Here is a 576,716-nt window from a genome sequence, read left to right on the forward strand (position 1 = left end):
CTCTGCCTTTGACTCAGGTCATGGTCCCAGGGTCCTGGGATCGAGCCCCGCATCGGGCTCCCTGCTCAGCCTGCTTCTCCCTCTCCCACTCCCCCTGCTTGTGTTCCCTCTCGCTGTGTCTCTCTCTGTCAAATAAATAAAATCTTAAAAAAAAAAAAAAAGAAACTGTTCAGTTTTCTAAAGAAACCAAGAAAATCTTTTGTAATTCAGATGGTTGATTTTAACAATTAGCCTTTAAAATAGACACATATAAAAAAGAGAAGGAAATGGGGTTTGTGCTAAGATGTATTAAAACTTGTAATAAAGTAACTGATACACTGTGCTAGTACATTAATGGTCATATTTATACTATTTATTTACTATATATCTATTTTATATCAGTATATAATATAGATATATACATTATCTTTATAATCAGTTATTCCATATACGGCTATAATTAAGACAGCAATGGAAAGACAGATCAACAGCACATGATAGAATCCAGAACAAAAATCCAGATTTATATGGATACCTATTTGATGAAGTGGACATTACAAGTCTGTGGGGGGAAGATGGGGAAATCACTTATTACATTTGCTATGTGGTGAGCTAGGGAGAGTGAACCAGTCCCAAGATGGAGAAATCTGGGGCAGGTGGTGGCCCAAAGTGGTACTTTGCTAACGAGTTTCCAGGTAACACAGATGCTGTGGATCCGAACCACAGCTGGGGCACACTGGCCTGGACAGACTGCACCCCCATAGTTCCCGGTCAACCTGTAAATTCCATAGAGAGGTGCGGGGGGAGGAAGGTGAGCTGTGCTGGGTGGTTTGGGGTTGGGGTGACTGCTGGGAGCTCTCCACAGTGTTGGCAGTTCCTTGGCAGCTTCCCTTTTTTAAAAAAATTTTATTTTATTATGTAATGTTAATCATCATACATTACATCATTCGTTTTTGATGCAGTGTTCCATGATTCATTGTTTGTGCATAACACCCAGTGCTCCATGCAGAATGTGCCCTCTTTAATACCCACCACCAGGCTAACCTGTCCTCCCACCCCCCTCCCCTCTAGAACCCTCAGTTTGTTTCTCAGAGTCCATCGTCTCTCATGGTTCGTCTCCCCCTCCGATTTCCCCCCTTCATTCTTCCCTTCCTACTATCTTGTTGTTGTTGTTGTTTTCCTAAAAGAGCTCAGCAACTGCCTCAAGAATGTGTGCAGCAGGATTCGGGCCCGGGCTTGGAATGCACATCTGTGAGGCACCGATCCTACTATGGGGCCGGAAGACCTGGATTTCTCCTCCACCACCTGTGGGACCAATGCAGTCCGTCAGGGGCACCACAGCCTACCAAGGACTTTCTTCTGATAACTGGGTTTTCAAACTCAGTTATGTTCCTGCTCCTGTAAAAAAAATGGCAAGGCTGATTTATTTTCCTGTGAGGTTTATATTTTCGAAGGATCATGTCCACGTCCCAACTGGCTTCCTCGGCTCCCCAGATTAAATGTTCCTCATTGTTCAGCGTGTGGTATGGTGTTAAACATGTCGCCTTGTTTTTTATTAGCAATTCTCAACTGTCCGACTTCTCTAGCCTTCCAAGATGCTCCTTCCTCAGCATAGTTCCAGTGAATTCCTCCAGCGCCCGTCTTTGCCCAACGTCCTGCTCAGCGACAGGAAATGCCCCCAATTCACCCAGTTCTTTCACTTACTCATCTGAATGAGGATTCTTCCCCAAATCCAGGTTCTTCTGCAGCATTCCCAAATGGATTCCTGGTAGAGATTTTAAACTCTGAGGGAGAGGTTAGTGAGAAGCCAGGAACTGAAAAATCAAAGCCATTCCTTTTAAGCTTCATTGTCTCTGGATTATTTGAGGTCTGACAATCAGCCTCTTATCACAGTATATTATTAAATCTAAAATGGAAATGACCACTCTTGGTAAAATGCCCCTTCATGTCACCCGAACTTGGTGCTGCTCACGACAAAGCTGGGAATGGCCTCCATGCTTGTCCATCACCTCACCTGTCTTTGCTTCCACAGACTCATGCTCTTCAGAAACGCACCCCACCGTCACATAAATCAGGTGACAAAGAAGTGAAAAGAAGAAATTTGCTGCCAGAAAATTAAGAAGACAGATGCAATCGATTTAATCTCTTTTCCCCCCTAACTCAGATACTGTTTCTATTTGGTTCCCTTCTAATGTCATTTACCCTGATCCCCAGTTTCAGGACATAACTGGTAGAGGAAAGTACAGATTCTTCTGTATGTCAAAGGCCCTGTGAAGGTTGCCTTGATGGATCATCACACAAGAAGTGATGGGGTCCTTCCTGGCTGAGACTGGCCCCCCGAGGTCTGGGGCAGGTCACACACCACAGTGGGCATTTGATAAACACGGTGATAGGAGGGAATGTGCTCTGCCTGGCATGTCTGAACCTATTCAGTGCAGACTCTGAGACTTTCTTCTCCACAGTTCCCGGAGGATACATCTGGTGATGCCAAACTGGTGGGCAGCAGGGAAGGAATCCCAACTATTAGGGCTGGTCTCAGGCCCATCCACACCAGCTCTTGGAGACTCTGTGCTTTTGGCCTGGTGATCAGCTTTCATAAATCAACTCACTCCACCTCTCTTTGCTTTACGATCTCTTCCGTGGCTTGTCAATAAAGTTCTGTAGCTTTACGTTCTTAATAATTGGCCCCAAAGCACAGGCTGTAAATCTGTCTACCACAACCTGCTTTTTAAACAGGAAATTTCAGACCTCAGCTTGCTGAATTTCTCATCCAAGCGTTTGAAGGTATTTCTCCCTTCTTTTCGTACAAATGCAAGGGAAGCTGCTGACGCCCCATTTTCCAGGAGGCAACATTCCTGCTCCCCAGGGGCAGTGTTCCCAAAAGTCTTGCATTCTTCCCTGGATTTCTTGTGAAGTCACTGCTTTTGGTTTCCAAGCCTTCATTTCTCCATGCTAGCTCTATGGATTTTTCTCTTTCCTCACCACTTCTAACATTTCCTGGCTGCCTGTGCAAATCTCATTACGTTCCTGGTCAGTCGATGGCCTCTGTGCCTTGCCCCTCTTCACCCCCCACTCTCAGGATAACCGGCTACCTCCAGGCCACAGCAGGGCCCCAGCAGTCTTCACTCCAGAAATTTCATCCCCTGAATATTCTTTCAAACCCTTCACCTTGTCCCCGAAGCCTTTGTTGAACATCCTCTCTTTCTCTCTCTCTCTTGCCAGGGCTGCTTAGGGTGCAGGTGAGGGTGCTCCTGATGCTGTCCTGTGTCCCCTTTCTCGAGAGGCAGGTAAGAGTGTGAGGGCTCCAGGCAGAGGTACCAGACTCATCGGTGGCTGGCTTGGTCCTCACGAGACTGGTCATATCACCCCCTGGGGAAAGCCATGACTTCACGGCTTCAGTGTTTCCACTCACCAGGACTTTCCACTTCTGTTCCAATGTTGGATTGTTTAAGTCTTCAAAAATTTAATAGAAATGCACATTACCCATCCTTGTGGGTGTTTCACAGGGGTTTTTAGAAAGGCACAAAAGGACTATACTCTAATTAGATTTTTCTTAGTCAAAACCGAACTTTTTTCTCAGCCACATTTAACACTTGATTCCTCAGTGATGGGAAATGCCTCGTTAGTCCAGGAATTGTAATGTGGAGAAGCAAAGGCTCTGCAGTCTCTTGGTGCTGGTCTCTTCCATGACTAATGTCTCATTGTGTGGTGATTTTCTTAACAGTGGCAACGTGTGTCTCTTGTAGGGCTGGACTGCTCTGAGCGCACTGCTTGGGAGCAGGAGTGGCGGGAAAGTGAGGTAAGAGCATGGCCCGATCTCAGGGGAGGGCGCCTGAAGCTCCGCTCTCTGCCACAGCTCACAGCCTTTCCAGAAACAGGAAGATGGAAACCTTAGCACATGCTTCTCTTCTTTAAAAAAACAACAACTCAACTCTGATCTGTTCCCTGAGCGAGGTTCCGGGGAAATGGGACAGGAATAACCTGACAGTAGAGAGTAGAGTGAGGAAAATTCAGTAGAGGGAAGTGTTAAAATACAGTCCAACAGTGGTCAGGGAAGTCTTCAGGGAGTTGGGGGCTTTGTGAGTTAAGTCTTGTGAGAAGAGAGAAGGAGTGGTAAGAACAAAACTGTGGAAGTAAGAAGGGATGGGGCAGTGCTTTTCAACAGTCCGTCAGGCTAAAATCACCTCAGATGTCTGTTTATAATGCAAGCCCCCGGGTCGTACCCCCAGAGATGGGATTAGAAGTTCTGCCGTGATCTCAGGAATTGGGAAACTTAATAATCCTCAGGAGCCCTAGTTGAGATGGCACTCAGGCTACAAACATCATGGAAACCATGGCAGGCAGTTTCAGGTCGAGTACCTCAGTTTGGTTTAAATTTTCCATGTAGAGCAGGATTTGTACACCAAATACCCACAGGAGTTAGACTGGGACAGGTAGTGAGAGGAGTTAATAGGATATAAAGCCAAATGTAAAAACTCTCTCTTACTGTTCTTCAAGTGACAGCAACCACATCACCCCAGCAATGACTGGCCTGCAGGAATATGCACCCAAGGCACCAGAGATTTCCATTTTCAAGAGAAGCCTGAAACTTGGGCTTTATATAAATCCTCTTCCAATTATTAAAGGATGGATTAAAACGCCACGAGCACCCAGCAATTCCACGATGGCCGCTGGTTGGCAAGATCAGAGGGGCAGAATAAAATCTTATCGTATTTGGACTTGAATGATGGATGACAACTGTATTTATTCTAGTAGACAATGAAAAGCAGTCAAAGGTTTTGGAGTAGAGTAGGGATGTGAACAAGAGTGCTTTAAGAAAATCCACATGGCTATTGAGTATCCTTGGGATGGAGCGGAGATGTGGCCTCAGTGAGGAGAGTAGTGTGGAGTTTCTTCCAACTGGGCAAAGGGAATAGAGAAGAAAGGGGGCTGTGAAAGATGCTGGGGAGTAAGAGGTCAGGAGATATGATTAGCTATGGGAAGAGGAGGGGGAAAGGAATCATCCAGAGTCCTTTACGTCTAAATGTGTGCTACCTGTAACCGTCCTTTCTCTTTAATATATACTTATGTTTCAGCTTCTCTCATTCTGCAAAAATATCATTTAGGTTGTGCTCTGGTAAGTGTCTGCTTAGTACATAAATTTAGAGTCATTTCTTTAGGGGAAAGAAAAAAAAGCACAGACAAAATATTTTATAGTATCTATAATAAATGCAAAGAAATCAATACAAACAAAACTTGGCTTTAGCAAACTGTACATACATAAATATCTCTTTTTTTACTGTAACATTCAACTTTTTTTTCACATAAAGCCTTCCATGATTGTATTTATTACATCCAGTTTTACTTTATACCTTTACAAAAAGTGCCTTTTAGATTTACAGCTTGTGCTTCTAAAGCAAAGGTTAGAACATCATGCCCCAAAGGAAAGCAAGGTAAAAAGAAAGGTGCCATATAAGCTCTTAAAAACTGTATGTTACGAGGTTCTAAAATCTCCTCAGCACTGGTTGGTTGGTAGATTGTTCGATGCCAACATGGCACTCAGGGAGAGTCCTTTACTGAATGGATGGAGCAGCACCGTGGGAGAGCTGCTCAGACAGTCTACTGAAGTCCTCGGGTATGCACAGAATGAGCCAACGGCCCAGAATTCATGCGTCCAGAGAACGTTGGAGGTCCTTAATCTCATTAGTGCTGAGGCTCAGAGTTTCAAACAAAATTTCTTCCCAACCTATTGTCTGTCTGCTCTCCTCCTGTCATTGTTTACCATCCACCTCCGAAGGCATGATTTGCACACACGGGATACGGAGGAGAGCTAAAGCTGCCACGCTGAGGGCATTCGCCAAGATTCAGGTCCTGTTTTCGCTAGTTTGGGGTCGCTTTTGGCCAGCTCCTCCTTGTGCTACCAGCACGCTGCAGATGGCATCTGCTTGGTTCAGAGCGGAGGAGGGCCATTTGTGTATCTGAGCATGGGGTGGAATGATCGGGCAAAGTTGTTGGAGAGGGCACAACTATAGTCTTCCTCTGACATTGGTACAAGGCAGGCGAGCCCGATGAGGAGTAGCAGGAGAAGCTGGAGTGGAAGAGCCGCTCGGAGGACTCTGAATAAGAAGGCTCGGCCGGACCGAGCTGGCCGAGGCTCAGAAAGGGAGGAATCGGAGCCACCTTTTATGGACCTGAGAGGAGAATCAACATAAATAACTCAAATATCTCAAATGCTGGATGGATGCTGCTTTTTGCTTTCTCACCTTCCAGGAAGCCAAAGGACCATGCCCAACCCAGCCCAACCCAACCCAACCCAGCAATTAGCTGGCAGCCTTCTGCAGTATGCCAAGGTGATCTCCCCACCACCACATCAAGAATTTTTTTGGACACTTCACTGATGAAAAATAAACATTTAGTCAGTCAACTAACGGCAACGAATTGGGTTCAAATCCCATCCCTTAATTTGGTAAAACATTTTCCATCAACAAAGATAACCGCTCTCCACACATCCTACCAGCATAGATTAAGTAGATCCAGGATAATTAAAATGTGGATGTTTGATGCAGGACATTTTTAGTTTAAGAGTATCAGTAGCACCATTAGGCAAAATTAGTTGCTGTCAGAATTATGCAAAGTATCCCATCTTGCCATCCTGGATGTGCCAAAATCTATGCAGCAAGGTTAAGAACAGCGGCAGCCATCTTGCAGAGACTCACGAAGTTTAAATAATCTTAGAGTATACCCTGGTTTCATCTTGCACTGAATCAGCATCTGACCCAGACCCAAGTGGGTTTTAAAGCTGTATGTACAAGGGTGGTGGCAGAGTAAGCCTACAGAACACTTGTGTGGGACGGCGTAGATTCTAGGCCGATCCTATCTATCGCTAGCTCTGTGACTTTGGGAAACACACCTTTCCTGAGAGCAGATTATCTTCTTGAAGGTTCCTTCTAGACTCAAAGTTCCAAGTTTTCCTATCTGCTTCCATTTTCCCATCTACTTATAAATAGTGCATTAGAGATTAAGTATGAATTTCAGCACTCATAAGAAAGACTGCAAAATTCTGAAAATGGAAGTAAGTCCTGGGTAAGGTGCACTATTTTCTCTTTGTGGGCATCCATTAATGTCTTATTTGGTTACCAGTAGGAAAGTTGTAGAAGGAAATGTTATTTACAAGAGGCATTTTGTACACACGCACACACACACGCACACAAAACAGTGCAGGAACAAAAAGAATGTATGTACCAATGAGAGGCATTTCCCCATACCTACAATGAATTCCCTAATGGTTATAGTATCACTAAGGGTAAGGACACTGAATGTGAGGCCACTGGAGAAATAGGAAGGTGTAAGAACTATATTGGTTCCTCTGTCCATTTTTCTCATAAAAAATATTATGTTTCCAGCTATCCTACTAGCCATTAATTTCTGAAAACAGATTACATTCATATCAGTGAGGGATACGGGCTAGCACCAAAGAAAATAAATGTTAAGATAAAAAACAGACGTAAACCCCTTAAAAAGGAACAGAGGGAGTACTCAAAGCTTTTTTATTACACTGTCAAAGACAAATGTGAGACAAGCGGACTAGCCCTGCAGAAGCTCCAAACAGCCATGTACCACTGCGTTTCTAGTACATTTCTTGCAGTGTCATAAAAAAAACCAAATCATTGGCTCAAACTGGGACTGTATTCTTGTCCGAAGCCTACGACTAACATCTGTGTAACCTTGAACAACTCACTTCACCTCTGAGTGCCAACTGCTTCAAACCCTCCAAATTAGATTAGATGGTCTTCCGACTCGAAAGTTCCGTATTTTATATATTTTAAGTCTTCTACTAGTTGGTCAGTACAGTCAACCAACTGAGAGGCCATAAGAGTTTAATCACCATCTAGTGGTCAAACTGATTAACTGCCCTTACGCTAAGGCCAGTGAGTTATTCCTCATGAACTGAATAGGAAAGGCTGTATTTTTTGTGAAAAGAGCATAAATGAGGTATGCCACATAACTATCAGTGGAAGGAGAAAACAGAAACTCCTCAAGCTACCAAATTATAAAATATTCAGGTTGAAATAAAGCCTTAGAGAATATATAATCCATCTTCTAACTTTATACATAAGTGGCTAAGGAGAGTTAACTTTTACTCTTCTAATTGCTGGGCAACACCCTAAGCATTTATCTTATTCTCTCACTTAATCCCCATGATAGTCTCTGTGTGTTCATTATCTTCACTTTATAGATGATGAAAAAGGAGACTCTGAGAGAAAAAGTAGCTAGCTCAAGGTTATACAGTTAGCAAGCGGCAGAATTAAGATTTCAACCCTGAGATTTTTAGGTCCCAGAACTTGGACCCTAGGGATAGGGTCAACCACTTGCCCCAAATCGTACAATTAAATGAAGAGCTCTAGCAGGGAGTCAGGGTTCCCAAGTCCCGCCCTACCACGCTCTCTGCAACATTCTGTTGTTTGATGACACGAATGGAGGTTGTCCAGGCCATACTTATGTACCTCACATGTAGAAGCAAAGAAAACAATACTCGTATCCTAAAATATTTGGAGGTGAGTGGTTTCCTTGTGTCTGAAATAAATGCCTCTAATTGTAAAGCCTTACAGTATTATACACATCAAGTCAGTATTACGGACATGAGGGCATTTTGTTTTGAGGCAATTGTACAATCGTGGGCAAGTAATTTAGTCTCTCTTGTCTTCAGTTTTCTCATTTGCAAAGACAAGGGGTGCATTAATACCCTCAAATCGATTTGGCTCTAACAGTTTATGAATTCAATGGTTTGCCTTAAAGTGTCTTGAGAAGAATGGGATAGCTACCCATGAACTCTGGATTGAATTTTCCTTCAATATATCTTTCCTTTGACCTGAAAATATGCCGTGGGAAACAACACTCACTACCTGTCACTGGATGAGTTATAACAGGAGCACCAAAGACAGCTCCACATTTCCTCATTATTCAATATTTAAATAAAATGAAGGCAATTTCTAAAAGTCTTCTTCTTTAGAAGACATTTAAGGACACTATGGGCAAGTTTATGCATTCACTTAATAATACAATGTGACTGACAGAGATGAATAGCCCTTGTTTGTCAATTATTATCTTCTTTGAGCGAGTAAGCCAAAGATCAAGATCAAAACAGGGGCTGCACTTTGACAAGCCCACTCCTGAGAAAAACTAGAAAGGTCACCATCTTTGGAATATGGGCTCATGTGTTATAGAGTCTGTTGAAGGACATGGCACAGTGAACAGCATCAGAGCATTTCTTATTAAAATTTAATTAGCATGTGCCTTCTAATGTTGAAGAATGCTAACCTAGGGAGAAGTAATGGGTTGAGATATGGACAGAGAGAACACACAGTGCTTAGTGGGCTTCCATGCAGTTGACTGCTCTTGGAAATGTCCACTGTATCTACTGAGAAAAATGCCACCCCCTTGGGGCAATTATCAGGGTTTCAGCATGCCCAAAATTGCCTCTTCTTAGGATGAACCTGTACTTGAGCTTCTAGTACCAACAGGATAATGGTGCAGGGGGGAAAAGGGTACTTTTAATATTTATCTGTTGACCTAAGAGCACCTGTTTCAAGAGTCTTGGGAAAGTTGACAAGGGAAAGAACAAAGACTACTCATTAACTAGTCACTCATCACTCTTCAATGGCCTTATTACATAAATAGACATGAGCTGAGATTGTCTTTCTAGAGGAAAAACGAAATGTGTGAACTTATCCAAGGAACTTAATTGATGGAGCTATTTCAGATCATTCTGTCCAGCAAAAATGTGCTTTATTCTCTCCAAGTAAATATTTAGTTTATCATTTTTCTCACTCCCCTCACCCATTCAAATTTCTGGGTAAATAACTGCCCAGGAGTTGTTTCATCTCTTTCCCCAAATACATATAGTTGTGGGAGAAGGAACATGGCAGGGGAGGAAGCAAGAGTACATAACAACACACCACACAAAAGAAAGTCTGACCCAGGGTTGTAAAAAGCCTGAATAGCATGCACAAAGTATGACTCATCTCAAAAATTTTACATAATCTAGGAGAATAAAACGAATTACTTCTGGGCACAAATTATTTAAAGGCACATGAAAAGAAACTTTCAATTCGTTTTGTTACTTGTTAGCTAACACCGGCAGTGTGGTAACAGGAATTTATTGTGAGAAAATATCTAGGTTGCGTACCATCTTGTTGCCTGCTCTGGTGCGGATGGTCTTTGTTCCCTGCATGTGTGGTTCAGAAGACAAATTTCCAGAATCAATTTAGGATTTCAGTCTCCTTTTTCAAAAAATGAACTGGCTGGTCCTAAGCAGTGTCAGGCAGGCTATGGGAGCCCAAGCCCTAAAACTGTTGTGCAAAGGAGCAGCCCCCCCACCGCTCCGGCAGAGGGAAGTGATTTACAAACTAGGATCCAGAGTCAGGTAAACCTGGTTCAAATCTTTAATCTTTGTGCTTCTAATCTTCAGTGTCCTTGTCTGTGAACTTGGGAATACAGCCATGCCATGGGGATGTGGTAAGAGTTAAACGAGGTGGCAGATACACAATGCTTAGCATAGCGCTTAAGGCACATTAAGTGCTAAATAAATGTCACAATTTATCATTATTGTCTTATCATCATTGTTAATGCAAAGGTGTGCTAATTCATACCATTAGGGACTGGTTGTATGCAGCCTTGTCTCCCAGGAGAATAGTTCTGATTTATTAGTAGTGCTTTCAAAGATGTGATACATTTGCCAAAGTGGCTGACTTGTTCCTGGGAAACACTGGGAATGCATACTTCAAAACATTATAAAAGAAACATACTGGTGCCTTACCCTATAGCTGCTCTCAGCCTTGGTGGCCAGCCTGTCCTAGAAGTATACCCCATAGGCTGAAGCTCTCTAAATGCTATGGATAAGGAGATTCCCCAGGGAGGAGCCTAACAGAAAAGACTTGAAAAAAAATTCCATAAGAAACTGAACAGTGTTTAGAGTGAAGTGTTCACAGTTTTCCCCCTCCCTTCCATTTATTGTTCCACTTTAGTTCTCTCTGTAGAAGGTGCCAGAGACCAAAGGTGTCCAAGGAAATTTTGCATGTTAGAATTTTTAAAATTTCTTTTAGAATTTTTGGTTAAGTTTTAGAATGAAGTCATTGCTTCACTGTATCCAGACTACAGAGCAATTATTCCTTTGCCTTGCTGGAAACTGGAGTAAAATCTCATTTGTCAACTTCAAATAATCCACAGTAGAGTTGAAAAGACTTGTTGGTGATTGAGTCAGACGATTTTAAGTCAAAAATAGAAAAAAAAGTCCAGCTGGACCATCATAAACAGGGCTTCTTAAACCTCTTTAATCTAAAAACTGATGAATAATCATTATGAATGTATGCACAGATATTTTTTAAATGTTTATAATTTTTAAGGAGTCTTGAGGAGCTCCTTGTAATTGATTTAGGGCATCTGTACATTCTGACACATGGCAGGAACGATACGGTAGTAATTTTGCAAGCCCAGTGCCTACACATAGTAGGTATACAGTAAATATTGGCATCAATCGGTATGTAGGCATAGAATATTACATAAGAGGACATAGAACTGTGGCTATAAAACCAACCTGAAATCATATATAGCAGATAAGCAACTGTATTATTAACATCAGACCTTAAACAACAAAATAATATAAGAACCCCCTTCCTTCAAACGGATACCCTGTTTCTTCCAACTCAGCCTCTTTCCTCTCTTAGAAAGAATATGTGTCTAAAATTTTCCATTGTAGATCGCTGGGGTCAACATTCTAAATCGTTTGTGCTTTCAAATTTGCTGGACCAGTGCAAGATCAAACACAAGGTACACTCAAGTCTCAATGTAAAGGAACACCGTGACAGCCTGGATTATGAGTGAAGTTAATTCTTTCCCAGCAGACTCCGCATTCCATTGTCGGGGTTGGGTCCACCCCAAACAGAGGTGCCAAGAAGTTAAGAAGTCCAAGAATGTTCAACCACAACCTGTCTGCCAAGGTGTTTGATGAAGTTTGCCATTCAGGTGTCGCTCATTTGTATTCCAGACCCTGTACGTAACAAAGTAAACACCGTGCTGTATGCTCAGAAAGATGTTAATGAACAGCGCTGGACAGAGCAGAGCTGAAAGGCGCCTGTGAATGTGGCTGTCCCAGCTGCAAAGCCCCCGTAGGAGACATGTTGAAGCACTTGCTGCCCTAAGAAACGATGCCTTGGGCATTTTCAGAAGACCCCGTGCGACTGAAAGAGTTGGGGTTGCAGATTGATGTGGTATTTGGGAACCAAAGGGTGGTTGCTATTGGTGTTGCATAATAATGTAAGAGCCTTTCCCCTTCTCATCACCGTCAGTTATGTCGACCAAAGAATTGATCTCTGGTATCCTAATAGGGCTGCTATGGGGACAGTCCCCATCTCTGTTCATGGCATATTGGCAATTTGTGGGGAGAAGATGGACAAAACAATGATCTGTCTATAGTAGATGACTGGCTTTTCTTGTAGGGGACTAAGAGAACCTCAGAGCACCTGTGGAAGTCCATCCTTCTCTTCAAAAATCCTTGTGAGTTTTTCTCCATTCATATTTCATTACTGGTTTATTATGGACAAAAAGCCCCCACAAAATTGTCAAACCAAACCAAAGGGAAAGGAAAAAAAAAAAAAGCACAGTAAAGGGAGGCTTAAAACCAAAAGCACATCAAAGTACGTTCTGCATTGCTTCAGCTGAGTAGGAATGACCAAATCAAATATCCAGTCCCTTCAGCATGCAGCTGGAAAGTGAAAACTATTACTCAGGGGTTGTTTACAGCTCTACACTTCCTTACCCCTCACCCTCCTTTCAGGAATTTAGATTCCAGCTCAGTGGGGATAAGTTTCCAGAGGGGCAAACTACTATAACAGTGAACTGCTTGGGATTGGAATGAAAAAATCAGTTCTAGGGACAGTATTTTCATTTTTTAAAAAGTTGTCTGGGGAAACATGAACTGATTAGTGAAAAGGCAGGGAAGCACAGACATCACACCAACAACGAAGAAGGCAAAGCACCGCTAACTGCAGAAACAAGGGATTGTGGGAAGCCAGGCGTAAAGCACGGAGTGGCAGCTGTGAGTGGGCTCTCTGGACATCCCCGGGCAGGGGCACTGACTGCCCTTGTTTCTAGCATGAGAGAGTTTGCCAAGTGTCAGGAAGGTGAGTGACTGAGTGTGCTGGCAGAAGAGAAGTTTTAGGATAAGCAAAAGAGAGAAGGTGCTTATAAATTTTAAATAATACCAAATTAGGACTTGCCATTTTGAGAATTCAAAACCCACAATCTGGATAAAACATGAAAATAAAATAAAAAGCTGGGGATGTTAGTATATTTTATTCAGATTTGTGGGTTCTGTGAGTGGTAAAATAATTCATTGATCTATTACCTGTCTTATTGTAAAATCTAGAAATAAAGAGGATGATGAAAGTCTGCCATGAATCAAATGGAGGCTGAGCCATCTACTGCGCTGAATCTTTAAGTGCACACAGAATACGATGTGATGAAAAGTACCAGATGGCCTATGTCTAGTTAGATATAATTCTGGTGGGATCCAAATATTTTGTGCTCTAAGCTTTACTTATACTTTGCCCTTAGAAAAGTCTCTTCCAATTTATTAGGAAAAGGGTGTGCGGATGAAACAAGTAATTTCTCAACTACCCTGAGGCAGACCAGATAGAGGCCTACCTAAATCATGGACAATTTTCATCATCCTCTTGGAGTTCTAGAACAGTGTGGAAACCAGGAGAATAAGGTACCTGCTATGTGGACTGCTGACAGAGGGTCCAGGCTGTGAGAGACTACATTTGCCTCGTGGCTGTTTGCAATGAACAGGGGTAAAGAAAGAAGAATGTTCAGTCCCGGCAAATAAAGACAAGCTACTGAAAAAAATCAAACTAAAAGTGCGGCAAAGGAAAAATACATAAAATGAAATGATCAGTACCCATGAATTCAGGAAACTGGCTTTTCTTCTGTTGAAGAAGTGAAATAAATTCACATCTCTATCATTGGTCACCGAGGAAACAGGAACTGGTTCGGGAGTTCCCACCACAGTGGGTATATTTTACCCCATTTTTCATGGTAGAAACACAGGTGACTACAGCAGCCGAGAATTTACTTACAATAAATATGAAGGTCAGCATGCCTTATATTTTTGTCTTCTAGAACACTGAAACAGTATTGAAATTCTTGGTAGATAAATAGATAACAACGGCAATATGAGCTTTTTTCTTTGTAGAATGATGAGGACCCAACGGGTTAAGTCAGGGTTAGACTTTGACTCGAAAAGCCAGTATTCCTTCACATTCTTAAACTAGGATCTATAGGAAACTAGTGAATGTAGTAAAAAACAATCCTAAATAAGATAATAACATTTATCAGCATAGAACTTAAATGTTCATAACAAAAAAAGTGCAAACAAAATCAATACTTCTAAAAACTAAGGAAAATGGGGTGTAATAAAAATGAATATAATCATAAAGCCGGACAAACAAAAACAAGCTTCTAATTACACAGAGAAATCAAAGTATAGAGGGTAGCAGGGGCCAGATTCGTCCTTCCGGTCTCACAGAATACCAGTGAGGCAGCCTCCCAAAGGCTCCGTGGCTGAGTCCTCTTGAGCTGTTGCCTCTTTTGGGCAGCACAGCCATCAGAAACCTTCAGAACCACCTTCAGGGGTTTCTTCGCTTGAGAGTTCAACAGAACCCCCACTTGTCTCATACATTCAGCGGTCTCATAAGACACTCACAGTTTTGTCTGCTCTGGCTGAGGCGCCCCTTTACACAGAACCTACTTTTTTAGGTGAACTATGATGGTAGTGGTTTGAAGGGAGGAACCACCCAAGAAACAAGGGAACACCATTCTAGCGATGGCCCTTGGAGCAAGAGAAATAACTTGTCTCCCTGTACCAACCACACATTGAGCCCTCCTTCTTTTGAAAAACAGAATGTTCTTTTCCATGCCTGAGTGCATGTGGGGAGGGCATGCCGCAGGGCTGAGGAAACAACACTTCACTGTGTTACTGTGTGACCACCGTCCTCTGTAGGGGGACTCCTGCTTTCCCCAGGGGGAGCCTGTGGACCCTGAGGTAGGTATAGATACTGTTGCTCCCCAGCGTCCCCTCCCATGGGCCAACTGAAAAGGACCAGTGGAAAGTTACCGTTCTTTGTCTGTTGGGGGTGCTTCTTCCGGACGTAGGACTCACAGATCCCGAGGTGTCCAGTTCATCAGCAGAAGACCAGGAAGACAAATCCTACATAGGAAATAGATTCTTTTAATGACTCCATGTCCCAAAGCTGTGATGACTTGGTAATCCACAATGCATTTACCAGCCCATCCCCACCCATCCTCCATAAAAAACCAAACCATTCCTTGGGAAAAATAGAATCAGACAACTCTAAGAACAGAACCTAATTCTTCTAGTGTATTAGGCATTTTCTGGTTGTATGTTTGGTCCTGCTGGAAAATATAGGTATAGTTTTGTTATTAAAGGGTCAGCAGTAACGACTGAAGGAGGTTTTTTTGATGTAATAGAATCAAAAGCAGTGTCCTATTATAAAAGTTTATGAGTCCCTTTTTTTATTTTGAGACAGGACTCATAAGAGCAGTGATTGAGAGCGGGCACTTTATCCTGACAAGTACTATGTTCAAAGTCCTTCTAAAAATGGATAAAGATGATGCTTCTTTGGTTTCCTGTAAGAAATGCTAACAATGGTGTCTGCTTAGAGCTTACCTGCTGACTGCTTGACATGTCTAATAGCTTCTCCAGCTCCTTGATGTGATGACTGACCTCCTTCAAGAGAAGTCTGAGCCGATTTCCAATCACATGGACTTTTTCTTTGGCTTCTAAACAGTCTGTGCCTTCAGCATTCACCAGGAGTTGGCAAGACATGTCTTGCAGTGAGGCCACTCTGAGTTGGGATTCCAATAGCTCATGCCTTATTTGCTATGTGTGTGATAAGAAATGCTTTACTAAGAATTTTTGATAATTGGGGAAAATTCCAAAAAGGCAGAATGACATCAGTTTAACTTAGTGGACAATTAAACCTGAGTATCTGAATGCTGTGCTCACAAAGGGAAGAATGAAGCAGCCCCTGGCATTCAGGAATCAGGGGTCTGGGTTTTAACCCTGCCTCTGCCAAAAACAGTTTATAAGGCCCCTGAACCTTTCTGATCTCAAGTTTTCTCATTTCAGAAAATGATAATACCTTTTCTTGCCTGGTCCATAGTACGTATATTGGAAGGTTCAAATTGGTGAATATACGTGAATGTGCTTAAAATATCAAGTATTATGCAAAAGAGACGTAAGATATTCTTTTATACAGAAAGTGAAACATTAACATATAAATATAGCAAAACTCACATATGTCTAAGGATATACTCTGATCTTTGTCCAAGGATTTTTTGAAGGATATAGTAGTGATTCATTATTTACAACTAATGTCTGAGGTCAAAAGTCAGTAAAAATGCCATTGCATAGTTATTCCTTCCTGGTTTCTAAGACGTTCATGGTACTGAATTAAAAGCTACCAATTCTGTTGGTTAGGTTAATAAGCATTAAATGTTGAGAAATGACATTTTAAAAATACAGAAAGCTACAAAATGCAAATCATTTTCTCCTAATGGAACTCAAATATACTGCTTTATCTTCTATAAAATCCCTTAAGTACACTGTACATTATATTGTCCAAAGTCCTTTACATAAGAATCTACGCAGAGATTCTGCAAATTTCCATTTGAATTCAGTGCTAGAAAAAGTTTCTTTCTCCTTGAGAACTGGCATGTTTTCTTTTTCTCATATAATGAAAATAACTTTTCACATTTCCCTTTTGTCTTCGTTTTCACAAAATTTGGTGACAAGGTTACTGTTAAATCTGATACACTTAATTTCTTCTTCTTCTTTTTTTAAGGTTTTATTTATTTATTTGAAAGAGAGAGAGTGAGTGAGAGAGAGCATGAGCAGGACAAGGGGGAGAAGCAGACTCCCCTGTTGAGCAGGGAGCCTGACATGAGGCTTGATCCCAGGACCCTGGGATCATGACCTGAGCCAAAGGCAGTTGCTGAACTGACTAAGCCACTCAGGCACCCCCCCACTTAATTTCTTCTAAGAAGTCTTAATGGTCCCTCTATTTTAATAGTTTCAATGTCCATAAAAATAAAATTTAAGCAACTCAATATACTCTTACTTTATACATAGATGTAACAAATACAGTTTAAATTAAAAATAAGTGCAATTGCCAAAGATCTGCTTTAGTAAAAACAACCTAATTAAAACGAAGAACTAATTAAGATCTCTACAACTGAGCAATGACTTTAGAGCCAGATTCTAAAGCTAGTAGACGTCATCTTCTATAAGCATGTTTGCCTCACAAAAATCAGAAACTATAACAAATAAAAAAGAGTAAATTAGAGACCAGCATGCAAAAGGTAAAAAAAAAAAAAAAATCGCCTCCATTCTTTTTCTGTAAATGAAATTGATGAGTGCTATGAATAGGCAGGCCGTCAGAGCTCACGCATCTTACCATAAGCTGTTTGTGATGGTCCTGAAGTGTCTCTGCATCCTGGTTAGAATCAATAGGGACAATTTCATTTTTCCTTCTGTCGATGTTCTCCAGCATAAGAAGCAAACCATGACTCATTTCATGGAAATCCTATGAAGAAAAAAAATGGAGTATAAAATCATCGTGAATAATATATTCTTCTTTCCCTCACAGCTTAAATTTCCACTCTTTACAATTGTTACCACTAGCAGAGGTACGTTGGATTTAAGGTCTTATGCACAACTCCTTTCTGAGAAAGGCACTGGTGCTGTGGCAATTTTCTGAGCTCACGTTCTCTCCAAAAGCATCTAGTTTGTTATTTGAGGGAGAATTTAGACATAAGGAAAAACTGGCATCAAATACTTAATTTCTAGGGTTACTATACAGTTTGGAAGAAAGCAACTCTTCTCCCCTCTCTTCCCTGTATTCAAAGCTTCCCATCTTGTAAGGCCTTAATCCGATCCCTATATCCTTCATTCATCCATTTGTTCATTCATTTATTCAACACATAGTTACTGAAAATCTCTTACGCACAGGGAGGGCTAGGAGGGGGTGCAGGGGTGAGACAACAGCTTGCATACCTGCTTTCAAGGTATTCTTGGGGCACATGCAAACCTGGGAAGCAGGTTTACACTGTGCTCAGAATACAATCTGCTCCTCATCAGGACCTACAAGACCCTGCATGATCTGGTTGCTAAGCATCTCCGTGATCTTTCTTATCCCTGCCTCTCTGACTACATTCTGATCCCACTGGCCTCTTTTCTGAGCTTAAAGACACTAAGCCCTTTCCTGTTTCTGGGACATCCCATTGGCTCTGTCTGGCAATATTCCTCCAGTGTCAGCTCAAAGATTCATAGAAATTCCCTGACCTCTATTCCAAAGTGGCTTTTCTCAGTTACTCTTATCATCCACACTTGTAAGCATCTTAGTTAAGCAATTACTTGCATTTTTTAATGTATTTATTTGTGTGAGAGAGAGAGCACAAGCAGGAGGAACGGCAAGCAGAGGGAGGAGCAGGCTCCCCTCTGAGCAAGGAGCCCAATGCGGAGCTCGATCCCAGGACCCCAGGATCATGACCTGAGCTGAAGGCAGACGCCCAACTGACTGAGCCACCCAGGTGTCCCAGCAATTACTTGCATTTTTACTGTTTTTCTTCCCCAACAAAAGTAGAGGCTTTGTTGTATCCTGACTGCTCTACATAATATCTATCAGAGAGTGGGCACTCATCAAATAATTGTGGTCAAATGGATGAGTAAATATTTGTAATGCTCACTTTCATGTTCAGGAAATGTCTGCCAACATGCTCAGTAAATATCTGTTGAATGAATGAATGAGTTGGGGCTGAGATAAACTTGTGGGAATAGTCCAGTTAGCTGGATAAAAGACGGGGTCCAGATGTACAGATTCTCCAGCATAATGAATAGTTTGGGCACAATGTTATCTCATTCAAATCCTGGCTTTGGGGCGCGATTGCATCCCTCGAAGTGACCTTAATAAATCAAGTCCCAGACTCAGCTACACTGGAAATGTCTGACTCCCACAAACCTGACACTGCATCAGTGCATCCTGGAGCAGGCCCCGCCACTCTTCCAGCAGTGAGCACACACGGTCCCAGCGCCCGTTCATCTGGGACAAGCGATCTTGCAGATCTTGGCTTTTCTCACTGCCAGGCTGGGTGAACTCAGAGCTGCACAGGTTGATGGAAAGGATGATGGCTTTCCGGTGGTCCACAGCTTTCTGGAGCTCCTACAAAGAAAAAGGAGAACAACCAAAGAAAGAAAATAATAATAAAAACATTTAGAGCATAGTTTAAGATCTTAGGAAATGCTTCACCCAAATTAAAAGATCCATTCAGTAAAACTGGCCTTAACCGAATGGCTAGATAAAAGACAGTGATGCACACCACTGAGGGCCACACTGCAGTTAAAGGAAATGGATTTGATGTACACCTGACAACTCGAATAGGTTTTAAAATATGGTGTAGAGTGAAAGAGTCAGAAACAGAACAATGTGTATAACATGAGAGCATTTATGTGATTTAAAAGGCACGTGCACACATACAAATCCACATTTTTTATGCATATATGAATGAATACTCATTCAGTATTTAAGAATGGTTGCCACGGGTTTCAGGAATGGAAATTAGAAAACAGTGGTGGAATAGGATAAATAAAATTAAGAGGAACTTTGCAGGAAGCGCTGATGACCCTGTGCACCCAACTAAGGAGTCTGATGAACTCAACCCAAGCACAGGAGTTCAACAACAATAAAACAAAACAAACCCAGATGGGCAGCAGGAGATGTTCTAGTGTAAGAATCTCATCACTAGACCAATGGGACTTAAAGTTGTGTGCAGAAGAATGAAATGGGAAACTTGCTAAGAAGGCAGATTCCCAGGCCTCAGCCTCTAGCTGTTTGGACTCGGGAGGCACAGAGAGTTAGTGGCCCACAAGGGGAGAACCCTGCCAATGTCATAGGCCACATTCTTGTGATGGTGAAGAGAATGGATTGGGTATTTCAACAGCTAACCAATTCACATTGATTTCACAAAAAACTAGGTAACTTGATTTTTGCTTTATGCATTTCCCACAAATCTAGGACTATTCCAACAACTTGTGCAGCACATGATTATGCACTAATGATTCAATATTTGGGTACTGTTTAAACATCCCCAGATTAGTTTAGGGTCAGTGATCCTGCAAATCACATCTACCCACGCTACATTTTCTTCTAAGTTCTCAACATTTCTGTTATGTTTCCAGCTTGTCTTAATTTTTCACTTTCCAACAGATTCTTAAAATGCAGTAATATAGATTTGACCACAGAGATATTATAAGATCAAGAGATACTGTGGAAAGATACAGACTTATATTCAGGAAACAGACAGGAAGGACTGGGGAAGGCACACAAGAGGGTGGCTTTTTCTTATCACACAGGCTGAATTTCAAGGTCTCCTTTTCCCACCCTAATCTCACTTAGGTCTCAGACTCCGGCCAACATTTGCTTTATCAACTTTTTAAGGAGTTTGGTCATCATACACACTGCCTTACATTTTCCCAGAGAGGAAATAAAATAATTTAGGTACGTTAGAGAAAAAAGCATTTTATAATCCAGATAATATAAATTGCATCTCCCATCTGATGCCTCATCCAGAAATTGATGGGGCTAGTGCAGAAGTTATTCTATAAGAAGAAATCTGAGCAACAGTGGGGAAGACTCATTTCTCTGCAAATTTAAAACAAGCAACAAACAAAACAAGCCACCAAAACATCACCCCAAAATAAATAACATACACAAAACCCGAGACACAAATGCAGCACACTTAACCCTTGAGCCCGGAGAGCCTAGGTAGCTCCATTCTGAGGAAGAGCACATCTTGATGTTCTCCAAACAAAAAGAAAGGACTGAAGGAGCTATTAAAAACAAACTGGGCTCTCAATCCAGAGTATGCTTACAAAAGTCTCCACAGAGTAATGCATTTCAAGAACTGTGCTAAGGAGGAGTGTTAAGACCTGGAGATGGAGTTAGAGGACATTATCCTGTGCAGACGGACACCCATCCAGGCCAAAATCAAGTGCACATGCCAGGTGTTTTACCATAATTACTCCACAGTTTTATTTTGTTGTATTTATTACACTGCATATTGCTTCTTTTACTACTATAATCTATTTCAGATGTTCTGCTCTTTCCAGAATGTCAAACAATTCCACTACGTCTCTACAAAGTCAGAGAGACACAATCTTGGAGAGGAAACCTCTCTAGCTCTAGATACAGACTTGCAGGAGCTTGGTCATTTCTGCATTTCCCTTAAAAGAGGGTAAACAGGTCCCAGAGGTCCCTGGATGTTTCATGAACTTTTAATATTAGTCATTCCTTAAGAACTAAGTCATTAAATCATACATGATTATTTATACGGGGGCTGGTTCTATGACGTGGTCCATCTTTCTGCCCTTCCAAACCTGTTCTATAAATACTGATTTGGGACGGTTGGGCATTCGTGTTCATTTCTGTTGACAACTTCCCTGCAGCTGGGTGAAAATGGACCAGCTAGAGCTAGTGGTTTCGTCGGGCCAGGCAGTCCACGGGGCAGTTCTCTGTCTGGCCCCCGTGGGAAAGGCTGAGGGCAGCTACCTTGAGCTTTTTTATTTGGAGCTCGATAGCCTGGATGTCAGTGCTGAGCTCCAGGCGCCGCAGCTGCTCCAGCCCCTGTTCCGTCTCCCCCAGCCACGTCCAGATGTTGTTCAGGTCCGCGCGGAACTGCTGCCACTTCTGGAGGTTCTGTTTCATTCTCAGCTCCTTGCTCAGGGCCTGGGCCTGGATGAGTTCCCACCGGTCAATCACACCTGCAGGACCCAACACACACAGATGAGCGAGCTGCGTTTCTCCACGCAGGGTGTTTGGGAAATGCTTCAAAGATACATCGGTGGCTATGTATAAATAACAACAGAAAGAAAAGTAATTCTAGCAGGCGCTTCTGTTATTGTCAGCTGTAAAAACAAAACAAAAACCCAAACAAAACAGTATAATGGCTGTGTTTATCCTATCCGCATTTTTAATGATAATGGGGCAAAAAATCCCACAAAAACTACATAGGATTTAATACCATAAAGAGCTTTATGAAGTAATAAGCAGTAAAGTGCATGAAGATGATATTCAATTGGTTTCTTTTTGCAACAGAACTTGGAGAGCACATATAGAAAATGCCAGATGAGGGGCACCTGGGTGGCTCTGTCGGTTAAGCGCTGACTCTTGGTTTCAGCTCAGGTCATGATCTCAGCGTTGTGAGATCGAGCCCCGCGTTGGGCTCCACGCTCAGTGTGGAGTCTGCTTGAGATTCTCTCTCCCTCTTCCTCCGCCCCTTCCCCCCTACTCACACTCTTTCTCTCTCTCTCTCAAATAAATAAAGCTTTAAAAATAAAACAAAATAAAATAAAATAAAATAAAATAAAATAAAATAAAATGCCAGACAAGAGATGTTAGAGAGAGGGGCACCTGGGCGGCTCAGTCAGTTAAGCATCTGCCTTCGGCTCAGGTCATGATCCCAGGGTCCTGGGATCAAGCTCCGCATCAGGCTCCCTGCTCGGTGGGAAGCCTGCTTCTCCCTCTCCCACTGCCTTCCACTCTGCCTACTTGTGCTCTCTCTCTATCTCTCTGTCAAATAAATAAATAAAATCTTTAAAAAAAAATGTTAGAGAGAGTGCATTAAAATAAACGGGATGTGTTCCCTACCCTCCTCTGTCAGGAGATCATCGTAACATGGAGAAAAGCTCTCAGGGGAGAATCGTGTAGAGTGAGATGAGCAGCACAGGGTAACACAGGGGCAACAAGGGGCTTCAGGATCTTCTATTTCCCTCTTTCCTGACCTGAGCACCACTCACTCACCAGCTGTTTGGGTTTCCGTTGTATTCAGGTTAACAAAGCCGGGGAAATTCTCTTCTTCCTCCTTCAGTTTGTGTTCTAGTCTCTTCACCGAGTCTATACTTCCGCTGCACTCACTCAGCAATTTCATCTGTTGAGACACAGAAAACAGGCCCTGTCACAGAATTCTCAGATTCTCACAAGTGCAAGAGTTTCTGGGGGAGAAGATCCTTCTAGTTCCTTAAAAAGGACAGTGGCTGTGTTTTACTGCTCTGTGGAAGAAAAAAAATCTGCTAAAAACAAAAAAATCAAGTTCAAAAACACGTTCCTGCAACACAGGACACATTCATAGACATGCAGAACAGTGCCTTGAAGATATGCTTCGCATACTGGGTTTTGCATGAGAATCCCTCAGAATTTCTTTTACATCTCTGTCTGTTTTAGACTAAAAACCGATCTGGGATTTAAAACTCAGAGCCCTCAGCTGGCAATACAATATATAATTTTTGGCAACTTGCTTCTTCTTTCTTAAACTGAAATGTGGGAACAATAATATTACCACAAATCTCAAAGGAACATTTTTTTTGCATTAAATAATTAAAATACTTAAAAGCAGAAAGTACTATTAAAGCCAGCTGTTTCATAAGAAAATTTAAGCAATGTTTAATAGGTGTTAAGGGAATAAATTCTAACATCAAAGGAAAACATTCCAACTCCAAGTTTAATGTCATGCACAGCATTCAAAGAACTCTTGCTCTACTAACCATAAAGTTACGTCTCAAAGCCTTTAACAAATCACACTGCTATGACGTTTGACTGTTTTTGACTGAGACAGAGTACAATCTCAGTGATGTCAGCATGGTCACCATGAAATCTTATTATATTTAAAAAAAAATAAGTTTCACTATAACAGAAGTTGGTATAACGGGCCAAACTAAACAGGAAATAAACTCATGATTGATTGATTACTCTTCTGTAATTGTGAGGACATTAATATCAGCATATATAAACTACAACAATTCTCTTCTCTGGTTTCAAAAATCAGTACATTGTCATTAGACTTAGGGAAATTAATTTTTCTTTCCTTTTACTAGGCAGTCTTTTGGGTGTGAAAAGAAAGTATGAGCCATGGAAGAGATTTACTTTTAAATTCTCTTTCTTAAGTATGTGTAGGAAAATGGGCAGTTCTCCAGGAAAAATTATTTGGTCAGTAACTTGAGCAGAGCAAATAAACTCAGTATATACTTTATTAGGTAGGAATTTTGAAAACAGAAGTTAGTAATATATACAATCTTTGGCCATCTTTTCTTCAAATCCCTCTTGTTAGTCAGATTTGTTTTCTCCAGAATGAGCATACTGATAACAGAGGATAAAAATATTCCTAAAGCCAGTAAGTGAATCAATAAACCCCAGAAAAGGGGTTGTTGCATGCTTAGTATATTCCATGTTAGTAATCTATCAGCTAAATCTGCTGGCCCCAAAATTATTAGCTGAGTTTGGAAAATGCCTAATCACTTTTGAGAGCCAAAGCACTTTGTTGCTTTCAATTAAATGGATCTCACGGAGTTCTCCATGTAAAGGAACAGGTTGGTCACTGCAGTAGGTCAGTGCATCTGAGCATGGGCCCGTTTTACTCAAAAGGTAGCCTGCTAGCGTGGCTTCGTTTTGTACACCCGAGCCCATGAGCTCAAGGACAGCGTGGTGCTTCGATAGCTCAGAGAGCCCTGGGCCGCAGACAGACTGTTCTTTGTCACACAGTTATGATTCCCAGGTGCCTGCTGGCATCACAAGGGTCAGGATACTCACATAGCCTCTGTAGCTGGAGTCTAGCTCCGGTCCCGTGGGAGTTTTGCTGCGGATAATATTTTCAGTTTGCTGCATCTGAAAACGGCTCTCATCCAAGGCTCTGTCCAGTTGTCGGATCTGCGACTCGAAGGCACTGGGAGCTCCTACAGTGTCAACCACAAGAATCTTTAACACGCTTGACATTCAAGGAGAAGTTTGAGAAATTACTTCGGCTAAGGTGGTACAGAAAGGGCCTATGTGTGCGTCATTACAAAGCAAATTTAGTACTAATGTGCTGGTGAGTTAGAAGTTCAAGGACCAGACCAATCAATGAATGTGGTTGGCTCAGAGTCCTAGCAGGCCAGATACTGCAAAAGGGCTCTGCAGGGGGCTCTAACAGACTGTGTGTCTGCTCTGCTTCCAGCTGATTCCCTGAAAAACTACATATTGTAAGCTGTGGGAGGCCTCTCCAAAAGCCTAGGGTGGTGCCTTTTGCTCCCTCCAAACCAAGATGCAGCTATTTCTCATATTCCCTCTGCAGGCACTTATTAAGCAGAAAAAGATATAACCCTCTGTTTTCCTTCTGCATCTCAATAGAAGCTAGTGCTCATAGAAGACAGTCACCCTGGGGCTGCATCATTTGCTTAAGGTATGACTTCAAGTTAACCAAGAGACTAGTTCAGGTTACATATGGGTAGAGACACCAAACTACCAAAGGCTTGCTTTTGTTTAAAACCCAAACCAAAACCAGGAGAAAGCTAAGATTTTAGCATTTGCATCTAAGCGTTCTCTTAGAGCCTGGAACTTCTGGCTCATCGCCTTTCAAAGTGTGATGTGTGTGTGTGCAAAATGTGTGTGTGCGTGCGTGTGTTATGATTTTTGAACTGAACAAGAACATTGATTGTCAGAGTGAAGCTAACGCAGGGTGAAAGCAGAACATATATTAGTAAGCTTTATTAATTTTTTTTGAAAAAAGGCCTTCTAAATACACCTGGAAAGAGGTCTCTCACTGGGTATCACTGAGGAAGTCACCATTTCAGCAATGCTACTTTGCTTCAAAAACTAAGTGTAGGGCGCCTGGGTGGCTCAGTTGGTTGGGCGACTGCCTTCGGCTCAGGTCATGATCCTGGAGTCCCGGGATCGAGTTCCGCATCGGGCTCCCTGCTCGGCAGGGAGTCTGCTTCTCCCTCTGCCCCTCCCCGCTCTCATGTGCTCTCTCTCTCTCTCAAATAAATAAATAAAAATCTTTAAAAAAACTAAGTGTAAACTTACACCTTTGCAATTCACTATTGCATCATTGTGTTCAAACCCTATTCTCTCCACCTTCCCCCAAAATGCTCAGCTATGCTGACCTATAGTTTATCTAGTGCAACATTAAACAAAACTGGTTCCATTTTCCTTTCTTTATTTTATGGGGTAAGACTTATTAAGGTCAATTACGATTTTTTTTAGAGCCAGATATCTGGTCTCACCCCTGATCTTATATGTGGCCCTTGAGATCAGGAGGATGAATGATGGGCCTGAGGTCACGTTTGCAGGCCGGGAGCCCTGAGCCCCGACCGCCGAGGCACAGGTAAGTCTACGAGTCCTGGAAGTCACGAAATCAGTACGGCCACCCTCAAGCAGGGCACAGATGCTGAAGACTAGCACTTCCATCTCCCATTTTCATCATAGGTCTATACCTAATGAGACTCATTCCCATTTAACAAGCTGAGAAGTCGTTTCACTGAACTTGATTACTAAAATCTTACTCTTGGTGTTGATCAACAGAATGGGGTTTTGTTTGTTTCTACTGCAGCAGTAAGAGAAAGAGGTGGTTCCTTAACATGCTGGGTGCCACAGAGCTGTGAGAGGGACAACAGATGTGCCCAGAGAGGAAGCTTGTTACAGGTCAGGCGGAGGAGGATTGCTTTGGCTTTTTGTGCCTACCAGAGGTATTTCTGATTGCACTTTCTGTGAGTTTTACATAGGCCTCAGGACTTTCGGGGATCATTACATCTGCAAAAAGAGCACAGTCTAAGTTGACAGCTAGATTCCTTGTGGCGGGAATTAACTTTCCTGGGGAAAAAAGGTTAGTCGCTCTAGACAGGCAGAGGAATATACAGAGGAGTGTGAGCGTGCTCACCAAAGGTTTCCTGAAATAAACCATCAGAGCTCACACTGAGAATGTTTTATGAGCCAAGCACCGTTCTAAGCACTCATTTATCTTTGAAGAAACCCTACAGGGTGCATGGAAGTCTTATTCCCATTTTATTGATAAGAAAGCTGAGATCCAGAGGAATTAAATGACCTATCCAAGTTTCAACAGGTAGTAATTGGCAGAACTGAGATTTCAATCCAGACAGATTCTAGAGCAGCAGATTTCTGTCCAGTAGAAATGAAGGGAGCTACACATGTCATTTTAATGGTTCTAAGAGCCACATTAAGAAAAGTAACAAGAAACAGATGAAAATAATTTTAGTGCTTTACTTTGCTAAACCAATATATCTGAATTATGATGTGTAATCACCATAAATATTATTACTATTTTACATCCTTTCTTTGTGCTAAGTCTTCAAAACTTGTGAATTCACATAAGTACATTTGACACAGCAAAGCTCGATTTTGCAAGGTCACATTTCAGGGCTCAATATGTTCAGTCACATGTGGCTGATGGCTACATACCGGAGAGCACTGCTATAGATAAGAAATGCCTATTAGGCCTACTGTAAAAACAAAATAGAAATGAGGGAAATCATTTTCTTTTTAGATAGTGTCATACCCTTGGGAATCCAAATGGGAACCATCAGAGACAAGCAGAGACGGCCTTCTGGAGAATGTGTGAGACACATTTATAAGTGCTGTGAATTGGCCTCTGATTTTTTCTTCCATTTTTACTCACCTTCCTACAATGTTCCTCTTTCTCTGTCCACCCCTTCACTATATGTGTTTCTTACGGTTTTGTCTTTCCTGTTTTGCTTTATACATTTTTCCCGGGTGATTTCCTCTCTTCCTTCAGGGACAATTACCATGTATATGTGGATAGCCACCTAATCTGCATTTCTAGTTCTAGAACTTCAGACCCATGCAACTACTGCTGGGTATTCCATTTATATATTCTATAGTATCTCGAATTCAGGGTGTACACAACTGAATCATTACCTCCCCCCTTCTTGCTGCCCTGCCCCCTGGCCCACAGACACCCACAACACTCTCTCCCTCTTGTGGTCCTCAGGGCCTCAGTCTACCTGTACCTTTCACCAAGATACCCAAGTCTGAAAGTCAGCTCAATCCCAGTTCAATCAACCATCACTTAAGGAGGAGACTTGTCATGATTTGTCACTTCTCTTCCATTCTCTCCATCCCCAGTGTTGTTCCTTAGTTCAGGCCACCATCATCTCTCCATCCTTGATCATAAAATGTTTCCATCTGAGCTTTTCTCCAATGGATCCCTTCCATATAGTATTGAGACAGGTTCTGTTGAAAGTATGTATCTGATCATGTCAACTCCTGCTTAGAGATCTGCTGTGGTGCCCTTCAGGAGAGAATACCCTTCCACGGCAAGTAGGCTGCTATTTGACCAGGTCCTGGTTTGCCTTTCCACCTCCTCTTTGTCCACTCTGTGTCTCTCAGTCTACAGCCTTGTCATTCTGGATGAACTTCGGGTGACCAAAAGCTCTGTGGCTGATCATAAAGCTGGGTGGGCACCCTCTCCTCTCTTCCTCTGAACTTCACTGTGTCTATCTAACTGACTGCCATTTATCCTTTGGGTCTCAGCTCAAGAGTCTTCTCCCTAACGCCTTTCCTCAAAGCTCTGGTTAGTCAACCCTTGGCTGTGTTTCTGTACCACCCTGTGTACATTACATTGTAGCACCAACGTTTCACAGAGCTGTTGCTTATCTGTCTGTGTTCCACACTAGAGTGTAAGCTCTTTGAGAACAAAAGGAACCATGTGTTCCTAATACTTATACAGTGCTTGTCACATAGTAAGAATGTAAGTGTATGTGGGATAAACCAATGGTCATGCCAATTTTTGATTTGATAATCACATTAATACCCAATTATTCTATTATGTGCAATTTATTCTAATGGAGAAAGGAAGAAGAGGAGTCTGCTTAGTTTACACATTTCAAATACAATATTCAGTCCTTTTTATTTTCTTTCAATTTGGCCTATTGGAAGAGCTCTTTCCTACCTGATAAGCCAACAGCTCCTCTGAGGTAGAAATCTTTATCATCCTGACCCTCTTCATCCTCAGAGGGCAGAGCTCTGGACACAGCAGACTCCAGGTCACGACTGAGGTCATAGTCATGGTCCCACTCCAGGGGGATGGAGTCCACACTGGCAGGGGTGTCTCGTCCGGACCGCTCGCTCCGCAGGGGCTGGGCGAGTGAGAGGGAGGGGTTGGAGGAAGGCTGGGGGGAAAGCACGCCGTCCACAGAGGTGTCACGCCAGTGGAGGTCCGAGAGAGCTGCAGAGTCATCCAGCTCCAGCTCCCGGTCAGAGAGGTCATGCTCATCATCTGGGAGCTAGAAATGTAGTCAAGCCAACTCCATCACCGCAGTGGTCAGATGATGCCCTTACCACTTCTTGTTCTGCCTCTCACCAAATCTCAGTGTTCGAGCTTATCTGGGCCATATTCCTACCTCAGTGGGGGTAATTTATAACTTCCTATCATCAAATAAGTAGGGATCCTCTGACCACTTTTAAAAATGTCTTATAATCTACCAAAGCTCCAGTTTTTATCACTGGTGAATGGAAAGAATATTAAAACATACTTCAAATAATTAAGATAAAATAAGGTAATATAAATAAAGACAGCCTAGTAGCGTGCCTGCAATACAATAGTTACACAATGGCACATTTCAGGAACAAAAGGGGGTTACGAATGAAACTTTACCTGGTCCTCTTTTACCTTATATCCCAGATGCAAAATATATTTTATCAAAGAATATTCCAAACATCCTAATAACATTTTGTGATGTGATTATGGTAGCAATTAGGAAAGTGGAAGAGAAAAAAAAAAATTCAACTAAACAAATTCATCAATTGAGCAACTATTTGCTCACTTTCATCTCCTTATTTCTTCTAGAAGCGTCTTTATCTTCCATAGAAGATATGTGCCAGTATTCTCTGAGGTTTTTACATATATATTAAACTTGTTTCATACCCGAAGCAATCCTGTCTACAAGGGAGGTAGTAGTATTAAACCAGTTGAGGACACCAAGGCAAGAGACGTGAAGTAACATGCCCAAGGTTATGTAGCCAACACATGTCAGAGCTCAGATTGGAACCCACTGTCCAATGCTACCTAACCCCGTGTAACTAATTCTCTTTAGACTTAGTAACAATGAAAAAAAAAAAAAAAAAACCCAACAGATCACATACAGGCAGGCGAATCAGTTTCTTATGGTATCTTTCCACGCGCCCGAAGACCTCCTGACAGTAACGCCGGAGTTCATCCAGCTCTTCCTCGATGACGGCTGCATCCAACGGCTCACTCTTTTCTATAAGCTGTTCTCCTTGGGCAATTATCTGCTCAATCTTATTGTGGTTTAGTGAAATTTCCTGCTGGAAGGCCTGGGGAACACAAATCTTGTGTAAGTTTTTTATTGTTCACAGTGACATGAAATAATTACAAGATATATATTTAGAAAAACCAGGCAGGGGATATTGAATTTACCATACACAGTGACAAGCCAAGAAGCTATTACTTTCTAAAGTCAAATATAAAAATTTTAAATCAGAACAGGAATCAGAAATGGAGTCGTCAGAATTCCATGACCAGAAAGGCGCCTTTGGCTAATGAAATTTACTGCCACAGACGGTGTGGGTAGAGAATCACAGGAAAAAACATTTTAACCCATCACAAAGTTGATAGCACTCATTATCCCTAATGAAAAGCAATGGTAAGCAATATAGTGCCACTGAAATAAATTTAACATTTTAGAGAGTTAATTAAATATTTTAATTTTAGATCTTCTGATCATACGTCAAACATGACTAAGAGAAACCATCCAAATGATAATGTCACAAATTCTTCTCAGATGATTCTTTTATCGGTTCAGGACATAATCAGAAAAGATTATAATTATCTGAACAACAAGGAATTTGGGGGGGTTATTTAGACTCATTCTACAAAGTTGAAAAGAGTTAAGCTAGTGGGGACAGATTTCAGGGACAAATTTTAATTCAATATAAGAATAAACTCTGTAAAAGCTGAAATTACCCACTAAGGAAAAGGCTGCTGGGAGAAGGGAGCATGGTGGTGAGCTCTGCGACCCTGCCAGAGTCTAAAAAGAGTCAACTACCACTTGGTAGAAATTTCTTGTTGAAGGTTTTAAATATTGGTTTGTCTGTGAAATGACTCAGAGGAGTCAGTGGGGAAGGGGTGGGGCTATCAGGGCTCGCTACTTTCCGATTTTTTCATCCTGAGAATCTATGAGAATCTATGATTTTTGTCATCCTGAGAATTTATTCTTGCATAATACTCAAGTTGTTAAAACACTCTTCCTTTTAGGGACTCCTTATATCTAATGCGTATCACTATTTAAATTTTTAATTAGCCACTGCATTGGAACTGCACGGTGAAACATATCAAATATGCTTAAAAATTAACTTGGCATCTAAGGATGTGGGATATGTGGAATGAAATCCCAACATGAGCAAGTTGGAACATGGAAGTCAAATGAACTATTTGAAGGTGCTAGAAACAAAGCAGGAAAAAAAAAAAACAACCAGCCAAAAAACAAGATTCCTAACACCCTGGCAATGCAGTTAATAATTAAAAGTATATAGACTAATGAATGGTAGTTATCTCTGGGTAATGTTCTTTATTTCATTTTTAATACATTTTGTATTTTCTGAATTTTTTTTAATCGAGAACTAACTTTTTCAAATGAGTTCTTTACTTTGTTCTTTACAAAAGGATCTACAAATCCCTTCCTCTTCGCCTCTTCTTCGCAATTTGAAAAATCACTACCATCTTACCTTGAGTTGCTTTATTTTAGCTTGAACATCGCACTCAGAAAAATGCTCAATATTAGTGAGCTGTAGATCCATCTCTGTCAGCCACACCAGAATGCTGTCCCGAGCAGTCTCAAATTCCTCACGCTGGCCAATGAAATGCTGGATGTGAAAAGAAAATGATAAAAAACTAAAATCCACATGCACATATGGAGATGACACTGCCAATTCCAACGTTCTTCTGGAAAGTCACTTTCTCAACAAACAATGAGAACTCTGTAATCCTTTACCATATAAATTACCCTATAAACCACACTTGCTATCCCAATCTTATAAAAATCACTGAGATTATGTCTGAATATGTTCGCATGGCCCAATCCTGTCCTCTGGGTCTCTAAGTGACAGAGGAGGCATAATAAAGACCTTGAGTCTGCGCAAGATGGAGGTGACACGCTTTTGTAGGTTGTCCCATCTCTGGTTGCCGTCGTGAACCATCTGCTTTAGGCTACAGGCGGAATCGGTGCGGTTCTCTCTGGCCAGGCGACGGTACTGCTTGTTGATCAGTTCCAGCTGGGTGAGGCTCTCGTGCACCTGTCGCTGGAAAGCCTAAGACCGCAGAGAAGCATGTCAGTGAGGGGATCGGTGAAGGGCTCTCAGCAAGGGCACTGGCCTCATCCTACAGTGAGAGGGAAAGGACAATTTCTAAGGAGGGTTTATTTCCCCTTATTAAACCAGAGTAATGGGATCAGTGGGGCTAAAGGACAGGGCATAGATCAAACAAAAATATGAGAGAAATTGGTAAATAGGAATAACTATATATATATATATATATATACACAAATACATATACATGTATAATATACACATGTTCCTATGTTATAGTTTTCAAAATACTGAACAGTCCAAAAAAAATTTCCCATGAAACAAACTGATTACACAAATATTTATGTGTGCTGAAATGTGAGTCTGAAAGGTTCAGAAATTTCTGATGTCAATACTGAGAAAAGAACTATCTGTGAAAGATGTAACCTCCTAAAAATCCAGAAACTTCTTTAATTCTGAGGTCCATTAAAATAATTAAACCCCCTTTTTGCAGAAGTTGTCTAAATGCAAGCTATTATTAACTTTTAAGAAAAGCAGTTTAGTAAAATACAAGTAACCTTAAATAGAGGAAAGTTTGGAACACACACGGTTTCTTTTTTGTTGTTCCCATGAATTACTCAGTTTTTACAAAACATTTTAGAGCTGATGCACCAGCTTACATGGTAGTGTCTATTTATTTATTTTTTTTCTTTTGCAATCTTTTATTTCTACCATGTTCTATCAATCGTATTCCATTCTTGGCCCAGGTCACATACTTTGGGCAAATTTCATAACTATACCATCACTTTTAATGATGAATAGTTTTTAAATGATTAAAACATAGTCCAATTCACTTGTATCTATTTATTTTTAAGGTTACCCTATGTACACTTTCGAGTTTCTGAAATAAAATACTCTTCTTTCTCTCTGCAATATAGCATAGTTCTACCGTAAGAATCAATTAGCCAAAATAAAATGAAGTTTTTTTCAAACTCATGTATATGATTTATGACTGACATTGATCCTGACATTGGACAGAAAACTGTACTATCAAGTGATCTGTACTCATCTAAATCACAAAATTCCGCTTCCTTTGGTCCAATCCACTGTTTACTTGCTACCACATCTGTGCCTCTGATACGGCTTTCCTTCTGAGAGTTGCTTTCAGAGACTTTGTCTTAGTAAGTCTAATCTCCTATTCTATAAGACAATTTAAATTACTCCCCAGAAAATGAAGCAATAAGAAAAGTTCAGCTTTGCCATTACTGGGAGTCACAGAATGCGTTCTCCCACTGGAATGATGGTAGGTACCCCGGGGCAGGTACCCAGATCCATCCCAAATTTTCATGCATTTGAACAGGAAAAGACTGTCCTCAAACAACATTTGGTGTTTTTTTTTTTTTTTAATTTATTTGTTTCTTAAGAAAGAACATTAATTATTATAGAAGCTAACCACATGGCTAACTTTTGCCATAAAATCTGAGAGTCTAAAATAGCACCAAAAAGGACCGTGCATAATCTGCTTTGTAGTATAAGCCAATTATAGAAGGTTTAATCTTTATGAAGCAGAGCGTAGTGAGATGGAGTACATGAATACCTCCCTGGCACTGGTTCATGCCGGGAGGACCTGAACTCTACTGTACAGCCCACTGTGGCTTTTCACGAGAAATTTTCTATGGGAAAACATTTTAGATATGAAATTATTTTCCTGGAATTTGGTGGCAGAGTTATGCATAAATCCATATTTGGACATCAGAATAACTCTTATTTACTTTACATAGCATTTGAGCATTTTTATAAATTGCTGTAGTTGCTCATCTAGGACTCCTTGATTTTAAATCCCACAAGCACAAAAACCAACCTTTGTATTTACTCTAATAGGGCTTCAGTAAATGCCACGTAAACTGACATTACAAGGTAAAAATAAATTCAGTTGGATTTGGTTGGAAATTTAATCTTATCTTTAAGCATCTCAGGGATCTCGGGCAGAATTCGCAACCAAGAATGATTTTTGTAAGATGCATGCATCGGGACTTTGCTGTCAATATCTACAGGCACATATCTGCCTGTCAGGGGGAACTGATGGAAAAAGAAACTTCAAATGAAAACATGGTGAACTTTAGGCTATGTCAGGTCCTCCGTGAAAATGAGTGGCTGTTAGGGTTGTATCATCCTGCGGGGACAGAGCGGACTCAGGATCGCACAAGCAGGCCAGACACTGGAGTCGGTGCAGCTATTTTTTGTCTCTGTAACTGAAAAGTCTTGGCGACTCAAGAATGGCACTGCTTTTCGTTATTAATTAGAAGTGGCTTATGATTAAAGTGTTATTTAATTCTGGAGCCAACTCTACTTTATCAATGATGTAAAAATACATATGCCTATTCTCTAATTAGATACAGATCAAGAATATATATTTGGAAGAGAGATTTTGATAGTATGAAACATCATATTTTCATCTTAGATAGTTGATGATAAAGAATTATGAAGTTAAAAAGAATGCCAACATTTTTTCGGGAATCATGATTTATGCTTTGTAAGAGAATTTCTTGCCAATATGACTTTATTTGTAATTCTTGAGAATCTTAACGTAAAAACCTCTTTCCTCCCGCTTCTTTGCCTACCTGTGGGGCAGTAATAAAGATGACCACAAAGTCACCACCCAACTGTTTCAACAAATACTATGCAAGTGAACAGTCACTTTATGTCTTGAGACACATTAACTGGCTATGCTCATATATGGCGCATTAAGGATCAAATATTTGGAATTATAAGTCACCTCAAATTTCTTTAGTTCTTCCTTGGCAACTGTATAGAGCACCCCGGAAGAGCTTGGGAAGGCAGCTGTCCTTTCTGAAATCTTGAGCCAATCTTCAAAACGAGAATAATCATCCAGAAACTTCTGCCACAACCGCCACGTCTCTTCAATTCTGAGACAGAAAATGAAAAAAGAAAAAAAAAAAAAAAAAAAAAAAGCAGGATCCGATTGTTTGAGACTGTTTATGCTCCAGAACCCTGATGCCTGCAACGGGATTAAGAGTGCCCAAACAAGCAACTCTTGTGCCAAACAATCCGGGTGCTGTCAGCCAAGTGTGAGCACAGAGATGAAGAGACAACTGTCTGGGCTAAAATGAAACAGCTGTGAGTTCTGGGGGTTTTGTTTGTTTGTTTGTTTGCTTTTGGTTTTTGGAATAAGTCAAATTGTGTATTACAAGCACAACTGTTCTGTAACGTGAACTGTTCTGTACACGTGGGAGGGAGCTCAGAAGCGCAACGCCGGGTTTGGGGGGCACACTCATGCCACACTCATGTGCCACTGAAATAGAACGAAGGTCTCAAGATGCATGGAAGTCCAACGTCAAATTCACCCTCATCAAAATTAACCTATCACAGGAAGACAAATATTAACCTTTCAAGAGTTCTCCAAACACTACAAAGGATTGTATGCTGTAAATAGTTATGATTATTTTCTAACCCATCACTATTTTTTATGTCTTGAATTTCAAAGGGTTTTTCTAAACAAGGATAAGGTCTTTGTTTTATTATTTCATTTTAAATAAAATAATATTACTTTTCACTCTGCTAGTTCTATAACAATATACTTATTCAGCAAGGGCATATTTTTATTTTTCTGAATTATATTTAAACTGTTAGGTCAGGTATAATTCTTTTATACATTACAGTATATTATATTTGTTTTTTTTTATTTTTTTTTATCTTTTTTTAAAAAATATTTTATTTATTTATTTGACAGAGAGAGAGAGACAGTGAGAGAGGGAACACAAGCAGGAGGAGAGGGAGAGGGAGAAGCAGGCTTCCCGCCGAGCAGGGAGCCTGATGCGGGGCTCGATCCCAGGACCCTGGGATCATGACCTGAGCCGAAGGCAGACGCTTAACAACTGAGCCACCCAGGTGCCCCCACATTACAGTATATTATATTTGTATACAGTATATTTATATATAGTAGACCCCCCCCCCATCTGTGAGGGATCTGTTCCAAGATTCCCAGTAGATGCCTGAAACTGTGGACAGTACTGAACCCGTATATATACTATGTTTTATCCTAGACATGGGTATGATAAAGTTTAATTTATAAATTAAGCACAGTAAGAGATTAACAACAATAACCAATAATAAAATAGAATTATAATAGTATACTGTAATAAAACTTATATGAATGTGGTCTCTCTCAAAATATCTTACTGTACTGCATTCACCATTCTTTTAAAAATGTTTTTATTTAAAAAAATTTTTTTAAAGATTTTATTTATTTGAGAGAGAGAGAGAGAGAGAGCACAAGCAGGGGGAGTGGCAGGCAGAGGGAGAGAGAGAAGCAGACTCCCCACGGAGCAGGGAGCCCGACGACAGGCCGTGGAACTCCATCCCAGGACCCTGCGATCGTGACCTGAGCCCAAGGCTGACGCTTACCTGACTGAGCCCCCCGGGCGTCCCTGCATTCGCCTTTCTTGTGATGATGTGAGATGATCAAATGCCTATGTGATGGATGATACTACATGAATGATGTAGGTGTGTGACTAGTGTTGGGCCACTATGGTGGGGGCGGCGGGGAGCTACCGTATGACCTTTATGCTTATTTATTTTCCCAACTAAATGTGGATGGCAAGTTTGGGACACCAGAGCTCCTTTTGCACCCTGCAACCAAAAGGAAACAGTAAACAGTGGATGCCCTGGGTAGTAGCTGTTGCTGTTGTGTTTTGTTTTTTCTCTCTCTCTTTTGGGTCCTTCCTCTTTCCCAGCTCTTTGAACCTCGCTGCTTACTTGAGCCTCCTTTCCATGGACATGGCGCAGATGTTTCTCCACCGCCGGTCCAGGTTCCGCGTCGCCTGCTGGATGGAGTCACACTCCGCATCTGTGGCGCAGGCGTCGCAGTCATGCAGCAGGACCTCACACAGGTTGAGGACGGAGGCCACGCCCGTGCTGTGTTTCTCGATGTCTCTCTGAAGCTCCTGTGGGGAATGAGACCTGCTTTATTCAAATACTTGGATGCAGATGAGAGAAACTGCAACAGGCTTCGCTGACTAAGAAATGGTGAGGCAAACCCTTGACAAGTATCTCCTTTCCTTGAATGCATGAGGTTTCTTCAGCGTTGCTATGAAATATGGCAAGCTCAAAAACGGGAGAAGATGAAGCTAGAGATATTTTGGCTATGTGAGCTATGCCAAAATATAAATGGAACAAATGAAATACACTACATTAATTACATTAAGAGTAAAATTAGCTTTTGTAGTGGTTGAAGAATAAATCTTGCCCCAGACTCTACTCTATAGATACATCACTTCCATTTCGATCCACTGATCAATCAGTCAGTCAAAGGAATACATGTGCTCTTGTTAATAGCTGGCACTTAAGAACTGGGATTTCATTTCCAAAGTTCTGCAAACTGCTTAAACAGTTAGTTCTGCCATCATTAAAAAGTACCAGGGTTTAAAAGACCTAGGTTCTCTATCATATATGACATCATAACATCAACAGCTTCCCCAGTGACCAATTTTAAAGGTATGACAGAAATAGAGAGATGATGATGATAAATAAGGCACTGGATTCCCCCAGTATCACACCATGTAGAGTCTTCATATTAACTGCATAAAATGTAAATGCAAAATGTACGTTATTTTTTCTATTGAGCTTTTAACTCAATTTGTTCAAGGAATTTCATTATTAAGAGAGGCTACTGGTATTTTTTTTGCCCTATTCATCAAGGTCCTTAATGTATTTTCCTTGTCTTTAAAACAATTCTTGGATGTGCCTAGCTTTTCTCTTGTTCTAAAGATAATTCCTCAACTTACTCAAATAGCTGAAATTTATATTTTTGTGTGTGTGTTCTTCCTCCTATTTTTCTCTTTAACACCATGTTTCAATGTCTTCCATGCAAACATCAGCTTATTGTCAAATGCAATAAGTATCTTTGATTAATATTTGGAGATTTTATGAAATAGACAAAAGAAGATAGATTCTATAAAAAATATTTCTATTTCACTAAACAGTCCTTTCATATCTCTTGTGTAACCTCTTTCAGTTATGTGGAACTTATCATAAGAACTGCTGGTCTAAAAAATACAAAATTGAACTCAATATTTGCTCAAAGATGAAGACAGAGACATCTGTGAATGAGATCATTAGGTAAATTCTAGGTCTTAAAGTGCCTTTTGTACAAGGATATACATTTGGAAGTAGTGTTAGGTACATGAACATAATCAATGCATTTTAAAAAGTTATAGCATTTTGATTTAATTTTCCCCAAGTACTCAAAAGGTTTTCTTCCAGCTTTATTGAGATATAATTGACATATAACAACACTGCATAAATTTAAGATGAACAATGTGATGATCTGATGTCTGAATATATTGTGAAATGATTACCACAATAAGTTTAACATCACCTCACATAGTTACAATATGCATGTGTGTGTGTGTGCGCGTGTGTGTGTGTGTGTGTTGAGATCTACTCTCTTAGCAACTTCCAAATATGCAACACAGGATCGTTAACTATAGTCACCATGCTGAACATTACATTTCTAGAACATGTTCACCTTATAACCGGAAGTTTATAGCCTTTCACCACCTTCATCCATTTCCCTCACCATCACCCCCATCTCTGGCAACCACTCATCTACTGTTTCTATGAGTTCAGTTTTTTTTTTTTTAGAGCCCACATATAAGTGAGATTGTACAACATTTGTCTTTGTCTGTCTGACTTATTTCACTTAGCATAATGACTTTAAGATTCATCCATTTTGTTGGAAATGGCAGTATTTCCTTTCTTATGGCTGAATAATATTCCATTGTGTATATATACCACATTTTCCTTATCCTTTTATCTATTGATGGATACTTAGGTTGTTTCCATGTATTCACTGTTGTAAATAATGCTTCAGTGAACGTGGGGGGTGGAGATACCTCTTCAAGATAGTAATTTCATTTCTTTCTGAAACCTACCCAGAAGTGGAATTCCTAGATAATACGGTATTTCTATTTTTAATTTTTTGAGAAACATCCATAATGTTTTCCATAGTGATGATACAAATTTACATTCTCACCAATAGTGCATGAGGGTTCTGCTTTCTCTACATCCTTGCCAGTATTTGTTATCTTTTGTCTTTTTTGGTAATAGCCATTCTAACACGTGTGAGGTCATATCTCATTGTGGTTTTGATTTGCATTTCCATCATGATTAGTAATGTTGAGCATCTTTTCATGTACCTATTGGCAATTTTAATATCTCCTTTGGAAAAAATGTCTACTCAGGTCTCTTTCCCATTCTTTAAATTGGATTATTTGGGGTTTTTTGCTATCGAGTGGTAGGAGTTACTTATATATTTTGGATATTAACCCTATCAGATTTGTGGTTTGCAAATATTTTCTCCCATTCCAGAGGTTGCCTTTTCATTTCATTAATCATTACTTTTGCTTTGCAGAAGCTTTTTAGTTTCATTTAATCCAACTTGTTTATTTTTGGTTTTGGTGGTTGTACTTTTGGTGTTATGTCTAAAAAATCATCACCAAGATCAATGTCAACAAGCTTTTTCCCTACGTTTTCTTCTAGGAGTTTTATGGTTTCAGGTCTTATATTTAAGCCTTTAATACATTATTTTGAGTTAATTTTTGTTAAGTGTTGTAAAATAGGGGACCAGTTTCACTCTTTTGCATGTGAATGTCCAGTGTTTCCAACATCATTTTTTGAAGAGACTATCCTCTTCCCAGTGGGTATTCTTGGCTCCCCTGTCAAATATTAGTTGACCATATATGCATGGGTGTATTTCTGGGCTCTCATTCTGTTCCACTGGTCTATGTGTCTGTTTTTATGCCAGCATCATACAGTTTTGATCACTACAGCTTTGTATCATAGTTTGAAATCAAGAAGTGTGATAACTCCAGCTTTGTTCTTTCTCAGGATTGCTTCAGCTATCTGGGGTCTTTTGTGGTTCCATACAAATTTTAGAATTGTTTTTCTATATCTGTAAAAAGTGCAATTGGAATCTTGATAGGGATTGTATTCAATCTATGGATAGCTTTGGTTGTATGCTCATTTTAACAATATTAATTCTTCTAATCTATAAATGTGGGCTATCATTCCATTTGTGTCTTCTTCAATGTCTTTCATCCGAGTCTTATAGTTTTCAGTGTAGAGATCTTTTAGCTCCTTGGTTAAATTTATTCCTAAGTATTTTGTTGTTTTTGATGTTATTCTAAAGGAATTGTTTGGTTTTTTTTTTCAGATAGTTCATTGTTAGTGTATAGAAATGCAACTGGTTTTTGTATGTTAATATTTTTGTCCTGCAACTTTACTGAATTTATAAGTTCTAACAGTTTTTTGGTGGAATCTTTAGGATTTTCTATAGGTAAGATTATGTCATCTACAAACAAAGAATTTTATATCATCCTTTCTGATTTAGATGCCCTTTATTTTTTTTTCTTGCCTGATTACTCTCTAGTAGGATTTTGAATATTATGCTGAATAGGCCTGGTGAGAGTGGGCATCCCTGTCTTGTTTTAAATCTTAGAGGAGAAGCTTTCAGCCTTTCACCATTGAGTATGATGTCATATAGCCTTTATTATGTTGAGGTACATTTCTTTTATATACCCACTTGGTTGAGAGTTTTTATCCTTTGAATTTTGTGAAATGTTTTTTTCTGTATCTATTGAGATATTATTTTTATATTTCATTCTAGTAATGTAATATATCATATTTATTTTTATATGCATATGTTGAATCATTCTTGCATGCCAGGGATGAATCCAACTAAATCATGGTGTATGATCCTTTTAATGTGCTGTTGAATTTGGTTTGCTAGTACTCTATTGAGAATTTTTACATCTATATTTATCATGAGTATTGGCCTATAGTTTTCTCCTCTTGTGGTGTCCTTACCTGGCTTTAGTATTTCTTGCCTTATAAAATGAGTTTGAGAGTGTTTCCTTCTCCTCAATTTTTTAGAGGAGTGAGAACTGGCTTTAAATGTTTGGTAGATTTCACCTGTGAAACCATCTGGTGCTGGACTTTTCTTTGTTGGGAGGGTTTCGATTACTGATTCGGCCTCTTTACTCATTATTGGTCTGTTCATATTTTCTACTTCTTCCAAATTCAGTCTTGGTAGGTTGCATGTTTCTAGACGTTTATCCATTTCTTCATAGTATGTTATTATGATCCTTTGTATTTCTTGTAATGTCTCCACTTTCATTTATAATTTTTATTTATTTGGGTTCTCTCTTTTTTTTAAGATTTATTTATTTGAGAGAGAGAGAGAGTAAGCACATACATGAGTGGGAGGGGCAGAGGGAGAGGGAGAGAAAATCTCAAGCAGACTCCTTGCTGAGCACAGAGCTTGACACAGGGCTTGATCTCATAAACCTGAGATCATGACCTGAGCCGAAATCAAGAGTCAGATGCCTAACTGACTGAGCCATCCAGGTGCCCTTCTTTGTTTTTCTTGGTTAGTCTAGCTAAAGGTTTGTCAATTTTGTTTATCATTTCAAAGAACCAGCTCAGTGCTGTTAATCTTTTATATTGTTTTCCTATTCTCTATTTCATTTATTTCTGCTCTAATCTTTATTATTTCCTTTCTTCTGTCAGTTTTGGGTTTAGTTTGTTCTTCTTTCCTAGTTTTTTGAGAGGTGAAAAATTATGTTGTTTATTTGAGATTCTTTTTCTTCATGTATGCATTTATCACTCTAAGTTTCCCTCTTAGAACTGCTTTTGCTGCACCCCTTAAGTTTTGGTATGTTGTGTTTCTTTTTTTTTTTGTTTGTCTCAAAATATTTTTTATTTTCTGTTTGTTTTCTTCTTTGCTCAGGAGTGTTGTTTAATTTCATGTATTTGTGAATTTTCTAGCTTTCTTCCTGTTAACTGATTTCTAGTTTCACATCATTATGATCGGAAAAGATCCTTGATATAATTTATATTTTCTTGAATTTGTTGAGACTTGTTTTGTGGCCTAACATATAACCTATCCTGGAAAATGCTCCATGATCTGAGGTAGGGGGTGGAGTGCCACTGACCAGGCTCTGCAATCAGCTCTGGTTGGGTGAGGTCCCAGGCTATGCTCCCTGACAGGGCAGTGCCACTGGCTGGACTCTGTGATTGGGTAGGGCTAAGGTTGAGCTCTGCAACCACTTCTGGTTAGGTTGGAGAGTAGGCTGTGATCTTAGACTAGATGGTGCTACTGGCTGAACTCTGTGTTCAGGTAGTGCCACGCGCAGGGCTTTGCAGTCGGACTCGGTCTCAGGCTGGCTCTTTGATTGTGCAGGGCTGCGGGCTGTGCCCTGGAACTGGGTGAGGTGATAGTCTGGGCTTTGCCATCAGGTGGGCTGCTGGCTGTGCTACCTTACTGGGCAAGGTCACTGGCTAGGCTCTCTGATAAGGAGGGACCTCCAGCTGTATCCGAAAGGGTGTAGAACTAGAGACTATGCTCCATGGTTGAGCTGGGTCACAGTCCAGGCTTTCTTGTCATGTGGAATCACAGGCTATGCTTGGTGATTGGTTGGGGTCACTGTCTGAATAAGGTTGAAGGCTGTGTTCTGCAATCAGACAAGGCCATAGGCTGGATTCTATTGCTAAGTGGGTTTGTCATCTGGGCTCCATGGCTAGCTAAGGTTGTAGGCTGGGTTCTGTGGCTGGGCGAGGCTGTAGGTTGAGCTCTGAGCTTGTCCAGGGTCACTATCCAGACTCTCTGATTATGTAGGGCCAGAGGCTATGCTCAGCAGTTGGGTAGGGCTGCTGGCTTGGCCCCTTGCTCGAGCAGGGCTGTTGGATGGTTCCGTGGTTGCTTGGGTTCTCTAGCCAGGCCTCCTGGTGGGAAAGGATGAAGGCTATGCTCAGCTGTTGGAATTGGCTAGGAATTGGCTTCCCTGCCCAGGTCAGATGGTAGAAAGGGCTCCAAGGTCAGTATGGCCCATTGTATGGGGACCAAAATCAGGCAGAACTGCCAAGTGAACTCCCAGGTCAGATAGGGCCAGTGGCTGGGCTCTGCTGATGGGCAGAGATGCAGGCTGGGATCTCTGCTTGGGTGCAGCTGCAAACAGGAATACGATTTGCTGGTAGCGGTAAGCCTCAGCCCCCTTCTCCCTCACTAAATGCTCCCCAGTAATCAAGCATCAGAAGTTCCCTTAGTGGTTCCCATGAGTTGAGACCCAAGTGGGCCTCCTGGGAAGGATGGGGAAGCCGGGGGAGCCAGATACCTATACTGGCCAAGTGGTGCCCTCTTGGTGCAGCTCCGTGCCAGCCAGGAAGGATAATGCAGTCAGAGTGTGACTACACCTCTTACCCTTTTAATGTGGTCCTTCCTGGTCTCTGGGGTCCAGGCTGGTGCTTCATCCTTACCCTTTGGTTTGGGGAGTTTTACAATGGTGCCTTGTCTATAGATGGTTGCTTGTTGGTCTTTCTGGGAGGGGGACTTAAGTCAGAAATAACCTATATGGCCATCTTGATGATGTGATTCCTCCACATACTTTTGGATCTACCCCAGAGCAGATATTCACAGCCAGGGTATAAAAACCAGAACTGTAACTGATGGATTGCTGGAGGCTCAGTACAGACAATTGAGTTAAAAATTCCAGAGGATCCAGTCATTGGAGGGGGCTGCACAATTTTGTGAAATTTACCTCCAGGAGCTCAGCCAGGTTCCCACAGTAAATATCAGAGAAAAGACCCCTTGTACATCTGCTCAAAAGTTTTTGTTAAATAAGCCTGAGGGGGGGTTATAATTATGGGTAAGTACTCTATTACAGATAAAGAGTTTAGTCTCAGCTTTAACCTCCATCAGTAATGGTCCTGAATTGACACATAGGGTCTCTGAATTTATACTTCTTCATTTATAACACAGAGAAATTTGACAAGATGTCCTCTGAAGCCATCTCAAGTCTATGTATATTTCTGCCCAATTAAGTACGTACATTGGCAAGAGAAACATACAGAAACTCCAGGGAGGGGAATAGAAGAAAATGTATTTCTTATGAGTTTAATCTTTTTTTAAATATTTAAGAGAATTTTCCCCTTTGGAGACAGATTACTATTTATCTGTTTTTTACAACATGGATCCCAAATGCTATAATTTTTACAGCATCATGGTTAAACATTTGCCACAAAGGAAACTGTGGTGAATATGATAGGATTGAAATAAAATTTACTAAGCACCCACTTTGTGCTAGGTGCTGTGCTAAGTGTTTTTCACATTAATTTTTATAATAACACTGTGAGCCATGTACTCTGATTATCAGCATTCTATATACACAAGGGTTAAAATAGTTCATTATTCAGGTCATGCAGAAAAGTGGCGAAGCTCAGATTTGAACCCAGGGAGTCCTTACTTTTAACCACTGGTATACAGTTGTTGTTTTTTTCAACTTTAACTTAAAATTGAATTAAAAGGCAGAATGAACAAATATTAATACATTAACAAGTCAAAAATTACTGCTAAGCTTCCCTTTTCACTCCTGATTCTCATTTTCCAGAAGTAACCATTTCCATCTCTTGTAGCTCTGTCTTTGGTTTTAACTTCTGTATTTCTAAGTGGCATGTTTATGTTGCTAGTTCTTGATTTTTAAATTTTAGACATTATCTATGCTTCTACAGTAGACACGGAATAAACTTCTACCTGACTCAATGTGGCTCCAGTTACTGTTTCAGCACATCTTATAGCTGAAGAGATTATGATTGTTTGCATGATTTTGGTCATTTAATATGGTTACTTAATATTTTTTGTATCTAAGCAACAAACTATCTATGGTTATATTTCTTTTCTTATATAACTTTTTGTGTTATATGGAATCAGTAGCTCTCTCCCTCTCTTTAAAACATGACTATTCCTAGCTTCTATCCTTTCTCTATGGAGTTAATAAACTCCTTCCAGTATGGTTAAGGTAATCAAGGTAATCAAGTAATCAGGTAATCTGGTAATCAAGTTCGACTGTCTTATTCCTTGGAGACATCCCTCCCAGAGCACCCAACTCCCTACTCCAATCTGAACAGTGATGCTCCAGGCTGCGGGCAGCTGGTATCTGGGACAGTCCCTCACCATCCATCCTGGGCATTGGCTTCTCTCTCTTGTGTTGAATATTACTTTTCTTCTCATTTTAGTATATGCAATCTATCTTTCATAAGCTTCCTGAGAATGTATGCACTAGGAAGTAAGTATTTTATATATTAAATGGCAGGTATAGTGTCATAAATTATAAATAATCTTCCCAGCTTTTTGATGGCATTGTGTCATTATCTTTTAGCTTTCATCCTTATTTTGGAGAAACCAGACTTTTCCATCTTGGAAACCTTCAAGATCTTCTCTTTGTCTCCCGTGTTCTGTAATTTTATAATGGCTTTGCTTTGTTTTTAATTTTCCTGGGCATTCGTAGGACTTGTGCTCTAGAAGTACAATTGACCCATGAACAAAGTGGGGTTTGGGATCGCCAACCCTGCACACAGTTGAAAATCTACATATAACATTTGACTCCCCCAAAACTTAACTACTAATAGCCAAGTGCTGACCAGAAGAAGCCTTACCAAAAACATAAATAATCCAATAACAAATAATTTGTAGGGTATATGTATTATGTACTCTATTCTTACAATAAAGCAAGCTAGAGAAAAGAAAATAATAAGGAAGGGAAAATAATCTACAGTACTGCATATTTTGTTGCATAAAAAGTCCACAAATAAGTGGACCCACACAGTTCAAACCTATATTGTTCAAGGGTCAACTTTACACATTTTTCAGCTTGTTTTTACATTACGACATTGATAATTTCTTACTCTCTATTTTCTTTATTTTTTGTGGGGGACTTTAATGGAATAACTGAATTGGATTTTAAAACTCTTCCATGAATTCTGGCTGTGATATAAGGCTGGCTAGTGACATGGTGGGAGCTGGGGCAATGGGGTGGGAGTCATACTATCTGGTACAGAGCATTTCTTTTTTTTTTTAATTCTTTTTTTTTTTAACATATAATGTATTATTTGTTTCAGGGGTACAGGTCTGTGATTCACCAGTCTTACACAATTCACAGTGCTCCCCAATGTCCATCACCAAGCCACTCCATCCCTCCCACTCCCCTCCAGTCCAGCAACCCTCAGTGTCTTGTTTCATTTTTCCCTCCCAGAGCATTTCATTTAATCTATTTTTCATATAGTGGCTTCAGTCTCAATGGTACCCTGTAGCCCCAAACCCAAAGTCCCTCTGGGTTTGCCTCCTCCAGAGAGTAAGCCTTGGGTATTCCGCTGGAGTGAATGAGGCAGAGTGGTCTGGCTAGCTTGGATTAGAGGGAATCTGCCAGTCAAACCACTCCTTCTTCAGACTTTCAAGAAATCTTCCATTTTAACGCCCTGCAGATCTACTCTTTCCACTCCTGGAGCCTTCTTGGAATTCTGTGGCATGAATCAGATTTCTATCCTCCATTCTGCAAACACCAGTAACTATTCATCTATCCACTTCTGCCTTCCAAAATTCTGATGGCTGTCTGTCATCTCTATCATCTTCTTTCCTGGTCTCTTTGCCATTGTGGGTTTTGACCTTTTTTCCCCTTTCCTATAATTTTATTGGGGTTTAGAAGTAGGTCAGGCAAATGATAAATTTGCCATACTTAATTAGATACTGTTTTGATTGTCTTACATTTGCCAAATTACAGTACTATTAGGATTTTAACTGTTTTTAAACACTTCTCACTGGTAGACATCATTACCATGTTCTCCAGGAGTATTCAGGGAACTGGAGGCCAACTATAACCCCAACAGCTCAATTATCAGAATTTCAAACATGAGAGAATCCATCACAGGGCTTTAACCTTACAAAAATGGAAAAATGTCCTGCTAACAATTTTTTTTAAAGAAGAAATGCTTTTGAAATAATCCCAATATCTAAAAACTGTATTTTAATATCTATTTGCATTGGTTTAAATAGTTCATAAAATAAAGTAAGTATATAAACTATTTCATAAGATTTCATAAATAGGTCTGTTTATATTTTGTAGTATTTTTAAGTTAAGCAACTTGGCTATCATGGCCTAAATGCAATGGAAGTAACAAAAGTGTGGACAGAATCTTCAAGGATAATCTAAGGGCATGGAGTAGCAATACTTTTTATGGGGGTTTTATGGCATTTACTAGTAACCATTGGAGTCTGCTAAGGTTAGTAAAAATAAGGAAGGGGAATAGGAGGTAAAAAAAAAAAATCCTTTCTGTATGTGTTTTTCATGGTCACCCTTCTTTTGCTTTTTTTCGGTAGTGTATTGTATGCCGGTGTGATGTGCTATCTTTGCTACACAAATGAAGGTAAAATTACAGTGTGTGGTCTGAAGATCATGCAACACTTCTCCCAAAACAAAATGTTTTAGACTCTAAAAACTCTAAGAATACACTGTAATCTTTCTTCAAACACTATATGCAGGGGGAAAAAAGGTCTCTTTTCTACGTATGTAGTAGTGGGCTCATGACCCACAAAGAAATAAATAAAATGTCAGCTCTGTTATAGACACATTACTGAGGCTCAAGCAGCTTAGGATGTCTTCTTGGTGGACCAACGACATTAACCCCATGACAGCATATCTTCTAGACTCAACTCCTTAGTGACATAGGACCTGTTTGCCCCAAAGACCTGCCCTGCCCAAGCCTCCCCTTTCTCAGCAATCTTATGTCTAGCTTCCTCCTGATTTTCCATCTCAATTCACCATCTCACATCTGCTTCTGTATCCTGACCAGGATGTTCAAGAGCCTACTTACTTCCTTTAGTTGTTTTAAGTTTTACCTGCTGCTCCGTGAGCTTCTTCTGTATTTCATCTGAGTCACAGGAATCATAGACTATGGGCTTGGCGAGCTCTGACTCAATGTGAGCCAGCCAAGTCCTCAGGCTGCTCATGTTCTTATCCAGCTGCTGTACGGCAACCAGGGTCTCCTTCAGCTTCTTTACCCTGTGGGCAGAGGAAAGACTTCACTCAAGTTCCCTTGTGGGCAAAAGTGAGCACTGGGTCTAAAGCCAAGTTGCCTAGAGCCAAAGTCCTGCCTAGCTCAGCCACTTCGTAGCTGTGTGATTTGGGGCAATTGTACACCCTTCCTGTGTCTCTGTTTCCTCATCTATAACATAAAAGTAAAGGAAGAGTATCTGGGATTTGAATGCATTGAATAATGCAGGGTCCATGGGAAACATTCAATAAATATCAGCTATGATGATGCTCAACATAGTCATAATGATATAACAGAGACAGAAACCTCATGGTATCATAAAAATTATTTCCACACATTATGTAATTTAGACTCATATGAAGAATACCTGGGAAGAAAAAAAATGTACATTTCCAATGGATTGTCACCAAACAGATTATGAATTCACAGTTCTGATTACTCCAGCCCTGATGGGATGTATTTCAGCATCCTTGTGGCAGAAACTCAGTTAAAAGAAGAAAGCACCCTTAAGATGAACTATCAGTGAGTGATCATATGCATTTCATGCCAGACTACATTAAAGGTAACTAAGGATCCGTTGGATTGCCAATGGCAGAGGGCAGGTACAAGGCTGACCGCCAGCCAGTCTTCACCTGCAAAGCCTAGTTCAGTGCAGTATTTTTTGTTACACAGCATGTTTTTTTAGAAAAAATGTTTTCCCATTCTTTTCAGGAAGGAGTAAAAACCAAATTGCTTAAGATTGCCACTTATCTAACAATCATGTGTGGACATCCTATGTGTCGGATGCTGGGAAGACAAAAATAAATAAAACTTGATTACTTTCCTAACGAAATGTACAGTCTGACTGGAAATCTGGACATGTATACAATAAAATATAATACAGTGTGGTTAAGAACTAAACTAAAGAAATGAACCAAGTCCCTGTCTAATAAAAAGGAGTGAACAATTCTGTCTGGCCACTTCTAGTAATTATTCACTCATCCATTCCCCATTTGCTCATGTCTATGTTCCTTCTACAAACATCTATGATGTTAGGTAGACATAGCACTAGGAGACAGAAATACAGTGAGGAGTGAAGTTTCATCCCTGTCACTAAGGAGCTTAGACTTTGCTGAAAGAGGGGAAATGAAGAAGTAACATTAGAGCTGCATCTTGAAAGGTGGATACAAGCCAAGCTAAACATTTCTGGCCTAGAAAACAGAGAAGAAAAGCAGAGATTTTTGAAGGCACCGTGTCATAATGTCAGGGGGCCTAGGGGTGGGGAGGGTGGGGAAGAGAATCAGAAAAGAGTTGCGGTTGTGCTGAGGCGAGACGGATGGACAGGCTGGAGTTAGATTATATAGGTTCTGCAGTGACATGACGATGGCGTTGTGTGCAGTTTAAAGATAAATAGGAACTTTGCCAAGATGTGTCAGCCAAGGAATGATAGGATCAGGTCTGATTTTGAGTAAGTCTGAAGTGAGGTTCATGTGGAAGTCCATTCAGGTATAAGAATACCTATATTTGAATAACATTTTCTGTTCATAAAGACACTCTTAGGTGCATTTACCTTATACTGTTTTGAAAAAAAAATGTGTGTTTAAAAAATTACGTTCATACTCCACAATATATTCTATTAATAGGAAACCGAAAACATGTGTTGCTCTTTGTTTATCATGACTCATAATTCCATTCAAGGTGAGACTTCTCTAATTAGCTTTGTAAGTACATATCGTACCCTGCCCCCAGGGCAGTTCAAGGTGTTGGCCTTGAACAATAATTCCAAGAACACTTAAATACAACCTACTCGCATTTTCCTCATATGTAAGACAAAACTCACTTGAGGATCAGTCAGTGAATAGTTTTAGAACGGCTATGGGGTGCAAAGCTGTGGGTGCACATTTTATCAATGACCATGGCATGGGCTTGGAATTTGATGTGGCCCTGGCCCTCCTGCTTTAGTGGCCCAGGCTGAAAGGACAGTCTACCATTAATAAGCACACGGGAATAGGACTACAGAATAGTTCATTGCACTGAGATGTCTGTCCTGGTTTTACCTCTGTAAAAAAGTCCTTTTGGGAACCTCTCCCACTTGACCAGCTTCCTATCTTCAGATCTGGTAGGATCTGAATGCTGCTGACGCTTTGGGATGGGGTTTTATAGCAACCTCATAATATCATCAGGGTTTGGTGTGGAGTGAGAGATTGGCAGAATACTTCATTCAGTGCTTGCTTTCTTCCTGCTTTCCCTTATTTTAACTCCCTAGTATTATTTATGCACAGGTTCCTCTGCCCATGTTAAATTCCTTGGGAAACTGGAACTGTGAATTTCTACTTTTGGTTTTCCCCTTCCCCTGCAGTGTGACCCTCAGCACTTGGCACAAAGTTGGGCACGACTTAAATGCCTGATAAACATAAATAATTAGTATTCTAAATAAAATACTTTTATTTAGTAAGGATACTTTATTTAATTTAGTTGATATTAAATGTATACTTAAATTTTTCCCCTAAGTCCAACATTTGCAAATGGTCTGTCAAGTACTAAAATTTATTCATTTTCTTGGTCCAAAATTCAGTTACAAAAATGATCAATCAGAGGGGGAGACGAACTATGAGAGACGATGGATCCTGAAAAACAAACTGAGGGTTCTAGAGGGGAGGGGGGTGGGAGGAAGGGTTAGCCTGGTGATGGGTAATAAAGAGGGCACGTTCTGCATGGAGCACTGGGTGTTATGCACAAACAATGAATCATGGAACACTGCATCAAAAACTAATGATGTAACGTATGGTGATTAACATAACAATAAAAATAAAAAAATGATCAAAAGAGCTAAGGCACAAAAGAATGTGAGTAAACACTGTTCCACTAGATATTGTCTACACTAGTCAAATAATTTACAAGATTAGTAATCTTGTATAATATTGAATGGGTTTCAATAGCCAGCAGTGAGTGTGTAGTATGTCAAGGGCATCGTGACATGGAAATGCTTGTTCATATAGTCCACTAGGGACAAGTTCCTCTTTCAAATGAATGTGTAAACCTCAGTAAAGTCAATGGGGGTGAACATTTAAAGTGGTTTTCCTTTCTCATTTTTTAAAACATGTATTTGAGTACAAATAGCAAAATGCATTGTGTGTGCGTGTGTTGGGGGGGAGCAGATGTGAGCTGAGGGGAAATGGGTAGTAAAGCCCCAGACATCTTCCTTGAACTTATGAAAGTTGATATTTGCAGGACAGAGAGCATTCCCTTTTTTTTTTCTTTTTTAAGAGAAATGTCCCATATTTTTTCCATTATTTCTTTAAAGGAAATCCTTGGGTAAAGTGTCACAATGTTTTTATTTATCTATCATTTTAAGAAGTTCGAGCAACATTCTTTTTGGTAGCATCCAGGATTATAATTCAAAATGGATGTTTGCAGATGTCACAAGTCTGGGTAAGTTTAGCAAATCTTGTGCATCTGTAAGTTCCTGTAGCTGATGGGTCTTCTCACAGTTCAGTGTGCCTCATGGGACTTCACCTTCCTGAGAAGGAGTCTACTACTAAATCCAGCTGCATGAATAGCTATATATACACAAAAACACTGCATGTATATATTTATCGCTACTTTTCCTTCAAACTAATTTAGTAAATCCATAAACCAAAACAAAAAAAATCACATTCTAAATATAATAGAACCAAAAGTACCATTAGTAAATCCTATTCACCAGTAGGAATTTATTTGGGGGAATGTTCTGGTACAAGAATAATATTTTTAAAAATGAAGTTAAAATTCCTAATATAATGTTGTTCTCACTAAAAAAAAAAACCATGAAATAAACATTTGCATAATCCACAAAATTACTATTTTAGGCATAAATTTTTACATTTTGCACATGTTTTAAAACCTTTATGCTAGTCAGTAACCAAAATGTACTGACAAACCTAAACAGAAACAACTTTTTCTCATACACAAAACCCTCCAGGCCCCCGCTCTATGGGCAGATTTTTATTTAATAAAGGGAAAGCTTTCCGCTACAAAGCTGCGAACTGGCTAAGGCTGAATTTCAGTTTCATCAGGAGCCCATCCTTTAAATAGCAGATGATGGACAAACTGGATCTTCTTACTGGGTCTCTTTCCTGTGTCTCAGGCTCTCTACTGTAGCATTCCCCTTGTATGACACATACAGTCCAGGGACAACTGGAATACCAAGCCATAACCAAGTCCATCAACCTTTCCCTCCAGCTCCACATGCCCAGTAGGGGGACAAGAAAACCAACCGACAAAGAACTCTTGGGAGTCCATGGCCAACGAGCTCCTAACACCAAATCATCTCTACTAACACTGGCAAAAACAATCACAGATTAAAGATCCAGCATCTATCCTATGAAGCCCATGTAACATGAAAGCTATGCACAATGGAAGAAACTCAAGGAGATGCCTGCCTTGTGACATCGCAGTTACATTCTGGGAGATCTGCATCCATACAGCCGTCCTCTGCCATCCTCAGGGCACACAGATCTTCTGCCACCACCATGAAGCTTCCAACTTGCAAGTTAGGTCTGCAGAGCAAAAGGCTAAATCCTGCGTGGAGATGAAAGTTTCCCCTTGTCTGCGTATGGAAGTATGAAAATGCTCACTCTAAACAAATGTTGGTAGGTCTCTGCCTGATAATATGACACTGAGCAGTGACAAGTGGTCATGTTTCTAAATAAAACCTACATTCATTAACATGTGCCAAGCCTGATCTCCTGGAATGTAGGCCACGAGTGTAAGAAGGGGAAAAGGCTCAGTGTAATCTGCAAGGAGGGGGAGGCTTTCTAAAGAAAGAAGGGTATAAAAAATAAGGCTGGCTGCAGACACTGACGCTCTGGAAGGACGGGCAACTCTTCTTGTGGGCTGTTTGTTGAGTTGAAAAGGATTTTTGAAAAAAGATAAATCACCCAAGTGCAAACAAAACCTCCACAAGTACAGCAAGTTGTGGTAGCAAAAAAGAGCAACTTTTTTTTCCTTCTGGTTGAAATGCCAGCTGAATGGTGTAAGTAGGAGTTTTAGGGGTTGTTTGGGAAGATGGGATGGAAAAGATATTCTGTAGAAAAGTGGTTGGTCTTCACTTTTGAAAAGACTATTTAAACAAGAAAAGTAATTGAAGAAATATTATTCTTCCCTTCCATATTCAAAACCTTTTGTCCTTTTAAAAATAATGATGCAAAGTGACAAAAGTAACATGTTCATTTTAAGATAATATAATAAGGTATCTGTTCATTTGCTTGGTGGGATTCAGATAACTTTCTTTTGTGAATTTCAAGAGTTTCAAATTTTCTGTACTGAATCTATGTTAATTTCACAATTCAAGCTTTTAAAGAAAATAAGCTCTCAAATTATTAATTACTGGTAATTTAATAAAATGTGACGAATGCTGGCTGCTTTAAATCCTTTTTGGATCAAGGTATTCATACACACAAATAGGTTACAAACAAACAAACAAACAAATAAATAATGAACGTTTGCTAAATTCTTTTTAAAAGCCCTATATGATGAGCTGCAAAATAAAACAAAGCATTTGGGTCTGGTTGTGTGAGAAAATTGCTTTTAAGACAGAAACATATTTTCTTTTTAAAAGCAACAATTTTATTTTATGTAAGAAATATACTCCAGAAAACTTAGTTATAAATAAAATTATTTTTCAAATCCTGCTATTTTAAAGATACCCTATTGTGAATTCTTTATAAAATAATCACTTCTCTAATGTATTATTTTTAACAATCAGGAAGATACGCATATAAGCTTTAGTTAAAGGAATATATTGGTCATGATTCCATAACAGTAGGTAAATTTATTTTTTCTTGATTATGACTAACACTTCTGAAAACCCGAGATCTTTGAAACCTTGTACTGCCATTATTTTCCTAGTTCAATTCCTTTTTACTTTATTTAGTTTTCCTCATGGGTTCAAATTTTTTTCACATGCTCATTATCATTAGGACAATATATTTACTGCAGCAAATTAAACATAAAGCAAGTTACTGTAAGGTCAAAAAATGGTAGCAATATCAATGTCCATCACTAGGGAAGATACTGGATAAATCATGTAAATTAAAACTATGGAATACTCTGTAGCTCCCTAAAAGAACAAGATTTCCATATGTGGCATTTTATGGTTATACATGGTCCTTCCTCCTGCATTGTCTCTTTGGAGCTATGGCAGTTATTTTAATGACTATTTTGAAAATGAGGACGCTAGGGCTCAGAAAGGTTATGCAGTCAGCCCTAGGTCACACAGCCTGAACACGATGGACTAAACTCAGGACTCTTGATTTGTTCTGTGCTGTTTCTGTGCTTGCTGAATTGCATCAGTACATTCCTGATCCTGGCCAGAGTTTTCCAAATTGACCCCCATGAGGTAATGCCAGCCATAAACTCCAAGAATCAAGTTTTCTTCTTGCTCTAGCGTGGGTGGAACCCCTGTTAGACTGAAACGCCGTCTAAGGGCAGCTGCCCCAACTTCACAAAGCCTCCCTTGAGCTGCACATGCGATTTATCTATACAGCCTCGAAGCTCCCTCTGGGCTGAGAACTGTCATGTGCTGAGTGCTCTGCTAAGTGGTTCACGGGTACTATCTCACTTAGTCCTCCTAACAACTTTTTACACTTGTGGTAACTGAGGTATTGAGAAGGTAAGGAACTTGCCTAACATCACAGTGTGGGTAAAGCAGCGCAACGTGATGATTCAGGCAGGTGAGGCCTTAAGCGCATGCTTGGCTTTATTCTTGTCTGTACGTGCGGCACTTTGCATCCTATGTCTTAGATTGGAGAAATGCAATGAATACTGGAGTGACCATTATGTGCAAAGAGCTATGCTGGGTGCAACGAACACTGGAGTGACCATTATGTGCAAAGAGCTATGCTGGGTTCCGGCTTCACTACGGATATGCTTACAGTGTAAGCAGAGAGATGAAATTGTAAACAACTAATCACACAAGATACTTATTACGGCAGAGGGAAATTCTATGAAGGAGAGGGCAGAAAGCCTGCTGAGAAGGTAAGAAGAATCTCACCTAATCCAAAGAAAAGGAAGAACATGAAGAGCAATTAGGAGCGGGCCAGGCTGGATAGGGGCAGGAAAGTGAGCAGGCAGGTGTGATGGAAGGAGGAAGAGCTGAGGTGAGTCGTGTGTATACTTGCTCTGTACCTTACTCGGTTAGGCACCATTTTCTCTTTCATCTTTTACATTCTCTAGGTCTGGGGTCAGCAAACTATGGCTGGCCACCTGTTTTGATAATAAAATGTTATTGGAACCCAGCTGCAGTTTTCTGTTTCCTTACTGATAGATCTATGGCTGCTTTTGCAATATGGCAGAGGGGTTTCAGCAGGGACCATGTGGCCCACAAAGCTGAAAATATTAACTAGAGAGTCTTGTGCAAAAAGTTTGCCAATCTCTGCCCTGTAGCAACATCCATAGTACTTCATACACAGGAGACATTCAGTAATTTTTTTTTTAAATTATATGTTTTTACTCTACTTCTATATGGTGTTTAAGGGAATTATAATAAATACACAGTTGAAAAGCAAGCAGCCACAAAGGACCACATATTGTATGATTCCATGTATATGTCCAGAATAGGTAAATCTGGGCTGGCCTGGGGCCAGTGGAAGGAGAGAGGGTGGAGGGGAAAAAGATGACTAAGGCTTTTATTTGGGGGTGATGACAATGTTTTAAAATTGATTGTGGTGATGGATACACAGGTCTGTCAATATGCTAAAAATTACTAAATTGTATACTTGTAATAGATGAGTTGCATGGTATGTGAATTATACCTCAATAAAGCTGTTACTGAAAAAAAAGTCCCAAATAACTAAAATGTACTTTTGTTTTGGTGATGGGGATTTAGGTTTGGTAGAGGGAAGAGGAATATTCTTATGTTAGAGAGTACAGTTAATTAAAAAAAACAAAACAAAACACATCATTACGACAGAGCACACAACTTGAGTGTGACCTTCCTAGATACCCAAATGGGAAATGTTCAATAAAACACTGTCTGTTATAAAAAGCACTGAATGGGGCTCCTGGGTGGCTCAGTTGGTTAAGCATCTGCCTTTGGCTCAGGTCATGATCCTGGGGTCCTGGGATCGAGTGCCAGATTGGGCTTTCTGCTGGGCTTCCCCCTCTCCCTCTGCCTGCAGCTCCCCCTGCTTGTGCTCTCTCTCTCTGTCAAATAAATAAAATCTTAAAAAAAAAAAAAAAAGCATTGAACAACTAATGCTAAATGACAGAGTTCCTGTTACCCTCTAAAAAAACTCTAAAAAGCTCTAAAAAAACTACTATGTGGGGGTTTTTCATAGGGTTCACAGACAAAATGAGAGCCAGAATCCTAGCAGACAGTTCTATAGAAATTAAAGTACACCAATGACTGTTTCTTATGTTGACTCTTAAGGAAAAGCCAAGGGCTCAGACATGCTTTGGCCAATTGTCTTGGGCAGTATTGACCAACAGAACTTTCTGGGATGAAGAAAATGTTCTGTATCCGCAGTGCTCAATAGAGTAGCTATTATCCTCATATGGTTATTAAGCCTGGAAATGTGACTAGCAAAACTGACTGTAATTAAAATTAAACTGTAATTTAATTGCATCCCATTTCAGTTAATTTAAATAGCCACAGGTAGCTAATGACTACTATATTAAACTGAGCAGGTCTAGAAAGTATGGACAGGATACTAGAGCATTATCCAATGAGACCTAATAATAACTAAGCAAATTTTGTTGCCCTAAAAAGCTGACAATTCTTAGTGACAATTTAAAAAGTCAATGCAAAACACATTTATTTTGTACTCAGAATGGTCTAAGCTAATCCACTAGTGATAGGAAGTTGGCTCAAAGTTATGCATTCTATTTGTATGCAATAGGTTTATTATCAGTAAATCTTCTTTCTTTCTTTTCTTTTTCCTGTTTCTGTTAGCTGGGAAACTGTTCACCCGAAGATATGATCTTCAAAAATAACCTCTCCATTCCCACAAGAGCACCAAAACAACACAGAAATATCAAAAGGCACAACTAAGTTGTGTTCTGCCTTAATAAATCAGTGTGACAAAAAGTTGGAAGAGGGAAGAGTGGTGAATGGGACTGACCCATAGAAACTTGATATTTGAGCTGGCAGCTCAGAGTTGAATATGGGTGTGGGGGACTGTCATCTAGTGTGTGTACTCTCAAAGTTCTGATAAACAAGGGAATGGAAAATAAATGTGATGGCTGAGTGTCATTTAGGAGGGGCTTCAAAGAGACTATGAATCCAGTGTGGCATTAAGCTCTAGAACAAATAAATGGTCAACATGTCATCTAGTATACTTTGGAATGAGGCAATGAGAAACAGACAACACATCTATAAAAATCTACATCTGTGTATGATGAGACTCTACTAAAGTAGAAACATATGAGTGTTTTAGTGACTGTAGTGCAAAGTATGCATATCCAAAAATATTTAATTGATTCAAACTTTACGAATGTGTCTTTGGAAAATTAAACAACATCTAGAAAATCCTGACTTGAACAACAGAAAAGTTATAAATAAACATGACTTCAAGGAGAAAGCACCTAACTCATTTGATGAAACGTTGGCTAATGTGGGCATACACTTAAGCTAGCTTCTTATGAATAAACTATATTAAACTCAATTTAAAACATCTTTGACACAGTGTATCCCCCATATTCCATACCACTGAGCCACTAAAGATTAGAAAAAAAAACATTAACTAGTTTAGTTGGATTACATGGCAATGCAAGCCAAACCATGAGTCATAATTTAACCAAAAAAAAAAAAATCCAAGGATGTTTACCAATTGGGCGGCTTCCCTAAGAAGGGTATTTATAGCACAAAGAGCTTCAATTTATCCTTCTGAAATAAGATTCGGTTATCACAGACTGAGAAGTGAGGCTAAACATAGCAGTGGGGTTCTAAAACCTACATATGCGGGAATACTTGGAGTAGTTGAGCTGAACCATACGTTACCATCGCTTTGTAGTACATTTACCCGGGCATTTAGCTTCACACTTTACTTGATTTCTTTGCATGTCTAGATGCCCACCATGAACTCCTCAAGGAAAGGGGCCTCTTTGTAGCCACAAAATATCTCAGAGCTTCTGTGAGCACTTTACAAAGGACTGGGAAATTAGATTGTTGAAATAATTACAGAACCTAATTTTCTTTTAACTGCATTCTTTAGAATAGGGATGAGGAGGTCATAAACTTGGCAGACAGGAGAATGTAGTGCTCCAGAGCATGGGTTTTAGAGTCACAGAGTGCAGGCTCTGCCACTCAGCATGTGTGTAACCATGGGCAAGCCTGAGCTTCAGCCTCTGCATCTGGAAAATGGGTATAATAATAATGCCCACCTCAAAGGGTGTTGTGAACAACACAGGTGAAGATGCATATGAAGCCTGTGGCATGGTCACTGGCACAAACCAAGGGTTCAATAAATGTCAGCTATCACAGTGCCTTTGCTAAACATTTAAAAAATTGGTAGACATTTATTGCATTTTTTGTTTCATTATTGCTAAATAAATTATAATCTCATCTTCTTCCTAAATCAGCTCCTCTTTGAAACTCCCTTAGAGAAAACAGAATATGCTAGACATTATCAAAATCAACACATGGAACTGCCATGAGCATATGCAATTTTTGTGGGCACATGCTATTCAAAGGGCACTATTTCACGTCCACGTTTGTGCAGCACAGCTAAGGGAAAGAACTCAGATTTTAAAAAGTATATTGTCAGTTAGCTCCAAATGGCTGTGAATCAGAAGCATTTGTAACATTCTAACTCTCCTAACTGCCACACAAAAGAATGTCCATTCAGTTATTCAAGTATTCATTCATTCACTCACTCAAATATTTATTGAGCCCCAAACTGCATTCAGGCACTGTTCTTGGTGCTCATGATATATGGTAGATAGAACACCCAATGACACCTGCCCTTGTGGAGCCTACATTCCAACATGAAGCCAAGTTCACCTAAAATAAAGCATTTACTTCGTCATTCCCTTTATATAAAATAACATAGTGTCTCATTCATTATATCAGACTTTTATATTACTAATAAAGACCCTTATATATTTTTATATACTTTTTTCTCTCTTTACTTTTGTCTCTTTTCTTCAACCTGCCCTTCTGCAACAGAAACTGAATATAATATCCCTCTCAAATACAAGGCAGATACTTATAGTTATTAAAGCTAAAAACAAAATTGCAATAATGCAGCAGATTATTTTTACAACTATGCTGAGTGGCAATAATTAGCTTTATTCCCACACTCCGCTAGCCAGAAATATAGTAAGAATGTGATTTTATATATATACTTTTTTTTTTTTTTTTTGCTACTGCAGACAAAAATGCCCTACATGGATACTAGTCAGCAGTTTTACTTCCTTCCTCATAGAAGGCTGAATACCCATGAAGCCCTGAAACAAAGAATTCTCTTTTGGGAATAGGTTTTGTTTGAATATGACTTTCTCTCTTTCAGCTAAATGCAAACACCACTGGATTTATTAAATAAGAAGGAGCTTTCAAAGTTAATGAAAGTGACATTTATGAGAAAAGCATAAACTAAAATGATGGGATAAAGAACATAGAGAAAGATTCATTGGATTGTCTTTAGCTGCAATGGAAGGTGGAGCCAAAGCTTTAAAATTCTGCACACGTGTCCTATTGAACAGGATCCTTTTTACCTGGCTGCAGTGAGATCCAGAAGATGCTGCCACCGGTCGTTGACCTTCCCAAGCTTGTACTCAATCTCAGAGGCTTTGCTTTCATGGCTGGCTCGAGCAAGTCGTTCTCCCATTTGCTGGAGCTGTATTTTGTTCTCTTGGGCAACAGCAATCTCCTCTTGATAATCCTGCATAATAAATAGCAATCACAGAGATCAGAAATCATATTTTTAATGCATTCAGCCTGGCTCCACTAGAAACATGATAATTACCATTTTCTATTGCTTGGAATAGTTTCGGCCATGAGGAATGCTGTGTGCTTATCAGTCCATGTACACAAGAATTAGGGGTACCTACTATTTTCAGGATGTGCATAGACTCTAGATTGAATTTTCATAAAGATTTTCTTAAAGAGAACTGAGATATTTTTATTTACTTAAAATGGGCATTAAAAAATCATTAACAGTGTATACATAGATATAAAGACAAAACTTGAAGGATTTTAATGCTGGGAAATTATACCTTATTGTTATAATCACCAACCTGGGTGTTATATTCAGAATCAATCCTCATACAAATAGTTGCTAAGAGGCTTAGAAGTTGTGTGTATGTGCGTGTGTGTGCGTGTGTGCACAATTATATATGTGCAACTGACATATATGTGTATTTATATGTAAATGTATATAGGTGTTTTTGTCAATTATTTGTGCAGAATGCTTTAAAAATGAATACCTTCATTTTAACGAGCTACCCTCTATACAATGTCAATATTTTACAACACATAAATCAATGGCAAATTAACTCGCAAGAATAATAACCATTAGTCTTAGGGGATTAATGGGTCTCAAACGTTTTTCATTTACCCAGTTGCAGTACTCACTCCTCTTAAAGATTGTTTTGGATAAGGAAGTACTGGCTGCATATGCATGAGAAAGGCCACTGAATGGCATGGTTTAAGTGGATGAATGGACATCTCCTATTTTCCCCAACCCGCACCGCCTGACCAATGATCCTCTTACTCCTGCCACAGTGACAAAAGCCAATCTTTAGAATCCCCTTTTCTTCATTTTTGGGCTAAACGCCTGTCATGCAGCAAATACTGTCTCAACAAAATAATACACAAAGACAGGTTAGAGGGTCATGGATATTTTAACCCTCTCCCGCTCTAAAGTTAGTGTGGCAACAGGGCTATCCTCTCAAGTAAGTTATCAAAGCAAGAAGGTCCCTCAAAAATGAGAGAAGCCAGTGCAGGTCTATTTGTTCTCAGTGCTGAGTGCTCTCTTTAGGTCCAGCAACCCCACCCTATCTACTCTCCATTTTATGTTACTTCAACACAGTGGAATTCAATGACCAATATACCAGATGCACTGACCCCAAACAGGCAAGCTCATAAAGACTTCTTTTGAAATCTCATTTTATATACAGAATAGTATAGCTAATATTTTAAAGATTGTCTGACATTGTGCCAAATAGTGTAATAAAATTATGTGAAAAACTAAAGTTTTTCTACATTTTAAATTGTGATTGTATATTGTCCAAGAGACAGCTTTTTCCACACCCCCCAAAATATGCATCTTAAATTTCATGAAGAAAATCAATGATTTCTTAACCAAAATTTATTCTATAGCAAGCTTACTATAATACCTATAGTCCCTTAATCATGTCCTGTAGAGCATTCTCTGATATATGGAAACTATCAAAGTCCAAAGCTATTGGCAGATGTTAAAATGAAATCTGTATTACCTTAGTTCACATTTTAAAGGTTTACAATATCAAATATACAAATGCTTATTGCTAGAATGTGACATTTTAAGTGGAAGCTTTAAAGCTATTAATATCGCATGCTTACACTGGAGTTTTTTCCCTTTATGTGCATGCATGGATAAAGATAGTTTTTCCTAATAATTATTTGTATTTATTTTAGAATGAATGAGGCTATAATTCATTTATTCAGTATTCGGTAATAACTGAGTACTTATGAGAAGACAGGCATTGCTCTGGGTGCAAGAGATACAGCAATGAACAAAATAGGCAAAGACACTTCGGGCAAAGCTGACAATCCAGTGGGGCTCCCACTGTAGACAGATAACAAACAAGTAAATAGGGAAAGTATGCTGTGAACCAGACAGTGATATGTGTTAACAAGAAACATAAACTAAAATAAAATAAAAATGATTAATTGTTCAAAAACCATGTGGAAGCACCACTGATACCATCAAAAATATTTATTTTTTATTTTTTATTTTATTTTTTTATTATGTTATGTTAACCACCTTAAATTACATCATTAGTTTTTATAAAGATTTTTTTTTTTAAAGATTTTATTTATTTATTTGATAGAGTGAGAGAGCACAAGCAGGGGGAACAGTAGAGGGAGAGGGAGAAGCAGGCTCCCCGCCAAGCAGGGAGCCCGATGCGGGGCTCGATCCCAGGACCCTGGAATCATGACCTGAGCCGAAGGCAGACGCTTAACCATCTGAGCCACCCAGGCGCCCCAAGATTTTATTTATTTATTTGTCAGAGAAAAAGAGAGAGAGAGAGAACCCAAGCAAGGGAGTGGCAGGCAGAGGGAAAGGCAGGTTCCCTGCTGAGCAAGGAGCCTGATGCCGAACTCCATCTGAGGACCCCAGGATCATGACCTGAGCCTAAGGCAGACACTTAACCGACTGAGCCACGTTTTCATTCTTCTGTCTATGCATTCTGTTTTACAGAGATAATGTCAGTTTAATTAATCCTAAGAATTTTTTCTTTTAGTCCCTCTCTAGTGATTTTACCTCTTTAAAAACAAAAACAAAAACAAAACACAAAAGAAAACTAATACACATAAATGATTCCTTCTGAACAGGTAGCTAAAACTGAAAAATATTGAACATTTATCTATCAGCAGATAATTTACTTCTGCATATCCATATATATTGTATGTAAAGAGGGCCTTTCCATACAAGTTTATTTCACATTAAAAAGATAAAACATTTAAGATATAGTACTCCTTTTACAGGAAAGTAATTTAATAATAAGTAAAGCCATCTTTTATACCTGTTAAAAGTGTGCCTAAGTGTTATGAAGAGTAAAAACATATATAGCCACGCATCCTGTACCTTCTTGAGCTTCTCTATCATTTCTTCAATGAGGATGTCTCCATTTTGAGAAACTTTGCTTTCCATCTGGGTCAACCATTCACAAAGCTCCTTGTTCTTTTCACTGAAGACTGCCCATTCATTCAATCTCTCACTTACTTGCTGCCGCCTTAAGGAGAGCTGAGAAGTTTAAATGGGAGAACACATAAAAGGATAATCAGAGCAGAACTTGCACCCTGAGGAAAAAAGCCAATAAACTGAGTTGGGTGGACTGGAATAAGTAATAGTTGTGCAACTCTTTAGGTCACTGTTCCTTGAGGTACAGTCCCAGGTGGGATCTAGGAAGGTTTCACAACAAGGACCTGCTATGAAATGCCAGTGGGAGGCATCCAACCCTCTACTTCCCTCCTGAAGAGCTGCATGCACATTCATTTATTCAAGGTTCTGAACAATCCAGCCTCACACTGCAATTGGTTCTGTGTAGATTTCTACAGCATCATTGGATGTACTTTTCCTAAAAGAGAAGGGAGAAATAGGAAAGAGGAAGGGATAGAGAAAGAAGGAAAAAGGGAGAAAGGAAAGAAAGAAAAATAAGGAAGAAAAGTGAAAAGGGAGAATGACCTGAATCGTAGGCATCTGCAGAGTGAAGCAGAGGGACACAATGCTAAGAGGTCAGAAGACGGATCCCTGTGATTCAGCTCTATACCAATTCTTTTATTTTGGGCAAGTTCTCTTACTTGCCTGCCTGCTTTCTTTTTAATTTATTTACCTTTGTGTCTTTTTCATTTCCTTCTTCCTTGTGCATAATGGCTTTATTGAGACATAATTCACATACCATACAATTTCGCTTAGCATAAAGTTTTCAAAGTTATTTATGTTGTAGCATGTGTCCGTACTTGATTCCTTTTAACTGTTGAATATATTCTATCACAGGGATAGACAATTTTTATTTACCAACTCATCTGTGGATGGATGTTTTGGTTGTTTCCACATGTGGCTATTATGAATAATGCTGCTATTGTGTGTGGAGACACATGTTTAGTTGCCTTTGGGGTATATACCTACGAGTAGAATTGCCAGGTTACATGGTGGCGCTACAGAGCGTCTGCACCAATATACATTCCCACCAGCAGTAGGATTCTCCTTTCTCCACATCCTCACCAACATTTGCTATTACCTGTATTTTTGATTTTGGTCATCCTAGTGGATGTGAAGTAGTATCTCACTGTGGTTTTGATTCGCATTTTTCCGATGGCTAATGATGCTGAGAATCTTTTCATGTTTCTTGGCCATCTGTATATCTTCTTTGGGGAGCTATCTGGTCAAATCCTTTGCCCATTTTTGAACTGGGCTTTTTTTTTTTTTTTTTTTTTTTTTTTAGCACTGAGTTGTAATAGTTCTTTATGCATTAGAGACACAAGGGGCCTGGTTCTTATCTCTTAGTCTAGAGCGATCCCTTCCAGTATTTTAAAATTGTATGACTTCATAATACTCTTGTTTTTGCAGTGCTGGTTGAGATACTAAGGGATATTTTTAGTTGAGCTAAGCTACATGTTAGCAAAATATAATGTGATTTGAGTGGCAAGAAGATGATCCTTTTTTATAGATGTTCTACACACTCTTGTTGATAATGCTAGACATTCCACCAGTCATCTCATCGCATTAAGCACCTACCTCTCAATTTTCTTTTTTCCCACTAACATTTTATTATGAAAAACATTAGACATACAGAAAAATTGAAAGAATTGTAATGGTAAGCACCCATAATATACTCACTAGACTCTAAAATTGTGAACATTTTGCTCCATTTTGCTTTAATACATATATTCCTTTATCCATCAATCCATTTTACTTTGTGATGCACTTCAAACCAATTTCCTTTTAAAAATCAAAATGAAAATATTTCTAAGGTACTATACACTTCCTAGTTAGCAATTCTGCCTAGGGTTGGCTCTGTTAATGATTGGGTAAATATTAGTCAAGGTCCCACACAACCCAAAATGTCTATGATTCTACATCTAAGAATACACCTGGTAATTAGGCTTTGAGACCAGGTTCCCTATGCTGGGGCTAGCCCTAGTCATACTGAGCTGCTTAGATAGTGGGCCCTATAGCCTAACACAGTTTCTGAAATGTCACCATTACAAATGCATTCTTTTGAATTAATTATGATCTTTTAAAATAAAAATTTCTCTGGGTAGGGTGACACTGATGAATCCATTAACTATTTCCCCATTAGTACAAGTCAGCTTATCATTAAGTTTTCTTTGAGGCAGAAAAATACAGAAGACCCCAAAAGCAGTGAATTTACTTGGGGTCGATACTGGTAGGAATAGGCAAGGCTAAGAAAACATAGGTTAAAAAGTTTTAGAGACAAAGTTCAACTACAATAAGCTATACCAAGACCGTGCCGCAGCTAAGAGCATGATCCTTCCAGCACCCCCTTTCCTCTCAAACTCCGATAGCCCAGTGTATTCAGATCTTCTGCAGAATGCTAAGATTTGGAATTTTCTGGTGGATATGACTTTTTCCCTCTCATTCACACAGCATCCGAGTCAAGAGTGTGGCTGGTCATTAAAATTCTGGTTCAATTGATGTCCAAACTGAAACTATATTTTCATAATTGGGACCTCCCAAAGCAACTGTTTTTTAAGACAAGAGTAAAAGCCCCCCCCCCTTCAGATTTAAGATTAACAGGTCTTGCTATGTATAGCTCCTCCTTTCCTCTTCCCCCAAATCTTGGCCATGAGCAAGGATGAATTCTAGGGCTTTCCCCTACAACATCTGCAGGGAAGATGACCACATAATAGAAAAATACTACCTATTTCTTTGAGAGGTAGGTTTTATTATACCCATTCCAGAGAGACGAAGAGAAGTTAGACAAATTCGAGGCATTTGTTTGTAGTCAGTACGAGACAGAACCAGCAAAGCATGAGTCTTTGATACAGGCTGTGATATAACATTATGATCAAATATCCAGAGGCAGCTGAGATTCGAAAATAGTCTATCACTTACTAATGATATGACCAGGGCAGGGTTACTCATCTTCTCTATGCCTTACTTCCTTCATTTGTAAATGAATTTTTCATCTGTTCCAAATCTCATTAAGCAAATGTTTACTGTTTGCAGTAAACAAGTGTCTACTATGTGCCAAGCCCTGACATATGTCCTGGAAGAGTAGGCTCGTAATAGAATACAAACAAGAGTATTTAAGGGTATACAAGGGTATACTTATATTGAAAAAAATTTAAGGAAGTAACGAGTACATACTAAAGGTTTAACAAAAGCTGGCCATTAACAGACGACGACGACTACTACAGGGCATCATTTGAGTTTTTAATATTTTTTCCCCCTTGACACTCAGGTAGTCAACACCTCCACTGAGTAGCTTGAATATGTGTCTCTGGTGCTTATCACACAGCACGAAAGTGTTGCTTTCATTTGCTCACTGTAAAGCAACAGCTGAAAGAAGAAACAGGTAGACCACAAGCGCTGGTTACAAAGCAGCACCAAAAGCTTCTCGAGAGATGTCAATTCATAATGGAGACGGCGTTTTCCTTTCGGTTTGTAAAACTGACATTTAGGCTATATGATAAGCGAACATTACCCTCTCTCTTTGGGGTTAGCTGAAACCCTTGAATTATTTATCAGCTTAGCACATATTTAGGTTTTTCTCAAGGTCACAAACACTCTGCATTGCCAATAGCTGGCAAGTACCGGCTGAAACCTCGAGTGTGAGGCAGCTGAACAGGAAATACATCCTTTTCGACTTCAAATATTTTTACCATGACAATTTGAAAAACACCAAGCAATTACAATGATGATATATTTATATCTCAACTAGAATTACACACAGATCTACAAACCCAAACGGGGATAAAAATGGATAAAAGCTCTGGCCGTGGGCAGACAAAACAAACCATTTGGGGAGTCTATTTGTGAATGGTATACTCTCCTATGTTAACTCTCCTCTGAAACATTTACTTACAGCATGTCTTCCTCATTCTCCTTGGTAGTCCCAATGACTCCTGCCTTCTCATCCGCTGATTCGATCCGACTACGAAGAGACAACTTGCTCTCTAACCGTGGATAACGCCAGGTTTAACTAAAGTTTTTAGCTTTTAAAATGAGACCATAGGCTCAAGCTCATTTCCTTTTGTGGTTTCATACTTGACAGAGGTACTCCGGAAACACTAGCTCAAGGACTAGTAACTAATTTATATTCCTACTTGCAGTTATATCCTAGCACCTTTGGTATGACTACCCATGACTAAAATCTCACTGGATTCAATAGTTTTTTAGATTGAAGTAATGTGAGATCAGTATGCTTTAGCTTCATGCCTTAAGACATTCAAGTTAGAAAGTTTCTAGAAACACTCTGTATTCACTGTACTTCCTCTTTTTTTTACTTAAGTCTTAGTCCACTCACAGGTGCAAGGTACTAATCTCTTCACGGCATATCATATGATCAACAGCAGCCTTCAAAATGTATTTCCAAACACACTGTTGCCTAGATATATCTAAGTCTGGTGAGCAATTTTAAACATAGACACTTTTGTCCCCTTTTTTCTTTTTCCAGCTTTATTGAGATATAACTGACATATAACATGGTGTAAGTTTAAGGTGTACAGTGTGGTGATTTGATACGCATATCTACTATGAAATGATAACCACAAGATTAGTTAACACATCCATCATATCACATAATTACTATTTCTATGTGTAACATGAGAGCAATTAAGATATTAGCCATAAGAAAAGAATGAAATCTTGCCATGTGTAACAACATGGATGGACCTAGAGGGTATGATGCTAAGTGAAATAAGTCAGTCAGAGAAAGACAAATACCATATAATTTCACTCATATGTGGAATTTAAGAAACAAAACAAATGAGCAAAAAAAAAGAGATAAGCAAAAAAAAAAAAAAAAAAGACTCTTACATATAGAGAACAAACTGGTGGTTGCCAGAGGGGAGGGAGGTGGGGAGAAGAATGAATTGGTGAAGGGTATTAAGGGTATACTTATATTGATGACCACTGAGTAATGTAATAAATCACTCTATTGTATATCTGAAACTAACATAACATTGTATGTTCATGATATTGGAATTTAAAAAATAAAACTTTAAATAAATTAATTAAAAAAAATCAAATACTGACTCTCTTAGTGACTTTCAAATATATAATACAGTCTTGTTAACTATAGTCACCATGCTATACATTAGATCCCCAGAACTAATTCATTTTATAACTAGAAGTTTGTGTCCTTTCTACTTCATGGCATTTTTACACAGTACCAGTTTTCCTAAATCAAAAAATATTGTATAATCATAATCTTCTTAACTTCCAAAATATTCAAAGACCTTATCATTATTTTACATTTAAAGGAACATAAGTATAATGACATAAAACAAATGACTTAAAGTCTTCTTTTAATTATTAACAGGCACTGGAGATAAAAAGAAATGGTCTTCATTCTCAAGGGCCTCATAGTCTTGAAATAAAGTCAAAATATTAAAAAAAAAAAAAAAGACGAAGAAGAAGAAGAGAGAAAAAAATGTACTGTCAAATGATGGCACAAGCCAAAAGGGAAATGGGTGTTCAAAGGAATAGGAAAATACTGAGGTCTGAGCATCTCAAACAATGACATCACAGGGGCTGTGGCATTTGAAAAAGATGGGTTAAAATCAGACGGAATAGTCAGTCTAGGCAGGAAGAGTGGTCTGAGCAAGGTTTTGGGGTAGGGCAGTTCCTGGCAGGTTTGGGAAGGGAATGGAAGCCATTATCTAAAGTGTTATCTCTCTGAGAGCTTTGAAGACATCAATTAGCCAGAGAAATAGGTATAGTATAATTAATTTCACAGAATATGCTGAGAAGTATTGAGTCAGCAAGTAGTGCCAGATTTTTCTCAATTTTAAGAAAGACAAATGAATAAGGCTCATAAAAGTAACTGAAGATTGCTGTGATCATTTTCCATTATTTGTACACACCAAGTTATCTTGCACTTATATGATATGCCATGATAAAGTCCTTGCATTAGAAAATTATATGATAATTTACTGGATAGTTATGTATTGATTTTGGGTTGAATACTTCAGAGAAGAATAAAGTATTGTGATTAGCACTATCACGCTCAATGTGAGTTTCTCATTGTGTTCACTAAGAATATGAAGCTCCGTGAAAAATGGCTCAATTAATTTTGAACTCAAATCACTAGCATAAACTGTTTATAAAAATCATCTCTTACACCCCTCCCTTTTAAAAGTATAGATTCATAGAAAATTGTTCACACACTTAGGAAGTGTGTTCCAGAGTTTCCCTTTGGCTCATGGCCTGAGAAATATCTTGGTTTTAATCTAAACATAGAGAGAAATTCACCTAACGACAAACTTCTTGTTGATGTCAAATGAATCAGGAGGCTATGAGCCTCTTAAACTCTGGTTAATGTTTCCTGAAGCATGAAAATAAGCATCTCTAAAGTCAGAGAAAGTGGGGAGGATGTAAGAAAAGAGATCTCTAGGATGGCACAGCTGGCCTGAAACTGGGGAGGCACAAAGAGACCCCTACTCAGAAGCCCCTTTCTCATTCTTGTAACACTTGCTTCTCCCCGCCTGGGTCGGTCCTCTGTCTACTCCACTCCTGTGCCTTTACTCAAGCTGCAACCTCGTCCAACCCGTCCGCTTACTCCCTCCACACCAATCTGTCTCTTCAGCTCCCCTTCTCAGCGCTCAGCTCAAGATTTATCCACCGCAACAAGTGTGTCCTTTATTTCCTGCAATGCACACTGCTATACATTGTTTTAACTTGTTTATACCAGTTGCCTTCTTCACTGTACAGGTTCTTCTGGACTGATTTTAGTCTCAGCTCTGTTATAAACTCGATGGTAGGAACATCTACTATAGCTTGTGAAATTCACAACTAATTGACTGATTCATTGAACAAATACGGACCACAGGCTATTATGTGCCAAGGAGAGCAGTCGGTTTCAGCATGGGGCACTGCTGACGCACTCCCAGCTTCCTGGAGGGGATGGTCTCCAGGCCCTCAGTCAGAACCTGTTCTTCTCTTGTGGGCCTTTAATCTATGTTGTTCTTCTTTGCCTTTGATGCCTTCTCATTGTTTTCTACCAATCTCTTCCTTTCATTTCAAAATCAAAATCCAATCTGGGATCTCAATTTTATAGTATAATGCACAAAGAAGGTACTTAATAAATGAATCACATATGACTAAAAATGCCAAACCATGAATTACTAGGAAACTACGATGGTAAATCAACAGCCACAACATTTCCAAATACAAAGCCATTTCCACAGTATTAGCTAAAAATGCAAATAAAACAAAGGTTTTTCACATGTTTAAAGTAAGAAAAAGACCACCTGTACCTACGAAGATCACATCCATGAACCAAAAAACTGTTTTTCCTCTTACAATATTATGCCAGTCAGTGAAAGGGACAGCAAGAGAATCCAGCTGAGATGCATCTCAAATATAATGTTAAGATATAATTTTCTTAATCTGAAATAGTCTCACAAAACCCAGAGTTCTTCCTCTGTGTATACTCTGAGTTACAGGCTAGGTCCAAACATGGGTCAAGCCATTTGACATTCCAAGTCATCTTCCAGTTTTCCACCTTTCTGAGCTAATGCTCCATGCAGAGTTTGTCTTACCTGGTGGCACAGTTCTTCCCACTGCCTCTGCAGAAGCTCCATGCGTTCGTTCAGGATGGAAATATCATCAGCGCTAATGTAGGCACAGAGGGTGTCCTTCAAGAGTGTCAGCTGAGCCAAGTCATCTGTCCAGCTCCCAGCTGCATTTTCCAGTTCCTAGATTAAAAAAACAAAAACGTGAATACCCCCCATGAATATCTATCATCAACAATTTCTGAAGTGTGCTAGGAATCCCCTCTTGATACAATAATTTTTCCATCCATTCTATTTGAACATCTCACTTGGTCTACTTTATTTGCTCTGGTGTTGTCTGGTCATTTGCCAAGTTCTTCTGATAAAACCCCAGGTTGTGGGGCACCTGGGTGGCTCAGTCGGTTAAGGGTCTGCCTTGGGCTCAGGTCATGATCTTAGGGTCCTGAGATGAAGACCCGCATCAGGCTCCCTGCTCAGCGGGGAGCCTGCTTCTCCCTCTCCCTCTGCCACTCCCCCTGACCCACTGTGCTCACTCTCCTTGCATGTGTGCTCTCTCTCTCAAATAAATAAATTAAAAAAAAATAAAACAACCCAGGTTGCTTGACATATCTTCCTATGATCTCTTTACCATTTAACTGATCATTTTGGCTCACCTTATCTTTCTTTTTTTTTTTTAAGATTTTATTTATTTATTTGAGATAGAGAGAGCATGCACAAGCAGGGAGAGGGGCAGAGGGAGAAGCAGGTCCCCCGCTGAGCAGGCAGCCGGATGCTGGGCAGTCCCAGGACCCTGGGATCATGACCTGAGCCGAAGGCAGATGCTTAACTGACTGAACCACCCAGGCGCCTCTTGGCTCATCTTTTCTAAGTTGAAATTTCATCACTGCCTGATCTTCTTTACTTTTAAACTGATTTCATAAACTGCTAATCCAGCCTTTACTTTTGTCCTGAGTTAATGATCACGTTAATAAAATATTTTCAAAAAACCAAACTCCTGGGGTCACGTTCATCCTCAAACACTATGAGTTTACATTCTATGATATAGACTTAATAACGTAATCACTGAAAAGATCCATTGCTGTTATTACTCAGTTGAAAATAATGGATTGAATTCATTTCCTGTAGGAACACAGATTTCTTCAGGTTACTGAAGAAAATATTATGTACTCTGTCCTTTTGGGAAATGATTTAAGAAAAAACCCCATAAAACAATATTTGGATGGGTTGACATTGGTTTTTGCAAAGCTTTTAACCGATGACCAGTTTTGCAATTTGTATGAGTCTTGCTTTTTGCCAGCTGTTGATGCTTTTAGATTCCAGCTAATTTTGTGTATAAATAGAGTATTTCACATGGCTTTTTCTCCTCTCTTTTTGTCTCTTCACACAGGAGACAAGTTTCCGAAGGCAAAGGCAATTAACGGTACTGTCTGAGGCTAACTTCTCAGGCAATTTAGGCAAACAAGGTTTTAGTCTGAATTTTCCAGGTAATTGCTTTGTTTTGCTGCTAAGGGTGGTTTGGGTTAGAAGAGCAGAGAGCTGGACCAAAATGCATCCTTTTAATCTCCAAACTTAATAGCCGGGTATGTTTGTAACTGTTGTATTTTGGGAGATGAGGTCCCATGGTAACAGTATTTGGCTGAAAGACCAAACCATCCAGGTGGAGTAAATACGCAGTATTTCTGCTTATAATCGTAGACATGTTAAGCTGTCATACCAATGTAAATATTTCCCCCTTTTAATGCCCATTTCTAGCCCCTAACTCAAATATCAGATATAATCCATGGTGTAAGGATTATAAAAGAAACAACACCACCACAAAAACTAACTGTTTCAGACTCACAGGCTCCATTAGATGAGTCCCTGTTGTAAAAATACAGCCTCTGGATTCAGGCAGCCTTGATATTTACAAACTCGGAAATGTTATTAAACTTCTAGAAGCCTCAGTTTTCACATCTGTAAAAGGGAAATAATAGACTGTCCTCATGAGCTTGTGTTTATGTCAACTGAGATAACGCTGTGTAGTCACTGCCACATAAGAGTGGCCCAATAAATGCCCATTTCTGTTTATCACAGTTTTCTTTAATCACTTGTTAGAAATTTAACATCACAGATTTAAAACAAACTTTTTAATCTTTGCATGCTTCTGAATTTACATCTCAAGATAATATTTTCCTCATTTGCCATCCATGATGTAATGTATATTACCTTTTATTTTTCCTAAATCTGCCTCTTTTTTATTTTAAGATTTTATTTATTTATTTGACAGAGAGAGAGCGCGAGCACAAGCAGTGGGAGTGGGAGGGGGAGAAGCAGACTCCCCACTGAGCAGGAAGCCTGATGTGGGACTCGACCCCAGGACCCTGGGATCATGACCTGAGCCGAAGGCAGACGCTTAACTTGACTGAGCCACCCAGGTGCCCCATAAATCTGTCTCTTTCGAGTTTCAAAGGATATCCTTAAATTTTGATACTGAGGAAAAATTCTTAAATCCAGGCTTTTTGTGATTTCAAGACTTCTTTAAAAAATGATTTTTTCTTTAATGCTTATGACTTCTTAGCCAGTGTGAAGCAGAGAACTTCTGATTAAAATCCAAATCATTTAAGTATGTGTGAAGTTTTTTTTTAAAAAGATTTATTTATTTATTTTAGAAAGAAAGAGAGAGAGTTGGGGAGGGACAGAGGGAGAGAATCTTCAAGCAGACTCTCGGCTGAGCATTGAGCGTGGGGCCTGACCTCACAACTTACGAGATCATGACGTGGGCAGAAAACCAAGAGTCAGAGGTTTCACTGATTAAGCCACCCAGGCGCCCCAGTATCTGTGAAGTTTTACAGCATTACTCTAGGGCAGTGATTTGCAAATGACTGGGAAACACAAGGACATGTATTATTTGGGGGAGGAAAAGCATTTGTAAAGGTAGTTTTGACTAGATCTGCATCTTGCTCAGCAGAGAATTGTTATCCAAATACTTCACTTGACTATATAGGTATGAATGGAACATATCCTACAGCCACTAAATCACACTGGTCTCAGCAAACTCATAATGCAGGAAGCGGTCTGTATTAGCTCCTGATTTGCTTCCAACTGCGATTTGAGGTGTTGATCGTGATCTTTAAGCAGTCAGGGCCCTGAGTACCTGAATGACTGTGTGTCTCCATGCAGTAACTGAGATCAGCTATTTACAGTTTCTGTTTTCCTTACAGAAGAGTGTGGAGGACAGGGTGTTCCCCTAAGGGCCACTGTCTGCAGAATTTCCAGGCTCCGAGGCTCGCTCTCCTTTCTGTGAACTAGACTATTCTGCTAGAACAACTCTCCAGTGTAGATGCTTTAAAAAGATTGTGTTTATTGCTTTTGACCCAGCTTTTAAATATCTTTTAATGCTGTGTTTATATTTCTCAAGATAATCCATAAACTAGTCTATAATTTCATCAACTGCAATAAATCAACAACCAAGTCTCACCAAAGTTGTCTGCCCTAATGCAATATCCAGGAACTTGCATCTACATGTTCACAGATGGAGCAGATTGACTGAATTATGCTTTCAGAGGCAATATGACAGCAGAAGCACAGAGGTAAGTGATGGCTAAAAGCTCAATCCAGTCATTTACCTTGCAACGCATTTGTTCTGCATGCAGCTCTTCATGGTGATCTGGGAGAGGTTGAGAAAGCTTCTTTTTGAACGTTCGTAGTTTCTCCAGAGAATCAGCTATTCCATTCTCACATTTTTCCCAGTCCTATAATGGGAGAAGAAAGAAATTTCATGGCTTTTTTTTTTTTTTTTGTAGGAAACTGGAACAAAAGAAAAGCACTCTTCTTAATCCAAGAGAAACAATTAAAGATTCACTGGGGAGTCCACATCCATTTGTAGGCAGCATCAGAAGAGTTGATTGAGTTCTACACTTACGTATGTGACGTTAAGCAGGTAATATGCTATGCCTCAGTTTTCCCTATGAAAATGGGCATAACACAAACTCTATAACTGTTGGAGGGCTGGAGGAAGCAATCGTGTGAACACATCAAATACAAGGCCCAGAATATGATGGGTACTCAAAAATGTTATCTGCATCTGGATCAATCTGCAGAGGTAAGAGGTAATCGCACTATTCTGCCTCTTTCCTAACTCCACCCATAAGGTGTCTACATGACCCCAAACGCTTTATAAGAGATAAAAAAGAGGCTATGGAATCTCTTTCAGGCTGAAGCATAAAAATAATATAACCCTGACTCTGATTCAATTCATTATATGAACAGTATGTGGTACATACATTTGATTTGTTACAGAAGTAGAACCACAAGTACCAAAGGTTGGCACTGGGTGGGCTTCATCTTGAAAGTGCTGAAACGTGTATCACAAAGGGTTGAGTATATAACACATAAAAGCTGAAACAATCAATAAATGGAAGCAGAGAGATGAGGCAAAATTTTAAAAATATACATCCAGTATGTCAAATATAATGAGTGCTCTGGAGAAGAATACAGCAAGTTAAGTGGTAGAGAGTGTGGTGGTAGAGACCAGCAGATCTCTACAGAGTGACAGAGAAAACATACATTATGTGGTTGTTTTGGACGATTATACACCAAACTCGTAGCAGTGGTCACCCCTGGGGAAGATTACAGGATTTGGTGGTGGTATAGGGGAAATTTCATTTTTCACTCTACATACTTTAATTATTACCTGAATTTTTTTTATCAGATGCATGTATTTTTTTTTAATTAAAAGAAAAAAAATGATAGGATCCATAATGGAGACTTGATTCTTTATAGCATTAGAGCTACAAATTAATTCCTGTCTAATGTCTCAGAGACAATTCAAATTAAATTCACCTAAACAAATCTCCTTAATTTTGCCTATGACCTCCCATTCATTCCCCCCCCGCCCCACCTTCCTGGTGACCCTTCTCAGTGGCCACTCCCCACAACTAAAATTACTGGGTTCCAAAGAAAGACAACTAGAATTGCTTTTAGTAATAAACCTGGTGCCAAATCATGCCACCTTTCCCTTCACATTATCTCTTCCATTGTCACCAGTTTTTTCTTGTCTGGGCTCTTTCTGTGTTCTTTCCTGATGCTTTATTTTTAGCACAGCAACCCACAGGTGCTATGACCAAAACTGTCTTCTGTTAGAAGTGCTGACTAAAGTGCCTCCCTACTCAAAAGGTCTTTTGGTTTCTAACTGAACTGAGAATTTGGCCCAAGATTGTCATTTCTCTTTTAAATTCCTTCAGGGAACTTCCTAGGGTGCATAACCACATTCCCTCTTTCCATTTACCAGAAAAAACACAAACTGTCTGTCTTGGTCAGATTTGTACCCATTCCCCTTTGTTAAAGTATCTCTGTGTTCCCAGGCTACAAGTATTTCATCAGTGCTAAGCAAAGTGAGATCCTCTTACTAAACTGAACAGCGTTCTCAATGAAATCATCACACACTCTGAAACCTATCAACATGCCATCAGTGAATGTTCATTGATCTAAAAGAGAAAAGGCCGGTTTCTTATTTTCTATAACAAAATTAAGAGGCCATAGTGAAGCAGGTGAACATGAAGGCCACAGAATTAGAATCAGTGTATTTTGACATATTTACTCAGAGCATTAAATCAAGGGCTAAAATTAGATAAGCATTATAGCAATGATGTGAAGATACACTAAAATAAAGAAAAATGACATTAACATTAGAATTTAGCTTCATGAATTCCTTCTTAGGCAAATGGGTCCTAGTGTATGATTTAAAATAAAATAAACTTTAACAAGAGAAGAATAAGGATTCCCCTTTCCAAGGGTGGCTTAGATTCCAAAGCTATAATCCAGTCTTTTTATCACATGAATTACAAGGAAATAACAAAATGTCATGGTCTGCAAACATCTATCAAAGTGGATGTTTTACACACCAACAAACAGACTGGCAAGAAAAGCAAATGCAGTGACTCAGCCATTTCGCCTAATTAAAGTCTTGGGAATGAGTCCAAAAATCACATCACAAATAAAGAAAAATATATGATTAAAATGATCTCTACAGAATGAGTTACAACATTTTTAATCCTTTCCTGAAAGCAAAAAAAGAAGAAAAAAAGAATCAGACATATTGTATTACTGATGAATTGTGCTGTGTGCAAATAATAGTTCTTTAACAAATGTTCAGTGGCATTTTTGATTGATTGTTTCCCACACAGAAGGTAATATATTATTAAATAAAATTCAACAGAATAAACCCAAAGGGTGTGCATACTTGAAGCATTATAAAAGCAAAATGTGTTCCATTACCTTTAGTTACTATCTGTGATCCACAAACGTGGCAAGCCAAGTTTAATAGACAACTTTGTTGAAGTGTTGGTGATTATCAACATATATAAAACTTTCCTATTTAGCTCTGTTCACTCTTGAATATGAAAATAATATCAACAGTGATAATGACCATCACTTATTGCATGCTCAGTGTGTGCCACATGTTTACTTTCATTATTTCATTAAATCCTCACAATACCGTCTGAAGGAGGGGTAATCATGCCTACTCCAGAGAGGAGGAAACTGAGCCTCAGATAGGTTGAGTTAATCAGGTTAAGTTGGTTTATTATGGTTTTAACTTGGCTATATCTGGCTCCAGAAACCATGCCCTGTACCCAATGCCTTCCAATTATGTATTGCGTATGGTTACAGAAAGTGAGGGAGAAAGTATCTTGTGGGGGGTCTGGATAAATCTACCTCTCCCTAAACTTGCGGTGTGATTAGTATGCTCTCTGTATCCAACAAAAGGCTTAATATACCTCCTGAATTTTATCTCATAGCAACGTGCTTGGATAAACTAAGATGAAATCAAGAGTGTCCTCTTGGATAGGTTTTTCCCTGCTGTAAAATAAGAGATATCAATCTTAAAAACCACTTTAGAGTCTTAGATCAGGGAGTGGAATCTACTCTTTGCATTCCTGTTTGGATTTATAAAATCATCACAGGGCTCTTGGCTCAGCACCGACCATTAATCAGAATTCGTCACTTGGACAGTCTTATTAGACTTAAAACTACTCAGCTGGGGGATTTTTCTGAAAGACAAACTGCTGAAAATTGGGAAACTTCTCCAGGTCATGCAAGACAGGACAAAGTCTTAAATGAGACACAGGGCAGGGGATCAAAATACTGTAGGGTATGACTTAACGATCTTTGCTTTGTCTGGAAAGCTAACAACAGGAGGGCGCAGCAGGACCACTTACGTGGCTTCTGAAACTGCATTACATCTACAGGAGCAAAGAGCTGAACTTACTTTCAGCAAGAAGGCCAGCTTTGTCTTCTGCTCCTCCAGACGCACGCTGGCTGATTTCCACTTGTCCTGGATTTCCGCGAGCTCGGCCTGCAGGGCGGCCTCAGCCCCACTGTCGGCTGAGAGGAGGAGCTGTTTGCCCGCCTCCACCGTGAGGATGTAGCTGCCTTGTTGACGCAGGCCCACTTTTTCTTTGAACTGAAAGGAACCGTAGCTTTTTACTTTCTCATTCTTTTCTTCACCAGGTCCCTATTGCAAGTGTGTTTAAGCGACCCTACAGTCTTTCATACATTGCATGCCCTCTTTATCCAACATTTATGGAGCTAGTACTTGGGCGTGAATGAAGCACTGTAAAAATGAATGAGAGTTCAACAGGGGAGGCTTAATTTCTGTCCCCAAGTTAAATACAATCACAGTGCAATACAGAAACTGCTCGAGGAGATTGATGCACAGGGAACACACTGTTACATGTCTCATTTGTCTTAAGTTTTATTAGGATCTTTTAATTTCTTCCACCAAAAAAGGTTTGTGATGCTCGGTTCATACAGATAACCCACTTCCAAGAAAGACCCGTGCTCAGATATCTAACCCACATGGATGCAAGACAGGCTTCCTCAAAGGGAAAAGGCTTCATGAGTCTTGGAAGACATATGAATACAGTCAGATGAAGAAGGACCTAGTGTGATGAAGGCCAGGAGTCAGGGAGAAGAATCCTTCCATGCAGACAAATGAAGATGGGCAAATTTACTATATGAGATCAGTAGGATGAATTCAGGACCTCGGTGTAGTTTTCAGGGACTGGAATACAGTAGACAGGTGAAAGAGTGGCAGAAGATGATACAAGATCACACCTTGCACAGGTATTTTTTTAACAGTGAAAGTGACTGAGATTCACAGGAGAATATTAAGCAGGGAAGTGATGTGTTTGGATTAAAACACTCTGCAGCAGGGTAGAAAATGGAATGGAAAAGGGCATATATTGGATACACTGAAATAGGTTAGAAAGCTAGTGTCTCTGTAGGTAAGAAATCAAGAGCTCCTCATCTAAGGTAGTGGCAGTGGGGATGGAAACTGGGAGTGTGTTAGAAATGGGGAGGGAGAGAACAAGAATATAGCTCTAGAGTTACTCTAAAATTCCTAACTGACAGACCAGATAGCTGGTAATGACATTTCCTCGAATAGGGGACATGGGACAAGGGACTGCCAGAGAATGGCTCATCCAGATATTACAGGCTCCGTGGGAACCCATGGAGTATACCATGTCTATGATGCATATATATATATATATATATATATATATATATATATATATACATATAAATATATGCATATAAATATAAAGGCAGTTGAATACATAAGTTGAAAGCTCAGGAGGTAGATGTAACTGGAAGATAACACGTTGGCCCTTCTGTACTAGTAGGAGGCAGACGAAGCCATGGGGGGATGAGGTCTCCCAGGAGAAAGGAAGCAGCAAACAATGACCTCTAAAGCAAGAGGAGACATGAAATACTGGGGATGACTGATCGGAGTACTAGGAGGGAGCCACCTAAGGGGCTGGAGGCCCAGGTTCCCAGGCAGATGGAAGGAAGGGGCCAAACCAGGAATGGACCAAGAGCTCAGACAGGACCAAGACTTTTATCTTTTCTGGAATACGCAAGTTACACGTTTAAATTGCTCATGGTTATAATCAATGCAAAGTGCTCCATTCCTGGCCATTGCCTTTCCCTTCATGCTGAAGGTTAGTGAGCTGCTGGGAGGCACTGGTGTGGGCCGTGGACGGGGTCTGTGAGCGGCTGGGCCCGACCAGACTATCATTAAATACGGACTTTGTAATGCAATCAGATTCTAAGTTCCTGTTGATACTTTGGAACAATATTTGTCCTCATTCCAGTGTCACTCCAGGAAGCTGGTGAAGAACTGAGGCAAGGGTAAGGTGTATAGCGGAAATGTAGAAGAGGTTCAAAAAGCCTGTGTTTTGCACCTTACCTGCACTTCATCAAAGAGGGTCCTTGCCTGTTGCAGTGGTATTGGGACACTTCCGAGAGCACTCACGGGAAGATAGGACACTTCAACCAACCATTTACGAAGCTTCTCTGCCATCTCCCTGTATCGCTGCCACTGGCGAATCTGGCTGTCGATGATGCCCCTCCTCTGCTGGGCCCTGCGAATTACTCCCTGCCACTGATTGCTGAGAAGTGTCAATTTCAGGTTGAATTCATCCCTGGTGCAGAAATAATTACACAGGGAGGAAACACTGTTACCCTGGATACATTTACATGTAAGTCATGTATACACACAATGTATATACACCCGATGACCCTAAAGAGCCCTGAGAAGTGATTTAGGGCAGAGGTTTTCAAATATCATGCCATGATCTTTTATCAGGTCTATTTCAAGTAATTTTTAAAATTAATAACTATTGGTTTCTGCGAACAGTGAGTATTTTCATGTCTCAGCACAGGTTAAAGGCCTATCTGTAAGGTCACTAATTATTCCCTGCCTGAATGCACAAGTGGGGAGAGAGCATAGGGTAGCAGATGCAGTGGGAAGGGGCCCAAACAGTGTGTGCAGCAGGTGACAGCATCTTGTGAGTGCTACAGCGAGAGGGAGAAAATGAGGACCAGGGAGCCTGGATGGCTCAGTCAGTTAAGTGTCTGCCTTCAGCTCAAGTCAGGATCCCAGGGTTCTGGGATTAAGCCCTGTGTTGGGTTCCCTGCTCAGTGGGGAGTCTGCTTCTCCCTCTGCCCTCTCCCCCTGCCTGTGCTCTCTCTGTGTCAAATAAATAAATAAAATTAAAAAAAAATAAATAAAATATTTTTAAAAAAAGAAAATGAGAACCAAACTTTTTTATAAACCTCCGTCTTCAGCCAGAATTATAAGCCACTTTGGATGAACAACACTGGGTTATTTCAGCTAGAATCATAAGCCACTTAAATAAAACCATGTTATTTATTTATTTATTTAAAAGCCATGTTATTTAAAAAAAATTTTTTTTAAGATTTTTATTTACTTATTTGAGAGAGAGAGATCACGAGTTGGGGGGGGGTGGCATGGAGGAGCAGAGGGAGATGGAGAAGCTCCATATTCCCTCACAATAAACAGCCCTAATCTTTAGTGAATTATTCCACATATTAATCTAAACCGTTCCTTTTACATTTTAAACCCACTTCATTTTGTTCTTTGAAAAATGAAAACTATGCAGTCATCACTGTCTGCTTGAAGGTTGTCCACATCCTTAGAGAGAGTAAATTTTACTTAAGTGTTCTCAGTTTCAGGCTAAATAATCTCAGGTCTTTTAGTCTGTCCTTTCTACCTCTGTGTTTTCTACCTTTAAAAAAAAATGTTGGTAGTTTCTTAGGAAGTTTTCCTTAACATTCAATCTGTAGCTCTGGAACTGGTTTGTCCAGTATCAAAGAGAATGAGTTTCTTTGTAAATTGGGGTGTTATTCACATTTTAATATTAAAGTATAACATACATTGTTTTTTCTCTGTTGCGTTAGTTTTGCTTTTCTTCCCCAGATACGCTATTCTCTCCTCTTGAGACTGAGCTGAACTTCTTCTTGGGGACTCCTATACTGTTGACATGTCCTCTCATCTAGGCCCACTCTGAACCTTGGTTTTGTAACCAAACGTGTTACTGGTGCTTCTGTTTTTGAAAGGAAATTCTGGTGTTAACAATCTAACTGCAGTAGAATTAAATGTGATGAATTAGGCTCATGAAGCTCCCCCAGAAGTTACAAGCATCGATCATCTCTGAAGGCATTTCACTCCAGGACTTGAGAATGTCCTACAACAGGGAAAGTGCCCCGCACACTGCTTTTCCATCAGGCCACTAGCCAAGGTCTCTTTGAGCCCTCGCCCTCACTTTCTGTAGAGCCCAACTGTCCTGAGCCACCTGCCAGCTCGCGGGAGTACTTAACACATGACACGGTTCTCATGGCTGAACTTGAACCCTAAAACACAAAACTTATAAACAAACTTTTAAAACACAATACATTTGTAATCTGGGGCCTTCATGCTCTGATCGGAATATTTTTCTTCTCTTGCCATTTTCAGAAGCATCCTCAGTCCAAACCTCCCATTTTCCTCTCTTCGGTGTTTCTCCTTAACTGTTAACATTTACAATTTAATAGATGTTAGCTTGTACGGGAATTTTAAATTTTGTTTAAAAATTTACTGGCTTAAACTTTTATAATACTTTTATAGAGTTGACCGAGGGAGGATAAAGCAAAGAAAAAGTTAATTGCATTTGAATTTGTTTTATTTTGAGGGCCTTAAATTCTCAGTAAAGCTCACGTTTAAGTTTGGCTTACTTTGGAATAGAATAAATACAGTATCACATTTTGTCGTTCCAAGCTTAACCATGAAAATCTTTCATGTTACCTCCAAAGAAATATCCTCTTAAAACTGAAATTGCTTCAAAACGTTAAAAAAAAACCTCTTAACGAAAACAGTGATTTATATTCTTTTTTTTTTTTTTTTGGAAAAAAAATACTAAGTTAATTATAATCACAGTTACTGGTCCTTAATATGGGAAAGATGTTCTTATGTAAATGTGTAAGTATCAATGAGGTTTATACTCCAAATATCACTACATAAGGTAGATGGGATAGACTAGATATTGTTTCTAGGAAATGTAAATGTAGCACGAAATCGGCAATTCACATACAGGAAGTCAAAAGAGGAGTTAGATTTTACCTCTTCGTTTTTAATAAAGAGGTAATCTGCTAAGTAAATGAAGAGGAAGCAGGATTTCAATGTGTCAGAGTGTCATCTGACTTAAGGTGGCAAACCATTTTCAAGCCTGGAATTACCATGGTGTGGGAAAGTTGGCTGGCTGGTCCTCACTAAAAACCAGATACACAATTCTGTGGCTAGTTGAGTGACCTTGGTCACATCAGTTGGCATTTCTGGGCCTCCAGTTTTCATCTATAAGTAAGAGAGATGATCTAGTGGTCTCTGTGCTCCTTTGAGGAATAGCATTTCTGTAACTGTATGAGAGGAGTAGAAGCATCTGTTTACAAACCATTGATACATCATTAATACAGGTTGTTCTGATCTATTCATTAATTCCAGTCTCCTGCAGAGGTCTGGAGAAGGTTGGCTAGGTGATTTCCAATTACTCTATGTCCTTCATGTAATATAATAACAGTTCTTTAAAAAGATTCAATACTCAGCAGTTTCAGAGATTCAGACAAGCCTTTCCTCCAATTACTGAGGCTCCATTGCAGTGCAATTGCCTGAGGAAGATTAGACATATGCCCTCTAATCTGCTCATTAAAAAGAAAATGATTAATTTACTGAAACCTTTCTTCATAATAATATATCAAAGATCCTACCTGTCATCAACTTGACCTTGTTCTAGAAGACGCTGCCCATCAATAATGATCGAGTGCAAAATCTGCTGGCGACTGAACATCTCTGCTTGAAACAACTATTATTTGAAAAAACATAAAAACATACTTTCAGAGTTCCCAATTTTAGTGACCAGTTTTCTAGCAACTTCCCCCCAATTCTGGTTTTAGCAAGGCTTTTTGAAAAATATTTCCAGTCGTATCAGGATATGTGTGAAATCCTGAAGTATATCCAGAATGTATTTTTCAACAATCAATTAAGATATACTTAAAGATAAAGTTTAGTTTTTGCTTACAAAAACTAAGTGACTAAAAGTAGAATTATGTTTCTCTTCTTTCAAAATCACCTAATAACACTGGTTAACATATAATTTGTATTCTTGTTTATTTTCAGGTAGAGAATAGCTTAAGACCTTTCAGAAAGTTGAAAAAGATTTAAGAAACCCCACATTTTTCTTTTCTTTTTTATCCAAACTCACTGTTTTTTAATCTAATTTGGTTGATAAAATGATTTCATTACAAACAAATTCAACAAAAAGTTTTTCAAATTATTTCTGCTACGTTTTAAACAGTTTTATTGAGATATAATTCAGATACCTTACAATTCACCTATATAGGGTGTATAATTTATTGACTTTTAGTATAGTTATAGACATGTGCAACTATCACCACAATTGATTTTAGACCAAAAAGAACTCCACACTCAGCAATCCCTCTCCATTTCTTCCCAATCCATGAGCACCAGATAACCACTAACCTATTTTCTGTCTCTACAGATTTGCCTACTCTGGACATTTCATGTAAATGGAATCATGCAATGTACTGTCTTTTGTGACTGGTTTCTTTCCACTTAGCATAATGTTTCCAGCGTTGATCCATGTGCAGGATGCATCATCTCCACATTCCTTTTTACTGCTGAGTAGTATTCCACTATACAGATAACACCAATTTTATTTATTCGTTCATCAGCTGATGGATATTTAGGGTTGTTCCCATTTTGGGCTATTATAAATAACACTGCTATGAACAATATTCTTGCACAAGTTTCTGTGGACAAATATTTTAATTTCTCTTGTGTATAAAGCTAAGAGTGGAACTACCAGGTCATATGGTAACTCTGTTTAATATTTTGGGAACTGCCCAACTGTTTTCCAAAGCAGCTTCACCATTTTACATTTCCACCAGCAATGTATGAGGATTTCAATTCCTATATACCCTCATCAATACTTGCTGTCTTTTTCACTATAGCCATCATAGTAGGTATAAAGTGGTATCTCAACGTAGTTTTGATTCATTGTCTTTAATTCCATCTTCAGTCAACTTGATAAAACTGGACTTAAAAATACCTTATACATAAAGCCTCTATTTTTAAAATTTAAGCAAAATGCTTTAAAATTAGTTTCATTCTACGTTCCTTTAAGCTTTTCTCTGCTTTTAGGTAAATCCTATTTCTCCATTTGTGTGTATTTCAGAAACATGTGGGCCAATGTGGTTATAACAGTGAACAGCAAAACTGAGACAAACAGCAAATTAATTAATTTGCTTTTTGTATCTAGTTCTCTCTTTGGTGCTTCTTAAGAAATAATTATAACGCCATTTGATCAAGAGGTACTCTTGGAGATATTTGATAACTTGATTTCCAAGTATAAAATATGGGTATTTTTTTATAGAACACTCAATTTTCATTATCAAAGACTTGTGATCAAAGCATAATCTCTCAAGCAACTAGCCTTGGCAATATTAACGTAGTATGTAACTCAATTTGAAAATTGTCTAACTTTCTGCATGCCTTCCACACACACCCCTGGTTCCCCCCAACACCCTCCATAAGGAGACTTTTACCACAGTTCTGGCAGTATACATTGCAGGATATTGAAGCCTGCCACATTTTTAAAACCAACTATGGAAGCAAAGAACTGGACCACATTCAAGCTTAAGAAAGAAGGCAGAACAATGCCTACATGTGAGCAGACTCCGCCCAAGATGCGGTGCCTGAACTCCTCCACATGGCATTGTACAGCCTTTTCCAAACACTGAAAACTGTTTTACTCCCCCAAAACCTACCAGCATAACTTACCTCATGGGCTCTCTGCTGCTCCATAAGATGCTGACAGTTGCCTGAAATCTCGACTGCTAACTTTTGTTCCGTTTGAACCAGGAATTCCATCCACGTTTCACATTTTTCCAAGAAAGTCTGGTGTTGCAGCAAAAATGACTGCAACTTACTGACAAAACAAAGGAAAAAGAATAATGATTATGTTGTTGTTTGTTAGTTCTTATACTGTCAGCATATAAAACCAGATTAAATAAATATCCTCTCCCTCCAGTTCTAATTTGACCACCACAAAGCTTTCAATGTTAGGTAGTACATTTTTTAAAAAAGAATAAAAGTTTAAAATGGTAGGTTTTCAAAATGATAAAATTATGTATGCACCTTTAATATATTCTTATGAAAAAGAGGTTTTTTTTTCTTTTTTGTTAAAACAGTATTTCGTACATCAAGCATGGGAAACCATTTCACAATCTGAGTTCGCCACTTCTAGTTCAAATTTTTTGAGTATCACCAGAAAGACTTGGAATTTATAAATATGCACAAACCATGCACTTATATCACCCAAACATCTCTTGGTTACTCTACCTGAATCTTTCTGTGGTCTGAGAGGAGATCAGAGACCAGTGTCGGTTCAGGTTCTGCATCCTTTTGATTTCTTTATCATTCAGCGGTAGCCTATATCCAAGCTCATTCAGACGGTCTAGGTCAGGCGCCATGCTGCTGAATTTTAGCATCTGCCCCTGGAAGGAAGATTTAAAAGCCAGTTTAGCACTATGGTCAGAAAAGGCAGAGTTCTTTCAAACTGCACAGTGACCTTCTGATTTCAGGAGGAAGTCGTCTTTGGTCTCCCCTGCATTTCTAGGCCACTGACTTGTCATCTCCAGAGCTGCAAATAAAGAAGAGCTGTGTCTCCTAACCCATTCCCCTGCTGTTACTCCCACTGCCACAGCTCCTCACTGGCTTCCACTGAACATTTAGCAGTTTCCGTGAATTACTTACTTGCTGATGGATGAAAATTATGCTGATGACTGAAAAGGCTTATTTCCTACCCTTTATATTCCATTTGTCTATGCTAATCTGCTCCTTTATTATCTAATACCAGTAAGAATATTTATAATGGTAATCATTGTAATAGTAATAGCTAACGTTTCTTGAGCACTTATTATAATGAACCAAATAGTAGTATAAGAGCTTTACAGGTAATAACTCATTTTATTTGCAAAACAATCCCCTAAGGTAAGTACCATGACTATTCCGACTTTATGAAGAGAAAAAAGAGGCTCAGAAATGGTAAGTGAATTGTTTATGGCCACCCAGCTAGTAAGTGGTAGAGCTGGGTAAACAAGGGCCATTGAGTGCTTGCTAGATGAATGTGATCCCTTTCGAGCTTTGATGTCACCACATATTATCCTAGCAGCTTCAGTTTTAGGTCCTTGGCCCCAATCCCAAAGTGGTGAGACTCAGCTGACAAAGCTTTCAGAGTTCCTCCTTCCCTTTAAACACAGGACAAAGCTGTCTCTTCTGGTTTTCCTGTGGGTATTGTAACTCCATCTGGGAAACTGGCTATAGGAAGAGAAAAATGGCAGGACACCTTTGGCTGTGTGTGTTTTTTCTCTGCATGCTCTGAAATAGGCTCATTACCATAAAGACAGAATAAATTTTTCCAACTTTGAAGTCAAAAGCATAACAACAGCCTTGGCGGATGGCAGAATTTTCATGGATAGATACCAGCCGTGAGCAAAACTGACAGGCAGTGGTCCTTCTCATGGGGCTTCCAGACAGTGAGATACTATTCCAGCAGTACCATTCCACAATAGCAGTCACCTAATCACATGAACGTAATTAAATGGTATGTAAAAAATTCTGAAGAAAAAAAAATAGCATGCTATGAAAGTGTGTCACGGGCAGCCTGACCATGAACAAAAGGGGAAGGTTTCTTAAGAGAGTGACACTGAGGGCGCCTGGGTGGCTCAGTTGGTTAAGCGACTGCCTTCGGCTCGGGTCATGATCCTGGAGTCCCGGGATCGAGTCCCGCATCGGGCTCCCTGCTCGGCAGGGAGACTGCTTCTCCCTCTGACCCTCCTCCCTCTCATGCTCTCTGTCTCTCATTCTCTCTCTCGCAAATAAATAAAAAATTAAAGAAAAAAAAAGAGAGTGACACTGAATAAAATGAACAAAAGTTCATTCCTTTTGGTAGCAAGGGAGTTGGTGGGGACAAAAAATGAATTCCAGAAAGAGGTGACATTATACGAACAGATGCTAGGAAAGCACTCTGATGGACACTGAGATGAACAGTGGTGAAGATAAGACCCTTAGGAAGATGGAAGCCAGGTCCACTGGGCATGAGAATCCACACTGGGCTTCACCCTGACAGCACCCTGAGGAACCTGTGAAGGGTCTGAAGCAGAGGAATAATATGATGAAACTGGCATGTCTATTGCTATCATTTTATTTACTGAATGTGTAAAATAGTTAATAAGTAAGTAAAACCCTTTTTTTTTTTTAAAGATTTATTTATTTATTTATTTGACAGATAGAGAGCACAAGTAGGCAGAGAGGCCGGCAGAGGGAGAGGGAGAAGCAGACTCCCCACTGAGCCGGGAGCCCGACGCAGGGCTCGATCCCAGGACTCCAGGATCATGACCTGAGCTGAAGGCAGCCGCTTAACCGACTGAGCCACCCAGGCGCCCCGTAAGTAAAACCCTTTAAAAGCAAAAGATCATTCTGGCAGCTGTGGGTTGGAGGGGTTGGGGTGGATGCACAGAGGGCCAGGGAGGCTGTTGCCGGGGTCCGAGACATAGGCGGCTTGCCTAGGAGTGGATGAGGGTAGAGAGGGAGATGGGAGGCTCAAGGGCTCCAAAGGAGGAGGTGACCCACTGGGCAGGGGAAGGGACGAGAGGTGGAAAGAAGGAGCGAGCTGGAATCCTAGGACTGCCCCTGGCCGGCTCCCATCCGGGGTGTGAAATCAGTGTGTGCACATTGCAGCAAAACAGAGCTGGCAAGGGTTTCTTTGGAAGTTCAAAATAAAAAGCAGGCTTGTGTCAGGAGTTGTGAGTGTTCCTTAAGATTTTGAGGACAAATGCTACCACATTTAGGCCTGGGACTGGAATGTACTTACCTTAAGTTCTTCCATCCTTTCCTGGATGGTTGAAAGGTCAGACGAGTGGCTAGGGTCCTGCCCTTGTAATATTTCTTCAGCTTCTACTACCCAGGCTTCCAACGCTTCCAAGGTCTTGGTAAAGGTTTCATAGTCAAGAACTCCAGCCTTTTTTTTTTTTCCCCACAAAAGAAAATAGGTATTTAGATATCTAATGAAAGGGCAATTGGATATTGAAATTATTTTTCATATTCTTGTGTCAAATTGCCATCCTCGAGATGCCATAACTAAAGAAACAAGGCTATGTGATTTAACCTTTCTTCTCTTTATTCATGTAATTTTTTGAAAACTTAGAATTACTCCTAGATACCATGTATTAATTGACCAATTAAAGTCATTTTTAAAATATACTACCAAACAGAAAAAGATTCTGATTCTTGGCAAAAACTTGTTCTATAAACATGAATGTCAACACTAAAGCCATTTGGTACTTATTAGTCAAATGTATTTTACTCAGTACCTACCACAGAAGGAAGCATTGCTTTAGGGGCAAAATCACATTGCAAAGAATAGTGTAAGACTCCCACCTTCCCTTGTCCTCATTGGAACTTCCAAGTTCATTTACTTTTTAATTCCTTGGTCTTGAAAGAGGTGTTGTCTCAATGATGAAAAAATTTTCTTTTCCTGTGTTTAGGCTCAGATGTTATAGAAAGCCAATTTATAACACCTACCGAATATGAGCTCTGTAACATACCTGTAACATAGTCTGCTGCTTGCAGAGAGCCTGCTCTAGGGCACATAGGTGCTGACTCAAAGACAGCTGATCAGATTGAATGGCTGATGCTGCCGAAGCATCCACTTGTTGCTTGAGCTGCTCTCCCAGCTCATGGAGAACAAAAAGGGAATCCTTCACTGTCCCCAGTCCTTTGAGGAGATCCTATAGATGATGAAAATACGCCTATTATGAAACACCATGGTAAGTGTACTCCTTAAACTGATAATCAGCAAAGGACCACACATCTGGGAACACTCAATTCTTACTTACCAAATTATTATGCTAAATAACCTTCACCTGCAGAAAAATCATGAATTAAATCTGATTTTCAAAAATGGATGTGTGTTAACATTTTTAGAGATACATGTACTATTCTTATAATAAAAGCCACATAGGTTCATTGTAGGACATTGGGGGAAATGCGGAGAAACATACATAAGAAGAAACATTATCTATACAAGCAGAGCCAATAACCGGAAATATTTGGGCAGGTTTTTCCTATCCTTTCATGTAGTTCATATCAAATAAAAAACATAATGCTACATTTTACCTTTTCTTGCTTAATATTATACACAAGGGATGAGTTTGTCAACAGCATCTTTCATACACATGGCTGCATTAGAGTGATTACAGCAGATCCTCCTATCTCAGTGGAGCCTAGAACTCCAGCAATGGCCCTGGTGAGCAGGGACTGAAGCAGACTGTATCTCCATTCTTTTCCATGGCTTCTCTGCCCTTCACATTTTGTGGGACACTCTTAAATGCTCCAAATTAAGCCAATGGAAATTCCCTGTTTCTGGTTTCCATCTACCACTAAGAGATGATAAATGACTGGTTCTTCTACTTGTTGCTGGTGCTTCACCAGAGATGGTGGAAAGAATAGAGCCTGCTAGCAAAAATTAGCAATTCTATTCCTTTTCTTCATTCTGTTTACACTTCCATTTTCAAAGCCTAATTATGTTTAGTAAAGGTTTTATCCCAATATAATTGAAGAGTGTATGATATTTTAATCATTATATGTAGGATTAAAAAGTTTACAATAATACAAAAATGGGAGATAGCTGTGAAAATTTGTTACTTATTCTTCTGTGTTGGGATCAGCCAAGATATCCATCTTGACATATGTATAAATTCACCATTTAATAAACTTAACTAATTTGTTTTTGCTGTCTTTCAAAAAAAAAAAAAAAAAGAACAGAGCCTGCTATACCTAGACAGTGACTCCTAGGAGAGGGAGAAAAACAAAAGGCAGCTTTGACCTTGACATAGACCTTAAGACAAATTCAGAGAAATAATTTGGAGCATTACCCCCTAAAATAGGTGTGTATATATTAACTCAGGAGGATTGAAAATTAAAAATGACAAATTCTGTAAGGATAAACTATGTGGAAGGAGGAGAGAAAAGCATTATGTTATCTTTATCCCAAGTATTAAACTTTAGCTCCAAAGTGATTATTCAATATTCATGTGAAGGCATTAGAATAAGTTGAAATTTATGTGCTTTTTTATAACTTGCCTAATTCTAATAAACTGATTTGGGAAAGTTTACAAGAAGATCTTTGAAACAAGTTCATTAAAATAAAGACAAATAAGGACAAATAGTAAGAAGCATGTAATGGGTGAAACAAGAGAACTGTTTCTGAAAACCTAAAGTAGGTTACTGGCAACTTCAGTGAAAAAAAGAAATATTAAAAAGCTATTAAAAAAGAGGTATACCAGTAAATCAGGAGAGAAAGACTTCTTTCTACTATTAAATTCTTAAAAGAAATAATTATGTTGATGCTTACATAAGAAATAATGGACCTAACTAGATAATACCTTTCACGGTGGATTTTTAGAAGATAAAACATTATTCTCCATACCCTCTTATTTCTTAATAGTGACAAATGTGTAAAAACAACCTAAATCTTCACAAGGATGGTACTCCATTAGGAAAAAATGGGAAAACAACTCATTTATAAAAAAGAAACAGTGGAAGGGACCTCTTAAATCTAATACATGTGCAACGGTGTCCTGAAAACCTAACAGGCTCTTTGATACTTAAAACAGTTTTTGGATAGCTGTCCCACATACCGAGACCTACCAAAAGCTTACACATATCAGCACTAGCCTTGCTAAACTTGAGATGGCTAAGACTGGCACGGTGGGAAAACACCAGCGTTCCCAAACATACATTGCAATCTTGAATCCATGTCGCAACTTCGTCATCAGCAATGTCCTTGTTAGTGGCTGCCTTCAGGAGCTCGTTGGTTCGATCCCCCTGCTGCTGCACCGTAGAAGCACACTGTTTGGAGTAGTCCTTGTATCTCTGCCAAAGTTGAAGCAGGGCTTTGCTGGAGTACAGCTGCTCAGCAATCTCTTCCAACAAGTTATTCCATCTGGAAACAATAGCAAACACTCATGGGCAGATTAACACCTCTTACCAAATGCTGCTATTTGCTCTTTTAGTTTTCAGGATCCTGTTTCATGTGAATATGGGAATAATTCAGAGATGCCTCATTTCTATTTGACATAATTTTACCAGGTAATATTCCCCACTTGGAGTTCAAGGGCACAGAGAAGAAATGAGGTCAATTTTGGGGTATACAGCAATTTTAATCTCTAAGTCTCTTCACTACATTTAGTTACCTTAAATTCATTTGTGAAAATTGAAACATTAGTAGAATAGAACCTGTAGAGCTCAAATTCAAAATGCCAGCAAGTTTTAATTGCATTATTATTTGTAATAAGGCTGTGATATAAATAATGCGTAACAGTGTAAAATTAGCATGCAACATACCTCATATTGACATCTTTTAACGTGTTGGTAAGAGTTTCTGTCACAGGTGGGTGACACTCTTTTAACAGTTGGTTGGTGACAGAGCCAAACCTCTGTAAGTTCTTTTCCTGTTTTTCCAGATCATCTTGAAGATTCTGCCCCCAAATTAAAACAAAACAAAACAACACCACAGATGACATGATGGGATGTAAATTCTAATAATCAAGTTTAAAAGTAATTTATAGCTGTTTCCACAAATATGTACATAAAAATATGTAAACCATGACTTTGTTCTGATGCTTTGCAGATTTTCTTTAGGTAATCATTTCTTCTTTTATAATTTTGTTCTTATGGGTGTGAAAAGGGATTCCTAACAACTAGACATTCTTCCAGTGGCATCTGGAATTCTGCTGGGAAAGCTCACGTGACTGTCCTTGTCCTCATCTAGTAGGAAGCTACGGCGGTGATTTGCATGCAATCTGTCACACTGGTTCTCTTCGCTATTCAAAGTCAAAACCCAGGTCTCCGTTTTATTACATATCTAGAGTTGTTCTAACAGAAACTCCGGATGATCAGACCTTAAGAAGTCGTGGCTTTTCTGAGTACCACTTATAAGTTCTATCTCTGGATGTTCTTCCTTGCAAAGAATACTTGTTAGACAGGCTACAGACAGGGCACAGTCTTCTACCAAAGACAAGCGAAGGATCCTGAAGAAAGACACTTCCCTGCAAATACTGCTGGAGTACTAGACTCAGTTCTTAGTACAACTCTATAGGGGATGCAGGCTACAAAAACCCAGTTCTGTTTAACACCAATATCTGATTGCCATCGAATCAAAATCCTTTCATATCTTAAGACAGCATGTGCTGGTGTTAAACACAGAATGGGCTAGGTTAAAAAGTACTTCTAATTGCCTCAAAGGTATAAAATCTGTTTGCAAACTTCCTATTCTCAAAGCAAGTTTTAATGATTCTCAGTATCTACAACAACTATTTAAAGTTTAAAGAAATTATGTATATATACATTTTATCCTTCCTCCCCCCCCCACCCCACCCCCAAGAAAAGGCATTCCCTGATCAGATAGTCTGTGTCTGAGGTCAGCAACATATAAACTTTCATTGCCAAGCCAGGGAAATGGACTTGTGTCAGGAGGGTACATGCTGGGCTCTTGCTGGCATCCCATCCCTTGAGGGCCTATCCTGCCCATCTCATATCCCAGTCTGCATGAGTCAGCCAGGGAGAAACAGCGGCCACAGGTAAGAGTGCCAATCGGTGCGTGATGCGCAGGGGAGTGAGGGCAGCAGCTGACTTGAAGGCGGGGGCCTGAGGTAGGAAACGGTGCTCTGCAGATTCAAACAGCAGTGAGGTCATCCTACATGACTACAGTGATGATGGGCACTCAGGACACCAAGCAGTAAGCGCTAGAAAAAGAGGCTTATGTGTATGCATCGGACAGACTACTGATACTATGCTGAACGAAAAGAAAACAACTTGATAGTTTACAGGTTTACCATTTTGTCTATCTTTCTCTTTGTTTTCTTTTTACTCCCTGAGAATATGTTTGGAGAAGCAGAATAAAGAGAGAAAGGGAAGACATAAAGGCAGCAACAATGGATCAAGGAGGTCGGTTTGGATGTAAAATCATTTTATAAAATGCATTCATATGGGTATTTATATAATAGAATTTTTAAAATCAGTAAGTTATATACCAACTAATCCAGACATTTGGTATCCACAGGCAAGTTTAAGTTACAAATAAAGCAGGTAGGATTGATTTCAAATATTTAAAAATAATTAAATGCAAACAATATACAGCAATATTCCAGGATGCTGTTCATGTTTGCTTTTTTTTATTTTCTCAAATTAAAATATTAAAGATGGGTTATATGCATCCCTTACCTGAAGATTGTCTACCTGAACTTGTACAGCTTCTAAAGAGCCAGTCAGCAGACGGAAGCGGGACAGAGAGTATCTGGCCTCCATAAGGTAGCTGTTTATCTCATCAAAGGCCACCTTGTGATTGTTCCACTGGTCAAACACGGACTTCAACAGTATCTTTAATTGCCCAACCTTTGAAAGAGACAGATGCTTCTTATAACTGCATAATATTTAAAATGATTGAATACATATTGAATTGATGGAAACAATATTAAGATTTAAGAACTTCATCAGGGTTTCAGGCATTATAAATAAACTAAAAATAAAAGATTTGAAAAGAAAGACATAGCAACATTGAAATGTATGTCTTTTTTTTTCATTAATTTTCAGATTTGTATTTAAATTCCAGTTAGTTAACATACAGTTTAATATTAGTTTTAGATGTAGTATTTAGTGATTCATTACTTACATACAAACACCCAGTGCCCATTACAAGTGCCCTCCTTAAATACCTATCACTCATTTAACCCATCCCTCCACCTACCTCCCCTCTAATATGGTTAATGTAAGGTTTGATAAATAATTTAGAAGAAAGGATGTAGTTTCATTATGCAATGCAACTTTTTAAAAAATTTTTACTTTACTTTATTTTATTATGTTAATCACCATACATTACATCATTAGTTTTTGATGTAGTGTTCCATGAGTATGATCTCAGGTGATTTTCATAACCTCTTTGTGCCTCGGTTTTTTTTTTTTTTTATCTATAAGATGGGGATAATAATTATAACCACCTCATAAGGTTGTTATAAGGATTAAAGGAGTTAATGCATTTAAAACAATAAATAGCCTATTTCTTCCTTGTATAATTTTTGCTTGCTCTTCATGAGAAGGTGTTTCTGTGAATGAACCACTTAATTATATAGTAAATTACTTCCAATATTTGTGATGATTTTATAAAAACACATAAAATTAAATAAAAGACATTTAAAACTAGGTTAAAGATAAGGTAGGGACAGACTAGAAGGCTGCACCAGGAGAGGTACATAGACTGTAAGAAGCTGTTTGTTATACACCATGGGTCCCAGTCACTTAACCTGTTTGTGCTTTAGCTCCCATCTCTGCAAAGTGTAGATGATAACTACTCGCACAGGTGTGTGCAGGGCAGTATTTGTTGTTACACATATTTATTATTGGAGAATTCAGCACTCTATTAGGCACAGATTTATCAAATGTCTTCACAGACCTTACATATTAGTGAGAGAAATTTAAACAAACAAGTAGGCTGTATCCTCTGTTAGAAGTTGATAAATAATCTTGATAAAAGCAAAGCAGAGGAGAGATTCAGGGAATGGGGGGTAGGGAGGTGGAAGCTATCATTTAAAACAAAGTGAACAGGAAAGCCCTCACTGAGATGGTGCACTTGAACAACGAGTTTGGGGAAAGGGAATAACCCATGCGGATACGTCCAGGAGGGTGTTCCAGGTGGAGGGAGGAGCCAATGCAAAGCCCCTGAGTGTGGAACATGCCAGTGGAGTTCAAGAATAAGGAGAGACCAGAAGCAAAATGAACCTGTGGGAGAGCAGCAGAAGACAGGTCAGAGAGACCATGGGAGGCCAGGTCCTGGGGGTCTTGGGGCCCTCACCAGGTTTTGGCCTCATTTTGAATTTGACAAGAAGCTATTGGGAGGTTTTGTGCAGATGACTGGTGTGATCTGGCTTCCATTTAACAGGACCTGTCTAGTATGGAGGCCACTGAAATAATCAAGGCCAGCAATGATATTGCCTTAGACCTAGGTGTAGGCTAGGGAGATGGGGGGAAGGGTTGGATGCTAGATTTGTGCTGAAAAGAAGGCTGACATGATTCCTGATGGACCAGACGTGGGGGATAAAAGAAAGGACTCCACATCTTCTACCTATGCAACCGGGCAGAGCAGTCATTAACTCAGATGGCAGAAAGTGTGGGTTCATGGGGGAAGAACAGGGGTTGGTTTGGGCATGGAGGTTTGAGATGTCTACTGGTCACGCAAGAGGAGCTGTCTATAAATTGAATTTCTCTCTCTGTCTCTGTCTGTGTCTACAGTTTAGGAGAGAAATCCAGGCTAGGGATATACATTTGAGAACTGTCTGTACCTAGATAGTATCTACGGACATGGGAATGGATGGGATTATTAAAAGAGTAATGTTCATAATAATGTTTATTATAGGAAATATCCAAAGCTAGATTTTATTAAAAAAGAGGTTAATAGGTGCGCCTCAGTGGCTCAGTTGGTTAAGCATCTGACTTGGTTTTGGCTCAGGTCATGATCTTCCAGGTTGGGAGATGGAGACCTGTGTTGGGCTCCACACTCAGTGGGGGGTCTGCTTCCCATTTGCTTCTCTCCCTGTGCACGCATGTGCTCTCTCTCTCTCACACACACAAATAAATAAAAATCTTAAATAAAATAAAATAAAGAGGTTAATGAAGTAGACTTAATACAAAGAGATAACGTAGAGATTCTGTAACTATTTACTCAGTTATTTTAGGAAAACCAAAATGCTATGACATGTTTGGAGTCAGGTCTCCACAAGCAATCTTACCATGTGGTCTAAATTTGCCCAGGTTTGGTTGAGCTCCCGCAGCGTGCTCATGACAACACTAGAGACTTCTTCGTTCTTGTTCTGAATCAAAGCAAGTCCATTCTGCTCAATTTTTTCTACCTCTTTTTCTTTTGCTCTAATCAAATCTTCTAGATCCTAAAAGATTAAAAGCAGTCATTTTAAATTGTTCCATTATGGAAGTCTGTGGTCACTGAGCCATTACAGCCTCATACTCCCCAAGTTTAAGTAAAATTTGATTACCTAAAAGTTAAAGACATGGCAACATGTAATTTTTTTCAAGAAGTTAGAAGAAAAGAAATATATGTGGCAAATGGTAACATGATTTATATACTTATGTTGGAAAAGTTACATAGTCCTAGGCCATAGGATGAAATGCAATAGGATGGTATTCTTGGTATCTGAGTTTAGGTACATTTCTGCTACTATTAAGCTATGCCACTTTAAGTTAGAAACTTCCACTGGGTCTGTTTCTTCAGACAGAAATCAGAATCTCCTTTAGCCTTTTTCCCTGATTCTATGTGATTCTGAAAGGTTATAGGCTTTTTTTTTTTCCATGAATCAAATCCTTATTTTCTTTGGGATATGCATTTATAACGGTCAGTATGAAATCTTCAAAAAAGAAAACACAATGACGCAACATTCTGGAGATCATTCTTAACCATACATTATAATCCTAGTTTATATTTTAATGCCATTGGAAACTTTAGAAAGCTCAGTATGGCAGGCTGAGACTGCTATCAACATTTTATGGATAAGTGGGAGATCAAGTCATACAACCTGTCTTGGATCACAGAGCTGGTGAGGCTGGGAGATGGGATTAGAGCCCAAGCCTTCTGAGCCTACTGACTCCCAGCACAGTGTTGGGAGGCGAGTCTCCAGATGTGACTTGTGGAGAGGACATAAATCCCAGGTTCAGGTGATGTGAGAAGCCATATATTAAGGCATGGGTACAGGCTTATATTCAGAAGTATATCTCCAGAACTAGAGATGTAGATATGTAGGCCTTGGAGGTTAAAGTGAAGGAAATTCCCAAATAATATATATGAAATGTCTTTTAAGCTGTTAAAAACCTGGCAAATGTAGGATAGTATTAGTCTATTCAGTTATTTGGTAATCAGCCATGAGTCAGTACTGATTTATTTTTCTCTCAATTATCATGAAGCTATTTTCTTCTTGATGTATTAATTAGAAATTCATATACTTAGTAGCCTGAGGAAATCATTCTTGTTTTTAATATTGTGCTTTCATTTCCATTTCATAATTCTGTCAATATTTTGACAGCTTTGATAATTAACCAGAGAATGAATATAGTGATTACTAGGGTTATAGGTCCTTTATACAGTATGGAAAACATCATTAATTTTACTATTTAAGGGTTTCTCTCTCTACTTCTTTAAAAGGGTAACCATAAACAATCCTTTCCATATGTCTTTAATATGATTCTAAAAATCCAGCCATTAGAATTAAATTTATCCTATTTATTCACAGATGTTAACTTTTTTAAGGAACAATATTAAATGAATGATCCACTGCTTAAAAACACATCTCTAAAATGGCCTGCATGCTTATGTTGGCATAAGAGCAAAACCCAGGAAGGAAACAAGACTGAATTATGTATTTTGTACAAAATGAATGTGTTTTCCTTTCCTTTCAATAATAATTAAAAGATGATTCTGTTACTGATCAATGAAGGAAAAAGCCAAACCTAACATTTTTTTGCTACAATAAATCATTCTTAACTTGAATTAATTCATAAATATTATTTTTTATGTTGGTTTAAATTAATAAATCACCTCTGAAAGTGTGGGAAAATATTCAAGATGTTTTAAACAAAATAAAGCTTAAATCCAGTCACCGATTTAAGTCTGCTGGCTTGAATTTCACACTTTGGTCCAGAGGAACAATTTCTCAAAAATGACAATAAATTTTTATCAAGGTTTGTGTTACTGCCAAACAGAACCTGCCATTAAGCTGTTGTGATTTTTTATGTGATGCCCCAAAATAACTGTGTGGGTTACTTTCATTCTGTTCTTTGTTAAAAAAAAAAATGACTACATTTGAAATCACTAGTTGGGACTGTGTGTGAAGTTCTTTAAACCACATTTCAGGCTTTTCCTCCTGACACTGCCTGGTGTGACCTTCTGCAAGACTAAAATTTGGGTCTGGAAGAGAGTAAAACTTGGCCAAGCTTCCACTACATTTTCTGATAGTAAATCTCTGTTAAATAGAAGACATGGTCATGAAAAGAAACAAAATGGAAAATGGCAGAAAAAATGTACATGAAAGGGAAGAAAAAAATAGTGATAAAAAATAGGAGAGAAAGTAGAAAAAAGGAAAAGTTAATGTATTATTTCAGTTTTAATAGTAAAGTTTATCACAAGGACATCACAAAGAAGCACTAATCTTACTAACCCTAACACTTAAATGATCTTTTAACTTTAATGGAAACATTTTAATTTAAGAGTTTAAGAGGTCTGACTTCTCATCCCTCAAAGTAAAATTGTGAAATTCTGGATTTTTTTGCACATTTTGATATACAAAATTGACGGCCAAAATTAGAAATACTACTGACCCCTGGAAAACTGGAAATGCAGTGAGACTAGTTGATGCATAATTTTGGTCTTTAGTCTTTTATACACCCATCTTCTGATGTGAAGTATTTTTTTTTAATTTCAAAGTATCTCTCTATATGATGGTTTTCTTTGCCACTTTTATGCACTCTGGAAATTACAATCCATTAGCTTGTCAGCCCAGCACAAGGGCATCTGCTCTTCCTTTTCTGAATGGAAAAGCTTTAACTGAGAGCTTAAATATATTTCTCTTTATATGTGTCCCCAGAAAAAAATGCTAGTTGGAAGGAAGATCATTATGAAAGGCCTTTGTTTTTGGCGTCTACAATATGAAAGCAAGATTCGGGGAAGGGAGTGTTTCTGTAGAACTATTTCACAGTTGAGTCTTCAACTGGTCTTTGGAAACACTACAGAGAACCATCACAGCTAATCTGTACATTAAAAATTATTGAATTATTTTAAAATTTTATTACAGCACTACCTGTAATAACTCACATTTCTTTTGTATGAACAAGAACACCTGAGCAAATGTTAAGTGTTCTGAAGTCACTGGAAGACATGGAGCGTGTGCTCACTCCACTTGAACCAGAGATTCTTATCACTAACAGTAGAACAAGCAGATGCTGTTGAATGCTTCCCGCGGGACGTGAGAGAAAGTTCTACTGTCACTTGTGAAGCACTCTGCTCCTTAGAGCTGAAAACAGAATTCAATCAAGTCTCTAGTGCTAATTTCCCTTTGCAGGAGATACAGAGGAGAGAAGACCAAGGTCAGTCACATCTTAAAGGAAGTCCACAGGCTAATCCTGAACCTGGGGCCAATCTACAGGTTCTGTGACAAGTTAATTGTATTAAAAAAAATATTAAAGAAGCTTAAGAGATCTGATAACAAATGTAGCATGTGGACATTGTTGTACCCTTATGTGAACAGATTAACTGAAAAAAAAAAGGACATTTTAAAGAAAATTGAGGAAACAGTATTATGAGTTTAGCATGGAATAATATTAAGGGATTATTGTTAAAATTTTTGTGGTGATAATGATGTTATGGTTATATAAGAAAATGTCAATTTCTTAGAGATGTGTATTGTAGTGGGCAGGAATAAAATGACATGATGTCTGGGGTGCACTAGAAAATATTTAAGAAAAGAAATAATTCAGGCAAATATGTCAAAATCTTAATAATTATTAAATCTGATGATCCATATAGAGGGGTTAGCAGCATTCTCTCTACTTACAAGTATGTCTCAAAATTCTCATAATTTCAAATTATTTTAAATAGGTGAAAGAACATAATAGTTAAAAAAAAAAATCTCTGTAAGCTCACATAATCTGAGAAATTCATTACCGAACAAAACTGTTTTCGGTATTTAACTCTCAACTCCCAGGGCCTGAGAATTATGCCACGAAACTATGACATATGCCTGCCAGCCACCTGGACAAATTACCTGACAGTCTTTCATTGCGTTCTGAACTGAAGCCTGATCTCCAATGCGATGTTGCTGCTTTAGTCTGTTTTCCTGGGTTTCATACCAAGTTTTCAGACTTTGTACATTATTTTCATATTCTGACCAAGATTCCAATAAGCCTTCCAACAGCTGGATCTGAAAAAAACATAATGAAATGAAATGTGCAATTTTATTTTAAACTCAAGACACTATTTCCTCCAATTACTCAAGCCACTATTCCCTCTAAATTAAGAATTCTTCAAATACAGTTTATTATATATATGATTAAAAAATGAATCTTACCAAGTGTGAATCAGTGGCTAGTATTGATAAGAAAGTAAAGAAGTCAACTTAAAAGAAAGGCGAAAGAAGTTAAGAGGCATCTTTTAAAAAAGTAAAACAACACATAATAGGTGAAAAGTAGAGGATGTATAAGAGAAAATAATGAACAAGAATAAAGAATGTTTAGAGCAATGGGATTCAGTGGTGTCCCCTGCAGAAACATTTGCATGCTGTGTGTAGCTATATTACTTGTGAAATGAGTTTTCTTTATAGAGTGTGCCTGTTCTTGGCATTTTCGTGTAAATATGGACAGCAGAGGCCACTTGGCTTACCTTCTCAGTCACTAGACCCTGCAGGATTTGCCAACTTTTATTCATGGCTCCAAGTTGCTCAGCAAAATCAGTCTTATCACTGCGTTTACTTTCCACATCCTGACTACTGATTTGTAGCACAGACTGATTCACAAAATCAACTGTCAACTGTTTACAGTTAATATCTATCTTAAAACCCTGAAAAGTGAAGGGAGAACATAAGAAAACAAGGTTATGCATATAAATATCTTATATTTTATCAGGAATTGGAAAGCCTCAAGTAGGCTTAAGATTAATTTTATCATTTCTATGATTTAGTCCAAATGGCACAATCTGTGCGTATTTATATAACGCATTATTATCAGAAGTGGAATATATATATGACCATCCTAAATTTATAAATTTTGAATTTATAAAAATATTGAATTTGAATTTATAAGAATTTTAAAATTTTGAATTTATTAATATGTTGAACAGAAATACAGGTATATATCTAAGGTAGAGGATGTAGAATCGGATAAATTATATAATCTCACTATAACATATTTATAAATTATAGCATTTTTTTCTTTAGAATTATATATATTTTTTTTAGTTTCAGATGTAGTGTTCAATAATTCATCAGTTGTGTATAACACCCAGTGCTCATCATATCATGTGCCCTCCTTAATGCCCATCACCCAGTTACCCCATTCCCCACCCACCTCCCCTTCAGCAGCCTTCAGTTTGTTTCCTAGAGTTAAGAGTCTCTCATGGTTTGTTTTTATGATTTTTTTAAATGACACAAAATCATATTCAAAATTATTCCTAATACCAGACAACTTTACTATGTCTACAACTAGGGAGGCAGTCTTCTTACCCTTGTACCCCTATCTGGTCACCATGTATGAAACACACACTCTAAACTCTGACGTGCATAATTTGAGTTTCCGAGCTCTTTTGAATAAAACAGTCCTAAATATGAAAAGTTAAAAGAAAAAAAATGTTCCATTACCTTATATTTCTGAAGGTATTCATGAATTGCCTTGTAACCTATTGAATTTTTTATATTCTCTTCATCCTTTTGAATAACATTTTCCATGAGAGAAATCCAAGTCATCACTTCAGAAATGGCAGGGCGGGAAGGCAGCTTATCCATTTGGAGCTGTTCAATAAGAAAAAGAGCAAGACACAAGTGTTAAAACTCAAACTAAAATTCTGCCGACCTAACCCTAAAAACCCTACATTAATACTTATTAGTGTACAAACAGAGATAACAATTCCTGATGACATCTTTGGATCTTAACCTCATTAGAAGCTTGGAATTAAACATTAGGCAAACACTGAACAATAATAGTCATCTTATGTTCACTTGACATCCAATACTATAAACATTATATAAACATTAACTAATTAATCAAAATACCAGTAAGAAGAAAATATTATTCTTATTTTATAGCTAGATTTATGACTTAAAAAAACTTAGCTACAAAACAGTCAACAGATGTATTTTATTAATTATCTTGTAAAAATTTCTGTGTATTATGACTGAAGAATGTTAAAGGAAGAAAGAAAAATACCACACTACAAACTATCATTTTCTAGATTTTTGGCACTCTAATATTTATTCCTAAGAGCATGGCCAATTTCCTTACTCTTTAACTAAAATATACTTAGAATTCTGAATCTTGCTTGATCTAGCATACATTTTTGTAGGTATTTATTACAATGACTTGGAGAAACAAAAGCAATCATTTAAAATATTTATGGACTTCTATGTGGTGCAGGAAGATACAGAGATGAATGTGAGATGTTTCCTGCCACCTAGAAATGTGTAGCTGCTGATTAGGAGGGTAAGAGACATTCAACATAGCTATCATACCTGGTAGAGTAATGAATACCAAAGAGAGATAAACATATATTGTCTGAGATCCAGGGAAGGGAGGTATATTTCTAGATAAGGGAAGTACTTACGTTTATTGAATGCCAGCTGTTCTATTGTAGGTGAGATTATAGGTCTTTTATACATATTGTGATTGAATCCTCAGAACTACTCACTTTATGAGGGAAGTGTAGTGACCCACATTTTACTCATGAGAAAACAAAGAGTTTAAACAAGGCCAGATGAATGTTCTACTACACACACACACACACACACACACAGAGTAAAGAAGTCCTTGGAAGCTATGACATTTGTAGGTATGGCTTTGTAGACAGTTCACTTTCAGTATGAAAGAGAGAAAAGGCAAGATGTCCATGACAGAACTGATTTAAATTTGTAAGTAAAAGCAGATTAGCATTCTTTCCATTTAATACTGCTTAAATCAACTATTATGATTTAAGCCTCTGATTATTTCTATACCTGGTGGAGCTTCTCCTGTACAGTTGGAATATTTGTCAGCAGGTCAGTCCACTGGCTATCAACGTGTGACAGCTCTGAACGTAGGGCAGCTGTGTCCACTTTCTTTAATCGAAGAAGCTGATTTCCAGTGCTCAGAACAGATGATTTCAGGGAAGATTTTGCATCCACTTCTTTGGAAAACTCCTAAAAGAAATAGCAATGTTCAAACTGGGATTAAATAGTTCAACCTTTAATTTAAGGAAAGAGAACCATTTACTACATAAACAAATTTTCTTTACATCTTGAAGGGGAGTTATGGTAAGCACTCCAGAGGAAAACAAAAGCACACCATTGCCTTGAATGAAAGCCAACAACGTAGCCATTCCTTGAAAATTGCTTTAATGAGGCAATGTTGAAGCCTATGATTTTGCATAATTATTGACCACACATAGTTAACATTGACAAATTCTCTATAGCTTGGCTTATTAAGTATAGAAAATTAAATCAAATGCTTTAGATTCTTAGGCTCACCAGGAAAGCATTTAGATGATCACGGACCATTTCCAGTTCTTGTGGGACTGTCACAGATTGTTGAGTCCAAAATTCTAGCCTGTCTTTTGCAGATTGTAACCAGTGAATAAGTTCTGCAGATTCACTTTGATATCTGTAATCATATTAATGAGCCTATTAAGTAAACATCCAATATATCTCTTCTGCTAACCCATGTTATTCAGCAATGCCAATTTTAAAACAAGAGACACAACAGGTTTGGGAGAATAATGTCTTGCATTCACACTCTCAATTTCCCTTCAAATTTATACTGTAAGCAGGTTTCAGCTTTCCCATTTCTAAGCTGAATGTAAATATACATATATATTAAATGTATGTATATACACATTTGTGTATATATATATAAAATATATATATTATATATAAGCTGAATGTATACACACACACACACATACACACACACACAAACACACCTTTCCCCTACTCCTTCACATTGAGGCTATTTAGAAAATATTAAAGTTCTTAGAAATAAAGGTGGCATAATTGAGTCTATTTAGAAAATATTAAAAGTTCTTAGAAATAAAGTTGGCATAGAAATAGAGTATTTCATCATGTAAAAATCAATTTCCACTTTTCTTGAATACTTGCTATTGCCCTTGAGAAACTACTTTCTCAGACATACTTTCATTCTATCTCTCCTTCTAAGGTTTTACTTTGACCATCCAGTTACAGTCAATAGGCAAGAGAGGATCAAAGGTCCAAGATAAAGTGCATTAGGCACTTGCTACCCTGCCCACTTCTAAATACATGTTTATACAATTATATAAGAATCCAATTGGAGGGGCGTCTGGGTGGCTCAGTCAATAAGCGTCTGCCTTCGGCTCAGGTCATGATCCCAGCATCCTGGGATCAAGCCCCGCATTGCATCAGGCTCCCTGCTCAGTGGGAAGCCTGCTTCTCCCTCTCCCACTCCCCCTGCTTGTGTTCCGTCTCTCGCTCTGTCTCTCTCTGTCAAATAAATAAATAAAATCTTAAAAAAAAAAGAAGAATCCAATTGGGGGTTTTGTTTTTGCCTTTATTTTCCAAAATATGAAATAAGTGCCTAGAGGGATCATCTTTTTCAAGTCCCATACCCACTAGCCTTATAAGGACTCTTTAGCACTAATCTAAAATGATGTATAATAGTCATTGTATTACCTGGTCCAGTGCTTCAGTACTGTTTCCAATCTGTGAAGCTCCTTAGACACTTTGTTGGTATTATTTAACCAGTGTTCTCCAAGTTGATTTAGCTGGCTTTCTAGATCTGAGCAGCTAATGGATATGAGCAGTCGTTTCCCATCATCTAATACCTGATATAATTTGGGCTGGTATTCATTAAGGCTGGATTTCAAATGCTAAAATTGATTGGAAATACTGTGTTAAAAGTTTGGACGATGCAATTTTTCTCTTTAAGAATTATAGTTTCTCTGGTGCCCATAATGTTCCCACTCCCTGTTAGTTAGACTTCAACTATTTGCACCCAAGTAAGATGTGAAAATTTGAGATGGCTCATCCATATCTGAGTATAGATGTTCTTCTTCTTTTTTCTTTCTTTCTTTTTTTTTTTTTTTTGTAATAACTTCAGGTACATTTAAAACTACCAAGCTGTAAGAATAGCATGACACCAGCATAATAACACCACAGAAAATGTTTGGTAGAGGTTGAATTTTCAAAGGGCTCTCTTGTTAAAAAAAAAAGAAAAAAGATCTTTCTTATGTTCTATTATAAAGCAAACACTTAAAATCTATCTGCTTTCAACAATATCAATAGCTTAAAATAAAAATAAAAATACTTAATAAAATATTTGACTGCAAGTTTGTTTAGATTCCGTTAAAACCATGGAAAAGTTTCAAAAGAAAATGTGGCAACTTTTCACACCAAGATGCCATTGGACACTGACCTGGTAGAGTGTTATCCGGTCGATGAGCCTATCCTCACTCTCCTCCACCAGCCCCACACTCGGGATGCTACTTTCCACCGCCTCCAGCTGTCTGCTGAGCTCCTGGTGGTCTTTGTCCAGATGAGACCACGTCTAGAAACACAGTATCAATCTGTGAGCTAATGAATCCTCATTCAGGAATAGCGATCCTTTTTTGTGTGCAAAATATACACTCAACAGATTCTCTTAAGGTTATGTTGGAGATGTTTGTGTTGGGGGTTTGCTCTAGGAAGCAAAAGATGGCTTTGAAGAAAGTAATCAGATGGTCACCCTGAAAAGCATTGTGAATGGGCTTTGGCATCTTCAACCAACCCGCTGTATGAATATGGGCAAGTTAACTAAACTTCTCTGAACCTCATTTATAATATTAAAAAAACAGGGATAATAATAACTCTCTTGCCCATCATGGAATGATTGTACCCAGGGCACCTGGAACACAGTAGGCATCTGATATGCATGGTTTCATTGGTTACCACAGTGATGATGCATGTATGATTTAAGCAAAAGGGAAGAGCATGTTTACTTCGTGTAGTAAAGTGAAGTAAATATATTACATTCACAAATAAAGAAAAGCTACCACAGACATTTTAGAAATATAAATATACAGTGCAGACATTCTACTAAGGAGAAATCCCACACCAGTCACTCCTAAAGTCTGATCTTTACTTTAGTTGAAACTGGAAAATCTTTTTAAAAATCATTTGAAGTCTTTTTCAATCACATAAAGCAAGGGTCAGCAGTTTTTTAGTCTGACTGTCAAGACCCCAAATATCATTGCCCCAACTAAAGTCGGCATGTAGGGAATCTAGCTGACTCAAGGTATGGCAGAGCCTTTAATACAAGGGGGACAAGGCAGAACACGATGCTGAGTCGGAGGGAGTTCCAAAGTTCCACGAGGTGAATGGCAAGGGTAAATACGTCTTGCCTTAACGCTGTGTTCTGCAGTTGAGTTCGCTGTAGGGAAGGGATTACATCAACAGTCTCACCTCTAGAATGTACTCCAACTCCACGCCCCTCTTGTGAGCCCGTTTTAGTACAGCGGAAGCCTGCGCCATCAGTTCTGTGTGGAATTGCGTTTCCTGTAGGACTGCAAAGCTGATTATCTTTCTGAAGAGTGTTTCAGTCAAGATCATATGAGATTCCAGGCCCTGAAAGTATTCCTGCAAGTTTTCAGGTAGAGAGAGGTCAGCAATTCATACATATACCACCTTACAACAAAAGCTGCTTCAGACGTGAAAGCTGAGGGAACTCAGTATACGAGCAACATCTTTCTGTCCCTGCTGACCCCCACCTCATGTAGACACTCACAGCTTCCTGTAGAGATGGGGGGTCCTCTTGACCCTCCACTCAAGTGCACCTACACATGCTGTGCTGCAGATACTCCGTCCCCCCAAACAGAGCCCTTCAGATGAGACCAGCTGCAAATTAAATCCCTGACAATCTGAGAGACGCTCACCAACTCCACCACACAGACTGGTCTTCCTCATCCCGGGACACATTAGCTCCCAGCCCCTGTCTTCGGTCTCTGCCTTTACTCTATACGTCCCAAGATGTCCTCACTCTACACATTAACAACTTTCCTTCCTCTGTGTTTGGGCTTGAGCTCTACTTTTCCAAATTCCCAGAGCATTCGTTGTGCTCCAATACTCATTGCCAAGCATAGCTTGACATGTACCGATTGGTATTATACAGTTTTAAATTTCCCTTGTATTATACCTACATACAACAGAATGATAGGCCTTGGGCCGTCCTACAAATGTGTTTTGAAATGTTACATTTTATGTGTAAAAGGACCCAGAGAGGGGAGACAGGGCTTATCCCACTTCCTGTTCCCTCCACTGTGGGTAGAGCTGAAGACCTGCAAACTGATAACAGTATTTAGTGCATACTATATGCTGAAACTCTACCAACACTCTACTGACCAACTTGGTTAATCCTTATAACACCTCTATGAGAGAGGGTAGTTTTATTTCCCATTTGGTGGATGAGGACACTGAACTGCCCAGTCTACAGAACATGCAATGCTCAAGGTCACTGCAGAGGTCTCCCTCAGAAAATAGTCTGGTCAATAGAAGCCAGAATCTTCATTTTTAACTGACAATTATTATATCAGAGAATCTTAAAGTTGGAAGAGAATTTGGAGATTTGGAGGTCATTTAGCCCAACACTCACCAAAAACTGATACTCCTTTTACAACCCAATCTTCCCCTAATGGCCTTGGACAGTCTTCCCATGGCCAGGAGAGTTGTCTGCTCAATAGCAGTATTCCTTTTAGAGTTCTTTACCTATTGGGCCTACGTCTCTGTTATTTATACTCATTGATCCTACCTTCCTCTCTGGAATAACTCAGGATGATATTTTATTGCTGTTGTCAAAGATTTGAAGAAAACCAGCTGTGAACTTTAAAGCAATGTTTTCAAAGCCAAATGATAAGGCTTTAATAAATCACAAAGTTTTGGACAAAAATCTCTGGGAAAAATAGCAAGAAGTACAATTCCAAAAAAAAAAATTCGCCTTTATAAGCCACCACAGAACTACATAATGGTAGAATGTTAACTATCTATAATCCAGTGGGATTTTCCAAGTTTCCACGTATGACATTCCTACAGTCTGAGAATTTGGATTTCTGGACTGGCAAAACTATTCTTTCTGTAGTCATTCCCAAAATGCAAGAGTTATTTGTGTGTATTTTGTTCTTTTACTAAGGAGTAGTGTCTAACTTGAGTTTGGCTATGGCACATGCTGATAGGGCAGTCTCAGGCCTACCAAGTTTGATAACGTAGTAAAAGGACTCACTGTCCCCAGGAACAAACTCCTGAGGCCCACAGCAACCAGAGGAGTGTAGGCCAGAAGAGCTGAGCGGTGCACGTAAGAGATAGATACCCAATCCCACAGCTGAGTAGGTAGCTCTGCTTTCCCAGGGCACAGTGAGGAGCATTTGGCCAGGACAAGGGAAGGCAGAGAGAATACTTAGGGATACATGAATAAATGGGCATAAAAGACACAAGGACAAATCAAAAGAGAGTTAAGAAGGAAACTGGGCACTTTGAAAAAAGTCAAGTTTCCCATTGGTTGCAGTAAAAGAAGGGGAAAAGCCTGGCTAATACTAATGAGGAAGTGATAATTAAAATTATTGGGAATGATGGTATTTTTTTTTAATTAAGTAAGCTCCATGCACAGCATGGAGCCCAACACGGGGCTTGAACTCATGACTCTGAGATCAAGAACTGAGCCAAGATCAAGAGTCGGACACTTAACTGACTGAGCCACCCAGGTGCCTCTGTATTCTTTTTTAACTCACAAAATTATAGGAACGTATCCTCTGTAATTTTTCTGTGCTATTTAATGTCCATGGGTTTGAATATACATTTGTTGACCATTTTAAAGAGTAATTTATTTAAGGAGGAATTCATAAAAGATTAATAATAGGTTTTACTAGGTAGATAAATATCAGTGAGTGAGAATATGCTTTCGCAACTACATTCTTTCTCTCCCTCTCTCACTCTCTTTACCTTATGTTTGTCAAGTAGTTGTTGAATGTCCTCTTTGGAGGACACAATGATTTTCTGGTCGCCTGCCATCTTGTCCTGTCCAGTCTCTAGCAGGTCAGCCAGATCGTGTAGGGCCCTTTCATACTGACCCTTGAGTGCAAGATTCTGGTTCAGCCCACTCCGCCGGGAGCCAATGGTCATCATCAGTTCATCATACATGTCCTACAAAACAGAGATGGTGATACTCACTCTCAATTCATGTGTTGACTCTTCTCTGAAAAGCAAACTACCTACCAAGTCCATGACCCAACCAGGAACACTCCTTCAGGTATCTGACCTGTGGTGATACTCTCTATGCAGAGCACTGCCTGTCTTTCTCATGAGTCACTTTGAAAACTTCCTTCAAAAAAAGATAAGCTAAATATTTACAGATTCCAAAGGATATGCAAAAATATTGGCTAGAGATGATGTGAGGTAGGTTTGACACCTCTCCTCTCAGGGTATCAACAGTTTATGGTAGAATGTGGGGTTAAAATGTTGAAAAGTTTTCGTGTGGCTGAGGGAAGTGTAAGTATAAATTCTAATTTTCTAATGTAATTCTAATTTTTATAATGTTCTTAACATTTATATAATTTTAGAGTAATTGAATAAAGTATCTTTCAGATTTTATCTGCTAAATAATGATCAGATTTTGGACTATTCCCTAAAGAAAGACCTAGAGAAACAGAGGAGTTTAATGTGAGTGGAATGCTTTAAGACTTAAAAAGGCAATGTTTTTGCCAAATGTGGTGGAGTAAATAAATAACTATTTAAACTGGAAAGACATTTTAGGAGATGATGATACACCAAACACAAAATTTATTTAAACCATATGGACCTGATTAATGTATCATATTAAGGTTGAGCGAGCCAAAATGGCTCAATCTGGAAAAGTTCAACTTTAATGCCCATTTACAACTATGATGTTTGACTCTTCCACCTGACATTTAAGCACTGTTGGAAAACTGTCTAAGTGCAAACTGGGGGCATTGGGCTCATGACATTGTGAAATGTTAGATAATGGAATGAGACAGTTAAAATAAAAATGTTCTTTTTAAAATAAGAGCTATTTTATTTTCTCAAAAGGAAGAACTTGTGACCCTGTGCTGGAGTTATGCTATTAATCCCTCAATGGTTCTCTGTAATGCAGAGAAAACTTAATGTGTGTGTCAATGTACACAATTCTTTATTAATGTAACTTAACTGTGTTGCTTATCAACTGCTAAATTTTGCTGGTCTAATATCCCAGTTCCTTCCTACCACCCCCATATTGGATTTTTGCCCAGCAGCCTGATCTAAGAAAGCAAATTAACCCCAAATTATTTCCTACTCCTGAAGGATGCTGGGAAATCTGTTTAGATTTCACCTACCTTCTAGTTTATTTTTTTCTGTTGGCCTGGTATTGAAACTGTCTCTCTTCCATTCAGACATGTATGAAAGATTAACTATAGTTTTGAACACTGGAGAAAAATACTTTCTAAAAAGTATTAGCTTGAGCATTTTTTCTTTAAAATAGTTTTTTGAGGTACACTACAATGCAGGGTAGACAGCCATCTTTTAACTTCTCTAGGGAGGAGTGATAATTATTATATTTTCTAGAGTAGAAAATAACATGCCTCAACTAAAGGCATATATACCACAATGCCTAACCACTGGAATAATAATAAAGTAAATGTCAGAAAAAAAAATCTTAGATGTTTGAGAATACAATTTATTTTATCACATTAAAGCTGGTAAAAGTTTCAGAAAATTTTCTAGGTGTTGCTTGGGTTAAAGATTAGGACCTAAATGGCATGAACTGTATAGAGAAAAACCAAGAAAATAGAGAAAATAATTTTTTCTTGACTTCTAGTTAGGACGTATCATTGAAGCTAAATGCTGCTGGTAGAAAACCGTACCTGAAGTTTGGACAGTTCCTGCATGGAAGGCTGCTCAATCTGCAACTTGTCCCCACGCTTTTTTAATTCAATGATTCCTGCATCCAATTCCTTTAGCCCATCTTCAGCCTCTTGTATTGCCTATGTAAGATTTACGGTATTTTATTAAAACTCCCATAAACAATTTCCCACCCAAAATGTGATTATTGTGTCTATTTGGTCTTCTCTCCACATTAAACATTTTCAATACCTACAAAAGGAGTCATTTTAATACAGCATAAAAACCATGACCACCTAGTATATAGAAAAGAGAAGGAGGCCCTTTATTATACCACAGTCAGCTACCTCACAGGTAAGGAAGTAGGAGGGACTTCACGTGGAGGGTTGAACAATGGCTTCCTTAACCAAATATGGGAATTCATAAATAGCAACACTTGAAAAAGAAGCATGACTTAGGACATGGTTAGAAAAGGTATTGACCTAAGATTTTCTAGGGGAACATGTTTTGGTTTCCTGAGCTGCATTTCAAGCATCCTTGGAGAGAGATTCAGTGAGACAAGAGGCAAATATGTCACAGCATGGTCAGAGAAAGCTCACGCTTTGTTGAGTAGAAAAGCAAGCGATCAACAACTATTAAAGGGGCTGCTGGCCCTAAGTCTCATCTTCCCCGTGTGAGTTCTGTAGAAGTAGAACAAGCTCTCACCCTGGCCTTCAAGGAGCCTGAAGTCTGGTTAGGAAGCCAGAGTAAACAGAGCAAAACAGAACAAGGGTGAATCCAATCAGGTTCTCAACTTGATGCAATCCATCCCCATTAGAGGAGACTGGAGAAGAGAGACAGCAGTGGATTCTGGAGTAGTCTAAGTAGACTTTTGGAAGAAACACAACCTCAGTTGCCCTGAAGGATGAAAAGAACATGAGCTCCAGATGGCGGATGAAACACATGTGTCTTATTTTCTCCTTCCTGAATCACTGCTACAACCACAGGAAATATTCTGTTTGCTTGTTTTTTGGTTCCCCCCCCACCCATAAATCTATAAGGACAAAGAAACAGGAAAGAAGGCAATACCAACACGATTTTGAAAGCTGGAATTCAGAAGGATATGGAATAACTGACTTAAGAAATCTGAGAAAGCTGAATCCTATGCTCACAGGAGATCTGTATCACCAAACTTACAGCAACAGGAGTCTCTGGCTTTCTGGGTGAGTGGGATGGGACTCCAAATAAGGACAGTTGGTAAAAAGCGGCTTAAAGAGCAGTGAAATTTCCAGAGCCTCTTTACCACTCCATGTCACCCTTTTCCTTCTCTAGGAAAGATGGGGAGTTTATTTTCTAGAGAAGGTAAAACAATCTCTGGACTGACGGGCACCAGAAATAGTTGCAGGTTTGAGTACTTGACTAGAAACAGGGGATATGTGACTGAATGCCCACAGAATGCTAAATGGGGAACCCCCACACCTTCTAAGGTATTGCAGCCTGACCTCTAGTCTCCAGACAGGAGAGGAGAGAAAATGTAGAAAGACCAATAGAAAAATCTAAAAACTGGACACAAGGATTCTCCAACAAATAGCCCACACAGCCCATCACTCAGTAAATCTCAAAATCATCAAGTCACATCCATACACAAAGTTCCGACTCAGCTGTTTAGTTCTCCGTCCTAAATGTGAACAGACAACAAAAGAATTTCCATAATCTCAGAAAAGCCACTAACACGAAAGATGGAGACTGAAACAAACAACTAAAAGCAGGCTGAAGAGAAACAGGCTATATGAGAAAAATAAAACTGGCCAAAAAATCATTAACACATCCAGAGAGATTAAAAAGAACAGAATACTACAAAAAAAGGATCATTCAGTGACCCAAAATGAGCTCAGGGAAAATGAAACACATGAGAGCAGAAATACAAAACTCAGTAGGAAAGTGGAGAGTTGAAATCGAGGAAGTCTTCCAAAAAATAAAGCAGACTGTCTCTTAATAAAAGAATTAGAAGACTGGACCAGAATATCCAACATCTGCCTAAAAAGAGTTCCAAAAAGAGAGAGAGATAAAATGGAGGAATGAAAAATTTTAAATCATTAGACAATTTTTCAAAATGGAAAGAGGAGAGCTGCCAAATCAAAAAAACAGCCTACTGAACTTCCAGCCCAGTGGATAAAACTGACCCTTCCCCAGGTGTGTCACTGTGAAAGTTCAGACCACTGGGACATCTGTGGGAATTAGAATGATTTTAGATTCCTCAAGCCAACACCAGAAGCTAGAAAACAACGAAGTGCCTCAAAACTCTATAGAAAACTGATTTTCAGCCAAGAATTTTATAATGAGCCAAGTTATCAATAAAATGTGAACACAGTATAAGAACTTTTTCAGATGGGCAAAATATTAAAAAATATATCTAGCATGCATCCTTTCTTAGTAAGGATATGTACTAACAAAACAAGGAAGCAATATAATAAAGACAGACTTGAGACTCAGAAAAGAGAAGACCCAATAGAGAGAGATGTGATGAAAATTCTCAGAATAGTGGTAAAGGGAGATCCCTGGAAGTCAGCTGTGCACCAGGCTTGTGGGGGCAAGTCTGTTCTAGATCAGAATGACATGGCTCAAAAGATGAATATATTGAGAGGTATCATCCTCGTGCCTCCTGCTATTATTACCTTTTTAACCCAAGGAGGGTAAGGTTGGAATTAGCACTTTTTTTTTTTTTTTTTTTTTTTGGTGCTTTCCATTTATACAAAGAAATAGTCTATTTTTATCTGGGGGATTCACTTTAGTGATACTGGTCAATAATTAGTAAAAATGTTACTTGTGATCATACACATCCTATATGTCACATTAGAAATTCAAGGCAAACCATCACTATAGCTGCTGAAATCTCTTTTGGAATCAGGTATGTTAAAAGCCAAAAATAAAAAAGTAAAAATAAAGAAAAATTCCTTTCAAGTAGAAGATACGACATAGAAGACAGCTTTTTAATTTGGGGGAAATGAGGGATTGGTTTTAAAAAGCAGATGAAATTTTGGTCAAGAAAAATAAACACATATAAGTTTGCAGATTATTTTAGGTGATCTCACAGATGGATGGATAGACAGATAGATCTAGATTTCTATCTAGAGAAATATTTCAGGGGATTTCTATCACAGGTGATTTTCTAGTCTACTCATAGAACCCTTAGAGGTCTACTAAAATTGGGTTAGGAAATCCTATTAAAACACATACTTTTCATAATTACTTAGCTTGGGCAACAGGAGATATTATGTGTAACATTCTTCTCATTTTTTCTTTCCTGTTTTCAGTGACATCACTTGATTTAGAATTCTCATTCCTTCTCCTCAGTGCAGCTACGTGAAGCCTCCTACTTCCTGACCTGGCACGGTCATGTCCACTATCTGGAAAGAGGGCCTGGCACTGATACTCATTCTCACCTTCAAACCTCCCCAGTGACTCTGCACGGCCAGTGGTCTCCAAGGTGAGTGCAAGGACCCGAGTATATGAGATGATTTGTGAGGACGAAACACTACATCTTTCCTTTATGTTCAACCAAATTCTTCTGAATTTTCATTTGTGTATATGCTTTATAACACAGCGCGTGTTTATGATTCACATACTTGTGGTGTGTGCTTATTTTTAAACTAATGAGGTATGCCATCAATAAAGTTTAGAGACCACTGGTTTGTAAAATAAAGTCCAAATTTTTCTGACATTCAAAAGGGCCTACAAGTTGCCTCAAATGTACTCATCCAAACTTACTTCCCCTCCATTGTTTTCATTCATCATAAATTCAGCATTTAGCTGAATAAGGATAACCTGCTTTTCTAAGATATATTTGTAGATGTATTTCCTGTATTATCTAAGGATAACTTGCTTTTCTCTGGAAGTGCTCTGAACTGTCTGCCATTTATGCCTTTGTTCATGTCGTCCTCTTGACTTGGATATCTTTCTTCCCAGTCTCTGTGTGTCCAAACTTCTCAGTCCGGTTCCAATTTTCCTTTACAAAATTTCCCCGGATCCTACCTCTGCTGGAGGCAGTCGGCCCCTCTTCTGAACGTCCATAGTGCTTTATCTGTATTGCCCAGGACAGTCTGACTGTCCTATGTCACTGAGGCTCCTGTCTAACCTCAGTGTTAGGTGGCAAACTTCTTCAGGTCATCATCTGCCACTGACACCGTTACCTATCTCCTATTTCCTAGTTCCGTACAGTAAGAAGTGACAGATTCCATGTCACCTGGCCCATCACTCACACCTGGCACTTAAAGACAAAACGTATGACAAGCAAAAATGCTACATAGTAAGCCATTAATCTTCTGTAGAATATCTGAAATCTCCTACCAAATCAGATCTACTCTATGTATGCCTTTGCTCTTCTGGAAAAAGGTGGCCATAAATACCTCCATTTGCTCTGCCACAGGCTGTTCAAATGCATTTGCCAGCTTCTGCAGAATGATGTATTTGTTGTCAGCCAGTGACGTACACAGCACCCTCAGATCATTCTAAAGAGGAAAGCAATCGGATGACTTAATACATGTAACAGGGAATTCAAAATGGTTGTAAATATAACACACATTCTTAGAAATAATACATTGGTGTAGGAATTTAATGTCCAGAAGAAACAATACTGTCCTGGGGGAAGGAGAAAGGAAGTGGTGACAATTTAAGTGTTAAAATTGACTTTTGAAGAATTTGTTACACAAAGCATTTCCAACACAAGACAAATGGTTACGAAGCATACAAATAAAAAGCAAATACTAATCACCCTAATCTTCTGGATATATTTGAAATACATATGCACATTTAAACACTGCAGTGGAAATATTACACTAATGACTTCTAATTAGTGAAACAACCTATAGCTGCTACCCTTATTTGGGGAAAAATATGATTCTTTTATTTTATTTCAAGTTATTTTATATTTTTTACTTTACAGATAAGTCCAAACTTTATTTAAAACTACATCTTAAATTTAATGAAAAAATGTGATTCTTAAGAAGAATATAATTCCTTTTTTCCTCCCTCCCCTCATTCCCTCTCTCTCACACTTCTTTTTGTCCTATTTTCAGAGAATTTGCCCAAGCTTATAAAAAGCCACGCAGAAGTGTAGAAAATAAATTTTATCCATGATGACGAAAGACATATGAAGAGACAACACAAAAAGACCTTAGCAAAACCTTTGTTCAGAAAGATTACTCACTTAAAAGTCCAAATATATTTATATTAAGTTATATTCATCCAAAAAGAAGTCAACTATCAGAATTTTGGTCCTCAGTTCTACAGGAAATAATTAACTGGAGCAAAATTTGAATGATATAATTCTAGTTTTTCCTTCTAAAATGTCAGCAAACATATGATGGGCTAGTTGTTCAGCAGAGGCTGAAGTTTGACTCATCACATCCTCTTTGTTAGGGGCTGATGATATATATACAAGGACACTTCTTCAAGATGCAAAAATCTGTCTACAAGGAGAAGAATAATCACACCAAGGAATAAAAAAACATCTTCAGGATGTGTGCCAGCCTTATAACACAAAATGCAAGGCTAGAAAACAAAACAGTGAGTAGATTATGCAGTAAAATAAAAAAAAGGAAAAAGAAAAAAAAATTGCACATGAACATTAGAGAAAAGCATACGATCCAAAGAGGCAATAACTGTCACTAACCAAAATCCAAACCAGTCTGCAAGCCTCGTTGTGGATTCACTAGGAAATTGTTCTAACAGTCTTGGAAAAACGATGCCAGAAGCTTTTTTGCTTATGAATTATAGCAATGTTTGTATTATTCAACTGTGCTCAGAGTGAGGCCACGTGGGCCATTAGAACGATGACATATTTATCTGTTTGAATGCCTAGAAAAAGATGTTTCCCATTCATTTGAACAGATTCAAAAGAAAAAGTCTCTATTAGAGACATATATTTAGAACAACATTAATTCAGTTATTCTAAATGAGTAGATAAGTCTAAATAATACATCATGGGTTAGAAATGAAGATTATGGGGACGCCTGGCTGGCTCAGTTGGAAAAGCATGTGACTCCTGATCTCAGGGTCATGAGTTTGAGCCCCACGTTGGGTATAGAGATTACTTAAATAAACTAAAAAAAGAAAGAAAGAAAAAAGAAATGAAGATTACAGATATATTTCCTGTTCATCATCTTTATATTTTTAACAACATTTTCTTTCTTAATTATCTTCTACTCAAGGTAATAGAAAATAGAGTTCACATTTCTGGAGGCCTCACTAATTATTGGAAGGATCCAGCCAAGAAGACACTAAAGCCAAGAATATGATTGATTTAAAAATTAGTAAGAGACCTTAAGAGGTGTTATTAACCATATGGGAGTTGGTACTTTTTAAAAACTTTTTAAAAAAGATTTTATATATTTATTTGAGAGACAGAATAAGAGAGAGGACACTCATGTGCGCAAGCACGAATGGGGGAGGGGCAGAGGGAGAGGGACAAGCAGATTCCCCACTGAGCAGGGAGCCTGAAGTGGGTCTTGATTCCAGGATCCTGAGATAATGACCTGAGCTGAAGTCAGACATTTAATGGACTGAGCCACCCAGACACCCCATGAATATTGGTATTTTCTTAAAAACAAAAATCCAAAGGCTATAACTGTTTTTTGTTACTACACATGTGACACAGCAGGATAATTAAGGCGTCTCTATATTACACACATATCAGAAATTGCAAGTTTTATCGTAGGGTCACTGGCATTGCTTATAGGACATAACAAGGCAGGATTCTTGCTTTCTGAGAAACAGGTACATAAAAGGTTTCAAGTTTTCAAATCATCTGTGCTGGCTCACTCATTTAATAAAGAATTCTTTCATTTTTTTCAGTTTTTAAAGAACTTAAAATACTCAATTATAAAAATGTCCAGTAAATGTATTTGGGGTTAAGTCTATAGGTAAAAGCCTTTTTAATAGAATAATCAATGATTAACTTGTTGTGATTCCATGGAGATAATATACACTTACATAATATCAACACGTTCTTCCACATTGTCCATTGGGTATAGGGTAATGTTAACAGTCTGGCAAAAGCTAATACTCAAAAGTTAAATGGAAAACAAAGGCATGCCATCCCATTAACTACTGAGCACTGAGAGCATACCAGGTGCTTGGTGCAAAGTAAAATAAAATGGTTTGTGACTTGACCTTCAATTATATGAACACTGGAACTATTTCTTTCAATTAAATTGGAACACAAACATTTTGAAATGTCAGTTGTTGTTCGTGAGCTGGCCAACAAGTAGAAACTTGTTGGCAGAAGAAAAATAGAGAAGATGATTTAAAGAGAATTTCATGATTGTATGTTCTTCTCTTGGCCTCTACAGAAAATCAGTTCCAGAGTCTTCATGCTTAGTTCATATTTTACTCTGACTGGCTATAATTACTAATAAAAATTTTGAAGTACCAAGACACTAGCATGGTAAATGCAACATGTAAAGGGGAACGGGCTTGCAAGTGATACACACATTTGTACTTTTAACCCCCCTCATTCATGGCTGATAGACCGACCAGAATGCTGTTAAAACTCAGTGCATTATTTTATGCAGGGTGCATTTTAGAGTAATGAAAGAAGTTTCCATAAATTGCACAACAGTTTTGCTGATTTTAGACAGATACTGTATCTATGGACATGCAATCAGATCTTGCATCCGAAACAGTATACCCAAATAAGCAGCCCCAGTTTTTCTGATTCCAAGTGAAATGTGCTTTCCCCTCTATGAACTATACAACATAACCACACAAATGCAAATATCTGGTCCAGATCATTCCTTGAAGCCAGAGTCTTGCATACCCAAGTGTCTACTGTGACTATTCACCTGAGTACCTTAATTCTACAGCATATCTTTGTCCAGCCAGTGACTCAGCCATGCCCATCGGTCAATGGCACCGCTCTGCACCAGTCCTGTCAGCCTGAGTCCCTGGACTTCCTCAGCAGTGCCCTTTTCTCTCATTCCCCATATCTAAACCACACCCAAATGTGCTCCTGTTGATTCTGCTTTCAAAATACATCTTGAAGAGGTCTACTATTCTCCATCTCCCCTGTTAGCACCCTAATGGTATAAAATATAAAAATATTCTTTGAGTCAAATCCTGGCTCTGGTTCTTGATGGTTGAATAATCTTAGAGGAGTAATTTAACCTTTATATTGGTTTCAGATTCTATATGTGTTATAATGAATACTGCTATTAATAGTAACAACAGTAACAAAACTTACTGAGCACTTACTATGTTTCAGACACTGTTCAAACTGTTTTACACATTTTAACTAATTTTATCCTCACAAAACCCCAGGAGACCATAGGATGGGTGTTACTTAATGGTTGAGGACACTGAGCCTTAGAGAAGCAGCTAAGAGTATATAGCAGTAGGGGACAAAGCCAGAATTTGAACCCAGGAGGGTTGGTTTTAGAGACTGCTCTTAATTTTTGCTCTTCCGACTTTGCAAAATGAGTATCAGAGGTATGTCGTGAAGATTAAAGACAATAATATAGGTGAAAATCCTTTGTGAATAAAAAAATGATACACAAATTGTTCTCATAATTTTACTTTGTAGTTTTAAGAGTACAAATTACTGAAAGGCAATGATGATTTCTCCCTCTAGATGAATACCTAGAAAATTCCATGTTTCTTGGCTGATGCTACATTTGACATTTTAACAGTATTTTTTACAAATCAAAATTTTATATCAAACTCTTGGCCCTAATTACATCTATTTTATAAATCTTATACGCTTGTTAAAAATAAAACTCAATTAGGAGTTCCTGGATGGCTCAGTTGGTTAAGTGTCTGACTCTTGATTTCAGCTCAGGTCATGATCTCAGGTCATGAGATTGAGACCCCCATCAGGCTCTGTGCTGGGCATGGAGCCTGCTTAAGATTCTCTCTCTCCGTCCTCCTCTGCCCCTCCCCCCATCTCTCTCTCTCTCTCCTCTCTCTAAATCAAATAAATAAATAAATAAATAAATAAATAAATAAATAAATAAATCTCAATTAAACCTGAAGTATTCCCAAAAGATGCTTTTTACTAGGAATGGAAATCAACTCAAAGTTTATCAGTGGCTTTTGCATTTGATGAAGTTTATAGTCAAAGGAAAAGTTTCATAAGCAGACAATTATTCAGCTGGCAACAGAACTCTAGTCTAGGGCTTAAACACAATAAATCCGAGGAGTTAAGATTGAGAAGTAATGCCGTAAATTTTTTTTAAAGATTTTATTTATTTATTTTATTTTTTTATTTATTTATAGAGAGAGAGTGAATGGGGGGGGCAGGGGGAGAGAGAGAATCCCAAGCAGACTCTGTGCTGAGTATGGAGCCTGAAGTGGGGCTCGATCTCATGACCCTGAGATCATGACCTGAGCCGAAATCAAGAGCCAGACGCTTAACCAATTGAGCCACCCAGGCACCCCAATCATGTACATTTTTAATGCAGGCAGAAGTAGGCCATAGTTACTTTCAGTGGCCCCTGGGCATTGGAGTCTAGGGTTCTGTACTGTGGCACTTCCTGCATATTTCTTTGGTCATATGTTTTAAATTCCATTTGTCAATTGAAAATTATAATTATAGCATATGATTTATTGGTTGAATTTAAAGTTCTATTCAGCCCTTTGTTTGCTTGGTTGGTTTTCTCAACCCTCCATTTCTAGACCATAAACCTCTTAGTTTCCTCATCCTAGGGTTCTATTCCCTTCTTTTTCTGTAATGTTCTTGCTCTTCATTGTACATTTGAAAAAAAAAATAGGTCTATGTCATACCTCAATCAGACATCCTGCTTATTACTGAATATAGCTAGAGAATGGTCAACCATCTCTTGATGATGTCTTACCTGGAAATTTAGTATTTGCTGAAGTCTTTCCTTCATCTGATGACAGCGTTGATTTACTACTGAGTCTAGCAAGGACAACCTGCCCAAAAGACAACCCAAAGTGTCTTCAATGACATCTCGGTTATCACCATTCTCTGGAAATGCTTGGGAAAATAAGTTCCTGTTCTTATCCATTTCTTCAGACATTTCCTTAATATCTTTGGCAAGAGTCTAGGGTTCATAAAAGGGAAAGCACATTTCAATGCTTAGATCTTTGAATCTATATACACATCAAGTCATTTCCTCAGAGAAAGTCCACCATATCTCTCTTCATATTCAGTGTTAACTATATCTAAGGCAAGTTGACCCACTTCCACTTCTATAAATATTAGGCAAGTTGCTGCTGGAGAGATTTTTCTCAGACATTTTACATCATTAGCTAATTATAATATGTATCTGGTGAAAGGTAAGATTTGTAAAGGGCTATCTAGAAACTCATACACTAATTTTTAGCCTGTGTTTCATAGGTAGAAAATCTGCAACACACAAGCTTCTACAAAGATTCCTCCATTTTTTTCTTCCTCCTACATACACAAGATAGAGAATAAAAATGCAAAGCATGAGTATCTCTGGGAGCTTTTTATTTTAGACAGCTCTCTTTTGTATTATGCAGCTTAGAAATATACCTAATTTGTTCTTTATCAGAACTGTTTTATATTTGACCTTCCTTATATATTAATTATCCAACACCAAAATTTCAAGTGCTTTGTAATATCACATACTCAACAGCCACCATCTGCCAAACTTACCTCCTGGTTGAAGAGGCAAGCTTCTGTTTCTTCTGGTAAAAGTGCTGTGGCAACAAATAAACGTTCTTCAACATCATCCAACCATGTAGAGGTAGCTGAGACCCCATCATATAACTTCTGTTCCAAGTGAATGTTCTGCCTCTTTGTACCCCCACCCTAAGAAAAAAGGGGGGGACATAGAATTAATTATAGCACTTTGAGGAATCAAAGAAAAATACCAGGATGAGATGTCAGGGTCCAGTGGCTCTGCCTTTCAGGACTAATCACTAGTGTTGGGTCTCGACCCTTCATGCCCAGAGGTAGAACAACTGCATGGAGACCAAGATCCATGAGCAAGCCAAAAGTGCAGCCCTACCTGGGATGAAACCTCCTCAAAGGCCTGGTTCAATCCGTCTAGCAAAGATGTCACTGTAGATTTGTCTTGGGTCTGCCCATCCCCTTTGTATAGTGGTACACCAGACAGGAGACGATTCGGCCTGCTGTAGAGCTGTAGGCAAACAGGGGCACTTATTTAAGAGCATATGTACTATGTTCAGGTTTCATCATTTAGAATTGCACCCTGAAGCAGATGCTGGAAAAACTATCCTTATAAAACCTCTTTTGGAGAAATATGACCTCTTTGACATACCATATCTGCTAAACATAATGACCAAATTCAGTAATGGTAATGTTTTCACTGATGGACTTAAAAAAAAAATGGTGGGAAAAATGCCTGAAATCTATCACAGCCTTCCTCTCAACTTGTCTTCTTGGTTTTAGGCTACCCATGATGAAATCATCCATCTTAGATACCGGATCTAGACTGATCCCTATGCTTTCTTCATTTACTCAACCTCCCCTACACTCTTGTAGGCACATACAGTGCCTGATAAGGCCCATGATATTGCTTAGCCCTTAAACTTTTGAATGATGTTTCCAATCAAACTCAGTTCCTATAATTTATAGAATGTCTCATTCTCACCTTGTCTTTCAGGCTGATTATTTATTATCCTCTAAACATGCCTGACTCATTTCCCACCATAGCTAGAACACCCACCACACAGCACCTCTTTAAAATCCACTTCCTTAAATTCCACACCTACTACAATGGCTTTCTACTTTTTTAAATTTCTGCTGCTTTTTAAATTCCTGCTTATAGAGCCTAACATGGTTGCCTAATTTCTTAGTAATGTATAAAATATTTCCTTGGTTGGGTTACAGGTTCCCAGGAGTAGGAGCCATTCACATGGCTCCTCATCCTCAGGCTAGGTGACCTAGTGAACTTTAGGCCAAAAAAAGTGCCTGTTTTTATACTTGAGATAGTTAATGGATCCAGTATATAAAACTGTCAGTAAGGTAGTATGAAAAAGGAGGGACTCTGGAGTTGGACAGACCTGCGTCCAAATCCCAGCTCTGCCTCTTCTTAGTCACAAGACCCTGAGAAATCATCTGATCTCTCCAAGCCTTAGTTTATAGATCTACAAAGTAGAGAAATGTCACTCTCACCACAGTGTTGTTAGAAATAACACCTAGAACACAAAATATGTTCACTAAATGATCATCCCCTTTCTTCTTGGAAGCTCTCATGGCCAAATTGCTTCTTCCTCACCTTTTCTCTCACCTCTTCACACCAAAGAGAAGAAAACCACCTTGGAGGCACTTTGTACAGATGACCAGTGATTATGGAAAGAAAGCACTCAAATGCAAAAAAAGGCCATGAAATAAAGAACATTCAATGCTTTCCATTTCCAGTTCCAAAGGGCAATGAGATATGGACCTGAACCTAAACTTTAACAACAGTCCAGGGGTCATGGGGGAACGTCAGTGGCAGCAGGCAGGGCTCTTGTGGTAGGCTCACATAGAGGATGTCAGGGTGATAGCACAGCGCTGACAGAAAACATAGCTCTCTGAGACAAGAGTGGGTCATGGATGAGACACCCAGGAAGTCTCAATGCTGGATGAACCATGCAGATGCTTTAGGCTGGATGGACAACAGGTAGAATCCAGGGATGGGCATTTAATGAATAAAGAATAGTAAGTAAACATGAATATTACTAGAAATGCTTTGGATTATCTGACTTAGGATAGTCAGAGAAGACTGCAGTCCCTTTTTTAGGACTGTAAATATCCCTTATAGTCAAAGGAATGGGGAATACTAGAACATGAAGGTAAGCTAGTGGTCAAGTCCAGGAGATCTGCATCAGAAATCAAGCATTCAGGCTAGGAGTCTGAGAAATGTTTGATCAGGGATGTGAAGAAGGATTAATTCAAACAGACAGAAGGTCCATGAGAAAGCTTTAAGGCACCACTTGCCAGGGTGGAAGAGGATTCTGGGATAATGACCTCCAAGAATGGAGTGCTCTATGCTGCCCAGGGCCACTGCTGGTGACTATTCATGTGGACAGTGACAAAGAAGGCTCTGGTCAGAGCAGGAGAGGAGTGAGATAGGGTGGCGTGACACAAGAGTCTGTAAAAAGAGACAGACAGGCATGACTCCGGAGCACTGATGCGTGGTTCCCCCACAGATAAGGGAACACATTGTGACCTTCAGACTGTCTCCTTTTCAGGTAGTCCTGGCAAGCTGTATCTGCTTATAGTGCCTGCTTTGTCAGTTCCTACCTTTCCCTCCTCATATACACTCCAGTTACTGATAGTCTTTCACTTCTGGGTTCAGCCTCTTCCAGCCCTGAAACTAGTCCTAGTCAGATCAGTGAGAACAGCAGCTTCCTCAGATCCACAGTAAAGGACCTAGACTTTAATCTGATAATATGACTGTCACAGAATGGCCCAGATGAGCACTGTGGGCCCAGGTCCCAGGACTAGGCTTCTATCTTCAAAATCCAGCTGGGCCACAGGTGTGGTAAATATCGCCGGCCTGCTTGGGCTCCCACCTCATGCACTAGCACTCTACGGGGTCGATTCCTCTGACTCGCTAATGTTCTCTGGCTTCTGCTTACAGTGAACTCATAGTTATCTACCTGGAACCTTCTGTTGCTATATTCAATTCCACTGGATTTGGCTTGCTTTGTGGAAACAGGTCCATTCTCACACAGTACTTGCCCATCTAGGGAACAAGCCTATAGATGGGCCAGTAACCATTCTAGCTGACCATTGGCTTCTCCTTCCTTTTAGATCCACTGAGGTCCCAACATGTTTCTCATTAAGATCTTCTGAAACTATTAAATACTGGAAATAGCAATGGAAAGTAAGATAACTTGACAATTTACTTCCAGAAAGTAACCAAATCTGTTGCGTTTCTCTTGTCCTAGATGTGTATATTCTTTACTTGTAACCTTAATTTTCGAGGTTGTGAAAAAAAAGGGGGCCGCTAATTTAATGGTTTATGCTAATGAGTCATCAGTTATTAATCATCTCTGAGGAAAAGAGTATCTAGAAATCAAATAAATTTGCACATATAAATATATAAATATTAAGGGAAACATGAAATGTGCTTGTTAAGAAACATGTAAGACGAATAACTTCTTTCATGTCTTATTTTAGAATTGATAATGAAATTATAGATTACTGCACAGTTATATTCCATTAGCATAAATTATACATCTTTTATATTAGTTAATATATAAAATCAAAATGTTTGGATACCACTTGCTCTTGTTCCTGTTCCAGAACATTCTGTAGTAGCTTCTGCTTGGTACTAAATTCTTGATGTAGGCTTTCCCATTTCATTCTCATCTGGTCTTCAGCAGCTGATTTCTCCCCTTCCATCCCCAACTCCTGGGATAACACATCAGGTTTTTCGCTATTAGAAGAATAAATAATCTAAGTTTACAATGTGTGCAAAAAGGTGTTAAGTTCTAGATAACTTATTGTATGTACTAGATCTGGCCTCTAAAATTGGAACTGGATTATTTTAGTCATTAGCTGACACTTTAGAACTATCAATTGAAATAGAAAATTTGAGACTAACCATAAACAAATATATTCTTAACATATTCTATAACTGAACTATGAGCACAATAATAATTTAACAATTCGTTGAAGATATCTCAGTATTAAAGATACAAAATAATTGTTACATTTAGAATCGGAAAGTGTACAATTAGACTAGTGTCCTTAGACAAACAGCCCACAGAGTAATTAAAAAACCCTAAAAATGCCACTTAGTCTATTGAGAGCTTTTATCCTGAGTCCAAAGAAAACGCTACAGACAAGGTTTCAGGACATGGGACAGAAGTACAGAGGGTGGAAGGCACGGAGTATCATCCTTGTTAATGCAGCAGGTGGCATCAAAGACCATGGCTTCACAGGTGAGACAGATCTGGGTTGGCATCTCCTCTCCAGCATATTAGATTTGTGACTTGGGGTACTTTGCTTCAATTCTCTGATCCTCAATTATCTCATCTTCACGATGAAGATAGTATCTATCTTGCAGAAGTGCAAGAATTTAGAGAAGAGAGCCACAATGCCTAGAACCCTACCAGGAACATAATAGCCACTTGATAAATGGGGCTAACGATAAGAGTCTGGGGGACCCAAGTTCTAATAGATCCTAGTTTGTCGGGAGTTTTAAAGACCTAACTAGAGGGGCGCCTGAGTGGTTCAGTCGGTTAAGAGTCTGCCTTCAGCTCAGGTCATGATCTCATGGGTCCTGGGGTGGAGCCCTGGCACGTAGGGCTCCCTATTCAGTGGGGAGTCTGCCTCTCCCTCTCCCTCTGCCACCCCCTCCCGCCACTGCCCTGTTTGTGCTTTCTCAAATAAATAAAATCTTAAAAAAAAAAAAAAGACCTAACTAGAACTATGTCATCTGAAAGACATACTATATTGTAATGAATATTTCAACAGAACTTTTGCTTAAGTGAAAAAAAAAAAATAACAAGTTCATTGGCAGGATAATACTATACACTACCCTGAAGTCTATTCTTCTCAGAAGTATTGAATACAATAGTTTCTTTAGGTACGTCTGTTGAAGTAAGCTGTTAAAAATTATCTATAAGGCTATAATGCAGGATATTCTACTTCTAGGATACAACTTAGAGAATCTCCCCAACCTGCACACTTAGAGACACATAAGAAGAATGTCAACAATGCTAGTAATAGCAAAAAAAAGAAGTGGGAGCAAGGTAAATGCCCATCGATAAAAAAATGGGTGAACAAGTTACTGTCACAAGATAAAATACAATTAGGCAGTTAAAATGAAAGAACTAGATCTATATGTATCAACATGGATTGGTTTTAAAAAGTAATATTGAGTGAAAAAGTGCTAAAATCATGTTGGGATCTCTAATTTTGTTTGTCAAGTCTCTGGAGTTCTCTGTGTGTTTTTAAAAAGATCTTTTTAAGTAAAAAAAGTTTTAAAGTTCTTATGAAATTAAATTTATTGTGATGTCCTTTGTAATGGTGGACTGTAGTACATCATTTTTAATTCATTTATGTTTGCATAACAATTTAGTATAAAACTAGGTGATAAACTTAATCACTGACACATATGAAACGTCAGCAGCAAATTAGTCTTAAATGAGAACAAAACCTTTTGTTTCCCATGAAAAATATTCTTTCCCTTTAATGCTTATATCAGTTAATGTCCAACTGAGTTTCTTTATCTATCCTTCAACCCTTCTATACATCACATGGTACTTATTCTTTATATATTAAATTTGTACCCTTGAAGCAAATCAGGCCCCTCCCGCAGGGGTTTTCTTACACAAACTACTTCATATTTGATAGTCCTAGAAATCAGCTAACAAGTTAAAATCTGAATACGAGGTTTTTTTCCCCTAACAATGTTACTCTGTTCTTTTAAAAATATATATATATTCTTTTGGCTTCTAGATATTGCTTATTTTATGCTCTTTGTTTGGCTTATTTATGCAGATGCTGGAAAGGCATGGCTGAACTGTAATCAAACAGACTTACAGGTGGCTTTTCTAAAGTTTTTGTATAAAAATTTAAAAATTTGTGAAATGTAAAGCATTCTTTAAAGTGACTCGTGTGTAGAAAGGCAGTATTGCACTGAGAATTTCTCTTTAAAATATTTTTTGTATTTGGGCGCCTGGGTGGCTCAGTCAGTTAAGCGTCTGCCTTCAGCTCAGGTCATGATCCCAGGGTCCTGGGATCGAGTCCCGCATCGGGCTCCCTGCTCGGCGGGGAGCCTGCTTCTCCCTCTGCCTGCCGCTCCCCCTGCTTATGCGCTCTCTGTGTCAAATAAATAAATATTTAAAAAAAATATTTTTTGTATTTGAAACACCAAATGGGTTTGTCTTTCATCTGGGTCCTTTCCAAAGCTAAAGGCCAAGGAAAGAAAAATATCATGGCAAGAAAGTTGCAGAAGATTCCTACTGCCGCTTTTTGTGACTACTCATATGATGCGGAGGCAATGTGTGAATGGGTTCTTTGTAAAAATAGAGTTTGGCAAAAATATTCAGAAAATTGTGAAGGATGAATAAATATTTTAGAAGAACTGGAGGCAGAAAATGAAAAGCGAAGGCAGGTCTTGACTCAGAGTCGGCGTGGAAGGAACAGCGTTTCTCATGTTGCATTTTTTATACTGGCAGGCATTTACACCTTTTCTATTATTTGGTATTATAAATAATATTTCAAAAGTCATCTCCATAGCATGTATTTCCTCCTTTGGTTATTTCCTCCAATAAATGTTCAGAATTGACAACACTCAGTGGAGTTGAAGCTATTTGCCATATCATGGTTGCTGAAGGATACTACTAAATCAAATCTTTACAATGCATGAGCACATAGGTTTCACTGAAACTCTTTTTTTTTTTTTTTTTAATGTTTTGGATTTTAAAGTTTTCCTACATATCCTCTCGGTTGCATCCACTGCTTTCATAATCGTTCTGAGATGGAGGTGGTCGATTATCGCTGTAATCCTAGAGATGAGCAAACTGAGGCTCAGGGCTGAGTTCCTTTTCCATGGTGACTGGTGTAGGAATGGAGTAAAACCCAGACCTGACTCAAAATACAGGGATACTTCAACCCTGATATGGTTCCTTTTCTGTCCTGCCTTTTAAGTCAGAATCTCCAACTTGAAAATTCTCTAACTTCTTTCACTTTTATTTTAACACTACTCCGCTGTGTACAAGGCTTTCAGTCTCCATTCCAAACCAGTTCTTGAAACTCAATGACTTTACATGTAGAAATTATAGACAGACATCATCAAGAAAAATTAAGACATTTAGTGGGCACATGCATTTATTTTTCCGAGTGATGTTAGGGGTAGATGAGCTCATTTTGCAGGGAAAATGCTTTGCAGTTAGATATAATCACAGAAACACAGAGGAATGTGTTTAGAATGCATTTCTTATTTGATTCTAAAAAATTAACTAACAAGCATTTCTTTGGACGGATATGCTCAGCATACCGGAAAAAGGGCAAACAAGTCAGCCATCAGCCATCATAATTACTAGCTATATTTGTGCTGCACAACAAATGTTCAAAATGCAAGTAAATTTAATATCATAAAGTGAAAACAAAATGATTAAGTTCTTGCAGATGTTTAAAATAAAATTTTGAGTGAGATGTTTGTATTTCTTCAAATCTGGGCAAGTTGGGAGAAAGTGTTTTGAAACGTACCCAGCACCACCAGAGGTCTCTGCAGCTGAGTGCTGGGTGAGAATTTCCTCTCCACGACTGGCTACTGACCGCAGGAGGCTCTTCTGCTCGGCTAATTCCTGTTCCAACTCCTGCTCACGGAAAAGCAGAAATGAAAACATGTGTTACTTTGTGATGATTGTGTACAATCATAGTTTTATGTTTAGAAAATTCTCAGAGAACTCCTGTAGTAAGTTTCTAAGTTCGGATGTTGCATAAAAGGTGTGGTTTAGGTAAATGCACAATCATGTCTCCACAGTACTCTATACCTTTCTTTGGCTTTTATAAAAGATATCTCTGAAAAATCTTGGGAAAAAAATTAATGGAAAAAAAATTCTGCTGGGAAATGGTGCCCTCAAGTGGTACACAGTGCACTTTCACTTTTCAAAATACTGCCTGTTCCAGCTGAGATAAGCTCTCCTGAATTCCCCACTTGCTTCATAAATTGGACAATCAACAGATTTGGTTTTACTTTTTCACTCTTTGTGAAAAATGTATTTTCTGTTTGAGAAAGTGAAATATTTTAATATGCCCCATTTCTAAAGCTAAGGTATCAATGAGAAATCATTCATCAAAGCTCATTTGTTTCACTAGGCGATAATTTTTAATCCTATCTTGTGATGGTATCGACTTAAAAGTGAAAAACAAATTGCATTTTTAAAAAGTTTTTTTAAAAACATGTAACTCAGGCTTTTTACCAATTCTCAAAGGCCTTCCTGAGGTTATTTATTCTCTAAAATAGGCTCCAATTGGGGCAAATCTGGAAATAGAGTAGGTAACCTTCATAAGGCAGATTATAATTGAGTCATGCTATTTGTAAACCTGAACACCAGCTTTTCTTAAAGAATGGACTTTAAAATGACCAATCATTCCAGGGGTCGTAAGAAAGTACACTGAAGCAGTTAGCCAGGTCTTATTTCTGTCCAAAAAGAAGATAAAGGGGCACTCTGTATTTAGTACAGAAGTCACTTGTCCACCTAAAACATGTCTCTCAAGGTGTTTGTGTGGCAGGTCTGCAGGCTGCGGAGAGGTCAGAAATGCTTTACTTTTTGTTGTTGGAGGCTGCTCTGTCGCTGGTGGGTCCACATGGTCCGTGCTTGGGCCAGCCAGTCCTGGACCCCAGGGCTCTGGCTGGAAGTTAGGTCGGCATGGCTCTCCTCCTTCTCTTGCGCGGTGCCCTGCTTTTAAGGAGGCAGAAATCAAGAGTCATACCATCCACAGAAAATCCTTAACCAAATGGAGTGAAGGCAACTTTGGTGTGGTCAGTATAATGATACCAAAATAGATCCATTTGGACATGAAACCAGACTGGAAAAAAAAAAAAGGGTAACACAAAACCCATCGAATTTATGGTATTTGCAGAAAGGAGAACAATAAATAGATGATTATACTCAAATAGTTGAGGGGGAAACTGTCTACTTAGAGGCTAGGCTTTTTTAGCTGACTGATGTGGTCACCAGATATTCCAGAACTTTTTCCATGAGAATATAACTCTAGATCTCACTTCCCCTACTATCACCATCCAGACCAGACCCCACTGTCATCTGTTGCCACTGCTGGTGTGGATAATGTTTGGCTAAAGGAGAAAGACAAAAGAAATTACTCCTTACCTAGGCAGGGGTTTATCCATCCTGCTTGATTATTCTCTTTTTTTTTTTTTTTTAAGATTTTATTTATTTGCGAGAGAGACAATGAGAGACAGAGAGCATGAGAGGGAGGAGGGTCAGAGGGAGAAGCAGACTCCCTGCTGAGCAGGGAGTCTGATGTGGAACTCGATCCCGGGACTCCAGGATCATGACCTGAGCAGAAGGCAGTCGCTTAACCAACTGAACCACCCAGGCGCCCCCTTGCTTGATTATTCTGATGGAATTTGAAAGGCCCTCTGATATTGCATATCAGAACAGAATTAGTCCAGAATGAGAGCCCTTCTACTCATATGTATATATATGTCAAAAAGGTAAATAATACAATCTTAAGATAACTCATTCACTAAATAGTTATTAAATAAGCACGCACTATGTGTCAGCCACTGTTCTAGGCATATTCTTCCAAGAAGCCAGACAGGGGCCCTGCTGGGAAGACAGACAATGAACAAACAAGATAAGCTGAGATAAGAGCTATAAAGAACGTAAAACTAGATAATGGGATAGAAAATGAAGGGAAGGGACGCCTGGGTGGCTCAGTCAGTTAAGCGTCTGCCTTCAGCTCAGGTCATGATCCCAGGGTCCTGGGATCGAGTCCCGCATCGGGCTCCCTGCTCCGCGGGGAGCCTGCTTCTCCCTCTGCCTCTGCCTCTCTCTCTCTCTCTCTCTCTCTCGCTATCTCTCATGAATAAATAAATAAAATCTTTAAAAAAAAAAAAAAAGAAAATGAAGGGGAAGGTTTCCTAGGTTGGTCAGGGAAAGCCTCTTGAGAAAACTGCACTGAGCACTGAATGATGAGAAACCACCGGCCTGGCAGATGTAGGTGGAAGGCACTCCAGGCAGAGGCAACAGCTGGAGCAAAGACCGTGAGGGGAGAGAACTTGGGCTTCTCAGAGGATGCAGCAGCGAAGCCATGGGGGCAGAGAAGAGGGACAGTTTACAGGGAGCTTCCACAGAGGAGGGGGTCTTGCTCCCTACCCCCACGGCTGCTACTCCCCAGTCCTTTGGTTCTTCATTGCCAAATCTGACCATGGAATGGGATCCAGCCGCTCCAGGTCATCCAGCCTGATTGCCCACAAAGACCCTTCTCTTCCTCTTACTTTCAGATTTTTACATTAACTATTCAGGGAAATAAATGGGGTCTATTTACCCATCTGTCTTATTCATTAGAGTCTCACGATTAAATTGCAAAATGTCTGAGATAATGTGGAGATCATGAACTTTGCCACGTTGGTAGCAGTACTTGAAGTACAGCGAACCGAAAGAAACCATGAAACCTAGAGGTAATATACATAATCCTCTCCCAGACTTGGAACCGCCTTCGCTCACAGGTAATTTCCTTTCCTTCAAGATGATCCAGCTTCCCGGAAAGAGAATAAGGCTTATATAGAACAATGAGGACTCCACTGGTCTAAAGTGTGCCATTTGCATTTCACAGGACCCTCCCAATGGGTGACTAGCGATACCCAGTTCAGTATATTCCCCACTCCTCCAGGAATGCTGCTTACAGATAAGCAGTGATTTTCCTGAGGGTGAGAGGTAAGGGGTGAGTGGGCACTCTTCAGCACTGCAGCCCCATACATTTCTGCGTGAACCAGATTCTCTCCATCTGAGAATGCACCATCTACCGAACATAAACTCTGAAATATCGTGGCTCTTCTGGTAAGGATGAGACAGCAGGTCAAAAGGGACCTGCAGAGAATGACGCTAAGGAAGTCAGTGTACAAGGTTGAAAGTTGTCCCCAGTGAGAGCTGCACCAGCTGACAAAACGGTGGCCATGGCCATGACCTGCTGCTTCTTACGGGATCTGGTCACTTCCCCTCTGCTTTGCTCTTCAGTAAAGGTTTGTTTTCAGAGCCCAGCCTAGAGACTCATGTGGTGACTTCTCAGGGGCACTACCTCACCCTTCTATGCAGGTCACTATTGTTCCATTGAGAGCTTTCCCGTCCCCCCCCGCAATTTCTCACACCAAATTTGTGCTTGGAAAAATAACAATGGAAATGTTAGATCTTAAGAACAGCTTAACTTTTACACACACAGACACATATTCAGAATCTAAGACTTAAAATCTAAAGGGAGTCATATTTCACTAATTGAATCCACAGCTTTAGAGAAACAAAAATTAAGTAGCATCAAAAGCAGATGTTTAGTATGTATTTTCTATGTGGTTAGGTTCCAGTTTTCAGCTAGTAAATTTTTCTTTGACTGATTTAGTCATTTTGAAACATAAGACTTGGACCACAGGAAACAAATAATGATTAAGACTCCAGTTCAAGTTTCATTCCCTTTCCCCTGGGGATGAGAAGGTACTGATTGAAGGAATAGAATGATGGTAATTACATTCTAGTAGATCTGATAATTGTTTTCTCTCCTACCTAGGAAACAAAGTATGGTAGCTTTGGTCCCCAGAGTTCCCCAAGGGTGGGGCTACATAAGCTGTTTATTTTGGAAATACTAGAATAGTAACCACTTTTGCCAGGAACATTCTTTGGAAGATTAGTGAGGATTGGAAATGCTAAATATTAAATAAAACATTTCTTTATAAAGCATTTCATTATTTATATAGGGCAAACTCTGCTCCTTCAAAGGATGATAATGTGTGAAAATGACCTAAACCTTTTATGAGGAAAGATACCATGTAATTCAAGAGATAGTATTACGTGCCCATATGTCTGTGTCCCTTCACAAAGACGAGGAATCTCTTGGGGTGGGGGGTGGGAGATTAAAGGGATTGGTTATTCTTTGATACATACAGAAGTCCAGTTAGTTAAAAAAGATGGCCGTGATAGATAATGACCATTTTGTAGGCAAGCAGCACTGAGAAATGGTGTGCTTACGGCCATACAAGACTTAGGAAGGGGCTCCAGCTCTCCTGAATCATGCAAACCCCAAGTGAAGGATACAACCTCACTGACATTCTACATTCAATGGAAGATTTTTTTCCTCAATGTTAGTTAATTTCATATCAACTCTGAATTTTTTTACATGAAGGCAAATGACCCTTTTTATGGTAATAATAATGTAAACAGGGCTCCTTTTATTCATACAGTTGGAAAAATAATCTCTTCAAATAACTCTAATTATAAAAAAAGAAAACCAATAGTTTATATGCTGGAAACTCATTAGACGAAAGATGAGGGAATTTATAGATATTTTAAAAATAAACAAGGATCAATTTAAATTCAGTGAAACGCTACCACGTTTTCCAGTCTTTACAATTTTTACAACAGTATCCTCAGGAAATCCTTCCACTTGTAGGCAGGGTCAGGATTTTACTCAATTTGAAGAATCCCTGTGGCCATGGACAGGATCTGCTGGGTGTGAGCCCCACAAGCTATTGAAGAGCTCAGCCCAGCCATCTCTGACCCAATCTCAAACCTAACCTTCCAGCATGTCAGGAGTTCCTTTCCCCCCAAAGCATGTGGTTTGCAAAAAGCTGGTGGTTGTTTTTATTATAGTCACTGCTATTTGAGCACTTCCTGTGAGCATTACTTGCATTAAGATCCTCAGGATTTTTAAAAGTTGAATACTATTAATATCCCTGTTTTACAGATGACAAAACTGATTATTTGACCTCAAGTTCCAGGAGCTTGCCCCAGGTCACCTAGTTAATGACTTGTGGTACACCAGAATGGGGAGACTTTAGGATAGCAGTTGGAAAGTGAAGGTCCAAGAACCTAGTCTGACCTCTGTTTGGCACACAAATTATTTTAAGGTTTAAAATCAAATGGCAATGTTTTAAAATTGGGAGATTATTAGACATAAATCCAAATGTCTCTTCTCTGGAAGATCTAGCAATAGTGCCTGTAAATTCTTGTATGACAATAGTTGGAGCTGAGGAACAGCTGCTTGACGTAAGACCAGCTTGCCAAGGTCCTGACTGGGCCTGCTTCACTCATTGATATGCCCATACCAGGCCCTGAGGCCTTGGAATTTGTGCCTTCATCCCTTCACCCCCACCCCTCAAACCTCCTTTTAATCCTGACATGTGCCCCCTGTGTATTAGGTTGCCCCCTCCCTTCCTACCTGCCCTAAGGGGTAGGGCAAGTACAGCTTTCATTTTTTAAAATTATTATGATGTTCAATTAGCCAACATATAAGTACATCATTAGTTTCTGATGTAGTGTTCAACAATTGCAGCTTTCTAAATAACTATTCCAGATGTGAAACCTTAAAGTCTTTCCCTTTGATTTGGTTTCTTTAGAGACAAGGTTCATTCACATATCACCATTAGGGAAAAAAAAAAAAAAAGCACGATATATTAGGTTGATAATACTTTTTTTAATAAAACCAAGTAAATTACTGTGAACTTTTATAGTTAGAAAATCCTCATTTTGTTAAATTTTAATATTTTTATTTTTGTAACTAAAATTTTAAAAGTTTATATTCCCTACTCCCTAATTTTAATATTTTTAACACTCTTCTTTTTGCTTTAATTCATAAAGTCAGATTGCATGTACATTTTAAAATATGTAAATTTAAAGTAAAAAGCAATATTTTGTCTTTATTTGCATTTATTTAACCAATAGTAAATTAAAATACCTTTTCACATGTTCACTGGCCATTTGTATGTCTCTTCATTTGAATTATCTCTTCATCTGTTGTCCATATTTCTATTTAGGTGATCTTTTCATATTGATTTACAAAAGATTTGTGGAAATTAAGGGAATTAGTTCTCTGTCATGTGAATTATATAGTTTCTTTCCTATTTGTCCGTCTTTTCCTTTGGTTACTATGTTTTTGGTCATATAGAACTATTTCATTGTTGTGTAGTAGTTTTAAGGAAACTAAAATTCTGTGTGGGGGCATACCGGCAAAGATCCTTCCCATCCTAAGATTTTTTTTAAATACCCATATTTCCAGAAATTTTTAGGTTTAAATTTTTGTATTTAAATATTTGGTCCATCTGTGATGCTTTTTTTTTTTTCTGTAAAGGATGGGATAGGAAATCTAGTTTATCATATTTCAAGTGGTTTGCCTATTACTTTATTATTATTTTATCCACTGATTTGAAATGCTACCTTAACCATTAATCAATTTCCCTTAAATACTGGGGTATCTTTCTGGAATATTTATTCTGTAAATTTTTTTGTTCATCCATTTATTGTGCCAATGCCAAACTATTCTAATTACTGTAATACTGTATTTTAATATATGGTAAGATTAAATTAGCCCCTCATAACTCTTCACTTTCAGAAGATTATGGTTAATTTCACATTTATTTTATTCCAGGTAAACCTGGAATCATTTTGTCACATTTTATATCACTGTGTTACATTCCAAATAACAAACTTACATGTTAGTAAAGACAAAAATGTCATCTTTAAAATGTTGTATTCCTATCTAAGAATAAAGTTTATCTGCCCATTTTTTCACATTTTTTTCTACTCAGGTTTTAAAATGTTATTTGTTGAGATTCCAAATATTTCATATCTTGTTGATATTACAGGTGGAAAATTATTATTATTTCTCTAAGTTGTTTTCTCTTTGTACATGGCAAAGTTATGGATTCTCCTTTTTTTTTTTTTAAGATTCATTTATTTGGGAGAGAGAGAGGCAGCAGAGAGAAGGGGGAGAGAAAGAATCCTCAAATGGACTCCCTGCTGAGTGTGGAGCCCAACATGGAGCTCGATCCCAGGACCCTGAGATCATGACCTGAGCTGAAATCAAGAGTCGGATGCTTAACCAACTGAGCCACCCAGGTGCCCCTGGATTCTCCACTTTATTTTTTTTTTAATAAGCCAGTCATCTTACTAAATTCTTCCATTGCTTCTAATAGTTTTCTGTTGATCAGGTTTGATGTTCCAGACCACATGAATTACACAATTAGCAAAAAGAACTGAAAATATGTAGTTTAGTCTGAAAAGAATTGTCATTACACTGAGTAAACAGAAGCAATCAGAGTGTATGTTCATCAAGTTTTCACCACAGTATTGGTATCCTGTCCCCTGCCAGCATCTGACTCAGACAAGAGGTTTCCCTGGTACTGGAGTTCTCAGACCACACCCCACCCTTTTGGCCCTATCTTCTCCCTCCTACACATTTTTCGTCAGGTTCTTTTTCATCATTCTTTCTTCTACCGAGTTATTTCCATCCACATGTAGGCACGCCATTACTCTTCTAATCTTAAAATGTTTCTTAAAGCTTATCATTTCTCTGCCCCTCTTCATAGGGATATCCTCGGTCACTTGTGCTCTCCTCTCCAACCTGTCCGCTCGTCCTCACTTTCATTTCAGAGTTGTCTTGGCTTTCTCTACTCAACTGGAATGGCTGCTGTTGACTTCACCAAAGACCCACACGTCATGCAATTCAGTGGTCAGCTCCCAGTCCTCATCCTGCCCCACTTACCTGCAAGTAGCTTCCAGGAACCAAACTCTCTATCTTCCTCTCACCTCCCTGGTTTCTCCCTTTTACTCTCTTTTGTGGGCTCCTCCTCCACATCTTCCAAACCCAGAGCACTGGAGTGGTCCAGCACTTGATTCCATGACCTTGGTCTTCATCTCTCCTCAATCCTTTGGAATCTTCTCAAGCCTCATGCCTTAAGGACCATCTAGAGGCTGATGACTCCAGTCTAGGTCTCTCTCCTGAATTCCAGCCACTATGGGACACTGAATAGGCATTTCAAACTTCACTTGTCCGAAATTAAACTGTTGACCTAACTACTATTTCTGCCCCCACATCTGTTCCTCAGATAGTTTTCACCTTCACAATTATCCAGAATCTAGGAAGTTCTTGTCACCTCAACCTCCATATTATGTCTTCTAACTGGTGCCTGAGCTTCCACCCTGGTCCCCTATAGTGGATAAAGGCTGATCTTGTCACTCCTCTATTCCCAATACTCCGGGGTCTTCTTATTTCTCTCAGGGTAAAAACCAAAGTGGGTACGATGCCTATAAGATCCATTGTACCATGTCCCATGTTACCTGTACCTGGTTCCATTTGACATCACTCTGTCCTTGCTCACTCCACTCTAGCCACAGTGGCCTTCTTGAACAGACCAGGTGGGATGACCCCACCTGGGGGCCTTTGCACTTGCTTTCGCCTTTGTGTAGAACTCTCTCCTTCATATCTGCATGGTTCACTCCTTCAAATGTAACCTTAGGGAGCCTTCGTTGGTCACCCTGTTTAGGACTGCAAATCCACCTAGATTGCCTTTCCCCATCTACCCACCTTATGGTATCTCACCTGTGCCTCTTATCATCTCCTAACTTAATATATAATAATGTGTTTTAATTTTGTTTATTGTTTGTTTCCCCCAACCATAATCCTTTGAAGTCAGGAATGTATAAACACAGGCCTATAGATACAAATATAGTTATTTTCTACGCTCCTTCACTCAGTTATATAAAATAGCAGCTGACTCATAGTTGCTTCTCAATAAATGTTCACTTAATTGTTGTATAGGATAATAATAGTAATTTCTAATTTTTACAGATTAAAAAGAGCAAAATTAAAATACTAGACAGTATCAGAATGAAAGATGCATGAGGAGAAGTCTGGGTAAAAGTGTTCTAAGATTCTTACATTGACCTCGAAGAAGATTAAGAAATAAACTTAGAATTTACTAGGTATGAGTGCTAAAGAGTAGATATTGGGTAGAAAAAGCATTCAACCACTTAAAAATAAAGGTTAAAAAGGAGAAAAAAAGAATAGAAAGAGGAGAACAAAAATAAAAAACAAAAAGTAAGATAACAGAAGTCTACACCGATCAGTAATCCCAGTAAACTTAAATGGACTAACCCTGTCCTTTCAAAGTCAGAGATTTTCTGATTAGATAACTGTTTAAAACAAAGTACAGCCAAATGTTTTTTTAAAGAAGCAAATCTAAAACAAAAGGACACAGAAAGGGTGAAATCAAAGGAAAGTTAAAGGATACACCAGGCAAATATTAGCCCCCCAAAACTCCAGTGACATAAAACAGAAATCATTATTTGGGAACATTAAGATCACCACGTTAGAGTAAAATGGCTCCATTCACCTAGAATATATGACAATATAAGGTATGAACCCTAAATTAAAAAGTCTGAGTATATCTGAAAAATAGAATGTAGGGGAATAAAAGAAAAATATTAAAATGTTATAGAATATCTTAATCTATGTTTAAATACTTTTTAAAATATTCTATTTGCTGAATGTAGGTATTTGTTTTCATTTTCTTTTCTTTTCCTACACCTCAGACTTCAGGTCTACGGATTCAAACAGTCCTTACAAAACTTATTTGAAAATCAGTGCCGAAGTGTGTGTAAAGCAGATCCAGGCGTTAAGTATGCGTCATTCCCCAACTATTCCTTTAGGGATCCAAGGCACAGAAAAGGCCCGGAACAATGCAAGAGGATTGAGCACGGCTGGAGCACTGGCTTGCTGCGCGTGACTGGAGCCCTCACCTGGATGTTGAGCTGTTTGTCATGCAGTGCTCTCTGCAGCTCCAGGAGGCTCCCCTTGAGGGTTCGCAGCTTTACGGCCAGCAGCTCAGCCTCCTCCTTGGTGTGAGCCTTGCCCTCCAGCAGCAGGTTTTCGTTGTGGACTGAGAGTTCTGATAAGGCCACCACCTTCTGCTCTATTTCCACCAGCATGTTCTGGAGCAACAGAAATGAGGATGAAAATTCACACATCTTGCTGGCTTCGGCAAAGATCCTTTCTCATGTCGAAATACAACACTTCCTTAGTCTTTCACCAAAAGAATATGCCTTTGGGTTTTTTCCTACTTTTCTGACAGACCTGAAGAGTAGTTATAGATTTTTAAAAATTCCTTGAGCTTCCTAATTTTTCTCTTCTTAAGATTAGATATTGTATAATGGAAAACATGTTGGAAAAGCACACGGAAAGCATATTTCATATAGCCAATGGATAAGGAGAAAAGACCATGCCTTTGTATTATCCCATTATTGTGACTGTTTTATCATTTTAGTGTTAGATTGTGATGCTTATGACTAATAATAGTAAAGATGTCATATGATCAACCCTTTCTTGTCAATTTAAAGATGATTTTCTCTTTCAAGACATTGCTTTTTTTTGATTACTGCTCTTATTTCTTGATTTTAATTTTTTTGTTTTTTATATAATGTACTTTTAACCTTACATTTCTAAAAGTTTTCATAAGAATTTTACTTTCACTTTCTGTGACAACTCTCTAGAGCTGCCTTTTCTTTTCAAATAGAGGCTAAGTTTAGAGAAGGAGCAAACTAGTCTCCCTTCTTCAAGGTAAGATTTAAAACAAAAACTAAAAAAGACCAAGATAAAAACATCAAAGCTAAACAAGTAACAATCATTTTATTTTTTGCAGAAATCATTCTGTTCTTATATTCTTTAACTCTGAACTTTTTAAAATGTACTATCTAATTTATATTTAATCAAGTAATCAAGTATTTTACTAATGAGAAAAGATATTTTAAATCAGAAAAACTGTCATCAACTAGTAAGAATATATGTTGGAACCAAAAAATTAGAACTAAATGGAAGCATGAAATGTTTAATGAAATGGAGCTTAATGGATGATTTCCTGAAGACTGTTTTTTGAGAAACTAATATAATTATGTGCCGGACAGACTCCTCCATTAGGCACAGCTGACACAGTGCTGAGAGCTCATAATACTTTTAGAGGCCCAATAAAAATCTTAATTTTAATTTCTTCTAAAATCAGAAGGAAAAAAATGAATATAATAGTGAGTATGTATTAATAAATCTACCCTGGATCATATTAGTCTTTGTACCAAAGCAGTTATAAAATAAAAATATAATTTTTAGTATTTTTATAGAGGAAGAAGCCCATAGAAGCAAGGTGCCCAGGGCCCCAAAATTCATAATGAGACCCTAGTAATAGCCACACTCCTAAATTACATGACTGGCTTAAATACTACATTTGAATTGACCGAGGAACTGCTATATACTTGTGTGATTCCATATGCTTCTAGTTTCTAAAAATGTTGTCAAAATACCATTTCAATACTTCATAAAAACCCTGAAATATATTATCTGAATTGTGGAATTTATGCATAGCTACAAAAATAGAGACATCCAAAAGGGATAGGTGGGAGTAATGGTAAAACATAATTTTGGAATGCTAGTTAGTACATGTGCTAATTTTAAGCACTAGCAGGGAACGTAAAAAATAGACATATCTTTCCAGCAAGGAAACTTTAGGAAAGATGATATAAAAAACAGAAAACATTCACACGTGGTTCTCTATTCTCTCCCATCCAGGCAGAGAACAACAATGCTTTGAATACACATAGATAAGCAGCCTAGAGAATTTAAAAATCCAAGTTATAATGATCAATATCACAATAAGCCTCAAATCATAAAAGGAATGATCAAAATAGCATACTATATATTAAGAAAAAAGATAGTGTTCATTCATTAATGGTTTTTGCATATTTCCTGATTCCAAATAGGAGACATATAAAGTTACACATACTGATACTTAACCCTGCAGATTAGTAAGTCTTTCTAGATACTTGCTAGTTTGTTAAATGAAAGAGCTTCTAGATATACTTCACCCACATGTGAAGTCTATTATGTTGATAATCATTGAAATTCAGTGACTGGTACATGGGACATTATCTAGTCTCTATACTTATACATGTGTTTGCAATTTTCCATAGTGAAGATATAAAAAATATTACAATAAAAACCTTAATATAATTAGTCCTTACATTAATTCCAAGAGACCTCACATCAGAGGAAGTATTTTTCTGCTCCAAAAGACAACCTTCTGTGTTCAGGCTGTCTGCCTATAACTGACAGTTTTTCCAAGTTGTCCAAACAATATATCAGAATTAGAACCAAAATTGCAACAGAGTACCTAGAGACACCTCCTGCTGTGTTTATCCACACAGTTTATCCACAGTCTGATTCACTGATACTAATTCTTTTCATTGGGTTTGTAGTTCTTACTAGCCACTAAATAGAGATACCATAAGTGTTTTTGGTATTTATGGTCTTTAAAAAATGTCCTTTAGGAAGCTGAAGATTTTCTAAAGAGTAGATACTAGTGGTAAATTTTTTCAAAAGACTAAGTCCAATTTCGGATATCATTTAATCTTTTATAAGGTATTGTTTTTCTACTCTCTAACCATATAGAATATACAGATTGTGAAAAATCATATATCCGTACCAAGTCTTTTTACTATTATGTTTTCTGTAGTTAAACAATGTACTTCATGATGTTGACATATTCCCATATTCCTTCAAGACCATTTTTGTACCTGGCAGTCCACCAGCTGGGCCTCCATGTCCATAGGCTCTTTGGCTGTACCCAGTGCGGTGTCCAGAGTAGCCTTAGTGCTCAAGAGCCAGTGGTCCAGCTCGTCAGCTTCACAGCGATACCTCTGCAGAGCCTGTTCCTGTCTCTGTTCCTCAAGCTGATCATTTAACTTCTCCTAATGAATTAAATAGAATGTAACATAGATCACCATGAGGTCAAGTCATTAGGATTCAACACAACAGATCCAGGTTCTTAGTCCTGGTTGTGCATCAGAATCACCTGTGAAACTTAAAAAAAAATTAAAAATTAAAAATTAAAAATTAAAAAAAATACCTATGCTTAAGCCACAACCTGGAGTGATAAATGAGTTTCTGGAAGTGAGTCTCAAGATTGGTATTTGTTCAATGCTTCTCTGATGATTCTAAGGTGAACCCAGAGTTTAAGCTTCTTGCATACTATGGCTATGGCACTAGGCAGATAATATAAATAATGGAAACTGACCAAGGATTAGAACAAAACAATGGTGGAAGACAGTAAATGGCAATAGATGCTTTACCTCAATGTCTGGGAAGGTGTAAGCAGTGGTGGGGACAGAGTACCACCATGCAGTTTCAGGCAAGTGATTCCCTGCAGGAAGGGGGGGTTCAGTGGTATGAGTTTCTTGGGTGAAGGCAGAAATTCAAATTTTTTGGTTACCTCTCTGGGTTTTCTCAATGATGGTAAATAATTCATATTAAAAAAAAAAAATCCAAGCCAATCACTTCATTTTAAAACTCCTCAAGGATTTCATAGCATGATTAGGGACAGTAGTAATGAATTAAAAAATTAATTCTTAAGACAAGTACTGTAAATACCTTATTTTAAAAATTATTTCATTAAAAACTTATTATTGTTATTTTTAAATTTCTGGGCTCACATTAGAATCACCAGAGAAGCTTGTTGAAAATAGATATTAAATAAAGCTGACACATTGATTTTAAGCGTCTCCTAAACAACAAATAAATGAATATATGATTTGACTAATCTTATAATAGGTAAAGCTGGAAAGAGCCTACACACAATAACAGGTCCATGTTCAACTGAATTATAGCATAACCAGCAGCTACATAAATAATCTTAAGTTCATATAATAAGAAATGTGTTGAGAACTGATCATGTGCCAGAGAAGCTGCTTGACCCTGGAGACACCAGGAGAGAGATACTCTAAAGGTCCTTAAGAGGTTTCCAGTCTCATCAAATTTATAGGAGCAACATATGAACATTACATATGTTTAGGGCCAGGAATTATAACAAAACAAAGAAAAAGCAAAATAACTCATTTAGTAACCCATGTTATCATCACTAAAATTTATCTATTAAATAATGTTAAAGTTAAGTAACATGAGAACCAGAATTACAAAACTATTTTCATGAACTAATGTGCTCAAACTGGCTAAGGGTGACTAAGGATTTATTCTTCAGAGTATTAGTAATACTGGTCATAAAATGCTCTTATTTAAATTTTTTTTTTTTTTTTTTTAAGATTTTATTTGCGAGAGAGAGAATGAAAGACAGAGAGCATGAGAGGGAGGAGGGTCAGAGGGAGAAGCAGACTCCCCACTGAGCAGGGAGCCCGATGCGGGACTCGATCCCGGGACTCCAGGATCATGACCTGAGCCGAAGGCAGTTGCTTAACCAACTGAGCCACCCAGGCGCCCCAAAATGCTCTTATTTAAACAGAGCAAACCATTATGCAAACCTTTCACAATTATTCTTCACAAGGCTCACGTCTACCAAGTTTTGCTTTCCACATTCTCAATTTTTCATGCTGAAATGAGCCAGGAAGTGGTGAAAAGACGCATTCATGGCTACACAGTGACTCAGTGCTCTATTCACGAGACCCTCCTTGAGACACACACAATACCAGCTTCTTCTGAGTGGGAAACTATAAAAATGTAGATCACGTAAATAACCCGCATGCTTGTCAACACAAGTTGGAGAGTGAAGGTAGATGTGAGGGGCACCTTCAGAGTTACTTGTTACCTCTAAAAGTTGCCGCTTCCCTGAGGCCTTCATCTTGATGGTGGACATTCGCTCGGCTAAGACGGTGAGCGTGGACTGCAAGGCCAGCTGTTCGGCGGGGTCGGACTCGGGAGACTCGGACACCAGCTCCTCCGCAAGAGACGACTGGAGCTCACTGATCTCATCTTGAAGCATGAGAATCTCATCCATCAATGCCTGTGGAGAAGACTGTGGAATCACACTCCTGTATGTATTTTTTTGGCCTGAGGAATCACATCCCTAGCTGAGTCTCACATTGAGATTAGTGAAGATTCTTCACGGGCAAGTCATTTAACCAGCAAACAGGGGTCCCACTAACCTAAGTTCTGAAATGAAAGTACCAGAATGAATGCCAGGACATTTCCGACTTCAAAACCATTTGTGTCCCTAATGTAAATGAATTTGAACAAGTTAATTAATCCTTCTGACTTTCAATTAGGCTCATCTGCAGTCCAAGAAGAGGGGGCATGCTCAGTCTGAGTCTACGATTCTATGTTGAAAACAGAATTCACTACTTTCTTCCTCAACATGATTTTTCCCACTCCAAATTTCCCCAAGTCTGACACAGCACTACACTTTAACCCAAAGCTTACATGACACAAGACCAGGGAGATCCGTCACCTGTTTCTATGTCGTCACCCTCTCCTCATTGTCTCCTGTCCATTGCTGAGGTTTCAAATGCTTTCTAATGCTGAACACTCACAGGGGTGTATCCCTTACCCAGACAACTCTCCTAAATTTTAGGCTTTATATTCAACGTACACATTTCCCGGGTATTTCCAGTGCAATACATACAAAGCTTGCTTCCTCCTCTGTCTTCATCTCAGTGAAAGGTGACACTCTCTCATTGTTCAAGCTCAGGACCTAGGAGTCACTCTTCACACCTCCTCTCCACTCGCCACATCCAATCAACACCAATTCCTCCACGACGTATCCTGTAGGTCTCCTCTGCCCCACCCCAAGTCACAGCCAGCTCTCTTACTGAATTGCTCTAATGGTCTACTGGTCAGCTCTCCTGCTTACGGGCTTACCTGGCCTCTCCAGTCCAATCTGCACAAAGCAATCCCAGTGAACTTTTAAAAAGGTAATCAGATCCTCTCATTCCCCTGCTTTAAAATACTTAGTGGCTTATTGCCTGTAAAATAAGAGCCAGACTCCTTGCCCTACTTGTATGTCTCACCACTTCCCGCCCTGCTACCATCCATACTTCCTGCTCGCGACATTCCCGCCTTCTGTACTCACTCTAGGACCTTCAGCTCTTTCAGGCAAATAGCAGGCTGATTTCTTTATTCACATCCATCACAACTACATACATGGTTTTTATTTCCCAGGTTTTGGTATGTTATGACTTGCTCCTTGACTGGAATCTTGACGGGAGAAATTCTTATTTAGGATTTGAGTGGTGTGTTAGAAAAAACAGGTCTTTTGGCTAAGACCAAGTGTAGAAAAAACAGGTGCTACCACATGAGGGGCCGCCAGGCTTCATCTTTACTAATATTTCATAGTTTCTCATGTACCCAGACTTGCATAGTTCACAGCTCTGCCATAGGACTGTGGGCTTCAGTGTAAGCCCAGGGCCTCCTCGGAGTGGGCTCTCAACGAATATTAGAAAACAAAACAACAAAAACACCTTCTCTTCTCCTAATATCAAGTGTCATCATACTCAATTGATTTTTAAAATATTTATATTGAAGTTATTCTATACATCTAGAGAAGTGCGTGACTCTTAAGTGTATAGGTCCATAAATTTTCACAAACTGCATATACCCATGTCCTGCCACTCAGATCAAGAAACAGAACAAGGACGCCACAAGCCCTTTTGACCTCCTCCCTGTTACCACCTCCCTCCTTCCCAAAGATCACCACAGTGTTACCTGTAAACATCACAGATTACTTTTGCCTATTTTTGAGCTTCATAAAAATGAAATCATGCCTGAGGTACAGCTCTGTGTCTGGCTTCTTTCCTTCCCTGTCATGATGATGAAAGTTGCTCACGTTGCATGTAGAAAGAGATGGTTATTTTCATTGCTGTATGGTACTCCACTGTCACCTGGTTTGTGGATCTTTTCCAGTTAAGTCTTTCTAGTGGGTTCATGGTACTATCTCACTGTAGTTTTAATTTGCATTTCCCTGATGACTAATGAGATTGAGCACTTTTTCCTATGCTTCTTGGCCATCTGGATATCCTCTTTTGGGACTGCCTGCTAAAAATCTTTTGTCCCCTGGAGTCTTTCCTTTTCTTATTGATGTGTAAAGTTGTTTCTATATTTTGGATAGGAGTGTCTGTGTTCCTTTTGGTTCTGTGTATTGCAAATATCTGCTCCCACTTTGTGATATGGTTGTCCCTTAATAGGAATGACTTCCCTCCTGCTGCCTTTTGATAAAATGAAGTTCTTAATTTTATTATAGTCTAATATATCAGCATTTTCCTTCACTGGGAAAGTTAGGGTTAGGTTTGGTGTCTTATTTAAGAGATCTTTGCCTACCCAAGCTCATGAATGTATTTCCCCATGTCATCTTACAGAAGAAGATACTTTAAATAAAGTATGGCCCACGAAATAGTATCAGTCTGCAAAATGCTTGTTACCAATTCATGACAAGACTGAGATACTGTAGGTGTCAAGAAACTTTTAAAGCAATGTGACATTGATATGTCCAAGCAGTATCTTATTTTATTTTGCTAAAATACTGGTCTGATGGGTCAGAAATTTCAAAAATTAATTACTACAGATAGTTTGAGAAGTTCTATTTCAAAATTTTTTTTTTTTTTTTTTTTTTTTTAACCTTCACATTTAGATCTACAATACACCCAAACTTAATTTTTGTGTCCCGGGTAGGCAGGGGTCAATTTTTTTTTTTAAATATGGATATCCAATTGACCCTGCATGACTTATTGAAAATACTATTTTTCAGCCATTGTTTTGCAGTATAATATTTGACATAAACCATATGTCTTTGTAGATGTCTGTGTCCTTATGGCTTCTAATTCTGTTCCATTGACCCAGTTGGGCTATCTGTGCCAATACCACACTATCATAATTACTATTGCTTTGTAAGTCGCTCTCTGGTAGGATACATCCTTCAGCCTTATTCATCTTCTTTGCAGTTGTCTTGGCTATTTTTGACCCTTTTCATTTTCAATATATATTTTTATACATTTGCAAAATATTTTAATTTTTTAAAAGATTTTATTTATTTGAGAGAGAGAGAGCAAGTGAGAGTGAGCAGGAGAGCCAGAGGGAGAAGCAGACTGCCTGCTCATCAGGGAGCCCAATACGAGGCTGATCCCAGAACCCCGGGATCATGACTTGAGCCAAAGGCAGACACTTAACCAACTGAGCCACCCAGGTGCCCCTTGCAAAATATTTTAGAATTAGCTTGTCAATCTCCACCAAAGAACTTGCTGGGATGCTTTAATGAGACTGCAATGAATTTAAAGACTGATCTTGTTTGTTATACATTCAAAATGCTTTTTCTCCAATAAATTATTTTCCACTAATTCATAACCATTTTTTCTATTGTCAAATACCTAAAATTCATATTATTTGGTCTCTTTTAAAGGCTTCTCCATAACTAGACTGACCCCATTACGTCTTTTTTTTTTTTTGCACCGATCCTCTGTACGAGCAAGGAGAGCCCCTCACTATCTTATACCATGCTCACTCCCATTCTCTACTCTGTGCCTTCACATGTGTTTATGTTTATACCGCCTCCTACCCATTCCTGTTGCCACTACAAATTTTTAAGATCTGTGCTTCCCAAAAGACCTGATAGAATTTCCTTTTATCTACTTCCCATCACTGTAACCCACAATCCCATTACTTTTTTTGTACAATGTGTTGGTAATTCACCCAAAAAGCACATTTTTAAATCATATATTAATGAGAAAGTGTGTTTTTTTCAGCTGTGCACATAGTAGGTGCTCAACGCATCTAGCTGACTTAATTCTAACTCATGATAGATAAAAGAGGTATCTGAATCAGGAAAAGAAAAAGCCACCTCCTTGAACCTCAGTGGAGTTGACCAAGCCAGTGTGCAGTGAGGTCACCAGCTTCTGTTTCAGGCTCACGATGTTCTAAAACAGCTCTCTGAAGGTTCTGGAGTAAGGAGTAAGGGATTCAGGAATCCTGGAACTGTTGGTTTTCAGGGTCAAGCCTCCCTATTCACGCTTCAGTTTACTCTCAAGGGACAGTGGATGTTTTTGGAAGGTAGCTATGGTTTTAAACTTTGAGATCAAGCAGCCAAGCTTACCGGAGATGGGGTTTTCTCCTGAGGTAAAATGGTTTGAAATCAGATAGAGGCGGTGGTCGAATGACACTGTGAAAGTATTAAATGGCATTGACTGCACACATTAAAGTGGTTAATTTTACGTGATTTGAGTATTTAAACAAAAAGATCCAGCAGTCAAATATGTCTTCACCCTGTAACTCTGTCTCCCCTGGTGACCAGCTCTTCCCTTACAACATCCGACTTAAGACGAAGAGAAGGAGAAGAAACGCACATCCTTGGGTTTCTGACTTGTTTTTACAAGGATATGTGCATGATGCTTCTGTGGTTTAGAGAAGTACCTTGGGCTTCTCTAAAATGATTCACCTCTGGGGAGAACATGAAGTTCATGTTTGGTTTAACACCAAAGGTAAACGTGAACTTTACTGTGACTTTCAGAACTATCAACATTAGCACAGCTCGTTTCAAACTTGGAGTTGTCATGTATATTGAAAAAGCAAAAACAAAAACAAAATTACCTCAGAGCCCTGCTTCCTACCTGTCACAGAGCTTAATGTGGCAAAGACAGCACATACCCACAAAGCATGAACTGCCCATGACCACGAAGGTCCCTATCAAAGAAGGCTTATCACTTAGAACAGCCACAAGTCAGCTTATGAACAGCATTGATGCCTGCATTAATGACAAGCTAAGATCTACCATACAATTTAGAGAAGATAACAGGAAAGGCACAGCACTCCACCCAAATTCAGTAGATTTAGACAAATGTTTAGAGGAAAATGTAGGGATCAGGATAGCTCTTTAAAGAAACATTAATACTTCCGAGAGAGTGTTGGGAAAGAAATAACAATTTAAGTGTTTCTATTAATTTTTGGAAAATATAAAAAGCATACCGGACTTCCTCACCCACATTCAGCTGGAACTTAGAAATAGTAATTCTACAACAGTTCTTGGAATTTTTAACATGCCATTCCAGAAGCTAAGAACCAATTTAGACTTTGTGATACCATTAGCTTTTCACGTGGGCAGCTCTGTCCCAGAATTTGTAGAACATAGGTACAGACGGCAAAAGTAGGTCAGATGGAGAATTTTAGATTTGTGATCATATGAAAAATATTACATTATTTATATTTTCTTTGCCTCTCATTAGAGCATTAATGTAATTGTTAAGTTCAGATGATGGATAATCATCATGGCATTAGCTCTATCTCCTCACTGCTAAAATTGTTCGCATTACCACTCCCAATTTAGAAAGATACAGAAAGTCAAGTAGTTGGCTTAATTACAAGAAAAGTCACAGATTCATTTCTAATATTTAATACTTCGCATTAACATGCAATTTTGAGTTTTCTCCATTAAGTCCCTTGAAGAAAATAATAATTCTGCTCTACATTGTTCATGCACGTCAGGTAATGGTGACTGGGAGCTAACCTGCATTTTCAGTTAAGATCTCTGGAATGTCAGGGCAGACTACCAGGATCCTATTCTCATGCAGTTCCTAGATCCTGGGGGGACCCAGTGAAGGATCTTGGTGAGATGTGGTCAGTCACCTGGCACACTAGAATGATGGGCCTTGAACAAAGGCAGAGATGACCCTGAGAGTAGAGAGAGTAGAACTATGTAAACTCTCCCAGGAACCCCTGCTTCTGATAATCTGAGCCTGTGACACTCGAATTCACTCTAATGTAGCCTTTGGATAATGTATGCCAAATTCCCTTTGAATGTTTAGAGGAAACTGTAATCAAGTGGAGGTGAGTGGTCCTCCCCCTCCAGGCAGACGGGGCTGGGCGGGCAGAGGAGCAGAGAGAACCCCGGGGAGCACACTGGTGTGACACAGACAACACCTCAGATGACAGTGAGGGGGTGGCAGCTGACAACATGAAAACTGGAGTGACAGTTTAAGAGGATGGTGGCACTCGGAAGAAAATTGCATTGTAAATCGTCACCCAAGTCCCTGATTGTCCTCATGTTTGGTCTGGTCCAGGTAAACAAATACTGACTTTAATCTTCTATTTTTATAGCACCCTGCCCAAACCAGACTGTTTGGTCTGGTCCAGGTAAACAAATACTGACTTTAATCTTCTATTTTTATAGCACCCTGCCCAAACCAGACTGACTATGGATGACTTTGGGACAGCAGAAAGCCCCGTAGAAGGCAGTTTTACCAAAATAGGGCCTAAAAATGGGTGCTACACTTTGGTCTCTATTTTAAGAAGTCACAAGAGTGTCAAAAACCTGAAACCACTGTTTCTCAATATGTTGTCTCTAGATGAAATGTTCTCATTTTTGTGTTATACTGTAAGGTCTTATACTGTAAAAGAATGAAATTTTATCTTAGGCTATACATATCAACAACCAGTGTATTCCAAGATTATCCTGGGTTCCAAAAACAAAGTACAGAGTTTCACTCTTAAAGCTGATAAATGTCCCAGTACTTGACAGATACACATATCATATCATGCTTTTATAGCACTTAGTTTGCATCTAAAATACCTTTCTTTTCCTCTGCCTTTTATAGGGTCATTACATGCTCCTTTTTTCTGCTTGGGGTCAGGTAATATTTCCCCCATCAGTGTGACTGCATATTTAGGTGAACACCTCAGTACCCTTGGCTCCCAGTTATACCTGATTGTGCATTAATAGCACACTTGATCATACTGCTGAAGCATTAACTAGATTTTGATATATGCACTTTCTCAGCATGCATTTTAAATTGATGCATTTTTAACACTTTTCTGAGTTAGGTTAATGTAATCATCTCTGTTTCTCATGTAAAGCTAAAGTTTTGCCTAGTTTATATAACTTTTTAAAAATTGATTCAAGTCAGGGACAACTCTAAGAGTATAACTTTGAACCCCTATTCTTCAACGGCTTCTTTGTCCACTAAGCCTGAGAACTATTCTCTAGTGATAATGGGAAGCTGCTAGGCACACACTGGCTAAATTTCTTCAAAACAACAATAGCCAGAGAAGGGGGATGCGGTGTACATTTTATTCCTACAACAACAGTTCACAACAACAATAAAATAACGTGGCAACTAGTAGGAAATGCACTCTGTGTGATAAAAGTAAAAAAGCAATACCAATGCATGCAGCTTTCTTTAAGTTCAAGGTCTGAATTTCTATCTTCCTCTCTTAGATCCCTCCCTGAAGCAGTGGTGGAAACAACCACCATTTGGAATCTTGTTTACTCTGTAAGAACTGATATTAAAAAAAAAAGTCAGTCTGCTCTCCCAAACACATGCTTGGCCGCCTGGCTGGCTGATCAATCAGTCACAAGAGTGCACCTACTTAATCCTGCAGGAAACTGAAGTCATTGCTATTTTTACCTGATGTTCAGCCATCTGGCTTTCTGGACTCCTGCCGTGCTCCAGACTCTCACTGAGTTTCATCTCAATGGCCTCCATCTTTGTGGAGATGGACTGGAGGGAGTCCTGGTACTTCTGCTGGCGTTCCAAAGCCTCATAGAGAGTTCGCTGCTTTTCACTGATCTGCAGAAGAACAGGATATTACCAAATGTTTCCTAGCCCCTTATCTTCTAGATTACAACATTTCTTTCCTCATATGACATTCTTACCTCTGTGGCCCAACACAGGGTATTCAACAGTGTACCGAGTGTGTAAACTCTCTGCATGTGTTTCATAAGACAATCGCTAAGGTAATCTGTGTCTGGTCAACTTAAACAATTCCACGTTTCAGAGACTTACCACATTCTTTAAAGTTTCCCAAGAACGCTGCAGATCATCCAGTTTAGCAGTAGCAGATGGCTCCAGCCCTGGTTCATAGAACTCCTGAGATGGCAATGTGCTGGGGTGGATTCTCGAGGCATCGGTCTGCAACCTCTCGGGAGATAGTGCTTGGTAATAAGCAATGTCCTGTGGGTACAAAGCCCAGTGTTGGATTCAAGAGGAAGACAAAGTAAACATGCTCTGGGTACTGTCTGTCATGTGGAGGAAAGGTTCAGGACTCACCTATGTCTCAGGGGGCTAGAAATTATAGAAGTTAGTATAATTCTTGTGACAAGAAGAATTTAAAGATCATATCAAAGCACATTACAGTTGCTTTTGAATTTTGGCTTCTATTAAAAAACGAATGAATTTACCAATATTTCAAGTTGCCAAAACTCATTCTTAGTTTATATTCAGTAAAATGGAAATACAAAGGATTTGAATGGTACACATGTTTAAAGCTTGATTAACTAGTAGGGCAAAAAAAGAGAATCTGAAGTATCTATTTCCTAACATGTTTAATGCATTGATTAAAGTTCTACATAATTTTAAAAAGGACTTTATTTATTTATTATTTTTTAAAATTTATTTTTATTTAAATTCAGTATATAAGACTGATGAATCACTGATCTCTACCTCTGAAACCAATAATACATTATATGTTAATTGAATTTAAAAAGTACTTGATTTAAATAAAATTAAATCTATAAGTCGTTTTTAAGATATAGCCAGATCTTCAGTATTTGTGAGTTCATTATTCACAGAAATTAATTAAAATATTTTAATATTAAATAAAGGAAAATGTAATAACTTAGAAGTTAAAACTACTCTAAGTAACAAATAATAAAAGGGATTCCTTCTAATCAATTCCTGGAAGTACAGTAGAAATAAAGTGAACGATGAAAAATAAAACTTTTGAATATTTTATTAGTTTCTTGGGATATAAGTAACATTACATATTTTATAGTATTCATAATGGAATCTATCCTATCAAGACATGTAATTCATGTGTTTTCAATTGTTTCTATGCTTATTTATGCATATTAATAGAAATTGAATTGGGGAGTAATGTTTATATTCTGGGAATTTCTATTATAAAGTTCACTAGTTTTACAATTATACTATTGAAGATAATTATGTATATGAATTTAAAATACCTCAGTTTTATGGATAATAATGTCTTGAAGAAGGTCCCAGCCACTGGGGAAACCAAAGTAATAGCAGGAAGGGGCCTGGCATTTGGCAGGATTGTGTAGTAGGAGGAGTTCAGACAGGAGTCTGACACCTGAGGAGTCAGGACAACTGAGATTCCAGTGGAAATTCTCCTCGTAAGTAGCTCTATAATTGGAGAAAGTCACTCACATCTCACGCATTGGTTCCCTAATCTGTACAGCACTGGGGAGTTCTGAGGATTAAACGAAGTCATATGTTTGAGTGGCCATGAGGCCTTCTACCTATTTTGTTTTTGTTGAGACTTCCAGATAAGTCCCCAACCTTAACTGAAGGAATGTGGAGACTGGTTCCTCTTCATTTGTCATCCTGTCACCACCCTGAGCAGATTACCTTGCAATTCTCAAGTCTTTGCTTGGCTCATTCCCATTCATGCTCCCCTACTTTCACCCCACTTCAGTCCTCCACACCCTTGAACATGACAGCCTGTCATCATTGACTTGGTTCACCCCATGTGCACTTGGGGCTATGTCTAAAGTTACTTAAACCCTTCTCTTGCCAACACCTTTGCTCCTTCTCCCCTTAAACTCTGCTTTACCAACATCTGGAAAATCCCAAGTAGGACTCGATCCAATTTTACTTTCCAGAGTGCATGTATACACACACACACACACACACACACACTCCACACACACGCACAAACAGCTGAAACCACTGAGGAGATACTCCTGAAACTTCTCAGATTTCTAAAAATCTGTCTATTCTCAGACTCACCTTTATCTTACACTTGCCAGTCTCCTTGCTTAAGGATAACCCTCCCACCTACTCCCAGAACCCCATCCACCTTCACTTTTTCAAGGACCTTGGTCCATTAATACCCTCCTCTTCTCCTTGTTGACTCTTCCCCAGCATATAAATAGAGTCAAATCTTTTCAGTCTAAAAACATCTTTTTTTTGGTATTTTTCTTATAGGGTATCACATAATAGAAAAGTCCACAAATCATAACATGATGGGTCATCACACATGAACACACAGTCACGATCACCCTTTCTTCCTTTTCTCCCTTTCACTTGATAATCCAGCTTCTGCAAATAGTAGTTTACATTTGATAATGTTCACTTTCTCATCCTCACTCCACTTCTAAATACCCAGCCGAGTTTCAACCCTAATGACTCTTTTACTATGAAACAAAATGATTGTTTTCAGCCCTTCTTCTGCCCCTTTTAGAAGCATTCAACACTTCTGCCCGTCCCCTTCTGGAAACACTTTCCCTTGAATCTGTTTTCCTTCTAGCTCTAGTCATTCAAGCTTTTTGTGTAGTTTGTTTCTTCCCCTCACTCTTAAATTTTGGTTATTTATAAGCTCCACACTCACATACTCATTTGTACATTTATATCCCTCATGCTCTTCAAACCAGCATTTCCCAAAAAAATAAAATAAAATAAATCCAGATGAGAACTGAATTTAGGAAAAAAAATAACATTCTATCCACCTTTCAATAAATGGAACTTCAACTCACCAAAGCTCTGAGCTTGGGATTTATCCTCTATTTCTTCTCTCCCTTCCCATCCACTGCTTATTTAGGATGAGTTCTATCAACACATATCCTTGCCACAGCACTGGTTTAAGTTCTAGTTAGAGCAACAGCTTCCTAATTCCCAGGCTACAAATTGGCAGCCTGCAGGCTACCTTTGGCTTGCATACATTTCGCCTGGCTTATGCAGTGTATGAAATTGTTGAAAATTTCATCGAAGTAGGGAGCCTTTATAAGAATCCAGATTCACAGCTCCTTTTGCAAACCAGAAGGTACATAAGCCTGGACTCTGTGTCCACATGGCTCCAGTAATTCTAACAGAGGAGAAGCTGCCTGGTGTATGAACAGAGGTGCTGCTCAGGTCCTCTTCACCCCCGAGCCTGTTTCTCTCACGAACATCACCAGTCCTGGTCCAGGCATCAGAGTGTGCAACTTCTGTCCCTCACTAGCTTCTCTGGTTCTGAATCTGTCCATCTCTATTCTATTGTCCACACTGATCCAGGATGAGTTATTCTAAAACCTACTTCTATACATAGCTTCTAGTTAAATTCTCCCTGTGGTTAACTATTAGCGTCTGGATGAAATTCAGTTTTTTTGTGTGTGGCATTCAAGGTCCTGTCCTTCATGATGTTTCCTTCACCCCTCTCAGTTTCTTTTGTCCCCCTCTCCCTCCTCCTCCAAATCTGGTTCTCTAATTATACTGATACTATTTGCAGTTGTCCGATGGGTCATCCTCCTTCCAGCCAGCACACCTTCTATACATCCTTCTCGTTGTCTGAAAAACTTCACGTCACTCTAGTGCATACCAGCTGCCTAACTTGTTCTCCTTTCCTAAAGCTCTGGCTGCCATCTTTGACCCCCCTGAACTCCCGGGTCAGGTGCTTATTCCAGACCACCCTCACCATGCAGTTTTCCCACTGTCATGGCACCTGTCCCCTTCTGTTGTGATTACTTGCCTGCTCTCATCCAGACTGTGAGCTCTCTTAAGACCGGAGTGAGCTTATTGTCTTTGACTCTGAGCCTGAGTCTTTTGTCTTTGACTCTGAGCATGTCATAGGGTGTCTGGCAAATAACAGGCAGGCATATATATGTGTCCCTAGTGAATTGTACATGTAAAAACACTTTTATAAACTTTATCATTTTATATACACAGAAGGTAATACTATTACTGTCCACAAAGAAAAGCAAAAAATTGCTTTAAATGTAAAAATTCTAAATTAAATACTCTATTATAAATAAAGAAGCCCCTCAAAAGAGTCAGAAAAAAACAACTGTGTTATTTTTTTAAAAAATTCTTTTTTTCTGGTTCTTTGTCGTGTGTGTGTGTGTGTGTGTGAGAGAGAGAGAGAGAGAGAAAGAGAGAGAGAGAGATTGTGGGTGTGTATGTGTTTTGCTCAGGCCGATTAAACAGAACTGACAATTCCTGGTTTCTTAAAAGCATTTGAAAATATGGCACCTTTTGTAGATGAATAATTTGTATCTATTTGAGGACTACATAGATTCAATAAAATAGAACCATCAGTTCCATAACTACTAAGCAGAGGCAATAACTGGCATAATGAGGGATCATCCTTAGACATGGGTCTCTTGTTGCTTTGTGCCTAAGTTATGAGAGTTATTATCCAGTAGATTCCTGAGGAAATACATTTGGAAAACTATCGCTACTATTTCATTAACACTGTCCAGGTTAAAGAGTACTTTCAGGCTTCACATCACATTGAATTTTCAAAATTTTGTGAACTGAGGAGCACTGCTTCTCATTACAGCTGAGGCTGCTAAGGGACTTTGCAGGCTCTTTCAGCTTACCGCAGAAAGGCTGGGACCCGTTCTGAGCCTTTAACCCGGGGCCTGGCACTCTCCCTGGTACAGGATTGCGCTTTTCAAACTTTGCCTTCTGTTGACTCTACCGAGGAGCCCGACTCTTGCTTTGCTTCTGCAGCAAATCTGGGGGCTGCCTGGTGCTTTCCACTCTCCAGTAAGCTATACCGTTCCACATCTTAGCTAAGAGCTACTGTGAGAGGCAGAACACACTGACTGTGGGGTGGGGGGTGGGGTGGGGAATCAGTTATATAATGAAGATCTACTTACAGAAGCAGCAAGCCCAAAACCTTTTTTTTAACAGCTGCAATTTTATAAAGCAGTTATATTTGGCCGCCCCTTGAAACAGTTGTGCACATTCTGTACAGTATTTTGAGTCTGAAAAGTGGAACTTAGGGGGATTCTAAATGTCCTCCTCGCTTCCAGAGATAGCTTGTTGGCCATGTTGGAGTATTTGTTCATTTTCCTCTGACTTATATTACTGTATGAGAAGAATACCATGTGGCCATAATGATAGGGTTGATCTGTTTCAACAACACCAAACAGAACACATTTGCTTTTTAACAGCCTCCTCTGAGTAAAGCTGTCTGACATAAAGACAGTTTTTGCTCACCTGCAGTATCATATAAAAGTATACTAACAATATGATTTAATTGATGCTTTCCTTTGATGGGGGGGGTGCCAAAATAGATTTAAAACAAAAATCTCACTCATAATTTTAGGATTTGATTGAGTTTGACAGCTAAAGTAACCATAATAAAAACATTTGCATATTTTATCATTCATCAGGCTTTTTCACATGTACACTGAAAGACACTTTACAAGAAGTATCACTGAGACTGATAATCTTAGAAAAGGGCTATTCTTCCCACAGTGTTCATCTCAAGGCCAGTGTTTACTGTTCAATTTGAAAAATTTAAGAACATTAAACATATAGGGTAATTTTTTCCTATACAATAAACAGCTGACTATAGCCATATTTCTCTGATTCTAATAACATCTGTGACTACAGGGAAGAACACAACATCAAAGAATGAGTAATATGTATTTTAAAATCAGAATTTGAAGAACAGTTTCCCCCAGAGTGCCCTGAACTTCTCCTTTTTTTGTTTTTCATTTCCTCTCAACACTTTTGTTATTATTCAGTCCACATCCATCTTTATTTCTAGATTATAAGGTCTTTGAGGGCAGGGGCAGTGTTGTCTTCTCCTTTATTACCTACCTGTGACCCAGCACAAGATTTCATGCCATGCAGGTGCTCAGAATGTGTCTGATGAATGCATAAATTGATAACTTCTTAGAGCTATAAACATTTTTACCAAGAGAATTGTTTTATCTAAAATTTTCAACAATTTTATTTTCCTCCTTTGGGGGAGGAGGGTTTTTTTTTTTAATCACAGAAATACTATTTCAAATGCTTCTGCTTTAAAATAGAAATAATTGTAATTGATTTGTAATATAGCTTATAGAACATTTGCTCCGTTTAATGCTTCTTTCTTAATAATAAATCCCAACTCCTTTGAACACTTACATAATTTCAGTCATGTAATTAAACTTTTTAAAAGCTATTTTGGCTAAAGGAAAAAAAAAAGGTATTACTTAATGTACATTAAAAAGTTTTGGCTATTGTAAAAGCATATTTTTTATTTCCATCCAGTATTTTTCATGAAAACTCTGACATATTTAATTCAGTACAATCTAAATTTAGCAGAATACACGCTAGACAGTACCACATAACAACAAGGTATTACCTCCACTTTATAGGAAATAAAATTTAAGATTATTGATTATTAAGATTATTAAGATAAGCAAAAAACACAAGTCTACTTAGGCATTCCAATATATACACTGGCAGACAACCCTTAAATTGGTTGACAGTAAATAAAGAAAAAGTATAATATGGTGAGCAGAAGCTTTTCATCTTCAGAATCTGAGCTGGTAAGTGGCAAAACCATGTTTAATGAATGTTAAAATACAAAGAGATCATATTATTTTACAATGGTGACACAAACATTTCATTTTCTGTTAGGATGCAGTACTCCATTACAGATAGCTGTTAGAGACTAAATGCCTTAAAACAGGGCTTTCTCCATCTATAATTTCTGTGACCTGGTTTTTGCTCATCTCACTGCTAGCAGCCCAGAAGAAGAGCGGATGTGCTGAGCCGAGAGTGGCATCATGTGACAATCACGGTTTGTGCAACTTCACACCTAATGGTGTGTCCCTCAAAGTCCAAGGTTCACACCCACAGTCTATTAAGAACAGAGAATGGAGTCCTGCAACCATCCAAAGATCATAGCTAGAGGAATTCCAAATGGCTGGTACCTGGTTAACTGAAGCATCTGTATTAGCCACAGGTGAAGGGGAACGACACGCAGGTGGAGAAGAAATTTCACTGCTGGTTCCCTCCTCCCCAGACTCCTCAGTGACAGGTGACAGCAAAGTGTGACAGCGACCTGCAGTCATCTATCACATAAAATGTAGCCCAAAGGACATGAACATCAGTTAGCTCTGTTAACAAAAGACCTGGTCTGGCACAGGTCAGAACACAAGTAATAATACAGCAAAGGTGAGAGATACAGAGACCCAAATGTACATACAAATTCTGTGTTAGTATTTAAAAGTTTTGTCCTCAAGTGAGTATGACTCTAGGGACCATTTGTAAAACAAACAGGGAAAGGGGGTGCATATCACAATCAAGACTTTTGCTGTTGATTATTTTAGTTTCCTTTCCTTGATGTCTGTCTGTGTCTTTATAGACAAGTAGAAAAATTATGAATCATACAAGGGAGGGAAGGGTCTACAAAAGAAAACGGGTCTTCCATGGACATCTCAAATTCCAAATACTCTAGGGAGATAAATGCACCCAAAGTGATATTTTTTCAAAAGAGTCCAGCTATGGTTACACACCACCTGAGGCACAGCTCCTATGTGTGGAAAATACACAGCACTTTACAGTTACCAAAATAAGCGATGCATTCTAGATACAAAGTGATAGGTAAGTGATGTGGCAGAACAGAAATTAACGGAACTTATTTATTTTAATCCAAAGCTAAACTTTGGATTTTTCTGTTTTCTTATTTTCCTAATAGGACCTTTTCTTCTATATTTTATTAAACATCTGTAGAACAGAATACGCAAACATATCTAGTCACCCAGTGTTTTAGCTTGGAAAACATACACAAAAAATATGTGTAGCCTGATTCTCCTAACCCTCAGAAAACTAGAAAACTGTGCAAAGGACATTTTTTTTTTTTTTGAAGGTCAGAGCCTCTCAGTATTATTGCTAAGTTATAAACAAATGCAGGGCCAACCTTCGACATACTAAATAATTCAGCCACCTCAAGCAAATAGCTTCATTTTAACTGTCACTGTTTACAGTACGAAAAACTGGCCTTGGCCCCAATGTCGTCCGAGGGTTAAGGAGACTGCTCCTCAGGTCGAGTCGCGAAGAGGGAACCTGGAGCCCCTAGCCAGGGTCCCGACAGGAGGGAGCGCCCTATAGCACAGCAGCAAACCCGCCTTCGCCCTTGCTTACCATGACCACAGAGGGGTGGGCCGAGGTCGCGGGGAGGAGCTCCCTGTCCAGGTCCTCCGTCCCCTCCGCGAGCCCCTCCGCCTCGGTCACCGTCAGCAGCATGGTGGCGTGCTTGGCTTTCATCGTCAGCATCTTGCACTTGGAGTTCAAAGAGGCGATCTGCTCCTGGTAGCCCTTGATTTTCTGAGCCAGCTCCTGGGGAAACATTTCCCCCCACCGTGTGTCAGAGCAGCATCAGAAGGAAACACAGCTAGCGGCGTTCATCTTCCTCCAGCGCCGGCCAATGAAAGCGCAGGGCTGCGCCAGGCGCGGCCGCGGCCGCGAGGCAGGATGTGGACGTGCGAGCGGAGGAGCCAGCCTCCCGGCCGCGCACCCACAGCCCGACCGCCGCGCGGCGGGGCTGGAAGAGCGGCTGCGCGGCGCGGGCCAGACCCGGTGCCCTGCGCCCGCGGGAGTCGGAGCCCGGGGGAGGCTCCGTGTGCAATCAGGCGCTTAGGTGACGGGAAGCCCTGGCAACTTTCTTTAAAATGCCTAGAGAATCCGAAACTGCCAGATGGTTCATGCCGTGGAAATTAGGTCATGTGATGACTAAAACTACAGAAACATGCAACGCTCAGCTCTTACCCCACGGAATCTATCAAATAGAGCAGTCCTCTGTTACCGACCGCGTCGCAAAAGTAACCTGCATGTCAGTTCCTGGGACCCACGGAGTTGTTTTTTTGTAGATGAGCTAAATATTACATGTGAAACCCTAATTTTTTACGCATCTTATTCCCACAATAAAGTTTCGTACATTCATCAAATCCTCCCTCCTGGACTCCATCATGCCTCACATGTTTCTGATGTTTCCAAACTAGAGCTTTGCAGTCCAGTTCAAATTTAATGGCTTTTAACTTCATTTGGTGTTGAAAAAATGTTTTAAGAGATAGAGGTGTTAAAGCTTTTACCAAGAGCTTACTGAAAATATACTCTGGACAGCACGTAGCTCTCAAAAATCTAAAAAATTAAATAAAAATAATCTAAAGTGGTAATTCTAAAATATTAAATTTATATTTTCTTACTTAAAAGATGTATACATGTTTAACAAAAATGAAGATGTCTATTCCAAAACATGAATCCTTAAAAGTACCAAACCATTACTTTTTTCTGTTCCTTTTATTTGGCTCTGTTGCCTGAAAAGCTGTCATTCAGCGTTCGCATGTAACATATTTTGTGACAAAAACATTAAATGTCAACGTGTTTAAAACAATGTTATGTATATGCCTATATACACACAGGCATATATACATTCTATGCCTGTCTGTATGTATGTATACACATACTATCATTTTAAACACAGTGACATTCAAACTAGAGCTTTGAACTTGGAAGTTCAGAAACAAAGTGGATCAACAAACTGGTATATATATATAATGTGTGTGTATGTATATATGTGTATGTGTAGATATATACACACAGACACACGTATATATCATTTTGTTTCTCCCCTCCCCGCCAAAACTGACTAAATGAAAGGAAAAACAACCCATCAAAACTCAGCCAGTAGCCTGTCTTCTTGACTTCTTCTATAGCACAATAATTTCTTTTTTTTTTTAAAGATTTTATTTATTTATTTGAGACAGAGAGAATGAGAGAGACAGAGAGCACATGAGAGGGGGGAGGGTCAGAGGGAGAAGCAGGCTCCCTGCCGAGCAGGGAGCCCGATGCGGGACTCGATCCAGGGACTCCAGGATCATGACCTGAGCCGAAGGCAGTCGCTTAACCAACTGAGCCACCCAGGCGCCCTATAGCACAATAATTTCTAAAGCAAGAATTTAAAAAGTAGAAATCATCACTTCTTTAACTTTTAGAGCTGCAGGTACTTAATTAAACCTAATAGGGTTTTGTTGTTTTTTTTAAAATAGTGATTAAACAGCTACTTACTACATCTGACCTAGTGCCCAATACATGGTTACTCTATTTTAATTAGCATGCACATAGAGAAGACATCTACCAACTCAGTGGACTTCTTGAATTCTGTGTTTTCATAGGACAAATCGCTATGCTTTCTTACAATGGCTTGCCCCATTGGGGTAGATTTGAAGAATCTTTGTGAAATAGCATTAGTTTTAGTCCCTCCCCTTTCCTGCCTACATGGATGGCTGTGTCCCCTCCTGCTACACCCTGCAAAGGTGTGGGCCGTGCTGACAGCACACACCACCCATCTCCTAAACTGGAGTTCTCAACTTTATTGTGTATAAAACTCATTTGGGCTGTTCATTAACAATGAAATTCTGGTCTCCACAAAGGATTTTGATTTACTAGGCATTTTATACTTATCCCAAATGACTCCCTTGGAGAAATAGCTCTTTAGAACTTTCTTCTGTAAGACTAAAACCTGTCTATATCATAATAACTTTGTGGGTTGGTGATTAAATCTGCTAAATTAAAATGGAGCCCCACTGGCTTAACGTAGTCCCTATTCTCAGGAAGCATATGTATTTTTAATTTTTACTGGATATTTCTGAAAATGATTACACAGGATGAGCATAAAGAGGTGGGAATTTCAGATACAGTGGCTGTTCTAAGTAGAGTGGCTACCCCTCTGTGGGCAGTCTCCCGCACTCTGGAGAAGGCCTTGTGTGTAAGGTAAAAAGCAAAGAGCCTGAGTATTCTCTCCTATGATTTAAAAGTGGCAGGATAATTTTTTCAACTTAAATGCAGCATTTAAAAAATTACAGAAAAAAATGTGAATTCCTTAGAAATGGATAAATCATCAATTATTTTTATGAGTTAAAGTTATCCTTCTAGATACTAGATTCACCTCAAAATTGAAATTCCATTAAAAGCCGGCTGAAGGGGCGCCTGGGTGGCTCAGTTGGTTAAGCGACTGCCTTCGGCTCAGGTCATGATCCTGGAGTCCCGGGATCGAGTCTCGCATCGGGCTCCCTGCTCGGCAGGGAGTCTGCTTCTCCCTCTGACCCTCCTCCCTCTCATGCTCTCTGTCTCTCATTCTCTCTCTCTCAAATAAATAAATAAAATCTTTAAAAAAAAAAAAAAAAAAAGCCGGCTGAAAATACAGGAAAAAGCAGCCTTCCACATTCTTATGGTAAATCAGGCTTTCTCCACTGAGCACGTCCCTTCCTGTGTTTGTTTTATATGCACAATGAGTCTCACACAGGACTATGCCATTGTGATTATGAACATGTATTCTAAATCACATGGCAAAACTTACAAATGTCTACACTCATGTTTAGAACTGGAAAGAGAAAATGTGACAAAATGAATGCATCCCTGAACAGGAGCCTGGAGGACAGTCTACAGATGACTGTGCTCAGAGCCAACTCTGGGACCCTGGGCAAGTCATTTATTTTCCTGGACCATCATTCTTCTCTTCTGTGCAATAAGGTAGCCCAAAGAGTTTCTGCTGCAGGGGAAAAAATCATGGAATTGGAAGCAACAGATATACTGGCTTAGAATCTGGTTTCTATCAGTTACTAGATTTGGGAGCTTGGGAAGTCACAAAAATCAGTTTCTGTTTTCTTATCGGTATAATGGAGATGATTAAAAAAAAAAATCCTTACCTCACAGTGGTGTTATAAAAGATAAGAACTTTGGAAACTGTTAAAAAAACTAAAAAAACTGTAGTAATTATAATTATTGTTATTTTAGACAAGATTTTAAAAATATACACTTTCTGTACTATGAGAGAAAAGTTGTTACAACAAAATTCTGGATCTTATAAAATGACATTAAAAATAGTTTCAGAATTAATTTGTAATATATAGCCTAATGTATGAATTGTATAAACAGTAGTTTCAAATATTTGCATAACATATTCTCACTTAACCAATGGCATCAGAATATCAATAGTTAACATAGATGATATGTACAGTGTAGAAGTAAATGTAGGTGGGATGTTTGTTTACATCATTTTGTAAATCGTATATAAATGTAAGTACTGATGCACTGGACATGTCAAGAAATTAAAGAACTGCATTTGGAGAGATATTTCATAGTGAGATATTTCATCCTTCAAAGGCAACAATTAAATCTTCTGAGAAACTCACTATGATACTTGGCTTGGAAAAATGGTTTGTTGCTCTTATGACAGCAAAGTTAAAACAGAGCAGATGAAGAATAAACTAAATATCCACCCTTGGCACAGAGAAATAAGACACCCTTCCCTGCCCTGTTGCTTACCCCAATTCATGATGCTTTGAGCCAGTCCCCAAGGGAAAAAGTAAATGTGAGCCATATAGGAATTGACAGGTCAGAAGAAATTCACTGGTAGGTATCAATGGGCCAAGACACTTAAGGTCTATGATCTCTGAGACGAAGTCTGCACAAGGAGTGTTCAAGTCCTAAGTTTATAATGAAGTTATAAATTCAAAAAAGAAGGCATATTTGAAAATGGGGAAGATGCTAACAGACACAATCTGGAAATCAGCAAAACAACATGGACCATACTCTGATTTTGGTGGAAGCAACTGAAATAACCTATATTTGAAAGAGCAAATGATTTTTTTAATATGAAATGTTTCTTCTTTTTGAAGAGAGTGATCAAAGCAGCAAGGCTTTGAGCATTGCTGTTTCTAGCAGGCTTTGAATACCCAGTGGACTATGTTTTGGTGTAATTAACTGTGAGAATTTTGGGTGCAGGAGACAATTGGTGGATCTCAGGTGAGATATGTCATCAGCAACATGTAAAGAGGTTTTGGCTTTAAGGGGAAAACTCAGGCTCCTGGGTCTTGGAAAGGATCAGCAAATACAGTGCTCAAAATGCAAAGACAGTCAGAGAGGATCCCCAAGAACTGAGCGCACTGTGTACGGGACAGGGAAAACTTTTCTCTGTGATTCACTAGAAACCAATGACACGTTCTCAGCAAGTGCCTGTGTTCCTGTCTCACCTCATGCCGAGAAATCTGGGCCTGCAGCTCCTGGATGTTACTGGTGGCCACAGGTTTGTCCTCAATTTCTCTGTGAGCTCCTTCTATCAGCTCCTGGAGGTGTTGCATTTCTTGCTCATACTGTTCATACTGCACCACAGCCTCCTTTGAAAGGGGAAAAAAAAAACAACACACAATTATCTTTCTGTATCAATAACTATGGGAATCATTCTGTGCTGCTGTATGTAGCGTTAACTGGTATTTACCTGTGTGTCTAGGGAATAAAGAAATGATGGGCAAAATCCCTGGCTGATTCAAGTCCTCAAGTTTATGCAGATATTTCAAAGACTTCTCTCTAAAATAGTTTGCTAAGATTATCAACTGACTCAAAATAGCTAAGTGGCTAGATCCTCTCTCTTCTCCCTATTCATGTTGTCCTGAAAATGGCAATGTTATGGCCAGAACAACGTTGTGGTGGGAAGCAGTACGAAAAACATGATTGCTTCATTTTTCCATCTAAGAAATACTAAATATATATATGTAAGGCACTTGTCTAAATGCTGGGGTGGAAGACAAAAAAAAAATGAAGTAAGCATGATTTCTATCCTCAGGAATTTACTATGTAACAAATTACAAGATAATTCAAGGAGCAAAACTAGTTGACCAAGTTGACCATTAGCTATTTAATGAGCAGATATGTATGAAATTTTTGGATAAAGCAGGTAAAGTATTAGTGGAAAGGAGATATGAGGTGGAGAGTGTCATTCCTTCCTAGTAAATGATTTTTCTCTTCTTAGCTAAAGAGATTAAGAGTTACACGTGGATGTACTTTTCAGGCAAGGAAATGCATTTGGTGCATCAGTAAGCTGAAATATGAAAAAAAAATTCTGTAACATATACTAGCAGTAAAGGCATTTTACAAGGCTTTAGAGGATTCTCAGATGGATAAAAAGAGATAAAAATATATGACTGAAGACAAAATTAACCTTTATAAGTTGTTCTTTACTAAAATATATTGCTCAAAGATAGTGTTCACCAAAGGATATTTTTTATAGAGCTTTCCCCAGGCTTTTGTGGGTGATCCAAATGATAGCATTTCATCTCCTTATTTTATATAAGCACAACAATCTGTCAAATTTAACACTCTGGATGTGTTTTGATGGCTGAGCCCACACAAGGCTAAGAAAAGAAGCCCATGACTCATTAGCCGTTGCTCGCCGGCGCAGGGACGGGAGGCTCCTGCGGCAGGTATAGGAGCACATGCCTGCATGAGGTTGCACTGCTGGATGGCCGTGTGCTGTAATCGGCTCGCCTCCTCCTGCAGGTGCAGAGCGGCGTGGCAGAGCGGCAAGCTGGTGACCACCTCCTCGGGGATCCGGAGTGTGCTCTGGCAGATCTGCACAGCGTGGACCTTTGGCTTGAGTGACTCCATCTCAGACAACAAGTGCTGAAAGTGCAAGTTCACATTTTACATTTTGTAATGCATGGGAAGATCGTATATTTTAATAGCTTATTTCATAGGCCAGAGACGTTTACTAAATTACAGCTCTGTCACGTGTCATAAACATTTCCCAAGGAATTTTTTTTAATGTATAGAGTACTAAGACTGTAACTGAGTTTAAAAATCATTTTTCCTCACTATCTTCCTTTTTTTTTTTTTTTAAATATAGCTCCCTGACTCATTTCCTCTGAATTATTTTTGCTTACCAGTCGATGAGAAAGTTGCTCCTTGAGACTAAGACGTCCGACTTCTGGAGAAGTCAAGGTTGTCTGGGCTTGCTCCAAAGCAACTTGTAAGTTTTTTAGCTCGGTTTCAAATTTTTTCATATCCTACAGAGTAAAAGCAATATGAATGTCAGTATATAAGCACTTGAAGTTCAAAGTCATAGAAGAGTAACATCGCAGTCAAGAAGGCATTATCAGAGCTGAGTACTACATCTCCACTATAAAACCACCATTTTTTTAAAATGATAGACTTTCCAATTTGAATTACTATTATTATTATTATTATTATTATTATTATTGTTATATTTTACCTTGGCAGCATCTTGGAGATTCTGCAAACGAATTTTGATCATCTGTCGCAGCTCCTCAGACTCCCGTCCCAGTTCTGCCACTTGCTGAGACATTTTTTCTGTGCAGTACACGCTAGCGAGGTACTGTAATTTCTCAATCATTGCTTCCAGATTGCTGTGAATTTCTTCAGATTCTTCTAGCATGGTCTAGAGAGAATTATCAATATTCATGACATTGACAGGTAGGCAGAGATAGACGTATAGGTACTCAATCTGCTGTGGTATTAGACCATCAGACTAGAAGAGAGGGAGATGTTATCCACAGTTCTCATGCTCACTGTGGAGGTTCTGTGTGTCTTATTGTGTTTAACCTTCACACCCCTGTGCCTACTCCCCACCCACTCTTATCCCCATTTCACAGAAAAAGAAATCAAAGTTTAGGAACTGTCAACGGTTTGCCGAGGCCATGTGTTATTAAGTGTTGGATCTTAAGGCTCATGCTCTATCTACTGCCCCAAACTGCTCCCTGGTGAGGGTCAGGACGTGAGTATCCCAGGAGCGTCGATGCTCTGACAACTTGGGCATCTTTGTCAGGTTGCTGAGCCTACTTTTTTCTCATATTTAAACTCAAGAGATGCCTTTCAGCTCTAATTTTCTAAGATCTGAGATGCTTATTGATCTAAGAAATGAAAATAACACAAGGGCATTACAAACAAAAACCTTTGAACACTTGGTTTTGGTGAGACAAAGAGGGTAGCAGCAACTTGAGATACCAAGAAGAATAAAACACAGCCCTCGTCATTCAGGGTAGTATCATCTAGTGGGACTAATAATACAAATGGATTGCTAACCACATAATACACATTATATGAGTAGAGTTAAAGAGTAGAAAGGTTAAAGATGACAGAAATGAGATGTGCTCCTACTTGCAGGAAGATTGGGAGAAGGAAGAGCATAAGTAAAGGAACAGAGGTGAGTGAGCACAAAATGTGCAGTTACTGGGATATGTGATGTACAAAGAGGAGAAATGGGAGCTGGGACATTATTCTTAGGCAGTAGATCTTTATTTTTTTTAAAATAAAGTACAGGTTTTTTTTTCCTCATGAGGAATGCTATATATATATGCATTATATTAAAGCTTAGAAAATATTGAAAATATAAAGAAGAAAATAAAATACTCCACAATATGTCAGAGATAACTTTAAATAGGAGATAACTACTGTTACATTTGGGTATATTTTAAGGTAATTGAGACCATAATATATGTACAATATTCCATCTTTCTTTTCCACCTGACTTTAGAACACATGCATTCTCTCTGTGTACTGTTTTTGGCTAAACATGGGCAGCCTGAACTAAGGCAGGTAAGGAAGAACTCCTCAAAAGAGTGTCTACAGGCTGAGTTCTCTCCTGAGCTTCCGAGAGACGCACAGACAGGCGGTACCCTATCCCGTGTCTGTGAGGCACTCAACTCACCCACTGCCCAAGTCAAAACACCTGGGAGTTGTCCATGGCTCCTCCCTCTCTTTCACCCATATCTAAGAGTCTCCAGAGTCCAGAATTCTAGCTCAGTGATAGCCCTTGATTCTGTCTTCTCTCAACCTCCAAAGAGGGACCCTGTCACTCTTTGTCATAACACTGAAGCCAACTTCCATGCTGTCTTACCTTCATCAGTCTATTTTCCACAGGCTGCTAAATCATCTTTCTTAAAATACAAGCCTGAATTTGTCGCTTACCTGAAGAATATCTGTCAAAGGCTTCCGAGGGACTGTAGGGTAAAGCCCAAGTTCTTAACAGGGCTTTTGATCTTTTCTCTTTTCCCTCTATTCTTACCTCTTAAGCTTCTTTCCAGCTCTCCTGCACACCTCCTCCCCATAGTGCCCCCTCCACTGCACCAGAGCACCCCTCACTCTTACTACTGGGATTTCGACATGCATTTTTGTCTAAAATGCATTTCACACAAGTAGGCAGCCTGTCATTCAGGACTCAGGCGGGACTTACTTTTTCCTAAGAAGGCCTCTTTTAACTTCCCCTAGACCCCAGGCAATGTGGGTGGAGCATGCTCCTATGGGCTCCCTCAGCACTTTGATCCCTCATTTCCAGCACTTATCACACTGTTTGTAACTGTCTAGATCTGTCTTGTGCCTCTTTTATCAACTCCCTGGGGCAAGAACAGGGAATATTCTTTGTATTTTAAATTGCTAGCTTTGGAAAGAAAGCATTCTATAAATGTTTGTTGAATAAATAAATGAGTGCAGGACCTACTTAAAAAAAAAAAAAGCCTTGATGGTCATTTTAAAGACTACATTTATACTCTATTATATCCAAAATGTCATTGAGAAAAGTGACTTGACATTTTCTTTAAAGTTCCACTATAGGGGTATCTAGGTGCCTCAGTCATGATCTCAGAGTCCTAGGTCTTCAGTCACCTCTGCCTTTGGCTTAGGTCATGATCTCAGGGTCCTACGAATGAGCCCCATGTTGGACTCCCTGCTCAGTGGGGAGACTGCTTCTCCCTCTCCCTCTGCCCCTCCCCTCTGCTCCTGCTCACTCTCTCTCTCAAATAAATAAATAAAATCTTAAAAAAGAAATTCCACTATAGTGGGGCACCTGGGTGGCTCAGTCGGTTAAGCATCTGACCCTGGGTTTCAGCTCAATTCATAATCTCAGGGTCATGAGATCAAGCCCTGTGTCAGGCTCCATGCTCAGCATGGAGTCCCCTTGAGATACTTTCCCCCTTTCTCCCTCCCCCTCTACTCACCCCCCCAAGCTCCCCACCCTGGCTCACACTCTCTTTCTCTCTCTCAAATAAATAAATAAAATCTTTAAAAAACAAAATTCCAGTATAGTTATTAATACCACATATTTTCTACATTTTGGATTATGGAGTAGTAACATTTTGATGATCATGATACATTTTGCCAATTGTTTTTCAAAAAGTTTTTAACAAGTAACCTTCAGAGTTGAGAGTTCTCACTTCTTTAAATATGAACCTCAAATAACTTTTTTTAAAGATTTTATTTGACAGAGAAAGACACGGCGAGAGAGGGAACACAAGCAGGGGGAGTGGGAAAGGGAGAAGCAGGCTTCCCACGGAGTAGGGAGCCCCATGCGGGGCTCAATCCCAGGACCCTGGGATCATGACCTGAGCCAAAGGCAGGTGCTTAACAACTGAGCCACCCAGGCGCCCCACCAAATACCTTCTAAATGGTGTTAATTTGATAGAGTGTTCTCTCTCTTTAAATTTTCGTTTCTAGATTTTTAATGAGGTTGAATATTTTTTTCACTGTTTACAACCAATTGTAACTTAAGTCTTGTCTTGAGTGGTATAAGAATGATTCCAGAAGGGTATGCAAGATTGATTAGAAAAGAACGATTATGTACATAGGGAAATTAGCATTTGTTAAAGCATTCCAAGAAGGAGAAAATGGGGCTTTGACCTAGAACCCTGTCCATAGGAATGGAAAAGCAAATGATTTAAAAGATATGAGTATACATAAATCAGAATAAAAGAGAGAGAATCTAAAATACTTCAGGATATCCATGTAACTAAGTAAAAATCATTCTGTATTGTATTGTAAGCTAACTGGGCTACTAGATATTTGTACTAATTCAAGCTAAAGATAATAAAAGGATGAAATAATTTCCTGGATGATATAACCAGAAGAAAACTTCCGGAAATGAAGTAATGCAGCCACCATGTGATATGAACTCTTTGCTCCTTTCCAGCTGACCCCTACTTCCTCTGGAAAGCCAGACAACCAAGACTAGGCTAAATGCTCGGGAGGCACCCACGTGGCACGTGGTGTGCTTGATATTTGCACATATGTTAAACCATTTGATCCTCCTAATAATTCTGCAATATAAATATATTAACATCTCCATCTTATTGATGAGAAAACGGAATTCAGAGAGGCAAAATAGTTTGCTCCAAATCACACAGCCCTAAATAACAGAGCTTGGTTTTCCCATCAGTCTGAGTCTGGAGCCTATAATCTTTCCACATGTCACATCTCTTCCTGGGGAAGAATTTCCGACCATATCCCCGCATGTGATTGTTTCAAAGAAGCCGCAAAAAAAGAGAGACCTGTATCTGGCTGATTATTTGGGGTCTTGGAGAAAGAAAAGTCTAGGGGAGATAGAGGATATTTATTTATTTATACAGTCTAATGAAATCTTATGGGTAGCCACTTTCTTACAAACCTTTGGACAAGTCATTAGGGCTACCTTAGCTTTCTTTTTATCTGGCACCTACAATAATTCTACATCATGGTCCTTTAAATTTTCTGTCAGTCTAGCCAGTTAAATCAAATTGCTCTCTAAGTTACTCTTTGAAAACGTTTTTTCCCAAAGTTACCTGATGTAAAATGTATTGTTCTCGAAGTTGGTGTGCCGAATTCCATGTAATCTTTCCATGTACCAACACTTTAGCTTTCTCAATCCACTTCAAAATGAATTCAAGCATTTCATTGTATTCTTCTAAATGTGATGCTGCCTGAAAAATCATTACCATTCAGATAGCAATTGTAAACTCTGCTTCATGAGCTAGAAATCAGTCTTCTATTTCTCTTCAGATACAATAATCCTAGGGGATCTGTGACATCTAAAGGTATCATAAACAATCATTTCCTTGTTGAAAACCTGTCAAGGACGTCCGAGTGACTTTAGGATAAAGTCCAAGTCCTTAATATGCTTGAATAACTGTCTTTTAAAAATATTTTCTATTCTCATTTCTTAGTCATCTGTCTAGTACCTCTCTACCCCTCCTCCCATACTCCACCCTCACTGAATAAGGAGGTTTTGGTACTATAATTCATTAGTTGCCAAATCATGATTTAGTTTGTCCCTGATTACACAAAAAACACATCATCAATTTATAAAGGTGAATCTACAGTCAACAATTATGATGGATGTGTGACCTGAACCTATTAAGTAAAAGGTAAATGCAAGCATGTATATATGTATATATATATATACATATATATATCTTATGTCTTACATCTTTAAATATATATATTTTTTACTTTATATATATATAACTTTAAGATATTTGAATTCACTCCATACTGATTTTGTAAAACATGTTACTGGATGAGTATTCATTTCACAAAATACTTCTCCAGTTGACAAAATATTCATTCCAAAAGTCCATTTATATGACCATGTTTGTCAATGAACTTATAATATGGTTTGATATAAAATAAAGGCAAGTTTAGATGTAAATTTTAGGAACACAGGTGTGGTATGAAATAAGCTACCCTTAAACTACCCTCATCATTGTCAATATTATCTTTTGATTTACTTCCAAAAGAAAAACAAACACTGAATTTCTGCCTTAGAAGATTTTGATGCCTGGCCTGGAAGACATACCTGACCGAGCTTGGAGAGCCGATTTTCAGCCTGCCTAATGGTCTGCTGGTGGAGTTCAGTCAGTTTTCCTATCTTCTTGGCCAGTGGTTTACCCAGTTGGCCATTCTGTTCTGCGAATTTCAGTACTGCTGCATCTAGTTCTATTAATTTTAAATGACAGCCATCTAATTCCTCTCCTAGCACCTAAATGGAAGCCAAAACAAAAGAGCATTAGACTATAGAAAGTAAATTTCTCCAGATTTTCCAAGATCAAGGGTGATATTTTAAATGACTTTTGTAAATGCCAAATATTATAAAGAATAATTCTACTCTGATCAGGTCATTTCTGTTTCTTTGGTTAGAAAGGCAGAGCAGACAGGATGTTTTGTAACCCTGGTGTTCATTTCCTGTGAGGCTGAGTGAGAAGGTTAATGTTATCCTTCTGCCCCACCCAAAAAGGATTCATCACTTAACTCATCAGCAGAGCGAGAACACAGATTTAACCACCAAGACCATCCTTCATTTTGGAATTTTTATACTTATATTCCCAAATCATTATCTGGTCCTTTGACACTCTTCCCTCTTACACACATATGTAGGTACATTTATTAATACACTCCATTGTAATGATGAAGTAAGTGATCTATGCTGTTATGTTTATAAAATGTCTTACTGCCTGCCTTTGCTAATCAAGAAAGCTTTTTTCCCCCGCTCTATATCCCCAAAATAACTCCAAAAAATAGTTAATTCATTCAGTAGCACTCTTAGGTTTCCACTTCTCCTTCCTTACCTTTTGGTCATTTTTAGCTTGAGCTAAATTATCTGTCTTTGTTCTCAGCTTACTCAGAATAGTTGTGAGATCTTTGGCTATCTTCTGAATTTGCCGGCTGAATTCCTGGCTCATGGTCTTGCTCTGTTCAACTTCTCTTACTTTGTCCTGGATCTAAATAATCAATGAGAACAGCAAAACCAACCATGATTAAAACCGCATAAGTGCTAATGAAAACCTCCATCTTAAGATGTTGACAAGAGATGCTTGAGGTGGTTAACACCACTCTGGCGTTGATGGACTTAGTCAGGCCAGCCACGTGCCGTTACTAGCTCTCACGGCTTTCCAGGAAGCTTTGCTTCCCACCACCTTCATACCTCCACTGTCCCTTTCTGCTGCTGTTTCAGCAAAGAAACAAGCAATGCATGTACAGTGATCTATGCATCAAATGTTTATAGAATACTCATTACAAATAATAGTATGTATATAGCTGAGTTTGAATCCTAGGTTCTCCATTTACCAAATTCAGAACACAAATTCCTTTAAGCCTTTTTCTCCATAAAATGGAAAATACTTCCAGATCATTGGAAGCATCTGGATTTGTTTCCAAGCACCTTTTTTATAAGTTAGCTGTTGGTGATCTGTTAACTCCTCTTCCAACTTCCCAAGTACATCCTGATAATATATCAAAAAAGTGTTAAGCACAGCCAATAAAAAGAAAGGTAAAAAAAAAATACAGTTAATGTTTATAAGTTTCAAATGGCTTTGGTTTGATTTGAAAACAGTGATATTATTGCTTATAATAAAATGCTTAAGAGAAAACGATAAAGAAATATTTTCTTTATATAAGTGAAAAGCACTTTAGAGGAAACATGCCATTAAAAGAACACTTTTTTGGGGTGCCTGGGTGGCTCAGTTGGTTGAGCGTCCAACTCTTCATTTCAGCTCAGGTCATGATCTCAGAGTTGTGAGATGGAGCCCTGTGTGGACTCCTCGCTCAGCGGGGAGTCTGTTTGAGATTCTCTCTCTCTCCCTGTGTTCCTCCCCACCGCTCACACTTGCTCACTCTCTCTCTCACATAAATAAATATCTTAAAAAAAAATACTTCTTTGGCCTTCATTATTTTGAGTTGAGTGCCAACGTAAATGAGATGCATGAGAATAACTCTAATATAGAGAAATTTATCCAGAGAAAAAGAAAAATTAAATTTGAACTTTTTTTTAAGATCTGAACTTTTTTTTAGGATCTCAACTTTTCCCAGTAGACCTTCCAATGTCTAAGAAGAAAAACCAAATCGGCCAATTAAACACTTAAAATAGAAAATAACATTTTAGTTTAGGTCAATATCATGAGGTAGTAGCATTGGATTTTGTTGAAATTTTTAAAACACTTTGTATTATTCATTGGAGGGTCCAAAAATGCAGTGTACTTGTATGAATTTTATAATTGCTACAATGTGACACTACTTTCCATTTCATGCAGCACTTTAGAATTAGTGGTATATCTTCTCTTTGTCCCCCATAGACTGCTTTCAACTTAACTGTGCTTTAGCATTATGTCAGCAAGGAGGTCTTAAAACACTATTATGTTTCCATACAGATACTACCAAAGCTATTTACACTATATGAAAGCATGTCCTCTTTTTGGGACTTAAGATAGAAATCTCCCTCTGATCTCAGTACTATGAATGATTATGTATCTCTTTGTTTAAAAAAAAAAGATTTGTTTTAAAATTTATAGACATGGATTGGATTATGTCACATCTTTCTTTGGTCATTTGAAAGCTAGAGTTTATTTGAAGGGCTTTCTTCTAGCAACATTATAGGACCCACCAACGTGCATTTTGGGTAATAACTTCCTCCCTGGCTTTACCTTATTTTTTTACTTTGATTTTCCCTTTTTTCAAATATCTTCACCTACTGAACTTACATTTTGCTGAACTGAAATAACAGCTAGAAGAGTACCTGGCAGGTCCTGAGTACTCAAAAAATTTTTGTTGAATACATGAAATATAGCTTTTAAAAAATTTTAAGTCATCTATTTTAGAAAAAGGTGAAGTAGGTACGTTATTTTTAATTGCATAACATTATTGTTCATATCTGTGATCATCTGATATGTTTCTTGCCTACAAATAAGACCTCTAATTTAGTATTGTTGTTTTATACTGATATGTTTTTAACTGTTTCCATGAAGACAGGATTGTGAAAATCAAGAACTGTCAAACAAGAGTACTGAGCCTCTGAAAGAATGGAAAGGCATACTTTGTGCCCCTAGGTTTACCTGATCATGGATAGTTCCCAGGTCTAGTGCCACCTCAGCTAACTGAAGGGACAGTTCAGAAGGTAAGATGGAGTAAAGACCCAGGTACTTATTCTTCTGCTCTTCAGTCATTTTCTCAATGTTCTGTCGGTGATTTGTGACTTCTGTTAGGAGAATCTAAAAAAAATGATCAAAATTAGAAGCTTCTGGGAGCCTGATAAGGAAATTCATTTTTATGGGTACAGAGACAAGACTATGTATTGTTTATCAATATATGAAGTGTGGACTTAGAGAAACATCTTAAAAAAAAAAAAACCTCAAGCCTTTCCTTAGTCTCTGGGGAGAAGCATGCCCCCTTTATACAGAACAAAAGGAAGTCCCTCGAAATAATACTCAAAGCCTTTTATATGTTACATTTCTGAAAAATTTTAATTCAATACTCACCAAATATAAACAAACATATCTCATTAAAATCAGGACAACATTTTAAAATGATGGGTATAGGGAATAAGAAGAGTTTGGTACCTGAAGTTCTTCAAGTTGAGCATCTATTTCTATTGTTGGATTCCCCAAATATTCCTTTGTTTCCTGAACCCAAGATTTCACCGAATTGATTTGAGTCTCCACAACTTCTCGCTCCTTTAGCTCTTGCTTTACCACCTTTCCGTTACTCTTCACTTTGTCCTGCATGCTTCAGAAACATTAAAGGGAGAAACCAGAAGAGGATTTGAAATGAAAGGAAGTCCCTAATCAATGATATAATATTATCAAAAACAGACATTAAAAAAAACTAAAGCCTCATATCCTTTTTTGCAAATAAAGACACTTCCCCAAATTCTGAGATAATGTTCAGTAACACTTAAGCCAAGTACAACAGAAGAATATATGTCATATGAAGTCAATGATTTATCCCTGGAAAACTGAGAGTTGACACACTCCCAAGCCACTGAATTGCAATGAATTTTCCTATCTTAAACAATTGGAGATTGTTTATTTATTTCCTCTTTGGAAATCTACTCAAATGGTGCAGAATCATCAGCACTTAAAAGTAATGTGTAATTGGAATGTTTGTGGCTATTAGAAGCCAGTCTCTAAACAAAGTATCAAGCTTTGGAAATTTGGCAGTTAATAATGTTCAACATCCAAAGTATAAGTTTTTATTTGAATTGACAAAAGTTTGGTAAAAAAGTTTAAATAAGTGAAGTCAGATTATCCCTTATTCATCTATAAGTAGAAGAGGGGAATATAGGCTATGGATGAGTAATATTAGCTAATACAGGGTAAAATCATCTATTGACATTTTTTCCTCTGGCTCAACAAGTGATTCAGGCTGGTTACACATCAGGATTAACTTTCTCTTTCCACTAAGTTCACTATCAGTAAATAGCTATCATTTATCTGGACTTTGATATTACCCTTGTTCTGATCTCCCTGTCTTCCAGTTTAGCCAATGAATTATCAAGCTTTATCAAAATGAAGTTTTCAATAGCTCTCACCTGTTCACCTTTCAAGCTTCATTTCTCAGGAATTGCCCTGTCGCCCAACCGCTCCTTGAAAGTAACATGCTCACATCCAAGCTTTCTTACATTGTATTCCCCTGTTGGCTAACCTCTCCTCCCACTTCACTGCCTAGCTCAAGCCTGCCCAGACTTCAGCATAAGCACCCCTCCTGAAGGGAAGCCTTCCTTGATTCCTCTCCTAGAGGTGCTGCATATGCCCTTACCACTCTTTCCATGCTCTGCTGAAATGCTTCCGTAGTTGTCGGAACATGTAAACCTCATGAAGGTAGAGACTGAATTCTGTATGGCTCATCACTGTATTTCTAAATACTACTAGGATGTATTTTTCAGATAAATACTTGAAGAGTTAAGAAAAATGAAAAGCAGGGATGAAGCGAACAGTTCCCCACGTTTTTAAGGTGGCATGATGGGAGAATCCCCAGACTCTAATACTACGCTTATCCCTCTGGGTCATGGCCAAGTTTAGTAACAGAGACTGAAAGCAAGTGTATGCTTACTTCAGGCACCTATCTTGCATTGCCATGATTTCCTGGACAATAGATGGCTCTTCTCCAGGGGACGGCGTGGCTCCATCCTGGAGCATGCTCAGTGCTTGTTGCTGCAGCAGACCTAAGGCCAGCTGCTGCTGGTCCAGCTCCAGAACGAGTGTGTCATGATAGTCAAGAAGAGTGAAGAGTTCTGCTTTTGAGGCTTTCTCTGCAGAACTGTCTGGTAATTTATCTTGCAGCTGATCAATCATTTCCCTGGCTTTTGTAACCTGAGGACAAATGTATATACTGTGAAGATCAAAAATAAACTGAAAAGGGGCGCCTGGGTGGCTCAGTTGGTTAAAGCGACTGCCTTCGGCTCAGGTCATGATCCTGGAGTCCCGGGATCGAGTCCCGCATCGGGCTCCCTGCTCGGCGGGGAGTCTGCCTCTCCCTCTGACCCCCCCCCCCATGTGCTCTCTCTCATTCTCTCTCTCTCAAATAAATAAATAAAATCTTTTAAAAAATAAAATAAAATAAACTGAAAAGACAGAGCAATTCCAATAAATGCCACATTTGACCCAAAGGCACTGAGGCACGTTAAAGATGATGGCATAAACTCTAAATTTCAGGGACTAGACATGAACAATCTCCTTAAAATGAAAGGGAAGATTTCGGGGTTTTAAGATTTAATCTCAAAATAATAGGGCCATCAGAGACTGCATAACATAGAAAAGGTTGTTTTTTTTTTTTAAATAAACAGATAAAAGAAAAACTCTTTCCAATATTTATGTTAACATGAATGTGTGCCTTTGAGTCATTAAGGAAGATATGGTTTAAAATACTGAAGCCTACTTAAAAGATAAAAGAAATTAAACATAGGATTTTGGAAATTCCCATTCATTTTCATGACAAAGAAAGTATTTTATACTTTTTCAGGGCCAGGTAAGAAATTTTTTTTTATTTTTTTAAAAGTTTTTTTTATAAGGAGTTTTTTTTTTTTAAGATTTTATTTATTTATTTGAGAGAGAGAGAGTGAGAGAGAGAGAGAGCACAAGAGGGAGGAGCGGGAGAGGGAGAAGCAGACTCCCCACCGAGCAGGGAGCCCGGTGCGGGACTCGATCCCGGGATTCCAGGATCATGACCTGAGCCGAAGGCAGTCGCTTAACCAACTGAGCCACCCAGGCGCCCAAGAAATTTTTTTTTAAAGATTTATTTTTTTATTGGAGAGACAGAGAAAGTGTTTGTGTGTGTGCGAGTGGGGGGAGGAGCAGAAGAAGAGAATCTCAAGCAGACTCCCCATTGAGCAGGGACCCCCCCCTTCCCTCCACACTTGGGGCTCAGTCTCAGGACCCATGAGATCATGACCTCAGCTGAAACCAAGAGTCAGGTGCTTAAATGACTGAGCTACCCAGGTGCCCCAATTTTTTTTAAGATTTACTTATTTATTTTAGAGAGAGACAGAGAGAGAGAGGGGGGTAAGAAAATTTTATTAAGAGCCTAGCAAATGGGGCAAAGTGGGCTTGTATTCCTTTCAAAATTTAATTGCTTGGTTTTCTCATTAAAATAATCAGACCCTGGGGAGCTTCCTGATTTTGGCTCAGGTCATGATCTCAGGGTTGTGGGATTAAGCCCTGAGTCAGGCTCTATGCTCAGCGGGGAGTCTGCTTGGGATTCTTTCTCTCCCTCTCCCTCTATCCCTCCCCGCCCCCCCCCCCGTTCTTGCTTGCTCTCTCTTTCTCTAAAAGTAAATAAATAAATCTTAAAAAAAAATAATCAGACCCTGATTTAGGATTAAATTGCACATTAAATTGCACATTGCATTTCATAATTTGGCTTTCATGTCACTGAAACAGAGACTTAAAAAAGAAAGGCTTATTGCTTTTCAGAAAGCCAATTTCAAAAAAGAAACAAAATAGCGTTTTTCAAAATACATGGTCATCAGCAAGGAAACAGTTCTTTGAGCCCATCAGTCGTGGAAATTACCTTAGTGTTAAGGCTTTTCCACTCATCTACTGCATCTTCCAGTATCTTCTCCTGGTCCTGAGCCACAGCACCGAGACGTGTCCAGCGCTGCCGGACAGTAGTCATCGACCTGCTTAGGGCTGCTTTGCTTGCGTCATTTCCAATTTTTTCCAGTTGTGAAGTTTTATCCTCAAGGGCCACAACTTTCTCATGGAAAGAATTAACTACTGACACTAAAGACTGAGATAGGGAGAAGATAAAAGAGGTTATGAGGAGAGACTAATTTTTCAGAAGTTCTACGGATTTCAGTAAAGCTCAAAATGACCTGCAAAAGGAAATGTTCCTACATATTTTTATTTTCCTCTGGTAACTCTTACTTTTACACTTAACTTTTAATTGACTTAGGCGTGAATGTTTTAAAGAGGTAAGGTAAATTTATGTCTTTATTGAAAATTTATTTATTAAAATATTTTATTAAGAAGAAAAGTTCATTTGCGACTTGAGATAACATTCTCCCAATTTCAAAAGGCAGCAACAATATAAGGCACTGAATTTGATATTTAAATATGTTACATTCCACCTTATATTGCTGTGTTATATGAGTGAGACTCAGTTATGAATATCTGAATATTATTTGAATTTATTGAAGTTATTATCAGGAAGTATTTACTGAAATTTATTGTCATATCTTTTTTATTATGTTATGTTAATCATACATTACATCATTAGTTTTTGATGTAGTGTTCCATGATTCATTGTTTGCATATAACACCCAGTGCTCCATTCAGTATGTGCCCTCTTTAATTTATTGTCATATCTTATCAGAAGCAAATTTCTCTGGTCTTTTTGTGAAACTAGCTGCACATTTCAACAGGAATCCTAAAAAGGTGATAGCATTTAATTAAGTTCACACTGCTATGAAATGTGACTAAATGTATCCTTTTCACATTTAATATCCTTTTCATATTTAAATGCATCCAGGTGTAAATGAAGATTTATTGACCTGTTTCTGGAACTCTCAGATGACAAAGACCCATTACAATTACAATGAAAGGATATTTAAAACATCAACCAAAACTAACCTTGTGTTCTGACAGTCTTTCTTCTGCTTCATGACTGGAAGAAGTTTTCGATAAAGAAAACTCAGACAATTTCTTTTCTGCATCATTCATCAGTGCGATAACCTCTTCCCTTGCTTTTTGATAATCCTGCCATTGAGCAGCACATCTTGAAAAAGTCAGACAAAAGACAATAAGCAACATAAAATCACACATTTCTATGGAGAGCTCTGGTGGAATATGTCTAATGATACTTAAGAGAGAAGAATGAATTTACATGCTAATGTACATCATTGGCATATTCCTCTTTTCCATGTGAAAATTCATTTCACTGGAATATAAAGACTAAAACAACTCTAATACCTCTGCAAGAGATCTAACTGGGCATGGGAGTCCTGTATTATCCTCTGGCTCTTCTCTTCCAGGGAAGCCATTTTCTGTGCTAGGTCCTCTTTTCCAGTTGGCTTGAGGAGTGGGTCCAAGCTGGCTACCAGGCCTTGGAGCTCTTCCAGATTGCTGTGGAACTGATCTTCTGTACTAAAAAATTCCATGTGGCTTTTGAGATTTTCCTCTGCATGCTCCACGTCTAGACCATTGCCTGCCAGTTGTAACATTTCATGAGCATCCTCAAGCCAGTCGTTAGCTGCTTGAGATACTTGATAGTACCTTTGACATTGACTATATATTTGAGTTAAGGCAGCCTGAAAAACAGTAATGGCAAACACAATCAACTCTCAATTGCAATGTATTTACTGGAAATAGTTTAATTTTTTTCCACTTCTTTTCCAGTCCTCAGTCATGTGGGTATATGCTATAAGTGAATTGATAAGTTGGTGGAATTTTTTTAGGCACAATTCACCATTACTTTTTTCCTTCTCCTATTTGTGTTATGATTTTATTATGGCAGTTAAAATAAATAAACATGGACACAAGTAAAATAGAAATTTTTTGGTGGTATCTTGACTACTTCTGAAGCTTTGTTCTCTCCCTTTTAAAAATAAATATATAATGCTTTGCAATATATGAGAGGCTGAATATTTACCAAAGTGAAATAATGTCTCAGTTGGTTGGAAGTATAATGCCAGTGGGAATGCAAACTGGTAAAGCCACTATGGAAAGGAGTATGGAAGTTCTTAAAGAAATTAAAAATAGAACCACCATAGAATCTAGCAATCCCACTTTGAAATTAAAAATAGAACCAGCACAGAATCTAGCAATCCCACTTCTGGGTATTTACCCAAAAGATAAATGAAATCATCTTGAAAAGATATCTGTACTCCTATGTTATAGCAGCATTTTTCACTAGCCAAGGTATGGAAACAACCTAAGTGTTCATCCACAGATGAATGGTTAAAGAAAATGTAGTATACAAAAATAAATTCAAAATGGATTAAATGTGATACCTAAAACATTAAAGTCCTAGAAAAAAAGATAGGCAGTAATTTCTTTGACATTGGTCTTAGCTACATTTTTCTAGATGTCTCCTCAGGCAAAGGAAACAAAAACAAAAATGAACTACTGGAACTGCACCAAAATGAAAATCTTTTGCAGAACAAAGGAAACCATCAATGAAACAAAAAGGTAACCTACTGAATGGAAGATATTCACAAATGATATATCCAATTGGGGGTTAATATCTGAAATATATAAAAAGAACTTATACAACTCAATACCAAAACCCCCACAAATAATCCAATTAAAATGGGCGGAGGATCTGAATAGACATTTTTCCAAAGAACACATACAGATGGCAAATACACACATGAAAAGATGCTCAACATCACTCTTCATCTGGGCAATAAAAATCAAAACCACAATGAGATATCATCTTACACCTGTCAGAATGAAGAGCATCAAAATGCAAGAAATAACAAGTGTTGGTGAGGATGCAGAGAAAAAGGAACCTTCATGCCCTGTTGGTGGGAATGTAAACTGGTGCAGCCACTGTGGAAAACAGTATGGAGGCTCCTCAACAAGTTAAAAAATAGAAATACCATATGATCCAGTAATTCCATTACTGGGTAATTACCCAGAGAAAATGAAAACATATTCAAAGGATATATGCACCCCTATGTTTAAAGAAGCATTATTTGCAATAGCCAAGATATGGAAGCAACCCAAGTGTCCATCGAAAGATGAATGGATAAGGAAGCTGTGGTATATATACACAATGGAATACTACCCAGCCATAAGAACAAAGGCGATCTTGCCATTTGTGACAACATGGATGGAGCTAGAGGGTATTATGCTAGGTGACAGAAGTCAGACAAAGACAAACCATATGATTTCACTTATATGTAGAATATAAAAACAGAACAAGCAAATAAAAAGCAGAAATAGACCCATAAATACAGAGAACAAACTGATGGTGGCCAGAGGAGAGGTGGGTGAGGGGGATGGGCAAATGAGTGAAGGGAAGTGGGAGGCAAAAACTTCGAGTTATGGAAGGAATAAGTCACAGGAATGAAAGGTACAGCTTAGGGACTATAGTCAGTGGTATTGTAATAGTGTTGTATGTTGACAAATGGTAGCTACACTTACGGTGAGCACAGCATGACATATGACTCGTCAAATCATTATGTCACATACCTGAAACTAATGTAATGTGTATCAACCATACTTCAATTAGAGAAAAAAAGAAAAGAAACTATGGTATATTATGAATATTATTCAGCCTTAAAAAAGAAGGAAGTCCTGTCATTTGAGAAAACATGGTTGAACCTGGAAGATATGATGCTAAGCAAAATAAGCCAGACACAGAGAGACAAATACCACAAGGTCTCACTTAATATATGGAATCTAAAGAAAAAAAAGTTGAAATCATAGAAATTAAACAGACTAGTGGTTCATAGGGGGGCTAGGGGGAGATTGGTAAAATGGTACAATTTTTAGTTTTAAGTTGAATAAAGTCTGAGGATCTAATGTGTAACATGGTGACTATAATTGATAACACTGTATTGTATAATTGAAATTTGCAAAGACATTAGAAATTAAATTTTAGGTTCTCACCTAAACAAAAAATGTGAGGTGATGGATGTATTAATTCACTCAATGGGGGAAATCTTTTCACAGTGTTTACATATATCAAACCATTACATTGTACGCTTTAAATATCTTAGAATTTTATCTGTCAGTTAACCCTCAATAAAGATGGGTGTGGGAGGAAGGAAGTATAACAACACCAAACTTCCAAACTGGCATTCACCAGACTAAACAGCAATTTGTGGAAGTGAACTAGTAGTCCATAAGTTTTGAATAGAGACTAAAACAGAAAAGTTTAAGAATGGGAAGCTGACCCCATAAAGTGAAATCCATCCACATCCAGAAGGAAAGGAAAGACTGTAACTGGCCAGCAGTGACTGGACAAGACAAGCCATTATTGTGCAATCAGACGCAGAAAGTACGTGCAAGACTAGCACTTAATAAGGGAAGAATGTGGATGGCCAAGCAAAGAATCAGTGGTAGAGAGAGTGATGCCCCTGGAACCACAACCTTCAATTACTGAAACCAAGACAATCAATAAGACAATCAATCACAAGATGGAAGAAGTAGGGACAACTTAACAGATTCAAGATTTTCGTTCAAAAATAAAAAAATCAGCAGAAGCAAGCTAACAGGACAGATGTTTCTCAGGAATGAAAATTCCAGGTAACTTCTGTCCTGATTCTTCATTCTAGGTTAAATACTTTATGGCTACAGGGAAATTAAAAAAAAAAAATTTAACAGTGACCTTGAATCAACCTGAAAAGGTAGAAGTATACTAACTAGACTATAGTTTAAGAAGTCAGAACTTTAGCTGATGAAGTTTCTCAAGATTTTTCCCAAATATTAAGATTATCGGTGTGAGGTGGCAAGTGGGAACCCCCTGGGAGCCTGTGGGGTTGAAAAAAAAACAAATATTAAGATTTTAAAAAGATTTATTATTTAGTGTTAACCTTATTCTATGCGGAAAAAAAAAGTTAAGTGATAGCTAAGACTCATTGGGGGCTACTTCTGTCTCCATCAGGCCCTATACTGAGAATATAAATCTAAGAAGGAAATATTAGTATCCTTCCTCCACAGAGCAGAGGCTGAGATTTAAGGGATGTGAATCATTTTCCCAATATCAAATAACTAAGATTAAAACCCAGGTGTGCCTTACTCCAAAGCTTTAGCTGCCATGTTATCCTAAGGAAAACTCTTTTACTTAAATGGCTGGTTCAACCAGGATAGAACTGGGGACTGAGGACAGATGTGGAAAAAAAGAGCCAAAGGATAAGTAAGTAAACTTCTGGGCGCTATTATATCTCTTATTTTCGAACACATAGAACTTGCAAGCCTCAGAACAAGCTGCAGTTAGGTTGTCAAACTGGGAAGTTCTGTGCACACTCTCATTTCTTTGTTATCCCCAAGTCAAGTCGTGAACGAATCTTTTAGTCTTGCTTCTGCTGTGCTGTGGGGGAGCAAGAGAAGATGAGGAAAGGATGAAGAGAAGGGGCAACTGATGAGAGGTCCCACAGGAAGTGTGGCTCAACATCAGGTCAGGACTGCATCTTGTCCACAATGCCTCCTTCGGAGGCTCTTCATCTAGCGCTAATCTTAGAAACGCCAGGCTTCAGATTGTTTAAAAAGGCATCACTGATTATTCTCTGCTAGTTAATTTATTTTAGTATTAATGTACTCATGAGTGGTATTGATTATATTAGTGCTATCATGTATTATTTCTCCTAGAGGTGAGAGAGAACTGAGGTATCACGGTGTTATAACTAAGGACAAGTCGAAACGTGGAATACATGAGATTAATACCATGCATGTAAGCGATAAAGATACTAAAGATGATTCTATGTAGTATCAAAAAAGAAATATAAGGGTGCCTGGGTGGCTCAGTCAGTTAAGCATTCGACTCTTGATTTCCACTCAGGTCATGATCTCAGGGTCATGAGGTTGAGCCCCCAGTCAGGCTCTGCGCTGGGCATGGAATCTTTTTGAGATTCTCTCCCTCCCTCTCCCCCCTGCCCTTCCCCCTGTCTCTCTCTGTTTCTAAAAAAAGAAAAGAAAAGAAAAGAAATATTGAATGAAGCAATTCTAACCAAAAACAAAAACTAAGGAATTTCTCACAACTGTTTTACAAATAAGCAGAGCGGAAAAAAGAAAAGAGAAGCTCTAGCATACCAACCTGTCTGGTGCGTAAAGCTTCCTGAACATCTCCATCCAGCTTTGAGAGCTCAGCAAGAGTGTGCTGTAAATCGGCAGAAATCAGCTCTTTGGCTTTCGTGAATTTCTCCTTCTCCTTGTTACTCAGGGCATTCATTATTCTCAGGCTGGACTGTACCTCTTCCTGATGAATTTGGATCTTTCTGATCTCCTCCTGGATGTCCTGTAGGCTCAGGTCCAGGCACACCAGCCCACTTAGCTCCGCCTTCACACTCCTCAGCCAGTCCAGGGAGCGGCTCAGCTCTGTCTGGAAGTCTATACTCTGCACCATGCGGCTCTCACACTCTGTCACTGTCGTGCCAATGGCAGAAGTCAACAGTTTTAACTCCTCTTGCCAGGACTGGATCTGTTGCTTGGCTTTCTCATAAGCCAAGGGATCAAGGTGTGGAACCAGATCTTCAAGATGCACGGTCACTTGTTTTAGTACAATTCCTGAATCCTGAAGACTTCCTGCCAGAGAGTGATACATTTTGAGCTTCTCCTCTGCAGGAAGGGTCTCCTCATTCACTTTGGACTGCTCTGTTTTCACAGCCTCTAGTTGTTTTTCTAGCTGGTGGCACATCTTTTCATGCTCTTGATAAGCACTGGTGGTATCTTCTAGTAAGCTAACCCTTTGTTCTGTTTGTCGCTTCAGCCTGTGGTACAAGGTGACAAGTTGCAGCATCTTGTCTGGCTGCCAAGGCTGACCTGTGCTTCTAAAACTTTCTTTCTTCTGGTTCAGTTCATCCACTGCTTCCCCGAGGCCTGCCACCTCTCCCAAAAGGGCTCTGCAACCTTCCTGAAGAGATAGAGCCTCTTCAACTCTCAGGTCAGCGGGGACTTTGCTCATCTTTAAGAACTGGTCTTCAAGTTCACTCAGAGACTGGACTGTCAATTCGATCAAGGAAGCATACTCTTTCCGAGTAAGAATTGCTTCTTGGACTTTATAGAACTTGTCTTTAGCCAACGCAACAATTACATTAAATTGCAGGGGCAGAGCATTTAGCTTCTCATTGAGGTAGGAATGATCGACTTCATTCAGCGATGGCAATATGGCCTGCCCAGTTCTCTGTAGTGTAAGCAGGAGATTCTCATATTCTGGAGATTGTTCAAGAATGTGTTGGTATTTGGCCAGTTGTGTATGAAGCTCAGGACTCTCATTCATTAGGTTGATTTCAGGAAACGTAATAATATCTGCTTGTTTTAGCCAATGACAAGCCTTATCAAAATCTTCCTTAAAATGTTTCCTAGAAACTAAATTTTTCTCTAGTTCTTGTAGCCGATGGCTACACTTTTGTAAAACGGTGTCATAGATGCTCTGCAATTCCTGAAGCTTACCTAGTACTTCACTCTTTTCCTGCTCTGTGGCTCCTTTCATTAATTCACGACCCTGAGCCCAAAGTCCAGTGACTTCATTCTGGTAAGTCTTGAGGCTGGCTTGCGCACTCTTACATGTCTTAACTTGTTTGCTCACATCATCGGGTAACAGGCAAATGTGCTCACGGAACATTATCTTTCGCTCATGTTGCTGAATTTGGCTGGTTGCCTGGAATACCGCCATGAGGAACTGGGCTTTCTCCGACAAGGCCTTGTTTAAGTACTTTCGTCTCTGGCCCACTAAGTCGCTGAGACAATTCACATGTCTCTGTGCATCAGAGAGTGCCTTCTGGATTATCTGCCGCTCATTTAGGCCAAGATCGGCCATCACCCTGTCAGCATCCTTTATGAGTGATTTCAGGAGCATCTGTTTGGCCTCCAGTTCACTGCAAATGGCGAGGTGATCCATAAGGAGGTTCTGAGCCATATCTGGTGGGGGGCTCTGCTTCAGGGCCTCAGCAATGTTGGGCTGTTGTTCTTCTGCCCACTCCATCAGCTCCTGAAACCTGGACTGCACCACATTTAACTCCTCCAGGTTGGTGACTGACACCTGGATTTTCCTTTTAAAAAGGTCCTCGAGCTGAAACCAACGTTGTTCAAGGTGACTTGTCTGTTCTTTGACTAATTCTTTGTCATCTAAATTCAGATGTTCTATCATTTTTTGCTTTTGATCTTTCAGATCCTCAATAGCCTGCTTTCTCTCCTGCAGAGCTAGGGCTAACTTTTTCAAAGCTTCTAGATGCACAGCTGTACTCTCTGCATCAGATCTATAAATATATTGAAAGATATACAAATAAATTAGCTTTGATTAATATCTATGTATGTTCATACCATGTTAAATTACACTTCAACATTTTTTAAAAGTGGATGGTCTTAGCTTAAGGTAGCTCAATTCATGGTTTACTAAAGAGGTTCTATGATTATTATGGACCCATATATTTCTGTATCAGAAGTTGAACCAAAACAAGTTGCCTTGATACTTCTCTGTGCTTCTTCTTCTGGCTAACGCTGCCTTCCCATCACATCTGACATGAACTTTTAGCTTCCTCCTCTGGCTCTTATCAATTGAGCAGGATCTGCATATTAACAACATTCCTGGATGATTTGTGTAAACGCTAAATATTGACAAGCACTGATCTACTGCATTCTTAAAGAAATTCAAAAGTCATTCACGAGCTATGTGCTCTCCTACGAGAAGCTCCAATAGACAATATAGCACTAGTTTAATCTGTAAGATACAACCAATGACTTTAACAGCCACGCATCTGTGTACTGAGATATTTTTTGCTTATCAATAGAAATCTTTAAAAATAAGTGTGAAATGCAAAGAATTCTCAACCCTTTGACGATAAAACACGCATGAGAAAAAGGAATCTTGTAAGTCTCTTTCAATTATAAAATGATCAGTTCTGAAGGAGGAAGAATAGGGTTGGGAGGCAGTATGATGAGATCTGTTTAAGCCTTATTAGGTCTAAGGTGTCTGTGGGTCAACCAGATGGAGATGCCTATTATAAACTCAAAATACGGGTTTTTGCTGATATTTACTGGATTCATCCCAAAGACTAGTAGATTGTTGAGCATCAAAGAAAAGTAAACAAATCAGAAAATAGTGCATCTCCTTTCAAAAACACCACTATAATTTAACTACATCTAGAATAATGTTTTCAGTTTTAATTTTTACAAATTAATAAATCTAGGCAGAAGAAGTATAGATTTTAACAATTATAGTGATCAGAAGTATAGAAAAAGATTTCCATATGATGACCTGGTATATGTGGCAGAAAAGGAAATCCTTTTCAAACAACAAGCTAAGAGGGCTTCAGTTGCTACAAAATCACAAACGACACACATTAATTGAATTCAAATTGTTCACTAATTTCTAGAATTCCACAAGTACAAGACAATTTGACTGAATTATACAGAATGTACTACTTTACAGAATTGCCAAGAAACCTACAGAATACATAGATTCAAGAAGGATTCATTTCATGAATTGATAGATGATCGTCCCATAACTATAATTAAACAAAACTAGAAATACTCTTGGGATATTCTTTGAAGTTACAGTGTAACAGTCTTTGGAATATCCCTTAAGGTCATAGGGGAAAATGTTTTCAAACATTTTCCTCCTACTCACTGGTTAAATTAATACTGAGCAAGAAAAATCATGACTCTGTAGCCATATGACAACATTAGATTCTTAATAATATTTTATCAGTATTTATAATGATAGATAATAGATACTTAAAATCTAAGACATTTTTGATTTTTCTAAAAGTTAGGAAATTTCTGGCTTAGCATTTTGGTGAGCCACTGGAGAATTGCTGTTACCTGGCTAAGTTATCCCATTCTGTAGTAAATTTTTCTAAGAACACTTCAACAACATTCATACAGTCATGGTAATCTCTTGTTCTCTGAAGATCTTCTTCCCTTTGCAAGCACAGATTGTTAGACTGAAGACACAGATCTAACCACTGGTCATTTAAGTGACTTATTTCCTTGTGTTCAGGAGACTCCTGCTTCTTGGTTAACTTATTCACCCTTTCTGTAATAGCAGCCACTGATGCCTGTTTGCACTGTAGCTTCTTAACAAAATCCTGAAGGACAACAACAACAACAACAAAATGAATGATGTGTAATAACCACCCCCCATCCAATAAATACAGAGGGAGACATAGATATAATACTTCCAAACGCTTCAAGTATCTGAAGAATGTATAATGAGTGGGTCATGAGGGACAAAGAGAAAGTCTAAAAATCATACCTATTTATGAATACAAATTTTCAAGTATATAAGAATCAAAGGATAACTGGTATTTTCCTTTACTATGTTACTTTGAAAAGTATAAAGAAAACTGATAAATGTGAAACAATACTATAGTCATTAAGAAAAAAAAAAGGTAATATTTTTATCTTAAAGTGCAGTCCTGGTTTTCTAAAAATTTTTAGAGTTCATTGCTTTTGAGAAAAAAAATCTAATTTAGCTCCATTCTTCTTTCTGCATATGCAAACAATATTCCAGTAGAAAATATAAATGCTCACAATCATGACAAAAATAAATCTTAAATTTTGTTAAAAATCTGGTACAACTTCCAATCAAGTTAATATACTTTAAGTAATTTTCTATTACATTTAAGCTGTATATAAATATATAATATAAATTCTATTTCTATTACACTTAAAATTAATTATATATATATTTTTTAAAGATTTTATTTATTTACTTGACACAGAGAGAGAGACAATGAGAGCAGGAACACAAGCAGGGGGAGTGGGAGAGGGAGAAGCAGGCTTCCCACCGAGCAGGGAGTTCGATGCGGGGCTCGATCCCAGGACTCCAGGATCATGACCTGAGTCGAAGGCAGACGCCCAATGACTGAGCCACCCAGGCACCCCATAAAATTAATTATATATTAATACATACTTTATAGGTTAGATAGATTTAATTAACCGATACATTTACAGTCCTACAGCTTTAGCAATATTGTGATGAAAAGCTAGTAAATAATAAAGCTTCATGTTTGTTTAGTGGCAGCATCTTCTGGCTCTATTGACTAAACCACAACTGCTTTGTACAGAAACAAGCTACAGAGGGAATGTCCTTCGATCCAAATAGCTAATTAGAGCTCCAAGAAAATATCTGAATATTTACTTTCTCATCTTTCCTTTCCTGGCACCAAATGAAGGTTGTTCTGAGTCTATCTCATTCCTTAAGTAGCTATACTAATGTTGAAGGATTGGCTGCCACATACCAGTCAGAGTCTCCTTTATCTCCCCTGGAGACCCATTAATTCCTACCTTCACTTGGGAAACCATGTTCTGTGCAATGTTGAGCTCCAGTTCTGAGTGTCTTCTCTTCATATTCTGTAGTTGCTGATCAGCATCCTGGAGGTAAATCCAAAGCTCAGCCTTCATGTGCTTGATCTCTCCCCAGCCCTGAGTTAAATTCTGTGCCTGGGCAAGTCTTTGTTCAATCTTAAGAGAACACAGAGGCAAAATTTAGCAGCAATAGACAGAAACATTGAGGTTTAGTGAACCAAACATGTAATCCTTTAGGCTGTCCATGTACACAGGCCAACATACATGTACATGTATGTGCATGTATATGCAAACATCACACACACACACACTGTAATAAAGCCAAAATGAATTCTTTATTTGCTTGAAGAAAAGCAGATTTTCTTTTTCTTTTTATATTTATATTTTCTAAAGACTTTAAGTGTCGAAGACTTATGCCATGTGATTTCAATTAGTTGTGAAGCTCTAGAAGTTTTAACAATTTTTTAGGCCAGAACTGCCTTAGTGGTTTTTTATATCGGGCATTTTAGGAGACACATCTGCTTGACTGTCTCATGAATTTGGTCTTGGGGTTAACTAGAAAAGACTTATATTGTTCACTATTGTGCATTTGTTGGTAATTACAAAACACCAAGTAATGAATGCTTTGGATATATTTTTAGATCAGCTTCACTGGTTTTCAAAATCAGGTAATTTATTTCAATAAATAACTTCTTTAAAAATACATATGAACTACATCATCTTTCACAGGGATTTAAAGAGAGATTTGCTTTGATAATATAAAAGTAAGAAAAAAACGACATTATTTTAATATCTACATTATTATTTAACTATTTAACTTCTTCAATACTTTTTTCCTTTTTATCCTTTTACTATTTCTGTGAATATTCAATCAATTAAATATCAAAAGCAAGTCTTCTTTTTTTTTTTTTTTAAACCTAAACGTATTGCCTTGACAAAATTTAAGGCAGTGCTGGGGAACACTTGGCTTCTATGTTGCCATCTACTGTGGGTGAGTAATGCGAACTCCTCACAGCATTTTCCCACGGAGCCCAGACACAGCTTCAGAATCCTTCTCAACACCACACTCAGTCACTGCCCATGGATTAGGAGGGTCTTGACGGATGGCATGCTTTCTGCCATCCCTAATATAAAGCAAGAATCAGGAACCATTTTTAATTAAGTATTACCTAAAGAAAAAGTTGGAAAAAAAAAAGTACAAAAATGTGAGTGGAAAAATCAGAAAAGAGGGGGAGAGAATGGTAATTAAGGAGAAAAGAGGAGAGGAAAGAGGCACTAATGATTGGCTGTCCAATGGAACGAAAAGTTCCAATTCTATGGCATCAGTACCAGTGTGCTTACTTTCCGTGACTTAGTTGAAACTCAAATATCCATTTATTATAATAGCTGTAGGAGCATCACAGAAAGAATAATCCAAGGAGATATTTTCTTTCGCATCTAACATCAGGCAAGAGGATAAACAGACAAATCCAATGTGATTTTTTAACTTTTTACCATTTGCTCTGTTTGTTGAATGTCTTTTGCTGTGGTTTTCACTGAAGAGTTTGACAAGTCACACATGGAGCAGAGGAGATCTAAGTAAGTCCTTGCCTGTTCCTGCAAAGCTCTGAAGTGTTTGAACTGGAAAAAAAAAAACCAAACTTGTCAGAGTGAAAGAGAAACATGCTATATTTAGACAGCAAATATTTGTACCATTTGTAGTATTTTGTTGACATTTCAAAAATAACCTTGCTATGCTCAATATTTTCACCCTTGTTACAAATGACACATAGTGGTGACTTGCAGGAAGGCATTCCTGGCAGGGATCCATTTGTCCAGCAGCTGCTTCTCAATGTAATTAGTCTGTACGGTCTAGGAAGGGGAACACCCAAGAAACTTCTACAGTCTTTCCAGATTCTCTGCTCTCATTCTAGCTTATTTTCCATTTCAGAGAAAGGATCAGTAGCCTACCCTGGCCTGCTTCTTCACATGTTTTTGCATATTCTGGAGACAGAAAGTAAAAGGTCATTGTGCATTTGTAGACTTCAATAGAGTTTGGTAAAAATACAGATGGCTGGGCTTTTTTTCTCTGCAGAAAGTTCATATAGTGCTCTTCCCTTTTCATAACCCCAAGAAAGGCTGATATAGGTGGATCTTCATACACAGAAACACAGAGAGGTGTGTTTCTATGAAGATACTCAGAGTGTATGCAAGCTCTATGTTAGATACTGGGTAGAAAGAAGTACCCCAAACAAAACCCTTGTTTCCATGGAGCTTGCATTCTTATGAGAGAGACAGATAATATATAAACAAATAAACAAACATGCAATGCAACGTTTGGTAGTGATAAACACCACGTAGCAGAATAAAGGAAAGTGAGTATGATGAAAGGCACTGTTACTTTGGGAAGAATGTACCTCCAAGACCTCTCTGAGGAACAGAACTGAATTCAGGGAAGGAGCAAATCATGCCATGGGGTGATGAAGGGGACAGCAGGTGCAAAGCCCTGAGGCTGGAGCAGAGTGACCCAGTAGGAACAAAGATCAAAGAGGTGGGGGGGGGCAAACCATGGAAGACCTTATAGGGTAGTTGACCGTACATCCAAATTTGTTGGGTTTATGCCTCTATGCCTTTTTAACCTTAGAACTATTGACATTTGAAGCCAAGTAAACCTTAGCTGGAGGGGCTGTCCTGATCATTGCTGGGTGCTTAGCAGTTTCCCTGGCTGATACCAACAGCATCCCCACCACTCCCAGGGGTGACAAACAAAACTGTCTTCAGACATTGCCAAGTGTCCCATGGGGAACACAAACCACCCCTCCTTTCTGTTTACAAATCATGTACATTGTGGTATAACATTTGAATTTCTTCAGAACTTTCAGAAGTAAGTATACTTAGAATCATCACTTTACATACGGAACCACCGAGACTCAGAGAAATTAAGTGACATACCCATGGTCACCCTGCTGAGTAGTTACTAGAGTTGATGTCTTGGTCACAGTGCCCATGCTCTTTCTATTCCACCAGGCTGACCATCAGTATCAGGTTCATCTTCCTAGCTAGAACATGAACTTGACTAGAATCAAGCTCCGACCTTATGTATACTTTTATGCACTCAGGAGCCAGCACACAATTTGGCACATAAGTACTTAATATAATTGTGCTGAACGAATGAATCACAACCTAACATAAACTTTCGGGAGTCTACTACCTGCTTCATGGCTTCTGCCCTGCTAAGAGGTGGATGCTGGCTTGGCTTTAGATCCGGCTGGACTGCAGAGAGCCAGGCCTGGCATTGCTGCAGAGTGTCCTGTCGGCTAACATGCTTCTGAAGTTCATGTTCCAAACTCTGGTACACCTGAGATAAAACAATCATGCTGTGGTTATGAGAATGTTCAAAAAATATCTGCTGATCTCTATAAAGATCACTGGATGCCAATGAAACACACGGACAAGTCCATGAATGTTCCCTACAGGACTCCCCAGTACCATATACATATCTAAGGAGTTTGCATAAGTTCCAAAATGTTGCAAAGCTCAGTGGCCATCTTCATTTTATAATTTCTCAACCCACACATTGTAATATAATACCCTGGCTGGGGGAAGAGAATGTAGGCGGGGTTAATGTAACCGTAGAAATGTGTTAGAATACAAGACATCTTTGAAGTAAATTGTCAAACATAAATCAGAGGTTTTGCAGTCCCCACCTTCCCCATGGTATAATAACTGCACTTTTTGTTGAAGCTAGAAACTAAACATAAAGATAAAATACCGTATCATGAAAAGGTAACTGATATTTCTCTAACTGAAATGCTTCTGCTTTAAGAATATGGTCAAATTGGAACTAAACTACCACATAAGGAAAGGGATAGTTGGATGCCCTCATTTCATTTTAGAAGCTTTGCTCCAGGACAACAATGATCTAGAATAATCCAAACATTTTCTAGTATGTCTATTCAATTAACTAATCCTCAACCAGCCAACCAATTTCCATTTTATTCATAGACATATTGAGAAACTGTATGTGTCTCCTTGAAATCAAGGTGAAATATTATCTATAATGTTTTTCTGAGCAAACTATTCTATTTAAAAAAAGAAGAAGGAAAAAAGAAGGAAATTAAGTTAGCCTGGCTTTTTATTAAGACAAGTGAAACAATAATTGAATTCTGCTTTTCTCTGTTATCTATTAAACTCATCATCTTCATCCGATACTGGCACTGTCTCTTATTTATTCTTATTGTAGCAGAACTAAAAAGAAAAAAGGTGTTTTGTTCTCTTTACTATTTTTACACACTCTGATTATGTTCTTAGAGTTTCATTTGCTTTTTAAAATTTTATTTTTAAGCTACGTGTTTGTCTTTTGAATATTTACCAATTTTTTTTTTTCAATTTGTGAAATCCTTAATGTGTACTTGCTAACAGTCAGTGTTGAAAATAATCTCTGCTGGAGAAGGGCACTAAGCAGCTCACCAGAAATCTCCATGCTGTTTTATTTCGCCTCACTCCCTTTTCCCGTCCATGTCCTCATCTGCAATTATCTGTTAGATTTACTTTGTCCCTCTTTCTTCTTAACTTTTTTTCCTTTTTTTAAAATTTAAATTCAATTAATTAACATATAGTATATTATTGGTTTCAGAGGTAGACGTCAGTGATTCATCAGTCTTATGCAACACCCAGTGCTCATCACATGTGCCCTCCTTAATGCCCATCACCCAGTTACCCCATCCCCCACCCCCCTTCCCCTGTTCTTTTTTCTTAACTTTTTGAACGTGAATTTTTCAAGTCTGGGAAGTCAGCTAATGTCACCCAGCATTTTTTTTTTTTTTCCAATCATGATGAAGACAGAGCATTCTTCCTATGTCACATGTGTATCTCCAGTTCTTACTGGCTAGCCCAGACAAAAATACATGGACTTTTTGCAAAGCCACTTAAGAATTCTAAAATAATAAAAAAACAATTCACTTATTTTACCTAATTTTTGTTAGAGGAGTGATTCTTATTCATCTTAGACTTATTTCTGTAACATTAAGAATTCCATTTTAATGGAAGTACACCCATTAAATTATAACTAAAATTTGGTACTAACTCCATCCAATTTCTATATGAACTCATAAAAATACTGAATTGGAGTAGAACCTAGGCAGCATAGAGTTAGACAGAAAATAATTATTGTGAAAATTACAGAATAAGTTTACTTTGGTGTTGGAGAATAAATGGCAAATTAGAAGTACTGATAGTGTGCAAATAAAAGCAAAACAAAATTTTTAAAAATTTTCATAATCAATCTATGAAATAAAGGGATTGGGTAAAACTGAGTATCTGAAACTCACCACTTCATCATATCAATCAAATGTATGATAGTTCTGTGTCCACACGGAGACTATGAAACCTATCCTCTTATTTCCTGTCTGGACATGCAACAAAACTAACCTAGAAACTGAAGATCAAAGCTATTTTTAAAAACCTCTAGATTGTACAGACTTTCTCCTTAATTCATCATCATTCTAGAATGTTCCAGGCATACTCACCCTCTGAGCTGTACTGCAGATAGCCGAGTAACTATCTTTTGTGCCCTGCAGATGAGCATGCACATTTTGTTTTAGTTTTGCTTGAAGGTGGTCTGCACACTGGCTGATCAAATTGTCGCCTTTAATTTTAAGGTTGTTCAAGCGGTCTTCAAAACCAGCAATTTCTTCCATCATTGCCTGCAAAAATGAAAGAAATACAGAGTTCTCATAATTCCATTTTCAGTTTTTAAATGACCAATTTATCAAAGTTTAAAATCAATAATTTCACTATTTAATGATGTTTTTGAATGAGTTTTGCAATCTGTCTTAGTTACCATACTAACAAACAAACAAACAAAATGTATGTTTTCAGGGATACTCTAATGGGAAGGGTTAATGAGTTTAATGGAATAAGATATATAGGGATGATGCAGGAACTACTAAGACTAGAGTGAATTCATGGCTGATCTCAGTTATAGTTACAGAGATATATGTTCCATGGCATTATTATCAGCAAAAAGGATGTTCATACATTTTTCAGCTCTATAAATTATAATTCTGATATAATTTATACCTAAAATAATCTAATTACTATTTAATCTAATTTAATAATATCTATCTAATAATACAATATCTGGTTGATATAATAATTTAGTATCTAATTAGTAATTTGTTTATATCATATCTAACTTACATTGAATAGTATTTATACTAATAAAAATAATATTTACCATGCACCATTTATTAAGCACCTGGTATAGTCCAGGAACTATATACATCCTGATAAATGTATATTATTATCCTCATTTTACAGATAAGGAGACTGAAGGACAGAGAGGTTATATAATGTGCTCCAGGTCATACAGCTGGTAAATAGCAGAGCCCCAGCCTCTGGACCTGGGGCTGTCTGACTCCAGCTTGTCACACCACTATCCCCACATGTGTTCTCTAGTGAGCACTCTTCATAGACCACTTAGAGCAGGGTATCAACTTTTTCAAATCAGGCTTTAATTTCCTTAATGCTAGTCAATACTATTGACCAAGTGGTACATTCCAACACAAGGATTTCCTGGGTGGATACATCAATACATTTAAGAGAAACTCTAGTGGTCCCTCAGCAGCCCAGAGTCCACCACTTTTTTTGTGATGGTGCTGGTTTAATTGTTATCATATATCCACCATAATGAAAAGAACCATTTGTCTTTGAGCTGTTATAGAACCACTACATCATGAGATGACTGAGGGTATTTCCTCAGTGCCTAACAGAATATATTTCTATTTTTATTCGTATTTGCTAAATAAAATTTCCTCCTACATTATAAGGAACCCTAAAGCCTAGAGAGGTTAACTGGCTTTCCTAAGACACACTAGATCGTCACCACATCATGACTACAATTTAGTTTCCCGTTAAGGTCACCAAAATTGCTCCATAAAATTGTATTTATCCGAGAACTCTTTCCATAAAATTGTGACCATATGACATCTGTCATCTGGCACATATAATTACTACAAATATATATTAATAAAGATAAGGACACTGTGTATTAGTATCATACTTCGTGGCTTACAAAATGCTTTCATGTACATCATCACTTGTGATGACCAAAATAGCTGTATGGGGTGGCATCATTCCTGCAGAACAGCAAAAGGAGGAGACTCAGAGAGGTTAAGTTCCCTGAGCTGGGAACAACAGAGTCTGGCTAGAATCCAGCCTTTCTGATTACTATTCCTGTATCCTATCTTTGGCTACACTCTTCTAAAATAAAGAGAATCTCTTCCTCTGATGAATTACTTCATAAATATTAAATTCTGTGGGGAAAAAAAAGCTATTAGCTGGGAAAAATGCCACAATGTGTTCAGAAGTTGAAAGCCAAGATTTAACTGTTGTTGCTTCACAGAAATAGGGACATTCAACTGTTCTCAGTTACCAGATGTTCTTGAGACTCAGAACTGATTCCTTAAGTACGGTTGTTATGATCCAGAGATGGGCTCCCTCTCCCTCTCTCTCTCTCTCTCTCTCTCTCTCTCTCACACACACACACACATACACACACACACAGAGCATAGCTGCTAAAGCCACCCTGCATTCTTCAGCTCTTCAGCGATGAGGCGTACCTTGTGGTGGGCCAGTTGCTGAGTAATTGTCTCGAGACTGCTTGTCTCCATGAGGTCGGGCACCACCAACCTGCCTGACATCTGCAGCAGCCACTTTTCTACTTCTTGGAGGTCACTGTTATAATCTTCGTGATCTTTGACTTTTGCCTCGAGGCTGCAGACATGCTCCTGTGAAGCCAAGTGCCCATTAGAGATGAATTTCAAGCCACAAATATACTCAGAACTGCTTTATATTTTTAAAAACCCCATGCAACTCATAGGGTAGATACAGCTACCTATTTCAAAAAATTACTAGGAACAGAAAAAACATAAAGAATCATCATACCGTTTAAAATGACCATCTAAAAAAAAAAAAAAAAAATGACCATCTAAATAAAAGGAAAAAGACTGATTCATACCAGCCCTGGCAGATAAAAAAAAAAAAAAGGCAAGACCCCATTCTGGCAAATAAGCACATTTTTATTGAATTTCTGGTCTCTCCTTACCTTTCCTGCACCGCAGAGGTCCTTGTAATCACTCTGAAGTTTATCTACTTCATCCTTTAAAGTGACGTCCTGCACGAGCTCCAGGAGAGCCTCACCTTTCTCTCTCACTGATCTTACCGAGGGCTCATGGGACAGCACCATTTGTTGAAGTGACTTGACGTATGAAGAGGAAAAAAAAAAAAGAGACAGCTCACCTACACGATCAAGTTGAATATATACAAATGTCTGTGCCACGTGTGAGACGATCTACCTCAGATGAAGATCTGATGCATATTTTATAAATCGATAAATGTAAAACATTAAAGAATAATTTTTATGGCTAATAAAGTTTTAAAATACAGAGTAAGAGTAACACATCAAATAGCCCCTCACATGTGGAGAAGGATGAATGGAAAAGAATTACCTTTGGCTAAATTTAACCTAGTTCATATTTCTGACTTGCACCTCATTTCTTCCACTGGAGGGTAACAGAAAACTCAACACAAAAGGGAGTGAGGTGTTATCATTTGATTTTGAGTTCATGAAGTTAACTGCAGCTCGAACTGGATGTGAAGTTAGAGAGACAGATTCCAGCTGCAACATTGCTGTGATAGGCCAAAAGTGCTATTTAAATATATTAAGAACGCAGTGGGGAGAGAAAAAAGGGAAAAGCAGTTGTGGTCTTACGTGGCACCTTCAAAGACATACTGTTACCCTTGGCAAACAAACAAACAAACAAAAACAAGGATAGGAATAGACTATTGGCTAGAGGAGGAAAAAGCTTCCAACAGGAAAAGCTCCAAGGTAAGCCATCACACTGTAGTTCTTAAAAAAATATTGCTAACTTGGGTCAAATTTAGAACACAAATTATTCCATATATAAGCCTCAAAAAATTCTTTCATAGATTTGAGCAGGTGAAATATCTCTCTCTACATATCCTATATAGTCATATCCATATCACCATTTATTCTTTCAAAAATTAATTTCTAAGATGTTTAGCCACAGTTGGTTAATTAGAATTTATTTTCTTACAAATATGCTATCTCATTTTCAATTCGCCATAGATCAGCTTATAGTCATTGGGTACAAAAAAATGAAGGAAAGACTGTATGAAAGAGAGATAAAATGTATAGGTGTGGGGTGCCTGGGTGGCTCAGTTGGTTAAGCGACTGCCTTCGGCTCAGGTCATGATCCTGGAGTCCCGGGATCGAGTCCCGCATCGGGCTCCCTGCTCGGCAGGGAGTCTGCTTCTCTCTCTGAACTTCCCTCCTCTCATGCTCTCTATCTCATTCTCTCTCTCAAATAATAATAATAAAAAAAATGTATAGGTGTGAGATCCTGATGCCAGGAAGACTTATCTGGAGTAGCCCTATACCTGAATCAGACGTCAGAATAGATCTCCATTTATTGATACAATCTTTGAATATCAGGCAAATATGACTCCTGAATGGAAAAATAAGTCTGATGTAGCATACCTAGATAAATCTACATCACTCACAGTGGAATGGACATGTTAAGGATATTTTCTAGCACCCATTAAGGGTGACATGCACCAGGAATCACATTCCTCCCATTTGGTTCCTGTGTGCAGGACCTTCCCAAGCATTTGTCAGTGAGTAACGACACACTACCTTATATTTAGATAATTGAGCTTTTTTCTCATATAATTCCATTTTGGGTTCTTCAGGAGTGTGTAGGATTTCTTGATATTCTGATATCCACTGAGTTAGTGCTTTGTATTTATCCGAGAACTCCTTTGCTAAAAGAAGGCCTTTCTCCAGAGTCATGTGCTCTTTCCGGACAATACTGGTCAGTTCCTTCAACTGCTCCACGTGCTCCTGGATCTCTTTCCTTAATGTCTCTGCCTCGCTGTCCTCCAAGTATCTGAGAGCCCTGTCTCCTTTCTCTCGGGCTGATTTCAGCAAACTATGGCCTTTGTCCATGTCTTTTAGCAAACTCTGAGGAAGAGAGTGAGCAGGAAGCAAATATAGAGTTAGTATTTCTCTCCTTTTAAAGAAAAGGCTTTCAAGTAGCCATTCTCGAATTTCCCCTTAAGATATGTTTTTGAAGTTTTATGAAGAGGTGATCTGCCAGGAATCAGAATCTTCCTTTTTTAACTCAATATAGGTTTTAACAAGTCTTGATCACTATATCATTTCCAAAGCAGAGACTTAAAAAAGAACGTGATGTTCTTCTCATCCTTAGTAGGACTCCTAAAGATCTGAGTAATAACTCTTTTGTTAATACGTGGTCCCGTGAATTAGAGATAATTTTTTTCTCTTAATATTTAAGTGTCAAGCTGGAATTCAGACATAAGCAACCAAGTCTAAGTCATTCAGATGACATGACATCACAAATAACTGAAAGCCAGCTTTTAGCCTTACAGAGATTATAACTCAATATTTGGAGTGAAGCGTGAGCCACGGACCATCACTCATCCCGGGGCAGGGATGAACACTCTTGCTCCCAATGCCTGCATGAGGGAATGGAGCAGCAGTGTGGAATGACCAAGGCTGGGAGACAAGTCCAATGTTTGCACACCTACCTCCAACATCTTCATTTTTTTCCCCATCATCACTTTATCTACCCGGTCAATTTTGGTGGCCACATTCTTGAAGTTTTTATGAGTAGAGCTGTACCAATCAGAATAGGAACTTAGGGATAATTCTGATTCCTCCAAACTCTGGATCTCTTCCTCCAGGAATTTTATTTGTTCCTTTAAAAGGAAAAACAGAATTGGACAGTAAATTACAGACCTATAGCAATGCCTTTCTTGATAAATGTGTGTCTTCACCAGAAGTTAATGCAAGGGAGGACATTTTTGCTTGTGAAATTTGCTGGCCTGAAGCGAGCAGCTGGTGGCCCACTCACCAGCACTTGGAGAAGAAGGGCCTGGTATCTGGAAGTCAGCTGGGTGGCCTGGCAGCCCATTCGGCTGCTCACATGGTTCTCATCCAGCATCTCCTGCACTCTGGCGCCCACTTCCTCAACTTCATCTTTGTATGCGGTGACCTCTTCGTGCCACTTCTGAAATGACATAAACGTGGCAGAAACAGGATCAATCTTAGGCATTATTGCATTAGACAAATATATAATATCTTCTTAATAGGAAATGATTTTAGTGTATGTTCAGAATATATTTATTCAGAGATATAATTTTGAAAATGTACCATATATAACCTTCATGAAAAATTGTATTATAACAACATGCTAAAAACTGGGTACTTCTTATTTGGGCACTTTTCTGTATATATTACACTGCTTTTTCTCTCTCTCAAATAAATAAATAAAATCTTAAAAAAAAAAGAAATTCCAAAGGAAAAGCATTATTTTGATCATGACTACTAAATTTGCATAAAAGTTAGATAAAACTAATTATCAAGTATTATTTCAATGCACTACATTAGAGCAATTTCATATCAGAACCATAAACTTAAATGATTTCAATACTATCATTCATGTATCTTTACAAAACAAGGTAATAGGGTATGGGAAGAAAATACAAAATATTTCATTGAATTATATTTTATTAAAGATTAATTTAAGATTCTATTCAATAATTGCTGTCAAAGAATATTCTATATAGTAATTCTTCGTTGCAAGCAGAAAGAGATTTTGCAAAATTTAAATCTTGGACGAAAAGTTACTAAATATTTTAATGAAACAAACTATGTGAGGTCACTGCTGCTTTGACAAAGATGAAGAATTTACAGGAGTTGTACCTTCATCTGATGTAATTGTATCTCCTTGGCTGCCCGGCTAGACTGACGTCCTGTCCTGACACTCACTTTGTTCTCCAGTGTTTTGAGCCACTCATCTACTTGCTGGTACTTTTGTTCCATGAGCCTCAGTTTGTTGACTACATTATTGAACTGAGTCCGGGTCTCAGACAGTCTCTGCTGGTAAGCCTGCCAGTCCTGCCGGAGGGATTCTAAAGCCCGGTCCTCGGTCTGGGGGATGCCCGATGGTATCACTTCTTCTCTGGTGTGTAGCACTGAATTCAACAGGGCCTGCCCCTCTGCACAGAGCACCTGTAGCTCCTGCAGGGGAGAGGGGAAAGGTATGGCTGTCATACCTCATTCATATTTTACACCTGCTCAAGTTATCATATCTCACCCAAGTCAACTGTGCCAGCTTGAACTTCACATTAGAAAACAATTATTTTTTTCTGTCTTACACAAAAAACAGGTATCTAACACCGAACATTGTTTCCCGAGTCAGGGGAAAGACTCAGAAATACTTCCAGTAAAATAATCATAACGCACACCTAACACAAATGTACACACACACATACCCCATCTTAGAAACAGTTCTTGAAATTTGACTTTTCAGCTTACAGGCAAAAACACTTGTGATTAAAGGGGTTTTGCTTAAAAGAATAACCTAGGTTTGTCATGACTCAAACTACTCAGAGAGTCTCAGGCTTCTTGTTTTGACATTGAATGGGATCAGTGTTATACCTGAGGCTCAGAAAGGAACCATGGACCCTTGTTTTTGCTAAGAGGGATCCTTTGCCAAAGCTGTTCTAGGGGATGTGATGGTCAAGAAAAGTTGGCCCTGGAGAGTACAGGGCATACAAATCGGGAAGCCTGATCATCACACCTGCCCACTAGGGGCTCCCAGGTGCAAATACCTTTTCTTCTACCAAAGCATAAGCCCCAAAGATTTACCCTGTGAATGTGGTATGAATCAAGTCTTGAAGAACATAAACTATTTTTATAGAAAGGAAAACTGTTACATCCTTAAGGATGTTGGCAAAACAATGTTATATACTTGTTTTTCCAATGTTTAAAGAATTCATAGTGTTACTTGATCTGATCATCTAAAGTTGAAAGGAACCAAGTCAAGTCTCACCAAGAATGTTAAAAATACCAACATATTCAGTTAAAATATGGTATCGTTTTTAAAAAAATCTTCAATATCAGTTCAAGCCATTTGAAATTGCTGATATCTGACAATTTCTTTAATCTATAAAAATAGCGATCTCTTATGGTTCAAACTAATGGATACGTTTTTCCTCAGCTATGTCACTCAAAGAATGCTGTAATGTGAATGTTTTGTAAATGGGAAAGAACAAGATATGTGGTACAATATGAATCAAAATGTCCACAAACAGAAATTTTATTCCAAAATTCTTAGTTTTTTTTAAAGTTAAGTACAATATTAATACAATATCTTCTCTTAATTCAGAGTTGGCAAACTCTTTTTATAAAAACCACATTAGTAAACATTTTAGGCTTTGAGGGCCATACAATCTCTGCTGCAACTATTTAACTCTGTCATTGCAGCACTGAAGTACCCAGAGATGATACATAAGTGAATGGGTATGGCTGTGATTCAATGAAACTTTATTGAAAATGTAAGCATTGTGGCCATAAGCTGTAGCTTACTGGTCCTCGCTCTAATTTATTAATCTTCCCAATATATCACTCTTTCCATATTTTATAACAGTTTTCTCTCTTATCTGAGTCATCACTGTATTAGGTAAATTCTTACATATCGCATGGTTCAACTATTTATTCTGAAGGAAAAATATGGCTCAATATTTTTAAAATCTATATGTTCTATGACCCAGATTAGGCCTTCAGCTTACACAAAATAATTTGTGAACATGCTCCACATAACTGGCCGATCCCCATACCACTATGCATACTGTAGGACCTTAGGAGGCCAAAGAAGCTCTGCTGGGTGGTCGCAATATCACAATTCCCTACCACCTTTCCACCACTAGCATCTTCCCTTCTTTTTAAGATTTGTGGTGCCTCAAAATAAGACAATGTAAGAACTAAGGCATGGCGAAATGAGAGGTGGGTATCAGTTTGGGCCACACGGCTACTGACTGAAGGGAAACATTTTCTTCTGACCAGAACAAGAGAAACATCTGCTGGCGACGAGTAACTTTTTGGCCCAGCTCCCACACAGAAGGCAAGAGAGCTGGTATCTGCTTGCCAAGAGTTTGAAGTGAAGTGCTGAGAGGGGTTATTTAGCAAAAACAAAGCCAACTCTAGTAAAATAAATTACAACAGCTACACGTGGCAGACTGGAGTACCTATTATTTTGAAACAGAATGGATTAGATCCTTACATAAGCTAATGAAATTAGGACCCTTTTAATTTCTACTTCATATATATTTCATGAATGGAGCATAATTTAAATTAGATTTTTCCCCCATTTTATTTAGTCCTTCCTCATGACAACTCTGTATAGGAAACTGAATGACAGAGGTTCTCTCTTGCCCAAAGTCATCCAGTGTCAGGTCCCACCAAGCATTAGAGTCCAAACTTCCTCATCCCAAACTTGTGCTCCTGCCATTATACATTCCCCAATACCCACATTTCTGAAATAGCCAGAAATTTTATATGCTGGTTATAACCATTCCAGTCCTTGTTTTTTCTGCTTTGTGCAAGCTCTAGGCACATCCTGCCCAATCTCGAACCAATCCTAATCAGGGCTGATACTCTGTCAGTAGCTTCCAATGCACAGCTGGTGACATGGAGTTGTCTCATTGGCCTTTCTCCATTCTCTTCTGTGTGTGCCTGGTGGTCTCTTCTAAGGGCACCTCCTAACCCCTCCCTATCTCTCTAGGTAAGATTGAGAGGCTCTCTTTGATGTTCCCATAAGATCTGTTCAACTAGTGTATTCCTTATCACATTATTCAAAATGATCTGCCTAGAGATCTGCATTTCTTACTAAATGGCAAGTTCCTTGAAGGCAAGAATAATATTTTAATCATTTTTATGTGCAGTAGCTAGACAAGTGTCTGCACAACATTAGGTCTTCAATAAATGCTTAATGAGTAAATGAGTGAATGGGTTAGGACCACTACCCACTAGGTCTGTCATCTTGCCCCGCATGCCGGAACTTTTTCTAGCCCCTCTAATTCCTTCCCCAGCAGTGTGGGAGCTCTTGGTTGAAACTAGATGGTGTCATCAGTTTGACTTTGAGGAATGTCATGTTCTATTGATTCCTGCTGCTAAGTTCCACTTCCAATTTATCCTTTAGGGAAAAACAGGCAGGTGGGCCAGTCAAAACCATAAATTAGACCATTAGCCATTGTTGTCAGTGGCCACCTTAGTAGCTGAACAAATTTCTCAAGTCCCAGTCTTGTTCTATCTAAATTGTCCAGCAAAGATCTCAACTAGCATGTACTACTGAGATCCCAGAACATTGTGAATCAGGATCTCCCTTAATAACTATAAGCTCTCATATGATTCAAGATCATATTAACTCCCCATTGCTTAAAATAATAATTGCATGTTCAGAATGAAAATTCCTTTAAGATGAAGTAGACTTTACCTGAAGATCCCGCAATGTTGTCTCATGAGTGTGAGCATCACCTTCAAGAACTGAATGCTGGTCAAGCTTTTCTTGTTCTTGCCCCAGCCAAACTTCAAATGCCTTTAGGTCTCTCTGATACTCTTGGTGCAGGCGAACTAGTTTTTCAGACTTGGTTACTGCTTCCTATTATCAGCATTTAAGATGATTAAGATAGGAAAATATTACTACACACAGTGTTGATGTATATAAGAACTTACTTTTGGAATTTTAGGAAAACATGATTATTAAATCACTGGAGTATGATTTCCTAGAAGAATAAAGCTTTAAGATTTAGGTAAAAAATATAAAAACATAGTATCAGGATGAAAAGAGGCCTTGAAGATTATTTTGTTGAATTAACTACCTGATCTCTGAATTCCTTATGAAATGTAACATGGATATGCCAAAATATGAATTAACTTTACTTGTCATAAGAACACACTTTTACTAATGAAGAAAACCGAAATTCTTATATTGTGCTGTAAGTGAGGACTGGGACTCACTGTGGATTTAATTTTCCATGTACTTTGTCTAATAAAGTAGAATATGCTTGGAAGTTATTTTTAGTTTCTTTGTGAGGCCTAAATGAAGAATGATAAGTATTATTTGTGATTATTTACTGCTTTAGAAAACTCTCATCACCAGACATATTAAAACATTTATGAACTTTCATTATGAAGCTGTCCAATTTTTTTTCTTAAGTTGGTTAATTTCTGGGAATTTTTATTCAGAATTATTTTCCTTCAGTAACTTTCATGTCCTAACAGTATTTGAAGGTTTTTGTTTGGGTTTGCCACTGTTTATAGTATTAAAATTCATTTGTTCTGTGCTTTCACAAATCATCATTCCTGCAAATAAATGAGTCTAAATAAGCATGGGTTTAACCCCTCCTATTTCAGGGAGTCTTCAGGGAATATGGTTAGCCATACCTTGGCCCTCTCTTTGATTGCTCTGTATCGTTCCTGAAGATCCTGGAATTCTAATTGGGTGACATAGTGTTCTGTCATGCCAGCCCCTTTGAGTTCAATGGTCTCCAGCAAACTGCTGTAACTCAGCACTTCTTCACTTAGTAACTAGAGAACATTTAAAAGAAAATAAAGGAGTTACCACGTATACCATTCTATCACTAATACTGCTAAAATTAAGATATTTTAACTGTGTAGTTGACAAGTGATCTTAGATTATCTATCTATAGATAAGTTGATCAAGAGACCCATCTATATCTATCTATCTATCTATCTATCTATCTATCTATCTATCTATCTATCATCTATCATCTATCTATAAAGTATGTGTGTGTATTTGATATCTGGCTCAGAACTTTGTCTGAGATACTGATTCCAAATAACTTTGATATCTCAAACTTAATTTGTCCAAAATGGGCTCCCGATCTTTACTCCACTCCCATTCCTCCCCAGCCCCCACCAAACCCCAAATCCCCTTCTCCTTCAGGCTTTTTTCAAGCGGTAAATGCCACCACATGCCACCCAGATGGCCATCTTAGAACACTGGAAGTCACCCTTTCTCCCTGCTCTCTGTCATTCCAGCCACAATGAAATCCTGTGTCCTGACACTTGTCCTCGTGTGTCCTGCAAACTCCCTAGCCCATGCTGCTACTCTCTCTTATTGGACTTCTGCAATATCCTGCCAGGCAGATTCCCTGCCACCAATTCTTGCTCTTTTCCTTTTCCCCACTCCACACAGCAGCCTGAGTAAAAAAAGATTTTAAAACTGTAAATGGAATCCTGTCACTCCCTGGCTCAAAGCATCGGCTGTCTTCCCCAGGCTGTCAGGATAGAGGGGAAATCCTCAGGCTAGGCCACATGGCGATGCATGGCCAGGGTCCTGCTCCTCTGCCAGCTCACCTGTTTATTCTCTATTCCAGCAACACGTGGCCTTTCTCTTAGTTCCCTTCTTGGGCCAGACTCTCTCCCTCCTCAGGACCTGAGGACATGCTCATTATTCCATCTGGACTGCTCTTTTCTCACCTCCTCCCCAGATTAATTTCTCTGCATGACATTCCTTTTAGCATGGTCTACAAGTCTGCTGTTTTAGAGAGGACTTTTCTGTCCCTCCCTCAACCCCAAGCAATCTGCAATAGCTCTGTGCACATTACTCTTTCACAGCTTTCTTTCTTCATTGCACTTATCCCCAGTTATAATTATTTATTTATTCATGCACTCAGAAGAGTATTTGTGTCTCCACCAGAATACAGCTCTTCTCTGTTTTATTTACCTAGAATTGAGCACGAAGCCTGCATGTAGCAAGATCTTAATCAATATTTATTGAATAGATGAATAATTTAATTAATTAGGCAATAAATCATTATCAAATATTACAAGATAGATAATTATGATTATGTTAATTTTCAGATGCATAAATGAGACCCTAAAATGTTAAGTAATTTGGCATAGGTCCCACAAGGCAATTTAGTCATTCAAATAACTTTTATTCAGCATTTGCTCTGTGTCAGACAGAGAGCCAAATGGTGGGATATTAAAAAAAAAAAATTAAGCACCTTTATCTACTAAGGGAGAGAGAGATGTGAGCATATACTCTATATAATCAATAAAGAGATATGAACAACAGAGAACAGAAGAACTAAGTAAGCTTAGGGTAGTGGTGGTATCATAGCAAAAAGACTTCTGTCAATTCAGAAAGTGAGTGGAAGGTTGCTGGTTGCAGAGGCAGAGTTAGATCATTACTGTAGAGGCATGGAATCTTTGTTCCATCTAAAGTGGCATTTTCAGGAAGCAGTGAGAAATACAGTAAGGCTGAAGCATGGGTGGAAGAGGGGTGGGAGAGTGAAGGAAATGAGGGTGACAAAGGAAATTGTTAAAATTCTTACAAACTAGATGAGGAAGACTGGTTGGATACCATAGACAATGGGACAATGGGGCCCTGAAGCAGGAAAGTGAGACATTCACCTTTATATGAAGAGAACAGTAGATGGAGACAAGAGACAAAATGAGCAGGTAGGAGTCTGTTGCAAATTAGGAAAAGAAGGATGGATTATAGTCAGGAGACATTTCTGAAATAAAATCAGCTGGACCTAATGCCTAATTCGAAGTGGGGATGAGAAAGAAGGAGCTGGGGATAATGAAGTTTCTAATTTAGGATATTCAGCATGGGGTGACACAAATGAACTGAGATTGAGATTATCAGAATTTGAAGGAATTGGGGGTAGAAGTAATAAGTACTGCTTAGGATGTGATAAGGTTGAGGTAGAACAGGTCATCCAGTAAATATGCCCCCAGGAGTAAGGATATAAATCAAAGGTCTCCAAAATTTTATGTTTGATTACTACTATGAACAAAAGGATTCAAGAACATATCCTCAATATCTATCTATCTATCTATCTATCTATCTATCTATCTATCTATCATCTATCAACTTATTTAAAAACATATATGTAGCACTATACTAATATAAGCATGAAAATGTACAAAAGTAAAGTACAAAAGATGTGATAAAAAGAAAGCATTTTTACTTCCTAATGATGAGTAGGCTAAAGATAATAAAAGATATTTCAAGTTGCCAAATTTTATATGTATCATAGAACATGTATCATAGAACATCTATGAAGTTTTCCTGGAAAAGGAGATTTTCACTCACTAATAAAATTGTCACAAACAAAAGTCTGGTTTAAGGAGCCACTAGAAATTATAGTAAAAGCCCACAATACAGTTTATCTATGTATACAGCCCTAGCGCACAGGTAGTCATATTTTCACTAACTTAGGCATTCTGAAGAAGCCTGCCAGAGGACAAACGGAATCTGAAATCCAGCTCCCACCTTGGCTTTTCCCAGGGCTGTTGTTTTCTCCCGCAGTTCCGCGTACTGCCTTTCAGATTCATTTAGGCTGGCTTCCACACTGTCCATCCAACTGGAAAACTGTCGAACATCATCCTGATAACTTGTCCACTTAGAAAGAGCTCCTTCGAGTTGACTGAAAGGTATGAGGAAGGGCAATAATCTACATCATTGAGAAGCCATATAAGTCCAATCTGTCCAATCTCTCTTATGGATCTGCTCTGTCCACTCCGCCAGCAGGGAGCCCACAGATTGGACAGGGGCCAGGTGGGGGGTGGGCCGGGATGGCCAGGGCTCATCAAATCTGAGTCTGGGTCCCTGGCAAGCATAACCCCAGGGAGCAAGGGATGGTGAAGTCCAGGCTGACAGGTGGAATAGTGGGACTGGACATAAAACTTAGAATCAATAAGCAGGTCAACTGAGACCCTGGGGGAGGCTTGAGGGCAAAACTGGGAGAGATCCACTGTGTGAGGCTTTTTAAGCCAAGACCCTCTGGAGGAAGAGAATCAACACTTAACTCCACCAAGTTGAGCAGGACATCCGGAGGAGAGCAAAAAGGAATTAATAAAAGAAGGAAGGAAGAACCAAGCAAGAACAAGCACAGTAACTAACTTGCAGGAGATTTAAAAATCAGAAAATCACAATGGAAAAATAGGGTAATGTTTTCTGAACTGGTCTAACCCTCTACTTCTCTTCCAGATAAATTAAGCATTCCTTCTCTCAATATGAATGTTATGTTTTTGACTCCATTAATCATGTGTGCCTAATTTCACTACCATACTTTGGGCTGTTTTGCAGCAGATGCTCTGTGCTCCACCCTTATTCACCCTCCAACCATTCCACTGCAGCACCCTGCCAACTGCCAGCCGCATGCCTCCTGGCCTGAGGGCATTCTCTGGTCCCTGGTGCCCGCTCAGCTTGAGCGCAACACAGGCGAGAAGTGCCAGGGATTGCTGCCCTCCCTGGGAGCAGTCCTCCACTGCCCTTCTGACTCATGGGAGTTTGTTTACAAACATTCTAGTTCTCCAGGCCTCGGTGGGTAACTCTGAGACACGTGTTCTTTGCTGGCTCCCAGCACTGCCCAGCCAGATTAAGTTCCAGCTGTCTGCTATGGTAACCTACTTGAGAACAGTCCCTTGATAAGCTGCCCTTCCTTCCTCATCTCTCTCCCCCAGCCCCTACTGCTGTTTTCCTGGGGTTACCTCCCAAGTAAACTACTTGGTTTAAATAGTATATTTTTATGTGATAAAACCTTTATTTATCTTTTGAGTTTTTAAGCAATGAACACTAACAAAAAGAAACATGGAATTATATTAAAACAAAGGCATGGTATGGCAGGCCAACCTAAATGCAAGATTGTACCTGTAAGTTTATTTTGTTCTAATTTAAAAAAAAAAGAAGAGGAAGGGAGGGAGGAAGGAAGGAAGGAAGGAAGGAAGGAAGGAAGGAAGGAAGGAGAGGAGAGGAGCAGAGGAGAGGAGCAGAGGAGAGGAGGGGAGGAGAGGAGAGGAGAGGAAAGGAAAGGAAAGGAAAGGAAAGAAGGGAAGAAAACTCCAGGAACAGTCTGTTACCATGCTGTTATAAAGATCTTTTGGTAATGGCTTGGCAGGAGTTGGCTTTAGTTTCACTAACCTTTTACAGCGAATTGCTGCAGACAAAAGGGAAGCCCACATATCCTTCACACTCTGCAGCTGCTGCTGGATAGCAGGAATGCCTTCCGGAGAGGTATTCTGCAGAACAGACTCCCCTCTGGTCACTATCATTTTCATCTGGATCTCTTTTTCCTGTTTCACTGATAATAGAGCCTATAAGAGCAAATACAGAAGTCCTTTGTCATTTGCATGTTTAGCATTTCTGTCTTTAAATGTTTCAGAGCTCCTGAAGATGGTAGGATGATAGATGACTGCACTGAGCCATGAATCTCTCAGGCTGACTTCATGGCAGGTAACCAATCCCCAGTGACCTGCTGGTCTCCCAAGTGGCCTCGGCTTCTTATGTCTTAATTCTTCTCTGAATAATCCCTTCTTTCCACTGAAATTTTATTTTACTGGTTTTCTTTTTGCTTTGTTTTGTTTTTTTGTCTGCTCATCAATTTTTTTTTTTTTATTAGTTTCAGGGGTAGAATTTAGTGATTCATCAGTTCAATACAACACCCAGTGCTCAACACAGCAACTGGCTTTCGATAAGAGAAAAATCGAGTACAATAGAATTCATGCATTTTCAAAGGTCACAGGATGAAGAGCTTTATAATGTTAAGGTCTCCAGCACAACAAGCCTAAAGAAATAGATCAACTGATATGTATTAATCTATACATTTCAAGGTCTTCACAGGCAACTCTTCTTTTTCTATATAAGAAGGAAGTTTGAATTCAAAGTTATAAAACTGGCATTACCACTTAGAAGGCAAAGTTTCATCGTCCTCCCTAATCCGGGCGCTGCCAACCTCTACAGATCCAGTTCCAATCTCGCATTGCCTTCACATCGTGCTGCGGCAAGAAGGAACTGCTAGCCATTTCTCCCACACCGTGCTTTTTTGTTTTCTTTGGCTTTTGCTTCCGCTGGTACCGTTCTCAAATCTCAGTTTGGGTATGAAGCTTTCTGAGAAAGCTCTTCCGAACCCTGACCAAGTCCCTCCCGCACGTCCCGCGCTTCCTTCCGTGTATCTGCAGGACCACAAGCACATCCCCTCTCCGCTATCACTGTCTTTCCGTGTCAGCCTCCGACCTCAGACAATGAAATCCTGGAGGACAACAACCACATTTTATTCATTTTTGAATCCTTGAAATCAAGACAGAGGGCCAATCTGCTGTAAGACACCCAGCATATGACTCTCAGGAGAATGACTGCAGAATAGTTGTTTTATCACAAATGTGAAATAGAACTAATGTGCTGGGATGGGAGAAGACCTGACTGAAGAATACAGGCAGACAAGTGAGTTTGACCAAGATGGGAAATGTCTTGCTCTAAAGAAGTTTCATCGACATATTTTCTAAGAATAAATGTGTCTATGATGTAATTTGAAACTCGCCTCTTAACTATATCAAACAAGTAACCATATTTGGTTGCAATTTTAGCTTAATTTTTGTAAATTATTTATGAGTGGACATGTCTGGAGTCGAATGAGTCAGGGATGCTCTGCAAACAGGGTCACACCCATAGAGTGGTCTCGGAGTTGTTGTGGAAAGAGTGTGACATAATCACACCAGACAGAGACTTGAGAATTTTGAGAAAAACAAACTCTGTAAATTAGAGACATTTCTCTATAAAATGCACACCTCAAGCTTAAGCATCCTGCTGTCCAGCACACTTTTGTCGGATGTTGGGTGGCAGTAGGAGTCCAGCATGTGCACCGCGTCGGTCAGCCAGTCTTGGAGCTCTTTAATCCCGAGGGAGAACTGATTGTGTTCTGCAACAATTCTATCCAATCTTGACACTTTCTCCTGGAAATGACGGAAATAGTTTTCCAGCTATCCATGCCACCCTACAGCCTACAGATGCTCAAACTGTAAAGCCAACCACTGGTTTCAAATAACAGCAATCAGGCATAGGTTCCTGCGCTGCACAAATATGATGCAAGTCTGTACTGATCAGAGATGTGGGAAGTATCTTTGGAATAACTGGGTCAAAAGCAGAACAATCACAAGGATAATTTACTGCTCCCCACTTCAGCCACTACTCTTTTTATGAAAACTGTGATATTCTTTTGGAATCAGCAAAACTTCTTCCTAATGCCTTACGCGGGAGATGAATCAGAGTAGTTTCTACCTTTCCCATACCACATTTGGCTCAACTGATACCATGACCATATGACCTACCTTGTGGCCAGTTCTAAAAGACAACTATCTGAGGTTTTGTAATCACCCTAAACTTCAAAAATTGGGACCATAGATATGACTTATTTATTAATTAAAGGTTATAGCCGCCACACTGAAGATTTTATGACTATGTTTACAGCTCTTAAAGCATTCAAAACTCTACTGATTTTTGGGCGCCTGGGTGGCTCAGTCGTTGGGCGTCTGCCTTTGGCTCAGGTCATGATCCCAGGGTCCTGGGATCGAGCCCCGCATCGGGCTCCCTACTCTGCGGGAAGCCTGCTTCTCCCTCTCCCACTCCCCCTGCTTGTGTTCCTGCTCTTGCTATGTCTCTCTCTGTCAAAAAAATAAATAAAATAAAATAAAATCTAAAAAAAAAAAAAATTCTACTGATTTTTGACTTCTAAATAAATACAAAGGAATAGAAAGACGTCCTTAATTCTCTCTAATTTCAGATTTATGCCAGATTTTCTAAAGACAATAAAGAAGTAACTTATTTATAGGGAAAAATGGGTATAAAAATAGACTATTTACTGCAAGACCTATAGTAGCATAACCGTCTCAAAGATGCTTTATTGAGGACCCAAATTAGCAGACCAGAAGTAAGTCCACACTAAAATAGGTGACGCATATTACAGCAGGTTCCCTGTATTCTAAGATCCGAAATGCCGAAGAGAAATACAGGGAACAAACGTTCAAGCCACATAAAGCTCAAGGTAGACCTGCCCCACGAAGTTCAAGATGAGCCCGCATTACACCTGCTGAATGTGCTGAATTAGGTCATAGGGATATACCATTTACTTTTTTCTAAGCTGTTGGAAAAGATATCTAATCAGTTATATGAATCATTGCTGATTTTGAGCTCTACTCTAGAATCCAAAATGAAACTCTCAATCAACACATCCTTGACAACTATGATTTAAAAAATTATCCCAAACTCATTATATGCAATCCACTAAAATTTAAACTGCTTTGAATTCACGTTTTTCTAAAATCACTTATCTGAGATTGTTTAGACCCCAAACTCTGCATTTGGCCTTCTGTTTACACTTTGAGTCTTCAAGGTGAAAGCACTGGGGAACATACCATTTCAGTACTGAAGAGACTATTCTGTGCAATAATAGAGATGGGAAGTCTCTTCAGTCTTTGAAATCTCCCTGAGTTTCTTTTCAGATAACCACGCTAAGGTGACACAGCGCACATGCATGACTCAGACTGCACGGCTGGGAAGGACACTTACACACCTTATTTCTGACCCCGCACACACCCTCGCACAACCCTACTGAGACTCCAGATCTGTGGCCTCAGTACCCACACACACACACACACACACACACACAGAGCACATGGCGCGTGTTACCTTCGTTAAATTGCTCAGAGCTAGACACTGAGAAGACAGCTGCGATACTCTGTGCATAAAGCTCTTGCTGGCAGCCTGTCCTTCCCACAGCTGCTGAGCTTTCTCTCTTAGCCTGTTGAGCTGAGGCTCGTAGCAGTTTATTTCCTCAAGGACAGACTGAAAAGCACAAGCAAGTTACTATTAAGAGGCTGTGGATAAGCACATCGCTGACAAAGCTTTGGCCCAAAGAATGCAGAAATAAACATGGCGAGCAGTGGGTGTGCCCTGAAGGCTTTGTTATTTCCAGGCTACACACGGTTTAGACTACAGGACGGAAACAGATCGCACCTCAAAGGAAAGCCAGAAAACATAAAATCTGTCAGAAATTGGGAAGGGGTACGCTCCATCTCCAGACACCGTCACATAGCTCCAGGGTCCACCTGAATGCAAGGTGGTGCAGAGGATAGGGGTAAAGACGTGGCTGCATTACCTGGAGGGTCTCATTACCTGGAGCTTTTGTTGTTCCCTCCTCTTTGCAGGAAGATCATATAGGCGATTGCTGCTTTCCTGCACCAACTTCTCAGTTTTACTCAGCCAGTCCTGGACAGGCTCAGCACTTACTTCAAAGTCCTTCATTTGGATCTTTAGATTCTATGAGGTTTTAGATCGTGTTAGGATAAAAAAAATTGTAATAGCAAGTCCAAAGTCCATCATTTGGCATTGAAAGCCCACCACAGTCTGGCCCCTTGCCCTTCTCCCCTCTTTCCTTGTTCCCAGTGTATAGAACATTCTATATTTCACCCTACCACTGGTATAATTTTTGAACATCCTTTCAGAGCTTTTTAGGCTCAAGTTTTTCAAAAAGGAGTTTTTGCCTCGTTATCCAGCCCACACCAGAGTTCACACCCACTTCTCAACCTCTGTCACATTTGTTGTTTATACAAGTCACTATGCACTTTATCACAGACTGGGTTGGATTGTGAGTTTTTATCTCATGCAGGCATGCCTGGTCTCCACAACTAGCTTACAAGCTCCGTGAGGGGAGGGCCTGGCACACACCATTGGTACCTTGTAGAAATATAAATAAATATTAACAAACATTTGGTCAATTTTGATTGATGATGGGATAAGAAATAGCAATATGGTTTATATGCTTATTATGTATTTAATAAGCAATTTGTTTATTCTAATTTATAAAGATACCAAAAAAAAAAAAACCTAATAGTGTTCTGTGTTTATTACATAAGAAGCTGTGACTACTTTCATAGATACTTTGTAGGTATTAATAGCTGTAAAGTGTATTTGATAAAGTTTTATATGGTGCCATTTAACTTTAGCAAAGGTGTCTATATCCACTCTTACTTACAAAAATGCTAGACTGAAGTGAATTTGAAATTTATGTTACCCTGTGAACATACTAAAGGCTTTTAAACTTAAATTCAAACTTAAATTTAAATCAGAGCTTTAGGTAGTATTGTCAAAGAGATAATCCATAAAGGTTAGCTGAAAAATCTAAGTGGCAAGGGCTGCAGGAGCCTGTGGAAGAGCGGCTCAGGGTTCCATTGGTACCTGATCTGGACTGTCTACAATGTGGGAGAGTCACACCTGCCATGGTCACCTCTTAGGGACACAGGTAGCTGTAGAAGTGCTTTGGAAAACTAAAGCACTTCACAAACTTAGCTTCTCCTTCTTCCCCATGCCCCTCATTGAATTAGCTACCAAATCGTGTTGTGTTTTACCTTAGGGATAAATTCTCTATCCATTATCATTTCCTTAATCCAGGCCTTCATCTCTCTCATCTGGACCATTATGAGAAGCTTTCTCTAGTCTTGCAGCTTCCCCATTCTTGTCTACACTGTGGTCAGAGTTGACACTCCAGTAAGTTTATCTCCAGCTTGAAGACCAGTAGGTTCCTCACTCAGTCTTTTTCAACTAGGATTTTGAAAGAGAATTAAGCCCTAGTGTCCTAAAGCATCCATTCTATGTAATGAATTAACCTCTCTCCTATGCATCTAAAATGGTATGGGTTATGCTACATCCTTGGGAAAATTGAGAACATAAATAGTGTTCAGGGGTTCAGATTAAAAAAAACCTTGATAAGAGTCAAGATCAAATTGCTTAGTGCGCAAGACATTTCCTATCCTGCCCTAATCTTCATTTCCAATCTTATCTTTGTTGTTCCTCCCACAAAACCCCACGTGGATGTTAAACTTCTCAAAGTCCCCCATTGTTGACACTCACAACAATCTGGCCCTGTACATCCAGTTCCTTCTGCCTGAAATGCAGGTCAGCCTTGGCAAATTCAAAGAATATTTAGCCTTCAAATTTCAGTTAAAATGTCACCTTTCTGGTAATTTTCCTTGATTTCTCCAAATGGAGTTACTTGCATCGTTCTTTGAGTGACTACCATAACCTGACTCTATCTATATTATATTGTAATCGTTTCTTTATGTACTTATTTCCCTCTCTAGAAAGTAAACTCCCTGAGGAAAGGGAAGAGACTAAACCTTTTGTATTCCTAACATAGTGGCTAGCACATATTGTTTTCTATTTTATTTCTAATAGAAATGAAGGAAAGAGGGAAGGTAGGAAGGGAGGGAGGGAGGGAGAAAAAAGGGAAGGAAGATAAGGAAGGCAGAAAGCAAATTATTCCTCACCTACCCATTTACTCCTGGACATCTCTTGGACTAGGTAATCATGCAATCAATGCTAGATGTACCATCTTCAACAGTAAATGCTTCAGAGCTCAGGCAACATTATACTAATGATTTCTGTAAGGTTTTGAGTAAATTTCTAGGCACTGCACAATGGTTATCACTCTCTATTAAATGGAAGATGCCTGCCTTGAAAGAATAGCTACCATTACAGAGAAGAATTACAATAGTCTTGGTCTAGGGAAGAATTGAGGAAACACACATTTTCTCTTTCCAGATATTAATTCTCTATTATTATTCTTTTCCATCTTGCATTAATTATGATCATAATCAAATAAATGATCTGTTCTGCAGGAAGTGTTGGTTGAAAGGGAAATAATTACTCTCCATGCCACTAAATTTTCCTCTAAGAGAAGACCTGAGACACAAAACAGGTGATCTCACAAGAAAAAAAAAACAAAACAAAACAGTTGCATCATGGCAGTAATTATGATTATAATAAATTCAACTTATATTGTCTCTAGATAAAAGAAATTTGCATAATCATTGGCTCTTTGCATACTTAACTCCTAAAAACCTACTGCTTGATATCTGCATTAGTTATAATATACCTTATCATCCATAGCATTTTGAAGTCTTACATGGATATTTCTGTTCATTCTCCTAGAACGACTTCCAAACTTGAGGAATTTCAAATGAATGATTGAGTGATACTGTTTAAAAGTAAAAACCAATTATTTCTGGTGGGACAGTGCAAGCCTATGATGACAGCCCCTACCAGGCAAGAAGCTCTCGAATTCCTCAGTGAGGTTCCTACTTCAAAAATCAAGCTGTTTCTTAGAGTTGTCCAGTTATTCATTAATATCCAGAGAGGGATGACCAATGCCCAGAGAGGGCAACCATGTTTGGATATATTGAAAGTGTAGTTTTAACTGACAACAATGACTACAACAACAAACTACAGAGAATGTGTCCATCTGCCTGGCTATATTATACCTCTAGGGCAGATTCCTTCTGGTGGAGATTTGAATGAAAATTTTTCCAATCTTCTTTTGCAGTTGCAACTTTGGCCTGGATGCCATCAGCTTTCTCTTTGGTCAACAGAGTACTCAAAAGTTCTCCTTTAGACAGCATCATGTTTAGCTTGTGCTGTCCATTTTCACTTTCTGACAAAAATTCCTACAAAGAAAAAGGCCAAGATTAGGTATAATAAAATGCTCTATGCTTTAAAATACATTGATTATCTACTTATTTCTTGACACAATCAAAGAGAAGAAAGAAACCATTTTTATCGCATATATTAAATGACTAAGACTCTTTTACCCCTCTAGACATTGGGAATAATAATCTTATGTACCTGATATGGTTATTGTGAAAATTAAATGAGAAAATCTGCTTAGGGTGCTCAGGAACAACGCTTGTCATATATAAGGACTTTTATTAGTTCCTACATCCCTATTAATATATAAAAATAGCATGCTTTTGGGCAAATGGACTAGTTTCTCTTCATATACACAATTAATTGTTGTTTCAAGCAGGGATTTATTTGAAATCTGAGTTTCTTAAGCATGAATTTAATATGCTTATAAAAAGATTTAGAGGCACCTTTTTAATCCACTTAAGTGCTGTTATTAGCATTAATTGTTGGCACTCTTACCTGTATTTTCTGAAGACTTGTTGAAACTTCACTAATATTTTGAGGTATATCAAAACATTTGGCAGTAGTGATTTTTGCATTAACCAACCACTGCTGGAAATCCTTGAAGGCTCTTCGAAATCGTTGCTGTAAAATCTGTTCTCTATTCTGACAGCCCTTGGATGCTTGCAAACAAAGACTAACACCAGGATTTGAAATGTTTAAGGGAAGGAAAAAAATGATAAGATAGATTGAAATAAAGTTTGATAGAATCAACAGTTCTTAAAGTATGCAGTCACATTTAGCAAGGTAGTTAATGATTAATTTATCATGCCTTAATAAACACACTTCTGGCTGCTTATTTGTACAAAAATCTTTTGCATACCAATAAGGTTCATGCTCACCAATTATATTCTTTAATCAAGCCAGAAACTTTCCCACTGTATGTACTGAGGTCTCTGGAAAATCGACAAAGTTCATTCAGCTGAGACTTAAGATCCTCTATTTTAGGCTCTGCTTTTTGTAGGGCATCCAGTATCTCCTATTAGGAAATAACAAGACAGAGGAGCAAGCACTTAAACTGGGTAGTTTCCACAGCCTCACACTATACATGCATAAATCATATTATAAATTACTAGTGAGGGAAGAACCAACGTAATAGATTCAGTAAATAAATGCATCCTGTTTTCAGGAGTCTTCATGGCAAATAATAGCACTTGGCTTACTTGCATCTTTTTCTAGGATGGATAGGCACTCTGGCATCAAATGTCACCAAGTAACCAAATGATCATGCGGTCAAATAAGTCGAAGTAGGACAAGAAAAAGGAAAGAGAAAATAACCTAAATTGCTTAATAACAGTTTGACTAGGCCATTGGAAGATAGCAATATTGTTTAAAGGTAAAGAGAAATCATTTCCAAGCAAAGAAATACTTATTTTGGATTAATATATATACATTATATATATATATATAATGTATATATATATAATGTATATATATATATATGTAGAGAGAGAGAGTAGTATATGTAGTATATATAGTTAACTTTCACACTAAAAATGGCTTATAGCCCACAAGTCTGATTTAACTAGTAATCCGTTCATTTCATAGTTTTATTCACACAGTCATCCGATATTTGCTAAATGTCTGCTATGTGCCAAGCATTTTTCTGAACTCTAGGACTCCCCACAATGACTGAAGATATGAATCCTGTACTTGAAAAGCACACAATTTAACAGATGAGAGAGACACATGAATAATCACAATACTGTGAATATCTAACCCAACATAAGGTCTTGAGACTTGACAAGTACATCTCTAAAATCAAGGCCATGATCCCCTGAGTTACACATGGTGCTCTTGTGGGATTGTCCCAAGGAGCAAATGAGATCACAAATATCAAGTGTTTTGCATAATACCTGGCACACTGATAAATGCCGAACTAGTAAAAACAGCAGGTAAACAATGCCCAAATATTTAAGCAGGACTGTATAAATAATGATATCGCCATGGGAAAAAAAAATTAATTGAAGAGAGCCAAGAAGATGAGTGACGACTCAGATGGCTGTTGGTGTTACTATTCTTGTTCTCAGATTTTTATCTAGACATGGCCTAGATTTGTAGGAAAACCACACCTCTCAACAAGGCAGGTCTGTGTTGCATTCCTCATCCTAGTAAATGGCTCCACCGTCCTCCCACTGATCTAAATCAGAAAACTAAGCCACATCTTGGCCTTGCCAAGAGACAAGAGACAACGAGGTGCAGTCTGTTCCAGTGACTTTCCCTCTGCACTGACTCAGTCTCCTTTTGCACATCTGTCATTTCTTTCTGGAATGGCACAATGTCCTCTCAATTTGAAACCTGTTCTCCAGTTTCTCTCCTGTGTTTTCTTGTTCCTCGCTAATTTTGGATCCTGGGACTGTTCCTCCACCTCACCTATCTGGTCAGTTTGTAACAGACTTCCAGACTCAGCTCAAATAACAACTCCTCTAAGGACTCTGCCTTCCTTTGCACCTCTTGATGGGGGCCTCTCACTTGAGGACACCACCTCGTCAGTTCATCACAATCAATCATCCCTATTGGCTCTGAACTCACTGGCCTTTCCACCTAGGACTGGGATTCTGAGAGAGGTGTGGTGTTCTCTTGGTTTTAAAATTATTTATTTATCCTAGTATCTGGGCTAGAGGAGGCTAAGATATTTTTATTTATAAAATTCATAATAACTAGAAAGTTTCTCTCTGAAACTCCAAACGCTAAACTAGTAGCTACTATTTTATACTACATTGTATCTTTTATTTAAGCAAGAATTTAGAACTGTAGAAACTTAACCATATACCAAAAGTATAAAAGCAAACAAACAAAAAACAAAACAAAACAAAACACCTGAGATTCAGAGTAGTCACTTATAAAATAGATGATATCAAAAGAAAAAAGCTTCGGACCAAAATTTTACGCTAAACAAATTTCCATAACTTCATCACAAATTAAAGCATTTTAGTAGAGTCTTTCATTATATAAACATCAGGTTAAATATTTCTGTTTCAGTTAAGTACTAGAATGCATTTTTTCCCTTAGAGGTTATAAAGGTTAAGAAATTGGCTAAATTTCAAACACTAATAACCCAATAGGTATTAAGAGATGAATTTTGTAAACACAGCAAACACAATTTTTTGCAACATGACTTTATATATAGATGATGATCCATTTTTATATTTTGAAATATTTCTTGGTTATCATCACTTAATTGCAAAAGAGGAAGTAAACACTTGTGAAGGTTTGTGACTATTATGATTGTCAACAATGAGAAGCCCTCCCCAACAGCAAAACAATGCTGTAAGAATCCTAACAAATTCATTATTTTGTAAACCTTTTCTTATGTATTCATTGTAATGGAAGTATTATCTCCACTTAAACATTTTTAAAATTTTTTTACCAACTTTGATTGAGATATAATTGACATATGACATTGTAACAAGTTTTAAGTATACTAAGGTGTGCTAATTTGATACATTTATATATTGCAAGATGATTACCTCCCCCCCGGCATTAGTTAACACCTCTATCCCATCCATAATTACCATTTCTTTCTTATACCAATAGTAAAAATAAGAGGAACGCTGAGCATTGAGAGGTAATGTACTATTGTCATCAAAAGCATGAGATCTGGAGCCAAACCTGGAAGTAGATCTAAGCAGAGGATTGTCATCTTTGAATTGTCAGTAAAACTGAAAACCAATATTTACTTTTTCATTATCACATGAATGTTTTATAGGTCTCACGTACAATTTTGACTAATAGTATCTATGCAAAGAATAATGATAGATCAGAATAGTAATATAATTTAAATACCACCAAATCTTTCTTTTTAAAACTGTCACTCATATTAATGGTAGGGAAAGGAAAATAGATATTTAAAAATTATAACTGATTTTTTTTCTATCAGAGTGACTAATTCTGACCACATGGAACAATTACCAACTTCCTTGTCTCCCTTTTACTGAATTGCTTTCTACACTTTATTCTGGTGCTTAAATCTAAAAGATGAGACAGGCATCAGGAAAAAAAATAATGAGTTAGAAACATTATAAATAAAATAGCCTAAAGAGATAATAATAAAGTTTTATTTCATGGTGTGCTATATTTGTTTGAAATACTTGATTTAAAACAAGACAATGCTGGGAATACTACATGACTTTCTTACTGGCTGAAGCTATTTTGAAATGATTATAACATAAATAGAAACAGAGAAGTTTACTTCACTGAAACTTCCTTTTAAGGACATCCATGGTTCCGAGTGTTATAAAACTGCAAATAACAACAGTGTTTTGAAGATACCATTTAACAGTAAAAGGAAGGATTTCAAGCTTCTGTTCTTTCTTCACGATCCTTTCTATGCTTTGTTACATTCATGTTCTGAGAGAGATGCCATTAGTTAAAAAAAAAAAAAAAAGAGGTCGGAAGACAACCCGTGAGCATGACACAGGAGTTATGTTGACGGGTTAATTCAAGCACAGCTGTTAAAACCACCCCTAGGAGAGCTAATCAGGGTGAAAACTAATAGTTGTGCTTTAGGAGATTACCAAATGCTTCTTTTAAGATATAACTTCAGTCATTTAATTGTTGGAAATAGTTCACTGGCAGAAACCCAGCTATGACTCTCCGTCTATTTATGCCTCTACCCACAGGCTAGTTTTCAGGCTGAATGGCTGAATAGAATATTACAGACTCTTACACCATAAGAATGAAAGTAAAATGTCTGCACGAATAATCCGTGTTTCCTCCAGTAAATCATAACTCCTTCTCCCCACATCTTTAGTTTTACAGTAGTTTGACTTAGGAGAAAAGGAAACAAATCAAATTTGAAAATTTAGTTAGGTAAATACTTATTTCTTTTTAAGTCTGAATGGTGCATGTTTTAAGTTAGCAAGGATTTTTTTTTTTTTTTTCAGCAACAGTGAGAACCAAACAAAATTGTTAGCATAACCACCAACAGAAAACAGGGAGCCAACTTACTTGTCCTTTCTGCCAACATTCCACCATCTCCTTATCGGTGTTCTTGCCTTCCAGGAGGGCTAACTGCTGGGCCCAAGTTGTCAGAAGGGCACTGAACTGATCCAGCGCCTGCTCCAGATGAGCCACCTGGCCCGAGAACTCCTGCTCCGAAAGGGCCATTTGGCTAACCAGGTTCTCCAAGCTGGTCTGCGTTTGGAGGACACCGTCTTCCCACTGCTTCCAGGCAGCTCGCAGGGCCTGCATCTCCGTGTCCATGAGCTCACACCCACTGGCACTTGTGTTCTGTTTCACTGCTGGAGCCAGCGACTCCACTCTGCCTCGGCGGCTTGCCCCGATCTCTCTGGAATCCATCAGCTCCTGTAATGGAATATCGTCATGGCAACCAAGGAGGCTGTGAGTCACTTGGGCTGCAAGTTTACCAATGTGTGCAGAGGGGGACCCTGTCCTGCGAGGAAGTTTTGGCAAGTGTACCACAAGGACCGGAATCAACTCATCCACCCACCCCTGAGTCGGAAGAGCAGAGGGTTATCACCGCGAGCGCTGAGGTTTGCGGCAAAATGAGCTGCGGAATCCTGCAACCTCCTGGAACAGACTAGACGGGGACCCTGAAATCAGGCATTGTTTGAATATGTGAAATTGTTTTGATAGTGATATAAACATTCGCCTGTGGTGTGTTTCTCCTATAATTATGCAAATCTATGTTTCTCCCTAAGTTGATAGACGAGTGACCAAGGACTGCGGCACAACTGTGCTCTGCTCAGCGTCTGTGCTCCATTTCATTTTCTTCCAGAAGATGGTGGCTTAAGACGGTTTCAGGCTATGAGGAATCAGGCCGAGCCATCACAACCAAAGAATGAGCCCTACTCAATTTCAAACACTTCAGTACCTTAAATAAACATTTTTATAGTAATTAAAACAAATAAACCACAGACCTACTTAGTCAAAAGTTCAAAGTAACTTTTAGACTGGGTTTATTTATTGCTATTATTTTTACTTTTAAGAAACTCACCAGAAATTTAATAATTTAGGTATAACTTTTGGGCTCAAAGCACACAAATACCCTGAAGGATAAGATAAAATTCAAATATGCATTACAAATTAGGTAAAATAGTGGCATCTCTTTCTGAGAACAGATTCTTCTGCTGAAGTTTCTCTCACTGAATTCATCTGGTGTTTATATATTTACATATCTATTGCTCAAGTTAGGATTTTGTTAGTATTAATAAAAATTATGACTTCTGTCCTGGATTAAATAGAAGGAAAAGATGATTATTAGGGAAAAACTTCCAAGATGAAAATCAGTTACAGATTAATGAGTTACAAAAAATAGGAATGTTAAGTATGAAGCATATTGTGTTAAACATAATCTGTCTTAACTAACCTACAAATATAGTTCATATTTCACTAGATTCGCTTGAAATAAATATAGCTTCTCATAATTATATATAAGAGCCACATTTTAGTATAGATCATTTAAAAGTATTTAGTTATATTGTAGTCCAAGGGGCAATCACATGAATCTTACACACAGTTAGCATTTAATATACACACACATCCTTTCCTCAGCAGCAGGATTCTAAAAACCTGCCTTGTTTATCAGTGTATATAGTAAGTAGTTATTTGGTGAAAAAATATATATATAGCATTTTAAAAAGAGCTATGTCTAATCATTGGATTTAAATGCTTATAATTTGCCTTTATGACTAATTTCAAATTTGGAGTTAAGAGGGTATCAATAGTCAAAACACAGTTTCCCAAAATACTCTCTAAAGCATTATCTCAGTTTTCTTTGGCATGAAAATGGGACATTTCAATATTTGCAAGCACTAATTCCACTCACTCATCCAGATTTTGAATAAGAATGTCATCATTTTTAAAAAAGATTTTATTTATTTGAGAGAGAGAGAGAGAAAGAGTGTGTATGTGCACACGGGGTGAGGACTGGAGGGGCACAGGGAGAAGGAGAGAGAATCTCCAGCAGAGCCCACACTGAGCACAGAGCCCGATGTGAAGCTCAATCCCAGGACCAATGAGACCATGACCTGAGCCGAAACCAAGCGTCGGATGCTTAACCGACTGAGTCATCAAGGCACCCCAAGAATGTCATCATTTTAAAGTTTTTTTGAAACGACTTGAATACATATTTCCTTGTTTTGGATTTAACTATTTAAAAATATCATATGCACACACACACTCTTATGCACACACATATTTGGCTTTGAAGTTGCCTATTCTTGGTGGTTACTCTTGGGAGTGGTGAGGGATGAACTGAAAGACAGAGGAGGTACTTATTTACTTCCTCCAAGATTCCTCCTCACCCACGCACCAGCCTCCAGTAAAGCCTGACATGGACTTCACTTTCTCCTTCCCAAATTCCAATTTCTTCCTGCAACCTCCTTCTCCTACATTTCCCATATTTTTGGAAGTATTTTATAAAGTGTTTTAAAAAAAAGAGCATAAAATCTAGACCATCACTCTTGACTTTTCCCACACTGTCATTCCACAGCCAATTAAATCGCTCATTTTCCAAATCTATTGAATTTTCTTATTGAGTGGCCTCCGTGTGTCAAGCATAATGCTAAATGTTTTATGTTCATGACCTAATTTAGTCCTCAAAACCACTTGGTGAAGCAGGTACTATTGTTATTAATTTACCAATTAAGAGGTTGAAGCTTGAGGACATCAACTGACTTGCCCAACACAGCTAGAAAAGCAGTAGAGGGACAATACAGCATCAGGATCTGATTCTAGAGCCTAAGCTCTAAAAGTATTGTGAGCTGTCATTACATTTAATGTATTATTTTATAAACATCAGTTTGTGCATCATTGTTCCCAACTTTACTGCAAGTTCCTTGAAGGAATGCACAACCCTGGCTGAATAAATGGATAAATGGATAGATGAATAAAATATTAGTGAGAAATGTATCAAAGAAGTATTTTAAAGAATCACACAGATAATAAGAACTTCAAAAGGTGCTTTATCTCTTTTAAAACCTACATGGTCATTATAAGATTTAAATAATACTTTCTAAGCATGTAAAAATAAATGTAGTTATTACTGGTATCATCAACTAGTATTTTTAGGACTTTTATATTCTGATGTCCAGGGATCAGAACACGGTATGAATCTTAAAGTCCTGACCACAGTTACGCTATTTATTCCCAACATTTCCTCATCTACTACTAAATCACTTAGGATTTCATTATTGCTTAATTTTTAGATTAAAATCCTTTATTTTCATGGGGGAAATTATTGTAATTTAATATTCAAATAACTAGAAATATACTTGTTCTAGCTCTCTCAGATATGTGAATTTCTATTTTTTAAGTTGCCCTTGTGAGGAGTAAACTAGGTGATAATTTTAATGTCTTTTAAAGCACTGCTTTCCATTACGTTCTTGTACCGTTGGCTATTAAAGCAGAATAAAACATCTACCATGACATTTCCAAGTTATTGCTCAAATACATTTAACTAAGTTATGTTATAAATTTCCTATCACTGCGCTGGAAAATAGTGTCTGGTTCCATCAGCCCATCAAGCTAGCATATATTTTGTAGTCTCCCTGACTATGGCCATAAGCACATTTGCATGTGGAAGTATACACAGACGATGTCCCATTTTGCTCACAAATGTCAAGTGTTTGAATTCCTTTTTTCCCCTTGCTTATGTTTATAATTTGTGAGGTGCAAGGTAATAAACATCAACAAATAGAAAATAGGGAACATTTTAAGTAACAACCTTATCCACGGAATCTTCATCACAGGTATGTCATACTTAAGAACCAATGAAACAGTGAAGTTATAATATCTGTGTACTTTCTGACCTTGATTTTAGACAATTTCTTCTGGGTGGCTGATGAGTCTCCAGACACATCTGACCACCGGTGGAGTTCTTCCTTCGCTGAGTGGAGCCAATCCGTGAATTCCTGGACTGCATCTAAATACATGAGGTGATCTTTCACAATCTCTTCCACTTTCCTCATCTTTTCCTGGTAGACAAAGAAAAGGTTACTTTAACACGCATTACTGAGAATATGAAATCAGATAAAACAGCAGGTTTCTTAATGATTTCAGAAGACTTCATTCCTATTATTGAACTTTCTGTTTAAATCTTAACATGAAAACATCAAATCTTAATTAGACTGCACATAAGGAAGCAATGATTCTCCTTTAAATTTACTTTAGTGTAGGTTAGAACAAAAATCTATGCTGAATGAATGTTTACTAACATCCCTCACTAATAATCCACTTAATAATAATTACTATAATAACTATTCTTATTATTCAGGCAACAATACAGTGTATTACTGTATTATTACAGTGTAATTACTATGTACAGTATTCTGCTCAGCACTTTAAGTGCATTTTCTCATTTACTCCTCGCAACATCCCTGTGATGTAGATACTATTATTATCACTATATTGTAGGAAAGGGCATTTACAGAAGTTACAGAGGTTAAGTAACATGCCCAAAGCCAGACATACAAAAGAGGGACAAAGCCAGAATTCAAATTTAGGTCTTTTTGACTCTAGAGTCATAGAGCTTAACAATTATCAAAATACAAATTAAGATAAACTAATACATAAGTTTAAAATTATGGTATTAATAACACAAAAGGGCGCCTGGGTGGCTCAGTTGGTTAAGCGACTGCCTTCGGCTCAGGCCATGATCCTGGAGTCCCAGGATCGAGTCCCGCATCGGGCTCCCTGCTCGGCGGGGAGTCTGCTTCTCCCTCTGACCCTCCTCCCTCTCATGCTCTCTGTCTCTCATTCTCTCTGTCTCAAGTGAATAGATAAAATCTTAAAAAAAAAAAAAAAATAACACAAAGAGAGTTCCTAAAAGGAAAACAAAGAAAAAGACATTGTCACAAATACACAAAAGAAAAATCATGGGGGAAAGTAAAGATTCAGAGAGGGAACTAAAAACAATTTTGATATTATATAAAGGAGCCTATATCTGGAGAATAAGAATAGGAAAAGGCAGTTTATACTGTGGTGAGAAATGCATGAAATACATTGTACATGATTGAAATCTGGAAGTAAATAGACTTGTATTTAATACAACAAATACAAATAGCAACAAAAGAAAAAGAAGTACAAATACTGACATTTGAGGCTCAATCTTACAAAGAAAAGAAGTGGACTGACCAACATCCTAGATGGAGAAAGATAAAAAACAAAGAATAAAAAATAATTCCAAGACTGCAGAAAGAGAAGGATTCATGGGCATCCATAGGCAAGTATGGTCTTGTAATAACTATTCACTAAACGTACAAATACTTTAAGAGCAGCCAGGTCCCCTATAATATAACCCACAGTATATATATTTTTTATTTATTAGAGAGCCAGAGAGAGGGAGTGGTGGACAGAGAGGGAGAGAGAAAATCTTAAGTAGGCTCCACACCCAGTGCGGAGCCCAACGTGGGGCTCCATCTCACAACGCTGAGATCATGACCTGAGCCAAATATCAAGAGTCAGATGCTTAACCGACTGAGACACCCAGGCGCTCTGAGCCTGTAGTATATTCTTTACCTGAACCTTGAAGTTTTTTTCTTCAATATAAAACACTAACCTTGGAAACGGTGATTATATCATTAAACTGTGTTTTCAGTTCCTCTTGAGCTGTTTCCTTGAAAGATTCATCCTCTGTCTTCTGGTAGAGCTCCCTGGATTTTGAGGTGAGACTCTGCAGGGCTCTGGCATGATCTTCTGCCTCAGATAAGATGGACTGGAAGTGGTCCAGAAGGGAAAACTTCTCCTTCAGACCCGGCTGCAGTTGCAAGGGATGCTCTACTTTTTGATCCGCTGATTCCATCCACTGCTCCAACTGGTTTTTCCACTCTAGATAGTCATTCCATTTGCTAATCACAGACTCCAAAGTGCTAGAATTAATGTGACATATTACAAAAATAAGTTATCTTGACATCTCAACTGAAACCAAGTATGAGGGCACTGCATCCATGTAAGCTGTTTGATTGAATGCTATCCTGTGATGAAAACATTGCTTTTAAGTGCAGGGAGAAACACTACCTCTCTGACCCACAACAGTTTCTTCAAATGAAAATAAATCTATGTTGAATTTGAAGTAAGATGTTATAGTCATAGAGGCATCTAGAGGTTTGTCTTCCAAATGCCAATTGATCTAAATAAACAGAAACAGTTATGAGTTTTGTTGTTAAAACATCAGCACTGGGGCACTAATTAAATTTTATTTAATATATATCATTCTTATTTTTCTTGGACACCGTTTACCTTATTCAAATTAGCTGATAACTATTTATTAACTAGCATTCAAAATTTAAGGTATTCTTTCTAAGTAAATAATACCATTAGATTGATTTTCACTTTAAGGATATATATGCACAGTGTTTAGTGCTTCTGAGTTGAACGTGTGAAGGAACAAAGGCTTAATGTATTTATAATATAAGAAACATAGTCACATTAAGTCATATAAGTAATAGTCAAGTAAACAGCTCTCTAGATTGTCAAATAAAAGGCTCTCCAGGCTAGCATCTTCAAAAACTATTCTAAACTCACCCTCAGTGACCATTCCGAGCGTCCCGTGCATATGATCCTATGGTCCTGGAGTTAAAGTACTTACAGCATCTCCTCAAATTGTTCCTTTTGCATCAATAGAAACCTCAACATAAGTGCTTTAAAGTGCAAGAATTTTACAGAAAGTACAAATCAATCTCGCCTCTCCAGAAGCAACTCCAGGCCCTGCATCATCCTACAGTCCCACAGTATCTTAGTAGCACAATCTGAGTCAGTGTTTTAGAATGCACACTACCCTAGCCTCTGAGCACTTAGAGAGGAAAAACTGTTTTGATTCGTTATTTTCGCTCAATAATTGGAGCACTGCTACTGCCCAGCACGTGGTTGTCAAATTTAATTTCTTGCTGAAAAGGAAGAATCAAGGATTTGAGTCTGCTTCTTGTATTTAACGTTTTATTCCGACATCCGAAAACTATTCACCCACATTGTTATTCACTTTTCGGGAGCTGGCCCGTTGCCAAGCATTGGGAGGCTTAGTTCATGCTCCAGCAGTCCACTCTATCAGAACCATGGGATCTGATTTTTTTTTTTCTTTGCTGGCCATTATGAGTTATTACTGAGATTTAAAGTCCTGCTGACTTTGGGAGTCACCACTTATGTTCCATATTCAAAGGAAACAAAACAAAACAAAGCTTCCAAAATTTTAGTCATAACCATGCTTCACTGTTTACATTGGAGTGGGTAATTGCAGTGTTGCTTTGTTTAGTTTTGTGATGAACTTTAATCTTTTCTTTATCTATTTATTATGCTATTCATTTATTTATTATTAAGCACACACTTCTTCAGTGACCTAACACTCTATATTGCTTTCAGAATATGGCTTCTGGAAGGTAATTTAGTATAATTCTGACTGCAGGTCATTTGTCCAACCAGCTGGCCAGATTATTTGTGGATACTTGGAAAAGAGAGGAAGGTGGAAATCTCCCACTCATAAATGTCACAGCAACACCACCACCTGGTGTAACACTCAGTATCTTCCCTAATTACTCATCAGCGGCTGGTACAGGGCTTCTCAACAGGGGCACTAGGAAATCCTGGGCGGGCTAACTGTTGGCTGTGTGAGAATGTCTCCACGCACTGCAGGATGTAAGCTCTCCTGGCCATGTCACTAAATGCCAGGCATGCACCCATCACTATGACAATCAAAAACCCTACACACATTTCCACAGCCCCATTGTGGGTGACATGACTTCTGGTTGAGAAAAAGATTCATACTTAAGCTCAATAGTTGCTAATAAATTAATTTCCTGATGTTCCTCTAAAAAGGGAAAAGTTATTAAAGACTTGCTTTGATGAATTGAAAGGAGGTATCTGACTGTGCCCATGCTGTGTATAAGATGCCATGAGAAATATTATGGGAGATGAAAATATTACACACACCCACACACACACATACACAAAACAAGCAAACAAACAAAACTATCTTTGCCATTACAGAAAATACAATCTAGGCAAAGACAAGCAAGCATACAACTAGCTAAAATAATATGCTTGGTAACTCTACTGCAGGATACTTTCAGCACTATTTCATCATTTTACTAAGCCACTGGGTTTTACTTAGGCAAATAAACACTGAAAATAGGCTCCGTACCTCTGAGCACGGACAGAGGAGCTCATGATGTCAGCCCACACGTCTTTAAGGGTCTGTAGCTGAGTCTGAATCACCTTCTGACCTTGTTTGTTGCTACTTCTCAAGGCCTGTTCCCCTTTGCCAATGGCCATATTCAACTTAACTTCTCCTTCACCTTTCATCAGGAGAATATCCTATGAAGGAACAGTGAATACAGGTCAGTAGGAATATCAGAACCTTCTCATATTTTCAGGAACTGTTATGTTTCCCATGAGAATCAGGTAGGGAATACCTTACTCACTTTATTCTTATTTATTTTTTTAAAGATTTTATTTATTTATTTGAGAGAGAGCAAGCGAGCAAGCATGAGTGGAGGGGGAGGGGCAGAGGGAGAGAGAGAAGCAGACTCCCTGCTGAGCAGGGAGTCCAACGTGGGGCTTGATCCCGGGACTCTGCTCCCAGAACCCTGAGATCATGACCTGAGCCGAAGGCAGACGCTTTAACCAATTGAGCCACCCAGGCACTCCTGCCTTACTCACTTTAAAATGAAAACACAACAACAACAACAATAAAATGAAAACACAATAACAAACCTGTTGCACCCTCTTGCAATATGATACTTTATTAACTCCAATTTAAATTCTTGGAAAACTCGGGGCCACTAACCTAGAAACTGTACATTTATTGAATGTTGGTTTCAAAGTAAAAATAAATTATTTTGAAAATGAAGGCACACTTGTCAAAAACCTACCAGTCTCCTACCATCACTGCATGGCTAATTTCTATCTTCCCAGGTCCCCTTCACTGACTGCAGTCTGGGCTGGTGGCCTCCCTGTGTTTGCAGGACACCCTTGTTTGCTTCAATCATGACCCCTGACTACATGGGGTACTGCAAGTTACAATTTACAGGTTAGTCTCTCCCGCTGGACTGTAAACACCTAGGAAGCCAGCACTAATTTTCATCTCTGTTTTCCTAACAACTTGCATAGTGCTTGGAGTAGAGTAAATATTCCACAACTTCTGCTGAATACTTACTAAGTGACATTAAAAATTATTTTAAAGCTATTGAGACAAAAATGTTTCTTTACAAAGGAGAAACATATCCCTTTTTGCCAACATCATCCTTTCCTCCAATCCCTTATCCTCCATATCCCTTCTGCCAACATCATCTTTTCTCCACTGGGCCCTCAGATCTTCATTTAGAGGCTCACAGAACAATTGGGACCCAACTCAAACATCTGTGAATCTAAGCAAACTGATCTTCACAAGTTGTCAGTGTCTGGCTGGTGCTTTGCCTACCTGTATTTGTAACAGCCGCTTTTCCAAGGCGTCTTTGCTTCCCACGGTGCTCTCTGCAGCGGTCAGTCTGTCTTGAATGCCTTTCACCCAGGACCACATGCTCTGCAGGGCTTCCTCCAAGGCCTCGTGCTCCTGCAGGGCCACCTGGCAGCTCCGCAGTCTCTCTTTGGTCATTCTGAGTAAGTTCTGGTAGTTCGTGAGGAGCTGGGAGCACAGGCGTCCTTCTTTCCCAGCACCGTGGCCTTCTTCACTGAGAAGCTGCCCTCTCTGGGAAAGCTTATCCAGAGATTCTCTAAAGAAAACAGAAAAAAAAAACCCCTGAATTCTGACTTTCTGGAGCGCAGCAGAGTGACGGGTGATAGTTGATCCTGGAGAAGTCGCCAGACAAGAGCTCAGAGCTGCGTGCCTTTGAAATGAAGATGCTGGGGACTTGCACAGGGCTGGCTCTGCATTCTCTACGACTTCTCTGGATGCAGTCCATATACATCAGGGAATTTCACTCCGTCTGTGCTGTGCCTAGATCCTGGCCCCTGTATTATGAGGAATTCACTTCAGAAAATGGCCCAGGACTGCTTCTCCAGCCTCATCTCTAACATCTCTGTTCCGACTAAATGCTCTAATCCTGAAATGTTCCCAAACCTTCTGCTTTTTGGTGTATACATGGGGATTCCTCCTTTGTGAAAACCCGTCGACTCTCCTCTGCTTTCTTCTAGTTGGCCCTTCAAAGCCCAGTGCAGGCATCACCTCCCTAGGCAGTATGGCACTGTCCCCGAGAGGGAGGAGAGTACAGGGCTCCTCCCCTGTGTGCCCTCTGCCCCTGTCTTCCTCTATCACCTCAAAGACCCTGTCTGTCTCAGTCCATAGGCTTTCACCTTCTAGAAGTCAGGGGCTTCTAGAATTCATCTCATATCCCAGGACCCAACACAAAAGATAAACTGCAAAACAAAACAAAACAAAACAAAAACCGTTTCTATCAAAAGGCCATTATGTGAGTGCTGATGGGTTTCTTTGTATCTTGGGTACTTGGCTCATCTCAGTTGGAGTTATGTTAATTAGGTGCAGGACAAGTGTAGTCATATGTGGTTGGGTTGGCTTCATCTTGTTTTACAGAGTTCTGAACTCTGATCAGCTTGTCTATCAGGAACTCCCCCAAGATACCAGAAGGGAGAGTGCAGATGTGTGAACATGAGCTCTTGTGAGTACTAGAAAAAGAATACAAACTTTATCTCCTACAAGGTCTGTGATGTTTTTTGGATCAGCTACCAAGGACACAGCATCCTGTGGCTCTCTAGGAGATGTATTATTTATATGATATTGCATCCACTCTAAATTACATTTCTTATAATCTGGTAAGGCAAGAAGTTGGCTTAAGCAACTATGTGAGTTAAATTCAGGACAATGTATATCACTTGTTACTACAAAAAGAATTGCTTAATGGGTGATAAAAGTTCAATAATTCTCAAATCTGGGGTACTTTAAAAAAGGGCATCCCCCTAAGATTTTGAGTACTTGAAATATTATGATGAAAGTCCAGAGTGCTAGGAGGATCAAGTGGCCAGCAAGTGACAAGTCAGGTGACTCAGCTGGAGAAGCTGGGTGAGCAGCAGAGTGCATTAAGATTGTCTGGGGAAGTAACCGATTACACAGAGCCTAGCAGCAAGCATACTTAAGGACTCTTAGCATCTGATCCTGGAATATCAGAGAGTTACAGCTCAAGAAGAATATATGAAGCCATTTTAGAAGTTTGGAATAAAGAGAGAAACAGGTCTGACCATGTTACATTGTATCTAGACCTGATTTAAAAAGCAAATAAAATGCAGTGTAATTTTCAAAAAGTTAAAATGATACTGTTATCCCATTAATTCAGCAAATATTTTCTTTTTCTGGCACTATATCAGACATTGTGACTATAACAATGATAAAGACCTAAAGATCCCTGGCCTTGAGAAACTCCCTGTCCAGGGTTGGCATGTATAGAGTCAACAAGAGTTTACCCCATGGGAAGAGCTCACAGAGACGGGACTGAAGCATTCCAGGGAATAATAGTCATCAAACTTGCACACCAATAAGAACTGTCATTATGGGTCATGTTTGTGTATTTGTTTACATGTTTGTTTTTTAAGGCAAGGAATACTAGGCATATTTGACCCAAAAGAAGACTCAGCAGAAACAAGGAATGAATATGATCAGAATTAGACTTGAATTGATCAGTGTTGCTGATTTGTCCGATCAAGCAGGCTAGGTGCTGGCTTCTGCTGCTTCACAGATGGGTGTATCTGCTCTTTAAGAGGATAGATCAGAAGTTTGGGTCAAGCTGTACCCTAAGTATCAACAAAGCGATTGATAATGCCAGTTGGATTATGAATTTAGGGAGCAAAGCCCTGAAGCTGGTGGAGTTAAAAGCACAGTCCAGAGAACTTTGCCTGGGCCAGGAGCCAGAAATATTTGCTCAGTCGGGAAACAACGAAGAGACAAATACTGTAGTGGAGAAGAGGAACCTCCAGGAAGTCAGACTTAATGACCATACCTTTTGCTTTACTAAGAATATTGTGAGGATGGGGGTGGATTGGAAATGGAACTAGATGCTGAAGTGTGTGAAGAATATATGGAAATGGGTTCTATAGCATTATTTCTGTAAGTGAAGAGTACCTTTATAAGGACCCTCTATCCTTCTAATAATCTCTGAGAAGAAAGTATGGTATTATTTAGCAGCATAATGCTTACAGGCTAATATCAAGAAATATAGGAAATGAGTGGCCTGTCCAATTTGTTGAGCAAAGGGAGGTGGATGCAGATAGCTCCTCAGTTCCATCCCTATGTTCTCTCTAGAACACCACTCTGCCATAGAGAGCACTGCACAATCATCTATATTCTAGACATTGAGGGACAGAAACATATACAACCACCACTAATTAACCAACCAACCAACCGATTAACAACCAAACCAAATAACCAACCAACCAGACAAACAACACTTGTTAGTCGGGAAAGGACCTATTCCATTTTAGCACCATACCTTGCAGCCAATAGTTCTCCTAGAAACATTTCAACTTTATGGACTTCATTCTTCTTCTCAGGAATGTGCTGCTTACTCTCTCCTAAGTTTTCTGTACTTAACCTTTCATCCATTTCATGGATCCATAAGTTCAGTTTTCTATGCTGATCCTCAAAGCTACAGAAAAGAAAATACTTTGTAGAAATTCTTCTGCACTCATTACAATAAATAAATTATAATATCTGAGGTCACAATGTCTATGGCAATTAAAATCTCATGAATTTCCAAGTATGGAAGAAAACCCAAAAATAAGTCCATCCAAATTATCACTTATTTCAGTAACAAAATGAAAAATCATGGAAATTTCTCTTGAGATCCTACCTTGCTGCAATGATTTCCTGATAATCAGCTGGTAATTATCAGCAAGATTACATTCCCACGTCAATGTACACTTAACTTTGTGTCTTACTGCAGGGACTCTGAATTGGAGCCGATGGATTAAGTAGGGTAGTGGAAGCCCGGGAAAGGAAGGGAAAGTCATCTCTGAGCCTTTGTATCTCACAGAGATTTGAATATGACACAAGAGCACAAGGACTCTAAGTTTTGAAAACAACATTAAGTTCTCTAAGAAACCTGTACAAGAGTAAAGTAAATTACTCTGTGACCAGAAAGGCATTTTGATTATATGACATTCTTCCCCCTCCTTTTTTTCCTTCTAATTTTATATTCACCCCTGTTGACATAGCTTCCTGATTGGAATCTTCATTCATAGAAATTTGGCAAGTGTTTTTTTGCCATCACTCCAACCCAACAGAAGTGGAAGCAAAGAAAAGACATGGATAATCTAAAACCTGGGTGTCAAAGCTCTCAGATTTTAGTTAATCAAATAGACAAAAATACATGCATGTATGCCATTTATAATAACTACTGAATATGGGGCGCCTGGGTGGCTCAGTTGGTTGAGCGACTGCCTTCAGCTCAGGTCATGATCCTGGAGTCCCGGGATCGAGTCCCGCATCGGGCTCCCTGCTCAGCGGGGAGTCTGCTTCTCCCTCTGACCCTCCCCTCTCTCATGTGCTCTCTCTCTCTCTCATTCTCTCTCTCAAATAAATAAATAAAATCTTTAAAAAAAAAATAACTACTGAATATAATTCCTTACTTTTACTATATAGAAAATAAAACCAAACAGTCCCATCAGAGTTCAAGCAATTAATTCTTGTCCTAGTACGAACCTGTACTTTCAAATATTATTTGTTTATTCGCAGCGGCTCTTTTCTCAAAGTCTTTGAGACTGTGTGATGAAGTCCACACTTATCAAAACAACCTACCTTCCAAGTTCTAAAGCACAGTCTTGAAGAGCCTGCTTATCTTTAAGGCATTGTTTCAGAAATGCTTGAAATTCTTCATTAGCCTTTGTAATTTGTTCCTGAATGCTGCTGACAATTTGTTTAGACACATGTGCATATAAAGTTTGTCCTTCTTGAGTCACAGCATCAAGCTTGCTCTGCCCATCACTGATGGAGTCCAGAATGTTCTGTTTCAAGAAATAAAGGTAATATAAAATATTTGCTATTATTCAGGGGCCCTGGAGCATGGGAGCACTGATTGTAATTCTAAGTTGAGATAGTAGAGCAAAAGAAGAAAAACAGAACCCAGAGCCCAAAGGCAGAAAGTCTTTAATAAGGCCAGAATGAGAATGTACAACTAGACAGACTCAAGGCTTATAATCGAGAATGGTGCCAGCCAGTCACTGGAACCACTGAGGACTAAACTGTGAAAAAGGCCAGCCTATAAAGAGGGTGTTCTCTCCCCATTCTCACTGTCCCAGCCCAGCCAGGCTCTACTTCTTCACACGTTCCTGTGATGCCCTCTAACTGTTTAGCCGCCTGCACCCCTCCCCCTCCTCTGATCCACCCTGCACACAAAGTCCTCCCTTCAGGTCCCTTCTTTTCTAGGTGTGCACCTCTTCCTTGAAAGATCACAATCATGAGTGGTTTCAGCAGAGAAAAAGAACCGCAGAACTGCTGAGCTAGACCTGCTTCTCCTCTGAGCTCCAGGGTGGCGTCTGCGATGGTCACTCAGACTTTTCTTTGTGGAGTTAGTTCCACTGCATCTCAAGATTAAAGGGGACAATTCCACATTTAAATTCACCAGGCCTCCTGGAAAATCAACTTCCTTTATCATGATGATCTTCCTACTCTGACTTTTCATGAGTTATCTACATAACTGTCCTCACTGATTAGGCTACAAAAATCCTCATGTTCCACATTCATTTAAAAAAATATCTTTACTTATTTTATTTTATCTTATTTTATTTTTTAAGATTTTATTTATTTATTTGTCAGGCAGAGGGAGAAGCAGGCTCCCCACTGAGCAAGGAGCCTGATGCAGGACTCAATCCCAGGACCCCAGGGTCATGACCCTGTGCAAAGGCAGTTGCTTAACCAACTGAGCTACCCAGGTGTCCCTAAAAAAAGTTTTTAAATAATACTTAACTCAGTGCTTTGTTAGATGAGCTACTTGAAAATCTTGTCAATCACTTTGAACTCTACTTCACAATGGCTTTTTCATTCCTGAATTCATATATTTTTCATAGTCCGTAAAATCTGTAAAACTTGTATTATCTACTGCTTTTCGTATGCCCTAGCTCCAAATTTGGACTGCAGGTTATTAAAAAACACAAATCATGTCTTCTTTTTAAAACTCTTCCACGATATGAGGCACCAGGGTAGCTGAGTCGGTTGAGTGTCTGACTTCGGCTCAGGTCATGATCGCGGGGTCCTGGGATCAAGCCCTGCGTCCAACTCTCTGCTCAGCAGGGAGTCTGCTTCTCCATCTGCCTCTGCTCCTCCCCTGCTCATGCTCTCTTTCTTACTCTCTCAAATAAATAAAAAAAAATCTTAAAAACAAAACAAAATAAAAAAACCTCCTCCACAATAGTGATATGAAATAGAAGGAATTATGTTTTTACTGCTAGAAAAATTAAAACTAGGTTTAGTTTTGAATGAATTCCAAAGAATGGTCAATAGGCTAAAAGAGAGAACGGAATCTAGAAATTCTGTAGCTCTGATTTATTTTCTCAGCTTACTTTTCCATATTGCCTATCTCCTTATGACTCAAGAAATCTAATTCTGTTAGAGAAGAAGAAAAGTTTGAATAAAATAAGAAGATCTGTGGAGAGAGATGATTTAGGTCTGATCTCAAGGCATGGGAGGGCAGCTGGTAGGAGAAGAAGAAGCACTGTCAGCTTTCATACCTGAAGATCATGGAGCTTTGCCTCTAGAACTTTGCTGTCGCCAGTTCGATCAGATGATTCTTTTGCTGCTGCCTTTATCCCAGAAAACCACTCTTGGAATTCCTGCATAGACTCTTTTGAAAGTAATAAAAATGAGAAATACATCCAAAACACTGAATGAGCCTGTAGGATTACCACAATGAATTCATTCTGGCCTTCAGCTCACTGCATCTTGCCTTATAAAATATTTCAGAAATAAAATAATATAGAATATACTACAGCATAACTGTTCATGGCAGGACTGAGAAATTATCGCAGGGAAAAGACCAAAAAGAAATTTGTATTCCTGAAATATCTGATTTCCCACCGTCTTTCTTCCTCTTGGTAAAGAAAGATAATTGTCTGAATATGGAAGACAGCGAAGGGAGAAAGGCTCTAGCCATTTTTATGGCAAAGGAAGGAGCCATCTCCTCTTTCTGCCAAGCTGACTTAGTGAGTCATTCCGCATCGTCATCAGTGCAGGGACACACCTGTGTGGGAAGCTGAGTCGGGGACATGTGACTGGCGATCTCCTGAACTATATGGCTGCTACTGTTTCATGGCCTCTCCTAATTTCCAAGTTTACTGTGTTACTTCATCATAGCCATGGAAGTCATTTTCCACACAAATGAGCTACATGTAGAAAATCCAGATGAAATCTGGAATCCTCGAAATGGTGGATTCCTATTTTCTTGGGCAGAAAGAGGAAGAACTCAGCTTATGGCGAGAGCCCAAGCACAGCACTTCCACTGCTCAAATCTCGACACACAAATGGATTTAAAATTATCTTCTTCTGGAAGCCATGGAAGTCATTTTCCACACAAATGAGCTACATGTAGAAAATCCAGATGAAATCTGGAATCCTCGAAATGGTGGATTCCTATTTTCTTGGGCAGAAAGAGGAAGAACTCAGCTTATGGCGAGAGCCCAAGCACAGCACTTCCACTGCTCAAATCTCGACACACAAATGGATTTAAAATTATCCACAAATGGATTTAAAATTATCTACCTTCCAGAAGACAACTATTGCTGTCAGTTTCTAGGCAGCCTTTGGTTTGGATGCTTTCTGGTAAACAAATGATTCATGCTAAGCCCTGCCAGAGCTCACCATTGAAGTGCTTCTCCAGAGAATCCTGAAGGCTGGCCTGTGTTTTTGAGCACAGCTGGGTCACAGCTTCGTGGTTCTTTATGAGCCCCGTCAGAGCGCTGCCCAGGCCCTCCAACTCAACAGAATGGTACTTGCGGCACAGACTGTTGAGATTTTCTTGGGTGGAGCTGATGTTGCTTTGCTGACTTTGAAGTTCCTTTTGCATTTCCTACAGAATGAAAGAATGCCATGGAGGATAGTCATCACATTAAAGGGAAACACCATACTCCACTATGGCACTTTTTAGAAACTGATGCTGCTGAAACCCGCTCGGTAATGTATGCACTGATGTGGGATTTTTTTTTTTTTTTTTTTAGTGGTTGTAATAGATCTTCTGACTCTTGCACAATTTTGCCCAGTTCTCCTTGGGACCAACTGCAAAGAGCTGTTGAAAGGTACTAGGATTTGGGTTACAGTCTAGGAATCCAAGCAAATTGAGTAGGTTTCTCAGGGATTCCAGCCCATGACCTTGGGTTTAGTTGGTTGACTAGAAACTATTAATGGAGTCACCACCTAAGTTCACATTCTTTGATGGGCTCATAGGGCTTTGTTTCAGGGTCACAGGCCACACCAAAAGCACCAGTAGTTATTTTTAAAATACATGTCCTTCATCTTAAGTACAGTAAGAAAATATGCTAAAGAGAACAGATACATATGTTGAACAGTCAACTCACAAGCTTTACAGACAGTTGATCAGGAACATTATCTCTATGGATAGATGACATGGAAGTAGAATGTTGTCTCTCAACTATTTTTTAAAATATATTCTTCCCTAGATAAAAGCAGTTATACCAACCAATAAAAATAATTAAGAAATGAAAAACTATTTGGCATCCAAATTTGAAAATTCATGGAAATTCAAACAGGTCTTCTATAGGCTCTACCCATTTACTAAAAAATATATTAACAAGCATAGCTTATGAGCAGGTCCTACAGTAATGCAAGCTTTCTATTTTTAGATTATTTGTCTTCAATTCCTACCACCTGAATTCATTCCTCCAACTACAACTTACTTTGCTATGTCCAATATCATGAATTAGTTGACCGGGTATTAATATAGGTAATTGAGAGCAAAAGTTATATTTTTATTCCAGTCACCACAAAACAGGAAACCAATATTACCATTGGAAGTATATAAGCTTAATGATAGGTGATTACCTACCTTTACTTTTTTCAGCCCTTCCCACGTCCCAGTCTGGGCACAATTCTTCAATGATTCTTCTACTTTTGTCAGCCAGCTCATTATGTCACTAATAAATTTCTCCACCTGTGTACTCTGAGCAGTGAAATCTTTCAAGGTTCCTTTTGCTTCTTCAGTAATTTCTTTGGCATGCTCCAGTTTCTGCCTTAGGTCTGCTTCTATAAACTAAACATAATGTAAGATTTCATTAAAATCTATGAAGACCAGAACACTCATTCTGTAGGAATTCTGTTCATGTGCAGCTTCATGGTAAAAAACACATAAGCCTAACCAGGGATGCTAATTCAACTTTTCTAAGAAGGGAAATCAGTGGGTACAAGTGGTTAAATATTGTAAGTGATGGGAAAGTGGAAACAGTAAGGATTACAGTTGACATTGGACGTTAGAGTGGCAGTTCTGACTGAGGGTCCAAGGAATACGTAAGTTCATATTTCAGAAGCAGAGCTCAACCTACACAGAGTTACTAAGTTGGTGACCAAAACCCTGCTCTTACTTCTTCCTGGGAAACACTCACACATTTTATGCCCTGCTGTAACCACTACTTTGAACAAACAGCACTGATGGATTTTATCATAAAGCAATTTTATTTTTGTCTCCCACTTTAAAGTATTCAGTGAGGCTACTTCTTCTCTCCTCCCAAATGATTTGTTTTGGGAGGGCTCCTGACTTCTCTGGGCCTAGAGATAATAAAAGGACTTACAAAATCACAGTAAATTACAAAATGGTTTCAACTCCACAATTAAAACATCCAGGCCCATTTAATAATCAAAGCTTTGAACTTAAAGGCTTTTTCTTATCCCCAGCTCAGACCTGCTACAAACAGGAAGCCCATCTGAAGGAAAGGGCCAGGTGCCTCTTGGTCTTTCTTCACTTTCTTTCTTTTTTTTTTTTTTAAAGATTTTATTTATTTATCTGAGAGAATGGGAGACAGAGAGCATGAGAGGGGAAGGGTCAGAGGTAACCAACTGAGCCACCCAGGCGCCCTCTTCACTTTATTTCTATTCCCCCACATTCTACAGCTTCTGACCCCTATAGGCTTGGACGAAATTTTTGATGCCTACTGTGCTCCTAGGTGGGGTGACGTTTTGCATTCTCTCCTGTCACAGACCTTAGTCTGTGGGGTTTTCTGAGATTCCCCTCAGCTGGGACCTCCCATTGACATTGTCTGCATACAAGTTATGCTCTCCTGTTTCTCCTTCAACAGGGGTGACGTTTTGCATTCTCTCCTGTCAAGGCCTTAGTCTGTGGGGTTTTCTGAGATTCCCCTCAGCTGGGACCTCCCATTGACATTGTCTGCATACGAGTTATGGTCTCCTGTTTCTCCTTCAACAGCCTGTGGGCAGCTCTAGATAACCTGAGATATCCACATACTGATGCTTTCTCCTTGCCTTTCCTCTGATGATTCACTTCTGGGCCAGGGGTCACACTCTGGTATTCCCAACAGATAATTCTAAGACGCACGCCACTCAAAACAATCACTTCTCCTTTGGCAAATACATCAATAGCTAGCCCGCCCAACTTTCACTCATGAAGTCTCTCAGGGGAGTTAGAAAGGAGACTCCAGGGTCCACCAACTGCAGGGGCACATGTCACTCTCTCCAGATGGTACCACTGAAACTCTTCTCCTTACTTTGAGGTAAGGAACAGGTGTCCCGACACCTCTCTGTTGAATAAGTGTGTGGGGGGGAGGGGAGGGGAGAAAACGGAGAACAGCAGTAGCTCTCTCCCAACCCTGCCTCCATCTTAACTCTGCAAAAGTCCACCTGTTGCCCATTTATATCCTTGACACAGGCGACATGCATAAGCACTCCTTTTTAGTTTTCTATATTAGCACCCTTTGCCTCTTCTTGCTTCGGGTGAAATTCTAACATTCTGGTATATGTATATCATCCACTGAGGATACTAAGTGACAGATACACAGTCTCAGGTCAGAGCAAACGTGTAATCAAGCAAGATAGATGGGTTAGCAAGAAGCAATAAGTAAAGGACAAAGACACAACAGGAAGAAGGAAAACGTAGAGAAAATCCATGAGGGCAGCAACAAATGCACAGGTTAAAGCAAGGCAGCAGAACATGTAGCCTGGAGCCTGCTGGCTGCCGAAAGAGCCCTGACCCGTCCCCACTGGTTGCTCCCAGAGCTCCCTCACTGACGTTGTCCGGGCTTGCCGGTCGGATCCAGTCTAGCCTGCCTGCCCCCTGTGGGTCTGTGCCATCCACAAGTCCCAAAAGGAGGTTTGCAATGGCGATCTCACACACCCAATCACTGAGTAAATGAATTAGAAAAATATCAGTATTCCTAAGTGTGGTTTCTGTTCTGGTCCAAACACAAAATGGTCCATGAGGCAAGCTGGATGATACTACTTCCAAAATTTAGTAAGGAAAAGGGGAACTAATCTTATTATAATACTTGTATTAGAAATATGCTATTAATACTAACACAAGGAAACCTAAAGATGTTAATGTTTTAACCCCCCTATATGGTAAGATCCACATGTTTGCTTGAAATTATGATGATGATAACAATGAGAACATATATATGTATTATTTATAATATATAAAATTTATTTATTGTTACTATATATCAATTATATTAGAGATAGAGTCTAGTATATAGTAGTTATTACAAACCTGATTGAGTACTTACCTGAAGGTCTGGTGGTGTTTCTGGATTTTTAGTTAATTCTTTAAGATCATTAACTTTGCAATGAAGTTCTTCCAATCTCAAGGCTTTGTTTTTAACTTCAGACTGCCAAAATAAAAGACAAAGAGAAAAGGCATAACTTGTGCAAACACTGACATATTACATTTGGCACTTAATAATTCCAAGAGTTCACCCAACTTCAAGCTAGGGTTTAAAAAAAAAAAAATCTCTGATTTTCTGAGGACTCATTATTTATGCATGTGGAAAAATGTCATCATTAACTTTCACATCGAATGTAAGGGAATATGCAGAACTTTCTTCCCACCTTCCTTTATTGGGAAAAAAAAAAAAAAAAAGCTCCTGGAAAAAATTAAACACTAACTAGAAAAGTCTTGAGTCAGTGGGGATTTTCAGTAACCATCATTTATTCATTAGCATTAATATCACTGGCTACCATGGCAGCATTAAACTTTTGAGGAAGCATTTCAAAGCAAATACACATTAGGAATGCCTAGTTACTATAGCCCATATGTAATATATCAGAAATGTTTCAAATAAAAATTTTAAATATTTTTATTTTAAACAAATACCTTTTTTATTTTTTGCCATTTGTTTGTTTATTTATTTATTTCACCAACACTCACACAAAACAAAGAAAAATAGGCAAAGAATCATTACTGAACAAATGAGATGCTTGTAAACTTCACTGTTTATTTGGGGCCACAAAGGACCATTTGATAAAGTATCCCTCTCAACTTAAATACAGCATTTTGGTGCTTTGTGGACACTAACAAACCTCCTGATGCCTTCATTCCAGAAGGTAATTTACTTACCCAGTGAGACATGATGAACTAACTGTTAGGCCCCCTGGCTTTCTCCAGGAGCAGGCTGAACAACTAAAGAATCACACCTACCCACTTACACACTTTATTTTTGAATTGCAACAGTGATGCACAATTAGGCTCTGGGCCGAATCCGGTCTGCTAATTTTATTGGTTGCACACCACACAGCCGGTAACATAAAGAAACCCGGGCGCCTGGGTGGCTCAGATGGTTAAGCGTCTGCCTTCGGCTCAGGTCATGATCTCAGGGTCCTGGGATCGAGTCCCGCATCGGGCTCCCTGCTCGGCAGGGAGTCTGCTTCTCCCTCTGACCCTCCTCCCTCTCATGCTCTCTGTCTCTCATTCTCTCTCTCTCTCAAATAAATAAATAAAATCTTGAAGGGCGCCTGGGTGGCTCAGTTGGTTAAGCGTCTGCCTTCGGCTCAGGTCATGATCTCAGGGTCCTGGGATCGAGTCCCGCATCGGGTTCCCTGCTCAGTGCAGAGCCTGCTTCTCCCTCTCCCACTCCCTCTGCTTGTGTTCCTGCTCTTGCTATCTCTCTCTCTGTCAAATAAATAAATAAAATCTTAAAAAAAAAAAAAAAGAAACCCACCTCTGTGAGTGACTGAACCTGGACATGACTGATGCCCACTGGCTTCCTGGATCCCAAAGGTCAATAGTTGGAGGACAGTGTGTGCCGATTAAACGATCGGCTCTCCAAAAAAAAAAAAAAAAAAAAGACCCTGACTTGTAGTATTTACCACCGTTTTGAGCTACACCATGATGTCACTGCACACGGGGTAGAAAGCGCTGACTGCACTACAACACAGCGTCTACGTTTCCACCATGCAGATCGAATAGACACCAACAACTCAAGAGCCTAGATACTAGTTGTATGTAGAGCAGAAATTAAAAGGGGTAAGTTTTAAGTATTTATTAGCTTAATTTTTAATACAATTTAATTGTAAATTTATTTACAATTTAATTTTCAATAATGGCTCTGTTTAACACTGGCTTGCAAACTTCTTTAAAATTTAGTAATTGACTTTTGAGAGCGGGTATGAGCCCTATTCCAGCGGGCACCACTGTTTTGAGCTGTAATGTTAATTTAACGTCAAAGAGAAATTAAGAGTCTGCAGTATCCCTCTCCTGATTGCATTTTCAGTCTGGCTAATTTCCTCTACTTCGGTTTGCCCTTAGCAATAGGCGTTTGATTTAAAAATCTCTAGAAAGTTCTTTGGGTTGAAAGCTAGAAAACTTAGGGATACAGTTGATTCACCTACATTTTTTCGCACTGCAGTCATTCATCATCAATCTGTCGTGTTCCATTTGTGTGCTGGGCACAGTACTAAGCACCCAGGCATGCAATGGCGACTAATCTCTGCCCTTGTGGAGAGTAGTGATTATATGCTTTACGAAATAAGTTATCTCTTGTCGCTGTTTCCTCTTACCATGCTTCATTTTTCATCCTAGCCTAAGTATGACTGCACATTTTACATACATACTGTAATATAAATAAAGTAAATGCCACAAGGGTAGGGACTATGTCTGTTTTACTGTTTGTTCTCAGTGTCTAAAACAGTGCCTGACATATTTTAGGTGCTTATTAAGAATTTCATGAGTGGGGGTGCCTGGGTGGCTCAGTCATTAAACGTCTGCCTTCGGCTCAGGTCATGATCCCAGGGTCCTGGGATCGAGCCCCGCATCGGGCTCCCTGCTCGGCGGGAAGCCTGCTTCTCTCTCTCCCACTCCCCCTGCTTGTGTTCCCTCTCTCGCTGTGTCTCTCTCTGTCAAATAAATTTAAAAAAAAAATCCTTAAAAAAAAAAGAATTCCATGAGTGAATAAATAAATGAATGCAAGAAATGGAAATAAAAAGTTTAAAATAAAATGGTGACTAGAACTTTAAAAGGCCACTTTCTAGGGAAGCCTGTCATACTCCAGTCTCCCATTGTCTCCCATTTCTGAAGAGGAAGTGGAAGAACCTAGCACTTAGGGTAAGTGTTCAGCGCATGGTAAGTACTTAGTAAACATCCTGTTTGAATGAGAAAAAAATTCCTCTAAATATTACTAAATTATAAACACCTTCAATTTGGTTTTCCAGTAGGAAGGTGTGATAGTCTCAGATGAATGGAAAAATGGGGAAAAATAGATTTAATGGGCTTCTACTTTTCTAATATTTTAAGTACGGAGCCCCAACTAAGAAGTGATAAAAATGGGGGGAGGGGAGAGTCTTATCCACTTCCTATTCAACTCTCAGGTAAATAGCAAAAGATAGTTAAGACTTTTGTAATATTCATATGTGTCTCTGAAAGATAGACCTTTAAAAAAAGGACACAACTTTCTCATATTCTGGTCAATGAGCTCATAAGATCACAAAGGTAGATGTAGTCGATTTACCTCAAACTCTTTAAGGAATTCTTCTGCTCTGAGGCTGTTATTCAGGTTGCTGATGCTTTCGGTCAACAGTGGAACAGAACTATTGGACCATCCATCGATCTCATCTTTACTTGAAAGTACATCAGCCCAAATGGTCAGGCTTATCCTCAGCCTATCCATGTTTTCCTCAATTTTCTCTGATATCTGGAATGGAAAACAGAAGCCATATCATTATTAGTCTGAGGCTTTAAGATGTTCCTTGACCCACCGAAGTACTAATAATGTTGATGCTGACTTAATCAAAAAATTACATTCTCACAGACAAACAAAGTTTTACAAAAGTTATTATAAGGGAATTAGTGCACTTGACTCAAACAAATGCTAACCATTACATAAATTGTTTCTGTCATTGGGAGAGTTGACTGAATTTCTGAGACATTCAATTTTCATTTGTAAATTGGGAAACTAAGAACAGGTCTATTGGAGTCAACTATAACATACTCTTGGGCTGAGTTCTACAGGATAGTGGTCCATCAAGGGCAGTATTGTGTTTATTTTTGAAAGTAACACAATAAGCACTTTGATTTGTAATGCTGAAACATAAAAATGGACATTAATTAGACTTGAGCATATTTATAGAATAAATAAATACATAGGACATCAGCCAACTTTGTAGGTTTAAAGGAAAGCATTATTGTTTAATAGTCTTCCTGTAATAAGAATGTTCTTTTAAAAGTGGAGGCAGGGAAGGTTTTCTGCAGTCCCCAAATTATATGATTACAGTACACAATTATCAATGTCTAACTTTAGTAATTCAGCTTATGTAATTTAATCTACAGTAATGCACTGTAGGTTAATAGAAGGGCAACAGAATCGCTGGATTTTTGAGCTAGAAACGATATAAATATGTATGGGTTGAGATATAGAGTTCCAGAGAGATCGAGTGACTTGTTCTTCTGTCTCATAGCTATTAAATGACAGAGCAAGAACTAAAACCCAAGGATGTAAACTACAAGTCTGATGTTTTTCAATGCAAAATTATAGTCTTATAACTCTAAATTATTATACATTATCATTTAATATTCTATAAAATATTTATAAATTATTCTTCAATTTTTATCCATAATCCCAGAGTTTTGGGGAAAAAAACATTTAGAGTTATAAATTTGTTATAATTGAAGCTACCAAGTGAAATTCTAGAAAATCTGTCACTAAGTTTCGTTTCGTTTTGCGTTGTTTTAAGAGGAAGGCGGAAGAACAGAGGGAGAGGAAGAGAGAATCTTAAGCAGGCTCCACCAAACCCAGCACGGAGCCCAACCCTCGGCTTGATCACACAACCTGAGATCATGACCTGAGCAGAAATCAGGAGTCTGATGCTTAACTGACTCAGCCACCCAGGCGCCCCCAAAAATCTGCCACTAAATTTTAACAAAATAAAGCAAATAACCTTTTTTTAAAGATTTTATTTATTTATTTGAGAGAGAGAGAATGAGAGAGAGCACATGAGAGGGGGGAGGGCCAGAGGGAGAAGCAGACTCCCTGCCGAGCAGGGAGCCCGATGCGGGACTCGATCCAGGGACTCCAGGATCATGACCTGAGCCGAAGGCAGTCGCTTAACCAACTGAGCCACCCAGGCGCCCAGCAAATAACTTTTTTTTTTAACTAATTCTAAACTTTATGTGAATACTGTTTTTTTTTTTCCAAATATCATTTTGCATGTTAGCATTAAAAGTTAAAAATGAGGGGTGCCTGGTTGGCTCAGTCGGTTAAGCATCTGCCTTTGGCTCAGTTCATGATCTCGGGGTCCTGGGATCGAGCCCCGCATCAGGCTCCCTGCTCAATGGGGAACCTGCTTCTCCCTCTCCCTCTGCACCCCCCCACTCATGCTCGCGCTCTTCTCTCTCTCAAATAAATAAAATCTTTTTAAAAAATAAAAGTTAAAAATGGAATTCACATCCCTGAATAATCCTTTGCCAAAAAATAATGATTGACAAATATGAATATTTAAACTGTTTATACAATCCAGGTGATTATCTTACATCCAGCCATCTGTCCACAGTGCTCTCCATGTCTGTTTTCACCAAGATGAAATCACTACTGTGAATTTTTTTCAGCTCAGATAACAATTGTTTTCCATTACTGGTAAAGTTATCCAATTCTTTCTGTTTATTACACATTTCATTCTTGACAGTTTCATGCTGTGGACATAAATGTTTCCTTAATTAATAAAATAATCAGTGATAAGTCAGGCATTCAAAACCATTTGCCTCTAAGAAATTTAATTCATGGTTGACCTTATGCAGAAACCAGTGATATTAATTAACTATTCATTTTTTGTATTGCTAGAATCCTAGGATATTAGTATTCCTTAAAAAAAGGCTGAGTTTGTTGGCATGAATTTTCTACATCTATATGTACTGACAAGAATTGTACAGAGAATTCATTATATGTGAAAATCAGATCTACTGAGTAGTCTACTAAAATAAATACATTTTGAATTATTACCTTGGATAAAGCCCATTTAAGATCCTCCTGATCTTTTATAGTAGTTCTTGTTGCAATCACATTGCTGGCATTTTCTAGGACTTTAGATACAGCCAACTTGAAGTTCTGATATTCCCTCATTAAGTCAATAAGTCCACAGCATTGACCCTGGCTATAGTAGTTAAAGAAAAGGTATTATTTATTATCATGTATGAAAGGAAAGGGTTCCCTATGATCAGTCTTGATATGTAACCACATAAATGTATTCATAGATGGATGCTGGATTCAAGAGGGAGCCATATTTCTACCTATTGAGGTCAAGAGTGCTGGTCAAACCAACTTAACTCTAATGTTCAAATTGTTCTTCATGAGTAAAGAATGCACACAGCCATTAAAACAAAATCTGTGACCTCAACGACAAGAAAAAATATATGTTCTTGACAACTAAAACTTATGTAGATGCCAACAAATTTTTGCTTTTCAATTTTTTCATTATTTAATTACATCATAATGATGTGTATTAAGGGGAAGCAAAACAAACAAACCAAACGAAACAAAAAAACACTGCTCAATAAGTAAAATACATATGAGGATCTTTTTTCCCATTTCAATGACACAAATTTTCACTGAATATGAATCCCCTGAAAACTGTCAAAATAAGAAGATGGTTTCGGTTTATAAGCGTAAAATGCTTCTGAGCAAGCAATTCTACATGTAGGAATTTTTCCAAAGAAAAAGATGTGCACTAAGATTTAGGTAAAATTATATTCTTTACACCAATGTTTATAATAGGAGAAAAAAATAGAAATAACCCAAATGTTAAAAATAGGCTAATAATTGAATAAACTCTGATACCTTCTCATAATTGAATACTGTACAATCTCTAACAAATCACAATTTAGGAGAATGTTCAATAACATGGGGTAAAATTTTACAACATGGTTAAATTTTTAAAAGCTTACATTAATAATCTACAATGTGCAATAAAAACTTATGTACACACAAAAAAAATTGAATGTGAATGTTTATAGATGCTTTTTTTTAATTGTCATCTGAACTGGAAAGAACTCGAATATCCATCAACTGGTGAATGAATAAACTGTGGTATGCCTATCAAATGGAATATTATTTGACTATAAAAAAGAATGGACTTTATCAATACACAGAACAATGTCCATTGTGCTGAGTATAAGAAGTTATTTACCCAAGTGCAGTAAAAACTTATGTACACACAAAAAACTGAACATGAATGTTTATAGATACTTTATTTATAATTGTCCAAACTGGAAAGAATCCATTTGTATGTGATTCTGAAAAGACAATACTACAGAGACGGAAAACCGATTGAAGGTTGCCAGGGACTGGGGGTAGGGGAGGGGCTGACTACAATGAGACATTGGGGGATTTTTTTCTTGTGGTGGAATGATTATGTGAGATTTGATAGTTTAAGAGTTACTCATACAGGTGTGTGTATTCATAAACTGTATGTGTGTTAAACTCATACATTTTAAGAACATACACTAAACAGGATGAATTTTATTATGTAAATCATACCTTAATTACAAATAAGTACAACAAAACAAAACATCAGAGGTTAAGACTCTCATGGTAGCACTTTATAACTGCCAACAGCTCCTGCTTTCAAGCACTGAATTTCACCTGTCATTGCCATCTCAACAACTTCCTTAATAAAATTCTGTACGACTAAATTTCTAATGGTACTAAAGAGACAGAATACATAAAGTGGCAAAAGGTATTCAAATCTTGATCACACCGATGCAAATCAACAGACAACAGCCCAACGCTACAAAATAGAAAGTTGAAAAAAAAATCAAGAGGTTTTTTTACTTACTTTTCATGAATTAGTCTTTTGGTATCATCCCAGGTAACCTCTAAGCGGTTTACCTCCCTATCGACTTCAGATGCAAAGGCTACATCTTTCTGAGCAATTTGTTTAGCTTTGTCTTTCAACCAACATAGTTCGTGTTCATGAGAATTCAATTCGTCTTCCAACTGATTAAAGGCTCTCAATCTGTAAATTAAAATGTTATTTTATTATTTTTACCAAAGGTAAGGACTAATATTTCTTCTCCATAAAGCACACCTACAGATATCTAGAAAAACTTAACACAGCAATTGAATTAATGTATATCAACTGTGAAAGACACTTTAAAAATTAACTTTGCAGAACTACAGACTGTACCTTGGGAAACATTTAAAATCATTTTCACCATTCATCTTCAACTTTCCATTAAGTTTGTATTCTTTTTCTATTTTCCTTTCATGATATAAGATTTTTTTTTTAAGATTTTATTTATTTGCGAGAGAGAGAATGAGAGAGAGAGAGCATGAGAGGAGGAGGGTAAGAGGGAGAAGCAGACTCCCTGCTGAGCAGGGAGCCCGATGTGGGACTCGATCCTGGGACTCCAGGATCATGACCTGAGCTGAAGGCAGTCACTTAACCAACTGAGCCACCCAGGCGCCCCATGATATAAGATTTTTAAGACTAGGGGGGCTGAGCTTGTACGCAAAGCAGGTGAGTATGTACTAAAAGGTCTTCAGTAAAAAGTCCTTCTGTGCCCTGAGGTCCAATTCATGTAAAATAATAATATTTAAGGGTACAGTTGTTTCATTTAAAATAAAAATAACTTTATTTTTTGTCCCTAATATACTAATATTTGAGTACTTGTCAAAAGTGGTCATATAGAGGCAGCCAAGGACTCATGCATTCTTGCGTTTGGTAAGATCATGCATGGTCATGTCCATGCATGATTCCATTTAATTCCAAAACAAAGTGGTTAGGAGCACACATTATCATTTCATCTGCACCTTACAAGAAGACAGGTGATTTGCCCAAAGTCGCACAGTGAAGCATAAGTATGGGGGGACTTCAATAAATCCATCAATTCAAAGCAACATTTTCCATAACCTCTCTGTGGCTTTAGTGAGTTCGGTGTTAGGGGTATTGATGTGGCTCTTGAGCCCAACCTGGGCCGCCTTCCCCAGCAATTTTAGGATCTCCTGCCTGCTTGGCTTACTCAGGCCAGCAAAGCTGTTTGCTCCTTTGCCATGTTTGCCTCCTCTTTTTGTCTTTACTCTGGAGGCTATTTTTCCTCCTCAAATCTTACTCCTTTTTGTTAGTTTACTGTTAAATTCGTCGGCCTAGGGCTCACAAGACATGTATGTAACCTCAAGAGCCATTATTATCTAACTGTAAGCCTTTGCTAAATGCTTGATTCCAATTAAAAGGAAGCAAATCACAATGATCTTGGCATGGTCAACACAATTCTTATCAATTATGGACACTTTGGTATGAGCACATTTCAGCTGCTTCTTTGCCCCCTGAAAAAATGGAAGACAAACATCCCTGAGAACGTAAGTGGGGAGAAAGTTCTATTAAGGAGGAAAAACAAGATTGAGAAGGTTATAGTGTTAGAGGAAAAAATTGCTTCCAAATGTACTGCAGGAAAATACCCCTGACCCCTTAGGTTCTCTATTAAACTCAGCTGACAAAAACCTCAACTTTGCTTAACCCCACTTGTCTGCCTTTTCCACACCTCTAAGCCAACAGTTAAAGATAGTTGTTGAAAACTACTCTGGCAAGCTGATTGGTTTCACTTTAGGTGAAGGAATACGAATCTCAAATGGCAGCTTTATCACCTTATCAAGCTCCAGAGATAACCATTTCCACTTCCTCTCTACAACAGAACCATTTTATGCCATTTTCTCTCTGCCAATATCCTGTCACTCACTCTTATCTGATGAGCTTGCTCCAGTCTTTCTGAGGGGCTGGCAGCCACCGGGCAGGAATGCCTTCATATTTTCCCCACTGGGACTACAAAGCTACTTGGATCACTCCCTCTCGCCTCCACTTTCCATTCTCACTAGAGAAGATGAGGCCCTTCTCCTAACAGCTAAACATAGCTTAAAAAAAAAAAAGATAATATGATCTATATTGTCTGTTATAATTAAGATCTTAGCGGGGCTTATATAGCCAGAGCCCCTGGGAAAATCCTTAAGGAAACCAAAGAAATTTTAGTACTTCTTAAGTGTCAAATTAGTCATTAATTTTATCCTCAAAATATTAAAAGGAGTTGCTAAATATGACACCGTTAAAGCATTGCAGTTAATTCTAGAACAAATAAAAAATAAACTCCACAACTGGCTCCAGCCATTTCTTTATACCTCTGCTGAAGAGCTTGGTGGGTCAGCTCCTTCAGTCTCTCTTTGTCTGTCCTTTCTTCGATGTCCTCAATGCTTTTCAGCAACTCCTCTTTCTGGTCTTGGAATGCTTTCTTCAATACTGCCAGGGCATCTGCCTCACTCTGCTTTGTACCCAGAAGGTTCTGGATTCTCTCTAATTCAGAACAGAGGTGATCAGCTGTCGTTCTGCAGGAAGTCCTTTGCTCAGAACTTCCACTTTTAAGATGGTATTGAGCTTTGGCGAGAAGGCTGTCAAGACTGATGGCTGCAGATTCCAATGTTTTAGCGTCTTGAATTGCATGATTTAGGTCCTTTTTTAATAAATCAGTCTGTTTCCTATTCATACTGTCAGTTGCTTCCACTGTGTGCCTCAGCCGGTTGAGAACCCCTGATAGCGAGGCGTGGCTCTGTAGGAATTCAGCCAACTGGGACAGGGCAATCTGCCGCCTTTCCACGACCTGGCTGGCCTCCTCCAACAGCTGGAAACAGTCCTCTGCCTTGCCCTGGAGGAGGTGGAGGCTCTCAGCTTGACCCAGAGCACCCAGCTTCACTAAGTGGTCCTGTAGACTCTGTAGTTCTTCGTTTTTGCTCTCCACTTCTGCTGCGTGGTCCTGGAAGGGAAGAGCGAGTTACTGAGTCCTCGGGTACGCTGTGGCTAATGACAGAGACAGTCACAATCCGTGACGTCAAGATCCATTTTCAATGCGATGGATGCTGTAGGACTTAAGGGTCATCTATGGTGAATCTTTAAGAAATGTTCTTAAAATTTCGTTTTCTCATCTATATGTTTCACATAAAACAACTCTGATTTGGAATGAATTCATTGCATGGAAAAGAGTATCTTCATGAATAGAAATCGTAAAAGGAAATTTCATATAAATACATACATGTATAATTCAGAAGATTTAAAATACATATGTATACATAGTTAAAATCTATAGTTCTAATATAAATATATATCTAGTATATATCTAGTTGATATATATATATCATCAAAAAGCAAATCACAGGCCCAAATTATGGTAGGTCATGTCACCAAACTGGTCTCAAACCTAGCCTAATTGCAGTTTCAGACTCCTCCAGAAATAGTGTTAACTTGTCAGTCAGGAATTTTCTGGTCAGTACCGATAAGGCAATCTGTCACATGGGCCCTCTCCTCCCCGCCCTCCCTAACCCAAGGAAGATGAGGTAATCTATAAGATAAGACCAGACCCCCTGTTCTTACCCCTAAGGGAAAGTGGCCTTGCCTAAAATGATCCTTTCTTTTGCTAATAACTTAATTGCCCCACTCTCCTTCCTATGAAAACCTTCTATTCTGTACAACCCCTCTGAGCTCCTTTCTATTTGCTAGATGAGATACTGCCTGATTCACAAATGGCTTCATAAAGCCAATTAGATCTTCAAATTTACTCAGTTAAATTTTTGTTTTTAACAATACTGTATATTTATATGTATATATATATAATAACAATACTATATATATTATATATTACTATATATAAAAGATATTGAGGTTTGAAAGATTTTAAATATATATGCAATGAAGTTAATTCTAACAGCGCTTATAGGGAGGGAGCATAGGAATAGATGGGCATTAACCTGTCTTCAGAGGCAGTAGGTGAGGCCAATGAAAACATAGGTTTTAGCTGCCTCCTTTAAAGAAACAAAGATGAACTCATTGAGATTGTTGTATAGGAAATCTGACTTGCTCACAATAAATCATGTTTGAAATCTCTTAGAGCAATTGCTAACAATCTCAGCATGGTTCCCATTAAAGAGAAATTATCACCTATCTTAATCTTGACCACAATGGCCTTAATATTCCCCTCAGCTTGACTATTAAACTTCAGAAAGAAGCTTTGAGCATTTACTTTAGAAAATTTACAAATTCATTCTCTGCTCTTTTGAGATACAAATCTTTTTAAAAGCTTCTGTGCAGTTACACCCCAAGAATGTTTCTCAAGGACAGGGGGTCATCCTTTTGAAACCAACACTGAGTTAACAAATGCTTGACTGTTTTACCCTAAAAAAACTCTGGTTGATCTGACTGATTTATGAGCTTGTTATGTAGAGGTTGAGTGAGCACCAATAAGCTAAGACTAGAGAAAGCTGGGAAGAATCCTTGCAGTTGTGCACAAGGGACCAAAAGTGAAAAAGAGTAACTGTGACGACACACCCCGTGATCTCCCCCAGCTCATCATGCTTACACTGCCATTTAATGAACATGTGTCCCATGACAAGACACAATTCCTGAATGCAAATGCTCAGAAAGGAGGACATTTCCTTTTTCCCCTATGTCCAATCGGCATATTCCATTCAACCTACATACCCATGACATCCTAACTCCTTATCCTTAAATGCACCCAACCCCAACCCTTTTGGGAGACAGATTTGAATCAGCCTCTTATGTCTTTGCTTGGCAATACAGCTTACCCCTCTGCAAAAGACCAGTGTTACGTTATTTGGTTTTCTGTTGCACGAGGGCAAGCAAACTCTTTTCAGTGTGGTAACACTTTTGAAATATAATCATGAAGAAGATAGCACCACCATCTCCCTGTCTCTTTCGAGAGTAGGAGCCTAACTTCAGCGGGCATCCTGTTCCAAGTTGTAAAACTACTTGAAGTCATAAAGATATGAGAAAGTACTATTCCTTTCCGTAAAAACAATTAGCAAACCTGGTACAGAGTGAGCACTCCATAAATACTAAATGTTTTATCATTAAATATTGTCATAAGTTTATTACATAGCTTATCTCCAACTACTCCAATACTTGATTTAAGCGGTTTTTTAAATGCTAGGTTAGATATTATGCATAATTTATAAATAAGGAAAATAAATCATGAATTTTAAATACTTTTGAGCTAAACAGTAATTTAGTAAAAGTGTATCATTAAGGCATTGGAATTTGGTATTAGTTTTCAGCATTGAAACAAAACAAACCAGGAAGCTTAAAAATGAACATCCTCATCACTTTACCCTAGAAATCATTTACTCCATTTTGAAGAAATAGTGTCTTAACAGAGTTGTCTAGTTTATCTGAAGTGGTTTTATCTGCTTAATTTATCTGTATAACACATTGCTAGGACCCATATACTCAATTATTAAAACATTTGCATATGAATGCAAGTTTAAACTGGTGTGGAATGGTTGGGTTAAAAAATGCTTTTCTTTATAATTCAAGAGCTCTCTTTTATGAATAAATTCTTCTTTGATCTTAAAAGTATGCACTTTACCTTGTGCCGAGTAAATGCTGCTTGATGGTCTGTTATGCTTATTTCAGAAGTAGTTTGTAATTCACTGAGAAACAGCTTAATCCAGACAGAAAAGGAAAGCAGCAGTTCATCAAATTGCTGGTGTTCAGCGACCACAGACTGAAGAAAAGCAATCCTATGTAGAGAAAGGTGTTAACTTTAAAGTGTCCCACAAATGAACAGGAAAAGTTAATGATACATTGTTGCAATAAGTTTAACTGAGAGCAAAAGTGATGTTGTCATACATGGACACACCAAAATTTTTGATGTTTTCTACTTCTCAAACCCTTTATTCACAGTTTTCCACATCTCAGTTAACGTTAACCACTGTCCCCGAGGTGGTCCTACGAGCCATTCTTCATGCCCTCGGTTCTTTACCACCACATCTAATCTGTACATACCCCCCCCCCACACACACACGCACACAGTATATTCTGTGCTCTCCTCTCCATTTCCACAAGCCTACCTGGGTCTAAATTGCTTCATCTCTTGCCTGGCCTCCTCAGTGGCCTCCTTCCTGCCACTCTCTCTCCACAGTTCACTCTTTAGGTAACAGAGAGACCACTGTGTCTCTACAGTTCACTCTCTAGGTAACAGCCAGGAATGATTTTAATGTAATCAGAACAGTGTCTGCCAGGCTTAACACAGAGGCAATTTCCTTTTGCACATAGGAAGGCAAACTCCAAAAATCCTTACTGTGGCCGATAAGGGACCCCACATAATCAACTTCTCTGTTCCACACGCCACTGCCTCAGTTGAGAAATACCACGGGAGGCAAAATTTTAATTACCATTTTTCTCCTGTACACAAATAGCTTGGGCAAAAATAATACAAACATAAGCAACCCTACCCTCTTCAAAATTTTTCAATTAGTTTGATCATTTTCCCTAACTGTGAGACAAAAATTTTGGACTGAGGTTCATCAGAAATGCTGATTTTTGAGCACTTGAGGTTTTTTTTAATTTTAAATTTTAAAATTTTATTTTTAATTCCAGTATAGTTAACATACAGTGTTAAGTTAGTTTCAGGTGTACCATATAGCAATTCAACAACTCCGTCCATTATCCAGTGCTCAACACAATAAGTGTACTCTTAATCCTTTTCCTCTATTTCACCCCTCCCCCCACCCACCTCCTCTCTGGTAACCATCTGTTTGTTCTCTATAGTTAAGAGTCTATTTTTTGGTTTGTTTGTCTCTTTTTTTCTTTGCTCGTTTGTTTCGTTTCTTAAATTCCACATATGAGTGAAATCACGGTATTTGTCTTTCCCTGACTTATTTTGCTTAGCATTATACTCTCTAGATTCATTTATTTGTTGCAAATGGCAAGATTTCATTCTTTTTTATGGCTGAGTAATATTCCACTATGTGTGTGTATATGTGTGACACACACACAGTGGGAAAAAATATATATATATATATATACCACTTCTTCTTTATCTGTTCATCTATTGATGGACATTTGGGCTGCTCCCATAATTTGGCTATTGTAAATAATGCTGCAGTAAACATAGGTGTGCATATATCTTTTCAAATTCGTGTTTTCACATTCTTTGGGTAAATACCCAGTAGTGGAATTACTAGATCATATAATAATTCTATTTTTAATTTTTTGAGGAACCTGCATATTGTTATCCACATTGGCTGCACCAGTTTGCATTCCTACTAATAGTGTAAGAGGGTTCCCCTTTCTCCACATCCTGGCCAACACCTGTTGTTTCCTGTGTTGTTGATTTTAGCCATTCTGACAGCTGTGAGATGACATCTCATTGCATCGTGGTTTTGGTTTACGTTTCCCTGATGATGAGAGATGTTGAGCATCTTTTCATGTGTCTGCTGGCCATCCATATGTGTTCTTTGGAGAAATGTCTGCCCATTTTTAAATTGGATTATTTGTTTTTTGGGTGATGGAGTGTATAAGTTCTTTATATATTTTGAATACTAACCCCCTTTTTTATGGAATACTAACCCTTTATTTGGTATGCCATTTGCAAACATCTTCTCCGATTCAGTGGGTTGTCTTTCAGTTTTGTTGATTATTTCCTTTGCTGGAGCACTTTTATTTTTTAAATGACAAAGTAATTTCTTTCCCTTCTATACTCATCTGAATAGCTCAATTAAGTAAAAGCAAATAAAACTCTGCTTTCTTAATTTATATGCTCAATATTTAAAAAATGAATGATAAAAAAATTTTTTTTAGAAACCAACCTTTTGCTAATTATCTGTGGCAAATCTCTCCATCTCTCATCCAAGTGTTCCAAATGTACTTTCATCATTTTCACATCATCTTCGGAGGCCACTGAGAATAGTGATTCCTTCAATTGCAAAAGGTTGCTATAGATTGAGGCCTGGGATACAACTTCATTTTGCAGTGCCTAAGAGAAACAGAATACATTCTAGATCTTTTTTTTTTTTTTTAAAGATTTTATTTATTTATTTGAGAGAGAGAGAATGAGAGAGAGCACGAGAGTGGGGAGGGTCAGAGGGAGAAGCAGACTCCCCACCAGGCAAGGAGACCGATGCGGGACTCGATCCAGGGACTCCAGGATCATGACCTGAGCCGAAGGCAGTCGCTTAACCAACTGAGCCACCCAGGCGCCCGAATACATTCTAGATCTTATCTCAGCATGATTGACTAGGAAGGACCATGGGACACAGGTGGTTGCTGTCCAAAGGCTTTGCATTCTTGCAACACAGATTTCATTGGGACCAGGCTTAAAGAGAGTTTTTATTACTGATTTTATTATTGATTTAGAATGGATCTGCTTAACCTTTAATGAAACATTTAAAATACTACTGAAACCTGAATTAGTTTTCCAGAATCTGAGTTCTATTAAGTTAGGCAATTTTAAAAGCTGTAGAATTCCTTTCAAGATGAACAAACCGTGTAGGTAAAGAGAATCAAAGAAGAGCTATTGTTAAAGAGAAACAATGCATATCTAACAATAATAGAGATGCAATTCTGGGTACCAGAAATGTGGTCTCCTTCTTCATTTAGAGACTATATTAGGCCAAACTTGGGAACTTAAGAGTTCTTCACTTTGTTCTCATGCAACAGAATGACTTATTTTTAATCAGGCAATGAACTGTAAGGTGCTGTGAGTGATGCATAAAAGTTGTGGTTCCTATCTAATAAGAGATAAGAGGTAAATACATATAGACAGCTAACAACATAACATGGTATTAAATGGGATGATAGTGTAGCATGGCACATAGTAGATGCTTGTCAGGATGCTTTCTCCCCCTCCTTAATGAGGCCACATGTGTGATATAAGCAAAGATGCTGAAGGTTTCCAAGGAAGGGTCACACAGCCAATGGACGGCAGGAAGGGCCACAAGGCAGAACAGGGACTTAAGCCAAGCAGGACAAAACACACAAAGCTGGAATATGGGGATGGACAAGGAATGTTCAGAACCCAGTGGGAGGTAGCTTGGCAGACACTGTGCCCGGATGTGGATGTCGCAGAGGCTTCAGCCTCCTCCTGGTCCCCTAACCTGTATCACACTTACTCTCTGTGTAGGGATGTGTAGGAATACTTTTATATGGCCAGATATCTTTGTGTCCTTTTTCAGAAAAGGAGCTGTGACTTCCCCTCTTAGAACACTTCACAGCATATTTATAAAAAGATAAGAACTTTTTCCCTCAGTGTGGACTGAGGATGGCTCTTTATCCTCAGGGCAGGAAACAGTCACTGTTTCTGAGGAGCAACTTTTTGGGAGATTAATGTAGAATGTCAGTGTGCAATAGACTAGAAAGTTGTTGAGAACCAAGACTGTGGGAAACCCTCAAAGTCAAAGAAGGAGGAAGTTTGAACTTGAACTTGCCTGTATTGATTGAAGTTCACTCTCCACTTTGACTCTGTCTGCAGAAATATCCATTTCTGGGGAACTGGCTATTGCTTCACACCGCTCTAACCAGGTTAAAAAGGTTGATAATTCTTTCTCTAGCCTAAAGAAAGCAGAGGTGAGGGAAAAATTTATCAAAATTATCATGCCAGAAAATGAAATGCTTCCAAAGTTGGAGGTCCAACACTAACCATTATGAATAATACAATGTTGGCTATCTTATTCCTAGATGTGAAGGTAAAAAGAACATTCCTTTCACGTTCATACCTGTATTTGTACCTGTGTTTATATCTATGTCATATGAAAGATACATACACATCCTCTCCACTTTAGAGATCTTCATCTTCTGACAAAGACCAACAAGATCTTCCCATGCTAGACACATGAGTTGATGATGCGCTTTACATCTGGGATGATTATTTCCCAACAGCTGGTCCAGAATTTCCTACTTAAGAGTGGCAGTTGAAATCCACGCTGCCAACTCGGGAAGGAAGGCATCTCACCTCTGCCAGTGGGCCAGCAGGTTCTCCAGCACAGTCTGCCTCTCCTTGGCCCGAGTCTGCGTCTCCTCGTACCTCACCTGCAAGGCCGCTGCCTCCTGAATGGAGGGGCCTCTGTTAGCGACCTTCTGGGCACTGGCTGAGGTGGTGGCCACCGCACTGCACAGCACCTCCAGGGCCTGGCAGAGATCCTACCCGGAGGCAAAAGGTGCGCAAAGAAAGCACAGCATCAAGAAATGGGGCCGACGGTTTTCTTTGAGACCCATTATCACTAAAAGTTTTCCCTCAGTCCATGATCTGCAGTGAGACATAGCCAAAGTGAGGACAGTTCCTTCATGAATGCAGAAATCAAAAACGAAAATGGGGGGCGCCTGGGTGGCTCAGTTGGTTGAGCGACTGCCTTTGGCTCAGGTCATGATCCTGGAGTCCCTGGATCGAGTCCCGCATCGGGCTCCCCGCTCAGCGGGGAATCTGCTTCTCCCTCTGACCCTCCCCCCTCTCATGTTCTCTCTCTCATTCTCTCTCTCTCTCTCAAATAAAAAAATAAAATCTTAAAAAAAAAAAAAACGAAAATGGAAAGGCTCTTCCCCAAATAAGAATTTATTGCCGCATATCTGAATAATTTCAACTCTCCCTTCATGATTCAGATAATTTGTGAAAATTATTATTCCTTTAATACCAAATATGTATTTTTTAAAAAAACTCCACTTAATTTACAAGACCTATATGTAACATGTATGTAATATCTATAAAAAAAATATGGGGAGTGTTATGGCTGGCATAGCTGCTATCAGGAATCAGTGATAATAATAATAATAATAATAATAATAATAATAGTGCCTCAGAATGTGGCAGGTACTATGTTACGTGCATTACATATAGTAACTCATTTGATCTTCATAAGACTCTTAAGAGTTATGTTCTTTCATTATCCTCATTTTAGAGATCACACAATCAAGACAGAGAAAAATAATTTGCTTTACGAAACCTAAATACTAGATAAAATAGTACTCAATTATTAACTTAGTAAACTATTAAAATAATTCCATGAAATTCAGTTTTCCTACTTTTCCTCAAGTTTTGGGTATTTAAAAACATAACCTAAGTAGCACAAAAATGCATTTTTTAAAAGATTTTATTTATTTATTTGAGACGGAGAGAAAGAGCACAAGCAGGGGGGAGGGGCAGAGGGAAAAGCAGACTCCCCACAGCCCACTGAGCAGGGAGCCTAACACAGGGCTCGATCCCAGGACCCTGAGATCGTGACCTGAGACAAAGGCAGACGATTAACCGAAGGAGCCACCCAGGCTCCCACATTCTTGTGGGAGTGTAAGTATTCAAATGATATAAATTCCACTCCCCTTTCCAGATGTGCCTTTGTCAACTCTTTGCTTTCTATCACGGCAGCCCCCTCCCTCGGCACACATGCACATATATATATATAGGGGTAACAGATATTTTTTTTATTAACACATTTCTTTTTAGTTTTTCTCTGTGCCTGATTCTCCCTCTTTGCTCCTTTCCCTAAATCACATCAAAGGCATCCACTGCTCTGCGAACATCCCACAGTAGTCACCAGTTCAGGCAGCAGACCAAAAAAGCTAGTCATTGGTAAAAGGTTAGTGAGGACATATTCTTTGTACATCTGACTGTTGTGGGTTAAAAAAAATCTAAAATCTGCCATGCACATGTATGTTTTTATGCACATTTAATTTTTTATAATGCTCACAAGAAGTAACAGAATTTACTAAAGCTAACATCAGAAAACGTCACACATCCTAAGTATGAGAAAGAAATACTGTAAATGAATACTCCTTTAATAGGCACTTTTAATAAAAACTTATTTGCACACTTGTATTTAGTGTGTTATGTGAACATGTTTGATCTATGTCATTCCTCAAGTAACATAAAAATCCTTTTAATTTTAACCATCATAAAAATATTTACTATGTTTTCTAGCAGGAATTATCAAATTCCTCTTACCATATGTTCTTGGAGAACTTTGTATGTTTCTGTGGCTGAAGAACATCTTTTAATTGGATCAGCAAGTTTATCTTCAAACTCAGACACAGACTTCTGGATCTAAAACATTAGTGAAATATAAAGATAATGGTGGGAAAAATGTACATCAAGGCAGAAAAAGTTACCGAGGAAGCAGCATGCTTATCTTTTTGGATAACTTTCAATAAAATGATTAAAACATACATATTTTAAAAAATCTAAAATCAATGTGTCCTATTATTTGAAAGGAATAGATAAGCCTTAATGCCTATCTGAGCACAATGTATAATGACATTTTTATATTCCCTCAAAAAAGGTATCATGAATAATTAAGAACTAAGTCATCACTGACAACTTGGTAAATGATTAGCAAATTGTGTCTTTCCTTAGTCCACTATTTCTGGACTCCTTATTGCATTTCATTATAAATGCAATAGGAAATAATAACTTTCACATGCATGGACCCATCCTTACCTTTCTAAGAGTCTCTTCAAACTTTTGCTGCTGAGATAAATGTCCCAGGATTTTTCCTTCCAAACACTGTGCATGCTCTCTGAGTTCTTCCCAGTACCTTCTTATTTGTGTCAGCTTGGCTTTGATTCGAGCAGATTCTCCAGTGGTGACAAACTGAGCGAAAGACTGAGCTTCTTCTTCTAATTCTGTAATGCTGCCGATCTTGCTTTCTATTTCCTGAATTGCGACCTAATATTTAAAATAAGAAAAATGACAATGTAGGCTGAGCAAGCTTGTCTTCCTGAAATAATAGATTATCTGCACCGAGAGAAAATCAGGAGGGGGTCTTCTTAGCTGAAATTTCAACATACTTGGACCATTAGAGAGCGGCTATGAACAAACACCATATGTTTCCTGACCTTATTTGGGGAGGAGAGATATGCAGACAATGGAAAATACGAAGTGATGGTGGTCGTGCTAGGAGCATAGAAAATAAAGAGAAAGAGCTACCCCTGTTGCAGAGAAGCAAGCAGGGAGATGTCCCTGTATTTCATATTTTTCATTTTTGTATTTCATGTTTTACCAAACAAGAAGTATCTCTAAAGGTTAAGAGAATTCCCTGCTTATCCTATGAGTCACACACACCTTTTACCAGCTGATCTGGGAAGCAATGTGCCCCAGTAACTCATAGAAATGTTAATGCGGACATTCATTTAATTTTTCTCAAATGTAGCTGAGTATTTCATATTTACCAAACTAAAAGCTTTTCGGATTCCACTCTAACCTCAAACTAGTCGTTTCAAATTTATTGTCTTTACGCCAGTGTTTTCCAAATTTGGAATATGTTAAGATCACCTGGTCCCCATCCTCAGGGACTCGGGCTCAGCAGGTCTAAGGTGAGGCCAAAACTTTGCATTTCTAACAAATACCCAGGTGATGTTGGTCCAGCTGATGCTGCTTTGAACCACTGCTTTACTCATTAGCTGGGGGCTTACAGTGAAAAACCTACAAACTATCATTTCCTTTTGGAGCAGGATGACGCTTTATATATTAGTCAACACATGGAAAGTACTGAAAGACACTAAGAATGTGTGTGGGGAGAAGGAGGCATGTCTGTCATAAACACAGAGGCTTATTTATGCATAAGAGAATGAAAATGATTTCTCTGAGAAAAAGAGCCAAATCTTCTAATCAAATAAAGCCAAAAATTCAGACAAGTCTCAGTTTTGAATAATTTAAATGGAGAATACTGTTACCGCAGGAAAAAAAAAATGTGTGACTTATGTCTACATGAGACTACCTAGTCAGAAATAACTTCTGTCTAGATGAGACAATCTGAAATAATTGAGGTTAGTGCCAGGAGTCCATCACTTATTTATTTTTATTTTTCATATGCATGACTACAGTGGTAAATCTAATAGATATTTGTTATTTGAACATGAATACAACCTTTCTTTTTTGTTTTTCAAGATGATCTTTTTTTAGAAAAATTACTCATAAATTCAACAAATATATACTTGGTGTCTGCTATGTGCCAAAATTGTTCTAGGTGCTTGCAAAACCTCAGTGAAGCAATCTTAAATAAGACAAAATTTCTTAGTTTTTAGAGTAATTAATACATGTTACCAACAAATTCATAAATGCAAACTACGTAATCATATTGTTGGATTCTAATCCAAAAAGGGAAGATGGAAGATGAACCCAGTGTATGTTCTTATCATTTGTAAATTATCAATTAAGAATAAGAAAATCAGTCAATTTGGAGTAGTATGTAATGAAGAATAAAAGTGGGCTTATCGATAAATGTCTTCACGACAAGGCGAATACTTCATTAATTTTAATCCTAAGGTTGTTTTAAAGTGAAACTCTATGACAAGTGGTACCTTATTTCTAATATTTCCTATAATGTGGTCTTCTGTGTGGAAACAGAACATGAACCTATTAGCCTAAATGTCACAGTACTAGTGTATTCCACACCATCTCTGCTTATTTCTAACAAAAACTTTTTTCCTACTATTCATATTCATTAAATACATTTTAGATGTTTCAAAATACTACATTGGAATATTAAAATGTATTTCTAGTCTAATGGCATGGAAATCTACAATTGAATGTTTATATATTTAAAAATTAATTGTGTAATCATTTTGTTTCCCTAAGAGTAAAGAGGCGATGACAGTTGATTACTGATATATTTCAGAAGTCCTGGAATTGCATTAAGGTTTAAACAATAATAAAAATGAATTATAGCAAGAATAAACACATTAAAAAGTGTGTGCCAAAATTTTTTGAAAGAAAATTTTTGATAAAGCTATTTAAATGTGCTATTCTTTGTTTACTTAGGATGTAGTGAAATGATCAAATGACAACTTTTAAAAACAGTTTGAGATTAAACATATATCATGAATATTCCTTAGTGGGTTGACATCTATTTTCCCTAGTATACCACACAAGACATAAGCAGACTCCATATACCAGATTCCATGTATCCTTGATTGCAAAAGATGTAGGATAAACCAAGATAATCTGCACAGCAATGTAATCATAGCTAAGAGACAAAGCACCCTTCCACTGTGCACATGGTAATGACTTGTTCTGAGCAATAATGTGAAATACCTTGGCATTTATTTTACTATTTTTAATTGAATGAAATTAAATTAATTTCAGAGGGTTTTCCCATTCAAAAAAAAAATGAGATTAGATAGAAAAAGTGGCTGCATTTTGAAAGTGTGTTGTGTAAAAACTATAAATGAAAGAGAATTCATTTCTTTCAGTCCATTTTTTCTTAAACTATTTGAATGAAGTGAACAATGACAGTCTATGCACATAGTCATTTTAGAGTTGGGAGAGCTAAAGTATCAGAGCATCTCAGTCTGTGCCCAAAGGTCATCCTAAATGAAAGCATTTAAGCAGCAGTCTGATGTCTTCACCTAAAGAAATTAATTGCTCCTCCCTGTGGTTTGTGAGGGTAAATGCCACTAATACTTGAGCCAGACGTTTGAGTAACACTTATAAAGTACAATTGTAGGTGATGAATACATTTCGTGTTGTATAGATGAATCAACAGAACACTCCAATGGGGTTAATTCAAAATCAAGGAAAAGAATAATGTAACCATAAAAACATTTTAATGATATTGCACACAATACTGACTTTGAATGCATAAGTCAGAAAATATTAATACATAATTCCAACTATAAAGTATTGCCCGATATCAATCAAGACCTCTCAGCTCAGCATTTTGTGTGAATTGAATTTTAATAGAGTCACATAGCAATGAAAGATTTATCATGGGGCCAACTAGCATTTGATGAAATGTAAGAAAGGAGTTCTTAAAAGCTAGACATGGATTATAAATGTAACGTGTGAGCAGGTCACCTTAATCTGGTGGATTTGCATGTCCATGGCAGATGACGAAGTTTCCAAGGCATTGAGTTCTTTTTCTTTCTCAGTTATCCAGACGGACAGGGTCTCAAAATTATTGCCAAAATGATCCCACTTGTTTTTCACCATTTCCATGGTTTTAATACTAAAATTAACCAAATTAAGTAAATAAAATGCAGTATTTTAATAGAAAACAACAATACATTTTCCTTTAAATCACCAGATGAAAAGATAGCAAAGGCATTTGTGACCATGTCAAAATTGAAACTATTGGAACAGGAAAAAATGCACATTTGATCTGAGTAGTTAGTCCTCGAGTCTTCCTATCTATCTCCTCTGAGAATGAGCATTTAACGAGGTAGTATCTACACTATGTTATGAATGGAACCGTGCTTCGAACAAAATATAGCTGGGTCCAAAGGGGTTTGAATCCAGGTATAATCTAGGTAAACTCTGCATGTGACCAGTAGCTGCCAGGACTTTTAATAAGCTGCCCACATAGATTCCAGTACACAGAGTCTTTCAGCAGTCTTGCTTTTGTGGACAAGGTCCTTTTGCTCTCAGAGCAGAGATACTGCAGGGATGCTCTATACTCAAAGATCTTTATAAAATGCACCTTTATGAGTCAAGAGAGAGCTTGTAGTCTGAATCCCATGCTGCTTTACAGGAACTGTTTCTATCATTAGAGTTAATCCTGCAATTTATAATCTATAACGATTTCAGCTATTCTTCAATATTGGTCCAGTCTTGATTCCAAAAGAGTCTTATACATCTTGTACATGAGCACCCTAACTGCTTTTAGAAAATTGGGCTTCATTTGTTATAAATCTAGTAAACAAAATTTCAACTATAGATGTCCAATTTGTATGTGTATATAACCATGTGATTATGGCTTTCATTTAGAAAAAGACTAAGAAACTAACAGTATATCATTGAACTGATACGTCCTTGGGTTAAAAAAAAAAATGAAAGAATTTCCCTGTTTACCAAAAGGCACTTGAAGACATCAAGAAGAAAGCAATGGCATCATTGAATGTCGGATTAATATTGCAGTCTCAAAGGTATACCCTGGATGTGCCTAATGCTCTCATCGGTACAGGTAATGCAAGCTAAGTTATATTGCAAGTTTTCAAATGAAATAGATTCAAATGGATATTTCTAATAAAAGTAGCTTCTTTTCTAATAAACTCTGTTTCATTATTTCCATAACTTGATGGATAATATTTAATATAAAGTTCTCAAAGGTTTAAGTCATAATTTCCTTTAAATTATTTAACAAATTTTAAAGTTTAGGCAAATGTACAATGTTAATTTCAAGGCGTTACTAACATTAAAAACAAATTTTACATTTTAAAATCCACCTTAGAAATTATGTCCTATAGCTTAAGAATAATATGTGTTGGTGATTTGCCAGTAAAGAATCTTTAATAAAAATGTGAAGCCATATTATGTTGAGGAACATTGGCCCTATCTTCATATATCTATCCTCTCCAAATTTCTTTTTGTGTTTGTTTTGCACATAATAGCATACCATAGGCCAAACTATTTTTTCTTTCTTTTTAGATAAACAAATATTAAATGTTGAAAAGTAAAATAAATTTTTGAAGTTAATTTTTGGAAACAGTATATCAATCAGTGACAACTCGAATATTGAGGCACTATAATAAACAAGCTCTGAGAGCTTCTTGGAGATGGAGACACTTGGTCTATGTCACACATATTTAGGCCCAGCATCTACACAACCAAAATATCTCTTCTTCCCTCTAACTGGTGACAGCAGAACAATACAGTAAAAAAATTATTTTAAATATTGGTTCTTTTTTGAGATTGTATGAAGGCCACAGAATTTAATAGATATGGCTTTCTCATGAACATAGTTTACAATGCAAAAACCACATCCCTTATATTTTTCTGCTCTGTTATATAAACAATGGTTTCTGTCTTGGTGATACTTTCTTTTGAACTGTGAGTTGCTTCCTCAAAACATGCTGAAATACACAGACACTTTGAGATTTTAAAGGAATGTTTTGAATACAATATACAGGAAAACTGTATGAAACTTTATCTCAGAGAAGAAAGTTTAGGACTTGTCAAGCACATACTCTTCTTCAAGTGTGTCTTCTAATTTTTTGACTTGCTCTTTGATTGACTTGGCCTGCTGCTGAAGCAGCTGCTTATTCTTGGGACCAAGTGGTATCTCAGAAGCTTCCTTCACAAGATTTTCAGCCTGGACTGCAATACCTTCTGTTCGTTTAGAAAACTCCTAGAAAAAGAGATTATAATTGTTAGGAAGGCATCTTTTATTAAATTCTGCCCTCAAATAAACTGCATATACTTACTTGCAGAGTCTCTACTAGAATAGATGGGTGGCTAGATATATTCATACATGCATGAATTTTAGTATATAATAGTCTCGGTAATAAGACAGACTTATTTTCATCATGATCAGAATAAATACCTCACCAGATTATTTTCATTTTATATACACAGTCAGATATCTACCTTCATAGTTACCCAGCAATTCTCACAAAAATCTTTTTCCTTTGTTTCCCGGTTTGGGTTTATTGCTTAGAATTCTGAGCTGCATTATAATAATTTAACTTATCCACAAATATGTTAGGCCCCATCCGGGTAGTGATTAATAGTGACTGATTTTTTTTTTTCAAACATAGATATTAAGAGATTTCTAGGCCAATTAATATGAATATTTTTATTTAATTGAAGAATATTTTAGTCAATACAGTGTATCACTGATATTTACCTATAAAGAAACATATTGTTAACTAGTTCCCTGAAAAGAGAGATAATCTGATCTTAATGCTGTTAAATCTTATTCACTATATACCTATACTACATGAAAAGAAGATAGGTTTTTAACCAGTCAAACCTGGACTAGAACTCTAGATTTGCTAATTACTAGTTGTGTGACTTTGGTGACTTATTTTTCTGACTTTCATATAAAATGCAGATAGTAATGCTTTTCTTGTAAGGTTGTAGTTAGCATCTCATTAGCAATTTCATTTTTAAGTGCCTGGCACTCTAGCAGGTACCTATTATTGCTTTTTTTACGTCTCTCACATAAAATTGAGGACAAAACGGTTCATAAAATTCACACACTGATTTTCATTAATAGTGAACTACTTCAATTCAAAAATGAATTTAATATGGGTGATGCACTGGTAAATTTTAGCTGTTACCTGAATTTTGTCAGGTAAATGTATTGAAAACTGAATTTAAAAAGCTAACTCCAGAGATAATCTTGTGTTAAAAAAAATAGCTTAGTGTCTCATTTTTTCTCATGTAAGAGACACTCATGGGAGGTTTAAATTTTGATCAGAACTCCACTCTCCAAAATAGGTAGTGAAGAAATCCGAAGTAAATATTTTCAAAGGTAAGACTTCTAACAGCCACCTCTTCCCACAGAGTATCTCCCAGAATTATTACATTATGCCATGTAAGATAGTTACTACATAATACTATTGTATCTTCATGTTTGAAAGACTTAACGTCCTCATAGAAATATCAACATTACTTCAGAGAAGTACCCAGTAATTTGGTAGAATAAAAATGGGTAGGTACAGCTTCCTTTTCATGATAGATTTATAATATCCTAAAAATCGGTATTTGCCAATGTCACATTAAATTCTGTGGTTATAAGCATCCACTGTTGCTGGGATGAACTTAATGTCATGGTGGATTCATTTGTGAAGACTGAATCACAACATAATCTCTCAGAACCCCATGAACAGAATCAGAAGTGTAAAATAGTATTTTTCCCCCTAGTGTTTCCCAGAGCTCAGAAAAATCATGGAGAAAGTGGAGTTATGTCTGAAAATGCTTATATATGTTCACTCTAAGAGCCTTCCGTAAGAGCTAGGTATGGGGAAAGCGCAATGCAGAGGAATTCAAAGGACAGAATGATGTTGATAAAAACCAAATTGAAGCAAAATAGAATCATGTTATAAGGGGCGCCAGGGTGGCTCAGTCAGTTGGGCGGCTCAGCTCAAGTCAAGCCCTGCGTCTGACTCCTTGCTCAGCAGGGAGCCTGCTTCTCCTTCTCCCTCTGCCTGCTGCTCTCCCTGCTTGTGCTCTCTCTCACCATCTTTCTCTCTGTGTCAAATAAATGAATAATGTCTTTAAAAAAAAAAAAGAAGACTGTTATAAGGCTTTATCTCTAAGTCCAGCAAAGAAGTAGAGAACAATTATTCTAGATTACATGTGCTTGTGCAACAACATACAGAAACAGTAAAGTAGCTCAGTTTTTCAATGAAAAATCTAGTGCCTAAAGGTGTGTGCTCTGGGCTCAGACCTCTTAGGTTTGAATCCCAACCTCACCAGCTAGTAATCCTGAGATATTGGATAAAATCATTAAAAAAAACTTTGTACCTTATATTTCCTCCTTTATATAATAGGATTCATAATGACACCTATTTCTTAGGATTGTTTTGGAGATTAAAGAAGATGATAAACATCAAGTGGTTAGAGCAGTATATATGTTAGCTCACATTATTAAACCAATCCCAAAGTGTGCAAGATTATTAGCTAAGGAAAATTTTAATAGACTAAAAAGGTTACATTTGCTTCATCTACCGCTGATAAACAAATTCAAAGGGATCAGAACCACAAGGTATCAGAAACACTGGATGGAACCTGGGTGGAACACCCAGATGATAATTAACCCAATAAATCTGTTTGTATTTATAAAAGACACCTGATATATTTTTAATATATAAAATAATTAAAATTAAAATTAAAAACAATGTTTTATTTAAATGGCTGATGAAAATCATACAGAATTGAAAAATTCTGTGACTTTATAAGACTTCAAATTCTTCAGTGAGTTAATACTAGGAGAGATAATACAAAATTGGCAGTATGAGAGACACAGAAGGCTGTTACTGGTAAGAAAAAAGCAGCACAGAGGTTTACTTGCTGAAGGTTACTAACCGATGGATATGAGTCTTTCTTATTCATTGGCCAACATATATGAGTCTTTCTTATTCATTGGCCAACATATTTCTGTATTAACTCAGTCATTTCTATAAACCCAAAACATGTGCAAAAGGAACCAAAAGAACTTGTACAACTCTCTAAATGCTTCAATGTTTTGGTCTGCTCTAACTGCCTAAGGTGTTTGGGCTTATAGGCTTGGGCTAATGAAGCACACCTACTAAATATTATCTGTTAGATGTCCCACTGGAGCCTCAACCTCAATTTCTTCCAAACTGAGTCTGTCTTCTTCCTCAACTGACAGGCACTCCTTCAAGTTCCTGTCTCACTCCCATTGCATCTGTCAGGCTCAGAACCTTGGATATCTTCCTTTCCTTTACTCTCTATCTCTTGCATCTGTTCCCACTGCCATCCCCATTGCCCTAATTCATGTCCATATTAATACACACATGCAATAACTTTCTAATTGGATCCCATGACACTGGTCTTTCACCCTTTCAATTTTCTACACTGCTTAAAAATGTATCTCTCTAGGGGCACCTGGGTGGTTCAGTTGGTTGAATGGCGACTCTTAATTTTGGCTCAGGTCATGATCTTAGTTAGGGTCCTGGGATGGAGCCCCGAGTCGGGCTCCATGCTCAGCGGGGAGTCTGCTAGAGGATTCTCTCTCTCTCTCCCTGTCCCTCTGCCCTTCCCCCTGCTTGCACATGCACTCTCTCTCTCTCCCTCAAATATATAAATAAATAAATCTTTTTTAAAAAAATGCATCTCCCTAAAGTACAGCTCTGATCATGTGATTCTTTTTCTTAAAAACTTTTAAGGGTTCCATGTTGCCTAGACCTTCCAGTGTCTTTGTAATATGGCCCAACTTTCCTTTACAACTGTACTTCCATTTTTCTGCCTTAAAACAGAATCTCCATACACTCTCATATTTCATGCCATTTCCCATTATAGGAATGCTCATGTTTTGTCCCATACCCTGCTTTTCTATGTCTTACCTGCCCTTCAAGATTCAGTTAAAAATATTACTGCCTTCAGAAAGATTTTTTTTAATGTATTCATCTATGAGGAAACTAACCACTTCCCACTTTAATAAAAAATTTTTCTTGGTTCTTGATGTTTAAATCTTATTTATTTCATTCCCCCGAGCAACTTGACCAGTGTGTTGAAGAGTGGGTGCTCAATAAACAAAGAGTATTGATTAAATGAATAATTATAATAATTAATGATAATAGGGATGGAAACACAGTTTTGCTTCTGAATAATGAGTACCAAGGGAGTGTATGGTCATACTGATATACCTTTGTCTGTTCCAATTCTGAAGACAAACTTTCCAAACTGCTAAAACTCAAGAAGCGCTCATGACTGGAACCTGTTTGAAAAAGGTATCTGACCACTGTCTCTTTGTTTGTTTCAAATCGCTCCCACTTTCTTAATGTGACCTAAATTTGAAAAAAAATAAACATGTCATGAATTATCAACATGTGTCAAAAATATTGTTCACATTTCCACTCATTTGTTAGGCTGTCAACCTCCAGTTAACTCTGTTCACATTTCACATAGTTATGCTGAACAAAGATGATCCTAATGTCTCCTGTTAGAATTTCACTCCGTGTTTCAATTCATCTACAAAAAAGAGGATGTGTAGACTAGCACTCTGAGTGTTCTATCAGCTGTAAAGTCCTATGAATGTAAAGATATTACTTAAAATGTGGATAAGGGATAAAGGAAAAAAGAGCCTCCCAGTCTCTTTCAAAAAAAGAAAAAAGAAAAGGGAGAAAGAGAAAGAAGGGGAGTGGGTAGTGAGCAGGTGGCAAGAATTCAAAAACTTTTTAAAAGTGTCAAGATCACAATAAAGCATAAACGTGTGGCTGCTGGACTTCCCAGAAAAGTGAAATGAGCCAGTGTTAATTCCTGGATTCAAACAAGTGTGGATTAAAATTCTGGCTTTATCACTGATCACTGCTCTGTGACTCTGGGTAAAGTCCTCCAACTATTTCTTGTGAAGCTTCCACACTGGCAAAATGTGCTAATTATAGTATCTATCTCCTAAGGTTAAGTGATGATTAAAAGAGATAACTCATGTCAATACTTAACACAATGCTGGAGTGTTAGAGGTGGGAACCAACGTTTGCTCCCATTGGGAGATGTAAGCTGTGACCTGGAGGTTAACAGGGCCCTAGACTTCTAGTCTCCCACCTGGATGCGGCGTTCCTGCTTCTCCCTGCTGCGCTCCATGCTGTCCAGGGTGCTCTCCAGCTTCCGCAGCTCCTCCCGGACTTGGCCGGGCAGCCCACCTTCGCCCTGCTGAGCCTGCGCTATATTTTGCTGCACATCTCTCTTCTTTGCCGAAATCCTCTTTGTTTTTTGCTGGACAACAGATGGGTGTAAATGTTACTCTCTGAGCGGCTAAGCAGGACAGAAACACCTGCAGTCTAAAAGAGGGACAGAAAGGTACAACCTCACTGCAGCGTGGGCCCAAACTGTCTTTTAACAGTTAACGTGAATGGGGGCGCCTGGGTGGCTCAGTCGGTTAAGCATCTGCCTTCGGCTCAGGTCATGATCTCAGGGTCCTGGGGTCGAGTCCCCCGTTGGGCTCCTTGCTCAGTGGGCAGTGGGAAGTCTGCTTGTCCCTCTCTCTCTCTCCCCTTCTCCCCACCCCTGCTCGCGCGCTCTCTCTCACTCAAATGAATAAATAAATAAAATCTTTTAAAAAAGTTAATGTGTTAGCAGTTAAAATGGCAGTAGGGACTCTATGTTGGTCAAAATGGGCATTATTTATAAATATTTTATGTTTTTAATGGTAAACAACATAATTAATTTGATATTGGTGTTCTAACTGCATGTAAATTTAGACATTTAGCATTTTGTGTAATATTCCAGAAGGAATTTGACAGAAATATTTATTTGACATGATTCTCCTTCAAGAATTATTTCTGCATAAAAACATGAAGCCCTAACTCTAAATTTTTTTTATCATTTATGCTGTAAAAATGCTGATACTAAGAGATTTAATTCCTGGGTATATTCAGAATGATAAACCTGCTGAGATATATGGGGAAAGTTATGTTTTAAAATAAACTTTTTATCTTGAAGTATAATGTATAAACAATGGTAGACAAATCTCAGGTGTATACCATATGAATTTTCACAAAGTAAACACAGACATATAACCAAGTACCTGGTCCAAGAACTGTGAAGAGCTTTAAAATATTAATGTAAATATCTGTAATTACATATTTCTCTGACTTAGATAAACCCAAACACAACTTTTACAATGATTGAGAATAAGGTAATACCAAGCATTAATTTTTTGGACCCATAGTCTTTTTATAATTATTAAATAAATCTGTAAAGCCTAGAGGCTGTTCTTTTACATACACTTTTAATGCCACTTCCATGTTTATATATTATTATATATAAAATTAGCTAGCATTTTGTTGTACATTATGTTAGCTAGACTTCTGTCGTTAAAATATTTGATTTGAAATCATACTTCTACTTATATGGAGTTTGGCAAATAAGTAAGTTGGTTAAAATTGTTTATTATAATACATGTACCAAAATTTCTTTATTTCTAGTTCTAATCCTTCATAAGAGCATACTATCCTGGAAAGTCTGGGACTTCATGTAAGTTATAATTTTCCAAACTGAGATGTATTCGAAGTTGTAAATTGAAGAGCAGGATTTTAACATAATGACAAAGAACAGCGATCTCAAATATGGAGCATTGTATCTCTGCGCGTTCTTCCTCTGTGACGAAAAGGACAAATGAGCTAGTTTGATGAAGGTTTTCATAGCTAAATCCACTTTTTCTCCATAATATTCCTTGAACCTTTTGATAGCATCAAATTACTCAGGCTGAGAATTTATCTTACAGGCTCTTCTGAAATAGCTAATATTTAGCAGAGAGCAGAGGTCACCTGGACTCCTCCCTGCATCCCTCCCTCCCTTTGTCCTTACTCTTGGACATACAGTTGTCTTTACTTCTCTGGCTCTGCCAGTGACTAACGAACTTTGCATAAGTACCCTGGGGAAAGGGCATCCTACCTGGTGATGAAGAAGTAACTGTTCTGCTTCAAACAAATTTTCAGTGTCCAGGATCTTCTCAGCCTGCTCCTGGACTTCTTTAGAGCCAGAAATTAACTCCTCAAGGGAACTTTTCACTATTTCTTTGTACTGGACACAGTCCCCGAAGTTGCTTAACATCTTTTCAACCTAGATTTTCATGAAAAAAGTATAACTCATATGATGCTCAGGTAATCGTAAATATTCTAAGAATATGTGTAGAGTCCATCTCAGGAACTTGAAATATATACACAGATCTCTTTTATTTTTTCTCATATTTTTGAGGTTTATTTAGTTATTATTAAACGGCATAGCCATTTATGGGAATCGCAAGCCTCATGCTCTATGCCCACTCAACCTGGCAGTCAAAGCAAGATAATGAAAATGGGTATACTGTATATTTTATTTCCTGGATCCCTTTAATGACAGTCCCATGACTAAAATTTAATCATAAATTATAAAAATGCAGTGTAATAAAGCTGAGTCCACCCTGTTCAAAGTAAGTAAGGAAAAAAATTGTGGAGGGGAAAAAATGAAAAGAATAAAGAGTATTTGTTAAAAATGCACTTTCAATATTTTTACATAAAACACAATATAATTGCTAATTTTTGGTTAGCAATTATATTGTGGTTCTTTAGTGAATTCTTTTCCCTGAATTTTCTATCTCATTTCTGCTTCCTCTAGTCCAGGGTCACCAGCATCTTTTGTTTTCAAAGTCTATTGCTCTCCATCTTCACTAAGATCATCATTTTCACACTGCACGTCATTTGTGTTCCATGGAAGCCTTTCAGTTTCTCCTATTCTTACTCCATCTTTTTCTTTGACCCTCTTCTCTGAGTTTGTCCCAGGTGACATGAGTGTGCTATTCTCCAAACAGCAAGAAGACCCTATGAAAACCACAAACTCCAGATCTCCGTAAATCACAGCTTTTGTTGAAAGAAGTGACTCATCATTACATACTGCCAGTCTATCCACAGCCTCTTTTTCTTATAGTGGACAATTGCACACACTTTGTGTTCAACATTAATTTAAATATTAAATGGATTATAATCAAAGGATGGACTGAATGTGTCAAATCCATCTTTTAATATAAATCCTTACATGAACAAAATGAATGTTTTTCCTTCCTCTTTCTTTGGTTTTACTAATGATTGAGTAGCATACAGGGGTATGAATACAAACTACGAAGTTTAAGTAGATAGGGCTCAGGTCCTGAGCTCACGGTGGTGAGATCAACCTTGATTCAGGCTCTGAGCTCAGCGGAAAGTCTGCTTGAGATCCTCTCTCTCCCTTTGCCCCTCCCCCGGTTGTGCTCTCTCTCTAAAAAAAAAAAAAAAAAAATAGAGTGAGGATTTATTGAAAACAAAAATTTTATGTTCCTTATAAAGAGACATATAAAAATAATATTCCTAGTTATCTTATGTTATTGGTGCAATTGTAAATGGATAGATTCCTTGATTTCTCTTCCTGCCGCTTCCTTATTGGTCTATATAAACGTAATAGATTTCTCTACCTTGATTTTGTATCCTGCAATGTTACTGAGTCACTATATTGTACTCCTGAAACTAATATTACACTGTATGTTAACTAACTCAAATTCAAATAAAAACTTAAAAAACTATAAAACTAAAAAAATAAGGTAGATAGGTGGGCAAAGAATTAATGTCTGTATTTGTTAGGGGTAGATTTTTGCTACAAGTCCCATGGGCAGTGGTATGAGAGTACTTGGAAGATAAAGTAGATAAATGGCCTTGGGAAAGTGTTAGGGAGACTAATAATTTCTAATTTTAAAGGCTGACAAAGTGTTTTAAGTGTGTGTGTGTGTGCGTGTGTGTGGAACAAAATATAAACTCATCTATCAATGTGACTAAAACTATTTGTTAAGTCTTAGATCAGAGATCACCTGCATGTACATTTACTTTTTAAAACTGTAATCCTTACTTTTCTCCTTACCTTCTTGATCAAAAAAAGAGTAGAGAAGAATGACGTAAGAATTTTACTTGAAGTATGGTAGTGGCTATGCTACCTGGACTATTGCTGTGAAAGATGCATATCAAAGGATTGAAATAACTCATGTTCCAAAATTTGATTAATCCTATCACTATTTTCATTTTGTCAAAATTGTTAAGAAAAATTATACATAATATCAAAATTCATACATAAAACTAAAGTCACATGCAGTTTAGAGTATTTTTGGTGTATGTAAATTCACAGCTAGAGTCTTAAGTGGATCTACATGCATTCAAAATATAAAAGGTTAATTGACCAAACTGTTAGTTTAGGGACATCTCCAGAGAATTCCAAATCTTCAGAATCAGGGAACTTTAAATAATCTAGATGATCATTTTTCCATGCAAGTTCATAAATGATTTCAAGAAATAATGGTAGCTATCTATTCAACTTTCCATTCTTATGTTATCTTCCCATGCACAGACTCTTTAGACATGCATGACAACCTGGTCGGTAAATGTGTCACCAAGGGTAGAAGGGGCATACTAGAAATGAAGTAAATAGGTTTGTGTATTTTAATCCATAGAGGAATATAAACACTGAAATATATATCAAGAAGTTTAAAATGAGTAAGTCTTTCAAAAAATAGATTTTACTGTCTGCTAACATTGAATATTTTATTATTACCCACTATTGGTTATTGAGCATTCACTCTCAGGCACTATACTAAGTGCTTTACATATATTATTGCATTTTGGGGGTAAGTTTTTCTAGCTCTGTTTTGTAAGTAAGAAAATCAAAACCCAGAAATGTTAAGTGACAAGCTCAAGATTATATAGGAAGTGGGCTATCAGAGTTAAAATGTAACTCTGGGTTCATTTGACTCTATAATATACCTTCAACTGACCATGAAACAATGCTTTTAGTAAGAGTAAAAAGTGTGGATCTGGTAAGCTTTGTACTTTAAATATAGGTTGTTATTCTGAACTAACATATCCAAGAATGGCACAGACCATAACTCAAACATCTTCCCCACCAATCTTCATATGAATAAGTATCTTCACTATTGTGTTTGAACTATACTTTCTTTATATAATTACTTCTTAAATCACAACCAAAAGAAAAAGAACCCTCCAGATTCCTCACCCAAAACTATCTATTTAGAGTGTGAGTAAATGGTATACCTCTGATAACAAAGCTACAAGAGCCTTGAAAGAACTAGATAATTTTGCCAGCTCATCTCCTTGCTTTTGGGCTTCATTCTCAGAAGAAACTTCAATTAAAATTTTAAGCCTGGATTTCAGCCAGTTGAGCGTCTCGCCTTTTGTGGTAACACCATTTCTGATCTCCTGGAATGAAGAGAATACATTGTGAATCAAGAACAGACTCAGACTAAGAAAGTTCATACGGTGGAGGTAGGAGAATATTCATTCACCGGTAGAGTGCCTGCTTATTTTACTTTTTGTTCACATCTTTAACAAAAGTCCACAGGTGCTAGAAAAAAATATTTCCCCAATGCCAATACCTGATATGTAAAATCAATACTCTCTATATCAAAAAGCTAACTAGATGGTTAGTTCATAATTAGATGGTTAGATATTTACAGATAGTCCCTTGATCACAAATAAAGGTGCCTCTAAAAGTCCTGTAGAAGAAAATGGGATACCAAAATTGGGAACTATAACACATTTTCTTTTCTTTTTTTTTAAAGATTTTATTTATTTATTTGACAGAGAGATAGCCAGACCAGGAACACAAGCAGGGGGAGTGCGAGAGGGAGAAGCGGGCTTTCTGCTGAGCAGGGAGCCCCTTGTGGGCCTCGATCCCAGGACCCTGGGATCATGACCTGAGCCGAAGGCAGACGCTTAACGACTGAGCCACCCAGGCACCCCACATTTTATTTTCTGTTAGCTGGAAGGAACATGGTATTTTTAGAAAAAAAGGTTGAAAGAGTCATTTTTTTAGTGAGCGGATTTCTTTTTTTTGAGGCATTTAGTTGTTGAATATTATTATGGATGCCCTAAAAATTGATCTTAACTCTATTAACTTATATTTTATGTCTCATTTTTGTTAGCTTTTGGAAGTCAATAACCCACATAGTAAGATGTGCAAACAGGAGCACAACTCTAAGCCAGGAAGGGAGGGTATACTGACCCAGACAATGCCAGAAAGATTCCGGGGCCTCAGCCCTTGCAAGGGCTGGGAACTGTGGGAATGCTGACTGGGGCAACCTCTTCCTCCTACACAGCTCTGGGAAGCACAAGGAAACCATGCAGCTGCCACAGAGGATCTTATAGGGTAAATTCACACCCACCGGTTCCAGAACCAAGTGATCTCTTCATTTTAAGATATGCATTTTATTTTTGTAATGTAACAGCAACAAAGAGCAAATATAAATATCCTTCTATAGGTATAGCATGATATTATTGAGCATCTCTAGTATTTAATGGGATTATAAATTTTTTTTTTTAAAGATTTTATTTATTTATTTGAGAGAGAGAATGAGAGAGAGAGAGCACATGAGAGGGGGGAGGGTCAGAGGGAGAAGCAGACTCCCCGCTGAGCAGGGAGCCCGATGTGGGACTCGATCCCGGGACTCCAGGATCGTGACCTGAGCCGAAGGCAGTCGCTTAACCAACTGAGCCACCCAGGCGCCCCTAATGGGATTATAAATTTAAGAGAAAAACATAAAACTCAGAGGATAGGAATAGAAAGGAAATATATTCTCATTCACAGGAACTACGTGACTTGCAAGAGCTCAAATGCTCAAAGATAAGGATTTTCGCAATGGCGTGTGTCTACAAAACAGAGCAGAGCCACACTAAGAAGGAGAGGGTTGCTGTGTGTCATTCACAGAATGTGAACTGGGTTAGGGCTTGAGGTTCAGCCTAGTCATCTGGCTAGGTGTGCCCATGCTCCCAGAGCTAATCAATCCAGATTGAATGTGACATATAAATGAGACTTAAAGACCTTTCCCAATTCTGTGATCTGGCTTTTGAATGGCTGAAAATGTATAAAAACCTACAGTGTTCTTGTTTTCCATGACAATTCTTAAATCTCTGCTGTGTTGTAGGCCCATGCATGCAATTTTCCTCTCAGGATTTTCCATTAGCTAAAGATCTATGAGAGGTACCACTAAGCATGACTAAATCTCAAAGCTAACAATGATTCAATAGGGAAAATCATCCCCTATTCTTCTTCACAGTAACATGAGGAGACTTATTCTTAAGACAGTTTTTCAGTAATTTAATTTTTTTACAGAAAGAAAAGAATACATCAGTTAGTCGGTCTACCATTAATTTTTTTATTAATGAAAAATATGGACCAGAACTAACCTCTACAGCACATTTAATCTCTCCATGGCTGGCAGTATCGAAGGGTTCACTCTTAAACCCTCTCAACTGTGTCTCCTTTGCAGATATCCAAGATGAGAACTCAGAAATTCTGAAATAACACAAGTATTTTCTTATTAAGGGGAGAAAATATCCCAGTGGTTAAAATACATTTTCTATTTTGAATTTATTCATGGACATCTAGCAATCAACTGATTAGCAAGTCAATTAACAAATTTTCTGGGAACTGTTCCTTTAACATGAAGCTCAGGACAGGGGTGGCTGCCTCTGAGCTGTCACTTGGAGGAAAGAGAAAGCAGAGCAGACGGAGCTCAGCTAAGGAAAAAGGTGCGTTCCCAGGGCCTGAGCACCTGGAAATATGGAAGGCACCACCTGAGGTCTGGCCTCATCTATCTCCACCGGATTGAGACAGAAACCCAGAGGGAGAAGTCTCCCTCCGGGGATATGAGGAAATCAGGGAGAAAGGAACTGCCAAATGTGCTTCCAAAAGGCAACATCTGGGTCCCTTGGAAATTAAGTGCTTCACCTTGTTTCTGACTGAAACCCATTCTTTTTATTAAATGAAGCATTTTTATATTAAGAGCATGGGTAAGATCATACAATCTGATTTTCTTTATTGCTTCAGAGGAAACACACGTCACTTCTTGTCGTGCAGTGATCTCTGAATTAACAGTATTAGGACAGACAGTGTCCATCTCTGGAAGCAGTTCCACAACTACCTGCTAGTGTAGTCCTTCCACTTGTCTGGGTCTTCCACAAGCTTCATGTAGGTGGTATCAATGGTAGCTCTGAGCTCTTTGAGAGTCGCGTGACAGGTTTCAGGTGTGTTCCTTATTGGGTCCCGGACTGGGAGCTTCAGACACAGTTCTTCAATAAGCTGTAACCTTTTCTCACAAAGATGATGAGGACCCTTGTCACTGAAGAAAATCTAATGAACAATAAACATTGATATAATCCTTGTGAAAATCCATACAATACTTCCATATTTTCATAGAAGTTTCCCATTTAGTCTACTACTATATAGTAATTAAGCTATTTAGGGTTTTTGGACCCAAACCAAAGTATCAGGTATATATCTTTCAGGTAAAAATGTGACTTTGCATGCCTGCACTTGGGGTGTGAGAGACGTACCCTGTGCTCTTTAATGATCTTTTCACTGCCTTCCTGGGGCACCAGCTTGGTCTCTCGATCCAGCTCAGTTCTGCATTCTTCTACAGAAGCTAAGAATCTATTCTTCTCCACATCAATCTTCAGATGAAGCAAATGATATGGGGCTTCTCCTTGAAGATCCTACATTCCATAGGAAGATTCAAAAAAATATGATACCATTCCAGATTATATACATTTTTAATTGGAGTGGCAAAAACCATAAAATATTCCCTTTGGGGCCAATGTGATTTAATCACTATTGTCTGCACCTGGATGCTGTTCTTTGTACTTTTCCAAGTAGTGGGGCCACAATGAATTCTTTCAGCCTGCAGGGTCAGATTTTTCACAGTAATTATTCTATTTAATTTTTACTATAGCTCCACACAGTATTAATATTCCTATTTCACAAATTAGACCACTGAGGCTCAGGGGTAAGTAGAAAAGCTAGATTTGAATCTAAACTTAAATGATGCACTGATTCCACATACCCTCTCCCCGGCATATGTCCCATTTAATTTTGTCAATGACCCTGGGAGGTAGGAAGAACATATTTATACTCACTACGCAAAGGGCAAAGAGAAAACTTTATTAGTAAAGAGGCCAGATCAAATGGCCCATGCCTTTGACCACCTGCCTTGTCCTTTTTCCTTAGCGCATTCCTTGAGAAAACAAGCCAGCAGCATGCAAACATGAGATGTTTTATGTTCTTTTTTGATATATAATCATAAGCTACATCATTACCTTCAGTCCTATAATTTATTAATTTTAGCCAGCTTGTATCCTATGGCATTTAAAAGGTTACTTTTAAAATAAAATACTACGGTAACAGATGAGAAAATGATTTGGGGCTATGGAAAGACTAGAACAGATTATATCCTAGAGAGCTTAATGAGAGTTTGTGTGTATATATAAAATAAATACAGCTTTCCATTAGAATCTCTATTCCATAATACATTTATGATATGTTAAGCTTTAAAGACAACTTCAAAAGCTTGGGTTTCTTCAAGAATCTTTTTCTAGTTTTTATATTTAGCAAATAAAATATGTCCTTAACTGTGTTCTTCCTATGCTTGGGGATGATTTTTTTAGCCTATGTTACTGAGATGAAAAAAAAAAAAAATCGAGAGAATAACAAAAGCTGATGGAGAGTATTTTAGCTGCCTACCTTCCAGATCCCGTGACTTCTTCACATAATACACATGAAGTTCGCCACTCGCTATTACCTTGTCATAGCACTCGTTAACCTGCTGCTGGAGCAGGCTTCCTCCAGCCTGGCTTGAGCAAGACAGCCCTGGGCGGGTCTTCATGGTACCGCAGCTGCCCCCCTGGCATGCGGATTCTAGAGTCGGCTTCCTTGTGACATGCCCAGTGTGGGGCACTCAAGTTAGACCAGCCAAATGAATCCCTACACCCCCATTCGAGGGCTGTCCTGCTGTCTCTCTTCCAGGTGCTGGTATTTCCCCCTCCCACCCACTCCCAGATCTCTGCTTCTTCTTTAAAATCCTAAGACAAAAACTAGTTACTTGATTCACTCCTTTCCACTCTCCGAGTGGGCCCACTTCTCTCTTCCAAAGCTTTCATAAGCATTAACTATACTTTTGGGGACTTATTACATATTATACTTTCATTACCTGCAACTAATTCTCTCTCCTACTGGGCTCTAAAGCCTTTGGAGAAATGGACTGTGCTTTGTTCATCCCTGCGTCCTTAACCAATAAGTGTTTGTATTTATATTTTTTAGACCATAACAATCTAAACCAGATGGTAAAATCCTTGAAAACAGCAAAATGTTAGTATGCCTAATGTAATTTACTTAGATGAGAAGAGCTTACTAAATGTTACCGAATTAAATGCCCTTGTCATTCCTACCCCCAAAAATACTCAGGAAAAGAAAAAGAGCACTCTTAAGTAATATGATAAAATCAACACTACTAAAAAATAAGAAAAACAAAATCATATCATATTTGATCGTTTTATTCGTTTGGTTTTTTTAAATGGGAGAAGTACCTGTGGTGATTTTCCATGAATTTCTCTTACAATCGAACCTTAACACCCTCATGCTCTCTCCCATCATTCGTGGCACCTACTTATGTGTGTGTTCCCATTATGTCCTGACTCACCTTCCACTGTTTATGGAGCTTTCTAACGGCTTCCTGCAGGCCCTGCTGTTCCTGCTCAGGGAGAATGTCGGTGAGCTCGTCGCAAGCTTTCAGGAAAGCATTGAGCACTCTCTGATCCAGCTGACTGAAGAACTCCTGGCACGGAGAGGAGGAAGTGGTTAAGAGTGTCGGGAAGAATAAAAGGCAGCATCAGACACTCTACAGTTAAGCAGTCACGCGTCTACACGAGTCCCTCAGCCAGCTGCTGCCCTCTTCAAACCTTCCTGGCAACTACTCTTTTTTTTTTTTTTCAGGAATGAACTATAATTATCTACAGTTATGAGTCAGAAGCCACCACATCTGAAATTCAACTAGTGCTTTTCATTTTTTAGGAAAAAAAAAAATCTTTTCAGCTTTCAAATTTGGTAGACTATTCCGGAAGGCCAAGGGGCCTAAAAACTTGATTCCATAGTAATAGAGTTTTCACTCCTCTTCGGTGAAGTCAGAAGAGCAGAACAGAAGCTAGCGTTTAGTCTCACAATTCCTCATACCCTACTGTAATGGGTTTCAGGCCCTGCTGATTCATTATGAGCCGTTTCTACATTCAGACAAGTACGCACATGGCCCCACAAGCTATGGACAGAACGGTGCTCCCCACTACCTGCCCAAATTTATATGTTGAATCCCTAACCCCCAATGTGATGATATTTGGAGCTGAAGCCATTGGGGTAATTAGGTTAAATGAGGTCACGAGGGTGGGTCCCTCATGATGGAATTAGTGCCCTTGTAACAGGAGACATCAAAGATCTTGCTCCCTATGTATCTCTGCCTTATGAGAACACAGTGACAAGGTGACCATCCACAAGCCAGGAAGAGAGTCCTCACCAAACCCAACCATGCTAGTACTCTGATCTCAGACCTATAGTCTCCAGAACTGTGAGAAAATAAATGCCTGTTGCTGAAGCCAACCAACCTGTGTATATTTTTATGGCCGCCCAAACAGACCCAAACAGCACATGTGCACCTATATACATGACCAAGTCTCACACAGACTCAGGAGGATATATGCAGACATACTTTAAAACAACAGTGGTTCAAAACAGAAAGGGCCACACTGCAGCAAAAGTATCAACTGAAGGAGATGTTGAGTGGTCACAGACGTCAACCTTAAGTTCAGTCAGCTACATCACAAATATATTGCAGGGGCACCTGGGTGGCTCAGTTGGTTAAGTGACTGCCTTCGGCTCAGGTCATGATCCTGGAGTCCCGGGATCGAGTCCCGCATGGGGCTCCCTGCTCAGCGGGGAGTCTGACTCTCCCCCTCTCATGCTCTCTCTATCACGAGTTCAAGATTTTCATGGAATAAAGATCACACAGTACTCGGAAAAAAAAAAAATATATTGCAGTCATCATCTGATAGTGTGGTTTATATCAATATCCACTGAAATTTCAGGAAACATGACTCAAAATACATGATCTCAGAGGCCCCATCATCTCCATACAGCATTTAAGAGACTATCAACATTTTCAATACCTATATGATTTAAATGAGTATGATTAACAGGAAGATGACTTCACAATAGGACAAGTTGTGGATCAGCTACCAAACTTCAAGTGACATGGTATTCACACTTCGATATGGCGGATTCATGAAATGAGCACAAAGACTTAGCCATCCACCTCAAATTATCTCTTAAAAAGAATATGTTGGTTATGTAAGAATTTCTCAGCTAAATAATTCAGGAGAGCCTCATTATATATCTAATAACTCTACTACTTCAGGGGCTTAAGAATGGCCAATTATAATGCAGCTCATCAATTGCTCCTGAAGTTTTTTTTGCTGCTGCCATTTTTGGGGTCTAATAACCTAAAATGTTTCTTCTGCCTTCCTAACTCACCTCTTCTTCCCCCCGCCTCAAAAACTTAGTATTAGGACAGAATGTTCTTTTTATTTTTCACTCAAGACCACTTGTCTGTGTCCTCAGGTCAAGTGCGGCATGAGGGACAAACTCACGGTATGTCTCTTCAGGAGGTCTTCCGGGTTTCCCTTTTCCTCCAGGCCCTCCTGAGCAATCCGCAGCACCTTCTCTAACTCTGCTCGAGACTCCTCAAATTTTTTCATCAAGCGACTATTGGTTTCCACATGTTTCTTCCAGTCTCCAATTTTCTTCACCATATTCTTGATTTAAAAAATAATGCCAATGTGAGGCTGCTGTCTCATTATCGAAAGCATCATTTTGTTAAAGAGTACTGTTTCTTTAAAAAAGAACACTCAGAAGGAATACGTTTCATTATGATGGGAGTAATCAACTTCTTCTGGCATTAATGAGTATTAGAAAAAGAAGTAAAATGACTGGTTCCAAACCTCAGTAGGCAAGGCATTTAGCCTCATTTAGCCATGAGACTTACATGTCCTCATTCTTTGTATTTTCCTTGGCTTAGGCTTCTATAGCAGGGAGAAAGCTTACCTGGAAAGCACCATGGACATCTGCAATCTGTCTGTGCAGCTTTGTCTGATCGAAATGCTTTAACAAACTGCTCAAGGTCACGAACTTTTGAACATTTTGACTGCCTTTCTCAATTTGTGTCATGGTTTTCTTACAGCTTTCTTGACAAGCTGACAGTTCCTACAGGGAAAGGAAGCCCACAACAATAGTATTTAAAAGGGTGAGAAAGAGAAGGAAAGAGAATACCATTACAAAACAATAAGAACAACATTATATGGCTTTGAGGCTTTTAGTCAGCTGTAAGTAAAATCAAAAGTACAGAGAAGTGTTTCTTTTCATTGAGAAGAGCTCAGTTTTAAGCAATCACTGGTCCGTGTTTTTTTATATAAGGCATTTAAATGTCACATTGAGTTTTTTGAGATTTTTTAAAATTTCATGCCTGCATTATTAACATTAAGAAAATGAAAGGCCATCAAAATTGTTATTTGCCTGCAATGTGTCCAACTCACAGGCCTATGATTTATTGAGAGAACAATCCCAAAATCAATCAACATGTTAGGTTTTAATCTGACTAAATAAATACTAATGCACATACTTTACTGAAAGAGTGCAGCAAATTATATATTATTTGTGTATGCCAAAATGTACAATATTTGAATTCCTAAGGTTCATAAGCTGTCAACCTCATTAACAAAATGGTGGACCTCAGATACTAACCACAAAAGGCAGCAGACTGGTTGGTGTGGGAGGACTTGCAGTCACACATTTGCAGGATGAGAAACCATGGTGACCCAGGCCCTTCCACCTCTGCTTAGTAACCTAGCATCATAGTGATTTCTGCAATTGACAGCAGAATTATCCAGCCCAGCCCAAGGCCAACAGTCATTTTTTGACCTGAAGCTGCACTATTTGCATTTCGACACCCTCAACAGCTTGGAAAAGTATTTCAAACTGCTCATTTGGATACCAGTTTTGGTAATCTAGAGGCAAATATTAAGACCAAGGCTTTGTTTGTTTGTTTTGAAAAAACGAAGTAAGGACATATTTTTCCTTTTGAAGATTTAGGACATAAAAAGTAATATATGTTAGAAAGATATTATTAAATATTATTAATATTATTATTACTAAGATATCAAATGTTATTTTAATTGTGGAAGGATTCTTTGATGGCAATTTATAGCAATTTGAGAATACGAGAAATGGCACTGTAACTCAAAGTGAAAGACAATCTTTATCCAATATGATGAAAACCCACTGGAATAGGGTTTGGTGGTATAATCATTGTGGTTTTACTATCAGTAATAGTAAAAAAATAATAATAATTGCTACCAGTTATAGAGTACATACTATGTGCCACTATGTGCTAGTTACATTATGGAATATATAATGTAATCTCCACAATAAGCTCTCAACTTATGTATTATCATTATCTGCATTTTAAGGTGAGGAAATAAAAGCTAATCAAATCTTTGTAATTTGTTATATCAGATCTAAGATCTGAATACCTGTCTGACTCACTTCAGATACTCTCTGTTCTTTCTGCTAAGTGATGCTACCTTCCTTCCAAGAATCTGTTTCAGCGAATGCAGTGGTAAACCATTTGCCCATTAAGTTTCACACTCCTCTGATGGATAGGGTCATTTATAATAAACTACCTAAATAAGTCAATTAGCTGCAAGGGTGGGAAGCTGTTCTGCATAGAGATCTGCTTATAAAAACTGAAACCAAAAAAATGATTATCACTCCAAACACATTTCCAGAATTTTATGATTGTATAATCAGACTTAATCTTAGAGGCAAAGAAAAGATCTCATAAGACAGTTTACAGACACTGGATAGAAACAGAATGCAACTATTTGCTTTTATATATCTAAATATCTAAAATTTGAAATTTATTTATAAAAATGTTATCTCTATATAAATTTAGATAGATAAAATTTTCATTTTATCGTTAGTGGACAGGGGTTTCGTCTTTGGACAGATGTATATTTTTGTTTTGAGATGCCAGTGCTGTTCTATTTTTTTTTTAAGATTTTATTTATTTATTTATTTATTTAAGAGAGAGAGGGAGAGCGAGAAGCAGACTCCCTGCTGCACAGGGAGCCTAATGTTGCTGGGCTCAGTGACAGGACATTGGGATCATGACCTGAGCCAAAGGCAGACACTTAACGACTGAGCCACCCAGGCACCCCTGGATGCCAACGCTATTCTAGAAAAATGTTTCCTGTCCTAACCGAATTTCTACCACTATAAGCACCACCTCCGTCTTACTACACATGCTTTAAAATAACTATGTCTCCTCAAAAGGACTTCTCCTTACCTGTTGTTTCTGTTTAAAAAGAGCACTAGATTGTGCCTCATGCTCAAGAACTGTTAAAATTTCATTGATTTTCCCAAGTGAGTCATAAAAGAGTGTCATCTGCTTTTCTAATTCTTCCAATGGTATCAACAGCTGTCGAGACTCATAAAGGAGTGGTGAGTGACATTCTTTGACCTTTAAAAATACAAAGACAAAAATTCTATTAAAGGCCACTAATTACCACAAACTCAGGGCACTGTTCACAGTTCTTGGGAACATTTTCTTCAGTGATATTGTCATCTGGTGCTTGCAGATCTTCAACGACATTTATTTATTTATTTATTTATTTATTTATTTATTTATTTATTTAAGATTTTTTCATTTATTTGCGAGAGAGAGAATGAGAGACAGAGAGCATGAGAGGGAGGAGGGTCAGAGGGAGAAGCAGACTCCCCGCCGAGCAGGGAGCCCGATGCGGGACTCGATCCCGGGACTCCAGGATCATGACCTGAGCCGAAGGCAGTCACTTAACCAACTGAGCCAGCCAGGCGCCCCGACCTTTATTTAATGATATTTCCTATGTATTGTTAAATTTTGATAAAAGAAACAATACTACTGAGACAAATAAATGCAACAGAGTTTTCCCATGAAGATTCATCTAAACTGTCCATCTGGATAGCATTTTCCCATCTAAACAATGTTGCTGGTGAGCCAAATGGCATCAAATTCCACCTCAGAAACTATGCAGCTCATCTTCACTTTGGCCTCAAAATCTGACCTGAGATAGTTGTGAATTACATTATCCAGACTAACCTTCCAACTTTATTTTCAAGGTCTCTAGTACTTGGACCCTTAACTCTAGACAAACCTGTAACTTTGCTGACTCATTCTTCCCAGACAGGCCTTATTCTTCCCTATCTCCCCCAGCTCTATGCTTCTCTACTCTCTGCCCATCATCTTACTCATCCCAAGTGCACGAGTCAGGTACCAATTTATTTACAAAAGTCCCCACGCCAGGGGATATCTCCCCAGTCTGAATTGACCCAGCCCTCATTTGTCACTTGTCTTTAAAAAAAAATGCTGTTACTTTATACACTTGTATTCTTTATCTTAATGCTGAGGCCATACACTCCTGGGGATTAAGAGATCCATAAAGTTTCTGCCTTATCACCTTTATGCTAGAATCCAGTACCAGGTCATTCTCTAGGAACTTCCTGTCCCCATTCATTTTACTTAGAATTGCTCCCCAAATATTATTTGTACTTCTGGGAACCAAGGAAAGGAAATTGAGTCCTTGTTAGTTGACCATTCTCTTTTTTCTTAAATTATAAATATTCTCATGCTGTCAGATACCCTGCCTGAAGGATGAACTCCCCAAAAGAAAGCTACTGATCTACTGCAAGAAGGCTCTGCTAAAATGATGCTGAACAAAATGAAGAGAATCTGCTAATATGCATAAAAATCAAGTATGCTTTAGAAATCTTTCCTGGATACAGTTGAAAACTTAACAGAGATGCTACAACTAAAGTAGTAGTTTTAAAAAGCTGAACAACTTAGATGCGTTTTCGGGTGGAATTTGCTTTCTCAGAGGTTGCCCCAAATCATTAAACTTGGCCTAAGCTAAGATATGCAAGCCCAAGATATGGCTCTAAAAGCTTGGTTATCAATTCAACAACATTGACCTCGAATTGTGCCCAATCTCTATAAATAATCTTAACTTGAATATTAAAATAAAAATAATTAGAAATTAACATTCTAATTTATACCAGTTTGGCAATGAAGTTTTCTTTTTTCTTTTCAAGACCATGATTCTTCCTATTTTCACCTATCTCATTTATTCCTCTTTTCACTACTTTTCCACTACTGATTTCATGTAGGTTATTCTCTTTCTGCTTTTTCCCTCCTAAATAACAGGTTTCTCTGCTTTCTTTTCCTCTGTTTCTCAAGTCTTCATTACAAAATTTTCCTCTTCATTTATATAGTCACTCCTTTCCTGTATCAGAAATTAATTACCCAATCACAAACAACACCATCTTCATAAAATTCAACTTCAGATAGATAAAAAACTCCAGTGGAACTTCCAAAGTTCTTAAGGAAGTCCCTCAACAGAATAGAAAAGTCTTGATGTCCACGGAGTTCCCTGTACACAAGGGTAGAAATGTATAGATCTTAAGTCTAAGGTGAGCTCCACGAGCTGAAGAGGGCAGAATTCTCCACTGCTGCATGGCTATGTAAGCAGAAAATAGCATAAATAATCTTAGAGCAGAGGGATGTCAAATAAAACTCAATAAAAGGGCATTTGGGAATTCTTTCTCATTTAAATATCTGATCTCTTCCTCCTCCTTCCCCTTCCTTTTCTCCCCCCACCTTTGTTTTATCACATTTAACTGACCCCTTATTCCTCCAGAAGAGACCTATCTTTCTAATAAAGCTCCTAGTATTTCTAAATTAACAGAGGTAATACTTGACATCAGATCCATACTTTCAGTTTTAAAACTCATGACAAAGTTATTAAATGACAGAGTTACTAAATCAAGAATCCCAGGAAAAAGCAAAAGCATCTCTTAACAAGTGAAGAGTTTGCTCATGGGTGTGACTGAGGAGGCGTAAAGCATGTTGAAGTCAGTGTTGGTCCCGCACAGTTGTCATGCATTAAAGTATTTTCCCACCTTGGTCAGCTGTTCTTTGAGCCTAGACATGGTTACAAACATTTCATTAGCTTCTTCTTGGGAGCTCTCTTTGGTAATGAGGTGTGCAGTCTTTGTAATCATCTTGTATTGAGCATCCATTACAGGTACCCTCTGCTCAATGTCCTGCATGTATCATTGAAACAGCTAAATTAACACATGGTACATTTCCTTTCAATTTCAGGATTCCACAGAAGGTTGGACAAAAATCAGTATGTACTGTATAAAATCCTATACCTCTAATAAATTTTTGGAGATTCCAGTTATTGCTTTCCTTTTTTGCTAATATATTATATATTTGTAATATCACATGAATAGATAAAAGCTTTCCTTTAGAAGTAAACATAAATCCTTAAATTAACATACAGACAAGCTGAAGTAATCTGTACACTTTCAAAATACATGTGTTAATGCAGTATGCAATCATTATATCAAGTAAATGCATGTTAATTTGGGGCAATTCCTCTGACCTTAACAATGATACAACTTACTTTTTCTTAAGAAAAGTAACACACTGTCATAGTAGAAAATTTATAAATCAGAGATAATAAGAAAAAAAATTAAATTACTTACAGTCTTCTCACACAGTGATAACCTGGGCCAACATCTCATCACTACATCATTAATGTTTTCCCCTGTGCATTCTTACACCCATTTTTTTATATTTACAAAAAAAGGATACTATTTTTTGCTTTTCTCACTTAATAGTATATGAGAAAAGATTTCCATGTCATTAAATATTCTTTTACTACTTCATTTTTGAGAGCTGCAAGGTATTCAAAATATGTGAAGAGCACAATTCATTTAGTCAATACTTTATAGGAGAGGCATTTATGTAGAGGTGTTATCTGTAGATGTTTCCTGTTTTCTCCTAGTCCTTTGTAATTTGGTTGTAGAAAAAAATCTCTAAATTAAAAAAACTATTTTGAAGTTACTATATGATCAAAACATATCCTTAAAAAATCCAAATAGATTTTTTATTTAAATGCATTTTTTTTTTCAATTTTGAAGTGCTAATCAGGATATGCACACATCTCAAAATGGTGCCAAGAGACATAGGAAAACCTTGCAATGATCTGGGTTAACTTCAGTGATCTTCCTTTTCACAACAGAATAGGTTTTCACTTTCTTGTCCAGAAACTACCCCCTCACCTCCAAGTCTTGAATTAATAACTTGACATTAAGAAAAGAGACTTCTAAAGGTTCAGAAAGTTTCTTATGGGCTTCATTTGCAAAATCAGACAGGACAGTAACACAGTCTGTGTACTCCTTCTTCATTCTGTCCATTTCATCAGCCCGAGCATACTGTTAAGAAAAGGGAGGAGCACAACATGGAAAATTATTAAGTCAAATCTCTGGGAGCCTGTAACTTTGACATTGACATACTCTCTAGAATTGTTATATGGTAAGAAAGATGCTAATTTCTGACTCTTATTTTAGATACATTTGAAGTAAGTCCAATTACTGTGAAAGGAAAAAAGGAACTAGCATAGAAGCAAAGAATTATGATTTCAAACATGAATCGTCCCATATTTGTAGGCTCCATATGTCAATATAATCCTTAATCAAACTATACATTTCCATAATGTTCCTCTATTATAAATGGGAAAGAATAAAGGACCAAAAATAAACATAACAGTTCTAAATACATCTATACTCTGCCTAAATAAGCCCATGCTACAACAATAAACAGTCTCTAAACAGACTTTACAACACATGCATGTTCTAAGCATATAGAGATTGAAAGACATACTTGCTTGACTTCCATGAACAACTCCCTCCATCGCCCATTGAGCAATAGTAATTGCTGTTTAAGATCTCGGGAAACCATCTCATCACATGTTTCAATTAGAAAATTGCCCGCATCATTCATGGCAGCATGCTGCTGTATCCAGTGAGGCAAATTTCGGAAAAAATCCTAAAAAATAAACAGTGCACACTACTGTAAACCACAGACCAAAAATTAATAAATGATATGGAAGTAACCAAACTATGAGAAGTATCTTTGTTCTAAATTTGTACAAATTTTAAGGTAAATATTCGCTCTCCTTCCAGATGCAATTTTCAGTAAAGAGGTTCAAAAATAGGAACTAGAAATGCTGAGTGTCTTTTTATAAGAACAGCTTATATCTTTTACCATATATTTTGCTGAAGACAAAACAAAACATGATGGCCATTTTCTGTTATTCCTATTTTACAAATTAAAAACTGAATTTCTGTAAGTGTAAGGGACTTGTACATAGTAAATACCAGTGCCAGAGTCATATCAAAAGTGTGGCATTTTAGAGTAATGTATAGTTTTGTTTAAAAATTATAAACAAACTTTTGACCTATCATTTTTTATTTTAAAGTCTGAATATAGTACATGAAGATAATTAACCATCATGGATACAAATCATTGAAGGAAAATTTTTAAAAATTACATATCTGGGCCAAGAAGACTTAATACAATAACATCATTTCTTATTTGTTTAAGGTTACTCACTTGGCAACGAAGCAGTTTTCTGCTGATTTCAAGTTAATATATGTGTACATACATATACGCACACACCACGGTAAAAACCAAGGATACCAAAGATAATTCAAAATCTATTTTATAAGCCATATGTGGGAGGACTTCTCATATAAATAGATGAGAACACTTCTGTTTCTGGTGGTTACAGTCCCTCGGATGAAATTAACACATATGACATCTACTAGGGCACTGCCAGTCTAATCAGAAAAGCCAAAATCTGTATGGGTATACAGTTCTTGTCATCCTCAGCTACACAAGAATAATTAATCTATGTGAGATATAGAGTGGTGAACATTTAAAAATTATGCATCTACTTGCATAACTCAATAATAGAAGAGCCAATCTTGGATAGCAAGCACTTAATTCTAATGTATGTACTATACTTCTTAATGGGAGCCTGGCATTTTAATATCTTTTACATATAAATTGATTTTTCATGGGAAAATATCAGATTCCCATTAAGAAGTACATATACAGAAATCAATTCATTTTATGTGATATTTTAATGTAAGTGACATTAAAGTAAAATAGTACCTCTTAAACCCACACATACACACCTGTAATTGGAGGAAAAATATCACTCTTGCCCACTCATGCCATTCTTAACCCTTAACTGAGGGCTGATAAAATCCAAAAAGGAATATCCAAAGAGACAAAAATGTGGTGACCCAGATGTCCAACTGGTGTGTGTCATTATGCAGAATCAATATTAAGTTATCCTCTCTGAAATGAGGAAATCCACAGAGGTCAGGGCCCTTCACGTACAGACCTAATGGTGAGTATAGGGACCTCTGCGGCCCCCTGAGTTTGGCTGTCCTTCATAGGTTCCTGCTTTTCTGAATGCAAAAGCCAGACACTGAACTGATCAGAGAGGGAATTGTTTTAACATAACTTCGATAAAGCAGTGTATTTCTTGGCCTAAAATAATTTACTAACCCGAGAGCACAACTCTTCAGGCAAAGTCAAGAATCTTGAGTCCCATTTGCAAATATATAACATTCCCTAGAGAACTATGCTGTGTCTCATTGCTAAGTTCGTGTGTACTCCTTTCCTTTGGAAAGAGCAATCTTACCTTTTTGGCATGCTCTGACTGATTTAGCATTTTCTCTGCATCCTCTAACCAGGCCTGAAGACTGGCCACAGTATTGCCATATCGATCCCAGTTAGCGATTACTTCTTCCAGCATGCTCCGCACGCTCCTAACTTCTACTGAGAGGTTCCTCCACTGGGCAGTGGTTTCGTTCATGAATTTCATCACATTCTCGGCTTCTTCCACTAAAACAGATACAACAAATTATAATTCTTACTTTATATTTTAAATCCACCAAGCCTTTTCTCTATGGTCTATACACTGGTGTGCAATTATAATTCTTCTTTAAAGATTTTTTTAAAGATTTTATTTATTTATTTGACAGAGAGAGACACAGCGAGAGAGGAACACAAGCAGAGGGGGTGGGAGAGAGAGAAGCAGGCTCCTCGTTGAGCAGGGAGCCCGATGCGGGACTGGATCATGACCTGAGCCGAAGGCAGCCACTTAACTGACTGAGCCACTCAGGCGCCCCTATAATTCTTCTCTAGATTATAAAGTTAAAAGATGAAATGTTAGAATTTCATTCACTAATGCTGGGTATATTGTACCATATTCACAGGTATTTATAAAGATTAAAGATAATATTTTTAAATTGATAAACGGGATGCAATAAAGCACATATGAATTTTTTTTGCATTTTATATACACTCAAATAGATGGTCACATATCTAGTATCAATCACAAATACTATAGTTCATTTTCAGCAAATATGACAGACATATTTCCAAAATGAAGCAAACATATTTTACAACTTGTGTCTTCACACTAACTTAAGTTTTCATTTACTTGATAGTAATATTCAAGTTACTTTTTTTCATTTAATCCTCAGAATTGAAAATAGGTTAGAAAATTGCAATTTAGAGAAGGAATGCTTTTTTTTTTTTTGCCCCTTCTCAGAAGATCACACACATAGACATGCGCGCACACACACAGTATGATTATATAGGTCAGACAGGCATTGCACAAAGTCAAGGGGACTGAAGCCAATATGTGCATTCCAGGCCCATGGCAGGGTCACAGAAAGATTCTGCAAGAAAAAAAAAGAGCTGATCACGGAAATCTGCAGGTTCTAAACCATACTGCATTCAACAGTTTAGCCAATTCTATCATGTGTTTTACCTGAACCGTCAGCTTGGATGTACATCTCTGCTGTCTGTTTCAAGATTTGGTATGTCACTTCATACTGTTCAAAGAACTTGGTATTTTCTATAAAAGACTAGAAAGGGGGAGTGGTTAGAAGACGGCAAACACTAGGCATAGGTAGAAATACCAAAGTCCATTTCTTCAAGAGAGATATACCGGTATTTTGCCCAAATTTACCAACCTCACTCTTATAAAATATAGCAAATTAATTCAACTGTTATAAAATAACCTGGCTATTCCGAGAATATAAATTGATTCCACACTCACTTTTAATTCTAACTCAGCACTATTGAGAAAGTATTCTATTTCTTCTCCACGCAAGGGTTTGTTTTTAGAAGAGACTGAAGTCTCTCCAGACAACCTGGGGCTAACATTTAGAAAGCACTAAATTTGGAAGAACATTTTCATGTCCAACTGTGTTTGAGCTGTGGGTTTGCTGCTCTTTGAACATTAATTCTGGTGAATGATGGCTCTGAGGAACTTGGATTATAAATAAATGGCACAGTGCACTTTCCTTAAAATAAAAAGTACAAAAAATGTTTAAAAGTAGAAAAATTTTAAATAATCACATATCCCACCCACAAGTGTAAAAATTACAGATAAGACATGTCTATAGCTGTATGTAATTTACATACAGAACAGAGCCACCATCAGCAAATGGGCACTATAAAATTTAGAACACACAAGAAATCCTTAGGTAAATTTTATTGTTAACTCCAGGAAATATGAAATAACTCTTGTTTCAAAGATTAGTCCTGCTATGGTAAAGGGAAAAAGAAAAAAGAAAAATGCAATCATAGTTACCAATGTATCACCAAAGGCTCTTTAGTTTCTTTTAATAGTACAATTAGTTCCTATGATAACCTGATAAAATACTTGATAAGTGTCTCTACTATAAAATGCAAAATTAGCCTTTAGAAACCAGCTGAAGTCCAGTGTGATATGCTGATGAATACTTAATATGGAGATGCAAAATGTTTGAGTGCAGATATAAAACTTCATAATTTCATAGACATCCCTCAATTTTACTGATAAATTTTTATTATATTTCAAGATAACACTAAAAAACATTCCATGTATAATACATTTCATAGCATTTTATGTTTATAAAGCATTTTACCTATATGTAAATTATTCTTCAGGAATATAGTGACTAGGGAAAGCTGCGAGTTACCTGGAATGAAGGGTTCCATTAGGAACACTTATTTCAATAATTTAATAGGCTGTATTATTTTGGTAAGTAAAACAATTAATTGGTTAAATAATTATTTAGCCTTATGTTCTACTCCCTTAACTTCCCTGTTCCCCAACTAGGGAAAGAGTAATTTACTGTAATTTAAATTTGGAATAATTTAACCAAGTGAGCATATCATAATTTGATCAAAAAAGGAAAGTTACACCTAATGTGCAAGACACTGTAGACAACTGAAGAGATAAATATATTTGGCAATGTTTAAAAAATAGTCTCCATTTATTTTGGAACAAATTTCAAGAAGCTAAAGGGGAAAACAATTGTTCTAAGTGTGAGAGGAAAGGGAAATAGTGGCTGTATTGGACAGAAAGACTTCATTTAATATGCTTTTGCTAGAATTGTTTACAAATTAATTACAAATGAACAAGAGAGAAAAGTTTATTTCCAGTTTCATTTCCAAGGGGGAAAACAGGATACTTTAAGAATATTATAAATGTTGTAGGAATTCATTAAAGTATTTTTGAGCCTTCCTATTAGGAAGACTAGGCAATTAATTTTTGAAGGAAGATACCTTATTTGTTATTTTACCTTTTAACTGTTTCATTTATTTTGACACTTTTTTCTTTCTGAATACAGAGTAAATCCATTTCATAGCATGAATTATTTTATCTATTAATATCACTTTACTAGGAGGAGTGCTAAATCTCCTTTTTACCATGAGCTAACTAGTCTCTCAGAAGGGTGCAAAAGAAAATGCAAATGAATATTTAAAATAATGATAGGATTAATTTATTTCTTTAAAAGTAAGACTTACAGGGCACCTGGGTGGCTCAGTTAAGCCTCTGCCTTCAGCTCAGGTCATGATCCCAGAGTCCTGGGATGGGCTCCCCTTCGGGCTCCCTGCTCAGCAGGGAGTCTGCTTCTCCCTCTCCCATTGCCCCTCCCCTCTGCTCCAGCTCTCTCTCTCTCTCAAATACATAAAATCTTTAAAATAAAGAACTACATAATTATAAAAAAAATAAAAATAAGGCTTAAATTTGGATATCAAGTTCAACAAGTCAGCCATGTTATAGTTAATGGCACTTCAAGAAAAATAAGATATCTCTTTATCCCACTAAATCCAAAGTATTAGTGGAAGATACTAAACTTCTCTCACAAGATAAATATAGAGATAAATAAATTTCATTCATCGATTTCACTTGAATCGTGCTAAGCCAGGTAATTTAAGATTTAAAAAATCATCTTTGAGAAGAGGTTTTATCAGAATTGTCTATATTAATAAAATAATTACAAATAATAAAATAAACGTTCACATTACTTATGCTGCATTCACATAGGCCACAATTCCAAGAGCTCTTCTATGGAAAAGAATGAATTATCCTATTTCTTCCATAGTAAAACTGAAGCATGTGTTAACAAAACATGGTCATATCAAGAACAATGCTGACAGCAAAAACCAAACCAATTATCTCCTGATTTATACTACAGTATGTAATTTCTTATGAATAGCATGTGGCCTAGGTTTAATTAACAAGCATTTGTGAAGTATTTTCCAAGAATTTCTTAAGCACGTAGCAGGGGCAGACCTGAGCACCCAGTACAAGAGGTAAGTAGGAAGCACATTTTCTGATTCTCTAACCCTTTAAAAAATGGTGGGTTTTTTTTGCATATGAGTAAGATTGAATTGAGAATTCAAACTAAGGAAAAGATAATTATGGAACTTTTACATCCTGCATATTACTTTGGTTATTAGATGATGTGGAGCAGCATATGGCTCATTACAATAAATTTTTTTAGAAACCAAGGAAAGGATTGGATTTAAGAACCTGATTGTATTACTTTATTTGGAAGTCTTCACTCTTTGAAACAGTCTGTTCTAAAGAAAATTATTTTCTCACTAATTCCAAAGGGATGAGAGAAGCTAAAGGGGGCATGAGATAAAAGGAAAGCAATATGTGTCCTTCTTTCTTCCTTACAAAAGTCCCTATAATTGTATCATCATCATCATCATCATCATCATCACTAAAAATCTGGGAAAGACTAAGTCTCCTAGAAATTAAGTTATTTATGAAGTCACATGGGCTGTAAGTAGCTGAACCATAATTCCACATATTTCCATGTGACTGGTGGCCAGACTGTAATAATCTCCCCTACTTTGCCCCGCTCTGCCACAATACCCCAAACAGAAATTAGTTCTGTCACTGTCACTATCAGCATGTAAGTGTAAAATATTGTCAAATATGAACTAACATCAAATGGAACTAATATTTACGTGTGCTACATTCCTTAGTTCACTAAGCTACAGGAGATCATTTTAATTATTTGGTCTTTTAAGTTAAAAAAAAAAAAAACGTTCACAGCCAATTTGGTTAGATAGACAAGTTCAGTACCTAAGCTTTTGGTTCAGAATGATGTGACTTCAAATCCTGACTCTACTTCCTACCAACTGTGCCACCCAGAACGTGAGGGCTGAGCGCTGAAAGGCTCTGTTTCCTCAGTGAAACCATGTGAAAATGCCCAGCCAATAGGGTTGTCATTGGGATGCAAGATGACAACACGTAAAACACTGGGCTCGTGGGGAACACTCAATATCCCACAGTTATTAAAACTATTAAACAAAAAATATTGTAAAACCCTTTACAGAAAAGAAGTGTTAGCAATAAATAGGTGTGTTTCACCACGGAATAAAAATATTAAGAAATGTTCACTTTAATGTGCTACATTTGTAGTGAAATTAGCAAGTTTACCAATAATTTTAAGTTATGAAGCAGTGAACTTCTCTTTACTTTATGGAGAAAGCAGAAGTACTGTTTTTTTTATTAACATTAATTTTTTAAGATTAATAAACAACTCTCTATTTACATATTCTTTATTTGAGAAGTTCAAAGAGAATTACTAACATCCTTGTATTAGAACATTAACCTGGTGGAACACTCCCATTAGGCATTTCAATCTGATTGGCTGTCCTTAAATAGCGAGAACAAAGACAGATCCTGCATAATTACCTGCTGAGTTCATTGTGTATCATTTGACATGACTAAACCCCAAAATATAAATGCATATCTGTATTTAATACTTAAAAGACTAAAGTAATTGCTTGAACTTAAAAAATAAGATTTTTCATTACTTTCCAAAATAATTCAAAATGAGTAAGGGAACACATCATAACAGATTTCATATTTTTTGACACATATTTCCAAGACAATTGTAGTAACCCTAAAGAAAGATTTTACTGTAAATGTATTTTTTCCCCAAATGATCCTGTTTATTCATCACTTTAAAATGTAAAACTTTAAAAATGTAATTAAAATATAGCAAAATATATTCTGGTTCTAGAATGCTTCAGTAAAGATATGGTTTCAATAAACATTCAGTCACACCAGTTACAAAGCTACTCTGACTAATCAGGTTAGAAATGGGCTTGGATTTTAAAATTACTAATTTCTTATTTAGAATTTGTGATTAAACACAAATGGAGTGGTACAGGACTGAGATGCCTTATGGACAGAAACTTTGAGAGCAAATTTGTATTGCTAATAAATTTGTGGGGGGATTTGTTTAACTAACAGAAATAAACTACCTTTAAGAAATAATTCTCTAATTACATGTAAATAGAAAATGCTAGTTACAGAACAACCTAATTTCTTCATTAATGCAGGGCTACTACTCTATGTAGATATAGAATTATTTATACTGATAGCCCAAAATATAAGATAATCTATAAAAATTAAATTGTTACAGAGATTCATAGACAAAAATTTTACTTTTCCTGGATGCACATGAGAAGCAATGAAACTCAGAGACATGCTGGACCTATAGTCCCCATATGAATAACTGAAAATGATTGATTTTTAGAGACAGGAGCATAATCTTTAAGTATGTTAACTCAGTTTCAATGGTGAGCTCACAATCAAAATCATGGGTATGCAATGCAAAAACTTTTCTTTAAGCAATAAAGCCAGTCAATGATTCAGTATGATTAATGGAGCAAAATCTTTCATCTTACCGAAGAATATAGATGAATATTTCAGATTATTGCAAAGAGCTAACTTATATCAAACCCACTTAACACACTGGTATCTTCATGCTTAAATTCAAGATAAAAATAATAGCATCAAATAAACTGGTAGGTACTAAGTGCTAAACCCATGTGTCCTCTGATTTCTTTCTCAAAGCACCGGGGAGACTTACAATGTAGTTTTGCAGAAGCATCTCCACTGACTCTCTCCTCCCATACTTGATGATCCAAGATTTCAGCTTTGACTCTGCAAGAACCAGCAGTGAGAGCAGACGGTACTTTAATTCTAGAAATTCCATTTTCATTAAGTGTAGCTCTGATGTGGAGGAAACAAAATGAAACCTAGAAAAAGAACACGGAGAATTTACAGAATGTAACTAATAGTAACAGAACGGTGCTTACTTAACCTGTTACGCGTCAGTGCTAAATATAATAGCAGGCACAAGGTCTTCTAAACTCTGGCTGATCAATCACTATCAGGAGATCTGATTCCTTCTCTAGCTCTGGATTTAAAGGCAAATCATGATTGATTGAAGTATTTAATATAGTTCTTTCCCCTGCCAAGACAACTCTCATCTGTTTCTTTTATAAGCTGTTTTTGCAATATTACATAATGTTCCTCACAGTACTGAATAAAAATACAGTCTCTGAAGAAACCATTTCTGTGATTTCCAGGCTGTGGGTATATTCAGGTTTACTCTTTTCAAACAATAATACATTAGAATGTTGGCATTCTTAGCATATGTTATGGGAGCTCAATTTTTATGTACCAAATGAAAGCATCTCTGCAAAAAAAAAAAAAATCATTTCATTGAAAAGAAAAGAAATGGAAAAAACACCCACCAAGCATTTAAAAAAAGATACTTCGTTTATAATCAGCCATTCTCTTACCTCTCGGCCATGTCCTCTAATTGATCAGGTGGCACTGGGATCCCGTTAACAGACCTGGTCCGGTAGATTTCATGGAATGCTCTTTTGTGGGCATCTGTGTTTTGAAGCAGATCCTAAGATACAATTTAAAAAAATAAAAAATGGGAAAACATGTTCACAGGAGGCTAAGAAGCAAAATTTTCAGCCTGTACCGATGAGTCAATGTCCTCAACAATTTGATCATGCTGCTACATCCATATGCGACTTGGTGCCTCTCACAGGCTTTTACCTTGTACAGGAGCCCTGGTGCTTGTCTATAAGGCCTGTGCTGGAGCTGTATCTAATAATTATGGCATCTTTTAAACACACATGACACTTGCACGGCAATGCATTCAGACATTTTAAAGGCACATGGTCCAAAGGAAAATATAGTTACTGCTATAAACAATGATTTGTTAGAATTTTTCTCCTTCCTTGATTTTGAATATATTGGTGTTTAGAAGCTGTAAACTAAGCACAGCTGGTTTAACCCTTTAATGGTAATACACACACACACACACACGTATATATTACACTCTTGTTATTTTACTTTGAATACATGTAGACTACTACAAAGTGATACCTGCTCACCATTTAAGCCAGTTATATTACAATATTATGAAAATACTCTTATGGTTAGAAGATTTCAAACAAGCACAGGGAATGTCCCATAGGTATCAGAGTGGAAAGATCAAATGTGATGTTTATGAATATTCTTTGTAGGCTGTATAGAACTACACAAATTTTAATAACTTATCTAGATTTGTTTTCTGAATTTTTCACTGTCAATAGACTTACTTGTATAAAGACTTACAGGTATGTCACAATCCCTAGCCAATTTCTCACACAGAAGCGAAGAAAAATGAAACATGGTTCATGCCATATTCTCTAGAGTTTAATTTGTTTCCCAATAGCACAATAAATACCCAATAGTTTGTCACTCACTGAAAAGCAAGACCCATTAGCCCACCAGAATGATACATTAAGATTAACACTGTTAGCTCACACTGAGATTTAGTGGGTTTTTTTTTTTAAAGATTTATTTATTTGACAGAGAGATACACAGCGAGAGAGGGAACACAAGCAGGGGGAGTGGGAGAGGGAGAAGCAGGTTTCCCTCTGAGCAGGGAGCCCGATAAGGGGCTCGATCCCAGGACCCCGGGATCATGACCTGAGCCGAAGGCAGATGCTTAACGACTGAGCCACCCAGGCGCCCTGATTTAGTGGATTAATTGGAGAAAATAGAAGCAAAAAACAGCGTAAAACCGTAAGAGAAACACTTGATGGAAGGGGGAAAAAATGAAGGCTCTCATATATAAATTAAAATGTTAAGGTCATACTAAGGTCATATGTGCTTGCTCACATAAAGACATATGTGTTTGTGACTTTTAACTTGAGGGAAATTAATTTTTACACTGTAGAAAAATCTAGGGCCAAACTACTTCTATCCTTGTATATTTTGCTATTATCACCTATTGATCTGCACAGGTAACTGCACAGATTTCACAGGTCACTCATGCCCAGAGGGAGGCCACTATGTACAGGAGCTGATCACAGGGGACAGAAGACCAACCTAAAGTAGCTAAGGACTATGAGTATTTTAGTCACCCCTTGCCTCCTTTATAACATCTAGACACATTTTTGTGGCTTATGATCTTATCTGAGACTCCCCCCCAGGTGAGCGCAGGGCAAATTTACAGCCATCACCACACACAGCTCCAATTTATTATATGACTATAAGTTAATATATGAGTAGGGGTCTGTGACTACACTCATATGTCCCGTCATTTTCTAAAAAGTTTTCCTTATTATAGTCAGTATCTAGTTAACTGAAAGAATCTTGAGAAGATATCAAAACAAAAACATTTTCAAAAATATGATAAAGGGACTACAGCTGGTGTGATGTCACTGGGATCTCTGAAAAGCCATCGTACTAAAACCCAGCTAGATGCTGAGCACAGCATGTGACTTTAATTCACTGGTGGGCTCACAGGAAGTAAGGGAAATCTTTTAGGTCTCCAACTCTGGTTAAAATATGACCCCAAAACTGGATCATAGACCTGTGAGCAAAAACAAATGGACAAAGCTGATCGAGGCAAATATCTATACCGTTGCTGTAGGAGTTTAAGTCTTGGAACTTGGAGAAGGTGGGAACAGTGAAATTCAGAATCCTAATGAGCCAGAACCCTAAGTACTAACAAAAGTTAACTGGTAGGAATGTAACAATATTGGACAAAAGAGATTTGAGAATAAAAGTCATTACATGTAATTAATTGCTTAAGGATGAAACTTTCAATTTGCTAGTAGCTATCTTAATTCTGAACTTGAACATATCTAGTAAAGCCTTTTACACAGAGTAAACTTTACATATCTAGTAAAGTTTTTACATAGAGTAAAAACTAATAGCACTCTAGGGAGAAACTGACAAAACCACATGGCTGTGGGAGCTATCAATGCCCCTCTCAGTGACTGAGATGGAGCAAAGGAGAAACTGGGCTAGCAGGTGGTAGAGGGAGGAGGAGAAGCAAGGGGAAAGGGCTTCAGATCTGTGGACCTCTATAAGAATTTGGGATTGCTTATTTTGAATAGGTGGGAGCCACTGGGAAGTTCTGAGAGGGCTGAAATGAACTGACTTGCATTTTACAAGCACTGCTGTGGCCACGTTACTGAAAATGCCCTATCCTTGATGCACTGCTTCCCTTAGCTTCTAAAACAACACAGGAGCTGGATTCCCTCCCACCTCACTGATTGCTCTTTCTCATACTCTTCTGCTGGTTCATTTTCTACTCTTTGATTTCTTGATATTAGATTCCCTTAGGGCTCAGTTCTTAACAGGTTTTTTTCTGTCTATACTTCCTTAATTTCTTTAGTCTCAGAGCTTCCAACATCCTTCTATATACCAATGATTTTGAATATTTATCTCCAGCCTATATATATTTATCTCCAGCCTGTGTCCTGAGCTCCTGTCTCTTATCTCTTACTGCCTACACCACATGTCCGCTTCGACGTGAAAAAGTCTCATACTTATCATGCCCCAAACTGAATTCCTGATCTTTCCCCAAACCTGCTTCACTGTCTCTCCATCTCAACTGATGGAAACCCCATTCTTCCAACTGCTTAGTTGAAAAAACACAGTGTCATGTATCACTCTCCTTTTCTTTCACAATCAATATCTAATGCCAAAAATTGCTCTGCCTTGAAAATATTCAGAATCTGACCATTTCTCACCATCTCTACAATTACCATCCTGGTCAAGCCACCCTATGTGGATTATTGAGACTGGTTCCCTGGCTTCTACCCTCTATTACTAACCCAGTCTCTATTCTCACATAACGGACAGAGTGATACCATCATTCCTCTGGTAAAAAAGTAGGTGGGAAAAGACAGTTATAATTTGACAGTGAAAATCAACGGTGCCAAAAGCACAATTAAGGAAAGTACGGAGGCGCAAAGAAACAATACTGGGGAAAAATAGGGGCTTAGCTACAGGCATGGAAAAGATTGCCAAAGAATATTTTAAAATATTTTGAACAATTTAAATATTTGAACAATAATTTTGAAAACTTAGTCAAATGGACAATGTCCCAGGAAGTATGAATCTGCCTACTGACCCAATTAAAATTCTGAAAGCCTGAATATTTCTAATCATTTTTAGGGGCTGGGAATACAACAGAAAGAAAACAGACAATAATTCTTTTCCTTATGGAGTTGGTACTACCGTACAGGAAATCAAGCAGTAAATGAGATACATAATGAAAATAGCAGTTGAGATGCAGATAAATGCCAAAGGAAAAAATCAAACAGGAAAAAGGGAAAGGGAGTTGTAATTTCAAAGGGGTGGCCAAGAAAGTATTGACTAAGAGGTGACTTTTCAGTAAAGGCCCAAAGGAAATGAGGAAGAACATACTGAGACTAATCAATGGGAGAATGTTTCAGGCCAAGGACAGAGAACATTCCAGAACAATGGCAAGGGCAAAGGGGTTGACATGGGAATGTGCTTGCCTGTTTGATATCATCTTTTCAGTGAGGTTTCACTGACAACCCTAGTTAAAATTGCACCACCCCTAATACTCTCCGGCCTTTGACTTTCTAACCTAATATATAATTTATTTTATTTATTACCTAGTTACATTTATTATTTCTTATCTACCTCTTCCCATTAGAAGGCAAATTACATGCTGTAGGAATTTTTTCCTACACTGAGTGTCTGTTTTTCTTATGAGTGCATCACAAATGCCTAGAACATCACTTTGCACATAGAGAGTATGCAGTGAATATTTGTGGAAAGACCAGGAAAGATTAGAAAGCATAGCCAGAGGAGTAGAAAGAAAATGAGAAAACCAAATGAAGAAAGTAGCTCAAGGATGAGGAAATAACTATGTGAAATGCTTTTGATAGGCAAGGTAGGATGCGGACTGAGAACTGACCACTGAGTGAGGAAGAAGGAGGACTCTTAGGAACCTGACATGAACAGCATGGCAAGAGCAGCTCAGCTGGAATGGGTTCTCAAAAGAATTGGAGAAGAGCATTCTGGAACCAAAATGAGCACAGATAACTTTCAAGGAGCTTCACTGAAAAAGGAAGGAGGGAAAATGGACAGTAGCGAGAGGGGAGGGGAGGGTTAAGAAAGACAGGTTTTATTTTTAAAATTTTATTTGTTCTTTTTAAAGGAGTCTTTAAGAGGAGATGATTAACAGCATATACTTTATGTGGGTGGGCAAAAATCCAGCAGAGAGGGGGGAAAAAAAAAGGCAAGAACTACAGGAACTGTTTCCCGGAGAAGAGCAGGGAGGATGGGATCTCATACACACGTGGAGGAGCTGGTCCCAGGTTGGAGCACAGATGGTTCATCCCTAGTAACAGAAGTGAAGACTGAGTGTTCAGGCACAGATGCATGTAGGTGGGTTGATGTGGTCGTGGGAGCTTGCGGAAATTCTTTTTTGATTGCTTCTATTTTCTCAGAGAAATAGGAAGCAGTGTCATCAGCTGAGAGTAAGGATATGGGAGGAGGTGTGGAGGATTTGAAGAGACAAGGTATGGCATAGTTGTCCCCAAAATAAAGAGGCGATGGAGATGAGGCGAAAGGAAACGCCTTTGGAGTGCCAGGCAGCACTGGGGACCCAGCTGGGTTAGTCATCGTGCCTGGGGGTGTGTTTCTCTGCAACCACACTCAGCTGCATATGCGTGGGCGGGGACCAGGCAGAAAGTGGACTCTAACCGGAGCTGTGTTTTAACCAGCCCCACAGGGCAAAGGAAACTGGGTCAAGACAATTAATGTGTGTACAAGTGGTGACCTTTACTGATTCAGCATTGAATTTAAGTAGAAGGCCAAGGGAAAGGATGACATGAAGAGGGTGAGAGGCAGTAAAATCATGGATTATAGGGCACAGAGTTCATGCAATTTGGAGTTAGGGCAGAATTGGTTGGACAGTGAGATAGGTGCTTGAAAAAGAGGTTGTGGAGGGGTTTCAGTTACTGGTGATGACAAGTTCTAGACTATGCCTCTGCCTTGAAAGGCTAGAATAGGGTGTAGGATGGAATCCCTGGAAGACAGGAGATCAAGAAACCAACAGGCCAGGTTATTGGCAGGATTATCTATGGGTTACTGAAGTTATTAAGAATTATGGCATGCATTGTCATGCAGGAAATAAAATCTTCAAAACAGGAGAGGAAGTGATCTAGGTAGGGTTGATAACTACAATAAGGATGGGGAGTAGGTGGTACAGTTTGATGGCTATTTTCATGATTCCTTACGACTGAAAGCCTTACTTGGCTAAAGCAATACTACTAATAAAATTTAGTAAGTTTAATTACTCTACATGTGTTACATGCAATAGCTTTGTGGGCATGGTTTAAGTTTAGTGTTTAAAACAATCTGGATTAGGGATGCCTGGGTGGCTTAGCCAGTTAAGCATCTGCCTTCGGCTCAGGTCATGATCCCAAGGTCCTGGGATCCAGTCCTGCATGGGGCTCCCTGCTCAGCGGGAAGCCTGCTTCTCCCTCTGCCTGCCGCTCCCCCTGCTTGTGCTCTCTCGCTCTCTGACAAATAAATAAATAAAATCTTTTAAAAATATAAATAAATAAAACAATCTGGATTATCAGCTATGTGACCTTGGGCAAGGCACTCAACCTCTCTCTGCCTAAAGTTTATTCATTTGCAAAATAAGGATAATAATACCTGTTCTCACATCCTACATGTCAAGTGCTTAGCAAAACTACGTACTTAAGACAGAAATATGGTTAAATACTCAATTATAGTTAGCTATGACTCTATTTGTTACCTTCCTAGATAACTAAGCATAAGAGTATCTGGAAAATAGAAAAGGTAGTAAAGGTGTATCTTGCTTTTCAGAATAATATGACCCTACATACATGCAATTAAAAAAATAACTTTGGTAGAACCATTTATAAAATAACCTCTTTGCAAAAAAAATATTTTAAAAATTATCTGAATTGAGTTTTCAAACACTGATTATGTATTAAGTAATGAAGAATTGTCCTGTGGTATATTAAAAAAAAAAAGGCGTGAGTAATGCATAAAGCCAAAAATTCTAGATCTTGAGAGCATATCTAAGTTTTCATGGCAAAAGCCATCATTACTTATAGACTGGGATAGGAAGATAATGTTCTAAAATATTCTTGCTTAGGTGTTGATGAGTCCTATATTGTGTTCTTTTCAATGTATATATTGCATTTCCAAGTGAGCCCAATATACCAGCACAAAGTAGTGATACCAAAGTGATGGGCTGATTTTTCTGCTATTGAAGGGGTCCAGACTTTTACTTATCTCAACAATGATTCAAATTTCTCCCATCATCAAAACTGACCTTTTTATAGGCACCTAACAAATACATTTTAAATGAGTGAGAATTGATTTTATAACTGACAATGACATTGTTATATGACTCTACTACTTTAAGTGCCTGTGACCAGACCTAGTGCAAGTTCCTCCCTCAGTAAAAAGATCATTCTGGAGATCTGTTGAACCTAGTCTTTGCCCTTACCTGCCTCTGCTTACTTGCTGTTGCCTCTTCACTACATTCCCCAGCTTGCTCTTTAGTCCTTTCTGATTTTTAGTCTCAGATAAGCATCTCCTCCAACTCTTCCCACTCCCCTTTTCTCTACTCCATTTCATTTCTGGTTTTTATGGTTGTTTATTGCACTTTGGCAAAGGGATGGTTCTTGCTGCATACTTGGTGGTTGGCACAGGGTTTCTCGCTCAAGGGAGCCAGAAGGGTCATGAGGAGCCTGGAGTCATATAATCACTGAGAGACAGCACGTGCGCATCCAACTTAAAACTCATTCCTTAGCAGCGGTTGCTGCAGCCTAGAGTGTGCAGCGAATTAACATTTCTGCTAAATCTTATCACCTAGTAAACAGCACAGCTAATGTTGTAGGGCATTTTCTCTAAGGTGGAGCATTCAAATCAGACTTAAGTATGTTATTCCAACAACAAACCCATGTTGTGTCTCAAACTTATAGATTGGAAGCACCTTCACCAGTTTCCCTGGTGCATAAAGCTGGCACACAGTAGGTCCTCAGTGTATATTTGCTGAATTAACACATTTAACCCACAATCGATACACACTCTACATTTGATTTTAAAGCCTAAGGTGACTTCTTTTGTACGAAATATTCATGTCAGTTAAACATCATTTCAGTTGTTACACGATGTGTTACATAGTATTTATGATGAGTTGCTAATATTTAAAGTGGTATCATTTGTGTAACACTGTTTCAGCATTTCCCCCTATTTTTATTTTTATTTATTTATTTTTAAAGATTTTATTTATTTATTTGAGAGAGAGAATGAGAGAGAGAGAGCACATGAGAGGGGGGAGGGTCAGAGGGAGAAGCAGGCTCCCCGCCGAGCAGGGAGCCCGATGCGGGACTCGATCCCGGGACTCCAGGATCATGACCTGAGCCGAAGGCAGTCGCTTAACCCACTGAGCCACCCAGGCGCCCAAGATTTTATTTATTTATTTGAGAGAGAGAATGAGATAGAGCATGAGAGGGGGGAGGGTCAGAGGGAGAAGCAGACTCCCCGCCGAGCAGGGAGCCCGATGCGGGACTCGATCCTGGGACTCCAGGATCATGACCTGAGCCGAAGGGAGTCGCTTAACCAACTGAGCCACCCAGGCGCCCTCCCCCTATTTTTAATATCCTGGGAATCTCAACATGGACATAGCCTAGGCTTTTCTGATGCTAAGAAGCCTTTACCCTGTTCAGTTCCAGAAAAACTCTTGCGATCTGATCTCTCATCTTCCATCTTCATAGACAGAACAGACTAGCAGGCCTGGATTTTATGTGTGTGTATCTCCACCCATGGAACAGATCCCAGATGGTGTTCTTGCCTGAGAAGCAGATTCTAAGGAGTTTTCTGTGTATTTTGTGCATGTTGGTGGTGGTGGGAAAGGGAGAGGCTAAGAGATAATCAGCAAAACTTCAAGTGTCTGGAGGTACTGATTATAACTGAAGAAGGGCCGAGCATAAACACAGGAAGGGCCCTGGCTAATTGTGTAGGCACATGGAATCTTCTTGTGTCCCTCTTGTTTGGCGCTTGAGTCTGGGTTGAGTCAGTTGAGTTGAGAGGGCCAGGAGCTGAAACTGCGTTGAACCTCTACATTTCCAGTTCTAAAAATAAGGTCCCAGAGGGGCGTGAGACAAAACCGGTCATGAATTTGCTTTATAATCTGGTCTAGAATATATAACAGTCTATTTCCCTGAAGCAGTGTTAAAAATGTTAATATTTCGGCAGAAAATATATATGAGCTATAAATTGCCCATACGTGGTCATCTCTGCTTGTCTGTTTTCCACATATATAGTAATCCCCACCGTGACACAGTAAATGCGGTACACAAATTCAATTGCACAAAATGCAGGATTGAGTTTAATGTGATGTTGATGAAAAACAGCATTTTTGGTTAGGTCTGTACTATCACAAAACACAGAGAGGAAGGATGTTAGAATTTATACTAAGCACAACTGACTTTGCAGTAAGCTGAAAAATTAATAAATAACTGAAAAGTCATCAAGGTCTAATCCCACCCCTTCCTAAAATCACCACTCTCCCTCAACACCTGCCCCGTCACAGCACAGGACATAAGACCTTGGCAACTTGGCTTGCCTTCCTTTGAGAATGGAGACAGGACTGAGGTCTGAAGCCAATGGCCAATCACATTATTATATAAATGTGTATGGTCTGTGGGCTTACCTTTTGAAAAATAACATATAGCAAGAGCAATAACAAAGATAACCACAGATGAAAAAATACTACGGAGCTATTGGAAAATACCTCAGAAAATAAATCTACTGGGACCGTCAGTCACAGGCATGGGTGAGTGTAGTGTGACATGTCTGAAACGGTATGAGTGATGCCTGAGGGACCCATGTCCGTGGAAGGTCTAAACAGCCACATCCCCAGACCGCACTGGGACTGTCATGCCAGAAGATTTCCCCACCAGGATTTTTACCTTGTGTTGCTCGCGTTTCCGTTGTATTGTGTTGGCCGTTTCCTCATGGACCTGCTGAATGGTAATTTCCTCTCTCAGGGCCACCTCTGCTCTGTATAACCAGGCACCTATGGTGCCCAGAGGTGCAGGGAGAGATTTATCAAGCTGTATATGCCAATCAAAGAGCTGGAATACGAAAGTAGAAAAACATAATTATCTTTAATACAGAAGACAATTCCTAAAACTCCCCCAAATGATTTCTAAAAGCCTACATAAGGATTTAAGTTAATAATTTCAGGTTAACTTAATAAATATCAAGGAAGAAAATATCTGTGTTCTGAATTTGATACTTTGAGAATGAGGAGGAAATTATAGTTACAAGCAAATTTTGAGGAGACTTAAAACACACCTTAGACATGGAAGGACATTATTGAGAGCTTAAACAGTTTTCTTCTTATAGGAAGAGCATAAAGCCCCCTCTGATTTTCAATTTCAGGGCTTTTGCTGAAAGGGAAGGGACTGGGTTTGCTAAGATGCTCAACATCCAGATGTTATACAATAGCTGATGTGTATCCTTTAAAACCTCCCACATGAGAACAGGTCCAGAAAAATCAGGGTCATCCAGTCATCTCCAGAGGAAGTACAATATTCAGGATTCTTTCTATGATAGTACAATTTCTAACTATTTCTTCATTTCTACCACTTTATCCAATTCTTAAGCAGTGTTTCCTGACTTATTGGAACATCAGGTGGGATAGGTTGAGGTGCTTGGAACTAACCTATTCTCTGGTAGAGTTTGTGGGGAAAAGATTAGATTATAAAAATGAAGATAATACGGTTAAGGTCAAGGCAAATATTCCCATTAGTGACAGAAGTTTCAGAGGCTTTGAAATCTTGGCCTTTAAGTTTGCTGAGTATTAATATGAAAGTTACTGTGCAGTTTTCTTTCAGGTTCATGAAGGACCTAAGATTTGCTGAAATTAAAGACTGTTAAAAATGAATGTGAATATAGGAGGATGACCAACTGTTGATGAAACCTGGTTATAAACTTTAGAGAAATTGCTGAGGCTCCATTCTTGGATGAGTCATGTCTTCTAAATGATCCAGAATTGAGCCTTTCAGGATTTCAATCCATCATCTACTCAACAGGGAAACTACGTATAGGGCAGGCAAAAGCAGAAGAGTTGTTAAGCCAAGTACTTCCACTAACTTAAAGGAAAACTCCCACAGGTAAGCCTTTCCTTCCTCAGAAAAGAGGCTGTAGGACCAGATGAAAACTCACTGTGTAGAAAAACATGATGGAAAATGTTCTTGACTAAATGATGTCAATGTTAATGAAATTAATCATGGGAGAACTTACCCTGGAGGACACTCTGTCCCAGGATTGTTTTACCAACGCTTGGTCAAGTGACAGTTTACCGTTTCTATGTACTGGTTGTATTAAATGTTCAATCTGTTTCCTTTTTATTTCATATTGAACTCTGAAGTGCTTGAATGACTAAAAAAGGAAAAAGAGCAACAACATGGAAATGAGTCAAAAACAGCAAACGCGGGCGCCTGGGTGGCTCAGATGGTTGAGCGTCTGCCTTTGGCTCAGGTCATGATCCCAGGGTCCTGCGATCGAGTCCCGCATCGGGCTCCCTGCTCCTTGGGAGCCTGCTTCTCCCTCTGCCTCTCTCTCTGTCTCTCATGAATAAATAAATAAAAAAAAAATCTAAAAAAAACAAAAAACAAAAAAAACCCAGCAAACGCAAAGGAAACCACATTTCCTAAATAACAATCCTTTATATTGGGAAAACGCTCAATATATGTTGTTGGTAATAATGATGACAGTCCCATGATACTGAAAGCAACTACCGTTCTTCAAGCCCTGATGATGAGCTTGGTCCCTTGCTAACTGCTCTCTACACTTCATTCCTCTGGCTTTCTCCATAACCCTACAACATCGATGTGACCTATTTTTATTACAATAGGAAGCCCAGAGGTAACTTGGCAAGAACAAGTAGTAGAGGCAGGACTAAAACCTAAGATTTCTCATTTCTAGTTAAATAATCTATGTCCCAGTCCATGCTCTCAAGAAATATATAGTCAATACTAATACAAACCTATGCTAATCATCAAAATAGTTGCTTTACTTCAAAATACTAGATAATTTAGGTTAGAAATTATATATATCTAAATAATACTGATTTAAAGATATCTAAATTTGTGTTTAAGTAAGTCGGGTAAAGAGGTTTACTTAAGGGACCTCAATTATATAATACTTTGCTTTAACTTTATGGCATTAAAATATTAATTATTGTATCATTTCTTTTATCATTGTATGTTCTAACATAAATTTGTAATATGTAGACTTAACCCTAAGTCTAATACTAACCTTAAAAATTAGTGATTTTAATTAAAGTTCTACATTTTATATTAAATTAACACATCCTAAAATAAGACTCCAAGTCCAAATTGAATTGAAAATACCACTAAAATGTGCAATTACGTTAAAGAACACGAGAATGTCCCTACAAACACATCTGAAAGAATTTGTCAAACAAACATGTAAGTTCACATGAAGACCACTGGGGGGAGATGGTGAGTAAATATTTTACCACAACTTTTATCTTCCATTGCCTCTAACTTAACGTAATTTAAAAATACCAAAACATAAATTTGACCTTCAATTTTGTTCCATAGAATTCTATGCATGAAAAAAAAAACAGAAAAATGAACTATTGACTGATAGGTAGAAACAGAAAATGCTGATTATGTAAGAAACACACAGATGAGGAAAATGTTTCCTATGTTCAGATTTCAGATGGTCCCTAAATTTTTTTTAAGAGACAGCTGATTATCTTTGGCCTGAAAGGAGTGTTTGTGTTTCATACTTTTCTAATCCTTTGTCTTCCCTTTATACAATAACATTTGTACAACAGGTAACTTCATAATTTGGACTTGATTTTTTTATAATTTATGCCCAAACTAAAACTCACCAATGGTCTAATAAGTATATTCACTCTGTTCTTGTATTTCTATTCTCAATTTACTGGCTTAATCATTTTTTTTTAATGAAGCTCATCCAGAAAATTATATTTTTGAGAAAAAAAATATTACATTGAGTTTCAAAGCAAATAACATATAACATGTTCAACAAATATAATATTGATGGCACCATTCATCTAAATTCAGGCACACTTTATAGATATTGTTACATAAAATCCACACACTAATGCCAACAGATAAATCCTTTATCATCTGCCATGTTGAGTGTCCTATCATTGCCCCCTTTTATGTAGCAAAACTGACTAAATTATAATGTAGACCAGGACATATTATAGTTTGGCCACTAAAATGCAATGCTATTTTAAATAGGAGGAAAACGTCAATGCTGCATATAATAAATCACAATTTAATGGGAAAACCTGTTATAAGATTTTATGTCTGAGAAGTGAAAATTGAAAGCCGAAATCCAAGTAACAGCAGGATAAGGAAACTGGGGGAACTAGCAGAAACAACCTTGGTGACCTCAATTTGAGAACAACAGTGTCGAACCGGACAGGTCGCAATAGAAACTGATCCCATTAATGAGCCCACTCCAAATAGTCATGTCGCAAGCCTTTGTTAGATGTGGCTTATTCTATAGTAGTTTTCTCTTTGGCACTGAAGTCATTTTTTAGTGGAATTTTTTGTTATGTGACAACTATAAGATCATGAGCTGTAGAAAAAGAATGACTAGATGTTTGTCCTTGGGGTCATCTATAAGACTCTGAGTTCCAGATAAGTCATGAAGCCTCGGAGCTCAACATACAGGATGGACACACACAATTGAAAACTACTAATTCCACCTCTCGGTATATATACCCAAAGGAAATAAACAAGATACTGAAGAGGTATCTGCACTCCCTTGTTGACTGCAGCATTGTTCACAATAGCCAAGATATGGAAACAACCTAAGTGCCCATTAATGGATGAATGATAAAGGAGATGTGATAGAGAGATCTATAAATATAGTGATAAAGAAGGACATCCTGCTATTTGTGACAACACAGATGGACCTTGAGGACATTATGCTAAGTGAGATAAGGCAGACAGAAAAAGACAAATACTATATGACACCACTTTTATGTGAAAAAAGCCAAATTCATAAAAACAAAGAAAATGGTGGTTACCAAGGGATGGGAGGTGAAGGCGGGGAGATATGAAAGATGTTATTTAAGTGTACGAACTTGCAACGAGAAGTAAATGAGTCCTAGAGTGAATATAGATAATAATATTGTATTATATTCATCAAACTTGCTAAAAGACTAGAATTTAATCATCCCAACCATAAAAAAGAAATACTTATGCAATGTGATAGAGGTGCTAATTATCTCTATAATGGCAATCATATTACAATATATAAATGTCTTGAATTTTTTAAAACTACCTATTTACACAGAAATACAATTATTAAATTACATGCAAACTTAAGATAACACATATTATTTCTTTAAAGATTTTTCTCATTAATATCATTTGAAAGATAAACATAGATTAAATGATATATATTACTATTACTCATAAAAAGGATTTTAAGAAACTGAAATCTTTTTTCATACATTACCTGATATTTATCTTGCAAATTTGATCCTGTCATCTGTGCCCTTGTCAAATCTCTTTCAAATTGTTCTATCCAAACTTTTGTTTCCTTCAAAATTAGCCTGTCTTCTCTCTAGAAACCAGAAGATATTACAATTTTATTAGTAACTATGCATTGACTTAATTGCTGATTAATAACTGGTTGATTCTAGAATGCACTGAATATTTAATAAGTTCCAATTGTCTCTGAAAAACTTCTCTCTCTCCTCTCCCTCACCTCTTTTGGAGAGTAAGAGAAAAGTTAATTCTAGAAAAATAGCTTAATTATCTTGCTAAATACTGAAATGACCTACCTCCATTTTTTTTCTCAAGAAACAGTAATTTAATTAAGAAAATGTGCTCAAGAGGAAATATCCTAAATACAAAAGTACTCAGAAAGAACAATGGCTGGAATAGGACTGAAAACATAGGCCGGGGGGTGCTTCTTAACCCAAGGTCATTTGTACCCCAGAGGACCATTCTGGATGAGAAAAATTTTGACTGAATCCAAGGAGTTACAGTCACAGTAACACTGTGGGCTAGTATTATTTAAAAATGCTATTCAGTATTATAAGCTCCACGATGACAGAAAATATTTTGTTCAATATGGTATTACTAGACCCTGGTAACACAGCACCTATAAATATTTACCAAAATATTTCCTGAATGAATGCATCCAGGTACCACTCACATTATCAAACATGAAAAAAAAAGAGATTTATATCATTGTTTCCACAAATAATAACAAGCCATTCTAGCATTGATTTAGTGAAAAGTATCTTAATTTTTCACAAAATTTCTTATCTGTTAAGAATGTCAAAGTAACCAAAAACACATTTAACATGGTTCTTGGCACTTACAAATAGCTTCCGGCTACAGCATCTCACTTGACCACAGCCCTGTGACACAGATGAAGTGACTGATGACAAGTTAAGTGGCAGAGGAGACAGAGTGCTGGCCATGGAGGCGGGCAAGACTGGTTCCAAATTCTGGTTCTGACAAGTATCAGCTCTGTGACTTTGGACACATTTTTTTTTTCCCCCTCCTCTCTACTGCTGTGCCTTCATCTGAGTCGACCTCACACACCACTTCCCCAGTTTGGGGGAAAATTCAGGATGACCTGTGCAGCACACCTAGCATCGAGGCTGTCACGATACATGCCTTCTCCTTCTTTCCACTCTTGCAAAAGCAATCCTATCCTGCCTGAGAACATCTTCCCCTGGATAACACCTTCTTCAGAAACCAGCTCAGACACAACCTCTCTAGAAGGCTTTTTCTGACCCAGAAGTCTCGTTGGTGGTCCCTCTTCTGTGCCAGTGGTTCTCACACAGGAGTGTGCATTAGAATCACCTGGAGGGCTTCTGAAAACAAATTGCTGGGCACCACCTTCAGTCTTCCTTGGCTCAGGATGTCTAGGGTAGCGGACGAGAATTTGTATTTCTAAGAAGCTTCCAGGTGAATCTAACGTTGCTGGTCTAGGGACCACATTTTGAGAACACTTCTCTGATCCTGTAACAACCTGAGCTCAAATATTCGCTGAAAAAGCACTATTTTGTATTGTCCACTTAATTGTCTCTTCCCTTCCACCCATAGTACAAGCACCTTATGTCTCTTATTTTTCTCTAGCCTAACACAGTGTCTGGCACCCAGTCTCACTCAATATATAATGGTAGAATAAATGATTGGTAATATAGGTAAGTAGAGCAAGAAATGGAACAGGAGTCCGAAACTCCAAAGCTTTAGCCTTTCCTAAGATGGCTCCTCTGAATGAACAGATAAACGTGACCAAGGCACATGGTTTATTGGTTGACCATCATGCCCATAAAAGCACCAATGGCACATTCTTACGAGCTCAGAAGAACTAAATGCTCTTGGTTTACCTCCAAGGTATCAGAAGCCAATGTGACTACTAAATGGGGGGAAGATCATCGAAGTGAGCATAGGACCTCACTATGAGCCTCCAAGGACCTGCTTCTCACCAGTTGAAATTATTTCACAAAGTCATCTGAGAGAAAGAATTATGTTCTTAAAATAACCTCATTAGAGTTCATCTAGTAAATGACTTTTCTATTGGTGGGGCAGTGTCAGGCAAATTGCAATAAGGTAAGAAGCATGTAGCTATTTACACACTCAACATTCTCCTTTTAAGAGGAGGTATTGTCCAAACAGTATTTAGATTCCTGGAGCCCATTTAGTCTAGTGGCTTTTCTTCAACTGTTAACTTTTATATGCATTCAAAGACCTGGGGGTTTATTTGCCTATAAAACACCACCTAAATTCCAGGCAGTTAAATGGCCAGTATTCTCATGACTTTTTCTTTCTCTCTATTTCATTCAAACATACACACAGGCATCGTTATATGTTCTGTAGTAGGTTTATGTGCACATCAACTCATGATTCATGGAGCATGAAATAAAAATTAATTTAATATTTGATATAAAATTAGTTACTTCTAATTGTTATTACAGTGTTGGCATGAAGTCTACTTTGTTGATAGATCCTTAACCTCAAGCCTAGATGGAACATAAAGAAAGACGGAAAAAGTATGGGACAACTTGAAATTGGGAAAGAACTCATAATCATTAATTCCACAAGTATATCTGAGCACTTACCATGTCGTGAACTTTACTAAATAAACTATATGACCAAATACTGAGCAGAAGAGATGTGATAAAACTCAGGAGACTAGCTAAATGAATACTTAGCTTTTTTCAAATAATAATTTCCTGCTTAATATGTTAACATATAAAAATAAATCTTTAGCTTTGTTTATTTCTCATGTCACATACAAAGAAACCATAGTTATATTTTTCCTTTTATTAGTGCTATTAAGTGTTATTAAAAAGAAATTGATGCTATCTTATAATTAAAGATTAGTCCATGTGAGTGGCTTAGACTATAACTAATATTCAATAACACTTACATGTTATTTATTCTATTAGGAAGGAAAAGGAAATAACAAAATTAATGCATTAAAAGAAATGTGTATATAAAGACATATACATGCAAAGGAATGGCTATAAGCTATGGAACGTAGGATGTTTGAAAGAGGTCACTGATTCAAGATTATTTAAATCTTACCTTAAAATTTTGGATAGAATTTGCAAAAGATGGAAAACCTGGAAGTATTTCCTAACAATATGAAAAGATAATATATAGAAAAATAATATAAATCAGGGACAAAACTTATACAGGAAACAAGAAAAAAAACAATGGAGAGGCATCTGTCCATAAATAAATAGATGATAATTTTATGGGCATAATTACTTTAAGAGATTTTCATAACTTTTGAAGGCATCAAAATGTTCAAATCCAATAAAGCAATGTAGTATTCTAGCATGTGATGTTTTGTTTTAATTTTTGGCAATATTTACATTTTACAAATATTTATAGCTTGAAATATTAACCATTTTAAATGGTGAACTATGTAGAGAAGAGGTATATTCATTCATTTCTTTTCTCTTAAATACACTCATAAGATGCATCTCTGTACCCCTATACCAATTAAGATGGCGCTGTGCTTCTCAAAGCAGTCCGTAGTAGTTGTTGCAATGGGAGAAGGAATGAGTGAACAAACAACTGAAAGTTTAATAGCTCACAGAGATGAACTAATAGGCGTATTTTATTTATTTATGATTGAGTGCTAATTATTCAAGAACACCTTTAGGGAAAAACTTGATCAGCTTTATTGGTTGGAGTAAGAAAGCATAGCAATGTCTATTTCCAATGAGAAAATCAGATTTAAAAATCCTATCTATAAAGTATCTAATTTAAATAAACTCATAAAGAGGATACAGCATTCAAATTCACCGAAAAATGGAAGCCTGGGAGACACGGTGATGCCAAGCTTTTTAAAAGTGAATTAAAGGAACTATTTCCTAAGACTTGATTAGACAAATACTAAGTATTTTGAGGTGATGGCATCAATAGCCCTAATGTGTATAATCTATAAAGTCTTAAAGTTTCACCAGATAAAATTAGGTGGCCATATAGCTGCACTAAGCAAATGAAAAATATATAAAATACATAAAATTCCTTTTTCTTATTGAAAATATTCATTTTAGATGCATATGCCCTCCATTACAAATGCCACACTAAAAAGGGGTATTTTAGATGCATATGCCCTCCATTACAAATACCAGCTTATAATATATTTTCCTCAAAATTAATTTTTGAAATAACCCTGAAGAAATCATATGTACTCTCTTTTCAGGAAGGGATAGAGGGAACTTTTTTTAAAAAATCAGAATTTATTTTCTAGATAATGAAATTAATTAATCTCTTAATAATAAAGCCTCTGTAGTAAAGCCTATTAACAAGCTTATGTCAGGAATGTGTGTCTTTCAAATCTCGAGGAGTTTTGGCATTCGATTCTTGCTCATGAGTATTAACAAAAGCACCTTCTTTTGTTTCTCAGACACTGCCAATCACAAGAGTTTACTCATCTGGGGAGACGATTAATGTCAGAGAAATTAAAACAGTACAAACTCAGAAACTTGATCAGAAATAAATCCAATTGGGTAACAGAAGGACTTTTGATATGAAAATCAGATGAAAGCTGACTTTCTCTAAGCTGTATGGGGTAAGTCTAATATGCTTTCTAAGAGAGTTTCTTATTCACACAGCAACATCTACATCCAATTATATTCTCAAAACCCAGAAAACCCTGAATGACACTGAAGCACATGCATCTGTCTATGCTAGGATTTGTACAGAAAGTCTGGTTTTGTCTCCTGCAGTGCTTCTTAGAAACATTTACTTTGCTAACTATGGGTAAGTTACTCTGGTGATCAACATTTGCGCCTGAATCCTGTCAAGGAACAAAACAGCTTTCCTGAAATGATAGTTTTAAAAAAAACGAACATAGTTCTATCAAATGCCAAATTAACTTCATCCAAGCAACCCAGGAAACACCAGTTACCATTGTTTTGCTTACTTTTTTATGAAGTCACAGATTTCTATTAGTGCAATACCTTCACCTATTTGAAAATCTGGGGTTATGAGCCCGTGGCCTTTTCCTTTTTTAGACCTGTTTCTAAATCTGTTTGGAAACCATACCAAGTTTTTTGTTGTTTTTCTTGTTTCTCTTCATTATACTCTCAAACTGCTTTGAAAACTCTAGTTGAGACCTGACCAATGAAGTCAGATGGTTTTTTAACACATCTTGAAAATTCCATTTATTTCTCTCTCTCTCTCATTTTGCCTTATAATTAATTTTAAATTCAGTAGTAAATCCACTTTATAATTAAAAAATAATAATAATACTTAAAAAAATTAGAAGAATGGTAATATCCATTGTTAAAGTCTGGGAAAATAGGGGCGCCTGGGTGGCTCAGTCTTAAGTGTCTGTCTTTGGTCAGGTCATGATCTCAGGGTCCTGGGATCGAGCCCCACATTGGGCTCTCTGCTCAACGGGAAGCCTGCTTCTCCCTCTGCCACTGCCCCTGCTTGTGTTCCCTCTCTTGCCATGTCTCTCTATGTCAAATAAATAAATAAATAAATAAATAAAATCTTAAAAAAAATTAAAGTCTGGGAAAATAGGCATTCTGGTGTGCTGGCTGGAGTGTAAAATGGGACAAACTTTCTACAGGAAAATTAAAAAAAATTTTCAAAAAGCATTAAAAATCTATATGCACTTTAGCCTAGAAATTCCAATTTGAAGAAAGAATCATAAAACAATGTTTTATTACAGAATTGTTCATAGAAGCACTTTTTATAATGGCAAAAATTCAGAAATTTTCAACAATTAAGACTGGATAAATTATTGTATATCTATATGATGTCCTGGAAAGAATGGTATAGGAATGTTTTTATGTTAACAGAAAAAAAAAAAAGATGAAATTGTATGTGTACTATAATTCTGTTTTTGTTAAAATATTATATGTGTCTACATACATATAGACAAATGTTGGAAACATACACCAACATATTAATTTTTTTCTAGGATAGGGTCCCTCTAAAAGATCAAGTACAGATCATTTTCTTTTTCCTTTTTTTCACTTTTTCTCTTTTGTGACAATGAACATATGTCACGGGGCAGTATGAAAAACATAAATGTTATTTAAACTATTGAGAGGCTGAAAAAAACCTAATCACAGTGAATATCAGGGCTTTTACAAGTTTGCCTTACTTCCATATGTTTGTTGTGAGTAGTGCCTTATATAATAAATCTGAAAGTCAAAAATAGATTTTCTCAGATTGAACAGAATATGGGGACTCAAGCTCTAAAGGCACAAATGACATGATGAATATGAAATTACTTCAATCCTCAAATTACTAAATGAATCTCCCAACATGTCTATCTTTCCTCAGTTTTAATTCATCAGTGTTATATGTCCAGCCTTTATCATTAATAATGCTTTCTCTCACATATCCAACATACACATCAGAAAAATCTTTCCCTGTAATCTCCTCCCCAGTTGGTGATACCTATTCTTTACTCAGTTGCTCCCTTTTTGAAATGCATTCCAAAAATAAAATAAAATAAAATAAAATAAAATAAAATAAAATAAAGCATTCAAATTTAATTTTTAGAAAGCACCATGCTTAAACATCTAAGTCACTACCACTAAGTGAGCTATCAGTGCTTGAAGAAAAAAATACTTACATCATTCTCTTGCCCATCAGTGCCTGTATTGTGGATGTCAGGGTAATGGTTCAGAAACTGGGCTACATAGGTCATAACAGACTTCTCATCTGGTTTATCCACATCAACATCTGGAACAACCAAAACCAAATATGAACAGTTTAATTAGCCTTCTTTATATTTTAATAACACAAACTTTGAAATCTAGCTAATATACCAAAAGACACTGTCCTCAATGCAAAAGAATAGAATTAATATTTCAAGATGGTGAGGGAGGGCAAACCAATTTAGTTTGGATGATACATGATGGGAATGTTACGACGCAGAAAGACGACACATTTTAACTACGAACCTTTAGGAAAGTAATACATGTTTCATTTAAATAATATCAACAGTAATTCACCAGAAATCTGAGACACTTTATGGTTATTCAGACATTCTTTGTTGTTAATAAAACATAAATACTATGTAAATTTCAGAACTGGGGTGAGCGGGTAGTAAAAAATGCTTACAGGTGTGGCACAGAATGACGTGCCCATAGAGCTTGTATACTGTATCTGGACAAATATAGGTAAGTTCCCTCTTGCCCCACAAGTTTTATTTTAGAAAAGAGGGAGATGCCTTATGTTCAATTCCTTGGATAGCCTCTCCCTTGTGCATGATTCTCTCTAAATTACTACACTTTGAACAGTCAAGTACTCTGAGGGAAACACAGAGCCTGAAAAGATATTTTTAAGTGTATAGATGCTTACTAATAAAACCAATAAAAATCAAGCAAAGATGTTTATACAAATTTAATCATTATAGAAATATAAGGGGTAAGACTGCAACATACAAAGAGTTGAATGTTTTAAATCACCTTTTAACTATCCCTTTTAAAGGCAATGAAAATGTGATTACATTTGGAGTTTACAGATATCTAACAAAACAAACAAAAGCCATGGAAACCAAAATATAAACTGCCCTAATATTTTGTAATGTGCCTTGTGATTTGAGATATAATTTCTACAGACTATCAATGCAGGATTGAAAAAGTGCTACAGCTCAAAAGACTTCAAAGGAAACAGTGATCATGTATTCTGGAATGCACTGGATGACTCAAAGGTGATTGTAGAAATGACAAGATCACTGATGTGGAAGATGCACGTGAAGAACAAGTAAAACTTTCATGAGATGTGAAAGTGGAAAAAAACATTTAACATAATTTAATACAGTAATACAGCATTTAAATATATGTGTAACTAAATCATAAACTAATTGTTGTAATACATATTGATCTATTTAATCTGTATTCCTAAAAGTTTATACATCCTGGTTTGCTAAATAACTTTTTTAAAATTTCTTTTTTAAAATTTATTTATTTTTATATTTTTAATTTTTTTAATTAAAAAAGTTTAAGATCAGTAACTTTTTGAGGGGGGAGTTCATACTAGGAAAACAAAATATCACCTTATATCTGGGCTAGCCTTGCATCTGGGCAACCTCAGTTCTATCATCAAAGGGAACACTAAGCTTCTCTAGTCTAGTGGATATGAAAGAATCATTTATACTCTCTTGCTGTCCTACTCTAAAAAAAATTGAGGGCTGGGATGTGTGTGTGGCTTTCTCCTTGAGCTGAACATTATTGACTTGTGTGTGTGTGTGTATGTGTGTGTACACAGAAATAAGGTGGAAAGCCCTTGGCTATCCTGGTGAATCTGTGGGGACCCCCAGCAGGATCCTAAAGTGACAAGAGATCTCCATTCTGCTCTCATCTCAGGAAAGCCAACCAGGGACTTGTAGGTATCTGTAACTTACTCCTGGAGGCACAAGTGTCTCCATTTAAACACTATTTTAGAGTTAGACATGCTCATTCTGAAATTTCATCTTTAAAAAGAACTTGCTTTCATTGTATTTACTTTGCTTTTTTTTTTTTATTGCAGGGGGAGGGGCAGAGGGAAAGGGAGAGAGAGAGAATCTTAACCAGGTTCCACACATAGCATGGAGCCTGACGTGGAGCTTGATCTCATGACCCTGGGATCATGACCTGAGCTGAAATCAAGAATTGGACGCTTAACCAACTGAGTCACCCAGGCACCCCTCTATTTACTCTTTTGCATTCATTAATAGAAATATCCATAACTGCCAACCCAAATAAGAAACTGCTGTGACATTTGGAAAATTCACTTTTTAAAAAAGATTTATTTATTTATTTGAGAGAGAGAGAGAAGGCGGAGGGGCAGAGGAGGAGGGAGAGGGAAAGAAGCAGACTCCCCGCTGAGTGCAAAGCTGGAAGCAGGGCTCAATCCCAGGATCCTGAGATCAAGACCTGAGCCAAAATCAAGTGTCAGATGCTTAGCCAATTGAGCTACCCAGACGCCCCTGGAAAATTCACTTTTAATCCTTTTATGTCAATATAACAAACAATTTATTCAGTTTACTAAAGTTTATTAAAGGCATCAAAATTATCTTTTGCAGGATTGAAAGAGCTTAATCCACTTCTATAATGTCTTAAAATTCACAGCCTTACCAAAAAGGTGCCAGACAACTTTAATGAAAAACAGTAGTCGACCATTTGTGTGGTTTTCCCAACTGATACTGGAACACTGGATGGTTATCAACATTGCTAAGTTTCTAGTGACTGACATTTTAAAGATATGATCTCCGATTATTAATGATCTCTTACTTCTTCCGATTCTTTGTTATATAAACAGAATAATTCTTTCATCCTGGACATTCCTCCTCCCCTTAATATGCACACTTCTAAAGCTGTCATTCCACCCTTACTATATGGAGTTACTACTCTTGGCTGACACCACCCACGTCAAAGTGCTGTTTGGAGCAACAGAACTATATTTTGCTCCCATATCTAGTGAATATTTTTCCAAAAGAAAATCAGTGCAGGAAGGTACTATTTCTTCCTGTTTTTCTAAAGTTTTCTGGCCTCTGATAATGTTTCGGAAATCATCTGTAATCTCTGCCTTTAAGACATAGAAACTTACTGATTTGAAGTATTGTGCAAGAACCAACAATTACTCCATTTACCTTCAGGATCCAGTAGTCTTGGGATTCCTAGTTCTGTTTCAGCAATAGTGAAAGCCTCCTCCAGGTTTTCCCGGTTAGGTCTCCCTTTCACTCTCTCCAAGTCCACTAGTTCTGGTCGAATGGCATGGATGATGGAATGGAAGGCGACTCCACTTCTCCAGCTCCGCCCAAAGTCTTTTACTTCTATTCCCGTCTGCCTTAATGTGATAAAAAAAATAAAATAAAATAATGTCACATTCTGAATAGATAACATGCACTGTCCTCAAGGACTAATGCAAAATCCAGTCCTCAGCAATGACTCATGTGCAGTTATAGCAGTTAGCTGCTTGAAAAAATTAGGCAAAATAAAATTTTTAGAGGGTAACAAGATAAGCGGGAGAAGTTTTGGTTCCATACTTAAGAATCTTCTATATTAGACTTTTCAGTAATTGAGATATTCAATGTAAAGCACATTTTTAAAGGAAATTAATATAGAGAAAACATATCTGGCAAAATAAAAAGAGAAAATTATAAAAACACCAAAATTGATAGTAATTCATCAGTGTATATTTTTGAAGAAGTATCTAGCACATTTCCAATGACAATGATAAACAACGGTGTGTTGTACGTGCAGAGGTATTAACATACTAAGATAATATGGCTGAATTATATCAAATGCTTTGGAATGAACAAATGCAAATGGATGTGATCATATCTCTAAATCAGTCACACAGGAGCCTACACACCACATAAGTTCCGACAAGTTTCCACTTACCCCACTGATCAAACTATTTGATCAAATTGTTTTTTAAACTCTTGTTTTTGGAATTGCCTTGAGAGCAATGCCCTTGGTGGCAAATCTTTGTTCTTTTGTGGCGGACAGAATTAATTCAAAGCCAGTTACGATAATTAAGAATTCACTCAAGTTGGCAGTAATAGTTTGTTGTTGAAAATAAAAGTGATACAAGCTCACAATGAATTTTTTTTGACATGTAATTTATCAACTATATATAATGGCAGCTCTAAAAGGAAGTTGCAACGATGTCTTTGAACAACATCCCTTGGTTAAGTGTAGAGCCTTTGAAGGTGATCAATTAGGTGACATTCAATGGATGAATATCTTGGTAGTCTCCTTTTAAAGAAATTAGTCTCATTATAGTTCTTTCTAAATGAAGCAGAGGTAATATCACTCAATTCTCTTTTTTATTATATTCTCAAGATTTCCATGAACCATAAGGTATATTTGACTGATACATTGATTAATATACAAAGTTGGTAAGTGCCCTTAAATTTTATCTCTGCAAACTTAAGAGTCACTTTAAATCCTTTTCTACCAATGTACATTCAGCTTGCATAAATTGCCCAGTGCTGAAAATAGCATCATTGGATCTCATCACTGGCTTCATAAATACATATTTTCAAAACAATTTTGTAAGATGCCAGTAATTATAAAGTAATCCTGTATCTCCTCTTAGTTCTTTCAGAGTTTCTGTTTCTGGTAGTATGCATGTAATATTTTCAGCCAATGCCTGACACACGGGCAAATACCCACACAGGTGGAACAGTTCAGTGTGCTCTTGTTAACTCCTCAATTCGCACATTTACCCCGGCTTCATCTTACCTTTACACCTACATTTTCCTTTTGCTCACATTTCCTCATTTGAAAATGTTTTTGTATTCACAGACACCTCAAATTATTTTTTAACACAATAAGGTGGGTGCAAATAAACAATTAGCTAGCAAATATTCATCGTGTATTAGATATTTTCTGATTTTCCTCAACTTGTTTATTGTTTCAGATATTTTGCAATAATATAGAAAATATTTCCCTAAATATTACTACGTTGGAATAATTTTTCAAGTTTTAGTACATTTTCTTTTTCTGTATTTGTTGAACACACACACAGACACACATATACACACACATGCACACCTATAATGTTTCATATTACATCAAAGCAGTAGGTGATATTCCCAAAAAGTTTTAGTTTAGTCCAAACCTCTCATTTAAGAATCTCGGATACAAAATCTAGGAAAACTTAGATATGTCACTTAAAGAAGTGATACAAACTTAAAGAAACTTGGACACATCACTTAAAGAAGTGATGAAGTATATCCAGTTTATAGGCATTTCTGACCTCTAATACATATTTACTTCAAGTCATTTTGAATAGACCTGGGTACACAAATTTTCATTTGTTTTGTTATCTTATTAATTTTTGTCTTAAAGCACAATTGTTCTTCCTAGACATCTCAAAATGAAGTATGCAAATATCAGATATGCTACAATTTAATTCTTTCATGTCTGAGAGTATATAGTGATAGGAGATAAAGTTGGTAAAAAAAATAGAGAAGGCTTAATTATGTTGCATTACTGAGTTTTTATTTACTTCTCACATATTTTGAAATTTTATATGAAAACAGTGAATATATTCTGATAATATGTCTGGTGTTTACTGGATGTTTTGTCCTTTCTTGTCATGGTCAGTCTTGTGAGACTGATAAACATTCAGACCACAGAGTCTCACAGATTATTATTTTAAAAACATGTCATATACTGAAATGGGTACAGATTCTGAAGTCTTTTATCCATAAAAAGTAAAAAGTTTCTTTTTTTAATTATGTTATGTTAATCACCATACATTACATCATTAGTTTTTGATGTAGTGTTCCATTATTCATTGTTTGTGCATAACACCCAGTGCTCCATGCAGAACGTGCCCTCTTTAATACCCATCACCAGGCTAGCCCATCCTCCCACCCCCTCCCCTCTAGAACCCTCAGTTTGTTTTTCAGAGTCCATCGTCTCTCATGATTCGTCTCCCCCTCCGATTCCCCCCCTTCATTCTTCCCCTCCTGCTATCTTCTTCTTCTTTTTTTTTCTTAACATATATTGCATTATTTGTTTCAGAGGTACAGATCTGAGATTCCACAGTCTTGCACAATTCATAGCGCTCACCATAGCACATACTCTCCCCAATGTCTATCACCCAGCCACCCCATCCCTCCCACATTTGCAATGACGTGGATGGAACTGGAGGGTATTATGCTGAGCGAAATAAGTCAATGAGAGAAAGACATGTGTCATATGATCTCACTGATATGAAGAATTCCTAATCTCAGGAAACAAACTGAGGGTTGCTGGAGTGGTGGGGGGTGGGAAGTAAAAAGTTTCTTAAAAAATACATAGTGGGATAGTATTTTTAAAAAAGCAGGTTTTAGAAAAATTATCAACAATTTGGTAGGTATAATGGAATCGTGTGTTCATCACAGAATTTTTATGTTAGAGAACAGTCATCTCCCCAAATCTCTATACTTGATGCAGCTCTAAAGTAAATGGATCTCACTGATATGTTGATGGGTGGAAAAGCCTTGGATCCATAAACCTGGACATTTATACAGATAAGGAAAATACAACTTCCACTGATGTTACACATATATAAGTTGCAGGAATGACTTTTAGTTATCATTAGACCCTTGCACATCTTTGAAAGCTAACACACCATATATAAAACAAAACCAATGCAGAAAAACTCTAATAGCATTAAATTTGAGTTTACTTTAAGCTACTGTAATATTAAGTGGAAACCAATTTATTTTTGGTTAATTTAATGCTTTGTAGAGCAATGGGAGAGTACCACATTGATATTATCATGAAGTTTTATTAAATAGTATCATGACAAATGTCCTAGCATGTGGTCACCTGTCTCTTCCTACTAGCACATTTCTTCTCCCTGCCCAATTAAGCTGCAAAAGAGATTAGTAATTGCCACTATCGATGGAATGCAAACAGTATACCCGCAATGTGGTCAGGCTTTTACCATTTTACTTCTACTACAGATTCTAAAAAGCCACAAAGCTTTGCTTTCAGAAATATTTTTGACTACAAGTTGAATCATAAAAATATACCCTAAATTAGAAAACCACCAACACACTTTAAAAGTTAAACAAAATGATGTAAAATAGTAACACTAATTACATCTTCTCTATGTTTAATTTTTCTGTCTTTATTTTTGCTCTTCAAACACTTTAAAAATAGAACTAAAAAAAAAAATAGAACTCCCTACATTTAGTGCCTCAATATTTTATAATGATAAGTACTTGTTTAAAACTATTTTCCAGAAGTAGGGAATAAGATTCAGATTAGATTTAGGCATGCAAAAACAAAACAGAAAGTGAGTTAATTTGACATGTCATTTAGGAAATCATACAAAAGCACAACTTCTTCATGAAGAGATCTTACCACTGACCACATCTGACCACAAAACACTGGTATGCTCAATTTTTTGAAATTGCTGAAAATGCTATTGAAATTGCTATGAAAAGATACTCATTGAGAGTAGTAATTTTCTATCTAGCATTATCACATGAATGTACACACATGTAAATTTATTATGCCCAGAAGCAAATCCACAATCTATAAAACTGAAGTTGACAAAGGAACCTACATTCCAGATAAAAGAGGAGACCCAAGGAAAAAGAACTTTAAAATAAAATTGTTAGAAAGTTTTGGGAAACAAAAACAAATATAATTATTTCAGAATGTGGACCTTAGCTCACGTTATTATTAAACAGAACTCAACAGTTTTATAAAGAGATAATCACATTTAAACCTCTAATTTATTTGTGTAAAGATTATTTAATAAAAGCAGGAAGTCCAAACAATGACCTAAACAGAATTACTCCTCAGATTACCAATCAAAGAGTGTGTTAAAAATAAATTAATTGGGCCCCAATCACATGATTAATGAAGGAATTAGGTTGATTACAGCATTTTCCTAGAGTATTAGTGATGATTTCTTTTTATATTTTAATTCAAGGAAAGAATGGAACAGCCTGAAGCAAAGCCCTTCATTCAAATGTCTCTTCAAATTTCGCAATATTGGCAGGTGCACTCAGTAATAAATTGGTAACTCAAATTATTCAAGGGCTTCAGATTTAAACAGATTCTTGGTACTTACTTGGCTACTGTGTACTGAACCCACTTTAATAAAGCCTTCTTAGCATTTCCTTGGAGCTTGGTGGCCACTTTCCGTTTACTTGGGGGGCTGGCGGTCTCAGCGCTAACCATGCTGTCCACAGAGGATGTGCTGCCTGACAAAGACTGCAGCTGTGGCAGGTTGCTGGTCAACTCCTCAATCTGTTCATGAGTTAACAGGTGGCAAAAACATAAGAATTATCTTGTTCTTCTTTCCTTGGATGTTTTATTTTCCCAACTAAAAGTGATTTAAATTCACACCCTTAACACCATTGACAAGGTAAGTTCTTAAGGCATGATTGACATTGTACTCTTCTTCCGACTTCCCACTGCATCTAAAACTACCTCGTACACAGTAATAAACACTTGTTAAACACATGAATGAATGAATAAAATAAAACCTAATGGTTATCCAAACTCATAGAGCGTACAACACCAAAAGGGAACCCTAATGTAAACTACAGACTTTGATAATGATGGGTCAATATAGGTTCATGAAGTGTATCACTTCAGTGGAGGATGTTGGTTATGGGAGAAGCTACACATGGTGTGTGGATACAGGGTATATGGGAAATCTCTGTACTTTTTGTTCAGTTTGGCTGTGAACTTAAAACTGCTCTAAAAAATAAAGACTTAAAAAAACCCCTAAGTGTCTGCCTTGGGCTCAGGTCATGATCTCGGGTTCCTGGGATCAAGCCCCATGTCTGGCTCCCCGCTCAGTGGGGAGTCTGCTTCTCCCTCTCCCTCTGCCCCTCATCCCTGCCTGTCCTCTCTCTCTCAAGTAAATAAATAAAATCTTCAAAAAATAAAAAAAAAAAAACCTAATGGCTAGAACAATTATTCTAGATGGAATGGCAAGTTCATTTCTTCCCTTAATGTCTAATGGAAACATAAAGCTGGTCCCTTCCAGAGAACAAAAAAAATTTCCTGAACTCTTTCTACACCAATATCTCATGTCCGATGTGCCCTGCTCACTTTTCAGATGGAGCACCTCTGTCACAGTTCTTTGGAGGAGTACCATACATAACATCTTCGCAGGGAAGAAGGGGAAATTTTTCTGCTAACAAAAAACAATACACATGGGAAAATCAAATTTCTGCTCACTTGAGAATCAACCCCAAAGGTAGGGCAAATGAGAGTACTATTAAAATTTCTATCACTACCTCCATCCATGACATTATATCAACTGAAAAGGGAGCTATAGTACAATACCTGGAAATACAGAATAATGGTCCACACCAATCCAAGAACTATTGAAGGTCGGCCATCAGCTATATCAGTGGAGTTAATGTTGACTAATTTAATCTGTTTAAAAAGAAAAACTGTAGTAGTGATGTACTAGAAGATTATAGACCACCGAATTATGCAATAATTAGCACTTTATTAGACATCAGTTGGACAATTTGGTCATGCCTATGTAGTGATACACAAGAGTAAGTCGGGTGAGCCATCAAAACAAACAAGCACATGGTTTCAGTGGAAATTTCAGGAGCATTCATTAGGGGCACCCAATAAAAACAACTATAGAATGAATTTCCAAAAATTGTTTAAAGTTGAAAAAATATGACATCATGCAAGGAATTACCAACAAAACACCACACAGAAAAAAAAAAGGTTATTTTTTTTACATTCAGAAGTTGAATGGAGCTTAAAAGAAACTGTGATGAGTAGTTTAAGAAAATGCACTCACTCTTAAGTTTGTTACCAAATAGCATGAAACTTATGTTCTCTTTTTACCTATAAAAGTCAGGAGTTAAAAATTCTAAAATTTGTACTAACCGGTGATCCTCTGTACATGGACTGACATGAAAAACAAAGGGAGAAGATGATATACATACATAAATAATTTTTAAAAATCAGAGTTATTTGTTCAAAGAGAATAAAAATGTAGGTAGTAAATTTAGAGCAAGATTTGGGGAATACATTGTAAAGACAAAGGAAAGCCAAGAAATAATAAAGTAGAAGAGGCCATTAGGGTTTAGTTCCTGACTTTTAAGCATTCAGGATAGATGTTAACTTGTCTGTAGTTGTCTCTAATTATTTATTTTAATGCCTTCCCAACTATTAAAAATGTTATTTCCTAAGTCCCAGCAAAACGGATGTATGGTAAGTCTATCTCAGCCATTCTCAGAACAATTAACAACTGCTCACCATCCTTTCAATAATCCCTAAACAAATTAGAAAAAAAAAAATAAAGTACTCCTTAGATTTATAGCTCAATAATTCTCAGACAAGATTTAATAAGATGTGTTATTAATAATAAAGTTCAGAAGTTTGTAAATGGTTTACTTTTAAAAAATTATCAGATGCAAAATCATTCCACAAATACTTTACTCTGGAGTAATTAGTTTAAATTTACTAGTAGAGTAAAAGCACAAAAATCACTGTAAATAATTTGAGATATACCTATGGGATTTTGTCTCACTGGTGAAATTCATTCATCAGGTTTAGAGACAGGAAAAAAAATATTGACAACTTCCATAGATTACAAGCTTCTATTTCTTTTAAACCTAGCACAGCATGAGACAAATAATACATGTTTGTGGAAAATAAAAGATCACATTTTTTAACCTTTTATGACAGAACCTACTGCAATGTCCATAATCATTTTGATTACTCTGGTTTACAGCTTCTCCAGAATTTTCTCCACATCCATTTTAGTATCCATAGGGCACAGATATATAATACATGCTAATAACCAGAAGATTAATGCATTCCATGAAGGGCAGATTATTTATCTTTCCTTATATATCATTCTTTTTAAAAATTATAAGTTGAATTTTCTACCTCAATCCAGCTCCAAATGCACTATGAAGTTAACATACTGAATTTATGATAGAACCTAAAGATATTTTGCTCAACTTCTGAAGAAAAAATGCTTTTCATAATTATTTTTTCTCTTAAAAACTGTGTGTTCCATAATGGGCTTATGGAGCCTACTCTTACTGGGCTTATGAACTTATCCTATTAAATTCTTAATAGCCTAGGAGTGTGAGATGGACAATAGAGACATTCAAAGAGAATGAAGAATTCCCAGAAACCAGAAGGAGAATGGGATCACATTGATTGACCTCACCTTTGACCTGCTGACCTTGGGGGTGCAGCTCAAGAATCTGCCTTAACAAAATCTCTAGGTTTTGTTGATTCTGATGCATGCCAATGTTTGAGAATCCTGTACCAGACAATTGTATGTGGCCCAGGTAATCTGGGGAAGTTTGATTTTGCAAGCCAGAAGCCCATATGGACTGATCTGTGTTTCCTCCAAATTCACATGTTGAGGCCCTAACCCCAGTGTGACCGTATTCAGAGACAGGGCTTTTAAGCAGGTCATTAAAGTTAAGTGAGGTAATAAGAGTGGGCCCTAATCCAATAGGACTGAGGTCCTTATGAGAAGAGAAGGAGACACCAGAGCTCTTTCTCTCTCTCCACACCCACACAGAGGAAAGGCCACCTGAGGACACAGTGAGTAAGTGTCTGCCTGCAAGCAGGAAGAGACAAAGAAACCAACTCTGCTGGTACCTTGATCTTAAACCTCCAGCCTCCACAACTGTGAAAAAAGAAATTTCTGTTATTTAAGCCATCCAGTCTGTGGTAGGGCTATACGGACCACAGCAAACTAATACAAGGCCCACAGGTATTTCCAAAAAATATTCCAATTATTTGGGAATAAATTTTGAAAAAAATTCAATTAAAACTCCAGATTCCTAGCTTTTCTTGATAAATTGAAAACCTAACGAATGGATGCATTGCCAATTTATGCTAGTTGCTTTCTACAATGAAGTGTCGAGTGAGTCATTCTAACCAGTGATACAGGTAGCCAACTACCTGCATTATTTAATAAATAACTTAAATAAATAATTAGATTTTAATAAAAATCCAGATTGCTGACTTCTCTTATTTAACTGGAAAATCTGGGATCCCTGTGCTTGCATTTCACTGAGGCAACTATAACTGGAACTGAATGTTCGTTTCCATCTTCCAGACGGCACAAAACTTGCTCAGTTCTCCCGTTTCCATAATTAGCCTCTAACTCACTTCATCTTTAAGATCACCTATCTGACTTTATAGGAACCTAAATTTATGTCGCTTGTCTACACTAAGGGAAGTTTTAGGAAAGGTGGTCAGTGGTTGGCTCCTTGCATTACTGTTTAGAATGACCTACCTGATACCTCACTGGAGAAAGAAACGGTGGAAATGGAAGAGATCTACTCATTAGAATCACATTTACGTGGTTCCTATCAGAATACTAATGTATGCTTTTTTCAGTTTCCCTGTAAACAAGTGGAAAACAAACACAATGGTAGGGTTTTCTCCAGTAAAATTTGAGGAGTGCCCTTATTATTCCTTAAATCAAGCTAGAATCCAAGGACTAAACTGATTTTCTATTATCTAAAGAAAAAAATCTACATGGAGGGCAAATTAGGTCCAAAGGTCAAAACAAATTCCTGAAAATATGTTTGAGATATAAGTTCTTAAATTATAAAAATAAAATAAAATAAATAGTAAGGTGGGCACTAAAGAGCCTTAAAACAAACTCATTCCTCCCCACAGTCAAATTTTATTACTTAGGTTTGTTCTGTGAAAATGATCTTGTGTAAAACAAGTCTTCTGTGCAAAGAAAACTCTTTGGTCCTCTTTGCAAACAATGCCTTTATAGGTTAAGTCCTTAAATTTTTCCCAAGACATTAACAAGAGGAATTTTGTTTTTATATTCTAGCCAATGAAGGACAGCTCAGAACAAAGTAGGACACTATAATTATATAGGTAAAATGGGAGACTCAATGACTTGGAAAGATATAAATATCTTGTTCAACATGGCTTTTTTAGCTTTCTATGAAAAACTCACGGAGGAAGCTGGAAGAAGAGAAACACTCCATTAATAGTGATATTAGTGATCTGGAAACAATGTCCAATATTCTGTAAGAAGCTAATATTGTTTTTCTACACCATCTTAATGTCCAGAATCTCTCTTTGGCACAGAGTCTGCACAAATGACTGGACTTTATATTGTTTCATCGTACTACCAACTGATCAAAATATAAATTATTCAGTGAACAGAATCAAGTATTTTTGTGTTTTCTAGAGTTCCTGTCATATGGAAAGTATTCAAATATGCATTTGGGTAGTAAATAAATGAATTTAGTGATATAGATTTTGAAGGAAATAGTTGAATCATTCTATTTTCAAGTAATATCTAGAGATCCATTTATAGGGCTGGTTTTGGTACTGCCAAACACAGACACCTAAATTCCCACAAGTTGGGAAAAGGCTAAATCTAAACCAGTTGGTGCAACTGGTTTGGAAGGAAACATGGCAATACCTAACAAAACCACATATACACTTACTTTTTAGATAATCTCAGAAATTTACCCCAAAAATACCCTTCTAATAGTGTGAAAGTATAGTGGACAGCCATTAATTGCATCATTGTGTTTGATAAATACTAGAAACAACCTAAATGCCTCATTCATAAGTGATTGAATAAACTCTGGCACATCACATAATGAATGCAGCTGTAAAAATGAATGAGGAAGATCTCCATGAACCGATCTGAAAGATTTCCATGATATATTGTTAAATGAGAAAAGCAAAGTGCAGAAATGTATTATAGGATGTTACCTTCATATATAAAAAAAAAGAGGGTGTATGAAAATACATCTGCTCATTTATGCAAAAGAAATGTTGTAAGAATAAATTAGAAGCTGGTTCCCTAAGATGAGATAGGGAATGGAAGGAAGAAAGATGAGAATGGAATAGTAAGGATAATGAGGGGGTGCCTTCTCTAAGCATAACTTTTACTCTTGGAATCATAATAATGTCTCATTCCCCAAAATAAAAATAATAAGAATAAGAATAAGAATCATAGTCAACTAGGATGTATGTGTGTGTGAGGGGGTATTACTCAAAACTGAATATACCTTGATTACCAAACTCTATTACAAAAGACTATCATAAAACTGAAGGGAGAGAAAAAGAATAAAAGTAACCTAAGTAAATTTGGAAAATAGTCTTTTAACTGAATGCTGTAATACTAAAGACCAAAAGACTTATACATACACACTGTTCTCCAGTGAGTAAATCTGTTTCTCACAGGGGTCTGGTGAGCAATTCTTAAACAATTTTACGTCTATACTAAGATTAAAAAAATAGGTGAATACATTGTAGATGAAAGCCAGGTTTCTCACTGTCAGAGAAAATAGAAACAAGCATGGGAGGCTATTAACAAACCTTGTGGTATTGGACTGGAATCAGAAGTATCAGTTTAAACTAATGGTTTACACACACACACACACACACACACACACAGAGAAAGGAGGCAGGGGGTGGAGAGAGACAACATATATGCATATACCTGGGTTAGTAAACACTCATATCTTCTAGATCTGTTAAGAGGGCCTAGGGGCAATGAAACTTCATTAGCAATGAGCACACCCAGCACCCAAACATTGCTCACTAATAAAAGGACCAAAGCCTGCTTAGGGAAGTGGTTGATTCCAGAACTGGGGCAGGGAAAATATGTAGTTCTGGAAAATGAGGAAATGCCTGAAAAAGGATGGGGCCATATTAAAAGAGTACAGGAGCCAGCCTAAAGGAACTCTCAATGGCCAAAGCTGGAACAATTTGAGTATTATTATTATTATTATTGGATTATAATTATAGAATAAAATAAGTTCATGCCAAAATAAATAATTGAATAAATAAATAAATGGTGGGAGGGAGAAAGGACAACCTTTACTTACAGAACACTTTCAATTAATCATGTGAAAGGACTGAAACACAAAATTACCATTAGGCAGACATCACAGAAATAATTACTGAAGAAGGCAATCAATGCTAAAATCAGTAAGCAAAATTTGCAAAAAGTAGAGTATTAGCATAATCTCAGTTATCTATCTCCCCTAAGTTATTTCTCAGTTATAAAGGAAAAAAATAGTAACTTTACCATAAAAAAAAAAAAAAGAAAACCACAGCAGAAAGCCTTGCCAAGTGATTGAGGTTAACATCACCAGCAATAAGACTCATCAATCCTGTATCTTCTCAGGTGCCCTGAGAAGAATGCAACATCACTTCCTTGGAATTCTTGCCACAAATGTATAACCTCAATCTAATCTTGAGGAAACATCAAACAAACCCAAATTGAGAGACATTCTGCAAAATAACTGACCAGCAGCTATTATCAAGGTCACGAAGGACAAGGAAGACAAGGTCATAGAGTGGAAGAGACCAAGGAGCCACAATTAAATGCAAGGTGTGTTACTGGATTGGATCCTGGGGAGAAGTAAGACATTAGTGGAAAAATGGATGAAATGAGACAAGTGTCTATGCTTTAATGCATTGTATCACACCAATTTAGAAGTCCTTCTTTAATAATTGTGCCATATATATATATATATATGTATACATATATATACAGGTACTATGTATGTAAGTTCTTCACATTAGAGGAAGGTGCCCTAAGTATAGACAGGAAATCTCTCTGCCATTTTTTTGCCACTTTCCTGTAAATCTAGAATTATTTTACAATAATATTGACTCTCTCGCTGTATAATTTACATGCAGTGTTTTTACTGCACAGTCAACTTGAAAAACATCAGTATGCTCACACCTTCTTGTTTAAAAAGGTGTTTTGTTATTAACATAGCATAATAAAAAAATGTAAAAAAAAAAAAGGTGTTTTGTTTTGTCTCTCTCTTACCTTCCTTCCTTCAAGGAACTTGAGTGCTGTGCCAATATTAGCTACAGCATGGATTCGCTTCATACGGCGTCCTTGTTCACATGGCTATAAACAGGAAGGAATAGGAATAAACAAAAATGCACACATTAAAAAGGTAATTATAAAATGAATTTAAATGGATTAAAAATATACTTGAAGAATATTCAAGAACAATGCCTAGATACTCATTCCTTCAAATGATGCTTTTCATGTTAATGTGGTCCTGGATCATAATGACATGCACAAAATTTAAACAATCATTTCCAAGGTTTATTTATAATTTCAGAGTAATTTCATTTTATGTAATTCAGAATCTCAAAGGGCTCAATATAAATAAATAAGAAAGGTTAAATTGGAAATTGTCCTTGTATGTCTCAGTTTTTTTATCCACTAAGTAAGAATGCTGAGATTCATTTTGAAATTTCTTCTAGCTTCAAGGTCTTATAATTCTATGGCTGAATGAGTGGGCACTTAAACAGAAGTAGGACTCTTATGTCAAAATATTTACTTTTTCTAGAATCATCTAGCTTGGCAATTAAATGCCTATCAAGATTTCTGTACTCTGTTAGTCAAGTACACTGGTAAAATTATACTGATACAGAATGATATACGTCTTTAATACCCAACTGAATTATAACAAAGGTTCTTTTAAGCTTCTATTAAATAGCTTAATTCAGGAGGATATATAAAGATGGCCAATTATATCTGGAAACCAAGGCTCAAGTCAATGACTCCCACATCTGAATGCTAATCCAGTTTATTTAGCTCATGCATACACCTGTATATTCCAAATTAGCTTTTCATACGTGTTTTGTTTGATTTCCCCCAAAGCAGAACCCGAGACAAGGTCTTGGGTGCATGCAGTTTATTGGGGAGGTGACTCCAGGTAGTAAGAGCGAGGAGATGCATGGAGAATGAGACAGGGAAGAAGGAAAAGCATTATTGAGGGTTTCTGCTGTGAGCAACTAGGCCTCAATCCTGCTGGGGACCCACACACTCTATAGATATGTGTAAATTATGTCACAGAATTGTCCCTCCTACAAATGGCAGACTGGAGCATTTATTCATGTACTCCCATCTCCATTGGTTGAGGGTCCTTAGGGACCACTAACCCTTCCACACTTCAGGGCTACCTTGAGCAACTTGTGCTTTGATAAAAGCCATGAGGATGGAATCCTGCAGACATGTTAATAGGATTTGAGGCTAGATGCTGCTACAGTCTATGGGCAATGTCCCACACTCTCTGAACTCTCACTCGCTGAAGAGGGAGGCGAGCTGAGATGGCACAGGGGTGCTGAGAGCATCCACTACAATATGAATCCTATTAAGATAAATGATCTACACAAAATCATTATCAGTTTGTAATTTTCCAACAAGCAAACTCTTTTACAAAAGCCATTTTGAGGACTCTGCACAAAATTACTGGAAATTTATGTTTAGGCAAAAACACTTAAAAAAATTACCCAAGCAATAATGATTGTGTAGCTTTTGTCAAGAAGCAGTAAATAAAGAAAAAATGAGTACTCCCAATTTTGGACTCTGTGTCTAACATGTTATACATTTTGAAGATTATTTGCTGAGTACCTCTTTGTAATTATGGCAAACAGCATTTATAAGTAGTTTATCCTCGCAAACTACTTACTTCTCTACTCCTCTGAAATAACAAAACATAACCCAGAAAAACAAAATGTAGATCTTCCTCAACTTACATTGGGGTTATATCCTGATAAACTCATTTTAAGTCAGAAATACTGCAAATCAAAAATGCATTTAATACACCCAACCCTACCGAACGTCACAGCTTCACCTAGCTCACCTTAAATGTGCTCAGACCACTTACATTAGCCTACAGTTGGGCAAACTCATCTCATACAAAGCCTATCTTATAATGGAGTGCTTAATATTTCATGTAATTTATTCAATACTGTACTTAACGTGAAAAACGGAATGTCTGTGTGGGTACAGAATGGTTGTAAGTGTATCAGTTCTTTACCCTCGTGATCACGTGGCTCATTAGGAGCTGTGGCTATCACTGCCCAGCCTCACGAGAGGACCATCCTGTGTGTCGTTAGCCCAGGAAAAGATTCAAATTCAAAATTTCAAGTATGGTTTTTACTAAATGTATATTGCTTTCACATCATCATGAAGTCAAAAAGTCATGAAGTCGAACCACTGTAAGTTGGGGACTGTCTATACTTTATTATTGAGTAACGTAGAAAAATACATTCTGTAGTTCACTGTCAATGTGTTTTTTTTTTCACTCTGCTGGTTGCACTGCACCTAAAAACAAGCTGTCCCTGTGACAAATGACTGACGATGGAGGATGTCCACAAGTGCATGGAGGACATCCACAAGTGCATGAAGAATGTCACGCTGATTTCCAACTTAATTTTCAACAGACAACTACATAAGTAATGCACGGTTACGGACCAACCATCCTTTCCAAATGGAAAGCAAACACTATAAACTGAGGTGTGTTAATCTGCAAGTCATCTTCCTGGACACCACACAGAGGCAGTAGTTAAACATGACAGATTACTGATGAAGTTTTTCACTCTGCCTTCCAAGGTAGCTACTACTATATATAATGTTTCAGATCCACTAAAGGTGTGAGGACAGAGAAAGGGAATGTATTCTCTGCTCCCAGAAGTGACTGATAGGCCAGTGTTTCCAGTGTATTACCAACTACAAAAAGAGAACTTTATCTTATAGGGACAGCACCTTTTACACTCCCAACTCCACAACCCCCAAATTCCAAAGGGGAACAATTTGACAAGTCTGGTCACAGAAAAAGTCCTTACCAGTTTCTGCCCAGACAGGACCTCCAGAAGAGCAAGCAGCTTAACACCGTCTTTCATGTCTTCAAAAAGATCATCTATCACCAGTGGTGGTTTCCGCTAGAAGATAAAAAATTAATAAGTGCAAAAAAAATGCTTCTCTCTCTCTCTCTGCCATACCTTTGCTACTCACTGTGGTGAAATCTGTACGAATAATTTCTAAATACCTAAATTCTTTATTTTGGATATGATTGGCAATTACCAATTATTGGAGAAAAACAACCCTTTGGAGAGAAACTTACTCAAAAACCTCAGGAGACTTAATGCTTGGGCTTTCATATACATACCAGCTTCTTTCTAGAAAGGAATTTTTGCCAAGAGTCAAAGAGATGGTATGGGGTAAGAGAAGGAAAAGAGGTCACTATCAACATAAAAGATGAGACAGTGACGCAGGGCCTAAACGAGGAAGAGGAGGTGCCCCAGATAAACTGTACCAACCTCCCAACTTCACTGTGGGTGAGCACGTTACCACGGCTTACCTAAGCCCATTCTGGCCGCAGTAATCTCCTTAGCTCAGGGGCCAGCTGTGGGAGCACAACTAAGGTTGCAGACCGACTCTCCTGTGAGTTAGCTGGCCAGGTCCTGTTTCTTGCCTGACAAATCTAGTTCAGCTTCTCTCAGAATGTGGCGCTGAACTCAGAGGATCGTTAAGTGCAAGATTACAGACTGATCAGTGCAAATCCATCACCACTACTGGAAAAATAAGTCAAAGCCCATTTTCAATTCATGGAGGGTCTTTTATTTTTTTATAAAAATCACTAAAATACCTAATATACTGGGCTTTGTCAAGCCTTGAATTCAGGTCTATCTTTGCTCAGAAGAAAGGAAACAGGTGATGATGCTAATGTTCATGGTCAGCGGAGGATTGGTGTCCTCAGATTTCTCACAGAAAGAACTTTTCCATTTATTACCTAGGTTCAAGCACTATAGTTTCCTGGTTCTCACTGAATCATGTTAAAAGCGTAAGTTATATTTCTGACTATATCCAATTGTCTTTCTTTCTAAAAAAGAAAAAAGAAAGGAAAAGTTCTATGTAGAGATATTTAATCACCAAATGTTTTATTGAAATGAGACGTTTTTCTCTACCCACTAATAGGGAGCATTTATATTTCTCTTATAACTGCATGAATTACAGTCTCTGAATGGCACAATTCTATTTTTAAATGCATTTTCTCTCTTTATAAAATGAACAGCTGAATACATTTTGTTCTCGTACTATGAAATACATGTTCAAAAATAAGAGTTTTCATTTTCAGGCATTCTCTTTTATATTCCACTATTTACACTGCTTATAATTAATATAGCAAAAAATGTAATAATGACTTTATATTCTATGCATATAAATAAAATTATTAGTGAGCTACAATGAAAACTATTCAGTGTGATAAGAATCAAAATTATTGTATTAGTTATATGTAATCATTAAAAATATGGCCTGTTTATCATGCAAAATATCCATTTGTATCCTAAGAATATAAATGCAGTATAACAATGAGGAAAAAGTTAATAAATATGTGATATATTCAGTGAACAAACGCAAATGAATTTTTTCTTATACTGTGTTAACCTGAAAATATATAAAGAAAATGAAACTAAGCAGGGAATTTTCTTGAAATGATAAAAATTCCAAGAAATTTGACACAAAAAACCAAGTCACATCCATTCATCCATTCAGCCTTTGTTTTTGTTTTTTTTTAAAGATTTATTTATTTATTTATTTGAGAGAGATTGTGCATGCAAGACAGAGAGAGAGTAGGGAGTAGTAGGAGTAGGGGCAGAGGGAGAGGGGGAGGGAGAGAGTCTCAAGTTGACTCCACATTGAGCCTGGGTCTCCATCTCACAACCCTGAGATCATGACCTGAGCCAAAACCAAGAGTTGGATGCTCAACCAACTGAGCCACCCAAGCACCGCCCCCCCCCATCTGCCTTTGAACACAAATTCATCTCTGCCACTTTGAAGACCATTTTCTTGTGACCCCACTTCTGCCTCTGATGTTTCTCCTATCGAATCTACTGGTGCCCCACAGTCTTCCTTCCCCTCCAGCTGCTTCTGCACATGCCTGTGGACACAGCCACCAGGTCAGCAGTGACCACTGAGCAACTCAGCTCATCAGCCTCTCTGTGTTGACTGCTGGTACCAACCTCTCTTTGATCTGTTCTTCCCCAAACCTCTTTAATCAGCCTGCCTGGTTCACAAGCCTCTTTTCCTTCTTTCTCTCCTTTCTTTCTGACAGTGGTCATCACCAAGATCAATCCTGACTCCTCTGCTCGTCACAAAATTTTGTTTGGATAGAATGACTCCTGAATCCTCTGTCCAGGTAAATGACAGGTACTCAATATATATTTTTGGCTGAATGACTGACTGAATAAATGAATAAATGTAATTTTCTAAAAAAAAAGAGTTTGGGGGCACCTGGGTTGCTAAGTCATTAAGCGTCTGCCTTCAGCTCAGGTTATGATCCCAGGGTCTTGGGATCGAGCCCCATGTGGGGCTCCCTGCTCAGTGGGAAGCCTGCTTCTCCCTCTTTCACTCCCCCAGCTTGTGTTCCCTCTCTTGCTGTCAAATAAATAAATAAAATCTTTAAAATAAATAAATAAAATGATTTTTGTAGCCCTTATGCCCATATTAATGGCTCTTAAAATATGGTACATATATAATGGGTAAAGAAAAATGTTCTCCAGTTTCCAGGCAATCAGACTGCAACACAACACAGAATATCTTGTTTCTGAGTGTCTTATTCACAGTAAGAACCCATTAAGTATTTGTTGAAGAAATGACTGAAGTTTCCAGTCTGCATGATAAAGAAGGGTAGATGGTTTTTATTACAAGAACAGATACCTAGACTACCCTCACTTTCCTCTCTCTGCTTGGTAAATTCCCGCTCAATTTTCATGACTCAGCTCAGACTTAATCTTTTTCAGTTTTCCAACTAGAATTAAGTCACTTCTTTTGCCCTAAATACGTTGTTCAGATCAGAATGATCATGTTGCATTACAGTTAGTTATTTACAAATCTGTGTCCCCAGGAATTCAGATCATGGGGCAGCTTCCTGAAGATAAGGAAGTTGGATATATCATTATATACCTAATACAAGGCACAGTGCTTAATACTAGTTGGCAATAATCATGTAAATGGTGAGTGAATCACACTCAACAGAGATATGTGATGCTTATTTGCAAATATCTTTGGGAATCTTAGAGATACACACAAATAAGATCATGATGCAGAATTTCTCTTTTTATAGGAAATACTAGTTGCTTCTGGAAATTTTTCCACCAGTGTCTTCCTGCACAAAGTAAAGAGATGTAGACTGATGGCTATTACCAGTCTAAATAGAAATTGGGAGAAAATATTTCTCCTTACAATAAAAATGTTTAAAAAATGTTTTTATCAATTTAATTTGTAATGCACAAGTATCATATTTTCAACACACTGAATTATAGGACCAAGCATTATGTAATCAATTCTTTACTTAACTAGTAAAAGAGGTGGAATAATAAACTTCTGGCCAGCTGTACTGTAAAGAGCTGGCAAAAATGAATACTAGAGAATGATCTTCATATTTCTATAAACTCTATCCAATTAGATATAATGTAAACATTGTTCAAAATTAACAAAACACATCAAAAATTACATCAGAATAAAAACATTGTAGTCATTATTGGACAAGTTTTGCTCTTCCATTTTGCATAAAGAATTGTTTACATATAGCAAATGATCAACTAGAGGAGATCTTTATTATTGTGACTATATCAGTTATTTTTTGGAAATGTGTTTTAATAAAAAACCTTTCAGATAAAACGTCTTTCCTGTCACATATATAAATACGGCACCAATCTGATTACTCTGGCAGGATTCAGGTCATGATACTGGCCGCCAAAAGAAAGAGTTAGGAAAGAAAGTAACTAATTGGAGCCTGACTTAATGGAAAAACAAAGATAATGTGGTTTTGTTCCTATTCCCTACAAATTTTCAGTTTTAAGCATTAGGCAGGACTCTATCAGGCACTTTTCAAAACCACAATTATCATTTTTTACTATTTTTTTTAAAGATTTTATTCATTTATTTGACAGAGAGAGAGAGAACAAGTAGGCAGAGAGGCAGGCAGAGGGAGAGGGAGAAGCAGGCTTCCCGCCGAGCAGGGAGCCCGATGCGGGGCTCGATCCCAGGACCCCGGGATCATGACCTGAGCCGAAGGCAGCGGCTTAACCGACTGAGCCACCCAGGTGCTCCATTTTTTACTATTATTAAGGTAAAATTGTGATAAGCTCTTTTTTTGGTGCAGTATTTTTTAAAATTATATTCTCCTTAGCCTTGACAGTCACATTTAGATTTCTAGAGTGGAACCAAAATATATTCATGCTGAATCTGAGGTTGTTCGAAGAACAGAACTTCCCAATTGGGTCAGTGGGAGAGGGAGATAAAGATGGGAGAGAGAACGGAGGAAGGAGTACTTCACTTCTGTGGCTACTCCTTTCTCTCAGCTCTCCTCAAACGAGGTTTAAACCTAAAATTCTAGCTCTAAGAGGACTGCCTGGGTCTAAAAGTCCCTGGAAACACAGGGAAGTTGCACATGCCTCTGTGCCTGGTTATACCCTTGGGAGTTCACTCATGACTGAAACAGACTTTACAGAGCTTTTTTCACTCTTTCTTCTCCTCCTCCTTTATTTTTGCTATTCAGCTCCTTTAATGACACATAATGAGATTCAAAGTCCATCCTTGATCTTTACGGAACGTAGAAGTACAAGTATCTTTGACATAATTTTTCCTGACCATTTCCTCTATTGGGGGGAAACAACATCTTTTCTAACATTGTGTGTGTGTGAATATCTTGTATCACTTGACTAATCTATAAGCATCAGCACATATTTAAGCCTTATCTACCATCTATTTTCATATTTTTATCCATGAAAGGATGGCCATGTTTGCTCTGCCACATGTTGATTTTATGCCCCTAGAAACAATTATGCTGCTTAGAGGAAAAGGAATAAGAGAATAATTTTGATGAAAACAGATATCAGATATAACTATTTGGCATGAAATAAAAATTTAAGTAATTCTCACATTTAAAAATTACATATGAAATGAAAAATGTTGATGCATAAAGTAAATATGACAAAATAGTCACATTATAGACTACATATGTGAATTCCAATATTTACTAGATGATTCCATGGCTTAGATATTTACACCTTCTAATTCAGCAGGTGTTTTAATAGGAATGAAATGAGGAAAAAAGAAGAAGGTAGGAAAGAATCAATAATGTATTGTTGAACATCTCAGTGTGTCAAGCACTATGCTGAGGGCTTGTATACATATTATCTCATGTAATATTCATAACCACTACCTATGGGAGTACCACTTCCTATTTCAAAGCAAGGAATCTGAATCTCAGGGAGGTTCAACCACTGGCCTAGATCACAACCCTTGTAAGTGATTAGATTTGAGCCCAGGTTTATTATACTTTGAGCCACCTGTTAGATCGGAAGTTTAGTATAAAAAATACAGGTATTAACATAAATGTTTCCTGAATAATACATAAACCCATATATGTGATTTTTGTTTAATATCAATATGAAAAGTATTAACTAATCAGCTGAAGTGCCTGCCATTCTACTAGAAACAAAAAATTTATTAACAAAAAGCCACTTCTATATATGAATGGATATAAAAGAAAGACTAAATAGTAATAATAGAAATATTATGTATATAAATACATACTGGCATAAGACAACAGTTGGCCTAATTCACACCATTTCCCCTAGTGGTCATGTTTGTGTGACAGCCCTATCTTTTGTTACATGAGTGACCTGAGCTGCACCCATCACATTCTCTGCTTGGATCCAGAAGTTAGCTGGAGTCAAGTTGTCACATGGCAATGACCTAAATACAGTTGTCACCGGGTCCTGCTGTTGAGGCCCCAGGAACTACTTGCCTCAGTCTTTCTCAAGATTGGGTCTGTCAGAATGTCCAGGCTCCTCAAGACCATCCTCAGCTTTATGATGCACTAGAAGAACCCACAGGACTCAGAAGTGCTATTTTACTCATGATTACAATTTATTACAGTGAACGGACACATTAATATCAGCAAAGGGACAAAGCTCAAAAAGCCGGGTCCAGGAGAAACCATGTATGAGTTTCCAGGGATGAATGATCTTCCAGTAGAAGTACATACAGACATGCCTAATTTTTCCCAGAATGATGTGTGATGATATGTGTGAAGTGTCAGCAACCAGAAAAGCATGCTCCATGAGTTTTGCTCCACAGAGTTTTTATTTGGACTCTGTAACTTAGGCATGCAGTGCTTACATAACTGACCTCAGCTACTCGGACTCCAGCCCTTCCCCTGTCCCAGCTCCCCAGAAAAAACAGATGGGTGTTCACCATGAAACACACTGTTAAATTAATCTCATCAAAGTAGTAGTACAGCATGGCCCAAGGTCTAGGCATATAAAACTCTCCTATCAGGCAGAATATTCCAAGTGCTCAGAGGTTATCTCCCAGGAGCGGGTTAAGGACCATTCCTAAAGATAGGTCTTTATTTGCAATGTATGGAGTTTGAGCAACCCAAGCCTGCTGAGCTAATCTTTTCCTGCCCAGTCAGAATGTATCTTCTCAATAGATTTCACTTCTTAGTTAAATAATTTAAGATCATTTCATTTACTTGTAACAAAATAAAGCACAACAGACATGTGGGTCTATTTTGTTATTACTTTGTAAACACTATCTGAATGTAACAATTTACAGTTCAGTGCCCTTCCACTCCTACTCCATGATAAGATCCACATAAGTGACCAAAAATAAATTTATGCTTTACTGGTGAGAGTGCATTTTCAGGGAGACCTAATTGTATTTGATGTGAAAAGATGTTTTATAGACTTTTGACCAATTGATATCAGTAAATGATGAAGATAGACACAGCTGAATATTGTTGATAAACAAACATACATTCATACATGCATAAATGAATAGAGCCATTTCACCTGGACCACTGTATGCCTATATCCAAAAATAACAAAAATGGAGATAGACTAAAAATATTTTTACCATTTTTAACTTTGCATTAAGAGGACAATCCTATGCACATCAATTGAGGTGAAAGAAGCATTGAGTATTATATTGCAGTCAGAAATGTAGAAGAGCACAAATCTACCTTGAAACATTACTAGCATATCATTACTTCATCAACAGATATACCTACACATCTGCTGGAATCTTAGGGTCCCTTAGCCTCAAGTATCACACAGCTATCAAGGAGATTTACAGCATGAAGGTTTTAGTCTTGAGCAAATAAAAAGGCAAAATCTCCCATTTCATGCCAGGACCAACCCAGGTCTTCATTTATTATCATGACTTTTAATCTCAGAACAGTTGAATAGTGTTTTACTGAACACTTTTCGCCTTGGGGAAAGAGCTCTCAAAACATTTTATGACACACAAAAAAGCTAGAACATTTTACTTTGAAATACTAAATACATATCCTATGGTTTAAAATTTGTGATTGCTGGATACCCACTGATACCAATAAAACGGAAGTAGAAAAGGCCTAAAATAAAAGCACATGGTACAGATTACTCTTTACTCCAATTGAGACACATGCACACTGTTGAGCACCGTCAGGCTTACTGAAAATTACACATAATCATGGTGTAAAATATTCTCAAAATGGCTTTCTGCACAGGCTGTAGAGGGATCCCAAGGTAAAGGCAGGTTCTCAAGGTGTATCCTGTGCACCCCTGAAACCTCTGTATACAGAATGACCCATCACTTCTAGAGCCAGATAAACCACTACCTCTGGTTTCCATGTTTCAGGTAGGAACAATTTCACAGGCTGAAGGGGAAAAATCCCATCTCAGGACCAGTCTATAGTGTTCACATTCTTTGATGGTTATCTTATGGGTGGAAACAGCAAGCCAAACAACAGGAACAGAGAGGAGAGTGGGAAGGGAAGAGGAGTTGACCAGCAAAGGTGGAGTGAGTTACCTCCCTGAAGATTGGCTAAGAGCCCACCACACTAAAATATCTAAAAATGCCAAAGTACCCTTGGACCAGAGCAGCAAAATCATGATTATCAGTACTGGTGGGAACCACATAAAACTGACACAATATCTAAAAGTTTTGCCATTTTGTTCAGAAAATCTAATTAGATGTTCCCAATATCTCCAGAAACAATGTGAAGTAATTACAATTTTATGTGTAATCTGTTTCTCTTTCATTGCCTTCATAAAAACACTATTGTGATTATTTTCCACCTCTACTTGTCAAAGGTGAGAAGACAGTTCCCATTCTTTTTTATTTCCTATGACAGCATAATCATTTCCACTTCCTTAATTACTTAAATTCCAAATACATATCCCAAAGGCAATGACTACTGTTTCAGCCCAACTTTAAATCTGCTTGGAAAACTCTGCTCTTAACAATTTTCATGTGTAATAAAATTATTTTCAGTACATAGCATAAAAGAATCACTCTCCCCAAGTTATTTGTTTTATTCAGTACGAAGTTGGGGCTATCCGTTACTCTTAACCTTTGTTCATAAACCATATCTGCTCCACCAACAAATCTTGGTGGCTTTATCTTTAAAACTCATCCAGAATCCAACCACTTTTCACCACCTCTGCTGCTTACTGCCTTGGTATAAGCCACCAGTCTCTTGCCTGGATGACTTCAACAGCCTCCTAACTTAAATCCCTCCTTGTGGCCTAACCCCTCTTCAGTCTCTTCTCAACAAAACAGCTTATTTGCTCTCTTTCCTGTCCATTTCCCCCATTAGGATACAAGCACCATAATGCAGGGATTATTTCTTCTGTTTTGTTCACTGCCACATTCTCAGTACCTAGAACATTGCCAAGTAGATAAACAGCATGTTAAAATATTTAATGAGGGGCTCCCGGGTGGCTCAGTAGGTTGAGCGTCCGTCCAGCTCCTGGTTTTGGCTCAGGTTATATCTCAGAATCCTGAGATACAGCCCTGCGTCAGGCTCTGAGCTCAGTGTGGAAGTCCCTTTCCTTCTGCTCCTCCCCCTGCACACATACCCACTCTTACTCTCTCTAAAATCAATAAATATTGGGGTATCTGGGTGGCTCAGCTAGGTTTAAGCATCTACCTTCAGCTCAGGTCATGATCCCAGGGTCTTGGGATTGAGCCCGCCATTGGGCTCCCTGCTCAGTGTGAAGTCTGCTTCTCCCTCTCCTTCTGTGCTCTCACTCTTGCTCTCTTTCAAGTAAATAAAAAAAAAAATCTTTTAAAATAAATTAAAAGTAAATAAATGAATAAAAATCTAAGTGAGAAAAATATTTAATGAGTATATGTATGAATAAATAAAGCATATTTCTAAAAGGAACACTGACAAATATTATCAAAATGTTTATTAACCTGCATAAACTTTGCTAGATCTATATCTATGTTATCAATGAATTAATAATTCTATTAATAAATTAATAAAGGTTATTCTTTGTGAAATGATTTTCCTTTGTAATCTTTTAGTTACATATTTGGAAATAATGAGTTTATCAATATGCTTAGGATTACCAAACTAAAGTGGTTTTAGAAAATAACAGAAGAATGATTTGGGGGTGAATTATTACATTTTCCTTTTCCTCTTTGCTTTTTTTTGTCCTCATCTTAGTTCATTAATGGTCCCACTAAAGTGTGTACAAGGAAACAGATGGGAGTAAAATGCATTCATGAAAGAGCTTCTATATTATCTTTTAGCACTGTTGATGGGGAAGACATCTGAAGAAGGGCGTAGCCACAAAAGAGATACTTTATGACTCTGAAGATGTCAGAGTAATCATTAGCATAGATTATTAAAAGAAAGCATGGAAAATAAAAACTGTCCCTGTCAAAGAGTGTATGAATCTAACGTGGTATTAAAACAAAATGTTTAATGGAATGTATTATGGGTTCTTCTCCCCTTCTCCTTCAAGATGTGGAAATTTTAAACCCCTGTACTTCAAATGTAATCTTATTTGGAAACAGGATCTTTGGAGAGGTAATCAAGTTAAAATAAAGTCATCAGGGTGGGTCTTTATCCAATATGACTAGTATCCTTATATAAAGGGGAAATTTGGACATAGGACACAGACAGAACAGAGGCAGGATCTGCACTAATACGGCTGCAAGCCAAGGACTGTCAGGTACTTCAGGCCACCACAAGAAGCTAGGAAGAGGCAAGGATGGATTCTACCCAGGGTGTCAGAGGGAGCATGGCTGTCTAGCCATGAGGACCTTGATATAATAAATTACCCATCTTAAGCTGTCCAGTATGTGGTACTTTGTTATGGTAGCTTTGGCAAATGAATACAGAATCTAAATAATGTTTTATAATACCTTTCAAAAATTCTTCTAAAAAGTGAGAAGATGCTCATAGCATGCCTGAGGTCATCCAAAAGACAATATTTAAAATGTTTAGTGCCTATCCTTAATAGCCCCAAAGATCTAAGTCTGGCAGATGGAGAAAGGACTGTTTTTTGCATATTGAAAGAGCAGCTCCATTTATAGGAACACTAAACGATGACTATTTGAGACCTATTTGTTTTTCCCTAAGGACTTAGTGTTAAACCATATATTTATTTCACAGCAAATACCATAAAGATTGAATCAAGGGAATTTAAATGCAAATATAACACTGTATTCCATTTGATGAAATGAGAGAAAATGTAAAATTACAAAATTTTGAAACCAGTGATAATGTCAAGATTACTTACACTATCTTTTTCTAATTAAAAATCTAACTTCTGGAGCGCATGGATGGCTCAGTCGGTTAAGCAGCTGCCTTCGGCTCAGGTCATGATCCCAGGGTCCTGGGATTGAGCCCCACAGCAGGCTCCCTGCTCCATGCGGAGTCTGCCTTTCCCTCTCCCTCTGCCCCTCCCCCACTTTTGCTCATGTGCATGCGTGGTCTCTCTCTCAAATAAATAAATAAAATCTTAAAAAAAAAATCTAAGTTCTTGTGAAAATTTTTTGAAAAACACATCTTTAAGTTGTTCTCTTTGGGGACCATGGTGGCACCATACAATTATCATAGTCTATATATCTTACATGAAGTTCAGGAATTTGCTAAGATAAATAAATTTTAAAATGTGAAAGAACTAACATCTTTATAACTGTCAACTTTTAAAATATTTATCCCAACATAAATTCTTTACTCAAAAATGAAGACTATTCTGTCAGATCTAAAAAATAACAGCAATTAGGTAGGAATTCCCTCAAATTCAAGTCCAACTCATCTCTGCCTTCCTCTTTCACTCCATCCCAAATTTAGGCACATCCAAACTCACCCTTCCTATTTCCTCTGGTCTCAGAGAAGGAGAGGTGTCTCTCCTTTGGTACAAATCTACATGTTCCACCTGTGCTCTTGATTTTCTCTCCCACCTTGCCTCCTTGAGAGTCTGTATCTTTGAAACAACTTTCTTTCCCTTCTTTTGCAGTCTCTTCCCCTCTACTAGTTCTTGATCATTCCTTTCAATAGACACACACTTAAAACTACCCTTTATTAAAAACAGCTCCCACCAGATCCTATGTTCTGTTTTAGCTAATACTCTATCTCATGAACATGTAAGTACATTCAGTGTCCTAACATCCTTACCTCTCATTTACTCACCAGTTTGCTAGAGTCTGATTTCTGTTATAACGTGGCTACTTCCTATGGTGGTCAATGATTTCCTAACTGCCAAATCAAATGGGTTTATCTCTGAGTAATTTCTCAGTCCAAAACTAGACTACTAGCTTTTCTCCAAGCCTGTTGTATTCTCTACCTTTGTGAATGATCACAATCATTTGCTCACGTGAGAAACCTAGATGTCATTCTTGACTCCTTTTTCTCCAAGAGTCTGATTAATTAGTCTATTCCTACGTATCTTCCAATGTGTCTACTTTTCTCCTACTCTACCTCTAGTGTTACTTGTTCCTGTTCTAATTTATGACACAGAGAGATACAGAGAGAGACAGAGATTTTTTAGGGCCAGGGTGATCATTTAATTCCTTGCCTAAGATTCTTTAATGCCTCCTACTGCCCATACCACAGTATAAGTCCTCTTACTGACTGGCCTTTGACCCATGTTACCAACCCACTCCTGGATCCCTATTTTCAGGTATTCTGAACTTCCATTTCCTTTATTTATTTATTTATTTATTTATTTATTTATTTATTTATTTATTTATTTATTTATTAAAGATTTTATTTATTTATTTGAGAGAGAGAGAGAGCACATGAGAGGGGGGAGGGCCAGAGGGAGAAGCAGACTCCCCGCTGAGCAGGGAGCCCGATGCAGGACTTGATCCAGAGACTCCAGGATCATGACCTGAGCTGAAGGCAGTCGCTTAACCAACTGAGCCACCCAGGCGCCCTCCATTTCCTTTAATGTACCATATTTTTTTTCTCATCTCTCAACTTTTAAAAACATTGGTTCCTTCAGGTACCAAATCCCACAGGCATTGCTTAGGCTCTAACTTAAATGTTTCTTTCTCTGAAAGCCTATTTGGATGACTTCCTTCAGATTTCCCCTGTGGTTGGTTGTGCTTGTCATGTGCTCCCTGACACCCCGTACTTCCCCTCTCACAGCATCTACCACAACACCCTGCTGTAATTGTTTCTTCTGTGAGACTATCAGTTCCAGGATGGCATAGACAATGGGTCTATTCACTACTGTGTCCACAACCCCTAGCACATAATAGGTCCTTAAAAAGTATTTGCCGCATAAATATCCAAAGAAACAAATGGAGCATGAGAGTATATAACACAGTGGTTAATACCCAAACTTAAGAAGCCTGGGGTTGAAATCTGGGTTTTCATCTACTTGTTATGTGACCTTGAATTTATTAACTCTAAGCTTCAGGATCATAATCTGTAAAATGGTGAAAATAATACTTATATTTGATTCTTGTAGTGAAGATAAAATAAAAGACAAAGTTGCTGAGGCAGAGTAATTGGCACATGGTAAAAGTTCAATAAATGCAATTTAAAAATATTTTTAGCAATGAGTGATGAGAAGCTAGAACTGAATCAGGACCTAACTTTGAAAAAACATTACTTGAAATCAATATGGGGCTAATTAAAAAACAAATACCTTCTTTCATTAATAGGGCAAACAGAAAAGAAAGATTCAGGTATCTTCCTGAAAAGAAAATGAGAGAGTCCATGTCTGATGAAACCCCATTCCTGAAAGGAATTATCAGGTATATAAAATAAATGTAACCCACTAATTTTTGTTAAAGTTACATTACATTATATTGACAATTTGTGATTTGTAATGTTTTACATAATTACAGAAGCATAAAGCCTTCAATTTGAAAACAAAGAAGACATCAAAAAAACCCTGCTAATTATATCCACAAGTTTAGAAAATCTACATCTGTGTACTAAAAATGGCATAAAACACATATACACAGAAGATTCTTGGGTTTTTTCCTTGCTTCAGTACCATTTTTGTTTTAAGAAAAGTTTTTTTTTGTTTTGTTTTGTTTTTGTTTTTTTAAAACAGATTGCTTTCTTATTTGCACCCTATCTCTTCCCACGGCTTTCATAATATTTATAAAGAATTGTTATAATAGAATGGAATGCCATCAATAAAAGAGCTTATTATTTTCTTTAATTAGAAGTAAATAGTTTATTAATTTGCAACTGAGCAAAGCAGCCAAGAACAAAATTAAAATTTTCCCATTAAAAACCCTCCCCAAATTCATCTCCATGAAAAATCATTTAAACATCTCCTAACGCACCCAAGATTGAATGATCTTAGGAGAGAACAATCTATTTTTCTACTTCTCAATTCAACATTCCAGCCCTTCAAACCTGACAGAACCTAGCATTAAAGCGATTTCTAGATATACTCAATTTCCAAAGAAAATTTTGAGAAAATAGATACAAATTTTCTTCTAAATAATGAGTCTTTTAAATTGTCCTTTAAAATAAAAGTTTTATCCTCTTAATTTTCTTAAAAATTTTAAAGAAGGCACTGTAGTAGTAAGATATTATCACGGAATTTAGGATGAAATGGTTTACCATTCCAGTTTAAATCCACAAACATTCCCATGACTACCCTGCAAAAGCTCTCAGACAACTGAGATCCTGCCAAATATTTACAACTTATATTCTAGAAAAGTTGAAACTCTTATTTTTTTTTCCTGCCAACTTAGCACTTTTCTCCTTTCTTGTTAGAGAAAAAATAACTTGGCACATTATGTAGCATAAGAAATAAGTGAATTAAGATTAATATCTTGGTTACTAGCATAAAAAATATTTTCGACATGGGTCATTTTCTTACCATTATTGGTAGATGTCAACAGAAAATTATATGGGAAAAAGAAGACAACCAAGGAATAAAATGCATTTTAACTATTTTAAGTGGTTTGGTTCTGAGATTATCTGAACGATTCCAAAGCACAGAGCTATGTACTACAAGGATTACCAGACAATGAAACGAAATCCCCATGCCAGGACTGAGTTTTCATCATTATATTATAAGTTTGGAAGAAATTCTCATGTGCTTTAAGCCAGACCTCAGAATGAACTTTGGGCCAGTTATGGACTGAATGTTTATGTGTCCCCCAAGTCCATATTGTAGTCTTAACCCTCCAGTGTGATAGTATTTGTAAGTGGGGCCTTTGGGAAGTAATTAGATGTATATGAGGTCATGAGGTGATGCCCCCATGATGGGTCTAGTGTCCTTACGAGAAGAGGAAGAGAGACAGAGTTCTCTTTCTCTCTCTCTGCCATGTGAGGACCCAGCCAGGAAGAGGACTCTTACCAGGAATCGAATCTGTCAGCACCTTGATCACCTTGATCTTGGGACTTCTCAGGCTTTCAGAACTATGAGGAGTAAATGTTTGTTCTCTAAGTCCCTGGTCTACAGTATTTTGTTATAACAGCCTAAGCTGACTAACACAGGGTCTAAATTTGTTGAGTATTTGTTGGACAAAATAAACAAGAAAACATACAAACAACACATCAAACCAGACTCAGTCTGATCCAAGAAATTATAGGGTACCCAATCCTTTCAAAGCTGACAGCAATTATGTCTCCATCTTGGGGGTAGACTAGCTCTTAGTTATAGGATAAACCACTGCCTTGGTTATTTAATAAGCAAGAAGAAAGAGGGAAAGTTGGTTTCAAAAAGTTCTGGGGGATTAAAAAAAAAAAGCATGTTGAGACAGGTCAAATTGCTTATTTGTGGGTAATTTTTTCTACTGAGAAATGTTTTTATCCTGAGTACTTAGGATTTCCCTGTGACTGAAAGCCTGGGTGTTGCTGATAAGTGACTGGGAGCCAAGGACCAAAAATTCATGAAGCTGCTTTCATAAAAGACTTAGTAAAACCTTGGGCCTAACATACATCTCTGTGAAGCTTAGCTGACTATGGGTGTACATGCTCACCTGCGTGCATGTGTGTACACATGCCTGCCTATTGCCCATGTCCATAAGGTGCTAGACTGATGGGACCAAGCACACTCGAGCATTACAGAATGGCTTTGGAAACAGGCCTTCCAATGGAGGCAGTTGGAAAAGTGACACAATGTCCTGATCCAGAGGCCAGATCAAAGATATGAGGTTGACCTTTTTTTTCTGTTGCAAGTGAAATATTATCATTCTCACCTCAGAAGTAAGTGAGCACATTGCAATGGTGTGGGAAGTGTGTGTTGCCATTTCAGTTTGGGTGTGCCTGTAAAGGTGACCTCAGTGAAACTGTGAAGCCCTGGATGTGCAGGTTGCATGTGATTTTGTAGGGGTAGGATACAGACAGAAAGAGATGGACAAAGATGGAATGGGGAAATTAAGATAGAGACAGAAAGGGGGTTGGGTGGAGGTATAACGGAGTAGGAGATGGGATGGGAGAAACAGAGATAGTACAGGAATAGGAAAGAGGTAGGAGGAAGAATGAGAAAGATAGGGCTAGAAATGAAAACTCAAAATAGGGATGAAGGTGGGCAAAGGATGGGAAGAGAGAGAGGAACGAGTAGGGAATCATGTGATTAGCTGCTGAGACAAATGCAGACAAACATTGACTGTATAGCGATCCTAAAACTCTGCCACTAGGTAGGGCCATGGCTCAGATTTGATTTTTAAAATGTCTTCCAAATATAAGTGAGTCAGAAAAGGAAAAATATTCTCAAATGAATTTGAGGGTTTTAGCTATGTTTGGCAAGATACTACAATGTCAGTATAAATAAGTTCAGGAGAGCAAGTATAGGTATCATTGTTCTGCTTCAGTTTTTGGTTTTCAAGATGACCCAAGAAAAAGAAATCAAAATACAGAGGAGAAAACAAACAAACAAAAATCTCCATCAAATTAAGGTTATAATGGAGCAGTTGTGGAGGTAATAAGTTTCTGGGTATTTTCAAAATGATACCCTTGATGCAAAAATGTGTGAAGTAGGGAAAACATATGGACTTTAGATTCATTTCTGGATTAAAATTTCAGCAGCTCCCCTTACCAGACATATGAAGCTGTGTGCTACAAAATAACCCGTGTAAAACACTTGGCACAGTACCAGAAATTAATCATTTTTCCCCATGTGATATCCTTACTATTCTAACAAAATAAGAAAGGATAAAGACTCTTTGCTGCCCTTGCTGTATTAAAATGCACCTCTGTGTAGTACTCAGCACTGTGCTCAGAGCTATTAAGATTTATAAAAAATTACAAGAATCAGCATAGGCCTTAAAGACTTTACGTGGTTGTTGGGAAGCTGAGATATACAGTACAAAACAATTTCAGCCATGGTAAACTTCTCCACCTATGCTACAGGTTCTAGAGAAGTGCTAAGATTTTGGATTCTACTTTACTAGACCAGGAAAACCAGAGCAGACAGGGACTCGAAGAGGGGTACAGGGGCAAACGCAACCATGCTTAGAGCACCTGCTGGGGGGCAGGCTCACTGTTTCCCGTGTGGTCAGAAATGACTTCGTGAGTGAGGGGCTAGCACTACACATTAAAGGTAGGACTTAGATATTTAGATGGGAAATTACAGGAGTGAGTTTATAAAGCAGGACTAGAAAAGAGAACAGGAAAGGATGCACATTGGTAGAGCCTATTCCAGTAATCAGTTGTTACATAAATATGTAAAGTATCTTGGAGCAATGATAAAACAAAGATAAAAACATTTTTGAAAATCAAAAGTCTTTCACGTACTGTATGCCATGGCTTACATTCAGATTTTCCCTTCTTTTTAAGTATTCAGCACATAGATGTGTGTATCCCAATAACTCCACTTTAAAAACTTTCACAAAGATATTGACTCCTATTTTTAAAAATCTGAAAAAATTAATTATAAGTTATTTTTTCCAATCAGATTAGAAAACACAGTTAAACTCAGAGTGTTAATAGTGTAAGGAAATGGGCATTCACACAAACTCTTGGTATATATTAAAATTATAAACATGCATATCTGTTGACTATCAACCTACTTCTAGAAATTTATTCTAAGTAGAAATACGCCCAAGGACTTTCAATGTAGTATTTTATATAATATTAAACAACTGGAAATGACTTAAATGACCATCAATAAGCTACTGGCTAATTTATGATTCATAATATATAAGTAATTATATTTATAATAAAATACTATTCAGCCATTAAAATTATTATGTACCTCTGTATCTATTAACATGGAAATATATACTGAGTGAAACAGAGGCATACACAACCATTTTTGTGAAATTGTGTGTGTCTGTGTGTAGAAAAATGGTGATCAGCATGTTAGTGATGGTTATATCAGTATCGTGAGATTTATGGTGATTTCTACTTTCTTTACACTGTATAAGAGGTTTATCATTAATATTACTTACAATTAGCACGTAATCTTTTTAACAATATGAAAAAACAATAACTATTTTCATTTTGGAAAAAAAATAATCTTCCCCAACTAATGACAATTCTGTAGCAAAGTAATGGCCAACTGGCACCAGCCAAGACAAGAGAAAATGAGCCCCCACCAGGGGCATTTACTGCCTTTTCACAGGGCAGATACTGGGGACAACCACCGTGTGAGAGAATTCCCTTTTCATCAAGGGGCTTTTGGAAAGAGATTATAGGAGAGATAGTCCCAGTTTATCCTGTGTCTAGATGCATCGTTTAATCTTCTGTCTTTACTGGACTGTGAGCTTCTCAAGGCCTGGGAAAGTGTCTTACCAATATTTTTGTGTCTCCAAAGCCTAGCTTAGACACGCAGTAAGCAGTTAATTTGTACAATGGGACTGTAATAAATCGCCATGCTTTGTTTGCTCCTGTACTATAAAAGAGGCTTTGGGGAAGTCCCTGATCAAAAACTGCTCATAGGGTTATATCTGGTTATGTCCTATCGTCTATATTTATTTTTACGAATGCAATGTTTTTTAGTTCACATATTTTTTCATCTGCATATATATGAGACTAATTTTATTGTAATATTGCCATACTGGGATTTGTTTTCTAGTAGCATTTATGTTCAAAATCATTACAATGTACAAATACACAGTTACCCGATAACAACCTAATGTCGGTGTGGATAATCTCAGAATGATTAGTCTTTTTAGTGTCCTGCCACCATGGTTACTTTGCTATCGAAGCACCTAAGAGGGGAGTCCAGACACTGCCATGATCTACTCAGACTAAATTCTTTGCTCAAGACAGACCACTCCTTGCTTCTTTCTTTTCCAAATAGTAACAAGTGCATAAAAAAAAAAAAAAATTAAGCACAAAGTCTCCTTTCCATATGACATACACCTTAGTACATTAGAAATAACTGAACAAACTATTTCGATCAGAATTCACAGAATTGACATGAAGTAACTGCTCTTGATTCTAGCTATCCATTCATTTCTTCTCAGAGACAATGTTAGCAAATGTCACAGATAAGGAGTTAAACTGATAGAACTGCCAATATCATTGATTAGTCTTAGTGACAAGCGTGCCAGCCGTGTTCCTTTATTACACTTGGCATTTAATGATTTATTGGCTCCAAATAAGTAAACATAGAACTCTAGGTAGTTTGCTTTACCTTGGCCAGATGAGAGTTGATCCATTTTGTGAAAGTACGTTTTTGTACTATCTCTTGCTCATCTAGAAGAAAAAAAATGAATGAATCTAGTTAGATAACACAGTATAACATGAAGTTGTATCCTAAAAGACATTGGGTTACAAAGTCTAGAAGTAATCATAATATTATTTTACCTTCTAACCCATTTTGCCAATTGTTGTCTTGAAGGAAGTGTCAGTACAACTCCAATTTGACTACTCCTTTAAACATTCTCAGCAAATGCTTCCAAATTTTCAATATGTTAGCCCTATGTTTACCTTCATTCACTTATTGAAAGCTCACTATACAATTATACCTCAGTAAAGCTGTTTGGAAAAAGTTCACTGAGACCAACTAAGTGCCAAGTTTTATGTTAGGTGCAGAGATAGACAGAAAACAACAGGGCAATGTCTCCGCCATGGAAAATCTAGAAGGAGAGACAGACAACAAGGGCATATGCATAGTAGAGAATTACACGGTAATGTAATAAGACAGAGCTGCGTATGTGAGGCATTACAGGGACTTCACCCAGATTGAATGACCTCCAAAGATCCCACCACCTCTTTTTTTTTTAAATATTTTATTTATTTACTTATTTGACAGACAGAGAGCACAAGCAGGGGGAGCAGCAGAGGAAGAGGGAGAAGCAGGCTATTTTTAGACCTTTCATGATATGAATGGCCTGTTATATTGAGGATTAGATGACAACTAAATGTAGAGGAAAAAAAACATAATTTATTGGAAATTATAGAAAGTAAGTTTTAAAATGCTAAAATGACATGCTTTGGTTACAAATTTTAAAAATATTACTCCATTTTGTATGTTTTTTGACCAAGGAAAGATATAAAGGAAAAAATGAAGAATAATTTATTGTATCAAAAATGTGATCATTTTGGCAAATAAATGCTAAGTGAAACAATTAGCACAAAAGCAGCTTATTGTCACCTATAATATATAAATTCTGTGCTCTAACATAATATGACTCATAATGTTTTTTTGTTTGTTTGTTTGTTTTTGTTTTTAAAGATTTTATTTATTTGAGACAGAGAGAATGAGAGAGAGAGAGCACATGAGAGGGTCAGAGGCAGAAGCAGGCTCCCTGCCGAGCAGGGAGCCCGATGCGGGACTCATCCAGAGACTCCAGGATCATGACCTGAGCCAAAGGCAGTCGCTTAACCAACTGAGCCACCCAGGCGCCCATGACTCATAATGTTTTAAAGTCTTCATATTTGCAGTATGGGAAGTGATAATGCAAATTTACCTTCTGGTTCCAAATGCTTTTAATTATTTCTAGTAGTGTTGTTTCCCCAGCAAATCAAAGTAATTATTGATTGTTCGGTTTGAAATGACTCAGCAAGCAAATACTCTGGATGAATCTACATGTATGTAATAATCCCTTCATCAAAATTATTAATGTCTTCTTTCCCTACAGAAATATTCCTGGCAAAGTCAGAGTACTGTTTATTCTTTTTTTTTAAGATTTTATTTATTTATTTGAAAGAGAGAGTGCAAGAGAGATCAGGAGCAGAGGGAGGGGCAAAGGGAAAGGGAGAAGCAGACTCCTTGCTGAGCAGGGAGCCTGATACAGGGCTTGATCCCAGGACCCTAAGATCATGACCTGAGCCTAAGGCAGACGCTTAATTGACTGAGCCACCCAGGCGCCCAGGGTACCATTTATTCTTCTGAACCATTTTTTTTTTTTTAATTCTAGTATAATTAACATACAGTGTTATATTAGTTTCACGGATACCCAGGCACGGATATTTCTATCTCTATGTCTCTATACAGATCCTATTATATTTTAATTAAACCAATTATTATATATCATCATATGTAATATATACTTACTAACTCATTTAATTCTTGTAGCAAATCTTCAAGCAAGAAATATTATAATGCCATTTCACAAATAAGAAAACCAAGGCATGTGGAAGTTAAGCATTTTTTCCAAAGCCACCCAGTGGTAGACCCAAGTGTTCACCTCTACAAGTCAGGTTCTTACACCATTTTACTACTGCCCAAGGAGAGCTCAGAAATCATTATATTAGTCATATCAAATATTAATCATATTAACATGATAAATTCATAGTTAAATCACCCTGAATTTGACCTTAAAATCTTTAGGTTCTATAAATAAAGTCATGTAGCAGCAGAATAATCTTAACTAATCAAGCTAGATTTGATGAAATTCAGAACTTCTATAATATATAAAATCCAATTCTAATTTTAAAATAGACTATGGGGGGGGCTCCTGGGTGGCTCAGTCATTAAGCGTCTGCCTTTGGCTCAGGTCATGGTCCCAGGGTCCTGAGATCGAGCCCCGCATTGGGCTCCCTGCTTGGCAGGAAGCCTGCTTCTCCCTCTCCCACTCCCCCTGCTTGTGTTCCTGCTCTTGCTATCTCTCTCTCTGTCAAATAAATAAATAAAATCTTTAAGAAAAAAATAAAAAATAAATAAAATAGACTATAGGTACAGCTAGAGTATATATAAAATCTTAAACTCAATTTGAGATTATGCACAATTTTATTCATGTTGCAAGATATAAATGTTTTAAAATCTTAAATTAGCATAGTATTGTCATAAATGTAGGTAATAATCTATTGATATTACTTCCTGATTTTAAGTTGTTATATTTTTACTACTCCCACCTTTAATGAAACAATACTGCTATTATAACAGTTTCCTCTGATGATAAATCTCTGAGTTTATATTTAGACTTTGGCTAAAGGGCCTTTTTTTAAAAGTTCAAATTATGCGGTTTTTTTGTAGCATTCATTATATATGTATCTAAGTTTCAAATTCTCTACATGTTTCCTTTTATATTATGGCTGCAAAAGCAGAGTTTATTAGGTCCTAGGAGTCTACTTTTTATATCATCAGACACAGCCAACTGAATTCTAAGTAAATATTTTCTGATTTTACTTACTATTTTCCCCAAATAAAGAAAAATTCCTAAAACCTATCAGCAAATATTCATTTTTTTGATACAAAAATCTAAATAATTTAGCCCAGGATTTGGTAATTAAATCTGATACCAATAGCATAAAATGTTTCAGTCATGGAAGTAATATAAAACATGCGATAAATGTCTACCACATTGCATTAAAACAACATTATGAACAACAGCACTGCTTTATAAAGCTGTTGATGAAGAGCTGACCTAATCTACATGATATAGGTTTATAGTTCTTGTGAATATGTAGTTATATTTGAGAAAGCATTAAGTATATTTAACTGTTAATCTTAGAGTGATTTTTCTATCTTACACTTTTCAGAACAACAACATGGTCTTACCAAGTGTCCACATGTATGTATGCTAAATATTTCCACTAAAATTGTAAAAAGAGTAATTCATTAAGACATTTAGCTGAACATATATGTTAGTTGTAAACACAGAGAAGTTTGTCTATGTCATACACGTAAACTTAGGTCTCCAGTTCTAGGACTCACAGAGAATAAGAAGTTAATCCTGTTTATAAATCTTAATCCCTAATTTCTATTAATGCAAACTAAAATCCACCTAGTTCTTAAGCCAGTCAGTTGGAGGTCATCCTTGGGTCTTTACTTATCCTCCTCCCCCACAACAAATTCATAAGGAATTGTTGTTGGTTTTATTTCCCAAATATCTCATCTCAATCAAGATCAATCTAGTGAAGACACCATCATCTTTTGGATGCCTGTTCATTTCCACCACTAGAATCTCAGTTTTAGATGAGGCGTGGACCACATCTGACTTACCATCACTGTTTTATTCATTATTGCTTAGTAGATGCTTAATAAGGAAATGAATGGATGCATTTGCTAAGGAAGTGCTAGAGACTAAAAAACAGGCCCTGCACTAAGGAACTGATAATAAATGGAAGAGACAAGTATGTAAATAATAGCTCAAAGCACTGTGTCAGCTACTGTAATGGAGGAACATGTAAAACGTTGAGGGAATATAAATACAGGAGCAAGTAATTCTCTTATAGGGAAATGGAACAGGCTGGAAGATTCAGAGAAGCTAAAAAAGGAGGTGCCATTACATCAAACATCAGCAAATAAATAGAAATTCTCAGGTAGACAAATTTTTAGGAGAAAGAGGCAGTCTTTTAAAAGCATGGCATGATATATTAAAGTGACAGTAAAAATCTGTTTCGGCTGAATTATAAAGTAGAGAGGGTTTAAGAAGGCTTAACAAGGAAGTAAGCCTAGAAAACAGGTAACAATCAGGTTATTAAAGTCTTTGAATAGCATGCCATGGAGTTTGGTCTCTATCTATGGACAATAGGGAGCCACCAACAATTTTGGACAGGACAAAGACATGATCATATGAGACCTGAGACACAGAAATATATATTCCAATGGTGCTGTAGAGGCTTAATTGAAGGGAGAAGAGGCTGGGAGCAGGGAGGATATTTGGGTATATACTAGCAGAACACATGTTAAAGGTAGGGATGAATTCTGTTCCCAGGATGTGCTAAGAGGGACATGAGATGGCTGCACAGTGCATGAGATGCATGAGGTGCATGAGACGGCTGCACGGTAACTATCAGAAGTAGACCGACAGGAGTTAGGGGTGTTTTCTAGATGTTTATCATAGGTAACTGCATAATGATGTCACTAACCAAGGAAGGAAAGAGAAGCAGCAGGCTCCAGATGCATTGCAAATGTATCATGAAACGTCTGGGTAAGATGGCAGCATCAGCACAAAGGAGAGGTGAGAATTCAGAAGCTAGATTGGGAGGTGGGTGCTCCACAGATAAGAACCTGTAGTAGGCTGCAATTTAAGGCCAGGTTTTTTTTTTTGTTTTTTTTTTTTTTAAGATTTTATTTATTTATTTGCGAGAGAGAGAATGAGAGAGAGCACATGAGAGGGGGGAGGGTCAGAGGGAGAAGCAGACTCCCTGCTGAGCAGAGAGCCCGATGCGGGACTCGATCCCGGGACTCCAGGATCATGACCTGAGCCGAAGGCAGTCGCTTAACCAACTGAGCCACCCAGGCGCCCCAAAGGCCAGGTTTTGATCCAGGTATTACTGGGCAAAGGCAGCTCAAACTCTCCTCTTCTCTAAACTTGAATCTTTATTTCTTTCTAAAGGCCAGACTGTACGAGGGGAAAAAAAAAGAAAACTAGTTATGGAAATCAAGTTCTTCACCCTCGAGGTCCCCATCACTGGTTCCGTTTCAAAGGCAGTTGGTCCAATAGACCCAAGAGTTGGAAGCCGTTAGGCCTTAAGAAAGGTGCTATACACAAACAATGAATCATGGAACACTACATCAAAAACTAATGATGTAATGTATGGTTTGACATAATAATAAAAAAAAAATTAATTTTTAAAAAAGGGTCTATACAGGAAGCCTATTGTACAAGCATGGTCCCGGGTAATGTTGTTATAAGAAACAATCCCAAAATCCAAGGCACTATCCCTCTCTAGAAATGAGTGAAAGATGAAGGGAGCTGGCTCTGACATTCAATTTCTTTATTTCTTTGTCCTGTTATATATTTTTAAGGTATTTTGCCATTTCAGGATAAGATCGTGACACATGCAGAAATGAAGTCCAATTTAGCAACAGTGATTAAATTTGACCATTAACAAACGGTCACACCTGACTATAATCAACAGTTTTCCTCCTAATGAGTCATAGTAACAGTGACTTGCTGATTTTGCACAACTGTTGTTTATCCCAAGTGACTTACACATAAACAAAGAGGCCACAGTAAAAAGTGGCCTGGGTTATTTGGAGCCTTTGCAATCAATCATGAAAATTTTGCTGCCTACGAACATGTTAATTATATTTTCATTTTACCATATATAATATGTAAAACTGTGAAAGAGCGTCCTATGGTCATTAGCTTTTAAATAGTAACTTAAATTAAAATAAATTAAAATATATGCAATGTCCTTCTAACAGATGGTGAATTTTTTGTTTGTTTTAAAGATTTTATTTATTTGAGAGAGAGTGCGAGCACAAGCGGGGGTGGGAGGGGCAGAGGGAGAGGGACAAGCCAACTCCCCACTGAGCAGGGAGCCTTACTCAGGGCTTGATCTTCAGGGCTCAATCCCAGGACCCCAGAATCATGACCTGAGCCAAAGGCAGACACGTAACCAACTGAGCCACCCAGGTGCCGCCTAACAGATGGTGTTTTTAAAAATACTAACAATAATTGAAGTTAAACTATTTCAATATATTTAACAAATCTTCTGTAAGAACTTATTTCTGAGATAAAGCATTTCATAAATGGGTATGCACATAAAGATGTCTATTTTTATCAGAGTCATGAACAATCATAAAGAACAAAGTACTGAATTCCTGGATGTATCCATCCTTAATTGATATCATGTTAATATAAAAATACCAACAATAAAGACTGTTTAAATAAGTATATATAATTGTTAAGTCTGAAATTGCTATCTTTTACAAAAATGTTATTGTATCATATATTAATACACTGGAGGCTTACAATAGGTTAACTTTTTTGTTTTCTGCAGATTATCATTTTATTCTTTAGGTACTTTAATGACAATGATGGCTTAAATAAAAGTCTTACAGATTTTAGTTACCTGAAATATAGATGCCAATTTAAAACAAAAATTTTAAATCATAATTTCCTAGCTATATTTAATAAAGTTTTTTTATTATTTCTGATGCAGATGAATTCACCTCAGTAAAAAGTTAGAAAGAGGGGCGCCTGGGTGGCTCAGTTGGTTAAGCGACTGCCTTCAGGTCAGGCTACAAAGGAAAAGACAACAAAAACATAGGATGACAATGTAATCATTATTAACTAAATAAGAGCCACAATGAGATGGCCTCAATCAAATTATTGGTTTGGGGATCAGAATTACATGGTCTCAATTGTAGTACACTAACTTTGTCATACATGGATAGGGATTACGATATGTTGACTATGTCAACATGTGAAATAGAGTTTATAATTACCCAGTGTTTAGATTTGTAAGTTAAACATATAAATGAAAAAAAATTTTACAAAACCAAGCTGTGGCTGATTACAAAATATGTACACAAATTCCTCTTATCCTGATCATGATGCCCTTTGCAATCTGATTTTGCTGTGCCTGCTATCAACACCTAGAGTGGATTTCCCCACCCCTTGAATCTAGACTGGTCTTGAGACTTGCTTTGACCAATAATGTGGCTGACATGATTTTATATGACTTCTGAGGCTGGGCCTTGAAAAGCCTGAGGCTCCATTTTGGCTCTTAGAACTCTACCCTGAGACCACACACAAGGAAGCTCATCTAGCATCCTAGAGGGAAAAAGTCACGTTGAAGAGAACTGAGGCAGGTGACAGCCAGCACCAATTACCAGACATCCAAGTCAGTGGACCTACTAGTCCTGCTGATCCTCCAGCTGAATGCATCCATGTAAATGAGCTCAGGCGCAGCCAGCAGAGGAAACACCCAACCCACCCACAGCCCATAATGTGTTACTGCTTTAAGCCACTAAGTTTTGGTGGTGGTTTAGCAAAGACTAAGTGAAAGAGAAACTGCTACTGGGAAGATAGTGCTGCTTTAGCAAAAATCTAAAACATGTGGTGCTGGCCTTGGGACCAAGTGGGAAGGAGGCTGGAAGGACACAAAGAGACTGTTGGTAGAGACTGAAAGGACAGCGGTGCACTGCTCTCGGAGATCAGGAGAGCCACATATATTTTATGTATTATATATTCTGTCATCTGCAGTAACTTGAACTTGTACATCTGGCTAGAGAGGTTTCCCTGCAGAAAGCTGAAAGCATCAACTGCCTTCTTATGAGGTATTGGAAGAGAAGAAATGAACCAAGGAAGGCAATTTTTAATTTTTCATTTGTGTTGGATTAGAAAATTGTTATTCCCAGTCTTTCCTGGAAAAATATTTGCAAGGTAAAAAAGTAGCTTCAGCGTAACAATAAATCAAGAGTGTGACTATAAGACCCTTTTTTAAGAACTCAGAAAGATTAAAGGCAGTGCCTACTTGACCTTCTCAACTAGACAAACCAGCTTCTAAGAATCTTAAGGGCACTGCCCACAGCAGCCTTACCTGTGGTCCAAAAGTTTTTTAAAATTTTGGATTTGAGGAGCTCTTGGGTGGCTCAGTCAGTTAAGCACTGGACTCTTGATTTTGGCTCAGGTCATGATCTCAGGGCCATGAGATTGAGCCCAGCATTGGGCTCTGCATTCAGTGGGGAGTCTACTGGAGATTCTCTCCCTCTCTTTCTGCCCCTTCCCCTGCTCGTGCACACACACTCTCTCTCAAATAAATACATAAACAAATCTTTTAAAAAAATGAATTTTGGATTTGAGTGGCACAGAATGAACTCCAAGCGGATTTTTACGAAGTCTAACTAAAGATCTGTTAGACTTTATTTATTTGAGAGAGAGAGAGAGAAAGAGTGCAAGAGGAGGGAGGGAGAGGGACAAGCAGGCTCCATGCTAAGCACAGGATGGAATTTGGGGCTCCATCTCACAACCCTGAGATCATGATCTGAGCTGAAATCAAGAGTTGAATGCTCAACCAACTGAGTGACCCAGGCGCCCCAAGTCAACAAATCTATTAAGCAAAAACACCACTACCTTGCACTAAAGGGACAGGACAGTTGAAAATGAAGACAAGACTTGGGAATCACAACTTTATATGACTAGTAAGAAGGCTGAGAAGACTATCAGCCATAACACGAGCCACTTCTTATCAAAAAGACAGGGAATATCACTGGCCCCCAGATTAAAGGGACTAGCCACATGTGCCAGCTGGATTTCAGAACTATTTCAGACCATGACTGTATCTCTTTTCCATCCTTTGAACAGAGGCATCTAGTTCAATGGCCCTGGTCCCTGTCTCATCATTGCATATTGGATGAATAGGGTGTAGTCACTTCTCTTTTTAGTTTATAGGCCTGAGGGTTGAGAAGAATTATACCCGAGGAGCCTCATTTGTATATGGACCAAATGCAGATCACATGACACTGGATTTGGAGCTTGTTGACATCATTGGATGAGATTTTCAGTGTCTTGAGAGGAGGTGAATATATTTTGAAGTAGAAAGAATATAAATAATAGCGACCAGAGGACAGATTTTAAATTATGGCCACAAAATTCTCTGGTCCCAATATGCATCCTCTTTTGCAATGTGACTTTATTCTTTCTCTCATCAAAGGATAGAATTGATTTCCCCTCTCCTTGAATCTGATCTTGTATTATCCTTGCTTTGATCAATAACACAGCAGAAATGACTTTATGCCATCTGATTCTAGGCCTTAAGAAGTCCTGTACTTTCTGTATTGGCTATCTCGGATTTCTGTCTTAAAACCACCATATAAGGAAAGCAGTCTATATGGGAGGACAAGAGTCCATGTGGAGAAGAGCTGAGATGCCCTATCGTATAGCCAGAGCCAACTGCCAGACACATGGGTGAGGTCATTTTGGACCTACTTCAGCCAACCCTGCAGATAAACTCATCCCAGATGAAGCCAGAAAATCGAGGCCTAAAGATTCAAGATTGATGCATCTCTTACCTCTTCTCTCTCACACCCCTATACATACATGATCACAAATTCCTCATGGCAAGAAAGCACTTCCCCATCATTATATCCCTAGAGACCAAATCACTACATGGCACACTGTCTTACACATATGTCCTTAGGAAACCATCCATATTTAACTGTGGATTAGTGAACTAACCCACAGATCATGAAAAATGATGAATTATAATTATTTTAAGTTTGAAGTGGTTTGTTAAAGTGATAGCTAACTAAAACAAAGGCATTTACTTGTATGTTAGACACACAAGTAATCTTCCTTTTCCTCCCCCGTCACTCTGTCATCTACAATAGGTTTCTCAGTTTGCTTGGTTGGATCTACTTCCTGGGCCTTTGATGTTCTGATCAGATGAGTAAAGGAGAAAAGAGTGGCAAGGAACAAGGACACCCAAAGTTATTCTCCATACATTTAAGTGTAGATTAACTGAGGAGGACAGAGGAAAAGAGGAGAGGAGAAGATCAATAGCTATCCGAGGAGTGGGCTTGAGGAAAAAGAGTAAAGAGAATTTTGAGGGAGTTTTGCCTCTATTGAGTGCTCTGATCATCGCTTCATTTTTTTATTTATTTATTTTTTTTTAAGCAAATGTCAGTAAAGACATATTGCTCTTAAGATTTTTGGAACTGGAACTGCATTTTTTTTTATGTGAAACCAATGACCAGATTTAAAAAGCTTTGTTTCATTAAAGTTACTTTTGTAACCAAATTCACTTGCTGATTATTTGAGTCATTTATTTAATGAATACCATTGCACCTCTCCTATGAGCTGACACCCTACTCTGACCTGCTGTGGACGTGATCTGAGAGGATGGTGTGGCTCCTTACACTCCAGTAGGGAGAACAGGAATCATAAAGAAACGCCACAGCCCAGGTTCTGTGCTTGCAGCACAAAGAAAAATGACATGGAATATGTGAGTGGATTAAAAAAAAAAAAAGACCGCAGTTACGAAATTAAAGGCAATTTGAACAGTAGAAAAAGTGAAAGCCAACCCCTACCATTTGCTTGCATAGGAGCTACGTGAAAAATGCTGCTTCTACATCTAATTTTTTTTAAATAAAGTCACATGATAAATAAAAAGTGAGAACAGCTGATCTCCTTGAAGGATTACTTCCAATTAATTGGCACAGAAACCTTTAGAATAAAGTTTCAAGCTGGTGCTGGATGAACTTGCCACATGTAGTGCCCTAATTGTAAAAAGTGGCACATCTCCTGATTTTGCAAGAAAACTACCACAACTTTGAAATCTTTTCTTGTTGTGAGTGCTTAGCAATACGAGTGCAGCAGAAGAAAAGTAGGTATTAGAAAATGTCGTAAAATACCATCTTCATACAACCATTTTAACACTAAATTGTACTTCAACACCAGTATTTCAATCAGTCAAAATACAGTGTTTTATTTTGGGTAGGGAGAGGGAGCGGAGAGTAGTTGATCACAGTGTTCACATATTTTATATTTGATATTTAGACTAAGCTTTAAAAAAAATAGTTCTTGGGCGCCTGGGTGGCTCCGTTGGTTAAGCGACTGCCTTCGGCTCAGGTCATGATCCTGGAGTCCCGGGATCCAGTCCCGCATCGGGCTCCCTGCTCGGCGGGGAGTCTGCTTCTCCCTCTGACCCTCCCCCTCTCATGCTCTCTCTCTCTCTCATTCTCTCTCTCAAATAAATAAATAAAATCTTTTTAAAAAAATAGTTCTTTTAGGGATGCCTGGGTTGCTAAGCGTCTGTCTTTGGCTAAGCGTCTGTCTTTGGGTCAGGTCATGATCCCAGGGTCCTGAGATCGAGTCCCAGTCTGGGATCATAGTCCCGCATCAGGCTCCTTGCTCAGCAGGGAGCCTGCTTCTCCCTCTGCGTGCTGCTCCCCCTGCTTGTGCTCTCTCTCTCTGACAAATAAATAAAAACAAAAACAAAATAAACATATAGTTCTTTCAAATAAATATGACTTTTTTTTAGCTAGGACCTTCAGAGTTCAGTTGTTTTGTTTTTTTCTCACTAAATTACTACCCTTTGTCTTAAGCAGGTTTAGGATTACAATCCCACATTTGGGGATAATGTATTTTAAATTACTGCTAATATTATTTCTTCTTCTCAACCTGTGATCTAAATTTTCTTTTTCTCCATTATTTTTATCAATATCTGAACACAAAATACAATAATTTGACACAGTTTTACTTCTATTTTATACTCCATGTCCTCTTCAGAAGTAAAGAGAGCTACAGTTCTAAGAGTGAAATTCCTGAATTTGAAATGGAGGCAAAATAATAAAAGTTGAAAGCAGTAAAAGTGAAAAATAAGATCAAATCACAAAGTTTGAGGAGGAGATGCCAGAAATTCCAATCTCAAACATAGTCAGCCCTGGATCATAATGTTCAGTTAGCCACTTGGAAAACCTGCATTCAGTGTGCAATCACAAACAAAGCACCCGATGGGGTATGTAGTTTTTGGTTGCTTCAGGACTGGAGTGACAGCAGTGACTTTTGTTGTCAAAGAAAATCCGCTGGATCACAGAACCTGTGACCACTGTTCCAGAGGCAGAGGCTCCACATGAGACAACAGCTGGTGAGTGTCACAAAGGAACTTCTGCACACGGTCAAGCTTATTTGTAGAGTAATGTATTATTTTAAGTTTTTAAAATAATAATAACAGCTATCATCTATTTAGAAAGTATCATGTGGCAGGCATAATGCTATGTACATTCATTATACATATTGTCTAATTTAAACTTGGCAACAACCCTGAGAGGATATTTCCCCCCACCTGGATTTTACCTGTAAAAGAGGGCTATCAAGGTTCATTGACTTGCTTCAGGTGCACAGACACTCAGTGGCAAAGCATAGTTCTGTGTCTCTCCAAAGCCTGTGGCTTCAGTCACTTCACTCTACTTGCATGAACAAATTGCCCATTAGGGTTTCCGGAATACTTTTATTTATATCATCGGATTGTTACAAAACCCTAGAGATAGTCAACAGTGATACTATGTCCAACTCACAGATGAAACAACCACATCACATAAATAGTCTCAGCAAATGAGTGTCAAAGCCAAACTAGTAAGTCTGACTCCTTGTCACCCTGCAGCATATCAGCAACTAATTTGCTAGAATTTAGCCAATAGATAGAGCACCTCCAAGCTAGGTCATGTTTGTTCCACCATCTTCTTGAGCTACAAGCTGTAAGAGCTTCTTCTCCCCAGTGATACCTTGACCTGCTGTCTTCAGTTCTCCAACTTTCCCATCTCTTTATTCTCTACCTCTCTATTTGTATCTACCTTAGTATTATCATGTGTCACAGGTCAGGACAACAGGGAAACCAACTCTAGAAGAAATTTTGTCAGCAGGAGGTTCTTCGGGCATGTGCTCTCAGAAACAGTATTTTTAAGGGTGTGAGGGAAGCAGCATTGGGCAGAGAAAGACATTGAACTGAAACGCAGTTATGTCTCTGAAGCTGGGATCTCTTCAAGAGAGGTCCTAAATTGAGGCAAGGGGCCAGGACTTTGTAGCCAGGCACTGACCACTCACTGGATATAGGCTGCCCTGGGGAGGGGTATAACTAGGATGAAGCAGATCCCTTGGGCTGAGGACATATCCTGGGGAGGGGCTCAGCTGTGAGCCTCTGGCAGGCAACACTCTGGGTGGCTGGGGGAATGAGAGCCCCAGGACTGAAGGACAGGACTTGCGCTGTACCCCATAGATTGAGCTACATCCTCCACAAAGAGGATAGTGCAAAGAAAGGGGCAGGGTCACAACTCTGATGAGATAGTCAATTACACAGGTTCTCCAAATCATCCAGATGATTTAGTCCTACCAGTTTGAATGCTTTCTCACTACTTCATATACTTTCTCAATCCAACCAACCAAGCTTTGTTCTGCCTTTTTGCCCTCTGGGCCTTCCTACCTGAGGTACCTTTCTACTTCTCCAACCAGATAACTCCAGGAACCACTGGCTAGTCCTCCCCTCTGTCTGGCCTCCATATTACCATCCATCCTGTCAGATTCTTTCCCCTGTAGGTGATGATGCTCTTCCAGTTCCTAAACATCAGCAGCCAGGAGCCTATACAAATAAGAAACAGAGTGTCCAACTCTGGCCTATAGGCAGAACCTGGGGCCAAAATGTGTTATCTTTCACCAATGTTCTAAGAAAATGTTTTAACTTGCACGTTTTGGGGTGAGACTTAACATTTCCCAGTTTTATTCAATTTTCTTAGACTAGTTGCTTCTCGGATTGCCTGAAGGTAACTGAGTTTAAGACATCTAGAAAAAAGGAAGACTTGCCTTCCATATATGCACAGGTCAGAAGTGAGGTAAAGGGGCAATATGATGAGAAATCTTAGGAAGAGGTAACAAATAGAATAAAGACTCTCCCAATTTAAAAAGAAGCTATTGTAAGTATTAATATAACTATTTTAATTATATCCTTAGAGAAAGAATACATAATATATAAACTATACAAATTATATCATATATAATAATGTATAATATAATATGTAATATATTATATTAATATATATTATATTAATTATAAAATATTATATTATATGGTTGTTATATGGCTTTTTTAATTATATCCTTGAGAAAAGTAGAAGAGGTTTTCTGTTCACTTTCTCCACCCCACCTCCCAGTATTTTAAATTAGTATAAATGTAAGTAAGTACATTATTTCAACTAAATTATTTCATGGAAACTCAGAACAATCAGGACTAGTTAAACATTACTTGTAATTATATAAAGATTTAAATCAAGGAAACACATACAGTTTGATAAATGTATATAAACATAAAATTAGTGTTTTCATATATAATCAAACACCAGATTCTAAATATCAATCAGCTATAAGAATGCATGGTACCTTTTATATAAAACTTTGGAAATCACCAGAGTCTAGGTCAAGAACAAACTTGTTGCTATCAGGATATTCCATGTAGCCAAACATTAGCATAAGACTTGCTATTGTATCTACATTTGTTTCTTGGTAAGAAAAATGTCTCAGCTACCTAATTATGTTTGGAGGTCTCATCACTGAAAAAAAAGTTGTCGTGACCCCAGAGGCAAACTAGAATGAATCTGGGTACCATCTTCTATCTAAACATTGTGGTAAGGTGGTGAAATTCTGAGTCATCCTCACATTTTATAAAGGTCTGAAAACAAGATAAGATGAAATAATTTCATTATATTCAGATGAAGATATGAAATAAGTATATGTAGTTTAAAAATTAGAATTTAAAAACAATAATACTGGAAGTGAAAAGAAAATTAAGTCATTAACAGACTGTGACAAATTTTTGACCAGAGATTCGGGTTATAAGAGTATTTTTGTTCATTAGTTTGAGGAGATACTCAATTCTGTCATAAATGGCAGACACTGATGCTTTGATGTCTTAAGTTTCAGAAACCTCTTCTTTAGAACATATAAATATCAATCATCTAAATTCCTACACTAAAATTTGGCTTCTATCTTATCTTAGCATACCTAGTAAACTTTAACTCTTCAAGCTTACACTGTAAATACTGGTTTTAGGTTTTCCAGAATCATGAACACAGACCAGAACTATTCATTTCACTTCCATTAGTGTTCAATTCAGATAAAATAGGAAGAAATAAATTTCAACTTAGAGCTGTTTTAAAATCTGTTTTGTACAATCTCAATGTTTTTGTACCAGGGATTCAGACTGGACTTATTTTAAAAGAAAAAGTACACACCCTCATTGTGCACGCACACACACACAGATACACACACAGACAATAACAACAAAAGTACCTTTTATCGCACCAGGAGTCTTGAAGTTTGTTTTTTTCATATCCAACCTATTATAGTTACTTTTAGAATTTGTCCTAATTCAATCAGTATCCAAATCAAACACAGGTTTCACCAAGGGAACTTCCAACTCGGCTAGCAGCATTTTCTCTAAAGTATCCCTATAGCAACACCTCTATAAAAGCGTATTATTCTCTCATTCTTTAGCCTTACCCCCTGCTTACTGACCAAATGCACCACTCTCCAATGCCAGCATTTCTGCAAAGACAGTTTTTCTATTGATTTATAAAAAGTGCTTCAGATGCATTTTCAGGAGAAAAAATAACACCTTTTTCTGTCTATACTTAGGAATTCAGGCATTTTTACTATGTTAAAGTCTTAAATACTTATAAGGGTTTTTTTTTTTTTGGTTGAAAAGAAATCACTCAAATTATTAAAAGTCCCAAATTATAACCTTAGATGTATACATAAAGTTTTTAGAATTTGGGAGAAAGAAATTAAATGAATCTTTGTAAACAAATATTACAATGACATTTAATTTCTCATATTTATTTTTATACAAGAGAAAATCTTATTTCTTAATTTTCTTATTTTCTTACTTAATTTCTTAATTTTCTCTTATTTTTAGTTTATTTTTTGAACTTGCTGGAATTTTATCCAAATATCTAATATTGTGACACATCAAATTAAAAATTGTAATTACCACATTAGAGATATACATTTTAATTATAGCAAGTTACCAAGAGAATCATATATATATACGTGTGTGTGTGTGTCTGTATAAGTAATATTAGATTTTTTACATTTTTAAATACATAAAATATCAGTTAAAGAAAAAGTCATACAAAAGAAAAACAAATATAGGTACAAGAATACACAAAGAGTATTTTTTTCCCTTTAAATTTTTTTATTGTTATGTTAATCACCATACATTACATCATTAGTTTTTGATGTAGTGTTCCATTATTCACTGTTTGTGCATAACACGCAGTGCTCCATGCAGAATGTGCCCTCCTTAATACCCATCACCAGGCTAACCCATCCCCCCACCCCCTTCCCCTCTAGAACCCTCAGTTTGTTTTTCAGAGTCCATCGTCTCTCATGGTTCATCTCCCCCTCCAGTTCCCCCTCTTCATTCTTCCCCTCCTATCTTCTTTTTTTTTTTTTCTTAACATATATTGCATTATTTGTTTCAGAGGTACAGATCTGTGATTCAATAGTCTTGCACAATTCATAGCGCTCACTATAGCACATACCCTCCCCAATGTCTATCACCCAGCCACCCCATCCCTCCCACACCACCCCCACTCCAGCAACCCTCAGTTTGTTTCCTGAGATTAAGAATTCCTCATATCAGTGAGGTCATATGATACATGTCTTTCTCTGATTGACTTATTTCACTCAGCATAACACCCTCCAGTTCCATCCACATCGTTGCAAATGGCAAGATCTCATTCCTTTTGATGGCTGTATAATATTCCATTGTATATATATACCACATCTTCTTTATCCATTCATCTGTTGATGGACATCTTGGCTCTTTCCACAGTTTGGCTATTGTGGACATTGCTGCTATAAACATTGGGGTGCATGTACCCCTTCGGATCCCTACATTTGTATCCACAAAGAGTATTTTTAAAGTTCCATGTTATGCTTCCTAAAACAACTTAAGACTAGATGCCCAAGTGAAACATGCTTACAGATTTGTGGGTCTCTCCAGCCTAGAATACAATAATTTTTTGACCTGGGATTTCAGGGTAAAATAGAAATCAGTTGTAGCCATATTCCTGCTTGTTAAAATGACACCATAACAAAATTAGTAATGGAATTGTTTTTATTTCTCTGTTCCATGTAGAGTAAGGGATGTTTATTGTGATACCAGATTTGATTATAAAGTGTGTTTCTAAAGAATGTTAGCTATTACCATGATTTACAGAAAACAACAACAACAACAAAACTACTGTTTAGGAGAGGCAGAAATGGAATGATTAATTTCCTCAGAAGTAAATGTTTGGCTCTGGGAATGCAACAGACCTAACTTGGGATCCCCAGCATTAGCATTTACTATGAGACCTTAAAAAGGTGACTCAGCCATTTTATGGTTCAGTTGACTGATTTGTAAAAAGGAGATGCAAATAACACAATCCCCACAAAATCACTGTAAAGGTTAAATTAGGTATCTTACATAAATGTTTTGTCCAAAGCTTACCACAAAGTATTTATTCATCAATAAATGTTGGTTTCTGTTATATTTGTTTTTGCTCATTAATTTAAATATGGTAACAATTTGTGTAAAGCAAAAAGAACTGACTGTTGCTTTCTTTGATTTTATTATTAGAATATGCATTTAACAAAGATAGGAATATTAAGAAATTTCTATAAGCCAGGAGAAACTTGGTATTTATTTACATGTTTTATCTTCACCTCCTTCCAAATACTAATAGTCAGAACTTCATGTGAGGTATTAAGACATTCCAGCATAGGTTTACTGAACAAATCTGAGCCATTAGGTTTAATTTATCTTTGGGGCTACTGACTAAGTTATTTAACTACTAGGAATAAAGTAATCCTACAGCCTTGAGATTAGGGTTTACCACTCCTCCTGTAAGGGTTTTTCCTGCAAGATGGCAAATGTTGCAATGAAAAGTCAGTGGAAGGTGTGGACTTAACAATATACTTTGTATTTATTGGCACTGTTTGTTGTTGTTGTTATTTAAATCATTTACTGGGTGGGGAGGATTTCCCGTCCCTCCCAATCCCAAAATATTCAACACTGAATTTTCACCCTTATTATTCTTGAAATTCTCACTTGCATTCATTCAAGACCAAAAGAGTCAAAGGTTACTAAAGTTATCACTTCAGATTTTCCACTTATTCAGATAATTCCCTTGCTGAAAGAAAGAAATTTTAAAAGCCACCTCTAAAAAAGAGCATTATTTCTAAGACACAGGGAAGAAAAGAAGACAGAATAATTTACAATGGAGTTACAAATAGGATGTCTTATTTTTTCAAATTTCTCATTTCAGCCTTATCTCTATTTGCTAAGTAGCTATTAATCGCTAAAGGCAAGTAAATGTGGGGATGACAAGTTAAAAGGGTTTGTAGTCCTCCAGGAGAACCAAATTTCTTTCTTTTTTTTTTTTTTTTTAAAGATTTTATTTATTTATTTGACAGAGAGAGACACAGCGAGAGAGGGAACACAAGCAGGGGGAGTGGGAGGGGGAGAAGCAGGCTTCCCACCGAGCAGGGAGCCCGATGTGGGACTCGATCCCAGGACCCTGGGATCATGACCTGAGCCGAAGGCAGACGCTTAACGACTGAGCCACCCAGGCGCCCCAGGAGAACCAAATTTCTTAACTGGCTTTAAGAAAGATTTACTGCACACAAATTATGTGCAAGGTACAGATTGGGTATATTGATGATTTCGGGGGTGCGGTAAAAGTGGGCAAGGGGTAAAAAAGAAGATACAGATCCTAAGCCTAGCCTCTTTGTAAACTTAGTCCCTTCACATCCCTGAAGAGTATTTTTTTTCCTTGCAACAATACAGCACTATGTGTGTTTCAGGGGAAGAAGCAAATATAATAGCCTCAGTTTGATTTTATTGCTCCCCAAATTTGAGCCTATGGTGCATGTGGGAACCCAGAGTGAAGCGTCTCATCTTGTTGAGATAAGAGAGAAAGGCCAACAAGGAAGGACTTGGGCAAGAAGATGTTGGCTAGTTTGCCAATAACATGTTCTCTCTTCTCAAGCCAGAGCAAGGAAACAGCATGACCTTCCCTTTTATTTTCAGTTTTGTCAATGGCAATATTGTTTCTTTTCAGGAAGAGACAATAATACCAACATAAAGGAAAAAATCTGGCTTAAAAAATGCAACAACAAAGAAGTGTGATTGGAAGGAGGTGCAAGGGGAGCACAGGAAGATGCAAGAGCAGTAAAATGTCTATTTAGAGGCAATTTTAGTCCAATCCACCACCTTTCAAATTATACTAAAAGCATGGTTAAAATAGCACTTTTGTCAGTAAATCTCAAATTCATTGTACTCTAGGATAAGGCTTAGTGGAATTACCAAGAGTGTGGCTGCCAAATGGACATCAGGCAGGAAGAGAAACCACAGGTTCACTTTCAGCAAGGTGTCTTTACAGGATTACTCCACGTAGAGCTTGGCCTAACTCAAATATTAATTTCACAAACAACTGCAGTTATAAGAGTGACTCTCACTATTTAAGGATATGATTTCAGGGGTAGAAAAACAATCCACACACTCAGATTTCTGGTGGCCTGTAAAATAGCCTTTGGTTTCCTACATATTATTTTAAACATTAACCAAATCATGCTAACACTCAACGATAAAACATTTTCCTTCCTCACAATAATATAAAATTGTATATTCTTTTGTTTTCCTAACCTCCTTAACTCATATTTTTCTTTAATTTTTAATTTCTTTAAATTTTCTTTAAAAAGGTCTTTATCAGTGGATTGTTCTGCAAGCCTATAGTGAAGTGTGTGTGTATATATACATATATATAAATATTTATATATATATAAAATAGATTATTCTGATGCTTCTATTAAATTATTTGTCTCCATTTTTTGGAGACATTGACTCCTTATACCATTCTCTGAAACAAGGGCAATGGAGAAGAATAAAATACTATTTTTTCTTCTGTCACAATACCTTTAGTCTGAAACTCTCTAGCTGTCCCAATGACAAAGAATTATTATAAGAGTAACTTTGAATTTGTAGATTTTTCTGAAAAATCCAAGAAAATAGTGATCTTTATTAAGTTGCCCAAAACAGTTTCTTACATGCTTTCTTTTTTTTTTTTTTAAAGATTTTATTTATTTATTTGAGACAGAGAGAATGAGAGACAGAGAGCATGAGAGGGAGGAGGGTCAGAGGGAGAAGCAGACTCCCTGCCGAGCAGGGAGCCCGATGCGGGACTCGATCCAGGGACTCCAGGATCATGACCTGAGCCGAAGGCAGTCGCTTAACCAACTGAGCCACCCAGGCGCCCTCTTACATGCTTTCTTAAAAAAAAAAATGAGAGAGGTCTGACTCCTTTATGAAGATAATCTTAGTCATATAAAAGAAATATAACAATGAGGGGGGCAGATATTCAAATACAACAAAATATTCAAATACAATGAATATTTGTACCCTACCCTACCAAATATTCAAATGCAACAAAAGGCTAAGTGAGTTGAAGCAGTGTGATAACAGATAAGGAACAAACCAAGAATGGAATGGAAAACATAGTTCAGAAAGAGACCCCAGTCTATGCAAACAAAAATGAGAAAGAAGGGCACATGGGTAGCTCAGTAGGTTAAACCTCTGACTCTTGGTTTGGGCTCAGGTCATGATCTCAGGGTCCTGGGATTAAGACCTGCGTGAGATGGGGCGCCTGGGTGGCTCAGTCCTTAAGCGTCTGCCTTCGGCCCAGGTCATGGTTCCAGGGTCCTGGGATTGAGCCCTGCATCGGGCTCCCTGCTCAGCGGGAAGCCTGCTTCTCCCTCTCCCACTCCCCCTGCTTGTGTTCCTGCTCTTGCTCTCTCTCTCTGTCAAATAAATAAATAAAATCTTAAAAAAAAAAAATGAGAAAGATTATCTGGTGAATGGTTTAGGCAAAACTAGAAGGCAAATTAAGATAGAAAAATCAATTTAAAGCCTCACTTCACACCAAAATAAATTCCAAATGGTTTAAGGAATTAAAGTAACTATAACAAGTACTTGAAAATAAGGTAAATATCTATGTTTACTGAATGAAGAAGGACAATCAAGGCCTAAAAGTAACAGAAGAGGAATAGATTTCATTGCATAAAAATAAAAAGTACACACCCAGCAAATTTTAAACATAATTAAAGACAAAGAGTATACAGATAAAATATTTGCCAAAAATATAATAGAGTTAAAATTTTAAATAAAATCAATGAGGAAAATCTTAAGATATATTACATTGTTAAACAAATGAATGACAAGCAACTCACAAAATGGGCTTTTAAAATATGTGAAATAAGTTTTGAAATTATTTCAATCAAAAATGGATATTAAAATTAGATAAGCATAAAATCCAGGGGTATTTTTTTTTCTTTTGAAAGAGAGAGAGGGTGGAAAAGGGCAGAGAAGGAGAGAGAGAATCTTTTTTTTTTTTAATGTTTTTTATTTATTTATTCATGAGAGTCAGAGAGAGACAGAGAGAGGCAGAAGCAGAGGGAGAAGCAGGCTCCCCGCCTAGCAGGGAGCCCGATGCGGGACTCAATCCCAGGACCCTGGGATCATGACCTGAGCCGAAGGCAGACTTTTAACCATCTGAGCCACCCAGGCGCCCCGGAGAGAGAGAATCTTAAGCAGGCCCCATGCCCAGCACAGAACCTGACATGGGACTCAATCCCAGGACCCTGAGATCATGACCTGAGTTGGATGCTTAACTGACTGAGCCACCCAGGTGTCCTAATCCAGGGGTAATTTAAAAAAAAGAGAGAGAGAGAGAGAAAGATATTCTGAGCCACAAAAAGCTCTTATTTTTAATTATTATAATGAAGACTAACAACATGGGTAGATTAGCTATTTATTTCCCATAACCTCAATAGTATGGTAGATCAATGGTTCTCAAAGTGTCCGGATCAGCATCACCAGGGAACTTATTAGAAACGTAAATTCCCCATGCCCAACCCAGACCCACAGAATCAGATCAGTAATCTGTTTTAACAAGACAGGTGATTCTCAGGCACAATCAAGTGTGGGGATCACTGTGTGGATCATAAACTGTATAAAATGCTGTAGCATACTGGTAAACAGCCTGCATCCAAAATGCCTGGTTTAACTTCCAGCTCCACCTCTTGGGCAAATTACTCAGAGACTCTGTCTTTCAGTTGCCTCATCTGTAAAATAGAGGTAATAATGACATACACCACACAAGGCTGTTAGGAAGACAACTTGAGTTAATATCCGGAAAGCACACAAAATAGTGTGTAGTATATAGTTTAGTCCTGTTGTTAAATAGAAATAAAAAAAGCAAATAATTTTCTATTTAAAAGTTGTTTTTAAATAATCAATAATTATACTATTAAAAATGACAAGTCAATTTGCATATCTGTGATGGGAAACTAGGTAAGTAGGCAGCTTTGTGGTGATGAGATGAATCGGAGAGAGAAAGAAAAAAAGAAAGAAAAAAGAATATACACTTTGGCTGCATCCAAAATAATTTCAAGTACCCTGACAATTGAGAGACACATATAAGTAATTCAGGGATCTTTGTGGAGATAACCTTGAAAGTGTGAATTCTTATGTTGTCTAAAACAATTTGGGAATTTAAAACTTCTCTCTTTGTTGGTAAAGATGTGTTTGATCTTCTATGCTAATAAAGTGGCTATAGAAACACGGCTTGAGGCCATACTTTGATATAATAAATAACCCTTTATTAATTTACAAGTGATCCAAATATGATCTTAGCCTATCATGAAGATGTAATCTCAGTGGTTTTGGTCTATTAATAGTTACTTTTCTGGGGCGCCTGGGTGGCTAAGTCGTTAAGCGTCTGCCTTTGGCTCAGGTCACGATCTCAGGGTCCTGGGATGAGCCCCGCAGGGGGCTCCCTGCTCAGCAGGAAGCCTGCTTCTCCCTCTCCCACTCCCCCGCTTGTGTTCCTGCTCTCGCTAACTCTCTCTCTCTGTCAAATAAATAAATAAAATCTTTAAAAAAAAATACTTTTCTGATTTACAGTTTAATACTGACATAATTTAAAAACAAAAAGTGCAAGTCTAGTAATTATTTCAGTGTTGTCTAGACCCTGTCTGACAACTCCACTGAATTCTTCAATTATTTAGTTGTTAATAATAACTAAATCATCATGAAGTCACAGCAAAATAAATGAAAAACACAATCTTATATTTTCTATTTTTAAACATTCTTGCTCAAGACTAAGTAAGATAATACAAAACTTAAAAAGTATTAACACTTACCCTATATCATGTAGATACTTGATTGTCCAAAACATTATAATATCTTTTGTTATATTTTCTAAAATCTTTTGAATATCTGCCTATAAAACGTTTGCTCTATCACATTCCAAATATGTGCTCTTCCATCTTTGTATAATTTTCAGCTTCTTTCATGTGAACAGAATAACGAGGGAGTTCCCTGTGCCTTTGGGATTAGGTAGATGGGGAATTCACTGAGGCCCACAAAAAACAGAGGTTGTTGAAGAAAAAAGAGGTCAACTTAAACCTTCTGGTGAGGCCCAGCCTTGTCATCATTAGGGACATGACTCACTGAGGCCATCCTGAATCTTTAGTCTCTCTTCACAGTACAAGGAACAGTGCTGGGTTTCTCCTATCCTTTACCCTTAACAGATACAGGATGGGTCTGTTCCCACCATGAAGTCAGACTCACTGTCTAGTAACTGTTCCCACAATCTGAGGCAATTGACATGATGGGATTCGTTTCCCCCTACAAATTCACAAAGTGCTACTAGGAAGGTTCAGACCCTAGGAAGATGGCAAGAAATTTTCTTTGTTGCCTACATCACTGGCAAGGGAAAAACCAAACTCCTACCCACAGCAGGATGGAGATTGTTAATAGGTGAGCATCTGCCCAAGACACTGTCCCCTCACCTGGCCCCAATCTGGAGGGATTTGAATGATGTCCCTCTGCCCAGTCTCAAGAAGGGATAGACATGGGGTGATTCATCCCTTTGGTTGAAAAACTAGAAGGTAAGGGACTGGAGTCAGAAATCAGACTGTCTCTTTAATCCGATTCTTAATCTGGTCTTTTTGACCCAGGTAAGAATACAGAGATCTTTTTCAATCAACAATTTATCTCAGTGACTTAGTTTCAATAAATTTAACCAGTAAACTTTACTTTATAATGTGTTCACTTCTGAGATTCCTCTTAACACCATGTAATGGCAATGCTGTTTTGAGGCTTTGTTTTGTTTTTGCTTTTGTCTTGAGAATGCTTAAGCACAGGCAACAAAGTATCCATGACTCAACTTGCTCTTTTAAACAACAGCCTTGTCAATGAGTTCTAAGTGAGAACTGGCACTTCTGTTGAATCTGAGTATTCAGAAAAAGAAAATCAAGAGAAGAAAGAACAACGTTTAGAAACAAAAAAGGTCCAAGAGATTCCTTAAAAAATGGAGCACGTGTGTGTACACACTCAGGTTAGAACTGTGTAAGTACAGTCCTTTGGAGGCATTTCATAACAGGTGCAGGATGAAGGGGAGAGTACATATAACATACATATAAAGAATATATATATACTTTTTTACCCCAACCAAAAAAAAGGGGGGGGGGTGGAAGAGAAGAGCATACATGTTAACTTTTTATGAAAAACAGTGCAATTTAACTTGTTTGCAAATCTGTGACTGTAAGTACCCACAAGGAGGGAAGAAGGGAAACTGGTCGTGGAAACAAAACCGTCTAATTATAGCTATATTTGTATTGGACCATTACTATGACAGAAGGGGCATTTTCTTTGGTAGAAAGAATATCAGCATTTTATTTTCTCAAATAATTTAGAGTAACATGTGGCTCAACTTTTAAATTGCTTCCTGCTCACTTGCTATGTGCAACTAAGTTGTTATTTTTAATGTTTTTTTTTTTTTTAAAGATTTTTATTTATTTATTTGTCAGAGAGAGAGAGCACAAGCAGGGGGAGCAGGAGAGGGAGAGGGAGAAGCAGGCTCCTCACTGAGCAGGGAGCCCGATGTGGGGCTCAATCCCAGGACCCTGGGATCGTGACCTGAGCCGAAGGCAGACGCTTAACGACTGAGCCCCCCAGGCGTCCCTTTAATGGGTTTTTAAAAAATGTCATGCTAGTTCGTGCATCATCACAAATTTTCACGATGCCCTTGAGAAGAGATTGTCATGTTTGTAGGTGCACTGACAAAATTCTTTCCTGTCACTTTCTGAATAAGGCAGTGATGGGGAGCGCAGCTTCAAAGCCACAATCTTGGACTGGCCTTTTGCCTTAAGCATTTTAGAAAGTGAGCAGAAATCGATATTTTTAAAAATAAAATGTCTACATCTTAAAGACATTCTTTTTTTTTTTTAAGATTTTATTTATTTATTTGACAGAGAAAGACACAGTGAGAGAGGGAACACAAACGGGGAGTGGGAGAGGGAGAAGCAGACTCCCTGCCGAGCAGGGAGCCCCATGCGGGACTCGATCCAGGGACTCCAGGATCATAACCTGAGCCGAAGGCAGTCGCTCAACCAACTGAGCCACCCAGGCGCCCAAGATTTTATTTATTTATTTGAGAGAGAGAATGAGAGAGAGCGAGCATGAGCGGGAGGAGGGTCAGAGGGAGAAGCAGACTCCCCGCCGAGCAGGGAGCCCGATGCAGGACTCGATCCAGGGACTCCGGGATCATGACCTGAGCCGAAGGCAGTCACTTAACCAACTGAGCCACCCAGGCGCCCCTTAAAGATATTCTTTAATGTCTGGGTGATATTTCTCTTGTCATTATATAATACTTAGCATTTTACAGTCATGGCTATGACAACCAAGGTAATTTTTATACGATCTGCATAAACTGAAGTTTCTACAAACTAAGTATTTTCATATTTTGCCAATTCTGTCAATTAATATTCAATTCTTCTCACCCCCGTTAAAAGTAGGGTCCATTAATTATACACCTTCAAAATGCACAACAATCTAGTTAGCTTTTAGAACAATTCACTTGAGCTGTAGATGTCTTGCTTTTGTAAAACTCCTCATTTCATATGCCTTATGGAGAAATTATTCAGAGTGGAAGGGCTTCAAAACAAATAAACAGAATAAGGGAATTCATAGGACAGCAGAGTTCTAGAATTAGAGCACTTTGTACAGGATAGGAAACCTGTAGTTTCGATCTGTGACCTGCCCAGTGTCATAAAACCAGTTAGCCACAGAAAGTCAGAAATAATGCTTATTGCTGTCAGATGCCCAAAAGCTCTTTTTTCTGTAATTCTAAAGATTAGCTACAGAAAAAGTCTTTCCCTAAGGGCGACTCACTTGCTGCTGGGGATGAGGAGCCACTTAGAAGGGGAGGGAACAGAAGTAAAGAAAATTAAGTCATGTAATGCCAAAAAACTATGAAATAAAATGGATCCCATGAATTTTGTTCATTGGTGTTTTCATGTGTGTTGGTGTGTTTCCCTGGTCATTTGGCTTACTAGCGTAGGCAGGGAAAGCACCCCAGAATAAAAAATATCTCAGCCACTAATGAATTCTGAAGCAGGGAGTTGCTTTTGGTCTGACGAACATTTCAGGAATGTAAACACCTACTGGGAAGGGTAGGTCTTTTTGTCATTCACACCTCACTGTCAGCTGCTCTAAATAGAGGACATCTTGCTGAATAGCCTCAGGCAATGAAAATTAAGAAGTGAAGAAAGAGAAAGGAATACTTTTCTAAGGGTGAGGCACTTAGAGGTGGTAGAGGTCCCAATAGAAAAAAGCTGGAAATATATGTTAAGGAAAAAAAAAAAGAAGAAGAAGAAGGTAGCGGGAGGGGAAGAATGAAGTGGGGGAAATCGGAGGGGTGGACGAACCATGAGAGACGATGGACTCTGAAAAACAAACTGAGGGTTCTGGGGGGGGGGATGGGTTGGCCTGGTGGTGGGTATTGAGGAAGGCACGTTCTGCATGGAGCAGTGGGTGTTATGCACAAACAATGAATCATGGAACACTTCATCTAGAACTAATGATGTAATGTATGGGGATTAACATAAGAATAAAAAATAAATAAATTAAAAAGAAAAAAGCTGGAGAAAAAGGTTGAAAAAGTAGACTGAATTCCATTGCTCACAACTCTCTTTCCCTTGGATGGCCCGAAATGGTCATTCTCCAATTTTGAACATGGGAACAAATGTTCAAGAAACTTAGAAAACTCATCCTCAGGAAATGCTAAGCATATAACCTTGGGACACTCACACGTTATAACTTCTCTATGAATTTGCTCAAGATTTCCCATATAAAAGTCCACTACCTGGGCACTCTTCATATATATGTTTGAAAATCAGCTCAATCACTTTTTAAAAAACTGATTATCAAACTAATTGTGATAATAGCTTCAACGTATCCCAGAATAACACTTATCTCAGAAGGCAAACTTCTATGACAAAGAAACAGAATGGGTTCATTTTCAAATACAGCACACTATCACTGAAGCTCTGTTTCACCTTTTGGAACCACAGAATATATTTTGAAAAGAAAAGAAAAAATTAGCGACATTCATCCAAGCTCTGAGTCATCTCTTTACCAGTTACAGCTTCTCAAAAACAAATGACAAGACAAGACCCAGGCATGCAAGAATCTCGTAATTCCAACCTGTGAAAATGGACACTGATAACATTTTGTAATTACAACTTGAACCTCAGAACAGGGGTGAGAATGAAGAAGAGAGACAAAACCTACGATGTGGAGATATGTACACATGTATATTTGCAGACGACTCTTGGAGAGCTAAGAAATGTGCCTACACCTTTGTATAGCAAAGGCACCCTGCACGCTCAATTCTGCATGGGTATCTCTTTGTTTTTATAACTGTCCTTCCTTTTCTGACTGCTAATTGCTTGAACTGGACAAAAAAGAGTTGGATGCCCTTCATCTTCCCTCACTCTCACTGCTGTCAGGACTCTCTTCTGGTCTTGGTTAGTTGATTTAGCTTGAACAGTCTGATCATTGGTCCAAATCTCCTCTCATTAATTGAACTAAATGAAGCTTTGAGGGCAGAGAAGGGGAAGAATCTGACAGGTGAAGAGTAGACACTGTAGTTTCAGAGCCACAAAGTTGTTTCTTGGGTGGCATATGCTGGACATCACCTGAAGGTATGTTCTTTAACTATGTTCACAAACAATTATTTAAGGTATCTGAGGTAATCAAAGTGACTTGTACCAATGCATAAGCCAACTTCTGGTTTTATCAGAAACACAAATGCTTTCAGTTTCCTCGAGTGGACACCATTCAGTGCATTACTCTGGGATCCACTTGGTCAAGTCCTTAGAGGAGAGGGCTTTGAACTTCAGTTCACTTTGGGCTGGTTTTTGTTTGTTCTGTTGTTTTGTTTTGTTTTGTTTCCCTATGGCTTTAGGTTCTTTTAAGCCACTATGTAAGTACTTCGAGAGAATAACCCTTGGAATCATGCTCTTCTAAGAAAAACAAATATAAGTGAACGTATCAAAACCTTAAATGTAAGAGTTCCAACACCTGAGGCATCAATTATATCCTTGAAAAACACCTGGTAGTATATCCAGTTGACGAGGTTATTTCTGGCCCCATGGTACAAGATTGTAGTCTTCAATTTGGGAATGTAATAAATGTCCTGAAGCACTATTTCAAGAAGACCCACTTGATAAAGTTTTTCCTCATGAAATACTATTTTGAGCAAAACAACTTTAAAAGAAGCTTTTCTTGATGCTTTGGTCTGAATTACATCTCTTTATAGATTTTTATTGTCAAATGCTATTCATGGACAATGGCATCAGAATATGGTGCTTGTTAGAGGTATAGATTCCTGGGTTCTGCATCAGATCTTCCGAATGAGGATCTCAGACAAGCCTTTAGAGGTCTTCTTTGGACACACTCCTCATAAAAACCGGTGCTCCAGGTCCTTAAAATATCTGTATAATAATGTAATTATGTTAATTACCGATAACATTCACGACGGCAGTGACACTGCACTTCAATATAGCTCAGTAATCATCTAAGACGTCTTTTTGTTTTCAGAGTGTGGTATCCTGAGAATAAACATGATTTTTGGAGTCAGAATTACCTAAGCTTGCCACCACTTACTAGCTAGTTCCCAAACTGAACAAGTGTTTTAACTTATCTGAGCATCCGTTTCCTCTAGTCTAAAATGGAGAAACTAACAACTATGTCACAGGGCTGCTGAGAAGTTAAACGGGCAACGTATGTACAAAACAGAGCACAGTGCACGGAACATAACAGGCACTTAATCTATGGTAAATTTTATTATTATTATTGTTGTTATTATTATTATCTTCCATTTTAGCAACTTGATGTGCATATAATCTCTTTAAAAATGTTCAGTATAAACAAAGTTTCTCTTGTAATTCTTAAGCATTATCAGCAATGTTCCGGGAAACAACTATTACATAATCTGCCCAATAAGACAAAGTGGACCTTGACTAATCAGCAAACATGCCTGTGCATGTCTTTCTGGTAGCCATTCAGTCAGCTATTAAATTGCTCCTGCTGAGGTTTCTCTTCTTTTCTTTTTCACAGGTACCAAGCCATCTTTGCTTACTAATGTTAAATCTAATCCGCATTAGCTGTTTGCCTCAGGCAGTTACTGCTGTGTATTCACATTCTATAGCTATAGGATATATCCAAAATAAAGACTGTTATGCATAAGCAGATTCTCAAGTGGTCCAGAGCAAGCAAAATATTACCGTGCTACAGCTCACAAGTACAGACTGGGGATAACTGATTAGGAGGCATATATGGCAGAAATACTACCACATATTTAGTCTTGATTTTTGAGTCCTGCTATGCCAACTCTGCAACACTCTCATATACAGTGTTATTTTTCTGTTTCAATAAATCAGTGTCTGAGAGTACATTATACTCTAGGTTCTTGATGACTAATCATTTGCAACTTGGTGTGTTCATTTCTCTAAACGTAGTCCTTTTTCCATCAAAATAACTTCTGAAGTACACATTACTAGATATTAAGTATTATTTTAAATTTGTCAGAGGTAACTAAAGAAGCATTACTATGAAATGGTGACTCACCCCAAAAGACACAGATATTTCCAAGTGAGACAATGACACATAGACCAAAAGGCTTTCAAAACCTTGGCAAGAGACTTTGGGTCACAGCAGGTGTAAGAATAAATAGCCAGATTCTTGACCTTCCTATTAAAATTCGCTACAGGAAGTACAGAAATTATTTTACATTCTTCCAAATCTGGCTGTCAAAAATCAGTGGAAAAATCCAGCTTTTTCTCTGTGCTTTCCAAATCTAATCTCGTTTAGTCCTATTAGATTAAAGAAGAGTAAATAACACTCAAAGCAAGCAGAGGAAATGGAGATACAATTTAACTTAATGACTGAACATTAACAAAAGATCTATGGAAAACAGATCGCAAGCCAAAGCAAAAATGCTTTATCATTTTATGCAAGAAGGGTTTTTAAAAAAGATATGGAGGAATACATAAAACACCAGCTTTCCAATGTCAGACAATAATAATTGTTCCTACATTAAAAAGGGATATTCTTGTCTTTTCTTTAAATTAAATCAAGCTACTCACAACAAAAATAAAACCTGTTGTAAATGGCTCAGTAATAGAAGGAATTTTATTAGGAGCTACAATTAATGTAGGGTCTTAGCGAAGTTACCCAGCTAAGCTAGAGCCCATGCTTGCAGGCAGAAATATGGACACACTGATGTATACTTTGCAAGAGGCTGTGTATCCTGCTGCTGGTAAAAAAAATTCACTAAGAGCCTTGAAAAAAACTGAATCTAAAACTGACATAGTTGTGATATTTTAAATAAAAAACATTTTCTAACACTGAAATGTTTCTAATCATTATGGTAATTTTTCATACCAGATTTGGAGTAAAGAGCTATAGTTACTGGTTTCACATCTCCCCATTATTACAGACTGGAGTAGCGTTTTTTGGTTTTTTTTTTTAGCTTTGCAAGCAATATGGCAATAAAATAATTTACTTATTTATTACATTGTACCTTACCTACTTATGAGAAGATTTACTGCATCTAATAGACCTCACTCAGAAAGTAAACACCAGAAACAAACAGTTCCTGCAACAAGCCCCATATCTTTACTTCCTGAATTTCCCTGCCCTGTGTATACTATAAAGTGACACAGTGTTTGTGTGGGCGTGGGTGTGTGTCTGTGTGTGTCTGTGTATTTGTAAAGTGTCATTCTTTCTATTAAATATACAAATCTAGATAGCAGAAACAGTTTTTTCCTATCATCAGCCCCAAAACAATAGCAAACTAATTTTCTTGTGTTAAACTCACGAGATGTAAAATTTCATATTCTTTAATTCTAATATTCTGATTTTGATTCCAAGGTTCCCAACTTTGGAGGCTTGCAGACTAGTTAACCCTGTGACAGTGATAGCCTTGCTTTCCTGCTAATTTTAATAATTAAGAATTTTGACCTCTAAGTACTATGCATATATCTCTCCCATGAATTCATCTAAAATTTTACATCACTGTTACTTCTCTGTTTATTTCATTAACATTTTTTAGCAGTAAGAGCCACATTTTATTTCCAGTTTATCCACCTAAAAATCTATTAATTCTTTGGTAACACATATTAATTTAATACTCTAATTTGTTTCAGAAGAGATTTGACTTCATACGCCTATAACCAAGCAATGTAAATCTACAGTTATAATAATACTTTACCAGCTGCTTTTCACTAAATAGACTCCATTGATTTAAATTTTGTAACATCGGGAGGTTTACTTTTTTTAATCATATTGTGGAGGATTGCATTTTCTGAAAAAGACAATAATACCATTCTGGTCCTACATGCTCTTTCAGAACCTTGCTACCTGTTCCATGAGGGGATAGAGACTGTTTTCTGTTCTCTTGAAACTGGGTGGGCCTTGGGCACTATGGTGATCAGTAAGATGTGTCAGAGTGATGCTGGGTGACTTCTGAGGCTAGGTCATACAGGCAAAAATGCTTTTGCTTTGCTCTCTTTCGGGTCACTTGCCCTGGGAACCCAGCCACTATGTTTAGAGGACAACCAAGCCACACAGAGAAGCCACATGCAGGTGCTCCAGCTAAAAGCCTCAGCCAAGAGCCTGCATCAGCTGCCACATGTGGTAAGAGAGTTTTGGGATGATTCCAGCCCCCAGCAGGCCAGTGTTCGAGCTGAGGACCCAGACACGATGGAGCAGAGATAAGCAGTTACAGAGACATGGCTAACCAGAACACATGTGCACTTAGACTTGAGCATGCACACAAGGTCTATTTGACACTTAAAGTGGAGCATCCACCAACATCTTGTAACATTGCTTTTCTCTTGGCTTTTTAAACAATTTCTTACTTTCTCCATTGACCGTTTTTCTCCACTTGGTAAACTCTAGTAAAATCTACCTTTGCAGAGCTAGTCAATGAAAGTTTTTAAAAAGTTTTCCTAGGAGGCCTCAGGAACCACTGATGGGTGAACTGATGTGTGCAAAGAATTGCTCTCCACATGGTACTGGCAACTAGTTGAATTCCTGGCCAACCGGAGTATGCTCAACCATGTATGGCCTTGGTGGGCTAATATTTTCCTGTGCATAGGTGTGAGGTGAGGCCTGCAGGGAAAGGGACAGGGAAGAGCTCAAGACTGCTCTGTCAGCTGCAAAGGCAACTAGAACCTGAAACTGTATGACTTACCTGTTTTCTAAGAAAGAGGCCAGATCTATATAGGTGCTTCTGGGCCTGCAAAGTATGGTGTCATTCCACAAATATTCACTAAGTGCCCACCGTGTCCTAAGAGTGTTCAGCAGGGACTTCCGGGCAGGGAAATGACCATGTAAATCCAGTTCCCTTCAGCAGAGGTAGGCCTCTCTCCTGCACCAATTCTCAACTTGAAGTCACTGCTGACTGTTATCATGCCTCCCACCCCCAGGCCTCTCCCATTCCAGTTTTAATTTAAACACCTCTTAACTCTTCCTTGATGGTTCTTAAAGGGTACACAGCACTCCACCGGTCTAAGAATCATGTGGGCCCTTGTTGATATCGCAGACCTGTGGACCGCTCCAGACTCACTGAATCAGAATCACTACTGGTAGGCCCGGGCTTGGCATTTTTTTTTTTTTTTTAAAGATTTTATTTATTTATTTGACAGAGAGAGACACAGAACAGGAACACAAGCAGGGGGAATGGGAGAGGGAGAAGCAGGCTTCCCGCTGAGCAGGGAGCCCGATGCGGGGCTCGATCCCAGGACCCTGGGATCATGACCTGAGCCGAAGGCAGATGCTTAATGACTGAGCCACGCAGGCGCCCCCGGGCTTGGTATTTTTGTAAATACTCCCGGCTGATTCTTCTGCACCTGTCTGGCCTCCCCTGACTCCAGTCTCTCTGCCACTTGATTCATACTACTCACTAACACTAGATTAATTTTTCAGAGCATAACTCGGATAACATCATTCCCTTGCCACCTTAAAATGGGTTACCACTGCCTAGCAGGGTTCTTATTCCAGATCCCAGGACTCAAAACTTTTTCCAGTCTGGCCTCAACCTACTTTCTAGTCATGTCACCAATAACCCACATAGTGAGTTGTACTGCACTGCAGCTTACTTCTACCAAACTGTACCCTCTGCACAATTCATAAACTCAGCCTGGGCTCCTCTTGCCAGCTGCCTCTGCCCCATCTTTATCAGGTTGGCCTTGCCACCTTGGATACCTTCAGCTCTCCTATTGCTTCTGGTAAAAATTCTCCTCCTCCTTAGCACCTAGTTCAAAAGCAAGCTCTCCCAAGATATCATCATACCTGAAAGTTCTCCTTCCCTCCTCTCAAAATTAGTAGCACCTTGTCTTAAACACTTCCAAAGTAGTTCTCCTACTATATAGAGTAGTACTAAGTAGTACGTCTTTCCTTGTAGTAATAATGTCAATTTTCTTCCCCTTTCATGCCCTAAAAGTGTTTAAGGATGTGTGCGTGTGAGCGTGTGTGTGACACATACACATGGAGTTAACTTTAAAAAGAAAGAGCAAGGGGCACCTGGGTGGCTCCCTTGGTCAAGCAACTGCCTTCGGCTCAGGTCATGATCCTGGAATCCCAGGCTCAAGTCCCCCATCGGGCTCCCTGCTCAGCAGGAAGTATGCGTTTCCCTCTGACCCTCCCCCCTCTCTTGCTCTCTATCATTCTCTCTCTCTCTCAAATAAATAAATAAAAATCTTAAAAAAAAAGAAAAAGAAAAAGAAAGAGCAAATGTATAATTTATGGTGGCAGTCCTGGACAGCTGCAAATATAAAGTAATCTCAGCAGGAAATTCAGAAACAAAGCATGTTATATCACCTTGTGATAATTGATTCTACTAGTGTCTAGTTTCAAAGGGCTTTTGAAATGTAAATGGCTATCTTAATTCACAAATGACATAGCACAAAATATAATTTAGGGTTGCAATCACTCTAATAGGAAACTGGCTTTTATTTACTAATTTCTAGAAAATATACTTCTATTTTTCGCAAAATAAATGACTCATTATTTATTTATTAACAGCCTCAAACACAAAATCTGTACTTTCCTTTTAGCACAATTGTGTTACATCATTTCTTGCATTCAGTCAATATTTTAAATTGTGTTTTAATCAAATTATTATATGCAGCATTTGTTTGTTTATAAATATGGATAAAATCATAGAGTGCCATTATAACTAAATAAATGCTTTTATTAGAGAGCTTTTGAGGTGTTACAAATCTTATCATACATTTTGTAATTATTTTATTGATAAAGAAAAATAAATAAGCTGCTCTCTAATAATATATTTACCAAACTAAAACTTATTTTTCACTAAAAGGGAATATGTGAAAATATGTTATTAATTATCTTGACTCAGATTCTAAATAATGACCCCCATTAAAGACTGCTGCAAGCCAGGACTTCTGGAACACACTGGCCTCAAAGCGCACATCCTAAAATCAAAGAATCTCAGAGGGAAGGACCTACAGCGCCTATCACAATCAACATTCTCTTTCTCACACCTCCAACCCATAGTTGTACACTTTGCGTGACATCTCCATTACTAGTTTAGTGGCCTTGAGTAGGTTACCTCACTGCTATCAGTCTCCATGTCCTCATTTCTTTTTTTTTTTTTTTAAAGATTTATTTGAGAGAGAGAGAGACTGAGAGAGAGAGCACATGAGAGGGGGGAGGGTCAGAGGGAGAAGCAGACTCCCTGTTGAGCAGGGAGTGCGATGCGGGACTCGATCCCGGGACTCCAGGATCATGACCTGAGCTGAAGGCAGTCGCTTAACCAACTGAGCCACCCAGGCACCCTCCATGTCCTCATTTCTAAAATGGGGATCATAATAGTGTCTACCAGCTACCTAAGGATATTGTGAGGATTTTAGGAGATAATAAGAAATCTATAAATGTTATCTATTTTATTACAACAATCCCAACATGTGTTAAAGTCTTTATCAAAAAAAAAAAAAATGGAGAAACAGGGAACTTCCTACCTCCAGAAGCTGGGAAATGGGCTGTATGTGTTTTTGCAGGTTTCAGGAACTCTCTTACCTCAAATCCCTGCTGCCTGCCTCCAACCCCATGAAAATTTCTAAGTAGAACCTTTCGGTCCATAATTTGTGATTTATGCCCTCCTTAAAGAGGATGATGGTTACAGAAATCTGCACGCCTCTTGGAGGAGAACATTTGGCTTTACTGGCCATTTGTTCCTCTGCATGATTGAATTTATTAGGTGTTTTCCTGAGAGAGCAGATGTGGGTGGATTAGACAGTGCATGAGCCCTGAGGCAGAGCAGAAAGAAACAGGTATGGATCGGAGGTAGGGAGTTGTCAAAAACACATTTCCACTACTCAAAATTGCCTCAAAAATAAACATTCCACACAATGAAGGAGAAAAACAGAAAACATACCCTCCCCCCGGGGGGGGGGGGGCGGGGAAGCAGTGAGGAAAAAATATACATAGTATCTTATCTTTTTCAATAATTAAATTCTAAAGCAAGGCAAACAAAACCCAAGAATTTTCCAGTCCAGCACTAGATAACTTAATAGGTTGAACCACATGAATTTTGTAGGTCAAAAGCAATCACATGAAGGCAATTTCATAGACTGACATACTTAGCTTGTGTTAGCCACCTCATATGAAAATCTTACCTTTCAGCCTAGAATCAACTTAGGGAGGTGAGGTGCGTGCACTGAGAGATAGGTGAGTGTTAAGACCAACTGAGGGAAGAGCAGGCTTTGGACTCCCACCTCAATTCTTCTCAAATTTGCTCCAGGGTCAGAGGAAGATGCAGAATACTGTACCATCTGGATAAATGTCTTTTCTCTTTTTTCCAACCACTGCCTGTTCAATGGATATAGCTGAATTTACTTATGTCCACGTAATGCAATTGGCAACACTTATTGAACACACTGCTTATGAGTTCTGGGCACTTGATGTGGATAAACATTTAATCCTCACAACAAATCAAGAAATCTATCTTTTTCATAACATCCAATGTTATATGTGGCCAAACAAAGGTGCAAAGAGGTTAAGCAACTCCTCCAAAGTTGTGTAACTATGTAGCAGAGGAGACAGTCATACTCCAGCAGGATGGCCACAGAGCCTGTATTCTTAACCATGACCCTGCCCCACCCCCATAATACTGGGGAGGGAAGGCAGGAGGAAAAGTATGGAAGCATGGCTTGCAAATTCTGAGGAAATACAGAACTTCCGAAACAAAACAATAATGATATATTGGTATATTAGATCCATGTTACTTATTTTATTTTCCTATTAAGCTTCTCTCACTCACTAAAAACTAATCTTCAAAGATTGACATAAAGTGTCCATCTAAGTATGCTTCCTATTTTCCTCTATTTATTTATTAAATACTTTGTACTTAGTTAAAACCTTTCCTTGGGACTGGAGTAGAATACCTACAGTAGTCCCCCTGCCCCTTATCCAAGGGAGATATATTCCAAGATCCCCAGTGGATGACTGGATATATATATATATATATATATATATATATATATATATATATATCCAAACCTTCTATTTTTTTCCTATGCACACATACCTACAATAAAGTTTAATTTATAAATTAGGCTCATTAAGAGATTAATAATTAATAACAAAATAGAAGTATATAATATTATAATAAAAGTTAACAATATATTATGATAAAAGTTACATGAGTGTGGTCCCTCTCTCTCACTGAAAATATCTTATTGTACTATATTCAGTCTTCTGACAATGTGAGATGACAAAATGGCCTTCATGATAGATGAAGTGAAGTGAATGTCACACGCACTGTGATAAAGCTTTAGGCTATTATTGAGCCTCTGACACTTTATCAGGAGGTAGATCATCTGCTCTGGACTGTGGCTGACTACGGGTAACTGTTGAAAGCAAAGCTGTGGATAAGGGGAGACTACTGTATTTGTGTATTTTTGTCAACCAGTGGGATACTATTTATGATTCCCTCTGGTTCCTCCTGGGGTATAAACAAAAATGTAATATAACCATATAAGAATTCATGAAGCTTTCAAAAAATAAACACATTATGTTAGTATAGATGTATGGCTCTGGCTAGCTAGACCATTCCCACAACCAGCCAACCAACCAAATAAACAAAACACTTTGTTTTAGCCCTATGATGCAAAATGATTTCATCTCAAACACTGAGTTAGTATTATCAATGATGTGTAGCCAAGGATAAGACTTTCAGACTGTAACCATGCAATCACACCTTTAAGTAACTGCTATGGCCTAAGCCTAAGATTTTGAAATAGAAAGTTACCTGAAGTGGATAAAAAGTAGCTTTACTTATTCCGTGACAAGTAAAAACTCAGCATCTATCTTTGTACCAAATTAAAGGTCAAAAATTCATCTAAAAATAACTACATAATAGTCCCATTGGAATAGAAAAAGAAATTCCTGTGCTAAAGAATTCCTACAATACTTCCTGTAAGCTTAGAAATTTTGAAAGACCTCTGTATAGGAGCTGTATGAGCAAAACCCAGGAGCAGCTTGGCTGTAAGCAGTACCCAGGAAACAGTCAGGGGTTCATCTGTAAAACAGTCCAGGAACCTTGGAAATGTAGCTTCAAAATGATGAAATATAGCTGTCTCAGATAACATTCTACACATCATTACAGAAAATCACAACACAGATAAATATCTGCCAATAAACGTGCTTTTGACAATGGTGAACCAAGATAGGTCAGTCGTCAAGCCTTGAAAAGGAGTATGAACATGAAACAAAGACAAGATGCTACTATTCCAGTGAGTCTCAAAATTAAAATCACATTTTTAGAAAAATCAGGAATAGTGAACAATGAGAAAAAATGAATTATAAGCAGAAACCTAAATTAAGAAAACTGCACTTGGCATAGATTGTTTAAACTTACTCGGTAAGGATAAAAATCAGCCTGAAACAAACAACAAAAACATTCCCAGACACTCAATAGAGAGATAGTTGCCTTTTGTGCAGCTTTTCTCCAAGAAAACAGAGACGGATAAAAGGTACGTGGGAATGCCAACATAAGAAAGCGTTGATCTGATTACTTTCTTAGTGGAAAGTATAAATCTAAAATACCACAACTAGCTGTTAGGTAACATGCTAGATTTCACCACTAGAGGACAAGGCAGACCAGGGCTCATTAGAGTTTTTTACAGCACATATTAGAGTATTCGGTCTGATTTACAAAACAAAACAGTAGTAGCACAGTAAAACTGTATAATGGCCACAGAATGTATAATTTACATACAGAAGTATGATTTAAATAAAAACACCCTATTAAAAATGTCATGTAAAAAATGCACATGTGTTGTAGAACAATATATAGAGGAAAATTACAAGGAAAAGCAATTACTTATACTATCTACTCAGAGGCTATAAAGCTGTATCTTCCAGACACTTTCTCTATGTGAATCTGTGTGATGGATTTCTATGCATTTATGTACAGGAAAGCATTACTACTGCCTAAAGGTTATGAACATAAGCTCTGAAGCCAGACTGCCTGGCTTTGAATCCAGGCTCTGGCATTCACTAGCTCTGTGATCTTTGGCAAAGTACTAAACTCTACGCATCAATATACTCATTGGCTAAACTGGGGACATAATAATAAAAGCTTTAAGGTTGTTGTGAGGTTTAAATAAGATAATCCATGTAAAGCACTTCAATAGTGCCTGACACAGGTTTAATAAATATAGCAAGCAAGGAGAGAGAGAAAGAAGAAAAATGAGGCCACAGATAGGATCATATTATATCTAACTTTTTCTACTTAATTTATCTTGATGTCATAGCTTCTTGGTTATCCTTACATTTTTACTATAAGGTTTAATATAATGAGTTAATATTACATATGCTCACACACTCTTACATATGCAGAGACTGCTTCTAGGATGAAGTATATATATCCTTCCACATCTTCACATTATACTGTATATAAATCTTCTTCACTTTTCTAAATAGATGCACAAGACTTCAATATATGGATGCATTTTACTATTTGCGAAACTTAGGATGTTTCTAGGTTTAAATATATATATATATGTATGTATTTACCAAAATGCTGCAATCAGTAGATCCATGGGATAAAATCCTACAAACAAAACAGTTGACTGGACATTTATATGCATCTTTACTTGGAGGAATGTTGCCTAAATGCAGATGTTTTCTTATGTCCTTTGCTCATTTTCTACTGTTTGCTTTTCTTTTTCTTACTGATTCATAAAGATCTTTGTCTATTACAAAATTATATAGCTGTGCAATATGTGTGACAGATATTTTTCCCTAATTTTTCGTTTGCTTTTTGTTTAGTTATGCATTTTGTTGTGCAGATATTTTTACATACTCAAATGTACAAACCAATTCCTTTTCGATTCTGGGTTTTTGACAAGCTAAGAAAGGATTTCCCCACTATCAGATTATAAAAGAGAAAAAATAACCTCTATAATTTCTTTTAATTCTGTGGTTTCGTGTTTTAAAATTTGCATTAAGCCATGTAAAATCACTAATAATCAAGTGGTGTTAGCCTACAAAAAGTCAACTTCAAACAAACATATTCTTGGTCCAGTTGAAAGTGAATGTGTGTGTTGTGTATGTGTGTGTATTTGTGAGAGGGACAGAGTGAAGGAGGGAGGGAGGGAGAGGAAGAGAGGGGAAGAAGGGGGAGAGAGAGAGAGAATGTGTAATCATGCATGTGTGAGATGTGAAGACATGCAGTAATAAGTCAGCGGGTTCCCTCCTGGTTCCCATGGTCATCCAATTGTCTCCAAGTGATTTAATGAATATCCATCTCTCACATCTATGGGACTATTTTGGACTGCATTTTCTGCTCTAAGGATGGATCTGTCTAAATTACTGTGGTTGTTAAATATGTTCTAATGTTTTATAGAATCAATGTTCTCTCATAACTCTTCTGCAGATTTCTTTTCCTGTGTATTACATGATGCATATTTTTCTAAATGAACATAATCATTTTGGTTAATCCAAATTTAAAAAAATCTTGCTAATATCTTGCTTGGGAGTGCAATATTAGTTTAATTTAAGGAGATGACATCTTTACAGTGAGTTTTTCTAAGAAAGCATATGGCTTCCAATTTAATGAAATCCTCTTTTGTATATTCCTCAAAAGGGTGTTCAAATTTTTCTTTATATAATTCTTCCACATTTGATATCTGCTACTTCTGTTTTTAACAATTTTTCAAATGATTCTTGTGTTTTCCAGTCATGCATTCATATTAATGTAACTAATAATGTTTGTCATACCACTTCAAGTCTTTATATTTTTTATTCTTATCTGATTACATTGGCTGGTGTGTGACTATTAGCTTCAGTGGAAACGTTTCTAAAACTTATTAAGCCTGATGATGGCTAAATGCACACTAAGAAGATATTTTAACAGAGAATTAAGTGTAAAGTTCCTATAACTTACTTTGCATTTGGATGACTATATGGTTTTTCTCCTTTGAGTTATTATATTGAGAACATTCATAAACATTTATAAAAGAAACCCCATTTGGTAGTATATTATTATTTTAATAAATTGCTACATTTTATTCATTCAAGATCAAAGAGAATAAACATACCTCTGTTTCTTTCTTCAGCCCCAATTCTCTGATGGGCTTCAGTGAGGAAACAGGTCTGTATAAACCTATCTACCTTGGCTTGCTATGGCCTCGGTCACGGAATCTTTGTAAAGGGTCGTTTCAGGACGGTGATGCTTACTTTTAGAGAGGCCTGTGCCCTTGATGTGGTGACCTCAGGCTCTCCAGGGGGACCTAAGCCACAACAGACCAGGCATGGACATTCACGCCAAGGGGGCTGCTCTTCTCGGCCTGTGCTAGGGCCCCTGCCTCTCCTCCACGCCAGTTGGTGGTGTGTGGAGGATACGGCTGCAGACTGGCCCTACCTCGCCCCAAGGGCCAAGGCCTCCTGGGTGGGCCAGTGGGGGGTCTCTGAGGCAGCGCTCTCACTGGCCTGTCGGCTGTGTCCAGGGTCGGTCCTCCCAATGGCCCCACGCCCCGGCTGCTCCCGAGAGAAGTAAAAACCGAGGGGCCCCACCTCTGCCTGAGCTGTGGAGAAGTGTGCACCCATTCTCAGGGTCCTTCACTTGAGCTGATCCAAATGTCACTATTATCTGTCAGATATTTGGGGGGAGGTTAGATTATGACTGTTTTCACGTTTACTAGAGTTGATTTTTTTCTCACCATTTTTCCATTCTTTTTTTACTATTTTTGATAAATCTCAGGGAGGGCGCCTGGGTGGTTCAGTCGGTTAAGCGTCTGCCTTCGGCTCAGGTCATGATCCCAGCGTCCTGGGATCGAGTCCCACATGGGGCTCTCTGCTCCGCAGGAAGCCTGCTTCTCCCTCTCCCACTCCCCTTGCTTGTGTTCCTGCTCTCCCTATCTCTCTCTCTCTGTCAAATAAATAAATAAATAAATAATCTTAATTTTAAAAAAAAGATAAATCTCAGGGAGACATATAAAATAAAAATATCCTTTCTCCCAATCTTTTACCATAACTCCTACACCATTACTCTGATGGCTGTCCATTGTTCCACTGTATGACTATAGTTAATTGTCCAACAAGTCTCCTACTAGTAGATATTTAGGTTGCTCCCAATTTTCACTGTGATAAATATCACTGAAAAGAAGAAACTTTTAAAAAGACGAGATTGGAGAAAATCCAATTCAATCACACAAAATAATGAGTAGCAGAAAAGTAGAGGATGCCTGTAGAATAATGAAAAAGGTGTGCTACTTTTATGGGGTGAGTTGCTCAGGCAGAAAGGAGTATAAAGGGAACTTAATCTCTTTAGCAAGTTCCTCTTATTTAATGTCTTCTCTTTTTCTTTCCCACATCCTCTCTCAGACACAATCTCTTGTGGCAATACTGTTGTGGGAGGTTAGAACACCTCTGTCACTCAATGTGTAAGATGCTAAGATACTAGGGTTGTCATTAGTAATGTGTTTTAGGTCAGACTTATTGTCTGGAGGAAATTCCTTTTATGACATGGAATTCAACTAGCATAAATTATGATTATGAAGATAGTACATCAATATAAAGTCAGGTGGATAGGCACTCTGAACAAAAGAGGCAAACTCCTACCTTGGGCTTGTATATGCTGTTTTGTTTAGGAATAATAATACCAAAATTTTATTGGCCACCTGTCTTAGACATAGATGTAACAATATTTTTAAAATGTTTCATTTTTATCCTTTATTTGAAGAACCTATAGACTTAAACAGTGCAGCTGGTTCTCAAGACTTTTCAATACAGACCACCCATTTACTTCGTCAGATGCAGATTCCTCAAATTAGACTGAGCGCTAAGGCAGACAGTACGGACTAAAATAAGATCAATGTTGGGGCGCCTGGGTGGCTCAGTTGTTAAGCGTCTGCCTTTGGCTCAGGTCGTGATCTCAGGGTCCTGGGATAGAGCCCCGCGTGGGGCTCCCTGCTAGCGGGAAGCCTGCTTCTCCCTCTCCCACTCCCCCTGCTTGTGTTCCTTCTCTCGCTGTGTCTCTCTCTGTCAAATAAATAAATAAAATCTTTAAAAAATAAAATAAAATAAAATAAGATCAGTGGCAACAAGAACCACAGAAACTTTTAAAAAAATGTAATTGAGGCTTTGTGCTAGGCAGTAAGGACAAAGAAGTTTATTATATAATCTATGCCTAGGAGAGTCTTACGCTGTCCTATATTAAATAGGTCATTTACATACAGTTGACAATTCACAGTGTATAAAATAGTCTAAGATTGAAATGATCAGGATATAGTACCACATAGAAAGGCAAGAACTATTCTACAGGTTCTTTTGTTGGGCTTGTTTTATGGCTTCATTCCTGAATAGATCAAATTGGACAGCCAATGAGAGCTCTGACCAGGGTTTGACTTGGTTCTAAGACAAGCAAGGTCAAGGTTAAACTGGGAGAAGGAAAACAAATCCTCCCAGAGGGCCAACCTGCCCCTACATTATGGATACTAGAGATTGGGGAGGAGGGGAATTGGTTATATCAGACTTATCAAAGGAGCTCTTTTGGAATACACATGCCTAGGCTTTTTCCCCTTGCAGCTCAAGGAGGGACAAGAGGAGACATGCACACACATTTTATAGAAGCTTCCTAGGTGACTTTTCCCCCTCCTTATTCTGCATCCACATGGGCCTGGGGGAACGACTGTCCTGGAAAGACTCACCCAGCTTGGTCCTTGGGAGGGCACCCAGAGCTAACAGCACTTTCTGAGACAGCCCCTTACCCTTCTACACCTACATAGGAGGAGAGTTGCTTGGCTAGTAGATTGCAAAGGCAAAACTGGGAAAAGCCCAGAGTTTCATTTTTATTTTTTTTTTATTTTTTTTTTTAGATTTTATTTATTTATTTGAGAGAGAGAGAATGAGAGAGCGAGCGAGTACATGAGAGGGGGGAGGGTCAGAGGGAGAAGCAGACCCCCTGCCAAGCAGGGAGCCCGATGCGGGACTCGATCCCGGGACTCCAGGATCATGACCTGAGCCAAAGGCAGTCGCTTAACCAGCTGAGCCACCCAGGCGCCCTCATTTTTATTTTTTTTTAAAGATTTTATTTATTATCTATGAGAGAGAGAGAGTAGGGAGGAGCACAGGGGAAGGTAGGAACAGACTCCAACCTAAGCGCAGAGCCCAGCACAGGGCTCCAGGTGGGGCTCAGTCCCAAGACCCTAAAATCATGACCTGAGCCTAAGCCAAGAGTCAGTGACTTAACCAAGTCACCCAGTTGCCCAAAAAGCCCAGAGATTTAAATGCTTGTATTTCAATTCTTCCTTTTAAAAGAAATCATAAGTATTTGTTAGGCATTTGCTAGCATGGGATTATTGAAGAAATATGTAATAAAGAGATATACTATTAATAGTTTTGGTTATCTAGGAAAAGCTACTAGTAATCTCAGAAAACCATTTCTTATTAGGAAACAACATAAATCTAGTTTAATTTTTTATTTTTTATGGGCCTTAAATAAAAACCCATTAATGTGAAAAAATTTCATCCTTTTACCAGAAAATCAATCACAAAAATGAGTTTGGGTAATAAATGGATCTAAACAGAAAGAGGTACATGGCATAAATTACAATCTAAAAGGTACAAAAATAGAACCAAATGGGGGCTTTTCATCTAAGTCTATAGTCAGCATTTTATCCATCAATTTATATCACTATTAATGTCTGGCAGCTTTGAGTCAAGCAAGAATCATGAGGGACATCAGGGGGACAGCAAAGGACCAGTATGACAACCAAGTGTGAGCTTTTTTAACTAAACATGGAATATGAACTCAAAATGAAATAAAGGATTTAGCAAATCTTAGCTGAATCAATTATTTTTTCTTATACACAGTCTTTCATATTTCACCAGTTTGTTTATTTGTTGGTTTCAAACTATAGTCTCAATATATAAAAGCATACTTCACTCAATAGGAGAATTAGAACTAATTTCCTCTAAAATTTCACTTATATCTTATTACCAATAACTTTATAAATTGTGTTCATCTTATGAAATAATCATCTGAAGATATAACAATATCTCAACCTTCAAAAAAGCTTTTAAGGTAAGTAATTGATGGAGCAAATCCATCAATTCCAAATAGGTCATATTCCGAATAAGTTGCAGCATATTACCTATTCTTATATGTTAAACGGTTTTTGCACTGTGTCAAAAATGCAAAAACAATTAATTATTCTTAAAATAATTACAAGGGGTGCCTGGGTGGTGCAGTTGGTTAAGTGACCGACTCTTGGTTTCTGCTCCAGTCGTGATCTCAGGGCCGTGAGATCAAGCCCCGAGTGGGGCTCCACGCTCTGCATGGAGTTTGCTTGGGATTCTCTCTCCTTCTCCCTCTGCCTCTCCTCCCCGTCATTGTGCTCGTACTTTTTCTCAAATAAATAGATCTTTAAGAAAAATCATTACAGGGCGCCTGGGTGGCTCAGTTGGTTAAGCGACTGCCTTCGGCTCAGGTCATGATCCTGGAGTCCCTGGATCGAGTCCCGCATCGGGCTCCCTGCTCAGCAGGGAGTCTGCTTCTCCCTCTGACCCTCCCCCCTCTCATGTGCTCTCTCTCATTCTCTCTCTCAAATAAATAAATAAAATCTTTAAAAAAAAAAAAGAAAAATCATTACAAATGTAATTTCTCTTAACTACCAAAACAAAACCAAACCTCCCCCTAAAATGAGCCTCCTATGTGTAGCAAAATTATTACTTTTCTTAAAAAATAAGTCCTGAATGGCTCCCTGTTGCCAGGTACAAAATAATAGTCATACTTCTGTCAATATGCTCCTGGCTTTCCTCACTTGTCTCCCATTGATCTCTCCCATATGTATCCTTTCCTCCAGTTAAACTAAATCACAAGCTGTCCTCTGACTTATCTTAGGGTTTCCTACCTCCACCCCATTGTTTATGCTGTTCACTAGATGTATAATAACACTTGCCTGTGGCCAATCTTACTCACTTATCCTTTAAAATTCATCTGACATTTAACTTTTTCATGGAGAATGTCAGGATCGTCCACTTGATCATGTCCTCCTAATCGCCATACATAGATCTAGAGACCAGAGAATTTATTAGTGCCTCTCTGTAAGATCACCCATCAAATTTCACTTTAGGTAATTATTTGTGTATTTATATTATCTTTTCTACAGAACTATTAACTTCTTAGGGTAAGGGATTGAGTTTTCCCCATTTTAGCATCTCCTAAACAGCCTCAAATAGTACCAGACAAGAGAAGATACTCAATAGAAGAATATAACTAAGTATTTTACAAAATAAAACATCTGAAGAGTATAGTACAATGAAAATCATACTATAATGAAAAGTATAATATAATGAAATGTGTTAAGAAATGATATATCTTAAAGAACTACAGAGCGAGGATAACATCCAAGGTGCTCCCAGCCTGTGATTTGAGTAGGTTGACAAGTACCCACGTCATGCCTAAAAGAAACCTCTGGGGTCAGACAGATTTTGGGTTTAATGTCAAAGGGGCCACTTGCAAGCAATGTGACTTTGGACAATTTATTTAGAATTTTGGGGCCTGTATTTTCTCATTTACTAAACAGGGATAGACACGTCTGCTTACAGTGTTGTGAAAATTGTATAAGATCACTAAGCAGAGCATCTAGATGGGACTCCACAGAGATATCCTTTAATCAGTCAGGTCAGGAGAAGACAATAATGACTGCTCTTTCATACCAAACTCATCGCTGACAAGCACCCACCCACCTTCTCATTAACTTCTTTTTACCAATATTTTAGATCAGGAAATTACTCATTCTTTTCCCATTTTGCTCAATTCCTATTCGCTTGAATTCTGGAGAGGCATAAGCGGCTGAATAAGGGAGTCATTTTTAGGAGCTGAAGTCACAAAAGAAATCTGCCCGCAATACTGTTTTATGTGGGACATGGGCCACTAGAAAGGAATTGCTGTCAGATTGGTAAAGGGATGTGAAACCATATCATACAAGGAGTGGATGGGGGGATGGAAGCATTGGCCTGGAAAAAAGAAATACCAAGGAGACCAGGGTCACCTCATGTGCAGTAGGAGCCAGACAAGGTTTGTGTGGCCTAATGGGATAAAACGAGGACACCCAAATGCAGTTACAAGAAGACGTTTCTGTTGGGGAGACATGAAGAAGTTGGTTTTGACTGTTTAGTCTCTCCTGAGATGGAATGCATTGCCTCACTGACAGAGGTGTTGCCCTAAGAAGAGGTCAGACTATCCTGTCTTTAGGATTTATTCTGAACTTGATATCCAATAAATCTATGAAATCTTCAAGAAACTTTTGTGTGTGTGTTTGGGATTCAAGTTATAGCAAACTGAGTCATTATTTTAAATTATTGAATTGTGTATTAAATTTATTCTAAAAATAACTAAAATTAGCCCATTAAGTAAATACCTCCCACGACATGATGTCATGTCTCCTTCCAGCTACCATCAATTTCCCTACTCTCTTTAATGAAAAACATCCCAAGGAATTTCTACTACACCAACTCACATTTCCTTACTTCCCAGTCTCTCTTAAACCCTACTACAGTCAGACTTTCATCCCCACTAGTATCTACATGCAACATTCTTGTCAGTGCCACACCTACATCTTACCAAATCCTAAGCTTAATTCACAGGTATCATATTACATGACCTCTCAGCACACTAATGTTGCTAGTTATGTCCTCATGCTTGAAACTCTACTGACATTGGTTCCAAGCCATCTCTCCTCCTGTTTTGTTTTGTTTTCCTTATCCTCCTTCCTAGTTTCCATTGTTGTCTCCTCTCCTTTTGTTGAACTACAAATACTGGTGAGGACCAAGTAAGCAATGATCACTTCTTTCTCTGCTGACAGTTTTCCTTCAGGAGATCTCACCCAGATAAATGTCATCTTTATGCCCCTGAATCACAAACATCTATCCCCAGTCTTGAATTCTCCCCTGAACTCCAGCCTGTTTGATGAAACAGCTTTCTCAACATCGCCACTGGATATCTTATAACATTTCAACATGAACATTTCTAAAGTACAACAGTTAATTCCATGCCTCATCCTCCAGATATATTGGCAAAATTTGTTCCACAAAGCTTTATATTTGTTGTTTACATAGCCTGGAATGTCCTACCCCATTTCAAGGACTCATCCTTCTTGTTCAGGTCTCTGAACAAATGTTAACTCTTACACAAGCCTTTGCTGATAACCTTATCTCAAGTAGTACTGTAGAAGTTTATTAAATGGTTAGTGAATGAATAAATGAGCAATCATGGATCTCTTTTTATCATAATACTTAAAAATGCTGCTACAAGCTATTTCAAACTGCCTTGCCAGAAACTATATATTCTTTCCTGACTTTGGAATCACTAGAACAGAAATCTGTTAACAGAGCTGTTATAGAAAAATGTACTTGGCTCTGCATCTGCAGAGTGGGAACTCTGGAAATTTTATAAAGGGGATGTGATAGCAGCCGCTAACCCAAAGTTCAGGCTTTGACAAAGCATGAAACTTCAAGGTTATAATTGCCTCACCTATAAGATGCTGCTCTCGGGTCGATGATCTCTACAGTCCTATCTAGTTCTGAAATTCTATGCTTTTATGCTTCAAATACTTTATATCCCAAGTAATTAACTGGGGACTTTGCCTTACATATATACATTGGAATGAGATGAGAGGCTGAGCTGGCTGGTCTAATCAATGGCCAACAGAAGAACAGAAGTAAAGAGCTGAGGCTGATCCAACAGGCTCCAGTATCGTGCTTCTCTTCCAAGTACACCTGGAGCAAAAGGAGATCTTGAAAAAAAAAAAAAAAAAGTCCCTTCTGATCTGTGTTCCTTGGCTGGATCTTCCATAGAGAAGAATTAATTGTTGATTATTTACAATAGCCACAATAAGGTAAGAATAACTTAAGTATCCATAAACAGATAAATGGATAATGAAAATGTGGTATATATATATATATATTATGGAATATTATTCAGCCATAAAAAAGGACGAAATTGCCATTTGCAACAGCATAGATGGAACTTGAGGGTATTTTGCTAAGTGAAATAAGTCAGACAAAGAAAGACAAACACCATAAGATTTCACTTACATGTGAAATCTAACCCCCCCCCCCCAAAAAAAAACCACACTCGTAGATACAGAGAACAGACTGATTGTTGCCAGAGGCAGGGTTTGGGAGGTGAGCAAAATAGGTAAGGGAGTCAAAAGGTACCCTGTCAGTTATAAAATAAATAAGTCCAGGGAATATGATGGACAGCATGGTGACTACAGTTAATAACAATGTATTGCATATTTGAAAGATCTTAAAATTTCTCATCACGAGAAAAAAATTCTGTAATTCTGTATGGGGACAGATACTAAGCTTATTGTGGTGATCATTTCACAATATATAAAAATATCAAATCCCATTATGTTGTATGCCTGAAACTGATATAATGTATGTCAATTATATCTCAATAAAAAATAAAAATAGAGAATTGTTGATATATACCTAAAGGACAACCTTGTGCAGAAATATTTTTCCATTATTTTCTTATTTTAAAAATGTTATAGTTTAGGGCGCCTGGGTGGCTCAGTCGTTAAGCTTCTGCCTTCGGCTCAGGTCATGATCCCAGGGTCCTGGGATCGAGTCCCGCATCGGGCTCCCTGCTCGGCGGGAAGCCTGCTTCTCCCTCTCCCACTCCCCCTGCTTGTGTTCCCTCTCTCGCTGTGTCTCTCTCTGTCAAATAAATAAATAAAATCTTTAAAAAAAAAAAAAAGAAAGGCAAAAAAAAAATGTTATAGTTTACAGTTTTAACTTGATTCTCCCTTATTACTCTTATTTATTTAAGCCTTCCACTACATAAGGTGCCTGGAATTGCTAACAGTTAGGTTATGCTTAAGGTAAGTTATACGTAAGAAGAGGGAAAGGAAAGGGTACAGAAGCATGATTTTTATAGGACTGTTTCACTTATATCCTCTTAACTATGGAACTCATAAGGCAAAGCTTTTAAAAATTAACTGAAAAGAGATCTTCCTTCTTATTATTTTCCCTTCCTGTTGATTTTGACAGTCTTAAGTAAATTTGGCATTTTATGCTTTCTGACTCACTGGAGCACTGATTTATTGCACAAAGAGCCAGTTCTCTATACAAGTGCAGACAAAGGCACAGGCAAAAATCGCCTGACTCTGTGCCAGGAACATGAGTGCTTCCATATGTCTAGGGAAAGTGTAGATATCATATTGGTAGATAAAGTTCAGTAAAACCACTCTTACCATCTTCTTTAAATCTTAGCAACATGGATGATTTTTTTTCTTAAATTGGATGTGAAATGGTGGATTTCATTTTCATGCACTGCTCTGGAGAGCTCCAGATATTTTAATAAAGCAACAGACATTTGAGTTTTGAGCAACATGATGTTTTCCCATTAAGCATATGTAGGCAACTTTATCTTTAAACATCAAACAGACATGCATCGTACAGTAACTAAAACTCACTAAAGTATCTTCCTCCTTGCCTCAAATTCTCTACCTTATGAAATTTATATGGTTTAATAAGTGCAAAATAAATACCTATTGAGTTGGATTAAACTCAGTAGCTCAGATAGTTGTTGTGCTCAGAATGAATGCACATAAGCTCTAGGGACCACATCCACTATAATCCAATTGTACAGTACATGTCTAATGAGAAAGTAGCCACATGTGAAGAATTCTTTCTTTTTTTTTGTAATTATTATGAATATATTCAAGGTGAAAAAAGTAAAATACATGCTTGAACATGTAATATACTTTATAGTTAAATGGAAGGGTTTTCTCCTTTAGAAAAACTCCCTTTCATTCATAGTTCCTATGGCAACTATAATATTGAGTATCATTTACTCTTTATATGGAGATGATTCTCTTATATGCATATTTTTCCTTCTTTTTTTTTCTGAGACTAAGACATGATCCGTGAGCTCCCTCTAACTCAGTAGAATCACTGAGTTGATGAAGTGGTAACAAATGTACTGTCCATTTATAATACAATATATATAGCAGAGTAAGAGAGAGAAGATATTTCCTGGGGCTGAGAGGAAGCTCAGGTTTGGAGCTCAGATTCAGGAACTGAATGTACCCATCAAAATATTAAGATTATTCTTCTTTAAATAATTTAATCACTTTGATCAATTTTTCACAAACTCAGTGGTGTCTTAGCAATATCTCCCAAAATAAACATGGTTTCAGGTTCAAGGTTTTCAAAATAGCATCATGTGGACATGATATACTCTTAATTTGTAAGGTTAAAAGAAAGCTTACCCTTTGTAGAGCACAAGAGGAAGGGACAAAGTGGTAATTACTCATCACTGTTGATAGCTAATAACAGCTTTTAAGAGTCTGGGTAAATCTGCTCTTTTTATGCATAAAGAGAATCAGGTAGACCAAACATCAGTAATATATACATATACATCTAATAATTGAGTTATATCTGACAAATAATACACTGACCAACAAGAGCTTTTACAACATAACTAATAGTGGTTTTGTTCGGGTAGCTGTTCTCTATTAACCCAGATGTTTTGTTGCTGTTTCATCTGTGTCACAGAGAGAAGCACAATAATTAGTAATTTCAAGTGATGTCATACTCTTTTGCAAGAGATCAGAGGCCTCTTCTGAGTCTTCCACAATATTCAAAAAATAAAAAGAGAGCAAACATGGGATTTGATTTGCAAGCTTCATATAAGATAAATAAGTAAAGCAGTCTAGGAAAGCTTACTGTTTGTTTAATAATTTCAAAAATGAAAATTCAGAGGAGACAAAAATTATCCCTCTGAATGTATTTAAAGCACTAAGTCCACACCCTTGTGAGTCTCTCAAATTGTCATAAATTTTAGACTGGAGAACCCATGGGCTAATACATGATCTGTAAGCCTGCCAAGGAAAATATCACTGTGGTTTGCTCTAATAAGTGCTTGGAATACAGAAGAATGGGTTTGGGGGGCGGGGAGAGGAGGGGATTGGTGGTAGTGGTGGTTTTTGTTTTGTTTTGTTTTGTTTCCGCAGTCCTATTTGGATCTACTTATCTGACGGTATTAGTTATCACACACCCACAGGCTTTCCAGAACTCTTTTCACGTCCCTCTCTAGAGCAGTTCTACACAGGTGACACTTTCAGATCAAAGAACTAAAAATACCTTTGGTTCCTAAAGGAATAAGACGTGGAGGATTTTTTATTAAACTGAATGTGAAATGGTGGATTTCATTTAAATGCACTGTGCTGGGAGATTCTAGATATTTTAAAGATTTTATTTATTTACTTGAGACAGAGAGAATGAGAGAGACAGAGAGCACATGAGAGGGGGGAGGGTCAGAGGGAGAAGCAGGCTCCCTGCCGAGCAGGGAGCCCGATGCGGGACTCGATCCCGGGACTCCAGGATCATGACCTGAGCTGAAGGCAGTCGCTCAACCAACTGAGCCACCCAGGCGCCCCGATTCTAGATATTTTAGTAAAACCAACAGACATTTGCATTTTGAAACAACATGATGTTTTCCCTTTAAGCATATGGAGATACATTTATTTTTAAATATCAGATAGACATGCATCTTGGAATTAGTGCTCTGGACATTATCTACCACAACCAGATATATCAGTGTTTTTCTTTTAAATTGCAGATAGGATGAATAAACTGCAAAATGTTACATGAGAGTTGGTCAATTGCTTTGGTAAAAATCTCCAAATTATTGATCATAATACTGATAATTCATATAACTAAATTGCTACTGCCTGATGAGAATTAAAATCCATTGGTCAGGCTCATTTGAGTCAAGTGTATTTAGGGTTATTATTTACTCACACCACCCTGCCTTCTATTTTCTGCTTACCCCAAGACAGCAATGGCAAGCATTCAAGTGTGTATTTGGCACTCTGATAAGGTATTACAGGTCAACAGATGAGTATTAAATACATGGAATAATAACCGGTAGGTAAAAAGCAGAAGACAAAGTAAGTACAGACATAAGAACCAATAGGTTAATGGAAAGTATTAGCTGGGTTGAATCCCAAAATAATGTGGGCTTGAGAAGATGCAGTAATTGATTTTGAAATGTCTCTCCTTGAGTAGCCATAAGAGCCAACAAAGCCCAGTAGTATTAGTCAGCATTGACCAATATCGTAAATGTAGTAGCAGTTGACAAGCCCCACAACGTCACATATAGTAAGAGGAGAGATGTGTTGTGGCAAAAACCTTAGAAGAGGTGACAAAACAAGACAACAGATGGCGAGAGGCGACAAGGAACAGCTGTTACCACCTATGTGAGCAGGAACTGAGAGTCCAAACAAATCTCACCTTTGCAGAGCTTTCTTTTAGACACAAGAGTACAAAATGTACCGTCTAAGCAGGAACTTTTATTTCCATGGCTAGTAAATGGGGATAATTGTGTAAAAAAAGAAAAAGTTTCCTAATAAAAACAAAGAAATAAAAATCTCTTTTTAGTGTCTCCTTTATCTTACATGGAGAATTGGATGCAGAATTTTAGGATCAGATGTGACCAGGTAGACACTACAGTACCTTTTCTCCCTTGTGGGACAAGTGTTTGCTTGCTGGCAAATAATTCAAAAAAAGGAAGCAAATGAATCTGCTGAAAGCTTACCTCTGTATTCTTCTTTAACTAATGACAATCTTTTAGCTCCATTCCTTATAATTAGTTTCCTCTTTCTTCTTGGTTTTGCCCTCTGGCAGTCTAAATTTTCCTTGATCTTTTGAGAAATTGAGAGGGGAGGGAGTTGGAATCACTGGAGGAAAGTTTTCCTCTAGATGGCTCTTTATTTCATGAAGAAAAAAAATTTTAATCTGTAGAGTTCTCAGAAATTCATGAAACTAAGAGCTCTTACTTAAATATAGCCATGGCAAAGTAAAAACGGTAATTCAAGTAAGGAATGCAATGCCCAGGGAGGGTATGAACAGCTTCCCTCTTTTCTTAATAGAAACCTTACTATGAATCTTCCCATGCATTTATGTTGTCTTACAGTTGCAAGCCTAAAACCAAATAATTTGGGAAGGTAAGATCACCTACCAAATCTAAAACACCAAAGAGAACTTGTGAATTAGAATGACACTGTTGGTCTGAGACTGTCCAAGGTGAGGAAGCCTTGTTCCCTCGACTGTTGATTTAATATACAGGGTATATTCTAACGATTTATACCAAGCTAGGGGGCTCTCACTTATACCAAAACCAGGAACATTGGTAGAAGTTCAACAGAGAGTTAAATGCCTAAAAATAGAAAGAAGACAAGCATTTGCTGGTTATGGAGAAATAAGATTCATGGATAATGGTGCCCGTTGTTGAGACCATGAACAACAGCAGACCTAGCGAGGCACAGGGTTAACTTAATTGAAGAAACAGAGGTTCACCTAACTGGGTATTCATCCTTAACCATGAGCGAATCAATACATCTTAGACAAGCCAAAGAAAAGGGAATGATAGGTTGAGATGGAATTTCGATAACCAGTGCCATTGAGATCTCTGGGAGGGGCAACTAAAGGAAATAAAAGACAGCAGCCTAAGCTAGGTAAGAAAACCACAGCAGCATAAGGATGCAAACGCTTTCCTTTGCCAAAGCACAAAGAACCCAGAGATATAGTCCTGCTGAATAGCTCCGGAGCGAAGATGAAGTGCAAGCCATGAGCAGAGGGGTGCCTTGGACACCCATAGAAATGACTACAAATCATGACCTGAAGTGATTTGAGAGTCACTAAACCCAGCAATAGTTCCAATAGGAATGGAATTTAAACAGCGTTGAGAGAAATGGTTCTATATAATGAGATCTAAGCAGTAGGCAATGTGAGAACATCTCAAAAAGGAGCGTGCATGTGTGGTGGGGTATCTGTTCCTTACTGATTCCATACTGTCCCCTTTATAATCAGTCACGGGCTGTGTGCAACCAGCTACTCATGCCTTGGAAACTCATCTCCAGTGTTCACTGGCCACTTTCAGTTTGTCCTGGATTGTCTTACCCCTTGATTCCTACTCATTTTGGTCAATGCCAAAGTCGGCAGTTAGCAGCTTGGAAATAAGACACTTGGTGGATCGCCTCCACTTTCCATTCCTCCACCACCCCAACTCCCTCAACCCTCAGCCTGAGAAAAATTTGGACACGTCTGCACTAAGCCAAGAATGAAGGCGCTGTTAATTAGTACTTTCCATGGGTCCAAGTTGCTCACTTCCTCATTGAAAAACAAACTGCATCTGGTCGTATGCATGTTTGCTATTTTCCATCCTTTCTGGAACAAGTAGGATATAAATAAAGATTCCTCATGATCTGAAACTAGACCTAGAGCTGTTTTTTTGTTTTCTTTTGTTTTGTTTTTGTTTTTTGTGAATACCTGTCAAGTTTGAAGTAGGTACTATTTGGAGGGGAGGGAGGGAGGACTGGATCCTACTGTAGGAACTAAGTTGGAGAGAGAGGTGCTCCTTTGTGGCCATTACCCATCAGCCGAGGAACCAAATCCGAGTAAATACGACACAGGTCTGAATGCAGTGGCGGCTGCTACAGGGCCAGCAGGGAAGATGATTCGTGGATTTCAGACTAAAGCAACTACTCTGCAGGTGAAGTAATCATTGCCAGGAACATGAGGCAAGACGTTAGCACCTTGGCGCCTATTATTTTCATGACTTCTCACAACTTCTCACGCCCACTCACAGCATAAAACTGAGAGCTCAGACAGTTGTCTGGGTGATTCAAGGAAACGGAAAATAAAACTCCAACACCTCAATGGCCTATGGATTACACTGGAGTTGGAGACACTTTTTTGGCCAGCATTCTTGATTTCAATGTGACATTCTGCATTTAAGGACTAACTTCAGCTCTATTACAATGCAGGTGGTGTTATTTTGCAAAAGTGTTTGTGTCCTTTTATTTATTTTTTTTTTAAAAAGATTTTATTTATTTATTTGACAGAGAGACACATCGAGAGAGGGAACACAAGCAGGGGGAGTGGGAGAGGGAGAAGCAGGCTTCCCGCCGAGCAGGGAGCCCGATGCAGGGCTCGATCCCAGGACCCTGGGATCATGACCTGAGCCAAAGGCAGACGCTTAAGGACTGAGCCACCCAGGCACCCCATGTTTGTGTCCTTTTAAATGACATGCTGCTGATGGCTCTGCCCTTAGCTACATGGGAAGCAGTCTGAGAAAAGGAAAGGAAGCATCAGCTCCTGACAGAAATGTTCTCGGTCAAGTGGATGCAGATGCCAACACTACTCTTGCCAGGTTAGGTAGTTTGACTGTATCTGAAGAAAAGGTTTGGGGGCTTCATTGGAAAAATACTCCATAAGTAATGGGAAATTTATTCTAACTTATGTTCAAACTTTTAAGTCACTGATAATGATTATTAGCCTTTCACAATCTCATTTTTTGGGGAAATGTGTTCGTTAAAATTATTATAAACCTGATTCTTTTCTTTTTTTTTTTAAAGATTTTATTTATTTGACAGAGAGAGACACAGCGAGAGAGGGAACACAAGCAGGGGGAGTGGGAGAGGGAGAAGCAGGCTTCCTGCCGAGCAGGGAGCGGGATGCGGGGCTCGATCCCAGGACCCTGGGACCATGACCCGAGCTGAAGGCAGACGCTCAACGACTGAGCCACCCAGGCGCCCCTATAAACCTGATTCTTAAAAGTCATAAACTATCTCATATTCAGTCAATGTTTCTTAATGTAAAATTCAATGCAGAAAGAAAAGCATCCTGTTTTAAGGGGTTATCAATCTTATCTAAAATAGTGAAAAGCTAGATACAGTAGATTAGTTAAACCAACAGCAGGACTTATCTAAAATAGAATGGTACTTAACCATTCAATGTCAATGTAAATTTGTGTTTATTGATGTGTAAAGATGTGCACAATATACTGCTCCTTAAAAAAAAAAAGAGAGAGACTAGAACAGCATTCATAGTGAAAATCCTTTCTTTCATTTTTGTGTGTACATTGAAAAACACCTGGGGGGATGTCCACCAAAATATCTTTCTCTTTCTTTCTTTCTTTCTTTCTTTCTTTCTTTCTTTCTTTCTTTCTTTCTTTCTTTCTTTCTTTCTTCTCTTTCTTTCTTTATTCTCTTTCTTTCTTTCTTTCCCCTATCTATCACCTATTTATCTATCTATTTATCTATCATCTATTTATCTATTATCTCTTCTCTCTCTCTCCCATCTATGTAGTGGTGTTGGAAAGACTATCACTTTATTCTTTATACTTTTCTATGTTGGCTGAATTTTAATAAACATGTATTTGTATAATTTGGGACAATCAAGCTATTTAAACTTTGGAAACCTATCTAATATATTCTTTGGTTAATGTCACTGACAGAATGCTTAAAAACAATCACTATATTTCATGAAGAATATTTTTGCTTAAATACAGAAATCTTACCAGTTTTCCATTTGGATTCATTTCTTTTAGCCTCACTGAAAAAGTAATGATAAAATCTACTTTCTAGGCATCACATTTTCTATGTTAAATTATTAAATAGCTAACTAGCAATGAAGAATTGGTCTCATGTTTCCTTCCTTAAACCAGAAACAAAGGCCACTTGGTACTTCAAAGCACCAATTGTCCTTGAAATGTAAAGGGAGTGTCTAATGTTCTGCATCAATAATCTGACCCACATTAGAAGCTATTTTGGACAACAGGAAATAGTTTTCTTTATCAAACATATAAAAGCTCACATTAATGTGTAGCTGGTTATGATGCAAGTTCACCAAACAAATGCATTACGGCACTTCGGTCCAGTGGCCTGCACTTAAGTCTGATTCAACATTTCTCTTTTAAAACCCCACTTTTTGAGGCATCAGTAACTGAGCCAATTAAAACCAGTTCTAGGTTGAAACTGCACAGAGCTTTCTGGGAAGAAAGACTCTCTTTATAGTCTGAACATAGGAACAATTTTGCTTTTCTAAAAGCAGATGTTTGAAGGTATTTTTATACTTGCGATTAAGGCTTGGGGCTTTTACTAATTCAAAAAGTTTTTTTCTAAATTATTGTTGGAGCTATGTGTCATTAGAGTAGTGTTCGGTTTTAAATAAAAATGGGCAGCGTGTGCTATTCAATTAGTCCATACGTTCCCCAAACCAAAGTTAAAACATGAAGTTCGGGAAAGTAATAATTAACAATTACTATTTCTAAATGTCTTGGACATGGAGCAAAAGCCCACTTTCCTTAGTATAATGAAGAATAGGTTAACATTATGGATGCACTGTGGGGAAGGAAGTGAGTATCCTTCAACCTTCCATCTTCACGGTCTGTGGCTTGGCAGTGCTTAGAAAGAAGGAGCCACAGTTTATTGTCTAAGACCCAATGGCCCATCTGGAGTGTGACAAGAAGGGGAGCTCATTGGCAGTTCTGTCAGAATGTGGCCTAGTTCTAAAAACCTGGCATTAGAATTAACGTGAGGAAGGGCCAGTGCTCAGGCTGGAGCCCAAGCAGAGCCATAGCCGGGGAGGCTCGTGGGACTGCCTGGAACTAGCCCAGGAGGCATCCCAACCAACCTCAAAGGGTCCTCTGTCCCGCTGTCCAGAGCGACTCAGTGCAAAATTCAATCATGGCTACAACCTAGTCACTAGCTTTGAAGTTCCCAAGGGGCCAGGACACCACTGTCAGTTTCAGAGTTATATTAGCACAGTATCTGGAACCGAGGAGGTGTTCGATTTATATTTGCTGTAGGAATGGAATATCTGCCGAATTGTCACCCATTAATGCATTTCACAACAAAAGATCATATAAACGCAAATAAACTAATCAATCACATGGCCACATTTTTAGAAGAAAAAGTATCCTTGAGAACAGCATTATATTTTAATCTATAGTCTAATAGTTGATACTTATCAGTTCAAGTGACCACAGCAAGTAAGTTGTACCTACAGAGAAATCTGTGCAACGTCCACTGGAGCACAGTCGACAAATGAAGTGATGAGCTACAGATCTCCCTCTGTCCTCCCCACAAAGCTCTTTCTGTCTGCATTCACTAACCTAACATCCATTCAACAAATACTTAGTGAACATTTACCATATTCTGCAAAGTTAAAAAGATACTGGCTATGTCCTCAACAGCTCCAACTATTGGTAGTAAGTGCTCTAATTAGAGGTAAATGCAAAGTACATAACTTTATATAAACTAAGCACACATTAAATACTAATCTTGCTTTTCAACTCAAAACAGAGCCAAAAAGGCAATACTTAGTAATAAGCCATATAATTTAATCATGAGGGGAAAATTCCATAAAATTTCATAATTCTGGAGAGAGTTAGATAATCTAGGTTCTAGTCCTATTTTGCCTCAACTAAATGCACAACTTTTATGTCATTTAATCTTTAGGAAGCTCAATTACTTATCTTTAAAATCAGAATTAAACAAGTTGATCATTTGAGATTTTTCCTCAAAAATTATGAGATTTTATAAGTCTCCCAGAACACTTAGATTTCAACCATTAAGTATCACTTAGGAAATCTAAAAAAACATGGATCTTTTTATGGGCAATAATTAAATAGCTAAAGTTGGATTTTTACTATAACTAGCCATCTTCCAAATATTTATAGGTATTTAATGAAGTTTTATGCAACCATTGCTATCATTATATTGAACTCATACAAGTATCTTTTTTTAAGATTTTATTTATTTATTTGAGAGCGAAAGACACAGAGAGTGACAGAGATAGGGAGACAGAGCACGAGCAGGGAGGAGAGGGAGAAGCAGACTCCCCGCTGAGCAGGGAGCTGACACAGGGCTTGATCCCTGGACCTTGGGATCATGACCTGAGCCAAAGGCAGATGCTTAACTGACTGAGCCACCCAGGCACCCCCATACAAGTATCTTTAAGACTCAATATTGTTATAAAACTATTCTTTTTAAAAGTACAAAGTATCAAAAGAAGAAAATATATAAAGCTTTAAAATACATCAGAAATAGCTTTCTTTCTCTGCTTATCTGATTATTGTTGTGCTTGTGAGAGTTACTATTTTAAAAAGGAGCCATTTTATCTCAAAGGTGAGACACATGTATTTCACAGAAAATAAGTATTATAAAACCAAACAAAGTGTTAAAGGGTGCTAGCTGTATACACATGTTTCTAGTCAGATTTAAAGGTGCTTTGTATTAATTTATTAAAGTCATTAATTATGCATACATATATCTACCAAAATTACATAAAGAAGTATCATAACACTAGAATGCAAAATGATCTCAAAATATCTGACTCTTACTGTAAGAGACCCATGAACTTGGCAATGCCTTCACAACCAAGTGTTTTCACACCTTTTGACTCATAAACACAAGAGCAATGAATGCACTCTTTAAGGATTTTCCACAACTTCACTGAATAATATGAAGTCAAGACAAAAAATTTCCAGCAAATCTTTTTGTATGCCATATATCACATTTCTTACAAATTTGACTACAGTGTTACTAATTATAAGGATAGAGAAATTAAAGGGATATAATTAGCCTGAGTATATCCAGAAATAAGAAAAATAACTGCTAGTTTCTCATCATGATTATTTAGTGTGACCTAAGTGTTTTCGGTAGAAAACTGGCTATTAAAATAATTAATATTCAAACCGGTCTTTCCTTTGATGAAATGTGTGGGCCAATTCAATTCAAAGAGGCCATGGGTTCGTTTTTGTGAGAAGTTATTTTGAACCCAGAAAGATAAGGTTGTAAGTGATAGGAAGGTTCCCAACCCCCCGTGTGTTAACCCAGAGAGCAGTTGACTACTAGTAGTACTTGAAGACTAGCTTTGTGTTGAGCTGAGGATGAGAGTCTTCCTCCGCCCTCCTGCCTTTTATATACAATTGATCCCAGATACAATTTTGAATAGCTAAGGGCTTTCTGATGTTTTGCTTCCTCTCTTTATCCTTTTCCACCTCTTGATTTCTCTTGCATCATGGCCCTAAAATCCTCAGGGCCTCAAGTTTTCCAAAGTCACATCTATTCACGCCAGCCTTATGAGTGTGTGACTTGACTATTGAACAGGGCTCTGCACTAAGATGGGCCACACATGGCTTAATGCCCTGCTGCATATTATTCTTAACAACTGTTGAACAAGGGGCCACACAGTTTTATTTTATGCTGGGCCAAAGTAAAAAAACCATGTAGCCAGTTTCACCTCCTATCCACAATGATCCAGTGATCATTAGCAACTGTGCAAAATAATAACCTTGAAGGAATATGCACTATTGTATGAATGTATGAATCCCTCAATTCTGTCAGAGATTGGAGTTCCTCAAAAGCCTACTTATGACCTTTGCTTGTCACTTCACTGCTCTAGAACTCTGTTACTTCATCTGCAAAATAAAGAACATCAAATTATGCACTGTAAGTCCCTTTCCAATCTAAACAACGACACTACCCTATTAAAAAAAACTAAGTGTTTTCAATGCAGGCAGAGTTAAAAGATTACATGAAAATAATTTGGACCATTCAACGGTCTGCTACCCTGCTCAATTTACTTAATTCCAACTCCATTGTTTTTGTGGAATTTTAATTTGTTCATCAAACATGTACTTACTATCATTATATCTATCACCCTGTTTATAAATTTTTCATTAATTATCACATCACTCCAGTAGACTACAGCCCCATGAGGATAGGAACTCTGTCCATGTTCACATCTGTAGGCAGAGGACTTGGGCACAGTAGATGCCCCAAACACATTTGTTAAATGCAGGAACATACACTTGAATGAACAGAATATCTACCAAGTTTTTGTGCTCAGTACTGGGTATCCAAAACTGAGTAAGATAAGAGCCTCTACCCTCAAGGTTCTAATATTCAAATGGGACACAGAAAGAAAGAAAGAAACCATCATAGGCTGATGTAATCAATACTTAAATAAAAGCATGTTTAGAGTACAAAGAAGGAATCCATTCATTTTGACTGGTGGTGCTGGGGCAGGCTTCACAGAGGAGGCAATGTTTGAGCTGAGTCTTACAGCCTGAGTAGAAGCCCAGGTAAGTAAAAAGGAAAGGAGGCGCTATAGTGGAGGACATGAAAAGATATGAAGTAAAATCAGAGTTAGCTTGAGCAGAACTAGAAGTGGTTCAGAGTGATTGAGACACCATGATTTACTCTGTGGAGGATGATCCCAAAGACAGGAAGATTAAAAGAAGCCAGATGATGGAGATCCTTTTTGAGTGATGACTTTTATCTTGAAGGTTATGATGACTCATTGTAGGCTTTGAAACAGGGAAAAGGACACAATCGGAGTTACATTTTGAAAGATCTCTCGTTACAATACCAAGGGTATAGTCTAGTTTAATGCCCAGTTTCTGGGTTAAGAAGTCTACATTGGTTGTTTACTATTGAGGCAATGAATGCTCCTATCAACCATGGTTGGATAAAATGAGATAACCTATGAGAACTCTCAGAAAAGCGAAGGAGCTGAAAACATGGGCCGTGAGGATGTAACTAGTGTAATTCTTGGCAAAATGAACACTGTGGCTCATAAAATAATAAGAACAGTAACAACAACAAAAACACAAGATCAGTCCTGGAAATCTGAAGCTTCTTCCCGAATTTGTAAACAAGTCAGTAGTATAATAAAGAATAAACAGATAAAAGTGATTCAAAGTGCCATGTGAATAGTGTTGGTGACACGTGAGGAGAAAGCAGGCAGAAGAATGGAGAACAATTGTGTAATTCAAGGTAAATAATTTTTTTAAACATGGGTGGAGACCAGTGTTTACTAAACATGAAAGATTAGTATCAGTAAAGGAAGGAATTGTTTGTTTTTGATGCAAGAGGTCATTGTGAACAATGAAAAAAAAAAAAGAACATAAGTTACCATAGAAACCATTTTTAAAAACACTGAAGCAAACTTCACTATATCTAAGGAATTCAAAATCTTACATAAATCATTTGGCCCAGACCCTATTTGAGGCAGTCACCAATTTTTCCTTCTCCCAGATATTTCCATGCATTTATTTGAATAGAAACAAACAAAAAGTTATGATTTGCCTATTCTCAGCATTACGGCAAAGTTGCATATATTCTTATACAATAACTTCTTACTTGTTCAAGTGAGTGCATGATTACCTGAATACCTAATGAGTAATAATTGCTTAATTAAATGATAGAATGTCCTACAACAAACAGGAACTCTGTATGTAGGGTGAATACCATGTAAAGAATGCATCAATAGTCCCATCAGCCCCAATTAGAAAGAAAATAAAAGAGAAAAATAATTACTCAGAATATGAACTGTTTTTGTAAGGCTCTTAAGATATAGGAGGGATTTATTGCATGAAAAATTTTTTAAAGATTTTATTTATTTATTTGAGACGGAGAGAGTGAGCAGGGGAGGGGCAGAGGGAGAGGGAGAAGCAATTCCCTGCTGAGCAGGGACCCCCCCAACGTGGGGCTCAATCCCAGGACCCTGAGGTCATGACCTGAGCCGAAGGCAGCTGCTTAACCGACTGAGCCACCCAGGTGCCCCTATCATGAAATTTAGAGTCCAGTATTTTTCTCCCTTTATAGGTATCTATTACCCTAAATATACATTAATGAAACTAAAGTTCATGAGCACCAGTGTGGTCTTCATCCCTGTCAGAGGTTACCCCAAGGCCCCAGTCTGATCCAACAAAAGTAGGGTTAAAGAGCTACCAGTACTACGAGTTTTCCTCAGGGCAAATGTAGTTTTCCCAAAGTCAGGTACAGTAATTTTGGGAAGGGTAGCATCCCAGTCTTGATGGAGAGAAAATCTCAGAGTCCTCACTATGTTTCAGATAATCCAAACACTTACAATGTCATGCTTTCTCATTTCTTTTCAAGGAACTATGCCCTGGAGAAACTAATTAAACAATGACCCAAACAATGAAAATACATGACACTGACTCCATGAGATTTTCTCCAAAACACAAGAGGAATGCTATTGATCTTATTATGTGGAAAGAGCCTAGAAAAATATGTCAAGGGGTGCAAGTGGAGATTTATGAGGGGAGGAGGTGCACAAGGAAGGAAGGCATTGAGATGCAACAGTCACACACAAAATGGCATCAGTGGGAGCACTGTTCTCATGAGGACCATCTGTCAGTCCATAGCAGGGACCCCGCTCCATAAGAATAGAGGACTTATTAGGGCCAGAGTGAGAGACATTTTATTCTAGGATGCATTTTTGATTGGACTCTACATGAAATACAGATTTATATTTAATAAATTCTTAAGGAATTGCTTTATCCAATTAACTTCCAAGAATTTTGCAACTCTTTCTGGGGAATGCACAGGACTATTCTTTTATTCTTCCAGAAATGAATTTGAAACTATATGCACATGTACTTGGCTCACTCAGCCCTGATATTTATATATATAAACACATAATCTTTTTATATACCATAAACATTTGGAAGCATGAACATATAAAGAATGTTAACAGCATTAACACACTTGATCACTCCCTCTTTGAACTCTTCTCTTGGCTTCCAGATCTTCCTTCTCTCCTCTTTTTCTTACCACCTAGGCTGCAGCTTCTCAGTCTCATATGTGGGACTCTCATTCCCTAACCACCAGTGGTTGATGCTCTATGTTCCAAACCTTTTTTTTCCCTATGTCCTTGTTCTCTGGGTGGTGTCAATCAACCCCACAGCTTTAAATTCTATCTGTATGCTTAGGATCTCCAAATGTTTCTCCAGCTGTGTCCTCTCCCTTGATCTCTACAGTCATATATACCCAGCTACTTTCTGGGTTATCCACCAGCCTTCTAAATGTAACACATCCAAAAAAAGCTTTTGGTTTTCCTCAACCCTATTCCCAACAGTCTCTTGTCTTACCTCATTCAAAATGAAAAATGAGGGAGCCAGCTTTTTTCCTCCCTCTCATACACCACATTCAATCCATGGGCACATTATTTCAGCTTTACTTTAAAAATATATCCAGATTTTTACCAGTTCTCTCTCTATCCACTGTTTAATATCTAGTCCAAGCCACTTTAATCTCTCTTGTGACTTATCCAAATTATCCCCCTCCTGGTCACCCCGCTTCCACCACTGAAAATCAATATGATATTACATATTTATACTGTATTCACTCAGCAAATACTTATGAAGTCCACATTATGAAATGCACTGCCTAGTCAATGTGTAGGGCACTGATATGAATTTGACCCAATTTTTGCCTTTAAGATGTTTATATTCTGAGTGGGTGGATTAGCCACATACACGTAACATAATGCAAAGCAATACTAGATAATTTCAGTAATAGTGTTACGAAGTGCTAAAGGGATTTAGATAGAACTTCTGATTACATCAGCAATAGAGCCTTCCTGGAGGAGGCTGAATTTAAGTTGAACCTTGAAGATAAGTCGAGTTTTAGAAGCAATCAACAGAGCTCATTTCTAAAAGTGCCCCAGAAGGACACAGAGGAGTTAGGGCATCTTGAGAGCATTGCAAGTAATGGCATTTGGCAGATATTCAGGGATAGGTAGGGAAGCTAGAGGAGACAAATGTTGGACAGTTAAAATGAAGTTTGAATAAAGAAGCCAAGTCAAGAAGATGGGACATTAATAGAGAGGTCAAGAAGTGAAGGAAGATTTTCACCATGGAAGTAACAAAATTAAGTGGTATATTAAGAGGAACTAATTTGTAAGCAATGTGTAGGAATGCTTTATGTTCTATTTGTAGGCGTCAGATGTTCTTATATTTAGGGGCCTGCCACACACTATATCAAGATCAACAAAGTATACCCACACTGCATATTTAAATATATTTACACATACAACATATATATAATTTTTGAATTAACTTGACTTACATTTGACTAGTTGACATAATTTTAGCATTTGTAAACCTCTGTTAATTTTGATTTAGCAGTTTTCTTTTTCTATCTGAGAGCTAATATTTTTGCAGGCCTTTGAAAATCCTGAAGGCCGGGCGCCTGGGTGGCTCAGTTGGTTAGGCGACTGCCTTCGGCTCAGGTCATGATCCTGGAGTCCCTGGATCGAGTCCCGCATCGGGCTCCCCTGCTCGGCAGGGAGCCTGCTTCTGCCTCTGACCCTCCCCCCTCTCATATGCTCTCTCTCTCTCGTTCTCTCTGTCTCAAATAAATAAATAAAAAAAAAAATCTTTAAAAAAAAAAAAAAAGAAAAGAAAATCCCGAAGGCCTCTGGCACTTTCTCCATGATGTGTAATAGATAAAATGGCTCTGCAAATAGAAAGGCTTGGAGGACAGGGCATTATTCAAATGTAAACACATTAATGCATTTAAAAGTAATATGAACATATAATATACCATTAGGAAGGAAAAATATTTTTAAAGCATTCAAATTAAAAAGCAAAACACAATAAACTCTGGTTGTTTTGCTTCTAATTAATTAATTTATTTGGGAGAGAGAGAGAACATGTGAGCAGGGGGAGGGGCAGAGGGAGACTCCCCAGTTGGCATGGAGCCCCAGGCAGAGCTCGATCCCAGAACCCTGAGATCATGACCTGAGCCAAAATCAAGTGTCAGACACTTAACCGACTGAGCCACCCAGGCACCCCATAAACACTGGTTGTTATATGTAAGTGATGAATCACTAAATTCTACATCTGAAACCAATTTTACCATATATGTTAACTAACTAGAATTTAAACAAAAACTTGGGGCGGAAAGGAAATACAATAGATAAATGAGTACAGGGTATGAGAACCTAGAACTGACATAAGCGAAAATTGGAAGAAGGAAGGTAAAAATGCTTTTTGGTATTTTTTTAAGACTTATTTTATTTATTTTGAGATAGAGAGAAAGTGTGTGTGAGCATGGGGAGGGGCAGAAGTAGAGGGAAATAGAGAATCTGAAGCAGACTCCCCACTGAGCAGGGAGCTCCACACGGGGCTTGAACTCATGACCCTGAGATCATGACCTGAGTGGAAATCAAGAGTCAGACACTTAACTGACTGAGCCACCCAGGCACCCCAAGGTAAAAATGCTTTATAAATGTTAATAAAATTAAATGAGAAAAAAGCAAAAAACAAAAAAACCCAATGCACATATCTGAGAAGTCAACATGGGAACTTGTTCAGGTTAGATATGTATCCTTACAATGACTTTATGGTCAAAATCAAGTTTAATTAAAAATAAAACTCAGATATAAAATTTCTTTTAAAGATGGCAAATAAAGTAGGACTCAATTTATTGGGTTTTTTTTCCCTTTGCTTTTACATGTGTCTTGACTAATTTCATTTTCAACTGATTAATTTAGGGATTGTGATTTATCCATTTATTCATTAAATATTTATTTAACCATGATGTTCCAAAATATAAACAAATGATCATTATTTTGTGCTGAGTTTTGCTTAGTATTTAAATCTGAGGGACTAGCACACAACATTCATTACAGGAAGGAAGATTAAAGTAAAGGAGAATTTCAGCCTAAATACAGTAAATGGATTTTTGATAATATTTTGAGATTTAGTAAGAAGAGTCATTAAGTCAGAGTAATAAAATTTAGAACTTAATCTCTCAAGGCACTCTAAAAAAAACCCCAGAATCATCATAAAAGGCAAGCCTTTCCTTCCCTGAAGCTAAATGTTAAACTAAAAGGGAGGAGTTAAGATGACAGAGTAGCAGGGGGACCCTGAAGTTGCCTCGTCCCTCGAACACAGCTAGATTAACAACAAATCATTTTGAACAATAAGGAAATTGATCTGAAGATTAAGAAAGCAATCTGCACAATTGGAGGAAGAGAACATGACAGATGTGAGGTTCAGAAATGTGAACTGGGCAAGAGAAACCCAAGGTGCCACAGAGGGGAGGGGGCCTTTTTCATGGAGAGAAGTCAGGGAGAGAGAAAGGGAGCAGGAGAGAGCGCAGCATGTAGGGTTCAAGCAAGATGCCATAGTGTGGGGATACCCTGGGTTGTACTGGGAGAGAATGTGCCCTGTCCTGGAATACATTTGGAAGAGGGTATACTGCCTCTCTAAGGACAAGAGGCCCACCGGGTGCCATTGAGTAATCATTCAACAGAAAGGGACAGAGGTGCATTCTGAAGGCAGACAGCTTGGTCACAACTTTTTCCTTTGTTTCACCATAGACTCCAGGCACCTGCCCAGCCATGCAACTGTTTTTCTGAGACAGAATGGTGCCAGACACAGTGCTGTGAGGCTCTCCTCTGGGGTAGGGTAGAGGGTCCATGCCTTGCTGGGTTATTTAAGATTTGGAATTTTGAATCCAGCCACTGGACAGAGATAAAACACAGGAGAACTGTGGCACCAGACCCCAGTTGGGCCCCAGATGGCCTGGGCACAGACAGGTTGAGGGCAGGGATCTGATGAAATACTGAGACACAGGAGGGGAGATTATTCACTTTTCTGTGAGGGCCTCCTGAACAACGGGAGCCATGAGTTCCCCTCCCCTGGGACAAGAAGGCAGAGTGACACCATCCTCCACCCCTCCCCCTGGCCAGCCCACCAGCACAGTCAGATGTTAGAGAGAAACACAGTGCCTCCAGTAGAGGCTGGAGTCCCTTACACCAAACCCCACCCCCTGCACACTGCAGGGGCATCTTTGCTAGGACAGATCTGACCATGAGCCAGCGCATTGGGCCTCTCCCTCAGGGGACCAACACAGGCCCCACCACATGCACCAAGTCTACTGATCATAGAGTGTTCCAAACCATCAGCTTCAGTTCTGGTGGAAATAGGACCAGGCTTTATTTTGGGGGGTTTTTTTTGTAATTATTTTTTAAATTTAATTTTATTTCTTTCTTCTTTGGAATCAGGCTTACAGTTTTTTATTTGTCTGTTTGTTTGCTTTTTTGTTCCTTTTCCTTTTTTTTTTCTTGGATCTCCTTTTCTTTCCCCCCAGGCTTACCTTAACAAACAAATCAAAGCACACCTAGTTAAATGTCCAAACACTCTGCATTGTAAATAAGGAGGAACTCTGCAAAGGACTGACCTCTGGGAAAGAGCAGCCAAAACCCAATAACAGTGTGCACAGAGCATACATCAGAAACACTTCCTGAAGCACCAGGCCCTAGACAGTGTATGACTCCTTCTTAATATAGTATTACTCTCAGGAATAGGAAACATAACACGCTTTCATAACACACAAAAGACAGAAACCTAGACATAATGACAAGACAGAGGAATTCTCCCCAAAAGAAAAATCAGGAAGAAATCACAGCCAGGGATTTGCTCAAAACAGATATAAGCAATATATCTGAACAAGAATTTAGAACAACAATCATAAGAATACTAACTGGGCTTGAAAGAAGAATAGAAGGCACCAGAGAAACTCTGGTTACAGAGATAAAAGACCTAAAAACTAGTCAGGCCAAAATAAAAAATGCTATAACTGAGATGCAAAACTGACTGGGTGTAATCACAACAAGGATGGAAGAAGCAGAGGAATGAATAGGTGATGTAGAAGATAAAATTATGGAAAATAATGAAGCTGAAAAGAAGAGGGAAAGAAAACTATCACATCACAAATATAGACTTAGGGAACTCAGTGATTCCACAAAGCGCAGTAATATCTGTATCATAGGAGTCCCAGAAGAAGAAGAGTGGGAAAAAGTGGCAGAAAGTTTATTTGAACAAATTATAGCTCAAAACTTCCCTAATCTGGGGAAAGAAACAGGCATTCAAGTCCAAGAGACAAGAGAACTCCCCTCAAAATCAACAAAAACAACATCAAAATCAACAAGACATATAGGGAAATTTGCAAAATACAAAGATAAAGAGAGAATTCTGAAAGCAGCTAGGGACACAAGACCCTTAACCTAAAGGCTAGACACATAAGGCTGGCAGCAGACCTGTCCACAGAAACTTGGCAGGCCAGAAGAGAGTGGCATGATATATTAAATGTGATGAATTAGAAAAATATGCATCCAAGAATACTATATTCAGGAAGGCTGTCATTCAGAATAGAAGGAGAGATAAAGAGTTTCCAAGGCAAGCAAAAACTAAAGGAGTTTGTGAACACTAAACCAGTTCTGCAAGATATATTAAAGGGTACCCGCTGAGCGGGAAAGAAAGACCAAAAGCAACAAAGACTAGAAAGAACAGAGACAATCTACAAGAACAACAACTTTACAGGTAATACAATAGCACTAAATTCATATCTATCAACAATTACTCTGAATGTAAATGGACGAAATACTCCAATCAAAAGGCATAGGGTTATCAGAATGGATAAAAAAACAAAACAAAACAAAACAAAACAAGACCCAGCAATATATTGCTTACAAGAGACTAATTTTAGACCCAAAGACACCTCCAGATTCAGAGGGAGGGGGTGGAGAACTATCTATCATGCTAATGGACATCAAAAGAAAGCTGGAGTAGCCATACTTATATCAGACAAACTAGATTTTAAACCAAAGACTGTAATAAGAGATGAAGATGGGCACTATATCATAATAAAGGGGTCTATCCAACAGAAGATCTAACAATTGTAAATTTTTATGCCCCCAATTTGGGAGCAGCCAAATATATAAATCAATTAAAACAAACTTATGGAAACTCATTGATAATAATACAATAATAGGAGGGGACTTTAATAACCCCACTCACAGCAATGGACAGATCATCTAAGCAGAAGATCGACAAGGAAACAGTAGCTTTGAATGACCTACTGGACCAGATGGACATCCTATAGCAGCAGAATATACATTCTTTTTAAGTGCACATGGAACTTTGTCCAGAATACACCACATACTGGGTCACTAATCAGGACTCAACCAATAGAAAAAGATTGAGACCATACCATGCATATTTTCAGACCACAGTGTTATGAAACTAGAAGTCAATCACAAGAAAAAATTTGGAAAGACCACAAATACATGGAGGTTAAAGAACATCCTACTAGCTACCTGGGTGCCTTAGTCAGTTATGAGTCTGCCTTTGGCACAGGTCATGATCCCAGGGTCCTGGGATGGAGCCCCATGTTGGGCTCCCTGCTCAGTGGAGAACCTGCTTCTCCCTCTTCCTCTGCTGCACCCTCTGCTTGTGCTCTCTCACTCTTTCTCTCTTTCAAATAAATAAATAAAATCTTTTAAAAAGAGGAACATTCTACTAAAAAACTGAATGGGTTAACCAGGAAATTAAGGATAAAATAAAAAAAAAAATACATGGGAGCAAATGAAAATGAAAACACCACAGCCCAAAACCTTTGGGACACAGCAAAGGTAGTCCTAAGGGAAGTATAGAGCAATAAAGGCCTTCCTCAAGAAGAAGAAAAGTCTCAAATACACAATCTAACTTTACACCTAAAGGAGCTGGAAAAAGAATAGCAAATAAAGCCTAAAGCCATCAGAAGAAGAGAAATAATTAAGATTAGAGCAGAAATAAATGATAGAAATTTTTAAAAAGTAGGACAGATCAGCAAAACTAGAAACTGTTTCTTTGAAAGAATTAACAAAATTGATAAACACCTAGCCAGACTTATAAAAAAGAAAAAAGAAAGGACCCAAATAGATAAAATCACAAATGAAAGAGGAGAGCTCACAATCAACACTGCAGAAACACAATTAGAATATTATGAGCAATTATTTGCCAACAAATTGGGCAATCTGGAAGAAATGCATAAATTCCTAGAAACATAGAAACTACCAAAACTGAAACAGGAAGAAACAGAAAATTTGAGCAGACCCATAACCAGCAAAGAAACTGAATCAGTAATCAAAAATCTCCCAACAAACAAGAGTCCAGGGCCGGACAACTTCCCTGGGGAATTCTACCAAACAATTAAAGAAGAATGAATACCTATTCTTGCTGATGCTCTTCCAAAAAATAGAAGTGGAAGGAGAACTTCCAAACTTATTCTATGAGACCATCATTACCTTGATTCCAAAACCAGACAAAGACCCCACTAAAAAGGAGAATTACAGGCTAATATCCCTGATAAACATGGATGCAAAAATTCTCAACAAGATACTAACTAGCTAATCGAATCCAACAGTGCATTAAAAGGATTATTCACCACTATCAAGTGGGATTTATTCCTCGGCTGCAGGGGTGTTTCAATATCTGAAAATCAATCAACGTGATACAACACATTAATAAAATAAAGGATAAGATCCATATGATCCTCTCAATAGATGCAGAAAAAGCATTTGACAAAATACAGCATCCTCTCTTGGTAAATCCCTCAAGAAATTAGGGATGGAGGGAACATACCTCAATATCATAAAAGTCATATATGAAAAGCCCACAGCAAATATCATTCTCAATGGGGAAAAACTGAGAGCTTTTCTCCTAAGGTCAGGAACACAGCAGAGATGTCCACTCTCACCACAGTTGTTCAACATAGTACTAGAAGTCCTAGCCTCAGCAATCAGACAACAAAAAGAAATAAAAGGCATCCAAATCAGCAAGGAAGAAGTCAAACTTTCACTATTTGGAGATTGCATGATACTCTATGTAGAAAACCCAAAATACTCAGCCAAAAAATTGCTAGAACTCATACATGAATCCAACAAAGTTGCAAGATATAAAAGCCAATGTACAGAAATCTGTTGCATTTCTATACACTAATAATGAAGCAGCAGAAAGAGATATCAAGGAATCTTTTTACAATTGCACCAAAAACCCATTTACAATTGCACCAAAAACCATAAGATACCTAGGAATAAACCTAACCAATATAGCAGAAGTAAAAGATCTATATGCTGAAAACAACAGAACACTTATGAAAGAAATAGAAGAAGACACAAAGAAATGGAAAAATAGTCCATGCTCATGGATTTGAAGAACAAATATTGTTAAAATGTCTATACTGCCCAATGCAACCTGCACATTCAATGCAATCTCGATCAAAATAACACCAGCATTTTTCACAGAATTCCTAACATTTGTATGGAACCAGAAAAGACCCTGAATAGCCAAAGTAATGTTGAAAAAGAAAATCAAAGTGAGAGGCATCACAATCCCATACTTGAAGCTCTGTTACAAAGCTGTAATCATCAAGATAGTATGGTACTGGCACAAAAACAGACGCATAGATCAATGGAACAGAATAGAGAACCCAGAAATGGACCCTCAACTCTATGGCCAACTAATCTTCAACAAAGTAGGAAAGAATATCCAATGGAAAAAAGACAGTCTCTTCAACAAATGGTGTTGGAAAAACTGGACAGCGACATGCAGAAGAATGAAACTGGCTCACTGTCTTACATCATACACAAAAATAAATTCAAAATGGATGAAAGACCTAAATGTAAGACAGGAAACCATTAAAATTCTAGAGCAGAACACAGGCAGCAACCTCTGACCTTGGCCACAGGGACTTATTACTAGACACATCTCTAGAGGCAAGGGAAACAAAAGCAAAAATGAACTATTGGGACCTCATCAAAATAAAAAGCTCCTGCACAGCGAAGGAAACAATCAACAAAACTAAAAGGCAACCTACGGAATGGAAGAAGATATTTGCAAATGACATATTGGATAAGGGCTAGTATCCAGAATCTATAAGGAACTCATCAAAATCAACAACCGAAAAATAAATAATCCAGTTAAGAAATGGGCAGAAGATGTGAACAGATATTTCTCCAAAGAAGACATCCAAATGGCCAACAGACACATGAAAATATGCTCAGCATCACTCAGCGTTAGGGAAATACAAATCAAAACTACAATAAGATACCACCTCACACCTGTCAAAATGGCAAAAATAAACAACTCAGGAAAAAACATATGTTGGCAAGGATAAGGGGAAAGGGGAACCATCATGCCCTGTTGGTGGGAATGCAAACTGGTGCAACCACTCTGGAAAACAATATAGAATTTCTTCAAAAAGTTAAAAATAGAACTACCCTATGGCCCAGCAATTGCATTACTAGGTATTTATCCCAAGGATACAAACATGCTGATTCAAAGGGACACATGCATCCCAGTATCTATAGCAGCACTATCAGCCATAGCCAAATTTGGAAAGAGATCAAATGCCCATTGACTGATGAATGGATAAAGAAGATGTGGTGCATATATAAGGTGGAATATTACTCAGCCAACAGAAAAGAATGAAATCTTGCCATTTGCAACAATTTGGATGGACCTAGAGTGTATTATGCTAAGTGAAATAAGTCAGCCAGAGAAAGACAAATAACATATGATTTCACTCATATGTGGAATTTAAGAAACAAAACAGATGAACATAGTAGAAGCAAAGGAAAAATAAAATAAGATAAAAACAGAGAGGGAGGCAAACCATAAGAGATTCTAATTATAGAGAACAAACTGAGGGTTGCTGGAGGGGAGGGAGGTAGGGGGATGCACTAAGTGGGTGATGGGCTTTAAGGAGGACCCTTGTTGGGATGAGTACTGGGTGCTGTATATAAGTGAGGAGTCATTAAATTCTATTCCTGAAACCAATACTACACTATATGTTAACTAACTTGAATTTAAATTAAAAAAATTAAATACCAAAAATTACTTCATTATTTATTTATTATTGTTGATTCTACTTTTCAGCTAACTCATTTGCTAGTCTGAAGTTTTCTTTTACAGTATAACGGATTCAGAGGAAATATTATATTTAACCAAAAAGAGTTTAAAGTTAGTCATAAAAGCAATTTTAGAGTGAGGCCATGATTATCTTTTACTGAACAGTTAGCAAACTTAGAGATATCTCCAGGAATACATATTTATCACTGTTCTCATTTCTTTTTCTTTGAATTTATTCACAGGTTTAAAAATAAAAACTCGACCTTGCAATCAATAATCCTCCTTTTTTATCAAAGTAATCTCTATATAGACACCGTAGTATGCCCATTTTGAATCTTCTCTGGCATTTACCACTCACTCTGTAAGATTGCATGGATGCTGCCCTGTCTTACAATAACAAACATTTAAATATGTTAATTTAAAAATCCTCAAACTTTGCTAGATTATCTTCAAATAAAAGAATGAAAAAAAGGGTATTTGATAAAAGCCATTCAACAAATCTTTTTTAAGCAGACGTTATGCAGCAGCATGATGAAATCTACAAAGATACTGTCAGTAACTTAAAGAAATTTATAATCTTAAGAGTTCAGACATCTACTTTTTTTTAGATGTGACTAAAAACTAAAGTCACTCCATAAGCCACCATGAAATGGGTCCCCTTAGTTAGCCTTTAAAGAGCAGAAAATGTATATACTAATTATGTGCATTTAAAGTTTTAATACTCCTGTATTATCCTATTGCCTTGTATTTGCTTTTAAGGTTATATTTAAATTGATGAAAGTTACAGAAACCTTCATTGTTCTTAAGAGCAAATGAAACTCTGCACTGCAGTCGGCCTGCTCATCCATAATTCAGGATCCCAGCCTAAAACATTATGCTCAAACAAGCACAAATATTGGCAAAGGTGAAATATTGAACTGCTACAGTAGCAGCTAACTTACGAAGCCATCTGTGTGTGCTTCAGTTTCCTAGCACTAGAAATAAAAATTAAAAGCAGACAAACAGTCAACAATTATGGTTGTAAACTAAATAAGCAAGAGAGCAAAGCCAAGTTGCCGCTATTCAAAGCTACATGATTTTTATTAGTTATACGCAGATCTGATATGACAATAAAATCCAAGAGGGGGAAAAAAAAACATTAGTTGCTTGGATTATCTACTGAGCAAAGAAAAGGGGATTCTAGAAGAATGTTCTTATGGATTTGAACTTGGCAAATAGCAACTCTGGTTCTATTTAAAGTAACAGATTTATTTTTCCTCAAACACATCCCCTCATTTGTCACATTTATCTGGGCAGTAACACCAGCCCTCCATTTATTAGCACCATGGTCACTGGTTTGGAGGTTCCAGCAGGCAAGAAGAATCACTAAATACCCTTGACGGAAAACAGGTCTCCTCTGTCCAGGGAGGTGACTCTTGTTTGGGCTCCAAGCATCAGCAGGATGCACAATGAGAAGTGAGATGCAGGGGAGACACAGACCTAGCCAGATGAATCAGCACAAGTAACCCAGTAGATCAATATGTGAACAGCCACCAGATCACATTCACTTCTAGCCCTTACATGTTTCCACTGCTGTAGGCTAGATCCATTGCATTTTGTGGCAATACAGACCTTACATTTTGTTGCCATGAATAACATATATATGTATAAAATAATTGATGCTAAAAAATGATAAATATCTAGTGCTCAGAAATTTTGTCTCCTATCAAAAGGTTTATTGTTCTAAATTTGTCAGAGAGCCTTATGACGTGTTATAATTCTTTCTTTTACTAGTAAGGGGAAAGTAATTAATACAGTGAGTATAGTCACTTTATTATATAATAAAGTTACTAGTTTTAGATAGCACGGAATATATAAAACCATTAACATTCATCCTCAAATCTGCATGACTAGAAAAATTTGCAACAAATTATCAAGCCTCTTCGTCCACTTTTCTGCCGTGACTATTTGAACAGCTCACAGATGGCAGTATTTATAATTTTTAAAGCACCTTTTGTCATCATCTCACTGAGCTTGAAACAATCCAGAGTGAGAACAGTCCGCATTTTACAAGCGGGGTCCCAAAATGCACAGATGTTACATAGGACATCCACTGTCACAGGCCAGGCATGGGAGGGGAGTGGGGACTCCACTCCCCACACACCTCTCAAGAAATACCACTTATCTGTACACTACAGAAAATAATAAAACACTGAGGCATCAGTCCTCTTCCCTCTCTTCTTACCCCAGCCACTATCTTAGTTTAAAAAAAAAACTCATTCAAACCAAAATAAGAATAAAGAGTAAACTGTAGAATCATAATCTGATTCCAGATTACTTTTTTCAAACTTAATCTATACAATTTTGGTTTATTGTGTGTGTGTGTATGCCATCCAGAGAATTTTCACATTTAATAGACTCAAAGGAAAATGTGCTTTATTACCTAATTATCTCCCCCACACTTTTGGAAGGGACCTGCTAGTTTCCTTTCCATCATTTCATAAATGATGCCACTGAGGCACAAAATGGCTCAAGAATTTGTGCCCAGGAAACAGCAAAGACAGACACAGACAGAAAAATGGAACTCCAAGTTCAGTATCCCATTTCCCCAAATAAAGACGTACAACTTCAGTTGGAGACCCTTGGCATTGTGTAGACGGAATCAGAGGTTTTTCTGGTCTATGGAGGAGGTCTATGCCCACATATTCAGCAAGGATCTGATCTTTTATCCAACCAGGCTCTTTCTGGCATGACAATGAGATCTTCCAACAATAAATGGGAAACAAGCACCACTCGCACTGAACTTCCAAAAATCAGCCCAGGACAATCAACATGAGCGGGAGCCTTGTGATTACAGGAGCTTCAGTGAAATTAGTGGTCACTGGTCAGACACGGAGAAACTCCCTGCCTTTCTATAGCTGAGAGCATGCTCTGGGCTGTGAATACCCAGATTCTCTTCTATATTTGAAAGTCAAGAGTGCTTCACTGGAAATGGCCGCTATGCACATCGAATACACTGTAAAGCAAGCAAAGTGGGACCGTGAGAGATCAGTATGATGTCTGTGGTGCCGAACCACAATGATCACTTGCTGGAAAGACTAGAAAAACAAAAAGCCAAGTGTAACATTACTTTTAAGCTCTCTTGACAGAGAGTTAAATTTGGACATTTTTATATCTAAAAATATACATTTGAAGCTGGGGGAGGAAGGATTAGGATTGTGACAAGGAAGCAATAGTTTTATATTCTTACAGACGATTATTTCCACGGTTTAAGGAATATACATGTTTAAATGCATGTTTAATTCACAATGACTTTGTTAATTGCATGATTTATTCATTATAGAATTAATCTATAAGCTGCCATAACATTTCACTGCTAATTCTCTTCTAAAACTCAGTTTGCTGTTAGAGAAAGAACAGTGGTGGGGAACTCGGCTCCAGTCCACACGCTGTCCCTCGCCGTTAATCTTGTCACGTCATAAACCCTCTGGGCCTCATCACCTCATTTTGCTTAAAGACTTTCTAGATCTCTGAGGGCTTTCCCAGTTGGGATAAGTAAACTACTGGTTGACTTATTTGACCAGAGTGTACGGTCTTTGTCACCATCGTCACGATAACCTTGTGCACTGTCACCGTGCGGTATTGTCCTTGGTGATTGAAGGGCAGTTTGACGATAACTTAATTCCCAACTGGCCGCTGAATAACCATCAAGGCCACACTAATGCAGACACCCAGCCAACAGAGAGCTTGGTCTTTGTCCTTTTGCTACACGAAAAAGGCAGCACCTTCAAAGAGCAGGGACTAGTCTGAAAACACTAGGAAAAGAGACATCACCTTGGGATTCCTTGCTGTCGTCTCCTAAAACGGAAAGAAACTGCAAGCGAATTGAAGAGACCCTGAGTGAAGCTGGTCGTTGAACTTTAAAGTGTACTTAAAAGTACAAAACCAGCCGTGACATCTCTGCCCCTTACCTTGCAGTCTTTGCATCACGTTGGCAATGTCCCGAGGAGACCGTGAGGCCATCCTGGAGGCTGCCATGGTGCCTCCTGAAGCATGAAACCCGCACCAGAGACTTCTCCCAGGGTGGAGGAGAAGCACGCCACTCAGGAAAACATAGCGCAGCTCCCCGAGATCTATCGGATCACTCTATCGGGTCACACACGAATCCCAGGCCCTTGCAGCAGCGAGCGAGGGGGGAGCGCTTCCAAAGACTGAACCCCTTTTCCTTTTCCTTCTTTTAAGACCGTTCTCTTAAATGAACTCAGGAACCTGAAGAACAAATAGAAAAAGTACAATAGTAAAAAAAAAAAAAATCTACATAGGTTCCCCTAATGCTAAAAAGAAAACTATTTCTATTCAGTTTGCATAGAAGATTCATTACCAAGTGAAACATGTATCAAGTACTAGGCAAATGCTAGGAATCTTTAGATCTGACAAAATAAATGCATACATGAGATATGTATATATAATAAAGTTGGTTGCTGAAAAAGAAATGTTTGCTTATTCCATGTTTTCTTTTTTTTTTAAAGATTGTATGTATGTATGTATGTATGTATGTATGTATGTATGTATGTATTTGAGAGAGAGCACAGGAGCAGGGGGGAGGGTAGAGGGAGAGGGAGAAGCAGACTCCCCTGCTGAGCAGGGAGCCTGACCCGGGACTGGACCCAGGACTCTGAGACCATGACCTGAGCCAAAGGCAGACGTTTAACCAACTCAGCCACCCAGGTGCCCCTTCCATGTTTTCTTTTCTTTTTTTTTTTTAATTTAATTTTATTATGTTATGTTAATCACCATACATTACATCATTAGTTTTTGATGTAGTGTTCTTTTTAAACTATAATCTTCCTCCATTGATCTATGAAAGTGAATGTACTATGAAGTCAAAACATTGAGTCCTAGTTCTCAATATTCCCAAGTTCTCTCATCTACGCTATTTCAGCCTACTTTGTACATATATTTTGCTGTTTCATTTGTATACCTTCCAAGAATGAGATTAAATCTTAGCTTCTAGATGAGCACTGAGTAATGCATAGAATTGCTGAATCACTATATTGTATACCCTAAAACCAATGTAACACTGTATGTTAACTACCCTGGAATTAAAATTAAAAAAAAAATAAAAATAACTTTAAAAAATCTTAACTTCTAATAACAATTTGATGAATTAAAACAGTAAAAATGTAAAAATATTTCATTCTAAAAGCGTCAGTTTCAAATATTCTGGTTTTAGAAGTCAAAATGGATTTGATTTAGCTTCTTTCCTTCCCCTACAGAAGTCTCTAAAGTAGGTTGGAAGGCTAGGGTAGGGGTGGCCAGGGCAGAGAGGCCATATCCCTTCTAACCTTTTCCTGAATTCTCTGTTTTGGTCAAGTTTAAGTCATCATTCTGGACTGAGCAAGGAGAAAAAGAGACAGGAGAGTAGTTGATGAACACTTGATATTGAGAGACATTTACTTTGAACAAGGATTTCCTAACCCTAGGGTTAGTTGAAGAGAAGGTTTTGCCATGCAGAGGGTAAATAATGAAGAAAGGAAAGGAGGGTGAACATGCACCCAGGGGAAGAAGCTTAACCAAGGGGCCACACTAAGGTGGCCCACATGAGATGACACTTTACTACAGTTCACACTGCATCTCTGCCTTATGAGGATGAAGGTGAAGAAAAAGAATGGGATGGGGTCAGGGGAGGATGGTAAAGGCAAACCTGTAAAGAAAACACATACAAGTGGGATGGTCCACCTGCCAGAGGGAGTCTATGAGTGCTATCAAAAACTATATTTTACCCTGAACGTATGGTCATAAAGTAATATTATTTTATTTATGAGAGATTGGTTACATAATAAAAGATAATTACAAACTATAATTGATTTTAAAATGGCATTATGAATACTAGTTTACACTGGTAGCTGGTTAGAATGCATGAAGGCAAAGCTGATCGTACCTGTTTTAGAATACTATCTCAAAAAGGATGCAAAACATTGCATGGTGCTGCTGCCCTGTGTGAAAAAGCATCAGAAAGGTATGGTGGAGCAAGAAAGGATGCACTGGTCACTCAGCAAGTCAGGGTGAAGTGGTGCAGTGAACAGCCTTAATGGGTAGAAGACACATATCGACTTCTCTTGGCCACTTGAAAAGATATTTAGTAGAAGGAGGACCCAATACCTGTCAGCTCCTGGACTAGAGAAGTACCTCATGGTGGGTGGCTTTCCAAGGGATTCTCAGAGGAGAAATCATTACTTATGCTTAGCCTATCATGCATCAAGGCCTTTGGCCCTACTCGAATTATATGCCCATTAGCAGCTTTCATCTCCTGGGGAAAAATATTCCACTTGCTTACATGCAAAAGCTACCATAATTTGGAGACTAATAAATAGTGGGATGTGCCTAAAATCTTACAAATGGCTCCTCTAAACTGTTAGAAAGTTAAGTTCTCCAAATGCAAGAATATAACTTTCTGAACTCTAGCTAGCTAGCTACCTAACTACATGTATACTAAATAGAGAGGAAGGAAGAAATTCATTTTAATTCAGCTATCCCAAGTCAGCCCCTGCCCAGCACTGGAGTTCATAAAAGACGTGGCTCTTAACTATCAATGAAGAATTATAGAATTAAAAAGGATTTCTCTAAGTCACTGCATTATAGATCACCATGATTCTACCTTCTTCTAGTTCACATTCATGTTACACAATAGACTAATTTTGAACTCTCTCTCTTTCCTTCTCTCCCATAGATGTATATATGAGATATATATCAAATATTTGAGACATATTTGACATAAAGATATATATATATATCTCTTTTGATGGTACATTAAACTCAGAATTTCTTTGCTTATGTCCAGGTTCAGGTTATGTATCCAGTCTTACTTCTACAGTATAACAAATTCATTTTGAATATCAGAGCTCAATGCTGGGGGTACCAAGATGAATATGACATAGATTCTATTTTTTGAGGAGCTTTGAACACAGTAGGAGATACAACAGAAAAAAATAATATAATAATACCATGGGCAAGTACAAATATAGAGATGGAAAATGCAAAGGATGGGCGCTCAACCAATAAGAAGTTTCTGGAAGTGTTCTGGGAGGGAGCTCACCCCTGAACTGAGTCTTGGTAAATGAGTTAGAGCTAGTCAGGAGAAAAATATGAAAGACACAGTCCAGGCAGTGTGAATAGCTCAAGCCAAGTCGTGGACACAAGATTCTATGTGGGAGTACCAAGGGTTAGATTGTGAAGGACTCTACCAGGTGACATTCTGGAGCTGAGGCTGGAGAAGGAGGTAACACCAGATGGTTGAGGGCCCTGTGTGCTATGCTCACAAGCTTGGTCCTGATTCTCTGGGAGGCAACAGCGAACCACTGAGGGATTTTAAAACTGGAAATGCCCAAGTATGTTTTAGATTATTCTAGATACAATTTTTCAGGGTGTATCTGTAGGAGACAAGACTGAAAGATCGAGAAAGATCAGTGTGGAATGTAGGAGTCGAGATAGGACATGATGGCAGACTGAAATAGGACAGTGAGTGAGTAGAGGATAAAATCTAAGAAACCTTTAGGAGGCAAAATGTGCAGGACTTGGTGATAGGTCAGGGAGGGAAGATAGGAAGCGGTTGGTGGGGTTGTCGGAGCGTCTTGGATGACCCTCAGGATTCTGACTTGAGAATTTGTGGGCCTTGGTGCCATCAGCTGAGCTCAGCAGCCAGAAGGGCTATGCAGGTGTTACTTCCAACACTCTTCACCTCATATACTCCTATCCTTCCTGAACAACTTTCCCCTGTGTGGGGCACTGTCAGCTGAGCAGGTCCAAAGGATCCCTAAATACCTGGCCCAGGACCCACACTCCTTTTTTTTTTTTTTTTTAAGATTTTATTTATTTATTTGAGACAGAGAGAATGAGAGAGAGAGAGAGCACATGAGAGGGGGGAGGGTCAAAGGGAGAAGCAGGCTCCCTGCCGAGCAGGGAGCCCGATGCGGGACTCGATCCCGGGACTCCAGGATCATGACCTGAGCCGAAGGCAGTCGCCCAACCAACTGAGCCACCCGGGCGCCCCGTGGACCCACACTCTCTTGAAACATCCCTCAACACTCCAGTACAGACTCAGCACTAACAATCCATGTTATTATAAATATGATCTGTCTTCTATTCATCACCATTGTTAGCCTCACACTCTGAGTACACAGTGAACATTCTGCAGGCATAGAGTCTGTAACTCGTTTTGTTTTGACATCCCACCCTTCCCTGAGAACATGCTAAGCCCTCGATCTATATTTTTGTTTTAGAGTCAACTTCATAATACTTTCCCTCGATGAGAGAACCCCCAGAAAACTCCTTCCTCCTCACTGCAAAAGAAGTTAATGCAATATCCTTCCTTTTTCAGATATAAGATAAAATATTTTGCTTTCATCATTCATGTATACACACATTTCCTCCTTTGTGAAATTACGATATTCTTGCTGTTTACTGATACTGTCACTTAAAGGGACATATGATATGATAAGAAATTTCAAATTAATAAAACAAATCTAAAAGGAGACTGGAGATTAGAAGATAGGAGTTTTAGGCTTAGCTTTGTTCCAGCTAGCTGGGTGAGTTTGAGCTGGTTCTGTGTATGGAGGTCCTCAACGATGGCCTATCACAAGGAGTGTGGTACCAGGACATACGCACACTATGGACTAAGAAAGATCTGGAGCAGAGTCTTAATTTTGTCCATGTGACCTTAAGAAAAGACAACTTTTCTGAACACTTGTTTCTTAATCTGTGAAGTGAAGCTCTTTTATGCTAAATTAATTTTATCCTGCATAAGTTATATTTATTTTTTTAAGATTTTATTTATTTATTTTTGAGCGAGAGAGAGAGAGAGCATGCGCGAGCACATGTGGGGTGGGGGGTGGGGGGGCAGAGGGAGAAGCAGACTCCCTGCTAAGCTGGGAGCCCGATGATACGGGACTCGATCCCAAGATGCTGGGATCATGACCTGAGCCGAAGGCAGACGCTTAACCAACTGAGCCACCCAGGTGCCCCGCATAAGTTAAATTTTAAAAGATCAATATGTAATATTCTTCGGAGATCGTTTGCATGTAACAGAGTTCCAGAAAATAACTGGCTTCCATTTTTCTTCTCCTGGCCTCAGTTTCTCCAATACGCTATATGAGAATTGGGCCCAAAACGGAGAGGTGCTCTCTGGTGGGCTTGTCAGTTGCAAAGCCAATGGCAGCACAAGTATCAGCTGAAATAATGACTGGTACAAAGTCACGAGAGCTTGAAATTCACTCGTGGAACTGACCGATTACCTAGCAGTGTTCTGGTTGTGGGCATGACCTACAGAGCCAGAACATCAGAGGAAGGCCCCCCACCGTCAACAAGCTCACTATTCCCAGGGAAATTTAAAAACTTTTTCATAGGTGCAGGAGACTGTGGGCAGCGGTGTGGTGGGGAGGGGTCCAGTACTGGGATAGAAAGGGAGAATCAGGGAGACATTGATGGATTGTGTACCAATGAACAGTCCCAGCACGATCTCCAAATCCGTCCAGGAGAAGGAACTAAGATCCCACTGCAGCTAAGTACATCCACCACACCTAGCAGAGAATTAAGAGCCCAATGCTTATTTCAAGCATTAAAAACGTATTGAGAAACTATTCATAAAGGACAATGGTACTGAGGAAATAGCAATGAACGTGACAGATAAGCCCTTCTTAGAGCTTATGTATCAGAGGGGTAGAGGTTATCAATAATACTGCAACAAAGTAGGGTGAGATCTGTCCACGGAACTGTGCGAGCAAACTGAATGCCCGATTAATAACCATCTGCTGTATTGATTGTGCAGAAAGCAGGGGGAATACTGTCTGCCACGGGGGATTCTCCTATCTGAACCACATACTCTTCTAGCGGCACCTGTGAAAAGCACAGGAGTGAATCATCAAAACTCGGTATCTCCAGTCTCTAAGCAGAATGGACAACCAGCTGCCAAAACAGTTTCTTGTTTGTGCTCCTAAAAAGAAATGCGTGAGGAAAACACTAGGAAGAACACTGCTAGGCTCCAAGAGCACATTGTAAAGCAATGCAACTACAATTTTAGGTATCGGGAAACTAGAGCAGAAAATTGCAAACTCTGTGACCACCAGAGATGATGTGGTTCATTTCTACCTGAAAACGATGGACTGAGACAATAAAACACAAACAGATTCCGAGCAGCGTGAAGCATAAGTGTTACTAAAATAGACGTCTAAATATGTATAAGGATAGGACCCCTATTAAAATTCACTATTAAACAAAAATAAAAAAGCCAATAAATATACCTCCACCCCCTTACATCTAAGTCCTTTGCTGGAGTGAGTCACATTAAGTGTCTAATTTTAAATTTAATTATTGTTTTTCTGTATTCATCCTTTAGCAATGGTACCAATTAATAAACACCAAGATGGCTAAGCAGTAGGGAAGGAGAAGGACATCTGGCGTTAATATAAATACACTACTAATGTATGTGTACGGGTTATCAGTGAATAGTACTGTGAATTATTCATTATTATGAACTGTACAGGGTAATAAGAATCAGTCCTTTTTATGGAAGAACAAAAATGTAAACAAGTAAGCAAAAGATGAAGTACAGAGCTGATCAGCATGACAGATATGAAGCGTCATGATTCAACTTTTTTTTGGTAAGCTTGGAGTACAAATCAGGCCCCAAGATATCTGCTACCTTCCTCCCCTACTCTGCTAGAGTATATATATCACACCCCTTGCCAAACACTAGCTCTGGTTGGATTAGATCACAAGGAAGGGCACCTACAACACATCTAAGAGGAAGAGAAATGCAGATTCCCTCACAGGGGAGCCTTGGGCCCCATGTGCCTGTCAAGGTCAGGCCACGGGGTGTGGCCGCAATATCTAGAGCTAAGAAAACGCTACCAAACTTGCCCATCCGTGGGCCTCCTACATCCTGTCCAGTTACACCTCCTTTCATTTCCAAGAAGCTATGTGTGCTGCAGACTTAGAGAGCCGGTCCTGCACATTCAACACAAGCAATTCTTGAAAGATTCTGAACAGTAAACTACCTTTTCCCAACCCTTGCTCCCTGGCAAGAGGAAGGAATCAAGTGACAAGAATTTTTATATGGGGACAATGAGAACAGAAACAAGCCAGTTTGTGAAAAATCATTAGTTAAGAGAGATAAAAATGAGTCTATAATGTAATAGCGGAGCAAATATTATCAAAAGCTAGCAATATTATTATTTGAGTCAGTCTGAAGACGTGCCTTTTATCTTCAGCATGAAACATATTAAGTTAGCATTGATCTGGTACATTTTGTTCTAAATTTGCCACAAAGTGAGAAACGGGCTCAGAAACACAAGAAAAAAAAATAGCTATGCGTATTTATTACACTGTTCTGGCAATATCAGGAACTTTTTATCCATACTATTTATCTTTTTCATCATGGGGAACAGCAAGCCTCTGAAAGAAGAATCTTCATGACTAAGGATCAGATCAGCATTTTATACAGATGTGGGTCATATTAATAACTGTTGTTTAACTGAAAATTACTACATTGTCTCTTGCGCAAGTCTCGCTTTTGTATACAAATGCTTCCTTTAGTCAAGATGAAGACAAAAATATAGACACTCAAGAAGAGAAAAATAATTCGCTTAGAACTTTCTTAACGTTCACAGAAGAACGTCAGATACATACAGGTTTTCCACCCCAAACTGAAACGCCCAGAAATGAACATTCCAGGATGTTAACACTGGGTTCACAGCCGATGTTTCTCCCTAGCCTGGGCCTGAACTTGGAACCTCCAAGCTCTGTCACCCCAGGACAGCACACCCAACCCGGCTTCCCGACGGGCTTTCTTTGCTTAGCGGCCGAGAGCTGCTTTACTTGGCAATATTTTCCTGCCCTTTGCCATGCACCTGCCGCCCTGTGAACCACCATTTCACAGAACTCCTCCCGCAGCAATGCAAAACCTCCGTCTGAAACCAGTCTTTCCGGAGAGGAGATGAAAGTTATCTTGCCCTCTAGCGAAGGCTCCGCCTGGAAGCAATTGCACGGTGACACCCCCAGCAGTCTGAAGCCCCGGCCTCCGCACGGTCTTCAAGCCCTGGGCCATGCTCCCCATTTCCCCTCCCCCTAGCCCTTCCTAAAACAGTCGAGAGTGGAGGAAGGGAGGCTCCTAGAATTTGCCCAACGCCCTGCATCTCCCATCTGATAGTAGCGACAGTACCGACCATCACAAGAGGGTGGCTGCCTTTCGCGTCTGCATCACTGGAGCCCCGGAGAAGTGCCACAAGCGGAAATGACAATCCGAGAGGGGGATATTAATAGGGATATCTACGTACGAGATGCAGGGAGGACGCTCCCCACCTCCTTATCTCCTCATCCCTGAGTATCAGACACGTACGCACACCACCATCACCGCCCTCTCCCTCCCATTAAGCACGCACAACCCCAGCGTGCAAGTACAAACTTGCTTACAATTTGTCTGCAAATTGTTCGGCTTGCACCCACATTCATATTCTCTCTCTCTCTCTCCCTCCTTCCGTGTCTCTCCCGCTCTTCCTCCTTTCCTTTTACCTTCACTCTCCCAGGCTCGTCCAGGTTCCCGGCAGCAAAGCGAGCGCACGGCCGGCCGCGGGCTCCGGGAGCTCGCGAGCGGTTGCAGGGCTGCGGGGAGCCGGGCCGCCCTGGTTACCGAGTACAACACGCCGGCCGTCTCCCTGCCCGCGGCAGATCAGCAGCCGCGCTCCCCTGGGCGGCTCGCACACTCGCTCACTCCTGCGCCCAGCTGCTCGGCGACTCTGCCCTCCCTCTGCAATCGGGTCCTCCCCTCGGATGCACCCTGGCGTTTTAGGCCTCCCTCCCCCCCTCCCCCGCCCCCTGCACTAAAGCTCCTTTCGGAGATCGGCCAGGCGGGTTCAGCCCCCCGGCGGGATGCGGGTTCTACCCCTGCGCCGCCACACCCCTCCCCGGCCCGGTGCCCCGCGCCCCGCGCCCCGCGCCCCGCGCCCGGCTCCAGGATGAGCGGGTCCCTGGAAGAGCGGGGACCGGGGCCTGGAGGCGCTCTCGCAGGCTTCCCCTACCTCCTGGAGATGCACGGCCTCCGGCGTTTCTCCACAGCTGCAGACCCGAGCCGTGACCCACCCTCTCGGCTAACCTTTCTACGGGGGGAGAGGAGGAGAAGGAATGGCCGAGAGCGCCGGGGAAGAGATGCGCTGCCCTAGCCGTTAACTTTTGCCTGGAGTTCCCACCGCCCGGGTGACCTTTCTAAGCAGAACCTATCTTGAAAGGCTGGGGAGGTTCCCCGATGGTCCCAGGAAGGAAGTGATGCAGTTCAGTGAGGACATTTAGCACACCCCTTTCAAATCAACTTTCAAAAAGAGCCTAACAGCTGACCTTTTGCCTGTCAGATCAGTAGCAAACAATTTTTAGGGAGACTGGTCAGACTACAGGCTTTTGTTGTTGTTTATAAAGCTTAGATTTCCTGAGAAGGCACTTGCCATCTTAGTTCTATTTATTCTTGGTTATTCATTAAGATGATGCTGAAGAACCTCCTTCAGTTTCTTCAGACCCCCTGTATGCATGCTGCACATTGCGGAGCTGTTTGTCTTTTATCACAAGTCCTTCTCATGGTGTAGAGGAGATCCTGGTGTTGCCTAGTTGCATTCAGGAGAATCTATTTTGTTGTGGTTTTATGGTCTCCAAGCAAAGTCAAACACAGTCTCCCTTCACCAACAATGAAGCCCAAGTCCAACAGGATTATGGCAACCGAAATAATGAAAGCTATGCTGCAAGGATCTTAAAAATAATAATTACCCCTCGAATTTTTAATCTATTCTCTAAATTTGCTAAATGGAGGGGCCATCTTTGCTTCATGCCTTCCCCTCACTTGCCGCCAGCACTCCGTGATGTAGCTGTGCATTTTCTTCAAATTCTTTTTCTTCCAGATCTCATCAAAACAATATCTGAAAGGAATCCGGTAAACCAATCTGATGTGCTCTTATTCCTTGTGTTTACATTTTTTAGAGACCAAAGAATAAATCTCTAATGGCAGAATTTGTTACACCAGGAAGTTGGGCCTGAAGAGGGCACAGTTTGGGGGGGGAATCACTCTCAATGTATACCCTGCCTCCGCCTCAGGGTGACACTTAAGGATACCCAGAGCTCCTTGTGGAGATAACCCACAAGAGCCCAATCATTCCAGATAGCACCCTCTTCCTGTTTGGTCATGAGACGGGGTTCCAAACTTCCAGGCCTGCCACTCAGGAGGAAACAATCAGACTCCGTTCTCCCTCTGTCTCCATCTTTGTAGAGCCAATTCATCCTTAAGGCTTTGGAAGATGGGATAAGAAGGTATTTTACAAACTCAATGCTCTGTGTGTTAGGCAGTTGCTTCCTTAGTTGCCTTACTTGTAAATTCTGAGACTGAAACATTGTTCCCACCAAGTGAAACTCCCTTATGAGACTTAGCCACAGTCCTCCTAGGCTCAGGCAGTGGGAGCCTGGGGCTGTCTGGCTGGCACGGTTGTCTGATGAGCTGACCTTCCACTCTCAGTCATCTCCATCCTCTGCACAAAGGCTAAGCACGTTACAGACTTTGGGAAAAGGCTTGTCTTTCTCATACCCCCCACCCTGGGGGAGTTTGTGGTAGCCCTGATTATTCAACAACTGTTGCTTGAACGCCCACCCTATGCCAAATGGACTGTGGCTACAGGGGTAGGCAAAACCTGCCCCAGTTCCCGCTTTCACAGAGCTTACCTTATGATTGGGAATATAGCCATTCATCAGAACCACACAAATAATTCTAAAACCCCGACCTCCAAGAAAAGGCACATGTTATGAGAGCCTTTGGTGAATTAGTTAATGAAATTAATTTAGTTTAATGGTCAGAAAGACTGCTAGGAAGTGATCTGCAGGAGGAGTGGCATGACCTAGGTGCAAGAGGGGTAGGGTGCGATGTGGAAGAGCGCTCCAGACAGAGGGAAGAGCATGGGCAAAGCTCTACGGAAGAAAAATGCATGGTGCATTGGAGGAAGTGAGGAGGTCCACAGTTGCTGCAGAAGAGACAGCAAGGGAAGGGAGGGAGCTTCGGGAACGATGGGCCCCATGAGGCTCAAAAGGAATGAAGGACAGACTGGGCAGGCCTGAAAGAGCAGCCCAAATTGATGAGTCTTTACATGAAGCCATGAAAGCGTTTTCAGTAGGTGGTGCAATGTGATCAGTTTCATGTTTCGAAATGTTCCCTTTGGCTGTGCTATGAAAACAGATAAGGTGTGGGGCCAAAATGGGTACAGGTGAATCATTTAGAAAGCTGCTACAAGTAATCCTTTAGGAAGATCCTAGTGTTTATAATTAGAGAGATGGTGGTGGAAAGAGTGGATGGATTTGAGGGGGATTTAATGGGAAACACCTATGGGACATAAGGCCATGTGTGGCCAAAGGAAGTCAGAATAATATAATGGTCAGAGTCTTGGATTTGGTGCAAGAAAGCCCTAGGTTTGGATCCTAGCTCCATCATTAGCTACCCATGTGATTTTTAGCCAGAAATTTAACCTTTCACAAGTTCAGATTTTACAAACCTATAATTAGGATTATAACCATATAGCTCATTCACAGGGCTATTGTGGGGACTAAATGAGCTGATACCTGGAAAGCACTTCATACTTCAGTGCCTGGCATGCAGCCAGGAAATGCAATATAATTATAATGCATCACTATTATAGTTATAGTAACTGTACTGAAGTTGGCAAATAAAGGGAAAACAGTCTCTCCTTCACTTTGCAACAGGCTGATTGGGTTAGGATACCAGTTCCTAAGAGCAGCAAAATATAATCATGGGACCATCACAGGCCGAGAGACCACTGCCAGGGTAGCAATTCCCACTTTCCTCCTCCACCAAGCCCAAGGTCAGTGCTTCTCATCTGTCTTCTCTTTGTACTCTCTCAGTTTACATAGAGACCCATTCTCATCCAGCGTGGTAGCTGGACCCCCAATCTCCCCTCTTTCCATTAATAAGAGGTGCTAAAGAACAACAAAAACTCACAGAATGGTTTCAGTTCAGCTTTATCCCAAATGCCTGCATCATTGTGCTCTAAGTATTTGTAAATTTAGAAGAGTTCTAGTGCCCGTACAAAATCAGCAAATAGTAGTTTTTATTTTTATCATTTCTCTTTTATGTAATTATATTAAGACTAAGGCAAAAACTTGCCATAATTATGTTATTTATCGAAAGGATCAGCCTTAGGGTCTTACAAGAGGTGTATCTTCATGGCACAAGAACACATGCAACTCAAAACTGGATTTTCTCTTTCACCTCCCTCCCTTAGTCTTAAGTCTCTTCAAAACACACTTCTATGCACAGAGCAGGAAACTCTAAACAAAATAGCTCTCTTATTTTTTAAAGGTCAAGAGACTTGTAACAATCAAGGCCTTGATACAGTCAGTCCTGGTCTGGCTGGATTTTAAGAGATTGGCAGCCCCTTACTAGGTAATTTCTGCTGGTGGAGTCTGCTAACAAAGGATGAAGGACAGACCAGGGAGGAAGGGCTCACTTCGGCTGGCAAGGACGCCTCAGAAAGATTTGGGGTTCCAAGTACGAAGCTCACCCAAATCCTCCAAAAGGCCTCTTTCCCAATTCACAGGGCCCACTCTTTACAGTGAAAGCCTTCACTTTCACATAAGAAACCTAGCAAGGTTTTGAATTCATCTTGCATTATAAAGTTCCAGAGCAACGGATCTTAGTCCTGATTTTTAGTTATATCAACAATATGGCTGCAAGCATAAGGGTCTTAGAAGCTTTCTGGGTCTTTGGCCATGACCTGACCCAAGATTGTAAAGTTCTTGGGCTTGTCGTGTTCTTTCTTATGGTCTCTATTATAGTCAGAAGGGGCTGATATACCCCATAGTTCTCCAGTTCTCTTTTCTATTCCACAGCAATAGCCAATGTGGGTTCTTGACTTCAATAGGCTCTTAATTTTAGGCATCCATAGGTGTAACTTTAAGTAACTGCTAGCCACTGCATGCCCCGTCCCCTTAGAATTCTATTTTACATTGGAATGAGATCATCACTGGATGCAAACCCAACCAGATCAACCAACCAACCCGAGATTCCTATCTTTGTAGGTCTGGAACAGTCTTGGCATGAGATATTGTGCCGATCAGGATTCATTGATGAAAAATCAAAGCAATGTGATTCATTAATGAAAAATCAAAGCAATGTGAAGATTTTAGGGGCTCAAAAGTTGTTGCTAAAGCTAGAGAAGTGACCATTATGGTGGCTGCCTTTAACTTTCAGTAATACCACTGGAGGTACAATTCCAGAACTCAGCAACTAGCTGCTGCCACCTAGAGGTCAAGATACTGAAGCAAATGGCCCGCAGTACCACAATGCCCCTGTTCTGAGGCTCCCCCTGGTGGTAGAGCTTGGCATTCCATCAGTCACTGTAGAACTAATGCCATTGAGGTCGGAGGGGGAATTGTTCTGTGTCCCCTTTGCTTTCAGATCTCTTGTGAGAATATTGGCCCAATGCAAATTTCATCCAAAACCCGGAGGAAAGGGAGCCTGAGAAATGTAATTCCCAAACTTCCAGCCCTTGAACACAGAACGGATTGTGAATGAAGGTTATTTGCCAACCAAACAGTATTTAATACAAGCACAGAATTAGGGTGAACAGGATCATGCAAATATTTATTTAGATCAAAACTCACAGAAATTGCAGTTTAAGACATCGAATTTTAAAATCTATTTCAACTCATATTTAATATTGTTTTTGAATTCTAAAAGTTAGGATTTTAAGACTATTTTTTTTAAAACAAAACATTTAGCTTACTGATACATTTTAAGATAAGTCATTAATTCTCTGGTGTGATTTTTGTCACTTTCTCCCCATGGTTCCTTCATTAGCAATAATGACAGTTATTCCATAACGATAATCTCTGTTGTTAATACCCCACTCTCCGACCACCTCCTTTTTTGGTTCTAGCCCACACCCTCTAGTGCTCCAATTCCAATAATCCCTCACCTGAGCAGGACCTCATATCCATTGTTAGGGCCACTGCTAGCCTCCATGATGCCTTAGAATTAGTCTTCAAGACGCTTCACTTCAATCTTTTGGAAACTGCTATAATAGACCATGTTTTGATAAAACAAGACATTTGAGTGCCATCTTCCAGAAAATTATTATAATCAATATACAAATCAGAAATTTCAGATACGAATGGAGCCCACTTGAAAGGGGTACCTCGGGTGTGTATAGTGTGTAACCTACATTAACCATATATGACAGCTCGGGGACTATTGATCCTACCATTGTTTTTCATTCCCATCGTCCCTTTTATGTTTATTCCTCTTAAACCAGTTTACATTCCATGTTTAATCATTATATTCACTTCCTTGCACTTATCCTCAACTACTTTTCCTCTCACTTTGTACCCTACTCACTTGGCTAAACCTCATACCTTGTTAAATTCAACACTGCCTACTTTGTACCTGTGTTCACAATGCTGAACTTGGCTGGAGAGAAACCCCATCACCCTAACTGGACTTTCCATTCACAATCACTCAGTCAAATGCCCTGGAATACTTTGTTTCTCTAATCAATACAGCCTTCCACTTCCTGATGCAAATTTCATACTTTTTCCTATTTCTTCAAACTTCCAACATCTTTCCCTACATCTAAATTTTCAATTGCTAACTTTTCTTCCTATTTTCCTTGAACATTTTGAGTCCTCAAAAGAGAATGTTGAGACGCTCCCACCACCATCTGCACTATCTGCATCAGTGCTATATATAATATGCAAACTTGTCTTTTATTGCCACTAATGAACTCCTCAAACTCCTAGCTAAGGCTAACTCCTCCACTTATGTATTCAATCCGTCCTTCCTACCAATGATCTTTTCTCTCTTCTCAGAGCCATTAATTTCTTTTCTCTTATTAGTTCATTCCCATAAACATGTAAACACGCTGTTATTTCTCTCATATTAAAAAAAAAAAAAAACCAGGGGCGCCTGGGTGGCTCAGTTGGTTAAGCGTCTGCCTTCTGCTCAGGTCATGATCCTGGGGTCCTGGGATCAAGCCTCGCATCGGGCTCCCTGCTCAGCAGGAAGCCTGCATCTCCCTCTCCTACTCACCCTGCTTGTGCTCTCTCTCTTTCTTTCTCTCTCTCTGTCAAATAAATAAAAATCCTTTAAAATTTTTTTAAAAAATAAAAAACAAACCATGATCATGACCTGAACTCCAAATACCACCCCTTATTTTTCAAGCCAACTCTGACAGAGTTGTCTATACTCACTAGTGGCATTTCTCTCATCCCCCTTGCTCTTGAACTCACAGCACCCACTTATCTAGTTCCCACTGACTCCTTCTTTGCTAAATTAAAGGTCTCATCTCTGTCCCTATCTTGACCTATGAGAACCATTTGACTTATTTCCTCTCTCCTCCTTAAAATGTTTTTCCTCACTTGCCTTCCTCACTTGCTTTGTCCTTATTTTATTGCTTCTTATGGCTACTACTTCTTGGTCTCCTTTGCTACTTCCTTCTCATTTCCCCCACATCTAGAGTCTGAAGGACCAAGAGCTCCATCTTTGGATCTTTTCTGTCTTCCAGCTACACTAACTCCTAAGGGACCTTATGCAATTTTATAAGAAATTCATATTTCATTTTTAAATATCATGCATATGCTATGAATTCCTAAATTTAAATCCTAAATTTAAATCTCTAGGCCAAACCTCAGTCCCAAACTCCAGACTTGAATATCCAATCATCTACTTGGGATTTCCACTGGGAAGTTTAAAAGGTATCCCAAGTAAAATATGTCCAAAACTAAACTTGTAATCTCTTCCAGACATGCTCCTGTTTCTTCCTTCCTCACATCGTCACTGATAACTCCATCCTTCTTAGTTGCTCAGGCTAAAGCTTTGGTGTCACATTTGACAATTCTTTTTTTCATTTCTCACCTTTGGTCAAACAGCAAATTATGTTGATTTTATCTTTAAAAATATATCTATAGAACATACTTGTTCTTAGGAAACAAACTCTGAAGTATTTACTAGTAGTAGGACATGGAATACCCAACATATTCTCAAGTGACTCAGAAAAAAAGTATGATGAAAAAGAGATTTAAAGGAAGTAAATGGGGTAAAATGTAAACAATCGAGGTATCTAGTTGAAAGGTATATGGGAGTTCTATGTAATATTCTCAAAACTGTTCCCTTGGTTACCAAAAACATACTAAAATCCATTACTCATTAGCTCTACTGCTGTCACCATGGATCATCATCTCTTGACTTCAGGCTGTTCTTAATATAATGACCAGATAAATCTTATGACAGCATAAATTAGGTGCTGTCACCCTTTGCTCAAAACCCTTCAATAGTATTCCATCTTACTTAGAGTGAAGACTCAAGTCCTTTTATGATCTGCAAGGGCCTACTTGATTTGCCCCTACCTCCCCATTGGTTACATAGTCTCAACTCCAAGTCTTCCCTCAGTTCACTGTACTGCAGGCCACATTCATTCCTTGGTTACCAGGCAAGCACCTGCCCCAGGGCCTCTCCATATAATATCCCTTCTGCCAAGAAATACAACTCTGAAAATTATTCAGAGGGCTTAGTCCCTAACCCCTTTCAGATCTCTTATCAAATGTCACCTTCTTCTAAGTCTTTCTTGGATGCCCTATATACAATTTTAAAATAACCTCCACTCTACCTTGAACTTTCTATCCTTCTCCATTTTTTTTTCTCCAGCACTTGGCACCAACATTGTATATATTTTCCTTACTTGTCTAGTTTATTTTCTGTCTACCCTTAGAATGTAAGCTCCATGAGGGCGGATAGTTTTGTGTTTCTTAACTCTTACATTCTCAACATTTAAAACAGACACAGAGGGGCAACTGGGTGGCTCAGTCTGTTAAGCATCTGCCTTCAGCTCAGGTCATGATCTCAGGGTCCTGGGATTGAGCCCCCCATGGGGCTCCCTGCTCAGTGGGGAGTCTGCTTCTCCCTCTCCTTCTGCCCCTCCTCCTGCTCATCCTCTCTTTCTCACTCTGCTCTCTCTCTCTCAAATAAATAAATTAAGTCTTAAAAAAAATAAAACAGACACATAGGGGCGCCTGGATGGCTTAGTCAATTAAGTGTGCAACTCTTGTCTTTGGCTCAGGTCACAATCTCAGGGTCATTATCTCAGGGTCGTGATCTCAGGGTCCTGACATCAAGTCCTGTGTCAGGCTCCCCTCTCAGTGGCAAGTCTTCTGGAGATTCTCCCTCTTCCTCTGCCCTTCCCCCGGCTCTCTCTAACTCTCCCTCTAAAATAACAAATAAATTTTAAAAATCTTTTAAAAATAAATAAAACAGACACATAAAAGGTACTAAATAAATATTTGTTGAATAGGTGAGTGACTAATGTACCAATCTCACTATACCTTATGGATTTTTACATACCATCAATTATACCTGTTATGTGATAATCAAAGCCAGTAGAAATTGGTTGCCCAAGTCTCCAGGACCCTCAATGGGTCACCCAGCACCGGATTATCCCACACTTCATGATGTAAAGTGGTAGAAAACAATCTTTTTTTTTTCTTTTCAGCTCTTAATTCTACCCTTTCTTTGGTTCACAATTTTATAACTACTTTAAAACACTTCTGCCATTGTACTTCTGCTGTTTAGATATATCTTTTTTTTTTTTTTTGCCTAAAATGACTTCTGATCTCTGAAATCTAATAAATTCACTTCTGAGATGTGTTCTTTTCATAGTTCCCTTGAGTTTGTGTCACAGTCTAGGCATTTTGGAGTCTTTTCTCTGTTTTTCACCATATATTAATATCATCTACCCTTTCTCTGTCCTTATTTCTCTCTTTTTCAAAGGACCTTAACATTTTCTGGATACTTTAAAAATTAATTTCATTGGCCACCACCATTCTGCCTCACTTGTGTATAGCGATTTTGCTAAATACTGTTTTGAACTGAGCTTTTGTTTACAGAATAACTGAGCCAGTAATGACATCAAGTTGTAGATGAGTTTGCAATAGGAAAAGATCATGTGGATTGAAGAACTTCTTAATTGGATTCCTACAAAGACTGTTCCAGAGTAGCTAAACGAGCTCACTGGTACACACAGTTTTATTGGCCACTTGGAAATACTTCAAGGAGCCCCTGAGAAAAGAAAAGAGGTCCTTACTTGTGTATTTCTTCTTCCTGGTTTATTTCACTATCCATACCTATTTCCAGCTGGAAAATTTGTGGTAAATCATCAGAATCAAGTTTCTGTATGAACATGTGTTTGTTCAGACTCATTATGATGCAAGCTGCAGAAAAGTCAGCTGAAATTGGCAAAAACAATACAGAAGATTTATTAGCTCATGAAAGTGTGAAAGGACAGATTTCAGGATTCATCGAAAGTTCCAGTCAAGGATTTGGTTCCAATATTCTACTCACTGTTATTCTGCCCACATGTTGGTTTCATTCTAAAGCTGATTGCCCTATGGTTGTAGGATAGCTAACAAATAATAGGCCACATACTTCTTGGTTTACCCATTGGGAAAGAAAGTACTTTTGTCTAAAAGTTCCAGGAAAAGTTTATAATATTTATTCCAATTGAATCAGCTTAGGTTATGTGCCTAATACTCTTCTTCCAACCAAGCCAAGAGGAATAAAATGTTCTCATTTGCTTTAGCTAATCAAGACCCATCCTTGGCATTACACTTGACACAATATTTTCCCCAAACAAGTAAGTCGACATGAACAAGTTACCAATGTCTGTATTCGTCGGAATCCCAAAGGAATCAGAAATCATATGGACTAAATTAGGATATTTTGAGGTGAGATGTATTTGTTTTAGTTCTGGTTTTATTCAAAGGGCCAAATTGCAAAGTTGTGAATGGGGTATAGTGGAATTATAAGCACAGGAACTTGGAGAAAGAAACAGCAGAGCCATTTCCAATCCCAGGCCCAAAGGGAAAAGGGGAGGAAGAGACTACTGGAACCCAGAAGAGGAGCCCTGAGGATAGCATGTTAGGAGCAGTGACCCATTAGGAACACAGGTAATTTCAGAGGAGGTTGGGAGGGAATTAGTGGAAGCAACAATCTTATATTCTTGTTTTCTCCTGTTTTTATTGAAGCTCCTCATTGTTCAAACCAAACCAGAAACCTGAAGATGCCAGAGCCCTGTTGATATGGTCCGTACTGGTTGGCATTCCAAGGCAGAGGCCGTTGAAGACAAACGGCATGTATTCCACACCGTATGGGAACCAAAATTTGGGTGCTGTGAGGAAGGTGGGGGGAGGGGTACTAAATCCTGAGAAGACAGTCAGTCAATGTTTCCTACAGACCAGAAGTATTTTACTCACGAATCTTACTAAGGATTCTTAAGATACTTAGGGCAGCCCCTTGTATTCCAAAAAGCAGACAAAACTTCTTAAAAATACCTACATTATCACATTATATGTATCTGAGTATTTTCTTACCCCAATACTAGAAGCAAGAACCAACTATTTATCTTAATTAACCAGATTTATTGTCATCACCTATATTAACAGCTACAGACAGGATATTAGCTAATTGGTGGGACAAATTGCTTGACTTCTAGGAATGCTTCCTAGACAAAAATATTTTTCACATAAAAGATTACCATGTGTATGACGGAGACCTCCTATTCCCTATTTTTTGAGCATAAAATAAGAGAAAATAAATTTACTATTAGCACAAGATATTTAGATGAACTAGAATTTATTTTTTTTTAAGATTTTATTTATTTATTTATTTGAGAGAGAGATCGTGAGAAAGAGCACCAGCAGAGGGGAGAGGAAGAAGCAGACTCTCCGCTGAGCAAGGAGCCTGATGTGGGACTTGATCCTAGGACCCTGGGATCACGACCTGAGCCGAAGGCAGACACTTAACTGATTGAGCCACCCAGGCATCCCCTAGAAGAATTTTTTGATACTAGGATATGTTAAACTCCAAAGTATTTTCCCTGCTGAATATTTTTGAGCACAGTTTTGGGATTCCTCTATGTTCTAAGATAAATATGGAAACCAACAGATCCTTAAGTGGATACAAAAAATGAATTTTGCCTCTTCAGCCACAGAGCTGCAATGTGTCCTAGGATGACTACCAGTCGTGGTTGTAGAGCCTATGAACTATGTTTCCATCTTCATCTAGAGCTAGCTTAGAGTGATTCAGACCACTGAGGCATTGTACTGCACATCCAGGGCCTCAGAGTCCTCTTCATTCGTCATGACAGGGACACAAGCATGGAATTATAGGCTGGATCAGAAAAGGCAGAACTCAAAATCCAAAATTCATTCATTCAGTGTTCACTGGGTACCTCTATGTACATGCCACACAATATTCTTTGTGTTGATTAGAGCAGTGAATAAAACAAAAACATTCTTGCATTCATGAAGTTTATCTTCTAGAAGGGAAAGCAGGCAATAAATAATACACACACAAGTATATACTACATTGGATAGTGATAGCTGGTAAGGAGAAAAAAATAAAGCAGAGAAAAAACAAAAGATATGTCCAGCACATGGCTGAAATATTAGATCTTGTGGCCAGAGAAGACAGCACTGAGACTGTAACTTTTGAGAAAAATACTGAAGGAAGTAAATGAGGAAGCAACAGGGATATCTAGAGAAAGTATTGTGGGGAGAGCAAAGAGCAAATGCAAAGGCCCTGAGGTTGAAAACTTCCTGTCCTATTTGAGAAATAGAAGCTGGAGTGGCAAGAGCTCAGTGAGTGATGGGGATAGCCATAAGAAATGAGGTCAGAAAAATAGCAGTTAGTAGTGGAAGACAGATCCTTTGGCCTTGGTAGGTCATTGCAGGGACTTTGCTCTTAATCTGGGTGATATGGGAATCCACTGGAGAGTCCTGAGGACGACATAACTTGAATTGTAAGAAAACTCTAGCGAATATGTTAATAGCAGCCTCAATTATCAAGGGCAGAAGCAGGAAAACTAATGAGGAGGCCATTGCAGTAACAACTGGTGGGAAATGATTGTGAGTGGATTGGACTAAGGTGGTGATGGTGCAGGTACTGAGAAGTAATTAGATGCTGAATATATTTGGAAGTGAGAGATTATAAGATTTATTGACAGACCGGATATGACACATGAGAGAGAGAAAAATCATTAGGGCGTGAAAACTGGCTGAGTGTTCCCCAAGGATTCCAGGAAAACATTTGAGTTCTAAAAGGTCTAAAAGTGGAACTGGGCCATTCTCACGGGGCAAGTAACAAATGAAACTCCGGACCAATCAGGATGGATAGAATAACAACATTTCTAAATTCAGGATAAGATCCGGAGTGAATCAAGATGATGCAAGATGCCTGAGAAAAAATGACTGGCGGATCTATAACAGATGATCAGCACAAATCTAGGCAGAATGGCATCAGGGTACCTAGGAGCATGTTTCATGATAATATTGAGTCTGGTGGGGCTTGGTGTGGGGCAGTAATTTGGTTATTGTGGAAGAAGGCAGCAACTTATTGGTTCAGAGAGGGATCTGGTTACAGAGAATCAACAGCACTAACACATCACTAAGATCTCCAGACTGAAGCTGGAGAGACAGAATAACCTCTCTTAAGCCACGGCTGATCTCAGAGATGGAGGCTGGGTGAAACCCAAGTGAGGAGTAGAGCAGTTTATTTATTATTTGAGAGAGAGAGATAACATGAGTGGGGGAGGAGAGGCGAAGGCAGAGGGAGAAGCAGACTCCCCACTGAGTGAGGAGCTCCGCACACAGGGCTCCATCCCAGGACCCTGAGATCATGACCTGAGCCAAAGGCAGACCTTTAACTAACTGAGCCACCCAGGTCGACCCAGGTGCCCCTCCTCCTCTTCTCATAAGGACAGCAATCATATTGGATTAGGAACCCACCCCCTTATGATCTCATTTGACCTTAATTTGCTCTTCAAGTGTCTTATTTCCAAAATATGGTCACATGAGTTAGGGCTTCACCATAGGAGTTTTGAGGAGACACGAGTCGGTCCATAGCAGAGGTGTATGAAATCAAAGGCAAGAATATCGTTGTAAGTGTCTACGTGGGAGGAAATTGAGATCTGCACTAAGATGATCCTAGGGGCGAGGAAAAGAAGATGGATAAGAAAGACATTTCATGGTAAAAGCCACAATGACTAAGCAATTGATTGAATGCAGAGGCTGAGAGAGAGGAATCAATAAATCACTAGTATTGAGCCTGAGTGACAAGGAGAATAATATTGTCCTTAAACAAAAATAGGGCCTTTTTCTATGTGTACTTGTTTCTTTCACTTTGTCCTGCATTCATTTTGTCCAGATGCCGGCTCCACTCCTATTTCTTTCTCTGCTTCCTATCTCCTCAATTTGTCACTGCAGCAGAAAGTCTGACATTCTCCACTAAGTTAATCTTCTGTAAGACAATTCCAGAAAGCAAATCTTTCATGTCACTTCCACTGTGCTCTTTTCTGTCCCTCTTGCTACATTTTCAGGCATTGCGATGGTTTGCTTTGATTGCTTTTATCTGTTTGCTTGTTTGTCTGTTTTTCTTGGTTAACTTGCTCCACTCTCATTTCTGCTGTCCTTTCTCATGGGGTCTCAATTATTACCCTTGAGAATCATTATGTCCGAGTTTTTACTTGATAATAATTTGCATGCAAAGAGATCATTTTAAAGACAATTTATTTTGAAGGAGGAAAACATAATAGAAATACGAAGTTCTACTTTACAAACTGTGAAGATTTTGGAACTTTGTTCCTCAAAGTAATGCTAAAATATAAATAAATTGGGGCATCTGGGTGGCTCAGTTGGTTAAACGTCTGCCTTCAGCTCAGGTCATGATTCCAGGGTCCTGGGATTCAGCCCTGCATCGGGCTCCCTGCTCCATGGGGAACTTGCTTCTCCCTCTTCCTCTGCCTGCCACTCCCCTTGCTGTGCTCTCTCTCTCTGTCAAATAAATAAATAAAATCTTTAAAAATAATAAATAAAATAAAATATAAATAGATTAATATAAACTCAGGAACAAGAGAACCCACATAAGGTATTATAAAAAGGAAGACTTAGATAAATTTGTGGATGTTTGTTAGAAAATAAATTTAAAAATAGAAATTGTATTATTCGAGGGTATTTTTCTAAATTTTGTGATTTATGTAATAGCCACGATTTTAAATACATATCTGAGTGATCTGGGGAGCTTGCTAAAAATATATTTTCTTGGGCCCCAACCTCCTATATTCTGATTCTCCAGGTCTTAGATAAGGCATGGAAATCTTAAATAAGCTTAGGTAATCAGGACACCTGGCCAGGTTTGAAAGTAGTTTCAAAGACCACAACTATACTTTCTGTGGCCCACTAAGAGACGAATGCTGGCAAGGCAGACTTTGATCTGACAAGTTTTGAAACTATTGTCATTTCTTTTAAACAAAGAAGGGCAGATGGGGCACCTGGATGGCTCAGTCAGTTAAGTGTCTGCCTTAATTTCAGCTCAGGTCAGGATCTCAGGGTCATGGGATCGAGCCCCACATTTGGCTCCATGCTCAACGTAGAGTCTGCTTGAGATTCTCTCTCTCCTTCTCCCTCTTCCCTTCCCCCAGCTCATAGGCATGCTCTCTCTCTCTGTCAAATAAATAAATAAAATCTTTTTTTTTTAAAAAAGGGCAGATGACACATTCTGTTGACTTTGCTACTTGAAGTTGATGAAATGTGACAATCTATAGGTAATTTTAGGAAAAAAAGTCATGCTAATAAAGATGAGATCTAGACCCCCAAACAAATAAAACAACAAAAAATTTAAAACTATTGGACATCAGTAAAAATACTCATTATATTCTGAAAATCCTGATCACAGCAGACATGCAAAAATACTTATTTGTTTACCTTTTCAGGAACTAAAGATAAAAATTAGTAAGTCCTAACTTCACATCTAAGACAATCTAACCACTTGTATCTTTATTTGATAGGGATTTACAGTTCAAAATTAATACTGATAATAAATCTTACAATTAATTTTAACTTCTCTTTTATTATTATATCAAAATATATGCGAACCTATTAACACTTAGCAAATTAAAAATGAAATCTTGGAAATGAATACTGTTAGGCTAACTTGAAAATTTGCAAGCGTCAAACATTGGTAAAGAGTAAGCCAAATGATTACTATGAAACACATTCTGTTATTCCAACTGCATGTGATTTATTCAGGATGTTCGATTCCATTGAACATGCTGGTAACCACCCAAATCACCTGGCAATCTAAAGATACCTTTATTTCGGCTTGATGTCCTTCATTCTTTGAAACAAAATGAAAAGAAAACTCAAATCCTCGGAAGTATTATTACTTCCTGTTATTCTCCCTCCCCAAAGGCATCAAAGTGGAATACTTAAAGCTATGTTTAATTTGTGTTTACCTTCATATGTTTAAGTAACATGCTTCCTGATTTCGGTGTCATAGGCATTGTCTATAGACTTGGCGCCATGGGCGATGAGCATTGAACTCTATTCTAGTTCTCCTCTCTACTTCTCTTATACTCACATACACTTCCTGTCTTCCATGTTCCTAATGGAGTATAATCCTAATTCTAGTTGTGTAAATACCCAGTATTTACATTATTATGACCAGGTGAATGGAAAATACATAGATCACGCTGTGACTGCTCATCATTCCCCATACAATTCCTTGGTTTCTCGGGAACTAACAGTGTCCTTGTTATTATGTTAGCTTGTTTTTTATGAGAATTTCACAGCCTCAACATCCAGATTTCCCTGCCCAATAGTCTAAATCTCCTCTCAATATGGACAAATGCATCAGGTAGCCCACAAGCTACTATAAGCGTGTGGGGTGATGTCAATTCAGACTCTTCTGAAACCTAAAATGTTAGTTAGACTTGTGTTCTTCATAAAAAGTACCTGGGGGACACAAGTGGGGGAAGAAATCTTGGGAAACACAGCTGCTGTAGCCATGAGCCCTAAGTTCTTTCCCTCTGCTAGAATTTTTCCCAGGCACGTGACCCAAACTGTCATTCCTGAAGAGTCTGAGGACTTGGTGGTCTTGTCTTGTTCTGCTGTAGTATTCAATTTAGGACTACTGGATGAGGACATATTAAAGAATTCCAGTAAATCCCCTTCTAGGTTCCAATTATAACTCTTCACATGCCATTGAATAATAGCAATCAAAATGCCCTCTGGAATTGGGACAATCACAACATTTGGTTTGTCTTCTTTGCCCCTGTTTTTTTACAGAAGGATGAAGAGCCAACAGTGGCCAGTATCAGTTTCCAGTTCATTGTATCACAACCTGGTAGACACATTCCTCTTCTAGGCCATGGGACCTTCAAACCCACAGTGTCTAAGTTTGTAAGGACTTTAAGCAGAAATCCATTCAGTGGCAATTAGATGTGGTAGTAAGGAGACCTGCTGCTATCATGAGCCCTGATTTCCAGACCTGTGAATCATGGCTGTGCTTGGGGGAGAGAGTAGCATCCGTTGGTCTCTGGCTTAAGGCCTGGACTGCATTCTGTAATACAATATACTTTAGTCTCAGGATATTGTCTCTCAGCTCATGTGGTACTGGGACTTTAGCATTACATCTCACTGTTTGATCAGGACAGCTACATGTGGGTGATGAAGTACATTGAAGACTAAGGGATTTCATGGGTATGAAGTGATTATCAAGTTCCTTTGCTATAAATTGGGTCCCCTGATCAAAGACGCTGTCAGAGCTATGAGAGATCTCAGAGCTGGCTGCTATTGTTTGCAGAATGGGCACCCAGCAGTTATAGTCAACAAGGCCAGCCTTAGTGGGGGAAGCCCACACTGTTACATTCAGGAATAGCCTCTCTTCCTGCCACCTGATCACTTTGTACATAGATAGTTCATTAAGCAAGCACAAGGCACGGGAAAGAGGCTCATTACCTCCACAGGAAAACTAGGCTTGTCTACTCAACTACTGAGAAACTTCTCTACCAGGTATGCCCTCTGGTAGGCATTTGGTGGAAAACAAATACATTCACACTCTTGCTTTTCCAAAGATTCCACCTATGTAGCCCTCCTCCAGATTTTCTTGTAATCACTTTTCTAATTTTGTTCTTTGCAAGTCCTGCTCCAGCTGACCAGCCTATCCTTTTGTCCATAAACCACTATAGATCAACAGCTCAGGCCATCTCTCCTTTGACACAAAACAAACAATCATATATTCCACTCCAAAGTCTGCAGACTGGGAAGGTTTTCCATCACTACTGAGTGGGCTCTAGTACAGTAGCTGTTCCTTTCAATTGTGCTGGCACAGCAAGAATTAATCTTTGAACCAGGCCCAAGTTTTTCCTTTAATGAGTCAGAACATTCCCCATGAAGTTATAGGTGTGGGATGAGGAAAAGACAGCAAAGAGCAGGTGGAATGAGAGTCTGAGACACGTGCATTTTACTGTGCCCGCCAAACCTGTTGGAGCCAGATGTGTCTCACAGATAACACTTCCATTTTACAATGACGTGTTGCTGTTCACACTCAAGTTTATGGTTTGATGATCATGTCATACCCAGTTCAAGGTGTGTAACAGATTGTGTGGTTGCCTCTGGTATTGGTTTCTTAGAGCTGTGGTAACAAAATACCCACAAACTAGGTGGCCTAGTTACAACAGAAATTTATTGTCTCATGCAAGCTAGAAGCTAGAAGTTCCAAAGCAAGGTGTTGGTAGGACCATGCTCTCTCTGCAAGCTCCAAGGAAGAATGTATTCTATGCCTTTTTCTTAGCTTCTGGTGTTGCTGACGATCCTTGGCTTTCCTTGGCTTGTAAACACATGATCTAATTTCTACTTCTGTTGTCACATTCTCCCTGTGTGTCTGTCTTTGTGTCTCTTCTCCTCTTACAAGGACACTAGTCATATTGGGTTAAGGGTCCAGCATGCTCCAGTATAACCTCATCTTAACTAATTATATCTGCAATGACTCTATTTCCAAATGAAGTCATATTCTGAGGTTTCAGGATGGACACGGATTTTGGGGACACTATTCAACTCTGTACATATCTGGCCCCATAGAGCAATGTTCAGTTTCTATCAGAGCCAAGAAAACTCTTTTCCTATCAAGAATGGTGGTTGGTAGAAGAAGGCATGACCTTACTCCCAAACCCTAAGGGTCTGCACTGTCATTCTCTTATTGGGGCTTTTCAGAGGCTCCATACAGCATCTCCATCAACCCTGATAATTCTGTTAACTATTGCATCATGAAGCCCACAGGTCAGGGCATCTGTCATGGCCTGGACTTGCTGCAGACCCTCTTTTCCTCTGAGTCCTACTCAAACAAGCAACTTTGTAAATGGGCTACAGTAAATGGGCAGGAGTGGCTTGACCAATGTGATATGTATTACCTCTAAAATCTAAGGCTCAACTCATATTACACTCCTTGCTCCATGGTGGGCCCTGCAACATAGCCTTCTCACCAAGGTATGGCTCTTCTCACCCCTGAAGAGAGAATCCGATATGTCTCATATCACTGGACCCGCAGAATCTTAACCAGTAAGACAGGCTCTGGACCTTATAGTAACATTCATCTCCTATCTCAGGGTAATAAATAGGTATTACTAAGGAATTTAAGGTGCTTGCTACTTCCTGTTCACCAGGTCCAATTAGAATAACGTCATCAATGTAACAGATCAGTGTGGTATTCTGTATATCTAAATGATCAATTTCCCCTGAGCTATTTATTATGATTGCAGAAGAATGGATAAAATCCATTAAAAGTATACTTTGACCTTTGCAGTATAAATGCAAATTGCTTCTAATTTTCCTTACTGATGAGAACGAGAAACTGCCAAGCCAGTAGCTTCATACCAAGGGTTGCTTTTATTTGCTCTAGCAGATACCACATCTGGAAATGTAGCAGTGATTGGTTTTGCTACTTGATTAAAGTAGCCATAACCTACTGATACTCTGTGTAACCCATCTTGCTTTTGCTCAGCTAAATCAGATTTATTAGATGAGGAAATAGTAGGAATCACTAGCCTTGCACCCCTTAAGTCTTTGATGGTGGCACTAATCTCGATAATTTTCCAGGTATGTGGCATCACATAATTGTTCACTATCTTGAAGGAGGGTGAGAGGGTAGAGGGACCAATTCAATTCCAGGGGTTTCCAGTCTGCCTTTGCTTCCAGAATGGATATTCTGGCTATTCCCCTTTCTCTAGTAATCTGGGTAAATAGCCTCAGATTCATAGTTTTCACCTATAAGGCCCTTCTTCAAAGAAACCCACTTTTTCTCTCAGTCTAAAGACTTGGAGTTAGCAAAGTGGTTTTGACTTGAGAATTAATTAAAAGGCTATGAATCCCCACTTTGGCAACTGCAGTATGCTTCTGCCAAATACACCTAAAATTTTCCTTCCATATGTAATTTTTCCATGAAAATTTGAAATCACTTGTCTTAAAAATTTTGGTGTCATAAAAGAAAAATCTGATAAAGCTCCAGCCTTAGTTTGAGTCTTTTTTCTTTGTGGGAGTTTTTTCCTCTTTCAAATAACATTTAAAATCTTTTCTTTTTCTTCAACTTTTTGAAATTTCAATAGGATGACATACCTAGTTATGGCTAGTTTTTTTTGTTTTGTTTTGTTTTTTTAATTAACTGTGTCTTTCTTATTACTGAGACATCCTTATCTACATTTTACTTAAAATTTTCACATCTACCTTATCTCTGTTCCTTTTCTGGGAGAATATTTATTGAATGTTGGACCTTCGGCTTGACTCTTTGTGTCTCTTACCTCTCTCTATCTTTCTCTCTCTCTCTTTTTTTGAAATCTCTTTAATGGACATTCTGCAAGATTACCTGACACTATTTTTGGTCTTTAATTTTCATTTCAGCAATCATAATTTTAACTTTTAAGCTTTCTTTCTTATACTATGCTTTTTGTAATATTCTAGTAACTTCTTAAATCCCTCTCAGAATATTAACCTGGCCTTCTGAATTATCTTGGTTACCTCTGAGCACAGTTTTTGCTTGTTTATGTCCTTATGTTGGTTTTCTACTTTATGCTGCCAATTCTCATAGCTGGAAATTCTTGGGTATCTCTATACATTGAAGAAAAAGGACTGGAGAGCTGGTGTGGTTTTCTCTCTGTTGAACATAAATGTCCTTTATCCTTGCTACTCTTTTTCCTGAATAGTAATTTTTACCGAGAGCTCTGTGTGAGGAATTAGGCATTACTTTGAGTGACTGTCCAGTGGCAGGTTCCTCAATCACCAGATCGAGGAGAACTTTGCTCTTGGGACTAACACTGACACTAGAAATCATAGCTTCCTCTGGAAGTTTCATTAAAATTCATTAGGAAGAGTCGTAAAATTTGTTTCTCCTCCCCGCAGCTGCCTTCAGTCCTAGGCAAACTGAGACAGATAGTCACTCTTGTTAGTCTACCTATGTGAGCTCGGTAGGGTGGGAAAGAGGCAAAGGAGTGCCACATAATGTCTTTGTTTTACATATAGATCTTTAATTATCCTCCTCTTTTTAGCACTACCCGTCTTCCCTACTCTGCTTACCTTTCTGACTTGGAGGCAGGAATCCCCATGGAGTACCTCCCTGGTTTGCTCCTACAGAAACAACATAGGGTATTCTTGGTGTGGTTTTCCTTGCTGGTTTCATCCATCAATACACATCCTTCAGTCTTCCAGAAATCTGTTGGGAGTCTCTCCCATACTAAAGATACTGCCTCCTATTATCTGTCTCATTTTGTATTCTTTCTTTTGTGCTTATTTTATTCTTTTATTTCATTCTGGATCGGCATGGATAGGAGACAAATGAGTGCACTGTTTGCTGCCTTGAACTAGAAAATTTCTGTTATATTATCAAGATATTATTTGTGACTTTCTACATTTCTATATGGAAAAAACTTTAAACAAATACAGAAGACAAAAGGCATCACCTTCGCCCCGCAAAATGGTGATTTTTAAAAATAACTTCATCGGAGTGCCTGGGTGGCTCAGTCGTTGGGCGTCTGCCTTCGGCTCAGGTCATGATCCTAGGGTCCTGGGATCGAGCCCCGCATCGGGCTCCCTGCTCAGTGGGAAGCCTGCTTCTCCCTCTCCCACTCCCTCTGCTTGTGTTCCCTCTTTCCCTGTGTCTTTCTCTGTCAAATAAATAAAATCTTAAAAAAAAAAAACTTTATCATTTCGTCTACATTTAGTAGTTGGGAATATTCTGTAAAAAAACCTTTGCTTCCTCAGCTAGGCTTACCCAGGGATAGTTTGTTTAGGAAAAACAGAATACATACTTTTCTTACCTCTTAGTTTCCAATGTTTAGAGTAAGTGGTGCCCAGTGGTAGTCATTGTTTCTGTAACAATTATTGTTCTTTCGATTTCTTCAATTGCAATGTTGATTTTTTTTCTCTGACACAATCATTGTTTTTTTGTTTTTGTTTTTAAAGATTTATTTATTTATTTGAGAGAGAGAGAGAAAGAGAGAGAAAACATGAGCAGGGGGGAGGAATAGAGGGAGGAGAAGCAGACTCCCCACTGAGCAGGAAGCAACAGGAGGCTCCATCCCAGGACCCTGAGATCATGACCTGAGCTGAAGACAGATGCTTAAGCGACTGAGCCACCCAGGCGCCCCACAATCACTGTTTAAATGTGTATTAAAATGGTGAGGTGGTAAGGTATTTTGATATCTGGTGTGTTGTTTGTTTCTAGCTTTATTTCCTATTTATTAATTTTTTTATAACCTTCACTGGGGTATAATTGAAATGGGATAAATTTCACATATTTATAGTGTTCTCTTTGATCATTTTTGCCTTATGCATATGTAAAACCTTCACAACAATCAAAATAAACAAATAGTTCCATTACTTCAAAAGATTCTTTGAGTACCCCTTTGTAATCCATTCTTCCCTCCCCAAGCAATCACTTCTCTACTTTTAGTCATTAGGAATTAGTTTACATTTTCTAGAATTTGATAGAAGTTTAATCATATGATACATATCCTTTATTGCCTGGCTTCTTTTACACAGCATAGAGATTTTGAGATTCATTCCCGTTGTTGTTTATACCAATGGTTTGTTCATTTTTATTGCTGAGCAGCATGCTATTATATGAATACATCACAACTTGTTTATCCATTTGCCAGTTGATAGACATTTGGGTTGCTTCCAGTTGGAGCAATTACAAATAAAGCTGCTATGATTATTCTTGTGTAAGTCTGGATAGATTTATGTTTCCTTTTCTCTTGGGTAAAGACCTAGGAGTGCAATTTTTTTGTATTATAGGTATATTTTTAACCTTTTAAAGACCAACGAGGTCTTTTTTTTAAATCTACTTTGTAGATCTCAGTTTTAACTGGTATGTTCGGAGCTTTGCTATCCAATAGAGTACCTGCTAGCTACATGTAGCTATTGAGCCATTGAGCCTTGTCTGAATTGATATGTGCTTTAAGTGTAAAATATATACTGGATTTCAAAGACAGTCCAAAACAGAATGTGATATATTTCATTTATAATTTTTATATTGATTGCATGTTGAAACAATAAGAATTTGATTATAAAGGTTTCTATGTGCCTGCTAGAAAATTCTAAATGACAAAGGTGGCTTGCAGTGTATTTTTTTTTTAAGTTTTTATTTATTTTTTGACAGAGAGAGAGATAGCTAGAGAAGGAATACAAGCGGAGAAGTGGGAGAGGGAAAAGCAGGCTTCCTGCGGAGCAGGGAGCCCGATGTGGGGCTCGATCCCAGGACCCCAGGATCATGACCTGAGCCAGGCGCTTAACGACTGAGCCACCCGGGTGCCCCTACTTGCAGTGTATTTTTATTGGCAGTGTTTGTTTAACATTTAATGTAATTATATAGGTAGATTTAAGTCTGCCATTTTGTTATTTTCTATTTGTTCTTCTCTGTTTCTTATTTCTCTGTTCAATATTTTTCACCCTCCTTAGGTGGTTGCTTTGGCTGGTGGCAGGATGGGGTCGGGGGAGGGGGCAGGCATTTTACCTGAAGTTTTAGTTGTAATTAGCAGAAGGGTTGGGCTGCAGTGAGTCTATATCCCCATAACAGAAGTGGCACTAGCATGATTACATTTAAGAAGAGGCTTTTGCTAATTCTACTTCTACTTATTTTAATTTACTGAGTTACTTACCTGACCTAATATAGAACTCTACTTTCCTTATGTAATGGTTGAATGGTGATCCTCAACCCCCTCCAAAATATGTTACTTCTATTTATGAATGTGACCTTATTTGGGGAAAAAAAAAGGGTTTTTGCAGATATAAGAGTTTAGGATCTGGAGATGAGATCATCCTGGATTATCCATGTGGGCCCTAAATCCAATGACAAGGGTCTTTATAAGAAGGGTGCCTGGGTGGCTCAGTCAGTTAAGTGTCTGTATTTGGCTCAGGTCATGATCCCAGGGTCCTGGGATCGAGCTCTGTGTGTGGCTCCCTGCTCAGTGGGAAGCCTGCTTCTTCCTCTCCTCCCTGCTCATGTTCTCTCTCATTATCTTTGTTACTATCTCTGTCTGTCTCTCTCTCTCAAATAAATAAATAAAATCTTTTAAAAAAAGAAGGGGAAAAGACACAGAGATACTGAGAAGAAGGTAATTGAAAATGGAGGCAGAGATTGGAGGAATGTGTCTACAAGCCAAAAATGCCAGATTGCCAGCAGCTACAAGAAACTGAGAGAAAAGCATGAAATGGATTCTTCCTCAGCGATCTCAGAAGAGACTAACACTGCTTAGAATGGCTAAAATTAACAAGGCAAGAAACAACAAATGTTGGAGAGGTTGTGGAGAAAGGGAAACCCTCTTACACTGTTGGTGGGAATGCAAGTTGGTACAGCCACTCTGGAAAACAGTACAGAGTTCCTCAAGAAGTTAAAAATAGAGCTACCCTATGACCCAGAAATTGCACTACTGGGTATTTACCCCAAAGATACAGATGTAGTGAAAAGAAGGTGCACATGCACCCCAATGCTCATAACAGCAATGTCCACAATACCAAACTGTGGAAGGAGTTGAGATGTCCTTCAACAGGTGAATGGATAAAGAAGATGTTGTTCATATATACAATGGAATATTACTCAACCATCAGAAACGATGAATACCGACCATTTGCATCAACATGGATGGAACTGGAGGAGATTATGCTAAGTGAAATAAGTCAATCAGAGAAAGACAATTGTCATATGGCTTCACTCATATGTGGAATATAAGGAATAGTGCAGAGGACCATAGGAGAAGAAAGGGAAAACTGGGAAGAAATCAGAGAGGGAGACAAACCGTGAAAGACTCTCGACTCCAGGAAACTGAGGATTGCGGAAGGCGGGGAGGGGTTGGAAAGATGGGGTAACTGTGTGATGGGCATTAAGGAGGGCATGTGATCTGATGAGAACTGGTTGTTTTACGCAACTAATGAATTATTGAACATTACATCAAAAACTAATGATGTACTATATGTTGGCTAATTGAATTTAAATTAAAAAAAGAAAGAAAGATACTAACACTGCTGATAGCTTGCTTTTGGACTTCTGGACCCCAAAACTTTGAGAAAATGAAATAATTCTTCCTGTTTGAAGTCACTCAGTTAGTGGAAGTTTGTTACAGTAGCCCTAAGAAACTAATATACCTTACTATTTTTTTTCCACTTAATCTATCATGGACTAAGATAGGCTTGCCAGTTATTAGCTATTTAGGTTTCAGATGCACTGAAACTTCTCAGAGTTTTGATCTAGGACCTCTTAGGCGACATAGGAATGTTGTTTCCCAAAGAGTGCCTACATTTTGTTGTTGCTGCTTATTGATGAGAAAGTACTCACGCATGAGCAAGGTGTGGTATTTACTCTTTGACTTCAACATATTACGAGAACAAGGGGAAAAATAAGATCTTCAAAATGTTTTGCGGCGGGTAGTGATCTAGTTGACCTCCTAGCGATGTTTTAAAGAAGGCATTTGAAATTTCTTAAACATTACTTGAAGTATTTATATATGAACTCTGTAACCCACTTTTCTCTAATGATTTTGTTGGTTGGCTGGCCAAGATTTAGGTTCAGTGGTGGCTTACATTAATGAGGTTGAGCTGCCTGAACACCCCTGATGTAATGTAAGAGGACCTTCACTAAGGCATTGACAGGTACATTGGTGAGGAGAGCAGGAGTAACCTTGAAAATCTCTATTCTCTGTCACCTGACTATGATGGCGAGAGGCTGGCTCATCCATTTCACCAAGGGCAATGGAGTAGCAGAGGCTGTGGCAGCTCCTCCTCACCAAAGATAAGATGGACACATTTACCTTAACAGATAACAGGTTCAAAGTTCCAGCATATTTTGTCCTGAAGGGATCTTCGGTGGAGGCTATTGGTCACAGTGTCCTTGGGATTGAAGTAGATTGACAGCCTACTTAAATGTTTTGGATCCAAGTAACAGAAAAATATTTTCAAGTCTGGGCTCTTAGAAGCCAATTATCATACTCAGAGTCTTTTGAGAAGGGGAGATCAGACTTTTCTAAGGAAGGATTCTGCACAACTGACACAAGATTATATTGTAGATTCTCGCCCAAGTTGTTTGCCAGAGTGACTGCGTATTGGGGAAGAAGGAAATACTCTGGCCTTTCAAGGATTATCAGACACTAGCTCTAAATTGATGTTAATATCTAAGAACTCAAAATGCTATTTTGTTCCACCTTTCAGAGTGAGGCTCATGGTCCGATGATACATGGAAGAAGGACTCAAGTGGAAACCACTGCAATTTCCTCTTTCTGTCTCAATAGTGAGCCCTGTACCCCTTTGGATTGTGCCATCAGAGTAGAGAAATTCAAGGGCACTGAAACCTAACAATTCCAATTTACTTTTTTAGAGATCTTGGTCCTATCCCCATGGTGCATCTCCAAGCTGAGAAATACCAGTACCAGTCAAGCAGAGGCCCCTACTCAGAGTTTGAGTTTCAGCTCCATGGAGCTCTTCTTGGAAGAATCTAAGTGTAATAATTACAATCTCCTCCTTTCCATCCTGTAGAAGTGGTAGCTGCTTCCTGAAGTCACCATTTTTATAATTCCCTGATGCTCTGTTTGGCTGTTCAGTTCTTTAATAGTATAATAAAGAGCTTGGCTCCATACATTTTAATGGATATCATTTCTCCTTCTGCTTGAATCGGGACAAGCTGATAAGAAAGCCCATGGCTCCCTCCTTCGGGTCTGGTGGGAAGTTTAAACCACACAAGCCCCCACCTACCGGGAACCCACACCTTGGTTCCACTCCATCCTCTAGCCACAATGAAGCCCCAAGCCTGTCTCCTGTCTGTTCTCTCCAGTCTTTTTCAGACATGCCTGGAATCTTTGTTCTACCTAGAAAAATTCATTATTTGAGTAATAAAACTTTCATACCTTCTTGCTATATGGGGGGTTATCATCAGCCTTGACATTTGAAGCAAATTTTGGGGTGGATGCCCTGTAGTTTACATTTTGCTAAATGAATTTTTATGCTATGAGAGTTGATAAATATCAACAGTTATTAGAGTGTCATTGTGCATTTTATTCTCTATAATTTTAAATAGTTTAATGCCTTTTAAAATATTCTCTCTCCCTTTTTTTTTTCTTTTAACATACTCCATCTGATATTGAGAGTGTGATCTATTATTTTTGTGGTTGTTGCTATTTGCTTGGTATTTTTAGATCTTATTTTAAAATATTTCAAACTTTCAGAGCCATTGGTATTGTAGATGTAATTCTTGTACATAGTAGAGAGTTCAGTTTGCTTTGAGGTACAATCAGAAAGTCTTTTTTTGGGTGAGTTTAGCCCATTGGTGGGTCTCAAGATGATAGATATGTTTAGTGTTAATTCCGTCAACGTAATTTGTTATCCTCCTTCTTTTCTGTGTGTGTGTGTGTGTGTGTGTGTTTAATATATTTCATTAGACAGCTTGGTTTTCTTTTATTTTTTACGTATGTGTGATTAATTGCTAATTTGGCAGCTTTTTATTTTTATTTTAGTGGTTGCCTTTATACCAGTACCTATTTCTAATTCAATTCACTGTCTCTGCATCTTCTATATATTTAGACAGTATTTATTGACAATTAAATATGAGCAATGAATATATACTGTACTTCCTCTTTCTTCTTTCCCCTACTTTTCCTATGAAAATCAATATTATTTAACTACATTACTTTTCTTAGTGTTTATGCTTATTATTTAGTAAACTTACATTACTTGAATTATTGGCTCTTATTTAAAGGCTGATAGAGACTGCTCATCCAAGTCACCAAGATTTATGAATTCAGATTATAACTGAAAATGTTTTAAAGGATTCCTAGAAATATTTGTGGTGGGGAAAACCATGAAAGGGTCATGGAGGGGCACCTGGGTGGCTCAGCTGGTTAAGCATGTGCCTTTGGCTCAGGTCATGATCTCAAGATGGCTCAGAACATGATCTCAAGATCACTCAGAACATGATCTCAAGATGGCTCGGGTTGTGATCTTAGGGTCCTGAGATTGAGCCCTGCTACTGGTGTCCTGCTCAGTGGGGAGTCTGTTTCTTCTCTCCCTTTGCCCCTGCCCCCCTCAAATAAATATATAAAATCTTTAAAAAAAAAAAGAAAAAGAAAGAGTTAGGGATTTTTGCTGATTAGAGGTGGTGTTGGCAGACCTTCAAGATATGGAATCCTAGTCTTAAGGAGCCAAGGATATACACAACATTATTAAAAATCAGGATATCTGGACTATAATCGTAAAAATACACACTTTTGATCTACCTAGTTTTTTTTAAACCTGTAAAATTTTCTTCCCATTATTATTATTACTCTCATTATCAGTGCATGTCTGGGTTTCTGGATTCTCCACAAAGGGAGAGACAACTAGCAGAGAAGGGAGAACAAGTTTTCTTTTTATTCTTACTTAGCGTGGCCGAAGAAGGCTTATCACTGATTCCATTTCTCTTATCCAGTTCCATCACTTTTATAGTTAGTGAAATTCCTCCTAGATTTTGGAAGTTGCTTAAATTTCAGTCCTACAATTTTATCTTTTTTAGTCTTTTTATATATTTTAGTGATGAGTTTAGAAAGAATATGACAGGTTCTGCTTGACTATTTGGTCCCTTCTCAGTTCCTAAACTTGAACATTATTAACCCATTGATCTTTGACAAACACCCTGTTTGACGTATTACTGCTGGGAGCTATAACGTATTTTTCACTTCTACAAAGAGCAAACATCCACAGTTTTTATTATGTCTTTCTTTTTATCAGAGGTTTAACTCTAAGCAACCACAGCATCAAATGGAATTAAACATAAATCATGGGGTGCTTGGGTGGTTCAGTTGGTTAAGCATCTGCCTTCGGCCTTCAGGTCATGATCCCAGGGTCCTGGGATTGAGTCCCACATCGGGCTCCCTCTGGCCCTCTCCCCTGCTCATCCTCTCTCTCTCTCAAATAATAAATAAAATCTTCTAAAAATTTTAAAAAAACATAAATCTTTATTTCTCAACTGCTTTTAGATTTCTCGAGTAGTAAGTAGTACTTACTTTGCTTAAATAGATAGCAAGTTTCTCCCACATTTTTATGAATGTGACTGACCAAGTCATAATTTTAAATTACTGGTGTTACATCTATGTCAAGTAAACCCAACTGATTTGAAAGTGAGCAGTTGAATGTTTAGCTGTTTCTATTAAAAAAAGTAAAGCAAGCAATTTTGAAATATTTTTATCTTGAATTTCAACTCGAGAAGTATTTTGCATAACTAATGATGGTTAAAACCTGAATTTTTTCCAGGAAAAATAAACTATAATTGAGAATTTTTATAATACAATAAATAAACACATACATTTTAAGGCTAAAGATTCTAATTCAAAAAAAAGCAACTAATTTAGGAGAATTCTACTTCATGTTCATAAATTTTGCTGTGCACATTATTGAAAATAGGAAAAGGATGAAGAGATTGAGTAGATGCCAAGGATGTCTTCCTATGGGCCTTGAGATCGGAGATTTTTATAACATTGCACTTTTAAACTACCTGATCATCAATAAAACCTATAAATCTGGCAATGCCTATACTGCCTGGTGATCAAAATATACTCAGCATGCCTATTGCAAAGAACTGAAATGAAAAGTATGATTTGCACTTGTAATAGAGGGATTGCTGGCTAGATACAGTCTCATTTTTTGGCTGCAGCAATTTGGACAGCAGGGAGAGAGGAATTATGTATTGCCATCTTCTGGTCAGTTTCATCAATGCTCCTCAGTGCTTCATGGGGGAGGGGGAGGATGAGGTTTAATAATAGACCCTTAACATGGCTGACTTTTCCAAACTAATGCTTTTATCAGTACAAATATATGTGTCTGTTAAACTAACGATATAAATTGTGACCTAATTTTAGACACAGATGGCTTTTAAGTTTCAAATGGCTGGGATTGTGATTGTTTCATTCATCACTACATCCCTAGTACCTGCCAGTACTTACAGCACATGTGGGTATTCAGTATATAGATGCTGAATAATAATAGATTTTGTTACTGTCTATATAGTCATGACTTTATTTTTCAGAATTAAATGGAGATTGATTCCTGAGTCTGAGGCCTCTGGGCTCTCTCAACAGTTTTCTAAGTTCTTCACCTTGTTTCTTGTTTCATCCAACATATTCCTGCTACTTTTGGGTGTTAAAAAGCCCCAGCCTTCTGCTAAAGGGGTGTTTCTTCCTCTTCCAAATGTCTTATCTTTTCCAGTGTCCAGGTTAATTTCAGGCACCTGATGCTTTCTCCATGGAATATACAGACAATACCTGAGATTCCTCCCTAGCTCTGAAATTTTATCTCTTTGACTCCTTTATTCTCTATTCTGGAGGATTTGGCCATAATGACATGTGACTTGTGTTATCCTTTACATACGTTTCCCCCAGAAACTGGGCCATATGCCCTTTCTGGCATGCCTCTCTCTGATGAATGATCTCAGAGAATGCAAATTTTAGTTTTAGATACAAATAACTTATTGCAAATTTGACTTACAGAACCTGGAGGGATTTAACATCATCTGGTTCAACCTATGCATTTTGTGTTTCACGAACAGTGGTGCATTAATTTAGAGTGACTTTAAGGTTATAACACACACCAGGAGTAGATGTTTTTAGCCATTTTGACATCTTTTTTCCTTTGGATCTTTTAGACATATTTGCCTCTCTAGCACAGAAAAATAGTTTTATAGAAAACTAGTTTTATAGAAAACTGGTTCCTCACAGTCTTGTAGTGAGAAATGATTTTTCCTTCCCTCTTTGATTATATGATTATGCTTCATACTTGTTTCCAGTGTGTTTCTAGGAGAAACTTCATCTGATGTTAGCTTTTCCCCTTTCTACCCTTGGATATATGTACCTTTTTTTTTTTTTTAAATCATCTCTCACTTCTCCTTTTCATACTAGTTTATTCTCTCATAATCCTCTTCCAGATTCACTGGTTTCTTTGAGGTTGTATATTTTCCTGTCCTGGCTTGGCCATTTCCTCCCTGTCTTGTGATTTCCACGATCACAAACATTTTTGGTGTAAAGCTTCTGGAAGGAACTGAGGCCTTATAAGATACTTTTCCTAGCAAATAGTCTCACACTTTGTTCTAAAGTATGATTTTTGTGTATGATCAACAGCATTGCTCGTTTTCCATTTGTTAATAAAAACAATAACTACCATAGCTGAATATCTACTATGTGTCATCCACTATAAGAAGCACTTTCCACACATAATTTCTAATACTTGTAAACTTCTTATGAGGCAAACATCATGTTACCCTATTTTCCAAATAAAAGGACAATGACTCAAGAACTAAAAGTAATAGGTCTAAGGTCACTTAACGGAATCACCTGAGGCCGAATGTTGTGTTCTTCTCATAAGACTCTATAACCTCTTAATACTATAGAAGCATATTTCTACTATCTCATCACTACTTTATAAAATTTGAGCAATTCCAAAGACATTTGAAAATAATCCATATTTTCTTGGATGCCTTTTCCAAATCTGACAATTTTAGGGCAGTACTATCCAATAAAGCTCTCTATGGTGATGGAAATTATACCTGTGGCCCCAATATGGCAGCCACTAGTCACATGTAGCTATTGAGCACATGAAATGTGTCTGGTGTGACTGATAAACTGAACTTCTAATTTAATTTAACCTTAATTTAAATTTAATTTTAAGTAGCCTAAACTGGCTGCCATATTGGATAGAGTGGCTATAGAATATACAAGCTTTCTTGCAATTGTTTACTATTGTACCAGCATGACAGCATCCCTTCCCCACTTTTAGATCCTCTGTTCTATTTGGCCACTTGGAAGTCACTGTGAGAAGGGCAAAAGAAGTAATTTGAGTCCTTGACTATAATATATAATAATATAATTTTGGTAATGGGTGTTAGTGAAAATTACTCTTAAATGTTAATTTCTAAGAAAATTATTATGGCATCACATTATATCTTTGCTCTTGCTTAGCATCTTTTCAACAAATGTTAAAAACTTAACAGTTTTGTCCTTAATTGGGATTTAATTATCTTTAATGTGTAATGTAAAGGTTTTTCCCTTAACACCACTAATTCACAGCTTATTTTTGGTGCTGCATGGTTTTATTTCTTGCATTCTGTTCTCATACTCTGTACTCATGCATTTAGTGTTTATGATGCAAAAAGGCTGAGGTTATATCTTCTACACTATGGGGTATCATCTCTATATCATATCTAACTTACGTACCAAAACATTGAAAAAAGACCTTCGAAATGAATTCAGGATAAGCTGTTATGCATATACATTTTTTAAAGAGATGTTTTTCAAGAGAACCCAGAAGTGGACCCACAACTATATGGTCAACTAATCTTTGACAAAGCAGGAAAGAACATCCAATGGAAAAAAAAATAGTCTCCTCAACAAATGGTGTTGGGAGAACTGGAGCGTGACATGCAAAGGAATGAAACTGGCCCACTTTCTTACACCATACACAAAAATAAATTCAAAATAGATGAAACACTTAAATGTGAGACAGGAAATAATCAAAATCCTAGAAGAGAACACAGGCAGTAACCTCTATGACCTTGGCTATAGCAACTTCTTATTAGACATGTCATCGGAGGCAAGAGAAACAAAAACAAAAATGAACTATTGGGACTTCATCAAGATAAAAAGCTTCTGCACAGTGAAGGAAACAATCAACAAAACTGAAGGGCTGCCTACAGAATGGGAGAAGATATTTGCAAATGACGTGTCTGATAAAGGGTTAGTATCCAAAATCTATAAAGAACTTATCAAACTCAATGCCCCCAAAACAAATAATCCAGTTAAGAAATGGGCAGAAGACATGAATAGACGTTTTTTCAAAGAATACATACAGATGGCTAACAGACACATGCAAAGATGATCAACATCACTTATCATCAGGGAAATACAAATCAAAACCACAGTGAGATACCACCTCACACCAGTCAGAATGGCTAAAATTAACAACACAGGAAACAACAGATGTTGGTAAGGATAGAGAAAAGGGAACCATGATGCACTATTGGTGGGAATGCAAACTGGTGCAGCCACTCTGGAAAAGAGTATGGAGGTTCCTCAAAAAGTTAAAAATACAACTACCCTATGACCCAGCAATTGTACTACTAGGTATTTACCCAAAGGATACAAAAATATAGATTGGAAGGGGTACATGCATCCCAATGTTTATAGCAGCATTATCAACAATAGCCAAACTATGGAAGGAGCCCAAGTTTCCATAGACTGATGAATGGATAAAAAGGTGTGGTATATATATATGGGGATATTATTCGTTCATCAAAAAGAATGAAATCTTCTCATTTGCAATAATGTGGATGGAATTAGAGTGTATTATGATAAGTGAAATAAGTCAGCCAGAGAAAGACAAATACCATATGATCTCATTCATAACGTGGAATTTAAGAAACAAGACAGATGAACATAGTATAAGGGAAGGAAAAATAAAATAAGATAAAAACAGAGAGAGAGAGAGAGAGGCAAACCATAAGAGACTCTTAACTATAAAGAACAAACTGAGTTGCTGGAGGAGAGGTTGGTGGGGGGATGGGCTAAATGGGTGATGGGCATTAAGGAGGACACTTGTTGTGATGAGCACTGGGCGTTATATATAAGTGAGGAGTCATTAAATTCTACTCCTGAAACCAATTCTACACTATGTGTTAACTAACTTAAATTTAAATAAAAACTTAGAGAAAAAATAAAAAAAGAAAGAAGCAGTGGAATATATATACAATGGAATATTACTCAGCCATAAAAAAGAATGAAATCTTGCCATTTGCAATATTGTGGATGGAGCTAGAGAGTATTATGCTAAGCAAAATGTCAGTCAGAGAAAGACAAATACCATATGATTTCACTCATATGTGGAATTTAAGAAACAACAAACAAGCAAAGGGAAAAAAAAAGAGACAGAAAGACTAACCAAAAAACAGACTCTAACTATAGAGAACAAACTGGTAGTTACCAGAAGGGAAGGGGGTGGGGGATGGGTGAAATAGGTGTTGGGGATTAGGGACGGCACTTGTTGTGATGAGCATGAGGTGATGTATGGAAGTGTTGAATCACTATATTGTATCCCTGCAACTAATATACCACTGTATGTTAGCTATACTGGAATTAAAGTAAAAAAATATAATAAAAATAAAAATAAATTTAAAAAAAATTTAAAAATAAAACAAAATAAACTTAAAAAATAATAAAAAGGGCGCCTGGGTGGCTCAGTCGGCTAAGCGACTGCCTTCGGCTCAGGTCGTGATCCTGGAGTCCCTGGATCGAGTCCCGCATCGGGCTCCCTACTCAGCGGGGAGTCTGCTTCTCCCTCTGACCCTCGCCCCTCTCATGCTCTCTCTCATTCTCTCTCGCAAATAAATAAATAAAATCTTTAAAAAAAAAAAAAGAACTTGTTTACAAACAGGCACAAAATCATTTCTAAGGGCGCCTGGGTGGCTCAGTTGGTTAAGCGACTGCCTTCGGCTCAGGTCATGATCCTGGAGTCCCGGGATCGAGTCCCGCATCGGGCTCCCTGCTCAGCGGGGAGCCTGTTTCTCCCTCTGACACTCCCCCCTCTCATGTGCTCTCTGTCTCTCTCATTCTCTCTGTCTCAAATAAATAAATAAAATCTTTAAAAAAAAATAATAATAATAAAAAGATGTTTTCATAATATATTTAACAAGCTAAAACATACAATAAAATCTGTTTAGAATAAATAAAAACTTAAAATTTTGTAAAGATACAATATGAACCCACATAATATATATCTACCTTGTTTTCAAAATATGACTTATTATTTGATTTTTTTATAGTATAAAATGAATCACTACTTTACCAAAAATAATACTCTAGAGGTTCATTTAAAAAATGAACTCACATGTTTTATTAAAAAGATATTGTAATTATCTTTTGGGAAGTACATCCATTGCCTATAGATGATAAATACAAAATTATTTTGATAAGGGCAAATTCAGGTTACAATAATAACAAAACAGTTGTTTCAAGCAAAAGTTTGTACTTTAGAGTTTATAACACAATCTCAGTTACAAGATGAAGCATTTGGACATTGGGTTTTGGCTGTATGGACATTTGTTATCCACTGAAGTAAACTGTGATGATAAAAAAAATAATAAAAATAATCACTCCCAGGGGAGTACAATTCTACTGATTATACGTAGATTTTCAAGGACATTGCTCTACTGTCTCCTCCCATGGAATTCTTCTCTTAGGGTGTGAACCAAGGAGAGGAAATGAGTCTTTAATAAAACTTAAAAACAACCACTCCAGTGCTAGCTTGCTTTTTGTTTTCAAAATTCTAATGACCTTTGAGAGACAGGGTAAGAGGCTAATGGAAGAAAAAGTTGGAGGAAAAAAATTAGTTACTTAAGAGTATTATATTTCTCTTAGTGTAATAACACCCTTCTAAATCTTAGACAGCATTTTATTAATAACCAACAAGTACATTTGCTAGGGAACTGAGAATACTTTCTATCTGGACAATTTGTTTGAACTGCTTAGTCATAAGCTTCCATGGGTCATGAATGGCCTCGAGACAGATACATGTGATAGAGATTTCTTTTTTTCCCACCTATAGGAAAATACAAACTATCTTTCTCCTTTTATTGTTTAAGTTTATTTCTTTTTTTAAAAATATTTTATTTATTTATTTGAGAGAGAGAATGAGAGAGAGAGAGCATGAGAAGGGGGAGGGTCAGAGGGAGAAGCAGACTCCCTGCTGAGCAGGGAGCCCGATGCGGGACTCGATCCCGGGACTCCAGGATCATGACCCGAGCCGAAGGTAGTCGCTTAACCAACTGAGCCACCCAGGCGCCCTAAGTTTATTTCTTCAAGGTAAAATTTATTTTAAGTTATTCAAAATTATAAAAACATGACACTGTCACAATGTAAGAAATAACATTATGTTCAAGATATAATATTCACTGAAAAAATTTTCTACCTTTGTTTTGCTGTTTCTCTTTTCTGTTTCTATTAGTCATTTGATTTTGAAGTTTTATATAAATATTTCTACTAAAATTTGTATTTGGGTCCTTAATAAAACCAGTTGCATCCTTGTTGAGGCCCACTACCACTCTTTCATTTTAACTTTATTTCATTATCTTCTCAGATTAATAGCCTGACATTAAAAAAATGAGAACCCATTATAATTAAGAACTCATTATAATTAGGAAATAATCACCATAAAATTAGATTAAAATAATAGCTAGAACAGCTCTTAGAGATTTCCTAATCCAACTCATTTCATAAGACATTGATAACAGGGCTTCCCAGAGGTGGGGCGTAATTATAGTTACCATATATTGACCTCAGGATCTAAATGTTTTACAAGAGTCCTTTCATTTACTATGTGGGGTAAGTATTATCATCACCCCAGCACATGAAGAAATTTAAGTTCAGAGAGGGAAAGACAGGAAGGAGTGGAAGGAATGAAAGAAGGAAATCAATTGGCAAACAGACAACGAGGTACATGCCTGCAACACATGAGCAAGGCACGCGCCAGGTGCTAAAACAGGAAGGACCTCACTCAGCGAGTGGGATACGAATGCAAACAGGAAATTAATAAAAAGTTACAGGTTATTGGAAAATATGTTAAAGAAAGAATGCAAACTCTAACTATAACCGAATTGTTATATTTAAGAGGAAATACAATTTCTAATCTATCAAATTAGAAATGATTTGAAAGATAAAAATGAAGCTCTTGTGTTTCCCATAGGAGTGTTATATTGTAAAACCTTTTCGTCATTGGTCACTTGATCATCATGTAAAATCAACTTCGAAGGCAGACAGAGTTTAGGTATACTTGGCTTTAGGTTAAGTTGTTGAACTTCATTATACAGGTTAGGAAAAAAGATCATTGTGGCTAGATGAGTTGGCCAAGGTCACAAAGTGACATTTTTAGTGCCTGAATGTTGGCCAGAAAGTCTAGCTCTGGGCCTGGAGCCTGAGAGGAGATTTTGGAAGGGGAAAAGCCAAGAGAACTCTTTCCTCCTGACTCTTACTTGAGAGCAGGAAGGAGCTTCCTGGTTCTAATTTTAACAATTGATTTGCTGTCATGGCAGAGAACAGAAAGAACTTGAGCAAGTGATGTTCTGACTGTGAGTCCCAGTGGAAAGGGAGACTATGGTGTGCTCTGTGGCCAAGTGAAAGCTTGCACCAGGGCACAGGGGCAGACAGAGCACAGGGTGCGTTGTTGAGAAGAGAAGCCTCCAGTATGCAGGGCCTTTATCACTGAGCCAGGCACCGCTATGCCCACCGACGATCTTTAGCCCTACTCTCCATTTGTCCGTTCCTCCTTAGATGTGCTAAAACAAAACAAAAACCCCCAAAATGCGTGCACACGCACACCCCCACACGCACTCTGACTCGTATTAAAAACTGTAAGAGTCTGTTTGAGCAAAAACCAGTTCCAAACCAGAAATGGTTATAGTGCTCTGCCCCACCTATAGGAGCTGTAGGGGAAAGACTTCTTTTTGTGGAGAGGGGTGGAAGCAAAAAGCAAGGAAATTATTTGATTGACTACACCTAAGCATTTGCCTTATTTGGAAAAGGCTTGATAACTTTTCATAATTGGTTGTCCTTGGGTTTTGATTTCTTAACCTTCCGAATTTTGAGCTTAGGTTTTGTTTGATTGCTTGGGTTACTATGGTGTTAAAGACACTACAGTCCAAAGGCCTCTTTGTTTAATTAATTTAACAGATTTCTCACTATTATTATTGTTGGATTTTTATTAACCAAACCTTGCATAGCCTATCACATATTGTAAAGTTATGTTTACAACCCTACGTGCCAGATATTAGAGTCCCCAGTTTTCAGATAAGGCTTTTGCTTGACCAGAAGTAGATGAGGTGATAGATGTTGCTCTGTGAAATCCTGTAAAGGCAGGAGTCCATGAGCTTTGTTCTGGAACATGGACCCCAGAAAGTTCATAGCACCTCAGCAGAAAGGAACCACCATTTGCAGAAGGGAGGAGTGAGGAGTGGTGAGGGAGGATGGGAAGTGGGAGGTGGTGTGGGGAATGCCTGGTTACCTAGCTGTCAGGTATTCTTAGGTTGGAGACTTGTGGGGGAAATGGGCAGTGAACAGCCCAATGTACTTAACATTAATCTCCTTATTTTCATTCCCACATCTCTTCTACTTTTACTCAAACTAGGCATTTTCATGTTCCAACATTCTCTGAAGTTTGTCAAGGTAGAGAGACTCAATTCCTAGAGACCCTCTCCTGTGTCTTTTTTCCTATTCATTCCCTTAGAGGAATCCCTTGTATGCTTTATCTGGTATCTCCATTAACATCTTGCAAAAATATAGTACAACATCACCCCCAGGATACTGACATTGGTACACCCATTGATTTTATTTCAATTTCTCCACTTTTAATGCATTTGTGTGTGTGTGTGCTTATTTCTTTGCAATTTTATCACAAACGTGGATTCATTCGTCTAACACAAGTCAAGAAACTGAACAATTCCATCACCACAAAAATGCCTCCTGTTCTACTTACAGACGCACATCTACTTCCATCCCACTCTCAACCCCACCCCTAGCCCCATGGCAACCACTAATCTGTTCTATTTATAATTTTGTCGTCTTAAAATGATTTTATAAATGGAATCATACAGTATGCAACCTCTAAAAGGTTGGCCTTTTCACTCACTATCATTCCCTTGAAATTCATCTAAGTTGTGGTGTGTAGCAATAATTTGTTCTTTTTTTTTTTTTTTTCGGGGATACTATTCCACAGTATAGAGATACCACAGTTTGATCATTTATCTGTTGAAGAACATTTGAGTTGTTTCTAGTCTGGGGCTATTATAAATAAAGCTGCTATAAACACTCTAATATAGATTTTTTGTGGGAACATACGTTTTTATTACTCTGGGATAAAGACACAAGAGTGGGGTTATATAGTAGTGGATGTTTAGTCTACAAGAAATTGCCAAATTGTGTTCTGGAGAGGATGTACTATTAAACATCTCCTCTAGCCATATATCAGTAATCCAGTTTTTTCACATTCACTTGGTACTGTCACTATTTTTCTTTTTCTTTTTGTCTTTTAAAGAATTTATTTATTTATTTGAGAGAGAGAGAGTGTGTGTGAGAGAGTAAAAGCAGGGGCAGTGGCAGAAGAAGAAGCAGGGAGAGCCCGATGAGCGACTTGATTCCAGGACCCTGAGATCATGACCTGAGCTGAAGGCAGACACTTAACTGACTGAGCCACCAGGCGCCCCTAAACTTTTCCTTTTATGGATTGTGCTTTTGTTGTCTAATCTAAGAATTCTTCATCTCACTTAGATTCCCAAGGTTTATTCCTATGTTTTTTGTTTGTTTGTTTTGTTTTTTTAAAAGATTTTATTTATTTATTCATGAGAGACAGAGAGAGAGAGGCAGAGGGAGAAGCAGGCTCCCAAGGAGCAGAGAGCCCGATGCGGGACTCGATCCCAGGACCCTGGGATCATGACCTGAGCCGAAGGCAGATGCTTAACCATCTGAGCCACCCAGGCACCCATCCTATGTTTTTTTTTTTAATTTTTACATTTTATGGTAATCAGTTTTACATTTTTATAGCTTTACATTAAAGTCTGTAATTAAGTTTCAGTTTCTTTTTATATAAAGTGTGAGATTTCATTTGAGGTCCTTTCTTTTTTTGTTTTGTTTTGTTTTGTTTATAGTGTTGAATTCCTCCAGCATCTTTTGTTCAAAAAGCTATATTTCCTCTACTGAATTGCTTTTGCACATTTGTGAAAAATTAGTTGGAAATTTTTGTGTGCTTCTGAGCTTTCTCTTCTGTTCTGTTGATCTGTGTGTCTATCCCTCACCAATACCACATTAGCTTGATTACTGCAGCTCTACAGTAAACCTTAACACTGCATAGTCATTCCTCTCACTCTATTCTTTTTCAAGATTGTTTCTAAATTTGTAGAATAAGCTTGTCTATGTTTATCAAAAACCTTGTGGGATTTTGATAAGAATTTTATGAAACTTACAGCTCAATTTAGAGAGAAATGACATTCTTACTATGTTGAGTTTCCCTTTCTTTTGAAAACACACTTTCTCCTTAGCTTTTATAACAGTATACCCTTCTGGTTTTCTTTCTTCTGAAATTATTTCCTCTCTCCTCACACACACTGTTTTCACTCCCTTACTTTTCCAAATCAATAGACATTTCTCTTAGGATAAAAATAAAATCAATACTTTTAAATGAATTTCTGAGCTCTCTGGAAAGTAAGAAACATGTCTAGAGGCAAAAACAAAAACAGGTAGTAACCACAAACATAATAAACACCATGAAATTGTGACTGGAGAAGGACGTAAAACTCTGTAAAGTTTGGGTTGTCCTGGGAACAGATGCTGGGACCAGGAATTCCCAATTTGGGGTTTGGGATCTAAGGAGAGAAAAGAAACTAGGCCTAGGGCCCATTTAACAGGAGGAGATAAGCCTGAAACCCTTGCATAAAACTGTCACTCTAAAAAAGGATTGCATTTTAACGAAAGCATTGGTTAAAAAAGAAATCTGCCTATGGGCAGAGAATTAAGAAGAAAAAATGTCTGCCTTGCCAAAGCTCCCACATTTCAAGAGAGATAATTGTTTCTTCTGAGCATTTGTAATCATTGACTACCCTTATGTATGTATGGGTTTGAAATTTACAGTACCTGAAGGGAAACCCATACTATGATAATTTACGTGGTCCCAGGTTGGAAGTGTCTCCACTGACCAGCAAAAAACAAACAAACAAACAAAACACCCGAAAAACAAAAATCCCAAATATATCCTAGAAGAAAGCAGCCTTAATCTCACCTCTCAAAATTCCCATGGATTATCTGCCAAATTTAAAGTCAGAATAAAAAATTTAACAAATTCATTAGCAAACAAACAACTATGAGTGCTATCCACTTAAGACAAGAACAAAAAACACATTTGGATTGTAAGAACTTGGACTTAATAAAATTCAATTCATAATACTAAGTAATTAAAGAACAAATGACTGTAAACATGACCTAATGAATGAGACTTTTAAAATGTGTTTCTTATGAATAAGTAAAAAGGGGTGCTCCCCACAGAGCATGGTAATGCATAGGCTACTTACAACAGACTAGATGTTCACACAGCAAAATGGATAGGACTTAAAAAAAGTGTTATATATGAAAAGATAAGAAACAGAATGAGGTCTAGACCACAATGCTTCTTACTAAAAATGTGTATATTTAAATACTATATGTTTTACCATGATCCATCCAAAATAATGATGGCTGGGTAACACAACAGGAAGTTAGGAAGCATAGACCAACGAGGAAGGAGTATCATGAATGGATGACTATGGCCAACACAGTCCTCTGCCCCTTAGCCCCACTCTCCCCGCCAAGCATAAAATACAAGAAAATTCCTAGAATGATCAGGCTAACCCACTATTTTATTGGTTCTCACTCTGTGACAGGTGTGCAATTACCTAGAGAAACAATTCTTAGCTGATGGATTCCATTTATGGGTATGGGGTATATATAGTAAATTATGAAATAAAATGATTTTTAAATGACTTTTTTGTGGGGCACCTGGGTAGCTCAGTTGGTTAAGTGACTGCCTTCGGCTCAGGTCATGATCCCAGGACCCTGGGATGGAGCTCCATGTCAGGCTCCCTACTCAGCAGAAAGTCTGCTTCTCCCTCTCTCTTTGCCTGCTGCACCCCCTGCTTGTGCTCCCTCTCTCTGTCAAATAAATAAAATCTCTGAAAAAAGAAAAAAAATGAACTTTTTGTTTATAAGTTCAAGACATTTTCAAAGTTTTCCCTAATATATCACTCAAAAGCCTTCAAATGATCAATAAGGATATAGTCAATACACTTAAGAATCATCAACATTTATCGTGCATTATTAAATATGCATGAAATATTTTGTTACGTTTATGATAATGCATAATAGCAAAATACTAGTGTTATTTTAAAATAGAAACTTGATTTTATTAGGTTAACTAATATCTAATATTAAAATAATTAATAAGTCATACATCATATCAATCACTGAATACTCTAGGTAAATATAATAGTTATTAAGTAACTATGTTATGCCCAAAGAGATAGCATAAGATTTTAAAAACATGAAGGAGGTAAACACCATGCATCGTGACTGGAAAAAAACCTCCATATCAGGAGGCATTTAGAGAATAAACAATTACAGAATTTTACACTTGACAAAAATTGCAGTGGAACTCAGAAATAGATGAGAAATAGTTCCATGGAGCTATGTGTGGAAAAGTGGTAGGAAAAATCATTTGCATTTTAGGTGGATCCGAAATATATATTTTCAGAGAAATGTATTAAAGAGGGCACATATTGAATGGAGCACTGGGTGCTATACACAAACAATGAATCATGGAACACTACATCAAAAACTAATGTTGTAATGTATGGTGATTAACATAACATAATAAAATAAAATTTAAAAAAAGAAATGTGCAAAACAAAAAGAATATATGGGAATATAACATACATGTGTAGGAATGTAAAAAACACAAAATGAGATTTGCAAATTTATTACCATCAACAACATAAAGGGCTTTTAAAATTATGATTAGAGCCAGAAGATCAAAATGAAACAATGGCCAGTTATAGAACTCTTGACTCTTCTTTCACTTCTTTCTTTCTAGTTAGGGATAAAGAGCTTTAGACTGAAAGGAGGAACCAAACATGGAAAAGAAAGAGCTGAAGGCATGAGTCACGAAAGAGATTGTATATATATATATTTTTAAAGATTTTATTTATTTATTTATCTGAGAGAGAGAGAGAGAGAGAAACAGCATGAGAGGGGATAGGGTCAGAGGGAGAAGCAGACTCCCTGCTGAGCCGGGAGCCCGATGTGGGACTCGATCCCAGGACTCCGGGATCATGACCTGAGCCGAAGGCAGTCGCTTAACCAACTGAGCCACCCAGGCGCCCAAGAGATTGTATATTAATATGTACTTCTAAATGAGTAAAATCTCCTGGTCTAGGCAATTTGGATTCTAGTGTAATGGGAGTTTGAATATCAATTTATCAAATATAAGTTTAGAGAATCATAGAGAATAGGAATGGTTTTCTTTAAAAGAAACAAAATTGGTTCCTAAAATTTATTATAAATATTTGCCAAAAGGGGTGCCTGGGCGGCCTAGTCATTAAGCCTCTGCCTTCGGTTCAGGTCATGATCCCAGGGTCCTGGGATCAAGCCCCGCATTGTGCTCCCTGCTCTGCAGGAGGCCTGCTTCTCCCTCTCCCACCGCCCCCCCCCCCCCGTTTGTGTTCCCTCTCTCACTGTGTCCCTCTCTGTCAAATAAATAAAGTCTTTAAAATAAATAAATAAATAAATAAATAATAAATAAATAAATAAATAAATAAATAAATAAATAATTGCCAAAAAAAACTAATAGATTTTAGAATGAATTTTTGAATGAATGACTTGGTGTGTGGGGGTTGGGGGCTGGGGGATAGGTACTCAAGAATGAACAGTGATCATGTTAGGATCCTGGATTATGACCATAATAGCAAGTCATGCCATGCTAAATTAATTTTCTTATTAAAATGTTCAGGCCTTAAGACCCTTACTATAAACTAAAGTTGTATCAAACTAAGTGAATTACTCTCATGGGTGACGTAAAATCAGCGAACATCACCGACTTCTCAGGAGTACTGAATCATTCAGGCCCCTTTGGGTTGGTTCTGAATGTGAAGGCATAAATAGAATTGAATTTGTTGCTTATGTGAAAATGCCTGGTAGGCAATCCAAGCTTTATGGTAGCTACAATCATCAGGGACTCAAGTCCTTTTTTGGGGTCCTACCATTCTTCCTTTTCGTTTAAACTGAGGTATAATTGGCACATAACTTCAAATGGGTGTCAAGTATACAACGTAATGATTCAATATTTGTACGTATTTCAAAATGATCATCACAATAAGTCTAGCTAACATCCATCACCATACATAGTTACAAAATTTTGTGTGTGATGAGAATTTTTAAAATTTTCTCTCTTAGCAACTTTCAAATAAGCAATACGGTATTACTAACTATACTCACCCATTACATCCCCATGACTTATTTTATAACTGGAAGTTTATACCTTTTAACCTCCACTCATTTCACCTAGTCCCCGTTCAATGACCAATCTGTCCTTTGTATCTATAATCTTGGTTTCATTTTGTTTGGTTTATTTCCACCTGTAAGTGAGATCATGCAATATCTGTCTTCCTCTGTCTGACTTATTCACTTAGCATAATGCCCTCAAGCTGCATCCATGTTGCAAATGGCGAGATTTCACTCTTTTTAGGTTCTACCACTCTTGACTATAGCTTTTATCTCCTGATCCTAGGTGGTTGCTCCAGCAACTTCGACATCATCTGCTTTCCATCAAGAAGACAGGAAATGGGGAGAGAGGACACTTATGCCTAACTCTAAGGCAGGGTCAGGAAGTGGCCCTTTCACTTCTGTTCACATCTAATTGGTCAGCACTTGATTGCCTGCACATACCTGGTTAGTAGGATACTGGGGCTTTTAGGATTTAGCTGTTTCATTATGTGAGAATTAAAAATTCTTTTCCTGAGGAAAAAGAATATTTATTGGAGAGACAGCAAGGAATTCAACCTTATTAACTAGTGCATCACATTTTCCCTTTGAACATAATTATACAAGCCACTCATTAAAATCTCTTTATAAAAATCTTAAATATAGAGCAAAGTAAAAGTCCTTGAACATTCTATTCTATATCCCTTTCCCTCCACAAACTTAATCATTGCCAACATTTGATTCTTTCTCCTGTGCATTTTCAGGTAAATTAAATATATATTACACATATTTATAGCTAGCCCTCTTTTGTTAACCAAACTGAAATATTACTATCTTTGTTTTGCAGCTTGTTTTTTTTCATCTAACTACATCTCTTAGAGATTGTTTTGTTTCATTTCACATACATTTATCTAAATGTAATAAGTAAATGCATAGTATTCCATAGTATGAAAATTTTTAATTGATCTTATTAAGGATATTTAGGCTGTTCTCAACTTTTTTGCTAATTCAAACAATTTTTCCACAAAAATATTGATTTTGTGATCATGGCCTATGCTGCCATGAACTGTGGATATATTTCTGTGAAATGAATCCTTAGGGAGAAGCTTATGTGTTTAAACATATACTCATTTGTACATTTTTGCACATTTGTTTTTCCATGAAAATTTTAGAGCCAGCTGATCAAATCCAACAAAATAAATCTTGTTAATAAGATCTTTTAAAATAGATATTATACATTAATCATTGGTATTGCATATAATATATTAGGAGAAACTGATATCTTTAATATTGTATGGTCTTCCTATTCCAGGAGTGTGATGTTTCTTTCCAATATTTGTTCTTTCTTTAATCAACAATTTCAATTTTATAATTTCCTTAAGATAGATGTTGTATAGTTCTTATTAGTATATCCTAGTTATCTTTTTATAGCTTTTTTTTCATTAAGATGACTACATTCTATTATGTTTTCTATTGGTTATTTATGATATATAAGAAAACTGCTGATTTTTAGTATTTTGGTGTTTAATTCAGTAAAATTACCAAAGACTCTTCTTGCTTCTCATAGTTTAACATTAAAACCTCTTGGTGGATATCTGCCACTGAAAAATCATGATCCCTCCTCTGGTTTCCAGACTTGACCTAGTCTTAGACCCCAGAGTATATCAAATAAAGCAGAGTCCAGGTCCCCTTGAGGATTGCAACCTGTAATTCCATAGCAGGGGTATAGAGTAGGGATTTCATTAATTCTCCCACATAGTGACCTATGACTTCCAAGGTAAAGGAAGAGTTATTGCATCTTGCACCTGATATATGACATTTCATTATATACTACAATGTCTTTGGAAATATAAAAATAAACTATAGTTATTTGCAGATGGAGTAATTGTCCATATGCAAAATTCTAAAGAATCTATTGACTAATTATTAGAGATAAGAAGAGCCTTACAAAAGTTTGCTGGAGGTAAAATCAATATACAAAGTCAATTAAATTTCTATACCAGTTTGTGGCTTGTATTTTAACTTTCTTTCTGAAGTTTTTTGAGGGATGTAAGTTCTTTATTCTAATATATTCAGGTTTATCAATCTTTTCTTTTAGGTCTGTGTTTTTGGTGTGTTTTGCTTATCAGGTCCTTCTCTACTTTGTTTTCTAAAAGTATCTATCTGGAACTCTGATTTTTGTATGGTACAAATTAGGGACCCATTTTTGTCCCACTTGGATGCTCAGTTGTACAACAGCGTGGTTTTCTGAACAGATCATCTTTCTACATAGATTGGTACTTGTTGTTCTGTCATATATCAAGGTTCCATTTATTCTGGATCCATTTCTGGGTTCTCTGTTCTGCATCACTGATCTGCTTTTCTACCCCTGAATCAAAACTACACTGCACTGAATGCTATAGCAGTATAAGTCACAATATCTATAAGTCCCCTACCTTAGTTTTCTCTCTTACCAAGTGTTCCCATCCATGAACATATTATACCATTACATTTTAAAAGTTTTCTTTCATGTTCTTCAATAAAACATAATCATTTTCCATATAAATCTTACACATATTTGTGTATTTTTCTTGTTTATTTTGTTGTTATTAATGACTTCTTTTATACCTTTTGTTTTGTGGTAATGTAGATAATTATATAATCGCAACAAATTATCATTTTATTTCTATCTTTCCTATCCCTTTATATTGTATATTTATTTATTTGTCTTATTGTACTGGCAAGATTCTTCAGGCTGATGTTGAGTAGAAATAGTGATAGTGGTCAAATTTGTCTTGTTTCTAAAGGAAATATTTGAAAAGAATTTCAAAGGGAATATTTTAATATTTCTTTGGTGATTATGATATTTGTTGTTTTTAATGTACACTATATTTCAGGTTAAGCAAGTTCCATTCTTTTCTTCAGACTATAATTAATCATCATTATCTTTATTGTCTCACTGAAGAATGAAGGCACCTGAATGCCTTAGCTCTTTTGTACCTTTTACTTATGATATGTATTCTCCTATAGGCTTTTAGTTGTGTTTTGATTTTTTTTTATTCCAACAATTTAGAATTTGTTGTTATCATTTTCATAATATAAATGTTTGGATTTATTTGCATATTTATTTGCATATTGGTTTTGTTGTTTTTTTCTTTTTTTTAAGATTTCATTTATTTATTTGTCAGAGAGAGAATGCAAGTAGGCAGAGTGGCAGGCAGAGGGAGAAGCAGACTCCCTGCTGAGCAAGGAGCCCATGATGCAATGTGGGGCTCTATCTCAGAACCCTGGGATCATGACCTGAGCCAAGGCAGACAGATGCTTAACTAACTGAGCCACCCAGGCACCCCCTCTGGGGGTTTTTTACATCTCATTTTCTCTCTAGAATAATTTTCCTTCTTTCTGAACCAAAATCTTCAGTAATTAACTTAGGATAACAAAATCACTCAATTTTTGTTTTCCTAAAAGTGTATTTCACTTTTATCTTTAAAAAGTAGATTCACTGAATACTCTGTTACCTAGGTGATATTTTTTTTCTCAGTACTTTGAAGATATTATTCCATTTTCTCCTGGTTCCCATTGTTACCATTACAGGTCATCTTTTAGAGGAGTTCAGTTCTTTTGGAAATAATCTATTTCTGTTGGCCAGAAGTCTGGCCACAGTGTGGTTTAGCTGATTTCTCTGTTCCAGGTCTCCTAAAACTGGAATCAAGACATTAGCAGACCTGCATCCCTTAATGCTTGAGGCTCTAGGCGGGAATCTGCTCCAAGCTTGCTCAGGTTGTTGGCTGAATTCAGTTCTTGGCAGTTGTAGGACTGAACTCCCCATTTCCTTGCTGGCTGTTAGCTAGCCAAGTTCTGCCCTTGGATCCTAGAAGCCTCCCACTGGTCCTTGGACAGGGACCCCACATCTCAGAGCCAGCAAAGGCATGTTAATCCTGTTTCAACTGGGGTCTCTGACTTCTTCATGGCTGTGTCCCTCATTTGTCTCTTGTACCACATCTCTCTGACTCCAAGCAGAGAAATTTCTGTTTTTAAGATCTTACGTGATTACACTGGGCCCACTAAATTAATCTAAGATAATCTCCCTTACTTACATTGGCAAAGTCCTTTTGCCATGTGATGTGACACTCATATCAGGGATTAGGGTGTGGATATCTTGGGGGAGAGGGGGTTCTGCCTTCCAGATGGGTTTATATATATATATATATATATATATATATATATATATATATATATATATATATATATATATATATTTAAATTATAAGCCCTTGTTTCTTTCAACTTCATCTATGGGCATTCTTTGAGACCTTGGTTTAAAGTGTGTTCCTTTAGAAAATGTGCTTCTCTAAGCATGTAGGTTACTGCTAATACAGCTAAATAATTTAAATTTCCAATGTGATGTTTTCCGGTACCATGAATTCAGACCCTAACAGATGTAAGTACAGGATTTTCATTAGGAATGCTCAGAGGAGCCTTATTTTCTCCTCCACTTTCCCTGAGTCAAGGCAAGGCAAGCAAATCTTTTACAGGACAATTCCTTTTTCTTCTCTGATTTGCACTGCATTGACCAGCAGGGGCTGACAACATCCTCAGGCTGGACATCAACTCCAGGCTCCCACCCTGCAGCTCTAGCTCGGCTTCTCACTGTTCATCTGGGTCAGCTCCTCCCTCTCTCAGATCATCACTTACTGTAGCTTCACTCAGACATTCAGGAAGACATATTTACATAGGAAAAAATTCTCACCTACCTCAGTCCCAGGAAATTATTATTTATTTACCCTGTGATTTGTAAAATCCTAACCCCCAGCAGTGAGATTTTCAGACACATAACCTGACCTCTACTTTTGTTTCTTTCTGTTTTGTCATCCCTCTCCCAAAGGGAATGAGTTTAAGGAGAAAGGAAAAAGAAGACCAACTTTCATGCCATGTAAACAAGAAGAATAAAAGGGTCACAAGTATGTTAAAATAATATGTTTAAATTTTAATTTATCTTCCAAGTGACTTTTTAAAAACTTGATTTTTTTTTCAAAAAGATTTAAATTTGGGGTTTTTTTTGTGGGTAGTTCTTATGTGTTCTGAGAATCCTTCAGTTTAACTACATTGTTTGGATTAATTTAATATGGAGAAGACAAAGCCCAAGATAATTTTAAAAGAGAAAGCTAAAAAAGGAAGGTTTAAAGTCAAATATGTATCTTCCCTTAAGTGTGACAGTGTTCTTTGTGTCATTTGAGTCTGTAACAAGTTATTTGTCAAGTTTTTAAAATACTGACATGCCTATTAATAGAGGTTTTTAAACTTTTGCTTTTAAGTATAGGCGAAATTTTTTATTAACCAGACTTGGAATGTCTAGAATACTTTCATCTTCAGATCCCTTGGAATTCTTTCTTTGCTTTACTGGATAAATATTTGTTAAGAGCCTGTTATTAAGAGCCTGTAGTGTTATTTATTAATAACGTTAATAACTGTTATTAAGAACACTTTATTAGCCACAGGAGAAACAGGAGCAAGATCAATATCCCATTGGACTCAACTTCTGGTGGAAGAGACAAAAAGAAAAGCAAAGCAAAAGAAAATATAGTATAATATCAGGAAGTGATAAGTGCTCTGAAAGAAATGATAATGCAGGCTCAGGGGACAGTGGTTGGAGTGGGGACATTTGAAGCAAGATGGCTAATGAATCCCTGTAAGGAGGTGATCTGAGCAGACACCTGAATGGGGGACGGAAGTCCTGTGATGATCTTACCCAAGAGCAAACCTCCAATGTATTTTCTGACTACTGGAGAATCCAGATCTAAAAACCCAACTTGTGAAATAATGAACAGTAGAAAAGCAGACCTAACATTTTTGTAAAGATAAAAATCAACTTCCTGTTTTGGCATTACAAGTTATGGGACTCAAAGATCCCATAGACATAAACACTCATTTATATGGATCTCTGCCAAGGAAAAGTACAAATCCTTACCAAGCACATTACACGCACAGATAAGAACTCATGCCTCCAACAAGCTGTTAAGAGAGAAGAAAAATATGCCTAGGTCATAAATTGCTAGAGATCAAATTTTCTTCAGAGTTTTGACCGGCTTCTGACCATTTACAAAAGTGAAAACTTCTGAGGAGAACATCTAGGTGATTAAGCATGAAACAATGAAAGGAAGTCTCAGCCTGTCTCCCGGCCGTGCGCGAAATGGAGCTAGCTCTGCTTCTTGCACGTGAGGCAGTTTTGACAAACCCAGACTCATCTGTTCCACTCACAGGGTTTGTTGTTTTAGGGCAAACGTGTTCTATATAACTCTTCATAAAAATGCACGCATTTTTAAAATTAGTATGTATTGAGTCCAACAGCCTATATTAACATAAAATGTGTACTTGAAAATAGAGCTAATAATTGAAGAATCCCACTCTGTTTTTGTAAGAATTTAGAAGTATTTCAATACACTTTCATCCAGATTATGTTTTTCCAATATAAGATGGTCTTTTAATTTTCTATTTTTATCATTTTTTTTCAACAAATGTTGAAAAGTAAATCAGGTCTGAATGTAAGTTAGTGCACTTAAGCGCAGTCTGGCATTGCCTGTGCTCAGAGGATCTGGTCTAAACTAATAAAGCTAAAACAAGAAAGACTCTTGAAATTTTAACTTATCTACATCTCCTGAAAAGTCTTATGTAATTCTTTCCTATAATCACACCCACAATATCCCTGTGTGAATTGCAATGATTGTTCTCCTCTGTTCATATTGACCGTCCTACCTTCTTACTCTCTCCCCTTGGTAAAATTATTCTCATACTTTCCCATGGAGGACAAAAGTCATCACTTTTCTCAGACACCTCCATGAAAAACATTACTGTGATCATTGTACTTCTCGCTATAGCACTAAACATTCTATTACAGTTGAATGTTAGTATTTATGTTTCCCTTGCTGGATTTTAAACAGGCTCTTTCTGTGTGGAAATCATCTTTTTCATACTTAAATACCAATGGAAGAGTAATAAAAATTAAATATAAATTGCATTTTAGATAAATATTTATGAAATGATGTGAATAACTTTTCAAACTTGATATGCCAAATGGAAAAGAGACATGTTAAGAATTTTAATAAATAACTGAGATTTATAAAAATGGGTATTAGGCAAAATTAATTAATTGTACTTGACTAGATTATGGATTTCCAGAATTCCCCACCCCAGCCTTCTCATCTTACTGTATAAATCTAATTGTCAAATGTTCAAGTGGTCTCTTTCTCTATTCTATATAAATTTAGCCCAGAGTGCTGTAGCTGAGATTTTAGAATCTTCCTATGTATGTCAGTAGGAGTTGGAGAAGGAGCAAGAAAAGGAGCCTCTTACCCCAAAAGCAGTTTGGAGGTGGCCCAGAGGAAGAAACTTAGTAATTTAGCTGAGGAAATGACGAGAAGGAAATTGTTTTGTGTCTCAGGAACCATGTGGAATTCCAAGATAAGAAAAACAGTTGCTAATTTGAGTATAAAAGCAGGAAACATGATACACTTGTTTCCTTTTATGCAAGCACAATATATGAGGGGTTGTGTGAAAATTATTTTTCTCTTGCTGAACCACAAAGGCATAGAATCAAAGTCCTTCTTTTGGACATACTGGCTTTTCTTTCTTTCTTTTTTTCTTCTGTTTCTTCTATTTCTTGTGGATATTATGGCTAATAACACAACAAGTTTAGGGAGTCCATGGCCAGAAAACTTTTGGGGTAAGATATTTTCTTTAACTGTTTTTAATTTAAAATTAGGATACAGAAAATATACTGCATAATTTATTAAAACATTGAAAATCTCTGAGACATTTTGTTTACCATAAACTGATTATTTAAGTTTTCATAAGTTTTTTATAATAAGTACATTCATGTATAGTGTCTTTAAAGTGGGTTATGAAGACACCCAAGAAGAATCTGGGCAACAAGTATAGATTTTGGCTGGTGTTACAAAATATAATTAGAAAATAATGAGAATAAAAATGAGAAAAATTCAAGATGGAAGTAATTGTTATTTAGAATATGATAATGTGGATTTTGTTGGAAAATTAAGTTTTATTTGTCTTAAGGTTGTAAATTATATATCTTATTTAATTAAATCAAGAATTGGTATAGAGGTTATTTTAGCTTACATTGTCAATGTTATACTCTTTACTTTTTAAAGTGAATCAAAATAACAAAATCTATACTTCAGGAGTGTGATGACACAGATAAAATAAGGAATCTTATGAAATTAGAGGAAGACAAAAACTATAGTAGAAAAAGTTCGCTGGAAATAACATCACATATAACATTAAAAGGAAACTTATCACAGGGAAAAAAAGAAGCAACATAAAAGCACTTTTTGGCTGAGTTCAGACACAGCTACTAGGTAGTTAGGGTCAATAGCAGGGTAGAGCTGAGGTTGAAATAGCCAGTTCTTCAAGACTAAAGAAGGGAAGGGCAAGGGAAGAAGGGCTAAGATGTAAAACTGGCAACTATTTTTGGATTCAGGGAAATTTTAAAAATAAAGGGAGCAATTTCAGTTAAATTCAGAAAAAATTTTTTTTAAAGGAGACAATGGAGTTTATGAAAAGATCAATAGTCCTATTTATCAGTCCAGAACAAGTGTTTAGTTCTCTCAGAGAACTATTTCATACTTTCTTTTGTGATTTGTGGGGATACTTTGGGAACTATCAGTGAAAGTGAGCAGCAGTGTTGACCGTCCCTAACATCCTCACCTAGCTGTCTGCCATCATACAAATGTGCATGAAGGGAATTAATGCGTTCTTGTTTTTACCATCAACCCTTTGTGTTTGCTTCAGGCCTGGAAAGGAGGGATATTAGTGAACATCCTAATCTAATTATTAAAAAAAATAAGAAGAAAGTAAATTATGTTTGCATATTGTAAAGAACGGCTTTGGTGATAAGTAATTCCAAGTAGACAACCAACACACAATAAGCCTTAGAATTATGGAAGTCTTCATTATATATATTTGTTACCATACTGCTTGTTGTCCTCATTTATACTGAAAGTGAATATACCAGATACAAACTGAACATAGCTAGAGTGTGTTTACACTAAATTCATCATTACAAAAATTACCGTACAAATTATTCAGAAGTAAAGTAGTTCTTACTGTAAAAATTAATCTGTAAAAGCCAGATCTCTTTTTTAAAGACCATTAGAAGTTAAATTTCAGGTTTACATAAGTAAAAGAAATTATTAGCCACTGACTAAAACATGGGTAATAATCATAAAATAAATCTGAATTGATAAGAGAATGCTTAATAGAAGTCTATTTACCAATCCTAAAAACATTGATTTTTTTTTAAATATAGAAATTTGTGCTGGAGAAAGAATTCAAACTTATTGTTCCGAAGATAGTTGCTAGTGTTTCTTTGTCTTAGTATGTGAATACAATGGAAAATAGATGGAAATAGTGAAAACCAGGAAGGAGAGTGTTACATTGATAAGCATTAACAAAACCAATGCAAATATATTGAACAGATATATTGGGGATGATTTGGGGAAAAAATATGAAAGATTACATTATTTCTTCTGGGGCAAAAAATGTTAAGTGTAAAATGTAAAAATCTGAATGTAAATATACTAAATGTAAAAATTTCCTAAGCTACAAATGTTGACCTTTTAAATTTTTATTTCTTTTTTGTATCTAAATCAATATCTATTGTGATCTCGGATTCCACAAATATATTATTTTGAAAATTTTATAAAGTACAGTGCAATGTGTTGTCTATTGCACCCAAACTCAATTATCTGCTTGACATTTCAAATTTAGAGAATAAAGATAGAATAGATGAGAAAAGCAAAACTTGTGCATTGAACCATATGCATTTCTCAAACTTAACACACTTAAGATGTATAAAAAGTTGTTTTCCGGATATGATATTTTTGGTTTACTTTATTGAAGGCTGAAAAATAAGATAACGATATCAGGTTATTACCAATATAATAGCTCGTGTTTTCATGGTAATCACCCACTAAAACTTACTTAATGGTCTGCAAGCATTATAGTAATCAGTGCAAGAAGAAACAAAAAAATTGGTTTGAGACTGACAACACAGCTGAAGACCACCGTGTGTTTCCCACTTTTACTTTCTGTAATGCATTTCCCTTCTCTGTGAAAATTCCCCACCGAAGCAGTAGGAACCAGAACCTGTAAGTTTGCTGCATCCTGCCTTCATGAAACAGTGGACACGTATCTTTAAACTTGGTTATCTTTTTGGTACTTAAGAGTCCTAAAGAAGACATAGTTTTGGTTGAATTTCCTGCCTCACCATGCATTTTTTTCTCTTGGCCAGCACTGAAAAATTAAGAGTTATTGGTTCGGGGTCTTGCATTTATTTATTCACCTCATTTAATCTTTACCAAAACTATGTCTGTCTTCAAGAAGATCACACTCTTAGAAGAGATTGTATCTCCATACATATGCAAATATACGCCTATATTGTTATGGAGTAACATAAGACAATATATGGGAAAATGGCAACGATTGTTATGAGTTTTTAAAAAAATAGCCGAAATGGTCCCAAAATCTTTCTTAGAAGAAAAAATGAGGCTTTACCTGTTCCTATAAGTCAGATAAGGTTCAAAGAGAGAGATAATCCTTGGGAGGACATTTTAGTCATTCATTTTCCCTACATTAACTTACTAACCCATTCATCTACAGATCCAGTTTATTAGTTTACACAGAAGCACTGACTGACCACCCACTATGTATTAGTCGATGGGTTAAGGTGTTAGTGATGCAAGTAAGGCATAGTTGGACAATTTCAGGGAAATCAGAAGAAACGTTACCGGCCAATATACCGAAGCAAAAACACACGAGCCACGTTTGTGGAGGTGAATGACGAGGCAGATTTGTGTAAAGTTTTGAATGTCAGTATAAAAGTTTGACTTGATTTTACAAAATAATTTGCAATTTTGTGACTTCAGATCTCCCTGTTTTCCTCTTCCTTAGGACTTTTCTCTAAGGTTGGAAAGGGCATAGTGTGTGGTGGGGGGGGGTTATATACTCTGGAGGGTTTTGGAAGAAGAGGGCCTCTGATTCTTGATCAAGTTCTGGTCTTTGCTGACATCTGCTGATGCATATTTCTCATCTGTTTTTAGGACATTGCCCTTTCCCTCCTTGTCTCCGCTGCTGGTGGCTTTTACCATAAAATCTGGCTCATGTGGTCTATGCAACATTTGTTAATGGAATGGTTTTTCCTTTCTTTATGTCCCCTCTGGTCTACTGCCTTTCATTCAGGTACTTTTCCATCTGTTTCAGTGGTCCAGAACAATACTGAATGCTCTCCCACAATCCTCGAGTTGTAAAAGCCTCGGCTGTTTATCAGGTGCCCTAGACCCGGATGTACCCATGTCTACCCTCCCCACTTCTACTTTGCCCATCAGACACCCGGGGTTTCTCAGAGGGCCCTGTCATCTTCCCCATTTGGATCCCAGAAAGCTAAGAATAGATACCAGCTTCTCTGGGATTCCCTAAATCAATCTATAACTCATCACAGGCGGAGACAGAGTGATGATCACTTCTCCAAAACCCTTACTAGTCACGTACTTTATAGATTGTCTCCTTGTCTCTCCAAAAGTTCTTTTTGCATTGCTTCTGATAATTGACTTGTTATGTACCGAATGTTTGTGTCATTCCCCTCATCCCCTTCAAATTTGTAAGTTGAAGCTCTGACCCTTAGTGCAACGGATGGTATTTGGAGATGGGGCCTTTGGGAGGTAATTAGGTTTAGATTAGGTCATGAGTGTGGGGGCTACATGATACGTTTAGTGGCCTGAGAAAAAAAGGAGGAGAGATTGCTCTCTCTCCCAATCTCTGCGAGTGTGTACTGAGGAAAAGTCAAGTGAGGACACAGCAAGAAGAAGCAAGGAAGGAAGCAAGCTAGGAAGCTCTCACCAGCCCCAGATCATGCTGGCACCTTGATCTTGGACTTCCTAGCCCCCAGGACTATGAGAAACAAATGTCTGTTGTTTAAGATATGCAGGCTATGGTATTTTGTAATGCAGCCCACGTTGACAAGGACATGACCCATAGACTATGGTTCCTTTTTTCCAATACTGTTCTTTATGGTAAAAAGATATATTTTTGAGTCCTTTATACTCTTAACATTTTGAAAGTCCAACAAACAAAACACTCTTATCTCTCTCAAAATATCTAGTGAATTACAGTAAAACAGCTGGTTTTCAAGGTTTTTATCTCTTTGTTTTCCTCTATTCTATTTATTTAATAATCCAGTTAGAAATTCTAAGCATCAGTTTTTTCTTTTTCTATGTATGCTTGCTAACAGTACTAATCCTCTCCAAGGTAATCAAAGAAATGAAGGGTTGTGAATTGATTTATTGGGTAGTCAAATGTCAAGGGGGAGAAAAACCTTAGTTAGTAGCTGAAAATTCTATTCTTCGGCCTGTAAAAATATTGGCTCTTAGGAGTCTACCCCCTGCAGATGGGAGGAGGATGTTTCCAGAGAAACTGGGGACGGAGTGAGCTTACGGACTGGACATACACACCCCAGTGATGTCCTCTATATTCCCTCCTCCTAAATAGCAAACAAATACTATTATATTTCAACTGTATGCCTTTAATTTGTATTTTTAAAACTCTTGAACATGTATGTATCGTTGCATGTTAACAGCCTACCAATTATTTCCCTTAACTCAGTTACCTAGAAAGCTTGAAAAACAAGTGTTTATAAGTGCTTGTCTATAAAACTGCTCCATCTGAATTATGTAGAAAAATCTGGAAATGCATCTCTCACTGGGCTCCATGCTCAGAGACAATGATTCAGTAAGTATGAGCCTAGAAGGCTGACCTTAGAACTCCTGCATCTATATTCCTGAGAGAAATTTGCCTATAATACTCTTTCCTTGTGATTAGCCTTGTCACATTTTGGTATCAATGTTATGCAGGTCTCATAAAACAAGTTAGGAAGTGTTTCCTATTTTTCTATTATCTGGAAAAAATTGTGCAAGATTTGCATTGTTTTTTCTTTAAATGCTTTAGAAAAGTCACCATTGTAATTATCTATAGCATTTTTAATAGGAAAGTTTTAAATGACAGAAATACTGTCTTTAACAATAGTGGACTACTCAAATTTTCTATTGATTCTTCTATTAGTTATAGAAATTTGTGTTTTCTAAAAATGTTCCCACTTAAATTTCCAAATACATTGTCTTAAAGTTGTTCAGGATATTCTCTTATATGTTTTTCCAATATTTCATTATGAAAATGTTCAAATATACAGAAACATGTAAAGGATTTTTACAGCGAATACCCATATACCTACCACTTAGATTCTATCATTGACATTTCTACAATGCTTATTTTATTCCCCCAATCTATTAGCTTACATTTCAAAGCAGATTGAAGATATCGGTATACTTCCTCTTAATTACTTCAGTATGTATATCATTAATCAGAATTCAATATTTTATGTTTTTTTTCTTTTTAAGATCAAATTACCTTCAATGAAATGTGTAAAATAAATAATAATGAAGTGCACAGATCATAAGTGAACATTTGCTGAATTTGGACAAACATGTACACACGTGAATAACTCAAGTCCCAATCACAGATAGTAAATATTATCACCAACCCCAAAAGTTCCCTAATTTCACATCCCAGTCAATTCCTGTCTACACTATCCCCAGAGGAAACCATTATTTTGATTTTTTTCTAGAACAGATTAGCTTTGCCTGTTCTAGAACTTCATATAAATGAAATCATACAGTATTTACTCATTTGGCTATTAAGAATAAAGCTGTAACAGATATTCTTGTAAGAGTCTCTTGTTGATATGTGTTTTCATTACTCTTGGTAACTTCCTAGAAGTAGAAATGCTGGTCATAGCATTGATGTATGTTTGATTTTATAAGAAATTGTCAAGCCTTTTCCTAAAGTGGTTATGCAATTTACTTTTTCCAACAGTGTACTTTTCCAACAATTTAGTTTTTCCAGTTGTTTCATATCTTTTCCAATATCTCTTCTTTATTCTCAACCCTTTATGTTTTAGCCTTTCTGGTCAGTATTTAGGTTTATCTTATTGTGGTTTCAGTTTGTATTTCCCTGATGGCTAATGATGATGAGCAGAGGTTGGCAAGGTATGATTTACAGGCTAAATATGATGTAAGGCCTGATTTTATAAATAAAGTTTTATTGGGGCATCTGTTTATGTGTTTATGCTGTTTTGTGCTACAATAGTAGAGCTGAGTAGTTTCAATAATGTATGACCTGAAAAGCCTAAAATATTTGCTACCTGGGTCTTTACAGAAAAAAAAATTGTTGATTCTTGACATTGAACATCTTCTCTTGTGCTTACTGGCCTTTGAATATCTATCCTGAAGAAGTGTCTGTTCATTTCTTTGGCCCATTTTATTTTATCTTTTTTCTTTTCTTTCTTTCTTTTTTTTCTGGTCTTTTTATTACTGACTATGAAAATCCTTTACATATTCTGGTTATGAGTCAGTTGTCAGATATATATATATTTGTAAATGTTTTCTACCTGTCTGTGGCTTGCTTATTTATTTTCTTACATGTCTTCTGCTGAGCAGATCTAAAAAATTTTCAAGTCTAATCTATATACCTAGATATCACCTATCTCTGTGTGCATGTGTTTATTTTAAAGAAAATAAAAGAAAATAGCTTTTTATATTTATATTGATACTATTTCTGATGTTCTTCATTTCTTCCTGAAGATCTAAGTCTTTGATATTATTTCCCTTCAAACTAAAGGTTTCCTTTAATAAAACTTTTAATGTAGAGCTGCTGGGATGAATTTTTCTCCTACATCTGAAAGATTCTTTATTTCACCATTATTCTTAAAGGATAATTTTCAGGATATACAATTCTGGGTCGATTAGTTTTTAATTATTTTGAAATATGATTATATCTTACTGGAGATTAGTAGTTATTCAAATAATTACTTTTTCTGAATGTAGTATGTCATTATTACATTGTTATTTTTAATTTGGCTGCTTTCAGTTTATCTTTGATCTTCAGCTGTTTGATTATGATGTGCCTATGCATGGTTCTTTATATATTTCCTGTTTGGTATTTCTGAGACTCTTGAATCTAGAAATTAATTTCTTTCACTAATTTTGAAAAATTTCAGTCTTATTTCTTCAAATAGTTTTTAGCTCCATTCTCTGCTCCTGGTACTATAATTACACATATATTAAATATTTTTATATTGTCCCATAATTCCCGGAGGCTCTGTTCCCCCACCAATTATTTTTTCTCTATTTTTCAAATTAGATAATTTCTATTAATTTATCTTTAAGTTTACTGACTCATTTCACTGTCATCTTTTTTTTTTTTAAGGTTTTATTTATTTATTTTGAGAGAGAGAGAGCACACAAGCAGGGGGAGTGGCAGGCAGAGGGAGGGGGAGAAACAGCCTTCCCACTGAGCAGGGAACCTGATGTGGGGCTCTATCCCAGGACCCAGGGATCATGACCCGAGCCAAAGACAGACACCTAACCTACTGAGCCACCCAGGCACCCCCCATTTGGTTCTTTCTTAGAGTTTGTATTTTCTGCTGATATTTCCTACTTTTCCTTTATTATGAACACTTTCCTTCACATCATTGATCATAAATATACAAGTTTAAAATTTTTGTCTGCTAACTCCAACATCTGGTCATCTTAGGCTATTTCTTTGTTCACTACCTTCTCTCCTGAGAATGGGTCACATTTTCTTATTTCCGCATATGTTAAGTACTTTTATATTGTATCATGGACATTTTGAATGGGCCTTTCGATTCTGCTATATTACCTTGTAAAAGGTAATTTTTTTTTTCCAGTTTGCACTCACAGGCAAATAACTTTGTTGAGAACGCAAACCACAAAAAAACTCTAAAGCCTGTCTCTTAAGGGCAATTCAGGTCTCAGTTTAGTTCATTAATTTATATATTTTCTCTAGCTGTGCCATTTGAAACATGCAGTGTATTCTGGAGTCAGTTGTAGATATGGGAAATGCTTATCAATAAAATTTTGAGATCCTCCTCTTGGCATTCTCTTTTCTAAGATATCTTTCTCATCTTTAAGCAGTTCTGGTTGCCACAATCTGTCCTCTGTTTCTTCAGACTGGAGATACTGTAGGTTTTCTTTTCTTTCCTCTTCTTTTCTTTTCTCTTTTTTTCTTTTCTTTTTTGCCTCTCTTTACAGATTATTGTCACATGAGATTCTTTTCTGGAATTTTTTCTTTTGAGTTAGCAGTTTTGGTAGGTCTTTGATGGCTTCAGACAGATTTTTAAAAAATATTTTTAATATTTATCTTTTAATTATTCTCAGTGTTTTCCTATAGGCTAATTCATCATATACAAAAAAAAATGTATGCTACCTTCTTCCTTTTACTTTGTATTCTAGTAATAGTGTTGACTAATTATTTTCAAAATATGGCTTATGCTCTATGCCCTTAGTCAAAACTACTTGTAAATATTCCAGGCTTTTGTTTACTTGACCCACAGCCATGCATAAAAGACAACTCAAATCTCGTTTCTTTCATCAAGTTTTTCTAACCATTCTAGAGGCAAATTATGTTATCTTTCATTTTTAGTGACACTTTTATAGCCCATGACACTTATGCATCTTATTTATAAATTTATAAGAGTATAAATTAATGAGTCTAGTTTCTATTAATCTTGAAGGAAAAGGAAAATCAAGAGTGCCAGTTAGGCCTCAGAGGCGGGACAAGATGAAATTTTAAATAGGGTGACCAGGGTAGGCCTAAATAAGAACGTGACATATGAGTGAATACTTGAAGTTAGCCATGGAGATAGCTGGGGAATTTCAGGAATAGATTACAACCACTGCAAAGACTTAGGTCAGGAGCATATCGAGTGTGTTTAAGGAACGGTATGGATGGAGCTAAGACAGAGGAAGAGTGAAAATGAGCACAAATAATTGGGAACAGGTCAAAATGGAACTTTAATAACATTTTTAGGAGTTTGCTTTTGCTCTGGGAGAAATAGAGGGTTTAGAACAGAGGAGTGATGTGATTTGACTTACATTTTCAAAGTTCAGTCTGGCTACTGTATTGAGAATAGAGTGTTGTTGGGGGCTTGGGGCAATGATAAAAGCAGGGAGACCAGATAGAAGGCCTGAATATTTCAGCTCAGAGGTGGTGGTCACTTGAACTAGGGAGATAACAGAGTAGATAAGAGGAGTTGAATTCGGCAAGTACTGTAGGAAAAAACCAAATGGGATTTACTGGCAGATAAGCTACACATAGAAAATTCTTACTCTTTGTTTACTTTATTATAATTAATCGAGTTTTCTGTTATATTATTCTCTTTAAAATATTATTGTCAAATTGTTATTCTTTTTAAAAATATTTTTATCAAATTCTTCTTATTGCATGAACCATCCTCCTATGTACTCTAGGGTACCAAGAACAGGATAGCTTGCTTTGGTATTAGAAGAGCTTCTGATTCTTATAATCTCAAAGGGTTTTATGAATTATCAGTGTTCCATTCTTTTGACACTGATAAAACCACTTTTCAGATTTGGAACAGTTCAACAAAAGGCCACTAGATGGTGACCTCTACTAAATTTTAATACTATGAACAGACTTTGAAGCGTTGATTAGATGTTCTGAAAGCCAGATTCAATATTAGAATCTTGGAATTGAAAGACACTATAGTGGCCGTTATTATTAGGTCAGGAAGGGTCAAATGACTTGAGTAAGTTATACAACTATTAGTAGAAAGAGTTATTATTCACTGAGGATTTATGTACCAGCCCCTTGTTATTTTTGTAGAAATATGTTACAAATCAAGATAAGGATACCCAATTTACACGCCTTACCTTATTGATGTTAGAATTTGTTCCTTTTGCTTTCAAAGGGAGATCTGCATTTTTAAACATAATTGTTTTGTCTCATAAGTTGCTTTATATTGTAATTATATGAAGTAAAATTATGGCTCACTTTTCCTCCCCTAAGATTGTTGATAAATAAGAAGGCAAACTGTGCTTTAAAAAGAAATTTCTGTGCCATTGTATTTTTCGGGTACTTTTTTTTTATAGTACATTGAAAAAAAAAGTCTTCCAAAATTTATTATCAAAAATTTGCCAGAATGGAATTATAAATATGAAAATTTAAAGCTGTACGACCAATAGATTCTGTTTTCATTATATATTTTCTGGGTTCTAGTTTGATTCAGAAAAATCATTAACTACGGTTAAATAAAAAAAAAAACCTTATGGAAGACCATTCTGAAACAGGTTATACTAAAATTATGGCTCGAATAGATAAAGGTATTAAGAAGACACTTACCTTGATGAAAACTGAGAAATGTATAGAATTGTCCAATCGTTTTATTGTACACCTGAAACTAATATAACATTATATGTTAATTAAACTTGAATAAGAAATTTAAAAAAAACATGACTTAGCATTTCTTTCTAATTGTTTTTCTGCATTTCTACTCTTGTTTTTGCAGTTTTGATTTAAGAGAGCATAACAAGATAAGCTTTTTACCAATAGTTCAGCAAGTCTTAGAGACTCATGTCATTATTAACATTTGTAACTATTAAAAAATTCTGCACATAGAGCAACAGCATAAGAATTAGTATGATAATTTCTCAACAGATATTTGACTGACTTCATGGCTTAGGAAGCCATTTTCATGATACATGCACTCAACTGAACAATGAAAATTAAGCAAATCCATATCAAAAGCAGTATGGGTTTTTTAATGTCATTTTTATAACTTCTGTAAGCTCCATCTTATCTTACTTTACATTCATTCAAAATGTAACTTGTTTATTATTAATGTGTATATATTATTCTCATGATTGTCATGTATATTTAAAATTTATTATTTAATCTTTTTCAGATATCTCTATAACCCTATATAGTCTAATTATAATAGTAATACGGTATTTTGAGTCATTATTACCTATTCTGCCTACCATTTCCCCAAATTCAGATTGCTCTACCATGTTAAATATTATATTTAGTATTATAATATCATAAATATTATAGATAATATAACTACCATGTTAAATATTATATTTAATATTATATCATAAATATTATAATACAATATAGAAATATTATGAAGCCATAAAGAGTAATAATTTAAAATAGATTTATTGTCAAATTGCTCTCCTAGAAATATTGTTCTAGTTCTAGTGTCACCAAAATAATCTTTTTACCCACAAAACTAAAATTTTTCATGTAAGAAGATTCTGATGGTTGAACATATTCTTTAACCACTGGTCTACTGGAGTTTAGATGCTACCCTTGTTTTCTTATGTCAGAATAATGTATTTTGGAAATCAAACAGATATCTGGCACATAAATCTATTTCTTACTCCACGTATTTTGGTTCATTTTGCTAATTTTCTCAATTTAATAGACAACATTTTTTCCCTTGATTCTGTTTTAAAATGTTCTAATTTTTTTTCTTGAAACTGAACCTTATGCTATTTTTCAATAAAGATAAACCATTGGGAACATTTTATTTGTCAGGCGAGACAGCAATAGAGAGGCTCAAAGGGGGCAAACACTGAGACCATGCATAGGAACCCTTGTAACCCTTAAATGCTTTTTTATTGGATAACTGACTCTATTTTCTCTTTTAAGATTCTAGTTTTATCTCCATTTAGTTGAAATGAAGTGAATATATCTCTTTAATATCATGTTATATCTGCTTATATCCTGAGATATTTAGAAGCCTCAATCACACTATAGTGTTTACATCGCTTTATACATAAAAGTAGGGGCATATACTTTGCAAATGAGTATTTGTCTTCTCATTTTATGTCATACATGAGTAAAAGCAATAGCCCCCTGGCCAGTGCTAGTTGTCAGTATTCAATTATTAAAATAAACCAAGTGTTAGTTCGACCACATGAACCTTAGACAGTTCCAGTATCAATAAAATGAGGATTCTGAGCCAAGGCATTTTTAAGAGTTAGTTTTTGCTGAAACTTTTCATCTGTAATTCTGTATCTGAAATTGTTAATATTTAAAATTCTCTGGTAGAGGCTGTTGGTCCAGGAGAATATATGTGTAGAATGCATAATACTGCTTTAGCACAATTTCCCCAAGTATTTCTGTTATTAACATGCTACCAAGTCTGGTATTGAGTTGGGGCGCCTGGGTGGCTCAGCCAGTTAAACATCTGACTTCTGGCTCAGGTCATGATCTCCAGATCCTGGGATTGAACCCTGTGTTGGGTCCCCACTCAGCAGGGAGTCTGCTTGCCCCTCTGTCCCTCCCCCTTGCTAATGTTCTCTCTTTCTCACACAAATAAGTAAATAAAATCTTTTTTAAAAAATCTGGTATAAATTGATACAATTTTGATGCATTTTAAATTCTTTACTTTCATTTTAGATTAATTTTTCTGACAACAAACTTCAGAAATAATTTCCCTTATGGAGTTGCTTGGGAATTAAGTGATATAATACATGAAAAATAGTGCCTGTGACCTATAAATTAAATTAATTAAATTAGAAACATACTATAGTGTTTTACAAAATAATGAAATAAAAATAGGGTTGCATTTTTTTAAATAAATTATATTCCTCCAAACATCAAAATTTTTCAAAAGCTTTAATGAAAACTTTCTGGGGTGGAATAATAGAACTTCAAATTTAGAAGGAGCTTATAGTTTACTTACTAAGTCTCTACCTAATGCATTATTTTCCTATTCAAAAGTACAACATCTAGATGAACAAGAGTATATCTTTCATTCATTAGCATTTCTGAGTGATTTTGTTCAGATTCTTTGATTAAAGCGTTTCTCATCATAATTAACTAATGGTTTCTCTGAGGTATAAAACTATAAATAAACTTTTCCAGGAATGACTGGTCACTTAATAACATATAATAATGAATTATTCAAATTATATGCAATACATCTCACAAAAACAAAGATTGCCAAAAACTCACTGAAATAAGGTAAAAGTAGTTCTTTTTTTAAAGATTTTATTTATTTATTTGACACAGAGAGAGAGAGAGAAAGAGCACAAGCAGGGGAAGCGGAAAAGGGAGAAGCAGGCACCCCTCCAAGCAGGGAGCCCGCTGAGCAGGGAGCCGGCTGAGCAGGGAGCCCGATGCAGGGCTTGATCCCAGGACCCTGAGATCATGACCTGAGCCGAAGGCAGACGCTTAACCAACTGAGCTACCCAAGCGCCCCCAAATTAGTTTTTTTTTTTTAAACCAAAGTACCAAATTTAATAAACTGCCTGGACTCATTTGAAAAGAAGACACAGGACTTAGTTCTATGAAGTATTTGAGTAGTTCATGATTTTTATTTATTTTCTAAACCAATTAAAACATTTTTCAGTGAAGTACAGAATTTATGTAGCCATTACAAGTGACCAAAACTTAAAGGAAATCTAGTGTTAATGATTATGATACAAATAAAAATTTGAGCAAATCTATTCTCTCATAAACTTACATAAAATATGAAGGCATGCAAATATCATGAAGTGAGCAGATACTTAACCTCTCCTAAAACATTATGATTTAATCTGATCATCAAATTACTGCTAGAGTATAACATTATAATTGAGATCTTAGGAGCAGAAGCCTCTAAACCTCAGTTTACACCCCACTTTCCCCCACCCCATGTCTAATTTCTAGTGTATTAGAAGGTATAATACTTCAGAATAATTTTTAGATTCTTTTGACTTTGGGTATCTCATGACCAAGTTTTTTCCTTCCTATTCTTACCATCACTTCCCAGACTAAGCCATTTACTACTGCTGCATATCTGAATCATGGCAGGCATGTCCAGACTTGTTTCACTATCCAACCTGCTCTGGGCCTGGGTCTATCCCATTTATCGCTGCTAGCTCTATATTCTGTCCTTCCTATTAGGTCACTTTGTTCAAGCCTGTTTCTTGCTCGTCTTGCCCACGGTTGAAAGACTGAACTCTCTGGAGAGGCACTCATGAGTTTCCATCATCTGACCTCAATCTGCTTTGGGCATAGTGAACAACAGTCCAGCTTAAAGGACATTTAAAGGACATTTTTTCTTATCTTATAGATAAGTCTATATAAGACTATAGAGAAGTCTTATAGAATGTAGAATGTAAACTCCACCAGAGCTAAGACTTGCCTATAAACTTAGCATTACTTGGTATTTAGTGGATGCTTTATATGTTAAACAAATGGATAGGTAAATGTCTCTGGGGCATGTAGCCAGTAGTCACTTGGACCTAAAATTCTCTTCTTTGATTCAGTGTTGTGTAATTTTTTGTCTCCTCAAAACTCCCAAATTAGTCCTTCTTTGTTTCCTTTTTTTACTTCTGCCACCTGTTAAACTGTGATTTTCCTGGAAGTCTATTCTCAACTCACTTCTATAAATGCACACTTACTTTTTAGTCAAAGTGTTTTCCATGGATGGCTGCAAGTTTCTTGTAGCACGGAGAGTCCCAATTCTGCTTCTCTTTAAGCTCTGTATTTATGTAACCCCAATTCCAAATGAGTATCTCAGGGGCACTCAAGTTCAGCATCTTCCTAATGCCAACTTCCCCTTGTTCCATAACCTTACATTTCTTCCTGGTTTGGATGAATGATACTAATATCCACCCTTGCCTGCACATGCCAGAATCCCAGGAGTCATTCTAGATTCCTCATTTCCTCAGTGTAGCAAGGTATGATGTTTTCATTGGTGGACTTCTATTTTTAGAGGATGAAGGTAGGGAGGAATTATGTGTCCTTTGTTTTTAAATTTTTTTGTCTTGAAGGATCCCTTCACTCTTCCCTCTTCTCTTCTTCATTGTGTGGTTTCCAAAGAGCACCTCTCCTTTTCTTTCTTTTCTCTTTTTAACAGCTTTATTGAGCTATAATTCACATCTCATATAATTCACCCACTTAAAGGGTACGATTAAATGGTTTTGTTATAGTCACAGAGTTATGTGACCATCACACCATCTAATTTGAGAACACTCTGTCCTTCAAAAAGAAACCCGTGGACACTAGCAACCCCTCCCATTCCCTTCCACCCCACCCCCAGCACCAATCGATCACTAATCTGCTTACTATTGCCATAGATTTCCCTGTTCTGGACATTTCCTGTAAATGGAATCCTACAAGATGTGATCTTCTGACTGTATACTTTATCCTCTTCCTCCTCAGGGAAGGATTACTTTCCAAGCCTGCCTCTTCACATTCTTGCCTATATGTGTAAGTCCCTTTACCATAGTCATTGCCCTCAGGGAACAGAGAACCTTTTCAGTATTTTCACACTTTTTCTGGAATTGTCTTTCCTCTCAGTAAAGACTTGAGGTAGAAGCAAGGGGGAGAATGTACTGGTATCTGTTTTATCAGTTTACTTTTTAGGTAACTTGAAATTTGGATGTTCTTTGTCTTCTAATTATGCTGAAGGCAGGTTTTGTATAGTTTTATTTGTGCATCTTGTTTTCAGAAGAAATGTTGGGAAATGCTGATTTGCATGGCTGCCATTGCTTTGGCAACCCAAAATTCCAACAACTTCCTATTTAGGTTCCAAATATTTGGAACACTGATAGTTACAAGTTAATTTTGAATGTTCCTATGTAACAAATAAGTGTGATTTTAGTTTCTGACTGTTTATTTGCTTTCTTCAGATAAAGACTAACTCTCAAATCTGTCTCAAGAGGTTGCATTTTAAAGCTAAGTCCATATTATTTTTATGAGACACATTTTAGAAAAACAATACTTGGTCTAGCAGAGCTGTTCTAAATCATCTTGTAATTTAGAAGTCATCTTCCTATTGTAAGGAATTTATTGTTTAGATTTGATATAATCAACTGTTTTAGAGGATTTTGATATAAGCATTTGTGAAGGTAATTGTGAAAGTAGAGCTAAACACACATGGTCTTGACATAGGAGATAAATGTGACAATATAAGGTGGAAGAACACTAAATATATCCTAAAATTAAGGAGCAATGATTATTTTTATGTATTTATTAGCATTGGTTGGTTTTGCTACTTCTGTATTATAGATTTTCTATATATTATCCTAGATTACAAAAACAAATTGAAAAAAAAACCTTGGTACTCATAAAACCTAACTTTTTCATTTAAAAACTAATGAGTCCGAACAAATTTCTTAAAAATCACACAATATGTTAGGGATAAAGCTGAGTTGAGAACGCAGAATCGGTTAGCTTTTTCTGTTTAACAATCTACTCCAAAACATAGTAGCTTAAAAATATCATTTATTTAGCTCACAATTCTGAGGGTCAGGAGTTTGGGCTGGGATCAGCTTAATAGATTTTCTGCTGGTCTTCCCTCATGGGTCACAGTCAGTTGTTAGTTTAACTAACATCTGAATTATCTAGGATGACCCCATTCATGGGTCTGGAGATAGCAGGCTCTTGGCCTGGGCAATAGGGGTAACTGGTCCAATGTGTCTCTCATCACCAGTAGGCTGGGCTTGTAGATGCTGGCAGTTACAGGGCTTCCAAGAGCAGCAGGGGTAGAAGCTGAGAAACCTCTTGAAGCTTAGGCTTCATTTTGCACAGCCTCATTTCCATCCCATCCTATTGGTCAAAGCAAGGTGTGAAGCCAGCGCAGCTTCTGAGGGGTGGGAAAGAGACTCTACCTCTCGAAGGGAGGAACTTCAAAGTACTTGTAGCTCTTCTCTTGTTTTCACACTCTCACAATCCCACTTAGCTAATTTCCAATCCGTGGCCCTCTCAGTACAGAAACCCTAGACAAGCAATTTGATAAGACAGCTTACCTCTTTACTTAACAGTAACTAATTTTTGTTTATGAAACTTAAGAGTCTTTATCCAAAAAGCAGTACTTGAAATGAATCTTTAAGAATAGGTTTTTCAGACAGAAATTTAAAACTTGTGTAGATAGAAAGAAAAAGAGGTGGAAAAGCACAGAACTTTGGAGAAAAAGGCAGGATTTGGGATAGTGAGAAGATCAACATGACTCGTGGGTTAGATCATGGAGTGGAAGGTGGAGCAATGTGGTGGGTGATGAGGCTGGAGGGGTCTTCTAATATCCAGAGTGTCTTTACATTCAGAGCAGGGGCTCTGCTAATCAGCTTTACTCAAAAATATGTTTTCAGTTCACAAGAAGCAATAAGGTAGAATTTCCATTTTGGGAAAACAATCCCCTGCTCCTGGAACAGGAAATCCTGAACAAATACAAGTTCTGTGAATTGCAGGATACTAATGTATAGCAGAGATTCTATGGATTCAGGGGATAAAAATTTCATTAGCACAGTGAGGGCATGATAGCAGCATGAACTGGAACTGGTGGGAAAGAGCACAGTAATCTGCATAGGTCATGTCATCAATGAGTCAGAAATACAGGTTACAGTACCGGAGCTCAGGAAATAGAACATAAATCAGTCAGCCCACCAGATGGTTCTAGCTCAGCACTTCTTGTCTCAGAAGGAGCACAGGAAGTGAGACATCATGACGCCAGCAGGTGGGAGACATCACTGGGGTCAATGAAAGCAGACAGAGGAAAAAGCAAAGTCAATTTGACTACAAAATCCTTTATCAATTTCTGGCACATTATTACCACTGTAACTCAAAAGGAAATAATCTTTGGACTATATTTGCAACCTTATAAAAATTTATGAACCAAAGAATGGCCTTTAAAGAAAAGAAGACTATTTTTATCATTTATTTCTTTAAGGTGAGAAAATAGCATAAGCAACGGGAATGCTATAGCTAAACATGCTATTTTATATCCTTTTGCTTTAATAAATGGAAGCATATCAGCTGATATTCATATGCATCTAGCACTGTCTTTTATTTCCCTAATTCAAAATCTGTTTCAATTGATCACACATTCCATAGTTACTATTTGTATTCTGCCCTGTGTTTTTCATTGAACACCTCTTTACAAATTAAATTACCTATTTGATTTTTGTTTGTTTGTTTGTTTCAGAGGATGTCATAACATCCTTCACAGTGTCCATTGCAATTGTGCTCATAATTGCAGGATTTATTTGGGCTCTGTTTGTTTGTTTGTCTCGAAGAAGAGCCAGCGCCCCCATCTCACAATGGAGTTCGAACCGGCGATCAAGGTCTTCTTACAACCATGGCCTCAACAGAACTGGATTTTACCGCCACAGTGGCTGTGAACGGCGAAGCAACCTCAGCCTGGCCAGTCTCACCTTCCAGCGACAAGCTTCCCTGGAACAAGCAAATTCCTTTCCAAGAAAATCAAGCTTCAGAGCTTCCACTTTCCATCCCTTTCTGCAAAGTCCCCCACTTCCGGTGGAAACTGACAGTCAGCTGGTGACTCTGCCCACTCCCAGTACGGTTCCCACCATCAGCACTTCGCACAGTCTGGGCCGTCCTGATTTCCACTGGTCCAGTCACAGCCTTCGAGTGGGCTTTTCCACACCACCTCCACCTGCCTATGAGTCCATTATAAAGGCATTCCCAGATTCCTGAGGAGGGTGCTTTGGTTTTTAATTTGTTTCTTCCTTTACTTGTCTTTTACTGACACAAAATTACAAATAGGCTAAACAGAATTTTGAGGTCATGGGCCAAACAGCTAATGAGTTTCCAAGCTGAGTTGCGCTCGGTCAGTTGGACATTACAATGTAAAACATATTTTCTTTGAATACATGTTTTCCTTCCTTGTGACTCACAAAATAGTAATATTTCCCAAATAGTTATCTATTTATGTATTTTGTACTCAACGTGAAGGTTGTTAAAGACGGTGATTCTTATCTAAGACTCAGCTGTGATACAGCACATATATATATTTTAGACTAAAATTAAAACTTCAGATACTTGTGGTTTATAATCCTCATTCACTGTCCGATGTGACTATAAAGGGAAAAAAAATCACTATGTCACTTTTTAAAAATAAACCTGTCCTAAGGAATTTTAATTTTACTTTCTTCAGAATGACATGAAACAACTTACAAACCTGGATTTTTAATGGATTATATGAGCACAAAAATGACAGAACAGAGATTTTAAAGTTCCTTGATGGCACTCATTCATGAGAGATGTGGGAACCAAGCAAAGAAAGGGAATCTCTGTGGGTATTATAGAACACTTCAATTTTGACACTTATTTTTGTGCCTTTCCCAAGAATAGTTATCTACATTACTGAGGCAAAATCCATGGGTTTACTGAGATGATTTAACTTTTCTTCACTGTTGCAGTTATGTTGTTAGAAAAACAACAGCAAATCCAATTCATTGACCTAAAAACAAACTTTAACACTGAGCTTACATTTTTCCTAAGGGATAAATTATATTTCTTAGATCTAAATCTAGCAATTGGGAAAGCACTTTATCTAGAGACTTTCTGCTGGAACTTCCAGACAAACAAATAAGGGTCAGCACTGTCATGAAATACATGTTATAACCATGAAGAATTCTCCTTCCTCGATCGACTCATCAGGCATCATCCCTTGTGTGCTTTCTTACGAATTTCAACCTCAGATTCTATGAAGAGTCTTTGTACAATGATTAAACCATGCCATATGGTCCTTGGTGCAGACAGTTACTTAAGGAGTCTGCTTCCACAGAGGGCCACCCTCAAAAAGAAAGGTACATTCCCAAATATGGGTACCGGAGGGCTTCAGTGGCCAAATGCCTGTGACTGCCCCTTTTCATTTAAGGACACGCATTCACTGGAGTATTATTCAAAAGGCCTGTGGTTCATATCTGATATAGTGACTATTTAGCTTATGTTGCTGTTCATTTGTTTCTCTGAACATTGAGATTTCTAGTGAAGAAAAATGTACTCTCATTTTAGTTTCTGCAATGCGGTGCTCACAGATAATAGCGTCTGAATATGGTTCAGAATGTATCTGTATGGTTCATATTATCAGAATGTAATAATTTCTACATAGTAAGAGATTGTGTATAGCATTTTCTTTAATATTTTTATTTAGCATATATTTTCCATTGTTCCTCAAGGACAATTTTTCTTAATGATGTCTACAGATTGATGCTCTCTAATGTAATATACCAGAAAAAAAAAAAAGAAAAAAGAAAAAAAAAAGGAAGAAAGGGAGGAAGAAGGGAAAAGAGGAGGAAGAAAGAAAGAGAGAAAAAAAAAGCTCACAAAATAACCAATTTGTTGTAAGTTGGTTTTTAACAAATTTAGCAATTGTTATATAGCCACGTAAGATTTCAGGAGGACATTAACTTAGTAACAAGGCTATCTTTTTGCTTGTATGTCATCCTTAATATTTAACATGATAAGTAAGCAAAGTGTATGGTTTTTATCTAAATTTATATTGGGAATAAAAATTGCTTTATATCTCTCAAATTAGGAAAAAGGGAGCAAAAATCTTCTGGTGAATTTAATGATCTGGCAGAATTGTTGCCACCCCTCTCCCCAAGTTATGAAACAATCAAACTGAATATTATAAATATTGTGCAACGTATAAAATGTGAAATTAAGATAAAAACTAGGAACTTTTAAAGTTCTGTTTAATTTGAAATGTTTAGTTGATTATGAAATAAAATTAAGCTGATGTCAATTTTGATTCACAGTTTATTTATTGAGTGACCTATGAATATCTCATATTTACTTTGGTATTTTAGCCCAATCTAGATCATTCTTTACCTACTCTTGAGACACAAACTTTATTTTATATAAAAATATGTAACTAAAAACAAGTAACACCATAAATAAATGGAATAAGATGTTTCAATTATTAATGCAGATAGGAAATGAGTACTTTTTTGTTCAAAATATTAATTTAGATTATATATTTTCAAATATACAATTCAGTATTATCAACTATAGTCACCATGCTGTACACTACATCCCAGAACTTATTTATTCTACAACTGGAAGTTTGTACCTTTTGACCATGACCCATTTCACCCTACCCCCACCTCTGGCAACCACCAATGTGCTCTCTGTATCCATGAGTTTAAATAAACATTTTAAAAACAGACAATATTAAAACAAGAGGAATTTAAAATGTTTAACAAATCTATGAAACAGAAAAGGAACGCTTTTTAAGAGCCAAAGGGATGAAATGAATTACAAATAAAAATATTAATAGCTTTGATTATCTGAAAAATTCTGAAATTATATCCATTAAAAGATAAACTTATCCAAAGTTTGAAAGCAAGAAGAAGGAGGAGGAGGAGGAAGAAGGGGAGAAGAAGAAGGAGAAGAAGAGGAGGAGGAGGATAGACTTACCATAAATATAGCAAAAAAATGGCCAAGATCTTTAAATTATGATTAGCTCATACAAATGGATGTGGAAAACATTCAGTTCTAAATCAGTAAAGGAGTAAAGGACCAAAAGAAATTATGCATCAAGAAAATTTAGTTGATTAACAAGTATATGGTGAAATAGTCAATTTTACTACTAAGAAATTGCATTTGTATATTTAAACAATATTCTAGCCTTTTTGTCTACCATCTTAGCTGATCATTTATAAAAGGATGGATCTCCTCACTATTGACAAATATTCTAAGAGAGAAGCAGTCTCACACATTTCTGGTGGCAAGGTAGATTGGGAATAGCCTTTTAAAAGACAGTCAGGTAAAATGTATCTAAAGCCTTGCACTGGACAGATCATGAAGTCTCATAGTGTCTGCTAGGTACACAGTTTCCTTTGAGAAAGATGGCAGTGGGCTTGTAGGGAGACCAGTCTTGTTATACTGGACATGTGTGACTGAACCAGAACATCTATTGGTATATGGTGAGTAACTGAACAAATTAGATCTTTTCTGCTTTGGGCTGAGAAGTTTGGGATGAAGTGAGAGCATGGGAGGATTGCAAGCATCAACACCTCAAAAGGGAAGGAGACACCAGAATAGCAAAAACCTGGGGCAAAAACACAGCAGCATCCTTTAATAAACTCCTGTATTTTAAGGTTACTTATATATTTTTATGATTCCAAAACTTGAAAGACATTAACCCCTAAACCAGTTCAAGGAGAAATAGATCCTTAGCATGTCTTTACTGGGATAATTCTGCCCTGGCCCAGACAGGTGGATTACTGCTCTGGGCCATATGTCTCATAAGACTCCACACTTTGGATTACTTTTCTTGAAATTTTCTAAGTCACAACTCAGTGTGTCGGACTGGCTACTACTGGCAATGTTATTCTGGATAAGATGCCCTGAGCCTAGATCAGAACCCATGTGGATCTTGGTCCCTGTTTCTTCTTTTTGGGAGTGTTCTTTGATCCTCTGTCCTATTGTGGGGTTGACAAGACGTCCCAGGAGCTCCCCAGCTCTCTCTCTCTCTCTCTCCACACACACACACACACACACACACACACACACACACACACACACACACAAGAAACATGCCTCATGCTCCCCAGCTTTTATTTATGGGGCTTCCTGGGTCCTTATGGTTGGGTCCCAGTTCCAGGCGGCAGCCTGGCAACCAGATCACTTCTGCTGAATGGGGCATGTTGCTTTTGTAGAATCACAAATTGGATAACCTGAATGGTACTAACATGCTAACTTGGGGTAACTCACTCAGAATGAAGAATTTTTATGTGCATTTGACTGGATAATAAACAACTATTTAAGTGTTATTTCTCAACACATTTAAAATATTTATGGGAAGATCACCATACCTCACATGTGCCCATGAATTTTGTAAAACATTTCATTTTTTAATATTTTTCTAATTGGATTTATTAAGTGATTCATGAATGGGGCAGCATTCCATCTAGCAAGTAGAGGGGAGCTCCTGCCAACATTTTAAATCAATTTTTTTTAAATAGGATAGGGTCCCACAAAAAATATTAACCAGAGCCTCATATACCCTAGGTGTGCCCCTGAGATAATGTAGGGAGACATAAGACATTTGCCTAATCTGATTTGGAAAGTAAACAGTCCAAGCTTTCAGGTGATAAATTGTTACCACTTCTGATTCTTATGATTCAGACATTATAGTTAATAAAGAGCTTGGGGTCTTGTAACTTTAGAGTGATTCCAAGGGGTGAAGCCATGCAGGAAAAACAGATCTCTGATCTCTCTTACAGTCTAGGTAAAATAGAAACCAGCCATTTAAGTACACTAGCATACATGGTGGCCCTTGGAAGGTATGTTGTGGAAAAAATAGATCCTAGCTCCAAAGTAATTGAGCAGGAGGAGCTAGAACTCCAGGGCTTGTCTGCATCACTGCAGCCAGAAGTCCCTGCTGCTTGTAGCCTTCGGTTTGAGACTACTGAAAACTAGCTGCGGAAACAGATATGTTTACAAATTGTGGGATTTCCAGAATGCCAGAGACTCTATGATTAAAGAGGGTCTTTACTGATAAAAAGTCAGGCTTATAGGTATGCCCTGGCTTAGCTAAAGGCAGGCAGCAAGAAGGGTAAAACTTAAATTGTGTTATTGGTTACAATTAGGATAGGAGGAACTAGGGCTGGCAGCTAGTAAGTAACAGAAGCCAAACGGCCAAATGGTCATGGAAATCCCAGAGTAAAGGTGTTCAGGGTACATGTTTGTTCAAAAATAAAGAGCAAATTGAGAGACAATATTGACAAAATACACGACAATGAGTTACTGATCTTTACATAAAGCACTCATATGATCAATGGGAAAAATCTTTACAAGAGAAAAATTAGAAAATTCACTGGTGAAAATGAAAATAAAAAGTTGTGAATAGAAAACAAAACTCCAGGGACTCCTGGGTGGCTCAGTCGGTTAAGTGTCTGCCCTCGGCTCAGGTCATGATCCTGGGCTCCTGGGATAGAGTCCTTTATTGGGCTCCCTGCTCAGTGGGGAGCCTGATCCTCCCTCTGCCTGCTCTGCCTACAGCTCCCCCTCTTGTTCTCTCTCTCTCTCCCTCTGATAAAATAAATAAATAAAATCTTAAAAACAAAACAAAATAAAACTCCACCCCTAGTAAGGGAAACTAAAAACTCCTGTTAAGAATCCACAAAGAATAGCAATAAGACACAATTAACTTCAGTTGAGATTGACAAAGGATACCAAGAACAACAAGCAGTTTCCAGCTTGGGGACACAATGTGATATTATAGAGAATCAGCTAAATGGAGGAAATTCTAGCAGGAAATGTGAATACCAACTCTGGAGAGACAACGCCTAGAGATGTGAATGTGGGGTTGGAAAGATTAACCACACCTTGCTTCAAACAGCTACCAATCAAGCAATTGGCCAGAGTTCAAGATAATTACTCTGCTCAGGAGGATATTTGTTTCTGTTTTGGTTTTACTCTAAGCAGGCTTTCCACCAGGGACTATTGAAGTCTAAAGACAAACTCTTTGTAACCTCAGAGAAATATATACAACTAAAGTTGGTTCTACTACTTTGAGGTAATTACCTCATACATGATGGGTAAGTGGAATGAAATTGGCAGAAAGTCCTACAAGATCATTTGGGATTTTTCCCAACACATTCATGTTTTGAAGTAATAAGCATAAACTCTCAAATTAGGGAAAAGGGCTCTAGCAACATCTGAAAACCACAAGAAAAATGCTGAAAGTCTACACAAGTGCACTAAAATTAGTGCAGGTGGTAGCTGATTAACTGGCATCACAAAGCACTGGGTTCTCCATGTGTTAAGCTACCTGGCAAGGCTGTGATTATAGATGGAGAAGCTGCAAAAATACTTCTCCATACTAAAACAATGGTTGAGGAAGACAGTTATCGCCTGGATCAGATTTTAAATTTATATGAAAATAGTCTCTTAATAGAGAATTAAATGTCCTTCAAGACTATATCTTGAATGAGGAAGCATAAGCTTTAGGCTTAAGGCTATAGTGGATTTACTTTGGTCCTAGGTACAAATAATAATAATAATACTATAAGGATTGTTACTGCTTTTGCTAGTGCTCTAGTTACAAAGTTCCACAGGTCTTTTGGGCTTTTGAGTGATTTTTTCCCCAATCTTACCTTATTTATAAGCAGTATTATCTGTAGTGCTTGATTTTGTAGAACCTGGGCTTTTGGGGGACTGTGTATATAGTCTTACAACAAGAACAAACACACACACACACACACACACGTACACATAAAAAGCTTCAGAAATTAAGGGAACTTCCTCTAATATGAATATCTTGTCACCAAAGTATCTAGCTAAACATTAGGCAGTGAACTAAGTTGAAATTCAAGGTATGTCTACCTCAGAATGCAGGAGACTCTTCCAACATGATAGAAGTGGCCACAGTTGATGGAAATTTCACAAATTAAGGGAGAAACTGAGGAGTCAAAACTCAAGATTGCAGACTCTCACTGTTCTATCCACTTGGCATACTGAATATTCAAACCAACCTATTCTGTTCTCCGTCTCAGGTGCTCAGCAAAAGGTCAAAGGGCCCCAAGTAGAGAAGTAAGGGTCACATGAGATTCCACCACACGGTAAGTGGGCACATAGCAGATTCAGATAGAGCGTTCCCTATATTAGTTCTCAATAGTAATTCATTTGAGCCAGCTTTCCAATATGATTGCAGGAGTTGATTATAGGACTGTCTCAAGGAAACTCCAACAGGAAGAAGCCAGGCTTTAGAAGCAAATGAAATGAACTGCAATCATGGATTCCAATGCCAAGTCTCTTTCCCTCTCTCTCTTACGTTTGCTTTTTTCTACATGTTATGCATCTCTTTTTCTTTTTATAATGTAAAAAAAATGTCAATCACACACTAGGGGAAAAAGTAAAGCCAGAAATTTCCAAAGTTAATTAGCTACTGGAGGATGGGAGCAAAAGATGGATAGCTTCATTACCTTTCATAGTATGAATGTATAGGACACACTATTTTGTCTGCCAAAACCCCTGCTGTTCTGAAAATCACATTCTCTCCCCTGACTACCTACCCACATGATTATGGCAGGAACAATCACTGCATTAAATGTCAACTCACTGATTGGTCTCCAAGAACATACCCGAACAAGCAAATCCAGTGGCCCTTTCCAAAGGATTTTGTGGGAGGGATCTTGAGAGAGATAGGTCAATATCTCTCAGATGGCTAAAACTGGAAGAAGTAAAATTTAAAAGCTCCTTTCTGTCATATGGTAAGGAAGACATTCAATTGATTCACAGAGAAAAGCAGAATAAAATAAAAGTGCCAATGGCTTTGAGATTCTTAGTTCTGGTAGCTCCTGAAGCCTGGTTGTGTATATTCTTCTCCTTCCTATGGCATGAGTAATGAAATCTTTGTAGAACTTCACCAGATACCACAAAAGCTTTCTAGAAAATTTCCATTTTTATATAAAACAATTTGGCTTAGATTACAGTAACTTGCCAAAAAGATTTGGCAACTAAATAGGGAACAATAGAACTGGGAACAGTATTGCTGGATTGTATAGTAAATCTATGTTTAACTCCACAAGAAACTGTAAAATTCTTTTCCAAAGTGGCTGCATTTCAAATTTCCACTAGCAATGTATGAGAATTTCCCTTATTCTATATCCTCATCAATATTTGTTATTTTCTGTGGTTTTTAACATTTTATTTTATTTTATTTTCTTTCAAAGATTTTATTTATTTATTTGAGAGAGAGAGAATGAGAGAGAGCGAGTACATGAGAGGGGGGAGGGTCAGAGGGAGAAGCAGGCTCCCTTCTGAGCAGGGAACCCGATGTGGGACTCGATCCCGGGACTCCAGGATCATGACCTGAGCCGAAGGCAGTCGCTTAACCAACTGAGCCACCCAGGCGCCCAACATTTTATTGATTCTAGTAGATGTACAGTGCATCTCATTACAGTTTTAATTTATATTTTTCTGAGGCTAAAAACTGAGCAAATTTTGTGCTTATTAGCCACTTTTTTTTTTTTGTGGCATATCTTCTCAAATATTTTACCACTTTAAAAAAAGCTGGGTTGTCTTCCTATTATAGATCTTTAAGAGTTCTTCATGCAATCTAGACAAAAGTAATTTATCAGATGTATGTATTGGAAAATGTTTTCTCCCAACTCTGGCTTGCCTTTTCATTTCTTAATGTGTATTTTGAAGAACACAAGTTCTTAATTTTTATGAAATCAATTTTATCAACATATAATGTTTTCTGATTTTAATCCACCCCAAATTCAGAAAAGTTTGAAAATGGTTGGTTCCTGCTGTGTTATAACTACAGCAACTGGTAGCTACATCAGCCCCCTGAACTCTGAACTCTCTTCAACTCACTACCATGAGTATGCTCTGTTTGGGAATCTCTCCTTCTGCTCTGGAATGTGTCCTCCCTCAAAATTTGATTGTAGAACTAACTTCATTTGTTTTTCTTCTTTCAGGAATCAAACTCATGGGCTGCCTGTTGCCCAATATGTGGATTTACCATTCTGCTGGCCAGCTCTATTTTTTCTATTTGACAAAACCTGTTTTGACTTCTCCAGTGACAGTTAGGCTGTTGGTTTTCACAGGTACTGTGGTTCTAAGGCTGCTGATTCTCGAGACTGCCGTGGAACTGGAGAGAACAAGCTGGGAAGAAGCAAGTTAAACTGCCACACAGCCCACTGTTCTTACTGAGATTCAGTTTATCTTGAATAAGTGCTCCTTGGGTTGTCACAAGTCTTCGGTTAATTTCCAGAGGACTGAAAAAGTTTTACGTATTTATAATTTTGCCTGCGTTCTCACTGTTTTTATGAAGGAGGAAATTTTCAGAGGTCGTTAGCACTCCAGAAGTGCTCTGCTTATCCACATCTTGGTATTTAGACCATCTCGCTATAAAAGTCTACTGGCATAAAGCTCATAGGTCCTAAAAAATGGGAAATAGATCCCACCAGTCCCTCACCAGAGTATTGTAGTGGTTTCTCCAGGATCTGCTTTTCTTATGAAATGAAATAGCAGGTGGGAATGAAGACCATCCTTTGTAAGGAGTTGATAGATTTTAATGGCATACTTTCCCTCAACCATGAATCTCTTGTAAATGGGAACAAAATGTGGGATGCCTACTGATGGGCAAAAGACTGCCACATCATATCTCAGTTTCAAAATCTGCACCACACATTCCAAGGCTTTCCGTCCTCCAATTCTCTGGAATAAATCTCCAACTTTATTAAATTGATGCCTTCTGGACATTGTAGAATTTATTGATCCAATCCCTTCCGGAAAGGTCTTGGAATGAGGAGATGCTCATGTGTGATAAACATTAAAATCAAATATATTGCTTGCGGTAATTTCAATCTTTGTGTTTAGACACTTCCATTCACCTGACCAAAAAGAAACCCAGTCAGAAGTGGTATTTTCCCTGGGTAGAAATAAACAATGGGACCTGTGTGTAGTGACGGATTTGTCTCTGCCTTACCCCTAAGTGCATGCCTTTTCAGTTTGTTCCTCACTAAAATTTTCATTAGAGGAGACACTTCAGTAACATTTCCCACATGCTTTGACATTTTTTTTTTTTAGGAAAATGTTTCATTTTATTAGATTAATTCCACCCTAAGGTATTTGCATAAGTGGTGTGGGTCTGGCCTTTGACGTTATCTTCCTGAATGATCTCTGATTGCTCACTCAGGCGTATCAGAGACACACGGTCTCATTGAATCTTGTGCTATCTTTACCAAATCAAATCTGTAAAGTTCACTTGTAATTTAATGTATTGTTTTTGAGTCATCTTGAGATTTTGACTTAAGTGTAAACTGAAAACTACATTTACAGGAAATTTGTTTTTAAAAATAAAACAATATATGCCAGATCCCTGATCTACAGATGCTTTATAAAATTAGGCAATGTTTATGATGAGGTAATTCTCCCAAAAGAAAATTTTTAAAAAGAAATTTATATCAGTTATTTCTAAAACACATAAAAGAACTACACTACCTTTAATAGTGGAATATGCAAGGAATGGTGTAAATTATTAGGATAGAATCCAGTTGTTTTTTTTTTTTAAGGGAGACTAAGAGCATAATTAAATGATAAAAGAGTGACAATGTTTAGCATTGCTGGAAGAACTGGAAGAAAAGCTTTTTTATTTCAAAGTTATAAATATTGTAAATAAATAAGCTTTGTGATAGAGTGAGCCTATATTAAAAATCAATGCCTATTGGTTTTAATTAATAGAACCTTTGAATATTTTATATTAAATGGTACCTTATTTTATAGTAATATCAAAAGTTGAAATTTTCCTAGAGAATAATTTTTATTAATGACCTAAATAGAATAGAGTTAACCCTTGATGCTGAATGGAATCCCAGCAGCATCAATCCCATCACTTCATTTTTATTTGCCATTTAGCTAAACCCATGCATATTGGTGTTTAGAGGTAAAGGAAATGGCTAAACACACATGAAGAGGAGCTTTGAGTATGTTTCCATCACACCTTCTGAAGTTAAGAAGTTTTGGCAGTTATAAAAGGTATTTTTGGGGAGAGGATAAGTGGGGGATTTGAATCTAGACTAGGTTTTAGGTGATGTTGGGAGATTATAATGACTTTGTGAAAAATGCTATGTGATTATGTAGAAACAGGTCCTTATTTTCAGAGACACATACTAAAATCTATAGGGGTGAGATATTGTTAATTGTTATTTACTCTAAAGTACTTTAGCAGAAAAAAAGTTAAAGAAGCAAATACAGCGCAATATTAACAACTTTAAAGTCTAGATAATAGGTATATGAATGTTCATGATGCCATTTTCTCAACCTCTGTATGTTTGGAAGTTTTGTTTTGTTTTTTGTTTTTGCTTTTTTTTTTTTTTAAAGATTTTATTTATTTATTTATTTGAGAGACAGAGTAGGCAGAAGGAAGAGGGAAGGAGAATCTGAGGTAGACTCTGATCAGCGCAGAGCCTGATGCCGGCCTCGATCCCACAACCAAGAGATCATGACCTGAGCCGAAACTGTCAGATGTTTAACCAACTGAGCCATCCAGGTGCCCCTGTTTGGAAGTTTTAATAATACAGATGTTTAAAATGTTTTGGAACTAAAAAAATAAAATGAAGTTTTGGCCACTGAGTTTTAGCAACCACCAATGGGACACATGGATTAGCAAAAGTATTTTTCCTTGTTTCTGTCTTCTAAATTTTCTAAAGCCTTATAAACTTTAAACTATAAATCAGAGTTAACTAATTCCTTGCTTTGAAAGACCTTGAATATAAGGAAACATAACAGTTAAAAAACCCTTTTTTCCTTCTTTTTCCTATCTTTTCTGTCCTCCCTCTTTGCATTGTTATATAACATTATTAAAGGACTTCTAAACAAGAAAATGTAAATAAGAAATAGATGATAAAGCTAGGAAGAAATAAAGTGGAGCCAGAATTACGTTAGTGCTCAAAAACACAGTCTCATAGTCCAAACACAGATGAGCCAAGGGCCACAGATTTGACTTTTAGCTTTCTAGCTATAAATTTTTAAAAAGGATGTATTATTCAGAGTGCTCCTAAGATAAAGGCACATCATTCATCCAGGCGAAGCAAAGCAATTTCTGATTTTAAGTTCTAATAATCATTCATTTGAAGTTTATCCTAAAGAGGATCTTGTATGATGTAATGAACAAAACCCGAAATAACTGCCTTAGGATAGCTAAAGCAAGGAGTTATATGGGGATGTGTCTTAATTCAGGCAGTTGTCATGATGACAAAAGGAAATTAATGAAAATAAACTTATTAGGGCAAATGGCACAGTATCTTCAAGGTAAACCACACTTCCGTGGGCTTGGGGGAAGATTTTTGAAGTATCTTGAATAGACCTTGTCAACCCGTTTCAAGAACCCAAAGGGAGTTGACAGATGAACTTTGAAGAAAGAGTTCTAGGAATCCTATAAATTGTATACATTAGCAGGTATTTATGAACATGGATGTATTTTTCTGAGGACAGGGTTTGTATCTTTTATCAGAAGGATATTTGCTTCAGAAAAAATTGAGAACCACTGATTCATAGAAATGAAGAGACTGCTCATCTGTTATGAATATCTTTTTCTTAATGAGCTTTCTGAAAATATATATGATAATGAGTTTTGGGGTTATGCTCTCTACCCACTTCTCAGAATGAAAAAAATCTGTATGTCCACTAAAGAAAGAAAATGTATGCTCTGGGTCAGCTTACCAGAGGAGGCTTGACCTCCTCTCATGAAAGTTAAGGTACTGATTTAGGACTAATTGGTAGAAAAACCTACTTCATATATGCTTAGAGATGAGCCCAGGATATATTCTCTAGGTAAGATAAAGATTTTTACAGAAAATAATTTGGGGTGTTTCAAATAAAATTTAAAAAATAACTTCATGTAGTATGTTAAAAAGTTTAACATGAGCATTTTAGAAGCAGGTGTAGCCAAAAGCTTATCTTGAACATTACAAAAGAGAAGCTGAATAAATCACCCAAAGGCTGTCTAGCTTTAAGCAAAGCAATTTCCTGGAACAACATGCTAATATAAATTGCTTGCAAAATGTACTCCTCTGTAACTGAATAAGGTACCTTGCTGAATATGGTTGTTAGCTATAAATGAGTTAAAAGTTTTCCTTCTGGCAACAAGGAGTCAGGCCAAAAGTTTCTTAAGGTCTTAGGTAGATAGATCATAAGCATACAAACTTATTATACCTCTGTGTATGTGTATTTACATATGAATCAAGATTTTATATCTATATATTATAGATTAAGAAAAATATATTAAGTGTATATATGTATGCATGTGAATTTACACATGTATGTAAATGGTGGAGCTTGCATTCAAACCAAGGCAGTGTGACTCCAGCATGTACACCTTAGCCATTGAGTGAGGCTCCCTCCAGGTGAATAATACAATTCATATTACTTGCTGATAAAAGAATGTTGCCTTTTCACTGTCTGTAAAGAGATTTAATCAAGGAACAATGCATCTATTTCACTCAAAATACTATTCAGTCATTAAAGAGGACGTAAACATAAAAAAATTGCTATTATTTTCTCCTGGAGATAATTAACTGCTCTGTCAAGACCATTTGTATAGTGGACATTTTGTTTAAGGTTCTGAAATTGAGAGAAGTCTAGAACAGCTAATGTAATAGCTGGATGTCTTCTTTCAGTCAGCTACTGTCTAAGCATAGGAAGTATTGCTTCATTTGTACATAATTAAGAGAGTCCACTTAAATGGTTTATTCTACTACTCCCGAATTTCTCCTGCCAGTTTCACGACTGTCTACACAAGTTCACACAACAATAATACTACGAGGAATTTATCCCCATAAAATGATTTAGGGAAAGCAAAAAGCTATACTTATGGAGAGATCCAGTCTATCTTTATTTATAATCAAATATAAGAAAACATCAGGGGGAGGGAGGACCCCAGAAGTCTCATATTAAGGGGGATAAAGGCAGCTATATCAACACAATGGAATATTATTAAAAATATTATAAGTAATTATAAGAATTTTATAAAATCATGGAAAATGTCTAAGTATTGAGAAAAGATAGCAAATACTAATTTACAAATACACATTTAACATCTACTATAATTTTAACAATAAAAAATACAAACTGGTAAAAGGAAATGTGAAAAATGGAATCACAGTGTAATGGAATTATACACATTTTATTATTCTTTCCTCAATATTGTGATTTTTTTTCCTTTTTGATTAACATTTGAAAGTTCCTTGACAGGTTTCTGGGTTTTCATTAGACGTCTTTGAAGTTTCACTAGTTACTGAGGCACCTGGGTGGCTCAGTTAGGTGTCTGCCTTTGGCTCAGGTCATGATCCTGGGGTCCTGGGATCCGGTTCCCTGCTCAGCGGGGCGCCTGCTTCTCCCTCTCCTTCTGCCTGTCCCTCTGCCTGCCACTCTGCCTATTTATGCTCACTGTCTGTCAAAAAAAACCAAAAACAAAAACCCTTTAAAAAAACAAACAAAACAAGGGTGCCTGGGTTGCTCAGTTGGTTGAGTGTCAGACTCTTGATCTGTTGGGCTCTGAGCTCAATGGGGCATCTACTTAAGATTCTCTCTCTCCAAGAGATAGTCCTAGATGGCAGAGGAGTAGGAGACCTCAGTTTCGTCTGGTCCCAGGAATTCAGCTAGATAGCTGTTAAATCATTCTGAACACCTGTGAACTCAGCTGGAGATCTAAGAAAACAATAACTGCAACTCTATAAATAGAAAAGTGACCACTTTCTGCAAGGTAGGAGGTGCAGAGAAGTGAATTCGAGGCAATATATTGGAAGATAAACCACAAGGGGAGGGGGCCTCCATAAGCCGGCTACTGGAAAGTGATACAGCAGTGGAAGGCAAAATCGGAACTTCTGGAAGTCTGTTCAGGTGAGGGATGTCCCTGCCTGAAAGGCTCTCAGGTTGCAAAGCTGGGTGGAATCCTAGCTAGGACAGTGTGGTCTCAGGATTCCCAGGGTCACAGGAAGACCGGGGATGCCTGAGTGTGGCAGAGTTCCCAGGCATTGGAGCAGGGAAACCAGCTGCAATCAGCTAGCCCAGGAGTGGGCTCTCAGCTCTCGGTTTCCATAAGCTGTGAACCGTGGCACAGTTGGGTGACTGCTCTCTGAGCATGGGCCCACCAAGTGGCTGATCTGCCTTGAGACACCCCCCTACCCCTTCCTCCACTGGGAGGAGCAGCGTGGGTGAGCACTGCAGGGGTCTGTAGGGTTTACAGACTTGAAACAGGGTCACGTACCTGAGATAGAAACCCTTGGTCACAGGCTGGGTGAGCCCGGAGTGGGGATGGAGACCAGGGAGACAGGAGGGATTGACTGCTTTTCCCTGAGGGTGCACTGAGGAGAGGAGCCCCAAGGGTTAGGCTCCGGGACCAGAGATTGGGAGGCCGCCATTTTCGTTCTCATCCTCTAAAGCTGTGCAGAAAGCCTTCAGGGAATGAGAGCTACAGAGAGCAAACCCAAGCAGCTTACTTAGGCTGGCCCCTGGCAAGGGTGGTGCAATTCCACCTGGGGCGAAGACACCTGAGAATCACTGCAACAGGCCCCTCCCCCAGAAGATCAGCAAGAACATCCGGCCAAGACCAAGTTTACCAATCAATAAGAACTGCAGAACTCCAGTGCTAGGGGAAAGTAGTATATAGAATTCATGGTTCTTTTCCCACAATTCTTTAGTCTTTCAACTTTAATTTTTTTCTCTTTCCTTTTTCAGCTGATTTCTTATTTTATCAACTCTTTTTTACGATCGTTTTTAATTTTTATTTTTACAGTTACATTCTATCCTTTCATTGTATTTAATTTTATTTTAGTATAAATATAAGTTTTTCTTTCTTTACAATTTTGGGATGCAGTTTCTTCTAACAAACAGACCAAAATACACCCAGAATCTAGTGTATGGCTCTGTTCTCTTCACCCTTCTGATCATATTCTCTCCCTTTTTTTTCTTCTTTCTTTTTTTGTTAAAGCTTTTCTTAATTTTCATCTTTACAGTTACATTTTATCCTTTCATTGTATTTAATTTTATTTTTGTATATATATGTTTTTCTTTCTTTACAATTTTGGGATGTAGTTTCTTTTAACAAACTGACCAAAATACACTCAGGATATAGTGTATTGCTCTGTCCTATTCACCTGTCTGTTTATATTCCTTCTTTTTAGTTTCCTTCTTTTTTTTGTTTTTTAATTCTCATTTTTACAGTTACATTCTATCCTTTCATTGTATTTAGTTTTATTTTTGTACATATATAAGTTTTTTTTCCTTACAATTTTGGGATCTAGTTTTCTAAGAAACAGATCAAGATACACACAGGATCCAGTGTATTGTTCTGTTCTGTTCATCTGTCTGATTATATTCTCTTTCTCTCTTTTTAATTTTTATATGATATTTTTCATTTTTGTGTCTCTTCTGATTTGTTCAGTGTATATTTCTCTGGGGTCATTGTTGCCATTTTAATATTTTGTTCTCTTGTTCATCTATTCTTCTTTGGACAGAATTACAAGATGGAAAAACTCACCTCAAAAAAGAGTCATTACTGGCTGCCAGGGACCTAATCAGTATGGATGTAAATAAGATATTGGAACTAGAGTTCAGAAGAACAATTATAAAGATACTAGCTGGGCTTGAAAAAAGCACAGAAGACAATAGAAAATCCCTTTCTGGAGAAATAAAAAGAACTAAAATCTAATCAAGTCAAAATCAAAAAAGCTATTAATGAGATGCAATAAAAAATGGTGGCTCTAACTGCAAGGAAAAATGAGGCAGAATAGAGAATTAGTGATATAGAAAACAAAATGATGGAGAATAAAGAAGCTGAGAAAAAGAGAGATAAACAACTACTGGATCACAAGGGGAGAATTAGAAAGATAGATGAAAACCATAAAGCAAAATAACATTAGAATAATTGGGATCCCAGAAGATGGGGGGGTCAGAGGGTATATTAGAGCAAATTATAACAGAGGACTTCCTTAATCTGGGGAAGGTATAAAATAGCTACTAAAAAATGCTCAGGTTTTTTGGTTTTCTCCTATTTAAAAAACAAAAAAAAAAAATCCCTCTATATTCACATTTCTCTTGAACTATTGTCATGTCTCTCCTTCATGACAAAATCAAACTCCCTTGAAAGCTTTCTTTTCAATTTCTCCACTTTCTCACCTCCCAGAAGCTACTGTGGTTTGACTTCAGCCCTACAGCTCCACCAAAATGAGTCTTGCCAAAGATACTTCATGTTCATCAAGCCAGGGATACTCTTCAGTGATGACCTTTCTCATGCCCCAGAGATCTGACTGGCCATTCTTCCCACCCTTAATTTCTCCCCTCTGCTTCCTCAGAACCATTCTGCAGTTCTCCTACTTCTGTGCTGTTCTTTCTCAGTCCTATTTAAGTATTTTTCTTCTGTCCATGCCTTAAACATTGCTATTCCCCTACAAAGTATGTTCTATGCTCTTCTAACTCTACACTCTCTTCCTGAGCAGGCTCTGCTATTCATCTGACTTCAACTATGATATCGATGCTGATGATTCTCAAATCAGTATCTCCAGCTGAGATTATTATCCTGGACTTTTGGCCCTCATAGCTACTGCCTTTTAAATATCTGCAGTGGGATGGCTCATACATGCCTCAAATTCAACCTCTCCAAAACGTCATCTCTTTAAAATCTGTTCGCCTTCCTGGATTTCTCATTTTCCACCAAATGACAAATGATTAAAATCCTAATTCATTGAGGTTCTCAACATTTCCTATATGTTCCCAACATTTCCTATATATTCCTGTGTATTTCTAGTTACTTTAATTTTTTAAATGATATTTTCAACCCTTCTCTCTCACAAAACTGTCTTTCATCATAATAATATTATACTTCTGCCTGCCCTTAAATTAAGATCTCACGTTCTATTTTCCATAGAAGCCATAAAATGTAATTTGCTCAATTTCCTACCAATACATTCTCACCTACATCAAAGAGTAAGGATGCTGCCCAGCTGGTCTTTAAAAAGGAGCGAAGGATGGCCAGCTCTCCAGCACATACACTAGGCCTATGCAGATTCTGTTGTACATCCTAAAAAATGTTCTGTTTACCAGACTAAAGACCCAGTTTTCTGAGGGACAGTGGGTACTAAGAGCATGCCCACCCATCAACACTGCAAAATTACTATCCCCTACCACCCAAACTAAGCAGCCTGAAACTTAATTCTCTTTGTGATCAAAATGTCTCCACTTTTATTCCTGCTATGTACTGTGAGGCAGCATTAAGTTTGCTCTTATTTTTCTCATATTCCGTGAATTGAAGTATCTATAAAATATCTGCTCATTCTGAGAAAGAAATCTGCTTTAGTGCCCTTTGAAACTTGAACTCCAGTCGTTCTCAGACTGATATGTTGATCTTTCTCCAGTCAGTATTTAACTGGTACTCCATGTAGCAGCCAGTCTGATCTCTTAAAAACAAGTATCAGCTTCGGGCGCCTGAGTGGCTCAGTTGGTTAAGTATCTGATTCTTGGTTTCAGCTCAGGTCCTAATCTCAGGTTCATGGGATTGAGCCCCATGTTGGGCTCCACACTCAGTGCAGAATCCACTTGTCCCTCTCCCTCTGCCCTTCCACAACCCCCTCTCTCTTTCACAAATACATACATACATACATACATACATACATACATACATACATACGTATCTTTAACAACAAATATCTGCTCTTATCATATTTCTACTTACTGGCTTTCCTTTCCCTTAGGATAAGGTCCCATATCAATTTCCTACTTATGCCATACGTCCAGATCTTCTCAAATGTTCTTTGTTAAACCTGGAATATTCTTCCTTATTTCCCCCCTTTTTTTTTTATTTGTTAAGATGCTTCAGTCACTCAATAAATCTCATCTCGATATAACTTCCTCAGAAATACTTGCTCTAGTTCTCATAATACACAGTACTTCTTAGGTCAATCCACCTCATAATTACTTATTCATTGTCTGTATTTTCCATTTTTTTTTTCTTGCAAGCTGGACAGTGTTTGGCTTTTCAACTCTATGTTCCTAAATAAAATAGAAAATGAAAGAATTATTTTTCCTTCACAGTTAGAAGCAACAGGTTGTACTACTATATTAAAGCGGTCTAGCAAATAAGTATGCTTTTCATTTTATTTATTCATTTACCTTTTAGAAAGAGATACTGTGAAATGTAGAGCATTAAGGAAACAAAGTTAAATGGCATTAAACATTCCATTTGGATTTTCTTTGAACACCTCAAATATGGAGTTCATGAAGAATTTAGTAAAACCAGGAAGGAGAACTATTTCATAATTGTTGTCCATGAGACGATTTCTATAAATGTAGTACATGAGTGACTAATTTCAAGATTTCCACTAAAAAGAAAAAAAAATTAATGGATGTTTAAAAAAACCTTTTAGTTGATATAGAGCCAAGGTTGACAAGCATTTTCTGTAAAGAGCCTGATAGTAAATATTTGTAGCTTTGTGGTCCTCACAGTTTCTGTCATAATGACTCCACTCTGCCATTTCAACACAAAAGCAGCCATAGACAATATTTAAACAAATAGGCATGGCTGTGTTTCAATAAAACTTTATTTATAGACACTAAAATTTGAATTTAATGTAATTGTCATGTGCCATAAAATATTATCCTTCTTTTGAATTTTTCAACCACTCAGAGTGTTTAGACCATTCTTATCTTGTAGGACATACAAACAGGTGGCAGGCTGGATTTGGTCACGGGTGATAGTTTTCCAACTCTTGCAGCAGAGTTAAAGTATAACCACATAATTGAAGAGATAGTTCTTTGGGACACAAGTCTGCAAACAACTTGTTCTACAAATTCTATGAATACAACTCTAAAGGTTTTATAAATTAAAACCAATAATTGGATCTCTTTTATAGAAAAGAATTTCTAGATTTTTTTCCTTTTTGTTTCAACCTTAGAAGAAGAGATCCAACATTAAGATTAAATAATACCAGATGAAATTAATTTTTTATAAAACTTTCCATTTTTCCCATTTAAATTATTAAGTTCCTTCTAATCAGTAAGCATTTTGGAGGAACTTATAATGTACCAAGTGTTGGGGATATAATGGTGCATAAGACTCAGTTTAAGTAAGGGACATAGTTAAATTAATTGTCATTTGAATGCAGTGTGAAAATTACTATGAAAGAAAAATACAGATAGCAGGGTGAGAGAAGACATTCTAAAGGATTGATGAATCATTCACTTTTTAGAAAACACTCCCTTTTCTTTTGTGAAAATTTATTATTTTTATAAGAATTCTACTGGCTTGGGCCAATGTTTATCCATGTTAAAATACCCACCAAAACACTAATCAAGCATTAATCAGAGGACTGCTAAAACCTAGTATTTCTTTTCAAGATTAAAAAGCAGCCTATTTATTATTTAGTGACACAGCCCTAGAGAAATAATAGACATGGCTGAGAATACTTTCAAAAGATAAAATTGGTAAGATTTTGGGAAAAAAGCATCCTGTACTAAGACTAAGTTGAATTTGAGGATGGGAAAGAAGTATTGGACATTGGGCCAAGAGAACAAAAAAATAATAAAAATAAAAAGATTTGAGGTCAAACCGAAAAAAGTTGAAATGAGTACAACTTCAAATTCATTCATTTATCTAAAATAATTACCGAGCACTTATGTGTCAGACACTGTGCCTGCACATGTTAAAATTATCTGAGGGTATATGAAATGTAATACTCTTACAATAATACAGTATGCTCAGCATAATACTAGGGGAAATACAGAGTTAATGGGAGCCCCAAAGAAGGGCACCTGGCCCAGAATGAATGGAAGAGTGGTTTGAGGTCTTTCTGGAAAAGTGTCCTGTAAGCTGAGACCTGAAGGAACAGAAATTGGATTGGGTTTTCCTGAGGGAGGAAACGGTATTGTGTGAAAATCAGAAGCAACAGAGAACATGGCACTTCTGAGGAACTGAAGGTTGTTCAGCATGGCTTGAGAATAAATTATGGCCAGATGGGGTGAGGTCAGCAAGAAGCCATTGAAAGCAGCATGTACCAGGCTTACGTGCCTGTTACTGGGTCAGTACTTTGAGAGCAATGGAGAACCCATAGAAAGGCTTAAACAGGGGAGAGATATGATCAGAGATATGTTTTATGAAGATCACTTTGTCAGCCTTGTGAAGAAGGGATTGGAAGAAAGCCTGGATGCAGTGCTAGAAGCTAAGGCAGTGGCAGAGGAGAGAATGGCCATGTGGCCTTCTTCAGTGAGTCTTCAGCTTTGTTTGCAGAGATCCTGGCGTCTCACATTTGATTTTTTCCCCCCTTCCTCAAATGGTAAGAACTCCCACATATGTACATACAAGTACAGTTGTCAGGTCATTGATATCTGCACCTAGAAACACAAATAACTTTGAAAGTGTCTAATTCTTACTCCCTTTGACAAGACAAATGCCCAGAACAACTCTTCTTATGAAGAAGAGAAAGAAACACTGTATGCTTTCTCTATCTAATATTTAATCTCAAAACTGTTATGACAGAAAAAGTAATCTAAAGACCCTGGAGCCATAAAGAGGCTAGTGTGGACCCAGGAAGCCATTCCCTGTTGTGATGCCACTCAACACAGTTTCACTTGGTTATTATTTTGGGTAAGAACTCTTTCCAAACAAATGTACATCACCGGACGTAACTATCAGTGAATATCATCTGTACAGTCAAATGTCTGTAATAAACCCACATTATCACAGCAGCAAAAGGAGTCATGCCTTCTCCCCTTCTCTTCCCTGTCACTTTGGTTTATACAACACATTCTCTATTCTGTGGGTTGCTAATCTCCTGGATTCACAGTCCAGCAAAAAGCCAGTGAATTTGGAGGGGGAAAAGAAGGGTCTGAATTCCAGCTTTGCTACTCATTTGAAGTCACTTGCCTCTTTGGGATGTGGAATTGCTATAATTTCCCAAAATGAGGGATGCTTGCGGGGCTCAGTCAGTTAAGCGTCTGCCTTCGGCTCAGGTTATGATCCCAGGGTACTGGGATGAGTACCACATCGGGTTCCTTGCTTAGTGGGGAGCCTGATTCTTCCTCTCCCTGCTTGTGTGCTCTCTCTCTCTCTCTCTCTCTGGCAAATAAATAAATAAAATCTTTAAAAATTTGTTTTTCCCAAAACGAAGTAGCAGAACTAAATTATCTTAAATTCTTTCCAGCTAAAAAATCATGGTTTATATAACAGATAGAACATCAGTTTCCCAGGCTGGAAAGTCTAGTGAAATGACTACAGATACAGGATATTAGAATGATTAAAAAAAAAAAGTTTATCAAATAGCCAGAGCTCCTGCTTCCTAGACAGTGAGGTTTTCTTTCCTGAGGATGAGCCACCAGGAGCCCTGGAGAGGCAGGCCATGTTTGCTCAGATATCCTTCCCCACAGCTGTTCTGCTACTTTATTCCTGGAAAATACCCCTATCGGCTTGGTGTTTGGCTTCTGGCAGCACACGGACCTTTCCTCGACACAGGGATTAGCAATGGATCCAACCTCTTTCTCTGGAGGGGCTTGAGGGGCACCAAGGATCTGAAGGGGCTTCTAGTTTACTTGTGTTTCAGCCACAATCTTCAAAAACCAATTGCTCACCAATCTGACAGACCTGCTCAGGGCAACAGTGACCTTCTTCCAAGCTTCCACATTGATTATTCTTTTTTTTTTTTTAAAGATTTTATTTATTTATTTGAGAGAGAGAGAATGAGAGACAGAGAGCATGAGAGGGAAGAGGGCAGAGGGAGAAGCAGACCCCCTGCTGAGCAGGGAGCCCGATGTGGGACTCGATCCCGGGACTCCAGGATCATGACCTGAGCCGAAGGCAGTCGCTTAACCAACTGAGCCACCCAGGCGCCCCACATTGATTATTCTAAGGAGTTTCCCAACTTGAAATAAAAGTATCAAAATTTAAAAAATGAGCAGGCTTTCCAAAGCTACTGAATCCCAAAATTAAATGTCTCCAGGTATTCTTAGAAGTGTGAGGTCTGGTGCAGGAATGGGAGTGCACAGGTAGGGACTAGACAGGACACAAATGACTCTCTCCAAAAGTGAATGGAAGTGAGTTTAGTAAAGATGTCAAGGACCAATGTAGTGGCAAAGGACCCATGGGCTAGCCTCAGCAGGAAGCTGTTGGCACCTCTCAGGCTGAAGTTGAAGGGCCACCTACAGGGTCTTGGTCTTGGTGGAGGAATGTAGCTGCTATCCAACCATGGCCTATGGCAAGTAAATACTCAGAGCTCTCTTTCCTTTAATCTTCTGTCCTTTTCATTTCCTACCACTGCCTCTCCTTGGCTTAGTCCAACAGAAGCCAGAGGACCTCAGGGCATGGCTAGATCTGTAGGTCAGCCTCTAGGGAATAAAAAGCAGTGTGGAGAAAAGTAGGTTCATAGGGGCAATTGGAAAACATCCAGCAGAGAGGAGCATCTGCTTTTGCAGCCTGTGGGATCAGATCTGTCCTAAGAACAAGTAAAAACTTAGGTGTACTAGAAGGTCATAGAAGGACTGAGGCAAAATGAAAGAAATAGTCTGAGAGACTGAAAGCCAGGGAATAGGATGGGGAAGCCTAAGAAGGGAATAGAACTGAAGCTGGAGATCAACTAGAAGGACTGAGGGACAAAGGGGTTGGGGGAAGACGCAAGGGCAGGCCGGCCTTGTTATTCTAGGATAGGTCAATGGCTTCTGTCTCACAGTCTCTTATAAAGTGATTTTGATAGTAAGTAGGATACAGGGTCTGGACAGGTTCCTCCTATGCAAAGCACAATCATACAAAACTCAAATTCATTTGTAAAGTGATAGTAAGAACAAATTTTCACAAGTCACATTGTAGGACATATAATAAAATTAGCTTTAAAAGCTTTCCTCTAACTCAACCTCTATTTTAATCCCCATTCCACAGAAAATGTACAGTGTACAATTACCATGTTTACCCAGAAATTACTAAGATTTAAAATTCTGTCAATTCAGGTTTTGCTCTACCTTTCTTTTTTCTCAGAGTAACATCTAAGTTTCTGAGACTGTATATAATAACATGAAATCTGGGAGGCTGCTTTTGGGTCCTCAGGAGATACTCTGTGCCTTGCTGTTATCTGCTGAGATGTGTGCTGGTCCCTGGATACAGTCTGGCCTTTGGTAGACTATTGGGCCCTTTCCACTCTTTACTCCTGACAGTATTTAGGGTCTTAGCAAACAGGGCATGGCAGGGGGCGCTATCTTACAGCTTTATCTACCTCCTCCTGTACCATTGCTAAAAGTCATTCTCCATGTTTTGCTGTAGCAACCAGAGGAAAAAAGAAGCCAAATTAGCCTCTGCTGTTTAGTCCCTAAGTGTAATAGGATGAGGTTCTGTCACCCATTCCTTCAACTCTACCATAAACTCCCACCTAGGGGCAGAAGGTTGCCTCCTCATCTTGAATAATCTCTTCTCCCCATCTCAGAGATTCTTCCCTGTCTGGGGAGGATGGATATAGTGATGCAGGGGACATGAGAACTCACTCAATAAATATCTTTGCCAAATCTTTCATTCTAATATCTAGACTTCAGTGTTATTTAAGAGCCAGGAACGGGACACTTGTCTTTCACTTCCTTCACTGTGAATGTCTCCCTTTCTTTGTGGATCTCAGATATTCTGATCCCCAAGGTGAGGGGGTCAGCGAGTTCGTTACATGGAATGTGTCTAAGGGGGAGTACACATAGAGGACAGATGATATTGTGAAGCAGATAAAATTTGGTCTTAAATCTTTAATACTTTGTTTTTAAACTTTCCTATCTTGGAATTGTGTGCTTTTGTGATTTTCTCCACAGCATTCCTCCAAAATCTACTTTCATAAAATTATCTCATAAACACAACCCTAAAGTAAGGGATAAATGGCTCATTGCATTTAATACATTATTCTTTCTGCATGTGTTTTGGTTAAAACAAGAAAATTCTGAAATGTAGGAATGATTTTCTATAAAATATAGTCCTTGTCACAACCATTTAACTTGACCATTTCAGCACAGAAGTAGCCATAGGTAGTGCATAAGTGATGAGCATTTCCATGTTCCAATAAAACTTTATTTATGGACACTGAAATTTAAGTTTCATATACTTTCCACGTATCACAAAATATTTTTTAATTCTTTCCAGCCTTTTGAAAATGTAAACATTCTTAGTTTAAGAGATACAAAAACTGGAAGGGTAAGCCCTATGTGGCTCACAGCCAGTGGTTTGCAGACTTCATCTTGACCTAACCCCTGAGGATTACCCTGGCAGGATGACCAGGTCTCAGGGCGGCATGTGAGTTGGGGTGAGTTAGGCAAGGAAAGCTGTCACACCAAGAGGCCAGAGAGGACACATTGGGCATATCATCCATAACAGCAGTAAGGACTCTCTATTAGCAATTTGCACTAAGAAAAAAAGAGTGAATCTGGATTTCTGCCTGTCTCCTGAGTTTGAAAATTCCTTCCATCTGACTTCCCTACATTTAGTGTATTTTAATTTAGAATGCCAGTTTTCTTTCTCTGCTCTTGATCCTGTTAGTGAAAAAGGGAGAGGAGAGATGCCAATATTTTTATATGCTTTTATTTTCCTTCTCTGATGTGTTAGCATCGATAACGGTAGTAACAACAGTTACAGAAAATCAACAGTTATTAACAGAAAAAAAGCTATTATCAAGATCAAAAGAGCTACCTTTCAATACCCTATTTGTTATTAGCCACCTGAGTGACCTTGCAAAAGTTGCTTAAACTCTGGATGTCAGTTTACCTATCTGTAAAAGAAGGATCTTGGAGATTTGTTCTAAGTGTACGAATGACTGACAGTTCTTCTTATAAACATCCCTTCACTGAGAAGCCTTATGGTAGGAAATAAGTTTTGCTAAAGATGTTAGAAAGTTATAAAAAGATATGTTAAAGTAGCAAAAAAGCAGATTAAAAGGCTAAATTCACATTTGTATTTTTGTATTTACTGAGTTTTATAGTAAAATATCCAGAATAAATTCAGCTACAGTATTTTTTTAATGTTTATTTTTCTGGAAGCATCCATAATTGGATGGTTAAAGGATCTCTGGTTTACATCCATTTCCTTAAAAGAAAAGACAAGAAACATATAAAAAAAAAATCAAAAAACTTGTGAATTAAGACTTTGAACCTGCAGATGGTGCTATGATCCTATTATGAAATTCAGTTTTGCTTTCTAGTTTAAATTCATAGGGGAAAAAATGCAGTTCTTTGATTTAGTTTATCTAGAAATAATAAAATTGAATTATTTCTCTTTACTTTTGTGTTTTATTATTATAATGGGAGAAACTGTCTTTACCACTGGAAAAATCTAATGTAGTTACTCTTTGTGAATGCTGAGAGCTTCCTGAGACCAAATAATAATCAACTTTTATGTCTTTTTTCATTTAGATTTTTCTGCTTATCCTTCAGCATTGGTTTTTCTGTTACTTTCAATCAACTTACTTTGCTGTTTCTCTTCTTAAATAAAATTATTTCACTGAGAATTGAGTGATGAAGAGCTAAGGATAAAAAATTCCACATGAGAACCATTTCAACCTCTAGTTTGTAATAATCAAGTAAAAAAAAGATTTCCTGGAATTAAGCCACAGGAACTCTGGCTAAAGTCAGAGCTGTCAACTGGGAAACAAATTTCCAGACATTTTGAAATTTAATTCATTTAATTTTTCTTGTAACTGGATTAGAAAATATGATTAAGCATAGCAGGATATTCTTTTACTGGATCAGCCTGGCTTTGAATGAAGCCAATAGATACTAAAATTTTAAAGTAGAAGAAAGAAAGGGGGCTTTAGAGTCTTTCTCCGTTGAGGAACTTCTGAACAAACAAACAAAAAAACCCAAAACTTCTCTAAAAGGATACACACACTGGAAATTTTTAAAAATTATAGGGAAGATGGCATTTTATTTTGTTGTCCACAAAGTTGTTCATGTGGCTGTATTTTTACCTGAAACTCTGACTGAATATATGCTAGTCTAATTTGAATTAAAACCCCCACAAACAGAAATTAAGTATTTATCAAAGTACTCCACAGATGCTTTCCAACTAGTTCTTTGAAACCTGTCAACTGACTAAGCTGGAAATGTTCAAAAAGCTGGTGTGGGTGTAGGTGTGTATTCAGGGATGGAGGGGAGAAACAGAATAATTCTGTATAGTGCAAGGTCCTATACAAATGATGAAAATATCTTCCTTTACAAAGGAAGGAAAATTGAATCCTTTGAGATATACAGTCTGATAGTTTATTTTTTGGATCATTTGAGGTTATACATGTGAAAGTGTATTGGGACTTATGATAGTTTGTACAAATGTGAAGTAGCAGTACCACTATGACTTCATATAACAGTGTGTATATTATAATATCTTAGCGCCTTTCTGAAACTTTTATCTTGGGATAGTTTCAACACAAAGGAAATGTAATAATAGAGAAATGGGAAATTATTTCTAGATGCTTTTAAAATTAGAATAGATCTCAGGAAAGACTAAATTGGGATTTACATGAATAGTAGAAAACATTTAAAAGGTTTTAGAATTGATACTTTATAATAAAGGAGAATTATACATTTGTAGGCATAATGAACATAAATGTTTGGTTTTTTTTCTGCATCTGTTTCTGCACATAAAACTCTTATTTTCTGAAGAAACCCCAGTGGCCCTGGCTATAACACTAATTATTCTCTAATTTCATTCCTACTAATTAAAGATTAAAACATTTCATATTAAACTTGGTACCTTTCTGTTGTTCATTTAAATAAAAGTAAATTTCCTCTCTATATCTTACATCTTGAAGTTACTCACTATAAATTTATATAAATCAGACATAATGATAATTTAATAAGAACTCAAGCCTTATTCATCCTGTGGGAGTACTACTGTGACGTCTTTCAGAGAGCTTTGTGATTGCTCAGCCCTAAGTGTAAGCCCTATAAAATGATGGGCTTTGAAATGCTGGTCAGGGAAGAGTGAAAAGCAGTTGCCAACAGTAATAGCCAACCCGTAGCCAGTACCAAGTTCTGGTTCAGCTCTGAGGGCAGAGAACTAGTGGAGCCGTTCTTGGCCTCATAGGACTTCAGCACCTAAGACAGCTCCAATATTCTCCTTTCATACAGAAAGCTCCGGAGGAACACTACTTGGCAAGGTGAGTAAAAACTCTACCTTTCTTCTTTTTGTCCCTCTTCCTGCTTTGAAACTTTTCTCAGGGTATATGGAATATTTCTCTCTCTTGAAAAGAATTTTACAGTGTTTCTCCTTTACAACAACAAAAAACAAGTTTCTCAAGTCACCTGGTAAGTGTAGAAAAGCTTTAACTTCTCATATATTTGTGGATTTTCTGAATTCTTTTGGTTGGAAGATGCTTTGCTCTGCTTGCTCAATACTTTTACTCAATACTGTCTTTTTAAAACTGTATTAAAGTAGGATGTGGGGTTTTTTTGCCTGTTACATACATTTTTAACTGAAGGGTTCAGTGGGTACATTTGTTTTACAAGTTTCAACTTTTTTTTTTTAGTGTTGTTCTTTCTATTTTATATGTTAGTTATGTGAACCAAGGAAGCATTCATTTTCCTCTTTAAGTCTAAATGCTGTGATTTTTATAGACAGCAAGAAAAACAAAGCTCAAATTCTAAGTTTCTATCTACGAACTATTTAGAAATGAAATCTGTAAGTGGATTAGATGTAAAAAAGCACAAATATTATTTTTAATATATTTTTCCTTTTGTAGCAAAAATTATTTCAATGGTAATATGCAGTTTAATAATTTTTGGTATTAATTTTCATTATTAAGTTAAGCTTGTTCAAACCCGGGCATAAGCAAATAATTCCCTAATAATCTGTACAATTAAAAGAGGAAAAAGAAATGTATGTACAGTTTTTATACTGATATGTATATGTACATATATATACATACATATGTAGACACACATTATTAAATAGATAATACTCCAGTGTTCTATTAATTAGACTCTAGAAACTTAAACTGTTTCTTTAGTTAGAAAAGATACCAAATGTGGGTGCTACAACTCTCTCACAAGAAGATTGTTTCCATGGATACTTCCAGCCCTATGAAGGTATGGCATTCCACATATACTTGGTCCAACTATGTGCCTAGTGAGAGATAGGCAGCAGTTGAAAAGGACCCTAATTTTTATTCAAGCAGTTGTCAACAGCAACAAAAAAATCTTCTTGATTTAAAAATTAATTATATTGCAGTTTAGCTCTTTCTATAAGATGAAAATTACTTTTTCCCAACTCTGCAAGAGCCTTCAGAAATTACTACTAGACACTCAGAATTACTTTGTTGGGGTGATACCTTTGGTTGGAAAGCTGATGTGATTCTCTCTCTTTCCAAGTACAAAGATGGAAACCAGAAGTAAGTCCCAGCAACTTGTGCTGCTAACACTTGTCAGCATGCTCTTCTCTCGCACGTTGGCATGGCCTCTGTTTGGGGCACCCTCTGCTCTGAGGTAAGTATTCTTGCAATTCAGACAGTTGAACATTCCTTCTTTGTGTATATGGGGATTTCCTATATGTTATTTTGGACAACTCAATTTTTTAAGTTATGTATTATTTATTTAAATATCTTGGCTGACGTGTTAAGCAAGTTTTTTGAACATCAAATCAACATGACTATCCTATATCCTGGAATCCACTCTCAGGGCATGAGAGACAGTGTCAATGACTAGTTTTAAGGAGAGGGTGGATCCCTTTTCCAAACAGAGAGAAAGAAGGATTTGATTCTCATTTCATTCAAAACCAGTTTTAGATAAGTAATAAGCTTTTATCCATTGTCATCTCAGTTCAGTTCAGTTTCTGATGGAAAAAAATAGATGTTTAGTTGCCTGCCTCATTCTATAGTTCATTTTCAAGTTCATTCAGTAAATAATCTTAAGGTTAGTAGTTGATTAGTGAAACATATATACAATCATGCCGGACAGATCTACCTATCTAGCCAGAATCAATTTGCCAATATTGTAAATTGTGGAATAACTGATCTACTGAGATACCCTTCCCTAGTGAGTGAATTTTAATGCACTTGGTTTCAACCCTAAATCCTTAGTTTCACTGTTCTCTATGTTGTATTTCATATCTCAAATTCAGAAATTATAACACAACTCTTATTTAAAATTTATCTCAAAGAAGTAAACAGTAAATGAAAACTACATTAGTTTCATTTTGTCTTTCCAGTTTATAGGCACCACTATATCTAAGGACAAAATTGTCATCTCTTTGCTCAAATTCCCATTTCTGATTCTTTTTTCAGGGTAGACTTATACTCAATAGACTGAATAATCTCTTAGCTATTAGCATTTGTGAAATCTGTTTAAAGCCAGATCTAATTTGCTTTATAACTAAACAGAATGATTCTATCTGAATGGTTATATCACATATCTCAACAAACAATCACAAGAATGCTGAAGTTTGCATTGATTGCTAGGCTTCATACAAAGAGGACTGCTTGTTACTTCCACCAACTACTACATCATCAAAAGATGCACAAGTACCCAGGAGCTGATGCACTCCTTGGAGGTTTACTCTAATAGTGAAAATAGACACACTCATAATTTTAATAGTGTGCTGGTATTCAAAATGTGCATGCATTCAAAAATAGTCATATTCCATGTATAAGCATGATATTCTTAGTCACTTAGTAAAACATTACACATACTTCACTAAAATTGTATTAATACATAAGATTAGAAATAAGAAGACCCTACAAAATTTATTGAATTTGAGTAACTACTCAGAGATGGAGAGATTCTTTGTACTTTATTAATACAGAGAAATATATCACACTAAAGTGAATCTTTGGATTAAAGCTTACAGACCTAGAGAAAGAAAACAGTTAATATCCACCTCTTAAGAAATGTTTGACAAATGATACTAAACACCAACAAATATATGAATTGTTCCCAGTTTTCATATTGAATATTGAAAAATTTTTGAAGTTTCTATTTTGTACAGAATTATTCTTACTTCTAAAAATTTGAATTCTTTAATTTTTCAAAGTTTTGTGCTAGAAATATATAATGTATCTCAATATTAGTGGCTAGAAAATATCTTTTATTAGGTTGTCAAGAAACCTTCTTTTGGACTTAAGTTTGAACAATAACTTTACAAAGTGAAGACATTGCCAACAAAGTGTACTTTGCTTACCTCACTGATAGGATTGAACTAAATAACCTTTATGTTTGTTACATACAGCTTGTAAAAGTTGCATGGCATCTATCTTATGGGATAATAAAAAATTTCACTATTTATACTCCAAACCATAGAAGCTAGTAAATCTAACTATGCTATCCATATATTGTGAATGGGTAATACTTTTCAAGAATATTATCTTATTTCCAGTGATTGTAAAACATAAACACTATCTTCTGAGAAAGAAATACATTATACCTCTACTATATGTTTTCCTAATAGGTTGGATGACAGAATACCACTTGAAGAAGCAAATGAACCTGATCAAGTTTCATTAAAAGTAGACACCGACATCTTGCAAAATGCATTAGCTGAGGATGATACACCCTATTATGATGTGTCCAGGTGAGTTTGTTTTTTATGGAGTTTTATTTTAGAAAACATATTTTTGAAATATAAATGTTTTACAATTTGCGTCACCGTGAAGCTATTCCTACAGTACTATACCACAGGTTTCCATGTGCCATTGCTTCATTCAGCCTGATTTACTGGAACTCTAGCAGCTGTACATGATTTTCATGTAAAGAAAGTGTAACTAACTAAGATCAATAAATCCTTCACTTACACAGAACCATTTGTCTAGAGCAGCATTCAAGTATAGACAGAGTAGCTCTATACTGAAGAAAGACAAAGTATAAAAATTCCTGATTTGAATGGGAAAGTTGGCTGATAGTCACTAAGGGACTCTCTATCTTAAGAGATTTTGTTTCCAAATATTTTGGCAGGAAGAAATAGCAAAAAGTATAATAAGGTTTTTGCTAAAAACCAGGATAGTTTCTCCTTGTATGTATCTTTATTTGGAGTAGAAGAAATAAAGCACCATAAGTAAATAAAGAGAAACTAATTTTAATATATTATTTTTCCCATCAATATTTATTGGAGAATTAGTTTTATAGACTCTACCAGAAGGCATTACTTTATATAGAGACATACTTCTAAAAATTTGAATTCTTTAATTTTTCAAAGTTTTGTGCTAGAAATATATAATGTATCTCAACATAAGTGGCTAGAAAGTATCTTTTATTATGTTGTCAAGAAACCTTCTTTTGGACTTAAGTTTGCACAAGAAGCTTTCAAACAGCTGATAAATTTCTTTCTTGTTTAATGAGGCAAAGTAATATTTTAGGAAACCATTTACAAGATAATGGCTATCCTTCTTCCTTCTTTTAGGAATGCCAGACATGCTGATGGAGTTTTTACCAGTGACTTTAGTAGACTCTTGGGTCAACTTTCTGCCAAAAAATACCTTGAGTCCCTTATTGGAAAGCGAGTTGGGTAAAGAGAATTTATTATTTTATCAAACACATTATAATTATTTAATCTGCAAGTTATTTTTTTCACTATTAACAATTTACTTACTTGGCTCAAACTTGATAGTGCAATTAGTGGAAAAATAATTTATATTCTTAAACAAAATATACCAGACCCATGGATTAGGGACATAAACTTTTTAGTGATATCCTACGACTCACTGGCATATTTATTTTTCTTAAGTGGCAATCATTTATAAATCTGCAATCAAGTTGAACTAGATGCAGTAGAAAATAAGGCATAGTATAAACTGAAGCAAATTTTAATATTTGCCACAGTATTTGTTTTTTAGTTCCTGATCAAACCAAGCATTGGAAGTTTTTTCTTTAAATGGCCAATTGCTGAATATTTAGATGGTACTATTCACGGTGGCAAAGCTTGTAAAGAATTTATTTTTTAAAAAAATTTCCTCCCAATGGGGCAGAACACACCTTCAAGTATTCCTCCTTTTTTTTGATAAATTATTTGCTCAATTAGTACAGAATGGTGTATTAAGGCTCCCAGTAAGGGCCAAAATATGTTGTATTATTCCTTGCTCCCCTATACTTAGGCTTAGATATATTTTTCTTTTATTCTTTTTGTAATAGAAAAGACATTGGGCATTGGAATTCTTTTTTATCTGACTTCAAGAAATTTGGAACTGTGGCACATTTATCATTTCCTGTTAAAACCCTTTGATTTCCTTTCCCTTGCATTCCTTAGCAATAGCATCTCAGAAGACCAGGGACCAATCAAACGCCACTCGGATGCCATCTTCACTGACAACTATACCCGCCTCCGAAAACAAATGGCTGTAAAGAAATACTTGAACTCAATTCTGAATGGGAAGAGGAGGTAAAGAAACAGAGAACTTGCTAAAATGAGAAATTATAAACAAGTTCCGAAATAGAAGCTCCATATGAAGACTTATTTATCTATCTCTCTGTCTCACTATCTATACTCTGTGAAGCAGTAATGCTCAGACTTGCCTGACATTAGATTACCCTGCAGAATTTTTAAAATCCTGATGTGCCTTACCCAAAACCAACTGCCAGAAAATTAGGACTTATGGATTGGTATTTTTTTTAGGTGCTCCCCCACTAGATTCTGCTGTGCATCCAGGGTGGAAAATGAGACTGTAGAGATATCTACTCTGAATCTGGGGACAGGTTTTATCAGAAGTGCTAGCTTTTTGGGGGGTTTTATTGTGTGTGTGTTTCTTTTAGATTTTATTTATTTTAGAGAGAGAGAGAGAGAGAGTGTGTGTGTGTGTGTGTGTGTGTGTGTAGAGGGAGGCGCAGAGGGAGAGGGAAAGAATCTCAGGCAGACTCCATGCTGAGCCCAGAGCCTGCTGTGGGGCTCAGTCTCACAATTCTGAGATCATGACTTGAGCAGAAACCAACTGAGCCATCCAGTCAACCCCAGAAGTACTAGTTTTTTAAATATATAAAGTGCAGTCAATTAGCAATTTGATACCACATGGAACTCCCTTCATATGCATACTCAATACCTTTTTTTTTTACCAAATTAAGCCATGAGTTCTCTTGTAGTCTAAGATTCTATAAGACCTATGTTTCTCTAAGGTGTCTAAGTATTGGATTGTAGTAAGTAGGAAGTGGGATGCTCTCTCTTTTTATTCCAATTATTTTTGTTTAGATGGTGAGTATTAAGAACAATCTTGCTTGGGCAAGATCAGACAAGATGAATGCCTTTGTCTACCAGATTATAATTCTGTAAAAATAATTTTAGACATTTTAAGATTAAGGGCAATCTTAGGTAATAATTAAGCTCAAAGATAATTGTTTAGTCCTCAGTGCACTTTACAGAGCACAGAGAACAGCAAAAGTCACACATCATCAGTTCTGTGGAAGCTTTCTCATCAAAGAGCCTTCACATGCACACTTTTCATTTTCTGTTCTGCAGCAGTGAGGGAGAATCGCCTGACTTTCCTGAAGAGCTAGAAAAATAATGGAAAAGCTCTTTGAAGCAAAGCTGCTGACAACTTCCCAGTGGTGGGTATATCTATGCATTCTTATTCTTATTTTATTCTTAGAGCAAACATCTAATTATTTCAATAGGTAAGAGTCACTTGGTAAAAAACAGTTTAGGGTTCTCACAATGAGGCCTCATGGAAAAGGACACTTCTATCTGAAGCAGACCCCAACCCAATAAACAGCTGAAAATGATTCATGCAGTGCTCTGATAGCAAAAAAGAGAAAGCTCACAAAGGGCCAACAGTTTGCTACATGAATGGTACTCCTAGTTTACTCAGACTTATTTTTAACCTTCTGTTGAGATATAAAACAGAGGAATCTGACTCACACTAATAGAAAAAACTGGCTTTTTTCTTGAGACTTGAGCCATGCTACTTTTATTAATTTAAGGTTTAGCCCCACGAATGACTATTAGCACCTCATTTAATTTAAGTATAGGGAAATACCACCAAACTGCAGCATGGTTCATTATTATGAAAATACCAAGGCACTCTGGTCTAATTGTATTCCTTGAATCATAACAAGCTTTATGCAGCAAAGTTAAATGTGCTTCTTTTACCTATAAAGTGAGTGTAGGTGCTATGATCCAATAGTATTTATATTCAAATATTTTTTGAATAGAGAAAACACAAGTAGGCTTTTTTCTTTAAGTGATAAGCTTGTTTACCCAGTTGCTTTTTTGTACGTATGGATACAAGATATAATTCTTTCCTGAGTTACATTAATGTTTACATTAGCTCATAAAAATAAATTTATAATATTTGGCCAGTGCCTAAAGGAATTTTATGTCATCATTGTATCAGAGGTTGGTAAATTTTTTCTCTAAAGGGCTACTGAGTAAATATTTTTGGCTTTGTGAGTTATATGGTTTCTGTTACAACTACTCAAACTCTGCTCTTGTAGCATGAAAGCAGCCACAGATAATATGTAAGATGAATGGGAGCTGCTGTTATAATACTATTTTAATTGTAAAACCTCAAGGTAGGCTGGACTACAACCTCTGACTAAGTCAAGGAGACCCACACTCAGACTGAAGGCAATCCATGGTCTTACTGAAGTTCCTGGAGCAGAGAGCTAAGAGAGTCATCAAGTGTGGGCAGAGTGTCTGAAAAGACACCTGCCTGCCTGATTGGTTGCTTTTGTCCGCTGAGAGACAGATGCTCAGGGTCCTGCACTTGCCTGCTCCTTACCATGTATAGACATTTCAGAGAAACAAGTCCCTTTCCTCAAAGAAGAAAAATCACATACAGCTTCTCGAAAACATTTATAAGAAGAAGGCTATTTCATTTAATTAAGAAATACAAAAGGCACTAAAATATAAAGGAGGATTAATCGCTCTGTCTTTTGTAAACTGTAAGATCATTTATGAGATTCCATCCTCCGTTCTTTTCTTTTCTGAATGGGTAACTTTGGACAAATTCTTTTAATGGGAAATCCTGTGTGTCAACCATGTGTGAAAATTACAAATGGGTAATTATAATGACTAATTAAAATGCCTCTTCACATTTCAGTTTCTTTCTGACAATCAGTCCTTTGGAAGATAGCTTTCTGATATCCCAGAACATGATTTCCTGTCATGACAGGCTGTTCACAAAGGGCAAAGGGAAATAGATGTGATCAAGTGAGTGGATGAGTGAATGAAACTAAGATGCTGTAAATAAAAATATTTTTATGCTTAAAACACCAATTCTTTCTTTTTCAGAATTCGTGGAGGAAAATGATAGGCGAAGTAATTATATTTTGAGTTCTAATATATAATTCAAGAAAACAACTTCAATATCAAAACCAAATAAAATATATAGTGTTGTGAATGTTGTGATTTACTTTATCCTAATGTAATAACTGTGATGTTTACATTGTAAATATTATTTGAGAGTTCTGAAATCTGTCTTTAACTCATAAAGATCCTGTAATTTCATATGCTGTGTATCCTTTCTAACAAAAATATATTTAGTGATAAGTAAATACTAGGTTAATTCCAATTATGTGAAGCTTTTGGGGAGAGTAGTAATAGAACACAAATGATGTGTTTATTTATAGAGCATACTTAACTATTCAGAAGTGTGGAGCACACAATCAGTGTGTCTCAATTTGAATGTTAAACAGCTAGAATGCTGTGTTAAATAAACTGCAAAATGTCTAAGGGAAAACCAAGAACAAAGATAAAAAGACATTCTTTGAAACAGATTTTCAGAAAGTGGTATACGTTTTCACATTTTTAGGCATCATTTATTTTGAGTAAGATGTAAAGTCTCTCCAATTCGGATCTGTAATTGCCGAAAGCTCTTTTCTGTTGTGGTGTTTCAGTGAAAGAAAATGGCCTCTGTTCCTGACATTCGACCTTTCCTTTCTTCTTGTGTGAAGTATGTGTAAAATGTAAACTGAATGGAACATTTGTTTTTCAGTAATAAATTTTTTTTCCATAATTACTCAAATAATGCTTTGGTCATCAGCTTCCTTCAATGAAAGTACATTTGAAAACACAACTATTTTTCCAAAGGGATTGCAGGAAATTAAATAGAGAAAATAAAGAACTTTGATTATCATTGCAGACACTTTCTATTGTTTTGATTCTGTTAAATGATGCAGCAGTAACTCGTTTTTAGCTCTCAAGTTCCAGGCATTAGATAGTTTTTGTGATGTTTGAGGTAGGACTATGTTTGATTCTATGTGAGTTCTAAAATCACAGTGACTTAAATATGAGAGAAATTTCTTTCTCACATAAGGCCAGAAGGAAAATATCATGGGTTAGTTTGAAGGTATTGCTCCATGAAGCCCTCAGGAAACTAAACCTCTCCTCATGATCCAAAATTGCAGTTGGAGTTCCAGCCATCATCTCTGCATTCTAGGCAGTAAGATGGAAGAAAGAGCATAGAAAAAAAGGGGGACAAAGAGTGCATGCAGCTTTTCTTTAACTGATATTTTATACTAAGGATCTCTTTGACTAGAACATAGTTTTATGATCAGAGTCATTTGGAAAACAGGGTAGAAAAAAAATTTTTTTTTCTGGATAGTCATGTGCCCTACTAAAAACTGGGGTTCTAGTAATCTAAACAAGGAAAGAATAGACTTCTGTGGGAATTTGTTTTTTTTTTTTTTAATCTTGGGCTATGGATCTTAAATTCTTACAAAAAGCCTTAAAGAAATGATGAAGAAAGTGAGTCAATAGACCCTAACCATTAATGAGGGATCATTATCATCGTAAGACAAAATTTTGCTAAGATTCATTTGTTACAATTAGAACAAATGGCTATATAAGGAAAGACTAGTCTAGAACTACCAGTAAATGCAAAGCAGTTGACAGAAGCTGAAGTGAGTTGGACTAACTATATCTTTTGCTCATTTCTGATTCCACAAATCATTAAATATTTGTTAAGTGAACTTTCTACGCAAAGCACTACAGTGAAAACCGAAAACTTCTAGATGGTATTTGCACATAAGGAGCTTGTAAACATCAAATGGGGATATAATTGTAATGCAATTCAAATGTGTATCTGAAGAGTTTTAATTTTATCTTATTAAAGTAAGTCTTTTCAATTTAGTCACTCTTCCTTCAAGAAATACTGATCAAATGAATCTGATGTGCAATTTAGATATCTGAGACATGAGTGTTCTGGACAGAGAGAGCAGCAGGTGCAAGTGAGGGGAAAATCCTGGCATATTTGGACAGTAAGGAAGTCCAGTGAGCTGGACTGGGCAGAGTAGGACATGAGATCAGGAAGTTTTCCCAGGACCTTGTGGGGCCTCCCAGGCCACCATAAGGACTTAGCGGTGAGATGAGGAGATGCGGCAGCGTTTCACACAATGGTGTGATAGTATCTGAACTGCATTTTAACAGGATCATTCTGGCTGCTGTGTTGGGAATATGGTGAAGGGGTGCTGAGGGTGGAAGTAGGAGGAGGAATGAGGAGGTTATCGCTAGAAATCAGGCAAATGATGGTAGTCGTGACCGGGGTCCACACAGTGCAGATGGTGAGAAGTGGAGTCTGCATACGTCTCAAAAGTAGGGTCAGATTTTTTGTTGATAGTTTGAAGATATGGAAGAGAAAAGTCCAGAATGATTCCAAGGTAAATTGCCTGCGCAACGAAGAATAAGGGCTATGAACTAGGATGAAAAAGCCCAGGGGGGATGGGGGAGGCAGTTTCAAGGGAGGATGGGTTTAGCCTTGGACATGTTATGTTCCTGAGGGGTTCTGAGGACATGTGGGGTTGCAGGCCGAAGGTTGAAAGACTTCCGTATAGCAATAAGATTTAAAGACACAAATTGTGAGATCACAAGGGACTAAATGTAGCTAAAAAAGAATCTCAACACATAACCCCTGGGTATATTAATTAACTTGGGCTTCCATAACAAGGTACCACACACTGGGGAATAAGCAAGAGAAATTTATTTTCTCACAGTTCTGGAGACAAAATTCTGTGCAAGGTGTCAGCGAGGTTGGTTCTTCCTGAACACTGAGAGGGAGAATCTGATCCATGCCTCTCCTTGGCTTCTGGTGGTTTGTTGGCAGTCTTTGGTTTATAGAAGCATCACCTAGATCTCTGTCTTGATCTTCACATGGTGTCATCCCTATGTGTGCATCTCCAAATTTCCCCTTTTTATAAGGACATGGATCATATTGGATTAGGGCCCATGCTAATTACCTCATTTTAACCTGGTTACCTCTGTAAAAACCTTATCTCTGAATAAGGTTACATTCTGAAGTACTGGGGGTTAAGACTTCAACATATGAATTTGTGGGGCTGGGGGGATACAATTCAACTATAACCCTGAAACACTCCAACATTTTTGGATTGGGATGTTAAGGAACAAATGGGGTAAACAGAACTGAAAGGAGAAGCTAGGAAAATAGGAGAAAAATTGGAAAAATATGTAGTTCTGGAAAACAAAAAGGAAGTCTTTCAAAGGAAGAAGGCATCGTTGGCAGATTTATATATGTGTCACTATGTAAAATAAGACCCATTTGTCAATTTCTTAAACAAGTATTTATGTGTCCCACACTGTTCTAGGTTCTGACGATATGATAGTGAACAAAACAGACACATACTCTTGCCCACATAGAGCTTACATTCTATTGAGGGAAACAGATGTTAAACAACATAGTTAAGTAAAATACATAGGATAGAAAGTGATGTGCTGAGGGAAAAACAATAATGCAGGGAAAGAGGATATGAAGTGTTGAAAATAGGGTTGAAATCTTAGATAAAGTTTCTATAGGAGGCCTAAAGAGAAGGTGAATTTGAGAAGAGCCCTGAAAGAAATGACGAAATTAGCTGAGAGTCTCTATGAGAAGAACATTCTAGACAAAGGGAATTCCAGATGCAAAAGCCCTTGGGTGGGGACTTACCTAATATTTTAGGCAGAGAGGAGGCCAATTTGGCTTTAAATGGTGAAAATGACTAAGATATAAGAGAGAAGGTATGAGGAACCAAGCCACCTAGGACATCCCAAGTCATAGCAAAACTCTGATTTTATTTTGAATCAGATGGGAAACTATTAACAGAATTGGTTGTCATCAGTAGCCTTCACAATAATAGTATTGGTGGAACAATGTGGATAAAAGCTGGGTTGGACTGGGTCCGAGAGAATGGGGAAGGGGATATCTAAACTATGAATACTGATGACTCTTTGAGGTGTCTTCCTGCATAGGAAAGCAAAGAAAAGGGGAGGGATCTGGTGGGAAAGGAGAGATCAAGTAATTTGTTTTTATGTGGGAGAAATATCAAAAGCATGTTTGCATGCTGAAGGGAAAGATCCAGGAACAGGAAATCTGGTGATGCTGTAGGTAAAGGGAGATTTTGCTTGAGTGATACCCTTAAGATGAAGAGCAAATGAATGACACACCAGGGGCGGACTTGACATTTGTGTGGCACAGTACTCTTCAATAGGCAGAGTGTTTGGGCCAAAGGTGGAAGAACTGGGGGATGATGTGGTAGTGTTATGGGTTCCAAAGTCAGGTTCAGCTGCTCGTCACTTGAAGATCAATACTTGAGAGACAAGTGAGGGTAGGGAAGGAATGTTTGCTTTATTCAAGAACTGACAACCTGGGAAGATGGCAGTCTAATGTCCCAAAGACCATCTTCCCCATCCAGGTGAAGCTGAAAGGTTTTAAAGGGGGAGACACAGGAAAAGGGAGAGGCGCTCCATGCAGGAGAAGCTTGTGCCCAGGTGGTTACTCGTATGTCGACATGACCCTGAACAGATTTGTTGGCATCATTGGCAGCTATTCTCAAATGTGGTTGGGTCTTATCTTCTGGGAAAGTTTGATCCTTCACTCCCTAAGGCCAGTGGTCTACAAGTCTCAAGGAAAGAAGGTTAGTTCTGCTATGGACAAGGGATTTAGGTTAGCAAGCAGGGAGTGCATAAGCTTGAATCAAGTGAACCCTTAAGACCCAGTTGGGGTTCTGTTACAGTGGAAACTCATAAAGAGCATCTTGATGACATCTGTTTTCTCCAGGAAATAGCTTAGAGATAGGTAAGGAGTTGGTGGAGATGTGAGAATAGTTAAAAGAGAATGAAATAGTTTAGTAGATGAGTGGGCAAGTAAATGAGCTAGGAAAAATTCTTTTCTGATCTGAACAATCCAGTGATGAATGAGGTGATTTAGACATGGATCAATTTAAGTAGTCTGAGATTATTTTTTTTTATTATTTTGAAAGTTTAATGAAAGTTAAGCAGCTTTTCCCAGAAATATGCACATACTAATTTTTGTGCTTTTGGAACAGTCCCTGAATCTTGCTTGTGCTTGGAATTTTAAGGGTTTCATTGATTGGTCTTTAAGAATCACTAGGCTGGTAGTCATTCTGGTTGGAATTATGTGAAGGAGACCCTGCAAAGAGGGAAAATGGTATGTAGACTGTTAAAGTCATCCAAAGGTGAGACAATGAGTTTGGACTATCCTAGTGGTCATGAGAATGGAAAGGAGTGATAGTAAGAGCTAACACTTATTATATAGCAGGCATTTCCCTAGGGTCTTTATGCTGTTACATCATATCAAATATATGAGATATGTACTATTTATTCTTCCAGCCAGATGAAGAAGCAGAAGTACAAAGTAGATCACAAAAACCACGACCCTGGAAACTCACATAGAAAAGTTCCATGCAGTCCCCTAGTGATCTTACTTAAGACCCCAGAAAGATTAAGTGACTCTCCCCAGGTAACATATTTAGTGGCAGAGCAGGGAATGGGGCTCAGGAGATTTCTTCCCCTCACTTTCTTTCATGCCCAGTACTGAAATTGTCAAAATTCAATGCATTCTACAGAGATTCCTTTGAAGACTACCCCGGTCTCGGTCCCATCTCTGCAGAGCCTGCCCTGCCCTCCTGGTATCCCAGAGGTCAGCCTGTTAAGAAGCCAGAGTACTCACCTCAGCAGTCAGGCTTTTCCAAACACAGTGCTCTGCTTCTCTTCTCACACCAGAGAGCCTTAAGGACCCAACCCCACTCTATGTTTTAGCTGTAATACTGGATGGCAGCCTTTCCCATCTCACTCCCTCCATGGGGGTAGAGCAATGTCGGCCTGTGTGTTCCATTCTGCTAAGTCTCCTTTGTCCTCAACTTTCCTTATCTCTTAGATTTCAGAAGCCTTAGCCCAGAAATCCAGCCTCAGCTAGCTCGTGCACTGCTCTTTGCCAAACCCTTCCCAGAGCTCCCCTGTGGTTTTCCCTACCTTGTGTGGAACACAAGGATGACTTGGTAGTGCCTCCGATGGGTCTTATCTGTGAACATGGCTTCTTGCCCCTCTTTTCCCTCCCATATCACAGCTTTCTCTATGGAACTCCATCTCTGTCTGCCATTGGGCAAAAGTTGCAAAGGGTCACAAAGATTTTATTTGTGAGTGCAGGTCCCATTCTGAGCAGTCTGTACTATTTCCTACCTGTGATATTCTCACTTCAAATTTGTTCCCTCCCTCCAGCTTGCTGTCTCTTTGCCAGCTGCATGTTCTTTGTCATTGCAGACTAGTGCTCTCCTGTGAGTTACTAGAAAAGAGATCTCTAAGGGGTTTAGGGTTTGATATATTTCAAATAATAGAAAATGCCTACCATTTAACCTATCAGCCATTGTTCCCGAAACAATACGAATAGTTTATTTAGGGACACTCTCTAAAATGATAATCTCTAAAGAAGTTGCCTCTTGATTTACATATGACTTGAATTTAAAAGGACTTGTTTTAGTGTATTATACAACATTCATCTCAGTGCCTCTGTCATTGAGTGAGGTCCTTTCTGTGGCTTTGTGCCTGACTTGGAAAAAGAGGGACTTTAATTTTTATCCCAGCTTACATTTATAAGTTAATATGTAGTGCACAATTAGCAATACGTTATCTCTTTGCAATTTGAATTACATTTTAAGGTGCCTGTAATATGAGTTAATTAGCAAAAAACTTAGTTTTGGGGACGCCTGGGTGGCTCAGTCGGTTAAGCGTCTGCCTTCGGCTCCTTGCTCAGCAGAGAATCTGCTGCTCCCCCTGCCCCTGCTTCTGCTCGCTTGCTCTCTCTCTCTTTAAAAACAAACAAACAAAAAAAACTTATTTTTGGTTTACTCTGTAGTAGAATAAATATTTGAAATATTAACTACTGTGTTAGTATTTTATATACCATAGATTAAGTTTGTCACCTCATTGGGGTAGGTACAAAAATGGCCCTCGAAGACATCCATCCCTTCATCTCTGAAACTTATGAATATGTTGGCTTACATGGCAAAGGAGACTGCAGATATGGTTAATTTAAAGATCTTAAAATAGGAAGATTATCCTGGATTATTCAAGTATCCCAGTGTAAACACAAGGGTCTTTAGAAGAGTGAAATAGAAGTCAGTAGAGTCAGAGAAGATGTGACAATCAAGCAGAGATTGGAGAGATGCCAAGGCTTGAAGTAGATCAGGAATCAGAGAATGCAGGAGGTTTCTGGAAGCTGGAAAGGACAAGGAAAAATTCTCTCCTTACAGTTTCAGAAGGAATACAGCCCTGCCGATATCTTAATATTAGCCTCCCTCATAAGACAAATTTTTGGATTTTTGATCTCCACAACTATGAAATAATAAATCTGTGTTGTTTTAAGCCAGGAGGCGTGTGGTAACTTGCTACAGCAGCAATAGGTTACCAATACAGTTGTCCTCCAGTTACAATAGAACTTGAGTCTGGCATCCACTGCTTTCGGGGTAGGTTGATATAATCACTGAAATTAAAATTTTCTTTGGATTTTATAGTATAACCCCAGGGGAAAAAGCAGGTGTCAAAACCTGAATTTGCTGAGGTAAACCTGAATTGGACTGAGATGATAATAAATTGAGATTTTTAAAAAATAATAAACATAATGAATGCTTGAGATACAAATTAATTTCAGGTATAAAAAATAAAGTCATATTCTTATATACTTGAGTTCAAAATTTGACTAAGATTAATGTCCTCTAAAATTATATTAGAAATCGTTCTTTATCAACTTGAAAAGGATATTTATTTCTTCCTTTGCCTTCATTTGATACACACAAAACCTACCCAAAAAATGACATATTTTAAGGGTTTTTCAGATACAAAATGGTAGACTGAGCCTGAGAATGTGTCTCTCCCTATTTCCCAAATACCATTCACCTAATGCGAAGAGTAAGGAAATATTATTTCATATAACAAAGATAATTAAAAGGGAACCATGAGTGGTCAAGGGATTGCAATATATTTTGGGGGGAAGATGGGCAGTGTATTTAAGAAAGGATCCATGGAACAACAATGGAAGCCTCAACGTTAAACTCATGTGGACGGTCTGCAGCTGATGATTTATCCTACAGACAGGCTCAGATATACTTGCATTTTCACAAGTACAATGACTATTGTTTTCATGTTGAAATTCCTCCCTGGCATTTATTGGAAAACTTGGATACTTCAACAAATGTTGAATCCCCCCCCCAAAAAAAGTCAGTTGAGAAATTGGGAATGCAAGCATTAAAGTTTAACAACCTACGTAGAAATGTTCCTTGTTTGAAGGAATTTCACTTGTATTAGTAGCTAGGGCTGTCGTAACAAAGTACCATAGACTGAGTGGTTTAAGCAACACAAATGTAATGACTGACTGTTCTGAAGGCTAGAAGTCTAAGATCAAGGTATTAGCAGGGTGGTTCCTTTTGAGGATTCTTTCCTTGACTTGTAGATGGCCATTTTCTCCATGTCTTCACATGGTCTTCCCTTTGTGTCTATACATGTCTGTGGCCAAATTTCCTCTTCTTACAAGGACACATATGGGATTAGGCTGTACAGGATTAGGACCCTCCCTAAAGATCTGATTTTTAACTTATTTACCTCTTTAAAGACCCTCTTTCCAAATGCGGTCACATTCTATGGTATCAGGGAGTTAAGACTTCAACATATGAAATTTAGGAGGACTTAATTCAACCTGTGATACCACTGAAGTCAAGTCAAAAGCAAGAACAAGAAATGCTGACACATGGAGTTCACTTCTTATAATGTGTCTTGTTACCAAATGTTTATATTAGGAGTAAAAGTGTTTTACATGTTCTGAAATATATAATTTTGTCATAATGTATCAGTATAATAACAAATGGTACATTTATTATTATGTTATTTTTTGTTATAGAAAATCTCTGAAACTTTTAGTATGATCTTATCACAGAAAAATCATCACCTTTATTATGATTTTCATTTTAGAAATATGTAAATAATTATAATGAAAAATATAAAACAACTTATAATTTTGGAAATTCCTGAGAATTTCTGCCAATGCTGATTAATCTTTCCTGAATACCCAACATTAATATTTGTCAGGAATTTGACAACACTACAACTGAGGGCAAGATTCTGGAAGAGCTGAATATAGGGATATAAATAAGTTTATATAAAGGATTGTTGCTTTCCCATGCTTGCTAGAGAATGCCGAAATCCCTGAGCCCCAAGGGATAAAAATTAGAGTTACTTGTTAAAGAAATAAAAGAAAAAAACTTCTGAGGAGAACTAGCATGGCTAGTGTGAGAGTTGATGCCCCAGAATTAAGCTTTCTTTCATTTGGGCTCATCTGGGTTACATCCAGCTCTCTCCCTGCTCAGCATGGAAAGAAGCCTGCCTTCAATTAACTTCATCCACATACAGTGAGCCCCATCAGACTTTCTAGCTTCTTTTGCTTTTCCTCCCTTTCTTCCTTTAATAATATATTTAAACAGAACTTAAGTTAATGGTAGTAGGTGATATAAATTCTGAATATGAGTGAAAAACCAAAGATCTCCAGACATCTGAGGAAAACTTGAAGAAGGAAAGACCAAAGTTCAAAAAGAGAGAGAGAGAGAATACAGAGGAAAAAAACATGTCAGAGAAGAAAAGATAAAATCAAATCTAAGAGACAATTAAGAAAAAAATTGCATATATAAAACAAGAACCTGATGTAGGAATAGAGAAGAAAAATCTCTTGGACTTTAAAACTGCCCAAATGCAAATAAAATTTAAAAGAGGAGTGATATGTCAAAATCAAGGAAATTGCCTAAAATATATTATAAATTTATAAATAAAATTTATAAATAAAAAAATGAGTCATAGATAATACATGGTCTTGCATCTGATAAGTAAAATCTCAGGAAAAGAAAATGGAGAAAAGAGATGGGAGAAAATATTCAAAGAAATATCAGAAAAGTCTTTTTTACCTTCCCTAAATTCTACTTCAAGTTGGATCTGACCATGAACTTCATCGATTCATCAGAGAATGCATATTGGGTACCATGGAAACTATCCCAGAATGTCTAGTTTGTTGAATTTGTCAATTTAGGACTACATGCTTTGGTGAGGGTATCAAATTTTCCCTGATAGTGAGTTACGAATATAACAAATGAACTCTTAACAATGTTTCTAGACATTTTAAGCAGGTTTATAATTTCTGGTAGGGTAGGGGGGCAGGGGGATAAATCCCAAATGTTTTGGTTTTCTAACAACTCTACAAAAATTAAAGTGAATCTATCCAGTCTAGCAAGCAAAGTTACATCTTTTCTTTTGTTAGTTTTAATGTAAAAAACCTTATATATTACTTTTAATATATAGTATTATTATATAATATATATTATATTATATATAATTAATATATAATTAATATAATATGTAACTAATACATAGTTATATTAATATAACTACCACACACACGCTGTTTCTGGGTTTTAGAAACAGAAACTATTCTATAGGATATCTCAAAGATAGAGACTAAGAATTCTATAATAATATCCATGAATTCTTGAGAATCCTTGGAGGTGCAAATTTTAGTCGATCTAGATTTGAGAAAAACATACTCTATTTATTTGCCTCTTATTTGGTATTCCAAACTCAAATAGTACCCTCTCTGGTTAACTGATAGCAATTACACTTGTTTGAAAAAGAGACAGGGAAAGACACATTAAAAGCATCTCCTTTTTCACAAGGTCTGTTTTACAGCTTTCTCTCTCTGACCTTGTCAGAGGAAAAACATTTCCTTGGTCCTTCTCTTTTGCCATATGTAATTGCAAGTTTCTTGCAAGATGCGTCTCCTTTCATACTTTAATTTTTCTCATTTTTTCCCCCCTCACAATTTTGCTCTTCCTTTTTCTCTTCCTTGGAAACTCGCCCTGGTTTCACAATTTTGCTTCTTTCTCTTTTGCTCTTCTGTTCTCTATAGAGTTGTAGGTTCATTCACTTGGGCTTCTTGCTCAGCTCCTTGCCTTCCCCATGTTAACCTCATGTGTTCCAAAATTCACACAGATCTCCCAAGATTTCTCTTTGTCTCTTAGATTTTCTTTTCATTAGGCCTTAGGCACACAGGTGACACTTTTAATGATATAGTTTGTAATTTACATTTTATTTATCTTTTTGGTTAGAAAACATAGGATCTTTGACCTGGAAGTTGCCATTGTTTGTAAGGTTAAATTTTACTACTAGGGCATAATGATTTTGTCATTATTCTCTTTTTTTCCCCACTGAATTCCCTTTTACTATAAAATGTATCATACATACAAAAATGTATAGAATATATTATGGATATATATGTAAAAGAATATGAATAAGATGAGCATATTTTTTGTAAGGTCTTCATTTTTATACCATTATTCTTAACGTTCTCTCCAGAGATGTTTTCCCCTTACCTTGTTGCTTACACAGGTGAAACAACTTTAGCCATATTCTTGTAGACTTGAGTAGAGATTAGTGACATAGAGGTTTGGAGTAGCAGACATATTTCAAAAAAAGATAGCCAACGTTGAGTTCAATGTAGAGGCTAGTGTAGTAATGTTGTTTTATTTTATTTTTTTCTTAAAGATTTTATTTATTTATTTGACAGAGAGACACAGCGAGAGAGGGAACACAAACAGGGGAAGTGGGAGAGGGAGAAGCAGGCTTCCCACGGAGCAGGGAGCCCAGTGTGGGGCTCGATCCCAGGACCCCGGGATCATGACCTGAGCTGAAGGCAGACGCTTAACGACTGAGCCCCCCAGGCGCCCCAGTAATGTTGTTTTAAAATGTTATGATGAAGCTGTATAATGATTTCAAAAATGAAATATGTGAGTATTTTATTTTCCAAATTGAATGTCATTTACTAAATTGTGGGACATAACTGCCAAGTTATTTATAACTAGGAAACTAAATAACAATGACTAATTTTTATTGAAATAATAGTATACGGATCATTTCAATTCAGAGAATTAGAGGTGAAAAGGTGAATTTGAGTTTTTTCCAAGGTTCACACTTTCTTGAGGAAGTAATGCATAAGTATCTATGGTAAGAGATGTATTGGAAGAAACAAGAAGGCAGAAATAGCATATCTGTTCTGTGTGTGATGGCTGTCAGTGAGGTACAAACAGCAGGGGCTAAACAGAAAAGACTGTTTTTCACTGGATAATATCCAGGTGACCAATGCCTTCTACACATTAGCTTGAATATACGAGAAAATCAGTACCATTCGTCACTGTATGTTTGGGATAACCCAAACTGCTAACTGCTGACTCTTCCTCGCAAGACATATTGCGAAAAGGAAAACATGGCTCTTTATAAAGAGACCAGTGACTAGCGAATGACACATCCAAGCATTCTGTGGCTTTCCAAGTGCTGGAAAAGTGCTAGCCCATGAAATTAAATGGCTTTGGAGTGTAAAGATGGATGCTCCAGGAACTTCTCTTTTCTATAACTTCTGATGTCTCTATATACCCAGGAACTCATTCTTGGGTTTGACAATGAAATATGAGTCTATCACTATGAAAGTCAAGTATCAGAATAGAACTGGGAGCCAGAGCCCATTACAGACCACAATGAACTTCACACAAGAGCAGCCTAAGTGCTTGCTCCTAAGTTGAGCACAGGAGCCATGGTTGAAGCAACTTAGTGCCTACTTTATGTTTGTTTCCTTAAGGTTTTGAATTCCTACAAGAAAAACACGGAGGCAAGCTTTCCCCACTGAATTAAGGAGTTGTGAGGACATCAGTCTCACTACCTAGAATTCACAAGAATAACTTTAGCTTTAGGACATTAAAATTCATGTTTAGGAACTGTGGGGCACATCTCCAGCTGCAGGCAGGCCAAGAAGCAAGATTAACTTTTCCAGGAATCAAACACTAAGAGTATTTTTTTTTATTCTTATGTTAATCCCCATACATTACATCATTAGTTTTAGATGAAGTGTTCCATGATTCATTGTTTGTGCACAACACCCAGTGCTCCATGCAGAATGTGCCCTCCTCAATACCCACCACCAGGCTAACCCATCCTCCCACCCCCCTCCCCTCTAGAACCCTCAGTTTGTTTTTCAGAGTCTATCGTCTCTCATGGTTCGTCTACCCCTCCGATTTCCCCCACTTCATTTTTCCCCTCCCGCTACCTTCTTCTTCTTCTTCTTCTTCTTTTTTTTTTTTCTTAACATATATTGCATTATTTGTTTCAGAGGTACAGATCTGAGATTCAACAGTCTTGCACAATTCACAGCGCTTACCAGAGCACACACCCTCGCCAGTGTCCATCACCCAGTCACCCCATCCCTCCCACCCCACCCCCCACTCCAACAACCCTCAGTTTGTTTCCTGCGATTAAGAATTCCTCATATCCAAACACTAAGAGTATTAAAGTGGGAGCCTGTTTGCACCAGGGCTCCTTCCCTAGGGCTATTGAGCAGCTCAGGAGCTGCCTGAGTCACAGATTGTATTTGGTCTCTATAGGCACAGTGACCTTTCTCTGGTCCATTCGCTAGCACAGGGCCAGCACCTCTGCTCTGAAGGGGGCTGAATGGCCTCCAGAGCCTGCCTCAAACTTGGTCAACAATTCATTCCTGCTCAGCGCCACACTGCAAAGATCAGTTGCTTACTGTTCCAACCCGCAGATCAACTTAGAGACAGAAATAGCTCTTCCCCACTCCTGTTTAACTAAAACACAAAGAATTTTGACTCTCGGCCTTTATTTTTTCCTGGAACATGGCTACAATGATTCACACAAATGGATCTCTAAGCCATGCTTAGTTTCCTTCATTTCTTTAGCTCTTTTCACTTATTATGCCAGAAATGCTGACAAGGAAATCACAGAATAGGATTTGGGGAAAAGGAAATTATCAGTGAAAGTAGTTCATGTATAAAATGTAATAATAATTCATATTATTATAATTGTCATAAAAATACATAATTCGGTTCAAATCAGAAGGAATCTAATCTTAAATTCTAACCATGATTCAGAACACAGAAAATTGTTTGGAATTTTGGATTATTCAACATGAGTTAATCCTGCTCTACCTCACTTATGAGCTCATTTTAACTCATAAATTATTATGATGGCCAAAGTTAAATTTTATGGGAAATATGTGTTAAATAGGACAATAAAAGTATTGCATATGTTTTACTGTGGTCAAAACCCAGTGTTCTCACCAGTAGCAGAGTACACAAAAGCCCTACCAAATTCCCAATTCCCTATTCAAATAAAGTAGGAATTAGTTAACTTTGTTATCCTATAAGTTTAGAACTGTACTTCCGTAGACTTTGCTATTATAAAAATTTCTTTCTCTGTCAATCTTCTCAGGCATTTAATAATAGTCTTCAGAAACAAAATAGAACAAACACACAAAACTTGTGGTCCAGTAAGAGTAGACATTAAAAAATTAAAAGCATTTGGGAAAATTGTGGCAAGGACTGGATTTTCACAGCTACTACACAGTCTTCTTCCCTGTCCCTACTCTCTGAGGCTACTCAAGAATATAGAATTGCATGAATATTTCCCACTATCTGTTGAACTAGAGGGGCCATCGTCTACAAGCTACATCTGAATTGCTGGGTCTCCACAGCCAAGTAAAGGTGAGACTGAGGCAGGGCTCAGTTTGAGGGTGAGGGTTTGTGGCAATGGGAAAGTTGTGAGGATCACTGCTTGCCTAGTTTCTCCCTGTACTCTCTTAAGTCTCTCAAGTCAGTCCTACTGCCTTCTGAGAGATCTCAGCAGTTTGAATGGAATGGCTACCTTCTCACATAGAAGAGGATCGACTAGTTCTCTCAAATTCTCCTGCTCTGAGGGAAGCTTATGAACTTCTGGACTCCTCCCTGACCCCTCTCATATTAAGAGGATATCTTGAAGGCCCTTCTAACATCAGCCTTTGCAGAAACAGAATCATTCTTTCTAGTTCATACCTTACTAACCTACCTCTGCCTGAAGGAAATCATCAGCCAGATCTACGTAGTGTTGAGAAAATTCAAACCTAAAACATTAGGGTTTTCAAATGACTTCAAGAGTCAGGTAATTAAATATATGAGAATTCACTTACTATTATATCATAGAGATTGGTGGAACTTTGATCTACTGGAGAGGGAATATGCTATATAAAAGAATTTATATAATTTTTAGAAAACATGTATATTGGCCAAGCACACCAAGTATTTGGATCAAATTTAGACCATAGGGTTAGTTTATAATTCCTGAATTTTACACTGACATTTGAAGAATCAGCACATAACAAATTATTCTTATACTGTTAAGGTATAATTAAAATTGAAGAAGGGAACTTAAAGGAGGGAGATCTAGTTGAAAAATCAGAGTTAATGAAAGAAACAGGAGAGACCATGATGGGGGATCTCTAACAGGTATATAAATATATAAATACATAATATAGGATTTTATCTTAATAAAACATAAGCCAGATCCCAATGGAAAGGCCATAGTATGAGTCCAACACCCAAGTCTTGGAAGTTAGAAAGTATCAATAGATACAAATGAATAGTAAATAAAATGAACACTGTTGGAAAGTAATAACCCAAGAAACCAAATTAACTCAGAATGCAGAGAAATGAAAATTATGAGAGGAAAAAACTGTTAAAAACAAGAGACTTGAAGGCTAGATCCAGAAGAGCTAATATCTGAAGAAGAGACAAGGAAAGAAAGAGTAATCACAAGGAAAGAAAGAGTAATCACAGGGAAAGGAAAACCAGAGATACTAAGAGAAAGACTTTCAAGAAAGACTTGATTCCATAGCTAACAAAAGCTCTCTACATACTAAGAAGGCACAGAAAAAGATGTTAATCAACTTAGTTATTCAAAGAAACGGAAATTTTGTAAGCTTCCTGACAGGTTACCTTCAAACGGTGAAACTCAGACTGGCCTTGGACTTCTTCTGTAAGAATTCATGTGAAACAACACCTAGAGAATTAGGAGTGAAAAAGAAAGTTAGAATAGAATTACACATTCAGCCAACTAAGTATTCACCTATGAATGTGAACAAATACATATTTGGGGTCATTAAGAAAACCGCTCAAGGAATTTCTTTTTCCAAGTGAAAATTGGATCTAAATAAACACTTCTATATAGAAAAAGAGATGACATGGAAGAAACCACATATGATAGGCACTAAGATGGTGGCTGAGTAGGAGGACCCTAGGCTGGTCTTGTCCATGGAACACAACGAGATAGCAATCAACTCATCCTAAATACCCCAGAAATCAGTCTAAAGGCTGACAGAACGAACTCCATAACTAAAGGGAGAGAAGAAGAGCTTCATAGAAGAGGGTAGGAAGGGCAGAGATAGGGCTTGGGAGAGAAAGGGATTCAGACTGCTGTGCAACAGAGGGACCCCTGGTCGCGGAAGTGAGAGAGACAGACAGACAGACAGAGGAGCACACAGGGGAACTCACAAGGAGAACATTTCACCAAATCCATTTGCTGGGAAAAAGAGAGGGGCTGATTTTTGTGAGTTCTTGCCACCAGCGGGGCTTCGAGCCTGGAGTTTGAGCGGTAGGTGAGCTTGGCTGGGATAGAGCACCGAGGGCACGGTCCCGCTCCCGGACAGAGGGCAGAGTGCCTGTAGCACATGGCAGGAGAGGATTTGCCCTTCCTGGAGGAAGTATTCCTGGAGAGGCCTTACTGGGCACACAGGAACCCACTGGCGCCATTTCTCCCCCCTCCCCTCAGCAGAAACAGATGCACCAGCAGGAGGCAGCCCTCGGCCAGCACAGGCTGCTTCACTTGGTTCCACCAAACCCTACTTCCCGGCACTCTGGTGAGACTGTCTTTCGAGGTCAAGCTTGCCTCAGTTCCAGCGCAGTGAGACCCTCCCCCAGAAGGCCAGTGCAGGCCCCTGCCCACAGCACGGCCCTAAAGCCTGGAGTTGCAAAGTCAGCGGGCTTGGCTGGGATAGAACCCGAAGGGCTGGTGAGGAGGCAGGCCAACAAGCAGGGGGGCAGATGGCCTGGAAACAGCGATCTGGAAAAGGCCTGGGACACACCCGGGGGGAGACCGGGGGAGACGGTTTGTTCTCAGAGGGCTGTGCTGAGAGGCAGCGGGCTCGGAGCCTGCTCTCTGGGAACAAAGGAGGTGGCTGGTGCCATTTTCCTCCCCTGCCCCTCAGCATCAACAGAGTCAGCCCAGGTGGGAAGCAGCACAGAGAGGACAGGGCTGCCTAATGGGACAGGGGAAATGGGAAATTAATTGCACACAGAAAAGTGGTTGGAAATACAATAAGAAGAACATCTTTTATGACAATAAATTGGAAAATTCCTGGAAAATATAACTGATCAAAAGACATTCAAGTAGGAATAGAAGAATAAATAACTTTATATCTATTAAGGAAATCAAAATCATTTTTAACATCGTCGTGGACTGAATGTTCTTGCCCTGCCCCTCCCCTTCATATGTTGAAGCCCTAAACCCCAATGTGATAATATTTGGAGATGGAGCCTTTGGGAGGTAATTACGGTTACATGAGGTCATCGGGGGTGGGACCCTGATGATGGGATTAGTGCCCTGATGAGAATAGGTACCAAAGAAATTGCTCTTTTATTTTCTTTCTTTTTTTTTTTCTCTGTCAATTGAGGACAGCAAGAAGATTGTCTATAAACCAAGTAAAGTGCACTCACCAGAAACTGACCATGCTGGCACCTTGATCTTGGCCTTCTAGCCTCCAGAACTGTAAAAAGATAAATTTCTTAGTTAAGCTACCTACTCTGTGGTTTATGTTATGGCAGCCCCAGATGACTAACACAAAAATAATTTCACAAAGGAAACTCCAGATTCAGTGTCTTGCATATTTGCATTCTATCAAACATTCAAAGGACAGATCAGTCGATCTTAAATCCATTTCCAGACAACTGAAAGCAAATCCACGATTCAACTCATTCTATAAAGTCACAACTTTTGAGAACAAAACTAGATAAAAAGCACATGGAAAAAAGAACAGTATAGGCTAATGTCACTCATGAACATAGATGCAAAATCCCAAACAAAGGGGCGCCTGGGTGGCTCAGTCGGTTAAGCATCCGAGTCTTGATTTTGACTCAGGTCATGATCTCAGGGTGGTGAGATTAAGCCCTGAGTCAGACTCTGCCCAGTGGGGAGTCGGCAGGAGATTCTCTCTCTCCCTCTGTCCCTCCCCCGGTTCATGCACACACTCTCTCTCTAAAATAAGTAAATCTTAAAAAAAAAAAAAAAATCCCAAACAAAGTGTTAGCAAACCAAATTTGTTGCCAGCTGAATTGGGAAGACCCTGGGACCTGAGGCTTTGACTGAGCCTGTCCCAAAGATACTGCTGAAGACTCTTGGTCTCATCATGAGAAAGAATTCAACGACAGACACAACACAGTGGATGAAGGACAAAAGCAGGAAAATTTATTAAAGCAAAAGTGTTACAGTATTCCTTCTCCTTTAGTGCACGCAGTTCTTGGTCACGCAACTTCGAAGAATGAAGAGGTAGACCAGACAAAGAGTGGTGCGCAGCAAAGCAAAGTTTACTGAGCGATAGTAAAGTTTTTTTGAATGATAGTACAAATCTCCCGAAGAGGGAGGGGACCTGAGAGGGTTGCCACCTGAGTTTCTAAATCTTATAGGCTTTTTGGTGGGCTGTTTTAATCTGATTAACCCTTCATGCACTTGTCACCCAATCAGGTTTTTGTCATCTACCTATCACATGGGAAAGGGTGGAGGGCTCCTTCCAGGGTGGTGTAAAATCCTTTTAAGCGTGGTTTCCTTGTAGGGTGGGGAACCCCTTGTCCCCGCCTGCCTTTCTGCCCACTACCTTTCATCAAAACTATACTCTTGAGATGTGAGAGCAGGCAAGCATTAGAGAGAGAGAGAGAGCTGAATGCCCTGTTTGGGTTTTTATCTTTTATTGAGAGTTGTTAACTAAGGGGTAGAATATTTATTACTTGGGGCACGGGTTTCTTGAAAGCAGGGTTTCACACTTTTTTTTCCTTATTTGGTCAGGGGTTTCTTGTCATGCACCTGCCATTTTGGGCCTGTCTGGTTTGATCCGATTTTTTGTGGCTTTGTTTGTAAGTTCTGTCAGCACCCGCCTCTTACTTCCTCAAAGCTGGCCATGATGTCCTCTTTGCTGGCCTCCAGGCCTCCTGTTAGGACCTAACTAACTACTTCTGTAACAAATTCATCTGTGTTTAAGAAGATAAAACAAATAGATTAAGTCAGATTTATCCTAGGAACGCAATTTAATATTAACAAAAAAATCTTTCCACTAATTTGCTAATTATTTTTAAAAATACTTTAAAAATATGAGGTGCCTGTGGGGCTCAATGGGTTAAGCATCTGCCTTTGGCTCAGGTCATGATCCCAGAGTCCTGGGATCCAGTCCCGTGTTAGGCTCCCTGCTCAGTGGGGAGTCTGTTTCTCCCTCTCCCTTCCCCTCCCCCGCTCATGCTCTCTCTCTCTCTCTCTCTCTCAAGTAATTGGTAAAATCTTTAAAAAAAAAAAACTTTAAAAATAATTTTAAAGTATTCACCACATAAAAAGATGAAAGCACCTAAAACTGTATGAAAATAGATCTGATAGATTTCTATACCCATTTAGGGTAAAAAAAAAAATAACAAAATAAAAATATATAATTTAGTAAAAGTTATATACCCCAAACCTACAGTACATGATTCCCAGTGGGAAAACATTAGAAGCATCCCCTTTAAAATTAAGAACATGTCTGAGATGCTCAAAGTCATTGTTTCTATTCAAATTTGTACTATAGGCCCCAGTCAGAGAAAGAACAAAAAATAAACTGCACATGTCCACTATACAAGAACGTTCTTGGCAGCACTGTTTGTAATATCCCCAAATTGGAAAGATAAGCATAAAATGCAGATACTGTTTAACTTACTTGCTTAGGATCCTTGTATAGTTTAATCTACTCTTCCGGTTATGTTAGCCTTTCCTTGTTTGTGGGAGACGGATTTTTCTTTTGTGAATGCACAATGCTTAGTAGCTAAATCAATACATTGTTTAGAATAATAAATAGCAAATTAGTGGATTAATAGCAATAACAATTAGATATAAAGTTAATATTTCATATTTTATATAAGTGGAGGTGTATATTTTTATAGTGTATGCTTATAATATTATCATGTAACATTTGAAGCTAACATTGTTTTTAAAGAATTATACTTAGTATTCTTTTGTTCTGTGACTAGTTTCATATGATCCTCATTTGGATCTTCATAAATTTGAGAACGAAGATAAATGTTTTGAATGAAAATAAGTATAAAAATATTTGAATATTTTGAATGAAAATAAGTATAAACATATTTGAATATCCTTGGTTCTTTATAGATGTATGGGTTATAAAATTACTCACATAGGAAAACATAATGATGCCTAAAGGGAACATAAATATTGCAGATCATGGCTAATTATACTCTAATGCTCATGGAATTGGTTAATCATATTCATGACTAGCAATGAACTTACTAGAATTTCTAATGCACCCTCTATGCTAGTGAACAATTATAATGTTGCCAGTGTGACAATCCAGTGCCAGGAATGTAGGTGATTTTACTTGACTTGCATGGAGGAAAGCTTAATGTAATTCATGTGCAATTAAGATATCATTTAGAGCCTAAGAAGATAAGACAATAGAATGCTCTTGAGATAGCTCACTTCTTTTCAGTGAACAGCATAAGCTGAGCTGAGACCACAAATTAAATTCTGAAGCAATGTGTTTTTAGGTCACCCACCTCACTCTGTTTTTCAGCCCCAGCTCTAGCTCCCAGAACCTACAGGCTGCCTAGAGCCAACCCACTAGGGGCATCCTGTTTGTTGTCTCCTCTGGGTCACCCAGAAGGGTGGAGTAGAGCTCATTTTGAATTTTATTTAAAATCTCATGATCTTGACTATTCTCCTGTTCTTTAATATGGTCTCTGAATTCATCTCTGGGAGGCAGAGACACATGTCTTTATGAGTGATGGTGAACATGTCGATAATCTCTGTGGAAATTTAGTGGGGCTCTTTAGACCCAGCACTGAGCTGACATACACAAGCCATTTGTTTTTTAATTGCTCTGGAACTAAGATTTTGAATTGTTAGCTCCACCAAAAACTGATTGTATCTCTGCAATCTGATTTTAGAAAAGAAGTAAGGAAAGAAAGAAGGAATGTTATATTAGAATGTAAGGTCTATGATAACAGGATTTTTTTTTTTTTTCGGTTTGTTTTAGTTCACTAGTGTATCTTCAAGGCCTAGAAAAGTGTCAGGCAGATATTTATTCAGTAAATATTTATGAAAGAAAAGACAGAAGAAAGGAAGAGAAAGAAAGAGAGGAGAGAAACACAAATGTTAGCAAATTTCTGTATGCAGACCATGCACCTGCACTTGTCCTTCCCTTGGTGGACCTGGCTTCCTATTTTTAAAAGGTATTTTTTAGTACCTAGATACCTCCTAAGGATGAGTCAAACCTCAGATCTGCCCTGCTTAAAGCCATTTTGAAATTATGTTCCTGTGAAGACTTCTGACCAGCAATTTAACATTTAATTAAGTGGCATGGACTAAATGATCAACTAGTTTAATGAAACCTTTCGGTGGAATTAGTTATAGGTTTTGAAACTCCAAAACAATATAAAGCTATTGGACAACAAGGGAATGCCACAGATAGTGTGATGCAACTAAACCTAAGAAAATTTCAGGGAAGGAAACATGAAAAAACATCAGAAAATCATATTGTCAGATATAAATTTAATGGATAAGTCTTCTGTTTTTCTTTCTACAGGTAGAGCTATCCCTTACACAGTCCCAGCAGTTGAAGACCTTTCTTGTTCAAGAGTGGAAGG

General features: G+C 37.9%; 3 protein-coding genes and 2 long non-coding RNA genes across 8 annotated transcripts; 3 read left to right on the top strand and 2 right to left on the bottom strand.

Annotated features, from left to right (window-relative positions):
* Positions 1–5,165: 5,165 nt before the first annotated feature.
* SYNE1 (spectrin repeat containing nuclear envelope protein 1) lies at positions 5,166–449,411 on the bottom strand. 4 transcript variants are annotated; one of them, XM_045865766.2, is made up of 146 exons: positions 449,217–449,411; positions 440,118–440,415; positions 361,897–361,958; positions 342,883–342,978; positions 340,064–340,147; positions 333,580–333,672; positions 332,351–332,529; positions 327,411–327,607; positions 324,408–324,517; positions 320,882–320,932; positions 317,787–317,894; positions 314,556–314,693; positions 313,217–313,381; positions 303,725–303,837; positions 303,007–303,175; positions 297,600–297,696; positions 296,463–296,665; positions 294,629–294,793; positions 294,028–294,180; positions 292,858–293,001; positions 290,210–290,383; positions 287,911–288,069; positions 287,457–287,621; positions 285,464–285,598; positions 283,326–283,484; positions 282,914–283,122; positions 282,177–282,285; positions 280,026–280,190; positions 276,874–277,041; positions 275,023–275,193; positions 274,125–274,265; positions 269,976–270,136; positions 267,868–268,018; positions 264,511–264,738; positions 264,019–264,117; positions 262,039–262,226; positions 261,515–261,638; positions 259,898–260,064; positions 257,674–257,827; positions 254,423–255,051; positions 252,090–252,269; positions 250,259–250,409; positions 249,793–249,951; positions 247,775–247,957; positions 244,559–244,660; positions 241,876–242,079; positions 240,675–240,882; positions 239,549–239,661; positions 237,621–237,826; positions 236,314–236,469; positions 233,298–233,589; positions 232,020–232,192; positions 229,446–229,755; positions 227,698–227,862; positions 223,874–224,230; positions 219,766–219,902; positions 219,383–219,560; positions 218,722–218,904; positions 215,579–215,722; positions 215,093–215,248; positions 213,196–213,360; positions 211,553–211,725; positions 209,903–210,056; positions 207,037–207,180; positions 206,087–206,251; positions 202,513–202,830; positions 201,662–201,817; positions 201,336–201,506; positions 200,422–200,748; positions 198,811–198,963; positions 198,326–198,493; positions 196,232–196,408; positions 193,915–194,061; positions 192,219–192,344; positions 190,704–190,880; positions 189,237–189,502; positions 185,512–187,672; positions 180,720–181,057; positions 180,381–180,525; positions 179,320–179,538; positions 177,364–177,623; positions 175,872–176,037; positions 175,368–175,523; positions 173,109–173,261; positions 172,340–172,522; positions 171,327–171,464; positions 166,991–167,176; positions 166,662–166,784; positions 166,219–166,401; positions 164,976–165,119; positions 160,087–160,281; positions 158,874–159,014; positions 152,005–152,172; positions 151,627–151,788; positions 144,054–144,248; positions 142,033–142,206; positions 139,213–139,404; positions 130,231–130,362; positions 129,167–129,276; positions 125,225–125,381; positions 121,998–122,129; positions 121,643–121,798; positions 120,855–121,064; positions 115,413–115,514; positions 111,051–111,170; positions 109,135–109,335; positions 106,609–106,782; positions 105,584–105,715; positions 104,842–105,038; positions 103,666–103,798; positions 103,156–103,338; positions 101,809–101,958; positions 100,836–101,012; positions 100,222–100,377; positions 96,187–96,342; positions 93,629–93,799; positions 91,751–91,884; positions 91,145–91,349; positions 88,951–89,133; positions 88,218–88,364; positions 85,685–85,839; positions 85,124–85,271; positions 83,032–83,126; positions 79,679–79,913; positions 77,696–77,890; positions 74,055–74,180; positions 70,477–70,632; positions 62,831–62,989; positions 59,754–59,920; positions 47,926–48,088; positions 36,957–37,144; positions 34,957–35,107; positions 32,022–32,204; positions 31,623–31,760; positions 30,021–30,212; positions 28,828–29,161; positions 26,583–26,651; positions 24,675–24,817; positions 22,893–23,019; positions 21,642–21,853; positions 19,056–19,256; positions 17,493–17,621; positions 15,704–15,916; positions 15,131–15,223; positions 13,731–13,789; positions 5,166–6,149 (listed from the first exon to the last, which is right to left on the bottom strand). In XM_045865766.2, the coding sequence occupies exons 2-146, from the start codon at positions 440,182–440,184 to the stop codon at positions 5,909–5,911; spliced, it is 26,466 nt and encodes an 8,821-aa protein (XP_045721722.2). In that variant the 5' UTR covers positions 440,185–440,415; positions 449,217–449,411; the 3' UTR covers positions 5,166–5,908. The 4 variants fall into 4 exon arrangements, with proteins under 4 accessions (XP_045721722.2, XP_064454300.1, XP_064454301.1 ...); XM_064598230.1 differs by lacking the exons at positions 261,515–261,638; positions 262,039–262,226; positions 264,019–264,117; ... (32 more) ...; positions 440,118–440,415; positions 449,217–449,411 and having other exon boundaries at positions 130,231–130,365; positions 259,898–260,060; XM_064598231.1 differs by lacking the exons at positions 26,583–26,651; positions 261,515–261,638; positions 262,039–262,226; ... (33 more) ...; positions 440,118–440,415; positions 449,217–449,411 and having other exon boundaries at positions 130,231–130,365; positions 259,898–260,060.
* Positions 55,113–57,126, top strand: LOC123836747 (uncharacterized). Its single transcript, XR_006789049.1, has 2 exons — positions 55,113–55,198; positions 56,992–57,126. It is a non-coding gene; the product is annotated as an uncharacterized LOC123836747 (long non-coding RNA).
* Positions 449,412–462,845: 13,434 nt separating the features above from the next.
* LOC135365629 (uncharacterized) lies at positions 462,846–515,047 on the bottom strand. Its single transcript, XR_010413810.1, has 3 exons — positions 514,916–515,047; positions 510,858–510,915; positions 462,846–463,053 (listed from the first exon to the last, which is right to left on the bottom strand). It is a non-coding gene; the product is annotated as an uncharacterized LOC135365629 (long non-coding RNA).
* Positions 500,226–521,007, top strand: MYCT1 (MYC target 1). Its single transcript, XM_045865767.3, has 2 exons — positions 500,226–500,292; positions 518,440–521,007. The coding sequence occupies exons 1-2, from the start codon at positions 500,241–500,243 to the stop codon at positions 518,949–518,951; spliced, it is 564 nt and encodes a 187-aa protein (XP_045721723.2). The 5' UTR covers positions 500,226–500,240; the 3' UTR covers positions 518,952–521,007.
* Positions 521,008–547,965: 26,958 nt separating this feature from the next.
* On the top strand, positions 547,966–555,569 carry VIP (vasoactive intestinal peptide). Its single transcript, XM_045866169.2, has 6 exons — positions 547,966–548,198; positions 550,156–550,278; positions 551,104–551,208; positions 551,947–552,078; positions 553,147–553,235; positions 554,920–555,569. Exons 1-5 carry the CDS (start codon positions 548,092–548,094, stop codon positions 553,190–553,192), a joined length of 513 nt encoding a protein of 170 aa, XP_045722125.1. The 5' UTR covers positions 547,966–548,091; the 3' UTR covers positions 553,193–553,235; positions 554,920–555,569.
* Positions 555,570–576,716: the final 21,147 nt, after the last annotated feature.

This window comes from Mirounga angustirostris, unplaced genomic scaffold, assembly GCF_029215605.1.
Source record: "Mirounga angustirostris isolate CCGP_5_RB_7025 unplaced genomic scaffold, mMirAng1.0.hap1 SCAF_8, whole genome shotgun sequence".
Lineage (NCBI taxonomy): Eukaryota > Metazoa > Chordata > Mammalia > Carnivora > Phocidae > Mirounga > Mirounga angustirostris.

What these genes read in the sequence shown, in the direction of transcription:
- SYNE1 (XM_045865766.2), bottom strand. Translation starts at nt 440,184, where the DNA reads ATGGCAGCCTCCAGGATGGCCTCACGGTCTCCTCGGGACATTGCCAAC. An exon ending in ATTCTATCCAAAATTTTAAG is followed by an intron (nt 317,895 to 320,881) that starts GTAAGATTTAAA and finishes TCTGGTTTCTAG; the next exon opens with AGAGAAGACAGGCTAATTTT. An exon ending in CAGACCACAGAAAGATTCAG is followed by an intron (nt 85,272 to 85,684) that starts GTAGAGTAACCA and finishes TTGTTTTGTCAG; the next exon opens with TAAGTTGCAGTCATTTTTGC.
- MYCT1 (XM_045865767.3), top strand. Translation starts at nt 500,241, where the DNA reads ATGGCTAATAACACAACAAGTTTAGGGAGTCCATGGCCAGAAAACTTT. An exon ending in ATGGCCAGAAAACTTTTGGG is followed by an intron (nt 500,293 to 518,439) that starts GTAAGATATTTT and finishes TGTTTGTTTCAG; the next exon opens with AGGATGTCATAACATCCTTC.
- VIP (XM_045866169.2), top strand. Translation starts at nt 548,092, where the DNA reads ATGGAAACCAGAAGTAAGTCCCAGCAACTTGTGCTGCTAACACTTGTC. An exon ending in GGGGCACCCTCTGCTCTGAG is followed by an intron (nt 548,199 to 550,155) that starts GTAAGTATTCTT and finishes TTTTCCTAATAG; the next exon opens with GTTGGATGACAGAATACCAC. An exon ending in CCCTATTATGATGTGTCCAG is followed by an intron (nt 550,279 to 551,103) that starts GTGAGTTTGTTT and finishes TCCTTCTTTTAG; the next exon opens with GAATGCCAGACATGCTGATG.